Source organism: Schistocerca nitens, chromosome 11 (genome assembly GCF_023898315.1).
Source record: "Schistocerca nitens isolate TAMUIC-IGC-003100 chromosome 11, iqSchNite1.1, whole genome shotgun sequence".
NCBI classification, from domain to species: Eukaryota; Metazoa; Arthropoda; class Insecta; order Orthoptera; family Acrididae; genus Schistocerca; species Schistocerca nitens.
In genome coordinates this window covers 188117493-188694208 of record NC_064624.1, presented here as the reverse complement: position 1 = coordinate 188694208, position 576716 = coordinate 188117493, and the positions used below count along the sequence as shown (strand labels likewise).

General features: G+C 40.0%; 3 protein-coding genes and 2 non-coding genes across 9 annotated transcripts; 3 read left to right on the top strand and 2 right to left on the bottom strand.

Moving 5' to 3' along the window:
- Positions 1–40549: 40549 nt before the first annotated feature.
- Positions 40550–40624, bottom strand: Trnas-uga (transfer RNA serine (anticodon UGA)). The gene has a single exon. It is a non-coding gene; the product is annotated as a tRNA-Ser (tRNA).
- Positions 40625–119680: 79056 nt separating this feature from the next.
- On the bottom strand, positions 119681–119755 carry Trnas-uga (transfer RNA serine (anticodon UGA)). Its single transcript has one exon. It is a non-coding gene; the product is annotated as a tRNA-Ser (tRNA).
- A 13114-nt stretch (positions 119756–132869) lies between these two features.
- On the top strand, positions 132870–200614 carry LOC126212832 (E3 ubiquitin-protein ligase SIAH1-like). The gene is made up of 3 exons (XM_049940247.1): positions 132870–134491; positions 149020–149340; positions 198391–200614. The coding sequence occupies exons 1-3, from the start codon at positions 134228–134230 to the stop codon at positions 198649–198651; spliced, it is 846 nt and encodes a 281-aa protein (XP_049796204.1). The 5' UTR covers positions 132870–134227; the 3' UTR covers positions 198652–200614.
- Positions 200615–200792: 178 nt separating this feature from the next.
- LOC126212830 (treacle protein-like) lies at positions 200793–426338 on the top strand. Of its 5 annotated transcripts, none has more exons than XM_049940246.1 (10): positions 200793–200945; positions 276252–276664; positions 291452–291611; positions 322745–323104; positions 358840–359006; positions 366297–366776; positions 379389–379705; positions 380039–381691; positions 387461–387727; positions 423752–426338. In XM_049940246.1, exons 2-10 carry the CDS (start codon positions 276271–276273, stop codon positions 423806–423808), a joined length of 3855 nt encoding a protein of 1284 aa, XP_049796203.1. In that variant the 5' UTR covers positions 200793–200945; positions 276252–276270; the 3' UTR covers positions 423809–426338. The 5 variants fall into 5 exon arrangements, with proteins under 5 accessions (XP_049796203.1, XP_049796201.1, XP_049796202.1 ...); XM_049940244.1 differs by having other exon boundaries at positions 379928–381691; XM_049940245.1 differs by having other exon boundaries at positions 379389–379816.
- A 71205-nt stretch (positions 426339–497543) lies between these two features.
- On the top strand, positions 497544–575953 carry LOC126212987 (zinc finger protein 492-like). The gene is made up of 6 exons (XM_049940528.1): positions 497544–497607; positions 500358–500444; positions 517811–517897; positions 559334–559426; positions 561973–562010; positions 572290–575953. The coding sequence occupies exons 2-6, from the start codon at positions 500376–500378 to the stop codon at positions 573857–573859; spliced, it is 1857 nt and encodes a 618-aa protein (XP_049796485.1). The 5' UTR covers positions 497544–497607; positions 500358–500375; the 3' UTR covers positions 573860–575953.
- The last annotated feature ends 763 nt before the right edge of the window (positions 575954–576716 follow it).

Below are 576716 nucleotides of genomic sequence, written 5' to 3'. Positions count from 1 at the left end.
TGTTTCATTGGCAGAGTGCAGGGAATATGTTTTCAGTCTACAAATGAGAATGCTTACAAGACACATATTCATACCATCTCAGAGCATTCCAGAACTGTGTGGGCCCATACCACATAGTTCAGGGAACGTTGAATGTATATTTCTAAATTCAGCTTCTGGCTGAAATCATAAATTTATACCCTATATGGAGTTTCAGAAGCATTTGGAACAGTCACCTCAGTTGCTTGGATAACAAAGAGACCTTGAAAGTGTGATCCATGGGAAATGAGTAATTAATTTTTACAATCTCTTACTATTATACAAGCATGCAGCTTTTTGACCCAGCAATTGTAGCTATTATTTTTTGTTTTTCATTTGAGTACTTAACTGACAGATTAGTTTGAGGAACATTTTTGGCCACTAGTTTTATTATATGGAAATGTTTTCGTGGCCTTATATGTTCAGATTCAGATTCTTTATTAGTCATTCAGCATTGTTACATGCAATAGACTTCGTCAGTTCACTTAACCTATTAATTTTACAAAATAAATTTTTACATATTTAAGTTGATATTGGGCATTTCTAAAAATTCTTCTAATGAATAGAATGGATTAGTTAACAAGAAGTTATGAACATTGTCTTTAAATAATTTGTCAGGCTTGATTGACCCATTTTTAGACAATTTGTTATATATTTTAATTGCCATATACTTATGACTATTGTTAATTTTAGCTAATCTATTTTGTGGCAACAGCAGAGAAGTACACGTTCTTGTATAGTAGCCATGTCTTTCATTTGTTACACTTAAATTAGGTAGTTCAGCAAGTATGTAGTTAACACTGTCAAGAATATATAAATTAATTACTGTTAAAATTCTATATTTAGTGAACAATGGTTTACAGTGTGTTCTATTATCTACGTTAGCCATTACTCTGATTGCTTTCTTCTGGATCACCATAATTTCATTTATTTTTCTGCAATTTAGATCATTAATTGGGTGAGAGTTGTTAAGTCTATACAGTCTGAAATTTGCTTATCACAGAGCTCATGGAATAGAAAGCAGCAGCAGGGTGAAGGTCCATGCCATGTCTTGTATGCTAAGTACACTTCAACAATGCTGACTAGCACAAGTAAAAGAAATTACTAGCCATATCTTAGATCCAGATCTGCAGGAATCAGGATATTAAAAGCCTGAATTTCTTACAAGGTTAAATATGAGTTAAGAGGACTCTGGGTGAAGCCAACACTGTTATTTTTCTAGCAACAGGCGAGTGGAGATGCAAAATGTCTTTTGGACAAAGATGATATTTTGCTTATCCTTATGACTCCAGTTCAGTGTGATACACTTAGAAAAATATGAGTCAAGTAGCTACATTTCTGTAGGTTCTACCCACAAAAAACTAATTTTGGTTTTGAGGTATCAAGTGTATTATAGTCTGATTCACAAACAAGGGCAGTACGCACTGTTTGAGACAGGGACATGGATTGCAAAGACGGCAGTTCCAGACGACTGTATTGTATGGTCCATAAACAGTGAGAGCACTATTGATAGAATCAATCTGGAAAAGAGAAAATCACCCTTGGGGTTTTTACAAGCCACATACTATATTTTCTCATTGTGGTGTCATGGCTACAAGTGGACAGTGGGGTGAAGGGGTGCCAAACTCACTAGGCTCCTGATCCTGGTCTTTCTTGTTTATTTGGTATGATAAAGTTCTGACGTATCAGCAGAATCACTAGAAAGCAGTAAGACCACTTGAGAAGGAGAGAGTAAAGTTTCTAACAAGCAAGGACCAGTACTGGGTGTCATTCCCTGCAGACTGACTAACAGCTTAAGGACTGTGCCAGTTAAATCATTCAATGAATCACTCACTTGCATGAAAGGTTTTCTAACAAGTGGCGGATGACAACTGACTGGCATGTTACTTTACTGGGTCATTACCGAACACTGACCTTAGATTAGATTAGATTAGATTTACTTTCATTCCAATTGATCCATAGTGAGGAGGTCCTCCAGGATGTAGAACATGTCAGAAAAACAACAATTCATGACAAATATTTACAACTGAAACAAATAAGCTAATGTATCATTCCACAGGTACCAAGTGGAATGATCATCATTTTTTAATGAACACTATATGAAAGAATCATTTTACAAATACTAATGCACTGAATTTAAAATATTTTTTTTAAATTTATTTATAAGGTAATGAACGTGTAATACAACTACTATAATACTTATTTACAATGAACACATTACTGCAGTGAAATTGTGCAGAAGTTACATTGTACTTATATACAGGGTGTTACAAAAAGGTACGGCCAAACTTTCAGGAAACATTCCTCACACACAAATAAAGAAAAGATGTTACGTGGACATGTGTCCAGAAACGCTTAATTTCCATGTTAGAGCTCATTTTAGTTTCGTCAGTATGTACTGCACTTCCTCGACTCACCGCCAGTTGGCCCAATTGAAGGAAGGTAATGTTGACTTCGGTGCTTGTGTTGACATGCGACTCATTGCCCTACAGTGCTAGCATCAAGCACATCAGTACATAGCATCGACAGGTTAGTGTTCATCACGAACGTGGTTTTGCAGTCAGTGCAATGTTTACAAATGCGGAGTTGGCAGATGCCCATTTGATGTACGGATTAGCACGGGGCAATAGCTGTAGCGCGGTACGTTTGTATCGAGACAGATTTCCAGAATGAAGGTGTCCCGACAGGAAGACGTTCGAAGCAATTGATCGGCGTCTTAGGGAGCACGGAACATTCCAGCCTATGACTCGGGACTGGGGAAGACCTAGAAAGATGAGGACACCTGCAACGGATGAGGCAATTCTTCGTGCAGTTGACGATTACCCTAATGTCAGCATCAGAGAAGTTGCTGCTGTACAAGGTAATGTTGTCCACGTCACTGTATGGAGAGTCCTACGGGAGAACCAGTTGTTTCCGCACCACGTACAGCATGTGCAGCCACTATCAGCAGCTGATTGGCCTCCACGGGTACACTTTTGCGAATGGTTCATCCGACAATGTGTCAATCCTCATTTCAGTGCAAATGTTCTCTTTACGGGTGAGACTTCATTCCGACGTGATCAAATTGTAAATTTTCACAATCGACATGTGTGGGCTGACAAGAATCCGCACGGAATTGTGCAATCACGTCATCAACACAGATTTTCTGTGAATGTTTGGTCAGGTATTGTTGGTGATGTCTCGATTGGGCCCCATGTTCTTCCACCTATGCTCGATGGAGCACGTTATCATGATTTCATACGGGATACTCTACCTGTGCTGCTAGAACATGTGCCTTTATCTCCCTTCGTAAAACAGTGACTTAACTTCAGCATATTTTAACCATTCAGGAAATATTCCACTGATAAACAACTGGTTACATAGATAGCTTAACTCAGAATCACATTCTTTAATTAGCTTTTATGATGGACATTATTTCTGCTGGGGTAGTGAGGGTCAAGTTCATATTATGGAAGTTACTTGAAATGTCTGGTCTGAGGTATTCCATAGCAGCATCTACAGAGCCTGACAACTCCATCTTTTCAGTAACAATTATGAAATGTTTGTTAAAAAGATCTGCAACACTATACACATCTGTCACCAATGTACCATTTATTCTTAATGCTATTTGTCCCTCTTCATGTCTGGTTCTACCAGTCTCCTCCTTCACTGTATCCCATATTGTCTTTATTTTGTTATCTGATATGACTATCTTTTCCTTGTAATTTATTTGCTTTGATGTTCATATTACAGTCTTTAATATTTTGCAGTATTTCATGTAATGTGCTATAGCATCAACATCGGAACTGTTTTGGATTGATAGATACAGTTTTCTTTTTGTTTTACAAGATACCCCTATTCCTTGAGTAATCCATGGCTTCTTTGTAAACTTAGCTCTAACCTTGGTAAGTTTTTGGGGAAAACAGTGTTCGAATAAGGTAAGCACTTTATTAGCAAAAGTGTTATATTTTTCATTCATGCCCTGAGCACTGTAAACATCAGCCCAGTGAATGTCTTTGAGGAGCATCATAAAACAATCAATTTTTGGCTTATTGATTACCCTCTTGAACTCAGATTTAACAGATTTTATATCCTGTTCAGTGTTACCATTTAACAGAAGGAACTGCATGTTGTTGGACTTAGAATATTTCACGCGCTGTGTGCCTCCGGCACCGCTTATATATATTTACTTAGCCTGTGTTGCACTATAATCAAACTTGCTGATAAGGATTGCGCAACTTCCTGCTGATAAGGCTGCTTCAGGGGTCTCGCTGCAACTTCCTGTTTCGGCTCAGTCGCTCTGTAGCAGCCAAGCAGTTCACTTCCTGTTTGCTGCTGTGTATTAAAGCATTTTACTTTGTCTTACACGAGAACTGTTATGACATCTCGTGAGATTTTTTTTTTTTTTTATTTTGCTTTATTTTGAAGCATTTTAATTTTCTTATCTTTTGTTTTTAAATTCCTTATCTCTTAAAGATTTAATAAAGATTCGTTTTCTTATTAGAGAATAGTGTGGGTTGCAGGGGTTATGACCCCTGGGGAGGTGGGTGGGTGTTCTTTTATTACTTTCGTTCTTATTTTGGGCATTAAAAAAGGACTGAGCAACACAACACGGGCTCTAGATTTACTAGGCCCGTGTTGCACTATAATCATAAGTAGGGTTTTTACGTTAGGCTATATTGTCTGATTAGATAGTTTTGATATTAAATAAGTGTGTGGGTTGCAGGGGTTATGACCCCTGGGGAGGTGGGTGGGTGTTCAATACTACACATTGATATTGCCAAAAGCCGAGAAGCGATTCTTCTTGGTGTTGTAGTACCCTGTGGCACTCTGGGATGCTCTCTGGGGCACTCTGGGAGGCCATTGACTATTGATTTTGTAATATAATTTCGTTCATTGGACTTTTCTATAAAGATATTATCAATGGCTGTTTGTGAGCAATTGGCTACCCTAGTGGGGAACTTTACAGTGGGAATTAAGTTGAATGATAGAGTTGCTAACTCAAATAAGTTCTTATTTGGAGAGTCTTTAAGGAAATCTACATTGAAATCACCAGCAACCATTATTTATTTGTTTTTGGTTGTTAAATGGGCCAGTACAGCTTCAAGGTGGTTTACAAACAGATTTATTTATTTATTTATTATTTGTCCCGTAGATCAAATCAGTACAAGATTAAAGTTACCTGCAGGTGCTCAGTATACACTTAATATTATGATGGATTTTTTGTGAAATTCTGCTTCTGTTGCACATGCTTCCATATGCTGTTCTAGGCAAAATTTGTTGAATGTCTATGTTCTTAAATTTATGACAGTTCCTGATGAATATGGCAACTCCTCCTTTCTCCATTTCTGATCTAAAAAAGTGAGAAGCTAACCTAAACCCTGTAACACTTAAAAGTTCTATACCAGTGGTCACATGAAGCTCAGAGAGGCAGATTATGTCATCTGGCTTTGAAGACTCTAATTGATTCATTAATTTTACTTCTCAGTCCTCGAATATTTTGATGCAATAAAGATAGCTGACATTTCACATTGACTGAGTTAAAATTGGGTAGAGTTAAAATATCTGCTGGCTGTTGAAAATTCTTAACAAATGGCTGTTTATGCTGATGTAATAAGCTAGAATTACGTTTTTTTTTTTTTTTTTTTATTTCTTTCTCAAACTGAAGATTTGTTTCAGTCTTAACCTCTCTTAAAATTTGGTTTCTTTCTATCCTAACTACCCTAAAAAAAGGTCTTTTCTGAACCCTATAACCACTGGTATTTTATCAGTCATGACAGTGCCTCCCCCCTTTAACTTTCCTGCTATTTTCCCAGCCAGTTTACCCTTCCCCTTCCTTAGAACTTTACATAATGATTGGTGAAATCAGAATGACTATATGTATATTTGTAACTATTCAAGTTATAAAATTTAATTTTCTAGAAAATCTTAGTGGGCTGTAGAAGATCCAGTGTGTTAAAACTTCCTCTCATAAAATGGAATCTACTATTTATATCAGTTTAAGAGGATACAGATTTTGGTTAAACAAATTTACTTCATTACCTATAATATCTTTGCTTCTTTTAGTTCTCTATTTTTTATATCTAAAATGCAATAGCTTTATATTTTAATATTTTGTTATTTCTGTACTATGTGCATCTTTATATTGGTGCATACAGCAAAGCCACAGTCAATCTGTAGTTAGCAATCTTTATGCAAAATTCTGCACCAGTGTACGGCAACGGCCCGATAAAGTAACATGTCAGTCAGTTGTCACCTGTCATTCACTATGAATACTTCCACACCAGTCAGTGGGTATCATTCAACTAGCACTGTCACTATGTTGTTAATCAGTCTGCATTCAGCAATCGTGTTAGTCGGCTGTCACTGTCTGGAAGTAAATATTTCAGATTATTTTTTAAAAAAACACGTTTCATCAAATGAAACTATACGGTTCCAGAGACCTTTCCGTGTCTCAAATATCTACAATGTATACAGGGTGTTACAAAAAGGTATGGCCAAACTTTCAGGAAACATTTGGTACCGGGGTTGCGTAGACAAGAGCTTTCAAATGCCCCCATAAATGAAAGTCAAGAGGGTTGAGTTGAGGAGAGTGTGGAGGCCATGGAATTGGTCTGCCTCTACCAATCTATCGGTCACCGAATCTGTTGTTGAGAAGCGTACGAAGACTTCGACTGAAATGTGCAGGAGCTCCATCGTGCATGAACCACATGTTGTGTCGTACTTGTAAAGGCACATGTTCAACATTACCTTCCTTCAATTGGGCCAACTGGCGGTAAATCGAGGAAGTAGAGTACATACTGACGAAACTAAAATGAGCTCTAACATGGAAATTAAGCGTTTCCGGGCACATGTCCACATAACATCTTTTCTTTATTTGTGTGTGAGGATTGTTTCCTGAAAGTTTGGCCGTACCTTTTTGTAACACCCTGTATATGCAGACTGAGGTACTGGGATTCAAATCTGGATCTCCTGCCAAGACAGGCAGATGTCCTAACCACCACACCACCCTCACATAGTGGCTTTGCGCAACTGCGTGGACCCGTAGCACACCTCTCCCCTCAATACACACTGCCATTCCCACATCAGCCCACTTGGTATTCATCCTTAACTTGAACAGCAACTTTAAAGGGAATAACAAAGTCCCTATGCACGGTAGTTGTGCTAACTGGACTACTGGTAGCAGTTTGAAATTGACAAATGATTCTGTTTGCTGAATTCATACAATTTTTTACAACCATCCTGCAGAATGCGTGGCAGTTCCTGTCTGCCTCACCTCAGCCTAGCCTTAGTTGTTCCCTTGCATACCCATTTCACAGTCACATCACCAATAGCTGACATGGGTCTCATTAGAAGTGTTGAAATGGCCCTGATAGACTTGTTACTCTGGTGACATCCAATGATTAGTCCACGTTCAAAGACACTAAGCTCTCCTGACAGACCTGTGTGTTACTACTTCTCTACTAACAGTACAATCCCTGACACCTCATTTTATGCTGATGGATATGCATCTTGTGACTTCTAGTGGTCAGTTCTGCATTACATAAGGGTGTCTGGCTATTTTTGATCAGATAGTGCGCATGTATATGTGTGTATATTGTAAAATAAGTGCTCAAATTATAATTTAACCTGTAACTGCAAATTATAAGTATACATTGATGTATACAATATTCTACTAAACAACGATCAAAATATGAATACATGATGAATAAATAAATATTAATTCTTGAACACATAAATATTGACATAAAACTAAAGGCAGCGTAACAATTTAATTTTCTTAATATGCCTTAATACCTTTTCTGAAGGTGGCAGGGGTAAAATACAGGGAGCGAAAGGCTATTTACAATTTGTACAGAAACCAGATGGCAGTTATAAGAGTCGAGGGGCATGAAAGGGAAGCAGTGGTTGGGAAAGGAGTGAGACAGGGTTGTAGCCTCTCCCCGATGTTATTCAATCTGTATATTGAGCAAGCAGTAAAGGAAACAAAAGAAAAGTTCGGAGTAGGTATTAAAATCCATGGAGAAGAAATAAAATCTTTGAGGTTCGCCGATAACATTGTAATTCTGTCAGAGACGGCAAAGGACTTGGAAGAACAGCTGAACGGAATGGACGGTGTCTTGAAAGGAGGATATAAGATGAACATCAACAAAAGCAAAACGAGGATAATGGAATGTAGTCGAATGAAGTCGGGTGTTGCTGAGGCAATTAGATTAGGAAATGAGACACTTAAAGTAGTAAAGGAGTTTTACTATTTGGGGAGCAAAATAACTGATGATGGTCGAAGTAGAGAGGATATAAAATGTAGACTGGCAATGGCAAGGAAAGCGTTTCTGAAGAAGAGAAATTTGTTAACATCGAGTATTGATTTAAGTGTCAGGAAGTCATTTCTGAAAGTATTTGTATGGAGTGTAGCCATGTATGGAAGTGAAACATGTGCGATAGATAGTTTGAACAATAAGACAATAGAAGCTTTCGAAATGTGGTGCTACAGAAGAATGCTGAAGATTAGATGGGTAGATAACATAACTAATGAGGAGGTATTGAATAGAGTTGGGGAGAAGGGTAATTTGTGGCACAACTTGACTAGGAGAAGGGATTGGTTGGTAGGGCATGTTCTGAGGCATCGAGGGATCACCAATTTAGTACTGGAGGGCAGGGTGGAGGGTAAAAATCGTAGAGGGAGACTAAGAGATGAATACAATAAGCAGATTCAGAAGGGTGTAGGCTGCAGTAGGTACTGGGAGATGAAGAAGCTTACACAGGATAGAGTAGCATGGAGAGCTGCATCAAACCAGTCTCAGGACTGAAGACCACGACAACAACAACAATATGCTAATATCACAAGGGCTGTATTCCATTAATAATAATTCAGCAGCCAAACATATTTCCTGTCTTAATTGTATAATCACCTATGCTCAGAAAAATCAGTGTGAACTTCAGTTGTTCGAGCTGTATTTTTTATGAGATCGTAAAGGCATTGAGGATGTTATAGTGGACAAACTTCCACTACCTCCCTCTAGATTTTGGTAACAGAAGGTACATCAGTACATGAAGTTACATCAGTATGCCAAGCATAACCATCATACACAGCACCATCAGCAACACCAGATGCAGCAGTGGAAAACGGAGAAACAGTAGAAAGAGCAGAGCCAACAGCAGCAGCAGATCTTCTGACATTTGCTGGGGCAACACTTGGGCCCACGGGGAGAAGCACCGGAAACAGGAAGCCCGTAGAAAAGGACTAAATTTTTTGGATAATTAGTTACTTTCATATTCCGTGGATTATTTGTACAATTAATTGTAATGATATGGAATGAGTCATTTTACGTTTACATCACAAATTGACTTGTAAATCTGTACTACTGTACAGAGTGTTCAGAAATTCCCCTTACAAACTTCTAGGATTTGTAGAGGGGAGTGAGTACATAATATCTGGAGTAGAAACTGATGACTAGAAATGTACCATTTCCATTCTATGAAGATTTCTTTCACTTCAGGTGTTCAACCCACCCACTTCTTCTTGAGGAATTTAATTAGACATCATGCAGTACAATTATTAGGCAACAATTTGAAAGGAAACACAATGAAACTTTGATTTATCACTTAAGCACATTTGTTTGTATTAACACTTAAACATTACATGTTTATATTATTATAAAACAAAAAAGAACCTGCTTACAGTACATACAGAACAGTACTGATGCTTTACAACAGCAGCTCAGTGTGGCAACCGTCAGTGTTGTTTCAGACATTGAACCTACGAAGCACGTTCAGGTACACACTCTCCATCCCACCTGGTGTCACTTCATTTTGTAGTGTCAGAGTCAGTATTTGTGTCACCAGATCTTCCCCTGTCGCTACAGGAGTCTCGTGAATTAGACTTTGCATACATAGCGCATAGAAGTTAAATCTGGCGATTGCAGTGGCCACGCGGTTCGACCACATCAGCCTATTTGTCTATCACCGTATTGTTGAAATGTCTCTGAGCTGCACATGAGAATTGAGAAGAGGCACTGTCATGTTGAAACCACATTTCCTGATGGACATTCAGTGGCATACTGTACTGTACTGAATATCAGGACAAGCAACTCTGAGACATTTCTCTTTCCCTCAGCAGACATGGATGCATTACACATCGGAATTGCAGATTGTGGTGCATGTTGGAAAAATGGTGCCTGTCGTCTGGGCTCCGAGGTCATTCTTGGGTCATTCCAGCAACTGTCAGAGAAAGTTGAGAAGACCAACCTTGCAATGGAGTTTCAATGAAGCTTACAATTTGCAGCATTGTCCCCAGAACCCGATCGTGGCCCTTTGGTTCCGAGTCGAGTGGAAGGTCTGAACCACAGACTTTGAAAGTTCTGCAACAAGCTAGGCTGTGACTTCTTGACCTGTACAAAAGGGTTGAGAACTGTAGGGTCCCCCTAAATGCGTCAGGGGTGCACTTCACATCAGAGGCTGCTACTAAGCTAGCTGAATGTTTGTGGCATGCACACAAGGGGTTTTTAGATTAGGTGACTCCCCATCCAATCCAGATAATGATGGCTGCAGGAAACCCAGATGTATCAGCGTAAAATCTAGCAAAATGCCTCCCACAGGTGAAAGTATTAAAGACCTAATGGTAAACTGCCAAACCATTCACAACTAAGTGACAGAGTTTGAAGCACTGATGAAAAGCAGTTAAGCTCCCATAATACTAGGTACAGAAAGCTGGTTCAAACTTGAAATTGGTAGCAGTGAGATTTTTGAGGAAAATTTTAGTGTATATCGAAAGGATAGGCAAATGGTAAATGGAGGTGTCGTATTTGGCACAATAGATAAGAAACGCAAATCCACCAAGGTAGAAATTGATGCTGCATGTGAGATTGTTTGCACAAGACTCAATATCAGAGGTGGGTATGAAATGATAAATGGATCCTTCTGTTGCCCAACAGACTCATCTCCTGATGTAATCAAAAACTTGAGAGAAAACCTCAGCTCAATTGTATGTAAGTTCCCCATCTCCTGATGTAACCAAAAACTTTAGAGAACCCCTCAGGTCAATTGTATGTAAGTTCCCCAATCATACTATAATCATCAGAGGAGACATTAATCACACAACATTTAACTGGGAAAATTACAGTTTTGTTTGTAGTGGGCATTGTAAGACATCTTGTGAAACTTTTCTAAATGCCTCCTTGAAAACTACCTAGAATGGATAGGAATCGCACTAAAGATGGAAATATATTGGATCTAATGGCAACAAATGGACCTCCATGGTATACAGTTGCAGTAAAGAAACTTCTACAGAAACAGTGATTGCTGCATAATTGATATAGAATAAAGCGTAGGGCTGTAGGTAGAGAGATAGTGTATGAAATGCATTTGGCTGTCAAGAGAGCAATGTGTGATGCCTTCAGTCTCTACTGTAGCAGAATATTGCCAAGTGATCTTTCACAGAAACCAAAGAAATTATGGTCATATGTAAAGGCAGTTAGTGGCACCAAATTTAGTGTCCAGTCCCTAGTGAATGAGACAAAAACTGAAATTGAAGGTAGCAAAACAAAAGCTGAAAGCTTAACTCCATTTTCAAATATTCCTTTAAAAAGTAAAACTCAGGAGAATTGTCCCAATTTGATTTGATTTATTGTTGTAGAGACCTCAGAGATCATCTGAGGCATTACGAAAGTCAATATTACACAGTATGAATGTTACACAAATAGTTATAGTACCTTCACACAAATACAAAATAGAGAAACTTCTGGTACAAATTGATATTGCATAGTAAATGTAACCAATTACAGATTTACTCAGATGTAGAAGCATATACAAACTGATCACATAAAGTGTAGTCATACCATATTCTTTGTCTCTCTTAAAAATTTATCAGTTTCATAAATGCTGGACTAAAGAAGAAATTCTTTTACTTTTTTTTGAATTGTTGAATTGGAAGATCCCTGATATGTTGGGGTACGGGGTTAAAAATTTTATGGACTTGTATACGAAGCACTTCTGTGTATTTTTATAGTTACATTGGAAAGAAACTATGACCTGCTTATTTCTTGTGTTATAATTATGTCACATGTCATAGTGTTGATAACTGGAATAGTTTTACTTAATATGCATTACACACTGTAGTATAAATATTGATGGTAGTGTCATAATCTGTAATATTTTAAAGCTTGACTTACAGTGAGCTCTTGGTGCCAAGCTACATATCAGTCTTATTGCCTTCTTTTGTAGTTTGAAGACATTAACTGCCTCGTTTTGATGTCCCCACAGTATTGTGCCACAGGAAATGTGACTGGGTATTAATGAAAAATAAACCACTTTAAGTACTGGCACATTTAGACAAAGATGAAGCTTCCTTAGAGCAAATATTCCTTTGCTAATGTGGCTTCCCACTTTTTCTGTATGGCTGCACCAGGATAATTTTGAATCAATTGAGATTCCAAGGAAATTAACAGCATTTGAGCTCTGCTCAAATTCAGTGTTATTATTCCACAATACATACAGGTCTTGTATTGTTTTTCAGTTGACACAAAGGGAATTAGCTTTACACCAATTTTCAACTTTGACAGTGCACTGGTCTGCTTCATATTTCACCTTCTGTGCTGTTTCTGCAGCAATACAGACTGCAAGATCATCTGCAAATAAGTAAGTCCTAGGTGACAGCCCAACTATGTTACATGGTAAGTCATTTATATCAATAACAAATAGAATTGGGCGAAGTACAGAACTTTGTTGGACACCCAGGCAAGTAATCTGATTCTGTACCATTAAAAACCACCTTCTGCACTCCATCACTTAGATAAGATTTTATCAGCTCCAGAGCACTTTTCTGTAAAGGCATAAATTGCAGTTTGTTCAATAAGATTTTATGAGACACAGTGTAGAAAGTTTTTGATAAATCAAAGAGTTTATTCTGAACAACTATCTTGGTTTCTACTTGCTTCATACACTGTGTTAAAAGCGATAAGGCAGATTTAACAGCTCCTAACCAAGATCTGAAGCCAAATTGACTATCAGTGGAGATTTTGTTTTCTTCAAAGTATTTTACTATTTGATTATTTAGTATAGCTTCTATCACTTTAGACAAGATTGGCACAACTGAAACAAGCCTAAAATTATCACAACTTGTGAGGCTGCCTTTTTTTGTATATTGGAGTGACTTTAACAAACTTTAGTGCCTTTGGGGACTGAGCCTCCAATATACATGTATTTACTACGTGTGTTATCAATTCTGGCAGTTGAACTTAATCACTCTTTAACATGGCTGAACTTAAACCATAAACATCATTACTGAAACTGTTCTTCATTTTCTCCAGTATATTAATAACAACCTGCATCTTGACCAGTTTAAAGCTAAATGTACTTTCAGGCTTTGTGGTGTTTGCCAGGTAATAATTATGATCAGTGGCTATATTGAAAGTACCAATCACCTTTATTATTTCTTGCATTTTCTCAGTGAAGAATGTATTTAATTGTGCAGCACTGAGACTACTGCTTTCAGCCTGTGTAGTCATTTTCCTATTGCACTGACTATTAATGATCTTCCACATTGCATGTGTCTTATTTTCAGATGTTAGTATTATATCTTCATTTTTTACACCTAGCTTTCTTTAAGGCCTGTCTTAATCTTTTCTTTTTCGCTGTGAGTAAGTTTTTAATTACTTGAGAACCTGTACTTCTATACCAGTCATAATATTGATCACACTCCCTCTTGATCTTCAACACCTTTTCATACTTCGCCTTATTTACTCTAAGTGCCTCTTTATTATTTAGTAACTTAATCGGAGAGGTCATCTTAGCATATACAGAAAGAGTAAATATGAGATCTTCCATCTTTTTATCTATTGCATGTTCTCAATAAACCTGCAACCAATCACTTTTATCAATATGATGCTTAAGAAAACAAAAAGTTGTCTTGAACAGGTCGGGCGGAGTATGTGATGCTTCCTCAGATTCTGAGTGGAATTCCATTACATGTGGAGTGCCTCAGGGCTCAATTCTTGGGCCACTATTATTCCTGATTTTTATAAATAATCTACCATCATGTACAAGCCTGCCGTGTAAATTTACATTATTTGCTGATGATAACACAATTTTTATGAGCAGTAGAACAGACAACAATCTTGAGGAACTCATTAATCACATACTCTCAGATTTGGTTAATTGGTTCAAGGTGAATGGTCTCTCATTAAATTCCAGTAAGACCAGCTTTATTCAATTCTCTACAAAAACAGAAAAAGAGAGAGAGATAAGTGTGACATATGGTAATCAACCAATAGAAAGAATAGAAAATGTTGTGGGTTGGCAAGAGAGCCAACACTGTGTTACTAGAGGAAGCCGAAAGGCACGCGTTTTAGCTGATGCAGGCTGGCGTGAGGTGTCGAACAGGACAAGGAAATTAGAATTTAGAAAAACGGACGTAGATGGTGGAATACTTAACTTTAATCCATTAATGATGAGCGTCGGTCTTGACGGTACATGATTCATAATATCAATAGTAACTGGTAATGGCGCCTTGCTAGGTCGTAGCAAATGACGTAGCTGAAGGCTATGCTAACTATCGTCTCGGCAAATGAGAGCGTATTTTGTCAGTGAACCATCGCTAGCAAAGTCGGTTGTACAACTGGGCCGAGTGCTAGGAAGTCTTTCTAGACCTGCCGTGTGGCGGTGCTCGGTCTGCAATCACTGATATTGGCGACACGCGGGTCTGACATATACTAACGGACTGCGGCCAATTTAAAGGCTACCACCTAGCAAGTGTGGTGCTTGGCGGTGACACCACAGAAACAACAAAATTTCTTGGAGTGCACATTGACAAGAAAATGAACTGGTCTTCACATATTATTGATCTCTGTAAGAGGCTTAGCTCTGCTACCTATGCTTTGTGGGTGGTCCCTACATGTGTTGAACCTAACACTGCCAAAGTGGCATACTATGGCTATTTTCATTCTCTCATTGAGTACGGAATTATTTTTTGGGGCAACCAGCCATTAGCAAGGAAAGTGTTCATTGCACAGAAGTGAGCTTTAAGAATTATATGTGGATTGCACCCAAGAGACTCGTGTAGAAATAGTTTTCGTAAACTTAAAATATACACAACTACATGCCAATATATTTTTTCTCTCATGTGTTTTGTTTGTAAAAATATAGATATATTTCAACCAGACAGTAATTATCAGGAGCATAACACACGGAGGAAAAATGACATACACAGCGTGCTCAGGAATTTGAGCTTGGCGCAAAAGGATGTCCACTACACTGGAGCAAAACTCTTCAATGCTCTTCCTCCTGAAATAAACAAAGAGATTCATAACAAGAGTAAGTTTAAGAAAGCACTAAAAATATTTCTGCTAGAAAAAGCTTTTTACAGTCTAGATGAATTTTTAACTATATAAATTATAACATTTTAATATTATATAAAACAAGTTGACATAATGCCACTAAGAATGTTATTTAACCTGAGCTCTGTATCTGTGTGTGCTCTATATCTGTTTTGTGTAGTGTTCTAATGATTCTTAGAAAATATGTATTTTCTTTTTCTGTATTGCTGCCCAAAGAATTTACTGTATAGATTTTTATATAATTATGTACTCAAATTTCTGTATATGCTATAAGATTATCAGGTTGTATTTGTAAAACACTGACTCGTTCCACGTCCTTGTGTATCCAACACAGTTGGACCTATGGAACACGAAATAAATCAAATCAATCAAATCAAATCAAATCAAACATATTTGGATTTTGGTAGTTAACCACACATACTTTCTTTCCTGCCGTGTGCACTGAGTAAGTGTTACAATTTCCTGTTATATCTGTTCTAAGAAATAGTGACCAGTGGTCAGATACCCGGGTCTTAATTACCTCTGACTTGAGATGCATTAACTCATTTGATACAACTATATTGTCAATACAGGTACCTGTACCTTTATAATGTGACCTTGTTATTTCAGTGGTTGTAATATAAAGACCAAAAGAATTTAATAAATTACTTAGATATGAGGTATAGATAGTGGATAACTGAAAATTCAAATTGAAATCTCCACAGATTATTAACCTACACTTATACTTACAGACTGTCTCACATAAAGATACTAACTTGTTAACAAAATCATCTGTTGAAGTGCCTTCAGTCTTAGTTGAGGCCGGCCGAAGTGGCCGTGCGGTTAAAGGCGCTGCAGTCTGGAACCGCAAGACCGCTACGGTCGCAGGTTCGAATCCTGCCTCGGGCATGGATGTTTGTGATGTCCTTAGGTTAGTTAGGTTTAACTAGTTCTAAGTTCTAGGGGACTAATGACCTCAGCAGTTGAGTCCCATAGTGCTCAGAGCCAGTCTTAGTTGAGTACAAATCTACAACTATTACATTTGAATTTGTTAATCTAACAGCTGCAATTTCACAGAATATTTCTAAAGTTAATTCTTCAACTTTTGCTATTCGTTCATATTTAATCCCTTTTTTTTTTAGAAATATCACACACACACCACGATTTTTAATAGTTCTACAATATTTGTCGGCTAGGGTGTAGCCCTCAGGGCACTATAGATCTATTTCATCACGCTTTAACCAGTGTTCTACGAGACAGACTAATCTATGTGGTAAGTCTCTATGACATCTTCCACTACTTCCAACTTATTAGATAAACATTGCACATTCTAGTGAAGGACATTAAAAATCTGTGCTTGAGTCTGTTTACCTAGAGATCTTCCTCCCCCTTTGGCCTACCACTAAAAAATCATTTAGATGGGAGGGAAGCACTGTTTTCCATTTACTCAACCTGTTAGTATTTGGTCTTGTTACTGGGATTAATGATGATGCTGATTCATCTGCTGCTGCTACTGCTACTGCTAGTGGTAGTGGTTCTGCCGTGGCTGATGGTGGGTTGTCAGCTACTGTTGTGACTGTGCCTACTGTTGCTGTTGGTGCTCCTGGTGATTTCACAGTTTCCATTGTGATTAATTCTTAATGAGATGAAGCTGTGGCTTGACTGTCAGCTGATGTTTCTGCTGCTGCTGCTGATGGTGGTTCTGCTGTGGCATCTGATGTTTGTATTGCTGCTGTTTTACAGTTACTTCTTTTTGAACTGAACCCACCACTCCTGCTGTGGCTTGACTGACTTCTGCTCCTGATGGTGATTCTGTTTTGGCATCTGATCAGAGGCGCCAACTTGAAAATATTTTTTGGGGGGTAAGAAACATTTTATTAGGCACTACATTTGACAGATAACTTTGGGTTTCCATCTACATGTTGGACACTGCAAAGCAGTCCTATTTGCAGATGACACCAGTGTATTGATTGAAGGTGGAAATAGAAAGGCTCTTAGGCTGTATGCTGAAGTCACAAATGAAAAGATTTCAGAGTGGCTTGTGAGGAATAAGCTACTCATTAACCCTTTTAAAAAAAAAAAAAAAAAAAAAAAAAAAAAAAAAAAAAAAAAAAAAAAAGAAAAAAAAAAAGAAAGAGGAAAAAACCACCCCTATACAATTCCACACACAGCAAAATTTAAAATCCATTAAAACCAAATATATCTTTGTAAAACCAAAAAATTAAGTGTCACTGAAACAAAATTGCTTTGTTTGCTTACTAGACAACCCGAAATGGAATTCCCACAACAAATTCTTAAATTCTAAGCTATCTAAAATGACCTATGCAATGAGAATTATATAGAACAACACAAGTGCTGAAGGAGATAGGTGTATTACGAACGCGTACTTTCCCTTTTGAGTTATGACATCATATTCTTGGGAAATTCCCCTCACAGCATAACAACTTTCAAGAAACAAAAAAAGATTGTGAGGATAATGAAAAATGCAAACAGCTGAAAATCACGCAAACTACGATTGGCTGGCGACTAGCCCCTACCCCTCGACTCGCTGAAATGTAAATCACTATGTAATTTCAGTCAGAGTATAGGTCAGTAGTTGTACAAAACAAATAAATAAATAAAGTTGAAGAAACATACCTCCTCAGATCGTTCCTGTATATGAACTCGTCACATATGGCATCGAGATCAAGTTTCATCGACTCCTCTCTACGGGCGTTGAAAAGGGTGATGGCATTGAGACGATCCTGCCTCATTATAGAACGAAGATACTTTTTCACCCTCCGCATACAAGAAAACGGTCGCTCAGCAGTGCAGGACGTTACCAGACTCGTCAGCACTACACGTATGAATTTCATTAGTTCAGGCAGTAGGTCTAACAGGTGGTTTTCCTGTTTTAGGTATTTCACTATGTCATCCAACGAACTAATATTCGCAGAATCACTACTTTCAATAATCTTATGAAACATGCTTCAGTGGAGAACCAAGCATTCTGTGTCTATATCTGATTCGTAGAAATATAAAATATCAAATTAATGTTTGTTATCACAAGAAGAAATTGTTCAATTTGATTTACAAACATGAATGATTGAGTTTTGAATGATGATTCCAAGAAGCTGATGGATGTATCCATTGTTTCATAATACTATCTTCTATATTTGTCACATACTTCCGTGAATGTTTCTACAGATGAATTGATGGAGTCATCGTATTTTTTAGGGACTTTTCTTCTACGGGGTAATATTGGGGAATCAACATCCATATCTTGACACTTTTAAGTTACTTCACCCCAGAATGATTCAAAATTGTTTCTCATAAATTTAATAGACGTTACAAGAGTGGAAATCATCTTATTGGCCTCCTCTAAGTGTAGGGATTTCCTCTGTAGTGCTATGTTTGCGGTATCAAAGTGACCAAACAGTTTTACCAAAAGTGATAACATGAAAAAGAAATCATATGTCTGCATATTAATCAAAAACCTGTTTGCTTTGGCCCCAGTGTCTGAATTGTCATTTCTTGAAACATTTAGAAAAAAATCCTGAAGTTCTGTATTGTTGGACAAAGCTGAAGACATTGCCAAGTATCTTGTAGGACAGAGTGGTTTCAAATTTGTAGAGACGTCTGCCTTCAGGTGAGCAAAAAGATCTAATCTTTTAGACGAATCTCTCACCAAATGTATTAAGTCCTTCATAACATTCAATGCATTTCAATATTCTGGAACTGCTTTCACAGTGTCTTGTAGTGTTAGATTTAAACAGTATGCAAGACAGTGCACAAACATAGCTCTCTTCTCCATTTCCATAAACTTTGCCTGGACACCATTATATAATCCGGCTATGTTAGCTGAACTGTCAAAGCATTGGCCCCTACAATTAGATGTAGGCAAATCAAATTGTCTTAAAATGTCAATAATAATATCAAACAGAGCCTTAGCTGTGGTATTTTGTATTGAGTATAGCCCTAAAAAATATTCATCTATCTCTAGTGAAGCATCAACAAATCTTATACAGATAATAATTCCTATTTGGTGGCTATGTCTGTTGTTTTGTCTGCTATTATTGCAAAATACTTTGCACGCTTGATATCCTCCAATAATTTTCTAAGAAGTGTATGACTTAAAACAGCCAATATTTCGTTTTGCACATCATGGGATGTCCATTTGTAAGTTTTGCGCTGTAGCCATATTAAAAGTGGCCAGTTATCTTCACATTGAAGGCGTAATAAATTGTCAAAGTTACTTGTTTCATCAATATGCCCACGTACTGCAAGCCCCTGCACTGCTAAATAATGGAGGGAAGATATGGTTTTTAGTAAACAAGCTCGGTTTTCTTTCATTTGTGTCAGTTTTTCTTTGTAAATCCGGCTAAATACATTGACATTAGATTTTAAGGATTTGAATTTCAGTACAGCTTCTCTGTGGCAGCCCGATGCTTCATGCGCTTTCAACTTTTCTACCCCTTTCTTCCAGTTTTGTGAGAAAACTGAAAACGATTTTCTTCAAACATTTGTCTGCAAATTTTGCAAAAAATAACATCTTTTATCTTATTGTAATTGGTCCATGCAAACTGCTGTTTCCAAGAGGGCTGATAACAAAGTTGTTTTTTTTTTCTTTCGGGAACAGTGTTTTTGTCACCGCCACAGTTTTGTCACTATCTGTGTCTTTGTGGTCACACACAGCACCACTAACACAGGGTCTAGCTTCACCATCACTAACACTTGCCACATTGTCACATTTCTTCCTAATTATAAACTTGTCCATTTTAAACTGGACAGTAAGGGACGAAAGATTAACACCTGAACCTAGTCACAGTAAGACTAACTGACCACTGGCGATGCCCAGTTCCGGAATATTTACATTCGCTGCCAACATTAGCTGTGGCCTGCGTAAACAGTATTGTGCGCCTAACAAGAAGTAGCCATGTAACAATAGTGTTGATTATTGTCAGGGCCGGCTCTAGGGAGGGGAGGGGCGAACCGTGCCATCGCCCAGGGCGGCAGATTTTTGGGGGTGGCAAATCCATCTTGCGTAAATGAAGGAATGTGAGAATAAATTGGAAATACAAATTATTCATACAATCGAGGGTCTTATTGAAAATTATCTATGATACAGAAACAGTGTGCTCCAATTTATGAAAGAAACGTTTCCTCCAACAAAAATAGCTTAAAATGTATTGCACTGTAAACATACCACTGACTGCTGCTTTGATCCTAAAGATGTATTCACAAGAAAGAGACGAATGAGTGTGATTGTGAAAATAAGGCGTCATGTATGAAATATATCATGGGAAAAGTTGACTATGTCCAAAAATGGGTGGGGGGGCGCTTGACATAGTCGCATGGGGCGGCAAAATCCCTGGAGCCGGTTCTGATTCATGTGGTGTTGTACCTAATGATTGTCAATAGAATTTACAAAAATCAGTGAAGAGTCTTTAGCATTACCTAGTCCTTCTAGTGATCGCCATCAAATCTGGTGTCACTATTGCTCATTAGTTTCTTAGTTTCTTTTACTAGCTGCCAGCAGGCTGCTGTAGGAGGAAGTGGAGCTCGTCCTAGCAGCCAAAGCGCTGCGAGCTCATTGTGAGCTTTCGTTCCCCACATACCTCCGTACAGTAAAAGTTTGCGAATAGTACAGATGCAGGGGACAAACCTGGTCACAACAGTTCATCATATGCAGAGGTTGGAGGATCAGCAGAAAGGAATACACAATAGCTCATAAAATTGGTATTTTTTTCTACATAATCATTACATACTATTATGCAAAAATGTATGTGCAAGTCTTAACAAATTTCCCAGTAAAGGATGAGGAAGGGGGAGAGAGTGGTAAGAAACGCATGTTTGAATATTTTGGGCGGGGGGGGGGGGGGAGGACCCTACTTTTAACTATTGGGAGGGGGGGCACAAAGTACCTCCCCCCCCCCCCCCCCCCCCTAAGTCGGCGCCACTGCATCTGATGGTTGTACTACAGCTGTTGTTGATACTGTAGCTGTTGTTCCTAGTGTATTTACCATTTCCATTGTGGTTTCTTGTTTTTCATTTAATACTACTATTACTGGTTCTGCTAGGCCTAATTCTCTAATATCTTCACTACTTTTTGTAAGTGAAATTGATTTTGAGGTATGTTTTACCTTCCAACAGGACCTTAGTAATTTGGCAATGCTTGCACATAGTTTGCTCTTCCATCTTCTATTTAAGTAAGTACCATGATGTATGAAGTGCCCTCTGTGCAATATAGCATTCACATCCAAGGCACTGACATTGGAGTACACACCTTCCAAGTCCATTATTGCACTATTTAGTGTATAGACTGTTAGGTTGTTTTCTGGTTTATCATAACAATAGGGAATTGTACACATCACAATTCTGGTATTGGTAATTACTGAACATAATCTTTTTGTGGTAATCATAACATTGTTACTATTTTTATCACAGTCGTTTGAGCCTGAAAGAATTACCTTGTGCTACTGAACAGATAAGTGAAATAAGTATTAGTTGAGTGGCATTGAGAAACAGCTGTTAAAACGGAACAAAGCTCCAGGCCCCAATGGAATCCTTCTCAGATTCTATGCTGAATTTGTGCCTGAATTAGCCCCTCTTCTAATAATAATCTATTGTAGATCACTTGAACAAAAAATTGTACCCAGTTCTTGTAAAAAAGCACAGGTCACAGCCATCTACAAGATGGGTAATAATAATAATAATAGTAATTTTATTTTCAGTCGGCCATTACAGCAATAGACAGCATCAGGCATATATTACAATATAACTGTTGATTCAAAGAAAACAAGAGGTATGTCATTAATACTACAAAATTACGTTAAATTTGAAATAATCATTTATGTCATAGAATGGGTGAGCAACTAGCCATTCATACAGTTTTTGTTTGAATGCTTGTTCAGGTAGTTCTTGTACATATTGTAGAAGCTTATTAAATAATTTGTGCTCCACCAGTTCATAGCTGTTAAGTGACTTTGACAATCTGTGGTAAGGAGTATAAATGCATCTGCTCCTTCTCGTGTTGTAAGAATGTATATTTTCTCTATGTTTTGCTTCTGGTAACTTATTTTTTATGTGGACTAAAACATAGTAAATACATAGGTTTATTACAGTCATGATTTTTTGTTCACAGAACAATGGTTTGAAATGTGCTTGATGTGGAGAACCAGTAGTTATCCTAATGGTTTTCTTTTGTATTATTAGGATGTCATGCACTGAACTCGAGTTCCCCCATAAAATAACACCATATTTTAGGATGCTTTGAAAAAATGCAAAATACAATGTTCTAGCATAATTTTGATGTACACAGTCTATAAGTCGCCATAGCAAATACATCACTTTAGACAATTTACCACTAATACACTACTGGCCATTAAAACTGCTACACCAAGAAGAAATCCAGATGATAAACGGATATTCATTGGACAAATATATTATACTAGAACTGACATGTGATTACATTTTCATGCAATTTGAGTGCATAGATCCTGAGAAATCAGTACCCAGAACAACCACCTCTGGCCGTAATAACTGCCTTGATACACCTGGGCATTGAGTCAAACAGAGCTTGGATGGCATGTACAGGTACAGCTGCGAGTCAGTTGCACGGCCACCATTGACCAGACGTTTTCAACTGGTGGGAGATCTGGAGAATGTGCTGGCCAGGGCAGCAGTCGAACATTTTCTGTATCCAGAAAGGCCCATACAGGACCTGCAACATGCAGTCGTGCATAATCCTGCTGAAATGTAGGGTTTCGCAGGGACCAAATGAAGGGTAGAGCCACAGGTCGTATCACATCTGGAATATAACGTCCACTGTTCAAAGTGCCGTCAATGCGAACAAGAGGTGACTGAAACGTGTAACCAATGACACCCCAGGCCGGCCGGAGTGGCCGAGCGGTTAAAGGCGCTACAGTCTGGAACCGCACGACTGCTACGGTCGCAGGTTCGAATCCTGCCTCGGGCATGGATGTGTGTGATGTCCTTAGGTTGGTTAGGTTTAAGTAGTTCTAAGTTCTAGGGGACTGATGACCACAGCAGTTAAGTCCCATAGTGCTCAAGAGCCATTTGAACCAATGGCACCCCATACCATCACGCCGGGTGATACGCCAGTACGGCGATGACGAATACACGCTTCCAATGTGCGTTCACCGTGATGTCACCAAACACGGATGCGACCATCATGATGCTGTAAACAGAACCTGGATTCATCCGAAAAAATGACGTTTTGCCATTCGTACACCCAGGTTCGTCGTTGAGTACACCATCGCAGGCACTCCTGTCTGTTACGCAGCGTCAAGGGTAACCGCAGCCATGGTCTCCGAGCTGATAGTCCACGCTGCTGCAAACGTCGTCGAACTGTTCGTGCAGTTGTTGCCTTGCAGACGTCACCATCTGTTGACTCAGGGATCAATACGTGACTGCACGGTCCGTTACAGCCACACGGATAAGATGCCTGTCATCTCGACTGCTAGTGATACGAGGCCCTTGTGATCCAGCACGGCATTCTGTATTACCCTCCTGAACCCACCGATTCAATATTCTGCTAAGGGTCATTGGATCTCGACCAACGCAAGCAGCAATGTCGCGATACAATAAACCACAATCACGATAGGCTACAATCTGACCTTTATCATAGTCAGAAACGTGATGGTACACATTTCTCCTCCTTACACGAGGCATCACAACAACGTTTCACCAGGCAATGCCGGTCAACTGCTGTTTGTGTATGAGAAATCCGTTGGAAACTTTCCTCATGTCAGCACGTTGTAGGTGTTGCCACCAGCACCAACTTTGTGTGAATGCTCTGAAAAGGTAATCATTTGCATATCACAGCATCTTCTTCCTGTCAGCTAAATTTTGCGTCTGTAGCACATCATCTTTGTGGTGTAGATGACGGCCAGTAGTGTATATTGCACATGTTGGCCCCAGGATAGTTTTTCATCTATATATACCAGCAAAAACTTAACACAACGAGAATAATCTGATGGAGGGTTGTCTTTTAGACTAAAAACCTTCTGCTGCATTTTGTTATCATTCAGTAGGAAGTCATTTGCTTTAAACCAATAGGATGCTTGAGCCATTGTCTCTGCAACACAAGCTTTGAGACTACTGAAATCATTACTACAATGAAGGAAAGTTGTATCATCTGCATGTAGTACTGCCATGTAATCGATGAATGATGGCAGATCATTAATCATTATTAGGAACATAAAAGGCTGCAGTATAGATCGCTGTGGTACACCTATTTTAACTAATTCAATATTGGACTTTTCTTTACCTACACAAACAGCTTGCTTGCAATCCTCTAGATATGACTTTAATAGTTTAAGGCTGTTACCTCCAGTGCTATAGTACTCCATTTTTTTTAGGAGTATCTTATGCTCTAGACAGTCAAAAGCCTTACTTAGATCACAAAAGGTGACTTGAACAAATCCTTTATCTTCAAACACTTGATGTATGTGTTTGACTACTGAGTCTATAGCGGGAAGTTTTTCCTAAAACTATACTGTTATTTGCTAATTGTTCCTGCATTTTCAAAGTACATGGATAACTGTTTGTATATTACACATTCAAACACTTTATAGAGAACTGGGACTATGGAAATTGGTCTGTAACTGGAAGGTGAGTCAATATCTCCTTTTTTAGATATTGGGACTATTCCAGACACTTTTAGCTCATCAGGAAAATATCCCTCAGATATACACTTATTTATGCAGGATGTTAAACCATACACAATAAAACCTATTACTTTGTTAGAATGTTACAAGAAATGTCATATATGTGTACATTCTCAGATGATTTCAGATGTTTTACTATTTTTAGGACGAGACTAGGTTGGACGTCAGAGAAGGTAAACATACTTATATTTACTAGTGGTTTACAGACATTTTTTGAAAGAATCTCAGATGAGCTAATGACAGGTTTGGTGATAGCATTTCCTACTTCTCTTACTGATTTAATGAAGAAGTCATTGAATTTCTGAGGGCATATACTGATTTTTTTATTTCTTTCATCTTTAGTAGCCAGCCATTGTGGCCGAGCGGTTCTGGTCGCAGGTTCGAATTCTGCCTCGGGCATGGATGTGTGTGATGTCCTTAGGTTAGTTAGGTTTAAGTAGTTCTAAGTTCTAGGGCACTGATGACCTGAGAAGTTACGTCCCATAGTGCTCAGAGCCATTTGAACCATCTTTAGTAACACCATTGATTAGTTTCCATGCAGCTTTGCATTTATCTGTGGAACTCTCAATACTGCTCAAGTTGTGTCCTCTTTTGGCCTCCACAATGGCTTTTTTTTTTTTACTTATTCCTACATCGAACATAGGCTGATCTGGCGTGGTCAGTCTTCATACTTTTATGTACGCTGTGCTATAACATAACTTGGTTTTTCAGATTTGTTAGTCGTGCAGTATACCATGGGTTCTGTTTGTTTATACCCTCGCCTAGTAGTAGAAGTGATGCACAAAACTAACATAGACAATGATTGTAGCAGAATCTTAGAACATATTGTGAGCTCAAATATAATGAGGTATCTTGAACAGAATGATCTCCTCAATGCCTTCCAACACGGATTTCAAAAACATCAATCTTGTGAAACCCAACTCGCACTTTCTTCACATGACATACTGAAAGGTTTGGGTCAAAGCAGGCAGGTAGATGCAGTATTTCTCAGTTTCCGAAAAGCATTTGACTCTGTACCACACGTATGCTTATTCTCAAAAGTACAATCATATGGGGGATTGAGTGAAATTTGTGACTGAATTGAGGACTTTTTGGTAGGGAGGACGCAGCATGTTATTTTGGATGGAGAGCCATCATCAGAAGTAGAAGTAACGTTGGGTGTGCCTCAGGCATTTGTGCTGGAACCCTTGCTGTTCATGTTGTGTATTAATGACCTTGCAGACAATATTAATAGTAAAATCAGGCCTTTTGCAGATGATGCAGTTATGTATAACAAAGTACTGTCTGAGAGAAGTTGCATAAACAGTCAGTCAGATCTTGATAAGATTTCAAAGTGGTGCAGAAATTGGCAACTTGCTTGAAATGTTCAGTATTCTAGAACTGTGTACTTGACAAAACAAAAAAACGTAGTGTTCTTTTACTATAATATCAATGAGTCACTGTTGGAATCAGCCAATACAAACAAATACACTTTATGGGTATGTGAAATGGAATGATTATATAGATTCAGTAGTGAGTAAAGCAGGTGGTAGACTTTGGTTTATTGGTAGAATACTGGGGAAGTGCAAACAGTCTACAAAGGAGATTGCTTATAAACCACCTGTAAGACCAGTTATTGAATATTGCTCAAGTGTGTGGGACGCATAACAGATATGACTAAGTGGGGATATTTGTACACAATACTTTAATAAACATTCAGATGAATCTCAAAAAGTTTGTGCAAATTTTTTACGCAATACTCTAATAAACTTTTGGACAGATGTAAAATACACATTTTTAAAATATGTATCACATTAGTATATATAAATTATATAAACAGGATAGGTTGTCAATAAAAATCTTGAAAAGTTTCTTCATGAAATTACTTCAAATTTTTTACATAATGCCGTAATAAACATACCAACGGACATATGCTACTTTTAAAAAAAATATGTATGGTACATGCTATATAAAAGAGAAACATTGTCAGGAAAATTATCCAAAAATTTCTGTTCAGTTTACTTCAAACTTTTAGATGCTACTCCAATAAACATTTGGACAGACATAAGCTTTCATAACATATATGGTATACACATCTACTACTATATAAAGTCATCGTTTAAAGTGTTACCAAAAATCTGGAATAGTTCTTGTCCAATTTACTTCAAATTCCAAACGATCACATTCAGATGGACATAGGCTGTGCACGTTTCTAAATATACATAGTGCATAAATACACGTTTACTGTATAAAGGGTAATGGGTTTTAGCAAAAATTTTGGTTTGCACAGACACCGGCTTTATATTTTTTAAATTGATGTAATACATAAATATATATTTAATGTTTAAAGGAGAAAAAATGTTAGCAAACATCTTGAAAAATTCATAACCATTTTAATTTGAATTGTTACATGATACTCTACTAACATTCAGATAGCTTTTGGCTATATACATACATCAAAAAAAGTTTTGCATCGTCCTGGCTCTCAGAACTCCTGAAGATAGACGTTGACTGTGGATATTGTATCACAGACACAGTCTCTTTGACTGTTCAGAGATGTCACTAAACCTGTCCAAAGATGTAAACAACCATGCATGAGCATGACGGGGTCCGACAGCCGATCAGTTCCAGTCATTCCACCAGGTAGGAGGTACACGGCTCATGTTGTCTCTAGTTCAACCATGCCTTGATGGTCAATACCATGGTTCAATCATGTCCACATTGTTACTTTGTGCCAAAAAGTGCTCTCAACAAGGGAAATGTCCAGGCATCTCGGTGTGAACCAAAGCCATGTTGTTCGGACATGGAGGAGATACAGAGAGACATGCCTCACTCAGACCGCCGAAGGGCTACTACTGCAGTGGATGACCGCAAAATGGATTATGGCTCAGAGTAACCTTGACAGCAATGCCACCATGTTGAATAATGCTTTTTGTGCAGCCACAGAACGCCATGTTACGACTCAAACTGTGGGCAATAGGCTGCATGATGGTCAACCTCACTCCCGACATCCATAGCAAGGTCCATCTTTGCAACCACAACATCATGCAGTGTGGTGCAGATGGGCCCAACAATATGCCGATTGGACCACTCACAATTGGCACCACGTTCCCTTCACTGATGAGTGTCACATATGACTTCAACCAAACAATCATCGGAGATGTGTTTGGAGGCAACCCGGTCAGGCTGAATGCCTTAGACACACTATCCAGTGAGTGTGTAAAGGTGGAGGGTCCCCAGTGTTCTGGGGTGGCATTATGTGGGGCCAACGTATGCCGCTGGTGGTCATGGACAGTGCCATAACAACTGTACGATACGTGAAAGCCATCCTCCGACAGATAATGCAATCGCAATGGTAGCATATTGGCGAGGCATTCATCTTCATGGCTGACAATTCGTGCTCCCATCAAGCACATCTTGTGAATGACTTCCTTCAGGATAATGACATCACTCGACTAGAGTGGCCAGCATGTTCTCCAGACATGAACCCTATCAAACATGCCTGGGATAGATTGAAAAGGGCTGTTTATGGATGATGTGGCCCACCAACCACTCTGAGGGATCCGTGCTAAATCGCTGTTGAAGAGTGGGATAATCTGGACCAACAATGCCTTGATGAACTTGTGGACAGTATGCCACAATGAAGACAGGCATGCATCAATGCAAGAGGACGTGCTACTGGGTATTAGAGATACCTGTGTGTACAGCAGTCTGGACCACCACCTCTGAATGTCTCACTGTATGGTGGTACAACATGCAGTGTGTGGTTTTCATGAGCAATAAAAAGGGTGGAAATGATGTTTATGTTGATCTGTATTCCAATTTTCTGTTCAGGTTCTGGAACTCTTGGAACTGAGGTGAAGCAAAACTATTTTTGACGTGTGTATATTTATATGACATGTATAGATTTTGTTGTAAAACCAAATGCAAGAAAAAGAACTCTGTTCTGTGAAAATGTGCAGGTTTTTTCCTTCTCACAGTCAGGGTATTTAAACCATTAGAGAAACTGTTTCTCCAACATAATTTGTTTTTCATTATATAATTCTAAACAAAAATTCTATACATAAGAGTGTACTTTTTTGTTTTGTTCATCAGAGTCATTTTTTATAGAAAAGAGCAATGAAGTATTTGTGACTTATCAACTAATGATTAGAATACTACTACAGAATTTGAGTCATCTGAAATTTTCTATTCTGACCCATTCACAGGTTAAAACTATGAGAAATACTGTCATTGAAGCTACTGTCTGCACAGGTCCGGCAGATCAAGTGGGCTCTCCTGCACCCCTCATGTTAATGATCCCAACTGATTTACCCATTCATTTTAAGTGTCTTAATTTCCCAATCGAGGTTTTGTTTGCAGTAACCATAAACAAGTCTCAAGGTCAGAGAGTAAGGGGAGGGGAGTTGGATAGAGAGAGGGGAGGAGAAGGATATGGATGGAGAGAGGGAGAAGAGGAGGAGATGGACAGAGAGAAGGGGAGGAGGAGATTTGACATATCTACAATTCTCACACATATTTAACAATCGCAAGCACTCCCAGGTTCACTAATAGAGCCATATGCTGGCCATTTACAAGTTTTTTAAAATACAAATTGAGTTGATAATCCCTATCTACCAACGTTTATAGATTATAAAGACAGAAAGTCTTCTACAGAATAGGAGTTGTCAAGGAGACACTGTTTCAGTATTATTATTATTATTATTATTATTTTACATTTATATTTTTCCAAATTTAACTTTGCTGTCTGTCAGATATTTTATATCACTGAGCACATGATTTAAAATTTTGGTTGTAGCATTGTGCACCTCTTTTTGTTTGAAGACAACATTAATGTCATTTTTTCCCTCTGGAATTGTAATTATTTACATCATTGTTCCTTTTGAATTACAGCATATTATTCACAACAAACTTCATGAGAGAATATATATACTGTGAAGTAGTAATGTAAATGCATTACTCCTTTAATAAATGTCTAGAAAATTCAGAGATAAGAAAAAAGTGTGATAACTAATACAGCAATTGATTAAGAAAAGAGAACATTTTAAAAATACTCCACCAAAATATTCAATGTGCAGCTAAAAAAATTAGAAGAAGTAGATGTGTCATTAGCTGCTGAAGTACCCAATATCTACAGCTACATCTGTACTCTACAAAACACTCTGAAGGTAAAAGTGGGGCCTTAGCAATTTATACAAACACAAAGGTAGGGGACTACACTCCACAATAGATCTCAAATCACACAGAATTTTGCTTTGAAGTAGCAGCTTCACAATTAAAATACATAGGGGGGAAATTGATTCTAATAGGGGTGTACTGATCACTAGACTCAAGCTCTGAAAGCTTTTTACTGGCATCTGATGCATTACTACACATGAACCATGGACCTTGCTAGCAGTGGAGAGGCTTGCATGCCTCAGTGATACAGGTAGGCATATCATAAATGCAACCACAACAGAGGGCTACCCGTTGAGAGGCCAGACAAATGTGTGGTTAAGGAAGAGAAGCAGCAGCCTTTTCATTTAGTTCCAGGGCCAACAGTCTGGATGATTGACTGGTCTGTCTTGTAATATCAACCAAAATGGCCTTGCTGTGCTGGTAGTATGAATAACTGAAAGGAAGGGGAAACTACAGCCATAATTCTTCCTGAGGGCATGCACCTCTGCTGTATGGTTAAATGATGATTGCATCCTCTTGGGTAAAATATTCTAGAGGTAAAATATTCTCCCATTTGGATCTCCATATGGGAACTACTCAGGAGGAAGTCATCATCAGGCGAAACAAAACTGGCATTCCACAGGTCGGAGCGAGGAATGTTAGATCCCTTAATTGTGCAGGTAGGCTACAAAATTTAAAAAGGGAAATGGGTAGGCTGAAGTTAGATCCTTTGGGAATTAGTGAAGTATCAGCAGGAACAGGATTTCTGGTCAGATGAATACAGGACTAAAAATACAAAGTGAAATAGGGGTAATGGAGGAATGGCTTTAATAAATAAGAAAATAGGAATGTGGATAAGCTACTATGAACAGCATAGTGAATTCATTATCATAGCCAAGATAGATGTGAAGCCCTTGTCTACCACAGTGGTATAAGTTTATATGCCAACTAGCTTCACAGAGGATGAAGAGAGGAATGGAATGTATGATGAGATAAAAGAAATTATTAATATAGTTAAAGGAGATGAAAATTTAAGTGTGATGAGGAACTGGAATTCAATAGTAGGAGAAGGAAGAGAAGGAAAAATAGTAGGTGGATATGGACTGGGGAAAAGGAATGAAAGAGGAAGTTGCCTAGTAGAATTTGGCACAGAGCATAATTTAGTCATCACTAACACTTGATTTAAGAATCATAAAAGAAGATTGTATATGCAGAAGAGACCTGGAGACAATAGATGGTTTCAGATTGATTATATAATGGTTATACAGAGATTTAGGAACCACATTTCAAACTGTAAGACATTTAAAAGGGCATATATCGACTCTGACCACTCATGTTTGGTTATGAACTGTAAATTAAAACTGAAGAAATTGTAAAAAAAAAAGAAAAAAAAGAAAAAAAGTAGGAAATTAAGGAGATGGGACCTGGATAAGTTGGAAGAACCAGTGGTTGTTGAGAGATTCAGAAGGAGCATTAAGAAAGAATGGAATAAAACAGGGGAAAAGGAATACAGTGGAAGACGAATGGGTAGCTTTACGAGATGAATTAGTGATGGAAGTAGAGAATCAAAAAAATGGGCAAAAAGAAGAGGCCTAGTAGAAATCCTTGGACAAACAAGAGATGAATGAAGGAAATTTAAATGTGCAGCAAATGAAATAGGGAAAAGGGAATATAAATGTTCAAAAAATGTGATTGACAGGAACTGCAAAATGGCTACACAGGGATGGTTAGAGAACAAATATAAGGATTTAGAATCATACTTCACTAAAGTGCGCGTCATTTATGATGGCGGCCAAGCTTAGGTTTGTTCTGCACATCTGACGTCACAAAACACAGTCAGCCAATGAACAGAGAATGACGTTGCCAGAGCTCGACTGCAGTGCAGAGCACGGATGAGTGTCTTCAGTTTTAGAAACGTTCAGTCATAAATAAAGTAATTGAACAAAAGCAATGTCTTGATGGTAGACTTTCTTTTATAGAAAGTTTGGAAAAAGCATTCTTTATACCAATTGCTTCATATTCTATTAATTAATTAAACCAAACAAGCAATAAGCCTCCTAATTCAGACGATAGCAAGGAAAGGTGTTTGTATCATTCTCACTAACCGCTTTTTCACAATAATGAAGGTATCAATCAAGAAGATGTGCAAAAATCAAATTACTGGGCCAAATAGTTTTTGTGAAATTGAATGACAAAGTGCGTCAAAGCAGTCGAAACACCATGTGTGTGCACAGGCGAACAGTGCAGTAATGACAAAATCGGGGCACATCTCTGTAGCAGCGAAAGGGTTAATGTGGTGGTGGCGGCTTTACTTCATAAACTGCGTGCTCCCCCCTAAATGTAAGTTTGCGAACTATACTATGGCGCTGCTTCTCTTGGCACGTGCAACTGGCAACACAGCAATCTCCCGCGTCTGGGCGGGCATGCATGAACCGCCAAGATAAAAGAATTAACTATAGGGGAAATAGATACCCCTACAGGAAAATTAAGGCCTTCAGGGAAAAGAGAAGCAGCTGTATGAATATCAAGATCTCAGACAGAAAACCAGTCCTAAGCAAAGAAGAAGCTGAAAGGAGTATAGGAGTACAGGGGAGATGAACCTGAAGGCATTATTATAGAAAAGGAGATGGACGTTGATGAAGATGAGCTGTGAGATGTGGTACTGCAAGAGGAATTTGACCAAGCTCTGAATGATCCAAGTCAAAACAAGGCCTCAGGGGAACATGACATTCTGTCAGAACTGCTCATAGCTTGGGAGAACCAATCATGACAAAACTCTTCCATCTAGTGTGCAAGATGCTTGAGGCAGGCAAAATATTCTCAGACTTCAAGAAGAATGTAGTAATTCCAATTACAAAGAAGGCAGTTGCTGACAGGTGTGAAAATTATCAAACTATAAGTTTAATGGAATGGTCAGAAAATAGTTTGCAGAAGAATGGGAAAAATGGTTGAAGCTGACCTTGGGTAAGATGAGTTTGGGTTCTGGAGAAATGTAGGAACATGTGAGGTAATACTGGCCCTATGACTTACCTTAGAAGATAGGTTAAGGAAAGACAAACCTTCATTTTTAGAATTCGTAGTCCTAGAGAAAGATTTTGACAATGTTGATTGAAATACTCTCTTGGAAATTCTGAAGGTAGCAGGGGTAAAATACAGGGAGCAAAAGGCTATTTACAACTTGTACAGAAACCAAACAGCATTATAAGGGTCAAGGGGTATGAACAGGAAGCAGCAGTTGAGAAGGGAGTGAGACAGGATAGTAGCCTATCCCTGATGTTGTTCAATATGCACATTTAACAAGCTGTAAAGTAAATCAAAGAAAAATTTGGAGTAGGAATTAAAGTTCAGGGAGAAGAAATAAAAACTTTAAGAGCTACCAATGACATCGTAATTCTGTCAGAGATGGCAAAGAACTTGGAAGAGCAATTGAATGTAACAGATACTACTTGAAAGAAAAATATAAGATGAACATTAACAAAAGCAAAACAAGGATAATGGAATGTAGTTGAATTAAATCTGGTGATTCAAAGAGAATTAGATTAGGAAATGAGAGACTTAAAGTAGTAGATGAGTTTTGCTGTTTGGGCAGCAAATTAACTGATGGTTGGAGTCGACAGGATATAAAATGTAGACTGGTAATGGCAAGAAAAGCATTTCTGAAGGAGAAAAATTTATTAACATGAAATATAGATTTAAGTGATAGCAAGTCTTTTGTGATGGTATTTGTATAGAGTGATGCCATGCATGGGAGTGAAATGTGCATGAAAGAGAATATAAGTTTTTGAACTGTGGTGCTACAAAAGAATGTTGAAGGTTAGATGGTGAGATCACCTAACTAATGAGGAGCTACTGGCCAGGACAGGAGAAACAAGAAATCTGTGGCACAACTTGACCAAGATGAGGGATTGAGTGATAGAACACATTCTGAGACATCAAGGGATCACCAATTTAGTATTAGAGGGAAGCGTGAGGGGGAAAAATCATAGAAGGAGACCAAGAGATGAATACACTAAGCAGATCCAGAATGATGTAGGTCGTGGTAGTTATTCAGAGGTGAAGAGGCTCACACAGGACAGGGTAGCATGGAGAGCTGCATCAAACCAGTCTCAGGACTGAAGACCACAACAAGAACTGCATAAAGTCATGACAAAATACACAAAATTTTTGTGGCATCATACGAATATACAGTCATAAGTTCTACATCTACATCTACATGATTACTCTGCAATTCACATTTAAGCGCTTGGCAGAGGGTTCATCGAACCACAATCATACTATGTCCCTACCATTCCACTCCCGAACAGCGCGCGGGAAAGACAAACACCTAAAACTTTCTGTTTGAGCTCTAATTTCTCTTATTTTATGTTGATGATCATTCCTACCTATGTAGGTTAGGCTCAACAAAATATTTTCACATTCGGAAGAGAAAGTTGGTGACTGAAATTTTGTAAATAGATCTCGCCGCGACGAAAAACGTCTTTGCTTTAATGACTTCCATCCCAACTCGTGTATCATATCTGCCACACTATCTCCCCTATTACATGATAATACAAAATGAGCTGCCCTTTCTTGCACCCTTTCGATGTCCTCCGTCAATCCCACCTGGTAAGGATCCCACACCACGCAGCAATATTCTAACAGAGGACGAACGAGTGTAGTGTAAGCTGTCTCTTAAGTGGACTTGTTGCATCATCTAAGTGTCCTGCCAATGAAACACAACCTTTGGCTCGCCTTCCCCACAATATTATCTATGTGGTCTTTCCAACTGAAGTTGTTCGTAATTTTTACACCCAAGTACTTAGTTGAATTAAATAGGAACAGATAAGATCTTTGAATGTGCAGCCATAAAGCTTACAGATCTAAATCTAATTGTAGCTACAATCTACCGTCCCCCCTCCAGTAGTATTAATGATTTTCTGTTAAAAATGGACTTGTTTTTATCCAAAATAAGTCAGTGGAAACAGGAGGTGATTATATGTGGTGACTTTAATATAGACTTTCTCACCCACAACAGAAATAGGGAAACATTGATTAACATTGCAAAAACTTATAATCTGCATGGCCTTGTAAACGAGCCCACTAGAATAACACCTACATCCAAGACAGCTCTAGATCAAATTTTTGCAAATAGAAATAAACTTAACCCAACTCTAGAAGTATACAATGCAGGATTCAGTGACCACCAAGCTGTCATTCTAAAGGTCGATGTTAGCAAAGATACCCCAAACCCAGCCCCACCTAAAACTTTACGAAGGTTTTTCACCCAAGAGAACTTGAACAAGCTAAATGCCCTCCTTAGTAAAGAAAAGTGGACAGAGATGTACACAGTCAAAGATGTCAACACGAAATTCAACATATTTCTTGACAAAATGATCCACCACTTTGAAGAGGCCTTTCCGCAAAAACCAGTAAGAATAAATAATAATAGAAACAAGAGTTGGATTACACCAGCTATAAAAATCTCTTGCAAACATAAAAGAATACTCCACATGTTATGTAAACAAAGTAGTGACTCCCCCCAACTAACAGAATACTATAAAAACTACACATGTATCCTAAGAAGAGTGATAAGACAAGCAAAAAGGATGCAGAATGATGAGTACATTGACAAATCGAGCAATAAAGTAATAGCAATGTGGAATATCATAAAAAGGGAAAGAGGGGAAATGAAAGCTTCACATACGAACATAGAAATCAAACTCCACAATGAATCTATACCTAATCCCGAAGTAGTGGTGAACTCATTCAACAATTTCTTTACAAGCATAGCTGAAAAACTGGTCCAAAATAATCCTAACACAAATTACCAACCAGCAAACAAAAAATATCACACATGTGCAGAGTCAATTTTCATTACCAAAGTCACTGAAAATGATGTTGCAAAAGCCCTCAGAGAGTTAAAAAATTCATATTCAGCTGGAATTGATGGTATCCCAGCAGTTGTAATCAAAAATTGTGAACACACAATTGCTGAACCATTAACTCACCTCTGTGACTGTTCTTTCCAGGCAGGTATCTTCCCTGAAGCTCTGAAACTTTCTAAAGTAATTCCTGTCTTCAAAAAAGGTGATAATAAAGATATGAATAACTACAGGCCTATCTCAATCTCATCCTGCTTTTCTAAAGTTTTTGAAAAAATAATGTCCAAAAAAATGATGGACTTAATTGAAAAAAAAAGGTTTACTAAGTTTAGCTCAACATGAGTTCAGAAGCAACAAATCTACAGAAACTGCAGTATATGATTGCATAAATACGCTTTTAGAACTGTTAGATAGAAAACAACCCACAACAGGCATATTTCTGGATCTGTCAAAGGCTTTTGACACTGTTGACCACAAAATATTACTGGAAAAATTAGAACACTACGGTATCAGAGGAATTGCAAACAACTGGATTGCTACATTCCTAACCAATCGGACGCAGAGAGTCAGCATGAAATATACTAATAGACAAAGCAACTCAATAACCGAAATACTATCAAGTAATAAAACTGTAAAGCAAGGTGTTCCACAGGGCTCAGTATTGGGACCCCTACTTTTCCTCCTGTATATTAATGACTTGAGCCTGAATGTTGATGCACACAAAACAATAATTTTTGCTGATGACACAACTGTACTCCTCAAAGGGGAGAATACAGAGGCGGTGCAAAAAGCTGTGAACGTGGCTACTGATCAACTCAGCAACTGGGCAAAAATCAACAGATTAACCATCAACACCAAAAAGACAGCTTCCATGAATTTCCATACAACACAAAATGCAAATTCCTCTCAGCCATCTGTCACTATAAATAACCAGTCAATAGATACCAACACTGTTTTCAAATTCCTAGGTCTGTGGGTTCAAGATAACCTGAAATGGAATACACATACAGGAAAGGTAAATGCCAGGATTTGTACTGGCTGTTATGCATTGAGTGTGCTGAAAACATGTACTAGCCTGAAAACATTAACCAGTGCATATTACGCTTATATACAAGCCCACCTAAAATATGGTGTAATATTCTGGGGAAATGCTCCAACTGCTCTGAGCACATTCAGAATCCAGAAGAGAGCATTAAGGATTATTAATGGGAGCAAACCCAGAGACTCCTGCAAACCCATCTTCAGAAAGTTAGAAATCCTTACACTGCCTTGCCTCTACATTCTTGAGACTCTAAAATTCTTCAGAAAACATATAGTGCCAACTGACCCCAGAGTCGTAAAAAATAATGAAATACATGAACACAACACCAGGAAAAACGCAAACCTGCATGTTATACGTACAAATACTCAACTGTGTAAAAAGGGAGTTTTCCACATGGGCCTCCAACTGTTCGACAATCTTCCCACTAGTATTAAGTCCATTGAAGACGACATAAAATTTAGCAAAGCCGTGAAGTCATATTTGTTGTGTCACTGTTTTTACTCTGTAAATGAATACTTAGACAAGTAATCTTGCTGTTTGTGCTAAATTGAAAACATTGAGCAACATAATACATTAGAATACTATAGGCTTACATTAATACATGTTAACAATGTTAAATGACATTTTCCGACATCTGCAACACACTGTGTACCAACAGATCACATGGAATAAATAAAATAAAGCTGAATTGACAGCCTCGAGAATTGTACTATTTATCAAGTAATTGAATTCCAATGGATTTCTTTTGGAACTCGTGTGGATCACCTCACACTTTTCGTTATTTAGCGTCAACTGCCACCTGCCACACCATACAGCAATCTTTTCTAAATCGCTTTGCAACTGATACTGGTCTTCGGATGACCTTACTAGACGGTAAATTACAGCACCATCTGCGAACAACCTAAGAGAACTGCTCAGATTGTCACCCAGGTCATTTATATAGATCAGGAACAGCAGAGGTCCCAGGACGCTTCCCTGGGGAACACCTGGTATCACTTCAGTTTTACTCGACGATTTGCCGTCTATTACTACGAACTGCGAACTTCCTGACAGGAAATCACGAATCCAGTCGCACAACTGAGACGATACCCCATAGGCCCGCAGCTTGATTAGAAGTCGCTTGTGAGGAACAGTGTCAAAAGCTTTCCGGAAATCTAGAAATCAACTTGAGATCCCCTGTCGATAGCGGCCATTACTTCATGCGAATAAAGAGCTAGCTGCGTTGCACAACAACGATGTTTTCTGAAACTATGCTGATTACGTATCAATAGATCATTCCCTTTGAGGTGATTCATAATGTTTGAATACAGTATATGCCCCAACACCCTACTGCAAACCGACGTCAATGATATAGGTCTGTAGTTCGATGGATTACTCCTACTACCCTTCTTAAACACTGGTGCGACCTGCGCAATTTTCCCATCTGTAGGTACAGATCTATCGGTGAGCGAGTGGTTGTATATGATTGCTAAGTAGGGAGCTATTGTATCAGCGTAATCTGAAAGGAACCTAATCGGTATACAATCTGGACCTGAAGACTTGCCTGTATCAAGCGATTTGAGTTGCTTCGCAACCGCTAAGGTATCTACTTCTAAGAAACTCATGCTAGCAGCTGTTCATTTTTTCAAATTCTGGTATATTCCATTCGTCTTCCCTGGTGGAGGAATTTTGGAAATTTTGTGTAAAAATTCCAACAAAATGTAACATCAATCATATTAATAGTCTGTGTTCTGCCAAATATACCTACAGACAAACAAAAAGTTTAGGCTGTGAAAACTGTTGCTGCAGACTAATTTGGACAAACAACTGAGTTGCAAGATGAAACAAAAAATGAGGACAATATAGTAGCTGAACTGAAAAAAAAAAAAACTAAACTTTGTGTCTGAGTAGACTGATAATTTTATTGAAAGCATAAAAATGGGGTACTGTATATACAGAGGACACTGTAATAAAGAGCTGGGCTTTCTGTGATGCACTAAGACACCATATAAAAGTAGCTTGTCCTAAAGTAGGCAGAACTATTGGTGGTAAACCAAGCAAGAACTGGATCACTGTGCAAATTTTAAATAAAAGCAAAAAACTAGTGCTTTACAAAAAGTAATCGAAAGATAAAAGTCAGGCTGGTCACGAGGCTTAAAGGTCACGGAGAAAGCACACATTATGATGATAAGAGAAGCAAATGCTAGCCACCAAAAACTAGAAACATGAACTTCTTTTGATATATCTAAAACAGTCTGGAATTATATACATGAGAACAGAAAAGAATTACATGTCTTAAAAGAAACAAATATACAAGGGGCATTCAGTAAGAAATGCAGTACATTTTTTTTTCTGATAGAAGGTTGCTATTATTCAGTATTCCAATAGATCATATTATTCCCCACTCTTTTGGCTACAATATCCTATTTTTGAACATAATCTCTGTTCAATGAAATGACCTTACACCACCTTATTGGACGGCCGGAGTGGCCGAGCAGTTCTAGGCGCTTCAGTCCGGAACCGGGCGACCATTACGGTCACAGATATGTGTGATGTCCTTAGGTTAGTTAGGTTTATGTAGTTCCAAATTCTAGAGGACTGATGACCTCAGAAGTTAAGTCCCATAGCGCTCAGAGCCATTTGGACCATTTGAACCACCTTATTGGATGGGCCTGTGTGGTACCGCTCTACGGTTAAAGTTGGCGCCAACCTCTTGTTGCATTAGTAACTTCACCATCCATGTACTGCTTCCTGCAGAGTGTATCCATCACTGGGCCAAACAGATAGAAGTGCAACATCCAGGCTGTAGGGTGGATGAGGAAGAAGAGTCCAATGAAGTTTCACGAGCTCCTCTCAACTGTGCAGACTTATGTGAGACCTTCCACAGTCATGGAGAAGGAGAAGTTCATTTGCAAGTTTTGTGATGAACATGCTGAAATCATTTCTTCAATTTCTTGAGGGTAGCACAATGAACTTCAGAGTTTATCGTTGCACCTCGAGAGAGAACATCGAACAGAATAACCCCTTCAGAATCACAAAAGGTGGTCAACATGACTTTACCAGCTGACTGTGCAGCATTGAACTTTTTCTTTGGGGGAGAGATGGTGTGACACCACTCCAGAGATTCCCATTTTGTTTCCAGTTCAAAGTAGTGAACCCGTGTTCCATCATCTGTGATGATTCCAGAATGAGATTTTCACTCTGCAGCGGAGTGTGCGCCGATATGAAACTTCCTGGCAGATTAAAACTGTGTGCCCGACCGAGACTCGAACTCGGGACCTTTGCCTTTCGCGGGCAAGTGCTCTACCAACTGAGCTACCGAAGCACGACTCACGCCCGGTACCCACAGCTTTACTTCTGCCAGTATCTCGTCTCCTACCTTCCAAACTTTACAGAAGTTCTCCTGCGAACCTTGCAGAACTAGCACTCCTGAAAGAAAGGATATAGCGGAGACATGGCTTAGCCACAGCCTGGGGGATGTTTCCAGAATGAGATTTTCACTCTGCAGTGGAGTGTGCACTGATACGAAACTTCCCGGCAGATTAAAACTGTGTGCCCGACCGAGACTCGAACTCGGGACCTTTGCCTTTCACGGGCAAGTGCTCTACCAACTGAGCTACCGAAGCACGACTCACGCCCGGTACCCACAGCTTTACTTCTGCCAGTATCTCGTCTCCTACCTTCCAAACTCAGTTGGTAGAGCACTTGCCCGCGAAAGGCAAAGGTCCCGAGTTCGAGTCTCGGTCGGACACACAGTTTTAATCTGCCAGGAAGTTTCATCTGCGATGATGTTCGACAACAAATTGTCACGATCAGCCTCATAATGCTTAAACAATTCTGCACAGAAGGCCCTCATTGCTCTTTACAGTCTTCTGTTGGGCAGTGAAGAACCCAGTGGGTGCACACCTGCGAATACCCCAACTGGTGGGTGAGTGTGTCAGTACTACCAATAGAGGTGAGCAGTTGCGCAGTGAGGTGTTTGATTGTGATCTGTTGATCACCTCAAATGAGAGTGTCCACACACTCAAACATTGCAGGAGTCACAGCTGAGTGTGGCTGGCTGGCACATGGGAGATCAAACAGCTTTGCATGATCTTGGGACGATAACAGACTCTTCAATCAATGACTCACTGTGCTTTTGTTCACTGTCAGATCTCTGTCAATATTCTGCAAGTGCCTATGCGTATCTACAATGCTCTGGTTTTCCACAAAAAGAAACTCAATTACAGATGTCTGCCTGGAATGCAGGCTCATTACAGATGCCATTTTGAAGTCTACATGTAGTTCCACCTCCTACCAGAATTTAATGTAGCTATAGGGACTGAAACAGGAATATTCCACGATCTCCCAAAACAAATATTGCATTTTTTTGACTGAAATTGGCAAAGAAAAGAAATGTGTTGCATTACTTACTGAATGCTCCTTCATAGTACTGACAAGAGAGGAGAAAGACGTGGCAGATCCACAATAAGTGTGGAGTAGTTTCAGTCAGTTGCAAGTAACTGAGAAACTTCTAAAAGACAACATAACAGTACTGAAATGCTTGGTAAGCCCTAAAAGGGTGGCTGAGAATTCATACCCATTTCTTGATAAATGAATTCTGAAGTTTCAAAAATAACTGGAGCCCTAAAAAATAAAAATACAAATGGTTAGAATGACATATCAGCAAAAATGATTAAATTCTGTGCAAGATATGCTGCAAAGCATCTGACATTTTTATAAAAATAGTAATGATGGAAAGATTATTCTCAAACTTTTTGATAGGAAGCAAGATTGCGCCAAATGAAATTGACCTTGCAGGTTTGGAATCAGTCCAAACAACAGTATCTGAAGTACATGTACACTTAAAAGGATGTAAAACATATCCCCAGATATTAAATGTTCAATACATCATCATCTTCATCTATACTCTGCAAATCACCATGAGTTGCATGGCAGAGGATATGTCCCATTGCACCAGTTATACATTTAGGTGCATATGATAATTCTTAGGCTATTGTAGCCACGCACAAGCAAATAAAAAAATAAAAATAAAAAAGGCATTGTACAGCACTTCTACAATAATAGAAACCGTGAACAAAAACAGAATGATAAACTTCATCTTTGTAGAGAAGTAAAATATCTTAAATAGAACTCAACACAGTTTCAGAAAGGGGAGATAAAAAAAAAAAACTGCAGTGGCATACTTCATAAGTCACATAACTGAAACCCTGGATGACTGGAGGCAAGTATGTGGTGTATTCTTAGACCTTTCCAAAGCTTTTGATTGTGTGTCATAGAATTCTTCTAGAGAAACTGTAGATATTATAAAAACATTTGTTGTATACAGTCTGCAGTGTATGGAGATAAAACATAAATTCAGAAGTGTTGAGAAAAACATCTACTCTGCTTTTCTGGAGGTAAAATATGGGACAGCTCAGAGTACAGTGCTAGGACCTCTGGTCTTTATCTTGTACATAAATTGTATCTATAGTAAGCCAAAACACTGCTATATTCAAAGACTTTTTACTAAGGTTTTATTTTCTGGTGCCAAAGCTTTTTTAATTTAGCAGAATTTTGGCTTAATTTATGTCTAATGTCCTTACAAGACATATGTAAAGCTGCAGGCCCAGAAGAATTCAAAACTGCACATAAATGACATGTCCACTTCAATAAATGAAAAAGTGATTACGTATGCCAACAGGAGAACTTTACTAGCATATAGAAACTCAGTATTGGATCTGGAAAAGAGAGGAAGTGAGAACATGCAAATGGTAGAAATATATTTTAGAGAAACTAATCTGTTGATGACCAGGAAGAAAACATGTACAGACTATAAATGTGTGCACTGTATATGATAGGTGATGCTTCCAAGGTTCTCAGGTGTACTGCTAGATATAGTCATTGAAGGCCCATAATATTTTGGTGAATAATCATTCTGTCATTTTCAGGTGGTGCTGATGGAATGATGTGTCTGCTGCATGCTGGCTCTATTTATGCTGTCGGTGCAGAGTTTGGGCCTCACTGGCTCTGTGCTATGCTTGGTGGTGATGATGGGGGTAGGTGGATGGTCTCAGTTGCCTTCTGCCTGCTGTTGCTGTCACAACCCATTCCAGTTATTGCATTCTGCTCTGATGGAGCTTAGTATTGGCTCCCATACATTGTTCAGTTGGAAGCCCATGTCCCTGTTGATTAAATTACTAGCCACACTGATTTCGATCACGTTTTTGAAGGTGAAGTCCCAAAATTCATCCATGGCAGCCAGGACTTGTGTGTGTTGGTAATTCATATTATGTCCTTTTCTATGGAGTGTCCTGCTATTGCAGACTTGTTCAGCTGTAGTAAGTGGATGTAGTGCTTCAGCTCTGTACATTGATCTTTGATTGTGCAAATTTTTGTGGATCATTTTGCATCTGGGAAGCTATTTCTTAATGTATTACACAGTTTCAATGTGCTTCCTCTTATAAATGGTCCCACTAGAGTAAGACATCGAACAGAATGTTTTACAGACACCATATTTTCAAATATTTGAGGATTTATGGTACCACCTTCAGCTGCATATTTTTAAAATCCCTTATTCAGTCTGATCAATTTTGGTGCTTCTCTGTACCACCACCGGGCCCTCAGCAGGCAATAATTGGACCCACATCAACTATTCATTCTACCATCACAAGAGCTAAAATTAATGTTGTGTCTGCAGATCTGTTTGTGTATGAAGGACTCGTTATGTACATCAACAAACAACTGGCACCTTCAGTTGCTTCCCGATATACCCAGCAAATCCTTCACACATGACTAGATCTGCAGACACCAGTTTAATCATAGATGTTAAGTCCCATAGTGCTCAGAGCCATTTGAACCATTTTTTTGAACCAGTTTAATTTTATTCCTTGTTATGGCAGGATGGATATTTACTGTAGGTCCACTTATTACCTACTGAGGGCCTAATGACAATGCAGTGTAGAGCTCAAACTGGTAGCACTGAATAAAGCATTTTAAAAACACATGGATGGAGGTGGTACCATCATCCTCAAATCGCCGGCTGGTGTGGCCGAGCAGTTCTAGGTGCTTCAGTCTGGAACCGCGCGACCACTACAGTCGCAGGTTTGAATCCTGCCTCGGCCATGTTTGTGTGTGATGTCCTTAGGTTAGTTAGGTTTAAGTAGTTCTAAGTTCTAGGGGACTGATGACCTCAGATGTTAAGTCCCATAGTGCTCAGAGGCATTTGAACCATTTTTTTTCATCCTCAGATACTGACCAACTGCCATTTCTTTTCTGATATAAGATGGATATACGAAACTGTTTTCAAATATGGTCACCACAGAGAGAGTAATTTTTAAAACAGACTTAAGGCTATCTGATTATAATGCTTTCATCCTTAAAATTCCAGCTATACCTACGAGAGAAATGCATGTACTTCTTTCTTATATAGGAAATTTTTCTGTGGAAAACTGTACTAGTTTTGTTGATTGACTAAGTAAAGAATCCTGATTAGAAAAACCTTAACAATCAGGTAATAACAGTGCTTACAATGCTCTCCCTTTTGTATTCACAACAATTTTGAAATGTGTTTTATGAAGAAACTGACCAAAGTGCATTCATGTTGGGTCACAAAATAAAGTTACTGGATTACAGCAGGCATTAAGACTTCCTCTAGAGCCTTAAAAAGCCTGAGTTATCACATGAAAATATCCATAAATCCCCAGTTCATAGAAAAAGTAGACTTATAAGAAAATATATTGTCAGGTAGTTTCAAAGGCAAAACAGAAAAAGTAGCATAATAAGATCACGAAGCAAGAAACTCAAAAACTATATGGGATATTGTAAAAAGCGAAAAAGGGAAAATACACAAAGAGTAATAAATTACACTTAAAAATGCTCATAACATCAGTACTGACAGAAAGACCTGTCAAACTGAATAAATATTATTACTTTATAAAAGCTTGCCAAACATTAAGCTCAAATTTCACAAATCACAATAATCTCAATTATCATACACTTACCTACAGCATGATGATACCTTATGTTATATATGTTGGACTGTGGTTAGGAAACTATGATTGTTTATGACAATAGAAGATAAATGAAAACAATTATCTGTGTCATTAACTGATGCAGACAACTGTTTTAATTTATCTTTCATTTGTATGAGATTAGTTACATCTAGTGAACATGAAATACAAAAGGTGATTAAATGCCTCAAACCAAAAATGTCATTAGGTATAGATGAAGTGCCAGTGTTATTTATAATCCATGCTGCTTTGTAAATTGCAAAGCTCTTGTCTCACATTGCTAATTTAACATCCACTGAGGGAGTGCTCCTCCACAGATTAAAAATCTTGGTAGTGATATCTTTATTCGGATAAAATAAAGCAGAAAATTATCAATCCACATCAGTCCTTTTACATCCTCTAAAATAACTGAGAGGTTAATGAAGCAGCAAATCACCTAGGAATTATATGACCAAAGTCTAATGAATACTAGTCAGCATGGCTTCCAAATCGGTAGAAGTACAGAAAAAGCAATAATGGGTTATGCAGATGAGATGATTAGAAATCTGGATAACAATAACACTGTTGTAGGAGTTAATTTAGATCTTTCCAAAGTTTTAGATAATATGAAAGCAATGGAAATAAAAGTGAGAGTAAACGAGTAGTTTCAATGATACATCCAATATACACCACAGGTTGTGGAACTCACATTGTGAGGGTACTGGTGTGTAGTATCTGTAAATGGTTGTTCTTTGGAGGGCGACAATGCCCAGTGGCGCAGAGAGTCATAAGCAGAGGCATTTGTCGAGAGGCTGTGGAAGGTGTAGGCTGCGTGAGCCAAAGGCGGTTGCATAACAAAGGATTTATCTCTATGATTAATAGTAGTGGCACACAGTTTGAATAATAGTGTGTTTATGTTTGTGCAGTGTGATAAAGGAAATAAATTAAATTTTACCAGTTCTTAATGCATCTCCATCATTTAGTACCACACCACTGCATTTAACAATGAATGAAGTCTCAATATACACGGTCAACGACAACAATAGGATTGTAACATAATAATCATTAATTGACCCGTATAACCTCCGAGGAGTAGGGAGCTTATAACATCAGTTCATTCTAATCACAAAATCAAATTAGTACCTGAAAGCCCAGAGAGTTGAAATGGGTACAGGGTAGTACATTAGCCTCACATCTCTTTCTTATTTATGCTGCCCCCCCCCCCAAACAAAAGTATCACAGCACCAAGGAGTAGTGTGATCTAAACAAAAATTGGTAGATGTGTTTCTACATCTGAAAGATGATGGCTATACAAATTTTATGCCAGTCACATAAGAGTGGCATTAGTAGCACCACTGTAAGGATGCAAATGAGATTTGGTTTAAATACGTGCCGTAATGGTCATGAGCGTTTGTTATTTTTGAGACTGGATGTGATGAGTTGATGATAGTCAAGAGTTTCCTTAAGGTGACAAAGATGCCTTTATCAACACCTCAGCAAGTTTCAACAAGGTCCTGATAGGGCCACGAGAGCTAGATGTTCCTTCTGCGATATTGCAGAAAAACTTAGCAGGAATGTAGCTGTGGTAGCTAACTGTTGGCAGCATAGGTCATGAGAATCTACAGTCACAAGAAGACTGGTCTCTGGATAGCCACAGGGCACTACTGAGAGGGAAGACAATTGTGTTCAGTGTACGGCTCTGTTACGTTGTACTGGATCTGCAGCAACAACTGGAGCAGCATTTGGCACCACAATGACACAATGAATTGTTAAAAATCAATTTCTTTGAGGACAGCTCTGAGCCAGACAGCTTGTAGCATGCATTCCACTGATCCCAAACCACTACCATTTGGGTGTTCCGTGGTGTCAATCGAGAGCTCATTGGAGGGCAGGTTGGAAGTCTCTCGGTTCTGCCTTGGAGTTAGTGATGGCCATATGTTGGTCAGAAGGAGTGCCAAACAGATTGGATCTGTATGTGGAGTTATGATCTGGGATACAATTTCATATGACTGCAGGAGCCCTCCTATGATTATCCCACACACCCTGACTGCAAATGTTTGCATCAGTCTGTCGATTCGACCTGTTGTTCTGCCATTCGTGAACAGCATTCTAGGGAGTGTTTTCCGACAGGACAATGCTCATTCACATACGAGGTGCATTCAAGTTCTAAGGCCTCCGATTTTTTTTCTCCGGACTGGAAAGAGATAGAAACATGCGCTTTGTTTTAAAATGAGGCCGCGTTCATTGTCAATACATCCCAGAGATGGAAGCACCGTATGGCAGATGGAATTTAACCGCCAGCGGCGAGAATGAGAACTGTTTTAAATACTTAAAAAATGGCGACGTTTTCCTTACTTGAACAGCGTGCAATCATTCGTTTTCTGAATTTGCATGGTGTGAAACCAATTGAAATTCAGCGACAGTGGAAGGAGACGTGTGGTGATGGAGTTACGGCTGGGTCGAAAGTGTGTTCGTGGGTGCGACAGTTTAATGAAGGCAGAACATCGTGTGACAACAAACTGAAACAACCTCGGGCTCGCACAAACTAGTCTGACGACACGATCGAGGAAGTGGAGAGAATTGTTTTGGGGGATCGCCGAATGACTGTTGAACAGATCGCCTCCAGAGTTGGCATTTCTGTGGGTTCTGTGCACACAATCCTGCATGACGACCTGAAAATGCAAAAAGTGTCATCCAGGTGGGTGCCACGAATGCTGACGGACGACCACACGGCTGCCCGTGTGGGATGTTGCCGAGCAATGTTGACGCGCAACGACAGCACGAATGGGACTTTCTTTTCGTCGGTTGTGACAATGGATGAGACGTGGATGCCATTTTTCAATCCAGAAACAAAGCGCCAGTCAGCTCAATGGAAGCACACAGATTCACCGCCACCAAAAAAATTTCGGGTAACCGCCAATGCTGAAAAAATGATGGTGTCCATGTTCTGGGACAGCGAGGGCGTAATCCTGACACATTGCGTTCCAAAGGGCACTACGGTAACAGGTGCATCCTACGAAAATGTTTTGAAGAACAAATTCCTTCCTGCACTGCAACAAAAACGTCCGGGAAGGGCTGCGAGTGTGCTGTTTCACCGAGACAACGCACCCGCGCATCGAGCTAACGTCACGCAACAGTTTCTTCGTGATAACAACTTTGAAGTGATTCCTCGTGCTCCCTACTCACCTGACCTGGCTCCTAGTGACTTTTGGCTTTTTCCAACAATGAAAGACACTCTCCGTGGCCGCACATTCACCAGCTGTGCTGCTATTGCCTCAGCGGTTTTCCAGTTGTCAAAACAGACTCCTAAAGAAGCCTTCGCCGCTGCCATGGAATCGTGGCGTCAGTGTTGTGAAAAATGTGTACATCTGCAGGGCGATTACGTCGAGAAGTAACACCAGTTTCATCGATTTCGGGTGACTAGTTAATTAGAAAAAAAATCGGAGGCCTTAGAACTTGAATGCACCTCGTACTGCTGTTGTAACCCAACGTGCTCTACAGAGTGTAAACGTGTTGTCTCGGCCTGCTCAATCACCGGATCTGTCTCTAGTCGAGCATATATGTGACGTCATCGGATGAGAACTCCGGCACCATCCGTAAACGGCATTAATCGACCGTATATTGACCAACCGAGTGCAAGAGGCACTGAACTGCATCCCGTAAACTGATTTCCAGCATCTGTACATTACAATGCGTGCACTTTTGCATGCTTGCATTCGACATCCTCAGAATTATGCATATGATTATATGACCACTTCTGTCAAAACCATATCAAGTTGTACAGTATAAGCCCCCAGCCTAGAAATATGGTGATTTGGGAAAAACCCCTCAAGTCTGGACTGTTGCTAGTAACAACACCACGCGTCAGTGGGGGTTTGCACAGCTTCTGCAACAGCGCTCTGCTCAACTCCTGACAAACCACTGATAACCTACACTTTGCTCACAGTAATCCTCATTCTTTTAGGTTATTTCTCTAAGTTTTTGTGTTAATATGGACACAAATTGTCCAGAGTAGCCATGAAGGAGAACAAGAAAAATGAAAAAGGCAGATAATATTAATTATGCCAACATGCACGATGCAGTGCAGTTTTGAGATGCATTTCAAAAAATTAGTTATAGAATTTTAAGAAATAGTTTTAGTGAAGAACTTGGAAAATCTGTTTGAAACCCCTAGGAATGAAAGTAAAGCAGATGGCTGAAAATTAACAGATCCGTATTTGTTGTATTCCTTCAAATAGACTGCAACAAAATTCAATGAAATGGGACGCAGAAGTGATTTGTCAGCAGTCTTCTTTGTAGACTGAATATTTTCCAGAATCTTGCTGATAAACCAAAGTCTGCTATCTGCCTTACCTATGACTGGGCCTATGTGAACATGCTATTTCATATTTAATTATTTACTAGCTGACAAACCTGGCCGTACCCAGATTTTAATTTTGCCAATTTTCTGTTAGAAACAAAAACAAAAAAGAACTGTGTTTGTAGGGTAAGACTAAAAAATTTCATTTCCACGTCTTTAAGAAAAGCCCTTTGAAATTATGAAACAGTCATACAAAGAAATATGCACAATGTACAGACATATAAGTACAGTATCCAAATTAAGAAATGTAGTAAGTAAAATACAAATTCTCTGTAATGTAACAATTATGAGAAGGAAAGTTGCAACTCACCATTAGCTGAGATGCTGAGTCACATCTTTAACATCTGTGCTACCTAGATCAAAGGTGATGACACTCTAATCCACATTCCTCCAGAACCTCGGCAACTTCTCTCCTATTTGCTTCGCCTGGTCCTATTCAACTCAACAAGCCACCTTCCTAGACATTGGTTGACCTCCACCTCAAAGACGGTTACATCAGTACCTCTGTACGTATCAAACCTAAAAACCACCAGCAGTACCTCCACTTCGACAGCTGCCACCCGTTCTATACCGAGAAGTCCCTTCCGTACAGCGTAGCCACTCGTGGTCGGTGTATCTGCAGTGATGAGCAGTCCCTCTCAAAACATGCTGAGGGTCTCACTGAAGCCTTCACTGACCATAATTATCCTCCCATCCCTGTACAAGAACAAATTGCCCGTGCCTTATCTTTCCAGTCTCCCACCTCCTCCCAAAGTCCCAGACTTTGGCCACAGAGGATCATTCCCCTCATAGCTCAGTACCACCCAGGACTAGAGCAACTGAATTACAATCTCTGCCACGGTTTTGATTATCTCCCGTCATGCCCTGAAATGAGCCATGTGCTGCCCACTATCCTTCCCGCCCCTCCCACAGTGTATTCCACCGTCCACCAGACCTACACAATATACTTGTCCACCCCTGCACAACCCCCACTCCCAATCCCTTACCTCAGGGCTCATACCCCTAGACTCATAGACCTAGATGCGAGACCTGTCCCATACATCCTCCCACCACCACCTACTCCAGTCCGGTCACTAACATCGCCTATCCCATCAAAGGCAGGGCTACCTTTGAAACCAGTCATGTAGTTTACAAGCTAAGCTGCAACCACTGTGGTGCATTCTATGTGGACAGGACAACCAACAAGCTGTCTGTCTGCATGAATGGCCACTGACAAACTGTGGCCAAGAAACAAGTGGAACACCCTGTTGCTGAACATACTGCCAGACATGACATCCTTCAGTTCATAAAATTTCAATGGGAACTTTCCCTGCAATACATCTTAGATCCTGTAACCCTCTTGGCCTCAACTTTTGTTGTAGTTCAATTCTTTTATCTTGGCGGTTTGCGCATGCCCGCCCAGACGCGGGAGATTGCTGCGTTGCCAGTTGCACGCGCCAAGAGAAGCAGTGCCATAGTATAGTTCGCAAACTTTCGTTTAGGGAGGAGTGCGCAGTTTATGAAGTAAAGCCACCATTGCCGCATTAACCCTTTCGCTGCTACAGAGACGTGCTCCCCGCATTCCGCTCTGTGCGCGATTTTGTCATCACTGCACTGCTCGCCTGTGCAGACACGTGGTGTTTCGACTGCTTTGACACACTTTGTCATTTGATTTCACAAAAACTATTTGGCCCAATAATTTGATTTTTACACATCTTCTTGACTGACACCTTCCCCCCACAAATGACTTAATTTTGTTTCGATGTTCAACACAGTTATTGTGCAGCATTAGATGTAGTAAACAATTGCACAAAATTTTGAAGAGTTTGCAGAGGTAAAAGTCCATAGCGTATACTTTCCATATGGTCGATTTTAGTTGCCACTAGAAATTTCAAAAAATTACATTCAAACAAATAAAATTCATGAAGTAAGACACTTCGAAATTGTTTTCAAATAAAGAAAATATTAAGCACCGAACAAGATTTGAACTCAGAACCTTTTGCTTAGCAGTCAAACAGTTTAACCATTACAGTAACGCAGCTTTTATTATTTATTTAAATTCTCATTTTGTTCATTTTCATTCATTGTATGTGCTCGGGGCAGACATCGCAAGACACCTGTTTCAGTTCGTCGTTGATCCCTTAACTCAGCTTTTTTATTACAGAGGATAGTTAACCCTCTGACCGAACACGCTGAGTTACTGTGCCGGCAATTCGTCATTTAATGTACCTTCCAAAGGACTTCAAATTAGTTGGTATGACTATGAATTACTCACATTTCGTTGATGTACAGTAGGAAAGAAACAATTACCGCTGTTCTTTATTGCGAAAAAGCGGTTAGTGAGAATGATACAAACACCTTTCCTTGCTATCACCTGAAATAGGAGGCTTATTGCTTGTTTGGTTTAATTAATTAATAGAATATGAAGCAATTGGTATAAAGAATGCTTTTTCCAAACTTTCTGTAAAAGAAATTCTGCTATCAAGACATTCCTTTTGTTCAATTACATTATTTATGACTGAACGTTTCTAAAACTGAAGATACTCGTCCGTGCTCTGCACTGTAGTCGAGCTCTGGGAACGTCGTTCTCTGTTCATTGGCTGACGGTGTTTTGTGACGTCAGATGCGCAAAACGAACCTAAACTCGGCCACCATCATAAATGACGCACACTTTAGCCACTACTGTCCTCACCCATCCGGCCCCTTCCATGGACTGATGACTTCAGATGTTGAGTCCCATAGTGCTCAGAGCCATTTGAGCCCCTTCCAGCACTACACAGTCATCAATCCTCCACCACATTGCAACACTTCACCGTCCACCACACCCAACACATTATCCCTCCCCCTCCCCACCCCAGCCACCCAGTCGCCACTCCCATCACGCACTGGTGCTGCTGCTCACAGCGTGGTTTCAGTTACCTGAGACTGCAGTCGTGTGTGTGTGAGTTGCGTTTGCACGAGAGTGTCTTCGTGCATACGTGTGTCTAGTGTTGACGAAGGCCTTAATGGCTGAAAGCTTTAATTGTGAGAGTCTTTTTGTTGTGCCTATCTGCGACTCAGCATCTCCACTGTATTGTGAGTAGCAACTTTCCTTCTCATAATTGTTACACTCCGTCCTGGATTTTCCATTGTTTAATACTCTGTAACGGTTATTTAACACAAACTTTGGTTACAAACAATATTTGTAGTTACACGTCTAGGAGCTATGATGAATAAATTCTTGGGTGTGCCCACCCTTGAGCAAATGATGAGATGTTATCCACAATAAAAACATGATGACGTCAGATCAACTCCACAGTATTTAATAAAGTGCCCCTGTGACTTATTAACTGTAATGGCAAATGCAGGTCTCACAGGAAACTGCAGCCTCTTGAAGTGGAAGAGGAGATCGGTCAGAGTAAGGGGTCTCTCTTGAACTATTCTTCATACAATGATATACAGGGTGAGTCACCTAACATTACCAATGGATGTATTTCGTAAACCACATCAACTACTGACGAATCGATCCCACAGACCGAACGTGAGGAGAGGGGCTAGTGTAACTGGTTAATACAAACCATAAAAAAATTCACAGTAGTATGTTTTTTAACACAAACCTACGTTTTTTAAAATGGAAACCCCATTAGTTTTGTTAGCACATCTGAACATATAAACAAATACGTAATCAGTGCCATTTGTTGCATTGTAAAATGTTAATTACATCCAGAGATATTGTAACCTAAAGTTGACGCTTGAGTACCACTCCTCCGCTGTTCCATCATGTGTATTGGAGAGCACCGAATTACGTAGGGATCCAATGGGAACGGTGATGGACCTTAGGCACAGAAGAGACTGGAACAGCACATTACGTCCACATGCTAACACCTTTTCATTGGTTTTTTTCACTGACGCACATGTACATTACCAAGAGGGGTGAGGTACACGTTCGACGGACGTTTCATAGGACGTGGAGGATGCATAAATTGGCCAGCCCGTTCTCCTGATCTTACACCTCTGGACTTCTTTCTGTGGGGTACGTTAAAGGAGAATGTGTACCGTGATGTGCCTACAACCCCAGAGGATATGAAACAACGTATTGTGACAGCCTGCAGCAACATTACACCAGACGTACTGCGGCGTGTACGACATTCATTATGCCAGAGATTGCAATTGTGTGCAGCAAATGATGGCCACCACATTGAACATCTATTGGCCTGACATGTCGGGACACACTCTATTCCACTCTGTAATTGAAAACGGAAACCACGCATGTATGTGTACCTCACCCCTCATGGTAATGTACATGTGCGTCAGTGAAAAAGACCAATAAAAAGGTATTAGCATGTGGACGTAATGTGCTGTTCCAGTCTCTTCTGTACCTAAGGTCCATAACCGTTCCCTTTGGATCCCTACGTAATTCGGTGCTCTCCGATACACACGATCGAACAGCGGAGGAGTGGTACTCAAGTGTCAGCTTTAGGATACAATATCTCTGGATGTAATTAACATTTTACAATGCAACAAACGGCACTGATTATGTGTTTGTTTATATGTTCAGATGTGCTAACAAAACTAACAGGGATCCATTTACAAAAATGTAGGTTTGTGTTAAAAAACATACTTCTGTGCAATTTTTTATGGTTTGTATTAACCAATTACACTAGCCCCTCTCCTCACGTTCGGTCTGTGGAATCGATTCGTCAGTATTTGATGTGGTTTACGAAATATATCCAGTGGTAACGTTAGGTGACTCACCCTGTATTTGTGTGGGTACATTCAGCAGCATATTTGGATACTATCTGTGAGATTTATTGCAAATTAGCTAGCAGCATGGAAGAAGAACATTTAATGTCATGCACAGTGTGGCAGTTTTTCACACGTCTTAATATTTATGACATCATATCTCTTGAACTATGGTATGCACTTGGTTCTTACCCTAACAGTGATTGTTGCCTGACAGTAAGGGATATGTGTAAAAAGTTTAGTTGAAATCATTTGACTGGTTTAGGAGGACGTATGGAACATACGTACATCCATTCTTATAATATGTATGGATTCGTGCAGGGATTGTCTCACAATGATACAGAATTGATCATCATAATATAACAAAATAAGATAGTTCTAATATAGTTAACCACAGAACTTACAAGGATGTTTTATAAGGATTGGACAGATTCTCAACCGAAACCTTGTTGAAGGAACCTTGCTGACATTTGCCTGCAATGATTTGGGAATACCACAGATAACTAAATGAAGATGGCTGGATAGGGTGAACTCCACCCTGATGGATATGAGGTCAGCAGCTTAACAACTGCACTGGCTCATTCAGTTGGCCCTTGTTGTATAACATCATTTTGATTATAAGAAATTTGCACCAAATATCTTATGACATAATACACAGTTTTGCACTGCATCACCGCACAGACTAGGGTTGCCTGCTGGTGACTCCAGGACGGACCACAAACAAGCATGTCTCCGTATCCTCCATTCAGTCTGCCTGCAAAACTCAGTCAGCATGCCCCCCAATGAGTGATATGTTGAGATCAGAAGAATGAGAAAGAAATTGTTATTGTGTGCTATGGTTCTAGGCACATTTGCTTCCAAAATCCTTACATAGTGATCACGTCTTGTGATGTGAGGGTATGCTGTAACTGTCCCCTATCAGTATTGACCCCTAGCTTGAGTTCTCTAAGTAATCTTTAGTTGCGTAGTATACATTACTTACCAAGTATATTTTAGCTGCCTTTTTAATAGCTGTATGTCAATAATCTTTTTCATCTCTTTGGGCAATTTATTACACTATTTCATTCCCTGGTGCAAAATGCTATTTCGTGTTTTTTTTCTGTTTTTCCTTGTTAACTGCAAGTTCAAACAGGCTCTTGTTTCATGACTATGGTTAGAATTATTAGTGAACTAGTCAATAATGATTTCCCCAATGTGCACAACTGCTGATTTGTAGGTGTACTCATTGGGCCTTTAAGAGTACCAAGTTTTTTAAATAGTTCTTCGCCGATTACTATACCTTTAAAAATAATTACACCCAAGTTTTGGCATGAGTTGACTAATTACAGCTGTGATCCATTGATGTAGTCATCCTGTATTTTGTGATTTTACATTTGTGAATATTTATTAAAACAAGTTGCCAATTTTTGCACGACTCCCCCCCCCCGTGAACCATGGACCTTAAACGTGTGGTTCCTGAAGAGGGGCAACAGCCTTCTCAGTAGCTGCTGCAGGGGCAACAGTCTGGATGATTGACTGATCTGGCCATGTAACACTAACCAAAACAGCCTTGCTTTTGTGGTACTGCGAATGGCTGAAAGCAAGGGGAAACTACAGCCGTAATTTTTCCCGAGGGCATGCATCTTTACTGTACGATTAAATGATGATGGCATCCTCTTGGGTAAAATATTCCAGAGGTAAAATAGTCCCCCATTCGGATCTCCGGGCGGTGACTGTTCAAGAGGACGTCATTATCAGGAGAAAGAAAACTGGCGTTCTACGGATCGGAGTATGGAATGTCAGATCCATTAATTGGGCAGGTAGTTTAGAAAATTTAAAAAGGGAAATGGATAGGTTAAAGTTAGATGTAATGGGAATTAGTGAAGTTCGGTGGCAGGAGGAACAAGACTTTTGGTCAGGTGAATACAGGGTTATAAATACAAAATCAAATAGGGGTAACACAGGAGTAGGTTTAATAATGAATAAAAAAATAGGAGTGTGGGTAAGCTACTACAAACATCATAGTGAACGCATTATTGTGGCCAAGATAGACACGATGCCCATGCCAACTACATTAGTACAAGTTTATATGCCAACTAGCTCTGCAGATGATGAAGAAAATGATGAAATGTATGATGAGATAAAAGAAATTATTCAGATAGTGAAGGGAGACGAAAATTTAATAGTGATGGGTGACTGGAATTCAACAGTAGGAAAAGGAAGAGAAGGAAACATATTAGGTGAATACGGAATGGGGCTAAGAAATGAAAGAGGAAGCCGCCTGGTAGAATTTTGCACAGAGCATAACTTAATTTTTATTTTTATTTTATTTTATTTATATACTTGTTCCATAGATCTGTACATGTGAGCAAGTCACTCAGATGTGGAACGTGTTAATGTACATAATAAAATACATAGAATAAAGACATTGTTATAGTATTAATAACAGTGCACAAAAGTCATACTTATTAGCTTAAAAACTAGTCAACATAAATGTGAAGATAGCAGTTTCATATTTAGGGCATTATTGCATCTATTTTAACCTTGAACAGTATTCAAAACTTCCCACTTTGGGTTTAAAAGTGACCCAAAAATGGAAATGAGAAAAACAGGAATTTTTAGATTAGGGCATTATTACATTAGTTTAACAGTAAACAGTGTCAAAAAATTTAAAAACATCTTTCCAATCTGGGTTTTACTTATTTCTCTGAAAGAATTCCTCTAGTGAATAAAGTGAGGTCTCAAGTAAATAATTTTTCAAGCTACGTTTAAATACTGATGTACTACTCATACTTTTGATGCTGTTGGGTAGGGAATTGAAAATTTTCGTTCCAGCGTACTTTACCCCTTTCTGAATAAGTGTCAAGTTCTTTAACTCACAGTGGAAATCCTCTTTTCTTCTGGTGTTATGTTCATGATGTAGGCAATTCGTTTCATACAGAGTGGGGTTATTTATTATGAAGCACATCAGTTAATATATGTACTGAGATGTTGCTGTCAGTATTTCAGGTCGTTTAAAAAGATTTCGACATGAGGTTCATGTGGGTACACCACAAATGATTCTTATTACTCTTTTTTGTGCTGTGAGGATTTTCTTTGCGGCAGGTGTATTGCCCCAGAAGATGATGCCATAACACATGACTGAATGAAAATAGCCAAAGTAAGCTGACTTTGAGATGGTAATGTCATTGAAGCGTGACAAAATTCGTAAAGCAAATGTTGCCGACGTCAGCCGTTTTAGTGTTTGTAGAATGTGATGTTCCCAGTTCAGCCTACTGTCCACGTATACGCCTAGGAATTTTGATAAGTACACTTGCTTTATCATCTGATCATTCTGTGTGATAACTATTTCTTTTGGGTTTTTGTGGGTTGTCTGGAACTGGATAAAATTGGTTTTTTTCAGGTTTATTGAAAGGGAGTTAATACTAAACCAACCCAGAACTTCTTTAAGGATATCATTGACCTCGGATTCTAAGTCAGTAGTTGACACATTATCCACCACAATGCTCGTATCATCAGCGAACATTGTAAATTTACACTGCTTATTGATGGATAAAGGCAGGTCATTAACATATATGAGGAACAGCAAGGGCCCAAGCACTGATCCCTGTGGCACTCCCTGCTGCACAATTCCCCACTCAGAGTCCACTATATGTTGTGATACACTATCTGAAACATCTAGAGTAATCTTCTGCTTCCTATTTTCGAGGTACGATTTTAACCAGTTCCCTACAGGTCTAGTAATTCCATAATGACAGGCCTTCTTGAGGAGTATCTGGTGATCTACACAGTCAAATGCCTTTGATAGGTCGCATAAGACACCAGTTGGCAGCCTCTTTCTGTTTATAGACTCTAGAACATCATTTGTGAATGAGAAAATTGCGTTATCTATTGAAACTCCCTTTTGAAAACCAAACTGCAGACTTTTAATGATGTTCAGGTCACCAAGGTGTGCCACAATCCTGTTGTACAGAGCTTTTTCTAGGACTTTTGAAAATGTTGTTAAGAGAGAGATAGGGCGATAGTTTGACACATTTGTAGCATCCCCTGCTTTGTACAGGGGCCTGACAACAGCGTATTTCATTCTGTCTGGAAACACTCCTTGTTGCATGGATGTGTTGCAAATGTGAGCCAAAACTTCGGTCACTTCACTACAGCAAGCCTTCAACAGCTTGCTTGAAATATCGTCAATACCAGCAGAATGTTTATTTTTCAAAGACTGTATGATTTTTTTGATTTTATTGGCAGTAATGGGAGGCACACTTATTTGACTGAAAGGTTCTGGAAAATTATTTTTCATTATACAGGCAGCTTTATCTACAGAACCATGGCAACCTATCTGTGTTGGGACAGTTAAAAAATGTTGGTTAAAGATTTCAGCAATTTCCTCACTATTAGTTATCTCTGAGTTGTCAACAGTTAAAACAATATTTTTGTCTTTGGTGTAGTTTGCAGTCCCTGTTTCTCTCTTTATCACATTCCAGATTGTTTTAAATTTATTTTCAGAATTAGTAATTTAAGATGCTATACACATACTTTTACAGTTTTTAGTTACTTTGGCAAGAATTTTACAGTAGAGTTTATAATGTTTTAGCTGAGCAGGGTTGTTACAAGTCTTTGATGCTATGTAGAGTTGTCTTTTCCTCTGACAGGAAGCTATGATGCCCTTAGTGAGCCATGGTTTTTTTGCAGACCTAGCAGGTTGGACTCTGTATGACTTTTTTGGAAATACACTTTCAAAGGAACCTGCTATCTCATTTGTGAATAAATTGTATTTTGAATTAGCAGTTTCTGCTAGATAAACAGATGTCCAGTCAGTATGCTGAAGACATGATCTGAACGTTTGAATAGCTTCCTCACTTATTTTCCTTACTGTTTTCCATCTAGGTGAGGTGTCACTCAGAGGAATTCCCAAACTGTTGAAAGTAACTCGTTGTCCGTCATGGTCAGACAGACCATTTGTAACCATTTCAATATTAATATGGTTGACTTTACTCTGATCAACAAGAACGTTATCAATGAGAGTACTGGAAGAGGTTGTGGTTCTGGTGGGCGAGCTAACCACGGGAACAAGGTTGTACGTGCACATAAGATTTTCAAACTCCACCTTGCAGGAAGAATGAACCAAGAAATCTATGTTAAAATCCCCAACAACTACCATGCCCCTATTTTTTCTACTTAAGTACAACAAAAGAGTATCTAATTGTTTAACAAACACTTTAAAATTACCAGATGGTGCCCTGGTAACTGCCACAACTGTTAATCTGGAGACAGTGTCTGGCACCTCTATAGCACATACTTCAAAATGTTGCTCAAAGCAGAATCTTTGTACATCTATTGCCATGAACAAGACATTGTTTTTTACATATACAGCTACTCCTCCTTTGTCCATATAGTTCCTGCAATAAGACGTTGCCAAAACATAGTTGGGAATAGGGACCACTTCAATACCAGCAGTGATGTGGTGTTCTGTTAGACACAGAATGTGGGCACTGTTTATACCTTTTGTGTCTTCTATATTTGCTGTGAACTGATCCAGCTTGCAGTATAGGCCTCTTATGTTCTGATGAAACACTGTTAACTTTTGTTTGTCTTTAATTGTATTGAGTGAACTTTCGTTTGTGTATTAATTACTTGTTGCAGATTTTTGTTACTGGACCAAATCCTGCTAGAGTTGGCCCAGTTCACTAGTTTCCCTCATTAGTTAGGGCTATGACTCGTCTGCTTTCATGATCGTTATTGTTTAGGCCTATTATTTCATGAAAAGTTTTTCCAATGTCTGCTGCTAGTTTATTTTTGCCAAACTGATTTAGATGTAGTCCATGCTTTGTGAAGCAGTGTCAATCATAGCTACCACTTGGTTCAAGAATCATGCAAGATGGTTGTATACATGGAAGAATCATGGAGATACTAGAAGGTTTCAGATAGATTATATAATGGTAAGACAGAGATTTAGGAACCAGGTTTTAAATTGTAAGACATTTCCAGGGGCAGATGTGGACTCTGACCACAATCTATTGGTTATGAACTGTAGATTAAAACTGAAGAAACTGCAAAAAGATGGGAATTTAAGGATATGGGACCTGGATAAACTGACTAAACCAGAGGTTGTAGAGAGCTTCAAAGAGAGCATAAGGGAACAATTGACAGGAATGGGGGAAAGAAATACAGTAGAAGAAGAATGGGTAGCTTTGAGGAATTAAATAGTGAAGGCAGCAGAGGATCAAGTAGGAAAAAAGACGAGGGCTAGTAGAAATCCTTGGGTAACAGAAGACATACTGAATTTAATTTATGAAAGGAGAAAATACAAAAATGCAGTAAATGAAACAGGCAAAAGGAATACAAACGTCTCAAAAAAGAGATCGACAGGAAGTGCAAAATGGCTAAGCAGGGATGGCTAGAGGACAAATGTAAGGATGTAGAGGCTTATCCCACTAGGGGTAAGATAGATACTGCCTACAGGAAAATTAAAGAGACCTTTGGAGAAAAGAGAACCACTTGCATGAATATCAAGAGCTCAGATGGAAACCCAGTTCTAAGCAAAGAAGGGAAAGCAGAAAGGTGGGAGTATATACAGGGTCTATACAAGGGCGATGTACTTGAGGACAATATTATGGAAATGGAAGAGGATGTAGATGAAGATGAAATGGGAGATATGATACTGCGTGAAGAGTTTGACATGGCACTGAGAGATCTAAGTTGAGCCGGCCGGAGTGGCCGAGCGGTTAAAGGCGCTACAGTCTGGAACTGCACGACCGCTACGGTCGCAGGTTCGAATCCTGCCTCGGGCATGGATGTGTGTGACGTCCTTAGATTAGTTAGGTTTAAGTAGTTCTAAGTTCTAGGGGACTTATGACCACTGCAGTTGAGTCCCATAGTGCTCAGAGCCATTTGAACCATTTTTTTAGATCTAAGTTGAAACAAGGCGCCAGGAGTAGACAACATTCCATTAGAACTACTGATGGCCTTGGGAGAGCCAGTCCTGACAAAACTCTACCATCTGGTGAGTAAGATGTATGAGACAGGCGAAATACCCTCAGACTTCAAGAAGAATATAATAATTCCAATCCCAAAGAAAGCAGGTGTTGACAGATGTGAAAATTACCGAACTATCAGTTTAATAAGTCACAGATGCCAAATACTAATCCGAATTCTTTACAGACAAATGGAAAAACTGGTAGAAGCTGACATCGGCGAAGATCAGTTTGGATTCCGTAGAAATGTTGGATCACATGAGGCAATACTGACACTACGACTTATCTTAGTAGAAAGATTAAGGAAAGGCAAACCTACATTTCTAGTATCTGTAGACTTAGAGAAAGCTTTTGACAATGTTGACTGGAATACTCTCTTTCAAATTCTGAAGGTGGCAGGGGTAAAATACAGGGAGCGAAAGGCTATTTACAATTTGTACAGGACCCAGATGGCAGTTATAAGAGTCGAGGGGCATGAAAGGGAAGCAGTGGTTGGGAAGGGAGAGACAGGGTTGTGGCCTCTCCCCGATACTATTAAATCTGTATATTGAGCAAGCAGTAAAAGAAACAAAAGAAAAGTTCGGAGTAGTTATTAAAATCCAGGGAGAAGAAATAAAAACTTTGAGGTTCGCCGATGACATTGTAATTCTGTCAGAGACAGCAAAGGACTTGCAAGAGCAGTTAAACAGAATGGACAGTGTCTTGAAAGGAGGATATAAGATGAACATCAACAAAAGCAAAATGAGGATAATGGAATTTAGTCGACTGAAGTCGGGTGATGCTGAGGGAATTAGGTTAGGAAATGAGACACTTAAAGTAGTAAATGAGTTTTGCTATTTGGGGAGCAAAATAACTGATGATGGTCAAAGTAGAGAGGATATAAAATGTAGACTGGCAATGGCAAGGAAAACGTTTCTGAAGAAGAGAAATTTGTTAACATCAAGTGTAGATTTAAGTGTCAGGAAGTCGTTTCTGAAAGTAATTGTATGGAGTGTAGCCACGTATGGAAGTGAAACATGGACGATAAATAGTTTGGACAAGAAGAGAATAGAAGCTTTCGAAATGTGGTGCTACAGAAGAATGCTGAAGATCAGATGGGTAGATCACGTAACTAATGAGGAGGTATTGAATAGGATTGGGGAGAAGAGAAGTGTGTGGCACAACTTGAGTAGAAGAAGGGATCAGTTGGTAGGGCATATTCTGAGGCATCAAGGGATCACCAATTTAGTACTGGAGGGCAGCGTGGAGGGTAAAAATCGTAGAGGGAGACCAAGGGATGAATACACCAAGCAGATTCAGAAGGATGTAGGTTAAGTACTGGGAGATGAAGAAGCTTGTACAGGGTAGAGTAACATGGAGAGCTGCATCAAACCAGTCTCAGGACTGAAGACTACAACAACAACAACTTGAAATTTACTAAATCTGACTATATATCTCTCAGGCATAGATATCTCTCAGTATAGAACCAAGATTAAGGAGGAGCAGGGGGTATTCTGGAAGGAAGAGGAAAAACATCTAGTAGAATCAGCAAGACAGAGACCATACAAGGCATTTCAGCCAGAGCAACCAAAATTCACAGAGAACATTCCAATGGAAGTGTGCGAAAGACATTTAAGCTCAATACTTCAGGCTAATGACACACGTCTGCTGGCAAGATGCCCCACAGTGACTCCAGCCCCTATGCAGGACACCGAATTTTTCACAGAAGAAGAAATAAACACCACAATTATGAGCACAAAGAACAATAAAGCATGTGGCCCAGACAACATTATAACAAGCACCTGAAAACTATGCTCCCTGTACTACAGAGCCAGCACCACAACAAGAGCCATAAATGATATTGAGTTGATAGGCAAACTCTCCCTGGAATCAGCCGTTTGAACTCAAAGATGAACTTGTTGCAATTTATGGATTGGAAAACATATGGATTCATCTGAAAAAGACAGATCTCGAAAAAATAGAGAAGCTGAAGGCTACTTCCTTACAAAGGATGCTATGTATCTCCAAATACACACTCTCGTGGCTTGTGTATGAACTGGCCAGAGAGCCATTCTTCATAGTAGAGCTGTGACTGAAGCACCTACTACAAGTTATGACAGCCTACCAGGACTTATTGACCGGAACTACATGAGAAGTAATGCAAGATATGGAAGGATTTCTATGTTACAGACGTCATGGCTAACCACGAATGGATGCAGGGAGGATACAAACTCTACCATGTAGTGACAAGACTCTCTGTGCATGGATTTCACCACAAACTGTGCAACACTCAGAGTTTTCACGAGCCCAGCACAAGCTGTATATGTGCGAGGTGCAGTGACCAGTGCGAGAGATATCATGTGTTAATATGTAGGATGAAAACAGAATTGCTGGTGAAATTCTGTAGTGACTAGGAATAATAATAGTGCATAGAGAATAATTCCTGTACTTCATGCACTAAATGACCAGTTTGGCTGCAATAAATCTATTATTAAATCTCTCAGCCATTTTCAGACTGTATTTCACTGTAGATAATTGTATCATATGAAAAATGTTTGAGGTTACTACACTCCTGGAAATGGAAAAAAGAACTCATTGACTCCGGTGTGTCAGACCCACCATACTTGCTCCGGACACTGCGAGAGGGCTGTACAAGCAATGATCACACGCACGGCACAGCGGACACACCAGGAACCGCGGTGTTGGCCGTCGAATGGCGCTAGCTGCGCAGCATTTGTGCACCGCCGCCGTCAGTGTCAGCCAGTTTGCCGTGCCATACGGAGCTCCATCGCAGTCTTTAACACTGGTAGCATCCGCGACAGCGTGGACGTGAACCGTATGTGCAGTTGACGGACTTTGAGCGAGGGCGTATAGTGGGCATGCGGGAGGCCGGGTGGACGTACCGCTGAATTGCTCAACACGTGGGGCATGAGGTCTCCACAGTACATCGATGTTGTCGCCAGTGGTCGGCGGAAGGTGCACGTGCCCGTCGACCTGGGACCGGACCGCAGCGACGCACGGATGCACGCCAAGACCGTAGGATCCTACGCAGTGCCGTAGGGGACCACACCGCCACTTCCCTGCAAATTAGGGACACTGTTGCTCCTGGGGTATCGGCGAAGACCATTCGCAACCGTCTCCGTGATGCTGGGCTACGGTCCCGCACACCGTTAGGCCGTCTTCCGCTCACGCCCCAACATCGTGCAGCCCGCCTCCAGTGGTGTCGCGACAGGCGTGAATGGAGGGACGAATGGAGACGTGTCGTCTTCAGCGATGAGAGTCGCTTCTGCCTCGGTGCCAATGATGGTCGTATGCGTGTTTGGCGCCGTGCAGGTGTGCGCCACAATCAGGACTGCATACGACCGAGGCACACAGGGCCAACACCCGGCATCATGGTGTGGGGAGCGATCTCCTACACTGGCCGTACACCACTGGTGATCGTCGAGGGGACACTGAATAGTGCACGGTACATCCAAACCGTCATCGAACCCATCGTTCTACCATTCCTAGACCGGCAAGGGAACTTGCTGTTCCAACAGGACAATGCACGTCCGCATGTATCCCGTGCCACCCAACGTGCTCTAGAAGGTGTAAGTCAACTACCCTGGCCAGCAAGATCTCCGGATCTGTCCCCCATTGAGCATGTTTGGGACTGGATGAAGCGTCGTCTCACGCGGTCTGCACGTCCAGCACGAACGCTGGTCCAACTGAGGCGCCAGGTGGAAATGGCATGGCAAGCCGTTCCACAGGACTACATCCAGCATCTCTACGATCGTCTCCATGGGAGAATAGCAGCCTGCATTGCTGCGAAAGGTGGATATACACTGTACTAGTGCTGACATTGTGCATGCTCTGTTGCCTGTGTCTATGTGCCTGTGGTTCTGTCAGTGTGATCATGTGATGTATCTGACCCCAGGAATGTGTCAATAAAGTTTCCCCTTCCTGGGACAATGAATTCACGGTGTTCTTATTTCAATTTCCAGGAGTGTATTAATATTGTCTGTCAAGCCTTTAATATAAAAGCCGTGATTCTTCAGTTTTTCCTGGCATATTGCTTGCTCAAACAGTCCACAGGTGTACTGCCGGTCCATAGTGTCCAATGGGCAGAATATTTACAAATCAGACACGTCACCATCATAAGGTGCACTGATGAACCGGACTCCTGAGGGCGGGCAGCCATCTTAAATCCCTGCGCAGGGCATGGGAACCAGCACTGACTCCAATTAAAAAGACACTCAGCAAAGGAAAAGAACAGGCAACTAGGGCAGACGAAGCAATTACAACGACTCCACCACAGACGCTGACGCCAGCGTCTCAGTGACCACTGACGCGTGGGCGCGGACCGCAGAGAGAGCGCATCGTGGGGGGAGGGGATTTAAGATGGCCGACCACCCTCAGAGGTCCAGTTCATCAGAGCACCTGACGATGGAGGCATGTCTGATTGCCGAAATATTGTGCCCATTGGACACTGTGGACCGGCAGTACACCCACGGACTGTTCGAGCGAGAATATAAAAACTAATCAGCAAGATTCTCTATTCTACTGAGAAATCATCAGTCAGGTCATAAATTTGGTCTGTTATTCTATAAAACCATACTTTGTTATAAATTGTTGGCACGATATGAGTTATAAGTCAAGAAATACTACATCCACCTGAATGCCTTGATCCATATTATTCAAGGTGTCATGTAAAAAAAATCAGAAGTTGGGTTTGGCTTGATCACTGTTTTTGGAATCTATATTGGTGAAATGGAGGAAAGCATTCTGTTTGGGATACCTCATTATAATGGAAACTTCAGGTAGGATTATCAACAACATAGGAAAAGACAGATTGCCATTTATCATAAAGAAGACACATTAAGATGTAGATAGGTACAATTAAAAGACACTTACTCAAAGCTTTCAGCCACAGCATTCACCAGCAAAAGAGAAATACACACCATTCATACACACAAGCAAGCCCATCTCCGGCCCAAGCTGCTGGAGTTGGTAGTTGTGTGGGTGAGGTGGGCTCGCTTGTCTATATGAGTGGTGTGTGTTTCTCTTTCTCTGATGAAGGCAGTGGCTGCAAGATTTGTGTAAGTGTCTTTTAACTGTGCCTGTCTGCAACTTAATTTGTCTTCTTTACAGTAAGTAACAATCTGTGTTTTCCTACATTGTTTATTATGTTTGAAATCCGAATGTATTCTAGGGTTCTCCAACTGATGGATGTTAATGATGTTGGACGGTAGTTTTGTGGATCATTTCTGCTATTCTTCACATAGATGTGTGTGACCTGTGTGTTATTCCACTTACCTGGCACAAATTTTTCTTCTAAGGACCTATGGTATATTATGGTTAAATGAGAGCTAACTCATACACTCTACAGGGATCCCATCGGGCCCTGGAGCCTTGTTTAATTTTATCAATTTCAACAATTCCTCTACACCACTGGCACTAATATCTTATATCACACAGCTTTACAGTGGTACAAGAATTAAAGTATGGCAGCACTTCTGCATCTTTAGTGTTGTTGTTGTTGTGGTCTTCAGTCCTGAGACTGGTTTGATGCAGCTCTCCATGCTACTCTATCCTGTGCAAGCTTCTTCATCTCCCAGTACCTACTGCAACCTACATCCTTCTGAATCTGCTTAGTGTATTCATCTCTTGGTCTCCCCCTACGATTTTTACCCTCTACGATGCCCTCCAATACTAAATTGGTGATCCCTTGATGCCTCAGAACATGTCCTACCAACCGATCCCTTCTTCTGGTCAAGTTGTGCCACAAACTTCTCTTCTCCCCAATCCTGTTCAATACTTCCTCATTAGTTATGTGATCTACCCATCTAATCTTCAGCATTCTTCTGTAGCACCACATTTCGAAAGCTTCTATTCTCTTCTTGTCCAAACTATTTACCGTCCATGTTTCACTTCCATACATGGCTACACTCCATACAAATACTTTCAGAAATGACTTCCTGACACTTAAATCTATACTCGATGTCAACAAATTTCTCTTCTTCAGAAACGCTTTCCTTGCCATTGCCAGTCTACATTTTATATCCTCTCTACTTCGACCATCATCAGTTATTTTGTTCCCCAAATAGCAAAACTCCTTTACTACTTTAAGTGTCTCATTTCCTAATCTAATACCCTCAACATCACCCGACTTAATTCAACTACATTCTATTATCCTCGTTTTGCTAATGTTGATGTTCATCTTATATCCTCCCTTCAAGACACCATCCATTCCGTTCAACTGCTCTTCCAAGTCCTTTGCTGTCTCTGACAGAATTACAATGTCATCGGCGAACCTCAAAGTTTTTATTTCTTCTCCATGGATTTTAATTCCTACTCCGAACTTTTCTTTTGTTTCCTTTACTGCTTGCTCAATATACAGATTGACTAACATCGGGGAGAGGCTACAATCCTGTCTTACTCCCTTCCCAACCGCTGCTTCCCTTTCATGTCCCTCGACTCTTATAACTGCCATTTGGTTTCTGTACAAATTGTAAATAGCCTTTCGCTCCCTGTATTTTACCCCTGCCACCTTTAGAATTTGAAAACGAGTATTCCAGTCAACATTGCCAAAAGCTTTCTCTAAGTCTACAAATGCTAGAAATGTAGGTTTGCCTTTCCTTAATCTAGCTTCTAAGATAAGTTGTAGGGTCAGTATTGCCTCACGTGTTCCTATATTTCTACGGAATCCAAACTGATCTTCCCCGAGGTCGGCTTCTACTAGTTTTTCCATTCGTCTGTAAAGAATTCGTGTTAGTATTTTGCAGCTGTGACTTATTAAACTGATTGTCCGGTAATTTTCACATCTGTCAACACCTGCTTTCTTTGGGATTGGAATTATTATATTCTTCTTGAAGTCTGAGGGTATTTCACCTGTTTCATACATCTTGCTCACCAGATGGTAGAGTTTTGTCAGGACTGGCTCTCCCAAGGCCGTCAGTAGTTCCAATGGAATGTTGTCTACTCCGGGGGCCTTGTTTCGACTCAGGTCTTTCAGTGCTCTGTCAAACTCTTCACGCAGTATCGTATCTCCCATTTCATCTTTAGTAACAAATGAATATTTGCAAATGGAATACAGCATTCCTGTTTTTGCTTTGCTACTATCAGTTTCAGCTCCTGTATTATCCATGAGTGTCTGGACACTAATGTTGATTCCACTGACAGTCTTTACAATGACCAAAATTCCTTTGTGTTTTGTGAAAGGTTTTTGAAAATACTGTTCTGCTGTAGTCACCTCAATACATTACACTCTTCACAGCCAAACACATATCACTGAGCATCTCTTTATCTACGACACCATAGTTTGAGTTAGCATCCATCTGTTGCAGAATTTTAGAATGTATTCTGAACTTAGACTTAATGAGTATCTTGAACAGAATGACCTCCTTCATCCCACCAGCATTTGACCTCCTTCATCCCACCAGCATTGATAAAAAAAAAAAAAAAAAAAAAAAAAAAAAAAAAATCGAGAGAGAGAGAGAGAGAGAGAGAGAGAGGGGGACCATATAAAACCCAACTCACACTTTCCTCACATGACATCCTGAAAGCCATGGTTGGTGTAACCAGGCAGATGCAGTATTCTCAATTTCTGAAAAAGCATTTGACTCAGTACCACATCTATGCTTATAACAAAAAGTACAGTCATATGGGGTATCAGGCGAAATGTGTGACTATTGTGGATTTCTTGATAGGGAGGACACAGCATGTTATCCCAGATGTAAAGTATTGAAAGATAAAGAAGTAACTTCAGGTGTACCCCAGGGTAGTGCATTGGGTCCTTCACTGTTCATATTGTATGTTAATGAACTTACAGACCATATTAATAGTAACCTCAGACTTCTCACAGATGGTGCAGTTATATACAATGAAATATAGTCTGAACAAAATTGTACAAATATTCAGTCAGATCTTGATAAGATTTCAAAGTGGTGCAATGATTGGTAACTTGTTTTAAATGTCCAGAAAAGTAAAATTGTCCACTTCAAACAAGAAAAAAAAATGTATCCTACGAATATAATGTCTGTGAGTCACAGTGGAATCTGTAACTCATACAAATACTTATGTGTAACACTTAGTAGGAACATGAAGCAGAGCAATCACATAGAATAGAAGTTTATTGTCTTGTAACATACAATTTCAAGTCATTGACTTAATGTACAAGAGACTCATCAAAACAAAAAAATTAGTTTACAATTTTTCTTATAATATGATTAATATAATTTACTGTACTGGATTTGTAATTAATATGAAACTAATAATTTTTGTTAAAAAGTAACAAACTTTCAAAAATTAACAGCCCTAAGTACTCACACTCTGTACTGCTCAGATTTTCAGGTTATCCTTCATGAATTCTTCTACTGAAAAGTAACAATGTCTGCACTAGTTTCTGATATAAGATTTTTTTCAGTTTTTTCAGTTACTCTCACTTTATTATAAATTTTCGAAGCTATATACCGTGGAGTTGGCACATAAAGTTTTAAATGGTGGGTGGGCAGCATAAGCTTGTGAGCTCTGCAACTTCCATGCACTAATTTTTATTTACATGACAAACCCTACTTTCAGGGCCATATTTTATTTTGGACTAATGGATCTATGCAGATATTTGTAAAAACGACCATGACATATCATTCCATATTAATGTAATACTGCCGCCTTCTGAAGAAGATAGATTTAAATCTGTCGAAACCTAGGTAAAGATTACTTTATCCATTGCAACTGGTCGGCTGTTTTTAGTCTTATTACGTGGAACCGTTGCTGTTGCGCAGCTATGTTTAAAATACATTAATACAAGTAGTTGCTTTCTTAGTAGGCAGAGAATTTTGAGACCATTATTGTTAGTTCTATAAATAGTTCTACTGGTGTAACTGAACTTTGGTAATGTAGATGTATAGTTTTTCTCAGTAACTGTAAAATTTTACCATTAGTGAGAAGTGTGGGCTCTAATTTAGGTTATGGTGTGGGATTTGTTCAAAGTAATTTCATTGGGGGGAATGCAGTGGGGAAGTCAGTGGTCATTTTAGTGAGATTCTCTCCTGGGAATGCAGAATCTGTAGTAGAAATAAGTTGAGAGAGGAGCAAGAGTGTATGATCTGTGCCCTTCAGGTGCAGTTACAATGTGAAAAGGAGGAACTAGATAGGTTGAGGAGGGTGAAGGCTGGTGAGGAATGGGAATTGACAGTTGGCAAGAAGGCAGCTAGGAAGAGGAGTATTCAGACAGTTTTACTTTGCATATATGCAATAGATTTGACCAACTGTCAGAGTTGAGTGGAGAGGAGCCTCGTGTAGCTGTAGATGTTTATTTATTTATTTTTTATTTATTTATTTCTTACACCATGGATCCAACTGTGACAATTTCACATGGATGTAGTGTGTGTCAATTTTTACATTGTCAATGACAAGTACTTGTACACTATGTTTACAGGTAAAGAATATAAAGTTACTTAACCACTACAATGATCCATAACACAATATAATGGAATGAGAATCCTTAGACCTACAGATTACAGGTATAAAACAAAGTAAATTAAACCTGAAAAGGTCATATAACCCAGACTGTTAAATATAAGCAGTTAACACTAAAAGAGTTACATATGTGACAAGAATGTTCAGCTTAATGTTCAATTTATATGATAATACATCTTATTTTAAGGCCGTTTCTCACTGTGTTTCATAAACTCTTCCAAACTGTAAAATGACATGGCTAAAAGAAATTGCCTCAGAAGCTCTTTAAATGTAGATTTGTTGGCAATTTCACATTTGATTTCTGGAGGAAGAGCATTAAATATCTTTATACCAGAGGACTGTACACCCTTCTGCACAATCTTCAAATTTTTACCTTCAGTGTGGAAATCATGTTTCCTCCTTGTGTTATACTGATGGTATTCACTGTTACATTTGTATAAATCAGTGTTTTTACTTATGAAACACATAAGTGAGTATATATATTGAGAAGTAGTTGTAAGAATTCCCAGATTCCGGAATAGGCTTCTGCAGCTGCATCTAGGATCTACACCAGACATCACTCTTACAACACGCTTCTGAGCAATGAATATTTTCTTTGCAAGAGGTTGATTTCCCCAGAAAATAATTCCATATGCCATCAAAGAATGGAAGTAACCATAGTATGCAGCTTTTTTAATGCTTAAGTTTGCACTGACAGAGATGATTCGCATTGCAAAAACTGAAGAGCTGAGTCTCTTGTAAAGATCTAAAATGTGATGGGACCAGTTTACTCTACAGTCAATCTTCACGCCTAGAAACTTTGTTACTTCCACTCTTTCTATGACCTGCGTGGCATATTTAACAGTCATTTCTTCCTCAGTTTTGGCAGTTGGGGTGAACTGAATATAATTAGTCTTACTCAGGTTAAGTGAAAGACCATTTGCAGTAAACCATTTCATTAAATCTATAAGAATAGTATTAACAGACTCTTGAACATTTTCACATTTAAGACCATTAACCATTATGTTAGTATCATCTGCAAAGATGGTAAAATTGCACTGAATCATTGAAGAATAAGGTAAATCATTTATAAATAACAGGAACAGTAAAGGACCAAGAATAGAGCCCTGTGGAACTCCACAATTTATGTCTCTCCATTCCGATGAAATCATTCCACCACACAAATTGTCTGACTTATCTAAGACTACTTTCTGTTTCCTCTCTGTCAGGTATGACTGAAGCCAGTTATTTGCTACACCACTTATTCCTAGATGGTCTGCCTTCAGTAACAGTATTTGGTGGTTCACAGTGTCAAAGGCTTTACATAAATCACAAAATAACCCTGTTGTCACCATTTTCTCATTTAGAGATTCCAAAACCTTATCTATAAAAGCATATATTGCTTGTTCAGTTGACAGACCTTTCCGGAAACCAAACTGATGTTTGCTGAGAATATTGAATTTATGTAGGTGTTCTAAAATTCTAGAATACATGAGCTTTTCTAGTACCTTTGAAAACACAGACAGGAGAGATATTGGTCTGAAGTTTTTAACATCAGTTTTCTCCCCTTTCTTAAAGAGAGGCTTCACGATAGCATACTTTAGTCTATCAGGAACAATTCCTTGCTGCAAAGAGGCATTGAAAATATGACACAGTATATTGCTTACAGAAGTACAACACTGCTTTAACAATTTGCTAGAAATATTGTCTACTCCACAGGAGTTCTTGGTTTTCATGGAGGCAATTGTTCTTTCAATTTCTGATACTGTAACAGGTCTAATATGCATTTGGATGATTTTGTTAGGGAAAGCATTTCGCAAAAAGGTCAGGGCATCATTCACAGAACCCTTGCAGCCTATTTGCTCAGACACTGACAGGAAGTGTTTATTAAAGATTTCAGCTATGATCTCAGGATTTTGCACAAGATTCCCTTCATGTTTGATTATGAAGTTTTCTACAGCTCTTTTTTTATTGTTCCCTGTCTCCTTGTTAACTATTTGCCAGACAGTCTTCATTTTATTATTGGAGTTATCAATTTCTTTTACATAATACAGTGCTTTTGATGTCTGAATAACTTTCTTTAGGATTTTACAATACATGTTATAATGGCTGATTAATTCTCTGTCCCTTGACCCTCTGGTTGCAACATAAAGTTCTCTCTTATATTTACATGACACTCGAATACCCTTTGTGATCCATGGCTTCTTTAAGGACGAGGAAATATTGTTCCTAACAAACTTTTTAGGAAAAGCTTCTTCAAAGTGGGATAGGAATTCATTTATGAATATGTTGAACTTTGTATCAACATCATCTACTCTGCGAACTGAATTCCAATCTTCATGCTGCAGCTTATGGTTAAAAAATTCCAGGGTCTCTTTGTTCATAAGTCTGATTGCCTTCCAGGATGGGACAGCTTTCTTGACAGGTCTGTAGTCATGTAAAGTGAGGAGCTGTCCATCATGGTCTGATATGCCATTTACTATTGCAGTGACAGTGAAGTTCTGGTATAAATTTACATCTAAAAATATATTGTCTATCAGAGATTGACAGTCCGGTGTGATCCTAGTAGGAAAGTCAACCACTGATGTAAGATTGTAGGAACTCAGCAAATTCTGGAGCTCTACTTTGTTGTTGCATTCCATTGCGAAGTTGACATTAAAGTCCCCAAGTAAGATAGTGTCATTATTTTTAGAAAATAAGGTTGATAGTAACAATTCTAACTGAACCATAAAGACTGTGAAATTGGTTCCTGGTGGCCTGTACACTGTAACTACTATTAATTTGGAACTGTTTAATGTCACTTCTATTGCACACACTTCAAACTGTTGGTCACTGCAATATTTCCTTACATCTACAGATCTAAAAGTTAATATATATCTAAAAAGAAAGATGATGAGACTTACCAAACAAAAGCGCTGGCAGGTCGAAAGACACACAAACAAACACAAATATACACACAAAATTCAAGCTTTCGCAACAAACTGTTGCCTCATCAGGAAAGAGGGAAGGAGAGGGAAAGACGAAAGGATGTGGGTTTTAAGGGAGAGGGTAAGGAGTCATTCCAATCCCGGGAGCGGAAAGACTTACCTTAGGGGGAAAAAAGGACAGGTATACACTCGCACACACACACATATCCATCCACACATACAGACACAAGCAGACATATTATATATATTTATTGGTCTTTAAATATGTCTGCTTGTGTCTGTATGTGTGGATGGATATGTGTGTGTGTGCGAGTGTATACCTGTCCTTTTTTCCCCCTAAGGTAAGTCTTTCCGCTCCCGGGATTGGAATGACTCCTTACCCTCTCCCTTAAAACCCACATCCTTTCGTCTTTCCCTCTCCTTCCCTCTTTCCTGATGAGGCAACAGTTTGTTGCGAAAGCTTGAATTTTGTGTGTATATTTGTGTTTGTTTGTGTGTCTATCGACCTGCCAGCGCTTTTGTTTGGTAAGTCTCATCATCTTTCTTTTTAGATATATATTTTTTCCACGTGGAATGTTTCCCTCTGTTATATTCAGATCTAAAAGTTAAATTATTCTTAATGAAAATTACTACTCCACCTTTTCTCATGCTATCTCTACAGTAGTAGGTGGCAAGGCTATAACTGTCTATATGTAACATTTCAATTCCTTCTGTAATATGGTGTTCTGAGAAACATAAGATCTGAGCATTGTTCATAAAGTTTTTGTTATTTATGTTAACTTCTAATTGATCTAGTTTGCTTCTTATTCCCCTTATGTTTTGATGAAAAATGGAGAAGTTGTTTGGATTATTACCTATTTTGGTGGTTTCTTCTTTCTCGTGCCTGTGGTTAAAAAATCCTTCAGATGAGGAGGACACACAACTTTACGTTTACCTCCTGTTCTCTGTGATGATGTCGATTTTTCTTCAGTAGATGCTTCCTTCTTTACTGAAGATGATGAAACTGATGACTTGCTTGTTGATTTACCTTGAGCTGATGCTGTCAATTCCCTTGGAGATGATGAAGCTATTGACTTGCTTGCAGGTGGGGATAAGATTGCTGTTGCTGTAGGCTCCAGGGGTTGTACAGCTGTTGCAGCTGGTGTTTCTGCTGGCAGTGATATTTTTGACGAACTGCATGTAGGCAGGTGCACAGGTGGTGTTGCTGTAGGTTCACAGAGTGGAAATGCTGCCTTTTCTTCTTCTGCAGTACATGTAACCATTGAGTTATCTCTGTTTGGTGAAGAAACAGAATCATCTGAGCATCTAGGTACTGAAACTTCTGATCCATTCATTTTCTTCGTTTTTGTTATTAAGCATACTGGCAGAGGGATTACAGCACGACCTTCCACTGTGTTGCAGTTAATAGAATTTAACAATTGTTTGCACATAGCTTCCTTTCCCTGTGTGTTCCTGTGCATACCATGCTTTGTAAAGTGAGCTCTCTCCATGCTGTTTGCGTCAATAAAGGTAGCCTGTGGGAAACTGCAGCAGAGTTTTCTTATTTTCCTGTTGACTTTGTTAATTTCTAGGTTAACACACGAGCTACTTATTAAGTCATGCCTATGTGGAACACTAAGCACGAAAACTTTTATATGTGAGAGTTTTTCCAAAGTTTCTTTGAGTGCTCTTGTTGCATGATGGCTTTCATTACGATAAACATCGTTTGCACCACCTATTATGACACAGAGGAATTTTTTGTTAGCTTTTCACAGTTTTTCACAATCTCGCCAAGAGGTGCACCTGATTTCACAACACTAGTAATTTTGTAGCGAGATTGCATAGCTATCATTATACTGGCTGCTCCTTTGGCATGGCTATCTCCTAATATACATATTTCACTTTTATTTGGCACTGGATTGACATTAAGTTTCTTCCCTGTAGATTTACAAGTTAAACTCACTTTTTTGAGGTTGCTGTTTTCATCATTGGCAGACTTAAACATCACACTCGCAGCATTTAATTGTTCAGTAGGCCTGTATAATAACAGCTTGCTGCACTTGTTAGTATTTGCCGAGAATAATGTTAACATAGGTTCATGATGTTTTGAATGGATCGTTTCTATAGGATTAGGGAAACGATTACAAATAACACTTTCTTCCGAGTTTCTTCTTTTTTCAAAAGAACTTACCACTTTTTCAATGTCGAGGACGTATTTTCTTGCATTCTGTAAATCCTGTTTCAAACAATCTTCAACGGATTCATTTTGACCATTTAAAAATTTCGTGAGAGCAGTTACTTGTGGATCACACTGCGCCTGGCCACAACAACATGAGTGATCTGTCGTATTTATTTTACACAAACACGATGAGTGAATCCACTTATTAATCACTGGACACAATCTGATACCTTCTATAACCTCTTCATTGCACAATACGCAATTTATATCAATAATACTACTAAATTTCGCAGAGCAGTTTACTATAACGTCTATACTCGCCACCGCCATCTTAGACTATGTTATGTTATGTTATGTGGTTTATTCATCTCATTACATACAATTTTCAAATCATTTGATTTGATGTACAGGAGACATGTCTAGGTTTACAAAAGAAACTTTTTTCACTTTTTTTAAGAGAAATACAAAAGTTTACATCATATTTTACATTTCTAAGTTACAGCTACACATGTACATAATATAATAAATGTATTACAATCCCTGTGTTCAGATTGTGAAGCTGTCCTCAATGAATTCATCGACAGAATAATAACACTTTTCCACCAGGAGAGTAAAGAGCAATCTTTTCAGTGAACCAATCTCCATTTTAAATATATTATTGCCTTTTATTTTATTGAAAATTTTTAACCCCATATACTCTGGCGTTTGGGCATAAAGTTTTAAACGATGTGTTGGAAGTTTGAAGTTATCTCTGTGGCGAGTGCTGTAGTTGTGGTCAAAACGGAAATTGTCTAGTGTATGTTGATTTCTATACAGAAACACCACCATCTCATATATGTAAAGTGAGGGGATAGATAGTACTTTTAAATTTTTTAACAGTGGTCGACAGGATTCCCGTTTTTTTGCAACACACATGTTTCTAATTACTTTCTTTTGTAATACTAGGAGCCTAGTGACATTTGCTGAATTTCCCCAGAAGATTATGCCATAACGAATAACTGACTCAAAGTAGCAGTGATAAACTATCTTTCTGGTATCCATGTTTGTGGCACCTGACAAAATACACATTGCAAATGCTAAGTTGTTCAGTTTATTTGCTAAGTAATCTATGTGTACCTTCCAATTTAAATTTTTGTCAAGATTTAGGCCTAAGAACTTCACGTGGTTTGCTTCTGTGATATCCTGATCATTGCAAGTTATCTTTATTTCACTCCTTTCTACTGATTTAGCTTCAAATTGCATCATTTTGGTTTTAGTTACATTTAGTTTTAGTCCATTTTGATAGAACCAAGATTCAAGTTTTTCTAAAGTATTTTTGGCTTTTTCTGGAATATTTTCAGATACCTCATTTTCAATTAGAACTGATGTATCATCAGCAAATAAGACAGAATGAACATCAATAGCAAGTGGTAGGTCATTTACGTAAAAAAGAAACAGATAGGGACCCAATATCGAACCTTGTGGGACTCCTTGGGGAACTGTTTTCCAGTCTGATGAATAATTGGTTCCATTTGAAGTTAAAGTTACTCTTTGTTTCCTACCTGACAGGTAAGAGCTAAACCATTTTAAAGCAGTGTCTCTGATTCCATACATCTGTAATTTGTGTAGGAGTAATGAATGGTTCACTGAATCAAAAGCTTTAGTCAGATCACAGAATATACCTGTGACCTTTCTACCTTTATCTAACGTGGAGCATATTTTTTGGATAAACTCATTTATAGCATTCGCAGTGCTTTTAGCCTGTTGGAATCCGAACTGGTTTTTAAAAATTATATCATTTACAGTCAGAAAGTTATTAATTTGTTTTGCTGCAATCTTTTCAAACACTTTAGAGAAGACCGGCAAGAGAGAGATAGGGCGGTAATTCCCCATATCTTCTGTCGATCCTTTCTTGAATAGAGGTTTGATCTCACCATATTTCAATACCTCTGGAAAGCATCCCTGTTCATAAGATTGATTTATAATAGTTGACAGTGGTTGGGAAATAATATCGTACACATACTTGATTACAGATGTTGTTATTTCATCCCACCCATGTGAGGTTTTGTTTTTTAGAGACAATATTTCCTTTTCCACATCCCTTTGGGTTATTTTTTCAAATTGTTTAAAAGATGTGTTCTGGCTGTTTTCCAAGTTTGTGATGCCCTGATAGAATGTCATATCCACATCCGATCTTACTACGTTTAGGAAGAATTCATTGAAACAACTTGACATCTGAACAGGGTTTACTATAATTTCATTTTCATGTCTAATTTTCAAAATCTCATGAATTTTTACTTTGGCTCCTAGTTCAGACTGAACAACTGACCACACTGCCTTTGTCTTATTTCTGTGTTCTCGTATGAATTTATTATTTGCCATTTTTTTAGCTGCCGCTACTACTTTCCTAAATACAGCTTTATACTGTTTGACATAAATAACAAAATCTGGATTTCTGTTTGATTTTAACTCATTGTGGAGCTCTCTTTTTCTGGCACTAGAGATCTTTATTCCTGTTGTAATCCATCTGAGTTTACCATTAACCTTCTTTTGCTTATATCTACGAGGAAATGATTCATTAAATACCTCTAAGAAGCAATTTAAGAATTTGTCATAGTTTATCGAGCTTGAACTATTGTAGTCTACAGGCCAGCTTATTATACTTAATTTACTGCGGAATAAATCCATTTTACCTTTACTGAGATCCCTTTTTATACACACTTCTGGAGGCTTTATGTTATTTGCTTTTGGGAGCTCAATAAACAGAGCTGAGTGATCTGAAATACCCAAGTCTAAGCAGTATTTGTGCTTATTTCCACTGTCAAATATGTAGTTAGTAATAATATTATCAATGCAGGTCACTGATCTGCTGTTTTCCCTAGTGCCTTCAGAAAAATTTAGCTTGAAACCAGATTTCTGAATTAAGTCACGAAATTTTGTGGAATCATTGCTTTCAACTAAGACATTTAAGTTGAAGTCTGCTGCTATAACAACTTTTTTCTTACTTTCTTTCTGGAGTTTTTCCAGGAGGCATTCGAATTTGGTTAAAAACACTTTTGTTACCGCACATCCCGGAATTCTGTAGATTGCTATAACCAATGTATTCAGATCACTCAGCTCTACAGAGCAACTTTCAAACACGCTCTCTTCATTTAAATAATTAAAACTATCTCTTACTGTATAACTTATGGAAGAATTGACAAGAATGCAGGAACCTCCACGAGATTTGCTTATTCTACAAAAGCTAGCAGCTACCTTAAAATTATTAATACTATTTAGTACTTTTATACTATCTTCTGTTAACCAGTGTTCATTTAGGCAGATTATTTTAATATTTACGGATTCTGAAAGCAGAATTTTTAATTCGTCGATTTTTGAGAATTTACGATTTAGTAGTTCTGCCCCTAAGCCATTTATATTCAAGTGCATCAAGAGATCATTTTTGCTTTTAGTTATTTCACGTGCATCCTTTGTTTGGTACCTAAACTTTTTATTTTCAGTTTGAATTTTTTCTTTGTCACCCCTATCACAATGCATTAGTTTCCCTTGCTTCTTAGGACTTTACACACGTCTATGAACATTTTACTGAGGTTCACAGAGCCTAATCTATTCAAGTGCAGGCCGTCTTTTCCCAGACACTTGCAGTTTAAGAATTTGTTTGGGTCAATGAATACTGCACCGAGTATGTTGCACTGTTCCCTAATGCCGGTATTTATCCTGTTGATGTAAGAATCACTTACCGATCTTCGATGAATGATTCCACTAATTACCAGCCTGGATGTTGGGTATACAGTTTTCGCCGATCTAATCAGATTCCGCGTTTCATTCACGATTTCTTCCTCACTGTTACTGCGGATGGAGTTTGTGCCCACGTGGATTAAGACACCTCTGTAATCGTCGGTACTTAAAGTTTTGTTACCAGTTTCGCCCGTGTTTCTTTTCGTGGACAATACATTCTTAAAATGTTTGTTGAGTTGATGTGATCGGATTCCAGGTCGAACATCGACCTTGCAGTCCGGCACAATAACATTTTTTAATATAGAATCACCTATTAACAGAAAATCGTTTTTGTCATCTTCTTTGTTCGTTGCACTTTTACGTTTGTCCTTCTTATTATAGGAAACTGTTTTCCATTTATACTTATCACTTGTTTCACTGACAGAGTTCTCTGTGGTATTATTAGCCGTATAATACAAATGCGGATGTTTGCCACTTTGTTCAGTAATGGGTTGATTTCTACACACGCAGGATTTTCTTTCAATAACCAGTTCAGAATTTTCTTGTTTCAATGCTAAAATTTCCGCCTTCAGCGCTTCAATGTCACTTTGAAGCAATTTAATAATTTCTTCTTTTGAGTTCACGGTACTTACGAGTTCGGCCGTCTCAATACGCAAACAATGTGGACACGACCATGGAAACTCGTCTTTTATGAGTTTTAAATTCACTTTCGCACATTTTTCATGAAACCAGTAGTTACACTTCACACAAAAGATGCCTTTCATGACGCGTTTCGAACATTCCCTACACGATGAACTATTTAATTTAACCTTTTTTGAGGACTGAGATGTGTCACAACACTCTTCTATCGGCGCCAGCAATTAGGAGGCCTAGGTTAGTTGCAAAGTCTAGAAGAAAGAAGAAGGTTCTGCTGCTAGATAGTTCTCACAGTAGAGGTGTGGGCCAGCTCTTGCAGGAAGTGTTGGGGAGTGAGTACCAGGACACCAGCATTTTGAAGCCTAGTGCAGGGTTGGCTCAAGTGACTGACAGCATAGGGGAGTTATGCAGGAATTTTATGAAGGAAGATCAAGTAGTGATAGTGGGTGGAGCAGGGAACAGTCTCGATAGGGACAGGTAATATGATGTAGGCGGTGACCTGGTAAAGATAGCTACCCAAACTGGTGGCACTAATGTGCATTTTGTGCAACTGTTTCAGCATCATGATCAGCCTCACCTTAATGTGGCTATTAGGCACATTAACATGGGGCTGGGGAGGGTGCTGATGGCAGAGGGCATGGGTCACATCTCAGTGGTGCCTGTTGGCTCTATCATTTAGTTAGTTAGTTAGTTACGTGTTCCATTGATCAAGAGCACGGAAAAACCATTATGATGTGGAATGTGACAAATGCACAAGAAATGCGCACAAGAGACAAGATTTTTTGTTTGTTTGTTTGCATTATAGCGCTATACCTAAATATTTCTATTATCTATCGCAATCCCTCTGAGCTGTGGCGGGACTGGCGCCAGGGATATCTTTGGCTTAGGCACTATCGATTTCCTCTGGCAGAAGTTTGTCTTTGGAGCCTGGGCCGGCTCAGGATATAGCGGGCAGTACCTAGTTGAAAAGGGGGAACAACGTTGGGCACAGCATGCAAACATTTAAAAAAACTGCCATCTGGGCCGAGCAAATCATTTAAAACAAACTTTACATCAAATAACCAGGAACTCAACCATCACCCCCACACAGACCGAAAATCACCCCTCCCGGGCGAGACACCACCAATCGACTCTGCAAGGTTACTGACAGCCCAATCAACAACAACCCAGTCACTTCCCCATCAAAACCGACACACGCCACCGAGGCTGAACCACACCACAATTCCAAAAAACGGCCTCAACCGAGACACACTCCTCCAGAAACCCCTCAAGATCCCAAGACAAATACTCAAAACATTCAACCCGGGCAACCCTGCAGAACCACCACAAGCCCTAGGAAACCACAGCCCGTACAACAACTGAGGCCCAAGACTGTGAGGCTGCGACCCGGCCGTGAACGGCGGAGGTGACCGAGCACCCGTCCTCGAACCAAGATGCGGACCCCACCTGCACCTCCACCCTCCAGTAAATAGGGTTTCACTAGGAATGGCTTGCACCTCAACATGCTTGGGAAGGGGAGGCTGGCTAAGCTTATAGGTGAAGTGTAGTGGGTGTGGGTGGTGGTGGTGGGGTCACTCATGGAAAAATTCTGGTAGTAATTGGTGTTAGAGCTGCACCTTTCTTAGAATGAAGTCAGCTGATTGGTATATCTTCTTAAAGGATGTCCCTCTAAATAAGGGCTCACCTGAGGATGTAATGTTTCCAAGTAGAGAAGGAATTAGCATATTTCATCAAAATATAAGAGATATCAGAGATGAAGTTAGTGAACTGCTTATAGATGTTGACTCTGAAATTATTGGCATATCAGAACACCACTTAAATAATTTGACAATTCAGAGGCTTCCTTTACCAGGATACAGATTAGCTGGCTGTTTCTCAAGGAGTTCCTTGCAGGGTGGGAGAGTGGCTATGTACATAAAAAACAGTATTCCATTTGAGTCCATAGACATATCGCGACACTGCACTGAACAGATATTTGAATGTTGTGCAGGGGCAGTTGAATTTAGTGAAACTAAACTCCTAATTGTTGTTGTTTATAGGTCCCCAAACTCCAACCTCAAAGCATTTCTGCTTAAGATAGAGAGGGTTCTTGATTCACTTTGTATGAAGTACCAGAAATTTGTTATATGTGGTGACTTCAATATTAATTTTGTATATGATGGTGCAAGAAAGAGGATGTTGGTAGATCTCCTAAATTCATATGATCTGATGCAGGCTGTGTTTTTTCCAACTAGGGTGCAGTGGAACAGTAGGACAGCCATAGACAATATTTTTATTTATTCTTCATTACTAGATGGGCATTCTGTTAGTAAAAGCGTGAATGGCCTTTCAGGCCGTGATGCACAAATTTAACACTAAAAGGCTTTTGTACTCAAACCAATTTCATATTCAATTACAAACTATGTAAGAAAGTTAATCCAACAGCAACAGAGAGTTTTTTTAAACCTTGTCAAGGAACGAGGGTGGCAGGATGTTTATAGTGTTGATAACATAGATGATAAATACAATGCTTTCCTTAGCACATTTTTCATGCTCTTTGAGAGTTGCTTTCCATTAGAACATTTTAAATGGGGTACTAGCAGTAATAGGCAGCCCAGATGGTTGACTAGTGGGATAAGGATATCTTGTAGAACAAAGCGGGAATTATATCAAAATGTTAGAAGTAGTCACAATCAAGCTACAGTAGTCCATTACAAACATTATTGTAAGGTGCTTAAAAATGTTATTAGGAAGGTAAAGAGTATGTGGTATGTAAACAGAATAGCTAATTCACAGGATGAAATTAAAACCATATGGTCAGTTGTGAAGGAAGTGTCCGGTCAGCAGCACAAGATTGACGATATAAAGTCAGTTTTCAGTAATAATATTTCTGTTACTGATGAATCAGATATATGTACATTATTTAACAACCATTTTCTGAGCATTGCTGGTGAATTAAATAAAAATTTAGTTTCTACAGGAAATCATATAAATTTCTTAGCAAATGCCTTTCCGAGATTGACGTCTGAAATACTCCTCTGTGATACAGACAAGAGGGAGATTGAGACAATAATTAAATCACTGAAGACAAAGGGCTCTCACGGTTATGATGGAGTGTCTAGCAGAATATTAAAGTACTGTGCTGCACATGTTAGCCCTGTATTTAGCCATATTTGTAATTTTTCCTTAAGGAATGGTCAGTTTCCTGAGTGATTAAACTACTCAGTAGTAAAGCCGCTTTATAAAAAGGGAGAAAGGGATAATGTAGATAATTTTAGACCTATTTCTACGCCATCAGTGTTTGCAAAAGTTATCGAAAAGGCTGTGTATGTAAGCTTAATTGATCATTTTATATCACACAATTTGCTATCAAATCTACAGTTCGGCTTTAGAAGTCATTTAACAACTGAAAATGCTATATTCTCTTTTCTCTGTGAGGTACTGGATGGGCTAAACAAAAGGTTTCGAATGCTTGACATATTTTTTGATTCAACTAAGGCATTTGATTGTGTTGATCACAAAATATTGCTCCAGAAGTTGGACCATTACAGAATACGGGGAGTAGCTCAAAATTGGTTCACTTCTTACTTTAGCAACAGGTAGCAAAAGGTCATTATTCAGAATGTTGATAATGGCTGTGATGTGGGGTCTGAGTGGGGTATGTCAAGTGGGGGGTGCCCCAGGGATCAGTGTTGGGGCCGCTCCTGTTCCTTATTTATATAAATGATATGCCCTCTAGTATTATGGGTAACTCTAAAATATTTCTGTTTGCTGGTGACACTAGCTTGGTAACAAAGGATGTTGTGTGCAACATTGGCTCAGTTTCAAATAGCGCAGTACTTGTAGAAAATAAACTAAAGCTAGGATAACCCAACCACTGCTTCCCTTTCATGCCCCTCAACTCTCATAACTGCCATCTGGGTCCTGTACAAATTGTAAATAGCCTTTCGCTCCCTGATTTTTACCCCTGTGACCTTCAGAATTTGAAAGAGAGTATTTCCGTCAACATTGTCAAAAGCTTACTCTAAGTCTACAAATGCTAGAAATGTAGGTTTGCCTTTCCTTAATCTTTCTTCTAAGATAAGTCCTAAGGTCAGTATTGCCTTACGTGTTCCAACATTTCTATGGAATAGAAACTGATCTTCCCCGAGGTCGACTTCTACCAGTTTTCCATTCGTCTGTAAAGAATTCGCATTAGTATTTTGCAGCTGTGACTTATTAAACTGATAGTTTGGTAATTTTCACATCTGTCAACACCTGCTTTCTTTGGCGTTGGAATTATTATATTCTTCTTGAAGCCTGAGGGTATTTCGCCTGTCTCATACATCTTGTTCACCAGATGGTAGAGTTTTGTCATGACTGGCTCTCCCAAGGCTGTCAGTAGTTCTAATGGAATGTTGTCTGCTCCTGGGGCCTTGTTTCGACTCAGGTCTTTCAGTGCTCTGTCAAACTCTTCACTCAGTATCATATCTCCCATTTCATCTTCCTCTACATCCACTTCTATTTCCATAATATTGTCCTCAAGTACATCGCCCTTGTAAAGACCCTCTATATATTCCATCCACCTTTCTGCTTTCCCTTCTTTGCTTAGAATTGGGTTTCCATCTGAGCTCTTGATATTCATACAAGTGGTTCTCTTTTCTCCAAAGGTCTCTTTCAGTTTTCTATAGGCAGTATCTATCTTACCCCTAATGAGATAAGCCGCTACATCCTTACATTTGTCCTCTAGCCATCCATGCTTAGCAGTGTTGCACTTCCTGTCAATCTCATTTTTGAGATGTTTGTATTCCTTTTTGCCTGCTTCATTTACTGAATTTTTATATTTTATCCTTTCATCAATTAAATTCAATATTTCTTCTGTTACCCAACGATTTCTACTAGCCCTTGTCTTTTTACCTACTTGATCATCTGCTGCCTTCACTTCTTCATCCCTCTGAGCTACCCATTCTTCTTCTACTGTATTTCTTTCCCCCATTCCTGTCAATTGTTCCCTTATGCTCTCCCTGAAACTCTGTACAACCTCTGGTTCTTTCAGTTTATCCAGGTCCCATCTCCTTAAATTCCCACCTTTTTGCAGTTTCTTCAGTTTCAATCTGCAGTGCGAAAATTATACCTATACAAAAAGCAGATAAAAATTCACTTGATGCCTTCCTGAGAGACAATCTCCACTCATTCCAGTTTAATAATACAAGTGTAGGGCAGATATGGCTTGAATTCAGAGAAATAGTATCTGCAGCAATTGAGAGATTTATACCAAATAAATTAACAAATGACAGAGCTGGTCCTCCTTGGCACACAAAAAGGGTTACAACACTGTTGCAGAAACAATGAAACAAACATGCAAAATTTAAACAACCCCCAAGATTGGAGATCTTGTACAGAAGCTCGAAATTTAGCAGGAACTTCAATGCGAGATGGTTATAACAGTTTCCACAACAAAACTTTGTCTCAAAACCTGGCAGAAAATCCAGAGAGATTCTGGTTGTATGTGAAGCATGTTAGCAGCAAGAAACAATCAATGCCTTCTCTGCACCCTAGCAATGGAGACACTATCGAAGACAGTGCTGCCAAAGCAGAGTTACTAAACACAGCCATGCCTTCACAAAAGAAGATGAAGTAAATATTCCAGAATTCGAATACAGAAGAGCTGCCACATGAGTAATGTAGAAGTAAATATCCTCAGTGTACCAGACTGTATATCAATTAGGTTCCTTTTGGAGTATGCTGATGCATTAGCTCCATACTTAATAATCATATACAACCATTCACTCAACAAAAACTCCATACCCAAAGACTGGAAAGTTGCACAGGTCACACCAATATTCAAGAAAGGTAGTAGGAGTAATCCTCTAAATTACAGGCCCATATCTTTAACCTCGATATGCAGCAGGATTTTGGAACATATATTGTGTTCGAACATTATGAATTACCTCAAAGAAAATGGTCTATTGACACACAGACAACATGGGTTTAGAAAACATCATTCTTGTGAAACACAACCAGCTCTTTATTCGCATGAAGTGTTGAGTGCTATTGACAAGGGATTTCAGATCGATTATGTATTTTTGGATTTCCAGAAGGCTTTTGACACTGTACCACACAAGCAGCTTATAGGGAAATCGTGTGCTTATGACTGGGTTTGTGATTTGCTGTCAGAGAGGTCACAATTCGTAGTAATTGAGGGAAAGTCATCAAGTAAAACAGAAGTGATTTCTGGCGTTCCCCAAGGTAGTGTTGCAGGCCCTTTGTTGTTCCTTATCTACATAAACAATTTGGGAGACAATGTGAGCAGCCGTCTTAGGATGTTTGCAGATGACGCTGTCGATTGTCGACTAATAAAGTCATCAGAAAATCAAAAGAAATTGCAAAATGATTTAGAAATGATATCTGAAATGTACAAAAATTGGCAGCTAACCCTGACTAACAAAAAGTGTGAGGTCATCCAAATGAGTGTTAAAAGGAATTCGTTTAACTTTGGTTACACAATAAATCTGTCTAATCTAAAAGCCATAAATTCAACTAAATACCTAGGTATTACAATTACAAACAACTTAAATTGGAAGGAACACATAGAAAATGATGTGGGGAAGGCTAACCAAAGACTGCACTTTATTGGCAGGACACTTAGAAAATGTAACAGACCTACTAAGGAGACTGCCTACACTACGCTTGTCCATCGTCTTTTAGAATACTGTTGTAAGGTGTGAGATCCTTACCAGATAGGAATGATGGAGTACATCGAAAAAGTTCAAAGAAGGGCAGCACGTTTTGTATTATCACCAAATATGGGAGATAGAGTCAGTGAAAGTATACAGGATTTGGGATGGACATCATTAACAGAAAGGCATTCTTCTTTGCAACGGAATCTCCTCACGAAATTCTGATCAGCAACTTCCTCCTCTGAATGTAAAATATTTATTGACACTGACCTACATAGGGAGAAACAGTCACCATGATAAAATAAGGGAAATTAGAGCTCGTACGGGAAGATATAGGTGTTTGTTCTTTCCACGTGCTATATGAGATTGGAATAATAAAGAATTGTGAAGGTGGTTCAATGAACCCTCTGCCAGGCACTTAAAAGTGATTTGCAGAGTATCCATGTAGATGTATATGTCATTACCATACAATGAGCACAAATAGAAAATATGTGCAGATGTCAAAGTAATTGCTATGGTACTGGGAATGCAACAAGGCTAGACAAAGTATGCCTGTTTTCTTTCTGAGTGGGATTGTCAAGACAAAAATTCTCCCTATGTGAAAATGAAATGGCCTAGGTGGAGATGTAAAGTGGGTGAAAAGAATGAACAATGTGAAAGTCTGGTAGGTCCTGAAGATATACTATTTCCACCACTTCACATCAATCTTGGCCTAATGAAAGAATTCATAACGGCCATGTAACCAACAGAGAGTGGTTTTGCATACCTTCCAGCTGCAAAAATAATGTGTATTTGTGGGCCCCCAAATCAAGGAGCTGCAGAAAGTTGCAATTTTTGAAGCACGTTTAACTGACAAAAAAAAGACAGTGTGGGACTGCTTCAAGATGGTGTCAGAAAACTTCCTTGTAAGAAGAAAAGCTTCTAACTAATAAGCAATGGTGAATGACAAGATTGAAGCATATCAAGATCTGAGATGCAATATGTCTTTTAAGGTACGTATGATGGACTCTCATCTGGATTACTTCACAGAGAGTAGTAGTGATGTATTGGATGAACATGGCAAAAGATTCCATAAAGACATTTCTACCATAGAAAGACATTATGAAGGGAAGTGGATACCTCCTATGTTAGCAGATTATTGCTGGAATATCATTCGAGAGAAGAAAGATTCACAACACAAGAGAAAAAAGTGATGTGCATTACAATACAGTGGCTCAATTTTGTCAGTTTTCTGTAATTTCTCATCTCATATAAATGCTACAAAGCTTATACACAAAGATTACTATGGTATATGTTAGATCCCACTCTCCATTAATGTGATGAACTTATAACATCATAAAAACGTGAATTTGTGTATCCAATTTCACCTCATGTTTGCTGCACTATATTAGAAACAGGAAAGAGAAATAAAATTATGATTACTCACCCCGACAGAAAAAAACAAAACAGTTTTGAATTGAGCACTCGAAGTACTACTAGGATCACAAAGTATTTTTTTTCAGAAATAGTAAAAAAAGCGTTTTTTTTTTTTTTTTTTTTTTTTTTTTTTTTTTTTTTTTTTTTTAAAAGAACAGTGTTGTCAGGTGTTGTCAGTAGCAGATTAGGCACTGCGAGCAGGGAACAACCAATTTTGTTTCTCTGATACTATAGAATTTCTATGGTCCAGTCCAGGTTGATAGGACATGTTCTGAGGCATCAAGCGATCACAAATTTAGCATTGGAGGGCAGCGTGGAGGGTAAAAATCGTAGAGGGAGACCGAGAGATGAATACACTAAGCAGATTCAGAAGGATGTAGGTTGCAGTAGGTACTGGGAGATGAAGAAGCTTGCACAGGATAGAGTAGCATGGAGAGCTGCATCAAACCAGTCTCAGGACTGAAGACCACAACAACAACATGGTCCAGTCACTATGCTGGGATCCACAGGGAGACCGTAAAAATTCAAACGCAAATGAACAACTTTAACAGGATAGAAGATGCTGTGTTTGCACAAGTTATGCATATTAGTGTTAAATACAGAAAACTGCATAACTCTTACATGGAACAAGCTACATAACTTATGTCTGTGTGACTGTGCTTTCTTAGGTAGCCGTCCAATAACATTACAAACACTGCTGTGCAGATACTCATCAACGGATACTCATCAACAGTTTGGCTTGGTGAGCTTGTTTAAATTTTAAACTGGCATTATAGACTTAATAGCCACTGACAATATCTACAGCATTAGGAGACAAAAATGTTATGCAGAGAATTATGCTGTGGATCACAGCCTAATGCTCGTAAAGATTTTGTTCTCGGACAAAAAGTGTTTTAAAGAAATCCAGCATTTATCGCAATGTTTTCCATGCAATTTATTCGAGTCTTTAAACTTTTATTTATTCAAAGTTATTCTTTCCCTTAATTGAAGCTGGTGATATTACTGCAGCCAAGTGTTTGTGACATTCGGGTATACTTTTAGTTTCACTGCACTGGCTGTTGTTCTCATCCACCCTCATGACACAGTTTCCAGATTTCATTCCTTTTACCATGTTTTTCTCACTGTGTAAGTACATGATGCAAGGCCCACAGGATGTTGTAAAATTAAGATTTATTAAAAAAAAAAAATTGAAACACCAAGTAACCAGATGGTTGGCAAAGACGTTGATTATAAATGCGTGGTAAGGTGCAGACAAATGAAAGAAGAAACAGTCAACTATTGTACAGTTTGTTTTTTGTTTTCTTCTCTCTTACAGACTCTCTGTATGTAGAAGAACAATGAAGATGTGCGACTTTAGATATGAAGTATTGCAAGCTTTATGTATCACATGTTTTCGTGAATAATATTATATGGAAAAACAGTATCAAGTATTTTTTATTTATTGAATTTAGTGAATAGGAAATTTACAGGAAGACAGGAAGATGATATTCATGATTACAACAAGCACCGGTGTTCCCAGAGTCCTCCACTGCCTGCAGCTTCAAATAAAAAGTAAGCGGAGTCCAATGCCCAAAACAGTACCAATAAGCACAGAACATTTTAACAATGCAATCATATTCTATTATAATTAATTTAATTTTTTTTATATTACATCATATGGCTGAGCTTGAATGCCAGTCACCCATTTGTTTCAGTAATCTGAAAATTGTTTTCTTCCAGTTTGTTACAAATCAGTTCATTCCCAACTAAATCACTCTTGTGTGACAATAATGACAAATTATTAAATAAAGTTGCAGCCTGTCTGAAAAAAACTCCTTCAGGTGGACGAACCATGGGAAATAACAGTCTTTTACCTGAACTTTAAAGATGCCAGTGGCCATCTTATTATTGCTTTGGGCACTGCAGCAGTTGGTAACGGATTTCACAGAAAGGTAGATTGCTAGGTTTATGTTTGTTAACCTGCGGTACAATATCTATGCAATTTTTGTTAGTACCTTTCTTAAAATACTTCTCAAGCCATACATAGGCAAGAGTTTTGTCCTCTCCCTGGGACAGTTTAGAAGTTCTTCCACAAATACTAAAACTGTAAATGCACACTGTCCAGTCACATTAATGTGACCGCCTGACAAAATCCTGAATAACCACCCTATGCAGCATGAGATGTCCAGGAAGAGCACCGGGTGAGAATCCAGGGTCCAAACAGCTTGATTATGGTGGTCTTACAGATTTTCAACTGTGTTTTAATCCAGGGAGTTTGGTGACCAAGGGAGAATGGTAAATTCATCTCGGTGCTCTCTGAACCGTGCACGTACACTGTGAACTGTGTGACACATCGCATTGTCCTGCTGGTAGATACCACTGTGCTGAGGAAAAACAAACTGTGTGAAGGGGTAGACAAGGTGCCTAAGGACAGATGCACACTTGTGTTCATCCAGTGTGCCTTCCAAAATGCCTAGATCAGCCAGCGAACTCTCCAGGCCGTAACGCACCCTCTTCCAGACTGAACCCTTTGCTTTCAGACGTTTCACACCGTATACGTCAACTGCAATCCATACAGTAGAGCATGAAACACGATTGCTCTGAAAAGGCCACCTGTTGTTACCCTATGGACACCCAGTTGCACTACTGGCTGCAAATTCCCGCCTTTGTCACCAGTGAACGAGAGTCTGCAAGGGTGCATGAACGATGTGCCTGTTACGGAGGCCCATATGCAGCAACATTTGAGGAACAGTCATTGAGGGGATACTGTTCATTTTGTCAGTCATTTTCTCAACGGTACCACATCTGCGAAGGGATCATTCACCCCTGTCACACATGGCCCGTGGTCCACCACAGTTGCCTTGGCGTCAGTTTTGGATAGTGACATTTTGTCACGTACGGTATACTTTAACCCTGGTGGCACATGAGTAGTTCACAAACTTAGCAATTTCAGAAATGCTTCCATCCTTGGTCCGAAAGCCAATGATCGTGCCCTTTTGGACATCAGATAAAGCACTCCATTTCTGCATATGACAATGACTGCACTGTTTTCCGTGTCTTCCAACACACTTTATATACCCTCCACTGCTGGTTGTCTATGAGTGGTTGGTTGTTGCACAGTGACATCAATCACATGTTGTGAATAAATGCACTTTTTAAATTGAGATTGTATAGTAAGAAGAATTTACACATTTATTTATTCTTATTGTGTGTGTGTGTGTTAAACGAGGGACCTAGAAATGATGGAGAGGCTTCGTCCCACTGTATAACTCAGTGGTTTGCAACCCCACAACGGGCCACAGCAGTCCACCTGTCCCACTGCCACCCCACACTGAACCCAGGGTTATTGTGCGGTTCAGCCCCCATTGGCCCAACCCCCCCCCCCCTCTCTCCCCAGAAACATTTCATACCAGATGAGAGCAACCCCAAATGTTTGTGTTGGAGAGTAATTATGGTGTACGCATACATGGAGACAGTGTTTGTGCAGCAATCGCCAACATAGTGTAACTGAGGCAGAATAAGGGGAACCAGCCTGCATTCACCAAGGCAGATGGAAAACCACCATAAAAACCATCCACAGGCTGGCCGGCCCACTGGACCTCGACAGTTATCTGCCGGGCGGATTCGTGCCGGGGACCGGCACACTTACCCACTCAGGCAGCAACTTGTTAGACCGCGCAGCTAGCCGAGCGGGCTATTCTTATTGTACTACATCACTTATTATTTATATCTGTGGAAAAAATCACCACAACAAAATATGTTCCCTGCCCAAAATCTCGCAAAATTCATTTTTTACCAATTAAAACTAGTTTATCCTAATGTTTTGTGGTAAGATGGAGTTAATCTTCCTACCACTTTTTCCAGAAAAGGCAGCACCATATCTTTTTCCCTTGTGAAGTAACAGTTTTCTATGGTCTCTGAAAATTTTACTTATTTGGACTTGACAAGTTCTGAGACTGGAAAGTTCAAGTACACTCTTCAAAATTTTCAAGTGTTCATATAGGCAGTAAGCTGAATTGGGTAACATCATATTCTCCAGAAAAATACCTTCAGAACCTTTTGCACAAACAATTACATCCCTTCTGGGTGATTCCAATGTCTGTAACTCATTATGTTTTGGCTATTTCCATTTTTTGGTGTGTTACAGTATAGTTTTCTGCAGCAGCATACAATTTTCAAAGAAAATCTTCATGAGACAGAAAAAAGCGGCATGAATCCCATGAATTACAGCCGAGAAGATGATGACATAACTGTATTAGATAGTTCAAAATTATGACCAAAATTTCACAATACATTCCCTTATGTATTGTCATTGTTGTTGTTATTGTTGTTGTAAAAAAAAACTCCTCTAATTATGAAATAAATAGTGTAAATTGTAGCTATAAAACAAAAAAGGATGACGTCCACTGTGAGCCAGTGTATCAGTTGTTGGTAAAAAAATAGGTGAAGTATGTGAGTACTGAAATCTTAAATTTTCTATCTAGCAATATTAAATGCATTCATTTATTTACAGAACTACCACCTGGATGTATCTGTCTATTCTTTAGATGAATTCTTTACTAAACATAAATAAAAAACTGTACAAAATTTTTGATGTCTGTGCAATGCTAATAAAGAAGATGACTCTGTGTTTATTAAGTTAATGACACAGTGATTAATCACCAATCAAGGTGGTGCAGTGGTTAGTTCACTGGATTCACATTCAGGAGGACGATGGTTCATACCCCCGTCTAGCCATCCGCCACCCTGATTTAGGTTCTCCATGATTTCCCTAATTTGTTTCAGGCAAATGCCGGAATGGTTCCTGTTACAAGGCATGGCCATCTCCATTCCCCATCCTTTCCTAATCTGACGGGACCGATGACGTCGCTGTTTGGTCCCCTCTCCCAAATGAACCAATGAAGCAACTGATTAATCAGTAACTGTTATAATGTGAATAAGATTAAAATGTTTCTCAGTAACTGTAATTATAGTCTGTTAAAATTTTCAATACATTGCTACTTACATTCTTTATTATTGTGATTGGTCCCATGAATTACTTTCTGTACAGCTATGTACTTGTAATACAGGATACCTCATTATGCTCACAATCTAGACAATACATATACGATGAGTTACACAGTAAATACACATGATATCTTGCACGGTATATACATAATGCATAATGATTTACAATACATACACTGGAGTTTTTTAAATAAAAAATTAAATAAAAATCTCAGTTTTGTGTCATGATGTTATCTTTTATTGTACAAGACTAGTTTTAAGTCTAGTTTACTTCCAAACACTGATTCTAATTCCAGGTTCTCTTAATGTGGTACATAAATTTTATCATTTACAGGTGGACTTTTGCCCACTGTCTGCTCAGATATTCAGCTACACGATAGAATTATTCTTCCATTATAAACTTTTTTTAGGCTTTCAGGGAACATCATCTCAGTTTAAAGATTTTGCAAGTCTCTCGGCAATGCTTGTATTAACTTGATACTGAACTATTTAGGTCCGTTTTTGAAAATCTGAAGTCTATCTGAAATATACCACAATTGTTTTCTGTTCTTTGTGTTCTGAAGATGAATAGTCTCATTGGTCTCCAGTTTTCTGGGATCTTGTAATGCAGTAATAGTGATCTTGAATATACAGGTGAGTCACCTAACATTACCGCTGGATGTATTTCGTAAACCACATCAAATACTGATGAATCAATTCCACAGATCAAACGTGAGGAGAGGGGCTAGTGTAATTGGTTGATGCAAACCATAAAAAAAATGCACGGAAGTATGTTTTTTAACACAAACCTACGTATTTTTAAATGGAACCCCATTAGTTTTGTTAGCACATCTGAACATATAAACAAATATGTAATCAGTGCCATTTGTTGCATTGTAAAATGTTAATTACATCCGGAGATATTGTAACCTAAAGTTGACGCTTGAGTACCACTCCTCCGCTGTTCGATCATGTGTATCGGAGAGCACCGAATTACGTAGGTATCCAAAGGGAACGGTGATGGACCATAGGTACAGAAGAGACTGGAACAGCACATTACGTCCACATGCTAACACCTTTTTATTGGTCTTTTTCACTGACGCACATGTACATTACCATGAGGGGCGAGGTACACGTACACACGTGGTTTCCGTTTTCAATTACGGAGTGGAATAGAGTGTGTCCCAACATGTCAGGCCAATAGATGTTCAATGTAGTGGCCATCATTTGCTGCACACAGTTACAATCTCTGGTGTAATTAATGTCGTACACGCTGCAGTATATCTGGTGTAATGTCGCCGCAGGCTGCCACAATACGTTGTTTCATATCCTCTGGGGTTCTAGGCACATCACGGTACACATTCTTCTTTAACGTACCCCACAGAAAGAAGTCCAGAGGTGTAAGATCAGGAGAACGGGCTGGCCAATTTATGCATCCTCCATGTCCTATGAAACGCCCGTCGAACATCCTGTCAAGGGTCAGCCTAGTGTTAATTGCGGAATGTGCAGGTGCACCATCATGCTGATACCACATACGTCGACGCGTTTCCAGTGGGACATTTTCGAACAACGTTGGCAGATCATTCTGTAGAAACGCGATGTATGTTGCAGCTGTTTGGGGCCCTGCAATGAAGTGAGGACCAACGAGATGGTCGCCAATGATTCCGCACCATACATTTACAGTCCACGGTCGCTGTCGCTCTACCTGTCTGAGCCAGCGAGGATTGTCCACGGACCAGTAATGCATGTTCCGTAGATTCACTGCCCCATGGTTTGTGAAACCCGCTTCATCGGTAAACAGGTAGAGCTGCAACGCATTCTCTGTTAATGTCCATTGACAGAATTGCACTCGATGATTAAAGTCATCACCATGTAATTGCTGATGTAGCGACACATGAAACGGGTGAAAGCGGTGACGATGCAGTATGCGCATGACACTACTTTGACTCAGTCCACCGGCTCTCGCAATGTCCCATGTACTCACGTGTGGGTTCATGGCAACAGCAGCTAACACACCAGCTACACCCGCTTCTCCTGTGACGGGCCTGTTACGGACCCGTTTGCGTGCTACGACCATACCTGTTGCATACAGTTGGTGGTAGATGTTTTGCAATGTGCGGCACGTTGGATGCTCTCTGTCCGGGTACCATTCTGCATACACCCTGCAGGCTTCAGCTGCATTTCGTCGACACTCACCATAGATGAGTATCATCTCCGCCTTTTCAGAGTTTGAATACACCACGGTCACAGTAGGCAGTTCCTACAACACTACACTATCACAGACGTCTGGTAACACCGTGTACTACAGTTGGTCTGCGTGCAGAGACGAATGCAGAATAACAATAGCAGCAAGCGCTACATGCGGACACTGCGACAGCTAGACCAAACCACAACAGTGCACTACAGCCACACTCATAAACACGGTCGTCATCATAAACATGTCCCTGCAGATGCTGCTCACCGACCGTGGCCCATGTTTGTTAACAACACGCAACTGAACGTCGGAGGTTTGAAGCGTCAAGTTTAGGTTACAATATCTCCGGATGTAATTAACATTTTACAATGCAACAAACAGCACTGATTACATATTTGTTTATATGTTCAGATGTGCTAACAAAACTAACGTGGTTCCATTTAAAAAAAACATAGGTTTGTGTTAAAAAACATACTTCCATGCATTTTTGTATGGTTTGTATTAAACAATTACACTAGTCCCTCTCCTCACGTTCGGTGTGTGGAATCGGTTCGTCAGTATTTGATGTGGTTTACGAAATATATCCAGCGGTAACGTTAGGTGACTCACCCTGTATACAGTGATGGAAATGTCAAAATGTTAAGAGCTATGAAACAGGTTTTACAAGATTCTTCTTGCTTGTTTCTCAATATAATTTGAATGCCTTTCTTCTGCAGTAGGAATATTGTATTCATTCCCGAGATGGCCGAGTTCCCCCATACTGTGATTCTACACTGCACGTATGGTTCAAAAATTCCATGACAGATGGTGCATATGAGGTCTTGATGTGCATACTGAGCCAGCTGATTCATTACAAATATGACTAAGTTTAGCTGATTGGAAACAGTGTTTATCTGCTGCTTACAATTTAGCTCACTGTCCATTGTTACACCGAAAAATTTCACTGCAATTACTTCTTCCAGTTCTTTTACATCTAAAAAACATCTATGCATTCTTCCAAAAATGGGAAATCCAGGAAACTTTATTATATGAGCTTCCAAACGGTAACTTCATTTTTCCATTGCGGCCAAGTCACAGCTGGCAGTGTTAGCTGCCTGTAAATTCTTTCGTTCCACGGTCTAGTAACAGGAAGTCAGCACCGAGGAAGGGCACCTTGATCACGCACCTCTCTCATGTGCTTAAGAGGTAATGCCGCCCCAGGCATCGCTTAGCAGGCTACGCTCTGGAAAGTTCCATCCCACCCGCACGGTTTGCTCGGTCCTGACAAATCAGGGCGGAGGAACTCACGTGAAGCGTCGAATATACCCGGCCGCCCATCGCTGGGCCCACTCTCCTGCTCTCTTGAATTCTAGCTCACCCGCGAGTCGGATGCACGCCCTGTAGCATTGAACATCTCCCGCTTCTCCTGGTGCTGCGGCACTGTGGACTTAGTTTTGGCAGACAACAACTTTTGGAAGCTTTGCGAACAATGTTTCGCCAAACTCTAAGATCTGGCTCACCCTCACCTCCCGAGGCCTATGTAACCCCTTTCAACATGCTTTCGCCAATAAATGGCCTTTCTCTAAAAATAATCCTAATCATTCAATAACGCCCACTGCCTGCCCATACGCTCATCCTGTACAGTACATAGTTTAATTATTAACTTGTTTCCCATGAGCCACTGGCGGCTGTGTTATTGATTCATATGAAGGTTTTTTTTTCAAGCCAACTACAAGCTCGTGTGCCACTCGACAATGATGCAGGCATATGATGTGCTAAGGGAAGTATATAAGTGAAGCACAGGTGAACGGGGAAACATTCAGTCAATGATATGAGCTAGAAATGGAGAAATCCACAGATATAAGTGAATTTGACAGAGGGTAGATAGTCATGGCCTGGCACCTGGAAATGAGCATAAAATTACAAAGAAATCCAGACCTTTACCTGCTTACAGGCATTGATAAATATCAATGGGGACAGCTAAAAATGTGTGCCCTGACCGGGACTCAAACCCAGGATCTTCTGCTTACCTGGCAGACACTCTATCCAACTGAGCTATGGAGGACACAGAGGATAGTGCAACTGAGGGGTCTTATCTCTGGCACACTCCCCGTGAGACCCAGATTTCCAACTTATTGTCCCCACATTATATTTGTAATGCCCCTGCTCACTATACTCATTATTCACGGGAGTCAATCTACCGATTCCTGTAAGAGTTCGGGCAATGTGAGTGCATCTGCACTGAAGAAGATCATTGGCCAGTAAGCCTTATCTATATGAAGGTGGTATCTGTTCTTTCGGACATGTCCAAAAGAACAGACAGATACCATCTTCACATATGGGGATGAGCACATCGGAATCGGTGAAGCCAATCGGCTGTTTGTGTGCTGCTGACATTAGTGTCAGTGGAAAGTGGTGAAACGATGGTAAAAACCACAACTGTAGTCAAGCCTGACAGTTGCTTAAGCTGCCTTATTGTTTTCACCTGCAGCCTCCAGCACAGATGGAAGCTCGAACAGCTCTGGCTACTGTGAGTGATCTCATTACGCTGTCTCGACTGTAGGTGATGAGATGTCGGACGTCCGAGCCTCACTACAGAAAGTGGAGCTCGGGGGCTGCCTGTTCTGTAAAGCAGAACAGATGTCTATCTGTCACTGATTTAACTACAGAGCACCACACTGGTACAGCAATAACTGTTTTGGACCACCATGTTTGGCTCCCCATGAACCACGGACCTTGCCATTGGTGGGGAGGCTTGTGTGCCTGAGCGATACAGATAGCCGTACCATAGGTGCAACCACAATGGAGGGGTATCTGTTGAGAGGCCAGACAAATGTGTGGTTCCTGAAGAGGGGCAGCAGCCTTTTCAGTAGTTGCAGGGGCAACAGTCTGGATGATTGACTGATCTGGCCTTATAACACTAACCAAAACGGCCTTCCTGTGTCGTACTGCAAACGGCTGAAAGCAAGGGGAAACTACAGCCGTAATATTTCCCGAGGGCATGCAGCTTTACTATATGGTTAAATGATGATGGCGTCCTCTTGGGTAAAATATTCCAGAGGTAAAATAATCCCCTATTCGGATCTCCAGGTCGGGACTTCTCAAGAGGACCTCATTAGCAGGAGAAAGAAAACTGGTGTTCTATGGATTGGAGCATGGAATGTCAGATCTCTTGATCGGGCAGGTAGGTTGGAAAATTTAAAAAGTGAAATGGATAGGTTAAACTTAGATAAAGTGGGAATTAGTGAAGTTCAGTGCCAGGAGGAACAAGACTTCTGGTCAGTTGAATACAGGGTTACAAATACAAAATCAAGTAGGGGTAATGCAGGAGTAGGTTTAATAATGAATAAAAAAATAGGAGTGCGGGTTAGCTACTACAAACAGCATAGTGAATGCATTATTGTGGCCAAGATAGACACAAAGCCCACACCTACTACAGTAGTACAAGTTTATATGCCAACTAGCTCTGGAGATTAGGAAGAAATTGATGAAATGTATGATGAGATAAAACAAATTATTCAGATAGTGAAGGGAGACGAAAATTTAATAGTCATGGGTGACTGGCATTCGAGAGTAGGGAAAGGAAGAGAAGGAAGCGTAGTAGGTGAATATGGACTGGGGCTAAGAAATGAAAGAGGAAGCCGCCTGGTAGAATTTTGCACAGAGCATTACTTAATCATAGCTCACACTTGGTTCAAGAATCGTGAAAGAAGGTTGTATACATGGAAGAAACCTGGAGATACTAGAAGGTATCAGATAGATTATATAATGTTAAGATATAATTTGGGTGAAGGTCATGGTTAAAGCAGGCTCAAACATGGTAATTGAATGTCTCTATAGGCCCCCTGGCTCAAAGGCTGTAGTGGCAGAGCAACTGAAGGTAAATTTGGAAAATATTTTGAATACATTTCCCGACCATGTTATAGTTCTGGGTGGAGATTTTAATTTGCCAGATATAGACTGGGAGACTCAAACGTTCATAATGGATGGCCGGGACAAAGAATCCAGTGAAATTTTTTTAAGTGCTTTATCTGAAAACTACCTTGAGCAGTTAAACAGAGAACCGACTCGTGGCGATAACATATTAGACCTTCTGGTGACAAACAGACCTGAACTATTTGAAACAGTTAACGCAGAACAGGGAATCAGTGATCATAAAGTGGTTACTGCATCGATGATTTCAGCGGTAAACAGAAATATTAAAAAAAGGTAGGAAGATTTTTCTGTTTACCAAAAGTGTCAAAAAGCAGATTTCAGAGTACTTGACGGCTCAACAGAAATGTTTTGTCTCTATTACAGATAGTGTTGAGGATCAGTGGACAAAGTTCAAAACCATCACACAATATGCATTAGATGAGTATGTGCCAAGCAAGATCGTAAGAGATGCAAAGGGCCACAGTGGTATAACAACTGAGTTAGAAAACTGTTGCAGAAGCAAAGGGAACTTCACAGCAAACATAAACATAGCTAAAGCCTTGCAGACAAACAAAAATTACACGAAGCGAAATGTAGTGTGAGGAGGGATATGTGACAGGCTCTCAATGAATTCGAAAGTAAAGTTCTGTGTACTGACTAGGCAGAAAATCCTAAGAAATTTTGGTCTTATGCCAAAGTGGTAGGTGGATCAAAACAAAATGTCCAGACACTCTGTGACCAAAATTTTACTGAAACAGAGAATGACAGACTAAAGGCCAAAGTACTAAATGTCTTTTTCCAAAGCTGTTTCACAGAGGAAGATTTTACTGTAGTTCCTTCTCTAGATTGTCGCACAGATGAGAAAATGGTAGATATCGAAATACACGACAGAGGGATAGAGAAACAATTAAAATCGCTCAAAAGAGGAAAGGCCACTGGACCAGATGGGATACCAGTTCAATTTTACACAGAGTACGCGAAGGAACTTGCTCCCCTTCTTGCAGTGGTGTACCGTAGGTCTCTAGAAGAGCGTAGCGTTCCAAAGGATTGGAAAAGGGCACAGGTCATTCCCGCTTTCAAGAAGGGACGTGGAACAGATTTGCAGAACTATAGACCTATATCTCTAACGTCGATCAGTTGTAGAATTTTGGAGCATGTATAATGTTCGAGTATAATGACTTTTCTGGAGACTAGAAATCTACTCTGTAGGAATCAGCATTGGTTTCGAAAAAGACGATCATGAGAAACCCAGCTCACGCTATTCATTCACAAGACCCAGAGGGCCATAGACACGGGTTCCCAGGTTGATGCCATGTTTCTTGACTTCCGCAAGGCGTTCGATACAGTTCCCCACAGTCGTTTAATGGACAAAGTAAGAGAATATGGACTATCAGACCAGTTGTGTGATTGGATTGAAGAACGCAGCACGCCATTCTCAATGGAGAGAAGTCTTCCGAAGTGAGAGTGATTTCAAGTGTGCCGCAGGGGAGTGTCGTAGGACCGTTGCTATTAACAATGTACATAAATGACCTTGTGAATAATACCGGAAGTTCACTGAGGCTTTTTGCGGATGATGCTGTAGTACATCGAGAGGTTGCAACAATGGAAAATTGTACTGAAATGCAGGAGGATCTGCAACGAATTGATGCATTGTGCAGAGAATGGTAATTGAATCTTAATGTAGACAAGTGTAATGTGCTGTGAATACATAGAAAGAAAGATCCTTTATCATTTAGCTACAATATAGCAGGTCAGCAACTGGAAGAAGTTAATTTCATAAATTATCTGGGAGCAGGCATTAGGAGTGATTTGAAATGTATTGACCATAGAAAATTAATCCGCAGTAAAGCAGATGCCAGACTGAGATTCATTGGAAGAGTCCTAAGGAAATGCAATCCGAAAACAAAGGAAGTAGGTTACAGTACACCTGTTCGCCCATTGCTTGAATACTGCTCACCGGTGTGGGATCCGTATCAGATAGGGTTGATAGAAGAGATAGAGAAGATCCAACGGAGAGCAGCATGCTTCGTTACAGGATCATTTAATAATCGCAAAAGTGTTATGGAGATTATAGATGAACTCCAGTGGAAGACTCTTCAAGAGAGATGCCCAGTAGCTCGGTATGGCCCGTTGTTGAAGTTTCAAGAACATACCTTCACCAAGGAGTCAAGCAGTATATTGCTCCCTCCTACGTATATCTCATGAAGAGACCATGAGGATAAAATAAGAGAGATTAGAGCCCACACAGAGGCATACCAACAATCTTCCTTTCCACGAACAATAAGAGACTGGAATAGAAGGGAGAACCAATAGAGGTACTCAAAGTACCCTCCACCATACACCGTCAGGTGGCTTGTGGAGTATGGATGTAGATGTAGATGTAGATGTAGAAGACAGAGATTTAGGGACCACATTTTAAATTGTAAGACATTTCCAGGGGGAGATTTGGACTGTGACCACAATCTATTGGTTGCGAACTGTAGATTAAAACTGAAGAAGCTGCAAAAAGGTGGGAATTTAAGGAGATGGGACCTGGATAAACTGACTAAACCAGAGATTGTACAGAGTTTCAGGGAGAGCATAAGGGAACAATTGACAGGAATGGGGGAAAGAAATACAGTAGAATAAGAATGGGTAGCTTTGAGGGATGAAGTAGTGAAGGCAGCAGAGGATCAAGTAGGTAAAAAGATGAGGGCTAGTAGAAATACTTGAGTAACACAAGAAATATTGAATTTAATTGATGAAAGGAGAAAATATAAAAATGCAGTAAATGAAACAGACAAAAAGAAATACAAACTTCTCAAAAATGAGATCGACAGGAAGTGCAAAATGGCTAAGCAGGGATGGCTAGAGGACAAATTTAAGGATGTAGAGGTTATCTCACTAGGGGTAAGATAGATACTGCCTACAGGAAAATTAAAGAGACCTTTGGAGAAAAGAGAACCACTTGCATGAATATCAAGAGCTCAGATGGAAACGCTGTTGCTACTTGAGGACAATGTTATGGAAATGGAAGAGGAGGTACATGAAGATGAAATGGGAATATGATACTGCGTGAAGAGTTTGACAGAACACTAAAAGATCTAAGTAAAAAAAAGGCCCCAGGAGTAGACAATATTCCATTAGAACTACTGACAGCCTTGGGAGAGAGCCAGTCCTGACAAAACTCTACCATCTGGTGAGCAAGATGTATGAGACAGATGAAATACCCTCAGACTTCAAGAAGAAGAAAATAATAATTCCAATCCCAAAGAAAGCAGGTTTTGACAGATGTGGAAATTACCGAACTGTCAGTTTAATAAGTCATGGCTGCAAATACTAACGCGAATTCTTTACAGACGAATGGAAAAACTAATAGAAGCTGACCTCGGGGAAGATCAGTTTGGATTCTGTAGAAATGTTGGAACACGTGAGGCAATACTCACAATACAACTTATCTTAGAAGATAGATTAAGGAAAGGCAAACCTATGTTTCTAGCATTTGTAGACTTAGAGTAAGCTTTTGACAATGTTGACTGGAATACTCTCTTTCAAATTCTGAAGGTCGCAGGGGTAAAATACAGGGAGCGAAAGGCTATTTACAATTTGTACAGAAAGCAGATGGCAGTTATGAGTCGAGGGACATGAAAGGGAAACAGTGGTTGGGAAGGGAGTGAGACAGGGTTGTAGTCTCTCCCCGATGTTATTCAATCTGTACACTGAGCAAACAGTAAAGGAAAGAGAAGAAAAATTTGGAGTAGGTATTAAAATCCATGGAGAAGAAATAAAAACTTTGAGGTTCGCGAATGACGTAATTCTGTCAGAGATAGCAAAGGACTTGGAAGAGCAGTTGAAAGGAATGGACAGTGTCTTGAAAGGAGGATATAAGATGAACATCAACAAAAGCAAAACAAGTATAATGGAATGTAGTCAAATTAACTCAGGTGATGTTGAGGGAATTAGATTAGGGAATGAGACACTTAAAGTAGTAATGGAGTTTTGCTATTTGGAGAGCAAAATAACTGATGATGGTCGAAGTAGAGAGGATATAAAATGTAGACTGGCAATGGCAAGGAAAGCGTTTCTGAAGAAGAGAAATTTGTTAACATCGAGTATAGATTTAAGTGTCAGGAAGTCGTTTCTGAAAGTATTTGTATGGAGTGTAGCCATGTATGGAAGTGAAATGTGGACGATAAATAGTTTAGACAAGAAGAGAATAGAAGCTTTCAAAATGTGGTGCTACAGAAGAATGCTGAAGATTAGATGGGTAGATCACATAACTAATGAGGAGGTATTGAATAGGATTGGGGAGAAGAGATGTTTGTGGCACAACTTGACTATAAGAAGGGATCGGTTGGTAGGACATGTTTTGAGACATCAAGGGATCACAAATTTAGCATTGGAGGGAAGTGTAGAGGGTAAAAATCGTAGAGGGAGACCAAGAGATGAATACACTAGGCAGATTCAGAAGGATGTAGGTTGCAGTAGGTACTGGGAATGGAGAAGCTTGCACAGGATAGAGTAGCGTGGAGAGCTGCATCAAACCAGTCTCAGGACTGAAGACCACAACAACAACATATTTGGCACACATTGTCAACTGTGGAGCTCCCCTGGAGTGGGTGCAGGATCATTGCGACTGGACTGTGGATTAGTAGAGATGTGTAGCCCAGACAGAGGAATATTGTTTCTCATTACAACAGGTCAATGGTTGTGTCTCGATATGCTGTCATTAGGGCAAAAACTGCTCTAAATGTGGACCATGCCGGTGGCAGAGGCCTCATCAGATCGCCTTCACAAAAATTCTCTATTATTTCACTTTTGGACAGTGCAGGGAAAAAAACCAACACCTATATATTTCAGTGCAAGCTCTGATTTCTCGTATTTTATTATAATGATCGTTTCTCCATATGTAGGTTGGAGTCAACAAAACATTTTCACACACAGAGGAAAAAGTCGGTGATTGAAATTTCATGAGAAGATCCCGCTGCAGTGAGAAACATCTTTGTTTTAATGATGTCCACTTCAAATCCTGTCTGTGTGAGTCTCTCTGTCTCTCTCTCTCCATCCCCCTCCCCCCCCCCCCCCAATTCCTCAGTAATAAAAAAACATGCTGCCCTGCTTTCAAGTTTCCCAATGTACGCCATTAATCCTAGATGGTAAGGATCCCACACTGTGCAGCAGTACTCCAAAAGAGGATAGACAAGCATAGAGTAGGCAGTGTCTTTAGTCTGTTGCATCTTCCAAGTCTTCTGCCTATAAAATGCAGAATTTTGTTCACCTTCCCCACATTTTCTATATATTCTTTCCAATTTATGTTGTTTGCAATTGTAATTTATTGGTATTTAGTTGAATGTATGGTCTTTAGGTTTGACTGATTTATCGTGTAACTCAAGTGTGACAGTTTCCTTTTAGCACTCATGTAGATGACCTCTCACTTGTTTAGGGTCAATTGTCAATTTTTGCACCGTACAGATATCTTTTCTAATCTGCAGTAGTAACAGAAGACACCATGACAGCAGTGGCCTATGTGCACATTATAGTGGATCACATCCATCCCTTGATGGCTGGTATCTCCCCTGACAGTGGTGGCATCTTCCACCAGGGTAACAGTCCATGTACACTTAATCTCATAAATTAAGGATAATGCTGATACATGGTGAAACAATGCTCTGGTGGGTGGTTTGTGGGTTTAAATCACCTCGGGATATGACCGTGCGGTGGATCTGACCTGAGGTTGTCGCACGGTGGTGCTGGCAGCAGTCCACATACGCAGAGGTGTGTCGGTGCATGTCAGAGTACGGTGCAGCGAGTAAGTGTGCAGATGTTTTCAGACGTGCTAATGGTGACCATGTGTTGAAAACGGCTCAAAGAACACATATTGATGACGTTATGAGGGGTAGAATACTAGGGCCACTGGAGGCTGGTCAAACACAGCAGGTCGTAGCACAGGCCCTCCGTGTGCCACAAAATGTGATCTCGAGATTGTGGCAACTATTCCAGCAGACAGGAAATGTGTCCAGGTGCTACAGTACGGGACATCCACAGTGTACAACACCACAAGAAGACCGATATCTCACCATCAGTGACCGCAGACGGCCACGGAGTACTGCAGGTAGCCTCGCTCGGGACCTTACCGCAGCCACTGGAACAGTTGTCTCCAGACACACAGCCTACAGACGACTGAACAGGCACGGTTTATTCGCCTGGAGACCTGCAAGGTGCATTCCACTGACCCCTGGTCACAGGAGTGCCCGTAAAGCCTGGTGTCAAAAACACAGTACATGCTCATTGGAACAGTGGTCCCAGGTTATGTTCACGGACGAGTGCAGGTATAGTCTCAACAGTGATTCTCGCTGGAGAACAGGCAGGCCACTCCATTCGCCTGATATCTTCTGTTTCAAGGTACTCCTCCATGATGGCAGCTCGGTGGGGCTGTGCATTATAATCCATCAGGAGGAAGGTGGGACCCACTGGGCCACTGAAAAGGTGGACATACTGGTGCAAAATGACGTCCCGGTACACCTGATCTGTTACAGTTCCTCTGTCAAAGACGTGCAGGGGTGTGAACCAGGAACCAGATACCAACCCCTTAATGTTCTTGAAAGGGACCTGTATGGAGGTCATGGTTTGATGGTGTGGGGTGAGATTATGATTGGTGTGCGTACACCCCTGCATGACTTTAGACAGAGGAACTGTAACAGGTCAGGTGTATCGGGACGTCATTTTGCACCAGTATGTCCACCTTTTCAGTGGTGTAGTGGGTCCCACATTCCACCTGATAGATTATAATGCACGGCCCCTCCGAGCTGCCGTGATGGAGGAGTACCTTGAAACAGAAGACATCAGGCAAATGGAGTGGCCTGCCTGTTCTCCAGACTGAAACCCCATCAAGTGCATCTGGATGCTCTCGGTCAACACATCGCTGCACGTCTTCATACCCCTAGGACACTTCAGTGGCTCCGACAGGCACTGGTGCAAGAATGGGAGGCTAAATCCCAGCAGCTGCTCGACCACCTGATCCAGAGTATGCCAACCCGTTGTGCTGCCTGTGTGCGTGTGCACGGTGATCATATTCCGTAGTGATGTCAGGGTACATGCCATATTGATGTCGGGGTACATGCACAGGAAACAGTGACGTTTTGTAGCACATGTGTTTCGGGACGGTTTTCTGAACTTATCACTTACAGATCTGTGTCGTGTGTGTTCCCTATCTGACTGTGCTATTAGTGCCAGTTTTGTGTAGTGCCATGTTCTGTGGCACCACATTCTGCAATTATCCTTAGTTTATGAGCATGAGTGTATAAAGCACAGTATTGTGCTACAGTATTTTGAGGAGCATGATAGTGAACTTACTTTCATTTCTTAGCCACTAAATTCGCCTCATAGGAAGCCAACAGAACACACCTGGCACGCTATCGGGTGCCAGCCCTGTACCCACAAACCACTGACACATAATTCACTTTTTATTTATTTATTTTTTTTATTTATTTATCTCTTGTTTCGGTGATCCATGTTGTGACAGTATCACAGGATATGGAACGTGTCAATTTTACAAGCTTTTGGCCAGAATTTATGGTAATACATAAAACAAAACAAAAAAAGTAAACAGTAACTTAGGTCCCACTACAAAAAAAATACATTTTAGAAATAGATAGAGATTACGAAACAAAAAACAGTAAACAGTAACTTAGGTCCCACTACAAAAATACATTTTAGAGAGAGATAAAGATTACAAAATAATAAGTGTTACAGAGAAATAAATATTGCAAAATATATGTTTACAATAAAAATATTCGGTATTACAAATACAAATTTGGGCATACATTTGCAACTTACAATACAAGAGATGTTAAACACTGTAGTTCAGGAACTCTTCTAATGTATAAAATGATCCTTGCAATAGGAACTGCCTTAAGGTTTTTTTAAACAGGAGATCATCATCTACCAAACACTTAATTCTTGAAGGGAGGGCATTAAAAATCTTACAGCCACTGAAATGGACTCCTTTCTGCACCATACTTAGATTTGGCTGTTCATAGTGGATATCATGTTTCCTTCTAGTATTGTGACTGTGATATGCACTATTCAGCTTAAAGATGGATTTTTCTTTCCTTATGAAGCACATCAATGAAAATATATATTGCGCAGTGGATGTAAGTATTTCAAGCTTCTTAAAAAGATTCCTGCATGTGGCTCTAGGATGGACTCCACACATGATCCTTATGGCTCTTTTTTGTACACACAGTACTTTTTTACCCAGTGGCTGATTTCCCCAAAATATAATTCCAAATGCCATAATTGCATGAAAGTAACCATAATACGCTGACTTCACGGTTTCCATATTTCTATAAGAAGAAACCATGTGCAATGCATATGTTGGTGAACTTAGTCTTTTGCACAGATCCATGATGTGGTTGGACCAATTCAGTTTGCTATCAATATGCAAGCCTAGGTATTTTGAGGAATCTACCCTGGTTATTGTCTGCTCACCTACCTTTACAAATATTTCCTCATCTTGTGTGACCTGTGCCTAGATATCTGGTGACACATATTTCCAGAATTTTACTGAGGACTCACTGAATCCGTACTATGCAGGATCACCATCGTACTGTGTTCCAAAGGTTGACCAATAGGCTATTAAGCAGGTGGTCATAATGTTTTTCTTCATCAGTGTATATTCTATGCACATACATCCACACTCTGCCAACCACCATGAAATGCATGGCAGAGGGTACATCCAACTGTAGCAATTAGCAATTTTGCTCATTCCACTCACATAGCGAGTGTGCGAAAAATGACTGTTCAAATGTCTCTGTACATGCTATAATTAATCTAATATTATCTTCATGATCCACACAGAAGCAATATTTAGGGGGTTGCAGTATATTTGTATCATCATCATTTAAAATTGGTCCTTGAAACTTTGTTATCATAGTTTCTCAGGACATGTACCGTCTGTCTTAAAGAGTCTGCCAGTTAAGTTCTTTCAACATCTTAGTGACACTCTCCTGCAGGTCAAACAAACCTGTGACCATCTCTGTATACATTCTGTACAAGCAGTTAGGACTTGTGAGTGGCTGTCCAGGGCTGATGTTGAATGGTAGAACAGAAAATTAGTCGAAATAAAAAGAATACTTTTCAATGTAAGGGACACACAAGGCATGCATGGATTACGAAGTTAACAGGTGTAAGCCAGTATAGGAGGTCAAGCAAACTAAAGAAACCAGGCAGCAAACGAGTAGAAAATTCAGAGAATCTGCATCTGAAGCTGATTGTCAAGCAATTCTACTGTCACCATCATACATTGCGTGTAAGGATCGTGAAGATAAGCTTTGAGAAATTAGGGATCATACAGAGACACGTGAGGCAATACTGACCCTACGACTTATCTTAGAAGAAAGATTAAGGAAAGGCAAACCTACTTCTAGCATTTGTAGACTCAGAGAAAGCTTTTGACAATGTTGACTGGAATGCTCGCTTTCAAATTCTGAAGGTGGCAGGGATAAAATACAGGGAGCGAAAGGCTATTAGCAGTTTGTACAGAAAGCAGATGGCAGTTATAACAGTCGAGGGACATGAAAGGGAAGCACTGGTTGGGAAGGGAGTGAGACAGGGTTGTAGCCTCTCCCCGATGCTATTCAATCTGTATATTGAGCAAGCAGTAAAGGAAACAAAAGAAAAGTTCAGAGTAGGCATTGGAGAAGAAATAAAAACTTTGAGGTTCGCTGATGACATTGTAATTCTGTCAGAGACATCAAAGGACTTGCAAGAGCAGTTGAACGGAATGGACAGTGTCTTGAAAGGGGGATATAAGATGAACATCAACAGAAGCAAAACGAGGATAATGGAATGTAGTCGAATTAAGACGGGTGATGCTGAGGGGATTAGATTAGGAAATGAGACACTTAAAGTAGTAAAGGAGTTTTGCTGTTTGGGGAGAAAAATAACAGATGATGGTTGAAGTAGAGAGGATATAAAATGTAGACTGGCAATGGCAAGGAAAGCATTTCTGAAGAAGAGAAATTTGTTAACATCGAGTATTGATTTAAGTGTGAGGAAGTCATTTCTGAAAGTATTTGTATGGAGTGTAGCCATGTATGGAAGTGAAACATGGACGATAACTAGTTTGGACAAGAAGAGAGTAGAAGCTTTCGAAATGTGGTCCTACAGAATGCTGAAGTTTAGATGGGTAGATCACATAACTAATGAGGAGGTATTGAATAGAATTGGGGAGAAGAGGAGTTTGTGCCACAACTTGACTAGAAGAAGGGATCGGTTGGTAGCACATGTTCTGAGGCATCAAGGGATCACCAATTTAGTACTGGAGGGCAGCGTGGAGGGTAAAAATCGTAGAGGGAGACCAAGAGATGAATACACTAAGCAGATTCAGAAAGATGTAGGCTGCAGAAGGTACTGTTGAGATGAAGAAGCTTGCACAGGATAGAGTAGCATGGAGAGCTGCATCAAACCAGTATCAGGACTGAAGACCACAACAACAACACGGAGACATACAGACAACCATTTTATGCTCGCTCTATTTGTGAGTGGGACAGGAAAGGAAACGACTCTTAGTGGTACAGGATACCCTTTGCCACGCACCATATGGTAACTTCTGGAGTATAAGGGTAGACACAGATGTAAGAGAAGGTTTGTGTCAAGATCTGTTGGTGGCCATTTATGGGGAGCTGAGCCAGGGACTCTGCCTCGCGAGAAAGACATCTGTCCTACTCAAGGTCTGGATCATGAGAGAGAGAGAGAGAGAGAGAGAGAGAGAGAGAGAGAGAGAGAGAGAGAAAAGAGTCTGTGTTCTGTAATGCAGAACCTTCCAAGGTCCAAACAAGTGAATTTCCTCCCACGCACACTACTGGCCAAGCTTACAGAGTGAATTCACTAGCAACTTCAACAGACAGCGGAAGGCATCTCTTGTCAGCAGTTTTAACCAGACAGAACTGCCTCATTTCCGAAAAGCAGGCAGCTTGAGTCATGTACACATATCCAAAGTTGCTTTGTGAGTAAATTTGTAAAGACTTGACTGTGGCCTTTAAAATAATTTTTTTAACTAGTTCCCTAAATATTCCCTGACAGGCTTTCACCTTGTGCAGTTCACTATCTCTGCTAGTCCTACTTGGTACAGATCCCACACACTCGAGCAATATTCTAGGATCCGCCACATGAGTGATTTGTAAGCAGTCTCCTTTGTAGACTGATTGCACTTTCCCAGTATTCTACCAGTAAACTAAAGTCCACTACCTGCTTTACCCATGACAGCTTATGTGACGATTCCACTTCATATCCCTACTAACAGTTACATCACATATTTGTATGAGTTCACCAGAGCCAACTGTTAGTCACATATATTACAGTCATAGGATACTATGTCTTTTGTTCATTTTGTGAAGTGTTCAGTTTTACTTTTTTAAAGCAAGCTGCCAATCACTGTACTGTTTTGAAATCTTACCAAAATCAAACTGAATATTTTTACAGTTTCGTTCAGACTGTACCTCATTGTAGATAACCGTACCTCTGCAAAAAGTCTGTGGTTACTATTAATATTGCCCATAACATCATTGATCTATAAAATGAACAGTAAGGGACCCAATACCCTTCCCAGCAGTACTCCTTAAGTTATTTCCACATCTGTTGATGACTCTCCGTCCAAAAAGTCTACGGTGACTCGTTCCATGTCCAAGCAACACTTCTGCACTAATGATCTGCAGAATAAGTGTAAATAAATAAAGGATCTACACCCACATACATACTCTGCAAACCACTGTATAGTGTCGAGAATGAAATTTTCAATCTGCAGCAAAGTGTATGCAGATTTGAAACTTCCTGGAAGAATAAAACTGTGTGCCAGACCGAGACTTGAACTCCAGATCTTTGCCTTTCGCGGTCAAGTGCTCTTCCAACTGAGCTACACAAATACGACTCACGGTGTGTCCTCACAATTTTACTACCTTCCAAACTTCACAGAAGTTCTTCTGCAGACCTTGCAGGGCTAGCACTACTGGAAGCAAGGATGTGTATAGTGTATGGCAGTGGGTAGTTAGTATGTTATAAGATTTCAAAAAAGCTGTCAGCTTAAGTTCATTTCCAATTTATTTTATAGGCTACCAGTTTCAGTAACATGATACACCATCATCAGGCCCTAAACAACAAATTTACAGCAGCATTAACAAGAATTACATGGAACAATGATACTATCTGTTGATACATGAAATCATACTTACCATTATGTGACACTCCTAGTTTTGGCGTTGGTTCAGTCTCCTGTATACCTTGAACACTATTGCTACTTTAACCTAAATAGTGACCATTATTTTATTATCTTATGTGATTTGTATCAATTTTATCCATTATAAGCAGTTTGGTTCCCACAATATTTGACCACTTATTTCTGATTATATGACTGTTAGCTTGCACATTAGACTGAGATATCTACTTAATACATCTTCAATTACAAAATACAGGGCACTTCTACCTCGACAGAGATGAGTTTGGTTATTGGTATCTGAATAATTTGCAACTTAGACCAAGAATGAGGTCTACATTTGCACAGTTTAATCAGCCAGTTTTAGTTTTTCATTATTGGGGATATTGTCCTATGTAGCCACTTTGTTTACTTGTTTTGTAATGCATATATGCCTACTTAGATCTCTTCAGTTATATAAATCCTGAGGTTTTATTTTTATTATTTATTTATTTATTTCTTGTTCCGTAGATCCAGTTAGTGAGTCAATCACAAGGATATGGAACGTGTCAAATTGTACAGGTTTCAATTTAAACTTACAATAAATACAAGGGCAATTCAATGGCAAATTGTACATAGTTTAAGTAAGACATACTATAAATACAGTAACAGATACAATGTCAGCTATATAACATACCAACCATTTGACAGAAAAAGGAGTTTCAAATAAAGGTTAAAGATAAGAGCACAAAGTTAAATCAGATATTAGGCCTACAAGAGTAAATACATGTACAGCCAATCTGTTGTTACAAAATGTGTGCTAATGCCCAATGCACAATAAAATCAATTGAACTACTTCTAGACACAATAAGTTTAGTGATGGTATACATTTTCTTTCAGGTATTCATCCACAGTATAATAAGATTTCTCTGTCAGGTAATCTTTGAGAACTTGTTTAAATTTTGGCAGTTCTGTATGAACACATTTGATATGTAGTGGTAGAGCATTGAACAGCTTAATGCTGGAGTAGTAAACTCCTTTTTGTACCAGAGTGAGACGTTTCATTTCTAAATGTAGATTGTTTTTGTTTCTGGTGTTATAACCATGGAATTTACTGTTGTCTTGGTAGATGGAATAATTTTTGCACACAAAGGTCAGCAAGGAAAAAATATACTGTGAGGCAGTTGTTAGGATACCTATCTTCCGAAACAAGTGCCTGCAAGAGTGTCTTTGATGGACCCCACACATTATTCTGTGTATTGTCTTCCTTCAAATGTAGGCTGGTTGGCACTTTACTTATTTCTGGTTCTTTACTTCATGAGAGTACAGTATACACTACTCTACTGTAATCATCATTCTGATTAAAGGCTTCTGTTTATGTCAGTTTGCCTATGCAAATCGCCAAGTTTTGTAAATATGTCTATTTAGGGACAGTACAAGTATACTTTACTTCACTGTATTTAATAATGATGTTTGCGACATACCTTACATCTCTTGTGTTATACTGACTTGTCAGTGTATCACTAGGAAGACTGTCACCGCTAATACATATGGTTCAGACATGTAGGACATTTTATTCTTTCCGGTCTCTGACACTGATCCTACAGTATTTCCTGATAATGAATAGGTACCTTGAGCTGCAAACTTATAGTCAGATGGTGTTTTCATTTTTGAAATTATACCTATCTATTTTTGTATTTACTATTAGTTTGGTGCCTAAGTTCGTAGTATTTTTGTTTTGCATGTTGGTATTCCAATTGCTGTGGGTGTATTTACCGATTGTCATTTTTCTCGTTCTAAGGAGGATCGTTTTGACATTAGTGACTTCGATGTTCAGGAGGATCTTTGATGTTTGATGAGGATCATCTAAATGCATTAATCCACAATCATCCACATCAGTGTACTTCAGACGTGTGACAATTACATTCAGTGGGGAAGGTATGGGTGCTGCATGCTCTAAATGAAGATCATAAAAATCAGCAGGTGACCATATGTGCACCTCTGCTTTCTGGACATCAATTTCCTCACGAACAACACTGACCATTCCCATCCTGTACCATTAATGGTGATGAGAAATCGTGTCTTTATGGTAAAATAATGGGAAAAAAGGAATGGTTGAGCCCAAACAACGCAGCAACTCCTTGTACAAAGACCTACATGCATACACAAAAGATAATGTTATACGTCTGTTGGAACAGTGACAGTGTGGTGTACTACAAATTGAATTCCCAAGGTGTACCATCACCGCTGACATTTATTGTCAACAGCTTAGATGTTGTGCAGACACAATTTGAGAACAATAACCAGGAAGACTGAAGAAATGCTACTCCATGATAATGGGAGAGGAAAAAAATGGTTTGAATCATACCTAAAAAACAGAACACAGGTTGTAGGACTGACATTAACTTACTCCAACCGCAAAATAAATTCAGTATCAGAGGCAAAAAATGTAGAAGTAGGAGTACCACAAGGCAGCATCCTAGGGCCCATATTGTTTCTTGTCTATATAAATGATTTTCACACCTCAGATAATGCAGCCAAAGCAATAATATTTGCAGATGATACATCTACATCTACATTTATACTCCACAAGCCACCCAACGGTGTGTGGCGGAGGGCACTTTACGTGCCACTGTCATTAACTCCCTTTCCTGTTCCAGTCGCGTATGGTTCACGGGAAGAACGACTGTCTGAAAGCCTCCGTGCGCGCTCTAATCTCTCTAATTTTACATTCGTGATCTCCTCGGGAGGTATAAGTAGGGGGAAGCAATATAGTCGATACCTCATCCAGAAACACACCCTCTCGAAACCTGGCGAGCAAGCTACACCGCGATGCAGAGCGCCTCTCTTGCAGAGTCTGCCACTTGAGTTTATTAAACATCTCCGTAATGCTATCACGGTTACCAAATAACCCTGTGACGAAACGCGCCGCTCTTCTTTGGATCTTCTCTATCTCCTCCGTCAACCCGATCTGGTACGATCATTCCACTTCAAATCGTTCCGCACGCATACTCCCAGATATTTTACAGAAGTAACTGCTACCAGTGTTTGTTCCGCTATCATATAATCATACAATAAAGGATCCTTCTTTATATGTATTCGCAATACATTACATTTGTCTATGTTAAGGGACAGTTGCCACTCCCTGCACCAAGTGCCTATCCGCTGCAGATCTTCCTGCACTAGTGTGATAATAAGTGCACCAAAGCAGTTGCTACCAACAACTGCTGATAAAGTACTAAATTACATCCCCTCTTGGTTCATTGCAAACAGGTTGACATTCAATGTAAATAAAACAAATTATATGCAGTTTGGGAAAAGATGTCAAAATGTAAATCTCGATCTGGTGTGGGGTGACAAAGCCTTAGACAGAGCGACATCCACAAAATTGCTGGGGATTCATGTGGATGAAAACTTAAATTTTAATGACCATGCAATAAAACTTGCACAGAAACTTAATTCAGCCTGTTTTGCCCTCAGAATTATTGCAAATGTTTGTACCTCAGAGGGTGCCAGAATGGCATATTTCGGCTATATTCAATCTCTTGCAACATACGGAATAATATTTTGGGGTTCCACAACAGGGCGCTTAAAACAAATTTTTTTGTTGCAGAAGAGGGCCATCCGAATAATAACTCACAGTCATCCACAGACACACTGCAAACCCATATTCAAAAAGCTTCGAATACTTACTACACCATCATTATACATATACAAATGTGTATTGTATGTCAGGACCCACATTGCAGATTTTCAGACAAATGCCGACTTTCATAACTACAATACCCGTAATAGCGCAGCACTCCATACTCAGCGAACAAAAAGAACGAATACACAAAGGCATGTGAGCCATATCGGTGCAAAACTGTACAACGAACTGCCAGTCAAGATCAGGCAATTAGAAGATGATAACAAATTTAAAACAGAATTAAAAAAAATTCTAGTAGAACAATGTTTTTATTCTATAAATGACTATGTAGGTCAATAAACTTTTTTCTGATGATATTTATAAAGGCAAAATGGAAAATACTTTATCTGTACCTAATCATTCATTACATTTACATACTTAAAGGACAGCTGTTGTGTGATGTAAATATATACTTAAGCAGCGTTGTGTATATAAGGACTTGCCATTTAGGGAGGACAAAACTAAAGCCTTAAGTAAAACAGACTATGCATTTAAAATAACAAGCAGGGATGAATATAGGCTATATTAATTTCATTGTATTATCATTAACTTCATTGTATTATTTTGTTTTGTACTTTTTTACGTATATATTGTTTGTGTCCCATTTCTTTGAAATGGCTTACATGTACCCTTGACAACATCCATACAATATTTATTGTCAACAGATGGATAAAATAAATAAATAAATAAATAAATGGCCACCCGCATTCAGCTAGACTGACAAAAAACACTACATAGGAGCTGGCCTGGTAAGTCATTCCACACTCACCTTATTTACCTGACTTTGTTCCCTCAGATTTTCACTTTTCCACACACTATCAGATAACCTTCTGGAACTTCATTTCCAGATGAAAATGCACTCCAAACATGGCTTGAAGAGTACTTCGCCTCAGAACCGTGCGATTTCTGCAGCCGTGGAATCGAAAACTTACCCCAGTATTGACAGACTGTCATATATAGTGAAGGAGAATATATTATTGATGACTACAGTCTCTGTTAGGTGTATCTGTAATTTTTATTAAACTTACAGAAAAATGCTATGAACTTGTGCACCAACCCAATAGTAATGAGCCTAGTCTTCCATCTTGTCTTTCAACTACTTATTTTATTGTCACTTTAAGCTTTTGGTAGCATAATTGGAACGTATACTTTATTAGTAGTTTAACCACTTTTGAAGGCTTCACATTTTTTATACCTACATAATAGACACAGCTTGTGGAACCTGCACATATGGTGGCTTCATATACCAAACCTTATACCATCTCTTATTGATCGGTGACAAATATGATTTCATATATTTACAGATAGTAATCTTGTCCTGTGTAATTCTTCTTGTCAGTTCTGTTGTACATTTGTTGTTTACGGCCTGAAGATGGAATATTATATTCCCAAAACTAGACACCTATAAACTAAATTGGAGATGCATTTACAGTTGATGGCTTTTTTTGATATTTGTTACATCCATATCAGCTGCTGTCCTGCCATACAACATAGCAAGAATGGCTGCAGTAAGTCATTTGGGATTTGTTCTTAATCCAGACTGCATGAAGAATAGCTGCTTAAAAGCCCCCATACACACTGTAATTAGCCTAATCTTGTTTTCATGGTCCCTGTGGGAACATTATACTGGGGGATGAAGAATATCTATAGATTTATTTAGTTAGCCATCTGATGTATTTCAGTTGTATCATTGCATAAAGACACCCATTCAGGATAAGTGTGTTTCCCCATGGTAGTGGCATTTTTCAACAAGATAATGCGCCATTTCATAAGGCGAGGAGTATGCTGGAGAGATTCAAGGAACACAGTGGTCAGTTCCAATTGATGTGCTGGGCCCTCAACTTGCCATACATGAACCTGATCGAACACATCTGGGATACGCTTGAACATGGCGTCAGAGCAAATCTCCCCCCTCCCCTGAATTTACGGGAATTAGGTGACTCGTGTGTGTAGATGCGATGCCAACTTCCTCCAGCGACCTACCGAGGCTTCACTGATTCCATATGATGATGCATTAGCTGCTGTTATCCGTGCCAAAGCTAGGCATACCGGCTGTTAGGTAGATGGTCACGAATGTTCTGGCTGTTCAGTGTATACTTGCAGCTCGCCATCTTCATAGGATTTGTACACATTTTATTTTATCTACATTAATTTCATGTGCAGACTCATTCCATGAACATAGAGATCTGTTGCTCAATTTAGACCTATGGAACTAAACACGTAAAATAAAAAAATAGGGAAAACTAAACATATTCAAAGATGGGCCTCAGATGTTTTGCAAATTATGCTGTTATCTAGACCAATGTACTCACTGAAAAAAAGTTTCACGCATATGTAGCCGGACCTTGATATGATTACACAGTGGTGCAAAGATTGGAAACTTCTTTTTAATGTACAGAAACATAAAACTGTATATTTGACAAAACAGAGTAAAGCAGTATCCTAGTCTCCAGCATGATTGAGTCACAACTGGTATCAGTCAATTCATACAAATGACTCAGTGTATTAATTTGTAGGGATATGAAATGGAATGATAACATAACACCGAGCATCGATCGGCATCTTTGATTCACAGGTAAGATACTGGGCGAATGCAGTCAGTCTACAAAGGAGGCTGCTTACAAATCACTAGTGCACTCCACCTTAGAAATTTACAAAATCAAAATTTGATTTATTGATCCAGATTTAAGAATTTTCCATGCTATTGTTGTTGTCTTTTTATACACACTGTACAGTCGCATAATAAGTAACACATTTTGCACTTGTTAAAGTAATATTAACCGATCAGCCAGAACATTATAACCATTGACCTACTATCAATATAAACTTGTCCAGGCGATAGCAGTGTCACCTGATGACAAATGATTGCTCCTCAGACACGTGCACAGTGCATGTAGTATCAGTGTGCAAGCTGTCTGTGTGTAGAATGGGGAAGGCACACAGTGCGACTATATTTGACCACGCGCAGATAGTGACGGCCCAGAGGCTCGGCACGAGCATTTTGGAAACTGCACGACTTGTCGGGTGTTCGAGGAGTGCTGTGGTGAGTGTTTTCAACACTCAGCAAAACCAAAGTAAAACCACATCCAGATGTCATGGGGTCGCATCATTACAGTTGTCGGACTTCGTAGGCTGGGCAGACTGCTAAAACAGGACAGGTGGTGGAACTAACATCAGACTTTAATGCTGGGCAGAGTACATATGAGTCAAAACACACAGTAGACTGAACACTCATAATGACGGGCCTCCACAGCCGACATCCCGTGCGTATGCCTGTGATAACAACATGACATCGGCAACTGTGACTGAAATGGGTACGTGCTGGTCATTGGTGCAATGGCAGAGTACTGCAAGGTCTGATGAATTCTGATACCTTCTTCATCATGCTGATAGGAAAGTGTGAATCCATTCTCTCCCAGGAAAACATCACCTCGACACCTGTACTGCGGGACGGAGACAAGCTGGCAGCGGCACCACTTTCCTCTGGTGAACGTTTATGTGGGCATCCGTGGGTACAGTGTAGCTCATGCCCTCCGTGACGATCATGTTTCCCGACAGCATGGCATTTTTCAGCAATATAAAACGTCTTGCCACAGTACCAGGAATGTGATGGAGAGGTTTGAGGAACATAGTGGTGCATTCCAATTGATGTGCTGACCCCCCAACTCACCACACCTGAAGCTTACCCAACACATCTCGGGTACGATTGAACGTGGTGTGAGAGCTAATCGCCTCCCTCCCCAGAATTTACGGGAATTAGGTGACTTGTGTGTGCAGATGTGGTGCCAACTTCCTCCAGTGACCTACCGAGAACTCACTGCTTGCACACGATGACGCATTGCCGCTGTTATCCGTGACAAAGGTGGATATATCGGGTATTAGGTAGGGGGTCATCATGTTCTGGCTGATAAGTGAATACGGTTTAAACTAGGCATATGTAATAATCATTGAATATAAAAGCATCAGTCAGAATTAAAAATGGAGAAAAAATATGTCTAACACAATTCACATGATGAGAAAAATATTTTGACAAATACAAATGAGATATGCTTGACATGTGTCGATCACTGAGTATAAACGCATTATGAAAATCAAGCACAACAGTATGACACAATAACCAGTTTAATAAATGCTCAAATAATATAAAGGTCAAATCATACAACAATTTTATTATCTCAGATCATTTTTATTACATATTTTAAAGTCTCTACTATATAGAAAGCTTTTTGTTCAAGCCACTTTTCTGTAACGTTTCTGAACACATTCAGTGATGCACCGTGTGCTGTAGTTGGCAATATATTATGAGGGATATACTGAAAGTAATTTTCATCATTGTTTTTAAAAGAGAAGATGGTACAGTAGGTGATACAAACAAACATCATGTGAATCAATACTCATTACTAGTTCAATGGCAGAAGGGGTATCGGTGCAGAAGGAATGCCTGAGGTTCCCCAGCAAGGGATCAGCAACACGGCACACTACCACAAACCCTCATCAGACTCGAGTTCACCGTTCAATGAAAGAGACCGGGGCTCCGGCGTGACGGTGGTGTGCTCTCGGATGACAATGCAAAAGCACTCGCAGCAAGGTTCACCCTGGATCAGATTCGTCACTTCAGGTGGGAGAGATCTGATCACCTGGCCTACAACCCCACTGGTCTTTCAACTGTTCCGTGCATCGAAAGCCACTCTCGGGACATCACTTCCAAACCGACACTGAGGTGGAGGAGGCTGTGCGATGATTCCTTGCATCTCAGGGCGCATGTCGTACTTAAATATAGAGTCTCACTGTGTGTAGAGGCCTTGGTTTTCCTTGACAAGCACCAAGCAGCTGAGAATAAACAGAGATGCAATTGAAACTTCCTGGCAGATTAAAACTGTGTGCCCGACCGAGACTCGAACTCGGGACCTTTGCCTTTCACGGGCAAGTGCTCTACCAACTGAGCCACCGAAGCACGAGTCACGCCCGGTACTCACAGCTTTACTTCTGCCAGTACCTCGTCTCCTACCTTCCAAAGTGAAAATCTCATTCTGGAAACATCCCCCAGGCTGTGGCTAAGCCATGTCTCCGCAATATCCTTTCTTTCAGGAGTGCTAGTTCTGCAAGGTTCGCAGGAGAGCTTCTGTAAAGTTTGGAAGGTAGGAGACGAGGTACTGGCAGAAGTAAAGCTGCGAGGACGGGGCGTGACTTGTGCTTGGGTAGCTCAGTTGGTAGAGCACTTGCCTGCGAAAGGCAAAGGTCCCGAGTTCGAGTCTCGGTCCGGCACACAGTTTTAACCTGCCAGGAAGTTTCATATCAGCGCACACTCCGCTGCAGAGTGAAAATCTCATTCTGGAAACATCCCCCAGGCTGTGGCTAAGCCATGTCTCCGCAATATCCTTTCTTTCAGGAGTGCTAGTTCTGCAAGGTACGCAGGGGAGCTTCTGTAAAGTTTGGAAGGTAGGAGATGAGGCACTGGCAGAAGTAAAGCTGTGAGTACCGGGCGTGACTCGTGCTTCGGTAGCTCAGTTGGTAGAGCACTTGCCTGCGAAAGGCAAAGGTCCCGAGTTCGAGTCTCGGTCCGGCACACAGTTTTAACCTGCCAGGAAGTTTCATATCAGCGCACACTCCGCTGCAGAGTGAAAATCTCATTCTGGAAACATCCCCCAGGCTGTGGCTAAGCCATGTCTCCGCAATATCCTTTCTTTCAGGAGTGCTAGTTCTGCAAGGTACGCAGGGGAGCTTCTGTAAAGTTTGGAAGGTAGGAGATGAGGCACTGGCAGAAGTAAAGCTGTGAGTACCGGGCGTGACTCGTGCTTCGGTAGCTCAGTTGGTAGAGCACTTGCCCGCGAAAGGCAAAGGTCCCGAGTTCGAGTCTCGGTCGGGCACACAGTTTTAATCTGCCAGGAAGTTTCATATCAGCGCACACTCCGCTGTTGAGTGAAAATCTCATTCTGGAGAGATGCAATTGTTAGTATTTTGAGCTCTTTAAAGTGTTTCCCACATGATATGTGGTTTCTTACTCCAGCAATGCACCTATGGCCTTTTTATGCCAGAGAAAAATTATTTTCGCTGCAGGGGAATTGCCCCATAACAGTACTGCATACACAAGGTGGCTGTGAAAAAAAAACCATAATAAAGCATAATAAGAGTTCACCAGTAGCTTGTCAGTCACCCGAGTCCTAAGTTTACTTAGCAGGTAGGTGACTCGGGCTACATAGTTAAATTGAGTTTCCAAAGTTAATTCTGGATCAAGATGAATTCCAAGAATCTTAACGGAGGCACTATAGTTCTAAAAAGAATATTTACAGGTTTAGAGTTGTTAATTTGTAATTCATTTACTCTGAATCATATAATGGATATTAGTTGTCCTGCACTTTTCTGCTTGTGTGTGTCTGAGGCTATATCAACTGTAACAAAGGTGGTGTCATTTGCATATAATATAGACTTATATGGCATCATATTGGGCAAATAATTTACATAAAGTATGAAAAGCAAATGCCCAAGCAGAGAACTTTGTGGGACACCTCACATGACACCCAGGGTGTCTCGTTTCTTTTTGTTAAATTGTACAATTTATTTTCTTTCATTCAGATACAATGACAAAGATAGTAATTTATCTTTAAAACCATAAAAGTGAAGCTTTTGCTATAGAATGCTGAGGCTGTCAGAATCAAAAGCTTTACTCAGTCTAGGAGTGTGGCATTTACAGAAAGTTTGGATTTGAATGCAGACAAAGTGAAGGAAATATTTTCCACTGCTTTCACAGCTGATAATTCAGGTCTTAATCCATAATGAGAATCACTAAGAATGTTGTTAGCAGACAGACGCTTATGGATTTGGAGTCACATGCAGTACTCTACGCTTTTGATAGAACGGGTATTAGAGAAATTGGCCGATAGTTACTTGGACATGACTTATCTCCTTGCTGGGAAACAACCACTAATAAGTATTAAGTTTACAGGTAAACAGAATGGGTATGCTATTATGTCTCCTATTTTCTTAATTACAAAATCAGATAAACCACAAATGTCTTCTGCTGTTCAGCTCTTAATTTTGCAGCTGATTTCATGAACCACTTACTTGGCCTCTTTCCATTCATAAGTAGGACAAAAGTGTTCAAAATGTTGTAGGAAAAAGACAGCATCTTTTGGATCCTGATCATATTTATAATTTGATTCAGTTACTGTAGAGGAAGCTGCGTCACAGGCATTAACAAAATAGGCATTGAATTCATCTGATGTGATATTAACTTTAAAGTCATCATTTTTATAATCCTTGCTTCTCCCGACTTCAGACTTTACAACATTCAAACCAGTTTACACTTTTTGTGGGACTAACTGATGTAATCTTCATTCACCTTATATTTTACTAACCTGATTTATTTACTCTTTAATCTGATGTAACGAGCATTGTCTGCATCATAATTTTTATATTGGGTAAAGGCTCAGTTTCAGCCACTTCCCCACCTATGGCCACTTTAATGTAATTAGTGTATTTTTAAACTTCTTTTGAATATCAGCCAACCTTACAATAGCTTATTACAAACAATATGAAATGTGCTATTCAATTACCTATAGAAGTTCCTTGTTTGTTCTTGTTTGGAGACAAAATTTTGTGAAAATGTCTGTGTTGAACAAGTTGAGTTTCATAGAGTTTTTATTTAAGCAACACATAATTGGTTTTTCATATTCTACATATTTAAATAAAACACCAGAAGAAATTTAATTTGTTGTGAGGTATGATTAAGTACTACAGTTAAATATGGTAAACCAAAAAACATACCATCACACTTCTGGTTCCCCGTTATACCACGCTTGTCGTCATAAGTAGAGACAAGAATGTTTCCTGTTCTGGTCACTTTTAAAAATATATATAAAACATCTATAGTACAGATTTGGTCTGCTAAGTAGGCTAATTTTATTTAAGAAGCTTATTTAAGATGTCTTTAGAATGTTTATACCAAGATAGACCTAATCAATAATGTTGCCTGAGTAATTACAACTACAATTGGCATTACAAACACCTTATAGTACCATTGTTTGTATCATTGACATTGGTGTGAGGAAAATGAAATTGTATATTTTGCATTAATATCATGTGACTTGGCATGTTCCTATTGTAGAATTTCCATGAAAGGTGGGGGTTCATCAGTTTATGCAAAAAAGTTATTACATTTAAAATTGGAAGAGATCTTATAGCATGAAATGAAGACAAACATTATGAATTATCAGGTTAAAATAAGAGAAAACAGCATGTCAAAAAAAAATAATTGTATTCTATTTGTAGAGAGGTCGCAGTGGTAATATGACATTTTTTTTTCTTTTTTCTAAAACTCAGTCAGAGCTAACACAAGGCTCTTCCCAGAATCAAACCTATGTCAGTTCTCATCCCAGTTACAACTTGAAGGGTGGGAGGAAGAGTGTGCAGAAACAAACATAAACAAAATGTTTGATAAGTTCATAAGAGTATTTACGCTAAAATTTGACACTGCATTCCATTGGAGTTTCCAGAAAAAAATATAGGGGTGATGAGAGTATCAAAAAATCCTCTGACACTCTAAGGCATCTCACATTCATCAATAATAGCCAGACTGACCCAGCCTTTTCAGAATTTAACAAAAATTACAGGAGAACTTATAGAAAGGTATTGCTAGTGGAAAAAAAAAATGACAAACAGTAAAATGTTACTTAAGACAGAAAACAAAAGTAAAACAATCTGGAACATTATCAAACAGGAGACAGAAAATGTTGGACAAAAACATCTGGAAAAACAGGTTAAAGGCAACGATGTTCAAATCAGCAAGCTAAAGGAACTAGCAACCACAGTAAATGAATACTTCAAGGACATTGCTAAGAAACTGCAAGAGGAATTTCCAGACACATATGTTCTACACCAACAGGACCAGTCACCAAACTCAGTGGTGCTCTTTCCAACAACAGAGAAAGAGATATCACAGTCAATACACCAATTAAACAATAAAAATCTACAAGCTTAGATTAGATCTCAGTCAGTGCCAGTAAGAGATGTATAAACAACGTGAAACCCCATTGATAGTAATAATTAATGAGTGTCTCAGGTCTGGCTGCTTTCCTGAATACCTTAATAAAGCAAAACAACTAAAACAATCAATTATTGATAAAATTATTTAAATGGATAGAGAAAAAGTCTACTTACCAAGTGGCAGCAGAATAAACACATAAAAGACTGTTGTGATTTGAGTCTTTCCTTCTCATCCCGTACGGTAAGTCTGCCCTGACCCACAGTTCTGGGTGACTTTCCCGAAATCTACCCCCTTTCCTCGACCTCTCCAGTCCTTTTTCTTCATCCGTCTTCCTCCCTCTTCAACCCTTCTACCTGAAGAAGGAGCCTCCGGCTCCAAAATCTTGCAAATCACAATGGTCTTTTATGTGTGTTATGCCACAGCTTGGTGAGTACATTTTTTCTCTATCCATTTATATAGGCTAATTTAATCAAGCAAAAGTAATACTAATACTAAAAAATGGTGATGCAGGAAGAAAGCACAGAACCATAGATTAATTTCTTTGTTATTTTGCATTTCCAAAACAATAGAAACCATAAGGAAAAATAGACTAATGAATTATGTGAGTAAATACAACCTTCTCTACAATGAACAATATGGTTTCAGGTGCACGAGAAGTACACTGTCACTAGACGTGGGCAAGAATGCAACAAGCATTTTTTTAAAATTTTTTATTTTTTTATCTATCAAAGGCAAAGCAATTGACACAGCTGACCACAGAATTTTATTACACAAACTAGAACTATTAGGAATAAGGGGTATCGCAAAAAATTGGTTTAAGTCACATTTGGAAAACTGGGTGCAAAGAGTTAAAATCTCATATATTTCTAAAAGATCGGTAGTGAAACACTTACCAGATTCGAAATAGTAATGTTTTGGTGAATAAGTGCTGGGGAACATACAGACTTTTTTCAAGATAGTCAAAAGAGCTATTGGAATAGTAGTCACAGGGCACACTAGAAATTTCGTTTCCATCTGAATATGTCTATCACAACATAAGGTATATCACAAAAAATCTTAATCTATACATCACAAATAGCACAATACATACCATGGAACCAAATCCAGACATTATTTACAAAAACTCAAATTAGTGTATTATACCATGAAATAAAACTGTACAACAAACTGTCAAAAGAAATAAAGGATGTAAATGATCCCTACACTTTTAGCCAAAGGCAAAAACAAAATTTACCAAATATCAGCTATTACACTGAAAATGAATATTAAAATAACTATAGATAATAACATAATGTTCATGAACATTGTAATATATAACAATTTTATGACATAATTAGAAAAGTAGGACTAAGCATAGGAGCTATAATTACTCTAAGAAGCATGTTTATTTTAATAAGAAAAAGTGTTCAAACATTTGTTGGCATACTTACAATATGTATTGTTTTATGGATGAATAAATCACTCAATTAATCAATCTTAATCCTCGTAAAAGAGAAAAATATACATCCAATTATGAAAATATAACATTTTTTTGCTCAGGGTCAGCCAAGGAAATTTCAGTATTCTTCATGAAAAGTTAAAAATGCACTAGTGACTATTGTTGAAGGAATGAAAGTTGCTACTGCAAGCAAGTGAATAATACTCCAACAACATTAAGAGATAAAATTTCTAAGCTATCTCCACAAGCTGTGGCTCACAGTTCATCTTAGGAGAAAAAAAATTTAAAAAATGGACTTGGATCTAGGTTGTTCCAACATGGGATTTAGAGTTACTAAGGGCCCCCCCATGAACCATGGACCTTGCCGTTGGCGGGGAGGCTTGCGTGCCTCAGCGATACAGATGGCCGTACCGTAGGTGCAACCACAACGGAGGGGTATCTGTTGAGAGGCCAGACAAACATGTGGTTCCTGAAGAGGGGCAGCAGCCTTTTCAGTAGTTGCAGGGGCAACAGTCTGGATGATTGACTGATCTGGCCTTGTAACATTAACCAAAACGGCCTTGCTGTGCTGGTACTGCGAACGGCTGAAAGCAAGGGGAAACTACAGCCGTAATTTTTCCCGAGGACATGCAGCTCTACTGTATGATTAAATGATGATGGCGTCCTCTTGGGTAAAATATTCCGGAGGTAAAATAGTCCCACATTTGGATCTCCGGGCGGGGACTACTCAAGAGGACGTCGTTATCAGGAGAAAGAAAACTGGCGTTCTACGGATCGGAGCGTGGAATGTCAGATCCCTTAATCGGGCAGGTAGGTTAGAAAATTTGAAAAGGGAAATGGATAGGTTAAAGTTAGATATAGTGGGAATTAGTGAAGTTCGGTGGCAGGAGGAACAAGACTTTTGGTCAGGTGATTACAGGGTTATAAATACAAAATCAAATAGGGGTAATGCAGGAGTAGGTTTAATAATGAATAAAAAAATAGGAGTGCGGGTTAGCTACTACAAACAGCATAGTGAACGCATTATTGTGGCCAAGATAGACACAAAGCCCATGCCTACTACAGTAGTACAAGTTTATATGCCAACTAGCTCTGCAGATGATGAAGAAATAGATGAAATGTATGACGAGATAAAAGAAATTATTCAGGTAGTGAAGGGAGACAAAAATTTAATAGTCATGGGTGACTGGAATTCGTCAGTAGGAAAAGGGAGAGAAGGAAACATAGTAGGTGAATATGGATTGGGGGGAAGGAATGAAAGAGGAAGCCGCCTTGTAGAATTTTGCACAGAGCATAACTTAATCATAGCTAACACTTGGTTCAAGAATCATGAAAGGAGGCTGTATACATGGAAGAAGCCTGGAGATACTGACAGGTTTCAGATAGATTATATAATCATAAGACAGAGATTTAGGAACCAGGTTTTAAATTGTAAGACATTTCCAGGGGCAGATGTGGATTCTGACCACAATCTATTGGTTATGAACTGCAGATTGAAACTGAAGAAACTGCAAAAAGGTGGGAATTTAAGGAGATGGGACCTGGATAAACTAAAAGAACCAGAGGTTGTAGAGAGTTTCAGGGAGAGCATAAGGGAACAATTGACAGGAATGGGGGAAAGAAATACAGTAGAAGAAGAATGGGTAGCTCTGAGGGATGAAGTGGTGAAGGCAGCAGACGATCAAGTAGGTAAAAAGATGAGGGCTAATAGAAATCCTTGGGTAACAGAAGAAATATTGAATTTAATTGATGAAAGGAGAAAATATAAAAATGCAGTAAATGAAGCAGGCAAAAAGGAATACAAACGTCTCAAAAATGAAATCGACAGGAAGTGCAAAATGGCTAAGCAGGGATGGCTAGAGGACAAATGTAAGGATGTAGAGGCTTGTCTCACTAGGGGTAAGATAGATACTGCCTACAGGAAAATTAAAGAGACCTTTGGAGAGAAGAGAACCACTTGTATGAATATCAAGAGCTCAGATGGAAACCCAGTTCTAAGCAAAGAAGGGAAGGCAGAAAGGTGGAAGGAGTATATAGAGGGTTTATACAAGGGAGATGTACTTGAGGACAATATTATGGAAATGGAAGAGGATGTAGATGAAGACGAAATGGGAGATAAGATACTGCGTGAAGAGTTTGACAGAGCACTGAAAGACCTGAGTCGAAACAAGGCCCCGGGAGTAGACAACATTCCACTAGAACTACTGATGGCCTCGGGAGAGCCAGTCATGACAAAACTCTACCATCTGGTGAGCACGATGTATGAGACAGGCGAAATACCCTCAGACTTCAAGAAGAATATAATAATTCCAATCCCAAAGAAAGCAGGTGTTGACAGATGTGAAAATTACCGAACTATCAGTTTAATAAGTCACAGCTGCAAAATACTAATGCGAATTCTTTACAGACGAATGGAAAACTGGTAGAAGTCGACCTCGGGGAAGATCAGTTTGGATTCCGTAGAAATGTTGGAACACGTGAGGCAATACTGACCTTACGACGTATCTTAGAAGAAAGATTAAGAAAAGGCAAACCTACGTTTCTAGCATTTGTAGACTTAGAGAAAGCTTTTGACAACGTTAACTGGAATACTCTCTTTCAAATTCTGAAGGTGGCAGGGGTAAAATACAGGGAGCGAAAGGCTATTTACAATTTGTACAGAAACCAGATGGCAGTTATAAGAGTCGAGGGGCATGAAAGGGAAGCAGTGGTTGGGAAAGGAGTGAGACAGGGTTGTAGCCTCTCCCCGATGTTATTCAATCTGTATATTGAGCAAGCAGTAAAGGAAACAAAAGAAAAATTCGGAGAAGGTATTAAAATTCATGGCGAAGAAGTAAAAACTTTGAGGTTCGCCGATGACATTGTAATTCTGTGAGAGACAGCAAAGGACTTGGAAGAGCAGTTGAACGGAATGGACAGTGTCTTGAAAGGAGGATATAAGATGAACATCAACAAAAGCAAAACGAGGATAATGGAATGTAGTCAAATTAAGTCGGGTGATGCTGAGGGAATTAGATTAGGAAATGAGACACTTAAAGTAGTAAAGGAGTTTTGCTATTTAGGGAGTAAAATAACCGATGATGGTCGAAGTAGAGAGGATATAAAATGTAGACTGGCAATGGCAAGGAAAGTGTTTCTCAAGAAGAGAAATTTGTTAACATCGAGTATAGATTTAGGTGTCAGGAAGTCGTTTCTGAAAGTATTTGTATGGAGTGTAGCCATGTATGGAAGTGAGACATGGACGATAACTAGTTTGGACAAGAAGAGAATAGAAGCTTTCGAAATGTGGTGCTACAGAAGAATGCTGAAGATAAGGTGGGTAGATCAAGTAACTAATGAGGAGGTATTGAATAGGATTGGGGAGAAGAGAAGTTTGTGGCACAACTTGACTAGAAGAAGGGATCGGTTGGTAGGACATGTTTTGAGGCATCAAGGGATCACAAATTTAGCATTGGAGGGCAGCGTGGAGGGTAAAAATCGTAGAGGGAGACCAAGAGATCAATACACTAAGCAGATTCAGAAGGATGTAGGTTGCAGTAGGTACTGGGAGATGAAGAAGCTTGCACAGGATAGAGTAGCGTGGAGGGCTGCATCAAACCAGTCTCAGGACTGAAGACCACAACAACAACAAGACAATTCTCTATGTAAATGTGCAAAACACTATTGAAAAAGACAGATTTCTGAAGTTCTAAGGCTGCATTGCAAACAAACAGCCTGGAAAAGTGTGATATCATGGCTTTCTTAAGAGACACAAAGTTTTGTCACAAAAAGATGCTGAATGTTAATGGAGCCAGAGCTTCTGTTACAAGGGGAAAAAATGAACCGGCGAGGAAATACCTAAAACTCTACTGACAACGACATGTTAAATTACCGTACAGAGATTTTAATGTGGATGAAACTTTCTTCTGGATTCTAAAGGGAAATTAATCATAGATTGTTTCTGTGCCAAACATTACAACACTTTTTGTTGATTGTTTTTCTGTTCCATTCAATTAATGTCACATTTATTTACTTTATGCATGTTTGTTTTCTATGTGCTTGTATAAAGAACGAAGTATGAAAAATGAAATGAAGTCCCATGCTTCTTTACAGAGCGTAGGGGAATGATGCGGGAAACCTGCACCGCCTTACTAGGCAAGATCCTAATGAAGGTGGTTTGCCGTTGCCTTTCTCCGACCGTAATGGGGATGAATGATGATGATGAAGACAACACAACAACACCCAGTCATCTCGAGGCAGGAAAAATCCCTGACCCCACCGGGAATCGAACCCGGGACCCTGTGTTCGGGAAGCGAGAACGCTACCGCGAGACCATGAAGGGCGGACAAAGAACAAAGTACTTCCTAGCAAATTGGTTCTACAATTATTTAAAGCCCTAGTTTTATTATAATATGAAGTGACCAAAAGCAAGGAAATGATATATATGATTTTTTTTTAAAGAAATGTGTAAACTTTTTTCCTGTAGTAAACATATAGCCTACATTGAATTGTCCTTAAGATGACCGTAAGTGGTGCCTTGACCCATTATCATAGTAAATCATAACTAACGTTCTAAGCCTCTGCAGAGTGGGTGTGAACCAGTTAGGGATGAATGTAGAGTCAAGTATGGGACTCATATCACATGCGACTAAGAAGTAATATTGAAAGTGTACAAAGAAAGGGAGCTTCAATGGTCACATGTCTGTCTGACCCACAGGAAGAGAGTCCTGGAAATGCTGGAAGCTCTGAATTGGCAGATTATTGAAGAGTACCTACTTAAAAAGTTCTAAGGACCGCTCTCGAGGAAACATGAAGATGACATTAGCATAAATGCAGCATATACAGATGCATTTATACAGTCATTCTAGCCATGCCCCATAAATGAAGATTGAATGCATATCTCCATAGTAGGCTACTTTAGGCATGAAATACTGCACTCTGCTGCAGGGATTCACAGTGCATAACATGAATAAAATGGAAAGAAACATAAAATATGGTATAATGGGAAATACCCTCTGCCATGCACTTCACAGCAGTTTCCGGAATATGGATTTAAATGCACATGTAAACTCATTACAGGGTTGAGATTAAGAGCACAAAAGACAAGAGAATGAAATGGAATGAGAGACTGGGGGCATTTGGAAGAAAACATGCCAAAAAAGTCATCCAGGAACCTAAAGAGTCAAGATGGTAGGAGTTAAACATTTATCTGTTTAATATAACTGACAAAGAGACAGATTTTTTCAGAGGAGCAGCACTCTCATTAAAAATACTGAGGGTAACAAACAGCTTACTGGTACAGCAGAAGGGACTAACAGGAGATATTGAGTGTATACAGAGAAGGTTGGCACGAATGGTCACAGGTTTGTTTAATCTGTGGGAGAACATCACAGAGATACTGAAGGAACTGAACTGGAAGACTCCTGAAGACAGACACAATCTATCCTGAGAAAGTCTGTCAACAAAGTTTCAAGGAAGGAATGAACAGTGAGAGAGAGCAAGAGAGAAGCAGTGACAGTGAAAGGGTATGGTAGCAGTAGGACTGAATGGAGGAAATTGTGGCTGTGACACAGAAGACAATGACAGAGAGATAATGACAATGAGTTGGGCTGAATGAATGAGTGAGTGAGAAAGAGCAACTGCGAGTGGACGGGTGCTGGTATGAGTGACTTGAGCGATGGACTAGCAGGTGTGAGCAAGTTACAGTTAGGGGAGCTTGTACGAGTTAGAGGGGAGTTGTGTGTTAAAACAAGTGTGAATATGTTTGCTTAAAAAAAAATTGTGAAAATTTTTAAAGATGCTGAGGAAGGTAGAATAAGGCAACTGAGACCCCAATTTTCAATCAGTCTTCTAAATAAACAGGAACATATTCACATTTTTTGAGCTACAATAGAAGCATTTCTTTACTGGTATGGATATGATGCTATATTATTGCTCACGAAACAGAAGAGACATGGGACAGTGGACACGTAATTAACCAGGCTGCTTTGTTGTTGTTTGTTTATTTCTTGTTCCGTAGATCCAGTTAGTGAGTCAAATACCTCAACATTAAGCAGTTCATTGTTCATTGCCCACTATCTCTCAATTATTGTGCAGTGATATATCTTCCTACATATATTATATTCACCCTGTATTTTCCACTGACAGACATTATTAGAATATTCCGTTAACAGGTTATGAAAATGGTGAAATTCTACTGAACGTCTTTCCAGTATTGAAATGTTAACTTTCACTGGGAGCTCTGCACGTGCCTACTGCAAACCAGGTTGGCTTAGAGGCAAATGGGCATCAAACCAATTCAAAAATACTGCAGTCAATTCCCACACAGTAGGAATTTTCCCAATGTTTGTTGAACTGGCAACGGCTATATAAAGTCAAGGATGTAGGCTATCACTTCCAACAGTGATGCCTAGTAGAAGCAATGTGGTGTTAAAACTAAAATTTGGGCTCATGACACCTTTACATTACTGTATAGCACATTCCACTTTGTCTTTTAATGTACGAGTCTATTTTATCCCTTCAAAAATTTCTCTCTGAACTTACAAAGAAATAAAAACATAAGACAAAAGACGAATTTTATGAACAGACAATAATTTCTGGTGTTCGGTTTCTTTCTGAATAAATTTAAATCATATTTTTACTAGGCTTTACCAGTTTTGGCAAATTGTCACCTTCAGAAGCTTAGTATTGGTTTAGCAGATGTCAGTATCTTCATAATGCTATAAGTCCAGAAATGTACAGATGTTATGTGATTACTGACTGGCAATTTACAGTAAGCAAATTATATCTATGTTAATGTCAAGCTGTTGTTTTAATCACAAATTATTAAACCTGTCGAAGGCCATCAGTGAACTTACTACTGATTTTAGCTGTGCCTGCTGTACTTAATTTACCACTAACGAAGTGTCAGTGGTTGAAATTAATGTGTAATCCATTTCTTATTTACTCTGAAGGGCGCTGCATTGACATGATTTGCTGCTTACTTACCATTCTTCCCAAAAAATATTTTGTAACAATTTGGCTGTCACTTTATTAAGCACATATTGCTATTTATATAAAGGGGCCTGGGAGCTTAAAATTACATGCCAGATAAATAGTACCGTTCGTATTTATACAATATAGTAAATCATACAGCTAGTTTTCACCCGGTACGTCTACATGACGGAATTCCACCATGAGCACCAACTGAGTGTAATAAGTGGCATGTCGCAACTTTAGACGTAGTACTTGTTATTTCCAAGCTCTTAAATGTGTTTTTTCTGGATATAGGCTCGCTTTTGTACTATAAGTTTTGATTTCTCTTGACTTTCTCCTTTCGTCATTGTTTATTATGTTGCATAATAACCTGCTCGAAGACACTTCTGCTTTCTTATACCGGCTGGCGGCTGTGATGTAGGAGCAATGAGCTTACGAGCATGTGTTAAAGTCGCGCACTTCATATCCGTAGTAACAGCGATGTTGAATATAATATTCACATAAGTGTAGGTTCTGACCGAGTACATCTATACCATTTATTAAATCCATGTTTAACTGAAGACAATAATTTATTGAATGATCTCTACTGGTTCTGTCTTCCAGACCTAACTTCATTCACTTATATTTTCAACAAGAAACATTTTTTTTAGTCTGTGGTATGCAATATCTCTTATCGAACGTCTCTGGACTGCATTCGCACGTAATGGACGCCTGTATTCGGTGCAGGAAGTAAAAGATTGACGTAATTAAACTCTAGATCGTTGTGGTTCGTTGGGCAGCCGCCCCCTCACATTATAGTATTTGTTGTGCTTTTTAATACACATTTTGGATTAGGAATTCTGAGACAACATCCACGGAGTGTCCACACGCAACACGCTGTTGCGAAATACTATTAGGTAAAATAGTCGTAGAGCCTGTGTAAAAATGACATACATATATTTTATTAACCAAGGCGTTCTCACATGAGTTTTTCGCACGCTTCACTGTTGCCTCGGAGGATTATACCCATATTGTTCATTTAATCACCATAACAAATAGTGTATCAGGCGCAGTGATATTGAATATAAAGGCGTGTTTATTACCGTCATTGGCATAGGTTTTCTTTATGCGGATGATGCTGTCGCAGGACAAAGTAACATATTACAGCCCACGTTGTGGCTGAAGTATACGCAATGAAATACGCTGCCGTTGTTTTAGGCACAGTTCTTGGACTAACCCTGTGATCAATACAAGCTCGTGCCCAAACTAGTTAGCCGAACAAGAGGCGTGACGTACTTTGGTTTGTAATTTTAGCCACAGTGTATGACACTTCCAAAAAAATTAAAGAAAGCCGTTTGAAAAATAATAAAAAAATATAGAGGCAAACATAGCTTCGTAGAAAATTGCGAATTTCCTTTTTACGTTAAGTGTTGGGATAGCCATTCCGCCTAATAAAAACAAACATCGAAATATCCATGTGCAGTAAAAAAAAATCGTAATCTGTCAATTAGTATGATCCCGGGAAAGTCTACGGTTCTGTTTATCGCTTTGGTAGCTTGATTTATGTATTTCGAGTAAATGCCTTCTTCCTTTGAAACATAACGGGGAAAATTATCAGGTGCGTTATTTGTTACCTTGGTTAGGCCTAAGCTTAATAGTGCAGAGAAAGTTGTTAATTAGCAGTAATTTGAATCCGCAATTACAATAGTGGGGGAATAATATTGTGGAGGATAAAGTTACCTGTTGATTGAAAGTTTCATAGCTTGTATGTGTGTGTGAATTAGGGCAGTATTATTCTGTGAGCAAGAAATCATCTGCAGAGAGAATCATCTTGCAGTCTGTAGCAAGGAAGCTTCAGATCAGAAGAATAGGACTGAAGGACATTCAGCAATAGGAGATCATAAATTTGTTGCACTGGAGGAAGATCACATAATCACTGCACTGGACGAAGACGAAACGGATTCAGCACTGGAGGAAGATCAAAGCAGCCACCACATAGGAGGAGGAAGACCAAAGCAGCTGACTACGCTGCCGAAAACACAGCACAGTCGTTTCAAGAGACCTGCCAACAGAATGTCCCTAGCACTTAAGTCTGGAGGAGGTAGTAGAGGTGGGCCCTCATCCTCTGGGGGGGCTGGGGCGAGTTCATCAGCAGCTACACTATCTGCAGACTTAGCTTCCCTGTTTGAGTGCCCAGTCTGCTTTGACTATGTACTGCCTCCCATCCTGCAGTGCCAGTCGGGTCACCTGGTTTGTTCCCAGTGTCGCCCGAAACTCACTTGCTGCCCCACATGCCGTGGCCCACTTGGCAACATCCGCAATCTTGCAATGGAAAAGGTAAATATGATTTAAACATTGTTTATACTATACTCTTTCCAATTTGACTTATTTTTTGTCCTCTTCAGCCAGAACACTTATTATGAATGTATGTACCATATTTTTTACTGGTCCCCTTGTGGGCAAAAGCAACTTGCACGAAACCATTAGGTGTGTGGATGTCCGCATGCATGCATTTGTGCAATCTGCTATCCTTACTTATTAAGTTTATTTTAAAAAGCATGAGTATCCCCACAATGTAGATGCAGGATATGAAGGTGAAATACTAGATTTCTTAAACAGTGGTTTGTGTTTCTAAGTTTATATCCAAACAAGATTCTAATGACTGTCCCCCCCCCCCCCCCAACCCCCAATTTGAATGCGCTGTTAGCTGTTTTTTAGTTCCCCCAAAATGTGACCTCATAATCTTTTCTGTTTTTTTCACATCAGGAACTGAGTGGGCAAAGATAACTGTTCACAGAAGATTCCAGTGGACATGTCCCAAGAGCTTGTTTGTAGTGCTGTCTGATTTGAATGTATTTGTGATACTGCAGTCTTCTAATGACTAGCATGGGAAATACGGAAGCGTCGGATCCCACCCGTCTGCTTTGACCCATGACGTCACAAATATGGCGGAAACAAAAACACACACACACACACACACTTTCCACAAGAAGCCTAATGACACTAACGGGACAAGTGCGGGAAATTGGGTGTTTTGGGTGGGGGGCAAACTAAATATAAACAAATTTAGATGCCTTGCGTAGCTACAACGTGTAAGTGAAGACAGCCATGCATTAATACTCACCCACCTCCACAGGTGTCGTAACCCCTGCAACCCATAGAAGATAAAGATGCTTCAGTAGCTGATAAGTGTTTTTTGTCTTTAAAAAAAAAAAAATCTCACGGGATAGAACGAACAGATCAGAAAGATAAATATAATAAACTAAAACAGAAATTGGAGGAAACAGATAATTAAAATAAGTAATAAGTGTTTTTAAATTAAAAAAAAAAATCTCACGAGATAGAACGAACATATCAGAAAAGTAAATAAAATAAGATAAAACAGAACTGGAGACAGCCACACTCAAACCAAACTCCGCGCCGTCATGACGTCACACACGACAATTCCCTTACGTCACGGGTCAAAGCCGACGCGTGGGATCGGATGCTTCTGTCGACCCCTAGCATGGATAAAGTACAGCTGTTTGCAGTGATCACTTATCCTGACTATCAGACTTCTTATGTTCACTGAACAATTTATATTTCAGTTGTCACATTTAGTATATTTGACAGAATGTACTTCTAGGATTTTTGTTTCTTTGGTTTGGTCTAGAGTACACAAAATTTTATTTCTTGTAGATAATAAGTTACTGAGGTTTGTAACTAATTGCATGTAAAACTTGCATTAGTTTTTGAATAGTCCTGGTGTGTAAAACATAACTGGGATTAATACTTGGAAATGAAGTATGTATGTTCAGGATCTGCCAAGTACACTTAACTTAATGGTGGCTTTCTAGCATATGCGTTTTCAAGGGTAGCAATAAGAAGTTGTAGTTGTTATTTTACTATTATCTCCATTGTTGTAATCCACACAGTTTGAAATTAGTGTCCTCAAGAAGACTTAATGAAATTTGTTTAGTTTGCTGATGATACAAAGATAGCAATAAACAGCAAATCAAGTGTAGTCTTAGAAGGATCGGCTAAAAAATATTTGTGGACATTAATCACTGGTTCCTAGCCAATTCTTTGTCACTAAACTGTGTAAAAACATGCTACATGCACTTCAGAACTTGAAAGGGGTGTCCCATGAGTATATGCCTAACACACGCTGACAAGCAGTGTTAAATTCTTGGGATTACAGCTTGATAATAAATTCAACTGGGAGCAGCTCACCACAGACCTGCTGAAGTGTCTTAACTAATCTGTGTTTGCAATGTGAATTGTCAGACATAGGGGGGGGGGGGTTGACAGAAGCGTCTGATCCCACCCGTCGGCTTTGACCCATGACATAAGGGTGTTGTCGTGTGTGACGTCATGACGGCGCGGAATTTGGTTTGTGAGTGTGGCGTGTTTGTAGATGTCGTGTTGTGGTTTGTTGTGCTCTCTGTTGGTATGTTCAGGGTTTTCGTTTGTGTGGTGTAATGGAATCAGTTTGCTTTTGCTCATTATCCAGAATTGTTAGTGTTGGCTGTGTTTGTAGTGGAATTCGTTTCAGTGAGTTAACGATTTTGTGTGAAGGTTAATTTAGTGTTGTTCGCTGTACGTCATGTGGTAATATAATAAAATTAATCGGTTGTTGTTTTTGTTCAGAAATGGATATGACGGATAAAATTAACAGTGCGCAGGTCAAGGGAAGTGTTCGATCCCAATGTTCGGCTGTGTGTTGGTATTGGTATCGGGAGATTTTTCTGAGCTATATAGGCCAAGGGAAGTATTTGATCCTAATTTATGGGATCGGGAGCTGTTGTTGTGCTATGTAGGTCAAGGGAAGTGTCCGATTCCAGATGATATTGTGTGTAGTGGTATTTGGGAAGTTTTGTGATGACTTTTTTTTCCGTCTTTTTGTGTGGTTTTGTATGGGGGTGGGTGTCTAAATTTGTTTATATTTGTGTGTTTGGTTTTCGATGATTTTCGTCCTCATAATGTGTACGTAATGACTTTATATGCGCCATATTGGAATCGTGGTTTGTGGTCGTTTCCGCCATATTTGTGACGTCATGGGTCAAAGCAGATGGGCGGGATCGGACGCTACTGTATTTCCTTGGGTCAACAGAAACATCCGATCTCACGCGTCGGCTTTGACCCGTGACGTAAGGGTGTTGTGGTGTGTGACGTCATTACGGCGCGGAGTTTGGTTTGTGAGTGTGGCGTGTTTGTAGATGTTGCCTCGTTGACGTTACCTTAGTAGGAGTTTTAGGGCCTGTAATATATAGTTTACCTTTTTACTGTACTTTTTGTTTTAACGTCGTCTATGAGGCTTTTATCAGTTTGCCATTAGATTGTTCAATCTTTATGGTCTATATGTTTTGTCGCTACTCGTTATTTCTAATGAATCAATATTGTTTTTTTCTTTTTTTTATTTGTTTCTTTTTTTTATCTTTTGATTTACCTACACATTGATCTGTAGCGTAGCCCTGAATACGAGGTTATGTTGGGAGTTTTTCTTTGGCGGGGGGGGGGGGGGGTCAGGGGGGGGGGGCGCAGCCCCCCCCTGCCTGGCCTTGAGTACCACTTGTTTATTATCATCTTTGTTTGCTATCAATGTTAGCAGATTGTTCTTGTGAAACCTTTGTGTGTGTTGTTTTTCTATGTGTTTTCGTCTTTGTGATACGTATGCAACGTTTCTATATCCGCCATATTGGAATTGTCGTTTCCGCTATATTTGTGACGTCATGGGTCAAAGCCGACGGGTTAGATCGGACGCTTCCGTATTTCCATATTTGTTCCTTAATGAAATTTGTCATTATAAATATATCACTTTTTCAAACCAACAGTTCAGTTAATGGAATCAATACTAGAAATAAGAATAATCTTCACAAAGATTTAATGTCACTTACTCTTGTACAAAAAGGTATGCATTATTCAGGAACACACATTTTCAATAACTTGCCAGCAGCCATAAAAAGCTTAAAAAGCAATGAAATTCAGTTTAAGAGAAGACTAAAGGATTTATTGGTGGCCAACTCCTCCTACTCCCTTGATGAATTTCTCAATATAACCAACTGAATGTGTTCATTGTAAATAAGTATTGTAGTAGCTCTATTATATGTTTATTACTTTATAAATAAAACATTTTTTTAATTTTAAGTTCAGTGTATTAATGCGATTTTAGTAAATGAGTGTTCGTAAAATGATTCTTCCATGTAGTGTTCATTAAAAAAGTGACGATCATTCCACTTGGGCCCTGTCGGAAGTACATTAGCTTATTTGTTGCAGTTATAAATATTTGTCATGTATTATTGTTTTCATGGCATGTTCTACATTCTGGAGGACCTCCTCACTACAGATCTATTGGAATGAAAGTAAATCTAATCTAAAGTGCACCCACTAACTCCCAGAATAAATATTGTACACTGCAGATGTGGCATCACGAGAACAGCTTGGTGAAAATAAGGAAAAAAATACATTCTTAATATTTGCAACCATTCTCAATCAATTGTGCTTTCAATACTGATTGTTTTAGATCTGAGTAACCACTATTTACTTTTGCAAATGAATGTTTGTTATTGTTTGTAAAGAAATATCTGCTTCATTTTTTATGATTTGTTTATGTCCAATGACTCTGGCCCCAACTCAACCAATAACGTAACACGATTTTGTAAACATCTCTGTGGCAATGCCTCAGTGTCATCACAGCTCTGATGGGTATTTTTTGACTCGCAGCTGTCAGTGCTTCACAGTTTGAAGTTTGCAACAGCACTATGAGCTGTCGGGGATCTTCCTGTGCCATCTCGACTATAGTAATTCACATCATTTTTTTCATCACAACTGAGATTCGTATTTCGGATGAAGTCATCAGGTTTGATTCCCGGCTGGGTTGGAGATTTTCTCGGCTCAGGGACTACGTGTTTTATTGTCCTGATTATCATCATCATCATCATCATCTCATCCCCATCAACACACAAGTCGCCGTAGTGACGTCAACTGAAAAGTCTTGCACCAGATGACCAGCCTGCCTAACGGGAGGCCCTAGCCACACGACATTTCATTTCATTATTATTGTTTCAACATAAAAAGTGCACAAGAAAACACACACACACACACACACACACACACACACACACACACACACACGTATGGTGACATTGTACCTTGTGCCGGCAGATTGAGCGCGCAGAGAGAGAGAGAGAGAGAGAGAGAGAGAGAGAGAGAGAGAGAGAGTTGTGGGAGGGGGAGGGGGGGGGGTTGCTATATAGCTCAAAAAAGCATTCAGAAGCTAGTAGTCTCAGACTAATTTGTGTGTCTCTCAACAACTTGACACAATTTTTTTTTTAACTTCTTAAATTGTTTTCATGAAAGTACCATGTACAAGTTTTTGTGGTGCTGCTATCTTTGTTATAAGAATAATCTCCACTGTCCTTAACGTTGGATACAAAGGCTTATTCACTTCACTTGCGTTCACTCTACTATATCCTATGGTACCATATTTTGAGTCAGTTCTGCGCACTCCCTAGTAATATTCTTTGCCCAGAAAAGAGCAGTCACGCATATCTGTGATGTCAGTATGTGTAATTTATGTAGGTTATTCTTCAGATGTGTAGGAATTCCAGCTCAGCAAACTCTACTTGCATACGCCATCATGGGATTTGTTGTATAGAGTATTGACTCATTCAGTAGAAGCTGCTAGATTGATTCGATGAACACAAAGGAAAAATGATTTGCACTAAGGTAAGATACCCTTGAGCATTTTACTGAAACTTAAGCACTATTTACCAGATTTCAGTTTTAATAAACTTCTTGCAGACCTAAAAGAACTGGAGCTGTGGATTCAGGAAAACCCTTGATAGTCAAGATCGCTGTCTTATTTGATTACTAGTTTCAGCTTACACACAAGCCACTTTCAGATAAAAACAAAATAAATTGCTTACTGTAGAACTGCCAAATGGCGGGATGTGTCTTCATAATTTGTGTGAGCAGTATTGTTTGTTGTACAGCCATGATGTAGGTTATCCCAGAACATCATTACTCACGACAAAAGTCTCTGTAAACCAATATGTGCCCATGTTGATGCAGCCAGAAAATTGAATCTTCCGCCTGCTTTAATATGGACACTTCCTTCTTTATCAAAACTTTCAACGAGCGACACATATTTATGTACTCTGTCATTTAGATACTTCTTTATCTTCAGTCATTTTTGCAATGTCCTCTTCTGTGGCCTCTTCATCACAATAAACTCAGTACAAGCTTCTGGGCAAAGATGGGAATCCATAGCATACTGCTTGCATGTTGAGGCCAAGTGTGGACACAAGAACGTACATGTGCTCTTTCCACAAATTTTTGTGCATGCCCATTTATTCCTGTGCATCTGTGATTACGCACATGGAAAGAGGCTTGGTGTGGCCGTACATTTAGGTGCACGTCAAGCAAAAGATTTCTTAATGTATCATCTTGATGGAGAGAACAACTTTCCGAAATACATGGTTCTGCAAAAAGTCGTGTTTAACAGTGAGTGAAGAGAGAGAATTTATTTTGGTTCTGTGTGTGCTAGTGCTGGTGAAGAATTGAGGACAGGTTGTCTGTAAGGATGTAAAGCATTTAAGCATAGGCGAAGTGGACTACATTTAGAAATTGGTTGCAAATGCAGAATGTTTGGCACAATTAACGTTGTTGGTCAGATTGAGTCACCAAATAAAATGTGGGTTCACAAACATAATGAGTTATGAAGAGTAGACACACATTAAACACCTCATGAGAGTACTTAATGTTTTGTAGATTTCCATCTGTAAATGTCTCACACATTGCACAAAATGAACTTCTTGACTGAATGTGTTAAGTTTACATATTAAAGCTGATTAAAGGCATTACTACTGCTACTTTTGTTTCTGTGCCAGCAGAGAAAACAGCATATTTTGTGTGTTAAAAAGTCAGTTTCTCATTATACTGTAGTACACTGAAGTGACAAATTGCAAAATACCCCCTAATTTAGTGTCGGACCCCCTTTTGCCCGATGTAGTGTAGCAACTTGATGCAGCATGTGCTCAACAAGTTTGCACATTCATAATGCCTATATTCTTGATGTTGCATTCACTCCTGCCACTCTGAAATAATGTAGTGCACCACACACACACTTGAGAGAAAGAGAGAGATAACTTCTTTCATTATAGAAGTTTTGGACAGAGTTGGGTGAAGCTGAGTTTTTGAAGGCTGCTGTTAATCGTTGCAACTGGGTTACCAGAGTCACCAATATAATAACTTTCTGCAGAGTGATTGTATGGCGCAGCAATTAGCATGTAAACCTGACATATAGAAGGTCTTAGCTTTGAATCCCATCAAATGCATTTAAATTTTTTATTTTTCTAAATCTAATGAAAAGACATCTTTTAGTATTAGTTTTAGTCATTAATTGGCTTAAAGTTATTTTTTTATTTCTGGTGCTTTTCTGCATCATTTTAATCATAATATTAACTTTTTACTCGCTCTTAATTTTTCTTCCTATCATTGTTTTTGTTTCAAATCTGCTTCTGTCACCTATAATCTGCAACAAAGTACCAACCACGCCTGCTAATTGCTTGGTAACGTGGCAACCTATGTAGCCAGTGTGAGGATAGTTTTAGATAACCAAGGACAGTGAGAAATTAGTTTTCGTTTACTGCTGAAGCAGATTTTTTTTCTGTTTTGAGTTTGCTCATAGAAGTTAGCCTTTAACAAAGTGATCGTGAATTTCGTTCTGCCACAAATTGTTGAAAACAGTTTTCTCAGATACATTGCACATCACGAGGTTGTGGTTAAGTTCGGACTCAAATTTAATGAGATTTGGGACTATGAAACACGTCGTCTGCTGCAGTTCAGTCATTGGTCATTTAAATGAGCTGCCTACAGAACATCTGCCTTTTCCATCATACCTCACAGCCGGTGCTTCCAACATTTCTCCACGTTACACATTAACAGCATTTTTGAAGTGAAGTGGCCCACTTTGTTTGTGTGGCACCTGTTAGCGTGGTGCACGGTAGCTGGCAGCGATTGTGGCTACGCTGTAGCAGCAAGTGATAGATATCAGCTGTCAAATAATTTTGATCGCACTACAGCCACAATTTATTATTTCCACTGAACTTTTTGAACCATAAACCATGGACTTTGCTGTTGTCGGGGAGGCTTGCGTGCCTCAGCGATAAAGATGGCCGTACCGTAGGTGCAACCACAACGGAGGGTTATCTGTTGAGAGGCCAGACAAACGTGTGGTTCCTGAAGAGGGGCAGCACCCTTTTCAGTAGTTGCAGGGGCAATGGTCTGGATGATTGACTGATCTGGCCTTGTAACACTAACCAAAACGGCCTTGCTGTGCTGGTACTGCGAATGCCTGAAAGCAAGTGGTAACTACAGCCGTAATTTTTCCGGAGGGCATGCAGCTTTACTGTATGGTTAAATGATGGTGGCATCCTCTTGGGTAAAATATTCCGGAGGTAAAGTAGCCTCCCATTTGGATCTCTGGGCGGGGACTACCAAAGAGGACGTTGTTATCAGGAGAAAGAAAACTGGCATTCTACGGATCGGAGTGTGGAATGTCAGATTCCTTAATCGGGCAGGTAGGTTAGAAAATTTAAAAAGGGAAATGGATAGGTTAAAGTTAGATAAAGTGGGAATTAGTGAAGTTCGGTGGCAGGAGGAACAAGACTTTTGGTCAGGTGAACACAGGGTTATAAATACAAACTCAAATAGGGGTAATGCAGGAGTAGGTTTAATAATGAATAAAAAATAGGAGTGCTGGTAAGCTACTACAAACAGCATAGGTGAACGCAATATTGTGGCCAAGATTGACGCGAAGCCCACACCTACTACAGTAGTGCAAGTTTATATGCCAGCTAGCTCTGCAGATGATGAAGAAATTGATGAAATGTATGATGAGATAAAAGAAATTATTCAGGTAGTGAAGGAAGCAAAAATTTAATAGTCATGGGTGGCTGGAATTCGAGAGTAGGAAAAGGGAGGGAAGGAAACATGGTAGGTGAACATGGATTGGGGCTAAGAAATGAAAGAGGAAGCCGTCTGACAGAATTTTGCACAGAGCATAACTTAATCATAGGTAACACATGGTTCAAGAATCATAAAAGAAGGTTGAATACCTGGAAGAATCCTGGAGATACTAAAAGGTATCAGATAGATTATATAATGGTAAGACAGAGATTTAGGAACCAGGTTTTAAATTGTAACACATTTCCAGGGACAGATGTGGACTGTGACCACAATCTATTGGTTATGAACTGTAGATTAAAATTGAAGAAACTGCAAAAAGGTGGGAATTTAAGGAGATGGGACCTGGATAAACTGACTGAACCAGAGGTTGTACAGAGCTTCAAAGAGAGCATAAGGGAACAATTGACAGGAATGGGGGAAAGAAATACAAAAGAGTGAAGGCAGCAGAGGATCAAGTAGGTAAAAAGACGAGGGCTAGTAGAAATCCTTGGGTAACATTATCGTATCTCCCATTTCATCATCATCTACATCCTCTTCCACTTCCATAATGTTGTCCTCAAGTACGGTACATCGCCCTTGTATAGACTCTCTATATACTCCTTCCACCTTTGTGCTTTCCCTTCTTTGCTTAGAACTGGATTTCCATCTGAGCTCTTGATATTCATACAAGTAATTCTCTTTTCTCCAAAGGTCTCCTTAATTTTCCTGTAGGCAGTATCTATCTTACCCCTAGTGAGATCATTACATTTGTCCTCTTAGCCATCCCTGCTTAGCCATTTTGCACTTTCTGTCCATCTAATTTTTGAGATGTTTATATTCCTTTTTGCCTGCTTCATTTACTGCATTTTTATATTTTCTCCTTTCATCAATTAATTCAATATTTCTTCTGTTACACAATGATTTCTACTGGCCTTGTCTTTTTGCCTACTTGATCCTCTGCTGCCTTCACTACTTCATCCCTCAGAGCTACCCATTCTTCTTCTTCTTCTGTACTTCTTTCCCCAATTCCTGTCAATTGTTCCCTTATGCTCTCCCTGAATCTCTGTACAACCTCTGGTTTAGTCTGTTTATCCAGGTCCCATCTCCTTAAATTCCCACCCTTTTGCAGTTTCTTCAGTTTTAATCTACAGTTCATAACCAATAGATTGTGGTCAGGGTCCACATCTGCCCCTGGAAATGTGTTAAAATTTAAAATCTGGTTCCTAAATCTCTGTCTTGCCATTATATAAATCTATCTGATACCCTCTACTATCTAGAAGAATATAATAATTCCAATCCCAAAGAAAGCAGGTGTTGACAGATGTGAAAATTACCGAACTATCAGTTTAATAAGCCACAGCTGCAAAATACTAACACGAATTCTTTACAGATGAATGGAAAAACAGGTAGAAGCCAACCTCGGGGAAGATAAAGTTTGGATTCCGTAGAAATATTGGAATATGTGAGGCAATACTGACCTTACGACTTATCTTAGAAGTAAGATTAAGGAAACGCAAACCTACGTTTCTAGCATTTGTAGGCTTAGAGAAAGCTTTTTACAATGTTGACTGGAATACTCTCTTTCAAATTCTAAAGGTGGCAGGGGTAAAATATAGGGAGCGAAAGGCTATTAACAATTTGTACAGAAACCAGATGGCAGTTAGAAGAGTCGAGGGGCATGAAAGGGAAGCAGTGGCTGGGACGGGAGTGAGACAGGGTTGTAGCCTCTCCCCGATGTTATTCAATCTGTATATTGAGCAACCAGTAAAGGAAACAAAAGAAAAATTCGGAGTAGGTATTAAAATCCATGGAGAAGAAATAAAAATGTAGAGGTTCGCCGATGACATTGTAATTCTGTCAGAGAGAGCAAAGGACTTGGAAGAGCAGTTGAACGGAATGGACAGTGTCTTGAAAGGAGGATATAAGATGAACATCAACAAAAGCAAAACTAGGATAATGGAATGTAGTCGAATTAAGTCGGGTGATGCTGAGGGAATTAGATTAGGAAATGAGACACTTAAAGTAGTAAAGGAGTTTTGCTATTTGGGGAGCAAAATAACTGATGATGGTCGAAGTAGAGAGGATATAAAATGTAGATTGGCAATGGCAAGGGCAAGGAAAGTGTTTCTGAAGAAGAGAAATTGGTTAACATTGAGTATAGATTTAAGTGTCAGGAAGTCGTTTCTGAAAGTATTTGTATGGAGTGTGGCCACGTATGGAAGTTAAACATGGACGATAAATAGTTTGGACAAGAAGAGAATAGAAGCTTTCGAAATGTGGTGCTACAGAAGAATGCTGAAGATTAGATGGGTAGATCACAAAACTAATGAGGAGTATTGAATAGAATTGGGGAGAAGAGGAGTTTGTGGCACAAATTGACAAAAAGAAGGAACGGGTTGGTTGGACATGTTCTGAGGCATCAAGGGATCACAAATTTAACATTGGAGGGCAGCGTGGAGTGTAAAAATCGTAGAGAGAGACCAAGAGATGAATACACTAAGCAGATTTAGAAGGATGCAGGTTGCAGTAAGTACTGGGAGATGAAGCAGCTTGTACAGGATAGGGTAGCATGGAGAGCTGCATCAAACCAGTCTCAGGACTGAAGGGCACAACAATAACTACAAACTTTTTGAAGGGTTAAACCTCCGTCATATAGATTTGAGTCAGTAAGGCAGATATGTCTTGTGTGTATGATTTGAGTAGCACGTGACTCTGTCTGGGTAGGAGAAGACAGACATAAAACACTGCTTTAGCACACGGCTCACAGTTACGTGGAGGTTCTTGATTGCGCAAGTGAACCATAATGTAAATATGTTACAGTAGACACAGAAGCCTGACTTTCCTTTGTCATCTGGCTTGAAGGTGGCATTCTGTCAGCTTGTAAATCACTTACTTATTTACCTGCTTATTCAGTGCTCACTGTCCCTATAGAACATGTGCTGTGTCAATAGTCTGTGTCCACTGCGCTCTGTCCGTTACTGTTTCCTCCCGATTGACTGTATTCAAAGCCTCTGTGCCTTTCTTTGTCATCTTTCCATTCTATTTCTTGGCCTCCCCAGTATTATTTTTGTTGTAGGGTCAAGAATGAAAGCGTGTTTAGTAAATTGGGCCTCTGGCATACAGGTGACGTGATTTGCCCTTTAGACTTGTCTGATCTCTCGGTATTATAAAACATTGGATTGGTTCGTGATCGTAAAAATTTTACTTTTCTTCCTTGTTGTCAAAGTACACCTTGACAAAAAGAGACTCATCATTAAGGAATGATCCAAATGGAACGGAAGTCAGTAGAGGTGATGTAAATGTACAAACAAATGATTACAGTGTCAGAAAAATTGGATGATACATTCAAGAGAAAGACCTTTACAAAATGAGCAAGTCAATAATGGAATGTTACGCGTCTGGTCCTTATGCAAGCAGTTATTTGACTTGGTATTGACTCACAGTTGTTAGATGTTTTCCTGAAGGACATCTTACCAAATTTTGGCCAGTTGGTGCATTAGTCAAAATCCCGAGGTGGTTGGAGGACTACATAATGCTCCAGACATTCTCAATTGGGGAGAGATCTGGCAACCTTGCTGGCAAAGGTAGGATTTGGCAAGCATGAAGAAACACATTAGAAACTCCCAATGTATGCAGATGGGCATTATCTTGCAGAAATATAAGCTGAGTATCGCTTTCACTGCAGGGCAACAAAATAGGTCATAGAATATCTTTGATGCACCACATTGTTGTGATGGGGTCACGGATGAAAACTAAAGGGGTGCTGCAGTGGAAAGAAATGGTACCCCAGACCATCACATCCTGTTGTCAGGCCGTATGGCTTACTACAGTCTGGTTGGTATTCCTCCACTGTCCGGGGAATCTCAAGACACGTCTTAAAAAGGCCTGTAATACCATTGACTGGAGCAGAATAGTCTTCAGTGATGAGTCCCCCTTTAAATTGAGCCCTGATGACCAGTTAAAACCTGTCTTGATATACCAGCCTGTCTGTCACCCACTTTACTATCCAACAACCAAGACTGATAGTCCGGGGTGCCATTTCATTTCATAGAAAGGCCCATTTGGTTGTCATCTGCAGCACTCTTACAGCATAGCAATACATCAAGAGTATTCTACGCCCTGTTTTATTCCCCTTCACGCCAAGCTATTCTGGGCTTACATTTAAGCAAGATAATGCCTGATAACACACGGCGAAAGATTCTGCTTCTAGTCTTTGTACTTGCCAAACCCTACCTTGCCTAGCAGGGTTGCCAGATCTTTCTCCAATTGAGAACATTTGAACCATTACGACAGGGCCCTCCAACTAGGTCGGGATTTTGATGATCTAATGCACAAGTTGGACAGAATTTGGGCTTGATTTGTGAAGCTCTTTCTCTTGAATAAATCACTCAGTTTTCCTGAACTTGTAATCATTTGTTTGTCTGTACGTTTACATCACTTGTACCGAATTCCATCCAATTTTGGTAATTTCTGTGTGGTGCATCATTTTTTAGTCTTGGAGTGTATTTCAGTTACTGGGCACTAGGTTCTCTTTGTCACATTTCTTTCAAATGTTAAAAGCTTCTGCATCACCCTGTTATTTAGTGTCCAACTTTATGCACCATAGAGGACAGTGGGGTGTGTAGTGGCATTGCAGATTTCATATTTGCCAAATGTGTTGTGGCTGTAGACTTTATCTCTGAAGGAATATAGACATAAGGAGCCATAGGAATTCTTTCAGTTACACCATAGGGTATTTGAATATAACAACTGTACCATCTTCCCAGATACTTGAACAGCTGATCAGCAGCCTGAACATGTCATCATAAACTGTGAAGTGCTGTTGCACGTATTTAGTTCTGTCTACTTGCGTTTGTTCTGTTTATTGACAGGAAGTCCTGCATTACTTGCTACTGTAGTGACCCTTTTGTGCACCTCACAAAGATCTCCCTCACTTTCTAAGTCTGTATCGTCTGTGTGAAACAAATATCTGAATCCTGCCAGTTTTCTTTTGTAGCCCATTACACTCTCCAAATTTCCTCTGTTTGGACTTCCTCTGTAGTGAGAGTAAACAGTACACCTGATGATGCACCTCCCTGTCTTAATCTAGTTCTTATGGAGAAAGATTGGAAGTATGCTACTTCAGTCCGTAATATTGCTCGATTCACTATTGCATACTCTAAATATTACAGAGAGTTTATTTGGGATTTGCAAATCCTTAAAGGTTTTATAGAAGGTATCTTGATAAATACTGTCATAAGTTCTTCGAAAAGTTGTGAACATTAACTGGACTGTCACTTTCTCGATATTTCTCAAGAATTTGCATAAGAGCAAAAGCATTGTTAGTAGCTGAATGGTGTGGACAGAGTCCAATCGGATATTCTTCAGTGATATTTTCTGCAAATGCTTTTAGCTGTTCTAAACTAATTATAGAAAGAGTCTGGTTTACCGCGTTAAGAAAGCTGATGCCTCGGTAGCTACAGTGGTCTATCTTTCTTCGTTTCTCATATGTTGGACAAATGACTGGTGTCTGGTAATGCATCAGTTTTCCAAATGAGCTGAATAAGTGTGCACGGCACATATTAGACAATTTTATGCAAGTTTTGTGCTGTGCTGCCACAAATGTTACTATTTTGAGGTATATGTAAAACACCATATCTTTCGTTGTTAAGCTATAATTTTTACTGTTTGTTGTGTTCGTGGAATGTCTTCAGGTGACAGGTGTCTAGAATGTTGCCGAGTGCTTTCGTACACAGGAAAATAGTTTCAGTAGCACATTTTCTCATCTACCAAACACTCGGCAAAGTCTCAATTGCCTGCCACCCGAAGATGTTCGACGAACATTATCTGTAGTGGAAAGCATTCCGTAGTGGCCGGGGTGACGTTTTACTTGTACTTTGACTTCAAGTGCCGTCGTGTGTCGGCAGTTGAGAGAAACGGAGTGCCCGTGCCCGCAGGTGGCATCGACGGTGACATTTCCGTGCCGCTATCAGACGACAGGATGCCAGGCGGCGCTGCTGCACTCTGAGAAGGGCGACCACGAGGAGGGGTGCGAGTTCCGGCCGTACGGCTGTCCCTGCCCGGGTGCCTCGTGCAAGTGGCAGGGTGCACTGGACGCGGTGATGCCACACCTGGTGACGTCACACAAGTCGATCACGACGCTGCAGGGTGAGGACATCGTCTTCCTCGCCACAGATATCGGCCTTCCCGGGGCCGTCGACTGGGTCATGATGCAGTCTTGCTTCGGACACCACTTCATGCTGGTGCTCGAGAAGCAGGTAATGCTCACACAACCCCAGCTACCTTATGCTTGGATTGTCTGAGTCAGATCGAATATTTGTGTTATTTGTTGTAAAACAGTGTATTTTTGTTGTATTTAAATAGGTAAAAAATCTGTTCGCCAAGCGGCAGCGGAACATATTCATAAAATAATCTTATAATTAGGCAAGCTTTCGGAGAAGTCTAGGAAAAGGGTTAGATTTCAGAAAATTCGCCCAGAACAGTGGGTCAGGAGATAGTTACTGGATGGAAAGAGTGTTAATATATTTTTATTGTCAATCTTGATTGCTTTAATGTTTTTAAATTGCTGGTATCAGTTCAGTGGGCACTGTGCTCAGATCAGTAGCTAAAGGAAAAATAACTTACGAACAAATACTTTACAAAATGCAGCATTGTTTAACACTATACCACCAAACACGAAATGTACCAGAAGGTACCTGATTGAATCAGCTACAAGAGTAATTCATCCAACGTACTAGCAAAATTGACGTGCTATATCACAGGATGAAATAGTGGTTTGGCAGAATCCACATTATTTGCATACAGCTCATTGCAACTGCCAACAGGTGGCATCTGGTACATTTGTCACACATGAATGAAATACATGTACCCGTTCCGAATTAACTCTCCAGCCACGGGCAACACTGATGTGGGCGTTAAGCTCTTTCCAGATAATTTTGTGGGGTCCGCGATTATCGCATCAGAAGTAATTTCTACTCTATTCACAAGTCGGAAGATGTAACTTTCCTTTCAAATATTTTTGTGTTGCTCTGGAACACAGGCTGCTATTTTATCAAATCTTTTTCTGTTGCACTGGAACATTGAAGGTTACCATTTTCCTGCTTGAAACAGCACATGTTGTTTCTCACTTCTTCCAGTCTCTCATGTACTTAAATGTGGCAGAAACTTTGTGACCACATTCCCCAGCTTGTGTGTGGAACCTTGCTTTAAGATACACAATACTCAGAAAATTTATCAATAAGTTTATTCTGCTTTTATAACATTGAATGACACGTTTCCTTCATTTCCTTCATGTCAATTAAAAATCAACTCTAAAATGAGTTTTTGGTTTTCTTGTTACATTGCTATAATTCTATCCTTACCACTATTCTAATTACCAAATAAAAATGCACCCCAGTTTTGTATGGAAAAATTGGAAAATTGCCCACAGTTGGAGGGTTATAATTAATATTGTTTGTTTGTTGAGAATATTGTTCTAAAAATACTTGATTAAATTTGTGGTTTGCCAGACTTACAAGCTGTATAAAAAGTCACAAAAACTTGTAATTTGAATGGCAGTATCCGTATCCGTGGTGTTGTCGCAGACCTATGTTAATTTTCCATGTTCTCTCTTGTGGTTGCTGCAAGTGGTCAGGGATTTTCTCCAAGAACATTGTTAGTTTTTGCATTTGTTGCAGGTTTCACATAATTACTGCAACCTATAATATGTCTAAGAAGTCCCTGTTCCTCTTAAGAAAATGCTGATCAACGGGTGTTCCTATTTCCAAAGTGCTGTTCTTGTTGGTCATCCTTGTCCACATGGAAATCAGGCCTGGCTACACAAGTTCAAATAGGTGCAGATGAAAAAACAAATGCAGTGCAGTGTTGACTGTTAGTGTGAGTCCCTTTCAGCAAACTTACTGTATGGTAGTTGTATTATTCACCCAGAGTAAGAAAATGGACAATTAACTGACGGTCTAGTTAAGTGTAGAGACTCTCCACCTAGTATTTCAAAGTTCGAACCACAGTAGACAATTACAGTTCATGGAATGCCAAAAAGAAGTAAACTCGGGAGAGACTAAAAATTGTGAAATATATAGCAAACAGAGACACATAAAACTAACATGCATTTTCTTTGTTATAGAAAGCTTGAAGAAAACGAACAGTTGTTTTCCCACACACTTGTAGCACTGTAAAACATAGTTATTTTCACTCAGAAATACTAATTTTGTATTACTTTCACTCGCTTGCAGCAAACCTTTTAAATAGTGTCTTTTTCTTTTTTTCATGATAGGTCTAACTTAAAAATTTGTTGCATTTTGCACAGAAAAAATATTGCCATGCTGATTGTACCTATTATGAGTATGATCACCAAATAATATCCCATGCAATTTTTTGAATATTCAGAAAAGATTTATAAATCATAAAGAATCCAAAAATTTCTCTCATTTTTATGAAAAAATTTGATGGGTGCTCAAATAAGTAATGGAACACATTTTTTCTCAGCCAGTTTTGCTTGAAAAAATATGGAACTTATTGTGGGACATAGTGGTATATTCCAATTACAGGCCCTATAGTTTCATGAAATTCGGTAGGTGGTGGCACTATATGTAGCCTTTATGTCTGTAATGGAGGTGTGTTCCAAGCAGTGAGATGTCATTGAGTTTCTTTTCGCAGAAAACCAGAGAATTGTAGATATTCGTTGGTGGTTGCAGAATGTTGAGAGACCTGGCTGAGAACAAAAGCTTAATGAGTCATTGGACAAGGTACCTGTCATCATTGCAAGTTTACCATATTTACTCGAATCTAAGCCGCACTTTTTTTTCCGGTTTTTGTAATCCAAAACACCACCTGCGGCTTAGAATCGTGTGCAAAGTAAGTGGAAGTTCTGAGAAATGTTGGTAAGTGCCGCCACAATTAACTTTGCCGTCGAGTATATGTAGCGCTACACAGGCATGCTTTGTAGGCACAAAGATAAATACTGATGCCAAAACCTCTGCATCAGTAAATAAATTTAAAGAAAAGAAAGTGGAAGATGAGCTTTCTTCTCTGCCCCAAGTTTCGACCACTGCATTTTCATACATTGTCCAATGAAGTAAATACAAATTCCGTATTGTTCATCTTTGAGTGTAGCAGAATTTCACTGTACTACGAAAATCGGACTGGCAAGACTGTTTGGGATGTTTGTTAATATGACCAACTGTATGTTCTGAATTCGTTCCTACCTGTGAGAAGAGATGGTTCCTAATAGGAACTTTTATGAATTGTGAATCACATGCATTATTCTCTTCACCATAGGAATAATATGAATATAAACATTTTGCCATGTGTTCTTTCATGTTTGCTGCTATCTCATTTAAATCCTGTCTGCCTAATAAACTACGAAACTAGAGTGAGACAACAGCAAACGCAGAAGAATATACATATAATGTCATATTTATGTCCGTATTACTCTTATGCCTAACTATGAAACTAGAGTGAGACAACAGCAAACGCGGAAGAATATACATATCATGTCATGTTTATATTTGTATTACTCTTATGCCTAATAGTGATACAGTCAGAAATGAAGCACGGCAGTTGACTAGATTTTTAAATCTAAGATGATTCTAATTTCTGTGCAGAATGTAATGTATTAAAGAGGCATCTGCAAAAATTTTCAGAGAAAATTTTTCGCTAAACTCTCGTTCAGAACATCTTCTATCATACGCAGTCTATTATTTGGTTCTTGTTGATTATTATCAAAGAAAGCAGAAGTGTAAGTAACAACAAATAGCAGTCTCTTGCCATTTTTTCGCTAATGAGATGATTCCTCTTTTTTTTATTTTATTTTATTTATTTATTTATTTTTTTTTTAAGTGGCGGTAGCGTGCACAAAAGCAAGCCATGCCGCGAGCGGCGACGGCCGTAATCTCACTATCAGAATGCGACAAACAATGCGGGACACAGTACAGTAATGCATTTCCAGCTTAGAGTGACGTAAACACCTATATCAAAGAGAACGGCACTTATCAGATCAAAGAAAAATAAGGAATCAATTCAAACCAGATGAAGCATGTGAAAAAGGCAGGGTATCCGTATAAATACGGATGGAGCGCTTGACGCATAGCAATGGCTACCTGGTAAAGCTTAACTGCTAAGCTTACAACTCGAACCAAAGTACTATAGCTGTATCGTCATTCGTTCAACCTAAATTCTCTCTCATTTTACAATGGACCAACTTTGCTTCGATTTGGAGATGCGGCCTAAAACTTTTCTCTCCCCTTGAATTTAGAGTCTCAAATTTCAGGTGCGGCTTAGATTCGGGAAATTTTTTTTTTTTTCCTTGATTTCGAGTCTCATTTTTCAGGTGCGGCATAGATTCGAGTGCGGCTTAGATTCGAGTAATTATGGTACACAAATCCAGCATTGACCAGTGGTGTGGTACCGTGCGAGCATACAGGCCCTCCCAGTAGGGGATGTAAGACCGTTGCATTGAACATAGATTACGTTAAAAAAACAAGATTTTGTAGCCGAGGGAGTTAGGAATAATATGGTGTATCGGAGTCTCAAACATAGCCATCATGCTCTCAGAAAAAAAGTATTGCATTACTTATTGAATGACCCTCGTGTAAGTTAAGGCATTAGTGTTGTTTCTGACAGTTAGGTGAGTTTCCACAGTGTAATTTCTCAAGACAATTAACATCCTATGACTGTTCATATTTGCAAAAAGTTTGGTATTTTTTTCCAAAATAGAGATGAAAAGACAGCTCAGGTGTGTGTGTGTGTGTGTGTGTGTGTGTGTGTGTGTGTGTGTGTGTGAGAGAGAGAGAGAGAGAGAGAGAGAGAGAGAGAGAGAGAGAGAGAGATCATGTCTGATAATATTGTGAATGAGGCTTTAATTTAAAAAATAATTAGATCTCTAACTTTTAGTTTTTTAATTACAGTTTCTTTATTTTCCCTTTCAATAAGAAATTTTCACAGATACCATCAATTAGGTAAGTCTGTAACATTTTAACCAGTTGACAGAAAATTGAAATATTTTATTTTTTGATAGCTGTCGTATGGAACCTCAACGTATATTTTTTTCACATATTTTGAAATTTTGATGTGACACATTCTCTCTCGACCTGTACAATTTGAGGTGAAATTAGCTATTTGCAAGTAGGCAATCCCTACGGCTGGTGCAGTGTGTGTGCTCCTGTTGTGAACTGTGGGAACTGTCTGAAGGTTCAAATATTTTACAAGCACCGCATAAAGAAAAAAGTATGTGGAACTAGCCTGTGACGGGGCTATTGGCCTGTGGAGTGCAGCCTTTCTATGCTGGGGCACTAGGAGGGGACGGTGGCAAGCCCACTGCCCTGGTCAGCTTATACCCCTGAGAAAGGTCACTGGTATTCGTTTGGTGGCAGTTAGAGTGGACCTGAGGCCGTCCTGGAGGGACTGCAATTAGTAGTAGTCTGCTCCCCTTTGAGAGATTGAACCTAAGACCTCCAGGGCCAGAGTCTACAAGTTTGCTCGCAAGACCACCATGGAGACTTATCACCATAAACAATGTAATAAAATGAAACTCTTTGTTTGTGGGAACCCCACACTCGGACTGCTTGAAGTATGACATAATAGTTGTTTTTGGTTACATCTACATTTATACTCCGCAGATCACGTTCAACTGCGCAGCGGAAGGCACACGTCACCTGCAGCAAATGTTAGGACTTCTTCCCATTTGCAGATGAAGTGTGTTTGCACATAAATGCGTCTGCACATGTTGTAATTAGTTTGATTACATCTTCGCAATCGGTACGGGTGATGCACGAGGGTGATTTGGTAAGTCTGGTAAAAAAGCAAGGAAAAATGTTTGTTTCGTAAATAACTCACTTTACTTCTCGCCGTAGTCCCCTTTGACAGGTATACACTGGGTCCAGCGATCCTCCAGTGTATCTATTAGGTATATTACATATGTAGAATTGTGGACAGTTGGGAATGTGGGTCTCACAGAAAGTGTGCAAGGGATAAGTCCCTGCAGTCGCGCTATTCATCTGTGTCCTCGGTGGCCCAGATGGATAGAGCGTCTGCCATGTAAGCAGGAGATCCCGGGTTCGAGTCCCGGTCGGGGCACACATTTTCAGCTGTCCCCATCGAGGTATGTCAACAACACCTGTCGGCAGCTGAGGGTTTCAATTAATTATCATTTGCATCCCTTTGGAAAAACAAAATTAGATCCTGTCAAACCCTGCAAAACACTCGTTGATTGCAGCTATCATTTCCTTCTTCCCAGCAAACCTGTTTTAAGTTGGGGAACAGAAAGAACTCACCTGTGGCTAAGTGAGGTGAATAGGGTGGATGAGGAACTAATTCAAAGCCCAGTTCATGCACTTTTGCAATTGCTATTGCTGATGTGTAGGTTGATGTCCTATCCTGCCGACTGAGCACTTTTTGTGTACTGACCTCGGTCTTTCTTCAGTGAATGCAGTGTTACAAATGATCCAGCTGTGAAGTATAATAAGGTCCACTTATGGTTCTGCCTTTTTCCGTGTAATCTACGAGGATTATTGCTTGGTAATGCCAAAAAACAGTAGCCATCACCTTAGCAGCTGACAAAATAGTCTTGGCCTTTTTTAATGCATTTTCACCGATCTTTGCCCACTGTTTTGACTTCCATTTTGACTCTGGTGTTTAATGATGGATCCAGGCTTCATCAGTGGTCACAAATTGGACCAAAATGTCTTGCGGATCAAGATTAAACATTGCCAGACATTGTGTCAAAATGTTGTGCCGGATGTGCTTTTGCTAGACTGAGGGCAATTGTAGCACCAACCTTGCACACATCACCTTCGTAGCCAATTCCCCATGTAGGATGTTATGCAGTCACTCATTTGAGATGCCTACAGTCTTGCCAGTCTCAAGAACGTTTATTCAGTTGTCATGCATTACCATGTCATCGAGTTCGCAAATGGTTTCCTTTGTGGTGACCTCAGTAGGAAGGCTGGAGTGCACTTCATCTTCAGTGCTTGTCTGCTCATGTTTAAATTCATTTATTCAGGAGTAAAAAATGGACTCCATTGATGGTGCAGAGTCTGCCTGAACTTCATCCAGTTCTGTTTTGATTTGTGCAGCAGTCAAACACTACAAATGAAAATATTTAATTACAGTGCAAAACTCTATTATCTCCATTTTCTATCACAGTTAACACACTGACCAATTCAGATGGCTGTCAACAATGAACTCTGTGATGTACATTGCTGAAATTATCTATATGATCCTTGAAATAATCAAGCTTCCTAACTGTAAAGGCATAACCAAAATGTTTCATCCTTTCGTGGAAATTTACCAGTCTTGTCAAACCACCCTTGTGCATAGTAGGCTGTTGGATGTTTGAAGAATCTTCACTTGATAATAGTTCTTGAAACACTGTAAGTGGGCTGTCTCAGGATAGGTTGGGCTTACCTTTGAAAGTTGCAAGTTTAATTTTTGTGTGTCTGTGGGGGTCACATAAACCTGTGACTATTTGTGCTGCCCTTCTTCATATACATCAAATATCTCGTGTATATCCTATTTGGTATGAGTCTAAAATCTAGGATCTGTTGCACTAGTATTTTGTAGCAATTCTCTTTTAGAGACTGACTGCATTTTCCCAGTATGCTACCAGTGAACCAAAGTCTGACACCTGTGTTACCTATGACTGTAACAGTTCCATTTTATACCTCCACAAATTGTTGCTACCAAGTATTCGTTTGAATTAACGTATTTTGATTGTGATTTATGGTATTGTTGTTACAGAATACCATACTGTTTTTGTTTTGTGGCGCTCACAATTTTACATTGCTATTATTTGAAGCAAGTTACCAGTGTTTGCACTAGTTTGATACCTTATAAAGATCTGACAGTATAGGATTTTTTTAAAGAAGTGTTACATACTTATTCAGGAGATAATATTGGTCAAAACTAGAAGAAAAATTCCTGTGATACATGTGGAAACACCCCCCACCCCCCATGAACCATGGACCTTTGCCATTGGTGGGGAGGCTTGCGTGCCTCAACGATACAGATAGCCGTACTGTAGGTGCAACCACAACGGAGGGTATCTGTTGAGAGGCCAAACGTGTGGTTCCTGAAGAGGGGCAGCAGCCTTTTCAGTAGTTGCAGGGGCAACAGTCTGGATGATTGACTGATCTGGCCCTGTAACACTACCCAAAACGGCCTTGCTGTTGTGGTACTGCGAACGACTAAAAGCAAGGGGAAACTACAGCCGTAATTTTTCCCGAGGGCATGCATCTTTACTGTACGATTAAATGATGATGGCATCCTCTTGGGTAAAATATTCCAGAGGTAAAATAGTCCCCCATTCGGATCTCCGGGCGGTGACTGTTCAAGAGGACGTCATTATCAGGAGAAAGAAAACTGGCGTTCTACGGATCGGAGTATGGAATGTCAGATCCATTAATTGGGCAGGTAGTTTAGAAAATTTAAAAAGGGAAATGGATAGGTTAAAGTTAGATGTAATGGGAATTAGTGAAGTTCGGTGGCAGGAGGAACAAGACTTTTGGTCAGGTGAATACAGGGTTATAAATACAAAATCAAATAGGGGTAACACAGGAGTAGGTTTAATAATGAATAAAAAAATAGGAGTGTGGGTAAGCTACTACAAACATCATAGTGAACGCATTATTGTGGCCAAGATAGACACGATGCCCATGCCAACTACATTAGTACAAGTTTATATGCCAACTAGCTCTGCAGATGATGAAGAAAATGATGAAATGTATGATGAGATAAAAGAAATTATTCAGATAGTGAAGGGAGACGAAAATTTAATAGTCATGGGTGACTGGAATTCGACAGTAGGAAAAGGAGGAGAAGGAAATGTAGTAGGTGAATATGGATTGGGGCTAAGAAATGAGAGAAAGCCGTCTGATTGAATTTTGCACAGAGCATAACTTAATCATAGCTAACACTTGGTTCAAGAATCATGAAAGAAGGTTGTATTCGTGGAAGAACCCTGGAGATACTAGAAGGTTTCAGATAGATTATATAATGGTAAGACAGAGATTTAGGAACCAGGTTTTTAATTGTAAGACATTTCCAGGGGCAGATGTGGACTTTGACCACAATCTATTGGTTATGAATTGTAGATTAAAACTGAAGAAATTGCAAAAAGGAGATGGGACCTGGATAAACTTAAAGAACCAGAGGTTGTACAGAGTTTCAGGGAGAGCATAAGGAAACAATTGACAGGAATGGGGGAAAGAAATACAGTAGAAGAAGAATGGGTAGCCTTGAGGAATGAAGTAGTGAAGGCAGCAGAGGATCAAGTAGGTAAAAAGACGAGGGCTAATAGAAATCCTTGGGTAACAGAAGAAATATTGAATTTAATTGATGAAAGGAGAAAATATAAAAATGCAGTAAATGAAGCAGGCAAAAAGGAATACAAACGTCTCAAAAATGAGATCGACAGGAAGTGCAAAATGGCTAAGCAGGGATGGCTAGAGGACAAATGTAAGGATGTAGAGGCTTGTCTCACTAGGGGTAAGATAGATATTGCCTACAGGAAAATTAAAGAGACCTTTGGAGAGAAGAGCACCACTTGTATGAATATCAAGAGCTCAGGTGGCAACCCAGTTCTAAGCAAAGAAGGGAAGGCAGAAAGGTGGAAGGAGTATATAGAGGGTGTATACAAGGGCGATGTACTTGAAGACAATATTATGGAAATGGAAGAGGATGTAGATGAAGATGAAATGGGAGATAAGATACTGCGTGAAAAGTTTGACAGAGCACTGAATGATCTGAGTCGAAACAAGGCCCCGGGAGTAGACAACATTCCATTAGAACTACTGATGGCCTTGGGAGAGCCAGTCATGACAAAACTCTACCATCTGGTGAGCAAGATGTATGAGACAGGCGAAATACCCACAGACTTTAAGAAGAATATAATAATTCCAATCCCAAAGAAAGCAGGTGTTGGCAGATGTGAAAATTAATGAACTATCAGTTTAATAAGCCACAGCTGCAAAATACTAACGCGAATTCTTTACAGACGAATGGAAAAACTGGTAGAAGCGGACCTCGGGGAAGATCAGTTTGGATTCCGTAGAAATGTTGGAACACGTGAGGCAATACTAACCTTACAACTTATCTTAGAAGAAAGATTAAGAAAAGGCAAACCTACGTTTCTAGCATTTGTAGACTTAGAGAAAGCTTTTGACAACGTTAACTGGAATACTCTCTTTCAAATTCTGAAGTTGACAGGGGTAAAATACAGGGAGCGAAAGGCTATTAACAATTTGTACAGAAACCAGATGGCAGTTATAAGAGTCGAGGGGCATGAAAGGGAAGCAGTGGTTGGTAAATGAGTGAGACAGGGTTGTAGTCTCTCCCCAATGTTATTCAATCTGTATATTGAGCAAGCAGTAAAGGAAACAAAAGAAAAATTCGGAGTAGGTATTAAAATTAATGGAGAAGAAGTAAAAACTTTGAGGTTCGCCGATGACATTGTAATTCTGTGAGAGACAGCAAAGGACTTGGAAGAGCAGTTGAATGGAATGGACAGTGTCTTGAAAGGAGGATATAATATGAACATCAACAAAAGCAAAACGAGGATAATGAAATGTAGTCAAATTAAATCAGGTGATGCTGAGGGGATTAGATTAGGAAATGAGACACTTAAAGTAGTAAAGGAGTTTTGCTATTTCGGGAGTAAAATAACTGATGATGGTCGAAGTAGGGAGGATATAAAATGTAGACTGGCAATGGCAAGGAAATCGTTTCTGAAAAAGAGAAATTTGTTAACATCGAGTATAGATTTAAGTGTCAGGAAGGCGTTTCTGAAAGTATTTGTATGGAGTGTAGCCATGTATGGAAGTGAAACATGGACGATAACCAGTTTGGACAAGAAGAGAATAGAAGCTTTCGAAATGTGGTGCTACAGAAGAATACTGAAGATAAGGTGGGTAGATCACGTAACTAATGAGGAGGTATTGAATAGGATTGGGGAGAAGAGAAGTTTGTGGCACAACTTGACTAGAAGAAGGGATCGGGTGGTAGGACATGTTTTTAGGCATCAAGGGATCACAAATTTAGCATTGGAGGGCAGTGTGGTGGGTAAAAATCGTAGAGGGAGACCAAGAGATGAATACACTAAGCAGATTCAGAAGGATGTAAGTTGCAGTAGGTACTGGGAGATGAAGAAGATTGCACAGGATAGAGCAGCATGGAGAGCTGCATCAAACCAGTCTCAGGACTGAAGACCACAACAACAACAACCAGTCCTTGCACCACTTTTAAGTTTTGTCAAGGTCTGAATGAATATTTGTGGAGGTTTATTGAGATGGTGCTTCGCTATACGTAACTGCATAATCTGTGAAAAGTCAGAGGTTACTATTAACCTTTTTGCTGCTGTGGACATGGATATACTTCCTTCTACACTGTTTCCCAGGTGCTGTGGATGCATGTGTGTCCTGTTTGGATTTTCCTACAGTGCTGTGGACGTCTGTATGCGTCCTGAACTGCCAACCTCTCACTGTTGCAGACAAGTTACTTCCATATCTTGGTTAATAAAAAACAATTAGAGTATATGTTGTATGATATGTGCCCCTCATTGTGTGCTATCATTTTCAAAAAATTTAATAAGTCATCTGAATCGTTTGAGATATGATTGTTCTGACCACATGGTTCATGATGTGCAAGAATGTGAATGGGCAGGTTACAAGTGACCATCCATTGGATAAAACCCAATAATTAAGAGACTGAAGTGAGATCATTCTGCTCTAAATTTTAAATGAAAATTTGATATCTTACCTACATTTCATCCACTGCAAATCAACCGTAAACAAAGTTTACGCAATGCGTTTCTGCGTAAGCAAACTCTTTGAAATTGTGTGCAATGTTTTTCTTAATTTGATGCAGTGCATAGGTATGATGGATAACAAAAAGAAACTCAGTTCCTCAAAGTGAAGATATCAGACTGTAAGATTACAAAAATCAAATTTTTTCACCTAAGAGTATCTAAAAATTTGGATAAGTATTTCATATTTACTGGAATGCCATCTCTCGACACAGGCACCAGCATTTAGTGAGCAGTACAGCCAAAACAAAAGCCACCCTCAGCACAAACTACAGAGAGTGTCTGTGTAACGGCAAGAAGGTTAATATTGTTTACAGTGTCATTAATATACAACACGAACATTGAGGGCCCAATACGCTTCCCCAGAGCTCACTGTTATTTCTACGTCTGTCGATGAGTTCCCATGCGACATAACGCGCTGCAACCTGTTTATCAAGAAATTCTCAATCCAGTCACAAGTTTCATTCTGTACGCCATACGATCTAGCTATTATGATAACGTTGGAAGCTGAAGAAGTGAATTAAAATTTGACCTGCGGGCCGGGACTCGAACCTGGGTCTTCTTGCTTACTAGGCAGATACGCTGACCATTACACCACAACAGCATTATGGTCAACATAGCTGGGGTGCTATTCCAATGTCGGAGAGCCCTGGTAATAGTGACAATATAAGGGGAGATGTGAATTGGAGTTTGTGTTGGGGAGGGTATTTGACGTGGGTAGTTTGTGCAGCTATGTTGACCATAATGCTCTGATGGTGTAATGGTAAACGTGTCTGCCTAATAAGCAAGAAGACCCGGGTTAGAGTCCCACCCGCAGCACAAATTTTAATTCACTTCTTCAGCTTCCAACATTATCATAGATAAATTGGAGACTTAAATGTCTCGGAGAAAATTTAATTTAAGATCTAGCTTTTGATAATAAATCTAAGATTGGTATCTAGTTAAACGGTTTTAGGAAATAAAGAAATAGTGTGTTTACCTGACTGTCTTGGTACTTGGCTTTCAGGATGTTATGTGAAAAAAAGTGCGCATTGGGTTTCACATGGACACTTAATGGAATAGGGAAGGAGTGGGGTGTTACAGTATGCCACATAACATATGCTGCAAATCAAAGTTATTGCATTTTTTGCTAATTAAAATTCCCAACAAACCTCGGAAAGTTTGTGTATTTTTCACAAAAGGAAACTAATTTGTAGATTATGTGGAAGAGAGGCTTCCAGATCCTTTTTATCATTACCAACTTTTCTTTCGTTGAGGCTAATTCTCAAGTTTAGCCATTGTTTAGGGCCAGATTCTCGTACCACATTCCTCAGCTCAATCTGAAGTGTGTGCATGCCACTCGAATCTCATCCCGAAATGTATCCTGTGTGTGGTTTTCAAAACTTCACTCCCTGTTTCACTGCATCTCGTAATAATAAACAGGGATATGTAAGGTCTGGAGAAGGTGTGAGAAACTGAATTGCCCCTTGTGTCCTACCAGCTGCATTGAGATACAGGTACTGTCATACATATCTATGATAGTGTGGCAGGCTGCTGTCATTTTGGTAACAAAACCTATCGTTACTTTGTATTGTATGTAGGGAAAATGCAATTGGCAGAAATACAGCTGAACAAGCTGGGAGCAACTCTGCTGATGTATTCAGTTTTATGAGGGTATTTTTTTCTTTTAAGTAAGAACCAATTGTGTGTAGTGTCCCCACAATGTGTCAGGTAAGGCCAGTTCAAGGTCAGTCACTGTCAGCCAGCCACTACTCTGCCAGTAAGTTTCAGCTCTTTGCCATGGAACTTTTTGGCGGACGATGACAGGAAAATGGTGACAGCTTGTAAGTAACTGTAACTGTTTAAATGAGCTGGCAGCAGTTCTATGATAATGGTATCAAAAGTTGGTACCACAAGGAACAAGTGTTTAGACAGCAGTGGTGGCTATGTAGAAAAATGTGTACTATTTCCTATAAAAAAAATTAAATAAAAAATTAAAAAAAATTGCTGTTCTAGTTTGTCCCGCACATGTTGACTTCCTAACAAGAACAATGTGTTGATTCCTGCTGCGACTTTTCTGAACTGAAAAATGTGAACAGTTATTTTCTGGGAAAGCCATCACAGGTGACGAGACTTGGTGTTATCAGCCTGACATGACAGTGGAGAAATTCCTGTGCAGGGGTCAACATTTTGATGACATAATGAGCCAGAGTGATATGAGTGTTAAAAAACATCTGAAAGAGAAGCATTTCAAGGCATAAAAATGGGTGATGTCTTGAGACTGTATTGTAATTAGTAAGTTGTGTATGTGAAAATTTAAGATAAGCTAATTACTTTCTCAACATCGGGAAAAGTCAGTTCCCAGAACTGACTAGGTTCTTGTTCTTATGCTTTAGTTTTGACACATGTATTTTTGCATAGTAATGAATTTACATCTTCAAATCATATCTCCTATACTAAGTAACTTTAACTAAAAACAGTTTCCCCACAATGTTCAGGCTTGAAGAAATTATGTCTGTAATAATAAGAATATAAAGCGATTTACCAAGTGGAAAACTTGACAAATATGTATGTACTTGTGATATTATCAGGAATCTATAGCTATGATATTGAGATACTGAGAGGTGGCTGTAGTGTGTTAAATGGATTGGATTACTCATACTACATTTCATCTAGTTACTATGTTTACTATGCAATGTGCTCATGGTGTTAGTGACTTTCTAACAAATTTAAACTGGTTATAATACAATTTGTGGGACCTGAGCTGAATAAAATACAATAGAATGGTTTTCTTTTGTGCTACATTACTTTGGGTTCGGCCATTTATTGCTTAGCCGGTTTGTGGTAACTTTGCAGAAAACAAACATTCCGTTCTTCAGGTATCACTGTAGTTTAATCAGTGTCTATCTTGTGACCAGCTCTGTGCCATTCATGCATCACAAGTTCCCCCCCCCCCCCCCCCCCCCACACACACAGACACACACAGACACACACACACACTCACACACACACACACACACACACACACACACACACACACACACACAGAGAGAGAGAGAGAGAGTTCTCAGAACTTTGTCAACAAAGCAGAGTTTTCCGTTTACATTTCTTACTACAGATTTTATGCATTTGTTTTGTTTCACATCACTGCTTACTATTACTCTTAAGTATTCGACATGTGTGGTGGTAAATAAAGGTTGGATATGTGCTGAGGCTTGCTGCAACAGACATCTCTGGAAGAAAGAATTCTTAGTGACTGGGCAGAGTACAATAATCAATTCTTAGTGACTGGGCAGAGTACAATAATCCCCTTACTTAAGGAAAAGAGTGGCATTCAAGATGGTAGTAATTATAGAAGGATAAAACTAATGCCACATACTATGAAAATATGGGAGAATGTAATAGAAAGATGTCTCTTACAAGAGTTCAATGTTTTGGACTCATGTTTAGGAAAGGAACAGTGGATGCAATCTTTGCACTTTCCATGGTGAAAACTTCCTCAACTGTTAGATCTGCTCCCGTCTCTTTCCTTCCTTTAGCAAAGATTTTCAATCTAGGTCTCTGCCTAGGAGAAGCGTTTCAGTTTTACTAGTACAATATCTGATCATAAGTATCCAAACATAATATAAATGAACATTAATATGTGGTTTGTCCACTGTTCGGCGTTATGACAGTTTGAACTCTTCTGGGGACACTTTCAGTGAGGTGTGTGAATGTCTGTGGAGCAATTGCAGCCCATTTTTCTTCAAGAGCAGGAAACAGAGAAGGTATAGATGTCGGTCACTGCATCCTGGAGTGCAGTCAATGTTCTGATTCACTTTGGATGTGTTACATTAGGTTCGGATTGGGGCTTTAGGCAGGCCATTTCATTTCAGGAATATTCTTGTACCTTTGCCTCACAGGTACTGTTTTGATATGCTGCTTCATCACGCGAATACAGTTGTCGACTCCAAGTTGTTCCTATTATGTGTAAAATGCACAGTGCTGTAAAAAGTGTTCATATCCTCCTGGATTTAGTGCTTCGTTAGCACAATAAGGAGACTTCACCCTAGCCTCTGGTACGTCACTGTTGATACTACTTGTGATGGCAGGTAACATTCTCCAGGCATTCGCCAAATAGCATGATCCAGATAACTCATTTCCAGTCATCTACAATCCAGTGGTGTGTGTCTGTACACCACCTTGAGTGTCACTTAACGTAGACTACAGAAATGTGTGAATTGCGTGAAGCTACTTGACCATTGTGCCTTTTCTCTCTCTCTCTCTCTCTCTCTCTCTCTCTCTCTCTCTCCCACGCACAGTCATTGCACTAGCTTGACTGTTGGTGGCACTTTTTATTGATCTCGTGCATTTTTTAGAAGCACCCTCAGCAATATGCGAGGTCTCGGTTTAGCTACAGTTGCTCATTTGTGTGTCCACTTCACAATCATATCACCTACAGTCGACTCAGGTAGCTTTAGAAGGGTTGAAATGTCTCTGATGGATTTGTTACTCAGATGGCTTCCAATTATTAATGCACGTTTGAAGTCACTGAGCTCTCTCGACTGACTCATTCCCCTGTAACGGCTTCTGTGCTGACAACACACAATTTTCTGACCCCTGTTATAGTGACAGATCCACTCCTGGGGGCATCCAGTGGTCGATTTCGCATTGCATATAATAATTTCCCCGAAACAGAAAAGCCTCTGTCCATAGATCGGCACGGATTTAGAAAACATCGCTCGTGTGACACTTGGCTTAATCTTTTTTCACAAGATATCTTACAAACCATTAATAGAAAACAACAAGCAGATTTCTGGAAGGCATTTGACACGGTGCCACACTGCAGATTATTGTAGAGGCAAGCATACAGATTACATTCCCACATATGTAAGTGACTCAAAGAGTTTTTAAATAATAGAACCCAATGTGCTGGCCTCGATGGGGAGTGTCGATCGGAGACACGGGAGTCAGAAGTACCACAAGGAAGTCTGATAGTAACACTTTTATCTCCAACAAAGGCCTTATTGATTGAAAGCTCATTTTCTGATGGTCGCTCTTTGTGTGTGCGTGTGCGTGTGCGTGTGTGTGTGCGTGTGCGTGTGCGTGTGCGTTTCTCGGTTTATTCTTATTTAACTGTTTCGTAGTCTTTATGGCAAGGTACTATTATGTGTAAGGACATCCAGTTTACACCATCATATTGTGGTGTCTCAGTATTATATTGTAGCGGGCAGAACTAAACTACAGTGCAGTGCAAGTTGCATGGTTTTTGTGCATAATTTTGTAATGCTACTAAAGTGCTTCTGTGCCAGCCCACCAGAGGTGCTGCATTCTATGCTGCTTGTGCACTTACTCTGAGTAGTTTTTCATTCTATTGTTAATTAGTTATGGAGTTAAGTTGTCTATCAGATGTTCTAGTTGTTGGGTTTATGCTTCTTTCATGTAAAATGCCTCATTCTAGTATTAATTGTTAACCCAGTTCAAGTGCAGTTGAATAAAGCGAATAAGCTGATGTAAAAAGTCTCTTTTGCTGCATCAGCAGCTGATAGTCCACACACAGTAATTTGTTCGAACAGCTGCGGACACGAGGCAACTCAGACAGTATTAATAAACCAGGATTTTTTAATTGAATGTGTTCTGAAGGGAGTTTACATGTTCTTTATGAAATGGAATTTCATTGCCGTGTCTACTTTCCTGGATCTATTTGTATGAGCTGCTGTGTTCAGATCATTTTGCTGGATCATTTCTCCCAATTATTTAATTCTGAAACTTTATTTATTTTTCGATATTTTGATTCCATAGATTTTGGCGCACCTTTTGACATAGGTTCCATTTATTGTTTGTCATATAAATTTTGTAATTCAGTTTTCTCTGCTACAGCTTAAAAATGTTTTATGTTTTGTTGCAGTGTATGGGTTTTCAGTTAAGACTAAATAATCAGCCAAAGTTAAGCAGGCAATTTCAGATTTCTCTCTTTCTTCTAAATTTCAACTTATTAAGCCGCTATTCTTTTGTTCTTTTTCTCCATTCTATACTGTTTTCGCCAACACACAATTGGATAATATGTAAACAGTCCATTGTCCTGTCTCCTGCTCTCTCTCTCTCTCTCTCTCTCTCTCTCTCTCTCTCTCTCTCTCTCTTACAGATGTAGGAGCTGTAAAGGAATTCTTGTCTGAATCAAATGACAGTAGGTTGCAAGTGAACTAGACATAGAGAAGTTTTAATAATAATAATAATAATAATAAAATACTTCACACAGCAGCAGACCATGAAACCTTTATGGGGATGGCTTTGATAATTTAGTTAAGTAATATTGGCTCTGAGGTGTGCACACACAGCTATTGTGCTCTTTATTGATTAGTCTGTTCAAATTCATTAAATAAGTAACTTCAAATTAGATAAGTCATAACATAGTAGATGGAGTGGGAAGTTTGTCATTTTTTACAGTTCCGGAATTGCAAGCTGCACTCTGTGTCAGTTCTTTATCATTGGATTGATTCAATTTGGATGCTTGCTAAATTAAATACTCAGGCACCCTATTCCTAATTCTCAAAATGAGAGAATTAGATTATTATGTCTGTAACACTGATGTGTAGAAAACTGATATCCTGATTAATTTTTTTCAATACATATCTCACTAGCTGTACATACTTAGTTTAATGCTGCATGGAAAACTGTTAAAAGGTTAATGTATTATTTACCCAGATATTTTGAGATGTGTTGATGATTCTTATAATTTTAGCTGGCAGTGATCTCTGCTTTTAAATTGAACGTAGTATTAAGATTTTTGCAAGAATAGCATTTAATCCAAGTTTGTGTTCTTAATTATAGTGCTTTCCCACACTGTGTATTACGCCATGTGTGTTCCTTTGTTCTCTTACCTTTAGCAACTACGTAAGTTGACTTGACCAATATAGTTGAATTAGATCCAAATCTTCAAATTGTATATCAAATTTTTCTTCAAAATTATGTTTCTTGGCACTCAAGATTTCTGCATCTATTCCTAAGGTCTTCTGTTTCGGTGATGTTTTGCTGTTCCAGTGGATAAATTTCATTTCTATGATTGTAAGTCAATAGCCTGTTCCTATATTTGCCCCTTAACTTACACGTTCATCACTTCCTTCTAAAGTTGAAACAACATGGCCAGATGTTCAATTTGAAAGCCTCTTAAATGTAGGTTTGGCAGTGTCCATGTTTTCTGTTGACTTGGGAGTTTTTTAAAAGTTGTGAACATTAACATGTGGTTAAATTCTTTTTTTCACAGTTCTGTATTAGATATCATAAGGTTTACCAGTGGCGGGATTGGTATAGGTGGTTGCGAGTTTACAGCAGGGACAACTGTGTGCTGAGGAACCTGTGGTAAGGTTACTGTTAGGGAACATGTGATTGGCTAGGATGTCACAGAGGTTAGGAGAGTAGAGTGACCCATGACAAAGGGGGAAGTGGGAAGGATATCTGGGAGAGAGGATTTCATTTCAGGGCTATACTTGCAAAAGTCTTGGTCTCGATAGAATAATGATTTGTTGAAAATGAGTTAGTATTTTGCCAGGAGTTTGAACTGAACAAATATTTTTGTGCAGTACATCTGATGGAAGAAATGGCAGTTTAACACACTAGCAAAATATATTGCAACTCTAATTTACAACACCCATTACATTCTGCTTGTTAAACACCATCTTATTAAATTACACAGACCGCTAGACTTGGATTTCAAAGAACGATGGTTTGAATCCCTGTCCAGATTTAGATGTTTAAAGGTTTCTCTAAATCACTCAAGATAAATGCTAGGACAGTTCCTTCCTAAAAGATATAACTGTTCACTGTATATCCCCCATATCTTATGATACTGTAGTCAAAGGCACATTAAGGGGTCCCACAACCTATCAAGAGGATAGGTTGTACATCAGTAATAACTTTTATTGAATGCTACACCAAAATTCAAAGCTACACAGATAATGACACTAATTTTCAGCAAAGTCACCAAACGTCTGTGTAATCATTGGTCAGAACATGCTACCAATAGTTCAATTTCGTGATGATGATAATCTGCTCCAAGGCGACAGACCCATTTGAGAATCGCTGTGTGAGCATCCTCGTTGTGGAAAATCAGTGATTGCAACAAAACAGTTCCTCGGTTGTATGGACATTGTCTGTGGTTGAGGTCAATAGTTTTTCCTCCCAATCAGCGTCAGCCATGCCTATGTGGCCTTGGTCAAATTGTAGGCCCCATTTCACTGTGGCTGGACCCACATTGCATTTGATCCGTATACTCCAGAATTTCACAGTGAACCTTTGGGTTAATTGAACATTTCACCCCCACAAGATTTGTACTATCTCACATTCTTCTTCTTTGGAGTAAGTTTTCAGTTACCATGCCATTTCACTTCAACCATATGGTACACTGTTATCCATACTGCTGCAGAACTGTGTCTAGGAAACATGCGCTGCTCTTGTTGCGCACTGGTCTTAGCACGGTATGACATGTCACTTTTGACATCTTATTGTATTTAGTAGTTTACACATTGATAATTATTCTTCAGATAATAATTTGTATATAGCGTGAAAAATAAGAATATCATTTCCACAGACTTTGGTCAGTCCTGGTTTTTATTTTTCGACAGATTGTGTAAAGTGTAATGTTGTACAAAGAATAAAAATTACAGACCTATATCTGTAATAGTTCACGTGACATTTTTCCTTACTTGCATGAAAGATCATTTGTGGAAAATGACTTTTGAAATTTTGACAACAGCTGGAAGTCGCAGACTGTTTATTGAGAGTTTGTGACACACTAGAAAATTCACCATCTATGCTTAATGTAGCAGCTTTTGTGCTATGTGTAGCTTGCCTCTTCAAACTCCTCTGTTACCTTTCAGCATTCCTCTTTGAAATATTGTATCCCGGCTAAGACACAAGTTGAAAATAGGGTCACTATTTTTTATTTACTTAAATTTTCCATATTTAGTGACAGTACCTTTTCCGTTAGACGTTTGTAAGGCGATATTAGTCTTGGCTTCAGTTGTCTAAGTATGATTCCACAATGCATCTTTGTCGGCTGCAGAAAAGACGTGGTTCAACGTGTTTTCCTTCATTTTGGTGTTTCAAATACCATTTCTTCAAATGTAGTTACTTTTTTTTATGGTTAATACAAAAAAAATAGTAACATAATTCAAAATTATATATGACGGCGACCTTCATTGTTCTTCCGTCAACACACACCAAGAGTTAGCTGCCGACTGACTATAGTCAAAGACGACTCCAACGTCAAAGACACTTCACACAATACACAAGCTTCCACTTGTAATCAGTCTCTTTGCTATTCTTCGATACATTTACTAATAGTAATCAATATGCTTTCACTCTCAAAAACAGAAGTAAATTAACATATAATAAGGCAAATTATCTGACAAAAAATATAAGAAAACATTTACAATTCGGTATCGACAAATACGGTAAAAAAAATAACATCTCCCAGATCCATTACATCTTCCTGTCATTGTTTATGAATGACTTAGCACTGATAGGCATTTTACAGAGCTTGTGGTGCTTTGTAATATTTCCTTTGTTGTATGTAACTGTCGCATCATACACTGCAAATTGTGGAGTATAGTAGTTTGTCTACAGATCTTCAACCTTTACGAGGATTTTGTTCAAAGTGACCAGATGCTGTGTGCAAATATAGGATAATTAATTTATCAGGAAACATATCACCCAACTGCCTGTCGTACTCTAGGTGTGTCATTACCAATTAAAGCTAGGCATCTTTTGCTGATGTGTTACAAATAAATGTTGATGTGTAAGGTTCGACTGATACTTGAATATTGCTCGTCATTGTGGGATGCATGCTAGATAAGACTAGTGTAGGCAATAGAGAAGATCCAAAGAGGAGGACCATGTTTCGTTACATGTTCATTTATAGTTGAATTCTTTTATCTTGGCGGCTCGCGCATGACCGCCCAGACTCAGGAGATTGCTGCGTTGCCAGTTGCAAACGACGCACGCTCCAAGAGAAGCAGGGCCATAGTCTAGTATAGTACAGTTCGCAAACTTACGTTTAGGGGAAGCGCGCAGTTTAAGAAGTAAAGCCACCACGGCCGCATTAACCCTTTTGCTGCTACAGAGACGTGCTCCCCGCATTTTGTCATCACTGCACTGCTCGCCTGTGCAGACACACGGTGTTCTGACTGCTTTGACACACTTATCATTCGATTTCACAAAAACTATTTGGCCCAAAAATTTGATTTTTACACATCTTCTTGACTGATACCTTCCCCCCATAAATGACTTAATTTGGTTTCGAAGTTCAACACAGTCATTGTGCAGCATTAAATGTAGTAAACCATTGCACGAAATTTTGAAGAGTTTGCAGAGGTAAAAGTCCATAGCGTATACTTTCCGTATGATTGATTTTAGTTGCCACAATGTTGAGAATGAAATGTGGACAAGATTTCTTATAAAATTTACTGTATAACAATATCTCATTTAATTTAAGTCCCAGATAGGTGTCATATGTAATATTGAGAAATATTCCGTCTTGCGCGACTGTAATAAAAGTTTTATTTACACCGGGCACGTTTGGCTTTATTTTAAAGCACTTCAGTCAATCAAAAGGAAGTAGACAAAATACATTAAACAAAACTGTGGACTTACAAAAGCATGTCCCCAGTTAAAATGAACACCCTTTATAACGTAAACAGTGTTTATAAATTAGGAAACTTTTATTTATACCAGAGTCATGTCGCTTTTTTACAAAACATTCTGATTAAAACAAAGTTGGCGTTCTACACATAACTGAATTGTGGACGTAATAAAACATAGAAACTAAAATATATTATCAGTGAGGCGCAGTGCGCAAACAATTTGTGTTTGTCATAACGGACAGCAAATACTTCCCAAAACATAGATCAGTTGACGAAAACATTGAATATGATATTGCCAAAGCAGCGAAGCAAAGAATTGCTTCAGAAAATCAAGTAGTTCGGCAATGTACGAGTCGAAATTCTGCTCTAAATAATACGTTAAATACTGGATAGAATTGGAAGGAAAAATCGGCATTGGCTGTATTTTGTTGTTTTATTGTCAGCAAAATCAATTTTCGGTCACTTAGTGACCATCCTCAGTGCTGTAATATACAATTAAAATGGGTAGGCACTGATATCAAGCTATAACAGTTTGTGTGATCGCTCTAAGCTTGTGGTTATAGCTTGATACCAGTGCCTACCAATTTTAATTGTATATTACAACACTGAGGATGGTCACTAAGTGACCGAAAATCGATTTTGCTGACAATAAAACAACAAAATATGGCCAGTGCTGATTTTCCTTCCACTATTTGGTCATGGTGCACACAACACGCCATGGAGTAGCCAATCAATAAAACTTTTAATACTGTCGCAAAAGAATATATCTCAATATGAATAGTAAAACAGCGACTGCAGAAGAGAAGATATACAAACAAAACAGGTAACATGAATATTGTATGTGTGCCTTTTCATTGTTTTTAATTGCTGTGAAAAGAAATATTGGAGGACAAAATTAGAAAAACCGAGAACTACTTATGATTGTAATGAAGAGACAAAGCGCTAGAAATTTCAAAAAATTACATTCAAACAAATAAAATTCTTGAAGTAAGACACTTAGATATTGTGTTGAAATAAAGAAAATATTAAGCTCTGAACAAGGTTTGAACTCGGAAACTTTTGCTTATCAGCCAAACACCTTAACCATTGCGCTAACGCATCTCGTTGTTGGAGAGAACTCCTGGACATCTTTAAAATATCATGCAAGATATCGACAAACACTGTTGGTATGACTATGAATTATTCACGTTTCATCGAAGTACAATAGGAAATCAACAATTACCGCTGTTCTTTATTGCGAAAAAGCGGTTCGTAAGAATGATACAAACACCTTTCCTTGCTGTCGCCTGAATTAGGAGGCTTATTGCTTGTTTGGTTTAATTAATTAATAGAATATGAAGCAATTGGTATAAAGAATGGTTTTTTCAAACTTTCTATAAAAGAAAGTCTCCTATCAAGACATTGCTTTTGTTCAATTACTTTATTTATGACTGAACGTTTCTGAAACTGAAGACACTCGTCCGTGCTCTGCACTGCAGTCGAGCTCTGGCAACGTCGTTCTCTGTTCATTGGCTGACTGTGTTTTGTGACGTCAGATGCGCAAAATGAACCTAAACTCGGCCGCCGTCATAAATGACACGCACTATAGTAAGCACTAAAGGATTGCGGGGCTCTTCATCAAACTCCAGTGGTGTTTACTGTGTGGTTTACTGTCAAAGTTCGGAGGGTGTAAATTCATAGAAGAGTGAATAAATATATTAGTACTTCCTGTGTATATATCACGTAAATGCCACAATAAATGTAGATATATCCAAGCCCACACGGAGGATAAACAGCAATTCTTCTTCTTAGAATCCATATGCCACTGGAACAGTAAAAGAGGGAAATAACACTGGTGTATGAAGTATGACCTGCTTCCTCTGGCACACACTGTAAGGTGGCTTGCAGAGTATAGACATAGGTGAAGATGAAGATTGCTCCCAAGGTGGACATTTCTTCTATACTTAATTGTGTCTGAGCCAGTTTAGTGACTACTCTTACTCAAGTCTGGCCAACTTGGAACCACATAAAACAGCTAATTTATGACACCATATTCTTTTTCTTTATAGATAATTAATTAATTATTTTTTGGCCTCCCTGCACTTCTGTTCTCTTCTTTCCTTTGTCCATGTCTGTCCTCTCTCTTATTGTGTTTTACTCCGGGAACCCTTGGCTTTTAGTGCCTTCACCGTGATTCACATTTGTTTTCTGTGACTGTGTGGGTTATTCACAACACTTATAGGTCCTTCTTATCTTTCATTATCATAAAAAAATTTTGGGTTTTTGGAATTTCATCAAAGAAGGTGTAGAAATTCATACGCAGTCTGATTAGGAGGAGGAGATATACCTTACAGTGAACTGACTTCAGAGGCAGGGAGAACAACAATGCTGCCACCACACATCCCTGGGCACAAACGGAGGCTGGAGCAACGTGTCGATGGAAGACAGTGGCAGGAATATATACGGCGTGGACCTCGGAGAGATAAAAGTACCGTGCCATCCCTGAACCATCAATTTGTCAGACACTTGGTGATGAAAATGTAGTTGCTTGCCAAAATATTGTGCCCATTTGTGACTGACATCCAGCCATTCACGAACTGTTCCATCGTGAATTAAGTGTAAAGAAACTGAATAATCACAATTTGAATACTTTTTGTCACAATTTCCTAATCCCATTTTCATGCTTTGGATTCATAATTTTTTAGTTCATTATCTTCTTTTCCAAATTACTTAACTGCTGGGCTGTGTTTATGGGAAGGCATTTTGAGGCATAAGACACCCAGTTTTAATCACATTTCGATGCCTTCATATTGTGTAGTACATATGGCTTTTTTTTATTGTATATGCTTTAAGGGAATGTATGTGCTGTTTATTAAGTGAAATCCATTTCCATTTTTCTGGCTCTATTTGTATCAGCTGCTGTGTCCACAGCATGTGGCTGGATGGTTTCTCCTGAATATTTAAATTGTGATACTTGATTATTCCATATTTTGATTCCCTATAACATTAGTTTTATTTATGATTTTTTTCCAACAAAATTTGGAATCCAATTTTTTTACTACCACCTAGAGAATGTTTATTGGTTTGGTCGCATCTTGTAGATTTTCTACTAGCACTGCGAAGTAATCAGCAAAAACTAAGAAGTCAGGTTCAGATTAGCCTGTTTCCCAAGTTTCAACTTGCATAGCTGCCATTCTTCTGCTGGTTTCATTCATTCTCACACTACTTTCTTCAGCACACATGGTGGTACATTGTAAGTGAACTAGATTCAGAGCAGTTTTAATTAAATAACAATTAAAAAAAGCTTGTCATATAGAAGCAGACCATGAAATGTTAATTAAGGTAGATTTGATAGCAATTTAATTTAGTTAATTTAATTGAAATTGGTGTGTTCTCACCACTGTCGTTCTGTTGATTATTCTGTTCAAGTTTTTTAATAAAATATCATTAAGTTAGATGAGCCATTAAGTAGTAGATGTACTGGAAAGTGTATTGCTGTTTTTACAGTTCCAGAATTGCAAGCTGCACTCTGTGTCAGGTCTTTATCATTGGACTGGTTCAATTTGAATGCTTGCTAAATTAAATAGCCAGGCACCCTATTCCTAATTCTCAAAATGAGGGAATTAGATTATTATGTCTGGAACAATAGTATATGTGTGATGAAATCTATTTTACTATACGTAACTATTTTCCAATATGTATCTAGCTAAGTGTACATATTTATGGTTTAATGCTGTACATCTATAAGGAACAATTCATTACCCAAACACTGCATTTGATGCCATCAAATAAAGTGGGGAAACTGTCAATAGGTAGAAGTATTACTTAACTGTATATTATTGTCTGTTGTTTAATTCTGAGTGGGATTTTCTAATTTTATGTTGTGTACTTGAGTTGTCATATTGTTACTAATACTCTTTTGTTTAGTACTGAGGAAAACACACTGTCACATTAATAGCTGACATGCTCATGATTCTTCACTGTTGCTACTATATTGTATCATTATGTTAGCTGTAAGTGATTTGTGCTTGCCAAATATTAAACTTAATTGTGGCTTTAATATCTTCAGTGATATATTCACTGTGATGAGGTATTGTGTGGGAACAAAAACCTCATTACAATGAGCATTTGTCAGGGAACTAATAAAAATTTTCAGTCCTCTACTCTAAAAAATATGATACATTGTTGATAGAGTAAATACTCATTAATGTAAAATAGTTTTTTAAACTTGATATTGCTCCCAATTTTATACCTACTTTTACCACCAGCTGGTTGCACTCCACCCTCCTCACCTTAGTTGTTTTCATAGTGAATAAAATAATTAAGTGCTATTTTCCAAACTTCTGGTGTTTGTTCAGTACTCCAAATGTTTTGTATTCCATTTTATAGATGTCTGACTTCAGTCATTCACATTTCTGCAACAGCATTGTCCTCCCCTGGAACTTTGTTGTTTTCTAGCTCACTAATAATCTGTTGGATGTCCTGAAAGTTCTGTGGTTGTGGATCTTCAAATTTATTATGTGGAACTTGAATTGGGAAATTCTCTTTCAGTTTTTCACAGTTTAGAAGCTTCTGAAAGTATCCTGCCCATATTATACAGCCTTCCTGATTATTTAGCAGCAGCTTTTATTGTTCATATTTAAAAAGCAGATTTGGTGCTAAGTATTTTTGTTCTAGAGGTCCTCATTAAGTTGCAACTTTTGACTCTGTTTACCAAATGGTTCACTTTTAGCTGCCAGTGATCTCTGTCTTTTAAATTCAACGTAATCTTCAGGTTTTCTACAAGAGTACCATTTCATCCAAGTTTTTTTTCATAATTCAAGTCTTGCCCTTATTGTTTGCTATACCTTCTGTTTTTGTCAGCACAACTGGTGATGCAACATAGTTGTATGCTGAAATATTGTGCCTGTTTGACACTTACATCCAGCCATTCACCAATGGTTCCATCGTGAATTCAGCTGAGAAAAACTGAAGAATCACATTTTCAGTATTTTTTGTCAGTCTCTCTGTATCCATTCTTTCTTAGTTGGCCAGCAAATGTAATCTTCTGTGCTTTCGTATTCCCAGTTCTTGCACACACTTCCTTGCTTCTCAGTTTCCAAATACCATTTTCATGCTCTCAACGTGTAATTTTTGAATTCTTCTTGTTGTAATTATTCAACTGCTGGGCTGTGTTTATGGTAAGGCATTTTGAGGCATAAAGACATAAAGTGTCAATCACCACATTTTAATGCCTTAGTATTGTATTATTAGATGTGGCTTTTTTATAGTATGTGTTCCTTAAGTGAATGTCATTTCCATTATTCTTGCTCTGTTTGTATTGGCTGCTGTGTCCACAACAGGTGGCTGGAATGTTTTTCCTGGATATTTAAATTCTGAAACTTGATACTTCTATTATTATTATTATTATTATTATTATTATTATTTATTTTATGGCCTTCATTGGACCACTCTAGTCAAAAATACAAAGTTCTAAACAAGTTGTTACATAGGGATACAATTTGGTTCAACAATAACTTAATATGATATTTAGGTAATATAATTATTAGAGTCTATTCTTATGTGAAAGGTGTTTTACTCTTCTGTCTGCCCAATATTTCTTCATTCTTTCAGATATTTTCTTTCTTTCTTCATCTGAGACCACTCTTCCTGTACTCCGTTTATTGATTTTCATTTGTAGTCTGGTTTGCGGGTCTTGCAGTATTCTGATTTCCTCTGTCTTGTTTTTTAGGTCATCTACTGTAATTTGAAGTTCTTTTATATCTTCCTTAATATCTGTGATCCATTTAATGTCGCTTTTGCTATTCCACAATTTTTGTATTATTTTTTTACTAATTCTGTTTTCTGGAGTTCTCATCGGATGTCCAAAGAATGAGATGCGTTTCTTCCTGATTGTGCTCATGACTGGTTCTTTTTTTTATATACTGTTTCATTTGATGCTATTCTCCAATGTCCATTTATTTTATACTGTTTATTTATACATGTCCTAATTATTCTTCTTTCTATTTTTAGTATTCTGTCAATTTCTGCTGTATTAGTTGTTTTGAAGATAGTTTCAGCTGCATACGTTATTTCTGGTTGTGTAACTGTTTTATAGTGTTTCAGTTTTGCATCTATAGATAGGCTTTTTTTGTTGTATGTAGTTTTGGTAATGTAATTTGCATAGTTCAGTTTTTTATTCTATTCTGCCATGATGGCTTCTCATTTAGATTGTATGTTATTATTTCGCCTAAATATTTAAATTTATCAACAATTTTGATTTCCTGTTCTCCTATTGTAATTTTGTTTGCAAGTGGTGGATCAGTTAGCATAATCTCGGTTTTTTCAAATGATATTCTAAGGCCTACTTTCTCTGCTATTTCTTGTAGTGATTTCACTTGTTGCCTGGCTTCTTGAACGGTGTTGGCTAGGAGAGCAAGATCATCAGCGAATCCCAAGCAGTTTAAGCTAATATCATCTTTTGCACTTCCAATTGTTATCCTCTTTGGATTGTCATTGTACCATTCTCGCATTATGTATTCCAGTGCACAATTTAACAGTAATGGTGATAGGCAGTCACCTTGTCTTAACCCTTTTAGTGCCAGACGTTTTCTCAAAAGATCATGTTAAAAGTGCCATGCGATTTTACAGTAAAATGCAGACCTTTGCCGTACTTGCAATAAAATCCAAACTAATGCATAAAGGAATGTAATTTTTTTTTAATTTTTAGGGAATGCTGCTGGCTACAGTAATATGTGCAATACACATTGTCAAAGAACATATTTTCAGAGAAAAAAATTATGTTCATGATGGGGTTTATCGAAAAAAATTAAAACTTTGATTTTAGTTTACTCTGAGACCCATCAAATGATGATATACTCAAAAATTTCAGGTATATATGGAATCTCTCTAGTTTCCTTAACAAAAACACCATAAAGGAATATAAATTTTTTTTTTATTTCACTAAGGAAAAAATCAAAAAGAACATAACATTACAAAAAAAAATTGTTTTGCTCTGAACGTGTTCTCAGTTCTTCAGTCATAAATCACTGACAGATGTGAGGTTGCAGTTATGACAACTACTTGCACACATGCTGACCAACACATGAAGGATGCAGTCCTTTCTTGCAACAAACACACACTGTTTGTGAACGCCGCTTCTTATCCTTCGTAGAACAAACACTACAGTAGCGTTCCTTTCTCCCTGGAAGAGTCTCTACACCATATACTGTTGGAGCAGGTACATTTATATCTATTGCACTTTTGGTTGCAGTCCTTGCCTGAAACCACTGTTTAGAAAGTTTGCAAATGACTATGCTGTTAAACTTCAGCCGTGTCAGTGGTTTGTCGCTGGGGTTTAGGCTTTCCTTATACAAAACATATGCATTCAGCAACATCCTGGCAATTATGCTGAACACTACCTTCTTCCACATCTTGACAGTTCTCCTCTCATCTAAATAGCATCATATCAGATGAGTCAATGCCACCCATATACTTATTATAATCAAAAATAACATCCGGTTTCTTGACCGACTGTCTATTGCGAATTGTCTTTTCTGATGATGTAGCAGAGGATGATGTACTCACAAGGAGGACTGGATTTCTCTGTGATTTCTTCTGTCTGAAGCCACAGAGAAGTATAAAAGATTTCTTGAAAAACTTTAGCTGACCTACAGCATAATTTGACAGAAGACCACGTGGCAGGAATTTTCTGTTTCTTCTAATTGTTCCCGTTAGATAAGTGCCAACTGAATACAGCTTTTCTGCTAGAGGAATAGATGTAAAAAAGTTATCGCAAAACACATGGTAACCTTTTTGCATGTAGCTCCCAAGAACTAGTAGTTTCATGACAACTACATATCCCAGGCCATTCTCTTTTATTTCGTTTTTGTCATCATCACTTTTTGCACCACGGTATGCATAAAACCCCAGGCAGTAATTTACGACTGAATCACACAGCGTCCAAAATTTGACTCCCCATCTGTGATGATGTTTATTGGGAAGGTACTGGATTAGCTGTGAGTGCGCCTTTGTCCCAACAAGACTCATCGACACTCAGTTGCTGGTGTGGAGTGTAGTAGCGACGGAAAGCATTGTTGGCAATATCCACCAACACTTGAAACTTGGCTGTTGGATCATATAATGGGTGACCAGGAGTGTGAAGTTTCGAATTGTCTACAAAATGGAAAAACCGCAGCAACAACTGAAACCTGTTGCGTGAAAACATTTGTGAAAACCACGGTGTCAACAGGTTTGCATCAGTTGACCAATAACTAAAAATCGTCGTTTTTTTTATCAGTCCCATATTCAAAATTACTGCTATAAAAGCCCTCATTTCTGCTACAGTTGTTGGTTGCCACTGTTTGATTCTCGAATTTGGCGATAAATGCGTTGACTGAATCACCTGGCGAGCGTATCTGTTAGTCTCTGTCACCATAATCGTAAAAAGCTGCAGTGAGAAGAACAAATTGAAAAAATCAATTGGTGTGGCGTTTGCTGGTATATGTTTAGGGCCTGGTACTTCTGCATACACAAAGCTTGGAGGAGGTGGATTATCTGATGCCTTATCCATTACTTCAACAAAAGTATTTGCACTGCAATTTAGTTGTTTGATCGCCGTCGTCGTCGTCATTTGCTGACGCACAATCGTCACTTGAAGAAGAAAATGACGAGTCCTATTCTCCACCTGACATCTCATAATCCGATTCACTTTCTGCAAATCCTGCAAATTCATCTTCACTTCCACTACTTATCATATTATCGTCTAAATCACTTGTATCGAACCACAACTTCTTACTTGACGACGCCATGCTGCCGCGAAATAGTCGGTAAATAAACACCACCAGAGAAGTTTATTTTACTCGAAATATCGCACTGACAATCGAAAAGAAGATCGATATGCTGTGCCTTCGACCTTCCTTCTGCATCTTGGCTAGGAAATACTAACAACTTTGCCTTCAAGCGCGGAAAAAATGAATGAGAAGGGCATCACGATCAGATCGTTACTGGCATTTTTCGCCGAAAATCTGGATCACGATCAGATCGTATTTGGCACTAAAAGGGTTAAGCCTGTTTTTATGAGGAATGGTTCAGAAATTTCTCCTCTAAACTTCACTTTTGATTTGGTGTTGGTTAGAGTGAGTTGTATTATTTTAATTAGTTTTGGATGGAGTCCTAGATTTCTTAAAATTTTTAATACTGAAGGTCTGTGGAGATAGTCATATGCCTTCTTAAAATCTACAAATGTTATTGCCAGAGGTTTGTTCCATTTCTTGTAGTATGCCATGATCAATTTTAAACTAATTATCTGCTCTGCACAGCGTCTCCATGGTCTGAAACCTCCCTGATATTCCCCTAACTCCTGTTCTAATTGCTCCTTGATTCTTTCATATTGGATCTTGGATAGAAATTTGTATGTGCAATCTAGGAGAGAGATTCCTCTGTAGTTGTCTGGGTTGCTCTTATCTCCCTTTTTGTTTAGTGGGTGGATGATAGCTGTGGTCCAATGTTCGAGAAATCGTTCTGTTACCCAAATTTTTGTTAGAGCCATGTGTAAGGAGGTCTTGACTGTGTCACTTGCATATTCCGCATTTCAACGAAAACCTGGTCTTCTCCACATGCCTTATAATTTTTTTGTTCTTTAAGAATTTTTACTACTTCTTTGAAAGTTGGAGGGTCTAGTTTGTTAGGTTGGTTCCCTTTAACATTGGTTTTGTTAGTGATTTTTTCCAACAAAACTTGGAATCCAGTTTTTCTACTACCGCCAAGAGAATGTTTATCTGTTTGGTTGCTTTTTGTAGGTTTTCCATTAAGACTGCTAAATAATCAGCATAAACTAAGAAGTTAGATTCAAGGTAGCCTGTTTCCCAAGTTTCAACTTACATAACAACCATTATTCTGTTGGTTTCTCTTCATTTTCATACTGTTTTCTTCAATACACTATTGAATAATAATAGGTTGCATGTGAACTAGATTTAGAGCAGTTTTAATAAAATAAAAATACTAATAAAAAATTGTCATAAAACCGTGAAATGTGTATGAAGGTAGATTTGCTAGCAATATAATTTAGTTAATTTAATTGAAATAGGCCCTGAGGCGTGTGCTCATCACTGTCTCTCTGTTGATTATTCTGTTCAAGTTTTTTAATAAAATATCATTAAGTAGTAAATGCACTGGAAAGTGTATAGCATTTTTTAGAGTTTCAGAATAGCAAGCTGCACTCTGTGTCAGTTCCTTATCAGTGGACTGGTTCAATTTGAATGCTTGCTAAATTAAATAGCCAGGCACCCTATTCCTAATTCTTGAAATAAGAGAATTAGATTATTATGTCTGGCACACTAACATGTGGAAAACTGAAATCTTGATAGCATCCTCTTTTAAATCGTCACAAGAATGACAAAAACCCAAATCAGAATAAGCGAAAAAGGAATACAAAGGCAACTGAAATAGCTAGACAGTGAAAAGTTTACCAGACTTGATGGGATACTAGTTTGATGATACACATAGTATACAAAAGACATTGCCCCTATTCCAACAGCAGTGTGCTGTAGATCTGTAGAGGAGGAAGCTACCCTGATGATAAAAAAAAAGGCACAGGTCACTCCCGTTTCACACTTGGTCTTATTAAGAAGAGGAAAGAGGTACCCCACGGTGAACCGACTTCAGGCGCAGGCAGTAAAAGATACTGCCAGCACACATTCCTGGGCACAAACTGAAGACAGACTGTTGTGTCAATAGAAGATAAAACCCGGAGATATCGAGTCGGGGGGGATGAAAGTACTGAGGCACCCCTAAACAGTCAGCACACCTGGTGATGCAACGTAGTTGCTGGCTGAAATACTGTTCCTGTTTAACACTGACATCCAGCCATTCATGAACTGTTTCATTTTGAATTAAGCAGGGAGAAACTGAAGCTTCACAAGTTGAATATTTTTTTTCAGCCTCTCTTTATCCATTCTTTCTTAGTGCCCATAAAACGTAATTCTCCACTTTATCATATGATATGTACAGGGTGACATTGAAAAACGGGAACATTTCCACAATCCAATAAAACTAGAAGTGATTAAGGAAAGAAATTGCATTCATAATAATTGAAACCTTACTGCTTTGCCATTTACGAAACATTGATGGCATTTATCATTTTTTAAAAATTAAGTCCTTTAGATGGTGTCCTCCTGTATAAATACGTTTGTGAATCCTGCTGCTGAGATTCCTCAATGACCGTTGCAACATCTCAATTGGGATACTTTGAATTGCATCCCAAATTCTCTGTTTTAACTCATCCAGGAGTCTTGGTAGAGTCGTGTAGACTTTGCTCTTGAGGTAGCCGCACCAGGAAAAAATCGTGGATTAATAAATCTGATGATCTTAGGGGGCCAGGGAATGTTACCAAATCGTGAGATCACACGGTTGCCAAACAATTCTTGCATATGTGCCATTGATTGCCGACAATTTTTTTGAAACCAGGCTTCTTGAACATTTGGAAAGTCGTTCAATGCAGGTGTAACGAAAGTTTGTAACATCTCCACGGCGTTGACAGTTATTGCATTTCCCTGTTCATTTGCGAAAAAATATGTTCCAATAATCCCACGTGATGAAACACTACGCCATACTGTCACTTTACTAGTGTGTAAAGGTCACTCGTGAACGTCATTAGGATTTGTGTTTGCCCAGTAACAGTAGTTATGTTTATTCACATAACGTGTGACAGGAAAATGGGCCTCATCTGTCATCCACAACTTGTTAGGAAATTCATTGTCATTGTTTATTTTTGTTATTGTTTTTGACAGAATCCTAATCATAACCGATAATCGTTGTCTTTAAATTGTTGCACCATCTGTAGTTTGTAAGGATGAAATTTTAAATCAACATGAAGAATCCTGTGAACACTCTCCCATGACATTGCAACCACTGCTGCTTGCTTATGAATTGAATGCTGTGGGCTCCGTAAGACAGACACGCTTATATCAGTGTTCGCTGGACAACGCACACTTCTTGGTCAACCTGCAACCTGTTGGTTTCTTCTGGAGGGCAGATCCAGTCTCTTCAAAGTTATTAATTCAACACTTTATCGTGTTTCCATGGAATGGCATAAAGACATCATAAATTATAAAAAGGTCAAAATTCCCTCTGCGCTGCTACCAAACTATCATTGTTTTAAGAAACATTTTTATGGCTAACGCATGCTGTTGTCAGATGCACTGATCTCTGATTACTGAAATGGCGGACTGTTCACTCGCCAAATGTCACGAACCTGCAGTGCTGTCACTACTCATTTGAAACATTCGTGTTATTCTGTGTCACCCTGTATATATTCTCATTTTCATACTTCAGATCTATAAGATTTTCTGTCTTTCTTTTCCAAATTATTTAACTACCTGGCTGCATTTACAGGATGACAGTTTGAGGCATAGAGACACTAGCTTTAATCATAATATTGTATTAATAGATAGACTCTTTTTATTGTATGTGTTCTTAAAGGGACTGTATGTTTTGTTTATTAAGTTGAATGCCATTTCCATTTTTCTAGCTCTATTTGTATTAGCTGCTGTGTCCACAGCTTGTGGCTGGATTGTTTCTCCTTAGTATTCAAATTCTGAATCTTGATTTTTCCATGTTTTGATTCCCTTTAACGTGTTTTTTATATATAATAATAATAATAATAATAATAAAATTTGATAGCAATTTAAATTAGTTAATTTAACTGACATTCGTTCTGATGTGTGTACTCATCACTGTCACTACCTATTGATTACTCTGTTTTAAGTTTTTTTAACGAAACAGCTTTAAGTTTGATAAGTCATCGAAATTGTAGATGTACTGGAAAGTGTAAAGCATTTTTTACAGTTCCAGAATAGCAAGCTGCACTCTGTGTCAGTTCCTTATCATTGGACTGGTCCAATTTGAATGCTTGCTACATTAAATATCCAGGCACCCTATTCCTAATTCTCAAAATGAGAGAATTAGGGTATTATGTCTGGCACACTAGTGTTTGGAAAACAAATCTTGGTAAATTCCTCTTTTTAAATCGTCGCATGAACGTCAAGATAGAAAATCAGAATAAGTGACAAAGGAATAGAAAATCGACTGAAATAGCTAGACAGTGGAAAGGCCACTGGACTTAATGGGATACCAGTTTGATTCTACACAGAGTATGTGAAAGACCTTGTTCCCATTCCAACAGCAGGTCTCTAGAGGAGTGGAGCTACCCTAATGATTAAAAAAAAGCACAGGTCACTCCCATGTCACACTTGGTCTTATTAAGAAGAGTAAAGGAGGTACCCCACAGTGAACTGACTTCAGGGGCAGGCAGTGAAAGATAATGCAGGCACACATCCTGGGGCACAAGCTGAAGACAGAACCGTGTGTTGATGGAAGACAGAAGTGGAGAGATGCTTGGCATGGATCTGGGAGAGAGCAAGTCAGAGTGGTGGGAGGGCATAAAATGTAATTGCCCACTTTCTCATTTTATATATTATGTTCCTAGTTCTTGCATCCTTGCTTCTCAGTTTCCAGATCCCATTTTCATACCCTGGAGCTATAATTTTCTGAATTTCTCTCTTTCCCCTCCAAATTATTTCACTTGCTTGGCTGCATTTGCGGTAATACATTTTGAAGCATAAAGACACCCAGTTTTAATCACCTCATCATTTTTCCATCATATTGTAATAACAGATGAGGACTCTTTTTTTATTGCATGTGTTCTTTAGGTGACTGCATATGTTGCTTGTTAAGTGGAAAGCCATTTCCATTTTTCTGACTCTGTTTGTATTAGCTGCTGTGTCTAGGCATTTGGCTGAATCATTTGTCCTGAATATTTAAATTCTAAAAATTGATTTCCCGTGTTTTGAATCCCTTTAATGTTTGTTTGGTTTATGGTTTTTTCCAAAAAGTTTGAAATCCAATTTTTCTGCTTCCACTTTGAATATATTTATCTGTGTTATTTATCTTTTTTATTTATCTTCGTTATTTATCTTTGTTGTTGCACCCTGTAGGTTTCCTACAAATTTTGCAAAATAATCAGCAAAAACTAAGAAGTCAAGTTCAAGTTAGTCTGTGTTTCCCGAGTTTCTACTCACACAGTCACTATTGTTCTGTTCATTTTTCTCTCTTTTCATACTACTTTCTTCAACATGGAATTGAATAATAATCCTCACGCATCTCGTGTGTGGATTAATTTCTTTTCAACAGGTACAGGAACTTCTTGAACATCGTGTAGAGCTTACCTGAATCAAATTGTGGTATATTGCAAGTGTGTGGATTAATTTCTTTTCAACAGGTACAGGAACTTCTTGAACATCGTGTAGAGCTTACCTGAATCAAATTGTGGTATATTGCAAGTGAACTGGATTCAGAGCAATTTTAATAAAATAATAATAAACTTGACGCATAGAAGCAGACCATGAAATGTTTATGAAGGTAGAATTGATAGCAATTTAATTTAGTTAATTTAACTGATATTGACTCTGGGGTGTGTTCTCATAACTGTCACTCACTCTCTGCTTGTTATTCTGTTCAAGTTTTTTTTTTTTTTTTTTTTTAATTGCATTAAGTTAGGTGACCCATTAAGTAGTAGATGTACTGGAAAGTGTATTGCTGTTTTTACAGTTCCAGAATTGCAAGCTGCACTCTGTGTCAGGTCTTTATCATTGGACTGGTTCAATTTGAATGCTTGCTAAATTAAATAGCCAGGCACCCTATTCCTAATTCTCAAAATGAGGGAATTAGATTATTATGTCTGGAACAATAGTATATGTGTGATGAAATCTATTTTACTATACGTAACTATTTTCCAATATGTATCTAGCTAAGTGTACATATTTATGGTTTAATGCTGTACATCTATAAGGAACAATTCATTACCCAAACACTGCATTTGATGCCATCAAATAAAGTGGGGAAACTGTCAATAGGTAGAAGTATTACTTAACTGTATATTATTGTCTGTTGTTTAATTCTGAGTGGGATTTTCTAATTTTATGTTGTGTACTTGAGTTGTCATATTGTTACTAATACTCTTTTGTTTAGTACTGAGGAAAACACACTGTCACATTAATAGCTGACATGCTCATGATTCTTCACTGTTGCTACTATATTGTATCATTATGTTAGCTGTAAGTGATTTGTGCTTGCCAAATATTAAACTTAATTGTGGCTTTAATATCTTCAGTGATATATTCACTGTGATGAGGTATTGTGTGGGAACAAAAACCTCATTACAATGAGCATTTGTCAGGGATCTAATAAAAATTTTCAGTCCTCTGCTCTAGAAAACACACACATCGAAAAAAGCTTTGCATCACCTCAGTTCTGAGAGTTCCGGAACCTGTACAGAAAATTGGAATACAGATCAACGTAAACATCATTGCCACTCTTTTTATTGGTCATGAAAACCACACAATGCACATTGTACCACCATACAGAAAGACCTTCATAGGGGATGGTCCAGATTGCTGTACACACTGGTACTTCTAATACCCCGTAGCACATCCTCTTGCATTGATGCATGCCTGTATTATTCATTGCATGCTATCCCCAAGTTCATCTAGCCATGGGTGGTCCACATTGCCCCACTCCTCAATGGCGATTTGGCATAGATACCTCAGAGTGGTTTGTAGGTCACACCATCCATAAACAGTCCTTTTCAATCTGTCCCAGGCTTGGTCGATAGGCTTCATGTCTGGAGAACATGCTGGCCACTCTAGTCTAGTGATGTTATTACCCTGAAGGAAGTCCTTCACAAGATGTGCATGATGGTGGCGCGAAGTGTTGTCCATGAAGACAAATGCCTCGCCAATATGCTGCCGATATAGTTGCACTATCGGTGTGAGGATGGCATTCACGTATTGTACAGCCATTATGTCGCCGTCCATGACCACCAGCAGCATACGTCGGCTCCACATAATGTCAGCCCAAAACAGCAGGGAACCTCCACCTTGCTGCACTCATCTGAGGTGTTCAGCCTCCAAACAGGTTTCCAACGATAGTCTGGTTGAAGGCATATGAGATACTCATCAGTGAAGAATGTGATACCAATCCTGAGCAATCCGTTTGGCATGTTGTTGGGCCCATCTGCATGGTGTCATAGTTGCAAAGACGGACGTCGGGAGTGAAGTTGCGCATCATGTAGCCTATTGTGAACAGTTTGAGTCATAACACGACGTCCTGTGGCTGCACGAAAAGCATTATTCAACATGGTGGCGTTTCTGTCAGGGTTCCTCAGAGCCACAATCGGTAGGTAGCAGTCACCCACTGCAGTAGTAACCCTTGGATGGCCTGAGTGAGGCATGTCATCGACAGTTCCTGCCTCCCTCTATCTCTTCCATCTCTGAACAACATTGCTTTGGTGCACTCTGAGATGCCTGGACACTTGTTGACAGCCCTTCCTAGCACAAAGTAACTATGTGGACATGATCGAACTGCGGTATTGACCATCTAGGCATAATTGAACTACAGGCAACAAAATACGTGTACCTTCTTCCTGGTGGAATGACTGGAACTGATGTGCTGTCTCACCCCCTCTGTCTAATAGGTGCTGCTCATGCGTGATTGTTTACATTTTTGGGTGGATTTTGTGACATCTCTGAACAGTCAAAGTGTCTCTGTCTGTGATACAATATCCACAGTCAACGTGTATCTTCAGGAATTCTGGGAACCGGAGTGATGCAAAACTTTCTCAGATGTGTGTAGGATAGATTGTTGATAAAGTAAATAATAATAATCTTTTAAATTTGATACTGCTCCCAATTTCATACTTCCTTTCTCCACCAAATGGTTGCCCCCAACCCTGACCTTCATTTTTGCGCGTAGTGAATGAGTAAGTGCTATTTTCCAAACTTCTGGTATTTGTTCAGTCCTCCAGATCATTTGGATTCCTTTTTATAGTTGTCAGACAGTTCAGTCATTCACATTTCTGCAACAAAATTGTCCTCCCCTGGAACTTTGTTGTTTTCTAGCTCACTAATGATCTGTTGGATGTCCTGAAAATTTTATAGTTGTGGATCTTCAAATTTATTATGTGGAACTTGCATTGGGAACTTCTCTTTCAGTTTTTCATAGTTTAGAAGCTTCTGAAAGTTTGTTGTTGTTGTGGTCTTCAGTCTCGAGACTGGTTTCATGCAACTCTCCATGCTACTCTATCCTGTGCAAGCTTCTTCATCTCCCAGTACCTACTGCAGCCTACATCCTTCTGAATCTGCCTAGTGTATTCATCTCTTGGTCTCCCTCTTTGATTTTTACCTTCCACACTCCGCTTTTATTCCATCTTAGCCACGTATCGGGCTCTGGCGTTGTCTACACTGACGGTTCGATGGTTGCTGGTCGTGTCGGGTATGCGCTAACTCTAGGGGACCATTGTGAACAACGTTCATTGCCGGCTGGCTGCAGCGTTTACACTGCTGAGCTGGTCGCCATCTTTCGAGCCCTAGAGTATATCCGCTCCTGCTCTGGTGAGTCCTTCGTTATCTGCAGCGATTCCCTAAGCGGTTTACGAGCTCTCGACCAGTGTTTCCCTCGTTCTCGTCTGGTGATGGCTATCCAGGAGTCCCTGCATAGTCTTGCGTGTTGCAGCCGCTCTGTGGTCTTGGTGTGGAACCCCGGTCATGTCGGTATCCCGGGCAATGAACGTGTTGACCGCCTGGCTAAACAGGCCACCAGTGAACCCACTCTAGACATTGGCCTTCCGGAGACTGATTTGAGGGCCGTCTTACGCTGCAAAGTTATCTCGCTTTGGGACGCTGAATGGCGCAGTGTGACCGCCCCTAATAAACTCCGTGCCGTCAAGGAGACGACGACTGTGTGGCACTCCTCCTTGCGAGTCTCTCGCAAGGAGTCTGTCGTCCTCTGCCGACTGCGTATTGGGCACACACGGATGACCCACGGCCACTTATTGCGTCGTGAGGACCCCCCTCTCTGTCGCTGCGGCTCGGTATTGACAGTGGTCCACATTTTGTTGGACTGTCCACTTTTATCTGTGCTCAGGCAGACATTTGCACTGCCTGATATGCTCCCTGCCCTTTTATCTGATGACCCTGTTATGGCTGGCTTAGTTTTACGTTTTATTCGGGCAGGGGGTTTTTACCGTTTAATCTGAGTGTTTATGCTTTTTAGTGTTGATTCTGGCTTTTAGCCTCTGATTTTAATCTGAGTTTTTAATGCGTTTCTCGGTGGTTGGCTTTTCCTTTTTTGTTTCTGTGGTCGGTCAACCACCGTCACACTCTGTGTGATTTTAGTTCATCTTGTCTGGTCTTTGTCTCAGTTTCTCTTGTTCTGTGTCGTCTGTGCTCTATTCTGTTAATGGCTTTTATTCTCTGTGGGTGTTTTTAGTGTTTGGAAAAAGGGACCGATGACCGTAGCAGTCTGGTCCCTTTAATCCCAACCAACCAACCCTCCACACTACCCTCCAATACTAAATTGGTGATCCCTCGATGTCTCAGAACATGTCCTACCAACCGATCCCTTCTTCTAGTCAAGTTGCGCCACAAACTCCTCTTCTCCCCAATTCTATTCAATACCTCCTCATTAGTAATGTGATCTACCCATCTTCAGCATTCTTCTGTAGCACCGCATTTCGTAAGCTTCTATTCTCTTCTTGTCCAAACTATTTATCGTCCACGTTTCGTACATGGCTACACTCCATACAGATACTTTCAGAAACGACTTCCTGACATTTAAATCTATACTCTATGTTAACAAATTTCTTTTCTTCAGAAACGCTTTCCTTGCCATTGCCAGTCTACATTTTATATCCTCTCTACTTCGGCTATCATCAGTTATTTTGCTCCCCAAATAGCAAAACTCCTTTACTGCTATAAGTGTCTCATTTCCTAATCTAATTCCCTCAGCACCACCAGACTTCATTCGACTACATTCCATTATTCTCATTTTGCTTTTGTTAATGTTCATGTTCTGAAAGTATCCTGCCCATATTATAAAGCCTTCCTGATTATTTAGCAGCAGCTTTTCTTTTTCATATTTGAAACATAGATTTGGTGCTCAGTATTTTTGTAAGGTAAATTTAAAAGTTTTATAGAAAGATCTCGTATTATTTTTTAGAGGTCCTTATTAAGTTGCTAAATTTGGCACTGTTTAATGAAAGGAACAATTTTAGCCTGCAGTGATCTGTCTTTTAAATTCAATCTTCAGATTTTCTGCAAGAGAACCATTTCATACAGTTCCCCCCCCCCCCCCCCCCCCCCCGCTCCTCCCCCCCCCCCGCTCCTCTCTCCCCCCCCCCCCCCCCCCCCACACACACACACACACCCAAGTCTTGCCTGTATTGTTTGATTGTTTGCTATACCACCTGTTTTTGTCAGCACAATTGGTGATGCAATGTAGTTGTATGCTGAAATATTGTGCCTGTTTGACACTTACATCCAGCCATTCACAAACTTTTTCATCGTGAATTCAGCCTAGAGAAACTGAAGAATCACATTTTCAGTATTTTTTGTCAGTCTCTTTTTATCCATTCTTTCTTAGTTGGCCGGCAAATGTAATCCTCTGTGTTTTCATATTCTCTGTTCTTGCATACACGTCCTTGCTTCTCAATTTCTAAATCCCATTTTCATGCTTTGGATTTGTAATTTTTTAATTCCTCTCCTTCTTTTCCAAATTAGTCAACTACTGGGCTGTGTTTATGGTAAGGCATTTTGAGGCATAACGACATAAAGTTTTAATCGTCACTTTTAGTGCCTTAGTATTGTATTATTAGATGTGGCTTTTTTATTGTATGTGTTCCTTAAGTGAATGTATGTGCTGTGTATTAAGTGAAATGTCATTTCCATTATTCTTGCTCTATTTGTATCAGCTCCTGTGTCAACAGCATGTGGCTGGATGGTTTCTCCTGAATATTTAAATTCTGAAACTTGATTTTTCCATATTTTGATTCCGTTTAACATTGGTTTCGTTTATGATTTTTTCCAACAAAACTTTTAATCCAATTTTGCTGCTGCCGCCTAGAAAATGTTTATCTGTTTGATTGCATCCTGTAAGTTTTCTACTAACATTGCGAAGTAATCAGCATAAATTAAGGAGTCAGGTTCAAGTTGACATGTTTCCCAAGTTTCAACTTGCATAACTACCATTCTTCTGTTGGTTTCTCTTCATTTTCATACTATTTTCTTCAATACACAATTGAATAATAATAGGTTGCATGTGAACTAGATTCAGAGCAGTTTTAATAAAATAAAAAATTTGTCATAAAACCGTGAAATGTGTATGAAGGTAGATTTGCTAGCAATATAATTTAGTTAATTTAATTGATACTGGCCCTGAGGCGTGTACTCGTCACTGTCTCTCTGTTGATTATTCTGTTTAAGATTTTTTAGTAAAATATCATTATGTTAGGTAAGTTATTAAGCAGAAAATACACTTGAAAGTGTATAGCATTTTTTACAGTTCCAGAATAGCAAGCTGCACTCTGTGTCAGTTCCTTATCAATGGACTGGTACAATTTGAATGCTTGCTAAATTAAATAGCCAGGCACCCTATTCCTAATTCTCAAAATGAGAGAATTAGATTATTATGTCTGGCACACTAGTATGTAGAAATCCAATCTTGATAACTTCCTCTTTTAAATTGCGCATGAATGACAAGAGCCCAAATCAGAATAAGTGACAAAGGAATAAAAAGGCAACTGAAATAGCTTGACAGTGAAAAGGGCACTATACTGGGCAGGTTACCAGTTTGATTCTACACAGAGTATATGAAAGACATTGCCCCTCTTCCAATAGCAGGTCTCCAGAGGAGTGAAGCAATCCTATTGATAAAAAAAAGGCACAGTCACTGCCGTTTCACACTTGGTCTTATGAAGAAGAGGAAAGAGGTATCCCACAGTGAACAGACTTTAGGCGCAGGCAGTAAAAGATACTACCAGCACACATTCCTGGGCACAAACTGAAGACAGAGCAATGTGTCGATAGAAGACTGACCTGAGATATATCGAGTCGGAGGGGGGGAGTGAGTTCTGTGAGCCATCCCTAAGCAGTCAGTCAGTACGCCTGGTGGTGCAAGGTAGTTACTTGCTCAAATATTGTTGCTGTTTAACACTGACATCCAGCCATTCATGAACGGTTTCATCGTGAATTAAGCAGTGAGAAACTGAAGCTTCACAAATTGAATGTTTTTTGTCAGCCTCTCTTTATCCATTCTTTCTTAGTGCCCATAAAACGTAATTGTCCACTTTATCATATGATATGTACAGGGTGACATAGAAAAATGGGAACATTTACACGATCCAATAAAACTAGGAGTGATTAAGGAAAGAAATTGCATTCATAATGATTGAAACCTTACTGCTTTGCCATTTACCAAACATTGATGGCATTTACCATTTTTTAAAAATTAAGTCCTTTAGATGGTGTCCTCATGTATAAATACATTTGTGAATCCTGCTGCTGAGATTCCTCATTGACCACTGTATCATCTCAGTTGGGATACTGTGAATTGCGTCCTGAATTCTGTGTTTAATCCCATCCACGGTTCTTGGTCGAGTCATGTAGACTTTGCTCTCGAGGTAGCCCCGCAAGAAAAAAATCACAAACTGATAAATTTGGCAATCTAGGGGGCCAGGGAATGTTACCGAATCATGAGATCACACGGTTGCCAAACATTTCTCGCACACATACCATTGATTGTCATCCTGTTGAAACCAGGCTTCTTGAACTTTGGAAAGTGTAACCAAAGTTCATAACATCTCCACGTCACGATTGGCATTGACAGTTATTGCATTTCCCAATTCATTTGTAAGAAAATACAGTCCAATAATCCCATGTGATGAAACACCACACCATACTATCGCTTTACTAGCGTGTGAAGGGCACTCGTGAACGTAATTAGGATTTGTGTTTGCCCAATATCGGTAGTTCTGTTTATTCACATAACATGAGACATGAAAATGTGCCTCATCTGACATCCACAACTTGTATAGAAATTCGTTGTTGTTTATTTTTGATACCATTTGTTGGCAGAATCCTAATCCTAACCGGTAATTGTTTTCTTTCAATTGTTGCACCATCTGTAACTGGTACGGTTGAAATTTTAAATCAGGGTGAAAAATTCTGCGAACACTCCCCTGGAACATTCCAACCAATGCTTCTTGCATACGAATTGAATGCCGTGGGCTCCGTGAGACAGACTCACATACAACATCAGTTTCGCTGGAGAATGCACACTTCTTGGTCGTCCTGTTGGTTTCTTCTTAAGGGCAGATCCAGTCTCTTTAAAGTTATTAATTCAATATTTTATCATGTGTTTCGATGGAACCGCATCATGACGTCCTAAATTTTAAAAATGTCGAAACTCTCTCTACGCTGCTACCAAACCATAATTGTTTTTAAAACATTTTTGTTACTAATGCATGCAGTTTTCCATTCCACTGATCCATGATTACTGAAATGACGACCTGTTTACTTACTAAACGGTCACGAACCCACAGTTCTGCCACCTGCCCATGGCTGCCACTACTCATTTGAAACATTCGTGTTATTCTGTGTCACCCTGTATATATTCTCATTTTCATACTTCAGATCTATAAAGTTTTCTGTCTTTCTTCTCCAAATTATTTAACTGCCTGGCTGTATTTACCGTATGACAGTTTGAGACCTAGAGACACTAGCTTTAATCACCATATTGTAATGCCATAATATTGTATTAATAGATAAAGGCTCTTTTATTGTATGTGTTCTTTAAGGGACTGTATGTTTTGTTTATTAAGTGGAATGCCATTTCCATTTTTCTGGCTCTATTTGTATTAGCTGCTGTGTCCACAGCATGTGGCTGGATTGTTTGTCCTTAGTAGTTAAATTCTGAAACTTGACTTTTCCATATTTTGATTCCCTTTAACGTTTGTCTTGTTTATGTTTTTTCCAGTAAAATTTGATAGCAATTTTTTAATCTCGTTAGTTTAACTGACATTCGTTCTGAGGTGTGTACTCATCACTGTCACTCTCTATTGATGATTCTGTTAAAGTTTTTTTTAATGAAACAGCATTAATTTCAGAAGTCATCAAAATAGTTGATGTACTGAAAAGAGTACTGCATTTTTTAGAGTTTCAGAATTGCAAGCTGCACTCTGTGTCAGTTCCTTATCACTGGACTGGTTCAATTTGAATGCTTGCCACATTAAATAGCCAGGCATCCTATTCCTAATTCTCAAAATGAGAGTATTAGTTTATTATGTCTGGCACACTAGCATGTGGAAAATTGAAATCTTGATAACTTCCATTTTTTTCAGATACGTATCTTGCTAAGCGTAGTGTTAACAGGTAAAAGGTTTATTTACCTAGGCTTTTTTGTGTTGATAATTTTGCATGAAATCATCTAATTTTATGTTACCTGATTGTGTTGTTATATTGTTAGTGACACACTTTTGTTTAGTATTGAGTAATATGCACTGTCATGTTTGGCCACTGTTGCTGTTCGTATAATTTGAGTAACTGTAAATGATTTGTACTTATCTGTAAATGACTTGTGCATACAAAGTAAGACACATCAGTCGTTACCATAAAGATGACACATGAAGTTGAAGGCAGACACAATTAAGACACTTACGCACAAGCTTTCAGCCACAGCCCGTGTCAGAAAAAGAAACACACAGCATTCATTCACACAAGCAAGCACACCTCACGCACACGTGATCGCCCACTGTGGCAGCTCCGACCAGAATGGCTTTGCTGGTGCCTGGGCTGAGAGATGGCGTTCCAGCTGATATGAAATACTTATCGTCTGATTTTTCGGAAACTATTTGGTGAAAAAATTTGATTTTTGTACATCTTACAGTCTGATGTCTTTGCCCGATAAAGGACTGAATTTCTTTTTGGTATCCATCATACTTACTGCGCTGCATCAAATTAAGCAAAACAGTGCACGAAATTTTACAGAGTTTACAGAGGTAAAAATGCAATGCCTAAACATTATGTACAATTGATTTCATCTCATAAATTGCAGTGAACAAAGTGTGGGTGCTGCAACCTTATCTCAGAACTCTGAAGAAGTTTGCACAATGTGTGGTTGATAAATAATGAAATGTGTAGTGGGTGAAGTGTACTGATCTGTCTGAATCTACACACAGAAGTCTTCATTATTTTCTGATGTCCAGTTTTATGATTTGAGTGCTAGCTGTCTTGAGTAAATAATAAAGAACTTCACACATCATCAGCAAAGTTGATTTTTATTTTATATTAACTTACACCTGACACAAGAAATTTCCAAATTTTGCTTTAATGGGGCATTGAAATAAGTCAATGGTGAAAAATGAAAATTTGTGCCAAACCACAATTTGAACCTGTAATGCATTGACTGCATTAGTATAACAATCAGTTTAAAATATAATTTTCTTTCTAGGTGATTAACATTTAAAATTGCCATATTACAGTAATTTTTGTTGTTTATTAGCCTGTTCATTGCCTAGATTGTCATTTTTCATTGAAAAATGATAAATGTTGTTTAAGGTTTGATACCGTGGTTTATTTTCTGGAATGTCATTTATTAGTCTGTTATTGTTGGTCGCAAACATTCGCCAACATCAATTGAATAATTTATTGTTGAGCTGAATTTGTAATAAATTTTAGTTTTTATAAGAGAATTTGAAGGTTTGCATTTCATAAACAGTATGATACCTCAAACTTAGTGTTTTTACCCAACATCATTAACTTTCCCAAGTATGTAATCTAATTACTAAGGAGAGTGAAAATCTCATAATGTACTCAACAAATTTTAACTACTTAGTGCAAACTGTAGGTCAGCAGTAAAATCCTGAGAAGATAAACTATTAATAAAAAATATGCCTGTGTTTGTTGGTACATTAAAACGGGGTAATCCTCTCTGCATTAACACACTGCTGAGGCAGCTACTTTTTAACAAACAATGAGATTTGTCAAATATCTTACAGCTGTAAATGACGACTTACAAACAGTTTTGTAAATTGTGAACAACAGTGGAACCTGGCTATAACAACATTCAAAGATCCTCGAATATTATGATGATGATGTAAATGATTGTCATTGTGATTGAGATTCATATTTTAGTTTATTTTGGTGGCAAATGGCAAAGAACAAATTTATTTAACCTTTTTTAGTTTTACATACAGTATTCATTCTTAAGTACTGTACATGCAGCTGTATATACTGTATTCACAATATACACAGCAGTATGTCAAGTTCTCACCAGACTTCTTTACTTAGGAGTGAAGTAATCAGTCATTTTACTCTGCTGTCTATTTGCCCAATACCCACATTTCTAAATTACATTCTGTGTTCATTATTTCATTTGCAATTTCATTGCCCCCATCCTCTAGTTTCAAAGAACAGGTTCACAATTCTGATGGCTTCTGAAGTGTCACTCACAATAGGGATATAGGCACTTCTTGCAGTTGATTTCTGGCAGCAGTGCAGGCAGCAACAGATAATCAGTGTCAACAAACGTGTCTTCAGTTTCAGCAGCATTTATTCCTTCAGTAGTGGTTCCTGCATGACACAGCTCTTGGTAGTTTGGGCTGTGCCCTGGCTCCAAGCTTTGGCAATGCATCTGATCACATCCATCGGTGTAATAGAATAATCCTGCCTTTTTTCAAGGCATTGGATCACTTTTGGTGATATGAGCGAAAATAGTGGCTTTCCAGACTCATAATTACTCCTTGGTTCATGGGCTGCAATAAGTTTGTCATATTTGAAGGAAGAAAAATGAGCTTAATATTTTCCAGGCCAGTGTGTGCAGAATGTGCTGGACAGTTATCAACAAGAACAAGTAGCCTAAGCTTCCCATCCCAATGCCTTATTTCAGCTTCAAAGTGTTGGAAGGTCATCCTGGACTTTTTATTAGCATTGTAGTGAATAAGCAGATTTTTTACATGCTTAAAACATCTTAAGATTTTCTGATTTATCTATCGTGTGCAATTTTTTCTTCTCATTTCCATCTGTGTCGGCGCAAACCATAACTATTATTTATTCTGTAGATAACATGCCGCCAACACATTTTTTGCCCTTGAATTTCATAATCTTGTCTGGTGTCAATTAACAGAAAATGGCAGTCTCATCTACATTAAGATGTCACAGTCTGCATATCCTTCACAGATGGCAGACCACGTGGTAGAGAGCCATTGTTGGATTATTTAAGTTTTTACTCTATAGGATTCATCGCTCATTGCCGAAAATAATGCCGTGATGTTGCTTGAGTCTGTCAATCCAGCCACTCCTGCACGGAAATTCCTCATCTTCTAAATTTTTTGGCAAATTCTTCGCTTTCACCGCAAGGAGAACGTGAATTCTTCTCTGATGCTTAAACCACTTAAGCAGTGCTTTGTCCACATCGCTTTATTCAGCCTCTTGTAACTGCTTAATTTTAGGTCAATTTTGTTCAAACACAGTAACAATTTCGTACTTGTTTTCCAAATTGTTTAGACTGCGGAATTTGCGATGCCAAATTTGACAACACACGTCATCCTTTTGAGTTCCACTCTCGATTTCATGAATCACTTTCATTTTTTCGTCCATTAGTTAAATATTTCTTTTACTGGCCATGCTGCTCAAAAATGCATTTGCTTCATAGCAGATTGTTATGGGAACTGACATCACATGTACTGTTGATGTGTGTTCTGTCATCGTCACCACTACTGTAGTGTGAATCTATATTACACTTATTGTTGACGAGAGGGCAGAGGAGAAGACTATGCCAGGTCGCTTATTAACAAAAACAGATTGCCTTCCAAAGTTCATTGATTCTTGTAAAATTTTATTGCTAAGTGAGGCTGAAAATGTCATGTACGAGGTAAATTTGTCATATTAAATGTGGATGAGAAGTATGTTCCTTATGAGGAATATGGCTGTACTACAGAAATTACAACATTATAGCCGAGTTGTCGTTGTAACCGATATTGTTGTTTTAAAGTTCAGCTGTATTGGTCGACATTTTAAGTGTTTCATTTTTAAATACAACAACTGACGCTGAAACATTTCTGCACGCAGGAGAAGTTTGACGGCCACCAGCAGTTCTTCGCCATCGTGCAGCTGATCGGGTCGCGCAAGCAGGCGGAGGGGTTTGCCTACCGGCTAGAGCTGAACGGGCAGCGCCGCCGGCTCACTTGGGAGGCGACGCCCCGCTCGATCCACGAGGGGGTCGCCTCTGCCATCCTCAACTCGGACTGCCTGGTGTTCGACACCTGCATCGCGCAGCTGTTTGCCGACAATGGCAACCTGGGCATAAACGTGACGATATCGATGGTGTAGCGAGGTGGGGGCGGCGGCAGGAAGGGCGGTGCTCGGGCCGGGGCAGAGGAGGGCGCAGATGGTGGGGGGCGGGATGCCTGCGGCCCTGTGGATGGTGCTGGAGATGACTGTCCGGTGTCAGACGCACAAGAGTTGCTCCGCCTGCTGTCCGGTGACTGACTGATGGGAGTGACTCCTGCCATCCCCACTCGGGAGGCTCAACAGACTGTGACCGGGGCCCGTGACTGGCCGATCCTGCAGACACTGCCGTTCCCATCTCTCACTCGTGTGTTAGTGTATGTGTAAGATTCCTCTGGGACTGAAGCTGTATTCCTACTGCAGCACCTCTCTGTGTGACAAATTACTATGTGACAACTCCTACAATTGCACCTGTTCCCAGTATAATTTCTTCACTTTGAAGAAAGTATAATACAACGGTGTGTCTCCGTAATGAAGCCTAGCAGTGTGTCATCGACCTGGCAAGTTCTCAACAGATTCCCATCGAGTCATTTTGAGTCTTATATTAGCCCTGTTGTGCTTACAGTACACTTGTAAACACCGTGTGAAAACTCTTTTAAAAGTCTTTCCGGGAGCAGTGTCGAGATAGCGTACGATTTTGTTACTTTGAGGCTAGATCTCTTGCATTCCAGAATGTGATTTGCTCGTTTTCCCCGCTCGGCAAGAGTTAAATCTTTTGGGCCAGCGAGTTAATCTGGAATGGTGTAATTTACAAATGACTGTTTGTGGGCCAGACATTGATTAATGTTTTTAGTATCTGACTATTTGTGACTGCTGAAATTCTTACAGTTCCAAAGAGAAACTGATGTCTGTGTTGTAAACGGCAGTCTGATTAATACACATATGTGATAACCATTGCAGTTCCTGTAATATTGTAGATGATGTTTAAAATTTGTGAGGCTGTGGGTCAGCCTATTCCTGTAACACTATAATATTTAAGTGTGTTAACTGAATCAAAATTTTTTGATAGGCACAAAATTATAGTTAAATAATTGTACTCAATGCTATGGAGGCAGATATTATAATCATCGTCATATAGTAACACTTACTTAGTTTAAAGTGCAGTGTGATTCTGTTTACTGGGATATATGTGGAGTCCTAAAATCATGCAATGAACGACACTCCTACATAATAATAACAACTATAATTGTCTTTATTTTTATTTTTGTAATGATCAGACATTCTTGTGTAGCGACTTGCTTCTTTAATCTTCCTGTGAAATTTAAAGCTCTTGTTTCATGGTAATAACCATCATTTTAGTCTCATGAAGTTAATTTCTAGAAACATTTAATCACAGTAATTGCTTTGTAGTTCCATGGTGCAAAAAGTGGTCTTTTAGGTACTTTGAGCATCATGTAAGTGCCCACAAAGAATGCTCACCGGCTAGATATTAAATATAAATTTTCTCATACGACTGCACAAATCAAGATTTTTTTTTTATTAATTTAAAAATAATATACATAGTAGAAAGACACTGCGGTTGTTCCTTTTATCGATGATTTGCAATCGTGTAGCTGTGTTCTTTCGTTCCTGCTTAATACGACATTTCAGTGTCAACTATTCTCAAATCAACATTTTTAATTATTTAAAATATTATACAGATTAGAAAGACTTTGTTTTCCTCTTTTACTGATAATTTGCGATCAAGAAGCTGTGTTCTTCCTTTATTGTTTAATCTGACATCTCATTCCAGTGCTCTCGACACTTGATTTGAGGTTTGTTTGTTTGTTTGTGTTGACGTGCCCCTGACATTTGCACCATGTGAACATCTGCTGGTTCAAATAATAAATGAAGTAATCTTGCTAACTGTACATTAGTTACTTAGAATAAGTTACTTTAAACATTTGGCAGCTTGTCACATAAATGTTGGACGTAAACTGGGCATTGGCACAATTTGTAGATACTGGTCTGTTAAATTAGATCAAATTGTGTGAAATATATTATGTGGAAGTAATCTGACACAAGTGAATGTATTTTTATAAATTGTGAGACGCGTCTTACCTCCAGAAGTATGTTAGGAACATGAATTTTTGCATCTAGGGTTAACTTCCAGAAAGCAGTGCAGTTGCAGAATGTAGGCGTGTGATCCAGCCTTAGCTAACTCTCAAGAACTCCCGACCCGTCTCCAATAGATTGTTCTACCGAAGATGTGGCGGACTGAGACTCGTGCGGCACGTAAGGCGATACTGGAAGTAGCTCCGAACACATCCCGCCTCTGCAGTCTTACTGGCATGATGAACGTGTAAATTCTGCAAGTGGGAGGATACCGTCCATCCCGGTGACCCCTTTTCTGGACGGTAAGTTGAGGATTCTCTTTGTAATTGTTCAGCACAGTAGGGAATGTCTGAAACGGAGATGTTTGTGCCCACCTTTTTGTGTGCTTGGGTCATGTGGGTTTGTTCTGTCTTTCAGAAAGCACCAGAGCATGCAGTTTTCATTCATATTTTTAGCAAAGTATATCTCTGAAGACCAGGGCCAGATTTCCAGGGATTACACCCTAGGCCGGAGACTTTTCAGGGCACCCCGTCCCTCTGTCACTCATTGATTTTAGACTTTCGACATTTTTATTTTTTGTTGCTCTAAAGAATTAAGATTCTCTACTACAAAAATGTAATCAGTAGTGGAATTACTTAAAGCAAATGTATTGTGGATGTAGAAACTAAAAGTTATGTTGTCAGCTATTTACTTTTCTGCTCAGAAAATGAAACTATGTTGGAGTAATTGAAAGGAGTAGGCTCAACTTTGGCAGTTTGCAGTTTGGTTAAGGAAAAGTGTGTATGCAGAGGGGAATGCAGAAGCTGTTCTCAACCTAGACTGACAACCAACGTATCCACTGGTTCACTATATCTGCAGAAAGAAAATAAGTAAATGTATTTTAATATGAAACCATAAATATATTAACCTAGAAAGTTAGTGTTAGACTTAGGAATCCTTCATTGAGACTTGTTTCCAGTCTGACTGTCAAACCAATGTCATCTATTACATAAAGCAATGCAAAATTTTCAAATCGGGCACTTTATGACTAGTTGGCATTAACAGTTGACCTACAACTGAACTCTACTCATGTGTGGGATGATGAATATTCAGATCTACGTCCAGCCAACTTGCTTTAGATTTTCCATTATTTCTCTAAACCAGTACAGCCAAATGCCAAGATAGTCCCTTTTGAAAGGACATGACCAATTTCCTTCCCCCATGCTGGAAACAATGAGAACTCATGCTCCGTCTTAATGACCTTGATGTTGATGGGATGTTAAACCTGAACCTTCCTTTCTTTGTTTTACTACTGAACAATCAACCAAATGCTATGCTAATGACAGTGCTGCTGACATGCTGTACAAGTTTTCAGGTGGGGGGGGGGGAGGGGGGGGGGGGGGGGGAGAGAGCAAATTTGTGGAAAATACAAATGCTGATTGAGATCTCTTGGCAACACTGTTCCTCTATGTACCCTGGTCTTGGGCATGGGCATAGCTGATATATGTGTAAATCCTGCTCTGCCAAAGGTAACTTGAGAAAAATAGAAATTCACAGATTCTTTAGATTCAGAAAAAAATGTGTGACTGTGTTGTGTGAAATACACTTACTGAAATTCTGAAGTTATTAGAGATAAAAAGCAGTGGACTGTTATCCACTGCTTCTACAGAAATAAGACTAAGTTACAGGAGTTGGACACAAAATGGAGGGAGTGGTTGACAACAGAGTGAGTCAGGGTAGCAACCTATTCCCCATGGTCTTCAGTCTTTACATGGAGCAATCTGTGAAGAAAAACAAGGAGAAATTTGGAAATGGAATTGAAGTTAATGTATTAGAAATAAAAACTGTTTGAAGGTTTGTTGGTGTTGCAATTCTGAAACAGTAGGGGACTTGTGTTCATCTTACATCTCTTTTCCACGTATTCATTCTGACCAACTTAAAACAGAAATTTTAAAAATGGTATAAATATAGTGTAGTCGAATTAAATCAGGTGACGCTGATGGAATTAGATTAGGAAATGAGATGCTGAAAGTAGGTGACTGCTGTTTTGGCTGCAGAAAAACTCATGATGGCTGAGTAGAGATTATGTAAAATACAGATTTGCTATAGCAAGAAGATAATTTCTGGAAAAGAGAAATGTGTTAAAATTGAATCTAAGTGCTGAAGTATTTTCTGAAAGTATATTTGTCTTTAGTATAGCTATATGCAGCTGCAGCATGTGGTTTCTATACCTGGGAAACTGCAAAATTTGCCAATCTGAACTAACCTAGACCTCGGGGCTATGCTGCAGATCAGCCTGTGACCACAACCAAGATTTTTGAGGAGAGAGGGGACAAAAGCTAGCCAAAAGTTTGCTTACTGTATCTCCTCTGTGTTCCATACACAATTACTGAATCACACCAAAAAGAAACTCCACGATGTAATCTTCAGGTATCGTATTTATTTGTCGATGTCACATTTCCAACATTTTTATCGCAACAAATTTAACTAAAAGATGCATTTTGGAGATAGCTCTTTAATGCAGTGTATGTTTTCTTCACTGCATGCTTAATTTTTTTCATGTTTTCAAATCTAAGCCTGGAACTTTTATTGTTGTGTGTATGTTCAGTTCGCATCTTTTATGAGTATGCGAGACAAAAGCTTGAAGTTTTTGTGACATCACAGGTGTTGCGCTGTGACTGGTGGCAGAGGCAAACCGAACAGCTGCCATGTTGATTTGTTTGCGAGCTAGCGTATTATATGTGTCAGGGTTTTCATATTTATAGTTCTGTTTTAAGAAAAATATGCAGTATAAGTGACAAACGACTTCAAAACACACAATTTTTTGAATGGTTTGTTTGCTAAAGTATTGGAAAATGTGACACCTGTGTAGAAACATGTTACCACCCATTTTCACTTCATTTAGTAAGCTACATGGGTAGTTACAACAAATGAATTACTTCTTATCACCTGTTAATATACGTTTGCTTACCATAATTCGTTTCTTTATTGATGAAATCAGCTCGTCTCCCATTGCTCGCTACACAATAGTCTGTGACTATTTCATTAAAATTTCGACGATTCAGTAGTTCTTTTTCAAGCTCATCTTCAAAATTTTTACCTTATAAATTGCAGACTGAATTAATATTTTCCTTTTTTCAGACTCACAGTATGCTGCAGTTATTGGCAAGAAAATAACTAGAGCACAGTTCACTCACAAAAATAAATTTATTATACTGAAACAGGGGCTTTTTCAAGGGCATATTTCCTGTATACATTCATGAAATCCCCATTAGATGATAACTGTAACTGTATTCTACTGCTGTCTAGCGACACACATACAAACTTATTCTCGTGGTGTATAGGATTGCCAACAACAGGGAAAAAACTATCTAAAACACTGTCAGATCATTAATACTAAACGTCGATTAACCATATGTCAAAGTACAGGGTAGCGCTGATAAAAGTAGCTCATTTAAGTATAAAGGAAATGCAGTGAAATTGTGGAAACAAAGAGCTGAAATGGACTTACCATTTATTTCCAATGAAAATGCAACAAAAAGTTCGTTTATAGATGGTGCTGAAAGCAAACCCTTGCAATATCAGTACACAGCTGAGCATATCTAAGCACATTCAGATACACCCGTCGTGAAGGTCGGATATCGATTGCGGCTGTCACAGCTGGTGATGTTTTTCAGTTGATGTATCGTGTGTGCATTTGTTTCATAGACCTTGCTCTCCAAATGATGGCCATAAGTGTTTGCCGACAGTTCGTTCCTCAGTGAAGGCATCAGGGACTCGTTCGAGGGATACATTAGGCGCATGGCTGTTGCACCATCTTGCTGGAAGAGGCAGTGTTGTCCTTCATTTTCAATCAGTCAAGCACAAAATATATGAAACATTTCCACATATGCAACATCGTTAAGGGTAGTGTTGAAAAATATCAGTCCGGTGGTGCAAATTCGAGTTACACTGCACCAAACGCTGATTTTTCATCGTGGAGTGGTTGCTGACACAATTTTAAATGTTCTCCATTGCTTAGCACCTCGTGTTCTGCGAAGTCGTGCGACCAGAGATATGAAACGGTGCTCCGTCACTCATGATATAGTCGAAGGGGGACTGACAAACATTATTCAAAAGCCACATGCAATAATTTTTAAATCTCTGACTGCCATCCTTTGTCTCACATGACGTTACTTCAGATTAAGACTTTTCAATATCTGCTGGCAACTCCTCCTTGTTACATGTGCCTGTTGGGCAAACTTACATATAAACTTCTTTGGGCCCTCAACAATTCTTTGATGAAAACCTGCAATGAGTTTTGGTGTGGAAACTGAAGGAATTCTTTGTTTTCTTACATTTTGTACAGATCCGCAGCATGCCAGTTTTATATAGGCTCTGTATTGTTCTCTCTGCTGGTAATCCTCTGTCTTGATGCTTCATCCTGAAAGTTTCACAGGTTTCCTTAATTGAACCTGTTTTCACATGTGCTTCTACAATTTCAATTCTTTCTTCTGTTGAGTAAGTCATTTTGCAAACTGCAAAGAGAAGTTTCTAACCTCAGTGATGAAATAATGTGAAATGCTGACAGAAGAATGCTAACAGTTGATTATTGCATAAAACCGTCCATTGTTGTAGCTGGTTACTTTCTTTCAGAAGGTGAAATATTACATTCTCATTCAAAAGGGAGCTGGGCTACTTTTAACTGTGCTATGCTGTATAACAGAGATTCACAGAGACAGGAGTTCAGTAGCTAAGTTTCAGCCACTCTGCTCATTCCCTTTCAATGTAATGTCGGAACATGAAAATTGTGTGGAATTTGGTAGGACACCGTCAGGTGAAATTATCAGAGCATGTGGGAGGCCTGTAAGAGCTGTACTCTGTATAAACTGTACCCCGAAGCCTCTGTATGTGACGCTAACATGCATTTCAGGGCTTAGCATTAAAGAGTTGCTACTAACTGCTCAAAACCATGAGTCGTATTGACAATTCCAAAAAATTTAGACTGTCATTTGTGGGGGAAATATTAAAAAAAAATAGAGAAAAACATATTTTTTAGTAGTTCTGTCTTGGAGCTATGGGGAGCATCGTGGGGAAGTAGTTGGTGGGCAGTAAATGGTAAAAGTAATGTAGTTGATGCGTGATATATTTTTGTAATATGCACGAATGTTTTTATCGGAAATTTGTCCATTAATATATGTATACTGAATTTACTCAGCAGTTTTAGATTCTGTATCAAATCGTGTGTTAAATGTAGTGCGAACATAGACATCAATCGTTTACCAAAGCCGGGGAGGTCGGAATAGGTTTGATTATCATGCTCTAGCCTGTTAAACATAATGGTGGTGGTGGTGGTGGTGGTGGTGGTGGTGATAGCTTTCAAAGTATGAAGTTACAGAAGAATACTGAAGGCTGGGTGGTTAGCAAGTAACTAATGAAGAGGCGCTGAATACTGTTGGTGACGAAAAACTTCAACAGAATTTGATTTAAAAAAAAAGATAGAGAAGTGTGGGAGGCTGCAAAAGCGGAGAATGGGATATCTGGCAGTATCATTTTTGAGCAGCAGAAAATAGTGACAAAAGCAGTACAGCTGCAGAAGAATACAGGACGTAATGGGTTGTCTTGAAAGAGGTTTTAAGACGCATAGAAACAAAACGAGGATAATGCAGTGAAGTTGATGTGGAGGGAAACAGACTAGGAAACGAGGCACGGAAACTACATCCTTACTTTATTTTACATGTCCATTGTTCGTGAAATCTTCCTTCTCCACCGATCAGCAGTTTTTACAGCATTGTACTTTGTCCTAAGTTTTGTAAATTGACTGCTCCATCCAAGAGTGTGTAGAGGAGCAGGTGGTGTTGTGTTCGATCTTTCCCACATTTGCACAAGTTGTCATCTACATGTTGTCATTTCCTTAGGATGTTTTTGCATTTGGAGACTCCCGATCGTAGAAGACTTGAGTGTTCTCGAGGATGAGGCGATGTCACAGTGAGGCCCCAAGGAAATTCCTCTTTCAATTTGTAAGAAAGATTGACTTGTGCCTCCTGCTGTAGATTTAAGTGTCTGGTCTCTCGGTGCAATAGTTAAGGGAGTAATTCTCTTGAGGAAATACTTTCTCGACTTCAGGTGTCTAGCGACAATAGTGAGGTTATATACAATATGTTGTTGGTCTTCTGTTTGCATCTCTCTCTATTTCTGCAGCGACTGCTCTTCTAATTTGGGGTGTAGCTATACCTGTGAGGGATTAAACAGCGGTCAAAGGTGTAGTCTAGCATCCGGTTAACAAATAGTGCTGCCTCATTGAGGGCAACATCTACTTGCTGACACTTCCCACACAGCAATGCACACTCTCCTGCAGCAAAACATAGCTGCAGTAGTAGACAGGTTTTGCTATGTATGCAGCAAAATAACTGGTGGTAGAAATACAGAGAATATAAAATGCAAACTGTGTATCTTGAAGATCAATATGTTGGCATTAAATCTAAATTCAAGTGTTGGGGCGTACTTTCCGAAAGTACTTGGAGTACCAAAATAGTATAATGAGGAAATGGGTTTGAGAACAGAAGCTTGACGAAAAGAAGCTCCATGCAAGGCAAGTAATTGAGTACACTCAGCTGACCACAGATTTACTTTCCAGTGTTCGCCTGCACTCCATTTTCATGTCATTGTCCTGTCACTCGCATACAACACACACTGAAGAACTAGTCACACTATGTCGGATATCCGTGGACACTATTTTGTGGGATACTCTTAGTTCTGTAAAGCAACAATGCTTACGTTGTCGCATTCAACCACAATGTGAAATATGTTCCAACTTACACACTGTTTCGATAGTCAGAGCAACTATCCTCAGTTAGACAACCATTATAACACAGTCATCTCCCACTCAGGAAACACACAGTTGTGCAAAATGTAAGACATTTTACAGTGGGTTCAAATACTACAATAGTATTATTGTTTGATAAACAACAATCACAACCTCTTTTACTAAAAATGGTTAAAATAAAATAGTCGTGGAAAGTACCATTGATATCGTCAAACAAATGTCCTCAGTCTCCATCGCAATGAACGTGTATGCACAGCATGCTTCTGTACCGGTTGGTTATAATTCGTAGAGGTCGACTGTGGACAGTAATTATCACATGGCAGATATTCTAATGCATTAATGGGGAACTGATTTACGCTGGAAGAAATTTTGTTCCAGTTTCGGCCACCTCAACAGCCTTGCCACAGTGGATACACCGGTTCCCGTGAGATCACCGAAGTTAAGCGCTGTTGGGTGTGGCCGGCACTCGGATGGATGACCGTCCAGCAACCGTGCTCTGTTGTCATTTTTCTGGGTGCGCTCTGCCTCGTGATGCCAACTGAGGAGCTACTTGACCGAATAGTAGCGGCTTTGGTCAAGAATACCATCATAACGACCGGGAGAGCGGTGTGCTGACCCCACGCCCCTCCTATCCGCATCCTCCTCTGAGGATGACATGGCGGTCGGATGGTCCCGGTCGGCCACTCGTGGCCTGAAGACGGAGTGCTTTTTTTTGGCCACCTAGTGCAAGTATGGTGCTGTGAATGCAAAAAAGACATATAGAAATGTTGACATGTGAAATGGGTTAGGAACACAATGTAGGCAGAAAAGTTCAAATGAGGGAGAAAAACATATTGTTGATTTTGTTGTTAACCACCGCCTACACAGCTTATTCAGTATGTGCGCCAGAGATTTTGACGATGCTGCGTCCATAAAACAAAATTATCAACAGTTGCTCGCAGCAGTTCCAGTGGAATTTGAGCAACATTTTCCTGTATACTGGCCTCAGATCACCTAGAGACTGAATGTGTCACTGGCAAACGTGTTCTTTATACCCAGTACTAAAAGTAACACGGATTCATGTCAGGTCACCTTGCACGCCACAGATCTGGAAAACCTCTGGAGATAACAGGTTCGTCAAGTTCACGGAAGGTTGCACTAAGCAGATCATTCAAAGGGGGGGGGGGGGGGGGGGTATATGAGGTGTTGCTCCATATCACACGAAAACAGTGGTTTCCACACAGTTGTGCACTTCCAAAGGGGGGAATCACATGTCGTACAAGGGGGTCTCGATAAGGTGCAGATGGCACGGTACAGGCCTTTTCGGTGTATTATCTTTAAAGAAGGGACTGATAATAAAGGAGCTTGCGAATTGACACTACAGTCACATGCAAGAGTGTGCATTAGCTCATTTTGGCACAACATGTGGTTTAACAGAACCAAAAATTTGCCAATTAAGTTTTTCACTGCACCCTGTAATATGAAATGTGCTGGGGCCTAAATGTGAACAGCTCTAGCAGTTTTGCCAGGATTTGCATAGGAACATCCCCATTGTCGGCCAGCTTAGGTTCTTATTTAATCTTCAAACGGTAGTTAATGTGTGCACAAACACGAGCTGCTCAGCCACCAGTGTACGGTGAGTGGACATGTAGCTTGTGACAGGTAATGGTATTTACAGTTGGTTTGAAAGTTTGTAAAAGTATTAGCTCAAACAAAAAAGACTGTCACGGCACTGGTAGTCTAGCAGCTGCTACAGCTTGTAGTCGATAATCCAGGATGTGGCAGTGGTTCTGAAATAAAGAGGATAACCGACAAGAACTGCAGCACACCAGCCTTAATGTTGACGACGGATACAACCGTTGTTTGGCTGTGCGCATGAAACTGTTTTCCGTGTTACTGAGTGGCTAAGAATCTTTCATGGTCCCAGTTGCAGATTGCCTATTTAACAGTTTCCAAAGCCAACAGAAATTTCATTTTCAGTATTTCATATAGTTATTGACCACATTTAGAAATTAAAAATGCTGTCTCGTACTCATTAAGAGGTGCCAAGTCAGAAATTATATGTCTTGATGCGGCATAACTCAAGGTGCAAAAATTACCCAGACAATATGCATCCAGTGTCTTAGAATGGGAGCACTTGGTGACTTCTAACAAACTGTACACATGTGAAAATCTTTGATTCCCACCCCCCTCACTAATACCACCATAAAGACATTAAAAGAAACATAGTTTATCACTTCCTGCTTTTCCACTGTTCAACATTAGGCATGACTTTTTAATATATTAATTCCTTATTACTAAATCTTTCCGCAACACATTTTGCAGATAGTATCCACAAACACCACTAAGTGATAGTACAATATGTAGTTCTGAAGATATGGTGTAGTATTATACACGGGACATCAATTATTTAAAGAATTGCGGATTTGGGGGAGGGGTATTTGTATCATTTTATCACAGAGCATCTGCCCCATATCCTGTGTGTGTTTCAAATTAGTTTGGCCATCTTGTTTAGACTGTCTCTCGATTTCTTAATGTTACTGAGTTTAGTAATATAATGTTTGCAGCTGTGTGAAAAGGAAACTGGTGCAGTACTGCTGGATCTTCCATAGTACAGAAATATTTGAAAATATAGTTCTTGCTTTTGCTTTCTGCATTCATTATTAAAAAAATTTTGTTCGTGAACATTATTTGAGGAGGAGTAATGGGAACTCACTTAAACAACTGTGAAGTTTTAGCAACACTGACGTGGTCCTAAAGACCCAACAAAAGAGAAAAAAAAAATGCAGTGAAATAAGGATTGACATTGGAATTGTGTCTGAGATTTAGTGGAGTTTACTGTGGTGCAAGGAACTTCAGTGTTAAGGACACAAAGCAGCATTTCTTTCATTAAAAAGTAAATAAATAAATTAGAAAGGTGTTATGTGTTAGAAGTTCACGAGAAATACTTCAAGATTTTATTGAGACTTTTCTATGAGAGAATAATATAAGAATGGGTGCAGTTGAATACAACTAGTTCCCAAAGATTTGAAGTAACTCTCTGGTATGGAGCTCAAAGAGTGGGACTGTGGAGATGTAAACGTTTGCTGCTGTCTACGGACAGAACAAAAACATGAAGTGTGTGTAAGATTGATTTGCACTTTAACTTTCATTGACATTACAGTGCGCTATTTTTCCTTATTGCCTCTCCCCCATTATACCCTTACACACACACACACACACACACACACACACACACACACACACACACACACACACACACACAGAACCATGAAACTTGTCAATAAACTGTTTTAACAGCTGTCGTTTGCTGAAAGCATGGTAGTAATACAGAGAAAATATATCTCATTGTGCACATAATAGCCACTCTAACATGACACTGTTGGATTTAATGCCGTCTTAAGTACTATAAATAGCGCTAATTACTATTGAGAGCTGAGAAGTTCATAGTATGACTTGTTTTCACCTTCTTAATGTTCAAATGGCACTGGAGGAGAAGACAGCCTCCATTAGACGTAACGAAGAGCCCATAAATGTGCATAGAATCAAAGTGACAAAATTGGAATGATGGGGAAGATATTACATGTTTGAACTGTTTCTGTTGTGAAAAGATTTGTGAAAAAAGAAAATTCTGATCCTTGTTTTGTAGTTTCACTTCGGAAGAGAACATTCAGAATGTGAAACTCTTGTCAGAAAATATGGTACACAATGAAACCCACACATGGTGCCACACTTTTTGTAGAAAGTTGTATAAAGTGGAGAGCTGACAGATAGAACTAAACAAACTGTACTTTCCATTGTCCTTGGTATGCCTTTGGAAATCTTTAAAGGGGCCAAAACTGGTTGGTTCAGTACTGGGGGAAGGTTTATTTTGCCCGAAATTCCTTGGAAGAATGCTAAACTTTTACTTTTTTTACTGTATGTATCTTTGTCTCTCAGCTGTCATATTTATTCCGATCTTCAAATTATATTCTGCTAGATTTTCACTATCGGGCAGATGCAGAGGATGCACATAGTAATTGAGAATACACATCTCTGTCGAGAAACTAACAATGGTGAAGGCATCCACGGCCTCTGGGATAAAAACTGGGGTGTACAAAGATTTATTGTAGTTGTAGAGCCTGTGGTCAGTTAATTCCAAATGACGTCTTAAGGATCTTCTTAAAATTATATTAGCAACTGAACCTGGCTCCGCACAGGTCACACTGTGGATCTACGGCCAGACCACTTATTTGGTGTTGTGATAATTTTGTTTATGGGCCACTGTGTGATTGTAATTAAAAATCGGAGGAAAATGTTAGGCAACTGAGTATCATAACTTTCACACGATTTAAGCTAAACCCTGGGGGAAAGTTCTCGGCAGTGCAAATGTCATCCGTTCCGTATCTTAGCGGTGCTTAGAGTTACACGTTGTGGTAACGATGGGCGCTGGGAGCTACTGCACGTCCTGGGCTGCCAGACTGCAGTGCCGGCTCGTAGTGAGCTACATTTTGTGTGTGACAACTTCCTGGATTTCCCTTCACATCCCTTAAACACTGTACACCAAAGTATTTATTATTATCAACTTAATATGTAATATGTACAGCCTGCTCTGCAGGTCATTTAGAATGTCATTGGTAGCTCACACTGGCCTCCCAGTTGTGGTAGCTCGTGCCAGGCTGCTGCTGCTGCTGCACTAGGCTGGCCTTCTACCTACCTGCTGTGTCCTCAAACCTTCCTTGCTGTCAGTCAGTCAGTCATTGAAAATCATATCAGGAAATCTGTGGTAGCTTCTGGTATTACTGATATTAGCCTTAACATACAGACAGAAACAGTGATGGAGGGCTTTAACCCCATATATCATATCTCTCTCTCTCTCTCTCTCTCTCTCTCTCTCTCTCTCTCTCTCTCTCTCTCTCTGAACCATTGTGAAGTGCAAGGGAGAGGGTACTCTGTGCGTGCTGTAATTAATCTTACCCTCACAATTCCTATGTGAGCGATAGGTACAGGGCTGTTGTATATCCTTAGTCATTGTTTAAAGCCAGTTTTTGACACTGTATTAGTATAGTTTCTCCAAATAGTTTCCATTTATCTTCAAGAGTCTGCCAGTTGGAGTCTTTCAACATCTCAGTGACACACTCTCACAGGTCAGACAAACGTGTGACCATTCGTGCTGTCCTTCTCTGTACACGTTCAATGTCCCTGTTAGTCCTATTTGGTGTGGGTTGTACACACTTGAGCTATTCTAGAACAGGTTGCACAAGTGATTTCTAAGCAATCTCGTACATAGACTAACTGCATTTTCCTAGTATTCTATGACTAAACCAAAGTATGCTACCTTCTTTATCCGTGACTGAGCCTATACGACTGTTCTGCTTTGTGTCCCCACTACAACCAAGTATTTGTATGTGTTCACAGATTCCAACTCTGAGTCTTTCACACTGTAGTCATAAGATACTCTGTTTTTTAGTTTTGTGAAGTGAACGATCTTATATTTTTGAACATTAAAGCAGGCAGCCAGTCATTGCACCACTTTGAAATCTTATCAGTCCGACCGAATATTTGTACACCTTTGTTCAGAATGTATTTCATTGTAGGTAACTGCATCATCTACGAAAAGTCTGCATTCGCTATTAATATTGTCTGCGAGGTCATTCATGTACGCGTGAACAGCAAGTGACCTAACACAACTCCCTGAGGTACACCCAAAGTTACTTCTTCGTATGTCGGTGACTCTCCGTCCTCGATAGCATCCTGCATCCTCCGTACCGAGAAATCCTCGATCCGATATTATTGGCAAGAATACACGAGCAGAGAAATTTAGAACTTCATCCACGCTGATCGCATCGGTATCTAGCAGCCCTTGCCCTCAGCCGGAATAGCAGAACTGAGTGGCAGAGTGTGGTCCGATGCCCTGCAGCAGAGGGGATTCAGTGACGCAATTGATGTGCCAGACGCAGTGCCACTGACCCGTCTGATAGCCCGTATGATCAAACATCTGATAATAAGCACAGGAGTGGTACTGAGGCAAACGCTTTCCAGAACTAGGGAAATACTGCGTATATGTCAAGGATATTGGATAGTAGTTTTGTGGAGCACTCGTACTACCCTTCTTGAAGACACCATTGATGCTAATCTCTCTTTCACTCAACTTTTCAGTGGTACGGAGATTAAATTGGGCCAATACTCCTGCGTTTTCCTTTGTAAAGGAACATTTGAAAACTAGAATTGACACTAATTATTATTTCTGGTGTCACACTCTGTACATATTTCACCGGTAGATTCGATTATACAGTCTCTCTCGTTATTTTTCGTCACTCTTCTACGTTCCTCCATAGTCAGGAATATCCTTTTCCCTCATTAAGTCACATTGTGTGAATCTAAGCATTAATTGTACACTCCTTTAGTCTTCTTCCATTCGGTGTGGACCCCATTATACTCTTCAGAAGCTTTTGTTCTCGCATTCTTTTGATGTGCCCAGATGTGTCACCACCTGAATTTTGAACTTTTATCCTGTCTCCGACTGCTTTTTCTTGTCTTTTCCATCCTTAGATCATTGCTGGGTGTCTCCAGAAATACATATTTGCAATGAGGAATTTTGGATTTGGATGCCATTCCTTTGTCCTAACTTCTGAAACGTGCTTAAAAATACATTTTTCTAGTGTTTAGTATCATTTATTATGTAGTTAATCCTGAAAATTCCATTTAATAGAGAGATAGTCATCTTTCTTTAATTTATCTTGACCTAATTTCTTTGATATTTCCCGTTATTTGCAGTTTACAGTCCTTAGTATTCATACTTGCTAATAGCTGTTGTTCCCAGTGCTTTTTCCAATAATAAATCTTCATTTATAGCACCAGTGACCATTTATTTCATTTTCCTTATGTTTACATTTAGGTATCTGAAGTTGCCTGGTAATCTGCAAATTGTAATGTGTTCGCTGTATTATTTAGTTAGATCCCAATATTTTTACATTTTTTTCTGTCAAATTTTGTGGTCTAGATGTAAAGTGCAAGCCTAGAGACAATAATCCTGGTCAGACAGACATTCTTCATTTGCCTTTACTCGAGCTTTCACCTCTCAAAGATGTGAAGGTACGTCAGGAGCAACAGTGATTTGGATTCTACGTTAGAATGTATGTTTCATCTTCTTAGGAGGATTACCAGGTGAGGTTAAGCGTGTGATTGTCACCAAAGTGGCATCCAATTGAAAGAACTTGGAAACAAAGAGGACCTCCCAGTAAATCATGGCATATGAATTTACTTCTACATTTTTTCGTTCCACTGCTCTATAGTTTAGCCCGTGTATATTTTATAATGGCTCTAAACTTTGATAACTCATTTTGATTTATTCATTTAACTTATAGACATTCATTTGGTGCCATTTTATAGCAAAACAGTTTTTTTTTTTTTTTTTTTTTTTTTTTTTTTTCCCCTCCCCCAAACCTTGTATCGAAACAGGTTCAATGTGACTTCCATTGGATATTCGTCACATGTCTAGATCCCCAAGCCAAGCGTACGATCTCCACTTGTCTCTTTTTTCATTTCCACTGTCTCCTCTCTCTTTGGCTCCCTCTGTCATCCAATTCTGTTTCTCTTTCACTGTCACTTTCTCTCTCCCACCATTAGTGTCTCCTTCCTCTTCTGTCACTGGTCTCTGCTATTCTCTTTCAGCACAAAAAAATGTGAATATGTTCAGAGACCAAAATTTTTGGCGAGGAAAAAAGAATGAAGATTAAGGCAGCTGGTTCCCCACTTTTCTATCTTTTAAAGAGGAACATATTTGCCTTTTTTGTGCTCTGGCAGGAGCATTTTTCAGCTGGTTCCATACTTTTCCGTGTTACAGCAGGACGTGCTGCTTATATAAAACAAATTATATAGGTCAGTAAAGTTTTTATGGTTTGTTTATATACTTTGACATGTTTACATTCTCTGAGATATATAAACAACAAATGAGTACACACAATAGTCACCCATCCAATGCAAGTTCACTTTACTCTACTTAACATAAAAATCTTTAAGATTTTTTACCCTGCACTACAGTATACCAAAAAATATGGTGTTTGATTTGCAACTATGGAGAATTTTGGCAAAATAATGTTTTCTAAAGTGCTTGCACTACCAGGTGACACAATCAGGTAATGTCTACTGCAAGATAACACGTATAGATATGAAACGCTCATTACACAGAGACAGCACATCGTAGTTTACTGGTATTGGTGGAAAAAAAGCATAGTTTGGCGACCTCAACCCCTTTCACTATGTCAGTTGAAACTATATTTACACCTCATGCTCGATATTTCATGCATAAGTAGGGTATCTTTGAATCTGTCAGTCTCTGAAACAAAAAATGATATTGAAAAAAGCTTTGAAGTTCCGTGAGAATATCATCGTAAGAAAATACAGTGAAAATTTTGATGATCTATCATAAATAGAAATTAAAGACTCTGCCATTCCCACAGTTGGTACATGTGGTACCCAAAAATCGTGGTTTTTAGGGTTTTCTCAGGAGCTGCCCATGGACAAATGGTGTTTTTTATAAGCCATCTAAGACCCACCTTAGACCACATGTAATGCAAAAGAACCATCCTATTTGCTCAGTCTTCCTGGGTTGGAGGGAATGTGTAATGTGTAGATTGTGACACTGCCCTATAGGATAGCTACAGCATGCTTCTTCTTCCAATAGATATGTGAATGGTCACTAGGCCAAGGACTATCCAAAACACTTAGCCCTTTATCGCATTGATCAATAGAACCCAAGAAATGACCCCTTGAAAAATCACATTCCCACACGCAGCTTTTTGGAACATGTTGGTACTGTGCACAGAGTGATATTAAGAGTTCTAAAGACAGTTAGATCTTCAGCCTCCATTGTTTTGTATTCTTGTTGTAACAAAGGTTTAGTAATTGTTCCGTAAAGCCTACTTCTGGTACTGGTAACATAATTTTAGTAAAAGTCTTCATTTCTTGAGTGGTACTGAAAGACTCTTATTTTCTAGCCATTTGATGTCTAAATAGTTCATAAGAATGTATCCAGGATCTGAGTTGCATTAGGGGGCTGGGCTAGGTGGTTTGGAGCCAAAGTGCAAAATTTGTATGCTGTGTAAGGTCCAACATTGGAGAAGAAAAACTTACAAACAGAAAACATCCCAGAAAAAGAGCTGTAATTGCTTCAGTAAATCAGTAGATAACATGTTACAGAAAAGTGACTTCGTAGACTGTCACAAGTTTTAAACGTTATTTCAGTTTGGTTAAATAGTCCTGAAAAACATTTGAAGTCATCCGCTTATGAGGATTGCATTGCTTCTTGGTGTACTGCTCGCACAGAACTAACCCACATTTCTCTTTCCCCTAAAGAAAGTGTAGACTGTAGTGTCTTGAAGATTTGTGTGTTATAAATCCAATTCCTCGAAGTTTTTGTGTTGGTGCTGAACAGTTACTGTTTGTTTTTTTTTCTTGTCCTGACTGTGACTATGTGTTTTCCCACTCCTCATGTACATACCTGCCTCTCTGCTTTACTTTCATCAGCTGTGTTAATGATATGAGTGTTTATTGAAATTGAATTTTTCTTTGTTTTTGTACTTGTGATTTTTGAAACCGCAAGTGAATTTTTTTTGTTTAGTAGCTATTAGGAGACACGCAAGTTGCTATAGTGTGTAGTAATTTAATATTTTGGTGAGAGTCATTCACATATTGCCCATTAGAGCCCACTTTGGAGATATTCTTCAGGAATGACAAATGGAGGGAAGATAAACAGCTGGTACAAACCACTGTTCTAGGCTAACAGTTTACTACTACTAATGATTGTCTCCTGAACATGTGGTAATCAATGTCATTCCTTTCTTTCGTTAGGTACTAACAGAATATATCGCAGATGGCCTTTTAATGCATACACAGAACAAACATTACTTTAAAAAGGCTACAGTTTTTCCAGTTGTAGTGTAAAGTTGGTGCTAATCCATGGCACATTCCATATTTAGGTTGTTGCCAAGAAGCATTCTGAAATTTATTTTACAATAGCAATCTCCATAATTTTTTGACACCTGTGTCACAACTGTGGGTATCTTTACTTCATTAGCTAGAAATGTTGATCGTAAGGTGTCGTTATACCTCAATGTGCCGATGTGCCCCACTCTTCTTTGTCACGATAAAGTTTGACTGCACCTTTGAAACCTGTTGAGGGTTACCGTTAAGCTTTTACTAAACAGTCACAGTTCTTAATTGTACTACATAACACTTTTTCATGAATTCAGAGTTGGAGGAAAAGGGCATTGTTAGAAGTTATTTTTCGATGAGTTGCTGTTCCTTTGTCACAGTATTTTAATCACAGTATTTATTTTAATCACTGTATTAACTTTCTCAGTTGCTCTCAATTTTTCTTCCTATATTTTTTTCACTTGGAATTTTTTGCATGTGATTTTAATTATTTCAGTGTATTAACATTGATTTAATTTCTTCCATTTCGTCAGCCTGCATTTGCGTCCTTGTTATTGCATCCATATTTTGTTTTTTAACTGAAAACCAGCACTTTCAAATGTTTAAAGAACACGATAGATAAATAAAAATAATTAAATGCACAGGCACAGATATACCAACTTCAAAAAGAATAATCAGAAGAAAAAATGAGAGAAATTAAAAAAGTTAATACAGTGATAAAAATGATGACCAAGGAATAGATATTAAAAAAATACATTTAAACTCACTAACAGAATACAAATAAAGATCAAAGTCATTTTGATAAAGATTTAAAAATAAAAAAAGTTCAAAGCACTTGAAATTTGAACCTACAACCTCCTGCATATGACTCTTGTACCATAACCATTATGCTTAGCAACCAGTCTCTAGTTACGAAGCATCACACACAATTTTGGAATTTTTTCTTTGTTGATTACTCACAAATGAGGGCCCACCAGAGAGTGAATGGTTGCAGTGTGTCATACCTGGGACTTTACCCTACAATACCTTATAGATGGTTCCAAAAAGTGACCTCTCCTTGTTAGCCAGTTATATGGGGACCTACAATTTTTACACACAGTCAGAACTACAATTGCATCTAGGAATTGTTTACATTGGTGAAGGCGAATGAAATGACGAAGGTGAAAGAAATGATGATTAAGACTGATTAGGGATTGAACCCGTGACCTTTGTATCTGTAGTCTGGCACTGAACCACTAAACCAACGAACCACCATATGAGTGGAAGGAAGCCAGATGTACTGAAAAACTCACCTGTAGTGTAACGAGAGGCCTCTGTTAGTTTGGAATGTGACAAATTGCTTGTGAGCAGGCGAAGCCATCTAGTCTCAACATGAAAACACAACTGTCATAATCTACGCCTACATACATATTCGACAAGCCGTACTGTGGTGTGTGGTGGTGGGTACCGTGTACCACTATGTCATTTTGTTTCCTGTTCCACTCACAGTTAGTCCACATGCCTACATATGAGCCCTAACATCTGGTATATTACCTTAGTGGTCCGTATGCTAAATATATGTTGGCGGCAGTAGAACCATTTGGCAGTCAGCTTCTCAATGCCAGTTCTCTAAAGTTTCTCAATAGTAGCCTATTGCTCAAAAACATCATCATCTTCCCTCCAGGGATTCCCATTGGAGTACCTGAAGCATCTTCATAACACTTGCATGCTGTTCAGATCTACCAGTCACAAATCTTACAATAATAGGTAGGTGTGCAGTAGAGCCCAGAATAAATGTTTGTCATTCGTTTGTATGTCTTATATTTCAATTTTACCAAAAAATTCACACAGTCTGTTCAAATTCTGACCTAATACAACAAAAGTACCAGGTAACTTAATGTACAAACCATAGGAAATTATGAATGAGCTTGTAATTGGTTACTGTCAACTGACTCAAAATTGGTCATACTCAGTTCCTGTCATTCATCGCTCACGTCATTACCAATATCCTTGTGCAGTGCAACTGCAGCAGGCACTGCAGATGGGCTCTGACTATTTCTTGGAGGATATACAGGGTGTTTCAAATATGACCGGTATATTTGAAACGGCAATAAAAACTAAACGAGCAGCGATAGAAATACACCGTTTGTTGCAATATGCTTGGGACAACAGTACATTTTCAGACGGACAAACTTTCGAAATTACAGTAGTTACAATTTTCAACAACAGATGGCGCTGCAAGTGATGTGAAAGATATAGAAGACAACGCAGTCTGTGGGTGCGCCATTCTGTACGTAGTCTTTCTGCTGTAAGCGTGTGCTGTTCACAACGTGCAAGTGTGCTGTAGACAACATGGTTTATTCCTTAGAACAGAGGATTTTTCTGGTGTTGGAATTCCACCGCCTAGAACACAGTGTTGTTGCAACAAGACGAAGTTTTCAACGGAGGTTTAATGTAACCAAAGGACCGAAAAGCGATACAATAAAGGATCTGTTTGAAAAATTTCAACGGACTGGGAACGTGACGGACGAACGTGCTGGAAAGGTAGGGCGACCGCGTACGGCAACCACAGAGGGCAACGCGCAGCTAGTGCAGCAGGTGATCCAACAGCGGCCTCGGGTTTCCGTTCGCCGTGTTGCAGCTGCGGTCCAAATGACGCCAACGTCCACGTATCGTCTCGTGCGCCAGAGTTTACACCTCTGTCCGTACAAAATTCAAACGCGGCAACCCCTCAGCGCCGCTACCATTGCTGCACGAGAGACATTCGCTAACGATATAGTGCACAGGATTGATGACGGCGATATGCATGTGGGCAGCATTTGGTTTACTGACGAAGCTTTTTTTTACCTGGACGGCTTCGTCAATAAACAGAACTGGCGCATATGGGGAACCGAAAAGCCCCATGTTGCAGTCCCATCGTCCCTGCATCCTCAAAAGGTACTGGTCTGGGCCGCCATTTCTTCCAAAGGAATCATTGGCCCATTTTTCAGATCCGAAACGATTACTGCATCACGCTATCTGGACATTCTTCGTGAATTTGTGGCGGTACAAACTGCCTTAGACGACACTGCGAACACCTCGTGGTTTATGCAAGATGGTGCCCGATCACATCGCACGGCCGACGTCTTTAATGTCCTGAATGAATATTTCGATGATCGTGTGATTGCTTTGGGCTATCCGAAACATACAGGAGGCGGCGTGGATTGGCCTCCCTATTCGCCAGACATGAACCCCTGTGACTTCTTTCTGTGGGGACACTTGAAAGACCAGGTGTACCGCCAGAATCCAGAAACAATTGAACAGCTGAAGCAGTACATCTCATCTGCATGTGAAGCCATTCCGCCAGACACGTTGTCAAAGGTTTCGGGTAATTTCATTCAGAGACTACGCCATATTATTGCTACGCATGGAGGATATGTGGAAAATATCGTACTATAGAGTTTCCCAGACCGCAGCGCCATCTGTTGTTGAAAATTGTAACTACTGTAATTTCGAAAGTTTGTCTGCCTGAAAATGTACTGTTGTCCCAAGCATATTGCAACAAACGGTGTATTTCTATCGCTGCTCGTTTAGTTTTTATTGCCGTTTCAAATATACCGGTCATTTTTGAAACACCCTGTATTAACTTGTAATTAGGTGATAGTATGTATTACTTTCAAGAGAGAACAACACACAAACATGAAAATAAATTCCACATCGTTAAGCAGACCAGCTATCCTGTACCAAACATCATCTATTTAATCTGATTTCTAACTTGTAGCTTCCTCCCATGTCATGAAAATCCTCTAGAATGTTACACATAACGGATTGTTGTAAACTCTTGTTTACAGTGGAGCGAATGGAAGTGAATACAAGTGAATGAGCATGTGCAGACAATTTGCCAGTGTCAACTATCATTAACTCGTGTCTGTGAACAAGTGTAAACACAGAGGGGGTTGGAAGAAAATACAGTGGAATAAGTGTAGCACGAGAACATTGCAATTTTTTTTGCACAAGTATTTGGCACAGAGGACACAATGCCATATACACTGAGGTTATGAAAGTGGATTTATGTTGGACAATCTGGGTGGCCAATAATTCACTCGAATTACCTAGAATGTCCTTCAAACCATCTGTGGTCTGGTGACATGGCGCATTATCATCCCTAAAAATTCCATTGTTGTTTGGGAACGTGAAGTCCATGAATGGCAGAAAATGATCTCCAAGTAGCCAAACATAACCATTCCCAGTCAGTGATCGGTTCATTTGGACCAGAGGACTCAGTCCACTCCATGTAAATACAGGACACAACATTATGCAGCCACCACCAGCTTGCACAGTCCTGTTGACAATATAGGTTCACGACGGTGGGGTCAGCACCACACTCAAATGCCACCACCAGCTCTTACCAACTGAAATCTGAACTCCTCTCACCAGACCATGGTTTTAGTCTTCTAGGGTACAACCAATATTGTTACTAGCCCAGATCAGATTTCCATTACTGGTCTGCTGCCTCAGTCCATTAACACACAATTTCGCCGTACTGTCCTAACGTGTATGTTCGTCGTACGTCCCGCGTTGATTTTTGCAGTTATTTCGTACAGTGTTGCTCGTCTGTTATTACTGAGAACTCCGTGCAAATGTCACTGCTCTTAGTTGTTAACTGATGGCTGTCAACCACTGTGTTATCTGGTAAGAGGTAATGCCCAAAATTTGGTATTCTTGGCATATTCTTGACACTGCACATCTTGAATTATTGAATTCCCTAACAATTTCTGAAGAGGAATGTCCCACGCATCTAGCTCAATGTACCGTTCTGCATTCAAAGTGTTACGGCTTCTGCACCTCTTGTTAGCAGCAGACACAGTAGCTGCGCCAAAGACTGAGACGGCGTGGAGTTTTACAATTATTTATGGAACTTTATTTACAATTTCTCCCTCGTTGTTGCTGCCCAGCCCTGCGGATCCCTCCGCCTGGCTGCTGCTGTGTAGACTCTCCGACAAAGTGCGCAACGCGCGCCACTGATCGTACTCGGGAGCCTCCGGCCACCAGTGCTCCACTGAAGCCGGGATGCCCTGTGGTTCAGATGAACTCGTCGCCGCGAGGTCAGTTGCCGACGCCTGCTGCACCGGTGGCTGGGAACCCGTCAGTCCCGATGTCCGTGAGGTCCCGTCACGGACGGACCGTGCGCTGTGGCACTGGGTTGCCGTGATGTCCAGACGTCAGTCCCCGGCAGCGCCTGTGACCCAGACCGCCCTGCGGCCGGTCCTGCTGGAAGTTCTCGCTGTAGTTTGTCAGCCGTGGTGCCGACCAAACTCGGGCCGACCTCCAGAGCTGAAGTTGACATCTGGCGGCGAACGCATGACTCCTGCTAGCGGGAACAGACTTCCAGAATCGTTACCTACGAAGATTGCACATTCGGAAACGGACCACGTCTGTCCTCAGATCCAAACTGCTTCCTAATGGCTTCTGTATGTTGCTGCCTGCGCTCCACTATTTATATCCGGTAGGAGGACGTTTTTTACCCTCGGTGGTAGCTTTTTGTTATTACTCCCGCAGAATATTGCAGCGTAACTTAGCGTGCTGGCCTCACTTCCCACAGCTCTCGGTCTGTCTGCGTCCTTGCGTCAGCCGGTTGGTAGACTGCTGCTGTCGGCAAGCTATATGTGCTTGCCTACTTCGCAACACCTCGGTCACCGGCGTGCCTCTGTTTTGCCATTCTCCACTGCGTGAAGCAACGCTTACTACATGTGGCCGCAACACTGCCTTCTCCTAAAGATTAAATTCGTCCCCAATTTTACCCTATACGTTAACTCTAGTTCTATCCTATATTCTACTTCCTCCCTATATACATCCAGGTTGCCCTGACTCGTGCCCTACTGGTAATCCATTCTACAGGAATGTCACGGAGCAGTCTTGCATTAACATGCTGAATCCTCCGTTTTAGTAAGACATATACCACACCGATAAATACAATCGACACGGTAATAGTACTAGTTGAAATACCAATGGTCACTATGCTACGTTTCCGCCTGATATCGTATTCCTCCACATGCCTTAATAATTTCTGCATTGAAACTTGACCTTTCTCCGAATCTACTAGTTTATCTATTGTTTGCAATAGTGTAGCATCCGAGGTGTCGTTAATATACGTCAAATTTTCTCCCGGAGTGATGCTGAATGACGCATCTTGCCAGTACAATGTCAGATGAGTATCTGTAACCTTGGTGACTCCCGTGACTGTCGCTGGTAAGCTGAAACGATCCCCTACAATTTGTCCCGTTGATTAGCAAACTGCTGTCCCATAGTCCATCTCCGTGGTTGCTGTCCAATTCCCATTGTCATAACACTTGGCTGATATCCCTCCGTAGCGAATACTGAATACAATCAATGCCTCCCAACTTGCTGAAAATGTGGCATAGGCTTCACCATTGTTCTCCAACACTCTGAAGCTTCTGCTTCTGCCCTAAACAATTGGATCTCACACGACCCCCTGCCCGTGAAAACAACGCGTGATGGACAAATGGAAACTGACTCCGTTAGACATCTACTCAACTCTAAACTCGACATAGTAGCATGGGTACCCCCTCCTTAGAAATTAATAAAACCTCCTGTGTCCTGAACTGTACGCCCTTCCCCATGCACTCACATCTGATCGGATAAGGATTCACTGTGTAACTGTGATACTGTCTCCCCACACTATTTACTGGAAATCTAATCTCTATATACATCTTATCTAGATCCGTTGTTACCTTAATCCTAGACATATGATAAAAAAGTTACATACTCGCTTCAATTATCAGCACTACATGCTCTACCCCCTCTGGAAACTCTTCCTCTGCCTGCTTCAGACTCCGTCTGAATTTTTCTGGTGACATCACATCACACTCACCTGCCTGTGCAATGCTTGATGAACTGCCTCTTGCAGTTCATCCATCCTCACTCGTGCATCATCAATGCTGTTAACCAGTTCCAGCAGCAATTTAGCCATTTCCAGCTACCTTTCCACTATATCCAATTGCGTTAATCCCTGTATCTCTGTTGTGTGTGTGTATCCAATAACTTCCCTATGCTTTCCTTCCTGTTGCGAATAACTGTTAAAGACTTGTTCAAACCCTCACTATCGTCTCTATCCGCTGTTCCAAAAATTGTTTTCAGCAACTTCCCACCTGCATTCAACCAACCCCTCTTTACTCTCTTTCTCCTCCCTGGAATCGTGCTCACGACTTGGCGCAGTTGTTCCCTTATTTCCTTACATGACCTATCCAAAGCCTCGTACACGTCTTGCACGTCCCGTAATATTCCGTTCTTAGATGCAACCGTTTCCACACTCGATACCACTTCCTGTAGCTGCCGCATCTCATTCCTTACCTGCAGGATGTTAATGCCAGCCGAAGCGTCCACTCGTGACTCGTTCCTGTCGTTCCAATGCTTTTGTGTTAGCTCATCTAACTCTCTGCCCTGCTTCCTTAATGGTTTTCGCAAATTGCCTTACATGCTCACCCTCCGCTCCCAGCCTTGGACGAAGCATGTCAAAAGGTGATGGCATCTTCCGCCCGTACACCACTTCGTACAGTGACAATCCTGTTGACCTATGTACCTTACTATTATATGCACTGGTTACGAATTGCAAGTACACATCCCAGTCGGTGTGTTGACTATTTACATAGTGACTCAACATCTTAGCAATCGTGCGATGCACTCTCTCCATTCGTCCGTTTGCTTGTGGATGGAATCCGTTTGCTTGTGGATGGAATGGACTAGTCCGTAATTTCTTTACCTCCAGTAACTTACACAGTTGCTTCATCAGATCAGACGTGAAATTAGTACCTTGATCCGAGATTAAGGACTGAGGTATGCCATACCTGAGTAACCAATTATTAACTAAAGCTTGTGCCACCGTACTTGCTTTCTGATCTGGTAATGCGACCATGACTAAATACCTAGAAAAGTGGTCAATCACTGTTACACATACTTATTCCCTGCTGCACTCCTATTACGTGGGCCTAATACGTCAATTCCGATTTGTTGGAAAGGTCTGTCTGCCTCTGGTAATCTTTGAAGCTGAAACTTTTGATGGCTCAAGTCCGCACTCTGTGCGCATGGCACACAATTCCTGATGTACTCGTCTACTTCTCGCTATCCGCCTATCCGTAGCTCTTCTCCCGCCATGTTCTGAAAGAAAATGGTCATGCGCCTATTGCAAAACTTCAGATCATACCGCTGCTGGTACGACGACGTGTGGGCCGCATTTCATCGACCTGCAAAGTAACCCGTCCTGTACTAGTAACTGCGGTTGCTTTCTGAACAATTGGCAGTCACTATCCACGGCTTGTGCCCTTTTCCACTCATCTTCAATCACCCCTGTTACTTGTAATACTGCCACTTTCCTGCTCAATGCGTCAGTATTGGCATGTTTCACACCTGGCTTGTATGTTACCTCATAATTGAACTCACTGAGTTTCAGCGCCCATCTCACTAGCCTACTCACTGGGTCTTTCAAACCTAATAACCGTTTCATAGCTGAATGATCAGTCACAACCTTAAAACTTCTACCGTACAGATAACATCGAAACTACGAAATCCCGTATATTACCGCTAACAATTCCATCTCCGTTGTGGAGTAATTTTGTACCGCCATGTTAAGTTGATGAGACGCGAACGCAATCGGATGTTCTTTGCCATAAATTTCTTGCCCAAGTACAACCCCAAGAGCGTGATTAGACATGTCACATTGTATTATAAACTCCTTCGAAAAGTCTGGAAGCTTCAAAACTGGATCTGATGTCAGTATCCGTTTCAACTCTTGAAATGCTTTCTCGCACTCTGACGTCCACTGGAAGGTAACACCTTTTCTTAGCAACTTAGTAAGTAGCCTCGCTTTTTCTGTGAACCCCTGATCGAATTTTTGATAATAGCTCTCAAGACCAATATACGATTGCAGTTGTTTAACCATTTGCAGAACCGGAAAATCTCATACTGCAGAAGTGAGACGAGGATCTGTCCGTACCCCGTCCTGACTGATAACATGCTCGAGACAATTTACCTGTGCTTGCGCAAAATGACATTTGTCCAAACTTAATGTTACCCGTGCTGCCTCTAATCTTTTAACCACCTCCTCTAACCATTCCACATGCTGCTCTATATCTCTTGAAAAATCTATAATGTCATCCAGATACACCGTGCATTTTTCGGTTTCAACCTGCGAAGGACTCCATCCGACAACCTCTGAAATGTTGCTGGAGCGTTTTTTAGTCCAAACGGCATTATTTTATACTCGAAGTGACCACAATGTGTCGTAAATGCTGTTTTTGGTCTATCCTCCGGACGTACTTCAATATGGTGATAACCGCTTCGCAAATCAGTAGCGGAGAAAAATTTACACTGTCCTAGGTTGTCTAACGTTTTTGTGATATTTGGAATCGGATATATGTCCGCCACTGTCCGTTCATTCAATTGTCTATAATCGCAACAAAAGCGAAATTTTTTCGACCCGTCTGGTGTCCTCTTCGGAACTAGGACCACGCTACTAGACCGAGGGCTATTACTGTGCTGGATTATCCCATCTTCCAGTTGTTGCCCTATTAATTGCTCTACTACTGGTTGTAATTGTTTCGGTAGTCTGTATGGCTTACGATACAGTGGAGCATGATTCCCTGTCGGAATACGATGCTGTGTTATCAGTGTAGCATGTAACGTACCCTGTGCTTCAAACAATGCTTTATACTTTAGTAATAATGCTTCCATAACCAAATGATCATTTCCTTTCAAATTATTTACCTTGTCATGAAGTGCAGACGTGCTGACAGTTTGCTTTACATTATAGTCTAGCCTCAAACTATCGATGTCCTCTTGATCCATTAACTCTACTGTGGCTATTACTAATCCCTTCGGCAGATTGACATCATCGTGCCCGAAGTTATCTAAACTCACCGGAACCATAAACTGCCCATTTATTTCTGTTACCCCTGATACACTCCTACAAATAAAGCAATGCTTTTTGTCTAAAACCTCATTACTCGGTAGTGGCTCTACCAAGAATAACCCCTGCTGTGGCACATCGACATCCACCGGTACCCAGATTAACTTCCCTGTACCTGTTCGTACTTTGTCACACGAAATCACCTTTAATGCACTTGTACGCAGTTTAGTTGGTATCACCTTAGCTATCGGTGCACCTTGCGACTCTGAAACATTTGCAACAGCTGTACCCATTGAGAACAAGTTCTCATAGAGTTCTAGTGTACGTTGTGAAAGGTCACTTTTGGCGTGATGTTTAATCAGAAAGTCCAACCCAAGTATAGTTGAAAATCCCTGTCCCACAGTTGACAACACCTCCATTTGCTCCCGGAACCACACGTTCCCTATCTTAAACTTGAGCTGTGCTGTCCCTAGTGCATCTAATATTTTATCACCTACTGCGTGCAATCTGTATCTCAGAGCTTGCAATCCTTTCTTGCCCACGAGGTCCATACTGACAACTGATACATGCGCTCCAATATCCACTAAAACTCCCACTTATCTTTTATCCAAACCATCAAACTACTATCCGCCTCTTCGTGCACTCTCTGAGTACCTCTTTTTATTGGGAATGCCTCCCGACGGCATTAACCCTTTCCTTGGCTTTACACTGCCGTGCCTTGTGCCCTATTTTCTGACAATTGAAACACTGTGGTTCCCGACATTGTCCCTCCTTGCTTCCCACAATGGTAACACTCTTTGGAAGACGAAAAAATTTTCTTGTCATTGTGACTTCTAGTGGCGCTATCCACTTCCTGCAAATGTGTAGCTACGCGCAATGCTGCTGCTAAGTCACTTGGATTTTCCATCCGTACCTGGCGTGAAAAATCCGGCAAGCGGCAAGACCCCTGCAAAAATGCATCTAACGCTCTATTCTCTGTTTTTTTTTCAATAGAAGTTCATTGGCACTCGCATCTTGCGTTAACTCTTACGTGTGCGCATTCGTTCTCCTAATTCTGTCTGAAAATTCTTCTACTGTTTCACCCGTTTTTTGCATCATCCTCCCCAATTTTTCTCTAAAATATCTGGCACTGTTTTGTTTCCTAAACCTTTGCAATAATCCCTCAGCCAACTCTGTGAACATAGTAACATCCTGTAATCTTTCGTGGTATGCCACGACCTCGCCATTTGCAAACACATTTCATCTGACAAGCCACACAGTCTAGCCGTACTACATATGTCACCAATGAAAACATTCACATCCTCTGATGTTTTACCCAAGAAGGAAGGTATCAAGTTAGCCGCTGAACAATCTGCCACACCGGAAAAGACAGTACCCTTGCATTCTACACTATCGCTTCCCGAGCCTGATTGAGTATTTTGCAGCAATTGTTGCTCCATCCTCTGCGTGTGCTGCTTTTGCAACTTATTTTCTTCAATCAGTTTCTTAACTTGCTCTGTCATTGCGATTACGGCGTCACTTTTCCCAGTTGCACGTGTGTCTGGTATTTTCCGTGTGGTATACCTCACCTCACAAAAATAAAATTCTATTACCCAGAAACAAGTTAATTGCTAGCACGTCTAATGGCAAGCTATCTAGACTTACCACATTGCCCCGTTACATGACCATAGAAGCCACACACATCACAAGTGCTTGGTACAAATTTATTGCAAGGAGTGACGTGACCTGTTAATCCACACTCTACACATTTAGATGGTACTAAGGTAACGTGACTATCATTCCCACGAAACTGCGATAAGTCTACAGGGCTGCTAGGCCTTTCAAATGGTACTCTCACATCCCTTAACGTTACCCTCGACATGTCTAGCTACACAGAAAACATAGAGAGAAGGCAGTTGCCGGACTCACCCTATTCGGTGTTTCTCGGTTGCTCCACACGGTGCTAGTCAAAGTCGTGGCGTAGGTGCGCCTGACACCACTTGTTAGCAGCAGACACAGTGGCTGCGCCAAAGACTGAGACGGCGCGGAGTTTTACAATTATTTATTGAGCTTTCTTTACAATTTCTCCCGCGTCGTCGCTGCCCAGCCCTGCGGATCCTTCTGTTTGGCTGCTGCTGTGTAGATTCCCCGACAATGCGTGCAACGTGCGCCACTGATCGTACTCGGGAGCCTCAGGCCACCAGTGCTCCACTGAATCCAGGATGCCCTGTGGTCGAGATGAACTCGTCGCCGCGAGGTCAGCTGCCGACACCTGCTGCACCGGGTGCTGGGAAGCCGTCAGTCCCCCGATTTCCACGAGGTCCCTTCACGGACGGACCACGTGCCGTGGGGCCGGGTTGCCGTGAAGTCCGGACGTCAGTCCCCTGCGGTGCCTGTGACCGAGACCGTGCTGCGGCCGGTCCTGCTGGAAGTTCTCACTGTAGTTTGTCAGCCACGTGCCGACCGAACTCGGGCCGACCTCCGGAGCTGAAGTTGACACCTGGCGGCGAACGGATGACTCCTGCGAGCTGGAACAGACTTCCGGAATCGTCACATACGAAGATCGAACATTCGGACACGGACCGTGTCCGTCCTCAGATCCGAACTTATTCCTAATGGCTTCTGTCTGTTGCTGCCCACGCTCCACTGTTTATATCCGGCAGGAGGATGTTTTTTTACCCTCAGTGGTAGCTTTTTGTTATTACTCCCACAGTATATTGCAGCGTAACTTAGCGTGCTGGCCTCACTTTCCTTTACTTGGCACTCTCCAGGCTTCGGTCTGTGCACGTCCTTGCATCTGCCGGTTGGTCGACTGCTGCTGTCAGCAAGCTATCTGTGCTCGCCTACTTCACAACGCATCGGTCGCCGGCGTGCCTCTGTTTTGCCATTCTCCACTGCGTGAAGCAACGCTTACTACATGTGGGCAGAACAAAAGTATGTTAGTTCCCATCGTGCAGCCATAATCACATTGGAAACCTATTCACATCAATTGCCTGAGTACAAATGACAGCTCCGCCCAACAACTGTTCTTTTGTACCTTGTGTACACAATATCTCTGCGATATGTATACGTGCATATTGCTATCGCGTGACTTTTGTCACCTAGAGCCAGGATGCAAAACTGATCTACAGAGAGCATTATATTGCATGGTGAGTCCACTGTTTTTGACGGAGAGAGCAAATAAATGCAGGGAAAGAACAACTTAGGCATCTGAATTTGTGAGTGAATGTGAAATCAATGAATGCATGCAGGTAGTTCACTTTAGCACTGAATTGCAGCTCCAGCTTTCCTTAGTATTAGGTAGTTTGTTAAAGGGCAGATAGCATGATCCCGGGTGAACCATTCATCATTAAAACTCTATAACATGACAGGGATGTAACATGACAGCGAAGTCCAGAGGGGAACGATGGAAAATTATTGAGGAGGCCGCCCGTCCTGGTATGTAGTGCTAGTGGAAGGAGAACACGCCAGTGATAACATCAGCCATGTAATTTACAGTTACCACAAAAGTAAGCAATGAAAACAACTGAGTCATTTGTATATTTTTAATTTTAATTACTGTAACAGGTACATTATGTTTCATATTTCTTTTACTTCGGCATTTGTGCTGGGTGTCTCTTGGATCCCAGAAGCTCATATGACGTTAGTGTACTTCGGTTAGCAACACTACATTCTCTTCACACCACTCCATCGCTCACTAACTAATGTCAATAGCAGTAGTATTCAAAATAAGCTTTCTGTAATGTTAGTGCCAAAGCAGAGAGGATGCGAACTTTGTTTGATGCTTCACTAAAAGATTGAGAGCCACGAGCGAACACTAGTGCTTACTAACTGAATATGACTGAAAGCAGTTTGCCTCCATTCACCTATTGTTTATACCAGAGAGAATTATCATTTGTTGATACTTGTTTGCTCGTATTCGTTCCATTACAAATTGGCTTAAAAGTGTGCCACATTTGAACTGATTATTGTTCGTAGGCTGACAAAGGGCAGTGTGACATGAGACCTGACTTCCATTTTAAGAGACAGTTGGATGAGTTTAGCAAAGACATTAAAATTGTATGAGGAACAGCAGTTTGCCCTTAATTGGGGGGGGGGGGGGGGGGGGCGGCACACTTTAATGTTTGAGTGCTGGTTCCTTCCAGTTTTTTTTTCTCCTTTCTATTAGTAGTCAGGCAGTCACATGTATCTGAGGAAAAGTTTAGTATATTTAACTATTTAATCTTATGATTATAATAGAGGGAAACATTCCACGTAGGAAAAATATATCTAAAAACAAAGATGATGTGACTTACCAAATGAAAGTGCTGGCAGGTCGACAGACACACAAACATACACACAAAATTCTAGCTTTCGCAACAAACTGTTGCCTCATCAGGAAAGAGGGAAGGAGAGGGAAAGATGAAAGGATGTGGGTTTTAAGGGAGAGGGTAAGGAGTCATTCCAATCCCGGGAGCGGAAAGACTTACCTTGGGGGAAAAAAGGACAGGTACACACACACACACACACACACACACACACACACACACACACACACACACACACCCATCCGCACATACACACATGAGCAGACATGTCTGCTCGTGTCTGTGTATGTGCGGATGGATATGTGTGTGTGTGTGTGTGCGCGCGAGTGTATACCTGTCCTTTTTTTCCCCCAAGGTAAGTCTTTCCGCTCCCGGGATTGGAATGACTCCTTACCCTCTCCCTTAAAACCCACATCCTTTCATCTTTCCCTCTCCTTCCCTGTTTCCTGATGAAGCAACCGTTGGTTGCGAAAGCTAGAATTTTGTGTGTGTGTTTGTTTGTGTGTCTGTCGACCTGCCAGCACTTTCATTTGGTAAGTCACATCATCTTTGTTTTTAGATATAACTATTTAATCTTCATTTTGTGAATCAGTATACTTTCCCAATTCTATTTAACTGTGACAAGATTTGCATGAGCATGGGTGGTGACATGCATGTTTTATTCCTTGTTGTAATATACATATGAATTATTTTAAAATATAAGCAAGCTTTATTGTTTTAAAAGTATCCTCTGACGTATATCAGATTAATTCATCAAATATTATTTTCAGCAGTAACATAACTTGTAGCACAGTCTAGAAAGCTGATAACAACCAAATTCAATATAAATATTGTAAGTGTTCTGTTATTAAGTGTCGTACTTGGTCAGTTAAATTTTGCGAGTGGTTACCCATATAAATCTGTTTAAAATTCTTTGACGGAATAGTAGTTTTTACAATATACGGATGTATTTCTACTTGATATGTTAGGTATAAAAGTCCAGCGTGCTCTGGACTGATCCACTGCCAAATTACTGAAAATGCTGGACTATTGGCAGTACCCCTCACTACTGGTATAGGCTAAGCCAAACAGCGAACACAACTGTAATGTGGTGTTTTGCAGTAAAATGTTGATTAGCAGAATCATTAGGTTAATAACTTAAGCTCAAAATTAATTCAGTACCAAATATTTATTCAACACATTTAGTTTATATACATGTTTTCTACAGTATTTTACTTTGATTTAAAATAATCTCAAATATTTCCCCACTCGAGACCGTTGTCGCTAATGTAAAAAGTTACTTCTAATGATATATAAATAAATAAGTTCAGAGGCATTGTAACTAGCATTACACAAAGCACAAGTGTTGAATTTATGTAGGTACTCTGCAGCTTCTGGCCAGCCAGTTTTCCCAGTTTTCTCCTTTCTTTGATTTCAACGTCTGAGTGTATTGAGGTTTACTACACTTCGAATAATGTCCCCATTGGTTAGCTCGAGTTCAATAGATTCATTGCATCCAATTGAATCTACTCCACGAGTTTCCCTTCGGGCATCTTCTCCGAAGGGTTGCTGTCGGTTACACTTCTTACGGCATCGAAAACTTCAGGTACTGATTCAGTATTTTGTCCCCCCCGTGATGAATCAAATGTAAGATCTGCAGTTGTCCAAAGATCTCCTCCACACCGTTGTAAAATACCTTTTTGTACTTGAGCCCAAGACAGTATGACAGCATAGATGGATAGCATCTTGTTCATAAGACTTTTTGTTTGAAAGTCAGTTAAATCGCACTCGTAATGTAACAGACTGTGAACAAAAGATCTCCTATAAAAGCATTTAAAGTTCTGGATTATCCCTTGAACCAGTGGTTGAATCAGTGATGTAAAATTAGGTGGCAGAAGTGGAGCAAATATGTTTCCATAGACGAACTCTGCTACTGGCGGATGTGCTTTATAGTTGTCCGAAAGAATAATGGCTTAGCTGTCACCTGGTAGGATAAGGATTGATTATCACATTGAACAGGCAATCTCATAGCATTCTTAAATGCCTGATGTTTTACAGATTTACCACTTACAAGAAGTGTTACTTGGAAGCTTCCAGAAACATTTGCGCAAAGTGTAACTGGCAGTCTTTGTTCAGCTGCCTTTTCAACTCCTACAGCTGGAGTAGATGTTGATAAGCAGCACCACTGTAGACCCGTTTTGTCGGCGTTGTAAATCTGATCTGCTACTTTATTATCTGTGATTATTTCTTCAAACTTTTCATTATATTTAACAATGGAAAATCCAGGATGGAATGTAGTTACTACTTACCATATGTCAAAGATGCTGAATTGCAGTAGGCACAATAAAAAGACTGTTGGAAAGTGAGCTTTTGGCCAACAAGACCTTTGTCGAAAACACACACCACACACGCAGACAGACAGACACAGACAGACAGACACAGAGAGAGAGAGAGAGAGAGAGAGAGAGAGAGAGAGAGAGAGAGAGAGAGAGAGAGAGACGACTAGAGTGTCTGATAGCTGAAGCCAGACTGCGAGCAGCAGTGCAGAGAAATATTTGTACAGTTCGCTTTCTGACTGTTCAGTTCTGTTTTCTGTAATGTTCGTCAGTTTACATTCCAGACAGTTGGATGCCCCATTAACGAAAATCTACTGTACTTCAAATTCCAAAGAAGGCAGTTGCAGACACTTGTGAACATTACAGGACCATCAGTTTAATAAGTAATGGGTCCAAAGTACTGACCCAAATTATTTACAGAAGAATGCAAAAACTTGTAGAAATTGACCTCGGGGGACATCGGTTTGAGTTCTGGAGAAACGTAGGAAGACGAGGGACGATACTGACTCCGTGACTCATCTTATAAGATACAGGCATTGGGCAGAAATACGGAAACACTGTGAGAAATGTACGCTCGAAGCGAAGCGTGCCAGTTGCGCAATTGTATTTGACTATCGACAGCACGTGTGCAGGTGTCATGGTGAGAACAGAGTTCTGTGTAGTTGTGAGTGCATTAGGCTGGAGCTAAGTGAATTCAAACATGGATCAGTTGTCGGTGCTCGTATGATGGGTGCTTCCAGAACCGAGGGGCCGAAGTATTTAGTGTTTCGAGAGGCACAGTTTTGAAGATTTATACTGCATAGCGGGAAAGGAGAAAAACATCATCCGCTACATCACAACACGTGCTTAAGTGATCGTGACAGTCACTAAAGAGGAATGTGACAAAAAATAAGATGACAGCTGCAGAAGTCTCGTTCTCCAATTGTGGAGGTGTGTTCCGAGACGTCACGGCCCCTTTTGATACAGCTCACATTGTCCAGTATTGGGTCTGTGAGTGCAAAGATGAATTATCGCATCTCCCGTGCCCACCTCGGTCGTACGATCTCATTATTGAGTCTTTGTGGTGTACCTCAGAGAGAAGGTTGCGTGATCGCTGTCCAGCTCCGTCGTCGTTACCTGAACATTCCACAATTTGGCAAGAAGAATGGTATAATATTACCTTGAAAAGTACACAGGGCCTGTGTTCATCCATTCAGAGATGACTGAAAGTTGTTTTGAATGTCTACAGGTTTTCTACACCGTGTGGTGGTGTGTTGCGTTTTTAGTGTTTCCATGTTTTGTGCACGAATAGGCTGAACGAAGGCAAATATGCATTTATACCATTTGCAGATTGAGAGGAAGCTTTTGATGGTGTGGACTGGATTACACACTTCAAATTTGTAAATATAGCGTCGATACAATCCACATTGTGAAAGTTTACTGACAACCTGTAGAGAAACCCGTCTGCAGTTATGAGTGGAAGGATGTGGAAGGGAAGCAATAGTAGGGGCTGAGACAGGGTTGTATTCTTTCCCCAATGTTGTTCAGTCCACGTACTGAGCAAGCCATTCGGGAAACTTATGAGAAATCTGGTAAGAGAATTAAACTTCAGGGTGTAGAAATATGAGCAGCATTCATTAAGTAATGCAACACACTTTTTCCTTGGCCAATTTCAGTTGAAAAAAAACGTGGAATTTTTTTGGGCACATTGTGGGTATTCCTGCTTCAGAACCTGCAGTTTCATGAAGTTCAGATAGGTGGCAGTTCTATACACAGCCTTCAAAGTGGCACCTGTAACGGAGGTGCTTTCCGAGCAGAGCTATCATAACATTCTTTCGTCAGAAAACCAGAGCGTCACAGGTGTTCGTAGACACTTGCCAAACGTCTACAGAGATCTGGCTGCAAAAAAAAGCACAGTGAGTCATTGGACAAGGTGTGTCATCACTGCAACACAGCCGTACATACCTGTCTGATCTCCTGCATTCCGGTGGCCACACACATTTGTGACTCCTGCAGTGTTGGAATATGCGGACACTCTCATTTGAGGAGGTTATTGACGGATCACAATTGAACATCTCGCTGCACGACTGGATGTTTCTGTTCGTAGTGTTGACACAGCTGTCCACCAGTTGGGTTACTCAGGTGTATGCATCTGCTGGGTTCCTCACCACCTAACAGAAGGCCATAGAGACCAATGAAGGGCTGTCTGGGTGCAGTTGCTTGTGCGTTGTGAGGCTGTGTGTGTGTCAGTGTTTTCTCGAAGATCATCACAGGTGATGAAGCAGGGGCTCATCACTTCGAACCAGGAACAAAACAGAGTGGTGCCACACCACGTCTCCTGTGAAAAATAAGTTTGAAGCCACATGCTCACCTAGTAAAGTCATGATGATGGTCTTCTGGGACTCTTGGGGGGGGGGAGGGTTGTTGTCCCTCGTTGTTCAACAATCGGTTTTGAAGTGTATTGTGCTACCCTACAGAAATTGAAGAAAAGACTTCAGTGTGTTCCTCACAACAAAAATGCAGCCAAACTTCTTCAAACAGTGGAAAATCCATGATGGAATGTATCAGTATTACGAAAAGGAAAGGTGCTACCCACCATATAGCAGAGATGCTGTGTCACAGACAGGCACAACAAAAGTACTGTCACAAATAAAGCTTTCCTCCAGTAAGGCCTTCATCAAAAATACACACGCAAACGCAACTCGTACTCAGAGGACTGTAGTCTCAGGCATTTGAAGCCACATTCCTTCAGTTACCTGAGAGTGCAGTCGTGTTTGTGTTTGTGTGTGGGCACTCATGTGTGCGTTGTCTATTTTTACCGAAGGACAAAAGCCTTGCCTAACTGCTGCTCAGCATCTCCACTATATTGTGAATAGTAACTTTCCTTCTCATAATATTGTTACAAACTAACTTCTCCTTGTCCATGACAACACAAGGCCCTACACAAGTCTGCACACCCGAAAGGATCTCGCAGAACTTCTTTGGACTCTTCTTCGTCATCCCTCCTACAGCACGGATTTCGCACTTCGTGACTTCCATCTGTGTGACTTAATGAAGAATGCACTCCACCGGAAGCAGTCTGTGGATTATGAGGAAATTGGTGCTGCAGAAAGACATTGGATCTGACATCGACTAGTAGAGTGGTGCTATGCAGGCATATCGGGCCCTCACAGTAAGATGATGTAAGCCCATTGCACTGAACGAAGATCATAACGAAGTAATAAGGAACCAGTTGGATATAAGAAATTTAATTTATTTATTGGTTTCGGGCATTTAGTGCCCTTCCTCAGAAAGTCATACCTATCACATTATTTGTGAGTGCCAACAATAAGATGCATACAGCAAAATGCCATGGTCATACGGTCTGTACAAAATTAGTATAAAGAAGTGAAACATCGAGTGCAGACATCGTGACAGAACAGGAGCTGTTCTGCTATTAGCTCCTGTTCTCTCATAATGCCTGCACTTGATGTTTCACTTCTTTATACTAATTTTATACAGACACCTTGTACCACATGACCATGGCATTTTGCTGTATGCATATTATTGTTGACACTTGCAAATAGTGCAATAGGTACACTATGTGATCAGAAGTATCTGGATTGTGGTGCCACCTACTGCCAGGTACTCCATATCAGTGACCTCAGTAGTCATTAGACATCGTGAGAGAGCAGAATGAGGTGCTCTGTGGAACTCAAAGACTTTGAACGTGGTCAGGTGATTGGATGTCGCTTGTCATACGTTTGTACGCGAGATTTCCACACTCCTAACCATTCCTACTTCCACTGTTTCCAATGTGACAGTGAAGTGGAACTGTGAAGGGACTCGTACAGCACAAAAGCGTACAGGCTGACCTCATCTGTTGACTGACAACGCCGACATTTGAAGAGGGTCGTAATGTATAATAGGCAGATGTCTATCCAGACCATCACACAGGAATTCCAAACTGCATCAGGACCCACTGCAAGTACTATGACAGTTAGGCGGGAGGTGAGAAAACGTGGATTTCGTGATCGAACAGCCACTTGTAAGCCACACATCATGCCCGTAAATGCCAAACGATGCCTCGCACGGTGTAAAGAGCGTAAACATTGGACGATTGAACAGTGGAAAAACATTGTGTGGAGTGACGAATCACGGACACAACTGGTGAACTGATAACAGGGTGTGGGTATTGCAAATGCTCTGGGAACGTCATCTGCCAGCGTGTGTAGGCCCAACAGTAAAATTCGGACGCGGTTGTGTTATGGTGTGATCGTGTTTTTCGTGGCACTATCACAGCATAGGCATACTACACTGACGTTTCAAGCACCTTCTTGCTTCCTGCTATTGAAGAGCAATTCGGGGATGGCGATTGTATCTTTTAACATGATCGAGCACCTGTTCATAATGCACGGCTTGTGGCGGGGTGGTTAAACGGCAATAACATCCCTGTAATGGACTGGCCTGCACAGAGCCCTGACCTGAATCCTATAGAACACCTTTAGGATGTTTTGGAATGCCGACTTGGTGCCAGGCCTCGCCTACCGACATCGATACCTCTCCTCAGTGCAGGACTCCATGGAGAATGGGCTGCCATTCCGGAAGAAACCTTCCAACACCTGATTGAACGTATGCCTGCGAGATTGGAAGCTGTCATCAAGGCTAAGGGTGGGCCAACACCATACTGAATTCCAGCATTACCAATGGAGGGCGCCACGAGCTTATACGTCATTTTCAGCCAGGTGTCCGGATACTTTTGATCACATAGTGTATTACCTTCATCTACATCTACATCTACATTTATACTCCGCAAACCACCCAATGGTGTGTGGCGGAGGGCACTTTACGTGCTACTGTCATTACCTCCCTTTTCTGTTCCAGTCGCGTATGGTTCGCGGGACGAACGACTGTCTGAAAGCCTCAGTGTGCGCTCAAATCTCTCTAATCTTACATTCTTGATCTCCTCGGGAGGTATAATTAGGGGGAAGCAATATATTCGATACCTCATCCAGAAACGCACCCTCTCGAAACCTGGCGAGCAAGCTACACCGCGATGCAGAGCGCCTCTCTTGCAGAGTCTGCCACTTGAGTTTGCTAAACATCTCCGTAACGCTATCACGGTTACCAAATAACCCTGTGACGAAACGCGCCGCTCTTCTTTCTGAAGAAGAGCATTAACTTCCCGAAACTGGTAAAGAAATTAAATTTCTTTTATGCAACTGGTTGCCTATTACTTATTTATATATGACTACAGTTGCTGAGGATGGGCAAAATACTGAACGAAGGTTATTAAAAATAGGATTTTGTAGCCATAAGAGTGGGGAATAACGTGTTGTATTGCAATCCTGAATAAAACGAATCTTTCAGAAAAAATGTGTTGCATTACTTATTAATGTCTCTCATAAAAACTTTGCAGTTTGCTGATGACATTGTAAGTCTGTCAGACGGCAAATGACACGGAAGAGCAGTTGGTACAAAAAGTGCCGTAAAACGAGGTTTTAAGATGAACATAAACAAATATTAAACATGGTAATGAAGTTAGTCCAATTAAGTTGGGCAATGTTTTGTTATTTACATGGCAAAAAATTGAGGATGGCTAAAGTGTAGAGGAGCATTGTTGAGAACATTTAGAGAACCAGCATTTGAAGCTGCCTCCAGAACAATTCTGCTGCTGCCAATGTACATTTTGCATAAGGACTACAAAAATAATTGGAAAGGAAATGGAAATAATTGAGTGGGCACAAGAAGATCCCTGACGACTGGCAGCACTATTGCCAGCATTTAATTGTAGGCCGCAAACTCCTGCAGACGAAAGCAGTAGCTGTCTATAGACATGTGACAACACTGAGGTGTTGCTGTAGGGATGTTTACAAACTTGGGTCACACGACTGGGTGAGTTAGGTGTGCACAGCTGCCAGGGACCTTCTTACTCCAACTTGACTGTAGTAGTCAGTCAAAGTACCTGCACTGCACACCATGCAGTCTCTTGCGGACTATGTATGTAGATGCAGATGTGAATATAAAATGCAAAGTGGCAATAGCAAGAATCACATTGCTGAGGGAGAGAAATCTGTTAAAGTTAAAGGAAATCCACAATTGAAACATTCAGAAGCTTCGAAAGACCAGTTGATAGTGATGACTGGAATGCACTTCTTGTATTCTGAAGGTATGGGGATAAAGGACTTTCTAAAACTAGTAGTATAACTATACCCCAGTGATAAGAGGTGAAGGACACAAAAATATGAGTTGAGAGTGAGTGTGTGTTGCAGCCTATTCCCAATGTTATTCAGTCTGTACCTTCCCCAGACTGTGAAGGAATCAAAGGAGGTATTTGGAATATAGTTTTAAGGGTAAGGGAGGTGAAGTAAAAACTTATGTTTACAGATGGCAAAGTGAAGAGTAGAAAGCTAGATTAACTAACGAAGCACTGAATCAAATATGGAAAAAAAGAAAATTATGGTAAAAGCTGACTAAAAGAAGGAATCAGTTGATTAGAAATATCCCAAGCAATTAGAAATTGTCTGTTTGGTAAAGGAGTGAAGTGTGCTGACCAACTCAATTATTGCGTGTGGTAAATTTAGTGTAAATACATAGGGATTATACTTTATTAAATCCAAAGATACATTCATTTTCGTAGCAAATATATAAGGTGTGATCAACAAGTAACTGGAATTTTTTTAATTTCAGAGGCTTTATACATCCAGTTTTCAAATTTTTTTCATTGTTTTGGTACAAACATTCCAATACATAATGAGATTTTCACTCTGCAGCGGAGTGTGCGCTGATATGAAACTTCCTGGCAGATTAAAACTGTGTGCCCGACCGAGACTCGAACTCGGGACCTTTGCCTTTCGCGGGCAAGTGCTCTACCATCTGAGCTACCGAAGCACGACTCACGCCCGGTACTCACAGCTTTACTTCTGCCAGTATCTCGTCTCCTACCTTCCAAACTTTACAGAAGCTCTCCTGCAAACCTTGCAGAACTAGCACTCCTGAAAAAAGGGATATAGCGGAGACATGGCTTAGCCACAGCCTGGGGGATGTTTCCAGAATGAAAATGAAATGTGACGGCAGTATGCTTTAAAACACAATGGATTTACAAGCCTTACATTGGTATTGCATGCCTGATTGTTGCATAATGTACTCCAGGAATATGTGTGCAGCTTCGGCATTAGCAGTGTGTAATATCTTCGTTTTGTCTCTTCCTGTGTGCTCTTCTTCATACTTTCATCATAATTTTCCTGTATGCTTCCGATTATCTCTTCATCTGTTAAAGTTTAGTCATAAATAATTGCTCATCCAACTCAGCAGCAATGACTTTCTGCAAAGAACCCTAGTTCAACTTACCTCTAATTTTATGTTTCTGCTTGAAGTTTAGCACGACCTGTTTCCTTTTAGAAGCTGTGATACTGGACTGTAATGGGTATAGCATTGTTTAGCATTGCAATTAACTAACAACATTGTTGCACACGATAATTAGTTATTGGATACTTCATTTATGCTTGAGTGGCTGCAGACAGGATGTGGCCAGATTACTGAGAGACTGGACTGCAGAGAGCCAGAGTAGTGAGAAGTTAGTGTAATAACTTCTGTGTAGTCATGCTTAATTCTAACTTTGCTGTTTCCTTACTATTATCTTCCCAGCAATGAAAGAGATCCTTATGAAATGCAATCAACCACCTCACTACTGAGTGCAGATTTTGTGAATGGAAAGTTATACTAGTGGTCAAATCATTGTTGTGGAACAAAGTACAACTAAAATACTTGTTTTCATGATTCTGCTATTTTTGTGGAATTTCAAAAACAAATCTCTTTTGTGAAACAGAGGTACATTTTGCCTTGACCACACAAATGTAAAACCCTTACATCCAGACAACCTACATCTGCAATGACTTTCCTGGGTTTTATTCACAATCTCAGGTAAATGCATCACATTCCTCCTCCTCCTCTTCCTCTTCTACTCGCTTCTTCCTCTTGCATTCTGTCTTATGAATGTGAAAGTATAGGTCATTACTGAATAGCGTATGTTTTGCCAGGCTGTTTGACTGGGGAAAAATATTCAAAGGGAGAGCCACTTGTGAAATGGCACATCATATACTAGCTGCTATATGAACACAGGGTACAGACACTGGAACTAATTCTACAATACATCCAAATTTCTCGGCACCCACCTGACCTTAATTTACGTTAATTTCTTCTGTGTGAGCATTTATTCACTATAACAATTCCTTTCTTCATTCCCTTTTAATTTTCTACATCTTTCATGTCTTGACCTGTCTCACTCCTTCGCCCCCTCCCTTCCCTGCCTCCGCCACATGCTATGCACATAGCTTTCCGCTCTTATTAGCTCATACATGATGTTTTGGCAGTAATCCTGCCTAGAGTATTGCCCTACTTTCCACCTGTCATCTCTAGGGTTTTCAAATCTCGTCTGGTACAGTCCCCAGTAATCAGTCTTTCTTTCTCATCCCGTCCGGTATGTCTCCTCTGCCCCAGGGTTTTCAGTGACTTTTCTGAAATCTCCCTATTTCAAACCCTCAGCAGTCTTCATCCCTCTTCCTTCCCATTGTATCCTTCTGCCAGGAGGTGGAACCACTTGCTCCAAAAGCTTGCAAATGTAAATAACTTTGTGTGTGTCGTCCTGCCACCACTATATGAGTAGATTTTTTATCTGCCCAGTTACATTATATTTTCAAAAATTTATTTTTTCACTAATGTAAATACTGACTCCTATTTATAGTACATTAGTACTAGTCATGCAGCTTTTTACGGTTTTGAAAAAGGTTTACAGTTATCTACCTTACACAATATTTTTGCTGCTTGCTTCTACTGAAAAAACACACTATTTATGTTTGGTGCACTGCTGCAGAAGATAATTCCGTAAGGCAACAGGGAGTGAAAATATGCAAAATAACCCAGAACTCTTGTCTTTATGTTTAATGGTAGAAGCTTCTAAGGGCTTAATATTGAACTGAGCTTCTTGAGCAGATGATCCATGCGTTGAGTCCATTTAAACTTGTTATCTAACTGGATTCTCAAGAAGTTTCACGCAGTATGTTTCATGTAATTTGTGACCATTAACATCTATTTTTGGTGCCAATATGTCACTACTGTTTTTCTGACATTACATAGTATGAGTCTTTGTTAGAGTAAGGGTTAAACTGTTAGCTGTGAGGCCTTTAGGTGTCTTCAGCTATCATCTGAGCTGTATCTGGTAAGGTCGAGTCTAAGCCCTTGATTAGTATGCTTGTGTAATCAGCATACATCACAGTTTTTGAACCACTCTGTCGTCACGGGAAGATTATTTGTGTAGTTAAGAAAAAGAGATGGTGCAGTACCGATCCTTGTGCCAACCCACATGCTGCTTCTTGCTGTTATTGTAGGGCTGATGATCAGACAGCCATCTTCTAACGATTTTTACAATTAGAGATTAGTAGTGTGTGTTGCTATGTTTATGCTAAGCACATGCTGCATAACCACCACATCTGAGGGGTGTCAGTGCGTGCCAATTTATTGCATTTATATCATCTGTCAGATTGTGGGCTCGTACAGTTAATACATGATAGTCAAACTGATAAAATGATTTTTTGCTGAATAGGCATGAGACACATTATTTTGCCTTTGTTAACAGTACACTCAGTCGAAAACGACCATTGTGATCCCCTGTTGTAGAATTCTGACGAAGATTGCTACCTAGCTGTAGTAAGCAAAATATAGAGACGAGAAGTCATTCATCTGAAATATTGAAATATCAATGAAGCTTCCCCCCCCCCCCCCCCCCCTTCTTTCTATAGGTTTGGCATTGAAAAATATTGGTTTTGGCAGTGTTAGTGGCATTTGGTAGCCTGATGCCATTCCTGACAATACCAGGAAGGAATCTGAGCACCCCATCTGTCTGCTTCTGGTTTATCTCTTTTTCAAGTGGGATAATGTTTTCTAAATGTTTGCACAGTGTGTGTCTGGGATGGGCAGTGGGTACCAGCCTCGCAGTGTCTCAGTTGACTGTGGGTGTACACCATGCAAGTCTCATCTGTGTGTGGTACAATGTCAGCAGTAAGTGACACGTGGCGACTCTATATCTCCACCCGTATTCCAGTAATCTGTTCCTGACAGTTGGTCGTGACATTCTGCCTGTAACGTCTGTTGTCATTCATGTATTCATCAGAGCCAGTGGAGCAAGCCTGTGATCTTCCTGGTGTAGTTCTTCTGGAAGGACATGTACCTATACTTCTTATCATACTGTTGTCCATCTCATCACCAGTCATTCTGCCATCATTGCACTATGCCAGTAGTCTCTGCAGTCTCTCGGTATGATGCTCCTGTGCCTCTCGGTCAAACAATTCGCGAAGTTCAAAACGTAGCAGTAAGCTGCTTCTTGTGCACATCTTCTCTCGGAATGCTGTGTTCCGACATCCGGTACCCAATTTACTCACACTGACCTTCATCTAGAGGAATGCATCTTCTTCTATGGTGAAAATAGCCATTCATAAGGAGGAAACTGTAATCAATGTATCCTACAGGCATGTAAATATTTGAGTATCAGCTTGGTAGCGCTCAGTCAAGAAGTTCGTGAGAGAACATTATCCATTACCTTTGGTGTGTACTGCCATACCAAATAACAGAGGAAAAGCATGCAAAGTAAACAACTTTTGTGTTTTAGTGTCAGAGGCAGTAGAGATTATTATTATGGTTTTGCACAACATTCTGTATGTAGTACTTCCATGAGAGCTTTTAATCTGTCTTTGGTTTAATTTTTTTATTTTAATTTATTTTTGTATTTTAATTTATTTTTTTATTTTGTTTCCATCTTCTGACTGGTTTGATGCAGCCCACCACAATGTCCTATCGTGTGCCACTTTCTTCATCATAAGAGTAGCTCTTACACCCAGTATCATTTGAGTATATTCCACGCTTCGTCTTCCCTTACACTTTTTACTGCCTGTAGCTGCTTCTAGTACCATAGAAGATATTCTTCTGATGTCTCAGGATATGTTCCTCATTTAACTTTCATCGCTGATTCTGCAGTGAACCACCTCATCTGTACTACTAAATGACTAAATTGTTTCACGGCTCATTGCTCATGGTCCACACTCCAAGATGTGAGTAGGCCATCCAACAGATTCCACGGTCAACAAAAATTGTTATTTCTTATTATTATTGATCAAATTTGAAAATTTTAAATGTTGCCATAATCTAATCATTAGGAGGGTTAACCTCATGTTAAAGGTGTAACACAATAAGACAAGTGTTAAAGGTAGAGGCAGCGTGACTCATGGTGCACAAACAACCCAAGCTATATTCATCCAGTATTTCAGAATGAGAGCACTTAGCAACTTCCAACAAAGTTTATTACACATAATTTCAAAGCTTTATGAAGCCTTTTCCTTGCTGATCCCATCCACTTCACTTCCCCCTCCCCCCCTCCCCCCCTCCACACACACACACACACACACACACACACACACACACACACACACACTGGTGAAAGGAACTAAGTTCATTGTTTCCAACATTTTCACTGTTTGTGCAGTAAAACTACTGCATCAGGCATGACATTATAATATATGAGGGTCATTCAATAATTAAAGAAGCAAATTGGTCTCGAAGAAAAAACTGTTAGTAGGGCAAGTTTGGTACTTGTATGACTTTAAGTTGACATCACTGGAATGAGCCCTGATCAACTGATGTATCAACGTTGTTTTGTTTATAACCTCAAAAGATGGCAAGTCCGCTTCAGATGTCCACATTAGTTGAACAACGTTCTGTTATTTGTTTTTTACTTTCTGAGGGTGAGAAACCTGTGAATATATACTGTAGAATGTCTAAAGTTTATGGTGAAGGTTGTATGAATTGTGAAAATTTTTACAAGTGGGTTGAGCAGTTCAATAATGGTCGTGACTCAGTGACTGAAGAACACCGTTCTGGCCGAACAGTTGCAGTTTCAACTCCCTCACTTGAAAGTCAAATTGATGACATTATTCATGCTGGCCACTGTGTGACTGTGGAAATGATTGTTGATAAGGTTCAAGTTAGTACTGGTACAGTTCATAACATTATCTGTAACAAACTGAAGTACTGTAAAGCATGTGCAAGATGGATCCCAAAGGAGTTGACACATTTGCTCAAGAAAACAAGGACGTGTGTGTGCACAGAGCTATAGGAACATTGTGAAAGAGAATGTGAACACTTCCTCAACAAAATTTTAACTTGTGATGAAACTTAGGTTCACTATTATGAGCCAGAAAATCAAAAAGACACAGCATTGAGTGGAAGCACACCAACTGATGGTTCAAATGGCTCTGAGCACTATGGGACTTAACATCTGTGGTCATCAGTCCCCTAGAACTTAGAACTAGTTAAACCTAACTAACCTAAGGACATCACACACATCCGTGCCCGAGGCAGGATTCGAACCTGGGACCGTAGCAGTCATGCGGTTCCGGACTGAGCGCCTAGAACCGCTAGACCACCGCGGTCGGCGCACACCAACTGACCTGTCAAGAAAAGTCATGTTGACAGTATTATGGGATGCTGAAAGTCCAGTTTTTTGTGATTATCTCAAAGAGCAATGTACAATGAACAGTTAAAACTACTTGGATTTGCTTTTAAACAAGGTGGAGCCAGCTATGAATGATAGATATCATTTATGTCAGAAGAGAGGTGTGATTCTCCAGCAGACAACACACATCCTCATATTGCTGAACTAACCCATGAAGCCATCAACAAAATGGGTTGGGCAGTACAGCCCCATCCCCCTTACAGTCCTGATTTAGCACATAGTGATTTCCATTTGTTTGGTGCACCGAAGGAGGCATTACTTGAGAAGAGGTTCCAGGATGATGATGTGGAAAAGTTTGTGGGAAATTGGTTCAAACATTAAGATACAGAGTTCTTTGCAGTTGGAGTAAAAAAGGCTTGTAACCCATTGGAACAAGTGAATAAATGTTCAAGGGGATTATGTTGAAAAATAGAAAAAGTATTGTTTTGTAAAAATAAATGCTTTTTACTCCAGACCAATTTGTCTCTTTAATTATTGAATGAATGACCCTCGTATTACTTCTTACTGCTAACTCTGTTTGCAACACATTTTGCCGACAGCATCCACATGCCTGCAAAATTGTAGTATGATACATAGTTTAGAAAAAAATTGCCATGTGTGATAAACTAGTTGCTGTAAACGGAGCACAAATTACCCAGACTATACTTGCCCAGTGTTTGATTATGAGAGCACTTAGTAACTTCCAACAATCTTGGGAAACATATTTTCAAACCTTTTCTTAACTGTTTCTCACATACATTCCTAACATTAAGTATTTGAAATGTTAACTCATCTGTAATTAGAAGTTTGAAACTGTTTGTTTTAAACGTGAGAGTTCAATGCTTTGGAGAATCAGTGGTTTACTGGTCTTGTATTATCGGTCCACCAATTTTCAGCATTCTTCTAGAACACCACTTCTTAAACTCTTTCTTTTTTTTTCTGGTTTGCCTCCACAGTCCACAATTCACTTCCACACAATGTTGTGTTGTATATTCATAGAAATTTCTTCTTCAAATTAAGGTCAGTATTTTATTGTATTAGACTTCTTTTTAATGAAGAATGCCCTCTCTACCTGTGTTCATCCGTTTCTTATATCATCATTGCTTCTACTAACATGCGTTATTTTGCATGTGAGGTAGCAGGACTTATTCACTTGCTCTGCTTTGTGGTCCCCCAATTTTGATGTTAAGTTTATTGCTAAAATTGTTTCCACTGCTCCTTCATTAGTCCTAATTTCTTCCATTTTCTCTCAATCGGTATTATGTCCTCACTAGACAGTACATCCCAAACATAGACTCATCAGCATATTCTGGTATATTCCATGGTGAAATTCTATCACTTGGCTGTGACTGTCCTTCATATTACAATAGAGCCACAGTTTCCTCCTTCGTGATGCTCTGAAGTAATTAATTGTGTTAACTGTTGCAGTGGCAGACTTTAGAAAAAATAAAATAAAAATAATTAGACTTAACAAGCAGGTTGTCTCAATGAAACTAAGGAGTAAGCTGTTGAAATGAGATCGAATGCAGAACCAGAACAAGTAACGAAAACTGTGGGACAGACTGTGAACAGTGTTTCAGAGTAGATCTGAAAATTATTCCTCCTCCTCAAAATATTGCAAGCCTCTCCCCAGTTTGCTGCGATACTCACTGAAGGTGGTCATCCGTGGTAATGCAGAATAGTGATTCTTCCTGAATACAGCAGAATGCTACAAATTTTTGGGTGTAAATATTGAAGAAAACCTGAATCAGAAGCATATTACTGAGCTGCTCAAACATTGAAGTTCCACTACTGTTGCTCATCGTGTAATCGCTGATCTTGGAAACAAAAATATCGGCCTCTTCACATATTTTGCATATTTTCACTCAGTGTCTTACGGAATGATTTACTGTGATAACTCCAGGCCCCGATGGAATTCTTGTCACATTCTATAATGAATTTGCAGCTGAGTTAGCCCCTCATCTAAGCATAACCTATCGTAGATCACTCGAATAAAATACTGTGCCCAGTTCTTGGAAAAAGGCACAGGTCACACCCACCTACAAGAAAGGTAATACATATGATCCACAAAACTACCAACCAATATCCTTGACATCAACTTGTTGTAGAATCTTAGAACATATTCTGAGCTCAAACATAATGAGGTATCTTAAACAGAATGACCACCTCAATGCCAACCAGCATGGATTTCGAAAACATCGATCGTGGGAAACCCAACTCTCGCTTTCCTCACATCACGTATTGAAAGCTTTGGAGCAAGGCAACCATGGAGATGCAATGTTTCTGGATTTTCCAAAAGAATTTGACTTACAAGGGAACCTCCCCATCGCACCCTCCTCAGATTTAGTTATAAGTTGGCAGAGTGGATATGCCTTGAAAAACTGAACACAGATCATTCTAGAAAACAGGAAGAAGTTGTGTGGAACTATGAAAAAAATAAGCAAAATATGCAAACTGAGTAGTCCATGTCGAAGATACGCAACTTCAAGTGTGATGAGCAGGCAGGAGCACCGTGGTCCTGTGGTTAGCGTGTGCAGCTGCGGAACGAGAGGTCTTTGGTTCAAGTCTTCCCTCGAGTGAAAATTTTAATTTTTTGTTTTGAGAAAATTATTATCTGTCCGTCCGATGTGATCACTTTTTTGGGAGTGATAATCACATTCACAAGAAAACCTAAATCGGGCAAGGTAGAAGAATCTTTTTACCCATTCACCAAGTGTACAAGTTGGGTAGGTCGACAACATATTACTGTCATGGGACGCACATGCCGTCACCAGTATCGTATAGAAAATATCAGACGTGTTTTCCTGTGGAGGAATCGGTTGACCTATAACCTTGCGATCAAATGTTTTCGGTTCCCATTGGAGAGGCACGTCCTTTCGTCTACTAATCGCACGGTCGCAAAACACAGACACTCAGACACTAAACTTATTACAGTGAACAGAGACGTCAATGAACGAATGGACAGATCATAACTTTGCGAAAATAAAGAAAGTAAATTTTTCACTTGAGGGAGGACTTGAACCAAGGACCTCTCATTCTGCAGCTGCTCATGCAAACCACGGCACTCCTGAACTCCTATTGTCCTTGTTGTTGCCTATGTTGCACAAGGGCTACCCAGTTTGTATATTTTGCTTATTTTTTTCATAGTTCCACACAACTTCTTCCTGTTTTCTCGATTGGTCTGTGTTCAGTTTTTCAAGGCCTATCCACTGTTCCAACTTATAACTAAATCTGAGGGGGGTGCGATGGGGAGGTTTTTGTTAGTACCGCACCTGCCCTTACTGTCAAAAGTACGATCACATGGGGTATCAAGTGAAATCTGTGACCGGGTTGAGGACATTTTGGTAGGAAGGACACTGCATATTATCTTGGAAGGAGAGTCTCAGATGTAGCAGTTTGTTAGGGTGTGCCCGAAGGAAGTGCGTCATGTTGTATGTTAATGATCTTGCAGACAATATTTATAGTAAAATCAGGCTTTTTGCAGATCATGCAGTTTTCTATAATGAAATACTATCTAAGAGAAGCTGTATAAATATTCGATCAGCTCTTCATCGGATTTCGATGTGGTGCTGAGATAGGCAACTTGCTCTAAATGTTCAGAAATGTAAAATTGTGTATTCACAAAACAAAAAAATGAAGCAATCTATAACTTTAATATCAATGAGTCACTGTTGGAATCGAATGGGAATCTGCCATCTCATACAAATACCTGGGTGTAACACTTTGTAGGGATATGAAATGGAATGATCACAAAGGCTCAGTCGTGGGTAAATCAGGTGGTAGACTTCGGTTTACTGGTAGAGTACAGGGGAAGTGCAGTCAGTCTGCAAAGGAGATTGCTTACAAATTACGTGTGCAAGCAGTTCTAGAGTATTGCTCAAGTATATGGGACCCATACAAGATAGGACTAACGGGGGATACTGAATGTTTACAGAAAAGGGCACTATGAATAGTCACAGGTTTGTGTAATCTGTGGGAGAGTGTCACAGAGATATGAAGGAACTCAACTGGCAGACTCTTGAAGACAGATGTAAACTATCCCGAGAAAGTCTGTTAACAAAGTTTCAAGAACCAGCTTTAAATGATTACTCTGGGGATACACTGCAACCCCCTACATGTTGCTCACATAGGGATTGTGCGGATAAGATTAGAATAATTACTGCACCCACAGAGGCATTCAAACATTCTCTCTGCGCTGCGTACATGAGCGGAACAGGAAGAAACCCTAATAACTGATACAATGGGACATACCTTCTGCCATGCACATCACTGAATTTTGGACAGTATAGATGAAGACTGAAAAAAAAATTGGGCAGTAAGAATATTACGTGATATTCGGCCATGAATGTCGTGTAGGTACCTCTTTTAAGGAACTAGGCATTTTAACTTTGCTGTCACAATACATATATTTGCTAACGGAATTCATGATAAATAATCCATTATAGATTGAGAAGAACAGTGATGTCCATAACTAAAATACTAGAGGGGAAAAATGAACTTCATTGTCCATTAGCTGTCAGTGGCTAAGAAAGGAGCTCAATATGTGAAAAGAAAAATTTTGATTATTTGCTCAGTAACGTAAAGTGTCAGACAGGTAGCAAAGCAAGTTTTAAATCTGAATTAGAATCATTTCTCCTGGACAACTCGCTCCACTCCATTGATGAATTTCTACTTAAAAACTGGTAGCCAGTAAAAGAACTTGGTAAAAGAATCCTCCAGATGATCCATGGAACATGTAATTAACTAACACAATGTGACTCCATTCATCAACAGTCTGTTTCCCAGTCATGACACCACTCCAAATGCAGCCGTTTGTCTTGGAGGGTTAACAGCAGCCTATGTATGGGTCAATAATTCTGTAGTCTGACCGCTGCTAGCCTCTGATCGACGGTGCGGGGTAACACAGAATGTTGCGGGGAGTCTATTACTTGTTCTCAGATGCTAGGTGTAGGCGTGAAGGAGTTACGCTGTGCTCGGTGCACGATACGGCGATCCTCTTTTGTGACGGTCAGATGTGACTGAGCAGATATTGATGATGTAAGCCTGCTCTCGTGTTTCCGTGCAGTCCGACATCGTGCCACTGTCACATTGAATGCCCCACAAATCAGATGCACAATTCGTCCAGCTGGGCAAATGGTGACCCACAGTGAGGCCCGTTTCACCCTCTGACAGGTGCTGATAATGCTGTCTCGTGTGAGCACATAGCATCTCTCTGTCCTCCACAGTGATCACTCACTGATGCTGTTCATGCCCATTATATACCCTGCCAGACTTGGCAACAACACTAAACTTGAACAAACACTGGTGCAGTACAGTGCTCGTTCCACCTTTCACAGAGAATTGCAATTCTACTCAGGTACACGTGCCCTATCACAATGAGAAGATAAAGAGATAAAGTATATGAGGATACTGAATGTGTAATTCTGTACGTAAAGAGAGATGAAAATCTTAGTCGTGGGGATTGCAATGCAGTTCTAGGGGAAGGAGTAGAAGAAAGGGTTGTGGGAGAATATAGTCTTGGTAGTAAGAATGCAAGAGCAGAAAGACTAATTGAGTTCTGCAATAAATTTCAGGTGATAATAGTGAATACTCTCTTCAAGAATCACAAGTGGAGGAGGTATACTTGAAAAAGGCCAAGAGACATGGAAGATTTCAGTTAGAGTAATCACTGTCAAGCAGAGATCCAATCAAATATTAGAGTGTAAGGCATACTCAGGAGCAAATATAGAATCAGATCACAATTTAGTAATGATTAGAGATGGGCAAAACTGTTCTTTTCAGAGATCGGATCAGAACTGTTCACTCCCTGAAATCAACTAGCTCTTTTTCATGACTCACCACTTATTCACAATAGAAAATAAATGGAAGGCACATTGCCCTTTAAACTTGGTTTATTCCAGTACTATACCTGTATTTTGATCTTATTTGATCCTATTTTGAAGTAACACAGATAATGAGTAAGAATTTTGTATTGTTTATTGAAATGTCCGCGATATGACAAAGTTTTTGATTATCGATTTATTTTGCACTATCGTGGTTTTATGGGTGATCGGAAAATGTTGTAACTTGGGATTTACATTAACAATATATTTGGCTATAATATATTAAAATTTCATTAACCTCGTACAAATACATCGCAAGCCATATATTTTTTAAGTGAACGTTTCGTTCCGAAGACGCCTAAAATCGCAAAATCCGTACCAGAATAAGAAAAAAAAAAGAAATATATAAATTTGACTGTAAGACTAAAGTGCTGCATATAGCCTTACGCAGAATAAAACAAGGAAAATATTGGTGTATCACAATTTGCGATACGTTTATCGGTTCGCTCGTAATTAAAGCGTAAATTCCAGTGTCCATAATAAAAATCCTATAGTAAGAGGAGTCGTCAGGAACCTAATCTGATCAGTTTAAACAAATAAAAATAAAATAAAAACAAATGATGTATACATAACATAAAAATGTAATATACATAGCGGTATTACTACGAAGAACAATATCCAGTAGAGACGAACTCCTATGCAGAGGCGCTGAGTCGAGCAGGTCGAGCCGCGAGCTGTATTACTGCATGAGCTAAGACCGCTGAGACCAGAGTGACACCTGAGTTGCTTTGCTCAACGCTCTGGTTAGAGTCGAGAACGGTGGGATGAGCGTTGAGCGGGCGTTTTCCGAGGGTGGGGGGAGCGGTGAACGGCCACCAGTCACCCGCTCCAAGACAAATCGTCCGTTCTCTTGCGAGCAGGTTGTTGCAAGTAGTTCTTACGTTCTCCGCTAGGAGGCTCTCTGTCCTGTTGCTCGCATCAACTGCCCAGAGGGCAGGATGTGCGACTGAAATGATCGCCGACAGAGTGCGATGCTAAGTTAAGGTGCACCAGACACTGCATGCGGCAGAGGAAGCACAGAGACGGCACGGCATATGTGAAACACAAAATCCAATGGGGCACTGCACAATGCAGGCAGCCGAGGCAGAAGCAGGACAGAGGCCGGTGCTGGCTGTGTTGTGTGGCGTGCAGTGTGCTCTGACCAGCAGAGGCCCCACTGATATGCTCCGTCTCTCTCTCTCTCTCTCTCTCTCTCTCTCTCTGCTGTGGGAAACGTTTGGAGATACCGTTCTTTTTTTCTGAATCACTGATTGTTCACTCCTTTGAAAGATTCAACTCTATGAATCAGTTCAGGAGCGGATCCCCCATCTCTAGTAATGATGAAGAGTAAGCTGAAGTTTATGAGACAGTCAGTAAGAAGCAATTTGCAAAGAAGCGGGATACAGAATTACTGATGAAGGTCTCTGAGGCTATAGATGCTGTGATAATGGATGGCTCAGTAGTCAGTTCAGTTGAAGAGAAATGGACATCTCTAAAAAAGACAGTCTCAAAAATTGGAATGAAAAATATAGGTTCAAGGAAAGTAACTTCAGGAAACCTTGGGTACCAGAAGAAATATTTCAGTTGATTGAAAAAAGAAGGAAATACAAAAGTGTTCAGGGCAAATTCATGAATATTGAGATACAAGTCACTTAGGGATGAAATAAATAGGAATTGCTGGGAAACTAAGGCAGAATAGTTGCATGAAAACTTTAAGAAATTGAAAAAGTATTTATTGTCGGAAGGACTCAATCGGCATATAGGAAAGTCAAAACAGCCTTCAGTGAAATTAAAAGCAATGATGGTAACATTGAGAATGCAATGGGAATTCCACGATTAAAGGGAGAAGAGAGGATGGATAGGTGGAAAGGCCTCTATGAGGGGGAGAACTTGTCTGATGACATGATAAAAGAAGAAACAGGAATTGATAGGGAGGAGATAGGGCATCCAGTCTTAGTCAGAATCTAAAAGAGCTTTGGAGTACTTAAGATCAAATAAGGCAGAAGGGATAGGTAACATTCCATCAAAATGTCTAAAATCATTGGTGGATGTGTGGCAACAAAATGACTATTGACATTGGTGTGGAGAATGTAAGAGTCTGGTGATATACCATATGACTGTCAGAAAAACATCATCCACACCGAGCGAGGTGGCGCAGTGGTTAGCACACTGGACTCACATTCGGGAGGACGACAGTTCAATCCCATCTCCAGCCATCCTGATTTAGGTTTTCCGTGATTTCCCTAAATCGTTTCAGGCAAATGCCGGGATGGTTCCTTTGAAAGGCTGCGGCCGATTTCCTTCCCAATCCTTCCCAAACCCGAGCTTGCACTCCGTCTCTAATGACCTCGTTGTCGACGGGACGTTAAACACTAACCACCACCACCACCACCATCATCCATACAGTCCCGAAGGTAGCAAGCGCCAACAAGTGTGAGAATTATCACATGATCAGCTTAACAGCTCATGTATCCTAGTTTCTGGCAAGAATAATATACAAAAGAATGGAAAATAAAATTGAAGATCTGTGAAATGACAGTTACTTTGGCTTTAGGAAAGTTAAAGACACCAGAGAGACAGTTCTGATGTAATGGATGCAAAACTAAAGAAAAATGACACATTCGTATGATTTGTTGACCGGCAAAAAGTGCTCGACAACATAAAATGGTGCAAGATGTTTGTAATCCTGAGAAATGTGGGCGTAAGCTATAGAGAAAGACGGTAATATATTATATGTACGCGAACCAAGAGGAAGCAATAAAAGTGAGGAGACCAAGAATGATGAGCTTAAATTAGAAAGGGTGTATGAGAGGGATGCAGTCTTCAGCCCATACTGTCCAGTCTGTTCATTGAAGAAGCAGTGACAGAAATAAAAGAAATATTCTACTGCTAGATTAAAATTCAGAGTGAAATGTTATCATTGATAAGATTTGCTGATGACATTGTTATCCTGAGTGAAAGTATAGAATAATTACAGGATCTGTTGAATAGAATAAACAGTTTGATAGGTACTGAATATGGACAGAGTAAAATGAAGAAAGACAAAAGTAAATAAAAGTAGCAGAAATGCGAACAGCGAGAAACATAACATCACAATTGCGGATCTTGAAGTGGGTGAAATCAAGGAATTCTGCTATCTAGACAGCAAAATAGCTCATGACAGACAGAGCTAGGAGGACATAAAAAGCAGACTAGCACTGGTAAAAAGGGCATTCCTGCCCAAGGGAATTGTACTAGTATCAAACGTAGGCTGTAATTTGAGGAAGAAATTTTTGTGACTGTACATTTGGAGCACAGTAGTGTATGCTAGAAAAACATGGACTGCGGGAAAATCGGAATGTAAGAGAATCAAATCATTTGGGATGTAGTCCTACAGAAGAATGTTGAAAATCAGGTGAAATCAAACAATGGAAACTTCAGGTAGGGATATCAACAATGTGGGAAAAGATAGATTGCTACTTACCATTAGGAAGACACGTTAAGGTGCGGTCAGGCACAATTAAAATTAGGTGGACTGATAGATAAGGAATGAGGAGGTTCTCTGCAAAATCGGCAAGGAAAGAAATAAACGGAAAACACTGACAAGTAGAATGGATGGGATGGTAGGACATCTGTTAAGACATTAGGGAGGGTAAAAACTGTAGAAAAAGACAGAGATTGAAAACACCCAGCAAATAATTGAGGATGTAGGTTGCAAATGCTACTCTGAGATGAAAAGGTCGACTCTGAAGGGGCATTCGTGGGCAGGCTGTGGCAAACCAATGAGAAAACAATGACAAAAAAGTTTACATACCCATGAATGGTGTATTTGTATGAAGTTATGTTGACATCCAACAATGTCTTTTCAACACCTCTTATTTTTTTCTCGGGCAATGTGCGTATCTGCTCTTCACCCACATTCCATTAACTCCTGCCACCCATCTGCTGCCCCCCTCCCCCCTTCTCTCTTCATTTGCCAGTTCATCATACTCACCAGTTATTTTGCCCATATAACGTAATAATCTGTATCAGTAGTCATGTATGTACTGTTTTGGTCTCTCTATTATACTTTTGTCTTGAGGTTTATTTGCTCACGTCATTATGCTTGGATCTGTTGTGTGTATATATATATAGTCATAAAAGGTCACATACCTAAAAAAATTGTTTTTATAGCAACAAAATCTTGCTGTTGTTGTGTGGATTGTCTGTTCGATCTTGCACGGTTTGAGAATGGCCTAGAAAGCCAAAAAGCGGTTTGCAATGAACTCTAAAATATATATTATTGTGGAACATCAGTATTGTGAATTTCAGTTTTTGTACTCACCTGTAGATGAATAGTGGATAGTGCAGTCTTATGGAAATTAGTCTCATCAGGGTCACCACATTGATTTTATTGTTATTATTTCCAGTTTGTCGCGCTGAAAATTTCCTGCAGTTCAACATTAAATGTGCCCAACTGTATATAATTTGTTTTACAGTTTACTGCTACAGGTTACGCTCTGAATATGATCTGTGACTTGGGCTTAAAGAGAGAAGCAAGTTATGAAAAATAAAAGGAAAAATAATTGTAGTGTGATATTTGGCAGAGTTAATTTTAATTAGATTTAATTGAATGTGTGCAAATTGTTTACCCACTCTTCCTCTACATAGATACTCCACAAGCCACCGTAGGGTGCATGGTGGAGGATAACCTGTGCCACTACTAGTCATTTCCTTTGCTGTTCCACTCACAGATAGAGCGAGGGAAAAACAACTGTCTATACACCTCCTTATGGGCCCCAATTTCTTGAATGTTATCTTCATGGTCCTTACATGCAGTGTATGTTTGAGGCAGTAGAATCATTTGGTAGTCAGCTTCAAATGCCGGTTCTCTAAATTTTCTCAATAATGTTTCTCGGAAAGAATGTTGCCTTCTCCCTAGGCATTCCTATTTGAGTTCCCAAAGGATCTGCGTAACACACGTGTTGTTCAAACATACCGATAACAAATTTACCAGCCCGCCTCTGAATTGGTTCAATGTCTTCCTTCAATCCGACCAGGTACGAATCCCAAACACTCAAGCAGTGCTCAGGAATAGGTCATACCAGCGTTCTATATGCGGTCTCCTTTGGAGGTGAACCACTCTTTTCTAAAATTTTCCCACTAAACCAAACTCGACCATTCTCCTCCCCTACCACAGTTCTCACATATTTGTTCCAGTTCATATCGCTTTGCAATGTTGCAACTAGATATTTAAACGACTTGTTTATGTCAAGCAGGACACTAGTAACACTGTATCCGACCATTACAGTTGTGCACTCCCTACTCATCCATATTAATTTGAATTTTTCTACCTTTAGAGCTTCTATTCTCTTCTTGTCCAAACTAGTTATCGTCCATGTTTCACTTCCATACATGGCTACACTCCATACAAATACTTTCAGAAACGACTTCCTGACACTTAAATCTATACTCGATGTTAACAAATCTCTCTTCTTCAGAAACGATTTCCTTGCCATTGCCAGTCTACATTTTATATCCTCTCTATTTCGACCATCATCAGTTATTTTACTCCCTAAATAGCAAAACTCCTTTACTACTTTAAGTGTCTCATTTCCTAATCTAATTCCCTCAGCATCACAAGACTTAATTCAACTACATTCCATTATTCTTGTTTTGCTTTTGTTGATGTTCATCTTATATCATCCTTTCAAGACACTGTCCATTCCGTTCAACTGCTCTTCCAAGTCCTTTGCTGTCTATGACAGAATTACAATGTCATTGACGAACCTCAAAGTTTTTACTTCTTCTCCATGAATTTTAATACCTACTCCGAATTTTTCTTTTGTTTCCTTTACTGCTTGCTCAATATACAGATTGAATAACATCGGGGAGAGGCTACAACCCTGTCTCACTCCTTTCCCAACCACTGCTTCCCTTTCATGTCCCTCGACTCTTATAACTGCCATCTGGTTTGTGTACAAATTGTAAATAGCCTTTTGCTCCCTGTATTTTACCCCTGCCACCTTCAGAATTTGAAAGAGAGTATTCCAGTTAACATTGTCAAAAGCTTTCTCTAAGTCTACAAATGCTAGAAAGGTAGGTTTGCCTTTTCTTAATCTTTCTTCTAAGATAAGTCGTAAGGTTAGTATTGCCTCACGTGTTCCAACATTTCTACGGAATCCAAACTGATCTTCCCCGAGGTCGGCTTCTACCAGTCTTTCCATTCGTCTGTAAAGAATTCACGTTAGTATTTTGCAGCTGTGACTTATTAAACTGATAGTTCGGTAATTTTCACATCTGTCAACACCTACTTTCTTTGGGATTGGAATTATAATGAAGAGGTATTGAATAGGATTGGGGAAAAGAGAAGTTTGTGGCACAACTTGACTAGAAGAAGGGATCGGTTGGTAGGACATGTTTTGAGGCATCAAGGAATCACAGATTTAGCATTGGAGGGCAGCGTGGAGGGTAAAAATCGTAGAGGGAGAGCAAGAGATGAATACACTAAGCAGATTCAGAAGGATGTAGGTTGCAGTAAGTACTGGAAGATGAAGAAGCTTGCACAGGATAGAGTAGCATGGAGAGCTGCATCAAACCAGTCTCAGGACTGAAGACCTTAACTACAACAACCTTTAGAGGTAGCCATTATTCATCACACCAACTAGAAATTTTGTCGAAGTCATCTTGTATCTTCCTACAGTCTTTAAACTTCGACACATTACCGTACGCCACAGCTTCATCAGAAACAACTGCAGACTGCTGCCCAACCTGGCCACCAGTTCATTTTGTACGTAGACAACAGCAGCAGCCCTGTCACACTTCCCGGGGCACTCATGATTCTCTGATGAACACTTACTGTAGAGGACAGTGTACTGGGTTCTATTACTCAAGAAGTCTTTGAGCACACTTATTGAGGTGATATTGAGACTTCCTGTCTGTTCTGTGTAAAAGTTTGATGGGGTTTCTGCGTTCTCAATATATGCATTGATAATTGTAGCCGTGAGGGTCTTCGTTGCATTTATATTGACTTTTCAAGTTGTACTTTTGAATATAATCTTGGAGTTAGTGAAACAAACATGAAAAATTTTAATAAGTTTCATCGAGTAGGGCAGACAGTCAAGCAGTTTGTCAAATTATTTGGCAGTGTGTAGTTTCGTGTGGTGCGTTTGTCAAACATATACCGTGTCGTAAGAAATTTTGATTGACGTCAGATTTGACAAGATGCAAGATAGTGCATGTGTTATTTTGCCACGCTTCCATAACGAGAAAGAGATTTTATTACAACTTATGCCCCCGTATGGTTAGCTTCCACAGTTGTAGAAACTACAATTAAAGAATAAAAGAGCACTGGCAATTATCGACATGTTAGGTTGAAAATTTCTTTTATTTCGCTAATGATCACCAAATTTTTTTAGTCTTTACACTACCGGTTTTGGTCAGCAATGACCATCTTCGTATCTGCAGCAAAATATTGGAAATGAAGTACAACTGAAGAGATTACGTCGTAGAACAATAAAATATGCCATATCGGCCAGTTACTTTCAATATAGGGCGTAAGGGGCATTTATAGGCAAGTAGCAAAAATACCTTTGGGTTGTACTTAGCGGAAACTGATCATTCTGTAGGGAGTATTGAAGAAGAAGAAGAAGAAGAAGAAAAAATTTCTACAAGACCTTAAAAAGGCCTTGCACACGATTTATTGGAAGAGCTTGAAATTTTTAGAACCGAAAGGCAGGAGCTGGCAGAAGTGATTTTGGGCTAAGCGATTTCGTATTCATGCCCACTGAGCTTAATTTGACAATGTTGATTGAACGCCTGTCTTGTGTGCATCTTGCCCTGTCGTTATACAGTATAGAGTGCGTCACTTTTTGCACCATTTTCTTATATTTTTCGTTTCGCACTCGTGTTTGATTCCCCCTTCTTTATGTGGTAAATATCGTTAAGATAATCTTCGTGACTTAAAATGTTTTATTTTGGTATTTTTCGAACAGCATGTTGCAGGCTGCTTGAAGCCCTCTCGCGGTAAAGTTTTTCCGATTTCTCGCCTGTGCTGCATTCTGGCGGCTACGCTAACAGATGACGCTAATGTTTTTCTGTAGTCTTCTGTTTTCATCTTTTTCCGTTTCTTCCCCTAGTTATTCTGTCAACTTTTGTTATTTTATTAGCTCCAGGAGCTTATTCTCGTGTGCGTTATTATTTTTATCCAAAATGACCTCAAGAGCCTCTCAGAATAATTCAGTCACTTGACCATTCGCGTTTAACAATTCTAAATTTAACTTTATTCGTGTTTTTTTTTAAATATTACACTTTATCACTGTAGTAACTTATTCGTTGGCAAGTCACTATGAAATTTACGCACTGTACTCTTCATTTATGGGTACTATACAATTTTATAATTGATGAATAAGTGTAGATGTACAGTAGCGACATCTATCGAGCGTACGGCACAAACGCTTTATGGATACTATACTGCAGTTTATGAACAGTAGCGGCAGATATCACAATTCCACTAGCAGTGTGACCTACCTTACACCATATTTGAAAGATGTGCGACGATGATAATTTGATTTTTGTAACGATGCCATTATGGCTTTATTATATTAGAACATGTTATTAAACAGGTATGCCTCGTCATATTTTAAGCGGATGTTTTTACATTCTTGAAAGTAATCATTTTTCGCTATGACACTTTTTTTGTTGTGAGACTTAATCTGGCCACTAGTTGTATCTCATCTCCCATATTTTGCTGCAGACGTGAAGATAGTGATTGCTGACCGAAACGGGTCAGATTTGTTGTTATTGGCGGAAATAAAAGAAATTCTACACATCATGGATCACTGTTGTAATCCGCGACTATGTTGCCACTTATCAAAATTTAGGTGTTTCCTCTTTCCCAGCAAACATATTGAGCAAAAAGACGTAAGAAGAAATACACAATTCTCAAATCAGTGCAAGAAATGTTTTACATTGGTAGCTATCTCCACCAGTTTGAAAATACTTCACGGCCCAGACACACTGTGACAACTGTTTTAAAGTAAGGTTAAATTTGACAGACGTGGTTAATATGTCGGAGCGCGCTTGTTTAACAAACCTGTGCGTAGAAAACAGCTAATTCGACAAAGTTTGACTTTTACCAAGACATTAGCTGTCCGTGTAACATGATTCCCGTCTTTTTCATCTGCCGGTCGACAGTAGGGTTGCCAACATGTAAAGCACAGCATTACGAGACAGCAATGATGAAACCAAATTTTTACGTCGAGCAGCTGTTATTTTATTAAGGGAAAGACATGCACAGTGTAATACTGGTAACCACAAAACTTACGTTAATCATTTTAATGAAAAATGCTGTTAATTACTTCGAATTAAATACTACAATGTTTATTTGAACACACATTGTTAAAAATTAAGATTTATCATGATACTAAACTCTATTGTTAAAAATTAACCTTAACTAATGTCTGACAGAATCGTATTTTAGGCCACAGCTACTTTTCTCATCTTTCCAGATACGCATGTATCAGTTTTAACCCACTCGGGAGTTGAATTACATGTTATTACTTCGCCGTTTAACTTGTTGGCACAATAGACGACTGACGTATGTCGTTTACTCGTAGTTCCCGTTGGTTCTGACCAGCAGGATTGACTCGTTTGAACAAATCATGCTTCATTGTTGGCATTAGTTTCCAAATATAAAAGTATTCTTTAGTTATACACAGACTATTATTTTAAGTTACTTATTGCCCATGAGACACTGGAGTAGGTTTACGGTCAGTTGTACAAAAGACAATTTTTTATTCTTCGTGGAGGCACTATATCTGCACATGTATTCAGCATACATTTTTAACGATCAGTTTTTTATTTATTCATTCAGTTATCAACTTCTCAATAAATTGAGACCGAGCTATAGTCTTAACAACTGGCTCAGGGAAGAATATGTAGTTTCCACACGGTAGGTCGGGGAGGAAGGGAGAAAACCCTCACCACTCTTACGCAAGGCTGGCAGCGTACCTCTTTGTTCTACGCTGCTGCGAAAGCAGAACCACCAATCCCTTTTTGTATTGTGTGGGATGTACTGAAACTCCGACATGGACCAGAATTACTCTCTTCATTCATTGCAAAATAAAACGAGCAACGTACAGCACAAAGCAATGTGGAGTACAGAAATCGTTCGCTAACAACTACAGCGCAATAGTTTTTTGAAGTTTGCAGGTGTCGTAAATGTGGTGGTAGTTCAGGCTGACCTGTACCGGTATCATCTTAAGCAACCACACAAAACTACCTTTTCCCCCCCACCAACTGCCGCCATAATGTGTCGCATAAATGGTAGTTGTCCCGGACTTCCAGAATCAGAAGTCGTTAACAGGCCATAGTGAAGGAAATCGCCTTTTCTATATGTGCATCGGCAGACTCTAGTGTAGAATGTTATTTATTGTGAGGACAATTAAAACTGAGCATACATGTTACGCATCCTTAAAGGCGTAAGTTGTCAGTGTGAAAGTAAGAGTTTGAGCCTAGTGGCATACTGTAATATGCAATCGTATTTAAGCACAGATGTGACAGTCTGTGCAAACTTAAAAACACTCTTGCCCGCTGTATAATTATTACGGCACACTGTAAAATAACACCAATTGTGCGGAGGGTAACAAAGGGAGATAATGCAGAGGATAATACAGTGAAGAGACTAATCTATTTTTTTTTTTTTTTTTTTTAAAGAAAAGAAGCTAGTTTTCAGTCTGTTCTTTCAGTCCTTCTACTTACGCAATTTTTGTGTGTTTTCTATTTTTGTCTATGCCTGCTGTTTTTGGTTAACTGACAGTTTTGCTGTATTTAAAGATATTTACTAAGAATTCTACAGAAACTTAAAAACACAAAATATGTAAGTTGCTTTATCAATATGGTGCGGATGTAAACATTAGTGTTCGGTACCAGTCAGTTGGCACAACTTTTATTTGGGTTTCACATCAGTTGGCTTCGCCAAGTCTCAATCATATTGTCACCTTCCAACCTAAGCTAGAACTTGGCCTGCATAATGCATCTGTCAGTCACTACAAACAAGATATCACCAAGAGACACATACTTTCTTCTGGCAATACGCCACATTTGTTGCACAGTGGTTCTAGTGTGGTGCGACACGTGTAAATTACTTTCTGAAGCCCCCACTGAAGACCTTTGCCGTATATTACACTCACCCTGTTCTGAAGTTAGGCACTGCCGTCTTATTCCTGTTCCGTTTATGGATGGCTTGCAGGAGAAAATGTTCCTGGTACCAATCTGTATATGCCTAAACATGTGTGTTTCTATTCTTGCCGCTATTAAGTGAGATGGGCAGCGGAGGAAGATGTATGTATATCTTGAGTTGTATTTGAACATGTTGTTGTTGTTATTGTTATCATTAGTCCAATGCCTCATTTAATGCAGCTCTTCATGCTGCTCTATCCTGTGCAATCCTCTTCATCTCTGCATAACTACTAAAGCCTACATCCACTAGAAACTGCATACTGTATTCATTTATTGGTCTCCCCGTCTACAATATCTACACCCCCCCCTCCCATATCTCTCTCTCTCTCTCTCTCTCTCTCTCTCTCTCTCTCTCTCTCTCTCTGTCTCGATGCCTCTGTGTTGGTCTGTGGGGAAGCACAGTGCCGACTGGTGGGGGAACCGTGACACCTCTGGCTGCGAACTGGGCAGATGCTGTGGGGGGGGGGGGGGGGGGTGAAAGATTGTATAGGATTGGTACACATCTGAGATCAATCAGACTCCTGGAATGCCTGAAGATGGCAACAAGTCATTTTGCCAAAATATTGCGCCTTTGAACAACAGCACCTGGCTGAATACCCGAGAAATATTCAATATTTCCTCCTATTGCTGGTCTGAATTTTATATCCTCTCTACTTTGGCCATCTTCATTTATTTCACTTTCCAAATAACAAAACTCTTTGACTACTACTGTCTTTTTTGCTAATCTAATTCCCTCAGTATCACACGGTTTGATTCAATTAAATTCCATTATTCTGGTTTTACTTTTGTTGTTGTTCATCGTATAAGGGGCATTCAAAAAGAAATCAGCCAGAGGCATAATTACATAAACTAGTACTTGTATGTTGGAAGTATTGACCCTGGCTGTTGAGACACTTGTCCCACTGTGACAAGACAGTGAATGGCTGTCTCATAAAATTCCCAGGGCTGCGATGTTAACCAGTTCCGCAAGTACAGCTGGACGTCGTCGTCCGAGGTGAATCGTTTGCCCCTCAGAGCTGACGTTCTTCTATGACCGAGATGTCCCTCTTCTGATTCACTTCCAGCAGCATGGGACAACAGTGAATGGCCAGCGTTACTCGCAAATCTTGACCACCGTTTGCCAAATGATAAAATCAAAACAAACCAGGCAATCTCACCCGTGGGGTCGTTCTGCTCTACGACAATGTAAAAAAGTCTCATATGGCCTACAGTCAAGGCACTCCTGCAGGTATTCAAATGGGATGTTCTCTGCCACTCTCCATACAGCCCGGACCTCTCTGTGATTTTTCCATTTTTGGTCTCCTTAAAAAGGCTCTGAGGGGGCAAACGATTCACCTTGGAATGACGTCCAGCTGTACGTGCGGAACTGGTTAACATCGCAGCCCCGGAAATTTTATGAGACAGCCATTCACCGCCTTGTGTCACAGTGGGACAAGTGTCTCAACAGCCGGGGCCAATACTTCTAACATACAGGTAATGGTTTCTGTAACTATGCCTCCAACTAGTTTCTTTTTGAATGCCCCTTATATAATCTTTTTTCAAGACACTGTCTGTTCCACTGAACTAGTCTTCTGAGTCCAGCACATTCTCTGACAGAATTACCATGTCACCAACAAATCTTATGTTGAAACTTCCTGGCAGATTAAAACTGTGTGCCGGACCGACACTCGAACTCGGGACCTTTGCCCACAAAAGGCAAAGGTCCCGAGTTCGAGTCTCGGTCCGGCACACAGTTTTAATATGCCAGGAAGTTTCATATCAGCGCACACTCCGCTGCAGAGTGAAAATCTCATTCTGAAATCTTATGTTTTTTGGAATTAAGTAATAAGTAAATTAGCCTGCGAGGATGGTTTCTTAATGTCTTTATAGCATAATCAATATCAGGACTACCAGCCTAATCTTCAGATGCAACTATTCCTATAGCAAGACTTTCTAAAAATTACATCATGGCAGTGCAATGCAACATAACATTACCCATGTATTACATGTAACAAGTTGTCGAATATCTACTGGCCATGAGATCAGATATAAATTCTTGTACTTAAGTCAGATTATACACAAAATTACAATTAATCATACTCGTAAACCAAATATTGTGATTCAGTAATCGTACCAACTCTTCATCTCAGAGAGCCAATTAAACTCAACATTTTCATTTATTTGTAGGACTTATTCCAGTCTCTGTGTTCTCCTGCAGTGTTTACTCTGTACAGCTCCCTCTAGTACCATCTAAGTTATTCCCTGAGACGTTAACACATGTCCTGTCATCCTGTCACTACTTCTTGTCAAAGCTTTCCTCACATTCTACTCAACATGTAGTCCATCAGATTTTCAACATCCTTATATAGCTCCACATTTCTAATGCTTCAGTTCTCTTCTTTTCCATTTTCCCAAATTGTCCGTGGTTCGCTGCTGTACCATTAACCCCTTACTGCATGATTTTTTTTATTTTTCTGAAAAAAATGTTACATGCTATGTTCGATGTTCTGATTTCATAAAAAATGCTTTAAAAATTCTAAATCTTATGTCGGGGCGGTTATTTTAGAATTAAGGGTTTGTGCCATATATGGGACAGCATGCAGTAACGACTAATACCATGTGATACCAGTTTTGGGATTGATGATGCACAATGTGGAAAATACACAGTAAGATACGTACATGAACTAGCAGAACTGTATTTATGTAAAACAATTACACTTTCTATTCATTACAATACACACATTTTGAGAAAATAACACACATTCTGTTTCCATTTTTCTCTATTCATTATGAAACTTGATGAAGCAATTTCTCTCCTTATTCAAGCACAATGTTGTACTGCACTTCATACACGCTGTATAGGATTTTCCCTTGCATTCTCTATACTTGCAACGACCACGGTTTTCCAGCCAGATAGGCATGTGATGTATCCCATCCAGTCGCACCTGACGCTGTGGAAGATCTGCTGTAGGGCCTCTCTTCTTCTTGCAGTCAAGCTGTTTTTGTATTTCATTGCTTGGCCTACCACGTTTCTTGGATAAGGATTTCCCAATTTTACAGAGGGCCTCTGCAACTGCGACCTTGAAAGCAACAAGGGGCATGTAGTCCGTATTTCTTCTTCTCCATAACAGCCAGCTGTTCACACATGCCAAGTCAACTAGGTGAAAGAATATCTTCAAGTACCATTTCTTTGATCTGATTTGAATTCTATAATATCCTAGCATAGAATCTAATAGATCGACACCTCCCATGTAGTCATTGTAGATCATCACAGAGTGTGGACAAGGTACCATTTTATATTCTTTTTCCTCCCTGAAAAGCCTCTTGATCTCGCCTTTTGGTTTGCATCCAACGTAAGTTGACAAAGTGTTGACTACTTATTATCAAACCAGGAGGCTACTGACAGTTGCACACCGTCTACTGTTGCTATCTTTTCCTCCATGCTGCCTTGACCATTCATCTTCATTGCTGCCTCCTTAGGTAAAATGCAACCACATACTCGATTGGCCCGGACTGCATGTTGTGCCATATCCGTCACAGACCTATTTTTCAGTATTATATGTATTCTAATGAACAAATATATAAACTTACCTCTTTATAACTGTCCACAGATGTCCTTATTCCTCTGCAAATAATATAAACACTGAAATCAATCGTTTACTGTACCTGATTGCAACTGTTTGTGTGACCAAACTTGGATGTAAACAGCTAGCAACACAAAGCAAAGATTCATAACACGTAATTCCTTACTCTCCCAACAGATGGCATACACTACTTGCACAGCTGCTCTTGACTGTGTGCCATATCTGTCCCAACATGCAGTTTGGAAATATATTCTCAGATATGAGATTGACAAAGAGAAAAGTGGTATGTGCCATATCTGGCACATTATGCGGTAAGGGGTTAAACGTACTCCAGACCTGTGATATCCTTTTGCTTTGAATTTTAATCCACTCATAAACCTTTCTTTTATTTCCGTCATTGCTTCCTTGATGTATAGATCAAGGAGTAGGGTTGAAAGACTGCATTCCTGTCTTACACCCTCTTTTGTCCGAATACTTCGTTCTAGGTCTTCCGCGCATACTGTTCCGTCTTGGTTCTTGCACAAATTGTGTATTACCCATCTTTCTCTATTGCTTATACCTATTTTTCTGAAGAATTTCAAACATCTTGTAGCATATTATATTATCAATCACTTTTTCTAGGCTGAAAAAATCCTACGATTGTGTCTTTGATTTTTCTTAAGCCTTGCTTCCATTATCGACCATGTCAGAAATGCATCTATGGTACTTTTTACCTTTCCTAAAGTCATACTGATCGTCATCTAACAGAACCTCAGTTTACTTTTCCATTCATTTGTGTGTAATTCTTGTCAGCATTTTCGATGCATGAGCTTGTGCACTTGCATCCCCCCCCCCCCTTTTACCCTGAAATCTGGAGTACAGAAGTTTTATTTATATATTGAATGGACCACCATGAATTCTCTGGGATACAATGAGTTTTCAGTGTCACCTATAAAATTTAATTCTTATGGCGTGACATGTCTCAAAACTGAACATCTCATTTATATAAAGAAAATGACAGTGTTAAAGAGTCTAGTTCCCCCCGGAAAAAATTCTGTGGACACCCATGGTGCAAATGATATTTTTCTGAAAGTCTGATGGTATGTATTCTAGTCTTGCAGATTTTGCATCCCAACTTCAACAGTCATTTGGTTGCCACTTCCCTTGTACCCCCCCCCCCCCCCCCCTCCTCAGTGATTTTTGAAATTCTGAATTTGATACATAAGTTTTTGTTTATGGTCAGTTGGCAGTCTTTTCACCAGACAACAATTGTCTGCAAATTTCAAAGCGTTTTGTGACAAGTTTCCAGTGATGACGACTACCTTAAAGTATAGCACACTGAATCTACACCCACACTCTGCAAACTGCTGTGAAATGTTCCATAAAGTTTCAGGCATGCAGCCACATAAATTCAGCTTATGCAGTGATTCGGTCCTCTGGTTTAAAAGGACGGAGCAAGTTCTGGAGCATCAGTCACATTGGCTCACTATGAAGATGGCTGGACAGTATCCAGCTGAAATATTAGAAGAATAATCTGAATTTATGCTGCTGCATGCCCGAAATTTTATGGAACAGTCTTTGCACCGTGAAAACATGAAGATGTACGTGCTGTGAAATGCATTACGGAGGGAATTTCTCATTGCACCAGTTGTTAGAATTTCTTCCCATTTCTTTCATGTATGGAACAGGGAAAGAATGATTGCTTAAACTCTTCTGTGCGTGCTGTAATTAATGTAATCTTAGCCCCACGATCCCTATTACTGCAATTTGTAGGGGTGTGTACTATATTCCTAGAATCGTAATTTAAAGCTGGCTCATAAAACTTTGTAAGTTAGCTTTCTTGGGATAGTTTATGTCCGACTTGAAGTATCTGCCAGTTCAGTTTTTTCAGCATCTGTGTAGTTCTCTCCCAGTGCTCCAATGAGCCTGTGACCAATCAAGCTGCCCTTCTGTGTGTATGTTCAATATTCTTTGTTATGGGTCTATCACATTTCAATAATATTATAGGGCAGGTCACACGAGTGTTTTCTAAGCAGACTTCGTTGTAGACTGGTTTCATTTCCCTAGTGTTCTACCAGTGAACTGATGTGCTACCTGCTTTATCCATGGCTAAGCCAATGTGATCATTCCGTTTTGTATCACTACAAACTGTTACACCCAGATGTTTGTAGAAGTTGGCCGATTCCTATTTTAGTGTTTTATGGACTGCACAGTTTTGCCATTCTGAACGTTTAAAGCAAGTTGCCCATCTTTGCACTACTTTGAAATCATGTCAGATACTACCTTCACTTGTGATTTTTGCGTCTTCTAAGACAAACATACACAGTTCTATTTGCTATGAAGACTTCCTGTTCTGATTTTCAGTAAGCACATAAATTGTTTAATGTATGTTGATTTGGAATCAAATGTGAGGCACTTCAGAAGGGGAAAAAAGGCCTCCAATATCTTTGGACCTCTCATATCTGCTGCCTTCTGGATCTTGTGAAAAGAGAGCACTAACTGGGCATTACATTGTTGGCACTTGCGGACACCTATGTAGATGTTGTTCAGTCTCCAAAAACAAAAGTGTTCTGTAGTTCTTCAATAAATTATGATTTAGAACTGTAGTTCTGTCCATTGTTCCATCTAGCTACTGTTATTTCTCAGGATCCAACAATTTTTGTGTACAAAAACTGAAAAATAACTCGCATTTCAGTCAGCAAGGTGGTAATTCTTTAGAACTTTATGAATAGTATGAACTGTGTTGGGCAAACTTGTTCACCCTAATGAACACACAAAATTAGTGACCAGCCAGCATAAACAATCTCTTTAGTATCTATGCACAAATGTTTTTAACTTTCTGTATAACACTCAATGGTGACTGATAATACTAAATCCTGTTCTCTTTGGTGTTCTTGTTGCTTATTCGTTGTCAATGCTTGACCGCATTTCTTTTTCAGCTGTGGTCCCTGCATTTATTTTCCCATCCCCATTGTGTTCAAAGTCAGAGTCAGGACAGACAAAGAGAATCCTCCTTATTGGCCAGAAGAGCTGACTGTTGTATTTGCTTTTATATTTTTGTGACTTATTTCACCTATACGCACTGCATTTACTATTTCTTTACAGCCCTATTATGATACAGTGGCAGTGATGGTTCAACACGATGTCCAATATTTTCGCTGTAGTAAGTTATGTACATGAGAATTATGTGCAAAATTCAGTTACTTCTTTATTTACTTATACATCCTTTGATAGCTGTGTATCATCATTTGTTCTGGAGTGGGTAGAACCGTCAGTGAATGGCTTCTGTACACAAGTTTATTCAATAGAGCAGGGTGTCCCCATGTAACCTTCATGATTTACAAATGAAAAAATGTGTGACATAGATACCTGCAGTTTGTTTTGTTTTGTGTATAGTAAGTCAAAAAAATTTTTGTACAGAAAAATGATACACTTCTACATGGGCTCTTTTTGTAACCCATAACATGTCTAGACAATGCTGTGTGTCAACCTGTATATACACAAATATTCTGGGGTGACAGACTATTGTATCCACAGCTCTTCTGTGGATATGTCCAATGTAGTGTACAGATGAGACACACACAATGTCATTCACATATCCAAACAGGAGGAAATCCGGAGGGATTACGTTCTGAGATAGCGGTGGCCATCATGTCCTACCCATCACTGTGGAGATATTCGGTCCAGAATGTCACAGACTTGAAAACTCCATTTCAGTGGTTCAACATTCTGCTGGAAGATAGCTTTTGGCTGAAGGGGAAGAAGTAGAGGGACAGACAAGAAATTGCCCAGATATTTTCAAATAATTGCGTTCTGTTACTGATCAGCATACATCATACACTGACTTTTTCACTGCCCCTGAAATGTTCCCAAAAATGTGGGGGTTTGTGAACCTCAGACGCAAATGTCGGGCCGGTTAACCTTCCCACATCAGTTGAAGGTTGCTTCACTCAGTGGTTCACAACCCCAATACCAGACATAGAAATAATATCCATATAAACCAGCATCTCCCTCTAGGGTTCGGAATGGAGTTTTATATTCTGGTACTAAAGTCTATAACAGGTTGCCAGTCAACATATGACAGGAAACTGAAATATCCCCTTATATTTAAACACAAAAACAGAATAATCATTAGCCACTCCTACAGTATACCTGAATGAAAGTTCTGCCTAACTCAATATTTGTATTGGGCAAATTTTGCCATTACACAGACAGCTAATAGTGGCCTATGTAAAATTAAAATGCTTTGTCTGAAGTATTGGTTAAGAACACAGATAAGCGGTATAGGAGCAGTGATCTTTGAATGAGCTGTCTCCTATCATACATACATGTGAAGTACAGTGTGTCCATAAAATAATGTCTGTTATAACAGTCAAATTTAAAACACTTTGAAGTATTAGTTAAGAACACAGATAAGCGGTATAGGAGCAGTGATCTTTGAATGTAGCTGTCTCCTATCATACATACATGTGAAGTACAGTGTGTCCATAAAATAATGTCTGTTATAACAGTCAAATTTAGACTATTTGCAACAAATTGTACATGAGATTGAGCTCTTCTAGTTGTACAGCACACATTCAACCTGAAATGCAATTCTTCCCTAGCATTGGTTAACAAGTCCGGAGTAATGACAGCAATAGCTTCTTCAGTTCTATATCTCAACTCTGGCAAATCATTAAGTAGTGGTGGACCATAGACATTCTTTTGTGAAGCCTCGAAGAGGAAAAGAATCACACGGCGTGTAGTCAGGTGAACGCAGAGCCCAGTAGAAAGGGGCTCTGTGTCGTACTTACCATTACAACCGGTGCAGTGGTCACAGACTTCGATATTCGACCACTGTCATAGAGAGAGATGTCGATGGGGAGGAGCTCCATCTTGGTGCCAAATAAAGTTCTCATGTTCACCTTCTAATAGGGGAGAGAGCCATTGTTGCAACATAGCCTGATAAGCCAGATGATAATCTGTTCTCCAGATATGAACATTGTGGGTGTTCCCCGTCATCTTCCCGCCGCAGCTTGTCACTTAATATACAACATAGTCATCTGGCTTCAAAGTGTATACCAGTGGTAACCAGTATGGATGCATGTGAAAACATTTTCTTAAAACTGTCCACACTGTCATCTCTGGCAACTGAATTTCAAGACTAGCTTTCAGTAAGATGCTCTGACACGATCAACATCCTCTTCAGACACTTTCAGTTGTCCTGTGCTTTTCCGGTTACATGCATTCGGTCATTTGGAATTGACTATACGACTGACAAACGTTTTTACCTGGTGGGGGTCACAATTTAAACTTTAAACAAAATGCACATTGAACTGAAATTACAGTTTGCTCTTAGCAAACTGCAGAACACAAAATGTGTTATGCTTGGCAATCTCCATTTTGTTAGTGTGGTGCTGCAAGTGGGAAAATGAAAATCAGTATTCATAGAAGCACTTATTTATAACTGTTTGAGTTACTCCTTAACTGTGACCTTGAATCAACAGTTTACAATGCTTACAGGTGATACTATTGTCATTTGTAACTGGGATATTCTTTTGTGGACATCCTATATTCTGAAGTATTTCCCATAATTACTAGCCCCTGTCCTTCATTTGCATATCCCTTTCAGTGCTCTGGCTACAGTATACACACATCCTGCTGATGCACCTGTAAGACCCTCCCTCTTCTCTACTTCCTCCCTCCCCCACCCCCACACAGCCACCCAACACTGCACCCAGCAGCTCTATACTGTCCCCAGCTCACCTCTGCACTTTCCCACAGATGGCACTAGCATCTTCCCCCAGCCCTACCCTACTATCTCTCACCATTCCCACCCCATACTGCCTCCTCAACCCCACACACACCCTAGCAGTTTGTTATTCATGTCAGATGCAGTCAAAGTTATATCCTAGTGAAATTTTCCCTGGAAGCTTAAATATTTCGATTATTTTTCTCATTGTGCTTCTCTGTGACTCAATGCCGGTAACAGCTTTCTCTGCCTATTGATGTATAACCTGACTCATTCCACATTCTTGAAAGATTTTTCTTAGTGATGACATTTACGGAGCAAGACGTGAAAGAATGAAAAATACGAATGAATTTTTTTTGGATAGGTTCCACCTTAAGCAAACACAATTCTTTTTTCTTTCTTACACACATTTTGTTGAAGTTACAGCAACAGTTGGTTTTTTATTTGCTTCTGTCAGGTTAATGTCTTTGAAATTAACAAGAAAAAGGTTAGGTTGCAGTGAGTAGCAATCTGGCCTTTTCATAATACTGTTTTTAACAAGAAAAAATTGCTTTTCGCTGTCTGTACACACAGAATGTCAGTTTTCAAGTGAAGTATTTACAAATTGAAACAGAATTTTCTTGTACCTTGTCAACCCATCCTGTAGTGTGTGTAATTTTCTGTACTTCGCAGTATGTCACCTGCAACAGTAGAGAATATGCACACGCGTGCATGTGTGGTCTATGTAAAATTAAAATGCTTTGTCTGAAGTATTGGTTAAGAACACAGATAAGCGGTATAGGAGCAGTGATCTTTGAATGTAGCTGTCTCCTATCATACATACGTGTGAAGTACAGTGTGTCCATAAAATAATGTCTGTTATAACAGTCAAATTTAAAATGCTTTGTCTGAAGTATTAGTTAAGAACACAGACAAGCGGTGTGCATGTGCGTGTTTTTTGGTCACTTGATCGTTCTTGGAGAGCAGAGAACAGAGTTCAGTTGCAGAGTTCTGTACATTTGTTTATTATTTCTTTTCCTTCTACTGTGGTTATTCATATTTAGTAGTTTTCTTCAATTATTAGGTTCTGTGCAAACACACTATCTTTAACACAGAATAAAATAATGTAAACCATAACAGTTTAACATTTCAGGCTAAGTTTTGTATATAAAGTTCTCTGCTGTGGCGGATTGCAAACTGTAATAGGATGACAGTTACACTGCAGAGTGCAGAAACCAACTGTGTGCCAACAAAATATAAAAAGTTTTCTGTTTCAGTTTGTGAATACCTTACTTAAAAACTTAAATTCTGTATGTACAGACAGTAAAAAGCAGTTCTTTCCTGTTAATCTCGTAAGAAGAAGAATAAAAAAAAAAAAAAAAAAAACAAAACAACTGCTGCTGTAACTTAAGTGAAACATGTCTGGGTATAGAAGAAGAAGAAAATTGTTTGCTCTTGATGAAACCTATCCAAAAACAAATTTCTTTGTTAGTAAACACAGACACGAGGGTGAGCTTCAACCTCATGTTGAAAACTACCAAGCTGCCCTGCTATTTCGAGTTCCCCTGTTAACACACTGGGTCAATCAATTCAAAATTCAGAGGTAGGCAAGGGGCATACCATTTCAATTGAGTAAAGCCCTGCTGTGTTGAAAACAACCTTAATTTTTAGGACAGCTTTGCATTACCTTAAGAGTCTTATGATGAACTCTTGTAAAGTGTAGTAGTAAAACATTTATTAAAAGTTTCATTGCAGACACTCCTAAAATGTAGTCATGTAACATTGCATTATGGGACAGCTACTGCACTCTTTCTTGTCTTTTCTTAATGGCCCTCCTCAAAAACTCTCAAATAATGCCTATTGGAAAAATGAAGAAGAAGAAGAAGAAGAAGAAGAAGAAGAGGAAGAACTAAGGGCTGCTTCAATATGTCCAATATTCTTCAGAGAAAAATTAATAATAAGAACTGTACATGATCTTATAAGCATTTTTACTATGCCAATGTAGATTTTGAAGTCAGAGCTTCATCATGAGACCTTCCTGTTGTTATGCAAGGACCTTCATTTTGTCGCCAATATGCCAAGACGTATATCGATGAATTTTCCTGATTTCTTTTGTTCGAAACATTGCGTTGAAGTAACTCCCTCGAGTTCAACGTACACAGTTTGAAAACTGTGTATGTTGAGTGTGTGGGAGTTGCTTCATTTTGAGGTATGAAACAGGAGAAATAACAAAATTCCCATACTGATTTTTAATTGCCTATTAGATTACAATGTGTACAACTTTGCTTCTGCCATTTTTTCCCCAACATTTGAGGCTTTAATGAAACAAATTGGTTACACATGTATCATTCAAAGTATTTTCCGTCACTAGCCACTACTTTCACCCATCTTTCGGGCAGTGTACGAATACCGTGTCGAAAAAATTGTTCATCTTTTGAAGCGATTCACAAATCGATCCAATTTGTGACTTCTTCATGAGATCGGAAGTGTTGGTCAGCCAGGCCGTGTGCCACTGATCTAAACAGGTGATAGTCAGAGGGAGCCATGTCTGGAGAATACGGCGGGCGGGGTAAGACTCGCCATTTTAAAATTTCCAAGTACGTTTTGAACTCTTTTTGCAACACGGGGTCGAGTGTTGTGTTGCAAAATCACTTCATCGTGCCTCTTGCTGTATTGTGACCATTTATCTTTTAATGCTCTGCTCAAACGCATTAATTGTGTTTGATAACAAGCATCTGTGATTTTTTCACTTGGTTTCAACACCTCACAGTACATGTCGCCGAGCTGGTCCCACCAAATGCAGAGCATAATCCTAGAGCCGTGAATATTCGGTTTGACCGGCGATGTGGAAGCATGGCCAGGATATCCCCATGATTTTTTGCATTTAGGTTTATCGTAATGAACCCACATTTCATCTCTGGTCACAATGAGATGCAGAAATCCCTTCCGTTTTTGCCTCTGAAGCAACTGTTCACAAAAACACAAGTGCCGTTCAACGTCTCTTGGTTTCAGCTCACACGGAACCCAAGTTCCTTCTTTCTGAATCGTACCCATAGCGTTGAGACTTTCTGAAATGGCTTGCTATGTCACTCCCACTAATCGTGCCAATCCTCCTCGGGTTTGACACGAGTCTTCTCTCGGCAATGTCTCCCGTTCTGCATCTTCGAAAACTTTCTCTCTTCCACCACTATGCCGTTCTACGACATTAAAGTCACCGTTCTTGAAGCACTGAAACCACTCACGACACGTTCTTTCACTAATAGCATCCTTACCATACGTACTTGAGAGCATTCGATGAGACTCGGCCGCTGCTTTCTTCATATTGAAACAAAACAGTAACACCTCCCGCAAATAACGAGAATTAGGCTCGTAAACTGACATTTTCAATCGAGAACAACTTTATGACTTGGGTACAAACCAACTAATGTTCGAATGAGGTTATGGTGACTGAGGTCTGAGCTCCTGACGTCTGCTATCTGTTTCTTTCAACCGCTGCTTACCATTGGTTACCTATTGGCAAATGGCGGTAGCAAAGTTGTACATCTTGTATTACTTTAAGAGTTTATAGAGTGTAATTGCAAATGTGAATAGTGTGCAGTGGTTTGAAACAGAACTAAGTTGGATCGTTCGTCTTGCAGACAGTAGGACTGCCCCGCCATGTCTTGCCGCCACGTCAACTCCGGCGGCTACCGGTGCTCGCGGGCTTCCCTCCCGGCACACCGCGGCTACTGCCGCCAGCACGCGTCCCTGCTCCACCTCCCGCCGCCGGTACCCGCCCCGTCGCAACCGTCCCGCCGGGGCGGCAGGGGGGGCGGAGCCGGCAGACCGGTGGCGACACCTGCGGCCGTGACTGTGACTGTGCCTGTGCCGCACAGTGCACCTGAGGCGAGGCGACGGAGCTCTTCCGTCGGGCGCACGCCGACCGTCGAACAACTTCTCGCCCGCATAGACCGGCTCCGTGCTTCCTCTCCGAGTGCAGAGTCGGCGTGGTCGGAAGACAGCGACCACGAGACGCCGACACTCGGATCGTCACGGCAGTATGCTGGTAGTGGTAAGTCCGTTGTGGTGGCCTCAGTGTGATGGAACATTTCAGTTGTGTAGTTGTCTTTCACAGACTTGTCATGAATGGGAGTGACCTTTCTGATATAAAATGAGATAATCGCAGGAACATTTCACAATGGCTTCATCGGTTTTGAACAGCCAGTGTTCATCCGCCACCTGTCAGTAGTTAAAAATAGGAAAGAAAGACTCATTCCATAATTTATGATATCTGCCAAGCAGATATCTACATAATGATAGAAAAGAATAAAATGATACCTAAAGGCACATGTTACAAGCGTTTTCTGTTGCACTGTCGGTACTGCTGAAAGCTATCGTAGCTAGAGGTCCAGGTTTCTTAGGTAGAGTGAAATCCTCCGGCTGCCTGTTGATATACATCAATACCTGTGGAAGGAATTTCTGGCAGGCAGATTTTGTAGGTACTCATTAAGGTAATGAGATAATGTATTTAAATCATTGTGTGCCTATTGTAGAGGATGTGGGTGTGCTGTGGTAGAAGATGGTGGGTCAGGATGAGGCAGAAACCATTCAAAGGCAGCGCAATCCATTTTTTACTCCGAGCTCGGGCCGACATTTGGCAGTGTCGTAACTTTAGGCTCGACTCACAGACCCGGAGACAGTGTCATAGTAATCGTCAACAGCTGCTGTGCTTAGTGTGGCCCAGACGTGGTCTAACCTTGCATAATAGATATCCCCTACTGGTAGTGAGCTACATCAGGGCTGATGTGGCAAGCTGGCACGGCCCGCCAAGTACGAGACGGTCGGTTCGTGGAGACTGGTGCTGCTGGTGCCGTAGGGCCTCGGCCCTCCGGGCAGCGACCGGACACCTGACACTTGGTCGCGCCAAGATGACAGTCGAGTAGAGAGGCCCGAGGGCAGAAGCCGGCCCTGTGGCAGGTGTCGACGTGACGGCTCACCGATTGGGTGACTTGCCCAGCCGTACAGTCAGTTTTTATAAGCACAGAATTGGGTTTGTTGTGGTGTTGCCACTGCAAATGTCACTTATGGTTTGTGCCAAAGTGTCCCTGGTTTCAGCTAACTAGCTGGGTGCTGAGTGGCAGGTGGGTGACCGCAGCCAGCAGATGCCATGGCACAATGCAGTTTGAGCATATTGATGCAAGTGGCCCTTTTTATGGTGTCGAGCTCTCTTGCCATTCCACCCACACCATTGTGCCCCATCTGCCTCATTAGAAATGCTGAATCTGAAGTGTTTTAATTTTATTTATTTATTCATTGTAAAAAATGTTTAGCAAACCGCGCGTGCGTGTGTGCGTGCGTGTGCGTGTGCGTGTGCATGTGTGTGTGTGTGTGTGTGTGTGTGTGTGTGTGTTGTTTCCACATCTTTTTGTAAACCACCAAACAGATTTCAACCAGACTTAGTACATATATATCTTACTGTCAGACAAGAATTACTGTGGAGGTAAGAACCACTGTCCTATCTTAGTTCTGGAGATATAGTATCATAAACACTGAGATGCCTGAAAAATGCTGCATCATGTGTGAAGTTTTAATATATTTATTCTTTACTACTGAGACATTCCTGCAGTCTAGTCAACTTGGGGAAATCCGCGACACCTTGACAGTGCTTTTGGTAGCATTTCAACTGTGAAATGCAAATGGCCATAGGTAAAACTAAAGCGGTCTATAGCGATGTTTACAAAATAATGACGTAGAGAGACGAAGCAGCTACACCCAGCGTACAGAAACTGTCCACGGTACTGTTATTTATACTACTTCTTCTGTATTTATACATTTGTATATTATGCATATTTCTTTGTAGGAATGTTCCGTAATTTCAATTGTGTTTTCACAAAAACAGGGAAATGAAACTTTTTTTGGTATTACACTACAAAACACAGTTCGTTTTTTTGTTTTCATTTATAATGAAAATTGGCAAAATGAATACCTGGGCAGTGCCGCATTTTTCAGCCAGTGTAACTAAAAAATCTGCTGAAGTAGCTCTACCAGTTCCTGAGCAAACATTGTGAGGGGAACTGCAATCAGTGGACATTTGAAGTTATGCACCTTGGAAAAGGCCATTGCTCACAGTAGTGCACAAAGATTCATATCTCCAGTTATAACCCATCATGTTGCGAACCCTCCCAAGACTGACTTATGAAGTGACGAGTGTGTGGGTGGGTGCAGGGGCCGGAAACAAGGAACGAGTTGAGAAGTCATCGACGAGTATGAAATCGGGTGACAGATTCAGGACGTACCGGTGAGGAACAAACAGCTGCTCTATCGATAATTTGTATATCTGTTTTATTTTGATGTATCTGAAGATTCAACTGTGAGTTGAAGCACCTAAATAGTTTTACAGAAATGAAAGAAATCGTGAAATAGTAATTCCATAAAGATTTCGGCTGCTGTCATTTTGAGAGGATTAATAAATTGTTCAATATGGTGGTGGCTGTTACAAAGATTTGAGTTTAAACAGATGTCTTCTTGGTCTCGTGGTGCACGCGAACACAGAAAAGCCTCTGCCCCAAAAGCCGAGGTTGAGTCAGGTTAGGAAACCTCTGGTGTAAATAGGAAGTGAGTTCTGTGGCCCAACAGATGATAGCTAACGACTTCACCGTGCAACAAGTTGGCACCAGAACTAATTTTTTCAGCTGTAGGCAGACTAGCGTGAGGTACTGACAATTGACAAAACCAAAGAGCTTCGCAACTCCAGGCCATATGGGAATGTCTTCTGAAAGGTCCACCAGCTGCTGTCTCTTTCGTGACATCCAATCGCCCATAGGTACATTCAGACATGCAGTGGTAAAGCTTAATGGCTCATTACTTTGGGCACAGTCTAGTAACGATACTCAGTTTTGATCGCCGTTTCGGTCATTTGGCGATTGCAAGTGTTTCGTGATGTGAGAGCAGCAGTGCCGACCAGACATGCAGTAAGGTCCACAGAAGTCTGACCCCCCCCCCTTTCCCTCCCACCCTTTTGTTGCCAAAACCTAGTTCTCATGATTCAGGATTTTCTCCATGAAGTGTTTTCTCAGTTAAACTTGTGTAGTTATAGGAGAACGCTGGTTCCATATGTTCTTCTCTGAATCTGTCTGTCTGTCAGTGGAGGTTGCCCTAAGCTAAGAGTACATTTTTCTGTGCCTATTTTAGAACATATCTCTTTGTGCTGGCTCATAAATCATTTATTTGTGTTAAGATTTCTTACACTTTCCCCCCATATCCATTCACATCAGTGGCTCTGTGCAAGTAGGGTCATAGTCCATTCCTCCGTATGATCTGATACTGGGTATAATAATATGAGATACCAGTGGCCTGTCAGTATTTATCCCACCTGCTAACTGGGACAAGCACTGTGCATTGCGGCTGCCTGGTACACAAAAACTGTGGTAGTTAGTTTAGTTGAGGTATTGCAAGCTATCCAATCAACAGAGAAACTGGAGAGTAGTTGAAAGGGGCATGTAGTGCAGCCCAGCAAATTACAATTTCTGCCGCTTGGAGTGCACCAAAAGTCAGTCAAACATTTAACCCCCAGTGTTTAGTGTGTAGCTCTTGCTGGCAGCGGTTCTGTGATTTTCTGGCATTGTTTTTTTTTTTTTTTGTTCCAGGACTTGTGCACACTCATTCAGGTTACCATCAACATGAACGACGATGTTTATTTTAACATTCTCGGCGCTCTAGTGTTACTTTTTCTTCTATGACTCCTTAATGAGTTTGCTGTCAGCATTCTTGTGTTCCAAGATGACAACTGTGTTCACAGGGCTGCAAACATACATTCCTAATTTGATGAAGTTGCTGGCACCATATCGTACCGGCCGGTCCGCTAAGTAGTCGTATATTAGTAAAATGTCAGGGACTGTTTGGAACTGCATGTGAGACACAGCAATCGACATCCCTGTAATTTGGTAGCTCTATCGGATCTGCTTATCGGTGAGTGGTTTCAGCTGGATACCGCATGCCTGAAAACATTTACGGATGCTTCTCGTCTCCAAATTGATACCGTTGCTGACACAAACGGCCGTGTGGCGCAGTAATTAGTGTTACGTCTTCTGGGGGTGACTAATTTCTTGCCTGGTGCTCTTAGATCCTAGTCCTGGATCAGGTAAAAGACCACACTTCGAGCAGTGACTATGCAAAGTAATGTGGATAGATAAAAATGCCACTCTCCAAGCAGTGGCAGGGAAAACAAATAAAAGATGCGGAAACACAACAGTTTTCAGTGCCAGTGGCCCCTTCTAGCAGAAGGGTTGAAGTGAAAGGAAGAGGGATGAAAGACAAGGACTCGTGTGGAAGAGCTGGTGAAAGATTACGCGGAACTCCAGGTCAGGGGAGTTCACATCCCGTAAAATGAGGCTCCCCTGACCCGGGGTCCTGCGTGACTTTTCTGCAACTCTTCCTGTTTCCTAAACTTCGCCAGTCTTTTCCTTCGTCCTTCTTCCTTTCCCTTCAGCCCTTCTGCCAGTAGGAGCCACTGGCTCTGAAAGCATGCACGTTTCCACATCCGTTATGTGTACTCGGTGAGTACTAATAATAAAACTGTAAAACCATCCTTACTGCCTATCTGAACACACTACTCTCAAAAACTGCTGGACAAATTTTCATGGGGTTTTCGCAGGTAATTTGAGCATATTTCAGGGCAACATGTAGGCTTTACCAAAATCACACCACGCAAAAAAATCTTAATTTAAATTTGTAGGACTCTGTGCTCAGCATAGTAGTTCGTGTGTTTACCTTAGTGGCAGCATAGTACACCAATGAACCAATAGATGATAGTGTTAGTTTCATAATAGGCCATGTCGAAGAACCAGTAGGTGGCGGCAGTAGTAGTAGTAGTAGTAGTAGTAGTAGTAGTAGTAGTATGAGTATGTGTATTTTCTGAAGTTTACATCAATGACAGAATTAAGCACGTCAGTCTTACCCTCACAAATACAAGCTAACATTGACTTGACTTGGCTAGGATATACAGATTTACTAATTTTGGTTTTGTGTATTAAAACTTAACAAAACCATTTGCTTCTTTCAGTTGGTTTCATTTATATGTGACTTCTTGGCCAGAAAAAACTGTTTTTTGCAAGTAGATTCCATATGGGTTCCATTTTTACCAATTGAAATATGGAACCCAGAGACACAATGCAAATGCTTCCATTGCAAATTGTGAAGAATGTGGGACCCCACATCTTGTGAAAAGCACACTCCAATCATTTTAGCTGAAAGAACATACTCAAAGCATTCTGCTAGCTACTTATGACAAATATAATCAAGTGAACAACTTGCAAATAAAAGGTGAACAGTAAATATTCTGCAAGATGGCAAATATTCATTTGAAGCAAAGCAGAAAGTTCATAGAGGTGTTGCACTATTTTGAATGAATATTGAGCCCTGTATGTGTTTATTGCTATTGTCAAAGAAGTTTTGTTATTTATTTCTTTGTTTTTTCTTTTCTTTTTCCTGGTGGAAATGTCCTTCAAATTATTTCTGTCAAATTAATGCATTTCACAGAGTTCACAATATATACAACACAGTTTGTGGTACATTTTATGCAGTTTTTGATACATTTTGTGCAGTTAGTAGTACATTCTGTTCAATTTACCATAGAAACTAAATTTTGCAAAGTCCAAGAGACATTTCATGCAGTCTACAATACGTTTTCCACAGTTGCATATAAATTTTAAACAGTTTATTTTATTCCTTAAAAAAGTTCACAGTCAACTTATTGACACTTTCGTACTCTCGAGGGAGTGTGTAATTTTGCTTTTCTTTAGTTGATTGTGAAGATGAGGCAACAAGTAAATAGCAAGCAATGGAGATACACTACCCCCACATGACACAGTCTTGGCAATCTGAAGGGTGCACTTTTTATTCTTTCATGGACTGAATTTTATCCCAGTTGTAATCAGTAGTCAACTGGCCAGTAGGTGAAAGAATAAATAAATATGTGGATCCAAAGACATTACACGTAAAGATACAGGAGTTTCCTAATGCGTTGTGTAGCCAGAGTTTTAGGTTAGGTTGGAAAGTGACTGTTCGGTTTTGAGTGAGTGAAGTCCAAAAGTAAGAGTACAAAGCCAAATGTGAATACAAAATTCTGGGTGTGATGGTAGATGGATATGTAATTTAGCCCTATGTCTACATTAGATTTCAAAGTTATAATAATTACTTGCTGTGAGCAAAGTGGGCAATGTGAATCAACTGAAAATATATGGTGCTAGAATCGTGCCAACTAAAAATTAATTTGGGTGTCCATGCTCTGTGTTAAGTAATTTTCTATGTATTCCATCATGTTTTGGGATTGCATTTGGACAGCAATACTTCGTTGACCAAAATTTTGGCTTTTAATCGTACGACCATCTTCAGTGAGGGCTGCTAATCATACAACTAGCTTCAATATGAGTCAGTTACTAAGGTCTGAGCGTATTACATGAGCATACTCATATGCAGAAATGCTAAAATCACATTGTTCGTAGATGTGCTATGGACTTGAAGGAGCATGCATCACAAAAAAGGCAATTGGCACAATAGCACCAGAAATGAAACTTTGTGTCTTAAGATGAAAATTTAGTGAGCTCTGAGTCAGCAAATCTGCAGTGTATACAAATTAGGTGGATAATTTTTAAAACAGTTGTCAGTTGTTGAAATGCCAGGCAGCAAAGACTGAAAGCAATAAAACATGAAAAAAGTGCTTTCCGTAAATTTCCGAGATGGAAGTCATTTTTTCTGTGGAACAAGTTGTCTGACAGCTACATTTCCACAGCTTCACTTGACCATTGGATCCCAACAAGATGACACCATGACCAGTATCTTGACTTTGTTGTAATCCACAGAACAGTCAGGAGAAATATAGTATTCAGCTATTGCAGTTTTCTTTGGCTGTTGAAGACGAATGTGTTGTTGGTGTTCAGTGGAATCTTCTTTTACAGTGCATATGGTTCATCGTATACAATTTGTTGACAAATAGCATCATACATTCGTATAGGAGGTAGCATTGTTCAAAACTAGAAGAAAGTTCCAGTAATGATATGTCTGGAAACACACACCTGTTGGGTATGTGGGCCAGTCCGTCCTCTCATTGCCATCCATATGTTACATAGTAGCAGACACTATAGGGAGTGCTGCATGTAATATCTATGAATCCTTACATATCCTGGAGTCCTCTGAATCGTGCAGTCTTCCATACACACCTGGCTTCATTCTTATTGCGTCTCTTGTACATTGGCCACACACTCTTGCATCATGTGCACTTTATTGATAGGCTAGGCATACACTGATGCCTTGAAATGTCCCCACAGCCAGAAATCTAACGGATTCAGATCTGGTGAACAGGGAGGCCGTGCTACCAGACCACCATGAGTGATGCATCACCTATAAAACGTTATAATGTGGTCACAAGATTTGTAGAAAATGGGGTGGACCGATTGTCCTTCTGCAAGGGTAACACTCACCATTCGTGTAGTAATTCACCATGCAGAAATTGATGATAAACAGCACCTGTTAATTTATATAATAAAGTGTATGGCCCTAAAAGTCTGTTGCTCACAATTCCTATTCATACATCAATACTGAAACGAACGTGATGTCTCACGTCCACTGTTGCTCGAGGATTTGCATCTGCCCACTTGTGCTTATTGTGGTAATTTACTAGGCCATCTCTTGTGAATTCTGCCTCATTTGTAAGTAAAATGCAGGCTGTCAAATGTGGATTTTCAGCCCATATCTCAGCAGGTACTGATTTCCGGACATATAATTATTAGGACCTTAGAATAAGTGACCGTTTTTGAACCACCACTATAAATTTAACACACTGACAAAGTATTTTGTAGATATGTGCCTTTTGTAAAAGAGGATCATCTTTCACAGAATCTGCAAGAGCCATCTTGACTGGTGGCTGGAAAATCGTATGCACTGTATGCTACTTCATGAAGCTGGCAGTTTTTGAAGCAACATTTCCCACATGTGGAAGAAACGGCATAGATTTTGCATCCATTTCCTGTTCCTTTGGTTTGCCTGGCATTTTCATTTGCATAGCTCTTGCAGTCTCAAGTTTTGTGCATGCATTTTTCCTAAAATGTGTCCTCCAGGTGTACTAGTACTGTCAGTGTCAGTGTCAAACACCACATAGACTGTATATTAATGTTTTAAGTGTGCTTGTGGTGGCAGCTGGAGGATAAAATAGTATGAATGGACTTAAAGTACACACAATTCCTTAAAAACTCATCCAAAAATTATTGAACTTCTACATCCAAAAACAGTAGATAGCTATTCATCTCCCACTCAGTTGTAAACCCAATATTTCATGAATCAAATTCAAATTCTAAAATAAGTCTACCAGCTAAGGCTCATTGTTGGCCAAACTACAGGGCTATTACAAATGATTGAAGCGATTTCATAAATTCACTTTAGCTCCATTCATTGACATACGGTCACGTCACACTACAGATACGTAGAAAAACTCATAAAGTTTTGTTCGGCTGAAGCCGCACTTCAGGTTTCTGCCGCCAGAGCGCTCGAGAGCGCAGTGAGACAATATGGCGACAGGAGCCGAGAAAGCGTATGTCGTGCTTGAAATGCACTCGCATCAGTCAGTCATAACAGTGCAACGACACTTCAGGACGAAGTTCAACGAAGATCCACCAACTGCCAACTCCATTTGGCGATGGTATGCGCAGTTTAAAGCTTCTGGATGCCTCTGTAAGGGGAAATCAACAGCTCGGCCTGCAGTGAGCGAAGAAACGGTTGAACGCGTGCGGGCAAGTTTCACGCGTAGCCCGCGGAAGTCGACGAATAAAGCAAGCAGGGAGCTAAACGTACCACAGCCGACGGTTTGGAAAATCTTACGGAAAAGGCTAAAGCAGAAGCCTTACCGTTTACAATTGCTACAAGCCCTGACACCCGATGACAAAGTCAAACGCTTTGAATTTTCGGCGCGGTTGCAACAGCTCATGGAAGAGGATGCATTCAGTGCGAAACTTGTATTCAGTGATGAAGCAACATTTTTTCGTAATGGTGAAGTGAACAGACACAATGTGCGAATCTGGGCAGTAGAGAATCCTCACGCATTCTTGCAGCAAATTCGCAATTCATCAAAAGTTAACGTGTTTTGTGCAATCTCACGGTTTAAAGTTTACGGCCCCTTTTTCTTCTGCGAAAAAAACGTTATCTGGACATGCTGGAAAATTGGCTCATGTCACAACTGGAGACCGACAGCGCCGACTTCATCTTTCAACAGGATGGCGCTCCACCGCACTTCCATCATGATGTTCGGCATTTCTTAAACAGGAGATTGGAAAACCGATGGATTGGTCGTGGTGGAGATCATGATCAGCAATTCATGTCACGGCCTCCACGCTCTCCCGACTTAACCCCATGCCATTTCTTTCTGTGGGGTTATGTGAAAGATTCAGTGTTTAAACCTCCTCTACCAAGAAACGTGCCAGAACTGCGAGCTCGCATCAACGATGCTTTCGAACTCATTGATGGGGACATGCTGTGCCGAGTGTGGGAGGAACTTGGATTATCGGCTTGATGTCTGCCGAATCACTAAAGGGGCACATATCAAACATTTGTGAATGCCTAAAAAAACTTTTTGAGTTTTTGTATCTGTGTGCAAAGCATTGTGAAAATATCTCAAATAATAAAGTTATTGTAGAGCTGTGAAATCGCTTCAATCATTTGTCATAACCCTGTACAAATGTGTCATCAATCCTGCCGGTCTTAAAACTGCAGAGTTCAGCACTTTTTCTTCAAAATCCTTCATAAATAAATGGCTGTCCATAGTGACACTGTCAGTCAGTTCAAAATATTGCTTGTTGTTGTTGTTGTTGTTGTTGTTGTTGTTGTGGTCTTCAGTCCTGAGACTGGTTTCATGCAGCTCTTCATGGTACTCTATCCTGTACAAGCTTCTTCATCTCCCAGTACCTACTGCAACCTACATCCTTCTGAATCTGTTTAGTGTATTCATCTCTTGGTCTCCCTCTACGATTTTTACCCTCCACGCTGCCCTCCAATGCTAAAGTGGTGATCCCTTGATGCCTCAGAACGTGTCCTACCAACCAATCCCTTCTTCTAGTCAAGTTGTGCCACAAACTTCTCTTCTCCCCAATCCTATTCAATACCTCCTCATTAGTTTTATGATCTACCCTGTATAACTTTAACCTAGCAATTTCGCTTTTAAATTTTCTATCGTACATGCCCGATTATGGGATCTGACATTCCACACTCCGATCCAAAGAACGCCAGTTTTCTTTCTCCTGATAACAACACCCTCCTGAGTAGTCCCCGCCCGGAGATCCAAATGGGGGACTATTTTACCTCTGGAATATTTTACCCAAGAGGATGTCATCATCATTTAACCATACAGTAAAGCTGCACGCCCTCAGGAAAAATTACAGCTGTAGTTTTCTGTTGCTTTCAGCTGCTCGCAGTACCAGCACAGCAAAGCTGATTCGGTTATTGTTACAAGGCCAGATCAGTCAGTTGTCCAGACTCCAGACTGTTGCCCCTGCAACTACTGAAAAGGCTGCTGCCCTTCTTCAGGAACCTCCGTTGTGGTTGCACTTATTGCTGAGGCATGCAAGCCTCCCCACCAACGGCTATGTCCTCGGTATGTTATTGTAACAAATTCCAGGATGTACAGTGGATTCCACTCAGTGCAGAGCTTACTGGGATAAGACCTGAACAAGGTGTCACCAGATAGACCATGTTGTGGCTACTGACATGGCACTATTTGAGTGGCCACCGTGGTCACCGAACTTGACACCTTGCAGATTTTCCTTGTGGGTTACATTGAGTATAGGATTTTAAGTTCTACATCTATCACAGGACCTTGAAGAATTGCGACACTGTGTCTGTTCTTACCTTACTCTGGATATGCTGGCTCAGGTGTGGGCAGAATTGACTGCTGATTAGGTGTGTGGTATGTGACAAAGCCTGGATGGACAGAATATTTTAAACATTGGCAAAAACCTCCGAGACTTTGTCTCTCACGTACTAAGTCACTTTTTATGTTGTTCTTGGCCATTTATCTCTTCCAATTTTTGCAATGTCCTTTTGCTATACGGGATATACTGACCAGTCCAGTTGCAAAGACTACTTAGTTGTCACTACACTTGGCAAAAGTGAAAGAAAGAACTCAACACTTTGTGTTTAAGGACATTGAAAGATCAATACCAAATATTACCCATTAAGAGGATGAGTAGATGGTGTTATTCACTATGTGTCCTTTGTGCTGTGGCTGTCTTGACATTGAGTGTTTCAGTGTATCTATTGTAGAGCAATTATAGCCAACCACTTGTAATAACTGTTTCTGGTGCTGTTTTCATTCACTGATGAATTTTAACTTCAGAGCATGGTGATTGGACTGCTTCATTAACTGTATAATGAAATGCTATCATTTTGTGGGGTGTGGGTGTGTGAAGAGAACAGTTGTCGATTTGTGTGTGATGTGGTAACTTCCAATAAATGGTAATTAAAACATCCGTGAAACAATTTTAAAAAACCGGTCTAGTTAAATAGCTAAATGGCTAAACATAACAACAACAACAAGCACTCCAGTACGTCGAAACAAACTCTCAAAGTTACTCAAACGTGGTGTCAGCAAGTTAACTGCCAACAGTTGTGCCACTGAATGTAGTTGCTAAAAATTGGTTGAATCAGGTAGAGAAAGCATTTTGTGTGCTAAAATTTGCCTGTTAGAAATCAGTATGAGTGTACAAAGAGCTTTCCAGAGCAAGTTTCACAAGACACCACCAGTTTACAACGACGTTATGAAATGATGCAAGAAATTTGCGTGAATTCAAAATGTTTGAGAACACTGTTTGTGTTTCACAAAGTCTGCGTATCGAACTAGTGCAGAATTTAATATCGCTCAACCAATAGTGTGATTTGTAAGTGATTAAGAGTGAAGCTACTCGAATTGCAGTTCCTTCAATCCATAATTTGTGATGACAAATTATACTGTCTGTAGTTCTGTGTTGAGATGCAGAATCGTATAAAAAATGGCAACTTCTCAAGAAAATTACTTTTCACTTACCAAGCCACTTTTCATCTTTCTGAAAAGGTTAAGCAACACTGCATTTGGGGAACAGAGAATCCGTGTGCAGCGAACACGTCTGGGATCCTAACAAAGTTAGTGTGTTTCGCACCGTGTGCCGTGTCCTCTTTGCAAAGAGATCTGTCATCAGCAGTATCACCTATGTCAACATGGTGCAATTGTGGCTTGTGCCACAGCTTGACACTGATAGCATGTTTCAACCAGCTCTAGATGAAACCCCCTCCCCGTCATTTCCACAACTGTGTACGAGATTACTCGAACGAGATGTCACTGCAATTTTTTTCCTGTGGGTTACATTAGGGATAGGATTTATGTTCTGCTCCTATCACGGAACCTCAGACTTGCGACACTGTCTCTGTCCTTACCTCACTCCGTATATGCTGGGTCAGGTGCGGGCGGGATTGACTGCTGAATAGCTGTGTGGCATGTGACAAAGTCTGGATGCGTAGAACATTTGTAGACATTGTAAAAAAGCTCTGACCAGGAAAGTACTTGGGCTCGAACAAACACAAATACACCAAAATCGTGTGAGAAATAATGTAAAGGTCTCTTATTGCACTAGTGATACTCCCGCATCTGCAAAACTGTGCAGTCGTCCGTTAGAGGCCTCTGCGTATACCGTGCCGCATGGCACACTGACCTGCCGGTACACCAGTCGGGACCAGTAGGGACGGTGCAGTGTGCCTCTGAAGTTGCATTTTGTGACATTATTTGTGTATTGAAGTGTCAGATGGCTCGGCAATTGGTAATCGATCCTGCTAATGTATTGTGATTGGTTGAGATGAAGTTACGAAGGACCGTTCTTCGTGAAGATGGTATTGATGTAGAAGACGAAGCATTCGCATGTTTTCAGGTATCTGTTATAGTGCAGAAATATGAGCATAAGTTAGAAACAGATACTGCTGTAACACTAACACGTAATGATGATGATAGGGATGATAATGACGAACAACTCAATGCAAACGGTAGTGTTACGGCAAGTGCGGGAAGAGGCGATGGAAGCAGTGACAGTGAATACCAACCGTCTCCCAAGAAGAAGGTTAAAGTTGCAAGTATCATCACTGCATTTGATGACAACACGCTGGAGAACATGTACGATGATTATTACGTAAGAGGTTTCGGCACATACGACAAACTTCTGAAAAGATACCCTAAGCAGTCTAAAAGCAATATTAAAAACATACTGGATTATGTGGCAAAGAAAAGAGAAGGAAATACAGTTTTCAAAGGAAATCGTACACTGCTGTTCAAGACCATCAAGGAGCGTGTAATGGCGAAATTTGATGAAGCGCGAGAATGCGGTTCTGCTGTTCATTATTGGCATTTACAACATTGGGCATTGGACGTAGCCAGAAATCTCGGGTGTACAAACTTTACAGCTTTACTAGGATTTATTACTAATTTGAAAAAGGAGTTTAGGATAACATCACGCCGTATCACTATGCTCCAAGCATGAAAAGATAAGGATGACAAAGAAGAGCTGATTGAAAGAGCTCAAACGTTTGTTGCTTACATCAATGAATATATCATGAGAGAAAACATCGATATTAGTTCTGTATGGAACTGTGATCAGTCAGTTCAACTATGAACTTTCTTGTGACAGACCACTATCCATGAAAGGGGGAGAGAAACACTGTTGCGATGTTGCAATCAGTTAACTGTGCAACACATAGTTACACGATCGATGTTGCTATATCACTGGACGGACGATTGGCAGAGAAATATTTGCTTCCAAGAATCCAGTGGAAAGTTTGGACCCTGTGTGTCAAGGGAAATAGAAACGCGGTGCCCTCCAAATGTCGTCGTCGATGCAAGTGTGAGTGGGAAGATGATGAAACAACATCTGAAGATGTTTTTTCTATCAGTTTTGAATCCACATTTGCCGAGAAAGTCATTAGTACTTTGTGACTTCTGGTCTTGACATAAGGATGAATGAGTACTACTGGAAGCATCTGGCGGAAAACATGTAGATTTAAAAATCATTCCGCCTAAAACTACAAAAATGCACAACCTCTGTATGCGTATTTCTTCAGGCAATATAAAATATATGCCAAGAGAATAACAGACTTCATTAAACTACGTTCTAGTAAAATGCAGCCGAAATTGCACGACAGATTCTTTATCACGAATATGCATTCTGTCATTTACAATCAGTTATCTGCGGGAGTATACAGACCAATGCTTCATTACGCGTATGTTGGCTACGATATTGGTGAACCAGTGAACAACTTCAAAAGTGTCATTGACATGGCGTTCAACACTGATATTATAGAATATGCAAATACGCCGTGCGATCAACTTGCATTTCTTCACTGTGCGTTTTGCAGTCATTCATATTGCTCGGAGCGTTTTATTGACATTCCGCTTTTACATTTATAGTTAAGATTGCTGCATTGCGTATGGCATCTACAATTACATCTACAGTGATATCTAGAGCATGACTGCAAGAGTTTTGCAGAAAACGACACCCACCAGCACATTCAGAGGTACATAATGCTCCTGTAACCAACGTTCATACAGATCTGTTTGTTCGAGCCCAAGTACTTTCCTGGAGAGACTTAGTCTCACACATACTGAGTCACTTTTTATGTCGATCTCTGCCATTTACCTCTTCCGATTTTAGCAATGTTTCATAGATTTTATAATTTTCCTGTATGATAAATGTGCCTGGTTACAGCAATTTGCATATTCAGTTGGTATTTATAGAGGTCAGGGTCAAGCTTAACCTAAAATGTTTAGCCGATTGCGGCCAGTTAAACTCATTTTGCATTTCAGGGTGCACCGGAGACTCGTCGGGGGCGGAATCGGGCCCGGAAGGCCTGGAGCCCGTGGACCTCCTGCACCACGCCGGCGTCTACACGGCGGAGGAGGCGGCCCTGCTCGCACGCGACAAGCTGGTGCGGCAGCAGGCTCTCTACATACAGCAGTTTTCCAGGTGTGACACGGCTGGCAATGCGTGGTGCACTCGTGTACCTGGCTACTGTAATGTGTTCAGAATTACTGTAGCATTGACAATGGGGGGAAGTGAAGCTGGCACGAGAAGTACGGCCCACATTCGGCTAATCGCACGACACCTGTAGCCGCTGCGACTGCGTGCAGTTGCCAGACTTTCACCCCAGCCATTACCAAACTTGACAATTGGATTATGCTTTAAGTTCAGACAATTGCCTGTCCTCTGGGATCATTCATTGTGGGCTGTGATTTTGCTTTCATTTCTCAAGGTAATGGTAGTTATTATTTGTCGTGCAATGATAATGTCGGAGGCAAGTTTGTCAAATGTTGCGAGTAGATTTGTTTGATTTTGTTCTTAGCCTGGGGATTTGAGAGAAGGTGTTCAGTTTGTGTGTTTATTGCTTCATGTGTATCTATACATACATACATACATACTATACATACTATGTGAAGCACACGGCAGAGGATACTGGGCTTCTTCCCCTTCCATTCACATATAGAACAAGAAGAGAACGATTGATTAACCCTTTGACTGTGGTGGTGCACCATCTGCTCGGTACACGAGGCCTGCAGCGTAATCCGGCTACCTGCGTCGAGTACCTGTCACTCGGAGCCACTGCCGGGACAAGATCGGCTTGCACCGACCTAGCTAGAGGCTGACTACTTCTGGACTGATTACTACTCACGTAGAGCCGGCGTGAATTTTTGGCAGCTTTGAGCTGTAATATCTCGGGCAATAGTTTTTCTAAATAAATCAAATTTAGCCATCTTGTACAACTTTATGCATTCTCTTAACAATAATAATGAAAAGAATTTTATGAGCTATATTGAGCCAGAAAATTTTAAATAAAATTGGCCAAAACAAGAGGAGCCCGAAAAAATTTTGAAGTTTGGCTTCTTGCGTCTCCTGGACTAATGCTATGACAAATGTAAAACTTGGCATGTAGTAACCTAACAACACAAGGTTCTCGAATATAAAGTTTCTTTTGCGTAGCACTTTCCAGTACTGAATGAATTAAGTGCAAAATTGAAGATTTTGTAAACCGTCAAAAATGCAGTATTTTCGTTTTGATTTTGCTGAAAAAACTATGTTCTATAAAACATTTATAGTGCAATAGATTGACAGCACAAAGATATGGAATAAAAATTTTTATTCACGTACTATTTTCCAATAATTTACAAATTAGCCGAAAAGATGTTAATTTTTATGAAAAGTTGAAAGCAGGCTATATTTGATACTTCTTTTTACAAATCCCCAGAACAGCGAGTTTAATTTCCAATATTGCCTAACAACACAGGCAAAGAAGCAATAAAAATCGCACTGAGAACACAGTTTTAACTATGGCATGTTATTTGTCGTTGATCAAAGGCATTTGAAATCAGTTACGATAAGCAGGTTTTGTATTAATAGACCAAATGTGATCTGTATTTGTACTACTAGGGATAAAAGAATGTAACTGTCCTTGTTACGTGTTAATAATTTAAATGTATCATATGTAGATTAATGTATGGCTTTTGTTATACTGGCACAACGTACTCAGCATAATTACATTTACCACAGTAAAGATTTTGTGCCACCTTTGGATCGGCACTGGCGAAGTTAAAAATAGATTTGTAATTTTTTTACAGGTTTTGCCCCCCCCCCCTTTTTTTTTTTTTTTTTTTTTTTTTAAGTAATTCATTCAGAAGTGTCAATAAATGTTCTCAGATTTAGTTCCCAGTGATTAGTAATACTTCTTTTTTATGATAAGTCTCAAAGCAGGGTACAACACATAATGGAACATTGCAAGTTTTGCATCGGTATCTAGTTTCCCGGCGCACTTTCTGTTTTGTGCAGACAACGCATCTGCGCATTAGCGTACTTTTTTGCAAATGTTCACTCGACAATAGCAGCTGGAGAATCTCTCCCCATGAATCGCAGAGGATTCTCGTTGTCACAGTGCCCCCTCCCCGCACTAGCTTTTTTCTATTCTGTAGCATATTTTTCTACAGTCTCCCTTATGAGAGAAAGGTGACTCCGCGAGCGCCATTTTTCGCCCTATTACTGACTGGTGGAGAGCATGAGCATTTTGAAGAATGTGAAAAACAAACATTTCTTCTACCATTTCACAGTCTTACGCACTGATCCCACTGAGCTCAGTAACATGTCACAACAGTCAGCTGCACCCGTACTTGACTTGTAATCTACAATACATTGTGGTTTCTGTCAGTCTTCTCTGTGTCAACCATTTGTGTTGTGTGATTTGTGTTAAACGTGCACAGCTCTCATATCGTACCACTTGATAAGCAAGGGTCTCGTCAGTGGACTTAAACTCAGTTTCTCCTCGTTTTAATTTCTTCTGCAGTTTTGGTATGTTGTGCCTATTCTTATGAACAGTGCCATATGCGACTGTTCCGTGGTTGTGAAACCAGATGAACAGGTCCGGGCTGGAGTACCAATTATCGACATAAAGAATACGACACCGTTACAAATACGGTCACTTGAGTTGCCACTACATTGCCACTTCTCTCTAAATTGTGAAAACCAATTTCTGTTGTTGTGCCTGTATATACAATAAAATTCAAAATATACCCACTCTGATGGTCACACAGTACAAATGTCTTTATTCCGAATCTACTTCGCTTAGTTGGAATAATCTGCTTAAAAGATAAAAAAATGTCCTTTGAACAGCAAGAGCCTTTCATGTATACAAAGCTTGTGATGTGGACGAAAAGAATTACGAAATGTCTTAAGAACTTCATCAGCAGTTTCCCTAATTTTGGGTAGACTGTCGTGTCCAGTACTCGCAGAGTTACCACTGAAGTGTAGCATTTTCAGAAGTAGACAAAAATGGTCTTGGGACATAATTTCACTGAAAACTGCTGTGTTCAAAAGTGTATCTCTGGGCCAATAATCACTTAATTTTAACTTCTTAACTTGTACCATTAGAAGGCAAATAACAACTAAACAATATATTTCCTGAAATCCAGTGTCTTTCCACTTTGGTAGTTGAGAATTCACAGATTGTATTGTATTTTCTGTGGTGTAAACATAAGAACGATTTTTCTGCAATAAATTCCAATAGTTCCAGAATGAGATTTTCACTCTGCAGCGGAGTGTGTGCTGATATGAAACTTCCTGGCAGATTAAAACTGTGTGGCGGACCGAGACTCGAACTCGGGACCTTTGCCTTTCGTGGGCAAGTGCTCTACCAACTGAGCTACTCAAGCACGACTCACGGCCTGTCCTCACAGCTTTACTTCTGCCACTACCTCGTGCCAGTACCTCGTCTACTACCTTCCAAACTTTACAGAAGCTCTCCTGCGAATCTTGCAGAACTAGCACTCCTGAAAGAAAGGAGCACTTGCCCGCGAAAGGCAAAGGTCCCGAGTTTGTGTCTCAGTCGGCACACAGTTTTAATCTGCCAGGAAATTTCATATCAGCACTCACTCCGCTGCAGAGCAAAAATCTCATTCTGGAAACATTCCCCAGGCTGTGGCAAAGCCATGTCTCCGCAATATCCTTTCTTTCAGGAGTGCTAGTTTTGCAAGGTTTGCAGGAGAGCTTCTGTAAAGTTTGGAAGGTAGGAGACGAGCTACTGGCAGAAGTAAAGCTGTGAGGACGGGGCGTGAGTCGTACTTGGGTAGCTCAGTTGGTAGAGCACTTGCCCGCTAAAAGCAAAGGTCCTGAGTTCGAGTCTTGGTCCGGCACACAGTTTTAATCTGCCAGGAAGTTTCAATTCCAATAGTTCTTCAGACATAAATATCACAAAAACTGAAAGAATGCTTGGGTCAGTATCTGGTTGACATTCATGTCCTGAACTCGAGTCATCAAAGTAGTGGTTTGACGGCTGGAAATCAGTTTCTTTCCAGTCAAATGTGCACTCTTTTCCGAACCGTTTCAGTGTCACTTTCTGATTCCTCGGATTCGGAGGAACTGTTGACTGCTGTAGAAAATGAGTGAAAAAGTGCACCAGAGTCAGAGAATGACTTTAAAGACAGTAAGAAGAGAAATGACAGTAATAGTTAACAAAAATAAGAAAAGAATTATTGTAATAGAAAAAAATACAGCCTGTTATTCGTTGTTGTCAAAAGGAGTGTAGTGCAGCAGTGACTTCTGATGCCCGGAAACATAAATGAGATTAAAGAGATAACCAAAGCCTGCAAATTTAACAACAGAAAAAATGTGTGAGTTTACTCATCGCCTGGCAGGGTTTGTGAACTGTCTGTCTGCAGTACCTTCTTCCAATTGTGGTCAAAATGTCAGAAAGGCATTTGAGAACTGTCCAGAAGAAGGTTATTCAGAGAGATAGCTTTGCGAAAAGAAGGAGAAAACATGAAAAAAGGACCTACAAAATAAAATATGATATATGTGTGTGTGTGTGTGTGTGTGTGTGTGTGTGTGTGTGTGTGTGTGTGTTGGTTATTCTTCACTCACATTCACATTGCTCTGCGTCTAAATCAAGCAAGTTGTACTTTGATAATCCCAATTTGCTTACACTGTTTTAAAAGTTTTACCAGTTATAGTATGGCTGAAACGTCATGGTGAAATACTGTGCATATTTTAACAATACTTTAGGAAATGATGGATTGCTACTTACTGTAAAGATGACATACTAAGCTGCAGACAGGCAAAATTAAAAGACAATTACACATAATCTTTTGGGTGCTCCAACTATAACACCACATTCAAACCACTTAAATCTTGGCATCTTGGGTTGTCGGGTGTTCTGCTGGATATCAGCGTCATTCTTGCATGGTATTTCGGTAACGTAGCTTGTAACCTTCATCAGGTGCGACTTGGGACTGCTCCTCGAGTGAACCTGGTCCAGTATTTATGTCTGTGGTCTTCCCCCACCACTGGTAGTTGCAAGTGTTCCGTTTGTGGTCCGCGCTCGCTGAGTGCAACTTGCTGGCGCGCTGCCATTCCGTTTTGGGTCCGCTGCTGTTCTGAGTGTTCCCTCTGCGGCCCGTGCCCACCAGACCTGCTCCTTGGTGTTTCATCTTTGGCCTAGTGCATTTGGAGTTCTGTCTGGGTTGCCAGGCATTCTCCCTGTGGTCCTCTCCCACTGACTGCCGTTCGGTTTTCGGTCCGCTGCGGTTCTGGGTGTTCCCTCTGTGGTCCGCACCTGTCTGACCCGCTCCCAGTCGTTCCGTCTTCGGTTCGGAGAGCCCAGTACTCTCTCTGGGTATAGTTTTCTATTTTGATGCCTTCAGTTCTTCTATCCCTGGAGTGCTGTAGCTGTCCCCATTGCTCCTTTAACAATTTCAGTGCAGGATCCCAAGCTCTGCTTAGGTGGTACCCCATGTCGAGGTTCGTGAGATTTTTAGTTACTTTTATCTCTATCGATTCCCTTATAACACTGTCCCAAAATCTGGGTGTCTGTGTTAGAATCTGGCACGATATAGTTCTAGACAGTGTTCAGCAATGGCTTATTTCGTCACCTGTCTTAATCAGGTGTGCCTTTGATGTTCCTTGTTCCTGATATCCACTATTCTTGTCATCTGGCCAATGTAGGACATGCCACATTGACAAGGTATATTGTAAATGCCCGGATTCCGTAACCCCAGGTTGTCTTTAACGTTTCCCACCAGTCCCTCAATCTTGTTGGATGGACAGAAAATACTCTCGATGTTGTGTTTACGGAGGATCCTACTGATTTTGGCAGAAATAAAACCAGTGTAGGGTAGATAAGCAACCTTCTTTGCTTCATCTTGCTCTGCTTCTGGAACCTGTGGCGTACTGACTGGTTGGAGTGTCATCTCAATTTGTTTGGTAGTATATCCATTTTTGCAGAACACTGTTTTAAGATGCTCTATTTCCATCGGTAGACACTCTCGGTCTAACAAGATAATTGCTCTATGGACCAATGTCTTAAGAACCCCGTTCTTCTACGCAGAGTGGTGACAGCTGCTGGCCGGCAGATATAAATCACCGTGTGTGGGTTTTCGAGACACACTGTGGCCAATTGATCCGTCTGCTTTCCTTTTAACTAGCAAATCCAGAAACGGCAGCTGGGCATTCTTCTCCAGTTCTATGGTGAACTTGATATTTGGGTGGCAGGAGTTAAGATGTTCGAGGAGCTCATTGAGCCTGTCCTTCCCACGAGGGCAGATCACGAAGGTGTCGTCCACGTACCTGAAAAAGCATGTGGGTTTATTATATCTGGCTGTCTCTAATGCCCTCTCCCCAAATCTGTCCATAAACATGTCGGCAACCGCAGGCGACAAGGGGCTACCCGTAGCTACACCTTCAGTTTAGTCGATATATCGGTTCCCGCACAGGAAATACGTGGCTGTCAGTGTATGCCTGAACAGGGCCAACAGAGCCCCGTCAAATTTTTCCACAATCAGTTCTAGTGAGTCTTTCAGTGGGACACTAGTGAACAGTGATACCACATCAAAACTAACCACGATGTCAGAATCTGTGATGCGTAGTTGCTCCAGGCATTGCAGGAAGTCTTCTGAGTTTTGGATGTGGTGAACACATTTCCCCACACACGGAGATAGCAGATCTTTCAAGTACTTGGCTGTTGCATACATAGGTGCCCCAATATTACTGACAATTGGACTTAGGGGCATGCCCTCCTTGGGAGGGTTATCTGTTGAGAGGCCAGACAAACGTGTGGTTCCTGAAGAGGGGCAGCAGCCTTTTCAGTACTTGCAGGGGCAACAGTCTGGATGATTGACTGATGTGGCCTTGTAACACTAACCAAAACGGCCTTGCTGTGCTGGTACTGCGAACGGCTGAAAGCTAGGGGAAACTACAGCCATAATTTTTCCCGAGGGCATGCAGCTTTACTGTATGGTTAAATGATGATGGCGTCCTCTTGGGCAAAATATTCCGGAGGTAAAATAGTCCCCCATTCGGATCTCCGGGCGGGGACTACTCAAGAGGACGTCGTTATCAGAAGAAAGAAAACTGGCATTCTACGGATCGGAGCGTGGAATGTCAGATCCCTTAATCGGGCAAGTAGGTTAGAAAATTTAAAAAGGGAAATGGATAGGTTAAAGTTAGATATAGTGGGAATTAGTGAAGTTCGGTGGCAGGAGGAACAAGACTTCTGGTCAGGTGACTACAGAGTTATAAACACAAAATCAAATAGGGGTAATGCAGGAGTAGGTTTAATAATGAATAGGAAAATAGGAATGCGGGTAAGCTACTACAAACAGCATAGTGAACGCATTATTGTGGCCAAGATAGATACGAACCCCACGCCTATTACAGTAGTACAAGTTTATATGCCAACTAGCTCTGCAGATGACGAAGAAATCGAAGAAATGTATGATGAAATAAGAGAAATTATTCAGATAGTGAAGGGTGATGAAAATTTAATAGTCATGGGTGACTGGAATTCGGTAGTAGGAAAAGGGAGAGAAGGAAACGTAGTAGGTGAATATGGATTGGGGCTAAGAAATGAAAGAGGAAGTCGCCTGGTAGAATTTTGCACAGAGCACAACTTAATCATAGCTAACACTTGGTTCAAGAATCATAAAAGAAGACTGTATACATGGAAGAAGCCTGGAGATACTGACAGGTTTCAGATAGATTATCTAATGGTAAGACAGAGATTTAGGAACCAGGTTTTAAATAGTAAGACATTTCCAGGGGCAGATGTGGACTCTATTGGTTATGACTTGTAGATTAAAACTGAAGAAACTGCAAAAAGGTGGGAATTTAAGGAGATGGGACCTGGATAAACTGAAAGTACCAGAGGTTGTACAGAGTTTCAGGGAGAGCATAAGGGAACAATTGACAGGAATGGGGGAAAGAAATACAGTAGAAGAAGAATGGGTAGCCTTGAGGGATGAAGTAGTGAAGGCAGCAGAGGATCAAGTAGGTAAAAAGACGAGGGCTAGTAGAAATCCTTGGGTAACAGAAGATATATTGAATTTAATTGATGAAAGGAGAAAATATAAAAATGCAGTAAATGAAGCAGGCAAAAAGGAATACAAACATCTCAAAAATGAGATCGACAGGAAGTGCAAAATGGCTAAGCAGGCATGGCTAGAGGACAAATGTAAGGATGTAGAGGCTTATCTCACTAGGGGTAAGATAGATACTGCCTACAGGAAAATTTGAGACCTTTGGAGATAAGAGAACCACTTGCATGAACATCAAGAGCTCAGATGGAAACCCAGTTCTAAGCAAAGAAGGGAAAGCAGAAAGGTGGAAGGAGTATATAGAAGGACTATACAAGGGCGATGTACTTGAGGACAATATTACGGAAATGGAAGAGGATGTAGATGAAGATGAAATGGGAGATACGATACTGCGTGAAGAGTTTGACAGAGCACTGAAAGACCTGAGTCGAAACAAGGCACCTGGAGTAGACAACATTCCATTGGAACTACTGACTGCCTTGGGAGAGCCAGTCCTGACAAAACTCTACCATCTGGTGAGCAAGATGTATGAAACAGGCGAAATACCCTCAGACTTCAAGAAGAATATAATAATTCCAATCCCAAAGAAAGCAGGTGTTGACACATGTGAGAATTACCGAACAATCAGTTTAATAAGTCACAGCTGCAAAACACTAACGCGAATTCTTTACAGAAGAATGGAAAAACTAGTAGAAGCCGACCTCGGGGAAGATCAGTTTGGATTCCGTAGAAATGTTGGAACACATGAGGCAATACTGACCCTATGACTCATCTTAGAAGCTAGATTAAGGAAGGGCAAACCTACGTTTCTAGCATTTGTAGACTTAGAGAAAGCTTTTGACAATGTTGACTGGAATACTCTCTTTCAAATTCTGAAGGTGGCAGGGGTAAAATACAGGGAGCGAAAGGCTATTTACAATTTGTACAGAAACCAGATGGCAGTTAGAAGAATGGAGGGACATGAAAGGGAAGCAGTGGTTGGGAAGGGAGTAAGACAGGGCTGTAGCCTATCCGCGATGTTATTCAATCTGTATATTGAGCAAGCAGTAAAGGAAACAAAAGAAAAATTCGGAGTAGGTATTAAAATCCATGGAGAAGAAATAAAAACTTTGAGGTTCGCCGATGACATTGTAATTGTATCAGAGACAGCAAATGACTTGGAAGAGCAGTTGAACGGAATGGATAGTGTCTTGAAAGGAGGATATAAGATGAACATCAACAAAAGCAAAGCGAGGATAATGGAATGTAGTCGAATTAAGTCGGGTGATGCTGAGGGAATTAGATTACGTAATGAGACACTTAAAGTAGTAAAGGAGTTTTGCTATTTGGGGAGAAAAATAACAGATGATGGTCGAAGTAGAGAGGATATAAAATGTAGACTTGCAATGGCAAGGAAAGCGTTTCTGAAGAAGAGAAATTTGTTAACATCGAGTATAGATTTAAGTGTGAGGAAGTCATTTCTGAAAGTATTTGTATGGAGTGTAGCCATGGATGGAAGTGAAACATGGACAATAAATAGTTTGGACAAGAAGAGAATAGAAGCTTTTGAAATGTGGTGCTACAGAAGAATGCTGAAGATTAGATCACATAACTAATGAGGAGGTATTGAATAGGATTGGGGAGAAGCGAAGTTTGTGGCACAACTTGACTAGAAGAAGGGATCGGTTGGTAGGATATGTTCTGAGGCATCAAGGGATCACCAATTTAGTATTGCAGCGTGGAGGGTAAAAATCGTAGAGGGAGACCAAGAGATGAATACACTTAGCAGATTCAGAAGGATGTAGGTTGCGGTAGGTACTGGGAGATGAAGAGGCTTGTACAGGATAGAGTAGCATGGAGAGCTGCATCAAACCAGTCTCAGGACTGAAGACCACAACAACAACAACAACAACAACAACATGTGGCATCAAAACTGGTCCACATTGCACAAGTGCTCCCTCTGCCTTCTGCCTACAGCGATTAGGCGCAACCTTCAGGCAGCCCTTGGCTAGTATCTCATGGCTGTGGGGTCACACTCCGAGGTTCTATATGCAGGGTTCCTCAGAAGTTGGCGTATTTTTTCTCACCGTAATCCACCCACTGCAGAATGACTGTAGAATTCCCTCTGTCTGCCGGCAGTACTACAGTACTGTCGTCTTCAAGAGCTCCGTGAGTGCGTGCCTCTCTTCAGTTGTGATGTTCGATTTTGGAGGCCTGGCGTCGGTTAGAGCCCTGCAAGTCTCTTGGCGGACTTCCTCTGCCACGTCCAGAAGACCACAGTGAGCGGGAAAGCACCGCAGGGAGAAACGCCTGGCAACCCAGACGGAACTCCAAACACACCGTGCCAAAGAGGGAACGCTCAGAATGGCAGCGGACGGAAGACGGAACGGCAGCAGGTTGCAGGGAGCAGGCGCGGACCGCAGAAGGGACGCCTGCAACTGCTGGTGGAGGGGGAAGGCCACAGACAGGGCCAGGTCCACTCGAGGAGCAGTCTCAGGTCGCACCTGATGAAGGTGCACAGGTCATCTCCATTTTCAAGAAGGGACGTCGAACAGATGTGCAGAACTATAGACCTATATCTCTAACGTCGATCAGTTGTAGAATTTTGGAACACGTATTATGTTCGAATATAATGACTTTTCTGGAAACTAGAAATCTAATCTGTACGAATCAGCACGGGTTTCAAAAAAGACGATCGTGTGAAACCCAGCTTGTGCTATTCGTCCACGAGACTCAGAGGGCCATAGACAAGGGTTCACAGGTAGATGCCGTGTTTCTTGACTTCCACGAGGCGTTTGATACAGTTCCCCACAGTCGTTTAATGAACAAAGTCAGAGCATATGGACTATCAGACCAATTGTGTGATTGGATTGAAGAGTTCCTAGATAATGGAATGCAGCACGTCATTCTCAATGGAGAGAAGTCTTCCAAAGTAAGAGTGATTTCAGGTGTGCCGCAGGGGAGTGTCGTAGGACCGTTGCTATTCACAATATACATAAATGACCTTGTGGATGACATCGGAAGTTCACTGAGGCTTTTTGTGGATGATGCTGTGGTGTATCAAGAGGTTGTAACAATGGAAAATTGTACTGAATTGCAGGAGGATCTGCAGCGAATTGACGGTGGTGCAGGGAATGGCAATTGAATCTCAATGTAGACAAGTGTAATGTGCTGCGAATACACAGAAAGAAAGATCCCTTATCATTTAGCTACAATATAGCAGGTCAGCAACTGGAAGCAGTTAATTCCATAAATTATCTGGGAGTATGCATTAGGAGTGATTTAAAATGGAATGATCATATAAAGTTGATCGTCGGTAAAGCAGATGCCAGACTGAGATTCATTGGAAGAATCCTAAGGAAATGCAATCCGAAAACAAAGGAAGTAGGTTACAGTACGCTTGTTCGCCCACTGCTCGAATACTGCTCAGCAGTGTGGGATCCGTACCAGATAGGGTTGATAGAAGAGATGGAGAAGATCCAACGGAGAGCAGCTCGCTTCGTTACAGGATCATTTAGTAATCGCGAAAGCATTACTGAGATGATAGATAAACTCCAGTGGAAGACTCTCTACAAGAGAGACGCTCAGTAGCTTGGTACGGGCTTTTGTTGAAGTTTCAAGAACATACCTTCACCGAGGAGTCAAGCAGAATATTGCTCCCTCCTACGTATATCTCGCGAAGAGACCGTGAGGATAAAATCAGAGAGATTAGAGCCCACACAAAAGCATACCAACAATCCTTCTTTCCACGAACAATACAAGACTGGAATAGAAGGGAGAACCGATAGAGGTACTCAGGGTACCCTCCGCCACACACCATCAGGTGGCTTGCGGAGTATGGATTTAGATGTAGAAGGTTACGAGCTGCGTTACCAAAATATCATGCAAGAACAACGTTAATATCCGCCAGGAAAGCCTGAAGAGCTACACTTAAATCTTGGAGAAATAATTCAAAAGCCAAGCTCGCTTAAATACTCTTTACTAGATAACCGGTTTCAAGACACTAAAGGTGCTATCATCGGATCTGTGAAGATATAACATGACAGGTTTGAGGGAGAACTTACATGAGTTACACTATATTCATTACTATTAGTACAGTACTACATACCTGAATGTAGCTTAACATTTATAAACCGTTTGGATATAACGATACATGAGGCAAACCAGCTGATACAAAATCATTGTCACAAAAATAAAAAACAACTGCTCTCATGGTCATTCTTTTCCATCAGATATGTAAAACCGAAGCCACAAGATAAAACTATTTGGTACGTGACCGCTGCTCGACTACAACGGTCGGCATCACACTTCCCTATTCCGCACCGGTTTGCCTGCTGCAATTCTAGTGGTTCACAACCGGCCACTAGATAGCACTGTCCCAGCAGTGCACATACAGTCCCACGGTATAACCACTCATTACTACTACAATACAACTTTACTATTAATGGTAATCAAATACCCATGCAAAGAACACTTTCGTGTACTTTTACTTTACATGCTATGCATACTATACATACTATGAAGTATGTCAATTACAGAGTAAAAACATTATCCATATTAGCGCCATACAGAACTACATATTATAATTTACCCTTATTCATATATGGAAGTCAAGAATTCACAAATAGTAAGCTGTTCATAACACGACTTAGATACAATGTGACGAGTGATTAAAACCTATATGCTGGGCTTTACCTGTCTGGGCACTACAGTCTTGGTAAAAAAAAAAAATTACCGTATTTACTCGAATCTAAGCCGCACTCGAATCTAAGCCGCACCTGAAATTTGAGACTCGAAATTCGAGGGGAGAGAGAAGTTTTAGGCCACACCTCCATATCGAAACAAAGTTGGTCCATTGTAATAAGAGACACAATTTATGTCGAATGAATGACGATACAGCTACAGTAGTTTGGTTCGAGTAGTAAGCATAGCAGTTAAACTTTACCAGGTAGCCACTGATATGTGTCAGGCGCTCCGTCCGTATTTATACGGGTACCCTTCCTTTTTCACGTGCTTCGTCTGGTTTGAATTGATTGCTTATTTTTCTTTGATCTGATAAGCGCCGTTTTCTTTGTTATAGGTTTTTACGTCACTCTAAGCTGAAAATGCATTGCTGTATTGTGTCATGCATTGTTTGTCGCATTCTGATAGTGCGTGTTTACGGCCTGTTGCCGCTCGCGGCATGGCTTGCTTTTGTGCGCTCTACCGCCGCTTACAATTTAAAAAAAAAAAAAAAAGAGAGAGGAATCATCTCATTAGCGATACAGTGGCAAGAGACTGCTATTTGTTGTTACTTACACTGATGCTTTCTTTGATAATGATCAATAGGAACCAAATAATAGACTGCGTATGATAGATGATGTTCTGAACGAGAGTTTAGGGAAAAATTTTCTCCGTTTGAAAATCTTTGCAGGCGCCTCTTTAGTACATTACATTCTGCACAGAAATTAGTCATCTTAGATTTAAAAATCTAGTCAATTGCCGTGCTTCATTTCTGACTGTATCACTATTAGGCATAAGAATAATATGGATATAAACATAACATGATATATATATTCTTCCACGTTTGCTGTTGTCTCACTCTAGTTTCGAAGTTTATTAGGCAGACAGGATTTAAATGAGATAGCAGCAAACACGAAACAGTACATGGCAAAATGTTTATATTCGTATTATTCTTATGGTGAAGAGAATACTGCCTTTGATTCACAATTCATAAAAGTTCCTATTAGCAACCATCTCTTCTCACAGGTAGGAAAAAATTCAGAACGTAGAGTTGGCCATATTGACAAACATCCCAAACAGTCTTGCCCGTCGGATTTTCGTAGTATATTGAAATGCTGCTACATTCGAAGACGAACAATACGGAATTTGTATTTACTTCGTTGGATAATGTACCAAAATGCAGTGGTCGAAACTCAGGGCGGAGGAAAAAAGCTCGTCTTCCACCTTTTTTTTTTAAATTTATTTACTGACGCAGAGGTTTTGGTGCCAGTATTTATCTTTGTGCCTACAAAGCATGCCTGATAAGCGCTACATATATTCAACGGCAGAAGTTAGTTGTGGCGGCACCCACCAACATTTTTCAGAACTTCCGCTTGCTTTGCACTCGATTCTAAGCCGCAGGCGGCTTTTTTGGATTACAAAAACCAGAAAAAAGTGCAGCTTAGATTCGAGTAAATACAGTAGTAACGTGCTATAAAAGTCTCTCCCCAACTATACACTCATTTTGAATGAGTACGGATCGACTATGAAAACCTGCATAGGCACATGAAATTACAGAAGGCCAGATCAGAAAAGTTTTTTAGCAGTACTTTTTATGTGGTTTTCCAAGCATAACAGATACACAAAACTCATCATCATAGTTTGTGAATACGCCGCACAGGGTCTCTAGAGCACCGCATAAAATATGTCTAAGAAATTATAGTCCGCCGATTCTAATTGGTCGTTCAACAATTTGCTCGGAAACCTTTTTCTGTTTTTGTAAATTTTGATGTTTTCCAAAATGTTGAGATTGCTTCCTTTAGATGCTTTATGCAAGATTTTCATACCTTGTTGCATATCAGTAATTTTATGGTTCGAGTCCCGCAGATGGTCACCCGAAGCGGACTTATTGTGGGCACTCGTGTGTTCACGAAAGCACGTAAAAATCGGTCTCCCCGTTTGCCCCACATAAAAGCCTTCACACCCGCCACATTGTAATCTGTATACCCCTGTGTTTCTAAATTTATCGGTGCTGTCTTCAGTCATATGCCTATGTTTCAAGTGAAAACTATTTATTGTGCTGAATGACAAGACCACACCGGACTTACGAAACTGTCGGTCTATTTTGTCAGACAACGGGCCTTGATATGTCATTGGAACATACTTTTTACCCCTACTATTGTTAGATGGCCTTTCCTTCTTATCTCTGCTTTTTTTAAATTTTTGTATACAACGGCATCTTTAAGAGCCTATGTATCATTGAGCAAAAAATAGGACTTTTTATACTTAGAGGGATGGTTGAATTGCACATGACTAACAAGGTATGTAGCTACTGGTTTCTGTGACGGTACGTCACATAAATATTGACATTTTTAGCGGTTGTAAATCGTAGTTTACGTATTTTATGAACATAATTAGTGTAAAAGATATAGTTAATGTTCTTGAAACAACTGATACGCAGCGATAGCATCTTTATTTAATGTCTTTGATAATAAAAAAGGATAGAAAGAGACACGATTGTACGGCCGAGGAGGAAGGGCGTATTTCGTGATAGACACATTGTTTTGTTTCGCTATACAGAAGGCAGCCATTGAGCAGCTACACATATTTTATGTAAGTTATTAGTATTTCTGCTTAAATAAACTTATTGTTATTATTACAAAATGAATTTCTTTGTAATAGTTGTCACTTCAAATGCTTGCAGTGGCTAATTATTTTTAATAAGCATTTCAGTAATTTGCACTGCAAGAAGCTCATCTTCCGATGCAGCCTCTGGTCGGCCATTACGCGCCGAAGTATTAATCTATTTTTCAAACTGTTAACAGTAACTGTAAATGCGAGAGATTTCGTTATAAGAACCTTTTTAAATCGCAACAGATAATTAATTTACGTAAAGTTCATGTTTTTAAACTATACAGATTCCGTGAGTTCAGTTAAGTTTTACCTTGGCTGCTCCACGGCAACAATCGAAATTCTCTCAAGCCTTGCTTTGCAATCAATAAATAGAAATTAACAAAATTACATTCAATTCAGTTAATGGCAACTATATTTTAGTAATCACGTTCAAAATCTAAAGTTGGTAAATGAATAACTGAGGCCCTTCAAGAACCCGTTTCATATTTACTTATGCACGTAAGTAAAAGTGATAAGAAAAGACAATATCCCTGAGAGAAAGAATGATGCTGATAAATTAAAAATAAAATATATATGTAATTTTTTCGTATGTGACTTAACGAATGCCACCGACATTACATTTCCTGTAAATGCTAAACCTATGACAGCCGGCTGCTTTTTCTCTCTTAGTGCTATATTATCCCTGCAAGCTGAGCTGAGCCGAACTTGGGGAATTTGTCGATCGACTCTAGAAACTTCACTATCCTTTAAGAGGGAATTCTCACAGTCAGAAGGCTCGGTACGGTGGAAATGTGCGAAGCAAATGGGCGACCGTGCCACGGAGATGCGCTTGTGCTTCTTACAGCCGACTTAGTGAGTTCGACTGTGGTCAAATTGTGGCCATCCGATTGGCCGGTCGGTCCTTTCGGCGAGTTGCCACACGAGTCGTACGTGCTGCATCGGTTGTGCAATGATGCCGATGTCATTGCCTCGTGAATGTTTCCACACCTGTAGATCGGGTTGTGGACGTGCACGGAGCACAGACACTCGCCAGGGTCTCCGTATCATAAGGGAAGCGTACAGCTATCACAGCACACGTAAGAGGTCTTGTCAGCCGTGACGTGTCGACGCGGCCTGTCGCAAACCGATTATTCACAGCAGGACAGTGGGCGTGCACACGTCTCCAGCCCGCGTTCCACCAGTGCTGCAGCATCGACATGCGCAGGTCGACTGGTGCCGTCAGAGGATCGTTCGGAAGATGGAATAGTGTCCTGTGGTTTTGAGCAGTGAAAGCAGATTCTTCCTGCATGCGAGGGACGGTCGTTTGTGCGTACGACACAGACCCGGTCGGCGCTGTCTCGTAGGCTGTATTTGTCCCGCACACACTGGCCGCGTCCCAGTCCTTATGGTCTGGGGTGCCGTAAGGTACAATTCTTACTCGCCTTTGGTGTTTCTGGTGGAGATGCTAATCAGCATCGAGTATGTGCAGAATGTCGATAGACCCATTTTTCGCATTTCTCGCAACGAGGTGGTGATGTGTTGTTCCGAGACCATTATGCTCACCCACACATTGCTCGTGAAACTCGACGTGCTCCGCGAGACGTGCAGAAACTTCCCTGGCCGGCATGACCTCTGGACTTATCTGTTACCGAACACGTACGGGACGAGGAGCGACTCCTCGGCCGACTGCTCTTACGGGACTGTGTGAACAGGTTGAGTGGGTGTGGCGTAATGTATCCCGGGACAGTATTCACTACCTGTACTATCAACTGGGTGCCAGAGTCAGCACCTGCACTGCCACCTGTCGAGGCAACGCCGTGTACTAGTGTGGGTGTTACGGCGTGGGTCGATATCTGGTACCTAGGAACTGCCTGTGCTATTGATTTGTAAATGTAATCACTCCATTGTGCTGTTGTAACAATAAATCTTAAGTGAATTGGGTCTTTACTGATTGTGTAGGCCATTCTAATAGCAAAGAGCTCGCAGAAGAAGAAATATGTTTCACTGTAATGAAGACCAATAAAAGCACATAGTTCTTGAGGTATGCATTTTAAAGCCCACGATTAGTGGCCTTAAGTTCTTGTTTTGATCTGTATTACCACCTCCCAAAGTGTGGTATAACATCCTGTATATGTAGATGTAAGCAGGTTTTGAGTTAAAAGTGAATAGGATTTTCTTAAAAGCCCAAATTGAAGCAGTACTGAAATCCTTAATAAATACCAATTTTTTTATTTATTTGATTAGAATGAAAGATTTTGGAACACTTTCCCTGCTTACAGACCGTATGTTAAACACATGACTGATCACAATTAAGCATAATAAGCAAATAGAAGAAAAGAAAAATAAATTTAAAGTACGTACATCAGTCTGACCCTATTCCGTGATGTTTGAAATCTTAACAATTTGAGTTCTTCCATCAGCTGACTTTGGTAAATGATCAAAAAAGGGGGAAGTCCAGGACTGACTGACGACAACTGTATGGAAATGATAGGTGGCTGCTCACCATATAAAGGAGATGTTGAGTCACAGACTAGCATAACGAAAAGACTGCTATACGTTTTCGGCCAAAAGGTGTTCTTCTGAAGTAAAAGGCACATACACATTCACACGAGCTCAACTCACAGACCGACAGTGGTCGTGTGTGAATGTGTGTTGTTTTCTACTTCAGAAGAAAGTCTTTCGGCCAAAAGCTTTTGTAAAAGATCTGTTTTTTAACTCCTGTCTAATCGATTCGAACCCAGCACTTGACATCTGTTCTTTTATATTTTTAGAGTCTGATCATCTTAACATAACTTGTGGCAGTCGCCATCAAATATTTAATAATTCTGACCCAAACGATGAACTGTTTGCAAAAGTAGTCAATTTTTGTTCACCATATCTGTCAGAAAATAACACTGCCTAGAAAAAGGTTCAGAATGCTAGTGAAATTACCAAGTGAATGATATAAAAATTGTGCTATCTAGGTACGATTCTCAACCCTCTTTAAGAGTGCCTGCTGAACTTTATAGAAGTTCCCCTGCATGCCTTACAGGACTAGCTTTCCTGGAGGAAAGAATATTGGGGAGAAATGTCTTGGCCACAGAATGAATTTTCACTCTGTAGCATTTTGTGTATTGTTTTTAAAACAGAAGTTTGAAAGTGACTCTTCAAGCTTTCCCCACAGATGTGTTGTAAATAGTTTTCTAATGTTGTAAATAGTCACTGTTTACAGAAGTTTGGATACTAGAAGAGGGGAACTTATGGACTGGACCTCTTCAACTTTGTTCACACTTACAGGATTTGGAGCTTTGTGCCAAAAGCAGTGTGACTTGATTGTCAAAAACTGAAAGGGGGGAAAAAAAGAGAGAGAGAGAGAGAGAGAGAGAGAGATTTCAGATTGCTGTTAAGCACAAACAGTTGTACACTATTAACATAATTGTTGCAATTTGTTACTGTTATTTAAATTAAAAACTTATTTATTAACAAATGGAATTGTTAGCTAACATCTTTTCTTCCTAGTGACTGGTCATATGAAAATGAATGAAAATTTGATGCAGACATGCAAAATACCTTATTGTTAAATAAGAAAACTATATACATCATTAATACTGTACAGTCTCCAGAAATGTAAAAAGTATTTATTTTCTATTTGATGCTTCCCATTGTTTCCAGCAAATTTTAATTTATTGTGAACTAGCCACCCCCTTCACTTACACACAGATAGCCTTAAGTATCTTTGGCCAGACAACTAGTTTCATATAACTAAACAATTTAAGCAGCACTTATCAGGGAAATTCTGAGGCACAACTTTTGCGACAAACACCATCATAGTTCAGCCAATTTGTGTGAAAAATTTGTGCTTTGTATACACAAACCATCCTTTTGAATCGGTCTTATCTATTACTGAAAATCGTATCAAAATACCTGCAGTAATTCCTAGATTGTCCTTCACATACAGCGAACTATGAGAGGTGAGAGGAGGGGGGCGGGGGTTTGGGTTGTGTTCATACCAGTCACCACATGCGACCACCAAATAGTCAGCTTGGCTCCATATTGCTGTTCGTACCTTCCAGAACCTCATTGACACTCTTCCTGCACACCTCATAGCAGTCCGTGCTACAAAAGGGTGGTTATTGAGGCTTTGTAATTGGGAGTAGAGAGATGTTATTTTTATTTAAAAAATTATGATATTTGTTAATTAACATTCCTGTGTGGTAATAAATTTGGAATTTTAATAAAAGTAAAAAAAGTATTCTTTCTAGCTACATCAGAACCAATGACTATTAGACTTTTATGCTGCACACTTAGCTGCCGAAAACCATGTAATGCGATTACAAATTTATTAAGAGCAGGTGTTGCCTGTAGGGGGAATGACTATTAAAACTAAGTTTCTGAAAAACAGCCACAAGTCGCACTTTGTATTTTTCTTCATTGACCAGTTTCGCTCTTCAGATAACGAGCAACATCAGAATATATACTGTAAAAGATACAAATTGAGATAATACAGAAGACTTAAACTGACATTACGTAAAGTACATATTCTACTTCCAGCATAGTGACTTATGTTTAAAGTTGGCAGACAGCATTAAAGATTGCATTTAAAGTTGGGTGACATCCCTAAAGATTAAAATGGCTGTACTATAGAGAAGCAGATATGTATCAACATGACATGTCTATACACACACATAAAAGAGGCAATTAAAAAAGTAAATTTTGTTTTCTGTAGTTGTAAATTATCTTTGGGTACACTATAATGTGGATTTTACAAATACTGTTGTACAGTCAATGTCACCTTTGGCACTGTCCATGTCATCGTTTACTACAGTATTTTAAATGCACTTTAAACGTGTAAGTACTATAGTACAGCCAGTCTTCAGCAAGCCAACTTTAAACACGATGTTTATCTCAATTTGTATCTTTTAGAGTGTATTTACTGATAATGCTTGCTCTCTCTCTCTCTCTCTCTCTCTCTCTCTCTCTCTCTCTCTCCCTCTCTCCTCTCTCCTCTCTCCTCTCTCCTCTCTCTCTCTCTCCCTCTCTCCTCTCTCCTCTCTCTCTCTCTCTCTCTCTCTCTCTCTCTCTCTCTCTCAACTTGATCCTGATGCAAAGAATTGCCAGCCATATATGAATGATCAGAAATAAATAGGGGCACACTGTAAGATTCTTTTACAAGAATAGGATCTGTGGATGTCTGTAGCCAGATCGTTCAGTCAGTAAGAACATTGCCTGTGAAAGGTCACAATATGGGTTTGAATTCCAGCATACAGTTTGAATCTGTTCAACAATGCACACTGGAGAGTGAAAGACCTCTTCTAAATGATATAGTAAATAATCGGTGTTGCCATAATATTGTAAGTTTTATCAGTGATATTTTCTGAGAATTTAGGTGTAAGGGACCTGTGGTCTCTGGTAGCTTCTTACAGAGTAATGGCATTCCATCTGTGTTTGCACCCCTGTTTATCTTTGTATTATTGGTATTGCACTCTGTACTGCAGTACAAAAGTTGGAGGTGTGTGCTGTTTACCTCGTTAGGGAACTCAAGATAATCAGGATGTATACACGAAGGAACAATTGGGAAAGTCCCAGGAGTTTTTCACCCAGAAAATATCAAGGACAAACCTGGGAATTTTTCAATGTTTCAGTTAATTTTTTTGTAATTTTGACTACCGCATTTACTCGAATCTAAGCCGCACTCGAATCTAAGCCGCACCTGAAAAATGAGACTCGAAATAAAGGAAAAAAAAATTCCCGAATCTAAGCCGCACCTGAAATTTGAGACTCGAAATTCAAGGGGAGAGAAAAGTTTTAGGCCGCACCTCCGAATCGAAACAAAGTTGGTCCATTGTAATATGAGACACAATTTAGGTCGAATGAAAGACGATACAGCTACAGTAGTTTGGTTCGAGTCGTAAGCTTAGCAGTTAAGCTTTACCAGGTAGCCATTGCTATGCGTCAGGCGCTCCGTCCGTATTTATACGGGTACCCTTCCTTTTTCACATGCTTCGTCTGGTTTGAATCGATTGCTTATTTTGCTTTGATCTGATAAGTGCCGTTTTCTTTGTTATAGGTGTTTACGTCACTCTAAACTGAAAATGCATTACTGTACTGTGTCATGCATTGTTTGTCGCATTCTCATAGTGCATGTTTTCAGCCTGTCGCCGCTCGCGACATGACTTGCTTTTGTGCGCGCTACCGCCGCTTAAAAAAAAAAGAGGAATCGTCTCATTAGCGAAACAATGGCAAGAGACTGCTATTTGTTGTTACTTACACTGCTGCTTTCTTTGATAATGATCAACAAGAACCAAATGCGTATGATAGAACATGCGTATGGTAGAACATGTTCTGAACGAGAGTTTTGCGAAAATTTTCCTCCGTTTGAAAATCTTTGCAGGCCGCTTCTTTAGTACATCAAATTCTGCACAGAAATTAGTCATCTTACATTTAAAATCTAGTCAGTTGCCGTGCTTCATTTCTGACTGTATCACTATTAGGCATAAGAATAATACGAATATAAACATGACACGATACGTATATTCTTCGGCGTTTGCTGTTGTCTCACTCTAGTTTCGTAGTTTATTAGGCAGACAGGATTTAAATGAGATAGCAGCAAACACGAAAGAATACATGGCAAAATGTTTATATTCGTATTATTCTTATGGTGAAGAGAATACTGCATGTGATTCACATTTCATCAGGTTCCTATTAGCAACCATCTCTTCTCACAGGTAGGAAAAAACTCGGAACGTAGAGTTGGCCATATTGACAAACATCCCTAACAGTCTTGCCAGTCGGATTTTCGTAGTACATTGAAATTCTGCTACATTCGAAGATGAACAATACGGAATTTGTATTTACTTCGTTGGATAATGTATGAAAATGCAGTGGTCGAAACTCGGGGCGGAGAAAAAAAAAAGCTCGTCTTCTACCTTTTCTTTAAATTTATTTACTGATGCAGAGGTTTTGGCGCCAGTATTTATCTTTGTGCCCACAAAGCATGCTTGTGTAGCGCTACATATATTCGACGGCAGAAGTTAGTCGTGGCGGCACCTATCAACATTTTTCATAACTTCCACTTGCTTTGCACTCGATTGTAAGCCGCAGGCGGTTTTTTGGATTACAAAAACCGGAAAAAAAGTGCGGCTTAGATTCGAGTAAATACGGTTAGATTCGAGTAAATACGGTAGTAAGCACTGGTACTGTAATTAAGAATTTTACTTTAGCCCACTGCTGCAGAATAATACTGAAGCATTAAACATAAATGGGAGAATAACACCAAAATAAAACTTAAGTTGCAAAGAAAATGTTCCATTTACAACAACAAAGCACGGTACTCGTACAAGTGTCTGCTGACAGCAAAATGTGTCAAAGGTTTTGGGAAGAAAACTGTGCAATATTTTGTAATAAGAAACCACTTTTGATAAGTGTCATATCGCACTGTTTACATTTGTAACAGGCCGTGGAAAAATATTGTGAATGGCGGTACGAGAAGCGTTACTTTCACAGTAAATATTATTTTACGCAAGGTGTATTGCGTTTAAGAATGTGCAATGAATTTCTTAATTCATTGAGCATTTGTCCCTCATTCAAAACTTAGCAGTTTGAGGACCAGCCATTTAAGCCATTATTTAAAATTTTGCTGGCACATTTGTGTGTGATGTTATCCTAAAAAACACATGCTAAAAAGACCAAGCTTATAGACATTACAAATTATGCAATAACAATGGCAAAAAAGAATAATTATCCTTACAAAAGGGACAAAGTGAATTGGTGATTAATTTCACACATAATTGGCTTTTCTGTGGGAAAGTGGACAGAACATGTATTCAGCCAGGTAACCCATGGAATGTTCAGTGCACAGCAGTCAAATTTATAATTGTGCTTGTCGGAAATATTTAGGTGCTGAAATTTAACATGTGCCCTCAGGCTCCTGCCTAACAAACTACCAGGGGGAAAAAAGGGAAAAAAATTTTGACAACCAATATTACATGTGAAAGCTTGGCTTTTCTTGTAGCTGTACTGTAAGTATGTTAATTTAAACCATTAACTTTTCCTGTTTGTGTGTTTGTGCTACTTAAGTGATGTTGCTTGGCTGACTCCATCACATAGCCTATGATCTGAATATCTGCTGTCATTGTCTGTCAAGATCACGTGGAATGAGGTACAATTGGTTGCCAAAAGAGCATCGCAGTCTCGATGTCAGTGCTTCGGAAGCTACTGTGCTGCATTTGGTGGAATTCGTATTTATACTTTCATACTAGTATAGCAAGCATTGTACATGTTGCCACACATCGAAGATCTTTCCAAAACATGTTGTTTTTTACTGGGATTTGTTTCTGTTAAATTCAGCACCAGTGAATAAATCCTTTACCAAGAAATTGGTAAGTTTTCCAGCTCTGAAGGAAAGTTTATTGTCACTTAACACAGAAAAAATGTTACTTTCACCCAGGCTGAAGTGCATTTTCATCCTAGAAAAAAGTGTGGTTTTAACGGGGAAACTGGGGATTTTTTTATTTTTATTTTTATTTATTTTTTCCTCTTGTCTGCGTATATCCCCTGCTACTGTTGATAACAGCAAGGGAGTAGACAACATTCCATTAGAACTACTGATGGCCTTGGGAGAGCCAGTCATGACAAAACTGTACCATCTGGTGAGCAAGATGTATGAGACAGGCGAAATACCCACAGACTTCAAGAAGAATATAATAATTCCAATACCAAAGAAGGCAGGTGTTGACAGATGTGAAAATTACCGAACTATCAGTTTAATAAGTCACAGCTGCAAAATACTAATGCGAATTCTTTACAGACGAATGGAAAAACTGGTAGAAGCGGACCTCGGGGAAGATCAGTTTGGATTCCGTAGAAATGTTGGAACACGTGAGGCAATACTAACCTTACGACTTATCTTAGAAGAAAGATTAAGAAAAGGCAAACCTACTTTTCTAGCATTTGTAGACTTAGATAAAGCTTTTGACAACGTTAACTGGAGTACTCTCTTTCAAATTCTGAAGGTGGGAGGGGTAAAATACAGGGAGCGAAAGGCTATTTACAATTTGTACAGAAACCAGATGGCAGTTATAAGAGTCGAGGGGCATGAAAGGGAAGCAGTGGTTGGGAAAGGAGTGAGACAGGGTTGTAGCCTCTCCCCGATGTTATTCAGTAAAGGAAACAAAAGAAAAATTCGGAGTAGGTATTAAAATTCATGGAGAAGAAGTAAAAACTTTGAGGTTCGCCGATGACATTGTAATTCTGTCAGAGACAGCAAATGACTTGGAAGAGCAGTTGAACGGAATGACAGTGTCTTGAAAGGAGGATATAAGATGAACATCAACAAAAGCAAAATGAGGATAATGGAATGTAGTCAAATTAAATCGGGTGATGCTGAGGGGATTAGATTAGGAAATGAGACACTTAAAGTAGTAAAGGAGTTTTGCTATTTAGGGAGTAAAATAACTGATGATGGTCGAAGTAGAGAGGATATAAAATGTAGACTGGCAATGGCAAGGAAATCGTTTCTGAAGAAGAGAAATTTGTTAACATCGAGTATAGATTTAAGTGTCAGGAAGTCGTTTCTGAAAGTATTTGTATGGAGTGTAGCCATGTATGGAAGTGAAACATGGACGATAACCAGTTTGGACAAGAAGAGAATAGAAGCTTTCGAAATGTGGTGCTACAGAAGAATGCTGAAGATAAGGTGGGTAGATCACATAACTAATGAGGAGGTATTGAATAGGATTGGGGAGAAGAGAAGTTTGTGGCACAACTTGACTAGATGAAGGGATCGGTTGGTAGGACATGTTTTGAGGCATCAAGGGATCACAAATTTAGCATTGGAGGGCAGCGTGGAGGGTAAAAATCGTAGAGGGCGACCAAGAGATGAATACACTAAGCAGATTCAGAAGGATGTAGGTTGCAGTAGGTACTGGGAGATGAAGAAGCTTGCACAGGATAGAGTAGCATGGAGAGCTGCATCAAACCAGTCTCAGGACTGAAGACCACAACAACTGCTCAGTTCTGTCTCAAGTTTATTTTCCCAGCAGTTCATTAACAATGGTACTCAGTTATATGGATATGTCAGTTCAGTGCCCAGTTTGTGACACTATGCACCAGTATGCCATACCAGTACCTCTGACGAAAAAAAGATAAGAACCGCAGATTTTGATATGTGATATGACAGAGCTTCTGCTACGTTCGATCGATGTAAAACAGGCATAGTCACACCTCTAAAACGCTCAGAAAAGGGTTAAAATAACGTTTCGAGAAGTCTACATTTAAAAAACACCCTGTCGAAGGTCACAGTATCGGAACCTCATTTTTTACAAGTTGAGCACTGGGTTTAGTGGTGCAGAGTTGACTGATATTCACCAATGCAGTAGAGGAGGAGCATGATGACACTATGCTGAGCTGCTCCTACAGTGATGGCAAGGAAATCGCACTACTTTGTAGGGTTCTGTGGCTCAGTTGGTAAAAACTCGATCCATATAGGATCACTTTGTTGTCAATCTGCCTGTCCGACTGTTAAAAACCCTTTTTCTCACAAGGGAACCTCCCCATCGCACCCCCCTCAGATTTAGTTATAAGTTGGCACAGTGGATAGGCCTTGATAAATTGAACACAGATCAATTGAGAAAACAGGAAGAAGTTGTGTGGAACTGTGAAAAAATAAGCAAAATATGGCAAGAGTAGTCCACGGGTCGCATGGGCAACATCATGGACAGACTTTGCTCAGGAGCGTCGTGGTCTGGTGGTAGCGTGAGCAGCTGCTGAACTAGAGGTCCTTGGTTCAAGTCTTCCCTTGAGTGAAAATTTTATTTTCTTTATTTTTGCATAGTTATTATCTGTCCGTTCGTTCATTGACGTATTTGTTCACTGTAATAAGTTTAGTGTCTGTGTTTTGCGACCGCATCACAAAACCGTGCGATTAGTAGACAAAAGGACGTGCCTCTCCAATGGGAACCGAAAACATTTGATCGCAAGGCCATACGTCAACTGATTCCCCCACAGGAAAACACATCTGATATATTCTATACGACACTGGTGACGGCATGTGCGTCACATGACAGGAATATGTTGTCGACCCACCTAACTTGGCGAAGGGGTAAAAAGATTCTTCTACCTTGCCCGATTTAGGTTTTCTTGTGGATGTGATAATCACTCCCAAAAAAGTGATGAAAACATAAGAGTTTGTCACATAAACTGAAAATAAAAAATTAAACTCATTACTTGATGGAAGATTTGAACCATGGACCTTTCGTTCCGCAGCTACTCACGTTACCACGAGACCACGGCGCTCCTGCGTTTTCTCTCTCCTTGACGTTGCCTATCTTCCCATGAACTACTCAGTTTGTATATTTTGCTTATTTTTTCACAGTTCCACACAACTTCTTCCTGTTTTCTCAATTCATCTGTTTTCAGTTTTTCGAGGCCTATCCACTGTGCCAACTTATAACTAAATCTGAGGGGGGTGCGATGGGGAGGTTCCCTTGTCAGAGAACAGGTAGACATATCAAGTTAAAATTTATGTCAAATACTAAGGCCTATTGTCCATTGATGGTATAATAAACATTAGCTTATAAGTTGGTGGTGTCAAAAGATATGGCCGTTTGTCACATTTTTTGATACTAGCAGACTCACTCATCAAAATAACAGGTTACCCATTGGCCTAGAACCTTGAAATTTTTCAAAAAGGGTTTCACAGTACATCCAAAGGAAAAAATCTGAAACAGTAAGTTTGTAATTATATTACAGTAGATTCGGATTAACGAACTAGTTGGGATCCCACCTTGTTCGGATTACCGATTTGTTCGGATTAGAATTACAGTGACGAGTTTCTAGAATGAAGTATACCGAGCAGATTAGTAGGTACACCGTGGTAACAAATGGGAACAATAGCTCACTCTCACTACCTTTGTAGTGTCTGAGGTCAGTGCACTCCCAGTTGGCTCGCAAAGCGCTTGGTTATGTTGGTTATCGATTGCACGTGTAACAGTTGTATTGTATTCGTTCAGGTGTAGTGGCATACATATTTTCCTCATAAGTAAATGTAGACATTCAATGTTAACTCTCTAAGAAAAACTGAATGCTTTGAAATGGATAGACAATGGTGAGAATGTATCTAAACTGGCAACAGAACTGGGTGTTGGTAAAGCTACCATTTGTGATTGGAAGAAGAACTGAGTAAGCTTGAACAGTCCCTTGCAATGTCTTCGGGAAAAACACTCAAAATTTGGCAGACTTTGAAACAGTCCCAGTACGATAAAGTGGATAAAGCTCTTTTCCTTTATTCAGGAAAAGGAAAGGGGAACTCCTTTGAGTGGAGCACTGGTTCAGGAGAAGGCAATTTACCTGAATAAGTTAATGAATAGTGATGAGTCTTTTAGTGCAAGTACAGGTTGGTTGGACTGATTTAAAAACTGTCATTAAATCTGTCAGCTAACAATTACTGGAGAGAAGCTTTCTTCTGAGTGTGATGCAGCAAAGGAATACTTGGGTGAGTTTGAAAAAATTATGAGAGAGAGAAAGTATTCTGTCCGACAAATTAATAACACTGACGAGACTGGCCTTAATTTTAGGGCATTGCGAACAAAAAGCAGAAGACCATGCTCATGGTTTTAAAATGTGCAAAGATCGTGTGGCTTTATTAGCATGCAGCAACTCTGCTGGTAATCACAAGCTGCTAGACCCAGACCTTTCAAAAACTGCAACATCAAGTCTGTGCCCGTATTTTATCGCAAAAAAAAAAAAAAAAAAAAAAAAAAGCACGGATGAATGATAAGCTGTTCAAAGAATAGTCTGTTCGACGGTTTTCTAAGGAAAATCATTTGTCTCCCCGCGCAATTCTTTTGATTGATAATGCGCCATCTCACCCCAACACTGAGGAATTATGTGATGGAGAAATTGTGGCGAAGTTTTTGCCACCGAATGTTACACCACTTCTACAGCCGATGGATCAAACATTGAAACTGGTTTACAGAATACAATTTTTAAGAATGCTGATCCAAGATGATGGCATTCCTTTAGTGGACAAAATAAAAAATACCAATGTGGAGGATATTATTTATTGGGCCGCTGAGGAATGGCAGAATATTTCAGGAAATACTCCTAGAAAATCATGGAGAAAACTGTGGACATCTCTTGAATTTCAGGAGAACCTAGTTGAAAATGAAGAGGAAAATCTACTACAAATGATGCAGGCAATCGCTGGGTGTGAAAAAGCTAGTGAAGGAGACGTAGATGAGTGGATGTCAGTGGATGGGGCATGTGTGGTGAACCTTACTGATGCTGATTTAGTCGCTGCTGTGACTCGAGACCAGGAAGAAGTGGACTACTGTGACGGAAGTTACACGAGAGCGACAAAGGAGAGCTGGTGCCACACAGTGACACAGCGAAAGCCCTTCACCTCGCGCTACTTTATTTGGAGCAACTACCTACTGCTACACCTGCTGATCTGATGTTTATGAGATGATGGCGCAACTGTGTGTCATATAACAGACTGTCTTCATTATGCCAAAAAACAATGACTGAGTTTTCGTCATCTGAATAGTAGGGATAAAATGTCTGCTGTATTTTAGTAAGTTTGACAGCTTTTCTTACATTGTTATGCATTGTTTAAACCTAATGTTTTCTTGCCAATTTTTCTAATACCATGTTTACTGTACTGTGTAAATTAAAATAGTGTGCTTGTACAGCAGTTTACCATACAGTGTTCCATACTTAGACTAACATTTTTCATGTTCGGATTACCGGGATTCGGATTAGCGGGACTCAGCTGTACATGAAATTTTTTTTTTTTTTTTGTCATTCCTTATGTGACTCTTATCTTTCATCCGTGTGTTAAGACCCCCTTTTTCTCAAGAAGAGGTTGACATATCATGTTCAAAATTAATGTCACATACTAGGGTCTGTGTTACCTTGGTGACATAATAAACATTAACTTCTAAATCAATGCAATTGAAAGGTTTGACCATTTATGTCGCATATTTTGATACTTGCAAACTCACTCATCAAAACCTACAGTGTATTTCCCAGTGGCTTAGAAAAGTGATATTTCGCAAGGATCAAGGTTTCACAGTTCAAGTAAAGGGGAAAAAATTTGAAAACTGTTAATTTGTAATTATATCCCACAAAAAAATTCTTTTGTCATTTGTTATCAGACTTCAGACTTGAAATTAAAACAGTCTCGAAAGTTGTGGTACCCCCACACACGTATGTCTTATCAGTATCAATGTCGGAAACATGCAAAAATTGTTGAGATTCTCTATTCCTGAAGTAGACGAACTGTCTGTATACGAGGGCAGTTCAATAAGTAATGCAACACATTTTTTTTCTGAAACAGGGGTTGTTTTATTCAGCATTGAAATACACCAGGTTATTCCCCAATCTTTTAGCTACACAACACTATTTTTCAACGTAATCTCCATTCAATGCTACGGCCTTACGCCACCTTGAAATGAGGGCCTGTATGCCTGCACGGTACCATTCCACTGGTCGATGTCGGAGCCAACGTCGTACTGCATCAATAAATTCTTCATCATCCGCGTAGTGCCTCCCACGGATTGCGTCCTTCATTGGGCCAAACATGTGGAAATCCGACGGTGCGAGATCGGGGCTGTAGGGTGCATGAGGAAGAACAGTCCACTGAAGTTTTGTGAGCTCCTCTCGGGTGCGAAGACTTGTGTGAGGTCTTGTGTTGTCATGAAGAAGGAGAAGTTCGTTCTGATTTTTGTGCCTACGAACACGCTGAAGTCATTTCTTCAATTTCTGAAGAGTAGCACAATACACTTCAGAGTTGATCGTTTGACCGTGGGGAAGGACATCGAACAGAATAACCCCTTCAGCGTCCCAGAAGACTGTAACCGTGACTTTACCGGCTGAGGGTATGGCTTTAAACTTTTTCTTGGTAGGGGAGTGGGTGTGGCGCCACTCCATTGATTGCCGTTTTGTTTCAGGTTCGAAGTGATGAACCCATGTTTCATCGTCTGTAACAATCTTTGACAAGAAATTGTCACCCTCAGCCACATGACGAGCAAGCAATTCCGCACAGATGGTTCTCCTTTGCTCTTTATGGTGTTCGGTTAGACAACGAGGGACCCAACGGGAACAAACCTTTGAATATCGCAACTGGTGAACAATTGTGACAGCACTACCAACAGAGATGTCAAGTTGAGCACTGAGTTGTTTGATGGTGATCCGTCGATCATCTCGAACGAGTGTGTTCGCACGCTCCGCCATTGCAGGAGTCACAGCTGTGCACGGCCGGCCCGCATGCGGGAGATCAGACAGTCTCGCTTGACCTCGCGGCGATGATGACACACGCTTTGCTCAACGACTCACCGTGCTTTTGTCCACTGCCAGATCACCGTAGACATTCTGCAAGCGCCTATGAGTATCTGAGATGCCCTGGTTTTCCGCCAAAAGAAACTCGATCACTGCCCGTTGTTTGCAACGCACATCCGTTACAGACGCCATTTTAACAGCTCCGTACAGCGCTGCCACCTGTCGGAAGTCAATGAAACTATACGAGACGAAGCGGGAATGTTTGAAAATATTCCACAAGAAATTTTCAGTTTTTTCAACCAAAATTGGCCGAGAAAAAAATGTGTTGCATTACTTATTGAACTGCCCTCGTACATAATGAAGTTTTTACGGAACACTCAGTGCACGAGTCCTACTCAGACCTGGCCAATTTTTCATCTGTACATGGCCACCCCTGAGAAACTGAGTATTTCCTATTTATGGTAATTACATGTTACAAGCTTTTTCACTTTTGTGAGGGTATTTCTGCAAAAACGAAATCATAATTATCATATTATTTTGAATAAGCCACGAGAGACCCTGGATCTCTTATACCAAAACACTCGGAAAATATCGAGAGTTTCTGATTTTTTTTCAGAGGAGTTAGGATTCACCCAGTATGCCTTATCAGCAAACGCTGGTGTGGACTGCCAATTTTCTGACTGTTTGTGAATTTTGTTTTTACAGGTTACAACACCTACTGCGCGAGGGTCGACGCAGATACTTACACGAGCTGAAACTGGAACGCCAGGCCGAAGCCGACGCGGCAAAGGAACGTCAGCTCGCGGCAGAGGCCGGGGACGAGAACTCGGAGCGGACGGGCCTGTCGGAACGGGGTTCCACGTCGGATGCGGTCCCCGGCAGGAGCAGTGGACGGGGCACACCGCAGCGGAGCCAGTACGACGCGGAGGAGAAGCTGCGCGCCACGTGGCGCTACCACCGGCACCGCGGGGTGTGCGCGGTCCTGCGCCGCAAGTCGTGGGAACGGCGGGCCGACACCCCTGCCCCTCCGGGACCGCGCTGCACCCACACAGAAGGCGGCGTCAGGTGAGTGTGTTCCGTTCTGTCTCGTCTCCGAAGGAAAGGCTGCACGAGTGTAGACGCAAGGAAATGGGAGGGACATGCAATGGGTGAAAAGGCAACTTGGAAGGTGTTCAACATATCACCATACTTCCATGTTTAAAGAACTTGCAGCAGAGCTGGATGACTATCAGAATTTGTTAAGGAATGAGGAATCTTTCAGTGAATGGTGAACCTCGTTATAAGAAGAGATGCTGTTCGTATATTTGTAAGGTTTCAACTTCAACAAAGCTGGGAGTGATCTGTAAAGCTGAAAGATTAAAATACATTACTGTGGATGATAGGAAGGTAGTGCTGTTATCTACACACATCAAAAAAGTTTTGCATCAGCTCAGTTACGAGAGTTGCAGAACCTGTACAGAAAATGGGAATAGAGATCAACATAAACATAATTTCCGCCCTTTTTATTGCTCACGAAACCACACATTGCATGTTGTACCACCATACAATGAGACCTTCAGAGGTGGTGGTCCAGATTGATATATACACCAGTACCTGTAATGCCCAGCAGCACATCTTTTTGCATTGATGCATGCCTGTATTCGTCATGGCATACAATCCACAAGTTCATCAAGGCACTTGGGTCCAGATAGTCCCACTTGTCAATGGCGATTCAGCGTAGATCCCTCAGAGTGGTTGGTGGATCACGTCGTCCATAAAAAGGGCTTTTCAATCTATCCCAGGCTGTTCGATAGAGTTCGTGTCTGGAGAACGTGCTGGCCACTTGTCGACTGATGTCATTATCCTGAAGGAAGTCATTCACAAGATGTGCACGATGGAGGCACGAATTGTCGTCCATGAAGACGAGTGCATCTCCAATATGCTGCCCATGTGGTTGCACTATCGGTTAGAGGGTGGCAGTCATGTATCATACAGCCATTACGGTGCCTTCCATGATCACCAGCAGCGTACGTCGGCCCCACATAATGCCACCCCAAAACAGCAGGGAACCTCCATCTTGCTGCACTCACTGGACTATGTGTCTGGGGCATCCAGACCTTGCTGCACTCACTGGACAGTGTGTCTAAGGCATTCAGCCTGACCGGGTTGCCTCCAAACACGTCTCCGACGATTGTCTAGTTGAAGGTATATGTGGTATTCATCGGTGAAGAGAACGTGGTCCATTCAGCATGTTGGGCCCATTTGTATTGCGCTGCACGGTGTTGTGGTTGCAAAGATGGACCTCGCCGTGGACGTTGGGAGTGAAGTTGCACATCGTGCAGCCTATTGCATGCAGTTTGAGTTGAAACATGACGTCCTGTGGCTGCACGAAAAGCATTACTCAACGTGGTGGCATTGCTGTCAGGGTTCCTCTGAGCCTAAATCCGTAGGTAGCAGTCATCCTCTGCAGTAGTAGCCCTCGGGCAACCTGAGCGAGGTGTGTCGTCATTGACAGTTCCTGTCTCGCTGTATCTCCTTCATGTCCGAACAACATCGCTTTGGTTCACTTCGAGATACCTGGACACTTCCCTTGTCGAGAGACCTTCCTGGCACAAAGTAACAATGCGGTCGCCATTGAACCACGGTATTGACTGTCTAGGCACGGTTGAACTACGGACAACACGAGCTGTGTACCTCCTTCCTGCTGGAATGACTGGAACTGATCGGCTGTCGGACCCCCTCCATCTAATAGGCGCTGCTCGTGGATGGTTGTTTACATCTTTGGGCGGTTTTAGTGACACCTCTGTGCAGTCAAAGGGACTGTGTCTGTGATGCAATATCCACAGTCGACGTCTATTTTCAGGAGTTCTGAGAACTGGGGTGATGCAAAACTTTTATTGGTGTGTGTATTTCTGCAATAAAACATCCAAACTTCTGAAATGAACAAATAAGCAGTTGCAGTGTATTTTTCCTGCTTTTCTACATCTACATCTATACTCTGCGAGCCACCGTATGGTGTTGGCGGAGAGTACCCTGGACCACTGCTTGTCATTTCCATTCCTAATCCACTCAGAAATAGAGCAAGGGGAAATGACTGTCTATATGCTCCACATGAGCCATAATTTTTTGTGTCTTATCTTCTCGGTCCTTACGAGCAATGTATGTCGGTGGCAGTAGACTCGTACTGCCGTCAGCTTCAAATGCCGGTTCTCTAAATTTTCTCAGTTGTGTATCTCAAAAAGAATGTCACCTTCCCTCCAAGTATTCCCATTTAAGTTCCCGAAGCATCTCTGTAACACTTACGTGTTGTTCGGACCTGCCGGTAACCAATCTGGCAGCCCGCCTCTGAATTACTTTGATGTCTTTCTTCAATCCAACCTGGTATGGATCCGGAGAACTAGAGCAGTACTCGAGAATAAGTTGCACCGACGTCCTATAAGCAGTCTTCCTTACAGGTGAACCACTCTTTCATAAAATACTCCCAATAAACTGAAGTCAACCATTTGCCTTCCCTACCACAGTTCTCAACTTAAACACTTTCGTTGAATTTTTCTTTGGTCGAATAAGCATGAAATAGGTAATAAAATGTCCCACTTGAATGCATTTCGACAGATGATTCATTGTCTCTGCCTTTCCTGACATTCGTATAATGTCGCTGTGGTGTTTACACATCTGCAAATTGTGAAGTCTTGGCAGGAGCTGCCATACGCTGAGCACTATCACTCTTACGCAGTAAAATATATTGCACAACATACTGAACACGTGTCAGCACTTCTAAAGCTCTGCAATCTTCTACGATATATTCCGCAAACTGCCAGTATCACTTGCAGACAGTCAGTATTATTGTGCAATAAATACTGAACTTGTGACTGCGTCTTTACACTCACCTACAACACAACTCTCACATACGTGCTGTAAAGGGGCCAATGTGTACAGAGGAAGAACACACTTCCCGACAGTTAGGTGAAACCGTGTACTGAGATATTCCAGCCAACAATGCCATACAACATTTACAGTTTTAATAATTGTGATTGAACTTTGTCTTTTGAACAAAAATAAAATCCTTTCATATATATTTGTTTTGGATGCTTGGTAACTTGGAATAAACACTAATAAATGATGTGACGAAAAAAGAAATATGTAAGGCTATGGAAATCAGTAAAGTGTGATCTCACTACAACAAAATTTGTTTGGAATGTCCCCACTTCAAAATCTTTTAATTAAACTGTTCCCACTCCGTAATACTTTATTTGCTCATTAATCTTCTCCAAGGCACTTTTATTGTAAAAGTAACAACTGCGCCTTTTATTTACTACTTGACGATGAACTGGTGTAATGCCCAAAAACTTCACTGCAACCCTTGAAAATGGAGTTGTTGGTCTGAAACATGTTGGACTATAACAGAAAAATAAGGTATTGTGTCTGGGGATGGCGTATTGCTGGTAAAAATATCCCAGCCGTAGAATCCACAGTCATAGGACGCTAAAGGCAGAAGTCTGTTTAGTATGCACATTACAAGGTGGCTGTACGACACATTTCACAAAGAGGAAATGGAGAACACTTTGTGGCATCACCAGGGTGTGCTCTCTCTCTCTCTCTCTCTCTCTCTCTCTCTCTCTTTCTCTGTGTTAACACAAAAGTAATCTTTCCAAGAGTGCTTATGTGCCACACTTAATTTCGTACAGCACGTGGAAAATAATACAAGTGCAGAAAAAAATGACTCGTTTCCAAATAGGAGCTTTCTTCTGCTTGTCAGAAACGGGAAACTATGTACACATTAAATAAATCCTATTCCTGATATGTAGGAGATGAACTGTCAAGGAAAAAAAAAAAAAAAAAAAAAAAAAAAAAAAAAAAAAACATGAAGAACATCATACATTTACAGCTGTAACTTTTCGTAGTAGTTTATCATGTTAAGAAAATTTATAGTTACTGTTGATCAGCAGTAGATCACTGACACAATATGGATTTAATTGGCTGTGCTGAGGTGTTTATAACATGCCAGCTTTACTAAAGCGCTGTTCATTAGGTGTGTTTATTGCTGTTATACATAACATATGGCTTGTAACGACAGCCATCCCAGGTAGATGCTTATCATGTCTGCACCACCATTTTAAGATATCATGAACTCCCACATGCATTAAAATATAGAGATCTACTTCATCTGCAGTGGAAAATTTGTTGTTCTTCCAGTTCTAGAACCAATCTCTGTGTGGGTGGCAAGGGCACTGTACTTGGATGCTGTATGTTTATAAACAGTAGAGAGAGAAGAGATATAGAACTACATGATAATGTATGTGGGGGGAATTCCATTTGTCTACAAGACACTAAGCAATAACTACACAAAAACATTTATGTTAACGATTACATGTAGTAGGCCTACCTACAAAACTAGCATGCTTTGTAGCATATCGCTAAGAATTTCCTGCTTATGTCAAACAGATTGTCGCGATGGAAAGATAACCGAAAGAAAGTAGCAGTTTCATGGTTTGAAGTAATTACAATCATCTCATGTACAAAAGACAGAGCCCAATTTTTAATCCTTTTTACCTCTTACTAGAAAATACTTATCTGTTAGTATACATCATACAGAACAGTGCTTCGGGCTGCAGTAATTTAACTCATATCTCAGTCATTTTAATGGACACTGAAGATTTGTTCTGTAACCAAAGAAAGACTAACTTGATTGTAGCTCCCCCCACACCCCCCTTTCTGATTCACCTGTCCCCTCTTTAGTTGGTTCCACGAGATCAACAATTTTTTCTGAAAGCCCATCATCACATTCCTTTATTCTGTAAGTGGACTTCTCTCAATAACTAACACAGAAACTTTGATATACTGAGTAAGGCTCCAGCATCATGTACAAGCTGTTCCAGCATGTACTGATCTCATTTCAAATATGATATCAGAGGTAAGAGAAACCATTTTTCTTCATGTACTTTGCAGTATTTGTTGTTCCTGCATTGTTCGTGGCTCCATTCAAGAAGAAGCTGCATTCTTCGAAAATGTGGTTAAGTGCTGCATACAATAAGCATCACAAAGAAATATTTTGTGACTCTTTAGGTTTTTATTATATTGGTGCCCTGGTCAGATACAAAAACCGAGTTATGCGGCACGTCTGCCAGAAAGTGGCAGACAGCCATCCTCTCTCATATTTTCTTCATGATATTTACTTCCATCTTCTTAATGTTTGGCAATTTACTTGTAAGTAAAACATTCACCAGAGACTAATCTGTGTTTATGTAATGTGCTGTGTGAAATAATGCCTCTGATTCTGTGGAAGTCCTCATATCAACTATTGCGGCAGATGTTTTATTAATAATTCCGCGATAATGGACGGCATTTTGTTGCGTGGTTGATCCCAACCTTTCCCTTTTCTTCGTAACGTGAACGTAACTTCTTGTTCTGATATTAACTGGTGTGGGTAGCCTATCCAGTTAGGCTGTGCTCCTACCACCTTTCTCTTCATGCTCACATACTCAGTCACACAGGACTCTATTGGCTACCCAAGTAACTGGCAGTGCTGGATAAGTGGAACATCTTCTGCTTCTGATTCTACCTAGTAGAATTTATACACTCGGAAAAAAAATCTCTGTTGCTTCTTAATGTTAAAATTTGTCATCTTTGCTTTATACCGTCCATAACGAACATTATAGTTGGTAAATTAATCTCACCATACCTAAAATGACATGAAAAATCAATGCTACATATTCTGCATGCACCCCTAACCACATGCTGCAGGCAGATATGGCAGAATGATGCTATTGGCGGGATTGCCACATGGAACACTGCCCCTTGCCAGTGTGCAATGCCCAACCTTCTCATGTGCACACCACTATAACAATGTGCAGGTTATTGTTGTAAAAAGATGATGGAAGAAATACAAAGGTTTTTCAAGTATTCACAAAAATATCACAGCAAGATTTTGACATTATTCTTGAGGGACTGAGGGGGCATTTGTGTAGTAACTGCAAAGACTTTTGGTGGGACCATGAATTATTGAACACATCTGTAGGCAAGATACTGTTAGTGTATCACAATTGCTGCTCAGATCAGTGTGGCAGTATCACTTCATAACCTGGCAACTGTTGATTCATATGCAAGTTTGAGCTAATATCTTTTTTTACTCTCTCTCTCTCTCTCTCTCTCTCTCTCTCTCTCTCTCTCTCTCTCTCTCTCTCTCCCTCTCTCCCTCTCTAGAACCAAAGATACTGGTACACCTGCCTAATATCGTGTAGAGACCCCACAAGCATGCAGAAGTGCCACAACACAACGTGGCATGGCTCGACTAATAACTGAAGTAGTGCTGGAGGGAACTGACACCACGAATCCTGCAGGGCTAACCATAAATCCGTAAGACATCGAGGAGGTGGAGATCTCTTCTGAATTGAATAGCATGTTGCGAGGCATCCCAGATATACTCAATAATGTTCATATCTGGGGAGTTTGGTAGCCAGGAGAAGTGTTTAAACTTAGAAGAGAGTAAGTACGTTGGAACCTCTCTGTAGCAATTTGGATCTGTGAGGTGTTGCATTGTCCTGGTGGAATTGCTCAAGTCCGTCGGAATGTACAATGGACATGAATGGATGCAGGTGATCAGACAGGATGCTTACAGACATGTCACCTGTCAGTCATATCTAGATGTACCGGGCATCCCATTTCACTACAACCTCACTCACACCACACCATTGCAGAACCTCCATCCACTTGAACGGTCCCTTGCTGACATGCTGGGTCCGTGGATTCATGAGGTTGTCTCCATAACCGTAAGCGTCCATCCACTCGATACAATTTGAAACGAGACTCGTCCAACCAGGCAACATGTTTCCGGTCATCAACAGTCCAATGTCGGTGTCGATGGGCCCAGGTGAGGCGTAAAGCTTTGTGCCGTGCAGTCATCGAGGGCACACGAGTGAGTTTTCGGCTCCGAAAGCCGATGATGTTTCGTTGAAAGGTTCACACGCTGACATTTGTCGGTGGCCCGGCATTGAAATCTGCAGCAATTTGCAGAAGGGTTGAATTTATGTCACGTTGAACGATTCTCTTCAGTCGTCGTTGATCCTGTTCTTGCAGGATATTTTCCCAGCCGCAGCAGTGCCGGAGATTTGATGTTTTACAGGCTTTCTGATGTTCGTGGTACACTTGTGAAATGGTCGTATGGGAAAATACCCACTTCATCGCTACCCCTCGGAGATTCTTTGTCCCATCGCTCGTGCACTGACTATAACACAGTGTTCAAACTCGCATAAATCTTGATAACCTGTGATTATAGCAGGAGTAACCGATCTAACAATTGCGCCAAATACTTGTTGTCTCATATAAATGTTGCCGATATCATCTCCATATTCTGCCTGTTAACACACATCTGTAGTTGAATACACATGCCTAAACCAGTTTCTTTGGCATGTGTGTGGTTTTTTCCTCCCCTGAAAGTTTCTCGTTTTCATTCAGGATTCCAATACAGCATATTATTCCTCACATTTTTGGATACAATTCCACTAGGATGGTACTTTGTTGCTCTGTGTGGCCTTCTGCCAGGTGGTGACGAACCCAGCTGGCACTTTTCTCTGAGTACCCCGACTGCTGGATGAGTGTTTCAGCACTACAACAGAGACGTCCAGTTGAGCAGTGAGATATTTTATTATGATCTGTCAGTCACCTCAAATCAGAATGCCCGCTTGTTCTCACATTGCAGTAATCACAGCTATATAGAATGACGCGCCACACTTTTGTTCACAGCTATGTCTCTGTAGACAGTCTGCAAGCGCTTATGAATACCTGCAATGCTCAATGACAGCCCTCTGTTTGGAATGCACCTCCATTACAGAAGTTTTTTCACGGCTGTACATAGCACCTCAACCTATTGAATTTCATGAAACTGTATGGACTGGAGTGGAAATATCCCCCCATGTCCTACAAAAAAATTCACATTTTTTTCAACTTAAATTGGCTGAGAGAAATAATGTTGCATTACTTACTGAACACCCCGCATAGTAAGCCAAAATGTGGGGAGCTTTCAATTGTTTGTGTTGCTGCCCAACAAATGTTTTGTTGAAAGTAGTATGAGAATGAAGAAAATGAACAGAAGAAAAGGGAATAAATAAAGTGAAACATGGAAGAAAGAGAGATAACCATGAAATTGACTGCTTAGCTTTTGCTGATTTAGCAATCTTACCAGAGGACCTACAAGATGCAGTGAAACAGATATACATTTCCCATGAAAGAGCAGAAAAAAATGGACTACAAATTCCATTTGGAAGGAAAAAAAAAAAAAAACATATACATGACCAATATTAAAGTGCTCCTTTGTATATGAAATCAAAATATGGGAAGATCAAGAAAGTTACAGAATTTGAATACTTGGGAAACATAATCCAATCAAATGCTCTGGAGAAAGCAGTTAATATAAACAGGACCAGAAAAATGAAAGTGGCACTCCACATAACAAAGAACACATACTACAAAAAAATCTTTATCCGTTAAAATAAAAAACTGAGACCTTACAATGTAGTGATTAAAATCACATGTATTTATGCCCCAGGCTGCCTCACCATAATACTGCAAAACACTTAAATAATTTGGAGAAGAAAGAAAGAAAGAAAGAAAGAAAGAACAACAATTCGAAAAAAAATTGGCTCAACAATAATATGATGTGTGTGTGTGTGTGTGTGTGTGTGTGTGTAAAATAATACAAAAAAAAAAAAAAAACGAATAAAGTAGATACAATGAAAACAGAGGATTACATTTAATGGCCATTTTAAAAGAATGGATAAAACAAGAGGCTGACAAAAAAATATTCAACTTCATTGACAATAATCCAACAACCTAAGTTTCATGATTTACAGAAGTTAAGCAAGAAGTACAGGAGTTGGGAGAAAGAAAAACATGGAAAACAGATATGAGTTCAGGAAAACTGTATAAAAGGTCAAGGGTTTCTAGAAGAAAACAATAGGAAAGAGGAGGGACTTGGACAGAAAAAATAAGAGAACAACAGAGAATGAAGACATGCTGGGAAGCCAAAAAAATGAAAAAAGTATCAAGTCATAAACCAGCTATTTACATAGTCCTGTGTTGGCCGATCTACTTCTAATTCTGGAAAATAGGTGTGAAATAAAATATCACCTGTGGTCTTAAATGACAACCAAAATCTATGCTGCGTCTGACTTGGAGCAAGTGGCAGTATGGTCAGCACTATTCACCTGGAGGTGTGGCTGTAAAGAGGATCCAGGGACTCAAAATCCCTGGTTCTACTCAACTAGCAAAAGCTAGGAAATTGATGACAAGACACAAAAGAGCAAGCCAAAGCCCTCTCGTAAACTTCCGCAAAAATCGTACACTTATGTTGTCACTTTCAACATTCAGACCCTCATTCAAGCAGGAAATATACACAATCTCACAACAGAACTCACAAAGCAGAAAGTCCAAATTCTTGTCCTGCAAGGAGTGCTTCACAGATTCAGAAACAATAGACTACAATCAAAATATCCACGGGTGTACTGCCGGTCTACAGTGTCCAACGGGCACAATATTTCGGCGATCATACGTGTCGCCATCATCAGGTGAACTGACGGACTGAGCTCCTGTGAACGTGCCAGCACGGAGATCCGTACACTATGGCTGCTCAGGGGGAACTGGGTTCGGTCGCGGCGGCGGCCGATTTAAATACCCTCCGCCCGCGGCGTGCTCACTGCGCCGTCCGCGCCCCGCGCCACGGTCGCGCGGTGGAACAGATTGCGACGGCGTCTGAGATGACGTCGGTGTGATGGCTCTGTCCGCCGTGGTCGTCACAACTATACGTTTTCTCGATTTACTCTCGATTAACCCGATTGCTGGTTCCCAAGCCTTGCTAAGATTATAGCCACAGTCACGGTTTATGTGGTCGTCATTGGTGCGAATTTCGCTGGCCTCTCTAACAACGCTGTCCCAGTATCTCAACGTCTGTATCAGAATCCTCGTGCGGTCATACTCCATGGCGTGATTTTCCGACAAACAATGTTCAGCGACCGCCGACTTGCTCGGATACATCAGTCGAGTGTGCCTCTGGTGTTCACGGCATCGATCCTCGACGGTACGCATCGTCTGACCAATATACGACTTGCCACATTGACATGGAATCTGGTACACGCCGGCCTTCCTCAAACCGAGGTCATCTTTGGCGCTCCCCACCAGTGCACGAGTTTTATTTGGAGGACAAAACACAGTTCCGACCCGGTGTTTCTTCAAAATGCGGGCGATTTTCCCCGAGAGTGCACCTGTGTATGGAATAAATGCAGTGCCTACCTCCTCCCTCGTGACTTCATTCATCTCAACAGGTTGTGCTGCAGTGGTTGGGCGGAGAGCACGTTGAATCTGCCACTCTGAGTGCCCATTTTTTCGAAATACAGTTCTCAGATGTTCCAATTCCTGGGGTAGACTCTCTGCGTCAGAGATAGTGCGCGCCCTATGTACTAGAGTTTTAAGTACCCCATTCCTCTGTGAAGGGTGCTGGCAGCTGTCTGCGTGCAAATACAGATCAGTGTGCGTTGTCTTCCGATACACCCCATGACCTACGGTGCCGTCAGCCCCTCTCTTGTCCAAGACATCAAGGAAAGGTAATTTACCCTCCATTTCAGTCTCCATAGTGAATTTGATGTTGGGGTGTATGGAGTTTAGATGTGTAAGGAAGTCGAGGAGTTTATCCATACCATGTGGCCAGATGACGAACGTGTCGTCCACGTAACGGAAAAAGCAAGTAGGTTTCCATACGGATGACGACAGGGCTTCCTCCTCGAAGTTCTCCATGTACAAATTCGCTACCACCGGTGAGAGTGGGCTACCCATGGCGACTCCCTCCGTTTGTTCGTAGTATTCTCCATTAAAAAGAAAATACGTGGAGGTCAAGACATGCCTAAAAAGTTCAATGGTCTTCTCGTCAAACTTCTGACTAATCAGTTCTAGTGACTCTCGAAGGGGTACCCTCGTAAACAAGGAAACGACGTCAAAACTCACCATGATATCTGACTCATCCAACCTGAAGCTATCAAGGCGTTTAACAAAATCCACAGAATTACGGATGTAATGAGGGCATTTACCCACATAAGGACTTAATATTCCCGTCAGGTATTTGGCCAACAACACCAGGTCAGAACTGTGTTTTGTTCTCCAAATAAAACTCATGCACTGGTGGGGAGCGCCAAAGATGACCTCGGTTTGAGGAAGGCCAGCGTGTCAACGTGGCAAGTCGTATATTGGTCAGACGATGCGTACCGTCGAGGATCGATGCCGTGAACACCAGAGGCACACTCGACTGATGTATCCAAGCAAGTCAGCGGTCGCTGAACATTGTTTGTCGGAAAATCACGCTATGGAGTATGAACACACGAGGATTCTGGTACAGACGTCGAGATACTGGGACAGCGTTGTTAGAGAGGCCATCGAAATTCGCACCAATGACGACCTCATAAACCGTGACTGTGGCTATAATCTTAGCAAGGCTTGGGAACCAGTGATTGGGTTAATCAAGAGTAAATCGAGCAAATGTATAGTTGTGACGACCACGGCGGACAGAGCCATCACACCGACGTCATCTCAGACGCCGTCGCAAACAGAAAATTGGCAAAGGAGCAGTGCTATTTGGCAAGGCCTTCATTGCAGACAAAAAAGTTCTGGCTTTATTAAAAGATGTGAAACCCATCAACAACCGACTTATGACCTCAAAATCAAACACACACACACACACACACACACACACACACACACTAAGCCTTCATTAATGTGCATGCATCAGCAGATGGTGACAATTAAAAAGAGCCTGAAAAAACTGATAAGATTTTGGGAAGAACTTGAAATAGAATAGCCAGAATTCCAAAAGACAATGTGAAGAATCTGTTTGGTGATTTTAGTGTAATTGATGGGGAACACAAATACAAGAGTATCATGCACACCAGTTCATCACTAAGAACTCCACATGACTCGTGTTATGACAACAAAACAACCTAAAATTATGTCACCCTCACTACAGAAAAAGTCCAAAAAACAAAACAATTTATCACCTATCCATCATTTAGGAAAATTTCAGATTGACTATGTGACAATATTGTACGACTACCAAACAGAAATTCTTGATGTGCAAGTACACAGAGGTGCAAATCTCGATTTAGATCATTATTTAACGAGTATCAAAATTAAACCCACACCCAAAAGAAAATTCAACAGGAAAACACCACTGATCCAAAAATTTGATCTACACAAAATCAAAGACTCTAAAATAAGAGAAAAATGGGAGAACAACCTGCGGGAAGTTTGGAAGAAATTTCAAATTATAATCACCCAGAACAGTGAGAAATCTGATCCTTCTTCACAGAAAACCAAAACACCCTTGGTGGAATCAAGAAGTTGAAAATGCACAAGAAGAAAGAAAAAAGGCATTTCAAAATTACAATTTCAACAAATCAGAAGAAATGCATAAGAAATTAATTGAAGTTTGCAAGCAAACATCCAAGGTTTGAAGACAAAATAAATGCAGATATGTCAGTCGCCAACTAGACTCAGTTGAAGACAACTTCGAAAATTACGGCACACATGATTTCTATGAGATCTTTGCGAAACAAATCAGAGGGTACTCGCAATTCGCAAGTAAACTAACGTGTTAAAGCATGAATGTCTGTGTTTGAAAATGGTTATGTTGCTTATAACATGCAGCACTTGTCAGGTGGCTATTTTGCTGATCGATGTCAGTGTCTGGAGGAAGGAGTTGCTATTCAGCCTGGAGGTGATGGACCAGTCTTTCACTAATCCTCCTAAGTGGGCAGCTTAAAGGTTTGTCATTTCCTATGATAGCCAATGTTTTGTAACAACTGTTGCAAAGTAACTTCCCAAAACTCTGCCAGGAAGCAGCAACGTACAGAAGCAATATCAGGAGGAATCCGAAACAGCCAATGAAAATGCCTAAATTCTGTTCCTAATTCTAATTGTCTGGGATGCCTAAATGTTAAATAACTTTGTGGCGAATTTTGGGAACTTACAAAATAAAGGAAACAGCCAGTAGCCCTTGGGTAGTGTACAACCATATGCTCTCATTATGGGTGATCCTCCGTGATCGACTGATTTGTATCTACATCTACTTCTATACTTCAAAACTACCTTATGTAGTGTGATGGAGGGTACGTCATGTCCACTGTCACTTTCCCCCATTCACAGATGATTTGTGGAAAGAAAGATTGATGGTAAGCCTCCGTGGAAAGATGAATTCTGTATGTCCAATTAAACGTTCGTGCTCTTTTCGCGAGGTATACAGTGGAGAGAGCAATACATTGATTGATTTCGTTTAGGAACACACGCTTTCAGAACTTTAACGGTAAATCACATTAGGATGCAGAACACCACTCTTGCAGCATCTGCCAGTGAGTTTGCAGGGTATATCTGTGATGCATTCGAGGTTACTAAATGAAGCAGTAATGAATTACTCTCCTCTTCTTTGGATGTTCTCTATTTCTTGTATCAATCCTATCAGATATGGCTCCCTTACTAGTCAGCAGTATTCAAGTATTGCTCGAATGAGGGTTTCGTAAGATAATTCCTTTGTGAGTGGTCTACACTCCCTGACAATTCTTCCAGTGACTCTCATGCATACTTCCAGGTATTTAGCAGATGTCAACACATCCGTTGATTGTTTTGCAATTGAGTAGTCATACAGTAGTGGGTCTTTTTGTCTTGTTTATGAGCAATTTGTTGAATTTGTTTATGCTCACGGTCAATTGGTAATCCCTCCACCCAGCATCAATTCCTCTGCAGGTCATTTTATTGGTATTTTTTGGTGTTGTGACTTCCCTGTATATAACAGCACTGTCACAAAAATCCTCAAATAACTTCCGACATTATCCACTAGGTCATCTTTATAATATAAAAGGTGATACACCGACTGCCTGACTCACTCACTGACTCATCACCACCCAGCCCAAACCACAAGGAATAGAAACTTGAAATTTGCAGTTTGTTGATCTTATATCGTACACTTTGTTGAAGAAATTTTTCGAAATTCCATCCGCAAGGGTGTGAAATAGGGCATGAAATGTTTTTGGAAAATGTCACTATAAAGGCAATATTGAAAGTAGACCTACGAAAATTGGTATTTGATTTTTCAATCAGAAATAAAGAAATACATGTTTCAGGATTTTTGAAAATTTAACCTCTATGGGGGTGAAACATGGGGTGAAAGTTTTTTTAATAAGTCATTATTACAGAACTACTTAAGTATTTTTAAAGCTACGCATCTCTGAAAATTGGTATTTGGCTTTTCAGTTACAGATAAAAAACAAAAAAAAGTGTGTTTCAGTGTTGGAATCTCAACCTGTAAAGGGGTGGAATTGGAGGTGACATGTTTTATAAAAATATTTTATAATGAAAGCATTTTTAAATTTGAATTCTCTGTTACAAATAACAAAATATATGTTTCATTGTTTCTGGAAATTCAACCGCTTTAAAGGTGAAATAGAGGATGAAAGTTTTTATCAAAATATTTCATTATGTGAGCATTTTCAAAGCTAGATCTGTGAAAATTTGTATTTGGCTTCTCTGTTAGAGATAAATAATTGTGCATTTCACTGTGTATGGAAATTCAAACCCTAAGGAGGTGAAACGGGGTGAAATGTTTTATGAAAATTTTGTTGTGAAAGCATTTTTAAAGCCAAGTCTTCGAAAAATGGTATTTTGCTTCTCGGATGGAAAAGAAGAAATGTGTGTGCCACTGTTTTTGGGAATGAGTGAGATAGGAGCAGACTTGATTCACTGATTTGTCATTGCCCATCCCAAATTACCAAGGACAAAACTTGAATTTGGAGAGGCTGTGGACCTTATACTGTCTGTTTGGAATTCCACTTCTAAGGGGGTGAAATAGGGAATGAAAGGCTTTTTTTAAGTATGTCGCTCTGAAGATAGTTTCGAAGCTCAAACAACAAAAATTGGTATTTATTTTCTCAATCAGAAACAAAAAGTATGTGTTTCAGTAGTTTTGGAAATTCAACCATTAAATAGGTAAAAAAATGGGTTAAACTTTTTTCGAAAATAAAATTATTAAAGACCTAGTAAAGCATTTTTTAACTACATCTATGAAAATTAGTATTTTACTTCTCGGTTAGAAATAAAAAAAAAAAATACGTGTTTCAGAGAGTGAAACAAAGAATGAAAAGTTTTACAAAATAATTTAATTTTGAAAACATTTTCAAATCTAAATCCGTGAAAATTTGTATTTGGCTTCTCTGTTAAAAAAAAAAAAAAATTGGGAATTCAGTCCCTAATGGGGTGAAATAGGGAACAAAAATTTTTAAGAAACTATTTCACCATATTAAAAAATTTAAAACTAAATCTATGAAAATTGGTGTTTTACTTCTCGATTAGATGTAAAGAAATGTGTATTAGGTGATGAAAGTTGCAATGGAAATGTCACCCCAAGAATACAAAAGGTATCCAGCTGCAAGAATCACTTTTTAGTCAGAAGTGCACTAAGAAGAGATCGTGCTTCTACAGACATAATTAGCATGAAAAGTATAGAAGGTGTTGCAATTTGTGAACAACATAAAAATTTGATTGAAGAAAAAAAAAAGAATCTGTGCAGGCCATTCAGTGTACAAGAGCGAAGCAGCGGGCACCAGGTTAGTTTATAGTTACTGTGAAAAGTTGGTGTCTGTGGTACACCCACAGTATCTTGCAGTATAGAAGGCTGAAAAGCGTGTTCCAGTAGGTGGATGTATTTTCCAGTGTTGCCTTTTGAGTGTGCACGTGCTTGGTAGACGAAGTACTCGCACGAGATACCGGAGCCTGTAGCTGAGCAGAAGTTAGTGTTTTAGTGTATGAGTTGGGCACTGTGACATTTAGTAGGAACCAATAAATGATAATGTTGTCCATGGAAAGTTGATAGTGACGTTTATGTCTTTCCCTATTGACTTTGAACAGTGTTCCTGTTTTGTTGTTGTGGTGATTATAGGTGAGATTTGCCAAGAGCCAGTTGGACACGGTGCATTGAACTGTTAGCGGTGAACATATCCCAGTCCAGTGGTCACATGTTAGTAGCTTTTCTGAAAATAGTTCTATAGCTACAGGCCTTTCAATTATTTACTTTAGTTGTGAGTAGTTTAATCCTGTCATGCGGGTTGGAGGAGGCTGGCAACTCATATTTGGACTGATGGTGGAGTAGCAGAGTGGAGGATTAATTTTGCGAACTTTTCCAACTTAATCTGCAATGCAGTATATCATTTAATTTGTCTCAAGTACTGTGCAGCACCAACAAAGCACGAATTCTGCCTGTGGTCACTAGTGGACTTTTCTACAGTGCAGCGAAAACTCCGAAGAATGGACGAAAGGAACATTTTGTGCTTTATCAGTAAAGTAAACCAAAACCAAGTTGTTGCTGGTGGCTGCTGTACTCTATAATCCTAATCTATGACCACAGTTCTGTGTTAATGTCATTATTTGCCAAAACATTTGAAATGCTTTCTTTGTTCGTGGAATAGGCATCTCTCCACTTGGTCAGGATAAACTTCGTAATAGATGTCTTTGAAATACATATAATTGGATATGAAGAAATCCCCGAAATAGAAGGCAATATAATTTAATATGAGGGTCGAGGCAAAAGTCGTGGCAAACGTGAAATGTACAGATGAAAGGATGAGGTGAGAACTACACGTGTGGACACTGAAGAAAGTGTGAACATTGTGCCTCTCTCACATTTATTATGGTAGTGTATAGGATGATACAATTTCGTGTTGCAAAATGATTACAGCACAGCAAATGTGCAGGTTACAGGACAAAACTGAGCCTAAAGGCCCTCAGAGTGGGCCTCGCATTGCCAACGATGTGAGAGACGCTGAATAGCGTCTGCATCACCATTTTCCCCACCGTATCTGAATTAGGTCATCTGTTGTCGCACAGCATTGGAAAATGTCTTCCCGTGTTGCAAACCACCTACCACATAGTGGTTTCCTTACTTTTCGTACAAAGTCACAGGGACAGAGGGCAGGAGAGTGCAGCAGGTTCTCCAACTCTTCCCACCCCAGCATCAAAGTTGCCATTGCACGCACTGTGCTTTATTTGATTTTGCATTGTCGTGCAGCACTACTGCACTGTCCACGAGATCTGGACATTTGTCCCAATTGTCAAGTGCTACCTGTCACACCAGGAAGTCCCTGGTAGTACTTTGTGCCCATGTGGAACACGGTGGCACGCAATTCACTCCTGATGTCATACGTGATAATCACCATCAGTTTCACGGGAGAAATATTCTGAGGGAACTTCCACTGCCTCAGTGATCCGATATGTCGTCATCCCACGGACTGACATTAGAGTTCCAGTTTGTACAATCTCGCTCAAACTTTGTCTGGTGATTATTTGTGACAGAGATTGGCTGCTGTCCTATTGCCAGCGTGCTAATAGGTCAGAGGGTTGTGTATATGGCATCCACCGTTGAAGTTCCATCGAGTCATCTGTTACTCATTGTGATGCGATTTTACGTAGTTGCAGCTGTGTCCAAAATATCCTGTGATACCACAGTGAGCTTCTCAATGCCACTCCCACACACTAACTCCAGTAGCATCAACTATCTTCCCGTGGCATCTGCTCAATTTTGGTACATGCCACGTCGTTCCGCACACTGACAGGTTGTCCTGAGCGTGCCGATCACCAGTTGCGTCACATCCTCACGGAAACTTTCCTGCCCACTGTGCTACTGTACGGTATGAGAGGCCATTATTCCCGAAGGCTTACACTATTTCACTATGACATTTTCTCCCGTATGTCCCTGGCGAATATTGCTGTTTTCATGCACGCACGATGCTCGACACTGCTCACCACACGACTTATTTGGCAGTGTGCTCTGTGCTACTACCAGCATTCACAGATCATCTGTTGTTGTGAATACATACTATACCTGCATAGCTTCCACACTACAAATAGCAGTATGTGATCTACTCACATACCTAAAAAAAAAGCTTGCAAAGACTTTCTCCCCAACCCCATCCCCCAAGTGTTACCTCTCACTAGCTAGCTTCATGCACTATGTGATTAAAAGTATCTGGACACCTGGCTGAAAATGATTTACAAGTTGCTGGCGCCTTCAATCGGTAATGCTGCAATTCAATATGGTGTTGGTCCACCCTTAGCCTTGATGACAGCTTCCACTCTCGCAGGCATACGTTCAATCAGGTGCTGGAAGGTTTCTTGCGGAATGGCAGCCCATTCTTTACGGAGTGCTGTACTGAGGAGAGGTATGGATGTCGGTCGGTGAGGCCTGGCATGAAGTCGGCGTTCCAAAAACCCCAAAGGTGTTCTACAGGATTCAAGTCAAGACTCTGTGCAGGCCAGTCCATTACAGGGTTGTTATTGTTGTGTAACCACTCCGCCACAGGCCGTGCATTATGAACGGGTGCTCGATCGTGTTAAAAGATGCAATCGCCATCACCACACCATAACTCCACCGCCTCCGAATTTTACTGTTGGCACTACACACGCTGGCAGATGACGTTCACCGGGCATTTGCCATACCCACACCCTGCCATCGGATCCCCACATTGTATACCGTGATTCGTCACTCCACACAATGTTTCTTCAATGTTCAATCGTCCAATGTTTACCCTCCTTGCACGAAGCAAGGTGTCGTTTGGCATTTACCGGTGTGATGTGTGGCTTATGAGCAGTCACTCAACCATGAAATCCAGGTTTTCTCACCTGCTGCCTAACTGTCATAATACTTGCAGTGGATCGTGATGCAGTTTGGAACGGTGTGGATACATGTCTGCCTATTACACATTACGACCCTCTTCAATTGTCGGCGGTCTCTGTCAGTCACCAAATGAGGTCGGCCTGTACGCTTTTGTGCTGTACATGTCCTTCACATTTCCACTTCCCTACCGCATCGGAAACAGTGGACGTAGGGATGCTTAGAAGTGCAGAAATCTAGCATACAGACGTATGACACGAGTGACTCCCGACCACCTGACCACGTTCGAAGTCCACGAGTTCCACGGAGCGCCCCATTCTGCTCTCTCACAATGTGTAATCACTATTGAGGTTGCTGATATGGAGTATGTGGCAGTAGGTGGCGGCACAATACACCTAATATGAAACACGTATGTTTTTGTGGGTGTCGCCGGCCGCGGTGGTCTAGCGGTTCTAGGCGCTCAGTCCGGAACCGCGCGACTGCTACGCTCGCAGGTTCGAATCCTGCCTCGGGCGTGGATGTGTGTGATGTCCTTAGGTTAGTTAGGTTTGAGTAGTTCAAGTTCTAGGGGACTGATGACCACAGATGTTAAGTCCCATAGTGCTCAGAGCCATTTGTGGGTGTCTGGATACTTTTGATCACATAGTGTATCTAGTAGTCAGTCACAAAATTATTGCACCTGGGAATGAGGGTGCTTCTGTCTGCTTATTGTGAGCCAGATTGTTAATGTGTGGATTACTGACCTGAAAGCGTTGACAGGGTGATGCATTTTCTTCAGTCACCACTGCACTTATTTACAGTAACGTCACTGTGTTTTTCCAATAACAGCCGAGTGCAATAATATCGTGGTTAATTAGTACAGTCACATAAATTTAACATTTACTGCTGCCCTAGTTGTGCCACTGTTGTTGTAGGGGAGTTCAATGCCATGGAGAACAGAGGTTTGTATCGGAGACTGAATGTACTAAATTTTATTGCAAATTAAAGGCTCCCTTTTGGCTGTTCTTTCTTGGACTTAAATCTTCAAAAGTTAGAAGTGTGAAAGTCACATGTTCACCATGAGAAACGAGAAGATCGTGTCAAATGTGGAGGGTAATGTGGATGTACACCAAACTTTAACTAGTACCTAAAAAATTAGAAAAAAAAATTATTATTTTAAAAAATAGCTGTTGACTCCTCAGTTTTTTTTATACAGGGTGATTCAGTTAACCTTTTTATACAGGGTGATTCAGTTAACCCAGTGGTTCCCAGACCTTTTGGCACTGTATACCACTCTACAGCTTTACATTTTTTAAATTTCGGTGTACCAGTACCAGTGTTCACAAACACTGGTGGAAGGGAGGGGGGTGAGGGGGTGCCTGCCTGAGGGGTGAGGAATGTTACGGGAAAAATAATTTTTTCCATCTGGCTCGGTGCCAGTTTTTGTGTAGTGCTGGTCAACAGCTGTGTATGGTAGAAATGTGACAAGTAATAAGGATTCTTGCAAGGACTTTTTTACGAGGCCGTTCATGTCCACATGTGGTACTTATTTCTAGCAAATAATATGAAAGTAAATTAAGCTGGCACTGATACAAATACTCATTGAGTAAGGGGGGAATGAAATTTAAAATATTTTATTAAACTTTTACTGTAGCTTTCAGCCTACTTATGGTTATGTGTCGGTTTAGGTTTTTTAACTGCATCCTTGGAGGTAGGAACCTCCTCCACCGCCGTATATTTGTCACAAAATCAAGTTTAACTTCACATCACAATTACAGTAGTCAAGAATTGGCTCATTGTAACACACAAACTCCACTTCCAGACACAAGCTTTCTTTGTACCGCCATGGTATTTCGTGCAACATACAACAAAGCAACAATAACAACAATAAACAGAACAGTTCACTGCATAATGGCTACTGCAGCACTACACTTTGGTACACCGCTTAAGGCAGCAGTAGTTCCAAAGCAGCTCGAAAACTTTGGAATAATCACCAATAAGAACCGTTCAAAATATCGCCAACATTAAAACGAGATGAATCATTCACAGAGAAGATGGGGACAACTAATGAATGAAGAGGTGGGGAGGGTACAATCCTGCCTTCCTCTGTCGTGTGCGCAAACCAAAACAAACTTACTGTTCCAAATACATTTTCCTTAATATTATACACACACTGTGTTCGGCAATCTGTTTCCTCACTATCGTTATACTTTACAAATAAAATAATTTTTCTTACATCAGTATGTATCTTGTTTACTTGTACACATACTATCTGAGATTCTAGAACTGTTTAAAAAATCTTACTTTTATTTTCACTCAGATGAATTGTGAAGAAGTGAATGAGGTTTAGCCTTTTTTCTTGGTTCCATCAAAATGAACTAAAACTAATTGTAACTAAAATCAAAATCATAAAGTTTTAAGCTAAAGCATTAGAATGGAGTGAAATAAAGGTAACTTGCAATGGTCAGGATTTCAGAGAAGCAAAGCACATGAAGTTCTTAGACTTAAATCTCAATAAAAATGTAAATTGGAAGGTAGACATTGACTACATAGCAAAAAAACTTAACAGCTGAGCATTTGCAATGTGTATTTTGGCAACTGCCACATAGTAGACCATATCAGTACATCAGATCAAATTATTTGAAAATTTTATGTTACAAAATGAACAAATTGCATTTGAGGTAATTACCAAGAATGATTGCCTATTGAAGTAGTGGGATCCAAATGACACATATATCAAACGTGTGATTGTAAATAGATCGTGCAAGTCTCGTGGCGGGCGTTATGACAATTATTTGTGATCATCATTTTTATCTGTTTTCCGTCGTTTGTTTACTTGCTCTTTCCTTCGCGAATTATTTGTGACTTGGGAACCCCAGATGATTTCTGTACATACTGAGTGTGATATCTGGTGTTCCTAATGTTTCTTTGGCGGATTCTCTCACATGGAAAAACCTAATTCCATGCTTATCTAATGTACAAAACTGTTTGACTTTTTGCCGCAAATATGGAGTTCTGCCAGACGACGAAAGGAAGGACTGTGTTGACTGTGGTGCTGCGAACTGTGTAAAACTTCGTAAGATGAGTTTCAATGCTGAAATACCATTTCAGTTTCATCGCGGGCAGTTCGGAAAACGACCCAGTATCAGGAAGAATATGTGGTTCGACTCTTCCAAGTTATTCATACAGACCAGCGTAATTCTTCTATTGTGCTGCATTTGAGAGTACATGTTACAAGCAACAGCATCAGAAACTGAGATATATGCAAATACCATGCGTGACTATTTCGGGTATTGCCAAGAAGTCTGTTATGTGGTAGTGACAAATGACAGTGTACCAATTGGTGGAGTGACTAAAGTTGTGGAAGTAGACGAATCTCATATAGCTAGACGGAAGAACCAGAGAGGATGACCTTCAAAAAGTGAAATGGATCACATTTGGGTATTCAGTGGAATAGAGATTCCCGGAAGTGTTTTGTTGTGAGTATTGACAAGAGACAAGGTCACTTTAGTGGGTCTGATAAAGCACTGGAACTAAAGTTGTTACAGACGGGTTTAGTCGTACACAACTCTGAAAGCTGAAGGATTCGACCACGAGTTCGTGAACCACTCTACGGAGTTCGTGTCTTCGGATGACCCTCATGTCCACATGCAGAATATTGAGCGGCTATAGAAATCTGTGAAGTCTTCCATTAAAAGAGAAGGGTGTCCAGGACAAAGAGACAAACAGTACTTGTTTCAGAACCTCTATTTCCATAACTTGCGTTTGCAGGGAAAAGTTAACGCATGTGACACTCTGCCGATATTCTTGCGTGATATTGGCAGAGTTTACCCAGGCTATGGCAAAAAGGGAATTGTCCCAGCAGCATACACATCACATGGACTTTCACATGACAATAACACCGATGACGAATAAGGTAAGTCATTTCCTTTGTAATTACAAGTTTTTTTAACTCTCTTCTTTAGTCATTGCTGTAGTGACCACCATAAACATAACGCCCGCCACAAGACTCACACAATCGATTCACAATCACACGTTCTATATACGTGTCGTTTGGACCCCGCGACTTCAATAGGCAATCATTCTTGGAAATTACACAGTAGTGTAAGTTGAAAACTAGCCCTCGTCCCCAGACACTCTGCAGAATATCTGCTTTACTCCAAATATATCAATAATAAGTAATCTAGATTATCTTTAGTCATGATTGGTTGCTAGTATATTAAATACAAAAGCAGCCAGCAGTGGTTAGAGTGGAGGTGATGACCCCATTTGTTGGACCGAAACTTGTGATAACTTTTACTAAGACAGTGGTAAAATCTAAACCACAGTGTTGTATTAGGATGCAGCTTGTAGAATATAGATTTAAAACCCAGAAACAAAACAATGTGGCAAGCTAATGATGCCAAAACCATGTTTGAAGAGAATTTCTATAATCCTCAGCTTGAACAGGAGGCAGATAAAACCAAAGTGTCATCACTGCCCTTGGTAACTTCAGGAAACACCTGGACACAGTGGGAATAGGGATAGAATGCCACAAGTGCAGACTATGTGGTACAGTGGGTGAAACAGTGCAACATTTAATCATCCACTGAGAAAAACTGCGAGGCCAGAGACAAAAAATATTTGGGCCATTAATTCCTGAAGACATTGTGGCTAAATGCTGCACAGTAAACTTAATTTTGGTGTGGGGAACAGGGGCTAGGTCCACTGTTGCTGTCTCCCAGTGTAAAATCAAAGCAAAAGCCAGTGGTGGTTATTTCTGCGGGTTAATGTTGAACTTGAAGTGTTTCACATCCTGAAAGGTTCTCCTTCATGGTGCAATTTATGGGGCACGATGTATGAATTAACGAACGAACAATGCATAGAAGTCGACACACTTTTTAACAGTCTGTGATAACTTCAAGGGAATCGTGAAAAAATGACAGCAACAGGTTCATAACATATGAAAAGAAAAATTTCATCCAGAAATTTATTAAAATCACAAAGACTGTATGTCCAGTACTTACCTTCAGGCGGCACATCATCCAGTACAGCTGACAGGCACAAATAAAAATAAATAATGACTGCACTCGTATGAGGTTCATTCTTCAGGGTAGGAAAGGAGAAAGAATTGGTGAAGGTTTGAAGAGGAGGATACGAGGTTTGGCGGTGGGTGGGAAAGGAGTGGGTGTCTCAGGAGCTACAGTAAGAAGAAATAAGTTTGGTGAGTAAAGGAGACAAATATCATGGTTATTTTTTATCTATTGTGGGAAGTTGGACAGTTAGTATGGGAATTGTTAAGGTGAAGCCTTAGACATAATGCCAAAAGTCACTCAACATTGGAGGAACAGTGTGTGGGGATGTAGCTTGGCTATGGTGAAGGCATATTATGCTTCGTGGAAGGAGTGTTGGTATTAGAGCATGGAATTAGCAACATTTATGGATTTTTGGGGAGAAGGTTAGTGAGATGAATTATAACACTACAAGGGAAGAGGTCTGGACAAACAAGCAAACGGATCTGTGGGCGAAGGTGGAATCAAATATATGACACTAAACAATTTTGCAGGAAATAATTATTGTTAAAGATCGATGAGCATATGAAATAAGACTGCTAATCAACGGAGGAATGTAGCTTGATGGGAAACGAGCCTACTGAATTAAAAAAAGATTACCAAACAGAGGAAGACATTCGTCAAACTTAAGAAAAAAAATAGTTACACTAATCAAGAAGATCGCCAAATTGAAGAAAAGGAGCGGCAAACAGAGATCGAAGTTCGTAAGCGACGGAAGACCATCATACCAGAGAAAAAAAAAGAACGTCGTCAAAGAAAAAAGCTGACAGTCAAAGAAAAAATATAACCGATGGTAACTACTGTCTCTACGTTAAAAAAAAAATTACGCGTTTGGAAAGAGATGGTAACATAAACACAGAATAGCTGCACAAAAAGCCAACATGTGGACATTCAACACTCATTTTCAACAGGCAGACGCAATTTTAACAGTCTGATACCGTTTACGTAAAAGCATCCTGACAAATGTGCTATTTTAAATTTGAAAAAATGACAAGTACGTATTACCAGTAATCCCCGATCCGTACTAAAATGCGTGTGATGCTGTATGGCGATGGCCAAAAGCCAGAAAAGAAAGGAAAAAATGTTTGTTAAATACATGCAACGATAACTATACATTCCATGTTTGTGATATAACCACACATTCGTATCATCCGCCAGGGATTACACTTAAAAATCATGTGCGTATCTTGTACCATAGTCGTCTAATGGCTAAAGGTGATTTAGTGTAAGCTTGGTTGGCATTTGACAGGCAATTTTGCGCAAGCAGTTGAAATGTGGAAGCCGCTAGGTCGATTTTGCCAACACCCAACCTTGCTTGATTGTGTGAACCAATTTTGTTAAGACCTGTATAAGCAAACGTCAATTGAGAGCCTTCGTGTCGGCATAATTTCAAGCGATTTGAAGCAAATTATTGCTGATTAGGCTGCGAGTTGCTCGAACATATAAAAACCAATCTAGTCACTACAGTAGTAAGACGGGAAGGCCTATTACCGTATGGGTTTTTAATGAAAGGATTTAATGAGTGATGGCAGATCTGTTCATCATGAATTTGTGGGAGTAAATTGCCAATTTCAGCTCTTTATTGTCGGTTTAACGCGATTTTTTGTACTCGTTGACACGAAATATTATGCCGCCTGTCCGCTGCTCTTTTTCTCATTGGGTAGTTACAATGCGCCGATGACACGCCCCGTTGCGGTCCCATCACACCTCATAGCGAGCGCCGCCAATGTCTCCGCCAAACACTTCCGTTACGGCAGTGCTCCTGGTCAGAAGTCTACTTTTTACGACGACACGAACTTAACGCCTCTCGTTGCTTCAATCGACTTGCATGCAAATGGTTTCGTGTGTTTGTGTGTGTGTGTTTGTGTGTGTGTGTGTGTGTGAGTGTGTGTGTGTAGACACGGTGTTACAATTTCGTTGTTTTGTGAGTGCCTTTGTCGTTCGTAAATGAAAGCTTTGGCAGCTGTAAGAGCTGTGGCGGAGTTAATTCTTGCTTACATGAAATCGCTGCGTAATACAAGAGATTTTTTTTTAAAAAAAGCAAGAAACGTTTCGTGACTGTATAAAGAAAAAACAGCTTGTTTGCTCAGCGACCTTGCTGAAAGAAGTTGTACTGAAAGACCCTAGAGGTTATTTTAATCATCTGTACAACAATTTGTGAATGGAGAGCACCACTATGAAGTTTTGAATAAATTAATATTGAATGAATAGTTCAGCTTTCCAGATTTCTGTAGCCTCTTCTCCTGACATTTTGCTTAAAAAAGAAACTATCAACTGCAGATGATGTAGTTATCTACAACGAAGTACTGTCTGAAAGATGGTGCATAAATATTCGGTGAGATCGTGATAACATTTAAAAGTGGTGCTAAAATTGACAACTTTCTTTAAATGTTAAGAAATGTAAAATTATGCACTTCCGAGAACGAAAAAATTTAGTATCCTATGACCATAACGTCAGTGAGTCACTTTTGGAATTGGACAGGTCATAGAAATACCTAGGTCTGACACTTTGTAGGGGTATGAAGTGGAATGATAACATACCGTCAGTCGTGGGCATAGCAGGTGGTAGACTTCGGTGTATTGGTGGGAAGTGCAGTTAGTCTACAAAGGAGACTCTTTAAAAATCACTCGTGCGACCGGTTGTAGAATATTGCTCAACTGAGTGGGACCCTTACCAAATAGCAAATAGGACTAACGGGGGATATTGAACGTATGCAGAGAAGGGCAGCACAAATGGTCACAGGCTTGTTTGATCCGTGGGAAGGTCAAAGGTACAGAAGGAATTGAACTGGAAGACTCTTGAAGACAGACATAAACAATCCCGAAAAAGCCTGCTAACAAAATGCGATACATAAACAATCCCGAGAACGCCTACTAACAAAGTTTCAAGAAACGTAATTTAATGATCACTCGAGGAACATACACTATGCGATCAAAACTATCCGGACACCTGTCTGAAAACCACATAAAAGTTCGTGGCGTCCTCCATCAGTAATGCTGGGATTCAGTATGGTGTTGGCCCACCCTTAGCCTTGATGACAGCTTACATTCTCGCAGACATACCAGCCCATTCTTCACGGAGTGCTGAACTGAGGAGAGGTATCGATGTCGGTCGGTGAGGCCTGGCACGAAGTCGGCGTACCAAAACATCCCAAAGGTGTTATATCAGGATTCTGTGCAGGCCAGTCCAGTCCATAGGCCGTGATGAACATGTGCTCGATCGTGTTGAAAGATGCATTCGCCATCCCCGAATTGGTCTTCAACAGTGGGAAGCAATAAGGTGCTTAAAACATCAATGTAGGCTTGTGCTGTGATAGTACCACGCAAAACAACAAGGGGTGCAAGTCCCCTCCATGAAAAACACGACCACACCATAACACCACCGCCTCCGAATTTTATTCTTAGCATTATACACACTGGCAGATGACGTTCACCGGGCATTCGCCTTACCCACACCTTGCCATCGAATCGCCACATTGTGTAACGTGATTCGTCACTCCACACAACGTTTTCCCACTCTTCAGTCGCCCAATGTTTACGATCCTTACACCAAACGAGGCGTTGTTTGGCATTTACCGGCGTGATGTGTGGCTTATGAGCAGCCGCTCGACCAAGTAATGCAAGTTTTCTCACCTGCCACTTAACTGTCATAGTGATTGTAGTGGATCCTGATGCAGTTTGAAATTCCTGTGTGATGGTCCGGATAGCTGTCTATTACACATTACGGCCCTCTTCAACTGTCGGCGGTCTCTGCCAGCCAGTAGACGAGGTCGGCATGTACGCTTTTGTGCTGTACGTGTCCCTTCACGTTCCTACTTCATTATCACATCGGAAACAGTGGACCTAGGGATGTTTAGGAGTGTGGAAATCTCGCGTACAGGCGTATGACACAAGTGATACCCAATCAGCTGATCACGTTTGATGTCCGCGAGTTCCACGGAATGCCCCATTCTACTCTCTCAGGATGTCTAATGACTGCTGAGGTCGCTGACAGGGAGTACCTGGCAGTAGGTGGCAGCACAATGCACCTAATATGAAAAACGTATGTTCCAGATACTGTTGATCACATTGTTTAATACTACCACCTACGAGTCACTCAAATAGGTATCGTAAGGATAAGATTACTGCACGCATAGAGGCACTCATTCTTCCCGCCCTCTATACGTGAATGGAACGGAAGAAACCCTAATAACTGGAACAATGGGATGTACCCTCTGCCATGCACTTCACGGTGGTTTGCAGAGCATAAATGTGGAAGACCATCATTCTTCCCGCTCCCAATACGTGAATGGAACGGAAGAAACACTAATAATTTGTACAATGGGACGTACCGTCTGCCACGCACTTCACAGTAGTTTGCAGAGTATAAATGAAGAACTGTATCCACCGGGTTCTGTTCTTGCAGACGTGGGCAGTTCGGCGCCCAGATGTTTTGCTTGCCTGTATTTTTCTTGATTCATTTGTATATGTACACTAATTGAATGAATTTTACTCTGCAACCCACATATTGTCTACCAATCCGTGTTCAGATCGCGTATGATAGCGTCAAGCGCAGCAAAACGTCGCTGCTTGTTTGTGTAGTCAACGTCATTAAAATGCCACAAGCGCCTATGCATAGCATTGATAAAACAAAAAAAGAGGCGAACAGTTTCACCGTTCTCCACCTCATATTTCAGTTTCTTTATGCTCTGCCGACACGTCTAATCTCAGTATCCATGCAACTATACTCCGTTCATCATAAAAATCGGATGTAAACCAACATATACCCGATGATTGGTCGGCAGCCGTTACTCTCGTACACTGATGTTATTCTGCCCTTGGAAGTATGCCCAACTTACGTGTTAGATATCGTATTACTGTGTGACTGTAAATGAAACTTTGACATTCTGATGTATTAACAGCCATCGACGTTTTTCTTAATCACACTTTAGCTACGTAATTTTTATTTCAAAACTCGTGTACAGTCCCAGTCTCTGTAAGCGCTACTTACGTTCCGATTGTCCCGCTGTTCAAATGTACCGCGAAAATGGATGACGCTGCTTCCTGCTTACGCGGAACACCGTTAATGTCTGAAACAAGTTGTTGTTAATGTTTTTCACAATATTAAAAAGACAAATCAGTTTCTACGTTTTTGTAGAAACATGATGTGCGTATTGTCGAGACATGTAGCGTAACGGGTAGCGTGGTAGGTGGATAACTGAGTGGGCAGAGGATCGGCGGTTGTGATCTGCAATTTCCTTTTGTTCAGTTTGAATACCTAAAATTATTTAAATGTGATTTTTTTTAAAAAAATATATCGTAAATAACTTGTACTTAACCATCATTTTTTCGAGAAAAATGCACGTACAGTGTGATCCGTTGGGGTTGCGGGGGGTGGGGTGGGGGGTGGGGTGGGGGGAGATAAGGCACGCCTACCAGTTGCAGTGCTGGCGCTACAAATTACGCGTCTTCACTGTAACATTCGTCTTCACTGTAGCATGGGTAGCGCAATTGGCTAGGTAGAAACTTGTAATGCAGTTGACCTGCGTTCCATTCTCACTGCTCGCAATTTTTTTTTCATTTTATTTCATTCCCCGCAATGTTAAACTATTAATTATAAAATTTAAATATACTTAAACAGGTCATATAGTATGACGTAACTGTCAATCTCTATGTATAAAAATGAATGTATGTATGTCTGCCCTCTGTGCGTTCCCAAACCATTCATCCGATTGCGATGAAATTTTGGTGATCTGTTTTCCGTACGCACACGAAGGTTCCTAGCTGAAAAAAAAATAATAAGACACATTCTTGAGGAGATATGACGTCATAAACAATGAGATGCCAGCGCGGGAAAATACCCAGATTTATGCATCCACTATTTGAGAATGAGGGCACTTAGCGACCAGCAACAAACGTTATATACAATTTCAAACCTTTACGAAAATTTTTCTCGCTGACACACCCCACAAAATAATGAAAGGAAAAAAAGGTTGTCGCTTACTACATATTCTCAGTACATACCGTAAATCTGCCGCAGTAGGCATGACGTTTTAATGTATAATTTCGTTACTCTTAACTCTAATCGCAACATATTTCGCATACAGTATCCCATATATCAGTAAATGCGCCGGCAAATTTATGTCTCTTACGACATATGATTCAGGAGATATCACGTGGTAAACATCGAGATGCGTGAAAAAGTGCCGCGTCAGGCATGACGTTTTGTTCTATTATTTCTTCACTACTAACACTATTCGCAACACGTTTCGGAAACAACACAGTCAGCTACGTAATGTTGGCAGCAGACGAAACTACGTGCCTACCGAAGCCTCCCGACGTTTACCGACTTATACCGATTCAGGACTAGGGAGAGGTCTGCCATCTAAAAGTTTACACACTGTATTCTAGTTTCTAAATACATACGGTATCACACAAAGAATTCTGGTTTTCATTGCAAATACACATCTTAATCATCGATATATTATAAAAGATTGTGAATATTTTGAATTTTTTAAATCATTATACAATTAAAGTTTTTGGAGAAAATGAAAAATCAGGTCCTCTTTGCCTGAATATGCCCTTTGTTTTATAGGACAGACGTGGTCTCTCACGAGCCAGAGCGACAAGCGTCGTAGAAACATGGGAAACGATAATTTTCGCTGAGTCGAACACACTGTACAAATGCTGCATTTTTACAGTTGTCACCTTAACACTACAGTCACCCAACAGAATTGATCAGGAGCCAAGTTCAGGGATATGTCACGAGATAATGCACGAAGCTTTGTGACACGTCACTGCCGAGCGATGGCGAATTGCAGAACAGCACGTCATAAAAGAGGAGGAGGAAATGTGGACTTTTCGGTAGCTTGAGATTCTATTGCTGATCGCCTTGTTATCAAAAAGCAGCACTGAAATCTACCGCACTCCTCGGAGTCCGATACGGAAGAAGTTCGGAGTTTACCAGACGACAGACTGTGGCTTCAATATCTAACTAAATGGTGAAATCCCAGCTGTGCACTTTTACGCCGCACATAGTATATGCAGAAAAATTACCCTTGTTAAAATCAGGAATTTTCATCACTCTCGCTTTTAATTACAGTACTATGTTAGCTATGATCGAGAACATGTTATGTTTTACAGTGTATCACCTAAGAAGCGTATCATTATTTCCTTCTGTTCAAAAATTAAATGATATACAAGGCTACGTTGTTCTCTGCTCGCATCTGCGTCTTTTTTACAACTGTTCAGTGTCCACATCACTGCAGGTTAGTTGGGACTTGACGGCTGCACAAGTTAAATACGCCGGTAAAGCTGTTGTCCCGTATTATCGCCTAGTCGATGCACGCGTAACACACGGCATAAAACATTATCGGACTTGACTGCACTCGGGACATCTTGGCTTGTGCTCCACGTGAAACGAAACCCAATGAAGTTCCAGCAAACGCGGAAGAATACATAGTGTAATGTTAACATGAGGTTTATTCTTATGCAGTAATTTACAGAAATTTAGTAAAGCTGTAGGGAACTCGACAGTGCTCATTAAGAGAGTATTCTGACACGAAAATTGCACGGCTGTTGCTGCAGCATGTGTATTGCGTGGGTAGCAGCGGATCGATATCGCTCCATTTCGTTCTCAGTTGTAACACAGTCTAATATAACAGTCGCGACACTCACTGCTGTAAAAGTTGTTGCCGTTTGACAGTTGGAGCGACACTAGCGCTCCAAGCGGCAGGTAAGGTGAACGTCAGATGCGGCGTAAGCATGATGTTTGTTTGCATCCATTTCCTACGTTATTTCCGAATTATTCGAGTTAGTTTCTTGCCTCCAAGAGTTTGTGTAGTATCAGAAGGCATATATGTTTCTAAAAATGATTCTAAAATAATCGCAAGTATGGACAAAAACCATGAATATAGTGGCAAGCTACAACACATTCGTGAAGAAACACTTGTGACATTGGACAGAATTGCAGCTTACCACGTCGATATCAAAAGAATATAAACACACAGAATCACATGTAAGAAGCACAGACATGTACTTCTACATGCAAAAGCGATGGACAGCTCGTTTATCGTTCTGTAGGCCTACTGTGTTTGTCATTGCCTGTTGTCACAAGTACGACCTTCATCTGTATATTATTCTAAGTGGGACAAGCAACTAACAAATAGTGGGAGAAATATGCTGAAAACATTATAATGAGCTGATTATATTACATTTCACGCAAAACCAAATATTTGAATAATTTTCAAACAATCCGTCTGTAGGCACTTTCCTTGTCCCATAATAGTTTCGCTCGAAGTCTAGCGATCTGCACATTCTGACACTACACACGCTTTTGTAAGACACGAACAGCTTCACTTAATCTAACCACTTCATCGTCAAAGCAGGTCTATGTTCATGATTCTCACGAATCTGGCACTAATAAATGGAGAGTTGAACTAGCTGCTTCTGTGTCAGAGGACTGTTTTACAGCTTTAGATTGACTGTCGAACCTTTGTGGCAGTTTCCTCTTCATCCTCAGTTGAGGTGGCTTATTTGTAATGTCAAACAGTGTGAGTACTGCATTCCACACGAGTTTGTTATTGTCTGCGTTCATGAACTGGTTTTGTTCGAAATGTAGCGAACAAAACCTAATATTATTATACAGGTAAACCGGGTCTTTCTTCATAAGGTCTTCTCGTCTGCTATTAACTAGCCATTTTTTGCTCCTAAAACGAAACATTCATCATTTATACACATGCAGTTTGCAAGTGAATCCTGACGATACACTTTAGTAACATGATGGTATATACCTCTCAGGATCCTTAGGAAACCTGAAAAAGACAGCTGTGGTGTCTTCTTCCTATTGCTGCTGCAATTTATTGCGCTACAAACGCTCTCGATGGTAAAAACCACTGTGTAAATCAAAATAAACAGTCACTATCCGATTTCACGATCGCGCCGAACTCACAGTTCAACCTACCGGCCGCTTGGGGCGCTGCTGGCGCTGAAGGCAACAAAATCTAGGCGAAGTGTCGCGACTGTTATGTTAGACTGTGGTTGTAATCTACTGTAAATCACGTCGTTATCTTGATCCAAGTATAAGCAGTATCGTTTGTAAAGAGTTTTGCTGGGACGGGGTGGTAGTTGTTAGCAAGAGCATCAGTATTTGCCAACCACAGTCACTACTGGTACCACATTCTACTTCATGCTTTGAATTGACACGTTTTTACGAAAGCTTAACGATTTTGTGCACGCCAGGAATCGAAACTTGTGACCTATATGAAACTATCACACATAGTTACGTTATATCTGCTACATTTCTACAAGAGCGCCAAGTTACATTATGAGATTGGCAATAGCCATAGTCAAAACATATCGGTCTGAAATATTCCGACTTTCGTAGACGTTTGGTACGGATGAACGATGTAATAAGAAGCCCAAGAATAGAGGAATATTCGACAAACGGTTGGTATGTTCCTCGACTTTTTTCCGCCATTAATTCAACGGTAGGGCAGGCATTTACGGCAATTAGTACTTTCAGATTTGTTACGCCGTAATCCGTCAAAGAGATAAAAAATTATATTTGGTATGTGAAACGTGTATACCTGACTGTGGTATCACGCGACTCTATATATAAATTTCACTTATAATGATCGGAATCTCCTAAATAGAAGTTGACACTTTTTTCTTTACGCCACATTACCTGCAACTGCGTAGAAAACATTCCGTTGTAAAAGTTGTTCACGATCGCTAGCTAACCCTTAATGAGCATTAGATAAGATTTAACAGGCGTTCAACAAGAAGACGCTAATCAGCTACGAAACGGAACAACTGAGCGGAAAAGACGGCGAGAGAGCAGAATCTTATTGCCAGACACGAGTAACATACGAAAATTACGCAACATATAGGAGGAATATTGAGATTGCAAATTAATGATTATATCTGTTACTTACGTTGGGTAATTTCAAAGATTTCGAAACACACTTATTGTCGTTTTAGGTTGCTCAGTTGTATGTTATTTTTTCAAATTTAATAAAATCAACTAATGGTTTCGTTTTATCCTGCCCACTTGCTAAATATTTGGTGCATAGGAAACCTGCTTTTTCTCGTATCACTAGACAACAGTTCAAGCAAATCGTATTAATGAATTTTATTACAAAAGGAAATGGTTACAACACTGAACATTGTGCTAAACAGATGCGTCGCAAGCAAAGGGCGACAGCAAAAATAAGAAATCTCTTCCGAATATACAGTGTCACATATTAGAAGCGAAATTTGGGGAAAAACAAAAATGGCTCCATCCTCAAAGGGTGCAGGTCGAACACATGAAGAATGTTGATACAGGAACCATCGCTATAATAGTTTTTAATTGTCGTAGCTGTGTTGGGAAAGTACCAGAGCTGCTAGAGTTACTAAAACGCACTGATGCTCAAATCGTTATAGACACTAAAAGCAGATAAGTGCAGCCAACAGTTTTGCGAGGAACCTAATGGTGCTCAGAAAGGATAGGCTAAACACAGTTGGCAGTGGTTTATTGCTGATGGAAGTAGTTTATCATGTAGCGAAATTGAACCAGATAGTTCCTGTGAGTCAGTGTGGGCAGAGGTCATTCATCTTGGCAACTGGAATATAATAATAATTGGATCTTTTTACCAACCTCCCAACTCAGATTTTACAATTGCTGAAAGATTCAAAGAAAACTTGAGTTTAATTTCAGACACGTACCGGACTCATACAATTATAGTTGGTGTTGACTTTTAATTTCCCCTTGATATGTTAACGAAAATACATGTTTAAATCTGGGCGTAAACATAAAACATGCAAAATTGTGCTTAATGTGTTCTCTGGAAATTATTTTGAGCAGTTAGTTCATGAGCCCATGTGAATAGTAAACAGTTGTGAAAACAAACAAATAATCCTGAGCAAATAATGAGCATCAAAACTGATACAGGGATTAGTGAACACAGAGTTGTCGTAGCGAGATTGCATATTGTAACCCCCAAATCTCCCAGAAATAAATGAAAAATATAGCTATTCAAAAAGCAGATAAAAATTCACTTGATGTCTTCAAGAAAGACATTCTCCTTTCCACCTAAATTACCAAGATAATTTTGGACCAGACGTGGCTTGAATTGAAAGAAATAGTATCAACAGCAATTGGGAGATTTATATGTAATAGATTAACAAACAAAGCTGATCGGTCTTGGTACACAAAACAGATCAGAACACTGTCTCAGAAACAACAAAAAAAGCATGCCAAATTTATCCGAACACAAACTCTCCAAGATTGGCGATCTTTTACAGACACTCAAAATTTAGCACGGACTTCGATATATGATGCTTACAGTAGTTTCACAACAAAACTTTGTCTCGAAACTTGGCAGAAAATCTAGAGAGATTCAGGTTGTATGTAAAACATGCTAGCGACAAAACACAGTCAGTGCCTTCTTTGCGCAATAGCAATAGAAATACTATTAATGACAGTGCTGCCATGGTAGAGTTACTGAACATAGCCTTTCAAAATTCCATCAAAGAAGACGAAGTAAATATTCCAGAATTCGAATCGAGAACAGTTGTCAACATGAGTTGCAACTTAACATTTAATAAAAGCAGGTCTTCTGGTCCAGACTGGATACCAGTTTGGTTCCTTTCAGAGTATGCTGGTACAATAGCTCCATACAAAACAGTCATATACAACTGCTTGCCCAACGAAAGATCTGTACCCAAAGCCTGGAAAGTTGCACAGGTCACACCACATTTGCACCTCTCAGTTTTACTCGGTGATGCCTTCAAAAGGTATTCATTCGTTCAGTGTGTTCCGTAGCTCCCGTTGAGGAGGAGGAGGAGAATGTTGGGGATGTGGAGCAAGTCAATTTACTAACAAAATAAACAAGTAATAGAAACTTAATCTGTATTGACAATGAACTATCTCAGTACTATTTGTGCCTACACTAGCTAAATGGAACCCAGTATTTTAATTGGACATCTGGTGGTAAGCTAATACTGATTATTACCTACATGTGCAAGAACAGAAGCTTCTGTACATTACATTACAATTTCTGAGTTTTGGGCGACACCTCTACCTTCTTACTTTTTATGTCTCATCAAATTGAGAATTAATTGTCGAATGTTACTGTCAACAGGTGCAGCGAGCGATGCCTTCCGGCGAGCAAGTACTGCCTAAAGCACATCTTAAACGACCCAAACCAGATGCTCTACGTCCCCTGTGTCGGCCGCCGTAACTTGACCTTGGAGCAGCGTGATGAGGAATTTTCCAAAAGCAGGAGGAAGGCACGCCGTACTTCGACTGGTTAGTACTGATTGTCTCTTGTCCTGCCTTCATGAGGTTGTCAGAGAACTATTACAGATCTTTCATAGCAGCTCAGATCATGGCCCAACTTTTATAAAATGTGTCATAGAAGTAACCCAGTACAGTTAGTTGTTCTGTGCATCTTAATTCTGACTCCTTGCTGTGATTTGTAGCAAATCCATTTTAAAATTAAGTACACTCACTTAGTGAACAATATGGCAACACGCTGACCATTTACATAATTTCTTAAATATTTTTTCCTTTAGTTCCAAGCATAAAGTGACTTCTACTTTATTACCTCTCTTTACCCTCCCCCCCTCCCCTCCCCTCCCCTCCCTACACACACACACACACACACACACACACACACACACACACACACACACACAGAGAGAGAGAGAGTCACTCTCTCTCTCTCTCTCTCTCTCTCTCTCTCTCTCTCTCTCTCTCTCTGGGTGTTGAAAAGTTTTTGTGGCTGAATGCACTGCTCCTTTCTGTGACAAATGAAGGCAGGGTGATGGATATTGTAAATCATTTCTCATTCTAGTATTATATTTTCTGAATGTTACTATTGTTTTCAAACTGTGACTGTTTACAAGAAACTTCAAGGTGAACCTTTTCTCAGTACTCCCAACCGCTGGAACAACTTACTCAAGAGGTTATGGTGTGGACTCCACACATCATCGTCATTATTACATTTTTCTGTGCAAGAAACACATTTTTCTTCACTGGGGCCATTCCGTGCCAAATGATCTTATTTCGGAAAAAGTTCTCACAAGACCATAACAAACTCTGGTGAAATTGTTTATGAACATGAACACATGTTCCCAATAAACATTGGTACAGATTTACTTCCAATAATTACAGATCATTTGTTTGACCCCAAAGTGCAGCTTTTAGTAGTGCACCCTGGAATTTTGGGCAACTTTAAGACATATTCTCTCTGGCAGTATTGTCTTGAAAGAAAAAACATCTAGGCTATCCTATGTAACACTTTGTGTTCCCTTAATTTTGAAAAAAAAAGGTTATTGTCAATTTTCATATAGAAAATCTGAAGCAAAGTCAGTTGAAAAAATAGACACTTGAAAGAAAAAAAGAAAAAGAAAAGAAAAATGAAGTTTGGCTTTTTATATCTCCGTAAGTAATCTCCAATATATGAAAGGAAATATCCAGACTGACTGAGTCATTATCTCCCAGTCCAAACTGCTAAGAAAAGAAATTTGGAAATTTAACCCCTATGGAGGTGAAATAGTGGGTGAAAGTGCTTTTTTGTTTTTCTTTTTAAAGTAAATCATTTCTGAAGGACTATTACAGCTTTTGTAAAGCTACATGTATAAAAATTGGTATTTGACTTCTTGGTTTTTGGAAATTCAACCCCTGTGAAAATTTGTATTTGGCTTCTTGAGGGTCGGGGGGGGGGGGGGGGGGGGGACATTGGCGAGATGCGACTAGGATTTCATATTGACTTCTCCAGAGAGAACTAAACAGTTGTGGAATGTAATGAAAGGTGTCACATTTGAGTATCTGTGGAATACGGGCACATTTTCACTACACCTCCACTTTCTTGCTGCCTTTTAGGGCATTATATGCTCGAACAGCAAAACCAAACCTACGTTTTAGGTGGTTTGGAACGTGGTACTTCTAGCAAAAATGGTTTAAAAGAGTTTGCAACAAACAGCCTTCTGTAAATGTGGACTAAAAATACCTATTTTTGTCGTTTTTACAAAAATTGTCAATTTGGGTTTCAGTTTACAAACTAGTGGAAAGCAGTCAGAGGAAAAATTTATATTCTAAGACTTTTTATTGGCAAATTATCACTTGCAATGTTTCAGGTTTATCACACAGTTCCTTCTTGAAATATGAAAAGGTGAACCTTTTTTTCCAAGTATCTATTTTTTCGGCTGACTTTGCTTCAAACTGTCTACATGAAAATTGCTCGATAAATCTGTTTTTTCGTATTCCACTTAAGAGAGTGCACACAATGGTCTAATTTTGTTTCTTTCAACAAAATATTGCCAGAGATATCATATCTCAAAAGTTGCCAAAAACTATTGTGGTGCACGATTGAAAGCTGCACCACGTGTCAAACAAACGACTATATCTGTGCAAGTATTAAACTGGTGAAAGTAAAACTATACCAATGTCCACAGGGAACAGGTGCGAATGTTCACTCAAAATTTCATCAAAGTCAGTGAATGTCATGCATGAACCTCTAGACAACTTGGCACAGTCTGACCATACCAAATTCTAGCTTTGCTCTGTTCCGGTAATTTTTTTTACTTTTCACCACACATTGCTTCATTACCAAATTAGTTATTCCTTAGTACCTCAGGCCTCAGTACCTCAGGCAATACTGACCCTACAACTTATCTTAGAAGAGAGATCAAGAAAAGGCAAACCTACGTTTCTAGCATTCGTAGACTTAGAGAAAGCTTTTGACAATATTGATTGGAATACTCTCTTTCAAATTCTGAAGGTGGCAGGGGTAAAATACAGGGAGCGAAAGGCTATTTACAATTTGTACAGAAACCAGATGGCAGTTATATGAGTCGAGGGGCATGAAAGGGAAGCAGTGGTTGGGAAGGGAGTGAGACAGGGTTGTAGCCTATCCCGGATGTTATTCAATCTGTATATTGTGCAAGCAGTAAAGGAAACGAAAGAAAAATTCAGAGTAGGTATTAAAATCCATGGACAAGAAATAATAACTTTGAGGTTCGCCGATGAGATTATAATTCTGTCATAGACAGCAAAGGACTTGGAAGAGCAGTTGAACGGAATGGACAGTGTCTTGAAAGGAGGATATAAGATGAACATCAACAAAAGCAAAATGAGGATAATGGAATGTAGTCGAATTAAGTCGGGTGATGCTGAGGGAATTAGATTAGGAAATGAGACACTTGAAGTAGTAAAGGAGTTTTGCTATTTGGGGAGCAAAATAACTGATGATGGTCGAAGTAGAGAGGATATAAAATGTAGACTGGCAATGGCAAGGAAAGCGTTTCTGAAGAAGAGAAATTTGTTAACATCGAGTATAGATTTAAGTGTGAGGAAGTCATTTCTGAAAGTATTTGTATGGAGTGTAGCCATGTATGGAAGTGAAACATGGACGATAAATAGTTTGGACAAGAAGAGAATGGAAGCTTTCAAAATGTGGTGCTAGAGAAGAATGCTGAAGATTAGATGGGTAGATCACATATCTAATGAGAAGGTATTGAATAGAATTGGGGAGAAGAGGAGTTTGTGGCACAACTTGACTAGAAGAAGGGATCGGTTGGTAGGACACGTTCTGAGACATCGAGGGATCACAAATTTAGTATTGGAAGGCAGCGTGGAGGGTAAAAATCGTAGAGGGAGACCAAGAGATGAATACAATAAGCAGATTCAGAAGGATGTAGGTTGCAGTAAGTACTGGGAGATGAAGAAGCTTGCACAGGATAGAGCAGCATGGAGAGCTGCATCAAACCAGTCTCAGGACTGAAGACAACAACAACAACAACAACAACAACAACAACAACAACACCTCAGGTTGTGTCGTATTGATCTGCCCCTTTTTTCTACCTGATTCGATTTGGTAACTGTTCATTAGTTACTGGATCTGTTCGTTTAATCTTCAGCAGTCTTCACTAGCATCATATTTTAGGAGCTCCTAGTCTGTTCTTTTCTCACCTTCGATGTACTTACCTGTACTTCTCCTGTCTTTTGGGATCCAGCAGAAATCTCCCTCACTACAGCTACCACCCAGTCTGTTGACTGTATATACTGGCCACATCCATTGCACAGTCTCTCAGTGCTGCAGGTAGCAGCACTATCGTGTCTCCTGCATGCTCCCACTGCCATCACAGCATCTCCTCCCACCCCTACCCTGCTGTCTCTCCTCTTTACCACCTAATGCCTCCTCTTTACCCCGCAGATTGCTGCTCATGTCCTTTTTTTTTTTTTTTTTTTTTTAAAAAGACGGACTTTATCTGAAAGCTTAATATCTTCCTGGTTTCAACGCCTCCTCTATGTGACAGGTGTAATCTATCCTTTCCGTGTTATTGAGTCTACTCACCAGGCAGCAGGAGAAGACACACACAAAGTTTAAGTAAATGTGCAAGCAGTCAGAACCAGTGGCTCCTTCTTCTGCCAGAGGGATTGAAGAAGAAGTAAGAGAATCGAAGGAAAATGACTGGAAAGATTTAGGAAATGAGAAGAGTATGGAAAAGTCCCCCCAGAATCACAGATCGGGGGAGAGTTAGTGGGCAACATGAGAAGAAAATATTGACTGTTGGGTACTGCATCAGATAAGATTTAAAAACCTGAGAGCTTAAAGGTGGAATATAGGGTAACACACAAAACAGACGTTACTGACAAAACATTGTACAAGAGGTAATAACACTGGAACACTAAATGCATTGTATGTGTGGTAGAGGTGGGGGCGGGGGGAAAAATGGATGGGCCAGAAAATAAAAAACTAAAAGGGGGTGAAGAAAGGAATACTGAGAGTAAAGAAATTAATGTAAATTAAGGCCAGGTGGGTGGTGAGAACTGAGATGTCTATTTCATCACACTTGTCACCAGAGTCTTTCCCTAGACACCAGTTTCTCAGTACTCTATAGGTGGGAACGAACGGGCATTACAATATGACCTGGGCTTAAATTGCATTAATTTCTTCAGTCTCAGCATTTCTTCTAAGTTACTATTCCTGTATCCATTCCCTTTTAGTTTCCTGTATCTTTCATTTTCTGACTTGCTTATTTTTCCCTGTCCCCCCCTCTCTACCACATGCAATGCACTTAGATTTCCACTCTTATTAATTCTTGCACAATGGTTTTATGGTTATCTCTGTCTTGCTTACACCTTTAAGCTATTAGGTTTTGAAATGTCATCTGGTGGAATGCCGAACAGTCGAGCTTTCCTTTCCGTCCCGTCCGGTAAGTCTCCCCTGACCCGGCTTCTGGGGATTTTTCTGAACTCTCCCCATTTTATAAATCGAAACTCTTTCAGCACCTGCTCATTTGTTAAAAATTTAATTCCACTCTTGTGCTTTGAGGGAGGTGAAAAGATGATAATCTGAAGGCACCAAGTCAGGTGAATACGGCAGAGGTACAAAACATCCCGTCAAATGAGTCCGGGAACACCTCGGTGGCTTAGGCTGTGCGAGGACGGGCATTTCGTGAAACGGGCATGCTCCTCTTGCAAGCAGTCTCCTACTTTTGTTTTGAATGCTCCTTTTTAATTTTTTTAGGGTCACATGACATCATTATGCATTGGTCTCACCCTGAGGCAGAAATTCAATCAACAAGACGCCTTTTCGGTCCCAAAACCCAGAAGCCATGATTTTTTTTGGCCAAAGTTGTGATTTTGAATTTTTCAACAGATAAAAAAAAATCACAACAGAGCTCAGAAAATCATCACCTTCCATTTAAAGTCACTCAAGAAACTCGCGGCCACTACTGACTCAATTGTTGTGCTGGTCTGTCAGCTGTTTTGGGACCCATCTTGCACACAGTTTTCCGGTTTACCATCATTTCTGTGATTGGTCGTCTTCACAAACTTTTTCATCAGTTTTTTTCTGCACCAACTCGTCAATCAAAATGGAAAGTCTTACAGTCCTCTGTTCATCATGAACATTTGTTCAGCCTCCACTAAACTCACTAGACCACTTGAACATTCTTGTTCTGTTCACAACTCCTTTGCTGTGAACCATTTTGATTCGCAAAAATGTTTTGGTAGGTGTCATTCCTTCATTGAGTAGGAAACGGATCACAGCATGTGGCTCGCGCTTGGCAAAATTTTTTACTGACATCTTTTACACAACTGGAAATCCCAATGTGAGTTTACATATTACCATGTTCCTGCAATGCTCGCTCTAGTCAGAGGAACTCTCTCTCTCTCTCTCTCTCTCTCTCTCTCTCTCTCTCTCTCTCTCTCTCTCTCTCCCACTTGAAAATTAAAAAAATGATGGGGGACACAGTGGCCAGTTTTAGCACAGACAGATGTTCCCCCCTGAAAATATTAACTTTTCATGTGGGACTCTGTTTTAATACCAAGCATATTTTTTGAGATAGCAGGGTACCTGGGCGAAACATTTACAGTTTTGTAGTTTTAAATAATGGCAGTATTTTGAATGAGTGAAGTCTTTGGGATATAGGTAGTTGTGGGAATGAAGAGAAACCATCTTTAAATAATAATCATGAATTTACAATACAACCTCATATATACATTCCCATACATTATTGCTTGTAATTTTTAACTTTCGACCATAAAATTTACAGGTATCCATTGTTGAAGAGAAGTTTGTGAGAAATAGGAGGTTTTAATTGCAGTTTGTACTTTAGGTGAAAATTATATATGCAGACTGAAGCAAGGAATGAAATTTTTGCCAAGGCCAGGATTCGAACCCAGGTCTCCTGCTCACTAGGCACTGCACAAGCTACACTAGCACACATCCCTCCTCAATCCAGATTCCCATTCACACTTCAGCCCACCGGTATTCCCCGCAAAAATCAAACAGCATTGCAGGGGCTCTCCAACTGTACCGGAATATCACTTCAGCATCGAACGTAACGGGCTGTTCGAGTTTATGGGAATACCAGTGGGCTGAGGCTCGAACGGGAATTTGGATTGAGGAGGGATGCGTGCTGGGATGTTCCCAGAAGTTGTGTGAAGCCACCGTGTCAGTGTGACTTAGTGGTTACCGCACCTGCCTACTGAGCGGGAGACCCGGGTTCGAATCCTAGCCTCGGTACAAATCTCCTCACGTGCACTACAGATGTTCGAGACTTTGAAGGTCTCCGGAACGATGTAGTTTCATTTGAATGACAAATATGTTTGTCATTTTGGAAAGTATATTTGTTTAAAAAAATCAGCTTGTATGACAGGCGGAGATAATGGAGTACCCCAGTGGTCACTGTTATTATCTATGACAATGCTGTATACAAATTATCCAGTTAATAACTGTCTTAAAAACAAATGAATTGGTATTTGTAATAGGATAATACAAATACAGACTCGTTTAAAAGTCTGTTATTATGTTAAAATTTTTCTAAAATTATAAGTTTCAGTGCAAAATTGGTGTGCAAAGTCGGAAGCCGGATAAAAAATCTTCCTCACGATACATCATTCGTTCCTATAAGGTTAGTACGAGTTGAGAAAAAGGAGTGTCGACTCGAGAAATAGTATGCACGATGTAGTAGTTCCGAGTTAAAATGGACACCTCGTATATTCTTGTAACTTCCCTTAACAAAACCGAAGAATAGTTATTGTGTAGGGGAGAAAACTGAAGTTCATCCCTCTGTTTATATACAGGTAGCAGAGCCAGTGGTGCCAACACGAGCAGACAACCCGTAGTGAAGAGTTGCCGGACCAGCGCACGAGCGTGTGCGAGGGGCATCAATCCCGCAGTCGCGGCAGTGCTGGCGGCGAGAGGCAGGGCCGTTTCCGCCGGTAGGATGGCTGCGTCGAGGTCGAGGGCGGCTGCCGCCGGCCGTAAGGAGGCGGCGGCCAGAGCCGCGACCCCCAGGCCCAGGAAGAGGGGCGCGGCCGCCCGAGCGGCTCCCGCCAGATCTACTCCCGCGAGACCTGCTCCCGCCAGGCCTGCTCCCGCCAGATCTGCTTCCACCAGGGGAGCTCCCGCCAGAGCGGCTCGTGCCAGAGCTGCTCCCGCGAGAGCCGCACCCGCCAGAGCCGCACCCGCCAGAACTTCCCCCGCCAGAGCTGCTCCCTCCAGAGCGAGATCTGTTCCCGCCGAGGTGGAGAAAGCCCGCTCGTCCGAGGGCTCGGCTGCAGGTGAGGCGAGCACTTCCTTTTATCGAGTTAATAATGTACACCTCTGTCTGTTAAAACTGTGACACGTGGAAGAGGAGCAAATAATGAAGGAAGGAGAATGCACGGTTCCAGGTACAGATGGTCCGTGGGGTACAGGCTGTTGCATTTAGCACAAAGAGCCGATGCCTGGAGCAGCAATTATGATGTAAACCGGCTGGGCATCCAGTCGAACCGGCACCGGGGACTGCGCGTACTTGTCGTTGTCGACTTCGTCCTAACTAATGGTGCGTAAAGAATTAAAAGTAAGAGAAGTGGGAACTCCCGATAGCCGAGCATTTAGGAAGTATAGCATTTTTATTGTACGTCGGGTGAGGCATGAGCTACTTATGTTAGGGTAGTTGTGAGGCAACAGTTGGTGAAATGGAAAGGGCAAAAACTTAGATCTTTTTAATTTTTATGTTATTTTCAATCCAAATAAACTGAAATAATCCTCGTATTGAGTTTCGTAATATATTTGTAATTGAAAAGGAAAGGCAAAGCTGAATTTTGGCAATGAAAATAAATTTCCAAGAAAGAATTGTACTTACAGCATTCTAGAAGGGATTGTAATTAGTTTCATTGCGACCTTCGAGCTGTCCTTGGGAGCTGCGTGTGAACAATAGTTTCACGGTCCATTAAAATCGGCCCATCGAGAGAGAAAAAGATATTGTACCCAGAGAAGTCTACATCGAAATGCATTGCATTGCGCATCGCCAGCTATTCTCACCAGTATTTGACGAAATGAAGTGTTACGTGTGATCCGCTGCTGAATGGCGCAATGAAGAGAACCTTTCACGAATAGAAACTGAGTTTGCTTTTCTATGGGAAGTTTCAAACAACCGTGTAATTGTTAAAATGTGCCATTTATAACGTGTGAAACATGCCGAGGAAATTACTGCTTTTCATGTTTTTATGGGGAGTATCGTACCAGCGTATAAAAACCGTCAATTGTAAAAGAACGAGTGTGTCTAATGTTCTGATGAAAGTTCTTGTGTTCGTCTTACAGTCCCTTCGTTGGAAATTTATTTGCAACCCAAGATTTTCCTTTGCATTTTGTTCTCATGACAGTTATGAAAATATTAATAAACACAACGTACAGGGCGTTATTTTGAGCCAGCCACGGTGGCCGTGCGGTTCTAGACACTTCAGTCCGGAACTGCGTGACTGCTACGGTCGCAGGTTCGAATCCTGCCTCTGGCACGGATGTGTGTGATGTCCTTAGGTTAGTTAGGTTTAAGTAGTTCTAAGTTCTAGGGGACTGGTGACCTCAGATGTTGAGTCCCACAGTGCTCAGAGCCATTGTGAACCATTATTTTGGTTTATTTGCATTGTAAGTAACATAAAAATTGAAAATCAAAAAATGTTTATGCGTGGGGTCTATATCCCGCGACCCTCGGATTACTGTTCTGTACTCCTTCCACTGTGCCAACCACTGGTGGTAACTTATTCACTACTACTTACTAGATTGGCCACATAAACTGCAGTCAGTTTTTGGCCTCGCCAATCGGCCTCCTCTGGCTTCCTCGAACCTGGTAGTCTTCTCCAGCTAGTCCCATCTTACACGTATCCTCTCTGATTCTGACAGTCAGTCCCAGCTGTGGTGCCGCTCTTGTGTCTTCTTCCGCCACCTGCCCGGTGATCTGGCCATCTCTGCGTGTTAATGTGCCCGTACCACATCAGTCTCCACTCTAACCACAGCCACAGTGTCCAGCAGCTTGCACAACTCCTGCAGTTCACAGTTTTTCCCTTTTACGACAGTCTTTCACTGACTCAAAAATCTGTCTCAGAAAAGCGTTGTCAAATATCAGGAGTTTACTTTCTGTCTTTGGTGTCACAATCCAGGTCTCTACTTCGTATAGGAGGATAGATTCTATTACTGTCCTGTAATTCCTAATCTTTGTGGATCTTGATCGAAGCCGGGACTTCAGCAGCTTTCGGAGTGCAAACCTCGACATGTTTCCTCCCTAGATTCGTGCCATTATTTCCTAGTCTGTTTCATTCCTTTTCATTGATATTTGAACTCTTTTTACCCTTTCAAAGATTTTACAATCTACATCTAAAGGTCTGACATCATTATCTTTGCTTACTATGAGCCATATTCATCCAGGGTGTATACCACCCGGGAGATCCGGGAAAAACCCAGGAATTGTTTAGAATTTTTCATTGTTTTAGTTTTCAGTGAAATGTTTGTGATTTTGACTGGTAAGAACAAATACTCTAACAAAGGATATTATTGTACTCCGCTACTGCAGAAAAATACTGCAGCAACAAACATGAACGGGAGAAAAAAAACTGGGAAAAAAACAAACAAAAAAAAAAAAACAAGTTCCAAAGGAAATGCGCCATATACAACAACAAAACAATGCTCATACAAGCGTCTGCCAACAGTAAAGTGTGTCAAAGTCTTTAGAAACACTATGCAATGCCTTATAACAACAAATTGCCTCCAATGAGTGTGACGTGACAATTGTTTAAATTAGATTCGTTAGAGCAGTTGTGGGCGGGCTCTTGTGCATGCACATTGGAGTTGCGTATGAGTAGTACCTTCTCCCGCTTCTGGTTACGGAAGTGTGGCTAGGCGCAACTACTTAATGTTGCCCCTGTTCGGAAATATCGTAGATCCGGGGCTGATGCACAGAGCAGTCAGAGCTGTTGTTGGGAGGTGGGTCGTCTCCATGTGACCTGTATTTACGTTCAGTGATTTTGTTCTTTCCTCTTTGTTTATTGCTCTCACATTGTTGTTGTTGTTGTTGTTGTTGTTGTTGTGGTCTTCAGTCCTGAGACTGGTTTGATGCAGCTCTCCATGCTACTCTATCCTGTGCAAGCTTCTTCATCTCCCAGTACTTACTGCAACCTACATCCTTCTGAATCTGCTTAAGGTATTCATCTCTTGGTCTCCCTCTACGATTTTTATCCTCTACACTGCCCTCCAATACTAAATTGGTGATCCCTTGATGCCTCAGAACATGTCCTACCAACCGAGCCCTTCTTCTAGTCAAGTTGTGCCACAAACTTCTCTTCTCCCCAATTCTATTCAATACCTCCTCATTAGTTATGTGATCTACCCATCTAATCTTCAGCATTCTTCTGTAGCACCACATTTCGAAAGTTTCTATTCTCTTCTTGTCTAAACTATTTATCGTCCATGTTTCACTTCCATACATGGCTACACTCCACACAAATACTTTCAGAAACGACTTCCTGACTCTTAAATCTATACTCGGTGTTAACAAATTTCTCTTCTTCAGAAACGCTTTCCTTCCTATAGCCAGTCTACATTTTATATCCTCTCTACTTCGACCATCATCAGTTATTTTGCTCCCCAAATAGCAAAACTCCTTTACTACTTCAAGTGTCTCATTTCCTAATCTAATTTCGTCAGCATCACCCGACTTAATTTGACTACATTCCATTATCCTCGTTTTGCTTTTGTCGATGTTCATCTTATATCCTCCTTTCAAGACACTGTCCATTCTGTTTAACTGCTCTTGCAAGTCCTTTGCTGTCTCTGACAGAATTACAATGTCATCGGCGAACCTCAAAGTTTTTATTTTGTTCTCCACGGATTTTAATCCGTACTCCGAATTTTTCTTTTGTTTCCTTTACTGCTTGCTCAGTATACAGATTGAATAACATCAGGGAGAGGCTACAACCCTGTCTCACTACCTTCCCAACCACTGTTTCACTTTCATGTCCCTCCATTCTTATAACTGCCATCTGGTTTCTGTACAAATTGTAAATAGCCTTTCGCTCCCTGTATTTTACCCCTGCCACCTTCAGAATTTGAAAGAGAGTATTCCAGTTAACATTGTCAAAAGCTTTCTCTAAGTCTACAAATGCTAGAAACGTAGGTTTGCCTTTCCTTAATCTTTCTTCTAAGATATGACGTAAGGTTAGTATTGCCTCACATGTTCCAACATTTCTACGGAATCCAAACTGATCTTCCCCGAGGCCGGCTTCTACTAGTTTTTCCATTCTTCTGTAAAGAATTCGCGTTAGTGTTTTGCAGCTGTGACTTATTAAACTGGTAGTTTGGTAATTTTCACATGTGTCAACACCTGCTTTCTTTGGGATTGGAATTATTATATTCTTCTTGAAGCCTGAGGGTATTTCGCCTGTCTCATACATCTTGCTCACCAGATGGTAGAGTTTTGTCAGGACTGGCTCTCCCAAGGCCGTCAATAGTTCTAATGGAATGTTGTCTACTCCCGGGGCCTTGTTTTGACTCAGGTCTTTGAGTGCTCTGTCAAACTCTTCACGCAGTATCTTGTCTCCCATTTCGTCTTCGTCTACATCCTCTTCCATTTCCATAATATTGTCCTCAAGTACATCGCCCTTGTATAAACCTTCTATATACTCCTTCCACCTTTCTGCCTTCCCTTCTTTGCTTAGAACTGGGTTGCCATCTGAGCTCTTGATATTCATACAAATGGTTCTCTTCTCTCCAAAGGTCTCTTTAATTTTCCTGTAGGCAGTATCTATCTTACCCCTAGTGAGACAAGCCTCTACATCCTTACATTTGTCCTCTAGCCATCCCTGCTTAGCCATTTTGCACTTCCTGTTGATCTCATTTTTGAGATGTTATATTCCTTTTTGCGTGCTTCATTCACTGCATTTTTATTTTTTCTCCTTTCATCAATTACATTCAATATTTCTTCTGTTACCCAAGGATTTCTATTAGCCCTCGTCTTTTTACCTACTTGATCGTCTGCTGCCTTCACTACTTCATCCCTCAGAGCTACCCATTCTTCTTCTACTGTATTTCTTTCCCCCATTCCTGTCAATTGTTCCCTTATGCTCTCCCTGAAACTCTCTACAACCTCTGGTTCTTTCAGTTTATCCAGGTCCCATCTCCTTAAATTCCCACCTTTTTGCAGTTTCTTCAGTTTCAACCTGCAGTTCATAACCAATGGATTGTGGTTAGAATCCACATCTGCCCCTGGAAATGTCTTACAATTTAAAACCTGGTTCCTAAATCTCTGTCTTACCATTATATAATCTATCTGATACCTTTTAGTATCTCCAGGATTCTTCCAGGTATACAACCTTCTTTTATGATTCTTGAACCATGTGTTACCGATGATTAAGTTATGCTCTGTGCAAAATTCTACAAGGCGACTTCCTCTTTCATTTCTTCCACCCAATCCATATTCACATACTGTGTTTCCTTCTCTCCCTTTTCCTATTGACGAATTCCAGTCACCCGTGACTATTAAATTTTCGTCTCCCTTCACTACCTGAATAATTTTTTTTTTATCTCGTCATACATTTCATCAATTTCTTCATCATCTGCAGAGCTAGTTGGCATATAAACTTGTACTACTGTAGTAGGCATGGGCTTTGTGTCTATATTGCCCACAATAATGCGTTCACTATGCTGTTTGTAGTAGCTAACCCGCACTCCTATTTTTTTATTCGTTATTAAACCTACTCCTGCATTACCCCTATTTGATTTTGTATTTATAACCCTGTAATCACCTGACCAAACTCTTCAACTCTAGAGAGTGTAGGGGTGATCAAGTTTTTCATAGGAACCCACATCCATAAACATCATCAGATGACACTGCAGAAGGGCAAAGCTATACGCACCAGCACCTGTAAATATTTGTATACACAGGACGATTTCATAGTGATATTACAAACTTTCGAGGATGATGGAAAACGATAAATGTATCGATGTGATGTGAGAGTTCTTGTACTGGAAACAAATGAGTCAAAAGTTTCAAGCGAAAATCGTTCTGATACCACTGACAGTGGAATGAATGTACCAGTACTATTGTTGCTAAGAGTGTAGGGTAGGAAAGAAAAAATGTCTAGTAAACATGGGCTATGAAATGCATAGCTTCCTCAGGCGTGACTGGAATGGAGGCTTCCTTACAAATAGAACTCGACACATTGCTCGTTGTGGAAGAGAATTGACAGATTGTAAAGGTAATTTCTGGGCGTACCCCAAGGTACTGTGGTAGGACAGTTACTGTTTTTAGTTTATGTAACTGATCCTGCAGAAAGTGCCAGAAGCTCTTTAAGACTGTTGGCAGATGATACACTTCTGTATAAGAAAGTAGCAATGCCAGAAGACAGTACCGATTTGCTGACTGACCTATGAATGATGCAGGCTCTGGCAGTTCGCCCTGTATGTACATAAATGTAACATATTGCACATACATAGGAAGAGGAATCCACTACTGTACAAGTACACTATTGATGACAAATTGCTGGAAACAGTATCCTCTGTAAAATATCTATTACTACCTATCCAAAACAACCTCAAGTAGAATGACCACATGAAACAAATAGTAGGAAAAGGATACGAGACAGATTTATAGGAAGAACCTCAAGGAAATGTAAAAGGCCCACGAAGGAAGTGGCCTATAAGGTGCTCGTTCGACCGATTTTTTAGTATTGTTCATCAGTATGGGACCCTTACCAGGTAAGACTGATAGGAGAGAGAGGGAAGATCCAATGAAGAGTGACACGTTTCATCACAGGATCGTTTTGTCGGCACGAGAGCATTACAGAGGTGTTCGACAAACTCCACTGACACACATTACAAAAGAGGCATTGCGCACCACGGAGAGTTACACTGTTAAAATTTCGATTGTGCACTTTCCGGGAAGAGGCGGATAACATATTACTGCCACCCACATACTTTTTGTGAAATGACCATGACAAGAAAATTCAAGAAAATAAGAGCTAATACAAAGGTTTATCAGCAGTCACTTTTTCCCCATGCGAGTGAAATAGGGAAGGGAGTGGAACCACAAGTACTCTCCACCACACACTATTATGTGGCTTCTGGAGTGCAATGTAGCTACAGATGTCATTAGTGGAAGCACTGACAACTATTGAATAAGGTATTTAAACACAAGGCTCACCACATCAATAAAAACAATTCTTAAAAAGCACGAGTGCAAGATGATAATTAAAGTGGGGGAGGGGTCAAATAAAATTAGCAAAATAATTAAAAGAAGAATTATTAATTGGCATACACCATTGCTCGTTAAGAGACATTACAGGTCAAGAACATCAGTTGCTCAAAGCAATAATTATGCTTAGTAACTGCACAAATGGCTAAGGCCCAATGATAAATGCATGCCACGGTAAAACCAAAACAGTTTACTTAAATTTTATGCACAAATTTCACAAAGGAACAGAATGCCTTGGCCATTAAGACCAGCTTTCAGCAACACTGACCAATCTCAAGTGAACAGAATTTCACTGCAAAAAACTTCACTAACATGTAAGACATATACAGCATACTTGAATCAATGGCCGCAGCTTGTGCGAACGAGCTTTACAGTAGACAAAGGTGCTTTAGGATTCACATGCAGTTTGGTTAAAATACAGAAGTCCATTAGTAATTATTTTGAGATATCTTAAGCTTGTGGCTGAACCCGCCTCCATGGGCAGGCAAACTACCAGGCTTATAAACACAGTGCCATTTAGGAGCAATGGCCAATCAAAACAACAGGTCCGAGGCACGAAGTTTGTGAGAACTTCACGGCAAATCGCCTAGAATGTAAAAGGTGCCTCGAGTGCCCGAACCAAACTTTTACTAAAAGGCTGTCTCTAGACAGAGTCTGTTGGATTTTATTAGGTGGGACTTAGAAGGAATCTCTTACATTGAATCATAAGGGAAATTAATTATAAATATAAAGGCCCCTTATCAGTCCACATACAGTTGAAATGAGAGACACCAAAGTAAGGCAGGGGGTTAATCTCAGGGGGTTACCAGCAAGCAAATGATGGTAGTAGCAGAATCAGCTACACCTGGCGGGCAGAAACAGTGAACAGACAAATCACAAAATAAAACAGGCAGCTAGTCTGGAAAAAAGCTAATTTAACAAGTAGTGTGTATTTACTGAATCAGCTGGCCAGCTGTCTTACCAAAACAGATACCTTTCAGCAGGTGTATGAGGAATTTACAGTACCAAAAACGAACTGATAAATGGCACAAGACAAACTAACGCATATGGTGAGGCACCTTCCTGGGTTCGCCCCTGAATTCAATAAATAAAGTATTAAATAATGGATAATCTGTCCTTTAAAAGCAGAATTACACACAATTCTAATAAAATAGAAAACACCAGTCAATAAAATAGGGCTGGCAAGCATTGAAAACATAATATTCCAGGCAGTTAGCATATGGAAAAATCTGGCAGAAAGTGAGCTTACGAACACAAATTACTAAAACATGCTACCCGGTAACTTGGCGAGCAGGAAACAAAAATCAAATTGTAATCCACATTCGCCAGAAATCGTGAATACGTGTCCAGAAAATCAGCTGAAGACAGCGTGATAGAAAAATATAAACGAGTTCCTTCCCCCGCAACAGAAAATCGGCAGAACGACCACAGATACCGTCTAGGCCCAAAAGAAACCAGGATGAAGTGAATCACTCATCAGTTAAGAACAGAATTACTGTCCGTTCATCAGGCCTCACCGTACAGTCCACAATATAGGCACTCATTGTTTCCCAAAGCACGTTCGCTTCCATGAGTGACAGAAGAGGTGACAGTTTGATTCCATCTAGTGCGATGGCATCAATAACACTGCAGCGGACAGGCACTCGGTGCAGGGAGTGGCTATTGACACTTAACATAGACAAATGTAATGTATTGCGAATACATAGAAAGAAGGATCCTTTATTGTACGATTATATGATAGCGGAACAAACACTGGTAGCAGTTACTTCTGTAAAATATCTGAGAGAATGCGTACGGAACGATTTGAAGTGGAATGATCATATAAAATTAATTGTTGCTAACATGGGTGCCAGGTTTGAGATTCATTGGGAGAGTCCTTGGAAAATGTAGTCCATCAACAAAGGAGGTGGCTTACAAAACACTCGTTCGACCTATACTCGAGTATTGCTCTTCAGTGTGGGATCCGTACCAGGTCGGGTTGACAGAGGAGATAGAGAAGATCCAAAGAAGAGCGGTGCGTTTCGTCACAGGGTTATTTGGTAAGTGTGAAAGCGTTGCGGAGATGTTTATCAAACTCGAGTGGCAGACTCTGCAAAAGAGGCGCTCTGCATCGCGGTGTAGCCAGGTTTCGAGAGGGTGCGTTTCTGGATGAGGTATCGAGTATATTGCTTCCCCCTACTTATACCTCCCGAGGAGATCACGAATGTAAAATTAGAGTGATTCGAGCGCGCACGGAAGCTTTCAGACAGTCGTTCTTCCCGCGAACCGTACGCGACTGGAACAGGAAAGGGAGATAATGACAGTGGCTAGTAAAGTGCCCTCCGCCACGCACCGTTGGTGGCTTGCGGTGTATAAATGTAGATTAAGATGTTGACAGGCCAGGTCACTGCCTTCCAGCTGTGTTCAGCCCAACCAAGTGCTCGCACTTCCTAAGTAAAACCAGATCTCCAATTCCCCCCACTGCTGCGAGCAAGCCATTTCCCTTTTTGTTTGCCATGCACGCGCCTCCAATGGGCATACACATTTTCAGGGCAGATACAGTCAATAACTGGGCACCGAGGATGTCGTGCACCTATGCCCGTACACTCCTCGTAGTCTCCCTGTGCACTCTTTACACCCCACATTTCCATCCAATACTAAACTGATGATTCCTCGATGTCTCAAAATGTGTCCATTCAACCGATCCCTTCCTTGACTCGAGTTTGTTACAAATTTCTTTTCTCTCCATTTCTGTTCAGTACTTCCTCATTAGTTTCGTGATCTATTTATCTAATCTTCAGTACTTTTCTGTAGCATCACATTTCGAAAGGTTCTATTCTCTTCTTGTCTGAACTGCAGATTGTCATCGTTTCACTTCTGAACAAAGCTGCCCATCAGGCAGTTGATTTAAAAAAATGCTTGCTAACATTGAAATTTGCATTCAAAATTGACAAAATTTCTCTTCTTCAGGGATGGTATCCTCACAATTGCCATTCTACACTTGTATCCTCGTATCCTCTCAACTTCAACCATCATCAGTTGTTTTACTGTCGAAGTATGTAAATTCATTTACTACCTCCAGTGCCTTATTTCCTCCTGTAATTCCTTTGGTATCGCGTGATTTAATTTGCCCGTATTCCATTATCCTTGTTTTGCTTTTCTTGATGTTGATCTTGTATCCACCTTTCAAGACTCTGTCAGTTCTGTTCAGGTGCTCTTCCAAGTCCTTTGCTGTGTCTGACAGAATCACAGAGTCATGAGCAAATCTCAAAGCTTTTGTTTTTTTTGCTCCCTGAACTTTAATTTCTTCTCCAAATATCACTATACCTTCCATTACTGCTTGCTCAGTGTGTATAATAATACCGGGGATAGGGTACAATCACTGCTTCCCTTTCATGCTCTTTAACTCTTATAAATGTCACTTGGTTTCTGTACAAGTTGTATGTTGGCTTTTACTCTGTGTTATTTAGCCATGCTACTTTCAGAATTTCAAAGAGTGTATTCCAATCAGTATTGTCAAATGCTTTCTCTAAGTCTACAGAAGCTATGAGCAAAGGCTTGCCATTCTTTAAGTGATAGAGTCAGTATTGCCTCATGTGTTCTAGCATTTCTGTGGAACTGAAACTGATTTTCCAAGAGGTCGGCTTCTATCAGTTTTTATGTTTTTCTGTAAATAACTCTTGTCAGTATTTTACAACCTCGACTTACTAAACTGATTCTTGAAACTGGGTTGATTAAAAATACCTAGTCACAAGGCAGTGCTAGGAGAACACACTTATAAAGGTATTCAAGTTTTCAAGCTTTCAGAGCCAGTGGCTCCTTTCTATGGCAGAAGAGTTGAAGGGGAAGGCAGAGGAATGAAGGAAAAGGACTGGTGAGATTTAGGAAAAGGGTAGAGTTAAGAAAAGTCAGTCACCCCAGTTCAGGGAAGGCTTACCGGATGGTGTGAGAAAGAAAAACCGATTGTCTGCAGTCGCCCACAATCAGTCTCCACCGGGTGACTTTTCCAAACTCTACCCCTTTTCCTAAACCTCACCGGTCATTTTCCTTCAGCCCCCTTCCTTCCGCTTTAACCCTTTTGCCAGGAGAAGGAGTCACTGGCTCTGAAAGTTTTCGGACTGCAATATGTTTATAAGTGTGTTCTCATGCCATCACGTACAGTGGTACATATTTTGATCTATACACTGTATTTTCAAAAAATTATTATTTTTGTTGATATAAACTGACAGTTACATAATATTCACATCTGTCAAGAATCTTTTTCTTTTTCAGAATTACTACATTCTTCTTGAAGTCTAAGTGTATTTCACCTGTCTCATACGTGTTGCACACCAGGTGAAATTGTTTTGTCATCGCTGGCTCTACTAAGAATGTTAACAGTTACGGGGGATTGTCGTTTACTGATCTCCTTCTGTAATATTGCCTTCAAGCTAATTTCTGTCGTAAAACCATTCCTTATATTCCTTCTACCTTTTGCCTTGTTACAGTGATAAAATTAAATACGTCAAATAATGGAAACGTGATTAATAGTTTTTAAAATTATGAAAAAGGAAGTGGATGAGTGTCAATATATGATGCCAAACAATTATGCTGGTAACTTAAGATACAGTAAAATATACTCATGTATCAAGTTTAAGGAGAAATAACAATCGTAGTCGAGCTGCAGTGGTGAGATGATGACAGTGTAGCATAGCTGACAGTGATGTCCTCGATGTAGATGCCTTCCGCCTGGTCTGTGGGCTGTTGTAATAGCATATTTATAGTTTCGCAACTGGCTATCTTACGTGGCTGGCAATTAGGCGGCATAATTACTGTCTATTGTACACATTATTTTAGAGGTTTGGGCAACTGCACACAGTGAATAAAATCTTCCACACTGGCTGTTAAAATACTTTTATTAAAAAGCTGTGATCAGTTTCACAAAAGTGGAGATGCATTGTCAGGTGATATGTACAAAAAATTGAAACATTAGAGAATTATAATGTTTTTAAAAATGGATGTGCCCTACCATAAAGTGCCATATATCAATGAGAGATGAGTACTCACAAGTTTCTTTACTTTTTTAAATAGTCAGGTGTAGAAAAATAAATCGTACAAGCAGAGTCCCATCGTTCGTCAGGATTAAACCAATAGTGCACTAAAAGTGGTCGTCTACGATCAAACTGACTGGGATTGCACCGCACTGTGATGTTCACGGCACGGTGCGGTGTGATCCCACTTTTAGTGTGCTATTGCTTAAATCTTGATGACTAATGATGGAACTCAATTCGTAGCAATTACTTTGTGTCGCTGTGACAGTTCAGACAAAATAGAAACAAACTTGTGAATACGCAGTTCTCATTGATATACGGTACTTTATAGTACGACACATCTATTTTTTAAGACTGTTGTAATTCTTTAATGTTTCAATTTCATGTACAGATCACCTGAAGATGCATCTCCACTGATGTGAAACCAGTCGTGACTGTATAATAAAAGTATTTTAACAGCGAGTGCGGAAAGTTTTATTCACCACTGTCCGTTTTGGTGGAGAGATAAACCTACAATGCACACGGTTTCGACCATCGATAAATTTGTGCCCATTGATGACAAATATGAGAATTCCTTCAGATTCTTTGAAGATTTTGATGTCCAATTTGTCCTTCATATACGAAGGAAAAAGACACTAAAACGTGTCTGTCTGTTTCAGTCGTGGCGGCCGGTACTTCAGGAAGGGCACGCCCCTTCGGGTCGGCGGACTCGGTCACCCGACAGAGAGTACCGAAGACGGAAAAGGCGGCACAGGTCGCCGCCACTGTGAAGAACGAGGATGCCGCCACAGGAAGTGCACGTACTTTTAAGACAGTAGACGTGCACACCCCGAAGAAAGTACCGAAGACGGAAAAGGCGGCACAGGTCGTCGCCACTGTGAAGAACGAGGATGCCGCCACAGGAAGTGCACGTACTTTTAAGACAGTAGACGTGCACACCCCGAAGAAAGTACCGAAGACGGAAAAGGCGGCACAGGTCGTCGCCACTGTGAAGAACGAGGATGCCGCCACAGGAAGTGCACGTACTTTTAAGACAGTAGACGTGCACACCCCGAAGAAAGTACCGAAGACGGAAAAGGCGGCACAGGTCGTCGCCACTGTGAAGAACGAGGATGCCGCCACAGGAAGTGCACGTACTTTTAAGACAGTAGAGGTGCACACCCCGAAGAAAGTACCGAAGACGGAAAAGGCGGCACAGGTCGTCGCCACTGTGAAGAACGAGGATGCCGCCACAGGAAATGCACGTACTTTTAAGACAGTAGACGTGCACACCCCGAAGAAAGTACCGAAGACGGAAAAGGTGGTGCAGGTCGCCGCCACCGTGAAGAACGAGGATGTCGCCGCGGGAAGAGTACGCACCTTCGAGTCGGTAGATGTGGACGTCCCGAAGAGAGTACTCGAGCCGGAAAAGGTGAAGAAGGTCGCCGCCACTGTGAAACGCGAGGATGTCGCCGCGATGAGACCGCGCACCTTCGAGTCGATAGACCTGCGCACCCTGCAGAGTGTAGTAGAGTCGGAAAAGGCGGCGCGGGCTGCCGCCGCTGTGAAGAATAAGGACGCCGCCGCTTTCGCAGCCGCTTTGGGTGTGGAGAAGACGCCGTCTCTGGAGAAACTGGTGCGGCGGAGGAAACTCGCCCGGATGGCGGACGCAATCGAGAAGCGCGACGCGGCCGCCCTCCTGGCCGCCAGGACGTCCGGCAGAAAGTCAGAGAGTTCTTCGGGGAAGGTGGCAGTGTCGGAGGAAATCCGAGAGGAGTCGACCCGAGAAGTGACCGTCGACTCTAAAAAGGTCGCAGCTCCGGCAGCCGTGCCGCAGTCAGAAGGAGCGGCGCGGCCGGTGTCCGCCTCGAAATCCGAAGGTGCGGCGGCAGTGCTCGCCGCACTGAAGTCGAAGGACGCCAGGGCGGTGGCGGCCGCACTCGGAGCGAAGGGTGCCGCGGCACTGGCCGCTGCCCTCGAGCCCGAGCGCACTCCGGCCGAGTCCGGGAGTCGGTCGGTCGTACCCGACGGGGCCACGGTAAGACTCCCGTCAGCTCGGTCTCAGAGTCTCGAAAGTCTAGAGGTGGCGAAAGCACTGGCCGCTCTGAAGTTCAAGGACTCTGCTGCACTGCTGGATTCTCTCAAACCTGCAGACCACGCGACTCTGATGGCCGCCGTCAGGACCAGGGACAAGAGCGTCATCATGGCAGTCCTCAGGTCGGAAGGTGTCGCACCGGTAGTAGCCGACTTGAGGGCGAAGGGCCTGCTCGTGCCGTCGAAATCTGAGGCCGCGAACCCGGTGACGACCGAGGGCGGACTCGCGACGACGACCGTCGTCCCGAAGGACTCGGCCGCGTGCGGGGGTGTCTCCGTGACCCGCAGACCCGGAGGCGCGGCGACGAGGTCCGTTACTGCAGAGTCCCGAGATGCACGTGCGGTGGTTTCGGGCGACCGGGCGGCCACGGTGGCCGCACTGAAGTCTAGGAAAGCGGGCGCTGTGGCGGCCGCTCTCAGGTCGAGGAACTCTGCAGCCGCGTCTGCCGCGCTCGAGTCCGGGCCGACGGCGATCTCCCTCGGGTCGAAAGCTGTCGGGGCCCGCGGGCTCGCACTGAAGGCGAAAGTGCCGGCCGGTGCGAGGAGGAAGAGTGCCGCAGCCAAGGCGGCCGCGGCCAAGCTCAAGGCGGCCGCACTGGCGGCGAGGAAGGCGGAGAAGAGGGAGCGCTGCCAGGAACCCGTGCTGCGCGTGTTCGAGATGGACATGCGCTGCCCCTGGCACACGGTGTACGTCCCTGGCGACCGACACGCTACCGAGGGTAAGGTGGGAATTGCCGGAGTGCTGAAGGAGGAAGTAAAGGTGCCGAAAGGAGAGCCGGGCGAGGACTGCGAGGCCACGTGTTTTGGCCCCGCGAACAAGAAAATGAAGATGGAGTTAGACGAACTGACGCCTAACATTGGTGGCATTATAGAGGAAGTGGAAATGAAGGTAACTTTCCGTTTGAATATAAGTATTACTTAAAAATATGTTATGTTGTTATAAAATATACAGCGTGAACCACCTAGCACCCACATCATGTTTTATTTTTTAATTTGTAAAAGGTAGGTAAATGAGGTTTTCAGCAAATGATAGTGTGCTGTGAAGGTCACTTAATTTTGTTGTACGGTTAATGCTCTTCACTGTTAGAATATATTGAAGCAAGTATATTTTTTAATTGAATAGAAATTCCACGATGGAATGTAACAATATTAGAGAAGGAAGGTTGGTGCTCACCATATAGCGGAGATGCTGAGTTGCGATAGGCACAACAAAAAGATTCACACAATTATAGCTTTTGGCCATGAAGGCCTTTGTCAGCAAAACACACACACACACACACACACACACACACACACAACTTGCGCACACGTCTGCAGTCTCCGATAACTGTAACTGGTTTCAGTTATCTGAGACTGCAGATGTGTGTGCAAGTTGTGTGTGTGTGTGTGTGTGTGTGTGTGTGTGTGTGTGTGTGTGTGTGTGTGAATCTTTTTGTTGTGCCAATCGCTTCTCAGCATCTCCGCTATATGGTGAGTACCAACTTTCCTTCTCTAATATTGTTTTAATGGAATAGTATAGTTTTTAAGGACATTTGAAAGATGCGTACAATAATGTAACACTCATTAACATTGGTGTTGAAACTTTTTGCACTAATTGGCAAGGAGGCCGGAATTCATTATTGCAGTGTAAACACCATCATCTGGGACTCTAATGCCAAGCTCTATCTTCATGTATAACAAAAGGAAGGTCCTACAACATTATGATAAAATATATTCCCTCATCAATTTACGGTAAGCTACAATTGTTGCAAATGGGACTGACAGCTTTAATCATGGGTAATAAAGATAATTTTTTCCTCTATTGGCTCTCACTGTTTTTTTCGGTTGTGATGGTTTATTTATTACAAATTTTATTGGCAAATATGTATTGTGATGGCACAGTTACAATGCTCAGCTCCTTGAAGAGGTATCTTAGTTATGTCTGTGGGTGAACACTACAAATTACTCTTATTGCTCACTTTTCTTTCAGAGTGGTGAGTTACACCAGAAATTGTTCTATAAGACATTACTGAGGGAAAGTATGCAAAATATATCAGGATGTTAATTTGTTTCTAAGATTAACAATTATACAAAGAGCAAAAGGAACTGAACATAATTGTTTGAGAAACTCAGTAATATGCTTCTTCCAATTCAAGATTTCATCAATATACACTCCAAAAAATTTGTAGCATTTTTCCACATTTATCGTCTCCTGCTCACGTGCTGCATCAATTCTTAGTACGACAATTGTCGTACGGAACTGAATAGAGCGTTTTTTCAAACGTGGGGAGAGTCCGTTGTCTGAGGAACACTTAATAATTCATCTATTCTGTTGGTTTCTCTCTAAGGAGATTCATTATAACACTAGTATCATGTGCGAAAAGTACCAGTTTTGCTTGTTAAAAGGAAAATCATTCACATATATAGAGATGCTGAGTCCATTAGACTGTACCTAACTGAACTTATTTCCATGTATCCTTTCAACATTGCAAGCCTATTTCCATGCACCACGAAGAGTATAGATGATGTCTCAGTTAGAGTTGTTGCACACTACGATCGCAGTGGCTTCTGTGATGACAGTTCCCAGTAGGTAGATGCATCCAATAAATATGACAATTGCCTCCTATACAAACAAATCTGACACGGCAAGAAAAATGAGAAACAATTATCTGACAATACCACTGCAAAAAAGTAAGTTTTGATGTTAATTTCACCCTCGTTTGTACAAGGGTTGGAACTTAAATAGTGGCAACTATTTAATCACAACCGAGTTACATGTTTGCACCTGTTACTGTCCTTCAGAGTAGTCACCAGTGTCGTGTAGAACCCATTGCACAGCAGAGCCCGTTCTGTCGACGGTGCGAATGGAGCAGTCTGAACTTGTGGTGATTCTCGTGTACAACTGTGATGGTGTTATCCTAACGCATTACATTCCTCCATGGCAGACTGTCAGTGCACGGTATTACTGTTCGTTTTTGGAGCATCACCTGCGACCAGCTTTGCGAAAGAAGCGGCGACACTTTCGGCGCGACCCACCCGTCATTTTGCACGACAGTGCGCGGGCGCACACAGCGCGAGCTGTGGCTGCTGTGTTCGGTCGACGGGACGGGAAAGTACTACCGTCCACCGTACTCCCCGCGGACTTAACTCCTTGTGACTTAGATTTTATTCCGAAGATGAAGGAACCACTTCGTGGCATTCACTTCAGAACTGTTCCAGAGATTCGACAGACAGTAGACCACTCCATTCGCACTGTCAATACGACAGGCTCTGCTAACGGTATACTACGCCTTCCACATTGCTGGCGACGGGTCCTATACAACGCTGGTGACTACACTGAAGGACAATAACAGGTGCAAACGTATAACTCTTTTGTATCGGTTGTGAATAAATAGTTGCCACTATTTAAGTTCCGACCCTCGTATGCTAATAGACTTCACAGATGTACAAAAATGGTGTTAGCTTTACTCCTCTCATTGTTTGCATTCTTCCTAACACTTTCCAGGTTGCATTGATGTATGTATATAATTATACAGGTAATATTACTAGGGAAGCATTGCAGTGGTTGGAAGTCATCCTTATAGATGTAGAAAATCAGGCGGTTTCTCTTAATATAGATGCTGTAGGTGGTGAAAATGGGGGATTAGCTTCACTTACAGGGTTTTCTCACTTATTCAGTTTGGAGTGTCTCTCACCTCAGTGTAGAAAAAGTTAAGATTAGTTTTTCGTTCCATAGGTCCATGTTGAGGAGATCCTCGTGGATGTGGAACATGTCACTTTTTTTTAAAAAAAAGGCTGAAATAACAGTACTAATAGTATGAATATATACAACACATCATTTGTTTTTATTAAAAAGTTCGTCAGTGGAGTAGCAGGAGTTGGCCACTACTAAGTCTTTCAGGCTCCTTGTAAACTGATCTTTATTTGTAACTAAATTTTTTATGTTTGCTGGCAAATTATTGAAGATGAGTGTTCCTGAGTAGTGGACCACTTTTTGAACTAAAGTAAGTGCTTTTAAGTCCTTGTGCAGATCATTTGTTGAGCTGTTTGTTGGAGAAAGAGATATATTATTTAGGACAAATTTCATTAAGGAGTAAATATACTGAGAGGCAGTAGTTAGTATACCCAGTTCTTTGAAGAGGTTTCTACTGGACGTTCATGAATTTACTCCACAAATAATACGTATTACACGCTTTTGGACTCTGAAAATTTTTATTTGACTTGAAGAGTTACCCCAAAATATTATACCATATGACATTATGGAATGAAAGTAGGCAAAGTATGCAAGCTTTTTCACTTTTATGTCGCCTATGTCTGCTAGCACTCAAATTGCAAACACAGATTTGTTAAGGCGTTTCTGCAGTTCTGTGGTATGCTCCTCCCAACTGAATTTATTATCAAGTTGTAATCCCAGGAATTTAAGACTGTCAACCTCTTCTATCTGCTCTTCTTCGTACTTTATGCATATGCTGGGTGGAAACCTTACAGGTTCTGAATTGCATATAGTGAGTCTTATCGAAGTTTAATGTCAGTGAGTTGGCTTTAAACCATTTATTAATATCCATGAAAATATCATTAGCAGATCTTTCTAGAACTACACTCGACATACTATTTATTGCAATACTTGTGTCATCTGCAAACAAAACGAACTCTGAGTCTGGCAGTGTAACTGATGAGAGATCATTAATGTACACAAGAAAAAGCAATGGCCCTCAGATGGATCCTTGTGGGACACCACATGTAATTTCTTCCCATTCTGATGATGACTGATGACTTAATTCACTAGTCCCTTGCACTGACACCCTTTGTTTCCTGTTAGCGAGGTACGACTTGAACCACTTTGCAGCACCATAGAATTCTAATTTATTTAAAAGGATGTTGTGGTTTACACAATCGAATGCCTTTGACAAACCACAGAAAATACCTGCTGCTTGTAACTTGTTATTTAATGAATTAAGTACATTTTCACTGTAGGTGTAAATAGCCTTTTCGATATCAGAACCCTTCAGAAATCCAAACTGTGTTCTTGATAATATGTTATTTGTGGTCAGATGGTTGAGAAGCTGCCTGTACATTACTTTTTCTAAAATTTTTGAAAATGCTGGCGCAAAAGTGAAATCGGTCTGTAGTTTGATGGTATCTCTTTATCCCCTTTCTTGAATATAGGCTTAACTTCTACATATTTTAGCCAATCAGGAAATGTCCCAGTTATAATAGACTGGTTTCACAACTAACTTCGAATTGTACTAAACTCACAAGAACATACGTTAATTAACTTTGTTGCTATTTATCCTGACCACCAGAATGCATTGTTTTTGAAGATTTTATTATGGAAGTTATTTCTTTTGGTGAAGTGAGTGACATATTCATGTACCTGAAGCTATTTGTAAAGGCTAGTTTCAGATATTCAAGGGCATTATTTACTGATCCTGACAATCCCATTCTATCGGTAACGGATATAAAGTACTTGTTAAATAGATTTGCCACACTATGCCCATCAGTTACTAATGTGTCATCTACCCTTAGTGCTATTTGCTCCTGTTCCTTTCTGGTTCTACCAGTCACGTCTTTCACTATATCCCATATTGTTTTTATTTTGTTCCCTGACATTGCTATCTTCTTCTCGTAGTGCATTTGTTTAGATGTCTGAATTACTTTTTTTAATATTTTACAGTATTCCTTGTATTTAGCTAAATCATTAGCATCGGAGCTATTCTTGGTCGACAGATACATTTTCCTTTTTGTCTTACAGGAAATCTTTATTCCTTGTGTGATCCATGGTTTTGTTATAGACTTCTGTTTAATTTGAGTAACTTTTAGAGGAAAACAGTTTTCAAACATGGTACTGACATTGTTCATTCATGTCATGAGCACTATAAACATCTTTCCAGTTCATATCTTTGAGCAGTTTTCTAAAACACTTAATTTTTGGTTGATAGTATACTCTCCTGTACTCAGATTTAGCAGTCTTGATAATCTGCTTAGAATTTACATCTAAAACAAGGAGCTGCATGTCATGATCTGATAGTCCATTTATTACAGGTTTTATGATATGATTTTGTTCCTTTGATTTGTCTATAAAATGTTATCAATGGCTGTCCTTGAGGATTTAGTGATCCTAGTTGGAAAGTTTACAGTGTGAATTAGATTGAAAGACAACATTACTAACTGCAGTAAATTTTTACTGGATGATTGCATTAGAAAATCTATATTAAAGTCACCAGCAATCAAAATTTCTTTATTTCTTCCTGTTAAATAAACCAAAAGAGCTTCTAGATGATTTACGAATAGATTATAATTTCCTCCGTGTGCTCGGTAAATAGTTACTATTATATAGGATCTGTTGTGGAACTCTACTTCTGTTGCACATGCTTCTAGATGCTGCTCTACACAGAATTTATTAATGTCAGTGTTCTTGAATTTATGGCAGTTTTTAATAAATGTGGCAACTCCTCCTCCATCCGTATCTACTCTGCAGAAGTAGGAAGCTAGCTTAAATCCTGAAATGTCTAACACATCTATACCAATGGTCACTTGATGTTCAGAGAGGCAGAGTATGTCAATTTGGTTAGACGAATTCATTTCATCGATACAAACGAGTAGTCAGTGAGTGGAGGGTTCTGTTTAAATACACGACCTGTAGCAACATATTATGTGGGACTTCTGTCGGCGTTTACAGATGGAGACGAACGACGAGGTGGCAGACGATATGGCCAGTGTGAGCGGCAGCGGCAACCACGCGGACCTGTCGACCGAGTCGACGCTGTCGGCGACGTCTCCTCGAGCTGACGAAGACATAGACGACGACTGCCGGGATGTGGACATGGACATGGATGTGGGGGAGGTGATGCTGCAGCCGCCTCCGGGGGCAGACGAAGCTGACCTCGTGGCGGTGGCACAGGGCGTCGCCATGGTCGGGGCGGAGGAGGAAGTTGCCGGTCTACAGGTGATAGGCACTGCTCAGTTTAGTTACTCACAGCTGAGGGAATAACACAGCCAATATAATAGTGGGGAAAAACACATTACTTATTTTGTACGAGTTTATGGCCCGAGCGTATTCTCTGAGAGTGCTGTGTTCGGTACACAAATTGAACCGTCTAAGCGTAAAACTTTTATTGTGAGAACATTATTCGTTCACTCAGTGAAATTGCCATCTGACTAGATTTTTGACTGGATTCTAGCTTTTCTAGCTGATAGGACTCAACATGTTCTTAACAGGATTAAACTGGCAGATGTGTTAGGGGGTACTGGAAAGTAATGTTGAATTCATTTGCCATCTATCAGCTTACTGTGTACTTCAAAGTCGTGCTGAAGACATTTTAAAGTTAGAGTAATTTGTTTACTTGTAAAACATTAAACCTTACTTTTTTCCCCCAGTCTATGGTGAAATGGCCAGCCAAATACCAGAAGAGGTGCATATCTGATGTCATATGCTTTTTGAGTTTCACAAGAGTAGTAACACAACAGTTGCTACCAAAACCATTTGCAATGTTTAACCAAGTGCATTAGATGTTCGTAAGTGCCAGAAGTGATTTTCTAAGTTGATATCCGGTAATTTTTAGGTCTTTCTGACTTGTGTATTGATGACTAAGACCAATTGCTTTAAACAGTGACATGTTAAGGGCAAAATTGGAAGCAAATCCGTGTCAGACAATTACGTCAGACAACACTCGTAATCAGCCCCGGTTGACCATCCGAGAACATTTGCTGCCCTTGATGAAGACAAAGCTAATTGATCCATCACATGCAGCTTATTGCTTCAGCGGCACAATACAGATGCAATTTTTGATAGCTTCTTCAATGGGGATGAGAAATGGGTCCTTTATGATAATACAAAATGCAGTGGCTCTCTCTGCATGAATTGTCACTAAATACACACCATAAAGACAGTTTTGTGTATTTGGTGGAGTGTGGGTGGTCTCGTTCATTTTTAAGTTCTGAAATCTGGATAAACTGTGAATGCAGCCCTTTGCTGTGAATAATTAGATCGAGTAAATCAGTATTTAAGTGAAAAGTGCCCAGTGATTGTAATCAGAAAAGGCTTATTCTACGACATAATGATGCAAGACTACACCTTAGGCCGGTATTACACTATCAAATTTATTTGTCAAAGATATTTGATGGTGTAATAGGGAACTACGTCAAATGTCGTCCAATATTTGATCAAATCTAGGACCTCGCTGTAGATTTGATCAAAGAAGTTGCCTGTCTTCTGCTCACTGCAATGTGACATGTTACCACATGGAGCGCTAGCATTGCTGCATTCTGTCGTCTGTAGTGTTTTTATAAACGTTGCAGGTAAATACAATTGGTGTGTGCCGATAACTGCAAAATTAATAGAGATGTCTGAAGCTGATGAGGCGCTTTACAATGTGAGGCACGCTGAATACAAAACTAGATTACGAAGAATTTGAGACCTGACCTCACCTAACCTAACCTAACCTAACCCTCTCCTGTAGCAAGGAATCGGAGTGTTACAGTGAGCCTGTCTTCTGTAGATGTAGCAGTTCTTAAGTGAATATTGTGCTTTGTGGTATGATGATACACTTCATTGAGCACATACAGAAATGTATGCTCATCCATTCTTAAGTAATTGATGTACAACTTGACGTCCTTCACTATAAGCTCACGTAACAAGTTTTGTTGAATGCTTTTATCATGTTGTCGTAAAACCCACGGCTTCACCCAGGTATGTTTCCTCCCCCTCCCCCCCCCCCCCCTTTCTCTTCTGCATATGCACACAGTGCAGTTATGGTACATGCAACTGCTGCAGTTAATAACAAGTTGATGTTGTCAGCCATCTTGAACTTTGATGAAAAATATGATGACAGTGTAATACCCCTTCTAGCGCTACGTCAAAGATCTTTGTCAAATATATTTGACGGAATATTTGATCACATCTTTGACAAAGAAATTTGATAGTGTAATACCAGCCTTACAAGGTGAGCCCTGGAAAAGTTAATGAATTGGGGTGGGAAGTATTGCCTCACCCACCATACTCAACCCATGTTGTGCCTTTGGATTTCTATTTATTCCAATTGTTACAACATTTTTTAAGTGGAAAAAAATTTGAAAATGTGGGTTATGTCCAAATGCTATCACCAGATATTTTGCTCGAAAAGCAACTGATTTTTATCGACCTGGCATCAAAAACGTGTGCACTAGATGACAAAGGCTGTTGATAACAAGGGTGATCATTTTTTATTTTATCTGGAGCCACAGCTATTGTAAATTTTTTGAATGTAATAATTTTTATTTTATTCTTATAGGATCCATATTTTGGCCTTGTAGCCAATTTCAAGTGCAAAAACTGGAATAATCCACTGAAATATAAATCACAAAAATGAGGAACAAGATGACCATGAAAAATGGTATATAAATAACATGAATCTTTACTTTATTTATGTGTCTGAAAACATCAGGCTGGTATGAAGTACAAATCCTTGTTGAAAAAGCACATCTGGTCATATAAGCCAGATCTGTCGTTAGTAAAAGTGATCACATTTATAAAACACCTAAATATATTGCAGACTTTCATTTCTGGACCCTATAGTACAGCTGTTACATGAAACTGCTAACTAATAAACAGATATGCACCACACTATTTTGTCTGAACAACATCTGACATGCACAGAGATGAAACGATCTTCCAGAGATCGCCTCAGAGACATCACAGTCTGCACAATGCAACATGTGGAGTTGCCACCCACTCCACTGCCACCCCTATCCATTTGAATAATGCTGGATGTTCTGTTGGCTCTTGAACTGCATCCATTTTCCCTCCTCTGCCCAACCATGTCTCCACCATTGCATTATTGTTTCCTCGGTTGATTGTGCTGGTGTGGGGGCTTTTTGGAGCATTTGTGTACTGCCATTGCCATTTGTAATGATGTACATTACTATTCACCTCTATAGGTGCACCATGTTTTACATGATTAACTGTATTACAAGGTAGACATTTCATTTTTGTTTCAAATGTATTAAGATAAGACACTTCATAATGTTCTCATGTGAACTTCAATAATGGAACTCCATTTCACATACTGTAACCACTGTTGTATACAATTGTATGCAGAGATAATGTAATTAAACAGTTCAGCTACCTTGCTCTGTAACACACCACAGATTGCATTGTGCAGACTGTGATGTCTCTCAGATGGTCTTTGGAAGATAATTTCATCCATGTCAGTTCTTGTACAGACACTATAGTGTGATGCATACCTATTAGTTGGTTAGCAGTCATATAGCACCTGTGCTATAGGGTCAAGAAATGAAAGTCTGCAATATATTTAAGTGTTTTAGAGATGTTCTCATTATAACTAATGACAGATCTGGCCTAAAATGACCAGATATGTTCTATCGACAAAGGCTTGTATTTCATAAAGGTCTGATGTTTTCTGACATGTAAATAAGCTAAAAGAATTGTTGTACTTATAACACCCCCCCCCCCCCCCCCACTCCCATGAACCATCGACCTTGCCGTTGCCCCATGAATCATGGACCTTGCTGTTGGTGGGGAGGCTTGTGTGCCTCAGTGAAACAGGTGGCCGTACTGTAGGTGCAACCACAACGGAGGGGTATCTGTTGAGAGGCCAGACAAATGTGTGGTTCCTGAAGAGGGGCAGCAGCCTTTTCAGTAGTTGCAGGGGCAACAGTCTGGATGATTGACTGATCTGGCCTTGTAACACTAACCAAAATGGGCATGCTGTGCTGCTATTGCGAACGGCTGAAAGCGAGGGGAAACTACAGTCGTAATTTTTCCCGAGGGCATGCAGCTTTACTGTATGGATAAATGATGATGGCGTCCTCTTGGTTAAAACATTCCGGAGCTAAAATAGTCCCCCATTCGGATCTCCGGGCGGGGACTACTCTGGAGGACGTTATCAGGAGAAAGAAAACTGGCGTTCTATGGATCGGAGCGTGAATGTCAGATCCCTTAATCGGGCAGATAGGTTAGAAAATTTAAAAAGGGAAATGGATAGGTTAAAGTTAGATGTTGTTGTTGTTGTGGTCTTCAGTCCTGAGACTGGTTTGATGCAGCTCTCCACACTACTCTATCCTGTGCAAGCTTCTTCATCTCCCAGTACCTACTGCAACCTACATCCTTCTGAATCTGCTTAGTGTATTCATCTCTTGGTCTCCCTCTACGATTTTTATCCTCCATGCTGCCCTCCAATACTAAACTGGTGATCCTTCGATGTCTCAGAACATGTCCTACCAACCGATCCCTTCTTCTAGTCAAGTTGTGCCACAAACTTCTCTTCTCCCCAATCCTATTCAATACCTCCTCATTAGTTATCTGATCTACCCATCTAATCTTCAGCATTCTTCTGTAGCACCACATTTCGAAAGATTCTATTCTCTTCTTGTCCAAACTATTTATCGTCCACGTTTCACTTCGATACATGGCTACACTCCATACAAATACTTTCAGAAACGACTTCATGACACTTAAATCTATACTCGATGTTAACAAATTTCTATTCTTCAGAAACGCTTTCCTTGCCATTGCCAGTCTACATTTTATATCCTCTCTACTTTGACCATCATCAGTTATTTTGCTCCCCAAATAGCAAAACTCCTTTACTACTTTAAGTGTCTCATTTACTAATCTAATTCCCTCAGCATCACCTGACTTAAATCGACTACATTCCATTATCCTCGTTTTGCTTTTGTTGATGTTCATCTGATATCCTCCTTTCAACACACTGTCCATTCCGTTCAACTGCTCTTCCCAGTCCTTTGCTGTCTCTGACAGAATTACAATGTCATCGGCGAACCTCAAAGTTTTTATTTCTTCTCCATGGATTTTAATACCTACTCCGAATTTATCTTTTGTTACCTTTAGTGCTTGCTCAATATACAGATTGAATAACATCGGGGAGAGGCTACAACCCTGTCTCACTCCCTTCCCAACCACTGCTTCCCTTTAATGCCTCTCGAGTCTTATAACTGCCATCTGGTTTCTGTACAAATTGTAAATAGCTTTTCGCTCCCTGTGTTTTACCCCTGCCACCTTCAGAATTTGAAAGAGAGTATTAAAGTCAACATTGTCAAAAGCCTTCTCTAAGTCTACAAATGCTAGAAATGTAGGGTTGCCTTTCCTTAATCTAGCTTCTAAGATAAGTCGTAGGGTCAGTATTGCCTCACGTGTTCCGATATTTCTACGGAATCCAAACTGATCTTCCCGGAGGTCCACTTCTACTAGTTTTTCCATTGATCTGTAAAGAACTCGTCTTAGCATTTAGCAGGTGTGACTTATTAAACTGATAGGTCGGTAATTTTCACATCTGTCAACACCTGCTTTCTTTGGGATTGGAATTATTATATTCTTCTTGAAGTCTGAGGGTATTTCGCCTGTCTCATACATCTTGCTCACCAGATGGTAGAGTTTTGTCAGGACTGGCTCTCCCAAGGTTGTCAGTAGTTCTAATGGAATGTTGTCTACTCCCGGGGCCTTGTTTCGACTCAGGTCTTTCAGTGCTCTGTCAAACTCTTCACCCAGTATCATATCTTCCATTTCATCTTCACCTACATCCTCTTCCTTTTCCAAAATATTGTCCTGAAGTACATCACCCTTGTATAGACCCTCTATATACTCCTTCCACATTTCTGCTTTCCCTTCTTTGGTTAGAACTGGGTTTCAATCTGAGCTCTTGATATTCATACAAGTGGTTCTCTTCTCTCCAAAGGTCTCTTTAATTTTCCTGTAGGCAGTATCTATCTTACCCCTAGTGGGATAAGCCTCTACATCCTTACATTTGTCCTCTAGCCATCCCTGCTTAGCCATTTTGGTTTTCCTGTCTTGAGACATTTGTATTCCTTTTTGCCTGCTTCATTTACTGCATTTTTATATTTTCTCCTTTCATCAGTTAAATTCAATATTTCTTCTGTTACCCAACGATTTCTACTAGCCCTCGTCTTTTTACATACTTGATCCTCTGCTGCCTTCACTACTTCATCCCTCAGAGCTACCCATTCTTCTTCTACTGTATTTCTTTCCCCCATTCGTGTCAATTGTTCTCTTATGCTCTCCCTGAAACACTGTACAACCTCTGGTTTAGTGTTTATCCAGGTCTCATCTCCTTAAATTTCCACCTTTTGCAGTTTCTTCAGTTTTAATCTACAGTTCATAACCAATAGATTGTGCTCAGAGTCCACATCTGTCCCAGGAAATGTCTTACAATTCGAAACCTAGTTCCTAAATCTCTGTCTTACCATTATATAATCTATCTGATACTTTCTAGTATCTGCAGGCTTCTTCCATGTATAGTCTTCTTTTATGATTCTTGAACCAAGTGTTAGCTATGATTAAGTTGTGCTCTGTGCAAAATTCTACCAGGCGGCTTCCTCTTTCGTTTCCTACCCCCAATTCATATTCACCTACTACGTTTCCTTCTCTCCCTTTTCCTACTGACGAATTCCAGTCATCCATTACTATTAACTTTTCATCTCCCTTCACTATCTGAATAATTTCTTTTATTTCATCATGCATTTCTTCAATTTCTTCGTCATCTGCAGAGCTAGTTGGCATATAAACTTGTACTACTGTGGTAGGCGTGGGCTTCGTATCTATCTTGGCCACAATAATGCGTTCACTATGCTGTTTGTAGTAGCTTACCCGCACTCCTATTTTTTTTAAATTCATTATTAAAGCTACTCCTGCATTACCCCTATTTGATTTTGTATTTATAACCCTGTAGTCACCTGACCAGAAGACTTGTTCCTCCTGCCACCGAAATTCACTAATTCCCACTATATCTAACTTTAACCTATCCATTTCCCTTTTTAAATTTTCTAACGTACCTGCCCGATTAAGGGATCTGACATTCCACGCTCCGATCCGTAGAATGCCAGTTTTCTTCCTCCTGATAACAACATCCTCTAGAGTAGCCTCCACCCGGAGATCCGAATGGGGGACTATTTTACATCCGGAATATTTTACCCAAGAGGACGCCATCATCATTTAATCATACACTAAACCTGCATGCCTTCGGGAAAAATTACGGCCGTAGTTTCCCCTTGCTTTCAGCCGTTCGCAGTACCAGCACAGCAAGGCCGTTTTGGTTAGTGTTACAAGGCCGGATCAGTCAATCATCCAGACTGTTGCCTCTGCAACTACTGAAAAGGCTGCTGCCCCTCTTCAGGAACCACACGTTTGTCTGGTATAGTGGGAATTAGTGAAGTTCCGTGGCAGGAGGAACAAGACTTTTGGTCAGGTGAATAGAGGGTTATAAATTCAAAATCAAATAGGGGTAATGCAGGAGTTGGATTAATAATGAACAAAAAAATAGGAACTCGCGTAAGCTACTACAAATAGCATAGTGAACGCATTATTGTGGCCAAGACAGACACGAAGCCCACGCCTAACACAGTAGTACAGGTTTATATGCCAACTAGCTCAGCAGATGATGAAGAGATAGATGAAATTTATGATGAGATAAAAGAAATTATTCTGGTAGTGAAGGCAGACGAAAATTTAATAGTCATGGGTGACTGGAACTCGATGGTAGGAAAAGGAAGAGAAGGAAATGTAGTAGGTGAATATGGATTGGGGGTAAGAAATGAGAGAGGAAGCCACCTGGTAGAATTTTGCACAGAGCATAAATTAATCATAGCTAACACTTGGTTCAAGAATCATAAAAGAAGGTTGTATAGATGGAAGAATCCTGGAGATACTAGAAAGTATCAGATAGATTATATAATGGTAAGACAGAGATTTAGGAACTAGGTTTCGAATTGTAAGACATTTCCTGGGACAGATGTGGACTCTGACCACAATCTATTGGTTATGAACTGTAGATTAAAACTGAAGAAACTGCAAAAAGGTGGGAGTTTAAGGAGATGAGACCTGGATAAACTGACTAAACCAGAGGTTGTACAGAGTTTCAGGGAGAGCATATGGGAACAATTGACACGAGTGGGGGAGAGAAATACAGTAGAAGACGAATGGGTAGCTCTGAGGGATGAAGTAGTGAAGGCAGCAGAGGATCAAGTAGGTAAAAAGACGAGGGCTAGTAGAAATCCTTGGGTAAAAGAAGAAATATTGAATTTAATTGATGAAAGGAGAAAATATAAAAATGCAGTAAATGAAGCAGGCAAAAAGGAATACAAACGTCTCAAGACAAGAAAACCAAAATGGCTAAGCAGGGATGGCTAGAGGACATATGTAAGGATGTAGAGGCTTATCTCACTAGGGGTAAGATAGATACTGCCTACAGGAAAATTAAAGAGACCTTTGGAGAAAAGAGAACCACTTGTATGAATATCAAGAGCTCAGATGGAAACCCAGTTCTAAGCAAAGCAAAGAAGGGAAAGCAGAAAGGTGGAAGGAGTATATAGAGGGTCTATACAAGGGCCATGTACTTGAGGACAATATTATGGAAATGGAAGAGGATGTAGATGAAGATGAAATGGGAGATATGATACTGTGTGAAGAGTTTGACAGAGCACTGAAAGACCTAAGCCGAAACAAGGCCCCGGGAGTAGACAACATTCCATTAGAACTACTGACAGCCTTGGGAGAGCCAGTCCGGACAAAACTCTACCATCTGGTGAGCAATATGTATGAGACAGGCGAAATACCCTCAGACTTCAAGAAGAATATAATAATTCCAATCCGAAAAAAAGCAGGTGTTGACAGATGTGATGAAAATTACTGAACTATCAGTTTAATAAGTCACAGCTGCAAAATACTAACACGAATTCTTTACAGATGAATGGAAAAACTGGTAGAAGCCGAACTCGGGGAAGATCTGTTTGGATTCCGTAGAAATATCGGATCACGTGAGGCAATACTGACCTTTCGACTTATCTTAGAAGAAAGATTAAGGATAGGAAAGTGGAATACTCTCTTTCAAATTCTAAGGGTGGCTGGGGTAAAATACAGGTAGCGAAAAGCTATTTACAGTTTGTACAGAAACCAGATGGCAGTTATAAGTGTTGTGGACTGGCAAGACAGCCAATCCACTATGACAGGAAGCCGAACGGCACACGTTCAAGCTCACGCAGGCTGGCGCGAGGCCTGGAACAGGACAAGGGATTGAGACTAGCAAAAAAGGTACGTAGCTTCTGGAATACCCAACTTCAATCCATAATTGGTAAACATCGCTCTTGACGGTACATGTTTCACAGCATCAATAGTAACTGGTAATGGCGCCTTGCCAGGTCGCAGCAAATGACGCAGCTGAAGGCCATGCTAACCATCGTCTCGGCAAATGAAAGCGTAACTTGTCAGTGAACCATCGCTAGCAAAGTTGGCTGTCTAACTGGGGCGAGTGCTAGGAAGTCTCTCTAGACCTGCCGTGTGGCGGCGCTCGGTCTGCTATCACTGACAGTGGTGACACGCAGGTCCGACGTATACTGACGGACCGCGGCCGATTTAAAGGCTACCACCTTGCAAATGTGGTGTCTGGCGGTGACACCGCAATACGAGTCGAGGGGCATGAAAGGGAAGCAGTGGTTGGGAAGGGAGTGATACAGGGCTGTAGCCTATCCCTGATGTTATTCAATCTGTATATTGAGCAAGCAGTAAAGGAAATGAAAGAAAAATTCGGAGTAGATATTAAAATCCATGGAGAAGAAATAAAAACTTTGGGGTTCGCCGATGACATTGTAATTCTGTCAGAGACAGCAAAGGACCTGGAAGAGCAGCTGAACGGAATGTATAGTGTCTTGAAAGGAAGATATAAGATGAACATCATTGGGAGCAAAACGAGGAAAGTGTTTCTGAAGAAGAGAAATTTGTTAACATCAAGTATAGATTTAAGTGTCAGTAAGTCGTTTCTGAAAGTATTTGTATGGAGTGTAGCCATGAATGGAAGTGAAACATGAACGATAAATAGTTTGGACGAGAAGAGAATAGAAGCTTTCAAAATGTGGTGCTACAGAAGAATGCTGAAGATTAGATGGGTAGATCAGATAACTAATGAGGAGGTATTGAATAGGATTGGGGAGAAGCGAAGTTTGTGGCACAACTTGACTAGAAGAAGGGATCGGTTGGTAGGACATGTTTTGAGGCATCAAGGGATCACCAATTTAGTATTGGAGTGCAGCGTGGAGGGTAAAAATCGTAGAGGGAGACCAAGAGATGAATACACTAAGCAGATTCAGAAGGATGTAGGGTGCAGTAGGTACTGGCAGATGAAGAAGCTTGCACAGGATAGAGTAGCATGGAGAGCTGCATCAAACCAGTCTCAGGACTGAAGACCACAACAACAACATACACTATTTTTCATGGCTGTGCTGTTCCTCGTTTTTGTGATTTATATTTCTGTTGTTTATTCCAATTTTTGTACTTGAAAATGGCCTAAGATCGAAGTATTGATCATAAAAGAATAAAATAAAAATTAGTTCATACTAATGACAGCAACATGATTACAAAAAGGGAAGGGTGATTACATCATTGATTAAAAATTATAATTTGTTAACAATTAATTTGTTTGTTTTTTATGTAAAAAAAGAGGGGAACTGGAAAGTAATTTCAGAAGTATGCTAAGATAGTATTATAGGTCATCACGCTTTACTGTACATATAAACATTCTAGCACAGCAATTGCCAACCTGGGGTAATTATCGCCAGAAGAGTAATATGAAATTTACTGAGGGGTAAAAAGAAAAAGGTTTGTCTTTGTCATCCACAAAACTGAATTTCTTTCAAGATATAATTACAGTGATCTCTGTTGTATGACTGAGGTACTGATTACATAAGTTATCAATAATTACTTTTTCAAATACCAAGTATACCTTTATGGCCGAGTGGTCAGTGCGGCTGACCCCCTTTCAGAGGACCTGGGTTCGATTCCTGGGAGTGCTGAGGATATACCCTTGCTGGAAGAACTGGAACAGGGAGCACTCGGCCTCATGCTGCTTGGCTGAGAAGTAGCAGCACCAGGTCACAAAAACTGACAGCAGCTGGGAGAGTGACGTGCTGATCCCATACTCTTCCGTACTGCATACATTGATGCCACTAGCAGAGAATGACAGGACGATCGGTCGGTACTGGTGGGTCCGCCAGCGCCTGTGAACCGGAGTGGCGGGAGTGTTTCAGTACCAGCATTAACGCGTGACACAATATGGAGCAGATTACAGCTTCTGAAATGAATGTATGAACAATTTCATCATCACGTAGTCCACCCACTACACACATGCTTCGTACTTTGTACCGTGCTTCTTTTATAGTAAAATTGAGACCCATACGACACATATATTTAAATATCTCAAAAAATGTCTTTTAAATAGTTTTCATGATAGATCAGAAACTGCTTTATAATTCGTTTTGCAACAAATAAATGAATTAATTGAAAACAAAAGACAATAACTACCATGTAATGGCTACTATATTGCTGTTGGGCATTTACAATACTATTGTTATTATTATTATTATTATATAAGTAGTGTCTGCACTGTCAGACATGTCCAGCAGACACCACTCATATGTGTGATTTTATGAGCACAATGGCTGTTTGATGAAAAAAAAACCTACAGAAATCAGAAATCCGCGAGTTCGGGGTTAACAGTCAGGGGTCATTGCAGGGTGGTGAGTGGGAAGTTGGGTCTGATGGAAAGCGTGTCTGGATGGCCGAGGTGGTTGAGGCAACTGTTACAGAAAAGAGGATCGTTTGGATTCAAGTCAAAGTCCGGCACAAATTTTGAACTCTTATTTGTTGCATTGCCACAGTGCCCTGTGTGGTGGGAAGCCATTATTTCCTTCGCATCTATTTCCCATCCTGTTTCATTACCATTCCTTTCATCCCAGTTATTCACATTATTATTATCATTATTTTCGATTATTCCCATTTAAAGAGAGCGTTTGAACTTGAATTCCTTTATGATGATTGTTTATGTTTTTTCTGAGCCAAAATTTTCTTCACATGTTCACTGTGTTGTTTCTTTCGCTCCACTGTCCATTTGCATCCTGGTCTCTTCTGTGTTGTGTCAAATTTATGTTTTTTGATGATGTTCCTGAATTCAGTTCTATTTTCTGCATCATTTACTGTTATGTGTGCTTGTCTGAGGTCCTCTTCAATTTCTTTTATCCATTTTGTTTTTCCTCTGCCTGAGTTGATGACTTTAAGAATTCGCTTTGAAATTCTGTTTTCATTCATCCTGTGGATATGTCTGTAGAACGGCATTCTTCTTTTTCTTATTGTATCCGTAATCTTGTCTGTGTATATATGTATAATTCTGATGTTGGTCTCTTCTTCCGGATTCCTTGCTCTTGTATCGGGCCAAAAATTTTCCTGAGAATTTTTCTTTCTTGTTTCTCTATTTCTTTGATTTTAGTTTGCCCACCTATTTGTGTTGTTTCAGATGCTCACAGTACCTCCGGAAGTACAACAGTGTTGTAGTGCCTCAGTTTTGCATTAATGGATATGGACTTTTTGTTATAATAGTTCCACGTGAGTTTATATACTTTCTGTAGTTTTTTTTTATTCTTTCCTCATTGGCCTTTAGGTTGATCCCTGATGGCTGGATGATTTCTCCAAGGTACTTAAAATGTGGTGATTGTATGATTTTCCCATGGGTTGTCACAATAGGCAATTTGTCTTGTGGCACTCTTTCTATGTACTGGGTTTTCTCATACGAAATTTGCAGCCCAGTTCTTTGTGCAATTTCGTGTAACTTCTCTATGGTGTTAGTGGCTTCTTATGTATTATTTGTGAAGATTGCAAGGTCATCTGCAAAAGCTAAACACTTCACATTGAATCTATTATCTTTTCTAATACCAATTTGGATTCCTTTGACTTCTTTTTCCCATGTCCTGATAATTTTTTCAAGAATGATATTACAGAGTAATGGTGGAAGTCCGTCACCCTGTCGCACTCCAGTTTGGATTACAAATGGTTCCGAGATATCCCCCATAAATTTAACCTTGGAGACTGTGTCAGTTAATGTTTCCCGAATGATTGCTCTTGTCTTTCTGTCAATGCTGAATTCTTCCGGCGTCTTGCAGAGCGCTACTCTGTCTATTGAGTCGTAGGCCTTTTTAAAATCTACAAAAGTAACCACTGTGTTTCGGGTGTTTCTCATCTGGAGAATCATTTTCAGATTCCAGATCTGTTCTATGCATGATCATCCCTTGCGAAAACCAGCCTGGTATTCTCCTATTTGTGGGTCAGCTTGTTCTTCTAATCTATTCGTGAGAACTTTTGTTAGGATTTTATATGTGACCGGTACAAGTGAGATACCCCTGTAATTATTTGGTTCAGTTTTGTCCCCTTTTTTGTGGAGTGGGTGGATGAGTGCGCATTGCCATTCAAAAGGGATCTGTTCTGTTTCCCAAATTTTTAATATCATTTTGTGGATTTTTCCTGTTAATCTTTCATCATTTAGTTTCCATAGTTCTGCAATAGTTCCATCTTCTCCTGGGGCTCCATTGTTTTTCAGTGTCTTGATAATTTCTACTATTTCATTGATGGTTGGCGGTTTAGCGTCGGGATTTGGTGTAGACGCCTGTTAGTGAATATCATCTGTAGGTCTTTCGCAGTTGAGAAGTTTGTTGAAATAGTCTGCGAGGATTTGGCAGTTGTTCTTTGTGTTAGTTTCTAGTGAACCATCCAGTTTCTTGAAGCAAAGATTAGGTGGCTGGAATCCTGCAATATGTTCTTTAAACGTCTTATAAAAATTCCTGGTGTTGTTCTTCTTAAAGTCTTGTTCTATCTCATCTAGTCACCATTTGTCATAATTTCTTTTTTCCCTCCGAATAGTTTTCGATGTTTGTTTTTGGATTACTAGAAATTGTTGCCATTTTTCTGATGTTTTGTGACTATTGAAGTTTCTCCAGACATTGGTCCTTTCTTCTATTGCTCGGTCACATATTATATTCCACCACCTGTGTTTTCTCCTTCTTGGGGGTTGACTCAATTTCATCGTGGATTTGAGGATGTCCACAAGTTCTGTACAGTTTGTGGTGTTTGTCTGACTAATTTCATGTAAGATGCTTTCCTTGTTGAGTTTTATGTATTCGGGGTCTGGCCTCAGCACTTTGTTTAGTTTTGACTTTTTTCTATTGGGTTGTAATCTGGTCTTTATCTGTAGAAGATGGTGGTCTGAGTCAAAAAATCCTCTTCTCGTTTTCACATTGAGAATTTCTGCTGTGTTACTCTTGGAGATGGCCACATGGTTTTTATCTGGAATTCACCCAACATTGTGTTGGGCGACTTCCAAGTATACAAGTATACAGTTTCTTGTTGGGTTTTTTGAATTGTGTTGACATATCTTTTTTTTTTTTTTGTCATCAGTCTACTGACTGGTTTGATGCGGCCCGCCACGAATTCCTTTCCTGTGCTAACCTCTTCACGTCAGAGTAGCATTTGCAACCTTCATCCTCAATTATTTGCTTGACGTATTCCAATCTCTGTCTTCCTCTACAGTTTTTGCCCTCTACAGCTCCCTCTAGTACCGTGGAAGTCATTCCCTCATGTCTTAGCAGATGTCCTATCATCCTGTCCCTTCTCCTTATCAGTGTTTCCCACATATTCCTTTCCTCTCCGATTCTGCGTAGAACCTCCTCATTCCTTACCTTATCAGTCCACCCAATTTTCAACATTCGTCTACAGCACCACATCTCAAATGCTTCGATTCTCTTCTGTTCCGGTTTTCCCACAGTCCATGTTTCACTACCATACAATGCTATACTCCAGACGTACATCCTCAGAAATTTCTTCCTCAAATTAAGGCCGGTATTTGATATTAGTAGACTTCTCTTGGCCAGAAATGCCTTTTTTGCCATAGCGAGTCTGCTTTTGATGTCCTCCTTGCTCCGTCCGTCATTGGTTATTTTACTGCCTAGGTAGCAGAATTCCTTAACTTCATTGACTTTGTGACCATCAATCCTGATGTTAAGTTTCTCGCTGTTCTCATTTCTACTACTTCTCATTACCTTCGTCTTTCTCCGATTTACTCTCAAACCATACTGTGTACTCATTAGACTGTTCATTCCGTTCAGCAGATCATTTAATTCTTCTTCACTTTCACTCAGGATAGCAATGTCATCAGCGAATCGTATCATTGATATCCTTTCACCTTGTATTTTAATTCCACTCCTGAACCTTTCTTTTATTTCCATCATTGCTTCCTCGATGTACAGATTGAAGAGTAGGGGCGAAAGGCTACAGCCTTGTCTTACACCCTTCTTAATACGAGCACTTCGTTCTTGATTGTCCGCTCTTATTATTCCCTCTTGGTTTTTGTACATATTGTATATGACCCGTCTCTCCCTATAGCGTACCCCTACTTTTTTCAGAATCTCGAACAGCTTGCACCATTTTATATTGTCGAACGCTTTTTCCAGGTCGACAAATCCTATGAAAGTGTCTTGATTTTTCTTTAGCCTTGCTTCCATTGTTAGCCGTAATGTCAGAATTGCGTCTCTCGTCCCTTTACTTTTCCTAAAGCCAAACTGATCGTCACCTAGCGCATTCTCAGTTTTCTTTTCCATTCTTCTGTATATTATTCTTGTAAGCAGTTTCGATGCATGAGCTGTTAAGCTGATTGTGTGATAATTCTCGCACTTGTCAGCTCTTGCCGTCTTCAGAATTGTGTGGATGATGCTTTTCCGAAAGTCAGATGGTATATCACCAGACTCATATATTCTACACACCAACGTGAATAGTCGTTTTGTTGCCACTTCCCCCAATGATTTTAGAAATTCTGATGGAATGTTATCTATCCCTTCTGCCTTATTTGACTGTAAGTCCTCCAAAGCTCTTTTAAATTCCGATTCTAATACTGGATCCCCTATCTCTTCTAAATCGACTCCTGTTTCTTCTTCTATCACATCAGACAAATCTTCACCCTCATAGAGGCTTTCAATGTATTCTTTCCACCTATCTGCTCTCTCCTCTGCATTTAACAGTGGAATTCCCGTTGCACTCTTAATGTTACCACCGTTGCTTTTAATGTCACCAAAGGTTGTTTTGACTTTCCTGTATGCTGAGTCTGTCCTTCCGACAATCATACCTTTTTCGATGTCTTCACATTTTTCCTGCAGCCATTTCATCTTAGCTTCCCTGCACTTCCTATTTATTTCATTCATCAGCGACTTGTATTTCTGTATTCCTGATTTTCCCGGAACATGTTTGTACTTCCTCGTTTCATCAATCAACTGAAGTATTTCTTCTGTTACCCATGGTTTCTTCGCAGCTACCTTCTTTGTACCTATGTTTTCCTTCACAACTTCTGTGATGGCCGTTTTTAGAGATGTCCATTCCTCTTCTGCTGTACTGTCTACTGCGCTATTCCTTATTGCTGTATATATAGCGTTAGAGAACTTCAAACGTATCTCGTCATTCCTTAGTACTTCCGTATCCCACTTCTTTGCGTATTGATTCTTCCAGACTAATGTCTTGAACTTCAGCCTACTCTTCATCACTACTATATTGTGATCTGAGTCTATATCTGCTCCTGGGTACGCCTTACAATCCAGTATCTGATTTCGGAATCTCTGTCTGACCATGATGTAATCTAATTGAAATCTCCCCTTATCTCCCGGCCTTTTCCAAGTATACCTCCTCCCCTTGTGATTCTTGAACAGGGTATTTGCTATTACTAGCTGAAACTTGTTACAGAACTCAATTAGTCTTTCTCCTCTTTCATTCCTTGTCCCAAGCCGATATTCTCCTGTAACCTTTTCTTCTACTCCTTCCCCTACAACTGCATTCCAGTCGCCCATGACTATTAGATTTTCGTCCCCCTTTACATACTGCATTACCCTTTCAATATCCTCATACACTTTTTCTATCTGATCATCTTCAGCTTGCGACGTCGGCATGTATACCTGAACTATCATTGTCGGTGTTGGTCTGCTGTCGATTCTGATTAGAACAACCCGGTCACTGAACTGTTCACAGTAACACACCCTCTGCCCTACCTTCCTATTCATAACGAATCCTACACCTGTTATACCATTTTCTGCTGCTGTTGATATTACCCGATACTCATCTGACCAGAAATCCTTGTCTTCCTTCCACTTCACTTCACTGACCCCTACTATATCTAGATTGAGCCTTTGCATTTCCCTTTTCAGATTTTCTGGTTTCCCTATCACATTCAAGCTTCTGACATTCCACGCCCCGACTCTTAAAACGTTATCCTTTCGTTGATTATTCAATCTTTTTCTCGTGGTAACCTCCCCCTTGGCAGTCCCCTCCCGGAGATCCGAATGGGGGACTATTCCGGAATCTTTTGCCAATGGAGAGATCATCATGACACTTCTTTAATTACAGGCCACATGTCCTGTGGATACACGTTACGTATCTTTAATGCAGTGGTTTCCATTGCCTTCTGCATCCTCATGTCGTTGATCATTGCTGATTCTTCCGCCTTTAGGGGCAATTTCCCACCCCTAGGACAAGAGAGTGCCCTGAACCTCTGTCCGCTCCTCCGCTCTCTTTGACAAGGCCGTTGGCAGAATGAGGCTGACTTCTTATGCCGGAAGTCTTCGGCCGCCAATGCTGATTATTTATCAGAATTTAGGCAGTGGCGGGGATCGAACCCGGGACCGAAGATGTTCTGATTATGAATCAAAGACGCTACCCCTAGACCACGGGTATATATGACATAATTACGAGGCCAAAATTTTCGCAAAAGCTTATCAATCTTTCCCCATTCTTGTTACTTCTCTTGTGAGCTGTATGGATTCCGGTGATTTTCCGGTATTTCTTCTCTTTGCCTAATTGTGCGTTAAATTATTATTATTATTTTTCTTTTCTCAGGCGTTATGTCTGGTCAAAAATGGAAAGTGACGTGGACCATGATCAAGCCTGACTTCCTTTTAACTGTACGGTATATGTTACATTGCATTTAGGAACTTTCGCGTAATTGAACATGTATCAATAATTACAGATTTCTGTAGTTGTATATATAAGTTTGGGTGTAGCTGTATTGCATTGATGTACTGGTGGATATTGTGTGGTATGACTCCTGTAGTTGATAGTATAATTGGTATAATGTCATCTTAGTCCTGATGCCACATGTCCTTGACTTCCTCAGTCAGTTGGATGTATTTTTCAATTTTTTCTCCTGTTTTCTTCTGTATATTTGTTGTATTGGGTATGGATATTTCGATTAGTTGTGTTAATTTCTTCTTTTTATTGGTGAGTATGATGTCAGGTTTGTTATGTGGTGTTGTTTTATCTGTTATAATGGTTCTGTTCCAGTATAATTTGTATTCATCATTCTCCAGTACATTTTGTGGTGCATACTTGTATGTGGGAACGTATTGTTTTATTAGTTTATGTTGTATGGCAAGTTGTTGATGTATTATTTTTGCTACATTGTCATGTCTTCTGGGATATTCTGCATTTGCTAGTATTGTACATTCGCTTGTGACGTGATCTACTGTTTCTATTTGTTGTTTGCAAAGTCTGCATTTATCTGTTGTAATATTGGGATCTTTAATAATATGCTTGCTGTAATATCTGGTGTTTATTGTTTGATGCTGTATGGCAATCATGAATCCTTCCGTCTCGCTGTATATATTGCCTTTTCTTAGCCATGTGTTGGATGCATCTTGATCGATGTGTGGCTGTGTTAGATGATACGGGTGCTTGCCATGTAGTGTTTTCTTTTTCCAATTTACTTTCTTCGTATCTGTTGATGTTATGTGATCAAAAGGTTGTAGAAGTGGTTATGAAATTGCAGTGGTGTAGCCGATGTATTTATATGAGTGATTGCTTTGTGTATTTTGCTAGTTTCTGCTCGTTCTAGAAAGAATTTTCTTAAATTGTCTACCTGTCCATAATGTAGGTTTTTTATGTCGATAAATCCCCTTCCTCCTTCCTTTCTGCTTAATGTGAATCTTTCTGTTGCTGAATGTATGTGATGTATTCTATATTTGTGGCATTGTGATCGTGTAAGTGTATTGAGTGCTTCTAGGTCTGTGTTACTCCATTTCACTACTCTAAATGAGTAGGTCAATATTGGTATAGCATAAGTATTTATAGCTTTTGTCTTGTTTCTTGCTGTCAGTTCTGTTTTCAGTATTTTTGTTAGACTTTGTCTATATTTTTCTTTTAGTTTTTCTTTAATATTTGTATTATTATTATTATTAGTGGCAGTTACGATACACAAAGCAATGGTGACACACCTAAAAAAACTAAATATAATTTGCCTTTCGTCTTTTAAAAATAAACATGTTCGGAGACAAGTATTGTTAATACTAAAGGTTGGTAAAGCAGTAAAGTTGATGAACGAGGAGGGGGTGGTATAATCGAGAAGGTGTAAGCAGATACCTATCAGATGTAGAGGGCTGGGCGTGACAGCTTTGTGCGGCTACTACAGCCAATCACACAATGCAATTTTGTAAACATCTCTATCGCAACAGCTCACTGTTGTCACAGCTCTTGTCTCGGCTCCAGCTATTTGTGGTTTGCCTTTGGAAGCTGGCAACACAGCTGCTAGCTGTAAGCGATCCCCATATGCCACCTCGATTATATTTAATATGTGATTGACCTCGTGGATAATGGTCTTATAAAGGCTTTCTTCAGAGCATACTGTTGTCTGTAGAAAGATTACAACACGAGAGGACCGTAAGAAAATGGAGGAGCACCTGTGGAGGATCGATGATGGGTACAGGGACCGCCAGCAGTTAACCTGGAACAAATAAATGTAACACATGGCACTTAAATAGGTGAAAAATCACTGGCAACAGAAACAGTAGTGAAATATCTGGGAGTAACTGTTTGGGTTGAAATAAAGTGCAATGACCACATAGAAATAACTGTAGGATGCACGGTGAGATTCACTGGGAGAATACTTAGGAAATATAATTTATTGACAAAAGAAGTGTCTTACAAAACACTCGTAAGATTGAATCTCGAGTACTGCTCATCAGTCCCAAGTGGGAACCACTTTGAAGTAATGTAAGAGAGATAGAGAAGATCTGATAAGGAGCAGCACATTTCGTGATCGGATTGTTAAGTCGGCACTAGAGGGTTACGGAGTTACTCAAAAAAACCCTGTAACAGTCACTCTGAGAGTGTTTCACTACTGAAATTTTGAGAGCATAGTATTTCCTCCCATATACATCTGTCACAAAATGACAGTGGCAAGAAAATGAGATAAATTACATTTAACCCTCACTAATTGCCACACTGATGGGATCGCCACATCTCTGGCGAACAGCACGCTGCATTTCTACTGTTGTTACGTGACGTGTACCAATTGCGCACTTTATCCTTGACTAGAAGAAGGGATCGGTTGGTCTGTTAGCAGCCAAAAGGAAATGGGGCTTTCAAATGGGAACTGCAAATACTTGATGGCAAGGTGCCAAGTCAACAGAATCCTCAACCAGAAAATATGTCTGAGGTGTCATACACAGAATTAGTGACGGTACATCTGTCATATTGTAGGAATCTCTTACTGACGCACCTAATTTGTATGAGTGGTAAGTGAGTGAGATATGCCTCCTTGCCTGGCATAGGTGTTTGTGTGAATGTGATCACTCCAAGGAAATAATGAAAACATAATAGTTTGACAAGAAGCTGCCACAGTTTCTCTGTGCTTTGTCAAAACGTATGTTTTTAATGTTTTTGAAGTTGTGTTCTGTTTCGGAAGTCTTCACTCTCGAATTCTTTTGTCGTTTTCATTTCTGTGAGACGTCTATACGGTATCTCGCCTGCTCTCACTATTTGTCGTAGTTAATTGCGACGGTAACATATTCTTACCACACGAGTCACATTCTATAACCAATGTATAATATGACAACTTCGACAAGACAACAGAAAGAGAACAAACCATTCAGTGACTGGACAAACAGTTCATAATTTCGTGTGTGTGCGTGAGGAAAGGGGGATGGGGTTAAATGGCAGGAGGGAGTTTTGAACACAGCTCTGCCGTTTAGCTGTCTAACAGCATATTCACTTACCCACAGCGGCGTTGCTGTTTGAGGCTGTTCCTTATTGCACTACTTCTTCTTGGACAATTCACTGTTTCTATTTTGCTTCTTTTTCCACAGTTCAGCACACCTTCTTCCTGTTTTATGCTTGATCTGTGTTCAGTTTATGACGGGCTACCCACAGGGCCATCTTACCACTAAATCTGAGGGGGTGCACTGGGGAGTTTCCCTTGTTAGAAATAAATTTTTGCAATCAGTGAAAGGCTGTGTGCTTACTCTGTATCATTAAATAAGTGTTTGTCCACTATTTATGTATTGGAACTTGACTTATACAAAATGTAGTACCCCTGATCACGAAGTTCAGAAATCTGGCAGTGCGTGCGTACGTATGAGGGGTGATTAAAAAGTATCTTTCTGACGGCCATACGGTCCAGAATCGGTACGGCAATAGAGGAAAATTGCCACGAGTACTGAAGAGATCCTCCCACTGACATTGTTTAGTAAAACACAGTGTCCTGCAGCACGAAGAAGTCTGAAACTGCCTGCCGCACATCCTCATCCTCGTCTGACGGGAATCGTCATTCCTCTGAGGCCTTATTTGAGGGATCTGAGGTGTGACAATCCCTCGGGGGAGAGATCAGGAGTATAAGGTGGGTGCTCGAGTGTCTTGCATACGAGTTGGCGTAACTTCTGCGTCGCAATAGGTGGGAATGCGTTACCGTAAACCAGCGGCGCCTCTTAGGGCACCGTTTCACAGTGGTGGTTTTGGACAGACGTGCTGCCCCGTACACGTTCTTCGTGCTGTGACGGATGTCTACTGGAGTTTGCCCTTCGGCAACCGAGAAAATAATAACGGCACTTTGGTCTTGTTTGGACGCATTTAGTAACAACATTGTCTGCACTTACAACATTCGCATCAGATAGGCACAAATGCAACTATAAACACCTTGTCTACATGTCGCTGCTTATATACCTGCATCGGAGTCGGGCTGCAACGGTGCCCTCGAATGGTAACTTTTTGATTGCCCCCTTGTATTTCGATATGAAAATAGGCAGCAGCCTGAAGGCCTGACAGAACGTATGCACCAAATATTGCGTAAAAAATGTCCCCTCAAGTAACTCGAGCAAATGGTAAATTTTTTCCTGTAGTAAATGTCCTCGTTTCACACGTGTCCAGTCCAGTTCAAGAAGCTGGTGTGTCGGAGACTGTGACGTCCCGTCTCCGCTGTGTGCCGGTGTTGTCGGCGCCGTGGAGCTGTTGCTGCTACAGCTTGGTCGGTGGAGTCGAGACGCATTGCGCGATGGTGGATGTCTCTGTCTGTTAACGAGAGAAGAGATCTGAAAAAGCTCTTAAGAAATCGTTCCTCGCGTAATGATTTTAGTTTGATTGCGAGTCTGCGCAGTTCCCTTATTAATGTGAACTACGCATTCTGATTGTCTCTTATGGTTTGAAGTTGAATTATTATGTGCCAGGTTAACACTTTAGTGCAGTAATTGATGAATCTTCCCTCATGCACATCGCCCACATCACCAAAAGCGAGGAAAAAGTTCAATTGCAGATCGTATTGGTTGTTGTTTGTTCATTGCTAAGTAAAATTGTTCGCTCTGTATGACGTGAGATCCACAGATACTCTTTAACAATGTCTTCATTATCTTGCGTCGTAATATTATGTATGTCCAAACCTTCCTTGTCACAACTAACAGTCCACGAATTTACTTCCCAGTTAAATAGTCATTGTTCATTAATTTTTGATGAGCAATTACCAAACATTCATAGAATGATGGAGGCGACACGTTGAATTCTACTTTTGATGAACAATTTTATTGTTCCTTTTTGCTAAATGATTTACAAACATCACGCCACACGGTTAATTAGCACTGGCAGTTCTGTTAGTTTCAAGTATTGTGACAATTACGACAGCTTTAACCCTCAGCGTAACTGTTTCTTCTTCATGTATTCGTGTCAATGTCTCCTACTCGAGACTAAACGTGTATTATGGTCTTTTGAAACTTTGTCCATTCCTTTCTATAAGTTCACTTATATGAATGTAGTCTCCAATATTGCCTACTTCCATGAATAAAGTCCAACAACTCGGTTCACGCAGTCAGCATACTATCTCGGATCAAGCCTCTAGTCTGAATATCAGCTCACAAAATCCGTGTGCCTACGTCACGCAACAATGACTCTTGAAAGTAAAACAATCTCGTCACACTCCGTTCGCTCAACTATGACAAGAGCTGCTCTCGTATGACTTGATAGTGCGATAATTAGCAAGTGACTTGCTTTTTCCGTGAATGAGTATTGTAGACGCTTTGTATTTCTTTGTTGTGTTTACAACTCTCTTCCACATAAAAGTTATCTCTGACCGGCATTTCTTTGGACTTAACTTTCATGGTATTAATTTACAATTATTACTTAGATGTTTGGCAAATAACTAAAGATGTCCTTTCTTTCTTCTTGCTTTCTACCAAAACACACTCTGTAATGCTTAATGTTGGTGTTTATCAAGACTTTCTGGTGTTATATCATCGGCAAAGTTGTACGTGTCAGGATAACTTTTCCCTACTTTACATCATGATGGTCTTTCCTAACTGGGTTTTGGGGTTCGTTGGGGTGTTACAAGACATAATAGGTTACAGCTTTCTTGTAAAATTTCTTGCGTCCTTAATTTTACATACACGGCTGTTTAAGTTTTCACTTTGTAATATTAGAAGTCACCAAAAATTTCTGAACTGCATTCATTTAAATCTCAGAATTTATTGTTGAAAATTGTAAACTCAATTGGGAAACTTTATTCTGTGTCACATTGTATTGTGATGTTACATTCATTATGTCATTTTAAAAAAATTGGAGATAGTACTCTTTGAGCCACAGTTGACCATTATTTCATCCTCTGTGGAGGACTATAATTGCAATGCAATAATGGTGTGGTGCACCTGATGCCTCGAGAATATTTTATGTCCACACAGCTTCAGAAATGGAACATCCTAACTGTAAGTTTATATGGCTTACATTCACTGAAAATATACCAATAAGAAGGAGACTTCTGTGCCTTCAGACATTGGTTCATGACACATTTTGCTTCAAATAATTTCAGAGATTGACATATCAATCAGTAATATGTTGCATTACTGGCATTCAACCACGTGATACTGTAATTTTTTTTAACTACACTTTTTATGAGAACAAACTCGAGTTCAGTGCAAGAGAAGTACACTGCCTGCAGAATAAAGGTGAAGCACCCTCAACGAGGATCTGATTACAAAAACAAAATCTCTGACCAACATTTCTTTTTCGGCTATTTAGACATTGGAAGTCATTGTCTTCCCATCAGGTATTTTTCTCCAGAATGTAATTTTCACTCTGTAGCAGTATGTGCACTGATATAAAACTTCCTGGCAGATTAAAACTGTGTGCTGGACCGAGACTCGAACTCGGGACCTTTGCCTTTCGCGGGGCAAGTGCTCTACCACCACTGAACTACCCAAGCACAACTCACGACCCATCCTTACAGCTTTACTTCCACCACTACCTCGTCTCCTACCTTCCAAACTTCACAGAAGCTCTCCTGCAAAACTTGCAGAACTAGCACTCCAGGAAGAAAGGATATTGCGGAGACACAGTTTTAATTGTCCAGGAAGTTTCAGATATTTTTCTTTTGCGCAGCAGCATTGGAAATTACTTTTTTTTCTGTTGCTATGGAACATCAGGAGTCACATTTTCTATTTTCTTGAGTCTCACCCTCATACTTACACATACACTATGTGATCAAAAGTATCTGGACACCTAGCGAAAAATGATTTACAAGTTTGTGGCGCCCTCCATCAGTAAAGCTGGAATTCAATATGGTGCTGGCCCACCCTCAGCCTTGATGACAGCTTCCATTCTCGCAGCAATATGTTCAATCTGGTGCTGGCAGGCTTCTTGGGGAATGGCAGCCCATTCTTCACGGAGTGCTGCACTGAGAAGAGGTATCGATGTCGGTTGGTGAGGCCTGGCATGAAGTTGGCGTTCCAAAACATCACAAATGTGTTCTATAAGATTCAGATCAGGACTGTGTACAGGTTACTCCATTACAGAGATGTTATTGTCATGTAACCACTCCACCACAGGCCGTGCATTATGAACAGGAGCTCAAACGTGTTGAAAGATATAGTCGCAATCCCTGAATTGCTCTGCAACAGTGGGAAGCAAGAAGGTGCTTGAAACATCAATGTAGGCCTGTGCTGTGATAGTGCCATATAAAATAACAAGGTGTGTAAACCCCCTCCATGAAAAACACGACCACAACGTTATACCACTGCCTCCGAATTTTACTGTTGGCACTACACATGCTGGCAGATGACGTTCACTGGGCATTCATCATACCCACACCCTACCGTTGGATCGCCACATTGTGTACCATGATTTGTCACTCCACACAACATTTTTCCACTGTTCAGTTGTCCAATGTTTACGCTCCTTACACCAAGTGACGTGTCATCTGGCATTTACTGGTGTGATCTGTGGCTTATGACTAGGTGCTTGATCAAGAAATTCAAGTTCTCTCACCTCCCACCTAACTGTCGTAGTACTTCCAGTGGATCATTATACAGTTTGGAATTCATGCGTGGTGGTCTGGATAGATGTCGAACTATTACACATTAGGACCCTCTTCAACTGTCGGCAATCTCTGTCAGTCAACAGATGAGGTCGGCCTGTACGCTTTTGTGCTGTACGTGTCCCTTCACATTTCCACTTCACTATCACATTGGAAACAGTGGACCCAGGGATGTTTAGGAGTGTGGAAATCTTACATACAGACATATTACACAAGTGACACCCAATCAACTGACCACATTCAAAGTCCGTGAGTGCCACGGAGTGCCCCAGTCTGCTCTCTCACAATGTCTAATGACTACTGAGGTCGCTGATATTGGAGTACCTGGCAGTTGATTGCAGCACGATGCACCTAATACGAAAGACTTATGTTCTGGGACTGTCCGGATACTTACGATCACATAGTGCATACCTTCTAACGTAAGCAAAATATATCCATTTTTGCAAGCTTGTGTTTGTAACCCTACTTAGAGAGAACAGTGACAAATTCAGTCAGGTAACAATCATTCTCAGAGAATCCAGACCCAGACACGTCCATTGTGACACTATACACAAAACCGAGACTTGCCAAAATAATAATAATAATAATAATAATAATAATAATGTGGTGACAACCTTTGTTCAGTGTTATTGTTAGGTCCAACACTAGTAGTTTACATCTCTCTGCTGCTGAATCACAAAAAGCCACAACAATAGTTACTGTTCTAACAGCCCATGCAGCTCCCAACACCCAGAAAAATTATCAATAAATTTTTACTGTGTTTGTAACATTGAAAACAGTTCTTGCGTTTCCCATATTGTGTATGTCAAACATCAATTAAAAATCCTTTCTAAATATAGTTTTTGGTTTTCTTGTTACATTCCTTCAATGCAATCCTCGTTGTTGTTGCTGTGGTCTTCATCTCCCAGTACCTACTGCAACCTACATCCTTCTGAATCTGCTTAGTGTATTCATCTCTTGGTCTCCCCCTACGATTTTTACCCTCCACGCTGCCCTCCAATACTAAATTGGTGATCCCTTGATGCCTCAGAACATGTCCTACCAACCGATCCCTTCTTCTGGTCAAGTTGTGCCACAAACGCCTCCCCTCCCCAATCCTATTCAGTACCTCCTCATTAGTTATGTGATCTACCCATCTAATCTTCAGCATTCTCCTGTAGCACCACATTTCGAAAGCTTCTATTCTCTTCTTGTCCAAACAATTTATCGTCCACGTTTCACTTCCATACATGGCTATACTCCATACAAATACTTTCAGAAACGACTTCCTGACACTTTAATGTATACTCGATGTTAACAAATTTCTCTTCTTCAGAAACGCTTTCCTCGTTTTGCTTCTGTTGATTGTCATCTTATATCTTCCTTTCAAGACACTATACATTCCGTTCAGCTGCTCTTCCAGGTCCTTTGCTGTCTCTGACAGAATTAAAATGTCATCAGCGAACTTCAAAGTTTTTATTTCTTCTCCATGGATTTTAATACCTACTCCGAATGTTTCTTTCGTTTACTTTACTGCTTGCTCAATAAACATATTGAATAACATTGGGGATAGGCTACAACCCTGTCTCACTCCCTTCCCAACCACTGCTTCCCTTTCGTACCGCTCGACTCTTATAACTGCCATCTGGTTTCTGTACAAATTGTAAATAGCCTTTCCCTCCCTGTATTTTACTCGTGCCACCTTCAGAATTTGAGAGACAGTATTTCAGTCAACATTGTCAAAAGCTTTCTCTAAGTCTACAAATGCTAGAAACGTAGGTTTGCCTTTCCTTATTCTATCTTCTAAGGTAAGTCGTAAGGGCCAGTATTGCCTCACGTATTCCAACATTTCCATGAAATCCAAATTGATCTTCCCCCGGGTCGGCTTCTACCAGTTTTTCCATTCGTCTGTAAAGAATTCGTGTTATTAGTTTTCAGCCGTGGCTTATTAAACTGATAGTTCGGTAATTTTCACATCTGTCAACACCTGCTTTCTTTTGGATTGGAATTATTATATTCTTCTTGAAGTCTGAGGGTATTTCTCCTGTCTCATACATCTTGCTCACAGATGGTAGAGTTTTGCCAGGACTGGCTCTCCAAAGGCCGTCAGTAATTTTAATGGAATGTTGTCTACTCCCGGGGCCTTGTTTCGGCTTAGGTCTCTCAGTGCTCTGTCAAACTCTTCATGCAGTATCATATCTCCCATTTCATCTTCATCTACATCCTCTTCCATTTCCATAATATTGTCCTCAAGTACATGGCCCTTGTATAGACCCTCTATATACTCCTTCCACCTTTCTGCTTTCCCTTCTTTGCTTTGCTTAGAACTGGGTTTCCATCTGAGCTCTTGATGTTCATACAAGTGGTTCTCTTATCTCCAAAGGTCTCTTTAATTTTCCTGTAGGCAGTATCTAACTTACCCCTAGTGATATGCGCCTCTATATCCTTACATTTGTCCTCTAGCCATCCCTGCTTAGTCATTTTTCACTTCCTGTCAATCTCATTTTTGAGACGTTTGTATTCTTTTTTGCATGCTTCATTTACTGCGTTTTTGTATTTTCTCCTTTCATCAATTAAATTCAAGGATTTCTATTAGCCTTCGTCTTTTTACCTGCTTGATCCTCTGCTACCTTCACTATTTCGTCTCTCAAAGCTAACCATTTTTCTTCTACTGTATTTCTTTCCCCCATTCTTGTCAATTGTTTCCTAATGCTCTCCCTGAAGCTCTCTTTAACTTCTGATTCTTTCAGTTTATCCAGGTCCCATCTCCTTAAATTCCCACCTTTTTGCAGTTTCTTCAGTTTTAATCTACAGTTCATAACCAATAGGTAGTGGTCAGAGTCCACATCTGCCCCTGGAAATGACTTCCAATTTAAAACCTGGTTCCTGAATTTCTGTCTTACCATTATATAATCTATCTAATACCTTCCAGTATCTCCAGGCTTCTTCCATGTATACAACCTTCTTTCATGATTATTGAACCATGTGCTAGCTATGATTAAGTTATGTTGTGTGCAAAATTCTACCAGGCGGCTTCCTCTTTCATTCCTTCTCCCCAATCCATATTCACCTTCTATGTTTCCTTGTCTCCCTTTTCCAACTGACGAGTTCCACTCACCCATGACTATTAAATTTTCGTCTCCCTTCACTACCTGAATAATTTCTTTTATCTCATCATACATTTCATCAATCTCTTCGTCATCTGCAGAGCTAGTTGGCATATGAACTTGTACTAGTGTGACAGGCGTGGACTTCGTATCTATCTTGGCCACAATAATGCGTTCACTATGCTGTTTGTAGTAGCTTACCCGAACTCCTATTTTTTTAATTTATTATTAAACCTACTTCTGCATTACCCCTATTTGATTTTGTATTTATAACCCTGTATTCACCTGACCAAAAGTCTTGTTCCTCCTGCCACCGAACTTCACTAATTCCCACTATATCTTACTTTAACCTACCTATTTCCCTTTTTAAATTTTGTAACCTACCTGCCCGATTAAAGGATCTGACATTCTATGCTCTGATCCGTAGAACACCAGTTTTCTTTCTCCTGATAACAATGTCCTCCTGAGTAGTCCCCGCCCGGAGATCCAAATGGGGGCTATTTTAGTTCCGGAATATTTTACCCAAGAGGATGCCATCATCATTTATCCATACAGTAAAGCTGCAAGCCGTTGGGAAAAATTACGGCCGTAGTTTCCCCTCGCTTTCGGCAGTTTGCAATACCAGCCGTTTTGGTTAGTGTTACAAGGCCATATCAGTCAATCATCCAGACTGTTGCCCCTGCAACTACTGAAAAGGCTGCTGCCCCTCTTCAGGAACCACACGTTTGTGTGGCCTCTCAACAGATACCCCTCCGTTGTGGTTGCACCTATGGTACAGCTATTTGTATCGCTGAGACACGCAAGCCTCCCCCCAACTGGGAGGTCCATGGTTCTTGGGGAGGGGGGGGGGGGATGCAATCCTTATAACTATTATAATTAGTGAAAAAAATTGGTCCAGAATTTTGTTCAGAAAAGTCAGAGGTTGGAGGGTTAACTGAATCTGAAAAATGAAGCTTATCCTCCCGTAACATGTAGTTCGACAAGAATAGCAAAATTACCTAGCTGAATGGAGTAATTCTGGGTATTAGTAATGTGCAGCAACCACTGTTTCATATTTGTAAAAATGGAGAATGCTAAACCCAGCTAACTAACGATAAGCTCAAAGTACAATTATTCACTCTTTTTTTTTTTTTTTTTTTGTGACGTTCCAACCTTTGTGTGCCGATATCTTTGTTCCTTACTGATACTCATGGTTAATAATAAGAGTGAATTTAGGGTGGGTTACTACTGTAGTAGAAATAATTTGCATATAGACTACACATCTGTGCCTAGGGGTCTAGGGTTCAGCTTGAAATTTCGCGTTCTGGAACGAATGGACTCTGTGATTTGGTCTGGTTAACAGTACATCTACATCTACACTCCACGAACCAGTTTATGGTGTGTGATGGTGAGATCTTTGTTTTACCATTATCATATCCCCCTTTCCTGTTGCAGTCACGAATGGTTTGTTGAATAATAATGGTTGACAAGCTCCTGTGGGGGCTCGATGTCTCTAGTTTTACCTCCACGCTCTTTTTGTGATAAAATACATAGGAGAAAGCAGTATATTGGTTGATTCTTCTAGGAACTTTTACTCTCAGAACTTTAACACTGAAGCACATCTTGGCGCAGAATGCCTCTCTTGCAATACCTGCAACTCGAGTCGGCCGAGCACCTCTGTGACAGTTTTACTTTTACTAAATGAACCCGTAACAAAATATGCTGCTCTTCTTTGGATATTATCTATTTCCTCTATCAATCCTGTCTGGTACAGATCCCAGACAGATGAGCGATATTCGAGCACTGGTCAAACGAGAACTTTGTAAGCTGCCCCCTTTGCGGGTGGGCCACACTTCCTGAGGAATCTTCCAGTGAATCTCAGCCTGGCATCTGCCACACCAGTGATACGTTTTACGTGGTCTTCCCACTTTCAATTGCCACGCTTATTCCAACATATTTTATGGACTGTTTCCAATGATTGTTCTGTGATCATGTAATCGTACTCGGCAGTCCCTATACCGAGTGTCAACTCTCCGCAAGGTCTTGCAGTATTTCAAATCAGTATTCTAGAGTTGCAACTTCCTTTTTGTAAAACAGTATCTTTTATATATATTGTGAAAATTTGTGGTGCTATAACACTCCCTTGGGGTGCACCTGAACTCACTTTTGTGTCTGAAGATTTCTCTCCATTGTGAATGATGGGCTGTATTCTATCTGCTAAAAACTCTTCAATCCAGTCACACAGTTGGTCTCATATTCTGTATGCTTGTATTCTGTTCATTAGACGGCAGAATGGCACTGTTCATATTAAATGTATTTTAGCATTTGTAGTACAGCAGAGTCCTGCTAATCCGAACCCCCAGTAATCCGAATGTTCGGTTAATCCGAACATGAAAAATATTAGACTAAGTATGGAAACCTGTGCAGTAAACTGCTGTACATACACACTATTTTAATTTACACAGTGTAGTAAACATGGTATTAGAAAAATTGGCAAGAAAATATTAGGTTTAAACAACGCATAACAATGAAAGAAAAGTTGTCAAACTTACTAAAATAGAGCGAACATTTGATCCCCACTTTTTGGATGACAAAAACTCAGTCACTGTTTTTTGGCGTAATGAAGACAGTCTGTTATATGACGCACAGTTGCGCCATCGGCTTATAAACATCAAATCAGCAGGTGTTGCAGTGGGCTGTTGCTCCAAATAACGTAGCGTGAGGCTGAGGGCTTCTGCTGTGTCCCTGTGTGGCAGCAGCTCTCCTTTGTCGCACTGGTGTCACTTCTGTCATAGCAGTCCACTTCTTCCTGGTCTCGAGTCACAGGAGCAACTAAATCAGCATCAGTAACGTTCTCCACATATGCCCCATCCGCTGCCATCCACTCATTTACGTCTCCTTCACTAACTTCTTCACATCCAGGGATTGTCTGTATCATTTGTAGTACATTTTCCTCTTCATTTTGAATTAGGTTGTCCTGAAATTCAAGAGATGTCCACAGTTTTCTCCACGATTTTCTCAGAGTATTTCCTGAAATATTCTGCCACGCCTCAGCGGCCCAATAGACAGCATCCTTCACATTGGTCTTTTTTATTTTGCCCACTAAAGGAATGCTATCATCTTGGATCAGCATTCTTAAAAATTGTTTTCTGTAAATAAGTTTCAATGTTTGGTCCATCAGCTGTAGAAGTGGTGTAACATTTGGCGGCTAAAACTTCGCCACAATTTCTCCGTCACATAATTCCTCAGTGCTGGAGTGAGATGGTGCATTATCAATCAAAAGGAGTACGTGGGGAGACAAATGATTTTCCTTAGAAAACCGTCGAACAGAGGGAACAAACTGGCCGTGAAACCATTCTTTGGACAGCTTACCACCCCTCCGTGCTTCTTTTCTGGTTGCGATAAAATACGGTCAGAGACTTCGTGTTGCAGTTTTTAAAAGCTCTGGGTCTAGCAGATTTGCCGATCAGCAGTGAAGGCAACTTGTGATTACCAGCAGCGTTGCTGCACGCTAATAAAGTCACACGGTCTTTGCACATTTTAAAACCGGGAGCACGGTCTTCTGCTTTTGATGCCAGGATTTTTGTTGGCAACACCCTAAAATTAAGGCCAGTCGCATCAGTGTTATAAATTTGTTGGGGAGAATACATTTCCTCTCCTATCATTTTTTCAAACTCACCTAAGTATTCCTTCACTGCATCACGCCCAGAAGAAAGCTTCTCACCAGTAAATGTTAGCTGACGGATTACATGTCCTTTTTTGAATCTGTCCAAACACCCCGTACTCGCACTAAAAGACTCATCGCCATTCATAAACTTGTTCAGGTAAATAGCCTTCTCCTGAACCAGTGCTCCACCCAAAGGAGTTCCCCTTTCTCTTTCCTGCGTAAACCAAAGGAAAAGAGCTTCATCCACTTTATCGTACTGGGACTGTTTCAAAGTCTGCCGAATTTAGAGTGTTCTTCTGGAAGACGTTGCACAGACTGTTCAAGCTTCACTCGGTTCTTCTTCTTCCAATCACAAATGGTTGCTTTATCAACACCCAGTTCCATTACCAGTTTAGATACATTCTCACCATTTTCTATCCACTTCAAGCATTCAGTTTTTCTTAGAGAGTTAACATTGTATGTTTCCGTTTACTCGTGACGAAAATACGTACACCACTACACCTGAATGAATACAATACAACTGTTATGCGTGCCAGCAATTGGTAACTAACATAATCGAGTGCTTTTCGAGACAACTGGCAGTGCACTGACCTCAGACACTACAAAGGTCTAATCAGTGTACAACAACAAGGGCAGGGAGTGAGGGTGAGCCATTGTTCCCACACTTGTTACCATGGTGTAACTACTTATCTGCTCGGTATACTTCATTCTAGAAACTCGTCACCGTAATTCCGGCTAATCCGAACAATCGGTTATCTGAACAAGGTCCGGTCCCAATTTGTTCAGATTAATGGGACTCTACTGTATTATACAGTTAAAATTTTGTAATTGCTTAGTATTAAATCACCTAGGGCAATGAAAACAGCTGAGCAGTGTAAGAGCAGGAGGAGTGGCATTTTCAAAATACCTGCTTCACAGCTTATACACAAAGTGTTCAGAAAGTTGCTGTCCAGTTACAACTTATGTTGGAAATGATGTCCAGAGTTGGCTATACAAGTCAGAACACTTTGTGCAGATCCAACTGTGATGTGCTTCTCATGCACGCAGTTATGTCAGTTTTTAAGTCACACAGCATGCGTAGGTGATTCTGATACATTATAGATCCTGCTGCTCCCCAAAAGAAAAAAATCTGGTGGGGTAAGGTCTGGCAAAGTCTTTTGAGAGGAAATGTTCCCCAGAAAATTGTTCCAGAAGGTGCACAGTTTTCTTAGCTGTGTGCGCCGTATTTTTGAAACTGTGAGTAGTTGATTTCATCTTCCTTTAGTTGGCAAATGAAATGGTGGATCATTAAACAGCAACATTCACTGTTCACCATTTCTGAAAAAAAAAAATAAATAAAAAATAAAGATCCAATAACGTGCTGTGATGATATTCCTACCCACACTCCGATTTTCTGATCTCGCAGCGGCATTTTCAGCACAGGACAGTGATTCTCCATGAACTGTAATCGTGTGTTTTATACGAGGTGCATTCAAGTTCTAAGGCCTCAGATTTTTTTTCTCTGGACTGAAAAGAGATAGAAAGATGCGCATTGTTTTAAAATGAGGCCGCGTTCATTGTCAGTACGTCCCAGAGATGGAAGCACCGTACGGCACATGGAATTTTACCGCCAGCGGCGAGAATGAGAACTGTTTTAAATACTTAAAATGGCGACGTTTTCCTTACTTGAACAGCGTGCAATCATTCGTTTTCTGAATTTGCGTGGTGTGCAACGAATCGAAATTCATCGACAGTTGAAGGAGACATGTGTTGATGGAGTTATGGATGTGTCGAAAGTGCATTCGTGGATGCGACAATTTAATGAATGTGTCAACAAACCGAAACAACCTCGGGCTCGCACGAGCCGGTCTGACGACATGATCGAGAAAGTGGAGAGAATTGTTTTGTGGGATCGCCGAATGACTGTTGAACAGATCGCCTCCAGAGTTGGCATTTCTGTGGGTTCTGTGCACACAATCCTGCATGACAACCTGAAAATGCGAAAAGTGTCAACCAGGTGGGTGCCACGAATGCTGACGGACGACGACACCGCTGCCCGTGTGGCACGTTGCCGAGCAATGTTGACGCGCAACGACAGCACGAATGGGACTTTCTTTTCGTCGCTTGTGACAATGGATGAGAGGTGGATGCCATTTTTCAATCCAGAAACAAAGCGCCAGTCAGCTCAATGGAAGCACACAGATTCACCGCCACCAAAAAAATTTCGGGTAACCGCCAGTGCTGAAAAAATGATGGTGTCCATGTTCTGGGACAGCGAGGGCGTAATCCTTAACCACTGCGTTCCAAAGGGCACTACGGTAACAGGTGCATCCTACGAAAATGTTTTGAAGAACAAATTCCCTCCTGCACTGCAACAAAAACGTCCGGGAAGGGCTGCGTGGTTGCTGTTTCACCGAGACAATGCACCCGCACATCGAGCTAACGTTACGCAACAGTTTCTTCGTGATAACAACTTTGAAGCGATTCCTCATGCTCCCTACTCACCTGACCTGGCTCCTAGTGACTTTTGGCTTTTTCCAACAATGAAAGACACTCTCCGTGGCCGCACATTCACCAGCCGTGCTGCTATTGCCTCAGCGATTTTCCAGTGGTCAAAACAGACTCCTAAAGAAGCCTTCGCTGCTGCCATGGAATCATGGCGTCAGCATTGTGAAAAATGTGTACGTCTGCAGGGCGATTACGTCGGGAAGCAACGCCAGTTTGATCGATTTCGGGTGAGTAGTTAATCAGAAAAAAAATCAGAGGCCTTAGAACTTGAATGCACCTCGTATGTTAACATGACCAGAGACGTGAAACCGAGCCTCGTCTGTGTAGAAGGTGACATTGAGAATATAAATCATATTCCTCTCAACATAAGATGCAAACCATTTTCAGCAATGGAATTGCTTTTCATCCTCCATACGTTTCAATTTGTGCACTGCTGTCACTTTATATGGGAACAACTTCAATGTTTGCCTAATTACTTCATGCACAGTTGCAGTCCTGAAGTCCTTTTCAAATTCTTGTTGGGTCTTCAGCTGGGTCAATCTGTCATCTGCACCTAATATTTCCACAGTACAATAGGCTGCATCATCAGGTGAGAGTAGCTAAGCTGCTCTCGCCGATAACTGATTCGAACCAGGAATGGCAGTAAAATACAAAAGCACGCGCTCTGAGATAATGCGCAAGCACTCAAACGTTGCTGCTGCCCCCTGGGGCAAGAAGAGCTGCCGTGCCTCCAGCTGGCGAAAAACGACATACCATTAAAAATTAATACTCGTAGCCGGCTGATTCACATGCCATTGTTTCTTCGCGTCGGATAAAACAGGATTCCAAGTTATACTTAGCTGGTATGCATTACCACAGTTAATGGTATTATCTGTTGTTCTGATTTCAGCAGGTTCTTTTAAAACACAGTTTCTGTAAGGCGAGGCATTTGCAGCCACTTGAGTCTCTTTGTGTAGTACCTTGTTCCTCTGTAAGACAGGGCCAAGCCGCCGCCGCAGATTTTTCAGGTTGTGGTAATCACATATGGTGGTGATCAACACATCTGTCATTGATGGTACTGGCAAACAGAGCAGAGTACATGTGTCGCCCCCCCCCCCCCCCCACACACACACACACACACACACGAGAGACTGTCTGTAAGAACCCAATGAATGAATGGAGGATGGAACTTTTTGATTGTGGAACAAATATGGTTGGTATGGAAGAAAACAACCTGTATTAAATATAAAAGATATCATTCTTCTTCCTAGAGGAGCCACACTTGTAGAATGGTGTTAAAATGAAAACTATGTTACATTTTCTGTGTGTTGCAGGATGAAGATTCACTTACAAATCCACCAGTTGCTGTTGACGAAGTAGAGATTTCCTAAGAACACTGGATTGTGTGCAGTACATTCTCCACGCCACAGAAGATACAGTGTTGGACTGTTGCAGAATGATTTATTTATTTTGAATGTCATGAATTCTGTGTAGGTACTCAAGAAATTGGCAATGACTATTGAAAGGATTTGTGTGCAGCAGCTGAGCTGTGATCTGACACTCTTGTATGCCAATTTGCCATCTTGTAGTGCCGTCAAGAAGCTTGCATATTGGATGTAATGGAAGAGTCTATTTGTGGCGGGTACACATTCGCATACCTGTGCATGCGCTTCTGTCTCCACTGTATCCTTATTTCTCAAACGTGTCAGGTGCAACCAAAAGTGAGTTATCCTGTAATCATTCCATACCTCTCCCATCCCCTTCCTCATATACCTGTGATCTCATTGCTTACTTCTACAACTGGAAGTTAACCCATAGTTCTTGTTCGCATGGTCCTTTTTTTTTTTTAACAGAAGATAATGGCATAATGTAGCTTGTTGTAACTAGGATTAGAAGACATATATACTAATATAGTAAGCTGATAGTATGTTTTCACATAGCTGTTGTCACAAGTTACGGAGAAATTAGTCGAGTTTTGGCAGGACGGAGAACAATCTTTTATTTTCTAGTATTGCTGTTATTGCTAATACTGTGGAACCGGGGAAATGAACTGTGATTACTGTTTTCACCTCCCCGAGAACCCACCGAGAGAGAGTTACTCTTTTTCTGTGTTTGTATATTTTGTGAAAGAAGGTTTGGGCATTGTAATTGTAAGTGTGAAATACTCTTTTCTCATTAATTGTTGCAAATGGTGCGTGTTTTCCTGTAAGTGTAGGAACAGTTTTTTTTTGTTAAATTTACTCAGAATGATTTAATCTGTGACTGACGTTTGGAAGTCTGTGCATTGTCTGCTCTCATCCTGCCTTGTTGACTGAAAGTGAAAAGTACTCAATTTGTGTTACTGATCAGAAGAAGAATGCAGAACTGATTGTTTCTTTTCATTATTATTGTGTAGTATTTATATAGTGAGATGCTTGCTTTCAGATGTTTCTGTGTGAGTGTACTTTTTCCATTTCTCTATCTTCGTGGTAAAATGAACATTTTTCTCCAGTATTTGATTAGCTTTGATGTTGTATTACCCTATCAATATTTAGAGAATGAATATAATTATACCCTTGTCATAAATAAACAGATCCTTGTCTCCTCTAAATCAGACACGCCTTCCCCCATTTTGCCATTACACCTTACGCTACATTGATGTTTGTAAGAGAAAATATAGTATTAAGGTACTGTTGTTTCTGAAAGTATGTGACATAATTTGAGCAAGTTCTTGAGTTGTAGGCAGCTTCTGACGTAGCTAGCATTAGAACTGCATTGTACTTTTTTCAAAGTCATACATTATATATTGGTTTTGTTTCACCCAATTGATCACAATGCTGTTCTTTGTGGCAGTAGTAATGTAAATTATAAACTAGCACAATTTCATTACTATTGCAATTTTCTGCGTAAGTTTTGTCTTGTAGTTACCAGATGCACGGCTGTAAATATTTTGACTAAATTTATGACACTGTGGAGAAATTCTGTTATCTGTGGCCTTAACTAAGGGGGCCCAAATACTTCAGTCTTTTGTCTGAGATTAATTTTCCATAACTGTAGATGTTTGCTGCCATGTAGCTTCCTGGGAGTGGCTTTGTATATTTGTACTCTTCCTGCTTCTGTTCTCACCACCAGTTTTGAGTGTAAGGTGATAAATATTAAAGGGGAACGGCGTGGTGAGAGACATTCTTGATCTCATTTTGGAGGGATTTATGCCATAATTGAATGCGAATCAGAATTCTCACAATTATGTTTTTCATTCTGTTTCCTTCTTTTATTTAGAAGCAATAAAGACCACTCAATAGTTGTATGTATTCTCCTTCCAATAGTAGTCAATGTTCTATGTGAATTGTAATGTATTTTTCTGATGTACGTATTTATGTTAATATACACATTTCATTACTGCTTAATGCACATTCTCAGTAAAGCATCTGATGCAAGCGGCTGAATCGATAGAAATTGAATGCTGTAGATCAATATTGACTGCTTTCTGGTTGTTGCCAACTTTACTCGTCAAATAACACTGTGATTAGTATGTCCGTGTCTAAAAACTCTTGTAAGTGATACACTGAATTAGCAGTCACTAGCACATAGTTCGAAATCCTCTTATTTATTGACATATTGAGTGCATTAAAGTTGGTTTTAACCAGAAGACAGTCAGTACCACTCGACGTACTTACATTTATGTCGATTCGGCTGCTGTCGTCAAGTGTCTCATCAGGAGTTGACTTAGAGTGTGCATGTAGTACCTATTATTGTCAGCACTGTTTGTTGTAATTATATCTTGAATGTTGCCAGTAACTAATAGCTGTAGATACCACCCTGTACACACTGATTTATTACAAAAAATGTTGTGTTCTTTATTTTTATTATCTAAAGTTTCCATTATGTATTTACCTGTAGTAATTATACAAGGTGTTAATAAAGTTTTCTTGGCTTGCAGAACCATCATTTACCTCTTAAATTAAGAATGGGTTAATTGGTTGATTGTAGGCGATCCCAGATGACAGTGTTACCCCTACAAGAAACTTCAGAAGTGTGTAAATGTATGACCTAGAACTGCACCTTGGAAGGCCTATAGCCACTCTTCTTGGATTGTCTTCGTGCAATTAGTGGACTCGATGAACATTTGTTAAAGTACACAACACTGCAGCAAATGATTTTTGAATTCGTCATTTTTATTGACACGAAGTGTTCCCTTTTTGATGATACCTTAGAACATCATGGTCTGACACATACCAGTAACTTACACTTATTTAAAAAATTCACAAAGCTCACTTGTGGAAGACTAAAATATTACTTTACACGACTACAACATAGTATTTGAATGATGAAACATGTTGAAGTTCACAGCTAGGCCCTTACTGGCTCCCGCATGAAGTGTACATTTCATACACTCTACTTACTTTATACTTACTTACTTGAACCTCCTACTTACACATTCTACTTAATTTATACCTCTTACTTATGGTAGCAAAGCACAAACTGACTGCAGATCATGTGTCTGGAAAAACAAAAATCAAGGCTGTGAAACTATGGTGCTGTGCTACTGAAGTTTGGAAGTATTTACATTTTAATACTTGATAATTGTAGAATACAGGTCTGCATCTGACATTTAAGCATGCTCAAATTGCTGAGAGCACGTAATTCCACCTAACTCGTCAGATGTGAATACAGCCACTTCGCACTCAACTTTCCTGACGCTTGTTCGAGCGTCGCACACTCAAATTGATTAGCAGTCCGAGTGCAGCTAACTGCATGCTGAAGGACCCTAGAGCACTAACACGAGATGGAGGAGAGTGCGAAAGCGAAACGTCATTCAAAATAATATATGCCGAGTGCAATAAACGGTAGCTGTAACAATGTTAGGGAGAGATTTTCATCAGCGACTGACGAGGGTGTCAGCTACCTGCCACCTGCGGCACGTGCACTGCTCTCCCGTCTCACATCTCTGACACCATAAATCTGAAGGCACCTGCCTGCAGATTACGACAAAGTGTAATTTCTGAAGCATTGGCAGTTTCAGTGAAAGCTGCAATAATTAAAAAGGTGCATAGAAATGTGTGCCAGCGACCTTTGTCCGTATACATTAACATTAGGTGTAAGATCTTGAGTTGTATATCAGGAGCTTGTAAATCTCGGTTCAGAGTTGAGAGATGTAGACATTTCCAACATTTTGCCTCCTCCTATGATAGTAGTACAAAATACTGAAAGACGACCCGATGAAATACGAGTGCGTATAATGTCCAGCATTATTCAGGCCATAGGCATGAATGCGTGTGGATGTACAGTGGGTGTATAGTCCGACAGATATCCGAAAATGTGTTACCAATCTAGTACTGTGGGCTTTGCTTATTGAGATTAGGCACTGTGAAATATGGCAAAATTACTTTTCTGAGAAGCAAAAAAAGTATGTAGAATTTATTAAGAACTACATTGAGGAAACGTTATTCAAATTGTTAGGAGTAAATCCCCACCATTTTAATAAGATTTCATTTGCCACTGTTGAAGGTGTTAATGTATGCAAGGCACTGCAATCCTTTCAGCATTATGCATGCATTACACATGTTTTGAATGTAGTCCTGAAACATATGTTACATGATGATTCCTTAATAATTGGGCTTGGAGTAGTTTATTTCATGACTTATGCTGCTAAAGATAGTAATTGTTTCATGAAGAAAACAGGTGACCTCAATTCAGTATAGACAAGCTAGATCAAAGAAACGCAGAGTAAGTGTAACAGCTTGTTTAGAATGCTACAGCATATACTAAGGCACTATGACAAAGCCATGGAACTGCTTCTGGAGAGAGGTGTGCCTGAAAAACTTACTGTTTGGGACAACAACGCTACAAAAGAACTCGTAACATTTTTAGAGCCATTCGGAGGTGCAACAGAAACGGAAGGTGAAAAGTTTCCAACAGTTCAGTTTGTTTTGTTATGGGTGCTCAAATTGAAAAGTCATTGTATTATAAGGCCGAAAGATACAAAGGTGCATACATTTAAATTACTGTAGACATGCTGCGTGTCCAGCAAATGGAAACTGCACAAAACGCCGCTTCCAGTGTCACTGGTATTTTTGACAGTAAGCTGCAATTGTCATATTCTCTATTAACTATAAGTATTGGATCATTGTTGTCTCTGTCTCACAGATGAGAAAGTAGGAACTCTAGAATTGCACAGAATAGTAACAATTCTGCGGTCACCCTTTCAATTATTGGAAATGATATTGGTTTGTGACAGAGATGAGACATTAAATAGTGTGCGTCAAATGTGTGATGAAATATCAGGTGCTGATAAGCTAGACAAAAAAAAAAAAAAAAAAATTCAGTGCAGTTTGGAATGTTATCTCTGACTGACGAAGCAAATTTGATCCAAAACAATGCCATTCATTGTAATTACGCCAGCAGGGAATAACTGGGAGACAATTTTGTTCCACCGAGCGAGGTGGCGCAGTGGTTAGATACTGGACTCGCATTCGGGAGGACGACGGTTCAATCCCGCGTCCGGACATCCTGATTTAGGTTTTCTGTGATTTCCCTAAATCGCTCCAGGCAAATGCCGCGATGGTTCCTTTGAAAGGGCACGGCCGAATTCCTTCCCCATCCTTCCCTAATCTGATGAGAGCGATGACCTTGCTGTCTGGTCTCCTTCCCCAAACCACCCAACCCAATCTTGTTCCTGTTAGATTTCTAATTTGTTAGGTGGTCAAATCATATGTGTACATTTGAATCAATAAAGCAGATGCTGTTATAAATAGCAACAACGTGATTTTTCATTGCGAGACTGGCGAAAGTTGGTAGGTACATAGTTTTCACGTGAAATTCCAGATTGTTTCCAAAATTTCATTACTGCATAAAGCAATCTGTTTCCTCTTATGGCTCACAATGATGTCACAATTAGAAATTGCCACCCTGGAGTATAGGTCTACAGTGTAAACAAACTGACCTGAGTGTGGTTCCAGCAGACACAGAGTGCTGCTATTAAAACGGTGGCAACAGCAGCGCGGTGAGTGGGCCATCCTGACAGGCGTCTGCCCTCCCTGCTCCACGGTGCCTCGCTCGACCGTAGTCCACTTCGAGCGTTCGTACTCGGGGAAGCCACGACCGAGCGTGGCGCACTCGAGCAATTGTGAGCGAGCAAAACCCCCAATTTGCAGACCGCTATTGTAGAACATGAAAATTTTCAGTATGAATAACCTTCCACATTTGAAGTTTTTGTTGGAAACGTAAAATGTTTGTCAAAAAGAGGAGAATCGAGGCTTTCAAATGCACTATGTTAGTATAAAAACAAACATTTTACAAGCTCTTTGAAAAAATCATTTTCCCGTGGGTTTCATATGTAGTCAGTCACTAATATTTCATTGAAGAAAATGTTCCCATAATAACCAATTGTATTATTATCATCATCAGTAATCTAAAAACTGCCCTGTCAATTATAAATTTTGATGAAACACAGTGTGAATAACAAATTAACTATTTTGTGTTATTATTGAATAACCTTCAGCATCAAAGTATTGACAGTAATATAGATATTTCAAGATCAGGAAGTAATAATCAAAAATTGACCAGGTCCAAGCAGGACTCGCAGCAGTTTGTACCAGCAGCGAGAAAAGAGCTAAAGGAGAAAAAGGTTCCACTAAAAGCTATCCTTATAATTGATAATGCTCCCAGTCATCTTCAGAGGTTTCTCTTAAGTCCGATGGTATACATGTACAAGCACTCTTTCTCCCATCCAATATGACAGTCCTAATTCAGCCCACTGACCAGGGAATTTTGGAATCAATTAAACGTCATATCAACATTCGCTTCTCGTCTCCCTACTGAACGAAAGTGAAAAAGACTCTATCCAAACTATGCTGAAGGTGTGGAAAGCAATTAACATATGTGATGTTGTTTCCCAAACAGCTGAGGTATAGGATAAAGTGGAGAGCGCTACCATAATGAAGAGCTGGAGAAAATTGTGGACATCTATTGATGCCGAGTTGGATCCAGTAGTGAGTGACAGTGATGAGCCAGTCACTGTGCACTGACGTATTCCACAACCTTCCAGGAGGAAAAGAGATCAAGATATTACTAAGTGGCTGAACGAGGAAAACTGTGATACGGACCAAACTTTAACAGACGAATAAATGAGCAAAAGAGTGCAAGAAAGTAATGATGAAAGTGATGAAGAAAGAGGGGAGAGGAGTTTCATGAAGATTTCTCACAATGCTAGTGCTGAAGCTGCCGAGGTCTTCCTGGAGTACATTATGCAACAACCAGATGCGTGCAGTAACGATGTAATGCTCGTAAACTCGTTGGGTGATAAAGCGTGCCACTCTTGCGTGTCATCATTGTGACAGTTAAAAATTAGGGACATGTTTCATAGTGAGTGATACAACTGTATAATTGTGTACAGTATACACTCAAGGGCTAAGTTTTCTTTGAAAATTAATGTGTTTGTGGATTTAATAAAGCATATCCTCTATGTTTTAAAATTGTATCCTTCAGTTTAATAAAGTGTAGTACACTATACCCCCTCTGTTTTCAAAATAAATAAAAAACAAAGTAAATGAGTAATATAAATTTCAGACACTCAATAATCCAGCACTTCCGCTAATCCAGCACCCATATGTGCCAGGAATGGCCGGATTAGCGAGCGTCTAGTCTATATGGTAGAAACAGTTTGTGTAATGGTTTAAATGCACTGATATCATAGTTAAAACTAGCTGTGAGAAAGAAAACAAACCTGCACATTTTCACAGCACAACACCGCATTATTTTTTCTAGCAGTCAGTTTAATCGAAAATCCGTATATTGTTGTTTAAAAGCCTGTATAGCACATATTTGTATTATTTCAGTTGAATCAAAATGTCGTCCTTCCAAAGCGATTTTCATCTTCAGGAACATGGAGAAGTCTGGCAATTAGGGAGGGCGGGGGACTATTGCCATCCTGTTTTTGTCCAGGAATTCCTTCACAACGGATGAGAAGTGCGTGAGTGTGTTGTCATGGTGTACCAACCAGTGTCCCCCCCCCCCCCCTCCCGCAGCTCTGGCCATTTGCGCCAAATATTTTTCCTCAGCGGCCTCAAAACCTCACAGTGAAAGTGCCCACTGGTACTCTGACCAGGTGGAACAAACTCTGTGGAGTATTTCCTGAATGCCAGAAAGAAAAAAGATCAGTGCTGACTTCATGTTGCTGTGGGCTTATTGAGCTTTTTTTGCCCTTGGAGAAGAGACTTTTTCCTTTGTTATGATTGCTGCTTCATTTCAGGGTTATAACTGTAGACCCAAAATTCATCACCTGTGGTAATTCTAGATAAGAATTATGGACGCTTTGAAACTCTTTGTTGCAGCTCAGTGCAGGTCTAAATGCTGAGGTTTTGTTGGTCAGTACTGAGAAAGCGAGACACAAACGTCGCTGCAATTTGTCTCGTGCTCAGTTCATCAGCTAGAATTCATTGATATGTACTGTATGACACCCCAGGTCTGTTACAAACATTGTGAATTGTCTGGCTTGTCTTCATGAATCACATGATGCACTTTAACAATCATCTCAGGTGTTGTGCATATTGACGGCCGACCAGAATGTTTGTCATCTTTCACAGATTCTCAGCCCAGCACTTGAACCACTCACGTGTTCTTGCTTGACTCTGTGGTCACCGAATACCTCTGTCAGCAAGCATTGGGCTTCAGCTGCAGTTTCCTTCAACTTGAAACACAATTTGATGCAAATCCATTGTTCTTTCACATTATCCATTCCACAATTTGCAGAAGCACTGAAATATGTCCTGCCGTGCACCCCGAAAAGTCATAACTGGGTGTGCTAAATATGACAGAACTTTGTGCTGCAGTACTGTTATTAATTTGACCAGTACAATTAAATTCTTGGATATTTTGGGCAGCACCTTGTACATAGATGGACTATAAAAGGCAAGGAATTTATTGTACAGTGCTGCCACCTCTGACAGCAACAATGGCTCTAACAAGGCCGAGCATCTTATTGAAGTGAGCTGGGATGACATACGATAACTACTTCACGTGCTGCTTCAGCCCTATGCTAGATTTCACAAATTGTAGTGGCTGCCAAGTGACACCGTGCACGTTCCTTGGCAACATCAGACCAGATGTTAAAGGCCTTAACACATTGGAAATTTAATGCCTTCTGCAAATTACCAACTATGTGAACCAGAAGTGATCATGCTGTGTACACTGTAGTACCCCATAGCAATGTTCATTCTCCACTTAGCCTCCATGTACGGATACACCCAGCGAGATTTTCTGTGGAGCACTGACTCATCTGAAAAGATGATATGGTGCACCTCTCTCCACTACTGTGCTAAGGGAAGTCACTGAATTTATCACCTACTTTCCTGCAATTGTTATCATTTGTTTGCCTCTATGCATACAGCACATCTACCGACTTCCTTCACACTGGGGTAATTTCTTTGTGGTGCCGTCTAGAGTGTAAATATATAGGATGTATCAAAAAGAATCACCCAATTATATATATATATATATAAACAAAGATGAGGTGACTTACCGAACGAAAGCGCTGGCAGGTCGATAGACACACAAACAAACACAAACATACACACAAAATTCTAGCTTTCGCAACCAACGGTTGCCTCATCAGGAAAGAGGGAAGGAGAGGGAAAGATGAAAGGATGTGGGTTTTAAGGGAGAGGGTAAGGAGTCATTCCAATCCCGGGAGCGGAAAGACTTACCTTAAGGGGAAAAAAGGACAGGTATACACTCGCACACACACACATATCCATCCACACATACAGACACAAGCAGACATATTTAAAGACAAAGAGTTTGGGCAGAGATGTCAGTCGAGGTGGAAGTGTAGAGGCAAAGAAGTTGTTGAAAGACAGGTGAGGTATGAGTGGCGGCAACTTGAAATTAGAAATTAGCGGAGATTGAGGCCTGGCGGATAACGAGAGGAGAGGATATACTGAAGGGCAAGTTCCCATCTCCGGAGTTCGGATAGGTTGGTGTTGGTGGGAAGTATCCAGATAACCCGGACGGTGTAACACTGTGCCAAGATGTGCTGGCTGTGCACCAAGGCATGTTTAGCCACAGGGTGATCCTCATTACCAACAAACACTGTCTGCCTGTGTCCATTCATGCGAATGGACAGTTTGTTGCTGGTCATTCCCACATAGAATGCATCACAGTGTAGGCAGGTCAGTTGGTAAATCACGTGGGTGCTTTCACACGTGGCTCTGCCTTTGATCGTGTACACCTTCCGGGTTACAGGACTGGAGTAGGTGGTGGTGGGAGGGTGCATGGGACAGGTTTTGCACCGGGGGCGGTTACAAGGATAGGAGCCAGAGGGTAGGGAAGGTGGTTTGGGGATTTCATAGGGATGAACTAACAGGTTACGAAGGTTAGGTGGACGGCGGAAAGACACTCTTGGCGGAGTGGGGAGGATTTCATGAAGGATGGATCTCATTTCAGGGCAGGATTTGAGGAAGTCGTATCCCTGCTGGAGAGCCACATTCAGAGTCTGGTCCAGTCCCGGAAAGTATCCTGTCACAACTGGGGCACTTTTGTGGTTCTTCTGTGGGGGATTCTGGGTTTGAGGGGATGAGGAAGTGGCTCTGGTTATTTGCTGTACCAGGCCGGGAGGGTAGTTGCGGGATGCGAAAGCTGTTGTCAGGTTGTTGGTGTAATGTTTCAGGGATTCCGGACTGGAGCAGATTCGTTTGCCACGAAGACCTAGGCTGTAGGGAAGGGACCGTTTGATGTGGAATGGGTGGCAGCTGTCATAATGGAGGTACTGTTGCTTGTTGGTGGGTTTGATGTGGACGGACGTGTGAAGTTGGCCATTGGACAGGTGGAGGTCAACGTCAAGGAAAGTGGCATGGGATTTGGAGTAGGACCAGGTGAATCTGATGGAACCAAAGGAGTTGAGGTTGGAGAGGAAATTCTGGAGTTCTTCTTCACTGTGAGTCCAGATCATGAAGATGTCATAGAGAAGAAGAACTCCAGAATTTCCAACCTCAACTCCTTTGGTTCCATCAGATTCACCTGGTCCTACTCCAAATCCCATGCCACTTTCCTTGACGTTGACCTCCACCTGTCCAATGGCCAACTTCACACGTCCGTCCACATCAAACCCACCAACAAGCAACAGTACCTCCATTATGACAGCTGCCACCCATTCCACATCAAACGGTCCCTTCCCTACAGCCTAGGTCTTCGTGGCAAACGAATCTGCTCCAGTCCGGAATCCCTGAAACATTACACCAACAACCTGACAACAGCTTTCGCATCCCGCAACTACCCTCCCGGCCTGGTACAGCAAATAACCAGAGCCACTTCCTCATCCCCTCAAACCCAGAATCCCCCACAGAAGAACCACAAAAGTGCCCCACTTGTGACAGGATACTTTCCGGGACTGGACCAGACTCTGAATGTGGCTCTCCAGCAGGGATACGACTTCCTCAAATCCTGCCCTGAAATGAGATCCATCCTTCATGAAATCCTCCCCACTCCGCCAAGAGTGTCTTTCCGCCGTCCACCTAACCTTCGTAACCCGTTAGTTCATCCCTATGAAATCCCCAAACCACCTTCCCTACCCTCTGGCTCCTATCCTTGTAACCGCCCCCGGTGCAAAACCTGTCCCATGCACCCTCCCACCACCACCTACTCCAGTCCTGTAACCCGGAAGGTGTACACGATCAAAGGCAGAGCCACGTGTGAAAGCACCCACGTGATTTACCAACTGACCTGCCTACACTGTGATGCATTCTATGTGGGAATGACCAGCAACAAACTGTCCATTCGCATGAATGGACACAGGCAGACAGTGTTTGTTGGTAATGAGGATCACCCTGTGGCTAAACATGCCTTGGTGCACAGCCAGCACATCTTGGCACAGTGTTACACCGTCCGGGTTATCTGGATACTTCCCACCAACACCAACCTATCCGAACTCCGGAGATGGGAACTTGCCCTTCAGTATATCCTCTCCTCTCGTTATCCGCCAGGCCTCAATCTCCGCTAATTTCTAATTTCAAGTTGCCGCCACTCATACCTCACCTGTCTTTCAACAACTTCTTTGCCTCTACACTTCCACCTCGACTGACATCTCTGCCCAAACTCTTTGTCTTTAAATATGTCTGCTTGTGTCTGTATGTGTGGATGGATATGTGTGTGTGTGCGAGTGTATACCTGTCCTTTTTTCCCCTTAAGGTAAGTCTTTCCGCTCCCGGGATTGGAATGACTCCTTACCCTCTCCCTTAAAACCCACATCCTTTCATCTTTCCCTCTCCTTCCCTCTTTCCTGATGAGGCAACCGTTGGTTGCGAAAGCTAGAGTTTTGTGTGTATGTTTGTGTGTTTATCGACCTGCCAGCGCTTTCGTTCGGTAAGTCACCTCATCTTTGTTTTTATATATAATTTTTCCCACGTGGAATGTTTCCCTCTATTATATATATATATATATATATATATATATATATATATATATATATATATATATATATATATGACATTGTGCGTGAACAACGTACTGTTGGGAAGAGCAAACACTCGGGATTTACATGGTTACCGCTAGGTAGCATCAGTATCTGCCCACTTCAGTTCTAGTAAAAACGGTATCAGGGAACCGGAAAGCGATTTCTGTTCTACGTTTTGCGTAGTGCGGGTCAGTAATATCTGTTCAGTGTGACTTCCGTACTAGCTATTCTGTGGATCCTCCTAGAGCATGAGACGGTGACATGAGCAATTCCGAGAAACAGGTTGTCTGTGTAAAGCTTCGACCATAGATACTAGTAGATTGGACTTCCTGTGCAGAAGCTATACGGCTGGTGTGGACAGGCGTCTAAAGCTAGCGAAATGAGGGATGCTCAACTACCGGACCTACCGATAGATGGCCCTAGCGCGTGCCGGCCAAACATCATATCATTGAGTGTCCGCCAGAGATCACTGGTGTCCGCCATATCTGAATTTGGCAAAAAACGAAGTGTGAAAACATGGATGAAAATGTTTTTCGTTCTGCGCCCTCATAAGTCTTTTATATTCGATGTTCTAGACATCTACACATCAACATAATGAAGTGTTTCTAATCTAGCGAGAAAAAACAGTGACTGTTCTGCTATGAAATTCCTAAATTTGAGTGTGTTTTGGAAGTTTGAGAAGCTGACCTATAAATTGTTTACTATTAATTTTATGAGTGCTTTACTTATTTGCCCGTTTTGAAACACTATTTAAGGTTCAATGGAGGTCAACAAATTACCTTGCTTGCCAAAGCTTTTAACTACAGGTATAATTCGGAAAATCAAGTGTGGAAAAGAGTAAGACGTCCCTTAAAGAAAAGTTGACATCGTTTGCTTAGGGGTATCTTTACTGACAACAGAAATTACAACTGAACTATTAAAGTATTACTTACGTATAAACGGAAAAAAATGTTATTTTTCTTTATCTGAAGTGATGCATTACCGATCTGCATATATGCTGACACTGTAATTGCAACATGCACTTACGAATTTGGCTCACTCTTTCATCAGAAATTTAAATACCATGGTATTATTAACGCCTGTATATGACACGGTGTATTTTAACTGAGTGATAAGGCAGAAGTACTAGTTTTTGACAGTGCTTCAGTCTTGGATACGAGACAAGAAATACATTTAAATGAGACAAACACAAAAGCCAACGTTAAGGCTCCTCTTAAATGCATGACTTGTATCATTTGGAAGTTAAGTCTATTAATAATATTATATTGGACTGATCCATGATGATGTAGGAAGTGAAGGAACTTGTTGAAAATAACATCGATCACAGCTGTTAATTTTAAGGTTGGGGTGTCTTAAAACTGTAATTTTCCAGTCTGACACCCAAACAATGACTGGTACCATGGTTTTATTTTAAAATTGAATTGAAAACATGTCAGTGAGCAAAATTATTACACTATGAATTACAACCATGGAATCTTATTTCTGTGAATCTTGGTTCCAGTCTTTGACATGGTGTCAATCACTGAAATGACTGGTTGTCAGTATAGGGCCCAGGCAAAAAACAAACCTGAAAGCAGAAGCTGGCATCCCAATGGCTGCTACAATCTGTGAAAGACAAGGGTGACATATTGCAAATTTAGTGTAAAAAGTTCCATATTGTCTGAATTTGTCCTTTAATGACAGGACATTCTAGTCCAGCCGATTTTCTTACCTGCAAAAGTACACTATCAATACCAGTGGCACAAAGGCAGTGCCAAATTACAAACTATCCAGTAACAACAGAAGTATTACTGGACAATGTACAGTAAATAATATGTAATAACCTGAGAAATTCAGAATTGGTTTGAAGAAATAGAACAGTATTTGGAAAGAGAGTAACATTTTGAAAATAACAAATGACGCAAGTAGAGTTTTCAGTTATTATGAGAGCTCGCTTAATTTTTTTTTTCCTCTCTCTTCTCCATTCTCAAGGGAAAAATGTGATAACATAAAAGTGCAAGAAAGTTGTGTACAATGTTGGAAATGACGAAAAAGAAAATCTCGCCGTGCTTTTAACAGCATATGCTGCTGTAAAGCTTGCTCCTCCTAAGAACATGATGTTCTCCAATCTCTCTCTCTCTCTCCTCCATGTGAAGAGTATTCCTGTAATAACAGCTAATAGCATACCAAGAACACAAGGGTGTCACAGTGGAGATTTGTTTTCTGGTACGGACGTCTGATACAACTATTCCACAGCAAAACTTACTTTCAATAGGTGTGGTAGCAGTGCACTCCCATAGGATAACAGAATATTATGTCCTCCAGGAATCACATTGGATACACCACTTACAGCATAAACTGTACAGCAACTACAATGTTTTGTGAGCAAGTAATACCAGTCAGTATCTTTAATTTTAACATAACTCTTGACTCCCATAATTACCTGCTTATAAGTGTGCTTGTACTACAGGTTATTGGTAAAGCAAATACTTATTGAATAGGTCTTCACACTTTTAATACTTAGCAGAAATTCTTTTATTACTGTATCACCTCTATGGTGAATTAAGAGGTACTGACTGGTTTCTTTGAACATTTAATAGAAGCCTTCTTTTTACCTGCTATTGATACACAGCCATTCCAAGTTCTGTACAGAACAATCTCTCACATTTTTCATGAGGTTTGTTATTCTGTACACTAAGATTTCTTCTTCTAAATTGTAAATATTGCATTCAGACATTGTTGGTATTAAAGGTAATTCATGAAATAAATTATATTTAAACCAGAAAATTAAAGGTTCCACATGGCACATGAAAAGTACCTTGCTTCACACATGTATGTACAGATTCCAAAATGTCTGTGAATTTGAGTTACGAACTTTTTTAAATTGAAATATGAAGATCACAATACTTTGGGTCTGCAATAACTCAAACGTAAAATACTTTTGTTCCCTATGGGAAACTTTGTTCTTCACGTGACTCGTGCAACTGCTTTCACTCTTAATGGAAAACTAAATGGTTTATGTTAAAACTAACTAGCAAAAAGTGTAACCATTGTTACATAATTTCTGTGAAGTAAGATTCCTTATTCCTTCCTTTGTCGTCATAACTTGATAATTTTAGTTCCATATGGGACATATGAACTAAAAAAATGAAATGCTTTTATTACCAATCAGCAAAAAGTGTAACCGTGTAATGAAGGTAAATGTTGATTATTTGCATTCTCTTCCCCCCCCCCCTCCCCCTCCCTCCAACACAGGAAAATATAACAGAAAGACCTCCTAGCAAAATAAAGACAAAATTCAGAAAATTAGGGTTTGCCTGAATCAGGCCCCCTTATTCTAGAATGGTTCTAAAGTAATAAGAATGCTTACGATCAATTGGAACATTGTGTTCATTCTAGGAAGTATTAAAACAAGAATTAAGATAGTAACAATTTTATTGCTCTTATGTTGCAGAGTATCCACAAACATTGCTGTTTGAAACATAGGGCCACTGCATACTCCATTTGATCACACCCATTCTGTGATTAAACTGTTTTCTTAAAGTAAAAAATTCAAGTTAACATAGTTATTGAGGGAAATATTTTCTCACACTGAAAGCCATCTGTCAAATAAGTCTCAGAACTTTTTTTTTCATTAATTTCACACAAATCACCCGTTTTTAATGCAAGTGCATATTTTGTAACACCAAACATCTTAAAATAAGCTTATATAATAAACAATTATAATTTTGTTACAATATCTACACAGGCTGTAAAGAGTTAATTTTACTTCAATGTGATTCATCCTTTGAAGTTCATCGTTACACAACAGCAAATCTATGGACAAAATAGTTTTAAAAAATCTGTCAAAATGTCACACCCATCTGCATGGAATGTCCCATTACATAATCTTTTCCAATTTGAGCACTATACATGATTAAACAATATGAGTTTATTTAACTTCTGCCTTATACTTGATTTGTTGTTTAAAATTTTCTCAGCAGGCTTTTTTTCCATATGTTTTAAGTGTGTGCAGGAGTACAGGGATGCAATCTTACAAACAAGTTGAGTCTGATGTAAGTCCTCAATCCCAATTTCATAATGGTAATCATGACCAACGCAGGAGCAGGAAATGGGTAATCTACAAATTTATTTTTAACACAATGCAAAATCTTGGCCTGTTTATATTTCTGTCGCATATCCCCAGCAATTACAAACATCTGAAACAGTTTCTGAGTATTCTACAACAAAGTACACACAGTCACTTTTTTTAACCAGTTTTCCCCAGTTAACAAAATTTACAAATGCATTTTTATTGGCCATATTGGGAAAAACATAGCGATATACACATTCTAATGCAGATTTAACTACTGGTGGCTTCAGTATGTGAAGACAGTCTTTGCATGTGATCTGCCTTGAAAGGCGCAATGACACATACCCTGCAATATAATAAGAGTATGTTTTGCTTGTAAAATGAGAACTTAATCTTATCATCAAGAAGTGCACACCACTTCTCTACTTAATTTTTGCAGCAGTTTCATCACTTCCTACTACATGCTTTCTTGCATGAAAATCAAACAGGTGGCAAACAACACACATTAAAATTTGAGCATTTCCCATTCATTGCAGTGACACTGTTACCCAAGAGCAACTTTCTCATGGCACATTTGAACTGGTATGCATTTGGATTGTTGTTCCAACCACCTTTGGACTGAATGCAGGAGAAAAAAAGCCCTATGTGGTCTTGTGACAGTTTATATGTTAGCAAATACTTCAGAGGAGATTCAATACGAAGCATACTTGCCAGAGCTATGTGCCTGACTGATTGCATATTGAAAATTATCCCAAAAGCAGAAGTATTTCTTGCATGGAGCAGCAATGGAACACCAATGACTTTTAAGCTTTTGATATAATTTTCAGTGTCTCTGAAAATACCAAACCAATAAGATTTGTTGTCAAGTCTCAGGGGGCTCTTATACCTTTTACCTAATGGATTTCTGGAGTTCAGAATATCAAAAATCCTATCAACAGAATACAAAAATTCTACTTTTGCTTCACTTCCTTTAAAATTTGGATCACCAACCCTCCTCAAAAACTCTATGCTATCTGCCACGCTAGAACTCAAGGTCTGTGCAGCTAATGAAACATTGATTTTTCTATTTAAATAACTTATATGTTGTCCTGATAGTTTGTTGGCAAATGTCATACCTTCTTCTTCTTGTACCTTGTTCAATTGCTCAATAAAATGCCATCTAATAATGCCAGTTGGAGACTCAATAGCAGATACTTCTGCTAGAGCATTTCTGACAAACTTAATCATATGACACATGTCCAAGATACAATAAATATTGTATTTTTCCACAGGATGAGAAAGTAGCTTTTAAAATCACCCTCGGAAAAATTTAAAGTACAGCCAAGTGAACGTGAAGTGCTTAGATTTACCTTGCAGCCATCACATGTAACACACCAAACCCTAATGCCAGAACTATGCATTCTCTCTAAAGCAGATTTTATCAGTGTGGCCCGATTATTTGCCTGTACACTGTCAATAAAGAAATATGCAATCGGGCATTTAAATTTGCCTTTAATAGAGACAAGCATGAAAACCAGAGCCTCAGATGCCTCTATTACTTCTTTTGACTGAGGCACTTCCCCACCAAAGTCTAAAAAACCTGTGTATTGCTTAGTTCCTTGGTCCCAAACTACTTGCTTCCTAATTGCCATACTGTCTACAATTAGACATGAATCGCTGAACTGGTCCCTTACAATTGGGTTCAAATCAATGTACTTAAAAACATCTTTTAAGAAACCAGGTTCACAGTCTACACTTGCCACCCATTTGGAAACCAATGATTTATGGGGCAGAGGCATTAATTTTTGCAGGTATTCATATGCTGTTGGTGAATAAAAGTACACAATCATCACAAACATTTTCACATTTGTTGTGTATCTACCACCCTTTGACGAGAGAGAGTTGTTCACTAAATTGCACACTAATTCCACTTGTGTCCCTTTCTGATGATTGAGGAAGTTATGTAACTTCTCAGGAAGATGCCCCTTCTCCTTCAATGAACTTATGATGTCATCCATGGAAAACACTTTCTTCTCTCTTCTTCGAAGTTTTTCACGGATGCACTTCAGTTTACGTTTTAATTCATGCACAATGTCTGAGAAAAAAATTGCAAGTTTCGGTTGACTTGTCTTCCATTTCTACTTTCGACTGTATACCACAATCAATTACTGAAGAACCAGCTGCACTCTGAAATTAAGAAATAATTTCGTTATATATGATTGAAATAACTCAAGGCTTGATGAAAAAATATTATAAGAAAACTTTGGGGGAGCGAAAACATCCTTATACTAACGGTTTCGACACAATTCGCAGCTTCTGCATAGGATAAATGGGACATGCTTTCCATTCTCATTGACAACATTCTCCACGCAATCAGTAGCGTCTGCAGTGGGCAAATCGAGCACGGATTCCATGACAGAACGCTAAAAACAAAAATATGGACCTGTATTACATCATCATTGCTTAGACCTATGTAACCCATTTTTGTCCGTACGAAATAAATTCACAAAAGTAAAAAGCACACACATAGCAAGGAAATTAATTAGCTACCTCAAATGGAGAATCATCATTGTCACTCAAAATCCAAACAACATGTCGTCGAGGCTGTTTATTTGGTGGCATCAAATGTGTCGGAAAGTCAAAAACTGATGGCACTGCTTCGGGTTTGAGACGTTTCTTCCACGTTCCAGGTCTCACTACGTAATCATTAGGATAAAAATCTTTCCGCTTCACGGAAGTAATCCACTTCTTTAGTAGCTCTGGGTGCTTTAGAGGAAACCTGTTCAAAAACATCGAATTAGTAAACGCACTAAGTCTGTGTAAGTCACTTTCCTAACTCCATCGCTTCGTACAATTGAAAGTGGAACAAGAAATCACCATTTCGATAATCCTTAATCCCTTGTACACCGCACAGACCGAGAGAAACTTCTAGCTAAATTCGAATATGGCGGGCAATACAGACGACAGTAATCAGCTGGTAGAGCCATCTATCGGTAGGTCCGGTAGTTGAGCATCCCTCATTTCGCTAGCTTTAGACGCCTGTACTTATAACATTCAAAGGCATTCCAAATCATAACCACAGACGTCAAAGATAATGCAAGAATTAAATGTGGAAAAAATTTATGGTTCAAATGCGCCCAATAAATGAAAGTAAACCAACACAATGGTTATACGAACAGTTACCACAGCATCATTACAAGGTATTGGCAAACTATTTCATTCGTGGTAGTTAGCTGTAAAAATAATTAAAATTATGTATTGACTTAGTTCCAGACTCAATATGTGTCGTTCCGTAATTTAATGTCTCTACCATCTAATCATTTCATTATTACATTGAAAATGCAACGAAATTCCGTACAAACTTATGATACGAGCTTCTAAATTCTACAGTAGTGGTGGGCAGGAAATCGCCTATCTGTTAGAAATCACAGTGATTGAGAAGTCACTGATATCACAATAACAACTTTACAAAATGTAACTGCGATTTCAGTCACGTTTAGCAGTCGCAAGTAGCATTTCACATTCAACGCCGTGAGCGATCTGTTGACCGAATTCCGCACTGCTTTCTACGATATCAGTGACAAGTCGCGGCTAGAAGTCGCAAGTAGCGACTAAAAAACGCAGTTAACAGTGCCATCTGTTGGCCAAAGTTCGTACTACGCTCATCTCTGCGACACGCTATCGAGTCCAACTGCGATTTCTGTGACAAGTCGCAACTAAGAGTCGCAAGTACCAACTAAAAAGCGCAGTTAGCAGTGCCATCTGTTGAGCAAAGTTCATACTACGCTATTCGCTACCGAGTCAAACTGCGATTTCTGTGACAAATCGCAACTAAAAAGCGCAGTTACATTCTTTTCCTAGTGCCATCTGTTGACCGACGTACGTACTTCATTATGAGAGCCTTGTGCCTCACGAGGTCGATGTGCTGTGTGTACATATGAAGGGCTTATTTCAATAGTGGTACAAGTCCATATTTGTTCATTTTGAGATACAGAGTCGTAAAGTTAAATGAGCGCTGAAAAACCTGCAGTTGAGACACCAGAAATATTCAAGCATATGGCTTCTTGCTAGAGATGAACATTTATTTATGTTTGTTTGGATCATTAATTTCAGAAGCATTATAGACAGAAAAGTGGAGGTAATGGACTTGTACCACTATTGACATAAGCCCTTCATATTATATGACGACATGCACATTCAGCATCAGTTATGGTTGGTCAAACACAGCTGTGACTCTGAATTATATTAATAAGAAGCCACATTGCCTTTTTCTCCTGAAAATATCACATAATGTAACAAATGTGTTTGATTCTGCTTCCAATATGACAGCTTTGGTTAATACTCCACATGCCTACAGGACTTTGCAATGTCAACACAGCAGAACTCAGACATCTGTATAAGTGTAGTGAAATGAAAACAGTATCATTGAGTTATATGAATGCCTCACTTTTGTTCCGACACAGTTCAAGACTTGGGAGAAAAGTTTTACACCTGATGTTCTACATGGCAACTTCACACACAAGACCTTTTTGCCGACACTACTACCACCTACATAAGTACGCTTTTCCTGTGTTACTTTCAAGTAATGCACTTAAGCTATTCCTGATTTAACTGGAACATTTGTACTTCCCACTTTCATATCAACAGCCTCAAAATGCATATTGTAGACTTCGTAATTTCGTAATATGTTACAGGTCAGTGTCACACCAAGACTGAGGAGAAAGGGGGGGGGGGAGGGGCGGCATGTCACTCTCCAGTAGTGATGGGCTAAACTGCGATTTTCCGATATCAGTGATTTATGTGAATGCTACTTTTCAGTATCTGTTATTCTTTGTGATTTGTCGCAGATAAGAGTCGCAGTTAAGGAACCTAGGTCGTGTATCCCTCCGCCACTGCGATTTCTGCTACTTCCGCGATTTCTGTGACTTCTGCTACTTCCGCGATTTCTGTGACTTCTACGATTTCTGTGACTCCTGCGATTTCCGCGACTTACCACCGTATGAAAAAGTTACATCTGTCCACACAGAAAATTGCATCTCAACAAACCTGTCATTGGTAAGTATGTTTTACGTTTGTTCTTCCGTTGGCTTTAATTTTGTGTTAAAGAAACAACTGTGAAAATATTAATAGTGTAATTAATATGTAAGTAGCCATACAGTACCCTAATAGTTCGTGTTTAGAAAATGAATTCTAACAAATTGTTATGTTCACAGGTACGTGAACTACAGTTCAGTCACTCAGTAAAGTGATAACTCAAAATATCATTGTCAACAGATCTGGAGAATTGCCATTGCGTCTTTAGACAGTTTTCGTCAGACGAGAGGTTAGTTTCTATGTGTTTCGATGGACTTAATTAGTTCAGTGAGATCGTTCTTTCGAATGTGAAATATACCCCATTGAGTGGCTTTCATTAGAGCAAATTTTAGCAATCTACTCTGTCAATCATATTGCTTGTAATTAGTGACAGCAAAAATTGTTTAATAATCCTTGTGATTTTGCAGACACAGTTCTGATTTTGGTTACTGGTTGCTGTACGTATCTATCTACATGAAGGCTGTTGCGAGAGACTCGTGAAGATTCAAGACAGCTCTTAGAAGAGTTTGCAGTTTAAAAGTGAAATAATTGTGAAATAAGTGTGTGAATGATTAAACTGTGTTTTATTGAAGTTGTTGTGCGATTTTAAAGGAATAATAAATGTCAAATACAGTGAGTGAATAATGAAAATCTCATTTTCCACATGTTTAAGCAGTCCTATACCCGTAATTTTCCGCCACTTATTTACTGGTAAACACTAGTTGGAGAGTCACATGCCGCCCCCCCCCCCCCCCTCCTTCTCCACAATCTTGGTGTGACACTGACCTGTAACATATCCCAAAGTCTCCAATATGCATTTTGAGGCTGTTGATATGAAAGTGTGAAGTACAGATCTTCCAGTTAAATCAGGAATAGCTGAAGTGCATTACTTGAAAGTAACACAGGAAAAGCTTACTTATGTAGGTGGTAGTAGTGTCGGCAAAAAGTTTTTGTGTGTGAAGTTGCCATGTAGAACACCAGGTGTAAAACTTTTCTCCCGAGTCTTGAACTGTGTCGGAACAAAAGTGAGGCATTCATATGACTGTTTTCATTTCTCTACACTTATACAGGTGTCTGAGTTCTGCTGTGTTAACATTGCAAAGTCCTGTAGGCATGTGGAGTATTAATCAAAACTGTCATATTGGAAGCAGAATCAAACATTTGTTACGTTACTTGATATTTTCAGGAGAAAAAGGCGTCACTTCTTATTAATATAATACAACCAGAGTCACGGCAGTATTTGACCAACCATAACTGATGCTGAAGGTGCATGTCGTCATATTATATGAAGGGCTTATTTCAATAGTGGTACAAGTCCATTACCTCCACTTCTCTGTCTATAATGCTTCTGAAATTAGTGATCCAAACAAACATAAATAAAGGTTCATCTCTAGCAAGAAGCCATATGCTTCAATATTTCTGGTATCTCAACTGCAGATTTTTCAGCGCTCATTTAACTTTACGACTCTGTATCTCAAAATGAACAAAAATGGACTTGTACCACTATTGAAATAAGCCCTTCATATGCACACACAGCACATCGATCTCGTGAGGCACAAGGCTCTCATAACGAAGTACGTACATCGGTCAACAGATGACACTAGGAAAAAGTATGTTAACTGCGCTTTTTAGTTGCTACTTGCGACTCTTAGTTGCGACTTGTCACTGAAATCGCAGAAAGCAGTGCTAAATTCGACCAATAGATGGCTCATGTCTTTGAATGTGAAATACTACTTGCGACTGCTAACTGTGACTGAAATTGCAGTTAGATTCTGTAAAGTTGCTACTGTGATATCTGTGACTTCTCAGTCACTGTGATTTCTAACAGATATGCGATTTCCTGCCCACCACTACTCTCCAGCAAGTGTTTACCAATAAATAAGTGGCGGAAAATTACGAGTATAGGACGGCTTAACATGTGGAAAATGAGATTTTCATTATTCACTCACTGAATTTAACATTTATTATTCCTTTAAAATCGCACAACAACTTCAATAAAACACAGTTTAATCACTCATCTGCACACTTATTTCACAATTATGTCACTTTTAAACTGCAAATCCTCTAAGAGCTGTCTTGAATCTTCACCAGTCTCTCTCAACAGCCTTGATGTGGATAGATATGTACAGCAACCAACAATCAGTCAGAACTGTGTCTGCAAAATCACAAGGATTATTAAACAATTTTTGCAGTCACTAGTTACAAGCAATATGATTGACAGTGTAGATTGCTAATATTTGCTGTAATGAAAGCCACTCAATGGGGTATATTTCACATTTGGAAGAACGATCTCACTGAAGTAATTAAGTCCATCGAAACACTTAGAAACTAACCTCTCGTCTGACGAAAACTGTCTAACGACGCAGTGGCAATTTCTCCAGATCTGTTGACAATGATATTTTGAGTTATCACTTTACTGAGTGACTCAAATGTAGTTCGGGTACCTGTGAACATAACAATATGTTAGAATTCATTTTCTAAACACGAACTATTATGGTACTGTATGGCTACTTAAATATTAATTACACTATTAATATTTTCACAGTTGCTTCTTTAATACAAAATTAAAGCCACGGAAGAACAAACGTAAAACATACTTACCAATGACAAGTTTGTTGAGATGCAACTTTCTGAGTGGACAGATGTAACTTTTTCATACGGTGGTAAGTCGCAGAAATCACGGAAGTAGCAGAAATCGCAGAAATAGCAGTGGCGGAGGGATACACGACCTAGGTTCCTTAACTGCGACAAATCACAGTTAAGAATAACAGATACTGAAAAGTAGCATTCAAGAAATCACCGATATCGGAAAATCGCAGTTTAGCCCATCACTATTCTACAGCCAACTGCCAATGTGGTGGTCTAAGTCAATAAATGCGGAAAAAAGAACCTTCCACAGAGATCATTCTAACCTTCTTGGAATCAGAGCTGCACTTCTGCTACAAAGAAAAATTTAAGTTGTTGGTTGGTTGATTTGCAGGAGGGGACAAAACAGCGAGGTCATCAGTCCGGTTGGATTAGGGAAGGGTGGGAAAGGAAATTGGCTGTGCCCTTTAAAGGATCCGTCCGGGCATTTGCCTGAAGCGATTTAGGGAAGTCACTGAAAACATAATCAGGGGGGCCGGACGCGGGTTTGAACCGTAGTCCTCTGGAATGCGAGTTCTTTTTGCTATAACTGCGCCACCACGCTCGGTCATGAAAGTCGTTAGGGAAACTATATGTTTCTTTATTAATTTTTTTAATAGTTGCAAATATCGTTTTCAAATCTATAAATAATTGTACAGTATTTATGGATACTACAGTCACACAAATTAAAAAGGAGCATTATTTACCCAATCAGCAATATAACAAAGCTTCAACTAAAATAATATTGCGAAAAATATATGTTGTACTTACTAAATTTTAAAAATAATATTACTAACGAAAACAGAGGCTCTCATCTCCTTGAAGTGTAATGTGGAACGTATGATATGTCAGCTTAATACTGTATTAGAAACCAACTACCAGATTTTAAACAAATTCAAGTAAAGCAATGCTTTATACGATTTTAGCATTCAAAGAATCCCTCATCCATAACTTCGGAACATATCAACGTGAACAAATGCGCATGTGAGAGTTTTCTGAAGTTAATAGTACTGTACATAAAATTGTTCATAGTAAATCATCGTTCATGATTTAAGCCCCATTCACACGTGCAACTAATATGACGCCCAAGATGATAGCATACTGCAGTGACACCGCAGATGCATGTGTAAACACACAGTTTTCAGTTACATGACACAAGTTATGCAACATTTATCTTGTGACAAAATGTTCAACTCCATTTTATTTTGTGACTCCACTTACCATTCCCACCACTGAATAGCATCGTTTGGCTGTGTCCTTTTGACTGTATTTCAAAGCACCATCGCTGTAATTTGGTTTCCATTTAGTAAATTTGTCTTGTGTGTGATGTGTGTTCTGGAGTACCAACAACGTTTAAAAACCTGTCGTTAGCAACATTATTACACAGTCTTGAACTGTATGGAACGATCTTTTCCTGGACGTACAAAAACCATCACTAAAAATGCAGAAGTTTAGACATCAAGGTTGCTTAAAATTATGGATGGTTGAGCCTGAAATTAATGGCATTGAGATCTCTGGGGAAAATTTAAGTGTATATGGATAGACTAATGAGAAATGAAGGTGGCATATTCCTTGCAATAGACAAAAAACTCAAATCCATCATGATAGCAATTGAAGCTGCATGTGAGAATGTTTCGCTTGAACGAAAGTTTCCAAATCATACTGTAATCATTGGTGGAACTTAAGTAATCCATTAATCGGGAGAAAATTACAGTTTTGTTAGTGACGGGGGAGGTAAGACACCCTGTGAAACATTACTATATGCCTTCTCTGAAAACTAACTAGAACAGGTAGTTAGTAACCTTGCTCATGATGAAAAGATATTGGATGTAATGGCAACAAATAGACCTGACCTCCTTGAGGATGTCCGCATCAGTGACCATGATCCGGCTGTGGCAACAATGATTAACAGAGTACAAAGAATAACTGAAACAATCATAAAGATATATATGTTTAGTAAATTAGATAAAAAATCAGAAGTGTCGTATCTCAATGAGGAACTGAAAGTTTAAGCACAGGGCAGCAGCATGTAGACGAACTCTGGCTCAAGTTTAAAAGTGTAGCTGACCACGCACTGGATAGATGTGTACCCAGCAGAACCGTTCATAATAGAAGGACCACTAACTTAAAGAAACTACTAAAGAAACAGAGACTACCGCATTACAGATGTAAAACAAAGCATAGCACTGTAGATAGAGAACTGCTGAACAAAACGCGTTTGTCTGTCTAGAGATCAATGTGTGAGGCTTCCAATAAATGCCATAGCAGAGCATTGTCAGATGGTCTGTCAGCTGCCCATGTCGACAATCGATGCTGTGACGGTGAATTGGAGATGTGGAGGAATACACCAAGCTAACCGAGGCCAGGCACACCTCATGTACTGGTGGGCAGGAATTGTCGAGAATTGTTGTCAAATGATATTTGACAAAACCCAAAGCAATTCTGGTTGTACGTAAAGGCTGTTAGCGGCACAAAAGTTAGTGTCCAGTCCCTAGCGAATGAAACAGGAACTGACATTGAGGATGGCAAAGCAAAAGCTGAAATGCTTAACTTTGTTTTCAGTTTTTCCATTACAAAGAAAAATCCAGGAGAACTGCCGCAATTTAATCCTCATAACACTGAAAAGGAGAGTATAAGATGAACATCAACAAAATATAAACGAGGATAATGGAATGTAGGCGAATTAAGTCGGGAATTAGATTAGGAAATGAGACACTTAAAGTAGTAAAGGAGTTTTGTTATTTGGGGAGCAAAATAACTGATGATGGTCGAAGTAGAGAGGATATAAAATGTGGAATGACAATGGCAAGGAAAGCGTTTCTGAAGAGGAGAAATTTGTTAACATCGAGTATTGATTTAAGTGTCAGGAAGTCGTTTCTGAAAGTATTTGTATGGAGTGTAGCCATGTATGGAAGTGAAACATGGACGATAAATAGTTTGGACAAGAAGAGAATAGAAGCTTTCGAAATGTGGTGCTACAGAAGAATAATGAAGATTAGACGGGTAGAGCACATAACTAATGAGGAGGTATTGAATAGAATTGGGGAGAAGAGGAGTTTGTGGCACAACTTGACTAGAAGAAGGGATCGGTTGGTAGGACATGTTCTGAGGCATCAAGGGATCACCAATTTAGTACTGGAGGGCAGTGTGGAGGGTAAAAATCGTAGAAGGAGACCAAGAGGTGAATACACTAAGCAGATTCAGAAGGATGTAGGCTGCAGTAGGTACTGGGAGATGAAAAAGCTTCCACAGAATGGAGTAGCATGGAGAGCTGCATCATACCAGTCTCAGGACTGAAGACCACAACTACAACAACAACAACAACAACACTGAAAAGATGAGGGAAATAAGTATCAGTGTCAGTGGTGTTGAGAAACAGCTGAAATCGTTGAAATTGAACAAAGCTTCAGAGCCCAATGGAATCCCTTTCAGATTTTATACCGAATTTACAGATGATTTAGCCCCTCTTCTAACTGTAATCTGTCACAGATGTCTCAAAAAAATTGTGCCTAGTAGTTGGAAGAAAGCACAGGTCACGCCCTTCTATAAGAGGGTAGCAGAGTAAAATATCCTTGATATCGATTTGTTGTAGTATCTTACAACATTTTCTGAGCTCAAACATGATGAGGTATCTCGAACAGAATTACCTCCTCCATGCCAACCAGTATGAATTCCGGAAATAGCAATCATGTGAAACCCAGCTCATTCTTTTCTCACATGACATACGAAAATACACTAAAATACTAGGATCAAAGCAGTCTGGTAGATGCAGTATTTATTGATTTTCGAGAAACATTTGACTCATTACCACACCTGTGCTTGTTGTCAAAAGTGCGGCCATATGGGTTGTTAACTGAATTTTGCGACTGGATTGAGGAATTTTTCGTAGGGAGGATGCAGCACGCTATTTTGGATGGAGAGTCATTGTTAGATGCAGTAATAACTTCAGGTGTGCCCCAGGGAAGTGCGCTAGGATCCTTGCTGTTTATGTTGCATATTAATGAGCTTGCAACCAATATTAATAGTAACTTCAGACTTTTTGTAAATGATGCAGTCATCCATAATGAAGCTGTGTAAACATTCAGTCAGATCATGATAAGACTTCAAACGGATGCAAGGACTGGCAACTTGCTTTAAATGTTTAGAAATGTAAAACTCTGCACTTCAAAACGAAAAAAACGTAGAATCCTAATACAAATGAGCCACAGTTAGAATCAGCCAGCTAGTACAAATACCTAGGTGTAACACTTCGTTGGGATATGTGGTGGAATGATAACTCAGGTTCAGTTGTGGGTAAAGCATAGGGGTAGACTCCAGTTTATTGGTAAAATACTGGGGAAGTGCAATCAGTCTACAATGGAAGTTGCTAACAAATTAGTCATGTGATTGGTTCTAACATATTGCTCAAGTGTGTGGGATCCATACCAGGAGATAATGAAAGTATACAGTGAAGGGCAGCATGAATGGTCACAGGTTTGTTTGTCCTTTGTGAGAGTTTCACAGAGATGCTGAAGAAGCTGAACTGCAGACTTTGAAGATAGACAAACTATCCTGAGAAAGGCCACTAACAAAATTTGCAGAAGCGACTTCGAATGATGACTCTACAAATATATTACAACCCTTATGTATCGCTCACATAGGTATAATGAGTGTAAGATTAATACAATTACAGCACATGCAGAGGCATTCAATACTGGAATTTAAAACTTTGTATTTGGAGACATGGTATAAATATTGGAGAGGTGACAGGTAAATGCCAGATGTCAAATATCGAAGTGTCATTTGTAGTTTCACTCGAGCTAATACTGCATCTTTAATATGAGTATCGGAATTTTTAAAAGTGTCCAATATGCAGCTCTACAACTACTCAACATTTTTTCTTGTTATTCGAAAGCGATTCACGAATAGAAAATTTATAATGAATGCTACATCTGTAAACAGCATCCAGCATCTCGTATAAGAACCCTAAAACTGTACTTTTGAGGACGCTGTAGATACATTGTAGCGCTGACATGCCGTATCTACCACCTGTAGTTTCAGGCAAACTGGGATTGCATCCAAAATTTGTGTTCCTGATCTTTGAATGGAGCTCGATACATGATTCGAGAAATATTCTAAATTTGTTTTGTAATTCGGAAATGATTTATAAAACTATTTTCATGTTTGAATGGTAATTCTTTTAAAGGTGTATTTGCAATTTTATTTGATTCCAGTCTGAAATCCATTTTGATATCCTTTGCATTTTCTTTTATTTGTAATTAATTCTTGACTCAATTAGAATGCCACAGTCTGTACTAATACATAATATCTGCTTGAATCATGCAGAAAACTGTATAACTATGCAGAAACTGCAACACCCAGATTACTGGGGCGTCACACAGGTGACACCACTTTTAGCCATGTCATAGAAGATAAAGTAGTTTTAACTATATGGCTCCACTTTCCTTCACTCACACTGATTAGTGTCGAAAGCAAACAGAGCAATTGCCATCATAGTTTTAATGCTAATATGCAGTATTGGTAGCTCTGATACTTATACCTGTGTATTCGGATAATATGCAGTTTCAGTGCTTCACCATATCAAAGATCTCTACAAAAAGTGTCGGTTTTAGTACTGTTTGTTGTGCTACAGTCGCAGGACGTTGCGTGTCTGAGAGTTCAACTGGCACCCATAAAGATTGATTTCTAAAAATTATGTAGCAACTGTATAGTTGTAAATAAGTTTTATTACAGCCTACTTAAAAGAAATATTCGTTAATTTTATGTGCATTTATAAAAAGATCCTACATATTCTTTGAAATGCTGAGATATGGTTGTGAAAGTTTGATCACAATAATAATGTTACCATACTTAAGCCAATAAAGAGAAAAAACGATGTGGAGCATGATTTCATTATTGGTGAGTACCAAACAACTTTGAAAACATCATGTGTGTTTTTAATCCAAAGAGCATGTGTCCTATGACTATATGGTGTGTATTTTAACAGTAATATAATATTAACTTTCTATATTTAGGGTTGCTAGTAATAAAATGTTTTGCCACTGCAGTTTTGAGCACATCATTCTTAATTTACATTGTACTGATGATCCCATTATATGATCCACAGTTAAGATTTCTGTCTGAGTAAGCAAGTATTATTGGATAGTTAGTGGAAGGTGATTTGTAGTTTCACATCAGCTTACTCAATTCTACAAATGGTGAAACTGAATATAATACTGGCAGTTTATTTGGATTCTAGGGTGGACAGATTCAATGTTCTCAATTCTTCCCCCTCCAATGGCCAGTGGCGCTCGATATTCCAAATATTGTTTTTCGTACCTCTTACATGCCCCATTCTGGAACTAGCCCTCAATGTTGCATATTATTGCCATTCATGGAAGTGTGTGTTATCTCAGTGACGAACTATGGCCATAATGTTGAGAGAAAAGTTGTAATTACTACATTCAAGTAAGTAAGTGCGAAACGGCTAGTTCTTCATATACAATCCGTTCTCAGGCAGAAAATGGAGATTTTTTACAGATATCTCTAAGTGAAAACTAGAACAGCAATGATTTCCATGACAATGGTCTTTATAATGACATTGACTCATTTGTAAACAGTTTGATTATAATGATAATGGGGTCAGTCCACCCTGAAGAGTTTCAAAATATATCACACAGTGAAAAGTTTTGTATTGTAATGCCTATGTAAATATGCTTGCATGAAGGTGCACTTCTTGTTTTAATGTATACCCTAATTGTTGGTCAGTGCCGAAGAGGCTTACGCAATTCTCTGTGGCGCACTCGCCAGCAGGTGGTGGCGATTTAAATATGAGTCTACACAGATGCCCTGTGTCTCCATTACAGAAATAGTTATTAAGAATGCAAGTGAATTGTGTTAGACTGTCTTTAAGTACACTAGCACGTAGCATAATTCCAAATTTGTTATAGAGTAACTTTAATATCTGGTCTTATTTAACTGATATGGGGTGCAGGAGTGACTTGCAACCAAAGTGACACCACAGCAATTGTCATAACAGAAACTGTATGCAGTTTCGTCTGTTGGTAAATAATATTATTGTTGGACTGATTCAATTTTGCTTCAGAAAGCGATTAATAGCATTTGAAATGCAATTATTTCATGTAAACCTTTGTTAATAATTGTTACAAGTGATGTACACATTTATATTGAAAAGTCACATGGAACTGCGAGCCTCAGGACAAAAATAAGAAGACAAATGAAACTTAAATGTAGTCTTTAAAAAAGTGCTAACAATGACAGAACATGTTAGAATGTTGAAAGAAAGTAATTGTGTTAAAGAAATGGCCAAAGTGCATTATTTTAATATTTAACTGTTCCATTTCACATTTTTACTACAAATTAGTTTAGAAATAGAGTCCAAAAAGGAATCCAAAAAGTCACACTCAGTTTGTGCTTTGTTCCTCTCTGAGTCTGTGTGTTTTGTTAACTTGAGTGTCTACTGTAAGCTTTATACTGGTAAAAGAAAGTCTATGATAAAAGTTCATCAATCACTTTTTGTTCTAATTTGCTATTGTCAATTAAACAGACTCCACTTTCAAAAATTTCCTTATACTGGAAAGGTAATACAGCCAGTTATCGATTTCTACGTAAATACACATCAAGCAGGTGTACAAAATTTTTATTTTGTTTTGCTTGTTCACCAAATTTGTTTTCTGATGGCACCTTTGCGATATTTCACCCCATATTTCCAGCAACCTGTTCATTATAGGTCTGTTCCCTAAACTTAAACTGGCAAATAACTTCAATGAAGTTTCTTATAATGACAAATGAGAATCAGCGATCTCTATGTACTTTAAAGAAACAGTCTATGGGCTAGATTTCAATCTAAACTGTTTTTATTGACCGGTTTCGACAGCTTAGATTTTCAGCTCCAGATCTCTAAAAATTTGTTCGGTTCTACATCATGTTCCATTGTGCATTCATCACTCATGTGATATTAACATCTGAGGGGAGATAGGTTTGCACATTCCACACATGTTTATCAAAAAGGTCATTACAAATAGATTTGTCACAAGTAAAAACATACACAGCTAAAATGCACCATGTGGAACTTGTCATGCCTACACAGAACTCTTTTCATGCTTGTCAGTTGTCAAAGTTCATAACGTATAGTAAAAGTGCACATTTATGCCACTTCGAACCCTTTGACTCGAAATTCATAGTTCTGTGTAGCATCTATGGCTTGTGGTAAACATGTCACAACTAGTTCATTTGGTCGCTGCCACATGACACCCAGGGCAATACGTCTTTCTCCACAAACTCACTATAGAAAAATGAAAGAATAAAAATGTGTTGGCCTCTTCATATTACCTCGAGCTGCTCAAAATAATTAAAAGTACCCAAAGGATGTCTAGTTCTCGAGTATACCAGTTACTGGTGTCATGTTACTCATGACTAATACTCGTGTGAAATGTTTCAGTGTCAGGTATACACATCACTGCTATTTATTTACTACCATATAGGAATACAGAGAAATTTTTATTACTGTGCAGCATACAACCCAATGCATTTCTATTAATTGGTTTCTCACGTTTTTTATGTCAATCTGAGGAAGAGGTCAGTGCATTTCTCATCTTTCTGAAGAGCTGGAAACTGAATTTCCTATTTTAGGCCATAATGTTATATTGTCTAGTGCTTCTAGATCTGTTCAAGACAGTTTCTCTGTATATTACCAATTACATTGTCAGCGACCATATTAGTCCCTGCTTTCAACTCTTCCAAATTAAGTGGCAATTGAAGCAGGAACTCGGTGATCTTTGACTTAACTCCATAAGAAGACATCATATGAAGTTCAAACAGGTGACCGTGGGGGCCCTGGAGAAGAGGGTCACGATGGGATGCATGTGCAGTTCGACGCCGAGGCAGTTTGGCATCGAGATAATCGTAAATGTCTGAAAAAAAACTAAGGTGGAGCATTGCCTTGTTGCAAAATGAAGTCTTCACTTGTTTGCTGTTCTTGTTGCATAAGTCACTGCTGCAGTGTGTGTATGTACACGAAACCAGTCTCAGTTTTCTCCAGGAAGAAAACTAGTCTTTAAACTTTTGAAGACGACAAGGCACAAAAGACATTAATGTTGAGTGAACCCCGAATTTGTTCTATAATCTCGTGTGGATGGTCTGTGCCCCAAACGCGCAATATGATGATTCACCTGGTTAACGTCACATGATTACATGATGCAGGCAGAATATTCCTGGTGTAAATCCATGCATTCACACTAGATGGCAATTCTGTGCAAATCTTGAAGTTGGCTGCCTGACTTCTTGTAAAGATGTTCATGAAAATTAAAAATATCTGAGAACTCAAAGTTTCTATTTATTAATTAATTGTTATTATTATTTATTAAGTAATTGTTGTTCTCTTAAGCAGCTATCATGGAACTATATTATTTCTGTTCTGAATTATGGGCTCAACTGTTTGTTTTAAATTATGACATATGGTATCACAAGAATATGTTTATATGAACTGCGCTGTTACAGCATTATGGACATGGAGGATGCAGTTGTTTTTGGAGCAACTGGACAGGCAGTGTTTGTCACTCTTAGGATTAGGGCACTATAATGATGAGCACAAGCCAGATATTGTTGGGTTCAAACTAGGCTGTGAAAAAGGGAGGAAGGTGATGGCATGTATTCCCTATTGATGAAGAAACTGATGCAGATCTGCAGGAATTCTGTAACTTTTTAGACAGGTAGGAATTCACCCAAGTGGTACAGTAATGTTAGAGACACTTTCATCAAGTCAGAAGTAAGACTTAAACCATTTGTTTACTCATTTTGTAATTGAGCGCTCTCACCTAGTATTGTCAGTTTCTCCTTCCTGGCATGTTGAAATATACCAAAGATAAAATCAAATCAAATGTGACCTTTCGTCAATTGTGGCACTACATATAGAAATGGAAAGTACAGATATAATGTTATATGCATTATTACTCAGAACTAAACGTTTGCTGACGTACTTTATTATCATACAGTTGGTTGTGATGACCATACAGACAGCCTTCCTCACAAAATGCATGAATTAGGCCGCTTAATGCTTGTCTATTCCTTTCCATTTGTAGGATACGAAACAATAAGTACAAAGAATGTTTTCTGGTAACAGTTTGTGTAGAGAAAGTTTGTTGGCAAAAAGATCGCTTTTGTTTCATTATTACATTTATGAAAATTTAATCGCTGTAAAATATGGAAAATTTACAATATGGAAACCTGAAGTTTAAGTGCGTTTAAAATAAGTTGCGACTCTTGATAGTTCAGTATGGAGCGAGTGGAGGGAAGTGCAGTTCGCCAGTGTGTGCTGGGCGGGTGAGCAGGTGACCGCAGTGTAACGCCAGTAAAGGCCCACTCGGTGCAGAACCAGTCAGGTTTGCTTAACTGCATGAACAGTAAGCCGTGCAAGCCGGCCAGTCTGCGATATTTCTGAAATGATTTCAAAGAAACTATTCAGTAATAAAAATTCATTCTTGAGCATCTTATAGTTTAATTCGCCAGCTTCATGATGAACCGTATATCATTTCGTTAATGGTCATATTTATTGTGATGTTTCGATAGTAGGTAAACTATGCAAGAAATAGTTTGTAGTGAAAAATAGGTATCGTTATGAATCTGTGTTTGGTTCCTGTTAGATTAGATGTTGATGCGTATTAAATGTAGATAATATATTGAATCATTCTTTAAACTTTGAACGATATCGCTGTCTGTTCCCAGTCTTGAGAAAGTAGAATGTATGTAAAGCGCTCCATCACGAACTTGAGCGTTAGTGAAAAAACTGGACCGAAATATTCAAAATTTCGTCATATCACATAAAATGTTTGAGATATTGAAACAAGATTTTTGGCAAATAACACGAGAGTGTTTTGGCATATGATTAACATGTGAAACTTCCATTTCTACCTCGATATTCAAGCGAATCCAGTTTTTTTCAATGAAATAATATAATTACTGAGAACCATCGATAACTTGTGAAACTAAAACAGCTGTAGGTTTCGTAATAGTACAAGTAAACAAGTTACAAGTTTATTTCTGTATTGAGAGCCGACTATTTCACAAACTATTGACCTGACTTGGAATTATTTGTTAGTTTAATAATCCACTATCTCAGTATTCTGCTGCAGTTTCAACTGTATTAGTGCACAGGGGTGCTTTTGCCTGTAAAAGCCGAGGTAGAAGATTTACTTTTTCATCTTTTGCATATAGTTGAGAGTATGTAGACTCCAAGGTTTCTTCCTCCAAAACCCTCAGGACAACTTTTTGTGGCCAAATAACCATAAAATGTTGGTACTTTTTTAGGGTTTCCATCTATTACTCGGGCAGACACTCGTTCATTTTCAGCAGCTCGTCTAAAAAGGAGTCTTCAACGCCTGTAACTCAAAAAATGCCTACTGCAAATGGAAAACGTCAATTTATCAAGGTTTTAGAGTATGAAATTTCATGTTACAAAAGCATCTGGTTTTTCAGTTTTAGGTACTATAAAGCCTTCATACTACTGAAAGCCAAAGCTTTTTTTATTTTTACAAGTCAAAAGTATTCACAGAAATGAATTTCCAGTGTGAAGACGGCTCTGTAATGAGCACATATGTGCTTCTACGTACATATTTTCATTTTTCTTCGTTCATGTGTATTTTTATTCATTTTTATCCATCACTTTATTGGTAACAGTGGGCTGATAAAATGAAAACCAAGCACGTAGTAATGGCCAGTATGTGTTTATGTACGAGTAATACAAAAGTATGTACAAATGAACAAATAAAAGTCCATCAGAGTATAAAAAGAAGCAGAATTAAATAACAGAGATTCACCTTGTGTCATATTGCAATTCCATCGAGGTCGTTTGGAAGACTGCACCAGGTCCCAGTCCAGCGTCCGATCTTCAGGATCCATTACGGCACTTCCTTGTCCCGTAATATAACTTCGATCTCTTTCCTCTTCCTCGTCGAACACAATTCTTGGTGCATTCACGCAAGATAAGCCACAACAGTATTTACATGTTGAGGAGCAGTTCAGTGAAGATTTGCGACATTCACGTACTGCTGTGCATCCTGTTTCACAAGTGCAGGAAACCATATTCAGTAGTGTGAGTGCTGCCGCATCTTTCGCCATCGCCACGGGAAACAAGCCCGATAAGTTTTTCTTCCAGCCCAACTGCCAGGGATCAGTTTTATTCCCCAGCCAAGATTGCACCTGATCGTGGGATCGCAATGAGTGCTGCCTTGCTGCGTCCGATGCTACCAGTAGCCTTTCAAGTTTGAAAGATTTTCTCTGGGCAGACTTCACAAAAAGCTCATAGAAAGTGACGCAGTTGGAATTCCCTAACAGTGCTGATGTCAGCTGTTCTTCTGCATGTGCTATAACGTCTTGAGACACTAGGGTTTAACGAATTCAGCACCTTGCACTTTGATGTGTGGCTGTTGTTCGATAAGGCTTAGTAATTTCCTTTTTCCTTGGCCAAAAAGAAAAAAAAGAGGATGTGGTATTGCACCTCGTAAGTCATAGTTGAAAAGACAAATGCAGAATACAAAGTGAAAGAATTATTGGAGTTCCGCACTCCTGCTGATTTCCCTCGTCCCCGTTTATGGAAGTAAAAGTTGTTGTTGTTGTTGTTTGTTGACCCATTAGGAGAGCAAGCGCGTCACTGTCCTCGCTCACGACTGCCACACTGCCAGACTCAACAACTTGGGAAACAGCCGTTTTCACAATTAATGAATCCGCATATTCTTCTGCCTGTAGCACCTGAATATCTATGTCCTCAAATTTCTGTATGAGCATCAAAATCAAGCGGTTCTTGTTGCTCTCATTAGCGAGAAACTTCTCCTTTGCGGATGCACCGTTTCTCTCTTCACCAAAAATGTCATATGATGAAGAACCTGGTGTTTTTTAACGTCGAGATCTTTGCTAAGCATCAATTGGGTAGCCATAGAATATAATTGTGGTTTTGGATCAATGGTCTTTTCTCAAATAGATTTCATACAGTTGACCCCAAAATATTCTTTGATATGCCAAGCAACCTTATGGAAGTGGTGACCACCATCCACAACAAAGCTTTCTATTTTGGGTACTTCATTTTGTTGGAGAGATACGAATGCATTATACGGATATGATTTTGTACCCTTATTGAGACCATCTTCTGGGAACAACGACATGGGGTATGGGGAGAGTTCAAATGAGGAACAGAACTTCACATTTTTCTGAGATTGCTTGATAACACACTGTCTGTGAAACAATGTTAATGGGTTTATGGTAGAAATCTTCTTCCGTATCTTGAATGCTATAGTGCAGGTTGCAAGTGCTGTAACCTTGGTGTTGCGTTGAAATGAGACTTTTTAAAGTTCTCTCTTTTAATTCAGGTGATCCGTTTAACTTCTTCTACTAATGACTCATGAAAGTTTACCGATTCATCACCAATTACTCCATTGTTTATTGACATAATCACATTACATTTTGGAAAAGATGGAGGTTTTAACAGCCAATTATTCATTGTCACTATCCGCTACATTTCGATCTGTGCATTAAGTTGTTAAATCTACATGTCGCTCGCTTGTTCCTTATGATATACCACAGAATTTTTCATTTTTTTACAAATATCCTGTAAGAATTCCATCCCTGAAGTCCACTTTGTGAGCAAAGAATCTGAAAAATCACATCTGTGAGTTGAGCCACCTTTCGATTTTATTACCCTCATCATATCGGACCAGACACGACACCAAAATTTTTTACATTTCGCCTAATGGTGAAGTAGCCTTGAGATGTAAATTTGTTTAATTCAGCAGCATCCATTCGGTCTTCCAAAGTGAATATCCCTTGGGGGTAAAGTTGCAGGACCTTTTGTTTTTTTATATTGTCAAAGACGATCTAGTCATGTTTGCATTCTTGTGCTTCTCCTGACAAGCGCTGCGAACTTCAATTTCAGTCAGCTTCGAATCTTCGATCCTAGAAGAAGGTATCTGATTTTAATAAACAATGCTTTTGTTGTGGTGAGGAAACTGACGCTCATTGGGAGAACCTTAGCAGACTTCCCTATGCAAAGCGAAATATTGTTCATAAAGAGATGAAACTTGAATTAAAAGATACTGGACTCGAATGACTACACGCTGCTAGCAAACTAATGCCCCAGGTGCGCTTAACCCTTACAAAATGGCTGCTATTGCTCCGTTTGAACTCCGAGATGAATAATAGTGTATAAAACTGAAAAACTGGATGCTTCTGTAACATGAAATTTCATGCTCTACAACTTAAATAATTAGATATTTTTAATTTGGAGTGGCTGTTTTTGAGCTGCATTCGTTGGAGCCGGCTTTTGAACCAACGTGGTAAAAATATGACCGAAATTTGACAACTGATTGGGGCCAAATGGCCACACCGATTTTGACATTTAAGCAGCCATTCGACGAAAAATTTTATGCTCTTTCATTATCGTAATAACATTTTCAGTAGGATGCATAATTTTGCCTTAATTGGTAAAAATCTGAAAAGAAGTACCAAATTTCTTTTTTTCCAGAGAAGGTTGTCCAGAGAGTTTTGAAGATCGAAAACTTGGATGATTCTGCATATTCTCAACTATATACCCAAGATAAACTAATCTTCTGCCTCAATGTTTGCAAGCCCAGGGCCTTTTTTTTTTTTTTTTTTTGACGCCATTACTGAACTATATTTGAGCGTTAGTGAGATGAATATGTCTAAACTCCGCTGTGTTTTGACAAAAGAAGCATTTTTTAATATGACAACAAGAGAAGTTACATATTTCTCAAAACTCATGCCAGTTTTCATGAATCAATGTCTCCTCAACTATCTTCTTGATATGGCTGACATCTCAAGACCAATCCTGTTGTGAACCATTTGAAGTGAGTTCTTTGTCGATATTTCAGCCTCAGTGAACATAAATTTCTTGTTGATTTTTGCCGCATTACTTATCACTTAAGCCCGTATTCTCTGTCGGATTTAAATGTGCGTGTTGCGAAAAATGCACATGATGAGAAAGAAATATTTATCATTAGCCAGTTCGTCGACCTGATAGTGTGAGGTTTTGGCTTGTACAGCACTACAAGTTACACTGACTTCTCCTACACATGCTAGGTTCAGCTTTACCTCAAGGAACAGTTCTTCATACCCAGAGCAAAATATCCACTTGTCTCCACTGAACAGTTGGAGATTTTGGCGACACAACAGAGTCGTATGGCGTTTCATCCATTACTATTGACGAATTCCGAGGAATGTTTTGCAGCAGAACGTTATTTTCCCATCCAGTGAACGTGTTCTTGGGTGATGTGTTTACTTCAAATCACATGTTCAGAAATACTCCATTGTTGTTATCAATGCGGTGCCAACATTAAAGACTTGTTCACAGTACCACACGACTACAGAACACTTCCACACCAGGATATAAGACTTTAGAAGGAGAGCTGAGAAACGTTGATATACCTAATGCGTGACATCGTGTATTCATGGTGTGGCAACAGTGACGCTTTACCAGCCAAACCGCTGGCGGCATGGTAGGGAAAGCTGGATCGCCATTGGTGTCACTTGGGCACTGGGCAAGGACGTCACGTTCCCCCTACAGTCAGCCAAACATCTGAAGTCGCAACTAATTTTAAACGCACTATAGCTGCTGGTCACGTATATCGACAACAGCAGACCATAAACAATAACAAGCAGAAAGCATAGGCCTACTAATACTCCGAGTACTCCCTTCTGAGTGTGTGCAAGTTTTTGCCATCTAGTGTACATGTCCAAATTTGTGCAAGCACAATTCACAGGAGTTTAGAACTGGCTCCTCCCTCTGAGCGCAGATAATGTGTCTGCTAGTTCTCTCATTTCTCTCCGTTCTACCGCCAGATGGCTGTGACGCTAGACTCGTGCTGTCTGTGGCGGATCATCTTCTAATACCCCTTTACATGCAGACTTTTGCGTAAAATGCACCAAACAGCTGACTGCGGTATTTACAGTTCTCTGCTCAGTCGACTTCTTCAGACAAATTGTTCTCTCACTCACATACTCTCTTTCCTCTGTCTATGGTCCCTTCCAACCGTTTTTCTTCATGACACATATGCAGTTGTAATGAGCATGTGGCAACTATTATATTCGTGTCCTTTTTCATCTTTTATTATGAGTGGCTAGTCATGCCTGCTAAACTATCTGACCTTACTACTATAGCAGGTAGGGGTTTTGTGACACGAGGTATTGAGCTACTGTGACAGAGGGAAGCAAAGGTCATTACTTTGTCAGGGATGGCGGGAGGGAAAGCGACACTTTGTGGGCGGTGGATGGGCCCTTTCCTTGACTCACTGGTTGAGGTGAGAGTGAAACATTGGTGGTTCCACTGTCAGTCATTTATTGAGACCTAAGACCCTTTAAACAAGAATAATACATTGTGTTCTGACTCACTCCATTCCTCGCGGCAGCAGAGCGGCGCAGGGTCGGAGCATGCAGATTCCAGTGACCGCTGACACAGTGACGGCTCGTGTTGCATCGGAGTACCAAGTGGTGTATTCCTACCTCAGTATCACATCCGTGACACTCTGTGGCGGCGGCTCGGTCTTCTCCTTGAGAATTCGCTTGTTGCGTTCTTAACAAGCTACTACCACGTGGCGTGGCATGCTCCATCCCGAAATCGAACCAGCGACCCTCGGGGTCAGCGTCTTCTGGCAGAGATCATCAGCCTCTAGATTCACACGTGACCCATTTGGTGAGGCCACAGTCCCTTCGCCCTCACCTGGGTAAGTACAATGCGAACTTCTTTTTGGTAATATCTCGGATGGCATCTTCTACGTTGACCTATTGGTGCAGTACCAACATGTTCCTCTGTCGAGCAGTGTAGCCACTAAGCAATTGCAGTGAAGTATGGCGTCCGCTGACTAATCATCAGTTCATCTGTCCAGGTGATGTTTCTTCCTCTCTTCTCTCTCCCATCAAACAATCCCCTCATGCCCATTTGTCGGAGGTATTTGTTCGGTGTTTTTGCCAGTGTCGCAAAATTTCAGGGTTGGTGACTGACTGTTTGGTCGTTGATCTATGCTGCTCTCGTTGGGCAGTAGCGTGACCAATGTCGACACACATGCTGGATTTCCTTGTTTTACCTCTATGCTGATGTGGTCGGGCCTTGCCCTGTCGTCCTCCTCCGCATCGCCAGATATGTCATGCACATGACTTCACTATGTTGAAAGTTCCTGGAACATTGACCGCTGTTGTGAGAACTGCGCTGGTTGTTATTCTTCTTGGAAGCATTATCCATCTGCTCGGTTGTTGATCTGTCAAAGTGCTGACTGCTGCTGCGCAAACTCTGCTGGTCATCGGCCTCCTTATTCGACTGTGACTGCTTCTTAGTATTGTGGCCTAATGTGTCAAAGTCTCTAAAACCTTCACACAAACTATAATAATTCTTAACGTATTTTTCTGCCGGATCTCTGTTTTGAACAACCATAAATAATAAAAAAATAGATAATTATTACACACAACATTAAATCACACATGATTATTATACTCCTTACATTCCTCCGCAGGCCAAAAAAATTTCCTCCAATTTTCTCCTATGTTCATCTACAAAAGACTAACAAACAAGAAACAAAAACAAAGCGGAAACCTTAGTCCATCACAAAAATTATATTATACATTCATTCCATAATAGCTTGAAATCAACAGTATTAAGAAACCTTTGAAAAGTAATGTTAGAAATATGGTATAATGACGATCAGTAACAATACAATGAAGTAGCAAGCAACAAATATCTCTACATGCACTTTAGCAGTACAGTGTATGCCCTGGATTTTTGTAGCATTCAACTGGAATTTGATGTAGTGATAAGTTATTGTTTTTCAGAAACAACAAGACACAAATACATATCAAGACTAAAGAAACAAAATACTCTTTACTTATCATGCAGTCTTAGTGTATCCGACATGCTACATGTAACCTGATCATTCTATATTACTGGCTTCTTTGCCCTCATGGACACTTTATTCCGCACCCCCTGCAGTGATGGAATCTGCAGCAAATCGTCTATCGCTCCACTCAGGGGTTTGACTTGGGTGGTATGAATAATAGATGCCTTAGTTGGAAGCTGCATCTTCACATTTATCAGTTTATCAGCTCTATCACTTGATATAGGCTATGATAGTTAAAAACTTTTTTGTTCTGCACTTTGGTGTGTAAGGGTTTGTCACTAAAACCCATTGCCCCATTCAATATAGCAGCAATTTGCCAGTAAGTTTCCCCATTCATTCTTGATGTTCGAGTGCCTTTCTTTTCATTCATTTGCTCTTCTGCCAAACCTCTCTTAACTGTATCACGACCTTGTTCACCGATTCCTCATGAGAACCTACTTTAGGTTTCATATCCTCAAAAGGAGATGGCATCTTCCTATCACATACTACCTCGACCGGTAAAAGACCTGTACTGTGTGTACTTCAGAATTTTACGCAGAGAAGACGTATTGAAGACACATTATTTACATAATGACACAAAATTTTAAAAACTACGTGGTGAACTCTCTCAGTATGTCAATTTGTTGTGGATGAAAAGAGCTCATGCTCAGTTTTCTGATGTTAATCTGGCAAAACAGCTGCTTAAACTGATCTGACACAGAATTTGTACACTGATCTGCAATTGTGGCATTGGGAATGCCAAATGTTTATATCCAATTGGTAACTATCCGTTTCCTAATGTGCTTGCTCACTAGTCCAGAATTACTACCATTGCTACAAACTGGGAAACGTGGCTAGTATTGTCAGAATATACTTATTTCCTACTGCTGCCACTACTTCTCGGTGTATATACTCATTGATATTCGTCATTTCCAACAAGTCTCTTTTCACACAAAATGGTGCAAAACATGATTATAGTACCAGAACCAAAAACATTCTGTATGTCTATAAATGCTTATCATTAGTACAAAAAGAAGTCAAATACATGGGTACTCATAAATTCTGAGAGCATATCAAAGGTCTTGTAGGTGATAAGTATCGGTTTCAGAGTGAATTAAAGAACTTTCTGTTGGCCAACTCCTTCTACTCCACCGATGAATATCTTCACGAGAATTATATCTCATAACTCTGTGTGCATTAGAATTGTACGCTATCCATGTATTTGAATAAAAAAGTATCTAAAAAAACTTTGACTCTTTCCACATCCCAGAGACTCCTCTCCTAGGGATCCATGGAAAACGATAAATGTAATGTATTGTAAAAAAACAAAGAGCTGCTCTTTGTGCACGTAGCCCACTGTCTTTCACATAGTGTTCAACATCTTGTTTTCTGGTGGTCCACCGAAACTTGTCAGTTTCACGCCTGTCTGGTTTCGTATGTCCACCACAATGGCCATGTTAATGTGGCTGCCATAATACTTTATTTCTAAATGATGCAGGAACCACCATGTGTGATCTGCATTTCGTACTTCTTATGTATAACAAGCCTTCAGGCGTCTCAAACTATGGTTGCGACCTAAATGTCTGACAGTCTACATAAGCTGCGTTTGCCTTCTACCGCTGTAACAGACATTCAACAAGTGCTTGCTGAGCTCCAATCATCATACTCGATGTGTCTGCATTTGTGTGCTTTTTCCCATGTATATGCATCACTTTAGGAGTGAATCGACTTGGCTTCATCACCCATTGTGTCTGCACACTGGAAGAGTTCTTCACTCTCAACAATCACTTAAGACAAGTATGAACCATAACTATCTTAAACGTTCCTCAATATAAATAACACTGAAAGTAGATGCTACGATAAATAACAGCTAGCATTTCTTTCTCTCTGGTGGAATAGTTACATTCTCATTGTTCTACTCCCTTGACACATAAGCCACTGGAAGTTCCCTGTTATCCACAATTTGACTCACAACACAACCAACTGCTGTATTGATCACATCACGTGATAGGAAAAAAAATGGTTCAAATGGCTCTGAGCACTATTCGACTTAACTTCTGAGGTCATAAGTCGCCTAGAACTTAGAACTAATGAAACCTAACTAACCTAAGGGGATCACACACATCCATGCCCGAGGCAGGATTCGAACCTGCGACCGTAGCGGTCGCTCGGTTCCAGACTGTAGCGCCTAGAACTGCACGGCCACTCCGGCCGGCTCACGTGATAGGACAAACTCTTGCTCAAAGTCAAGAAATACCTGCACAGGACTTATATCAATGCACATTTTAATTTCTCAAATGCAGCTTGACACTCTGCTGACCTTTCGAATTTGACTTTCTGAATAAACGGTTCAAAGGCTTGGAAGTTTCTGCAAAATTTGTCAAAAATGTCTATAATAATTGCAGAGACCTAAGAATGACTGTACTTGTTTCATAGTTTGCAGTACCAGAAAGTCTCGAATTGCTTATATTAGCTGTGGATCAGGTTTTGCTCCTTCCTGATTAATTAAACAGCTGAGATAGTTTACATTAATTCTAGTGAAATGGCACTTATGAGCACTCGGTGTCAGGGGTGCTACCTTCAGTCTTTTAAAAGCTTTTTCTAGGTGACTCGTGTTCTTCCATATCCTTCGAAAATACAATTACATCTTCAAGGGAGACCACACTTCTTTTTAGGTTTCAGTTCCTGAAACACTCCATCCAAGAGTCTATGGAATATAGCCAGCGCATTCTTCAGGTCAAATGGCACCGTTTTTTTCGTCATTCTTCTGACTGGTTTGATGCAGCCAGCCATGGCATTCTATGATACTGGCAATTATTCCATGAAAAGGCAGTTTTTGGCCAATATTTTCGAACTAGTGTAGGTTGGCGGCAGCCACTCTTCAAAGCCATAGTTGAGAAGTGTCTACATTGATCAAAATTGTCGAATGTTTATTTATTTTGTGGATGTCATACGCATCAGGGACAGTCCTTCCAGTTAGGAAGTCACACTCACAACAGAATCTATAGTTCTTGGTAGCATCCGATGATATTTGAGTGTGATGACAATGCTAACACCTCAGGGATATCATTGTGTTTAATGATTACATCAACTAATTGCTGGTGGATGAATTCCTCCAACAATGGATGTAAATGGTATGAGATGCTGTATGACTTCCTATACTCTGGAATATTCAATCGTGTTGGTATCCTATGTTGCGTTATAGGCATCGCTAGTAATGGACACATCACACTGAACAAATGCGTGAACGTTAGTTAGGCTTCCATGTCTTTCCTATCTTTCCAGTGCAAGTGTTTAACTCTCTCGTGTAGTGCAGAACTGTTAACCTTATGCTTGTGGCTTTGGGTGTCTCTTGCCCTCTCAGAGTTATTTTATTTTAAGATACACAAACTGACCTCAGCTATGCCAAAAATCATCCATTCTTACAGTGGCCGATTTTTATGTTAACCTAGTCTAGCATAACTTAGCACCATTTTAGATATTTTGTTTTTTATATCCCTAATATTTTTATGTATTTTATAGATACTTTTTATATTTTTATTGGTTTAATATATTTTGCTATCGAGGACTAAGACTTCAGTTGGGTTCTGTTATCTTGTTGTGCCTGTAACCAGGTAGTTAATTTCCTTATCTGTAAGCAGTTTTAAGTGTATCTTACTTCTCATAAATGTAATGGTTAACATTTTCTGTCACTCGTAGAGGATTGTTATTTAACAGTGAGATACCTTTTGTTATTGTGATTTCCGAAGTCCAGTCTATGTATCCTTTTAATTTTGGTTTCTACCGCTAGATGTCACGATCTTCAAGGTGCAATGGGATGGCGTGTGCTTGCCTTCACAGTATTTAGTGCAGGGCTAATGCTGTAACGTTTAGTTTCATTTGACACTTGCCAACATATTTTATATGTTGACGAGTTCCAAGGATTGTCTCTCATTTAATTCTTTGTTTCTTCCACGGATTTTGATGTTGGCAGGTTTCTCCTCTCTTAAACTCTACCGACACTGTGAGCTGTGTTTTAATTCACATTATGTTCATTCTGCAATGTTTTGTGCTCAGAGGTTTCATCCTATCACATGAAGATTGTCATGTGCTGTCCAGGTTCCTCTTTGGCTGTGTCTGGAGTGTATCACTGAACTTGCATGATTTGGATCATATGCCCATCTGCTGTTTCATCAAAGCTTTTACTCAGGAGTGACATGTTTTTATGCTCCCTGCCGTCATATGCCACGAATTCCAAGATGGATGTGCACTTTGTTGGGTCAGTTATGTTAGCTACTAGCGCTTTCACTTGTGTAGTTTCATTCTATATGCATATATATAAATTGAATGATGATGTCTTCCTACTTCTACTGAAAAGTACTCGTGAGCTGCCACACAGTATATATGAAGACTTCTTCAACAGAAATGTAACACAATATGCTAATTTATGTGAGAGCCTAAAAGTGGTATGCCATTATTTGAATTTTGTCGAATACGTTTCCTTGCGCAACTGCTTTATTCCATAAATATCTACTTGAGGTTTATGAATACATGCATTTCAAATGACGTGGGAAACTGGGAGATTGACTTTTCCATACCGTAGAAAGACATTTCCGAGGCGGAACTCTTAAAATCAGAGATAGTGACATAGTCTATATTAAACTGAGTGAAAGTCCTTCAGGTCGTATCTGCATATAGAATGAAACTACACAAGCAAAAGCGCTAATAGTCAGCATTACCTACTGAACAAAGTACACAGTAAAGCGCTGTACTCACAAAACTAATAGTTCATGTGCCACAAATTCCAGGGTACAAGTGTGCACAAGAACATATCACTTTCCGGTAAAAAAATTGGCTGGGTAACCATGCAAGATCAGTAATACACTCGAAAACACAGTCAAAAGACGAACCTGGACAGCACAAGACAATCTTCATATGATAGGATGAAACGTATGAGCACAAAACATTGCAGAATGAACGTAATATAAATTAAAACACAGCTCACAGTGTCCGTATGCTATGAAAGAGAAGAAATCTATCATCGTCGAAATCCATGGGGGAAACGAATTAAATGACACACAATCCTTGGTAGTCGTCTACTGTACATACGATTAATGTCCAACGTAGCTAACCTCGTTGCTGCTGGAACCTTCAAACCTAAAAGTACAGAAACCACATGGGTACTATTACATAACGATAAATCAGAATGGTGAACATAATATTTTTTTAAATACTGCACAGTCAACTTCTCTGAGTGGTAGCCTACACCATTCCTAGTGTTCAATATGGGACGTTCCAGGAAGTTATCCTTATGGACCTTTACAATAGCCCTGATCCACGGTGCCTCCAGCTTCATAGGCATCAACAACTTTCATTGACAGGGACTTGGAAAAATAGATGTGGACTTCAGATATTTCTTTAGATGTGCGACATATTTCGCTGTCGGATCGTATCTACAGCACTTAATGCTGTGGTCATGGGAGAAATCATGGACTACTGCCCCTTATTGGCTTCCCTTGATAACAACAGCCTTCCCCTTATGAGAGCTGAGAATAACAGAATCAAAGTAATCAAGTTTCTTACTGGTATTCTGAAGCCCTACATTATCACCAGTCAGTAGTGATTTAGTACCCAGTCTTGAATTCTGGTTACCTTGGCCCTTGGTGACTTTACTGATATCGATGATCGTCTCGTTACGCTAGCCATGATAAGTAAAACACTATTTAACGCAAATTAGAATGAGCAACAGAGAAATCCAAATGGTGTTGAGACGGTGGCTGACAAGTATTATAAGTTAGACTTTCAACTAGAAGGTACGTCTCCTCACTGTTGAAACCAAGCCAAATGAACTCTCCTCTGAGCAACCTGAAAAGCAGGGCTAGGAGGTGACGGAAGCCTATGTCTGACAGGGTCTGATGATAGGTAACCTACTCTCTTAGCATGGTTATAATGCAGACATTCCCTCAACTTATTGATAAAATCATTTTTATGTTCGTTTACTGAATCAAAAACCATTGGACATATATAACCAGTTAAATCGAAATGAACCATGTATAAGGCTTTGTTAACCATGGCCTTCTTCTCAAACTAACTACAGACTTTCTCCCATAAGCATAAGCAGAACATCACAATGCATCTGCTTGCTTTTGGGGACAAAAGATCTCTTAAATTAGGAATACTTCTTATGTACTCGGGAAAGACATTTAGTGAGGTGTCTTACTGAACTGAATATTCATGAAAATTCTGAGCATAGCTTTTCCAAGACTTAAAAATATATAAAATGCTCTTTTAGCCATGTTAGGTAGTGTACTACAAATAATCTTATAGGTCGCGCAACAACAGGCAAAAAACATATTTTGAAGGACAATAAAATAATTTAAAATCAGAAATGGACAAATAGTCTACATTAAACTGAGTGAAACTCAAATCAGCAATAGCTGTTTATTTTGTTTTCATTGTATGAAGACCAGTTTCATACCTTAGGGGTATATATGCATATAGAATGAAACTACACAAGTGAAAGCGCTAGTAGCTAACATAACTGACCCAACAAAGTGCACATCCATCTTGGAATTCGTGGCATATGACGGCAGGGAGCATAAAAACATGTCACTCCTGAGTAAAAGCTTTGATGAAACAGCAGATGGGCATATGATCCAAATCATGCAAGTTCAGTGATACACTCCAGACACAGCCAAAGAGGAACCTGGACAGCACATGACAATCTTCATGTGATAGGATGAAACCTCTGAGCACAAAACATTGCAGAATGAACATAATGTGAATTAAAACACAGCTCACAGTGTCGGTAGAGTTTAAGAGAGGAGAAACCTGCCAACATCAAAATCCGTGGAAGAAACAAAGAATTAAATGAGAGACAATCCTTGGAACTCGTCAACATATAAAATATGTTGGCAAGTGTCAAATGAAACTAAACGTTACAGCATTAGCCCTGCACTAAATACTGTGAAGGCAAGCACACGCCATCCCATTGCACCTTGAAGATCGTGACATCTAGCGGTAGAAACCAAAATTAAAAGGATACATAGACTGGACTTCGGAAATCACAATAACAAAAGGTATCTCACTGTTAAATAACAATCCTCTACGAGTGACAGAAAATGTTAACCATTACATTTATGAGAAGTAAGATACACTTAAAACTGCTTACAGATAAGGAAATTAACTACCTGGTTACAGGCACAACAAGATAACAGAACCCAACTGAAGTCTTAGTCCTCGATAGCAAAATATATTAAACCAATAAAAATATAAAAAGTATCTATAAAATACATAAAAATATTAGAGATATAAAAAACAAAATATCTAAAATGGTGCTAAGTTATGCTAGACTAGGTTAACATAAAAATCGGCCACTGTAAGAATGGATGATTTTTGGCATAGCTGAGGTCAGTTTGTGTATCTTAAAATAAAATAACTCTGAGAGGGCAAGAGACACCCAAAGCCACAAGCATAAGGTTAACAGTTCTGCACTACACGAGAGAGTTAAACACTTGCACTGGAAAGATAGGAAAGACATGGAAGCCTAACTAACGTTCACGCATTTGTTCAGTGTGATGTGTCCATTACTAGCGATGCCTATAACGCAACATAGGATACCAACACGATTGAATATTCCAGAGTATAGGAAGTCATACAGCATCTCATACCATTTACATCCATTGTTGGAGGAATTCATCCACCAGCAATTAGTTGATGTAATCATTAAACACAATGATATCCCTGAGGTGTTAGCATTGTCATCACGCTCAAATATCATCGGATGCTACCAAGAACTATAGATTCTGTTGTGAGTGTGACTTCCTAACTGGAAGGACTGTCCCTGATGCATATGACATCCACAAAATAAATAAACATTCGACAATTTTGATCAATGTAGACACTTCTCAACTATGGCTTTGAAGAGTGGCTGCCGCCAACCTACACTAGTTCGAAAATATTGGCCAAAAACTGCCTTTTCATGGAATAATTGCCAGTATCATAGAATGCCATGGCTGGCTGCATCAAACCAGTCAGAAGAATGACGAAAAAAACGGTGCCATTTGACCTGAAGAATGCGCTGGCTAAATTCCATAGACTCTTGGATGGAGTGTTTCAGGAACTGAAACCTAAAAAGAAGTGTGGTCTCCCTTGAAGATGTAATTGTATTTTCGAAGGATATGGAAGAACACGAGTCACCTAGAAAAAGCTTTTAAAAGACTGAAGGTAGCACCCCTGACACCGAGTGCTCATAAGTGCCATTTCACTAGAATTAATGTAAACTATCTCAGCTGTTTAATTAATCAGGAAGGAGCAAAACCTGATCCACAGCTAATATAAGCAATTCGAGACTTTCTGGTACTGCAAACTATGAAACAAGTACAGTCATTCTTAGGTCTCTGCAATTATTATAGACATTTTTGACAAATTTTGCAGAAACTTCCAAGCCTTTGAACCGTTTATTCAGAAAGTCAAATTCGAAAGGTCAGCAGAGTGTCAAGCTGCATTTGAGAAATTAAAATGTGCATTGATATAAGTCCTGTGCAGGTATTTCTTGACTTTGAGCAAGAGTTTGTCCTATCACGTGAGCCGGCCGGAGTGGCCGTGCAGTTCTAGGCGCTACAGTCTGGAACCGAGCGACCGCTACGGTCGCAGGTTCGAATCCTGCCTCGGGCATGGATGTGTGTGATCCCCTTAGGTTAGTTAGGTTTCATTAGTTCTAAGTTCTAGGCGACTTATGACCTCAGAAGTTAAGTCGAATAGTGCTCAGAGCCATTTGAACCATTTTTTTTCCTATCACGTGATGTGATCAATACAGCAGTTGGTTGTGTTGTGAGTCAAATTGTGGATAACAGGGAACTTCCAGTGGCTTATGTGTCAAGGGAGTAGAACAATGAGAATGTAACTATTCCACCAGAGAGAAAGAAATGCTAGCTGTTATTTATCGTAGCATCTACTTTCAGTGTTATTTATATTGAGGAACGTTTAAGATAGTTATGGTTCATACTTGTCTTAAGTGATTGTTGAGAGTGAAGAACTCTTCCAGTGTGCAGACACAATGGGTGATGAAGCCAAGTCGATTCACTCCTAAAGTGATGCATATACATGGGAAAAAGCACACAAATGCAGACACATCGAGTATGATGATTGGAGCTCAGCAAGCACTTGTTGAATGTCTGTTACAGCGGTAGAAGGCAAACGCAGCTTATGTAGACTGTCAGACATTTAGGTCGCAACCATAGTTTGAGACGCCTGAAGGCTTGTTATACATAAGAAGTACGAAATGCAGATCACACATGGTGGTTCCTGCATCATTTAGAAATAAAGTATTATGGCAGCCACATTAACATGGCCATTGTGGTGGACATACGAAACCAGACAGGCGTGAAACTGACAAGTTTCGGTGGACCACCAGAAAACAAGATGTTGAACACTATGTGAAAGACAGTGGGCTACGTGCACAAAGAGCAGCTCTTTGTTTTTTTACAATACATTACATTTATCGTTTTCCATGGATCCCTAGGAGAGGAGTCTCTGGGATGTGGAAAGAGTCAAAGTTTTTTTAGATACTTTTTTATTCAAATACATGGATAGCGTACAATTCTAATGCACACAGAGTTATGAGATATAATTCTCGTGAAGATATTCATCGGTGGAGTAGAAGGAGTTGGCCAACAGAAAGTTCTTTAATTCACTCTGAAACCGATACTTATCACCTACAAGACCTTTGATATGCTCTCAGAATTTATGAGTACCCATGTATTTGACTTCTTTTTGTACTAATGATAAGCATTTATAGACATACAGAATGTTTTTGGTTCTGGTACTATAATCATGTTTTGCACCATTTTGTGTGAAAAGAGACTTGTTGGAAATGACGAATATCAATGAGTATATACACCGAGAAGTAGTGGCAGCAGTAGGAAATAAGTATATTCTGACAATACTAGCCACGTTTCCCAGTTTGTAGCAATGGTAGTAATTCTGGACTAGTGAGCAAGCACATTAGGAAACGGATAGTTACCAATTGGATATAAACATTTGGCATTCCCAATGCCACAATTGCAGATCAGTGTACAAATTCTGTGTCAGATCAGTTTAAGCAGCTGTTTTGCCAGATTAACATCAGAAAACTGAGCATGAGCTCTTTTCATCCACAACAAATTGACATACTGAGAGAGTTCACCACGTAGTTTTTAAAATTTTGTGTCATTATGTAAATAATGTGTCTTCAATACGTCTTCTCTGCGTAAAATTCTGAAGTACACACAGTACAGGTCTTTTACCGGTCGAGGTAGTATGTGATAGGAAGATGCCATCTCCTTTTGAGGATATGAAACCTAAAGTAGGTTCTCATGAGGAATCGGTGAACAAGGTCGTGATACAGTTAAGAGAGGTTTGGCAGAAGAGCAAATGAATGAAAAGAAAGGCACTCGAACATCAAGAATGAATGGGGAAACTTACTGGCAAATTGCTGCTATATTGAATGGGGCAATGGGTTTTAGTGACAAACCCTTACACACCAAAGTGCAGAACAAAAAAGTTTTTAACTATCATAGCCTATATCAAGTGATAGAGCTGATAAACTGATAAATGTGAAGATGCAGCTTCCAACTAAGGCATCTATTATTCATACCACCCAAGTCAAACCCCTGAGTGGAGCGATAGACGATTTGCTGCAGATTCCATCACTGCAGGGGGTGCGGAATAAAGTGTCCATGAGGGCAAAGAAGCCAGTAATATAGAATGATCAGGTTACATGTAGCATGTCGGATACACTAAGACTGCATGATAAGTAAAGAGTATTTTGTTTCTTTAGTCTTGATATGTATTTGTGTCTTGTTGTTTCTGAAAAACAATAACTTATCACTACATCAAATTCCAGTTGAATGCTACAAAAATCCAGGGCATACACTGTACTGCTAAAGTGCATGTAGAGATATTTGTTGCTTGCTACTTCATTGTATTGTTACTGATCGTCATTATACCATATTTCTAACATTACTTTTCAAAGGTTTCTTAATACTGTTGATTTCAAGCTATTATGGAATGAATGTATAATATAATTTTTGTGATGGACTAAGGTTTCCGCTTTGTTTTTGTTTCTTGTTTGTTAGTCTTTTGTAGATGAACATAGGAGAAAATTGGAGGAAATTTTTTTGGCCTGCGGAGGAATGTAAGGAGTATAATAATCATGTGTGATTTAATGTTGTGTGTAATAATTATCTATTTTTTTATTATTTATGGTTGTTCAAAACAGAGATCCGGCAGAAAAATACGTTAAGAATTATTATAGTTTGTGTGAAGGTTTTAGAGACTTTGACACATTAGGCCACAATACTAAGAAGCAGTCACAGTCGAATAAGGAGGCCGATGACCAGCAGAGTTTGCGCAGCAGCAGTCAGCACTTTGACAGATCAACAACCGAGCAGATGGATAATGCTTCCAAGAAGAATAACAACCAGCGCAGTTCTCACAACAGCGGTCAATGTTCCAGGAACTTTCAACATAGTGAAGTCATGTGCATGACATATCTGGCGATGCGGAGGAGGACGACAGGGCAAGGCCCGACCACATCAGCATAGAGGTAAAACAAGGAAATCCAGCATGTGTGTCGACATTGGTCACGCTACTGCCCAACGAGAGCAGCATAGATCAACGACCAAACAGTCAGTCACCAACCCTGAAATTTTGCGACACTGGCAAAAACACCGAACAAATACCTCCGACAAATGGGCATGAGGGGATTGTTTGATGGGAGAGAGAAGAGAGGAAGAAACATCACCTGGACAGATGAACTGATGATTAGTCAGCGGACGCCATACTTCACTGCAATTGCTTAGTGGCTACACTGCTCGACAGAGGAACATGTTGGTACTGCACCAATAGGTCAACGTAGAAGATGCCATCCGAGATATTACCAAAAAGAAGTTCGCATTGTACTTACCCAGGTGAGGGCGAAGGGACTGTGGCCTCACCAAATGGGTCACGTGTGAATCTAGAGGCTGATGATCTCTGCCAGAAGACGCTGACCCCGAGGGTCGCTGGTTCGATTTCGGGATGGAGCATGCCACGCCACGTGGTAGTAGCTTGTTAAGAACGCAACAAGCGAATTCTCAAGGAGAAGACCGAGCCGCCGCCACAGAGTGTCACGGATGTGATACTGAGGTAGGAATACACCACTTGGTACTCCGATGCAACACGAGCCGTCACTGTGTCAGCGGTCACTGGAATCTGCATGCTCCGACCCTGCGCCGCTCTGCTGCCGCGAGGAATGGAGTGAGTCAGAACACAATGTATTATTCTTGTTTAAAGGGTCTTAGGTCTCAATAAATGACTGACAGTGGAACCACCAATGTTTCACTCTCACCTCAACCAGTGAGTCAAGGAAAGGGCCCATCCACCGCCCACAAAGTGTCGCTTTCCCTCCCGCCATCCCTGACAAAGTAATGACCTTTGCTTCCCTCTGTCACAGTAGCTCAATACCTCGTGTCACAAAACCCCTACCTGCTATAGTAGTAAGGTCAGATAGTTTAGCAGGCATGACTAGCCACTCATAATAAAAGATGAAAAAGGACACGAATATAATAGTTGCCACATGCTCATTACAACTGCATATGTGTCATGAAGAAAAACGGTTGGAAGGGACCATAGACAGAGGAAAGAGAGTATGTGAGTGAGAGAACAATTTGTCTGAAGAAGTCGACTGAGCAGAGAACTGTAAATACCGCAGTCAGCTGTTTGGTGCATTCTACACAAAAGTCTGCATGTAAAGGGGTATTAGAAGATGATCCGCCACAGACAGCACGAGTCTAGCGTCACAGCCATCTGGCGGTAGAACGGAGAGAAATGAGAGAACTAGCAGACACATTATCTGCGCTCAGAGGGAGAGGGCAGTTCTAAACTCCTGTGAATTGTGCTTGCACAAATATGGACATGTACACTAGATGGAAAAGACTTGCACACACTCAGAAGGGAGTACTCTATTACTAGGCCTATGCTTTTTGCTTGTTATTGTTTATGGTCTGCTGTTGTCGATATACGTGACCAGCAGCTATAGTGCATTTCAAATTAGTTGCGACTTCAGATGTTTGGCTGAGTGGAGGGGGAACGTGACGTCCTTGCCCAGTGCCCAGGTGACACCAATGGCGATCCAGCTTTCCCTACCATGCCGCCAGCGGTTCGGCTGGTAAAGCGTCACTGTTGCCACACCATGAATACACGATGTCACGCATTAGATATATCAACGTTTATCAGCTCTCCTTCTAAAGTCTTATATCCTGGTGTGGAAGTGTTCTGTAGTCGTGTGGTACTGTGAACAAGTCTTTAATGTTGGCACCGCATTGATAACAACAATGGAGTATTTCTGAACATGTGATTTGAAGTAAGCATATCACCCAAGAACACGTTCACTGGATGGGAAAATAACGTTCTGCTGCGGAGTTTAGACATATTCATCTCACTAACGTTCAAATATGCTCAGTAATGGCGTAAAAAAAAAAAAAAAAAAAAAAAAAAAAAAAAAAAAAGCCCTGGGCTTGCAAACATTGAGGCAGAAGATTAGTTTATCTTGGGTATATAGTTGAGAATATGCAGAATCATCCAAGTTTTCGATCTTCAAAACTCTCTGGACAACCTTCTCTGGAAAAAAGAAATTTGGTACTTCTTTTCAGATTTTTACCAATTAAGGCAAAATTATGCATCCTACTGAAAATGTTATTACGATAATGAAAGAGCATAAAATTTTTCGTCGAATGGCTGCTTAAATGTCAAAATCGGTGAAGCCATTTGGCCCCAATCAGTTGTCAAATTTCGGTCATATTTTTACCACGTTGGTTCAAAAGCCGGCTCCAACGAATGCAGCTCAAAAACAGCCACTCCAAATTAAAAATATCTAATTATTTAAGTTGTAGAGCATGAAATTTCATGTTACAGAAGCATCCAGTTTTTCAGTTTTATACACTATTATTCATCTCGGGGTTCAAACGGAGCAATAGCAGCCATTTTGTAAGGGTTAAGCGCACCTGGGGCATTAGTTTGCTAGCAGCGTGTAGTCATTCGAGTCCAGTATCTTTTAATTCAAGTTTCATCTCTTTATGAACAATATTTCGCTTTGCATAGGGAAGTCTGCTAAGGTTCTCCCAATGAGCGTCAGTTTCCTCACCACAACAAAAGCATTGTTTATTAAAATCAGATACCTTCTTCTAGGATCGAAGATTCGAAGCTGACTGAAATTGAAGTTCGCAGCGCTTGTCAGGAGAAGCACAAGAATGCAAACATGACTAGATCGTCTTTGACAATATAAAAAAACAAAAGGTCCTGCAACTTTACCCCCAAGGGATATTCACTTTGGAAGACCGAATGGATGCTGCTGAATTAAACAAATTTACATCTCAAGGCTACTTCACCATTAGGCGAAATGTAAAAAATTTTGGTGTCGTGTCTGGTCCGATATGATGAGGGTAATAAAATCGAAAGGTGGCTCAACTCACAGATGTGATTTTTCAGATTCTTTACTCACAAATTGGACTTCAGGGATGGAATTCTTACAGGATATTTGTAAAAAAATGAAAAATTCTGTGGTATATCATAAGGAACAAGCGAGCGACATGTAGATTTAACAACTTAATGCACAGATCGAAATGTAGCGGATAGTGACAATGAATAATTGGCTGTTAAAACCTCCATCTTTTCCAAAATGTAATGTGATTATGTCAATAAACAATGGAGTAATTGGTGATGAATCGGTAAACTTTCATGAGTCATTAGTAGAATGTTAAACGGATCACCTGAATTAAAAGAGAGAACTTTAAAAAGTCTCATTTCAACGCAACACCAAGGTTACAGCACTTGCAACCTGCACTATAGCATTCAAGATACGGAAGAAGATTTCTACCATAAACCCATTAACATTGTTTCACAGACAGTGTGTTATCAAGCAATCTCAGAAAAATGTGAAGTTCTGTTCCTCATTTGAACTCTCCCCATACCCCATGTCGTTGTTCCCAGAAGATGGTCTCAATAAGGGTACAAAATCATATCCGTATAATGCATTCGTATCTCTCCAACAGAATGAAGTACCCAAAATAGAAAGCTTTGTTGTGGATGGTGGTCACCACTTCCATAAGGTTGCTTGGCATATCAAAGAATATTTTGGGGTCAACTGTATGAAATCTATTTGAGAAAGTACCATTGATCCAAAACCACAATTATATTCTATGGCTACCCAATTGATGCTTAGCAAAGATCTCGACGTTAAAAAACACCAGGTTCTTCATCATATGACATTTTTGGTGAAGAGAGAAATGGTGCACCCGCAAAGGAGAAGTTTCTCGCTAATGAGAGCAACAAGAACCGCTTGATTTTGATGCTCGTGCAGGAATTTGAGGATGTAGATATTCAAGTGCTACAGGCAGAAGAAGATGCGGATTTATTAATTGTGAAAACGGCTGTTTCCCAAGTTGTTGAGTCTGGCAGTGTGGCAGTCGTGAGCGAGGACAGTGACGCGCTTGCTCTCCTAATGGGTCAACAAACAACAACAACAACAACTTTTACTTCCATAAACGGGGACGAGGGAAATCATCAGGAGTGCAGTACTCCAGTAATTCTTTCACTTTGTATTCTGCATTTGTCTTTTCAACCATGACTTACGAGGTGCAATACCACATCCTCTTTTTTTTCTTTTTGGCCAAGGAAAAAGGAAATTACTAAGCCTTATCGAACAACAGCCACACATCAAAGTGCAAGGTGCTGAATTCGTTAAACCCTAGTGTCTCCAGACGTTATAGCACATGCAGAAGAACAGCTGACATCAGCACTGTTAGGGAATTCCAACTGCGTCACTTTCTATGAGCTTTTTGTGAAGTCTGCGCAGAGAAAATCTTTCGAACTTGAAAGGCTACTGGTAGCATCGGATGCAGCAAGGCAGCACTCATTGCGATCCCACGATCAGGTGCAATCTTGGCCGGGGAATAAGACTGATCCATGGCAGTTGGGCTGGAAGAAAAACTTATCAGGCTTGTTTACCGTGGCGATGGCGAAAGAGGCGGCAGCACTCACACTACTGAATATGGTTTCCTGCACTTGCGAAACAGGATGCACAGCATTACGTGAATGTCGCAAATCTTCACTGAGCTGCTCCTCAACATGCAAATACTGTTGTGGCTTATCTTGCGTGAATGCACCAAGAATTGTGTTCGACGAGGAAGAGGAAAGAGATCGAAGCTATCTTACGGGACAAGGAAGTGCCGTAATGGATCCTGAAGATCGGACGCTGGACTGGGACCTGCCGCAGTCTCCCAAACGACCTCGATGGAATTGCAATATGATACAAGGTGAATCTCTGTTATTTAATTCTGCTTCTTTTTACACTCTGATGGCCTTTTATTTGTTCATTTGTACATACTTTTGTATTACTCGTACATAAACACATACTGGCCATTACTACATGCTTGGTTTTCATTTTATCAGCCCACTGTTACCAATAAAGTAATGGATAAAAATGAATAAAAATACACATGAACGAAGAAAAATGAAAATATGTACGTAGAAGCACATATGTGCTCATTACAGAGCCGTCTTCACACTTGAAATTCATTTCTGTGAATCCTTTTGACTTGTAAAAATAAAAAAAGCTTTGGCTTTCAGTAGTATGAAGGCTTTATAGTGCCTAAAACTGAAAAACCAGATACTTTTGTAACATGAAATTTCATGCTCTAAAACTTTGATAAATTGACGTTTTCCATTTGCAGTAGGCATTTTTTGAGTTACAGGCGTTGAAGACTCCTTTTTAGACGAGCTGCTGAGAATGAACGAAATTTGACAACTTACTGCGGCCAGACGGCTGCACCGATTTTGGCATTTACATAATTATTTGATGCAAAATTTAATGCTCTTTCATTTTGGTAATAGTAACATTTTGAGTAGGATACATGGTGTCTGCCCGAGTAATAGATGGAAACCCTAAAAAAGTACCAACATTTTATGGTTATTTGGCCACAAAAAGTTGTCCTGAGGGCTTTGGAGGTCGAAACCTTGGAGTCTACATACTCTCAACTATATGCGAAAGATGCACAATTAAATCTTCTACCGCGGCTTTTGCAGGCAAAAGCACCCCTGTGCACTAATACAGTTGAAACTGCAGCAGAATACTGAGATAGTGGATTATTAAACTAACAAGTAATTGCAAGTCAGGTCAATAGTTTGTGAAATAGTCGAGTCTTAATACAGAAATAAACTTGTAACTTGTTTACTTGTACTGTTACGAAACCTACAGCTGTTTTAGTTTCACAAGTTATCGATGGTTCTCAGTAATTATATTATTTCATTGAAAAAAACTGGAGTCGTTTGAATATCGAGGTAGAAATGGAAATTTCACATGTTAATCATATGCCAAAACACTCTCGTGTTATCATTTGCCAAAACCTTGTTTCAATATCTCAAACATTTTATGTGATACGACGAAATTTTGAATATTTCGGTCTAGTTTTTTCACTAACGCTCGAGTTCGTGATGGAGTGCTTTACATACATTCTACTTTCTCAAGACTGGGAACAGACAGCGATATCGTTCAAAGTTTAAAGAATGATTCAATATCTTATCTACATTTAATATGCATCAACATCTAATCTAACAGGAACCAAACACAGATTCATAGCGGTACCTATTTTTCACTACAAACTATTTCTTGCATAGTTTACCTACTATCGAAACATCACAATAAATATGACCATTAACGAAATGATATACGGTTCATCATGAAGCTGGCGAATTAAACTATAAGACGCTCAAGAATGAATTTTTATTACTGAATAGTTTCTTTGAAATCATTTCAGAAATATCGCAGACTGGCCGGCTTGCACGGCTTACTGTTCATGCAGTTAAGCAAACCTGACTGGTTCTGCACCGAGTGGGCCTTTACTGGAGTTACACTGCGGTCACCTGCTCACCCGCCCAGCACACACTGGCGAACTGCACTTCCCTCCACTCGCTCCATACTGAACTATCAAGAGTCGCAACTTATTTTAAACGCACTTAAACTTCAGGTTTCCGTATTGTAAATTTTCCATATTTTACAGCGATTAAATTTTCATAAATGTAATAATGAAACAAAAGCGTTCTTTTTGCCAACAAACCTTCTCTACACAAACTGTTACCAGAAAACATTCTTTGTACTTATTGTTTCGTATCCTACAAATGGAAAGGAATAGACAAGCATTAAGCGGCCTAATTCATGCATTTTGTGAGGAAGGCTGTCTGTATGGTCATCACAACCAACTGTATGATAATAAAGTACGTCAGCAAACGTTTAGTTCTGAGTAATAATGCATGTAACATTATATCTGTACTTTCCATTTCTATATGTAGTGCCACAATTGACGAAAGGTCACATTTGATTTGATTTTATCTTTGGTATATTTCAACATGCCAGGAAGGAGAAACTGACAATACTAGGTGAGAGCGCTCAATTACAAAATGAGTAAACAAATGGTTTAAGTCTTACTTCTGACTTGATGAAAGTGTCTCTAACATTACTGTACCACTTGGGTGAATTCCTACCTGTCTAAAAAGTTACGGAATTCCTGCAGATCTGCATCAGTTTCTTCATCAATAGGGAATACATGCCATCACCTTCCTCCCTTTTTCACAGCCTAGTTTGAACCCAACAAAATCTGGCTTGTGCTCATCATTATAGTGCCCTAATCCTAAGAGTGACAAACACTGCCTGTCCAGTTGCTCCAAAAACAACTGCATCCTCCATGTCCATAATGCTGCAACAGCGCAGTTCATATAAACATATTCTTGTGATACCATATGTCATAACTTAAAACAAACAGTTGAGCCCATAATTCAGAACAGAAATAATATAGTTCCATGATAGCTGCATAAGAGAACAACAATTACTTAATAAATAATAATAACAATTAATTAATAAATAGAAACTTTGAGTTCTCAGATATTTTTAATTTTCATGAACATCTTTACAAGAAGTCAGGCAGCCAACTTCAAGATTTGCACAGAATTACCATCTAGTGTGAATGCATGGATTTACACCAGGAATATTCTGCCTGCATCATGTAATCATGTGACGTTAACCAGGTGAATCATCATATTGCGCATTTGGGGCACAGACCATCCACACGAGATTATAGAACAAATTCGGGGTTCACTCAACATTAATGTCTTTTGTGCCTTGTCGTCTTCAAAAGTTTAAAGACTAGTTTTCTTCCTGGAGAAAACTGAGACTGGTTTCGTGTACATACACACACTGCAGCAGTGACTTATGCAACAAGAACAGCAAACAAGTGAAGACTTCATTTTGCAACAAGGCAATGCTCCACCTTAGTTTTTTTTCAGACATTTACGATTATCTCGATGCCAAACTGCCTCGGCGTCGAACTGCACATGCATCCCATCGTGACCCTCTTCTCCAGGGCCCCCACGGTCACCTGTTTGAACTTCATATGATGTCTTCTTATGGAGTTAAGTCAAAGATCACCGAGTTCCTGCTTCAATTGCCACTTAATTTGGAAGATTTGAAAGCAGGGACTAATATGGTCGCTGACAATGTAATTGGTAATATACAGAGAAACTGTCTTGAACAGATCTAGAAGCACTAGACAATATAACATTATGGCCTAAAATAGGAAATTCAGTTTCCAGCTCTTCAGAAAGATGAGAAATGCACTGACCTCTTCCTCAGATTGACATAAAAAACGTGAGAAACCAATTAATAGAAATGCATTGGGTTGTATGCTGCACAGTGATAAAAATTTCTCTGTATTCCTATATGGTAGTAAATAAATAGCAGTGATGTGTATACCTGACACTGAAACATTTCACACGAGTATTAGTCATGAGTAACATGACACCAGTAACTGGTATACTCGAGAACTAGACATCCTTTGGGTACTTTTAATTATTTTGAGCAGCTCGAGGTAATATGAAGAGGCCAACACATTTTTATTCTTTCATTTTTCTATAGTGAGTTTGTGGAGAAAGACGTATTGCCCTGGGTGTCATGTGGCAGCGACCAAATGAACTAGTTGTGACATGTTTACCACAAGCCATAGATGCTACACAGAACTATGAATTTCGAGTCAAAAGGTTCGAAGTGGCACAAATGTGCACTTTTACTATACGTTATGAATTTTGACAACTGACAAGCATGAAAAGAGTGCTGTGTAGACATGACAAGTTCCACATGGTGCATTTTAGCTGTGTATGTTTTTACTTGTGACAAATCTATTTGTAATGACCTTTTTGATAAACATGTGTGGAATGTGCAAACCTATCTCCCCTCAGATGTTAATATCACATGAGTGATGAATGCACAATGGAACATGATGTAGAACCGAACAAATTTTTAGAGATCTGGAGCTGAAAATCTAAGCTGTCGAAACCGGTCAATAAAAACAGTTTAGATTGAAATCTAGCCCATAGACTGTTTCTTTAAAGTACATAGAGATCGCTGATTCTCATTTGTCATTATAAGAAACTTCATTGAAGTTATTTGCCAGTTTAAGTTTAGGGAACAGACCTATAATGAACAGGTTGCTGGAAATATGGGGTGAAATATCGCAAAGGTGCCATCAGAAAACAAATTTGGTGAACAAGCAAAACAAAATAAAAATTTTGTACACCTGCTTGATGTGTATTTACGTAGAAATCGATAACTGGCTGTATTACCTTTCCAGTATAAGGAAATTTTTGAAAGTGGAGTCTGTTTAATTGACAATAGCAAATTAGAACAAAAAGTGATTGATGAACTTTTATCATAGACTTTCTTTTACCAGTATAAAGCTTACAGTAGACACTCAAGTTAACAAAACACACAGACTCAGAGAGGAACAAAGCACAAACTGAGTGTGACTTTTTGGATTCCTTTTTGAATTCCTTTTTGGACTCTATTTCTAAACTAATTTGTAGTAAAAATGTGAAATGGAACAGTTAAATATTAATCTAATGCACTTTGGCCATTTCTTTAACACAATTATTTTCTATCAACATTCTAACGTGTTCTGTCATTGTTAGCACTTTTTTAAAGACTACATTTAAGTTTCATTTGTCTTCTTATATTTGTCCTGAGGCTCGGAGTTCCATGTGACTTTTCAATATAAATGTGTACATCACTTGTAACAATTATTAACAAGGTTTACATGAAATAATTGCATTTCAAATGCTATTAATCGCTTTCTGAAGCAAAATTGAATCAGTCCAACAATAATATTATTTACCAACAGACGAAACTGCATACAGTTTCTGTTATGACAATTGCTGTGGTGTCACTTTGGTTGCAAGTCACTCCTGCACCCCATATCAGTTGAATAAGACCAGATATTAAAGTTACCCTATAACAAATTTGGAATTATGCTACGTGCTAGTGTACTTAAAGACAGTCTAACACAATTCACTTGCATTCTTAATAACTATTTCTGTAATGGAGACACAGGGCATCTGTGTAGACTCATATTTAAATCGCCACCACCTGCTGGCGAGTGCGCCACAGAGAATTGCGCAAGCCTCTTCGTCACTGACCAACAATTAGGGTATACATTAAAACAAGAAGTGCACCTTCATGCAAGCATATTTACATAGGCATTACAATACAAAACTTTTCATTGTGTGATATATTTTGAAACTCTTCAGGGTGGACTGACCCCATTATCATTTTAATCGAACAGTTTACAAACTCTTCAGTGTGGACTGTTCCCATTATCATTTTAATCAAACAGTTTACAAATGAGTCAATGTCATTATAAAGACCATTGTCATGGAAATCATTGCTGTTCTAGTTTTCACTTAGAGATTTCTGTAGAAAATCTCCATTTTCTGCCTGAGAACGGATTGTATATGAAGAACTAGCCGTTTCGCACTTACTTACTTCAAGGTAGTAATTACAAGTTTTCTCTCAACATTATGGCCATAGTTCGTCACTGAGTTAACACAACTTCCATGAATGGCAATAATATGCAGCATTGAGGGCTAGTTCCAGAATGGGGCATGTAAGAGGTACGAAAAACAATATTTGGAATATCGAGCGCCACTGGCCATTGGAGAGGGAAGGATTGAGAACATTGAATCTGTCCACCCTAGAATCCAAATAAACTGCCAGTATTATATTCAGTTTCACCATTTGTAGAATTGAGTAAGCTGATGTGAAACTACAAATCACCTTCCACTAACTATCCAATAATACTTGCTTACTCAGACAGAAATCTTAACTGTGGATCATATAATGGGATCATCAATACAATGTAAATTAAGAATGATGTGCTCAAAACTGCAGTGGCAAAACATTTTATTACTAGCAACCCTAAATATAGAAAGTTAATATTATATTACTGTTAAAATACACACCATATAGTCATAGTCAGGACACATGCTGTTTGGATTAAAAACACACATGATGTTTTCAAAGTTGTTTGGTACTCACCAATAATGAAATCATGCTCCACATCGTTTTTTCTCTTTATTGGCTTAAGTATGGTAACATTATTATTGTGACCAAACTTTCACAACCATCTCTCAGCATTTCAAAGAATATGTAGGATCTTTTTATAAATGCAAATAAAATTAACGAATATTTCTTTTAACTAGGCTGTAATAAAACTTATTTACAACTATACAGTTGCTACATAATTTTTAGAAATCAATCTTTATGGGTGCCAGTTGAACTCTCAGACACACAACGTCCTGCGACTGTAGCACAATAAACAGTACTAAAACCGACACTTTTTGTAGTGATCTTTGATATGGTGGAGCACTGAAACTGCATATTATCCGAATACACAGGTATAAGTATCAGAGCTACCAATACTGCATATTAGCATTAAAACTATGATGGCAATTGCTCTGTTTGCTTTCGACACTAATCAGCGTGATTGAAGGAAAGTGGAGCCATATAGTTAAAAATACTTTATCTTTTATGACATGGTTAAAAGTGGTATCACCTGTGTGACGCCACAGTAATTAGGTGTTGCAGTTTCTGCATAGTTATACAGTTTTCTGCATGATTCAAGCAGATATTATGTATTAGTACAGAGTGTGGCATTCTAATTGAGTCAAGAATTAATTACACATAAAAGAAAATGCAAAGGATATCAAAATGGATTTCAGACTGGAATCAAATGGAAATTACAAATACACCTTTAAAAGAATTACCATTCAAACATGAAAATAGTTTTATAAATCATTTCCGAATTACAAAACAAATTTAGAATATTTCTCGAATCATGTATCGGGCTCCATTCAAAGATCAGGAAAACAAATTTTGGATGCAATACCAGTTTGCCTGAAACTACAGGTGGTAGATACGGCATGTCAGCGCTACAATGTATCTACAGCGTCCTCAAAAGTACAGTTTTAGGGTTCTTATACGAGATGCTGGATGCTGTTTACAGATGTAGCATTCATTATAAATTTTCTATTCGTGAATCGCTTTCGAATAACAAGAAAAAATGTTGAGTAGTTGTAGAGCTGCATATTGGACACTTTAAAAATTCCGATACTCATATTAAAGATGCAGTATTAGCTCGAGTGAAACTACAAATGACACTTCGATATTTGACATCTGGCATTTACCTGTCACCTCTCCAATATTTATACCATGTCTCCAAATACAAAGTTTTAAATTCCAGTATTGAATGCCTCTGCATGTGCTGTAATTGTATTAATCTTACACTCATTATACCTATGTGAGCGATACATAAGGGTTGTAATATATTCGTAGAGTCATCATTCAAAGTCGCTTCTGGAAATTTTGTTAGTGGCCTTTCTCAGGATAGTTTGTCTATCTTCAAAGTCTGCAGTTCAGCTTCTTCAGCATCTCTGTGAAACTCTCACAAAGGACAAACAAACCTGTGACCATTCATGCTGCCCTTCACTGTATACTTTCAATATCTCCTGGTATGGATCCCACACACTTGAGCAATATGTTAGAACCAATCACATGACTAATTTGTTAGCAACTTCCATTGTAGACTGATTGCACTTCCCCAGTATTTTACCAATAAACTGGAGTCTACCCCTATGCTTTACCCACAACTGAACCTGAGTGATCATTCCACCGCATATCCCAACGAAGTGTTACACCTAGGTATTTATATTAGCTGGCTGATTCTAACTGTGGCTCATTTGTATTAGGATTCTACGTTTTTTTCGTTTTGAAGTGCAGAGTTTTACATTTCTAAACATTTAAAGCAAGTTGCCAGTCCTTGCATCCGTTTGAAATCTTATCATGATCTGACTGAATGTTTACACAGCTTCATTATGGATGACTGCATCATTTACAAAAAGTCTGAAGTTACTATTAATATTAATCTTCATATCAGCGCACACTCCGCTGCAGAGTGAAAATCTCATTCTGGAAACATCCCCCAGGCTGTGGCTAAGCCATGTCTCCGCTATATCCTTTCTTTCAGGAGTGCTAGTTCTGCAAGGTTCGCAGGAGAGCTTCTGTAAAGTTTGGAAGGTAGGAGACGAGATACTGGCAGAAGTAAAGCTGTGAGTACCGGGCGTGAGTCGTGCTTCGGTAGCTCAGATGGTAGAGCACTTGCCCGAGAAAGGAGAATGTCCCGAGTTCGAGTCTCGGTCGGGCACACAGTTTTAATCTGCCAGGAAGTTTCATATCAGCGCACACTCCGCTGCAGAGTGAAAATCTCATTCTGGACTATTAATATTGGTTGCAAGCTCATTGATATGCAACATAAACAGCAAGGATCCTAGCGCACTTCCCTGGTGCACACCTGAAGTTATTACTGCATCTAACAATGACTCTCCATCCAAAATAGCGTGCTGCATCCTCCCTACGAAAAATTCCTCAATCCAGTCGCAAAATTCAGTTAACACCCCATATGACCGCACTTTTGACAACAAGCACAGGTGTGGTAATGAGTGAAATGTTTCTCGAAAATCAATAAATACTGCATCTACCAGACTGCTTTGATCCTAGTATTTTAGTGTATTTTAGTATGTCATGTGAGAAAAGAATGAGCTGGGTTTCACATGATTGCTATTTCCGGAATTCGTACTGGTTGGCATGGAGGAGGTAATTCTGTTCGAGATACCCCATCATGTTTGAGCTCAGAATATGTTGTAAGATACTACAACAAATCGATATCAAGGATATTTTACTCTGCTACCCTCTTAAAGAAGGGCGTGACCTGTGCTTTCTTCCAACTACTAGGCACAATTTTTTTGAGACATCTGTGACAGATTACAGTTAGAAGAGGGGCTAAATCAGCTGTAAATTCGGTATAAAATCTGAAAGGGATTCCATTGGGCTCTGAAGCTTTGTTCAATTTCAACGATTTCAGCTGTTTCTCAACACCACTGACACTGATACTTATTTCCCTCATCTTTTCAGTGTTGTTGTTGTTGTTGTGGTCTTCAGTCCTGAGACTGGTATGATGCAGCTCTCCATGCTACTCCATTCTGTGGAAACTTTTTCGTCTCCCAGTACCTACTGCAGCCTACATCCTTCTGAATCTGCTTAGTGTATTCATCTCTTGGTCTCCCTCTACGATTTTTACCCTCCATACTGCCCTCCAGTACTGAATTGGTGATCCCTTGATGCCTCAGAACATGTCCTACCAACCGATCCCTTCTTCTAGTCAAGTTGTGCCACAAACTCCTCTTCTCCCCAATTCTATTCAATACCTCCTCATTAGTTATGTGCTCTACCCATCAAATCTTCATTATTCTTCTGTAGCACCACATTTCGAAAGCTTCTATTCTCTTCTTGTCCAAACTATTTATCGTCCATGTTTCACTTCCATACATGGCTACACTCCATACAAATACTTTCAGAAACGACTTCCTGACACTTAAATCAATACTCGATGTTAACAAATTTCACCTCTTCAGAAACGCTTTCCTTGCCATTACCAGTCTACATTTTATATCCTCTCTACTTCGACCATCATCATTTATTTTGCTCCCCAAATAGCAAAACTCCTTTAGTACTTTGTGTCTCATTTCCTAATCTAATTCCCGACTTAATTCGCCTACATTCCATTATCCTCGTTTATCTTTTGTTGATGTTCATCTTATACTCTCCTTTTCAGTGTTATGAGGATTAAATTGCGGCAGTTCTCCTGGATTTTTCTTTGTAATGGAAAAACTGAAAACAAAGTTAAGCATTTCAGCTTTTGCTTTGCCATCCTCAATGTCAGTTCCTGTTTAATTCGCTAGGGACTGGACACTGACTTTTGTGCCGCTAACAGCCTTTATGTACAACCAGAATTGCTTTGGGTTTTGTCAAATATCATTTGACAACAATTCTCGACAATTCCTGCCCACCAGGACATGAGGTGTGTCTGGCCTCGGTTAGCTTGGTTTATTCCTCCACGTCTCCAATTCACCGTCACAGCATCGATTGTCAACATGGGCAGCTGACAGACCATCTGACAATGCTCTGCTATGGAAGCCTCACACATTGATCTCTAGACAGACAAACGCGTTTTGTTCAGCAGTTCTCTATCTACAGTGCTATGCTTTGTTTTACATCTGTAATGCGGTAGTCTCTGTTTCTTTAGTAGTTTCTTTAAGTGAGGAGTCCTATTATGAACGGTTCTACTGGGTACACATCTATCCAGTGCGTGGTCAGCTACACTTTTAAACTTGAGACAGAGTTCGTCTACATGCTGCTGCCCTGTGCTTAAACTTTCAGTTCCTCATTGAGATACGACACTTCTGATTTTTTATCTAATTTACTAAACATATATATCTTTATGATTGTTTCAGTTATTCTTTGTACTCTGTTAATCATTGTTGCCACAGCCGTATCATGGTCACTGATGTGGACATCCTCAAGGAGGTCAGGTCTATTTGTTGCCATTACATCCAATATCTTTTCATCATGAGCAAGCTTACTAACTACCTGTTCTAGTTAGTTTTCAGAGAAGGCATATAGCAATGTTTCACAGGGTGTCTTACCTCCCCCGTCACTAACAAAACTGTAATTTTCTCCCGATTAATGGATTACTTAAGTTCCACCAATGATTACATTATGATTTGGAAACTTTCGTTCAAGCAAAACATTCTCACATTCAGCTTCAATTGCTATCATGATGGATTTGAGTTTTTTGTCTATTGCAAGGAATATGCCACCTTCATTTCTCATTAGTCTATCCATATACACTTAAATTTTCCCCAGAGATCTCAATGCCATTAATTTCAGGCTCAACCATCCATAATTTTAAGCAACCTTGATGTCTAAACTTCTGCATTTTTAGTGATGGTTTTTGTACTTCCAGGAAAAGATTGTTCCATACAGTTCAAGACTGTGTAATAATGTTGCTAACGACAGGTTTTTAAACGTTGTTGGTACTCCAGAACACACATCACACACAAGACAAATTTACTAAATGGAAACCAAATTACAGCGATGGTGCTTTGAAATACAGTCAAAAGGACACAGCCAAAGGATGCTATTCAGTGGTGGGAATGGTAAGTGGAGTCACAAAATAAAATGGAGTTGAACATTTTGTCACAAGATAAATGTTGCATAACTTGTGTCATGTAACTGACAACTGTGTGTTTACACATGCATCTGTGGTGTCACTGCAGTATGCTATCATCTTGGGCGTCATATTAGTTGCACGTGTGAATGGGGCTTAAATCATGAACGATGATTTACTACGAACAATTGTATGTACAGTACTATTAACTTCAGAAAACTCTCAGACATGCGCATTTGTTCACGTTGATATGTTCCGAAGTTATGAATGAGGGATTCTTTGAATGCTAAAATCGTATAAAGCATTGCTTTACTTGAATTTGTTTAAAATCTGGTAGTTGGTTTCTAATACAGTATTAAGCTGACATATCATACGTTCCACATTACACTTCAAGGAGATGAGAGCCTCTGTTTTCGTTAGTAATATTATTTTTAAAATTTAGTAAGAACAACATATATTTTTCGCAATATTATTTTAGTTGAAGCTTTGTTATATTGCTGATTGGGTAAATAATGCTCCTTTTTAATTTGTGTGACCATAGTATCCATAAATACTGTACAGCTATTTATAGATTTGAAAACGATATTTGCAACTATTAACAAAATTAATAAAGAAACATATAGTTTCCCTAACGACTTTCATGACCGAGCGTGGTGGCGCAGTTATAGCAAAAAGAACTCGCATTCCAGAGGACTACGGTTCAAACCCGCGTCCCGCCCCCCTGATTAGGTTTTCAGTGACTTCCCTAAATCGCTTCAGGCAAATGCCCGGACGGATCCTTTAAAGGGCACAGCCGATTTCCTTTCCCACCCTTCCCTAATCCAACCGGACTGATGACCTCGCTGTTTTGTCCCCTCCCGCAAATCAACCAACCAACAACTTAAATTTTTCTTTTTAGCAGAAGTGCAGCTCTGATTCCAAGAAGGTTAGAATGATCTCCGTGGAAGGTTCTTTTTTCCGCATTTATTGACTTAGACCACCACATTGGCAGTTGGCTGTAGAATAGTGATGGGCTAAACTGCGATTTTCCGATATCAGTGATTTCTGTGAATGCTACTTTTCAGTATCTGTTATTCTTAACTGTGATTTGTCGCAGTTAAGGAACCTAGGTCGTGTATCCCTCCGCCACTGCTATTTCTGCGATTTCTGCTACTTCCGTGATTTCTGCGACTTACCACCGTATGAAAAAGTTACATCTGTCCACTCAGAAAGTTGCATCTCAACAAACTTGTCATTGGTAAGTATGTTTTACGTTTGTTCTTCCGTGGCTTTAATTTTGTATTAAAGAAGCAACTGTGAAAATATTAATAGTGTAATTAATTTGTAAGTAGCCATACAGTACCGTAATTGTTCGTGTTTAGAAAATGAATTCTAACATATTGTTATGTTCACAGGTACCCGAACTACATTTGAGTCACTCAGTAAAGTGATAACTCAAAATATCATTGTCAACAGATCTGGAGAAATTGCCACTGCGTCGTTAGACAGTTTTCGTCAGACGAGAGGTTAGTTTCTAAGTGTTTCGATGGACTTAATTACTTCAGTGAGATCGTTCTTGCAAATGTGAAATATACCCCATTGAGTGGCTTTCATTACAGCAAATATTAGCAATCTACACTGTCAATCATATTGCTTGTAATTAGTGACAGCAAAAATTGTTTAATAATCCTTGTGATTTTGCAGACACAGTTCTGACTGATTATTGGTTGCTGTACGTATCTATCCACATCAAGGCTGTTGAGAGAGACTGGTGAAGATTCAAGACAGCTCTTAGAGGATTTGCAGTTTAAAAGTGACATAATTGTGAAATAAGTGTGCAGATGAGTGATTAAACTGTGTTTTATTGAAGTTGTTGTGCGATTTTAAAGGAATAATAAATGTTAAATTCAGTGAGTGAATAATGAAAATCTCATTTTCCACATGTTAAGCCGTCCTATACCCGTAATTTTCCGCCACTTATTTATTGGTAAACACTTGCTGGAGAGTGACATGCCGCCCCCCCCCCTCCACCTTTCTCCTCAGTCTTGGTGTGACACTGACTTGTAACATGTTCCGAAGTCTACAATATGCATTTTGAGGCTGTTGATATGAAAGTGGGAAGTACAAATGTTCCAGTTAAATCAGGAATAGCTTAAGTGCATTAATTGAAAGTAACACAGGAAAAGCTTACTTATGTAGGTGGTAGTAGTGTCGGCAAAAAGGTCTTGTGTGTGAAGTTGCCATGTAGAACATCAGGTGTAAAACTTTTCTCCTGAGTCTTGAACTGTGTCGGAACAAAAGTGAGGCATTCATATAACTCAATGATACTGTTTTCATTTCACTACACTTATACAGATGTCTGAGTTCTGCTGTGTTAACATTGCAAAGTCCTGTAGGCATGTGGAGTATTAACCAAAGCTGTCATATTGGAAGCAGAATCAAACACATTTGTAACGTCATGTGATATTTTCAGGAGGAAAAGGCAATGTGGCTTCTTATTAATATAATTCAGAGTCACAGCTGTGTTTGACCAACCATAACTGATGCTGAATGTGCATGTCGTCATATAATATGAAGGGCTTATGTCAATAGCGGTACAAGTCCATTACCTCCACTTTTCTGTCTATAATGCTTCTGAAATTAATGATCCAAACAAACATAAATAAATGTTCATCTCTAGCAAGAAGCCATATGCTTGAATATTTCTGGTATCTCAACTGCAGATTTCTCAGCGCTCATTTAACTTTACGACTCTGTATCTCAAAATAAACAAAAATGGACTTGTACCACTATTGAAATAAGCCTTTCATATACACACACAGCACATCGACCTCGTGAGGCACAAGGCTCTCATAATGAAGTACATACGTCGGTCAACAGATGGCACTAGGAAAAGAATGTAACTGCGCTTATTAGTTGCGATTTGTCACAGAAATCGCAGTTTGACTCGGTAGCGAATAGCGTAGTATGAACTTTGCTCAACAGATGGCACTGCTAACTGCGCTCTTTAGTTGCTACTTGCGACTCTTAGTTGCGACTTGTCACAGAAATCGCAGTTGGACTCGATAGCGTGTCGCAGAGATGAGCGTAGTACGAACTTTGGCCAACAGATGGCACTGTTAACTGCGTTTTTTAGTTCCTACTTGCGACTTCTAGCCGCGACTTGTCACTGAAATCGTAGAAAGCAGTACGGAATTCGGTCAACAGATCGCTCACGGCATTGAATGTGAAGTGCTACTTGCGACTGCTAAACGTGACTGAAATCGCAGTTACATTTTGTAAAGTTGTTATTGTGATATCTGTGACTTCTCAATCACTGTGATTTCTAACAGATAGGCGATTTCCTGCCCACCACTACTGTAGAATTTAGAAGCTCGTATCATAAGTTTGTACGGAATTTCGTTGCCTTTTCAATGTAATAATGAAATGATTAGATGGTAGAGACATTAAATTACGGAACGACACATATTGAGTCTGGAACTAAGTCAATACATAATTTTAATTATTTTTACAGCTAACTACCACGAATGAAATAGTTTGCCAATACCTTGTAATGATGCTGTGGTAACTGTTCGTACAACCATTGTGCTGGTTTACTTTCATTTATTGGGCGCATTTGAACCATAAATTTTTTCCACATTTAATTCTTGCATTATCTTTGACGTCTCTGGCTATGATTTGGAATGCCTTTGAATTTCATAAGTAATTCTTTCAGGGTCTAGTGCAGCAGGGGATACAACCCGTCGGCTTTGAACAATGACGTCACAAGTCGCCAGAGAGCACTTATTACAAAGATGAAAGAGCTGAGGAGAATGTTGAGAAACAAAGGAATGCGAGAGAGATAAACTTTATTTCACATATGTAAGGGCCAGTAGTATTTTCACGTTAACGATATCGCGTGTTTGTATCTTAGTATTTCTCCGCAAAATACAATGGAAAGAAATGAATGAAATTACTAGCAAAGAATACATCACGTTACATGTATGTCAGTCCTGGGGAGGTGGGTGGGTGTGCGTCGGAACTCCCGCACCCATTAGAAGATACAGATGCTTCAGTAGCTGATAAGTGTTTTTTGGCTTTAAAAAAAATCTCACGAGATAGAATAAACTGATCCTAAGATACAGATGCTTCAGTAGCTGAGAAGTGTTTTTTGGCTTAAAAAAAAATCTCACGATATAGAATAAACTGATCCTACTTACGAATAGGTGGAAATACACGTACGTTACATTTGCAACCTGTTTCATTTTATATGTTTTGATTGTTTATTTAACCTTTGTGTTTCATTTGTCTTTTGCTGTTATGTTTTAGTTTAGTTTTTTTTATTGATAGCTTAATAAAGTAGGATCAGTTTATTCTATCTCGTGAGATTTTTTTTAAAAAAAGCCAAAAAACTCTTATCAGTTACTGAAGCATCTGTATCTAATATCAAGCGATCGCTTTTAGATTCACATTCAATTATTTTAATGATAGCGCTTATTAGAACACAGAACTGCTTTATTATCTATGCCTCGAAGTTAACACATTACTATCTATGACTACGGAATGACGTCATTGTTCAAAGCCGACGGGTGGTATCCCCTGCTGCACTAGACACGAAATAAGGGTTATGTTATCAGAACCAAGCACTTGTTATTTTCAGTGAGCCTGTGTTTCCGCATTTCTAACAGGAGGTGATTAGTGTTTAAACATACATAAGTGCATATTACGTACCTATTCTGCCCGTCAGTTACGAGAAATACCACATCGATGTGTATGTACGTCATGTGCTTGCTGTTTACGTCCTGTCCGATAAAATTGCTAAATGTCTCGCGTGATTTATCAAAAGAACCGGCTGAAATTTTGACATGTTGTCTGAAATTACCGGAAACGTTTCTGTAAACGGTATGGTAGTTAGAGAAAAGTGAAGGTCAGTGTGAAATACTTCGTGATTGACAGAAAAATGGCGCTTAATGAAATTCGCGCACCCGCTACATTAATATTGTTATATTGACTTGCGTTGTGCATGCGATGTTCGGTAAGAATATTAGTGAAGGGATGACTAGGAACGGTAATAGTTCATTGTAATCCAGTGCGTAGCTCGTCCAGGTTGTAGCGCGAACAGTTGTATTGTCGATACATCCGATTCATTTGCCCACGTTAAGACAGAATTTCAGGGATTGATTATGATGGAATGAAAGAGAATGCTGTACAGGGAATTGATTGTGTTGCGTTTTCCGTGGCGTTTCAATGTGCCTATTTGCTCCATAGTTTAGCAAATAGTGTTATTTTCTTATTGTAGTAATGTACATGTTGGAAACTAGCTTTGTGAAAGAGTAGTGCATGACCTTTCTGGAAGGATATGGGAAATGTAATTGATTGTGTAAGGCCTAATGGGTATGTGTAATTGCCACTGCCAAAATCCGGCACACCACAACTCCACAGAAGATTGTCATGGATACTCTTACATCAGAAAGTAATTTCACTAAATCTTGTTAGAGGAATTTATTAGGTGCAGTGTCTGTTTTTATAGTGCCTGGGTAAAGAGTCAAGTGTTGCTTTGAACTGGGTTGATAACAGATGACTGTATAAGGAAACAGTTGTTAAAAATACATATTAAACTGACAAAAAAAACTCTGTAGGGGTCGATCTTCGTGTTGTGCTTTTCTAAATACCATGAGCAAATATGGGTCTATAGATTAAGGATTGAAAGAGCACCAGTATGATTAAGAAATAATTCTCTTCTGCCCTTGCATACATTGCTGAGAATATAATTCTGAACATATTACATTATTCCATATATTAATGAATTTGCAGAATAGATTCTGATATACCTCAAGAGTTTAAGCTCCAGACTCAGTTTAATCTTTTGTTCTTCATTCTTAAAATAATTGTTGTCTATAGTAAATAGACATATTTGGTAAATTCACATTGTCTTAGTTGCTTCGCTTGACAGTTAGAAATTTATGTGAAGAAAGCAAGATATGTCAGTTACCGTGCTCAGAATGGAATTGTATACCACAAGCAAATGCTACTAAGTAACAGCAGCAACTGATAGTCTTGTATCTTTGTGAGTGTTTTTTTTCTGTGAAATTGAGTTTTGTTTTCCATTAATGACAGTGAGACTTCAGAGTCTTCATAACCAGCAAGTTGTAAATCAGTTCTTTTCATCAGCCATTCGCTGCAGTCGACAGAAGCGTCCGATCCCACCCCTCGTCTTTGACCCGTGATGTAAGGGTGATGTCGTGTGTGACGTCATGACGGCGCGGAGTTTCGTTTGTGAGTGTGGCGTGTTTGTAGATGTCGTCGTGTTGTGCCCTCTGGTGGTATGTTAAGAGTTTTCGTTTGTGTGGTGTAACGGGCTCAATTTGCTTTTGTTCATTATCAAGAATTGTTCGAGTGTTGTCTATGTTTGTAGTGCAATTCGTTTAAGTGAGTTAACAATTTTGTATGAAGGTTAATTTAGTGTTGTTCGCTGTACATCGTGTGGTAATATTAGTAAAATTAATCGGTTGTTGTTTTTGTTCAGGAATGGATATGATGGATAAAATTAAGTGCGCAGGTCAAGGGAAGTGTTCGATCCCAATGTGTGGCTGTGTATTGGTATTGGGAGATGTTTTTGAGCTATATAGGCCAAGGGAAACGTTTGATCCTAATTTATGGGATCGGGAGCTGCTGTTGAGTTACATAGGTTAAGGGAAGTGTCCGATTCCAGATGATATTTTTAGTGGTATTTGGGGAGTTTTGTGATGTCGGGGTTTTTCGTCATTTTGTGTGGTTTTGTATGGGGGTGGGTGTCTAAATTTGTTTATATTTAGTTTGCCCCTACCAAAAAACAACACACACACTGAAGATTAGATGGGTAGACCACATAAACAGTGATAAAGTATTGAATAGAATTGGGGAGAAGAGGAGTATGTGGCACAACTTGACAAAAAGAAGGAACCGGTTAGTAGGGCATGTTCTGAGGCATGAAGGGATCACAAATTTAGCATTGGTGGGCAGCGTGGAGGGTAAAAATCGTAGAGGGAGACCAAGAGTTGAATACACTAAGCAGATTCAGGAGGATGTAGGTTGCAGTAGGTACTGGGAGATGAAGCAGCTTGCACAGGATAGGGTAGCATGGAGAGCTGCATCAAACCAGTCTCACGACTGAAGACCACAACAGCATCAACAACAACAATAACAACAACCACCCAAAAACACCCCATTTTCCGCTCTTGTCTCGTTAGTGTCATTAGGATTTTTATGGAAAGTGCGTGTGTTTGTTTTTTGATGTATTTTCGTCCTCATAATGTATACGTACAGACTTTATATGCGTCATGTTGGAATCCTGGTTTATCGTCGTTTCCGCCGTATTTGTGACGTAATGGGTCAAAGTATACGGGCGGGATCGGACGCTTCGGTATTACCATTTTTCTTATACAATGACTCATTTGCTGCAGCCAGAAAATACTGCCTGTGCACCGTAATGAATAATAATAATGCAATGTATGTGACCGCTTCTTATTTCTTGTTCTTCAGTGGCTTACGAGGGCAATCATGGACTGCAAGGGATCTAATTGGCTGAAAAAAGAGAAGAATGAAGTATATGCTGAATCAGGCTCCTTGGTAAATAGCTTCATGTATTTGTTACCATTGTTTCATTAATTTTTATGTCCTATGTGGTGTGTAAACATGCAGATTACATGTCCTGTTGTTTGTCAAATGAAGCATTTGGTATTGGCTGTTGGTTTTGATACATGAGCTGACAAAGTTGTTCAACATATTTGAAATGGATTGATGTCCTGTAGTATATGATGCTGCTCTCTAGTATTTAATTTATTTCAAAATTTCTGTAGCATATTGTTTGAGTGTGATGTTGGCATGTCAGCAGTTAATGATTACAGGTCTTGTTGTCTACTAGAAAATTCACGTGTTCTTAAATTATTGTGGTGTTAGCAATCAGTTGTTACAAATTAATTTTCTAATTCAAGATTGTTTGGTGTGTTGTTGAAGTCTAGATAGAAAGTGGTCTTATTAATGGATATGATGAAGTAATATGTGGGTAGGACTTGACTTGCTAGAGTGCAGGTTATATGGCTAATACTGTAGATCAGTTGTATGGTCTGTTGGATGAACTGATCAGATGCTATATTTGTGGTCAATTTTTAAGTTGACCACAGTTGCTTACTCAGACAAGAGGGAGATATATGTGGATTTATTGCAAATACAATATTTGGCAGTCTACTCATCATGGTGCCTGGTGGAGTTATGACCCCTACAGTCTTGTTCTCTTGGTGTATTATTTTTGCTATTGCTCATGTAATTGGTTTTATACCCTCAAAGTTCTTGTCAGCAGTCTTAATATTCTTGATCGGTTTTTGTTTTGTCGGTAGGTATTCAGAATCTATTAAATGTAGGGAAGTGGTAGGTGGACCAAGAGCTGTTGTTGAAAGCATTTGAGTACCTTAAATACTATTAAATGAAAGTGTAGCTGGTAGTAGAATTTACAAGCTTAAGAAGGAAATGGTGGTAATGCTGATACTAAAAGACTAAAGGAATGTTACAGTTGTAACTACAGAATGTTTGCAATACTGTTTAACCAGTAGATCTTCCCATTACCACTCTAAATATTAGGTATCATATAAATTACTTAAATGTTAATATAATCACAGAATTAAACTGCGTGGGCTACAATATGACACACCTGTAACACAAAAAATACGCCTACGGATTTGATGCTCATAAAATAAGTAATTGTAGCAGAATGTCACTGTTACCTTCTGGCAAATTAAAACATGCTAAAGTGAATGTTAGATCTCAATTCTTTATTCAGTTTCTCTGAAATTAGAAGGATTTTGAAGTTTCCTCTGTGTGGCTATCAATGTTTTGTGGAAAATTCCCTCAGCATTGAGCTTGTTTTGAAAATATATCCTTTGTTTCTTTCTACATCAAAGTGCTGTAATTAAGTTGTTTTTTAGCTAAATCAAAACACTCTTGTATAACAAAGTAAAGATGAATGTCTCACATACCATTCTTTATGTGAACTTGGTGTCTGTATTGTTCTGCTCATTTTCAGGAAGTTCATCTTTCTAGTGGTATTGTAGGTCTTGCATTGGTCTCAAAACTTAAGTTGGTAAAGGCAAGTAGTTTTTCATTTAACACACGTGCCTTTGGCGGGACAATCTTCTCTTATCATTTTTTTGGAACAACCACAGAAGTGAGGATTACATTGCACCTTTGTCTCATGTTACATCTTTATTGTTAATGTATCTGTCTTTCATTAGCTCAAAGCTGTGTAACTGAGCAATTGCTGTTCCAGCTTTTCATGTGAGATTGTATCTGAAATGGTCCTATGATGACAGGCAAAACTCAGTTGCCTCAGTTATGTTTTCCAAAGAACAAAGAAAGTAAAATCAAACAAGGGAAATGTCAGGATAGAATTGAGGAGACCTTAGGTTGCAGGTGGGTAGAATGAATTGACTGCTAAATATTTAAGTTTTTTGACAGTCTTTCTTATGAAGTACAAAACAGACAGGCATGGCACTAGGGCATGACCGCATCTAATGTGAGTAGAAATCTGTTGAAGTGAGTGGTGGGGTAAAGAGGTGGCATGGGGTGGGGAGGTGAGGGATAGCAGGGTAGGGGTGGGGCTGATGCTGTGCTGCCTGTGGGATTGTGCAAGGACATGGGAGGGGGACAGGTTAGGGCTGCTAGGTGCAGTGTTGGGAGTCTGGAGGGGGGGGGGGGGGGAGAGAGTTGAGCGAAGGTTAAGGCTAGGGGGCTTATGGGGATGAATGATATGTGGCAGGAAGAGTTCCCATTTGCTCAATTTAGAAAATCTGGTTGCGGGTGTGCATTTTTTTTTTATTTTATTTTATTTTTTTTTTTTTTTTTTTGTGCTCTCAAAGATGGAATCTCCGTTCTTATGGGACAACATCTTCAGCCTGTTGCAACCTACCCTACCACAAAAGACACCAATCATATCCTAGACTGAATCTCCACAGTTCCTGTTCCTTTACCACTCGGTACCCTGCTATGATTATATCCCCAACTCTCTTGTTACTGAACACCACTTTGCCCAATGTCTGACTGCCACCAAACCTACAGCCCCTTTTTTGGTCACCATGACCAACTACATCCTCACCTATAATTACTTCTCCTTTGAAGGCATGGCCTACAAACAAATCTGCAGTACATAAAAGGGCATTTGTATGGCATCATATTATGCCAATTTATTTATAGACCACGTAGAAGATACATTTCTAGCCATCCAGAATCGCAAACCCTTCACCAGATAAAGATTCATTTGACATCTTTCTGATCCTATTGGTTTGTTTAGTAAACCTGATCTGATTAGGTCCATCAGGCCCTCTATTAAATTGGACCACAGTTTCACATATACAGTACCCTTTTTATATCATATTTTCCTGAAGATAAGTTTTAATGACAAATAGTATTAAAATGATTTGAGTGTCTGAAGTAGCAGTGTGAGTAAATACTATGATCTAAAAGTTAATATTGGCAGTAGTTGTACTACTGCAGTTGCTGCCACTAGCGGTGCTGGTAGTGGTGGTGGTGATGAAAGAATTAGTAGGTGTGCAAGGTGTATTTTTTTTCTGGTACAGTGAGTTATGGTGAAAGGAAATTTAAGGAGACTCCACCAGCTAAGAATACTGGGAAACAATGTGGTTTGAAGGAATATGCTAAGGGTCTGACTGAGGCATGCACAGCCTAAAATTTCCTTTCGAACATTTTACAGAAAGGGATCTCCCATGCCTTGTCTTGTCAGTCACCTACCATCTCCCACATAACCACTGTTGGGCCATGAAGGAACACTCCCCTTGCAAATCAGTACCACCCAGGACGAGCAACTGAATCACATTCTCTGCCAGGATTTACACTACCTCTTGTGCCCCAAAATGAGAAATAATCTCTCCACCTTTCCCACAGTTGTATTTTGTCACCAATTGAACTGATGAAATATCTGGGTCAAGGGAAGTGTTCGATTCCAGTTGATAATGTTTTTAATTGATTTTGGGAGGGTTGTGATCATTTAATTTTATCGTTTGGTTAAGTGGCTTGTGTTCATTTTTAGTTTGTCCCCACTAAAAAACCCCCAGTTTCCCCCACTTGTCCCATTAGTTTCATAATATTTTTTGAGAAATGTGTTTTTGATGATTTTTAGATCTATTTTGGTGTTGGTTGTCATGTTTATGTAATGACGTCATAGCCGCGATATGGGAGTTGATGTGAATGGTCGTTTCCGCCATATGGGTGACGTCATTGGTCAAAACAGATGGGTGGACTCCGATGTTTCTGTTAACCCCTACATGCAGGACATGCTTGATCCCTCCAGCCCTGTCGGACGTCTCCAACACAAAGGCAGGGCTACAGGACTACCTGTGAAAGGAACCATGTGATTGGCAACTACCAGCCTGCAACCACTGTGCTGTTTTCTACATAGCCATGACAACTAACACGCTCTATCTGCATGAGTGACCACTGTGGCCAAGAGAGAGCTGGTCCACCCACTTGCTGAAAGTGCCCCCAGCATGTTGTGCTTCAGTTCAAAGACTGCTCCATAGCTGGCAATATCTGGATTCTACCTTCTAACACAACCTATTATTTCATGCAACCCCCCTGGACTAACCTTGGCTAGTTCATGTCCTCTACCCATATCCCCTTCCCTGCTATAACTGCAGTATACCCCCCCCCCCCCCACACACACACACATAATACACACTATCCCACCAGTGTACTTACTACTCTTTTCCCTTTCTTGATTTCTCTCCTCCCCTTCCCCAGTACAGCTTCCCAACACTGTCTCTGCCACATCCTTGCATGCTCTCGCAGGGTTCACAGTATCTTCGCCCACCTCTCCTCCCACCCTTACATTGCTATCCCTATCTCTCCCTGCCTCATGCCTCCTTCTACCTCAACACCCACCCTAACAGACGGTTGCTCATGCCAGAAGCAGATGCTGTCATGTCACAGTGCCTGGTGACAGTGCCTGTGTGTGTGTGTGTGTGTGTGTGTGTGTGTGTGTGTGTGTGTGTGTGTGTGTGTGTGTGTGTGTGTGTGTGTGTCCACATCCCAAGGCATAGGCTAGCAAGAAAAGGAAACTTTCACAAAGTAAATAGTCTCAAAAGTTTTATTTATTATTCTATCCCTGCTTCATCCATGTTAAATTAAAATTTCAAAATAAAACTGTGCGAGTGGCTGACAGAGAATCCATGTTTCAATTAGAGTTGTATGATGTAGGCATTATTGATTTTAATATTAAAGATTGTAGTTGTACCCTGTGATTTCAATACACTACTGTTCTTTTCATATGATGCACATTTCGTAAACAAACATTATAGGACTAGAAAATATGATTGAAAATAGCAGTGTAGGAAAATGCTGAAGTGCAAGGTGCTAATAAATTTTCGAATGTGTTGTCACTGATCATTCATATAACATTTAGATCACTACCATTGAAATGCACCTCACTGCCTGTCACTGAGGTGGTCACTTTCTGAAAAGAACGAGTCATTTATTCTTTAAAAGTGACATAGACTTCAAAATGTGGTACTTTCTTGTAATATATCTAGAACTGTCTTCTTAATCTCCGACCGACTATCACCTCCTATATCCATTTGAAATTGCTTCTTGTCCTCATGCCAGTCTCCCTCTACACTTTTTACCCTCACATATCCCTCCGTACCAATTTGACTATTTCTAGAAGGATGTGTGCTATTAACAGGTCCCTTGCTTTAGTGAAATTGGTCCATATGTTTTTCTCTCATTTGTTGTTTTGACTACCCATCTAATCTTCAGCATCCTTCTGTAGTACGTTTCGAATGCTTCCATTCTCATCTTGTCTGAATTGCCTATCATTTATGTTTGACTTCCATACAAGACTGCACTGCAGATACCTTCAGAAAAGACTTCCTAACACACAAATTTATATTAGATGTGAACAGGCACACGTTCTTTGATATTGCTATTCTGCACTTTTTCTTTCTTACTTCAGCCATTGTCAGTTATTTTGTTGCCCAAATAGCAAAATTTGTCTACTACTTTTAGTGTCTCATTTTATAGCCTAAACTCCACATTACCTGATTTATTTCAGCTAGATTCCATTGCTTTGGTTGATGTTTGTCATACAATCTCTTTTCAATATACTAACCAGTTTTGCTGTTCCAATGCCTACCTCCCACACATCCCTTCACTGACAATTTCAAGTTGCCTGTTGTGTTTGATAGAATTAAGTTGTCATTGGTAAACACAGAGTTTGTTTTCCTTTCCAAATTTGTCTAGATTTCATTCATGTCTTCCTCGTACAGAGTACATATCAGATGTAGGCTACAAGCCTGTCTCATTTCCTACTCAATGCTTCTCCGTCATGTCTTTCAACTCTTACAACTTGAGTCTGGTTTCTGTGAAAGTTGTAAACAAACGTTTGCTTCCTGTCTATTTATTCTGCTGCTGCCGAAATTCCAAAGAGTGCAGTCCAGTCCACATTCTCAAAAGTATTTCAGTAAATCTGCGAAAGCTGTAAACACAATTTTGTCTTTCTTTAACTCATCTTGTAAGGTAAGCCATAGGATCAGTATTGCCTCATGTGTTAAATGTTTCTGGTACCAAAAGTGATCTTCTGTAAGGTTAACCCTCTACAAGTTTTTCCATTCTTGCAAGCATGACATATTAATCGGGTGGTCTGATAATATTCACATCTGTCAGCACCTGCCTTTCTTCGAATTTGAATTATTACATTCTTGTTGAAGTATGACTGTACCTCAGCTTTCTCATATCTTGCACAAAAGTGGAATAATTTCGACATGGATGGCTTTCTCAAGTATCTAAATAATTCTGAGGGAATGTCATCAACTGCAATGGCCTTGTTACTACTTCACTCTTCCAGTGTTGTATCAAATTTTGCTCATATTACCATATCTCCAATCTTATCTATACCTGCTTCCTTTCCCCTTTCTACAACAAGTTCGTTCCCCTTTGTCTTACAACCATTCTTGTTTAGCCATATTCCATGTCCTGTCAACATCATTTCATAAATGTCTGTATTCCCTTTTGCCGGCTTAAATAACTGCATTTTTGTATTTTCTCTTCTCATCAATTAAATTCAGTATGTCAGGAGGTGCCAAGGTATTCATACTAGGTCTTACTTTTTACCTATGTTTCCTGGTGCCTTCACTGTTTCATCTCAAAGCTGCCTATTCATCATCTACTGTATTCCTTTCCTCTATTTATCACTTGTTGCCTAATGCTCATTTTTAAACCATCAGTGATTTTTGGTTCCTTTAATTTATCCAGACTCCATCTGCTTAAATTCTACTTCTACCATTTCTCTGTGTTATTTTGCAGTTAATAAAAACAACTCTAGCCAGTCCACATCTATTACTGGAAATATTTTGTAGTTTAAAATCTGGTTTTGAAATCCCTGTTTTTGCCTTTACATAATCTGTTTGAAATCTTTTGGTGTCTCCAGGTTATTCCACATACACAAACTACTTTCATGATATTAGAAACAAGTGTTTGCAGTGACTAATTCATGCAATGTGCAAAATTGTACCACGTGGCTTCCCCCTTTCATTCCTTTCTGCCATTGGTTATTTTCCTGTTATTTTGCTTATTCTTCCTGTTCCTACTATTGAATTTCATTCCCTTCTAGAATTGGTTTTCATGTTCCTTAGCTACTGAATAATTTTTTCTCATCAAACTTTTCCCTTCTGCTGGTCTAGTTGCCATACAAATTTCTACCCTTGTATTTTCTTCATTCCGGTTTCAACTATGGCAGTTAATTGACATTGCTGTTGATAATAGCTTACTCATGTTTCTATTTTCTTACTCATTACTAGGCCTGTCCCTAGATGACCCCTATTTGATTTTTTGTTGGAAACCCTGTACTGACCTGACTAGAAATCCTGTCCTTTCTGCCACTGCGCTTGAGATCTTATTGCAACTGAGTACAACCTATCCATTTTTCCTTTTTAAACTATCTAACCTTCCTACACTGTCGTCGTCGTCGTCATCTGCTTCTTATTCAGTCCAGAGGCTGGTTTGGTGCAGCTCTCCATGCTACCCTATGCTTTGCAACCTTCGCCATCTCAAAGTACGTACTGCAACCTGCATCCTCCTGAATCTGCACAGTTTATTTATCTCTAGGCCTCTCTCTACGACTTTTACCCTCCAAGCTGTCGTCCTATACTAAATTGCGGTCCCTTGATGCCTCAGAACGTGTCCTACCAACCGATCCCTTCTTCTAGTCAAGTTGGTCCACAAATTTCTCTTCTCCCCGTTTATGTTACTAATCTCCTCATTAGTTACATGATCTACCCATATAATCTTCAGCATTCTTCTATAACAGCACATTTCGAAAGCCCCTATTCTCCTCCTGTCTAAACTATTTATCCTCCATGTTTCACTTCAATATGTGGCTACACTCTGTACAAACACTTTCAGAAATGACTTCCTGAAACCTAAATCTATGCTCGACGTTAACGAATTTGTCTTCTCCAGAAAGGCTTTCCTTGTTATTGCCAGTCTACATTTTGTACCCTCTCTACTTCGACCATCATCAGTTATTTTGCTCCCCAAATAGGACAACTCATCTACTACTTTAAGTGTCCCATTTCCTAATCTAATTCCCTTGGCATCACTGATTTAATTCATCGCTGTTCCTCTTACATCCTCCTTTCAAGACACAGTTCATTCGGTTCAACTGTTCTTGCAGGTTCTTTGCTGTGTCTGACAGAATTACAATGTCATTGGCAACCCATAAAGTTTTTATTTCTCCTCCATGGATTTTAATTCCTAATCCAATTTTTTCTTGTTTCCTTTACTGCTTGCTCAATATACAGGTTCAATAACATCAAGGGATAGGCTACAACCCCGTCTCACTTCCTTCCCAACCACTGCTTCCCTTTCATGCCCCTTGGCCCTTATAACTGCCATCTGGTTTCTGTACAAATTGTAAATAGCCTTTCATTCCATGTGTTTGACCCCTGCCACCTTCAGAATTTGAAAGACAGTATTCCAGTCAACATTGTCAAAAGCCTTCTCTCAGTTTAAAAATGCCAGAAACGTAGGTTTTCCTTTCCTTAATCTATCTTCAAAGGTAAGTTGTAGTGTCAGTATTGCCTTATGCGTTCAAACATTTCTATGGAATCCATACTGATCTTCCCCAAGGTCGGCTTCTACCAGTTTCTCCATTTGTCTATAATGAATTCGTGTTAGTATTTTGTACCATGACGTATTAAACTGATAGTTTCGTTGAAACTTCCTGGCAGTTAAAAACTGTGTGCTGGACCGAGACTCGAACTCGGGACCTTTGTCTTTCGCGGGCAAGTGCTCTATCAACTGAGCTACCCAAGCACGACTCTCGCCCCGTCCTCACAGCTTCACTTCTGCCAGTACCTCGTCTCCTACCTTCCAAACTTTACAGAAGCTCTCCTGAGAACCTGCAGAACTAGCACTCCTGAAAGAGTGCTTCTTAAAGTTTGGAAGGTAGGAGACGAGGTACTGGCAGAAGTGAAGCTGTGAGGACGAGGCGTGAGTCGTGCTTGGGTAGCTCAGTTGGTAGAGCACTTACCCGCGAAAGGCGAAGGTCCCGAGTTCGAGTCTCGGTCCGGCACACAGTTTTAATCTGCCATGAAGATTCATATCAGTGCACACTCTGCTGTAGAGTGAAAATTTCATTCTGATAATTTGGTTATTTTCACATCTGTCAACACCTGCTTTCTTTGGGATTTGAATTTATATTCTTCAAGTCTGAGGATATTTCACCTGTTCCATACATCTTGCTCACCAGATGGTAGAGTTTTATCAGGGCTGGCTCTCCCAAGACTGTTGGTAGTTCTAATGGAATGTTGTCTACTCCCTGTGCCTTGTTTAGACTCAGACCTTTTAGTGCTTTGTCAAACTCATAATGCAGTATTCTGCTTTCTCTTCTTGGCTTAGAACTTGTTTTCCATCTGAGCTCTTGATTATCATACAAGTGGTTCTTTTCTCCAAAGGTCTTTTTAATTTTTCCGTAGGCAGTATTTATCTTAACCCTAGTGATAATGCCTACCATACTAAGATATCTAATACTCCACACACTGACACATAGGCTGCCTGTCTTGCTTTTCCTGATAACATTCTCCTGGGTAGTCTCTGTCTGTAGATCTGAATGGGGCATTTTTTAACTCGAGAATGATCCTAGGATAATTTTGTACAGTAGAGATGCATGATCTTGAGAACATAAACACACAGCTACAGTTTACCTTTACTTTCAACCATGTCCAGTATTGGCAAATGAAGTTTGTTAATGCTACAAGGCCAGGTCAGTTGATCTTCCAGACCATTGCTCCAGCAACTACTGGAAAGGCTTCCCCCCCCCCCCCCCCTCCCCCTTGAGGAAGCATGGGTTAGCTTGATTTCTCCACAGATAATACTTAATTATGGTTGCACATAACATACTGTTTTCAGTATCGTTGACATGCTAGCAACCCTACCTCGGTAATGTCCATGGTATGTTTGAGGTGGTGGCTGTATGCTATATTGTTTAAACTACTGTCTTTGAGCAGGAGAAATAGTTGTAGCATACATATTTGTAGAATTACTTTCCTATCTGTATAAACATAAATAACAATTCTGAGAGACTTAATTGATACACATACAAAGAAAGATATGAAAACTGTTGCTATGTCTCAGATTTAAGGCCGTAACTCCTGGTTTAAGGATCAGTTACTTTAACAATTACCCTAACCAAGCATGCCTCCAGGCCTGCCAAAGGGACGTCACTTGTTTCCTCATAGATTTTCATCTTAGGTGAAGCAGTATGACACAGTTCTCCATGAAAGTAGAAACAAGGAATGCATTTGTGATTGGGTGATTTCTGGCAAGTATAAGAAATTTATTATGTAGTTGTCTGTAGCAGAGTGCATAGGTAATTCTATAATAATCATAAAGTTGGTGGTTCAGATCACACTAATAGCAACCAGTTCTTTTAGTTTTATTTAAATTCCATATGAAAAACGAATGGCAATTTTTATTCATGCTGAATCAAAATTTATGAAAAAGTTAATTTAATTAAAAATTACATAAAAATGCAAGTATTGTTGAAAAATTAAATTTTGGTACAGAAATTGAAATAATCGGATAGGAAATAAAGTAATTTCCCACAAATGTATCAAAATCTTTGTTTTAAAATGTCATGTAGACCTAATGTAAAAAGATCTAATTTTTACTAAACCATTACAATTCAGTGTTTGTTAAATTTGCAATTTGTTAGTAGACATTGAATTTTTTTAAAAGTAGAAGAAGTTCGTATTAGGAGATTTGAACGAGCAACTTTTACACTACTGCACTTTTATGCTATACTCTCAATTACCAGCAACTGTGTTAATAAGTAGGAAATATTTTGTAGTTGACAGCACTCGGAAATCTTCTGATTTTAAAAGTCAATTTTTTTAGTTGTTTGATAATGGCATAGTGCTGGTTTAGGAAAGTGATGGTCCAGCACTAAACTCCATATACTATGAATCTGAAGGAAATTGAGGAGGATGATCTGTAAGATCCCCTTTTCAGTCAAGTTCTTATTGTCACAGTGATGTGTCCATAATGGTTAAAGTGACAGCCCATAAAACGCAAGAAATCCAAGTTTATCTCATCAATGTGGCCCAAATAAATTTTTACATGTGTTACATAGAAGATTTTCTAATGTTAACCATAAATTAGATCACTTCGTGAGCATTCCTGATTAGCTGAAATCATCTGGTATTCAAAATTGTATTGGCTGACTGCATTGCAGCAGCACTGTGAGTGAACAGAGCAATCAATGTTACTTAATCAATGACTGTAGGATCCATTTTTATTCTTGCAGAGGAACTGTTTCCTTTCCAAAATCATCATATCGGAGAAAAAATTATCTGATGTTTAGGTCTCTAGCTCCAAACATGTTTCCTGCGCCTCTTTTTACAAATGGAAATGACATGTGCATTTCTCTATTTCCTTGAGAAGCCATTGTTCCATAAAGTAACACTTCCATTGCCAGAGGTTGTTGTGCAACATCCAGGTGTTTTATTTAATCTGATGGCTGCCCCTTCAGGTCTAGCGGTCTACTCTGTGTAGATTAAGTTTGGTTTTACCTTCTCCCTCCTGTCGCCACCTTACTCAATTATATATCTGTCATTTTGGCATCCATGCTGTAGTCGAAAATGTGAAATGCATTGTAATTATGTCTTTTTGTTCCTGTCTTCTCTTTCGCTTCTGTGTACAACATTGTCAACAAGCATTTGTAGAGATGCCTTGGGTCCATTTTCCAACATTTTTGTTCAAAAGTTCTGGGATTTCGTTTTTTCATTTCATTTTTTCCAAGATATGGACTTGCTTATAGATTAATGGAACACTTCTTACATAAGCTGTGTCTTGATGGTTCTTATATGTTCAGTTTTGGTTTGCAATGGGAAACTAGTAGATTTGGCTTCATTTGAATCTATTATACAGATGCCTGCTGCCATGTAACTGTGTTATGTTGTTAAACAGATGCAGGTCCTCACTGTATTCCACAACATTCCCCATAGTTGGGTGGTTTGGCTATTATATAGTTTCTAATAACTTTAACAGGTTTGTTAGGCAGAAGTATATTCTTTTCTTTCAAAACTTGTTTTTAACAGTAGTGATCTGTGATGCTTTAGTAGTCTAGTGCTCAGGATCCAATATCTGTATTTAGAGAATTGATTATTTTGGGCATGTCTATTGCTAACACAAAAAACATTTCCCTGTTGTGTGGGTTTTCTAAGCAATTACACAGGCTAATTTTGGGATAACATGTTTTGTAGATTTTCACAGGAATTTTTGTTCTCACAGCTGTGGCACTGTCACAGGACATGATTTTGAGATGAATGAGTTCAGATTGTCCTCTGGAAATTTAGATCTTCATTTTCTGTGAATTACCTAAATCTCTTCAAGGAAATGGAGGGACAGTTCCTGATGAAAGGGTGTGGCTCATGTTGTCTGTTTGCACAACCTCATATCATGTTGTTCTTCATTGACATAATTGTCCTCCACATCTTTTTCCCACACTCAATGCATGCATTTCCAATTATGTAGTTCCCAGGTATATATAAAATCCTGTCACTGTGGTGTGATAGAGGAATTTGTATACATTATTTGCCAGACTATTTCTTAAGCATTAATCTGCTATGATGGGTGGAGGTTGGAACTCAAATGGTTATTCTTCCACCTCACACTTAAAAATTACTTTTTCCTCACATTTGATACTTAACTGCATGCAGATTATTTCAAATTTCAGTAACATGCAATGAGATAAATATAGATTTATCTCATTGCACATTACTGATTTTTCATGATGATAAATGTGTTACTGCCAGTGTTCTGTGGTGCATCTTTGTGGTGGGTCCTCTGTATGGAATATGAGATTTTATAGCTAATTATTTCTAGTTTTCCTTCCAGTGTTGTGTGTACAGTGCTACTGTTAATGAAACTCTAGACCTTGTCTTGAATGCTTACACATTTTTCTAAGAGTAAGACGATTGCTTATTGAATGTATAAGTGTGAGGCTACAAATTCAAGTGTTTCGGGTTAGGTCCCAAGTATAACCTGTCACTTTTTCATGTCTGGAAATTTTCTATGTGGAAAATGACAATTTCCATTCCAGTGTGATGCTGTAGGTCCTCGTGTAACTTACTGTGCTAGTGAGTTCAGAAGTTGGAGGAAGCCAGTGGCATACCACATCCAGTAAGACAGTGCATGCTAGAGCACTAATGTGTTACTAACTACCTCCAGTTTGATGAAAGCTTTACGTCTACTTTGGGTTTGCATTTAGTTTTTGTGACATTTGACGTGTATTTTATTCAGTACCAAAATTAGGTGATCCACACTTGATCTGCATTTACCCGCGTATTGTCTTTACAGGTGGTTTTCTAACCTAAAAAATGCATTTTGCATGTAACCTACTATTTGGTTAGCTTCTTCTTGACCATAGTGCCCTCATGGTCTTTAGAGGCATACCCTATCATCTTCCGCCGAATAACACAGGTCAGAAAATAGGGAACTAAGATTATCATAAAATAAAATAAAAATGTTCTTATTGGAGCCTTCAACTTGGCACAGGCATAATAGATAGTGATTGGGACAGGAAGATAAACATTGTTTTCTATAAAGTAAAGAAGTGTAGTTTGTGAGTGGAGTTCTACAAAACGAACATGAAATTTTGTTGTGCAACAACATTGTTTCATTGGTAGATTTGCTGATTGGCCAACCAAACTCACAGGAACATAATTTAGTTGCAGATGATAATCTATCAGTACATAGAAAAATATTGAGGATCATACATAACCCAGCCGTGTAGAAAAATTAGGTAATGATAGAACACCACATCTCAGATGGAACCTTGGCGAACACAAGATGCTGATATGTCTCTTGTGCCATGTACATTTATACTCAATATATTTTGTTTCTCTAATCTTGTTACATAAATAACTTCTCGTTGCAAGTATCATTTGATGATGTAGAGATATGCATCACTTCTCTGTAGTGGTATGTATTGCCACATTTCTTCACAGTGGTGCGTATCACCACACAAGGCTGCTGTTTGCTTGACAGTCTTGGATTTCCCAGTGATGAGCAACCCCTCACTGCTTGATTGGATGCTGCTAGGAGGTATTCTTCAGGCCCAACAGGTGAAGTGAGTTGTGTTGGTTTGGGTGTCCAATCAATAACACTCATCACATCTTGTCTCTTAATGAGGGAAACATGAATAATCTTGCAGCCAGTGTCCTCCCTTTCCTTTTAGCTGAAAAAAGTCAGCAATGTCAAGCACATTGGAAAGCTTATGGGCCTGTGGTATTTTGACTGGAACCCCAGGGGCTTCTGTTGTTTCTTAGTCATTGCCATGGAGACCTGGTAAGTGCAGGTACTTCCGATGTACGTATGTTACTTTGAAATGGCTTTAATGTGCCCATATTAATAACATAGTTCCTAAAGCAAACAACTCCTGTGGAGAGGTTTTTAGCTAAACTTTACAAATGATGGTCCACGTACTGCACTTGGTTATGGTAAAAAGTAGATATTTGTAAAATGTCTCTGAAGTGGTTTGGTGGCATGCAACGGGAGGATATTACATCATAGAGAATGCACAACTGTTAACCAGCTCAGTCATGCTTTTAACATACAACATAATCAATTTTGTGTATGGCCTTTCCTTCACAGCAGGCTTTTGACACATGCTGATGATTCTGTTAATGTTATATAATCATATATGTGTTTATACGGAACACATGTGCAACTTTTGATTTTGAAATTTTATTAATAATTATGTCTGGTATACAAATCTTGGATTTGGTAAGTAGTATTGTGTGGATAGTCCTGTCTTCATGTTCTTTTGGTGCTCACAAGAGGTTCTTGTATTGGGGTGTAGAGCAGTATTTCACTGCCTGTCTTCAAATATTAAGAGCTTTCTCTCATAGGTGGAATCTATGTTGTGACAGACTGATATATAGCCTACTCTGAGTTTTAGGTTAGCCTGGAAACTGACAGTTATCTTTTCCACTATTTCCTGTTTTTGTACAGAGTCCTGCAGGATACAAATAAATATCAGAAACGAAAGAGCAAAAATAGTTGCTGAAAACCCAGTGTTACATTATGTGTTACATGTTTTTTTTTGTTTGCCCCCTGCAAGCAGGTTTTTTTTTCTTTTTTTCTTTTTTTTTTTTTTTTTTTTTTGAAAATTCAGTTTGATCTCAATCTAGCACTTGATATGTCAAGGTCGTAGTTAGGTTGAATCCTGTGTTTGACTTGCCATTGAATCAAAAATATTATGTCATTGGCTACACAAATTGGCTTTGCAGCCATCATAGTTTCCCATTACAGCCTGCAACATGTGTTACTAATATACACTTTGTGGTTAGAGGGGCAGGGGGATGGCCCATCAAAAATTTGTACCAACTTTCGTTGGATTGTAATTTTGTTAGTGTTGCAGGTGCATAACTTCATTTCTTGTCTCAGGTGATTTTTAACTTTATGAATAAGAACTTTGCAAAGAACTTATTTGGCTTCCATGTGCAGAACATAAAGAAGTTTGATGCACTGAACTACCTTACTGCATCAGTGTTTCCGCATTCACACTTGGCAAAAACAAAGTGCCATCTTCAAACTTACATCTGTCAAAGCATCTGCTTCCTGCACTCATGTACATTGCACTGTGACTCAACCCACACTGCTGTTAATACTAGTTTTTTTTATTGTGGTGGTGTGTGACATCATAACATGGTGTCAAATGACCCCTATGTCATAATTATAATCTGTTGTATGAATAAAATTAAATTTCATGTAATTTAAAGTTCTGGTGTTAGGCAATTGTAATGGATACATTCAAATGTCTAAATGACATTTGGAGCCCTCATAAACAGCCAGTTCTGTTTTCATGTAAATTTTATTTATAATATATTGATTGAACTAGCCTGAAAGGGGGGCTGGAAGGACTGAAACCATACAAAAAAGAAGTTAACTTAAATTCTGAGATAAAAATCAAGAAATGCTGTTGTGATGTATGTCAAGAGATTTGATGTGAATTCCATTTGAACTAGTTGTAGTTCTGACTTCCAATAAATATTAGTAGTATCAGGTATAATATCTAAAAAGGAAACAAAAAGTGAATATTTGCGGTACATAGTGAGATCTGACATAGTAAAAATAATTTAAATAACAGGGTAGAGGAATAAATTTAAAGCAAATCAAACACTGTAACAAAAAGGTTGGGTTACATAGAACTTACTTTTGTTTTGTAAGATTTTACGTTTTACTTTATGAAGGAGTTTCCATCTGAACCAGTCAGTCACATGTAACGAGAGAGAGCTTGCAGTTGATCTTGGACTTGCGAAGAGAGTGGAGAGTTCAATGGAATTGCCTCACAAGATTGAAGCCATTGACCATACCACACACTTCACCAAGCATTTTACAGACAATTGACCAGTTTCGCCTGCTCCTGTGCACTAGGAACATGAAAGGTTCTGGATTTGTCTTCATACATAAGGCATACAGTTCAGTTTAGTAATGTTACTGGAGTTTCTCAGTCATGCAATTGCAAATATATTAATAATAATTGATGTTGCCATCTACATAAACACTGCGAGTAATCAGCATCTTCCATTCATCAGCAAATGTAGTGAATTTCTATGCACATAAATTTATCCAATTCCTCACAATAATGAATCAACTTTGCAGTGAAACAGTAGAAATTTTAAAAATTTGTCACATAATATGATGTATTCAATGATACAGAAATTTCTACCTGCTTACACAAATCCTGATGTGCGCAGTGGCCTGTGTCAATGCTGGTGACTGTAACCATCCCCAGCAGAAATGCCTCAAATAAAATTACAATGGTGGCACACTATTTAAATGTTCAAATAAAGCATGAAAATGGATGATAGTGGTACTGGTGAAAAGGAGAAAATTGTCATGATATTTTAGATAGTGTGTGGTGTGTAAGTTTGTCTTGAAATGAAATGGTATTATATTAGTGCATTTATCTGCATGAACTGTCTACCCACAATAACATGTCTCCCTTACAAAGTGAGGAAAATTTTAGTTGAGAAAACTAACTGTGTGTGTGTGTGTGTGTGTGTGTGTGTGTGTGTGTGTAGCAGCTGCTTGGTAAGGATAAAATGATTTCTGTTATTTGGTTGATATCTCTCTGATGTGTCTACCTCTAAATTAAACAGAGCTTTAGTTTCAAATGTTTGTCGTGTATGATTGTTGTGTATTATTGTTTTTCTGACATGTTCTGCATCCTGTAGGACCTCAGCAATATGGCTCAATTAGAATGAAAATAAATCTAATCTAATGTGACAGACATTTTCTTGTTACCTAAGGCCAGCAGGGGAATACATCTGACCACTAGCTTTTTAGCCCCGCATGTTTTGTAACCACCACTCAAGTGCAAGGGACAGATGCTTTGAATATGCCATCATTCTTTCTTTTTTCAGTTTCTTGAAGATCCACTAAAGATGCCTAGTCTTCATATAAAGCATGACCCAGAACTGAAACAGGATTTGGATTGCACTGAACATTATGTAAGTTTTCACAACAGTGATGCATTGTGCATGAAGTACAGTATTAATATCATGAAATGCAAATGGGTGCAGTAAATCTCGGTGATCATAACTGATGAAACATTGAAACCTAGGATAGTAGCACTTCTCCAGAATTTTTATAGAATTTCAATTGACTGTAGGTATGTTGTTCTCTTGTGTTTAATGGTATTTGAATAAAACTTGTAGGAAACTAAGTTTATTAACTGTAAACCATGGTAATTTTATTGTAAATGTAAATAATGAATGCCTCAAATTTGAACTTGGAACAAATGTACCAAAGAAGACTCTCCTTTGCAGCAGCTGTCAATTAATTTGTCTCTGTCACAGTTCTATAATAGAAAAAGTGTAAGAGGTAAAGCAATCAACCATAAGCAGTAAGTTATCAGCTAAGTGTTGTATTTGGCATACATTTCTATTTGCTGAAGTATTTGAAGAAAAACAGCCTGCATTACTGGAATAGTGTGTTTGCTCTGTGTAAGGGCTATGGGTTTATCCAGTACACATGGCATAAATTTACAGTGTAATGGAACATTGCTTTTCCCAAACATTTTTCAAAGTGAAAACATGATGATAGCAAGAATGTTTGTAAATAGCATTAATTTTAGTACATTATGGTGATAGTCAGTGAAATTCCATATTTATTTGATTAACGATCACCATAGTGTACTAAATTTATGCTATTTACAAAAATTTGTAACACCTCTTGGATATCTTTTTTTGGTGACAGTAACCAGCTCTGTGGAGTGAGATCAGTTGTGGTGAGTGTTGGTATTTTTACTAGGTAGACGTGATTGGAAAATGAAAAGAACGGAAACATTTGAGATGGCGCATTAGAAAATGCTGCTGAAAATTAGGTGAACTTAAGAGGAATATGGAGTCCTCAGCTGAACTGTCAATGAAATAAATGTATGGGAAAACTGATTAAAGGAAGGGACAGGATGATAGGATATGTGCTAAGACATCAGGGAATAAAGTAGTCAGGTGTGTTTCCATGTCACTTGAGGGGGAAATGTTGCTATTACACATGTCAAATAAGAACTTTAAATGGAGTTTAGTTAATTTCTATGTTTGTTACGCAGTCAGTAGTGGAACCTTGTCAAGCACTGCAACAGTACATGGCATGATTTGGGCAATATACTATTTATTCCAATATATATCTTGCAAAATGATAGTAGCGACAAAATAGGAGGCATTAGTGCTAATATAGATGCTTTCTGGCGATTGTTGTTCCCAATCACCACCTTCAAATGGAATAGGAAAGCATGAAGTAATGCACGTAGTGGTACCAGAAGTACCCTCTGGCATGCACCATTAGGTGACGTGAGTGTGTGTGTGTGTGTGTGTGTGTGTGTGTGTGTGTGTGTGTGTGTGTGTGTGTGTGGCCAGGGATACGTACTATTATCACACATTTGTTATGGGTGTGTGTGTGTGTGTGTGTGTGTGTGTGTGTGTGTGTGTGTGTAGCCAGGGATACGTACTATTATCACACATTTGTTATGGGACACATTTGGGAGAGGTTATGAGAGAATAAGGAACCCATTTCTTAAAGGTCACAGTACTTGTACGCAATGATTGCACAGCACAGAGTCTGTTGCAAAACAAGAAAGTTAGGTATAGTAAGCAGATGGGCAGGGACAATAGCACAGATGATAATGAGAGTGAGAGATTTACAGTAGATTTAGTGCACACACAAGTTTGGAGAAAGGAGGTGGTGGTGGTGGTGGTGGTGGTGGTGGTGGTGGTGGTGGTGGTGGTTGTCGTCATCGTTGTCGTCGAAGCGCTTTCAACATAATACCTTGGAAATTAACAGTGATGTATTGAATGGGGCTTGGCACAGCCACGGCAGATTCCAAAGCTAGAATGGTTGTTTGTAGCATCCATGAAAGTTGGTCTGTAGAGCATTACCCGAGGAAACAGGTACGGTGGTTCTTTCTTCTGGGGTGGTGCAGTGTGTGCCACTACACACTGAATTTCATGTTTGCCACCCTGGAGAGCTGTTGACACATGGGTACAACGTACAGCTGAATATAAAGCACTAGAACCTTAGTACATCACTAACTTTGATAGTATGAAAATGATTGTGTGTAAAATCACAATCAGTACAAGTAAGGAAATTTGTTTGAAAGTAAGAAGAGCAGAACAAGAATACATCGTCCAGAAATATGTGTCAAATGCCTGAACTCAGTTGAGCTAAAGCTGTGAGTGTGGAACAAGTTAACTTGATAAATGCGGGCAACAGTAGGCAGGCAAAGGCTGTAGACAAATGAAAGAGATGTGTGGATAGGAAAAGCACAACACTGCAACTCGAGGGAAACTGTTAGGTCACAAATGATGGTTAGGGTCAGTAGGTGCTGTGCTGTGAAGTATACAGTGTAGGAGAGAGCTGTTAGTGTCTCTGCAAAGAGCACAGTAAAGTGTACCACAAGGTGTAATCATGGGAATGTGGGTTAGAAAGGCTGATCACCAAATTATGTCCTTTTTATACAGATTTGCACTAGCTGTATTAATTTGAATATGCTTTAATATACTTGAAGATCCATTGGGAGTATCTTGTAAGTGATTCTGTCAGTGAGGATTTCAGACTAAATTTGGGGTAGGATGATCTTCAGAATATTGCAAGCATTCACATCACAAATATTGCATGTAGAATGAGAAAAGTCATTGGCTAATTGAAATAAACATAGATTGTGAATTTACTAGAGATCAGCAGTATATTAGTAACCAGCTGAGTACATAACATTGCCAGGGTAGCTATTTATTCCAATCTGGTAGGCCATCTTCGCCCACATTCATTACATCTCTCCTCTGTCACTCTTTCTTGCCCACTATTTTTCTGTCTCCTTCTCGCCTGCTCTCTCTGGCTACATTGTCCTGGCCCTTTCTCTCTGCCCCTCAACTCCTCCTTAAAGTGTGCAGTCCACCTATGAGCTACCTTGCAAACAGAATGACATTCCTGTCTTAATTACGATGTTGTGCAGACATAGTATTGCAACTACCACGTTGAAAAATAAGGTAATGCATTAGTCAGCAATGTGAACCACATATCTGGCAGTAGTAGGAATCAACTATTTCTAATGAATAGACACAGCCATGTTAAAGTTGTGCTCAATGCTATGGGAGGGTGGAAACTTGTTAAAAAAATTATTTTGTTGTTGTTGTTGTTGAGAAAGCAAAGGCATCACAGTGGCAAAGGGTGACAGAATACACAAAGCAGATTTTAAATGTGCATTTTTATGTATGCAAGTTATGGCAAAAAGTATGCAATACTGAGATGAGCGGAATTGGAATACCTACGCCAAAGGTAAAAGAGCATCATGTACACAATATGAATGCCTGGGCAATGTGAAAAATGTGTTTTATGGCAGAAATTCTGTGGGGTTATGAAAATACAAAAAAATACCAACTTTGCTAGAGGTTGACAGCTTATTTTCAAGAGAAATGGACTTCAGAGCTAGTAAACAGTCTTGACACAGGGATAGGAGAACAGACTGATGCTGCTGTCATTTAAAGTGCTGGGTATCTCACCCCAAAAACCATTTGTCATGGCGGCGTTTATTCCATGTATATCAACAAATTAAAACCTGTTGAAAAGATTTCACCTTGTGAAGTAGCACAGAAGAGGTTTGTGGTTTTGATCCTACTCCACAATGAATTTTTCTTCTCTTTTCCTCTATACTTTCTGTACTGTCAAACTGGACGACAATTGATAGCGATCTTCAGTGTATGTCATGATAGGAAAATCAGTATCTTACTTTTCGTTGCACCATGAACGTTGCATGAAGGACAGCTTGCCACAGATGTGTTTAATTTTCAATAAATTTAAGAAACAACTTACATCAGGGACATTCTGCATAATTTATTTTCTACATCAATTTTACAGCCATTAACCAGTATCAGATTCAAATTCAGCTTTCTTAACCCTTATTTTCAGTCATGTATGCCAACACATAATGTAAAAGTAAGTATGAAAGTAGCATCAAATGTACAAGCTATGGAGCCCCATTGTGATACTACAGCACTCTTAGCAGTGTTAGTGAATTTACTGGGCCGTGCAGGATAAGCCGAGTGGTCCAAGGCCATGGATTGTGTGGCTGATCCCGGTGGAGGTTCGAATCCTCCCTCCCTCGCGTGTGTGTGTGTGTGTGTGTGTGTGTGTGTGTGTGTGTGTGTGTGTGTGTGTGTGTGTGTGTGTGTCCTTAGGATAATGTAGGTTAAGTAGTATGTTAGCTCAAGGACTAATGACCTTAGCAAAGAAGTCCCATAATATTTCACACACATTTGAACATTTTTGCATTTACTCTTGTAATAGGTGGTAGATAATTTCATCTCATGTGGTTACCATGCATGAAGTTGCTGCATGACACTCAGCAGTGTGAACAGGTTTACTGTAAGATAGCTGGCAGCTTAAGACACATTACCAACCATTATTCTCCAACCCCAATATGATCCACGGCCTCCAATTCTGAGGAAAATTGTTCCATGAATGAAATTTGTTTTTACAGTGTATCTGTGTGAACAAATTATCATGCATAAACAAGGCAACACAGTTTCCAAACATATAAATTACAATAGATTTTTATGAAAATATTAGGCATATTACCGAAATGGCAAGTGGCTTACTTTGACAAAGTCTGGATTCATGTATATTGTTCTATGATTAACTACTGCTAGAGTGATATCATCCAAAGAACGTTGTCAAACAGTGCCTGTCTACATTTATTTTGTTGTGCAGTGATTGACATGCAGATGTGTAGGGTGTTGCATGCTTTGCTTTTCACAGATTCCACACTTTCACCATTATGTCCACACACTTCAGTTCTTAAAGCATAAACGTGGCAGTACTATGGAACAGACTGTGACAGAACTAGATCACTCTTTTCTTAAGGTACAAGAGCTGTAGACACAATACCTGAGCAGCCGGTTGCAGACCAGTGAGTGACCGACATTGAACTTGGGATGACAGTATTATCAAAATGCAGTGCGACTGCAGTCTGCTGCAAACAAATAAGAATTGAATAGGGCAGCACACAGTAAGTGGACCAAACATTCAATATAAGATGACAGTTACTGGAAGATGTGTCATTGTCTGTTACGGATTAAACAAGATTTGCTCCCCAAATAGGAAAACTTATCTACTACTTTGTCTCATTTCCTACTCTAATTCCCTCGACATTGCTGATTTAATTCGACTACATTCTATTCTCTTCACTTTGCTTTTGTTGCTGCTCATCTTATATCCTCCTTTCAAGACACAGTTCATTCTGTTCAACTGTTCTTCCAGGTCCTTTGCTGTGTCTAACTGAATTATGATGTCATTGGCAAACCTCAAAGTTTTTATTTCTTCTCCATGGATTTTAATTCCCAATTCCAAATTTCTTGTGTTTCCTTTACTGCTTGCTCAATATACAGGTTCAATAACATCGGGAATAGGCTACAACCCTGTCTCACTTCCTTCCCAACCACTGCTTTCCTTTCATCCCCCTCGGCCCTTATAACTGCCATCTGGTTTCTGTACAAATTGTAAATAGCCTTTCATTCCCTGTATTTGTCCCCTGCCTCCTTCAGAATTTGAAAGAGAGTATTCCAGTCAACATTGTCAAAAGCTTTCTCTGAATCTACAAATGCCAAAAACGTAGGTTTGCCTTTCCTTAATCTATCTTCGAAGGTAAGTTGTAGGGTTAGTATTGCCTCACGTGTCCCAACATTTCTACAGAATCCGAACTGATCTTCCTCCAGGTTGGCTTATGCCAGTTTTTCCATTCGTCTGTGAAGAATTCGTGTTAGTATTTTGCAGCTGTGACTTATTAAACTGATAGTTTGGTGATTTTCACATCTGTCAACACCTGCTTTCTTAGGGATTGGAATTATTATAGTCTTCTTGAAGTCCGAGGGTATTTTGCCTCCCTCATACATCTTGCTCACTAGATGGTAGTTTTGGCAGGGCTGGCTCTCCCAAGGCTATCAGTAATTCTAATGGAACGTTGTCTACTCCCGGGGCCCTGCTTAGCTATTTTTCTCTTCCTTTTGATCTCATTTTTGAGACGTTTGTATTCCTTTTTGCCTTCTTCATTTACTGCATCTTTATATTTTCTTCTTTCATCAATTAAATTCAATATTTCTTCTGTTACCCAAGGATTTCTACTAGCCCTCGTCTTTGTACCTACTTGGTCCTCTGCTGTCTTGACTATTTCATCTTTCAAAGCTACCCAGTCTTCTTCAGTGTCAGGAATGAGGCTAACAATTCAAACACCCTGCCAACTGCACCACAGTTCCTCATGATTTCATGTACTAGAGATGGCCAGTCCTTCACAATGGTAAATCCGTTTCTAATTCAGGAAGGTGTTGATGCAGTTGCCAGCCCTGTGAAATCCTGCTCTCATTTATGGAATGAGACTTCGCTTTTGGATAGTACTCCTGATTCTCAAGAATGACAACTGCTTGCTGCTTTGCTTCTCTATCACATCCTGTTTGTGTTGAGGCCTATAGAACTCTGAATTCTTTCTGTGGTTGTGTTTACAGTAGACTGCTCAATGGTCCGACAGAGGTCGAAATCCAAACATACCTCTCTGACCAGGGTGCCATTGCCATCCAATGGGTGATGAAAAAGGTAGGTGCCTCCTTAGTATTCACACACACTCTTTTTGTCAGCTTTGATAGAATGGTGCTTCCGTCCAAGATCAAAGCAGGCTATGAAGTTACCACAGTCCAACCATACACTCAGATCCTGATGCACTGCTACCAGTGTCATCATTTCAACCACACTGGAATGTCTTGTAGACATCCAGCCAAATGTGTAACCTGTGGTGGTGATGCGCACAAGGGCAATTGTCTGCCTTCTTGTCCCTGCCATATCAACAGCATTGATCACAGTGCCGCCACCTCTTGAAACTGTCCCATGTATCTTAATGAGAAGGCTGTCCAGGAGATCCAGTTAAAGGAAAAAGTTCCTCACTTGGTCGCTCAAAAGTTATTGGCCAGTCACAAACTCTGTCTTCTACTGTATGGTACTTGCAGTACCGTTCTTGCTATATCTTGCTCTACGAAGGACACAGCCACGCAGACATGATACCTGAAATTCATCTTTGAGATTGTGAAATCGCCCAGTGTCATGGGAGCATCATCATTCCCTCGTCCAGCTGTGCACCAAGCCACCAAACTCTTGCCTCACGGGGTGAAGTCACCAGCTACACAACTGGCGGGCTGGAAAGGACAGAAGGAATACTCCGTTGAAGACGCCATACGTTGCTCCAGCCAACCGCCATCTGAGTCTTCCTCTGCTAAGCAGAAAGATCTGAAGAAGACCAACAAAGGCAAAAGGTCTTTTCCTTCGCCAACTCAAAGATCCTCTTCAGTGGTGTCACTGCATGATACCTTGGCTGGCCAGCCTGTGTGTTGCCGGTGTGCACCACCAGCTATTTCTCTATGTTTTGACTCTGCAGGCTGGCAGCGTAACAATGCCGACACTTCCGTAGACTAAATGGAACAGGATCCTCATGGTTCGGTGCCCTGTAGCAGTGAGTAATTACAGGATGGCACTCGGCAGCCTCTGAGGTGACATCCATTCATTGTTTCCTTATCATGACACCTCCAATGGATGTTCGTGGCCTTCAATCCTACAAAGAGGATTTACGGCTGCTTTTAGAATTGCATTATCCACTTGTACTCTGCCCTCAGGAAACAAAATTATGTCCTCACGACCGCATTGAGGTTTTGCATTTCTTCGTGGGTTGTTTTGACCTTCGCCCCAAGGTCAGTGTTCTATCTCATGGGGGAGTTATGCTGCTCATAAGGGAAGACGTTCATAGTAAACCCATCTCCCTTACAACCCGTCTTCAAGCAGTTTCAGCTCGCCGTTTCCTTCCTCACTTGACCTTCTCTCTTTGTACCACTTCTATCTCTCCATCATTTGATGTCACCAGGGCAGACTTCCTCGGCTTACTCAGCTTATCGGGCAGCTACCTCACCCATTCCTGCTACTCAGCAGCTTCCATGCACACCATCCCTTTTGGGGTTCTCCCAGAACCTGTCAAAGAGGAGCCCACTTCGCTGACGTTAATCAACTTAATCTCTTCGGTCTTAACACAGGAGCACCTACATTTTTTCCGACTTCTCACACACCTATTTCTATTTGGACCTATACGTCTGCACTGCCCAGCTTGCCCATCATCTCGACTGGTTTGTCCTTTCTGACACTGACTTAAGTGACCATTTCCTGTGTGCTATCCATATGCTGACTCCTACCTCACCTGCATGCACACCCAAATGGCAGCTTACTAAGGCAGACAAACTTCACTCCTCCATCGTGACCTTTGATGAACAAGGTTTCCCCAGTTGTGATGACCAGGTGGAATACCTCACAGCCGTTATCCTTACTGCTGCAGAACGTTCCATTCCTCGCACTTTCTCTTTACCACACTGTATTCTGGTCCCTTGGTAGACAGAGGCATGTCAAAATGATGCAATTCGCATGTGGAGACGTGCTCTCTGTGTTTTCACCTATCATCCTAAGATGGCAAACTGCATTCATTGTACAGAGATGTGTGCACAGTGTCGTGTTCTTCGGGATAGCAAAAAAGCTTGTTGGATTTCATTCACAAGATATTTTAAAAGTGGGTCAACCTCTCTGGGACCAAGATCCATTCTCCAATTTCCGGCCTGACAGTAGCAGATCAAGCTATCATGGACTGTATTGTGATTTTGTAACACCTTGGTCCGCCATCTTGCGGAAATTTCGAGCTTTTCCCACTATTCTTCTTCTTTCCCCCATCGGAAACGAGCAGAGGTGGCTAGGGCAATACCCTTCTCTTCTCAAAATGGGGTGTGCTAGAATGCCGCCTGTAACATGAGGGAGCTAGTTCATGCTCTCACTTCATCCCGATCCTTTGCCTCGGGGCCATATGCTGTTCACATTTAGATATAGCAGCACCTTTGTCTTGCAGGCAAGCACTTGCTGCTTAATATGTACAATCGCATCTGTGCAAAGGGCACATTTCGCCGACACTGGAGTGAAGTCACTGTTGTACCCATACCTAAGCCTGGTAAGGACAAACACCTTCCTTCTAACTATGTCATAAATGGTTTTCTGCGGAAATCCCAAACTTTAGCCGTCTTTTTCAATTTGGAGAAAGCCTACCACACCTGCTGGAGGATTTTTATCCTCTGCATTCTCTACACGTGGGGCTTCCATGGCCGCCTGCCCTATTTCCATGAGGAATTTTCAAAAGACAGAGTTTTCAAAGTACATGTGGGTTCTGTCTTGTAGAACACGTTTTTCCAGGAAAACGGTGTGCCTCAGGGTTCCGTCCTGAGTGTCGTCCTCTTTGCTATTGGCATTAACCCTACAAGGCCTGTCTCCTACTAGGCACCTCCAGCTCCATTTTTGTTGAAGATTTTTCCATCCATTGCTGTTACCCATTGGCCAGTCTCACCGAGTTGGATGTTCGGTGATGTCTCGGTCGTTTTTTCTCATGGAGTGTTGATAATCGCTTTTGTTTTCCACTGACAACAGTTTGTATGAATTTTTAGCATGCAGTTGGTGTCTTCCATGGTATTTACATCTTGGCCCTGCTGCTCTTCTGTTAGTTGAAACTATGCAATTCCTGTGGCACTTGCTCGACAGGAAACTTTCTTGGTACTCCTATGTGTCTTTCCTGCAGCCCGCTGTATGCAGCCCGCTGTATGCAGTCCCTCAATGTCCTACATGCCCTCAATGGTACTTCCTGGGGTGCAGACCATGCCACCCTCCTCGATTTCTACTGGTCCCTTGTCTGTTCGAAATTAGACTACAGGTGCTTTGTTTATACATCTGCACGCCCATCACTCTTACACCATTTCAATACTATCCACCAGCATGGCATCCATTCTGCCACTGGCACATTTTACACTAGCCCAATAGAGTGTCTATATGCAGAAACTGCCGAACTGCTGTTGTCCTACTGCTGTGGCTTTCTCCTGAGCAGGTATGCATGCCATTTGTGTGCCATGTGTGGCCACCCATCCAGTATTCCTTCTTTGATGACTCATTTGATTACCAGTATGGGTCGCGTTCCTCTGCTCTGTTACCTCCTGGAGTTCGTTTTTTACTGTTGCTCTGGCAGCTTAACTTCACACTACCTGCAACTTTCCCAGTGTGTGTGAATCCTTCACCATCTTGGCTTTGTGTGGTGGCCCATGTTCACCTTGACCTTCATTCACTTCCTAGGGACACTACTCAAGCCTTGCTTTGTTGCCTTCAGTTTCATGACCCTCGTATGGTACGCCATGATAGTACCTTTGTGTGCACTGATGGTTCTCGGGCCGACCATGGTGTCAGTGCGCCTTCATCATTGGCAATGTTTTTCAGTATCGGTTTTCAGCACACTGCTGTGTAGCTACAGCAGAGCTCCTCGCCCTGTATCAAGTGCTGGAGTATGTTCAGTGACAGAGCCTTTTCGATTGTAATCTGCACACTCTGTCAGCGTCCTTCAAAGCCTCTGTGCAATGTACATTGTCCATCCCTTAATGCAATGGGTCCAGGAAAACTGTCACTTGCTCACACTTGATGGAGCCATGGTGATGTCTATGTGGGTTCCTGGTCATGTCGGTCTGACAGGAAACATGGCTGCTGCTGCCAAGGCTGCAGTCTTCGTACCTCAGCCCCCTAGTTTTTATGTTCTCTCTGATGATCTCTGTGTTGCTGTCTGTCATTAGGTTGTGTCACTTCAGCAGTGTCATAGGACCTCCCTTCGTGGGGATAAGCGCCAGGTTATTAAGCATCGGCTTGGACAACCTCCTCTCAATCATCCTGCCTTGAGAAGGTCATTTTAACCACGTTGTGTATTGGGCACTGCCGTTTTAGCCATCAGCATTTGTTAAGTGGCGCTCCCCCACCACTTTGTGCACATTGCGCCCAACTTTCAACTGTCTGCCATTTCCCAAGGGAATGCCCTTCTTTAACCATTTACGTGCCCACTTGGTTGTGCAGTCTGAGTTATTGGCTGTTTTTTACTTAGCAGATGACGTGTACACTGTCGACTACATTTTACTTTCTATCCAGCATAGCAATATGGCAAAGGCCATTTAATTTAGACCTCTGTTTCTCTGTGGTGTATTTTGTAGTCCTTTCTCCATGACTTCTCTTCTGTCCATTGGGATTGATGTATGGTCACTTTTATCTACTCTCTCTTTCTCCGTGTTTCACAGTTTTGATGAGGACACACATGACCCCAGTAGTTTTTGCACCCCAGAACAAAACAAAACACCAGCAAACATGTCTGTAAACAACCAAAACTTTATTTTACAACTTTATATTGATTGCATATTAGACTACCCTACACATACACTATGATCAAAAGTATCCACCCAAAAACTTACGGTTTTCATATTAGGTGCATTGTGCTGCCACCTACTGCTGGGTTCTCCATATCATCAACCTCAGTAGCTATTAGACGTAGTGAGAGAGCAGAATGGGGTTCTCCGCAGAACTCACGGACTTTGGACATTGTCAGGTGATTGAGTGTCACTTGTCATAAATCTGTATGCGAGATTTCCACACTCGAAAACATCCCTAGGTCCACTGTTTCTGGTAAGGTAGTGAAGTGGAAACGTGAAGGGACACATACAGCACAATAGCATACAGGCCAACCTCACCTGTTGACTGATAGCGATCGCTGATAGTTGAAGAAGATCGTAGTGTATAATAGTCTATCCAGATCATCACACAGGAATTGCAAACTGCTTCAGGATCCTCTGCAAGTACTATGACAGGCATAAGGTGAGAACTTGGATTTCATGGTCAAGCGGCTGCTCATAAGCTGCAAATCATGCCGGTAAATGGTAAACGACGCCTTGCTTGGTGTAAGGAATGTAAACATTGGATGATAGAACAGTGGAAAAAGTTGTGTGGAGTGATGAATCACGGTGCACAATTTGGCAGTTTGATGGCAGGGTGTGGGTATGGCGAATGCCCGGTGAACATCTTCTGCCATTGTGTGTAGTGCCAACAGTAAAATTCAGAGGTGGTGTTGTTGTGGTGTGGTCGTGTTTCTATGGAGGGGGCTTGCACCCATTGTTGTTTGGCATGGCACTGTCACAGCACAGGCCTACATTGATGTCTTACGCATCTTCTTGCTTTCCACTGTTGAAGAGCAATTCGGGGTTGGTGATTACATCTTTCAACATGTTAGGGCACTGTTCATAATGCACGGTGTGTGGCGGAGTCATTAGACAACAATAACATCCCTGTAATGGACTGACATGCACAGAGTCCTGACCAGAATCCTATAGAGCACCTCTGGGATGTTTGGAACACTGACTTCATGCCAGGCCTCGCCGACAGACATCGATACCTCTCCTCAGTGCAGCACTCCATGAAGAATGGGCTGCCATTCTCTAAGAAACCTTCCAGTACCTGACTGAACATATGCCTGCGAGAGTGGATGCTGTCATCAAGGCTATAGGTGGGCCAACACCAAATTGAATATGAGCATTACCAATGGAGGACACAATGAACTTGTCATTTTCAGCCAGGTGTCCAGATACTTCTGATCACATGGTGTATCTTTTGTTTTGGTCTCATGTATCTGGGAGTCACTGTAAAGGTCTTCACCTCTTAGGTAGTTCCACACAAGCATGAAGTCATGTTCATATCACAGCCCACATTTTCTCACTACATGCAAAATATGGGACCCAGCTACTGGAACAAGTGGTGGGTTCCTCCATTATGAAATACTTTCTAGAAAATGATCTATTGACACATAATGAGCAGAGACTCAGAATAGATTGTCTTTGTGAAACATGACTTGTTTCATATTCATATGTAGTGATGAATCCTAGTGTAGCGTATCTCAAGTTGATGCCATAATTTTAGATTTTTAGAAGGCTGTTAACATCATTTGTCATAAATAGCTTCCAGTCAGATTATGTGCCCACAGATTGTTGTCATAGTCATGGCACTAGATTTGTCATTTTCTGTTAGTAAGGTCACAGTTCGTAGGAACTGACGGGAAGTCTTCTAATGGAACTGAAGTAATCAGTTGGTTCCTCAAGGAAGTGTTATAGGGCATCTTTTGTTCCTAATTTATATAAATGAGATAAGAGACAATCTGAGCTACTGTCTTTGTTTCCAGATGATGTTTAGTTTCTAGTGAATTCATCAGATGAAGACAAATTTCAAAATGATGTAGACAAGATATGTATGTGGTGAAAAGAGTGGAAACTTACCCTAAGCAATAAAAAAGTTTGGTCCCCTACATGAGTTCTAAAAAACTCAAATTATGACTAAACAAAAGTTCGCCCAAATTTAAAGACATTCAGATTGACAAAATTGTTGGAACTAAAGTTATAAGCAAATTCAATTACAAACATAATATGCAAAATGTTGGGAAGAAGGTAAATCGAAGATTACATTTCGTTGGCAGATATTTAGGATGAGCAACGTACGCGGAGGACAGCCTACACTGCCCTCACAATGGGAAAGCTCAAGGAAGGGCAGCAAGCTTTGTATTATCACAAAGCATGGGAGATGGAAATGATATGTGAGCTGGGACAGCAATCAAAACAAAGAAGTTTTTATATGTAGCATGATCTTTTGATGTCATTTCAATCACCAACTTTCTCTTCCAAATTCCAAAGCATTTTTTGACTCCCACCTACAAAGAGAAAAGTGACCATCATGATAGTATAAGAGAATACAAAGCTTGCACAGGAAGATACTGTTCATAATCCCCCACATTGTTTTTGAGAGTAGAAGAGTAGAGAAATATTCTGAAAGTGATTCTATGAACTTTCACCAAACACTTGTGTGAATAGCAGAGGTATCATGTAGATGCAGATTTAGATGGACAAGCACTTTAACTACTTGCTTGCTGCACTGTTGGTCAAGGTCTAGTTTTTAGCATGTCCTTAATTCTGTCTCATGGTTCAAATAAACCAGTGTTCATTTGTGCTGCTCTTCATAGTATATGTTCAGTATCTCCTGTTAGTCCTGTTTGATACAAGAGCTCCATGCTTTGGCGTTATACTAGAATGGGTTGTAAGAGTTCGTAGGCAATCTCCTTTGAGGCTCGTAATGTTTTCTCTGTAGTCTGCCACTGAACTGATGTCTACTATTGGCTTTACCTGTAGCTAAGCCTTTGTGATTGTTGAATTTCAAATTCCTAAAAATTGCTACATCCAGATATTTGTATGAGTGAACCATTTCCAGCTGTGTCTCATTGACACTCTAGTAGTGGGATCCTACATTTTTTGTGAAGTGTAAAATTTTACATTCTGAGCATTTACAGCAAGTTGACAATCTTAGCACTATGAAATCTGATCAAGATGTGACTACTTGTGGAGCACTTTCCTTGTATAGAGTGAGAAAATTTAAACTATGTCCTATTTGTAGTAGATAAGAATGTGCAAGCAACAAAAAAATTAGAAATTCCCCGCTTTTTATTGAATGATTGAACTGTGCCACACTGATTTACCACTGGTGTGGTTTTCTCTGCCTTACCACAGCATAACATAAACATGAGAAGTAAATGGGAACAGTCTTGGGTTGCTCTGGGATAAGAAAATATTTGTTTTATACCGACAGCAAGTGCAGATTTAATGTTCTGCACAAAATGAATTCGTATGTAGTTCCATTTTTCCTTGCATGTGGACAAAATTATGAGCTTGCTCCTAAAGTAACAGACAGGAAAAATGAGTGAATTACGTCATATACAGCTTGTAGGCCTACGTTCAGTTAGAGATTTAAAGCAATCAACCACACCATGATGAAGGCACACTAGTCTGGATCAATAATTACAGAGGAAGATTTCATGAATGATAGCTCTTTTGTTAATCTGTAACAAATGTAACCTTTAATATGCTGATAAATTAGGCCATTCATTAAAAAAACGAGGGGCAAACATTTAAGAAAAAAAGAATTTTTATCCACATGTTAACCAGAGGACGAACAGTAAATGGATGTGCATTGAAAATGTAATCATAAATATTCAGTATTGAAAATTTGTTCACTTGCCTTTACAAAAATGCCACATGATCTGCTGCAAGTCAGGAACTACAGCAACTGGCATGGCAAGTTACGTGGAAATGGTTACAGGTGGACTGGTTACTCTTCATAATTGCCACTGTGTCTCAGGAAAGAATTACCTCCATTGGTATAATGAATGGCAACACGAGATGGATCACTATTTTTAAAAATTACCGATGACATGTTTTGATCTGACCAGCAGATAATTTTCAGACCTAAATTGGGGAAAGGAAAAATGAGGCCTAACAACCCAAGAATGTGATGCTACAAGTAATAGAATCAGCAGTACTCCAAATAACATTAATACTTCATATACTCATTCACATCCAGTGCTGTATGGTGTAGTTCGTTAGTGACAAGAATGAACATAAAACTATGAAAACAGTACAGAGGATGCGAGGGGAAAAGTTGCATAGTCAGTCACGTGAGGTCTGTACACATCAATACCCAGAACATTAATACAGTGTCAAGAAGATTCTTATAAAGAGGAAGTGTGTTGATCTACTACATTTGTGTACAATTGACTACATGATTCTTCTTTTTGTTCTTCTCCCATGATGTGTTAGGTGATTTCACCTGTGCTGGTCAACATGTTCTAGCAATCTCTTCTGTTGTCTTCACCTCTTTCTTGTCCCTTGTGGTTTGTAATCAAGATTTAATTTTGGAAGTTGCTTTCAGGCATTCTATCTATATATTCCCACCATCTGTTCCCATATCTTGTGCACTGAATCAACTTGCAATTCATTCCTATTGTCATCATTTCTGAAACTATCTTCCCGGCTTATATCCATATGATCCAATAGTAATTTAAGAAAATGAAGAGAATCTTCCAAGAGCTGTCCATCATCTTGATTTGTTGGCTTCTAAATGTAACATTAAAATCTCCACTAATAAAACAAGTGTTACGGTAGTCAATGGAAAATCATCTACCAGATCAAAAATAGTTATAAATAATGTAATACTGGAACAGGTAACTCACTTTCATGACATGGTTGTGGTATAAGATGAGATTTTTGCAATGGCATTGATAGCAAGATACTGAAATTTGAAACATTGTGTCTCGCAAGATAAAAGTGAAACCATACATTTGACAACCAAATTGTATGTTTTTGTGTACATATAGGTATTTTGTGAGATAGAAATTGTACTGTTAACACAAACATCAGATTTGTATTGTTCTGGTGCTTCATTTCTTAAAACAAAACTGAAAATACTTACCATTTGTAGAATGAAGGAGTCTTACTTGAAACTCTGATTTAAGTGGGAAACAGAATCTGGTTATAAAAGCAGCTATGTTGTAGGAAGCAGTTAAACTACGTATTGATTGAGTTGGAAGGTAATAGTGATGGGAAACAGAATGGCCACAGAGATGTACCACATACCACAGCAGGTTCTGTGACAAATGAGAAACCAGTGCGTTTAAGCAGGCCACAGTCTGTGCCAATCACCATCTTGCCATGGCCGGCTGACATGAAAAAACATTCACGTTGAAAGGAGGAGTGAGCCACTGGGGGTTGTACGTTTACTGGAGAATATTTTCAGAAATATAAATAAGTGGTGTGCAAAAAGTCATTTTGTTTATTAATATTCTTTCATTTTCGAAGTACAACTTTGCTGCTCTTCAAGCAATCAAGATATTGCATCTTGTCAACTACATAAAATCACCATGTTGTTGTTGTCAATACTCGTCAATGTATGATTGTTGACAAATGTGTACGAAGTGCAGTTTTACTTTGTGTAGCATTATGTTTTATGTTACATTTTTATCACCCGTGACAAACTGCAGCTGGCTGCAACATGTACAAATAATTTCATGTTTTAATATCATTTGCAGTACCATTGTCAGTGTCAGCGTTATAGTGGTACACTCATATAATGTTTGGTGTTGTTTCACCTCATTCTTCCATACACCAACCTAGACCTGAAGATGACCTGCTTTTCAAACTGAAACTGGCCATTACTAAGAAAAAAATAGTGATCCAGATAATGTTTTTCATTGATTAAAACAGCAATAACATTTTTTTATTATTATCAGTTTAGACTGTTAAAACCGTGCTCAAATTTTTTAGGCTCGCTATGGCTGGTGTTGTGCACGATCATAGTATCATGAAGAACTGAGCAGCTGCCAGCACCAGCCATAGGGGGCCTTAAGAGAGTTTGAACATGGCTTTAACAAAAGCCGAAACAGGTAATCATAAACAAATGTTAATGTGATCTCGACTGTTTTTTTGATCAAAGTTAGCACCAGATTGCTGTGCTCTATAGGCAATGCTGTCTAAATTTATAGTGGTTTTTAATCATTAGGTGAGTCATTAACAAACTCTACTGGTGGCGCCATGTCTGGTGACTCCTGACGGGGGGGATGCCAAATTGTGTCAGAAGTTATTTCCGTTTGAGTAGTCCCAGCTGCAGACCTCTTGAGAGTTTTGAGAGGGTTACAAGCCTACCTAGCTTCAATCCTGCTAGCTGAGGTTAAAAGCTCACAAATGTGATGCTTTTAGTAACTTTTTGGTAGTCCCCAAGTCTTGACATGTATCTACCACTAGATATATACTCCTTGAGCCAAGATACGGTGCGTGATGGAGGATACCTTATTTCACCACTGATAATTAACATTGTGTCCCACTCGCAGCTGGAGTGATGGAGAGTTGACTGGCTATATGCTTCCATAGGAGCCCTGATTTTTTTATCCTGTCTTCTTAAGCCTTCTGAGATGTATGTTGGTGGCAATGTATTATTCTACAGCTGGTTATCTGAACTTTCTAACTAACAGATTGCAAGAAAATGTTCCCTCCATGTTGTTGTTGTTGTTGTTGTTGTTGTGGTCTTCAGTCCAGACTGGTTTGATGCAGCTCTCCATGCTACCCTATCCTGTGCAAGCTTCTTCATCTCCCAGTACTTACTGCAACCTACATCCTTCTGAATCTGCTTAGTGTATTCATCTCTTGGTCTCCCTCTACGATTTTTACCCTCCACGCTGCCCTCCAATGCTAAATTTGTGATACCTTGATGCCTCAGAACATGTCCTACTAACTGGTCCCTTCTTTTTGTCAAGTTGTGCCACAAACTCCTTTTCTCCCCAATTCTATTGAATACTTCACCATTAGTTATGTGATCTACCCATCTAATCTTCAGCATTCTTCTGTAGCACCGCATTTCGAAAGCTTCTATTCTCTTCTTGTCCAAACTATTTATCGTCCATGTTTCACTTCCATACATAGCTACACTCCATACAAATACTTTCAGAAACGACTTCCTGACACCTAAATGTATACTCGATGTTAACAAATTCCTCTTCTTCAGAAACCCTTTCCTTGCCGTTGCCAGTCTACATTTTATATCCTCTCTACTTCGACCATCATCAGTTATTTTGCTCCCCAAATAGCAAAACTCCTTTACTACTTCAAGTGTCTCATTTCCTAATCTAATTCCCTCAGCATCATCCGACTTAATTCGACTACATCCCATTATCCTCGTTTTGCTTTTGTTGATGTTCATCTTATATCCTCCTTTCAAGACATTGTCCATTCCGTTTAACTGGTCTTCCAAGTCCTTTGCTGTCTGTGACAGAATTACAATGTCATTGACGAACCTCAAAGTTTTTATTTCTTGTCCATGGATTTTAATACCTACTCCGAATTTTTCTTTTGTGTCCTTTACTGCTTGCTCAATATACAGATTGAATAACATCAGGGAGAGGCTACAGCCCTGTCTCACTCCCTTCCCAACCACTGCTTCCCTTTCATGTCCCTCGACTCTTATAACTGCCATCTGGTTTCTGTATAAATTGCAAATAGCCTTTCGCTCCCTGTATTTTACCCCTGCTCGCTTTAGAATTTGAAAAAGAGTATTCCAGTCAACATTGTCAAAAGCTTTCTCTAAGTCTACAAATGCTACAAATGTAGGTTTGCCTTTCCTTAATCTTTCTTCTAAAATAAGTCGTAAGGCCAGTATTGCCTTACGTATTCCCTCCATGGGAACCTCAAAATACTGCCTAGTTCCATTCACACAGGTCCCACTACCTGTGTAGCCACTTCCTGTTTATAGTGGACCCCTGACCTATTTAGCAGAACCCAGAAACTCAACACCCTAAGGTGGAAGTCCAGGAATCTTCAGCCTACATGGTTGCAGAACCATCTGGACCCCTGATTTATGCCATCCACTGGCCTCTGTAACAGTCAGTTTTGTAAACGATGCTACAGATGGTCAGCTCTGCCTTCATCTCACAACCAAGACTTGGGCTTTACTTCTTCAGCTAGCCACTCAAAACCATAGAGAATCTCATCCAATCAAATGCAACACACATTTTCATTCCAACATGAGCCACCACCTGAACTTGGCAGCACCCTTTATTCTTTATGGTATCTGGAAGCACCGATTTCCCATCTAGAACAATTCCTTGCAAAATACCTAGTGATACACACACGGTGCACACTGGATTCCTTGCCCTCCTTGGCAGCCATATCCCCTAATGTTGGAACTTCCAACTACCAGTAAACCCACCCTCAGTGAATGCCCAGACCTTGTGGGATGAGAGGCTTGCTCTGGAAAAGAGGAGTACCTTCACCTGGGTCAGGGATTTCATAAGTCACAAATTGCACCCAGAAACTGTTTGTCATGCAGTCTGTGGTGGCACTCCGATCGGCCCCTCAGAAATTATTTTGTTGGGGCTACCAACCACTCGACCACAGGCGAGGGGTAAGCTTCAGTGCAGGCAGTACTGAGGAGGGCCACAGTAGTGGACCAGTTGGGGGATGTGTGGGACATGGTAGAAATATATTATCCCATAGTGATGCCCATTGGCAACAGCCTCAGGCTGTATGACCGAAGCCAACACCACCTGGAGCTGTTTGCTAAGAGTCATCAACTTGGCTCACATCTGAATAGAGTAATCAGTCCTTATTCATACCAAAGATTGAAAACTGTACACTGCACAGTTATTAGGATGCTAGACTATGCCTGGTAAGTATTCAGACATGCAGTAAATTAGGAAGTAAACTGGATCCACACAGATAATTGAAAATATGTCGCTGCTGTTTGAGGCTTGTAAATAAAATTTGCAAACAAACAGTGTACTCAACTTTTCTGCTGCAGCAGATGAGATGGGCACTCTGGTGTTCCAGCCAAACTGACCCAATCAAAGCAAAGCAAAACCAAAAAATGATATTGTGGTACAGGGATCAATAAAAGTGTCAGTACAAGTACTCCACAGCTCACTGTGGAATGAACAGTTCTCATGAAACAACACAAGTGCTAGGCCTACCTGGGGCATGTGCCACATGGTCAGTTACAGCAACCATCAACTCCATCCAGATAGGACACCTCCCACTTCCAGGTGCTACACCAAGCTCACTCCCGTTTTAGAATTTCTTTATCATCTCCTTTAAACCATTTAATGACATTGGTCCTCACCTTGGGTCTTACTCTGTCAACGCAGCACTGTAATTCCTGCTCTTCACAGAAAGCAATTTCACTAACAGACCATGGTCTCACTTGACAGCCATACTGTACCCTCATATTATGGCGTGTCAATTGACAGCATGGATGTCATAGTGTCAGACAATCAGTGTGCATTGTACAGTGTCAGATTTTGCACCTGGTGTCCAAAGGTGGAAGTGATTTTTTTTCCAGTGAAAACCTGTTCCCCAGAAACACAGCTATAAAGTTCTGCTTTGATATGATGATTAATGTCCACACTGAACCTGTGAGAGTAGCTGCTCTTTAGTTACAACCACCTGGTACTAAAGCCCCATATGTATAGCTCCCATTCGTGTCTTGTCAAAAGTAGATTTATTACAGCTTTCATGAAGGGATTTAAATAGTCATTCTTCCTGTGCTCCATATGTGAATAGTCTGGGGAAAAAGCCAGTGGGGTGTTACCTCTGCCATGCACTGCACAGTGGTTTGCAGAGTTAAGATGTGAATGTAGACAGACCTCTTAAATCTATATATACTGTAAGTACCAATTCATTATTTTTACAATGAAGTGCCCACTGATACCTGTTGATTCAAACCGATATAATAAACATTCTTCATAGTTAGTATTACATGCCATAACTGATTACTCTAACAATCCTTGTGGACCACAAAATGATTTGTTTATATTTTTTGTTACTTCCTCAATGTTTAAACCAACATTATTGATTGGCATTATCACAAATTACATTCAATTGCTACGCTTTTTTTCAAAAAAAGATGCTTAACTTTGGTTGATTTCTGTTAGCCCAATATGTACGGTTGTGTAGGTGTCTCAGCACAGTCTTCAGTCCCGTATCAAAATATTGCTTTATTTTCTCCCTTTTATGTAGATTGCCATTTAGTGATGGTCTGGTACATGGCATTTTGCTTTAACAATACGTAATTTAGTTACCTTAAATTCAATGACAGTTACAAACTCCTTCATATGAAATGTAACCATGCATATATGGATTATATTAGATCCTGGTCAGTTTTTAATACATACAGTAACTGGCCATACCACAGCACTATGTTTTGAAATAAATAGGTAAGGAAACCATTTCAATCAATCAATTTCTTCAAATAAAATAAGTACTTCAGATTGGTAGCCTCCCAATCCAACCTACGAAGAGAACAGTGCATAGCGGTTTTGTTACTTTATGATCCAACATACAAGTGCAACAGCTCAGCAAATCTTTCATTCGTTGCTTTATATTGATTCTCCAAAGACCTACAATCCATTAAAATTCCTATATTGCAAAACATCTCAGTTTTAGATAATACTGTAAATACACACCATTTATTGATTTCACCATAATGTTTCCACTGAAAACGTGTTGCTTCCAAACTATGTAATGAAAATTCTTCATACTTTTATGAAATACAGTCATTGATTTCTCTAATTATGATTAATAATAAAATGCTTTGCTTTTACCCTATGTTATTTCCTCAATGTATAAATTAATGTCGGTGATGTATACCGTCAGCTTTTGGAATAAAGAGACCTGGCAAGGAGTTAGTAATCACTTGACTTACATTCAGTTGGCAATAAACAGCTCTGTGCTGATCGTTGCCATGAAGTCTGCGGAAAGTGGCAGTTGACCCTGAACAATAGAAAACTGTGAGGTCCTCCACATCAGAATGGCAAAACTCCACTAAATTTGGGTTTACGTAATAAAACATACAGATTTAATGGTTGTAGATCCAACAAAATACTCAGAGGCTCAGGGACTACAATTATAAAAACCTTAACTTCACATAAAAAATGTTGTGGGGAAGGTGAACTAAACAGTGAGTTTTATTGGCAGTCCAATTAGAAGGAGCAACAAATCTAGTAGACTATCTATGCTATGCTTGTCTGCTGTCTTCTGGAGTATTGCTGTACAGTATGGCATTCTTATCAGGTAGGATTAATGGAGGGGACCGAGAAAGTTCAAAGGAGGACAGCATGTTCTGTATTATTGCAAAATAAAGAATAAAGTGTAATGTATGGTATGAGTTGGGGTGGCAAACAGAACAAAGGCATTTTTCTTTGTATTGAGTTCATGTCTTAAAATTTCAATCGCAGAGTTTTTTTCCTCCAAATGACAAAATACTTTTTGACGTCCACCTACATCAGGAAAAATGATGATAAAATAAGGAGTCAGGGCATACACAAAGCGAATTGTTGACTAATGTGCCTAGATAATCTCAGCACTGCTAGATTAGTATCAGGCTGGCCATCCATATACATGCAAGTAGTCTCAAGGGGCAGAATTAGTCTATGCCATTATTCTAAAGGGACAGGAACTGTAGTTTGTGTTTGTGTGTGTGTGTGTGTGTGTGTGTGTGTGTGTGTGTGTGTGTGTATAGATTATAAGTTATTAAGTAATGTAATGCCACATTGTTCACTCATGTCTCACTATCAGTCACTGCACACACTATACACACATTGTTTCATAACACACGCACATCCGCGTGTGCTCACACACATACACTGGTGATCTCTGGGCCATTTTCTGTACTGCAACTTCCCATTTGCTATCCTGAAGAATTTAGTCAGCATCCCTCCAGAATGATTGAGATGTTGAGCTCAGAAAGAGGAAAAGGTGTTAGTACTGTGCCAAACCGTAAAGTGAAGGTGTTATGTGGAATGTTGGGTATTTTATAACCATTGTTATTATTATTTATTTGTACTACATTTTTTTTATCAAACTCCTACTCTGTTTTAGCTAAGTAATCCTTCAATGTATAAAATGTATAACATAACATGAAGAGGGGCAGCAGCCTTTTCAGTAGTGGCAGGGGCAACAGTCCGGATGATTGACTGATCTGGCCTTGTAACAGTAACCAAAACGCCCTTCTGTGCTGGTACTGCGAACTGCTGAAAGCAAGGGGAAACTACAGCCACAATTTTCCCGAGGGCATGCAGCTTTACTGTATGATTAAATGATGATGGCGTCCTCTTGGGTAAAATATTCCGAAGGTAAAATAGTCTCCCATTCGGATCTCCGGGCGGGGACTACTCAGGAGGATGTCGTTAGGAGAAAGAAAACTGGCATTATACAGGTTGGAGTGTGGAATGCCCAATCCCTTAATCAGGCAGGTAGGTTAGAAAATTTAAAAAGGGAAATGGATAAGTTAAAGTTAGATATAGTGGGAATTAGTGAAGTTCGGTGGCAGGAGGAACAAGACTTTTGGTCAGGTGAATACAGGGTTATACATACAAAATGAAATAGGGGTAATGCAGGAGTAGGTTTAATAATGAATAAAAAAAATAGCAGTATGGGTAAGCTACTACAACCAGCATAGTGAACCCATCACTGTGGCCAAGATAGACACGAAGCCCACGTCTACTACAGTAGTAGAAGTTCATATACCAACTAGCTCTGCAGATGATGAAGAAATTGATGAAATACATGATGACATAAAAGAAATTATTGAGGTAGTGAAGGGAGTCGAAAATTTAATAGTCATAGGTGACTGGAATTCGAGAGTAGGAAAAGGGAGAGAAGGAAACATAGTAGGTGAATATGGATTGGGGCTAAGAAATGAAAGAGGAAGCCGCCTGGTAGAATTTTGTGCAGAGCATAACTTACTCATAGCTGACAGTTGGCTCAAGAATCATGAAAGAATGTTGAATACATGGAAGAATCCTGGAGATACTGACAAGATTCAGATAGATTATACACTCCTGGAAATTGAAATACGAACACCGTGAATTCATTGTCCCAGGAAGGGGAAACTTTATTGACACATTCCTGGGGTCAGATACATCACATGATCACACTGACAGAACCACAGGCACATAGACACAGGCAACAGAGCATGCACAATGTCGGCACTAGTACAGTGTATATCCACCTTTCGCAGCAATGCAGGCTGCTATTCTCCCATGGAGACGATCGTAGAGATGCTGGATGTAGTCCTGTGGAACGGCTTGCCATGCCATTTCCACCTGGCGCCTCAGTTGGACCAGCGTTCGTGCTGGACGTGCAGACCGCGTGAGACGACGCTTCATCCAGTCCCAAACATGCTCAATGGGGGACAGATCCGGAGATCTTGCTGGCCAGGGTAGTTGGCTTACACCTTCTAGAGCACGTTGGGTGGCACGGGATACATGCAGATGTGCATTGTCCTGTTGGAACAGCAAGTTCCCTTGCCGGTCTAGGAATGGTAGAACGATGGGTTCGATGACGGTTTGGATGTACCGTGCACTATTCAGTGTCCCCTCGACGATCACCAGTGGTGTACGGCCAGTGTAGGAGATCGCTCCCCACACCACGATGCCGGGTGTTGGCCCTGTGTGCCTCGGTCGTATGCAGTCCTGATTGTGGCGCTCACCTGCACGGCGCCAAACACGCATACGACCATCATTGGCACCAAGGCAGAAGCGACTCTCATCGCTGAAGACGACACGTCTCCATTCGTCCCTCCATTCACGCCTGTCGCGACACCACTGGAGGCGGGCTGCACGATGTTGGGGCGTGAGCAGAAGACGGCCTAACGGTGTGCGGGACCGTAGCCCAGCTTCATGGAGACGGTTGCGAATGGTCCTCGCCGATACCCCAGGAGCAACAGTGTCCCTAATTTGCTGGGAAGTGGCGGTGCGGTCCCCTACGGCACTGCGTAGGATCCTACGGTCTTGGCGTGCATCCGTGCGTCGCTGCGGTCCGGTCCCAGGTCGACGGGCACGTGCACCTTCCGCCGACCACTGGCGACAACATCAATGTACTGTGGAGACCTCACGCCCCACGTGTTGAGCAATTCGGTGGTACGTCCACCTGGCCTCCCGCATGCCCACTATACGCCCTCGCTCAAAGTCCGTCAACTGCACATACGGTTCACGTCCACGCTGTCGCGGCATGCTACCAGTGTTAAAGACTGCGATGGAGCTCCGTATGCCACGGCAAACTGGCTGACACTGACGGCGGCGGTGCACAAATGCTGCGCAGCTAGCGCCATTCGACGGCCAACACCGCGGTTCCTGGTGTGTCCGCTGTGCCGTGCGTGTGATCATTGCTTGTACAGCCCTCTCGCAGTGTCCGGAGCAAGTATGGTGGGTCTGACACACCGGTGTCAATGTGTTCTTTTTTCCATTTCCAGGAGTGTATAATGGTAAGACAGAGATTTAGGAACCAGGTTTTAAATTGTAAGACATTTCCAGGGGCAGATGCGGACTGTGACCTTAATCTATTGGTTATGAACTGTAGAGTAAAACTGAAGAAACAGCAAAAAGCTGGGCATTTAAGGAGATGGGACCTGGATATACTGAAAGAACCAGAGGTTGTACATGGTTTCAGGGAGAGCATGAGGGAACAATTGACAGGAATGGGGGAAAGAAGTATAGTAGAAGAAGAATGGATAGCTTTGAGGGATGAAGTAGTGAAGGCAGCAGAGGCTAAAGTAGGTAAAAAGACGAGGGCTAGTAGAAATCCTTGGGTAACAGAAGAAATATTGAATTTAATTGATGAAAGGAGAAAATATAAAAATGCAGTAAATGAAGCAGGCAAAAAGGAATACAAACGCCTCAAAAATGAGATCGACAGGAAGTGCAAAATGGCTAAGCAGGGATGGCTAGAGGACAAATGTAAGGATGTAGAGGCTTATCTCACTAGGGGTAAGATAGATACTGCCTACAGGAATATTAAAGAGACCTTTGGAGAAAGGAGAACCACTTGCATGAATATCAAGAGCTTTGATGGAAACCCAGTTCTAAGCAAAGAAGGGAAAGCAGAAAGGTGGAAGGAGTATATAGAGGGTCTATACAAGGGCGATGTACTTGAAGACAATATTATGGAAATGGAAGAGGATGTAGATGAAGATGAAATGGGAGATATGATACTGCGTGAAGAGTTTGACAGAGCACTGAAAGACCTGAGTCGAAACAAGGTCCCCGGAGCAGACAACATTCCATTAGAACTACTGACAGCCCAGGGAGAGCCAGTCCTGACAAAACTCTACAAACTGGGGAGCAAGATGTATGAGACAGGCGAAATACCATCAGACTTCAAGAAAAATACAATAATTCCAATCCCAAAGAAAGCAGGTGTTGACAGATGTGAAAATTACAGAACTGTGAGTTTAATAAGTCACAGCTGCAAAATACTAACGCGAATTCTTTACAGACGAATGGAAAAACTGATAGAAGCCAACCTCGGGGAAGATCAGTTTGGATTCCATAGGAAGTTTGGAACACGGGAGACAATACTGACCCTACGACTTATCTTAGAAGAAAGATTAAGGAAAGGCAAACCTACGTGTCTAGCATTTGTGGACTTTAAGAAAGCTTTTGACAATGTTGACTGGAATACTCTCTTTCAGCCGGCCGCGGTGGCCGTGCGGTTCTAGGTGCTCCAGTCTGGAGCCGCTGCTGCTGCTATGGTTGCAGGTTCGAATCCTGCCTCGGGCATGGATGTGTGTGATGTCCTTAGGTTTGTTACGTTTAAGTAGTTCTAAGTTCTAGGGGACTGATGACCACAGCAGTTGAGTCCCATAGTGCTCAGAGCCATTTGAACTGTACTCTCTTTCAAATTCTCAAGGTGGCAGGGGTAAAATACAGGGAGCGAAAGGCTATTTACAATTTGTACAGAAAGCAGATGGCAGTTATAAGTGTCGAGGTGCATGAAAGGGAAGCAGTGGTTGGGAAGGGAGTGAGACAGGGTTGTAGCCTCTCCCCGATGTTATTCAATTAGTATATTGAGCAAGCAATAAAGGAAACAAAAGAAAAGTTCAAAGAAGGTATTAAAGTCCATGGACAAGAAATAAAAACTTTGAGGTTCGTCGATGACATTGTAAGTCTGTCAGAGACAGCAAAGGACTTGGAAGAGCAGTTGAACGGAATGGACAGTGTCTTGAAAGGAGGGTATACGATGAACATCAACAAAAGCAAAACGAGGATAATGGAATGTAGTCGAATTAAGTCGGGTGACGCTGAGAGAATTAGATTAGGAAATTAGGTACTTAAAGTAGTAAAGGAGTTTTGCTATTTGGGGAGCAAAATAACTGACGATGGTTGAAGTAGAGAGGATATAAAATGTAGACTGCCAATGGCAAGAAAAGCATTTCTGAAGAAGAAAAATTTGTTAACGTCGAGTATAGATTTAAATGTCAGGAAGTCGTTTCTGAATATATTTGTACAGAGTGTAGCCATGTATGGAAGTGAAACATGGACGATAAATAGTTTAGACAAGAAGAGAATAGAAGCTTTCGAAATGTGGTGCTACAGAAGAATGCTGAAGATTAAATGGGTAGATCACTTAACTAATGAGGAGGTATTGAGTTAGATTGGGGGGAAGAGAAGTTTGTGGCACAACTTGACTAGAAGAATGGGTCGGTTGGTAGGACATGTTCTGAGACATCGAGGGATCACCAATTTAGTATTGGAGGGCAGCGTGGAGGGAAAAAATCTTACAGGGAGACCACCAGATGAATACACTAAGCAGATTCAGAAGGATGTAGGCTGCAGTAGGTGCTGGGAGATGAAGCAGCTTGCACAGGATGGAGTAGCATGGAGAGCTGCATGAAACCATTCTCAGGACTGAAGACCAGAACAACATGACCTTTTTGGCTGCCTTTTTAAATAAGTGTATTTTTGCAATTTCTTTGATCTCTTTTGGTAATTAATTGTACAGTGTTATTCCTTGGTGGAAATGCTGCTTTTAGTTTTATGTTTATTTTTTCTTGCTAAATGTAAGTTGAGTCTCTCTTGTTGCATGGTCATGGACAGAGCTGTTTGTGCAGTAATTACCAATGTTATTTTTCACGTGTATATCTGACTGGTAAATGTATTAACATGGAGCAGTTAAATCCCCAGGTTCAGAATAGCTCTTTATAATGATCTTGACCAGTATTTTTGGTTATTATTCTTATGCCTCTTTTCTGGAGTTAGAAAACGGAGTTCATATTTTGTGCATTTGTTCCCCCAAAACAATGCCATAGCTAAGAATTCAGTGTACATATGTATAATATGTAACTAAAAGACACTGCATGTTAACACTGATAATAGGATTCTAAGGGCATAACATGCTGATGACATTTGGTTGCAAGTACTTTCGTGTGTTCGCACCACTTCAACTGAGAATCAATATTCATTCCTTTCTTGTATTCGTTACAGTCTTAGAAGTGCCATCTACATTTAACTTAACGTTGCCATTTTTCCTCTTCAAACTGAAATTCATTGCATTAGTTTTCTTTATGTTCATTGTCACTTTATTACTTATTGACCAATCATAAACTTCCTTGAGATTTTCATTTGCTTTGTCAGCAAGGAGTTCTCTTGTTTTCTCAGTGACTACAATATTGCTGTCATCAGCAGAGAGGATTTTTTCACCATGAGTAATGCTACTGGGAAAATCATTGATGTATATCAGGAACAATATTGGTCCTAATATGCTACCTTGCGGAACCCCTATAATAATGTATTTTGGTACTGATAAGTGTTTTACTAAATGTTGAGATTTATTTGAAGTATGTGTTATCTCTGCTCTTTGTACCCTATCTGTGAGGTATGACCGAAACCAGTCATTAGCTACCTTCTTAATACTAATGCTTCTAATTTATTTAATGGAATCTTGTGGTCAACTGTATCAAATGCCTTAGAAAGACCCAAAAATATGCCTGTGACACACTCATCTTTATCAAGAGCATCAAGTACTACTTTTGTGAATTCTACTATGGCTGACTCGTATTTTTGCCACTTCGGAAACCAAACTGTGATTCACTTAAAAGATTATGTTGATTCAGGCAATTCATAAATCTGTCTTTCATAATTGCTTCTATTATTTTTGAGAATGCTTACAGCAGGGAAATGGGCCAGTGATTTTGTGTCTTCTGCATCACCTTTCTTAAGCAAAGGTACAACTCTCGCCTGTCTTAACAGCTCTGGAAGAATCCCTGATGTGAAAGATTCATTTAATATATTTGTTAACGAGCCTTGTATAATCCCTATGCATTGTATCAGTACACGCACTGGTACTTCATCTGAGCCTAGTTTTTTTAACTGTTTTTCTCACTTCATTCTCTGTGCTTGGGAGTAACATCATTGTATTTAGCGCAACATTATTTACAGGTGTTGTATTTGTTTGAGGGAATTTTTGCTGTAATTTCTCTGCAATACTCGCAAAATGCTCATTTACACAGTTCGCTAAATGCTGTGGATGATTTATTACTTTATCCCCCTCCCTTAGCAGTACGTTATTCTGTGTTCGTTTGCCTCTCCCCATTTCCTTTTTTATAACATTCCATACTGCTTTGCTTTTATTCTCTGAATTGTCTATTATTTTGTCATTAAATGACTTTTTGCAGCAATCAGCACCTTCCTATAGATCTTTTTGTATCTATGATAGAAATTCAAGAATTATGGATCATTGTGAATCCTTTTCATGGCACTGAGGTGTTTAAGTGTTAGGGAGGACTTCTTAATATCTGCTGTTATCCATTTATTTTTGTAAGATGTTGATACAGACATGCATACTTTTGGAAGTGCCTTTTCCAAGTCCAGTTTAAACAATGTGGAGAATTTAGAGAATTTCATATTCACATTGGTTTCCTTATACAATTCATCCATTGCTTTTCTAGTTCTTTTGAAAAATTTTATTTTGATTTCTGATGGATGTCATTTGTAGGCTTGTAGTTCAGGGAATGATTAGACGCGTGACTTTACTGTTGTTATTTGACAAGGATGGTCTGATAGTCAGAGATCTTTTGCAGCTACATCACATTTTTACCTGTCCATATTTGTGGCCACATGGTCAATTACTGATGAGGTCATCGTTGTAACCCTTGTTGCACTATTGACCAATAGGGACATGCCAAATCTTTGAATAATGTTCATGGAGGTGCTGCTGGATTCATTTATGATGATAGTGCTGATGTTAATGTCGCCACACATAATTATGTTGACCTCTGTACTGGAGACTTTATCTAGAACTTCTGATAACGTATTGAAAAAAGTGTCCACACTATAACTGGGAGATCTATACACACACAAAATGATTAACTCTTGGTGATATCAAGCCCTGTCAATTCAATAGCTGGTATTTCGAAGTGTTTGTCTTCACTTACAGTACTGAGGTCATATCTTGCTTTGAACTGTGTTCCTTTTCTGATATAAATGCATGATCCTCCACCCCTTGAAGTAGTTCTGCAGTAAGTGTTTGCCTTTTCATACAATGATAACACTACATGTTGGATTTCTGTGTCTCTACACCAGTGCTCAGTAATACAAACTACTGTGCAGTTCAAAGACTGGAACTCAACTTCTAATAGTTGTATTTTATTTTTTACTGATTACATGATTTGATGGAGGATTGTTAAGTCTGTGAAATGCCCCATGTTACTCTTTCCTGCAGTTTGTTTTTCTTAGTGACATCTGGTATATGTAACATTTGAGGTGTTAAAATCTGTTTTGTGAGTGATTGTTTCAGCATTTTTAGAGTGCTGGAGATACATACTCTTCAGGCAGGGGAACCTGTTGTCCAGATTTATCCTAAAGACCTACTTTTCATACCTATGACAACACGTATTTGACCATGTGTGGCCTGAGATCCACCCCCTATACTTTCATGAATGAGTTGCACCAATTTTCCCTTACCAGTCCTATTTAGGTGTAGGCCATGCCTAGTGAAGCCCCATCTGTTGATAGTCCTGACGGGCACCTGGGAAACACGAGCAAAGTTGGATGTCCTCAGACCCATCGCTAACCGCACATTGATTTGCCTCACAGCTCCATCAAGGTGTGGTTCATCATGACGCTGGAACAGCTCAACAAAGTGTACGTTGGTGCCATGAGTCAGGGAAGCTATCTTGTCCAGGTCACCACCTATATCATATGCCCCATCCCTGTCCAAACTGTTTCATGCCCCACCCATTATCACTACATTGCCCTCATTTGTAAAGTCCTTACATAAAGACCCTAGGTCCTCTATCACAAGACTTAGCCCTGCATTTGACTTGAATATACTGGTGGCCTGGTACGCTGCCCCTAAATTTTCCTGTAACTGAGGGCCTACACCTCGCCCATGGCTACTACCTAGCAGCAGCACTTTCTTCTTCCTAACACTTTGTACATTCCTAGGGTTCTTGGCCTCGGTTGAAGTGCGCTGCACGTTTCCTGCTCCTCGTTCTACCTGAGGCTCTTCTCCACTTAACTCTGGCAGTGGTAGATACTGTTTGTGGTTTTGTTGATAAAAGTGTCGGATTACGTTCTCTTTCCTCCTATTCTCCTACCAGCTGCCAGTTTCCAACCACCCTCTTCCTCCTTATCTCCCCTGATCTTTATGAGTTCATTCCTTGCTTCCTCCAACTGTGCCTGAAGGGGACAGATTTTCCTTTCCTGTTCCCTAATCAAAATGTTCCTACTGCATACTCTGCAGTTCCAGGAGAGAGCCTCTTCTGATCTCCCAAATTTCTCCGAACTGCATTGCATCCCCCCCCCCCTCTCACCCCCCCCCCCCCCTCCCTGTGAAAATATTTCCTACATGATTGGTAACAAATCCCTCCACACACTACACTAGAACAGCTCCCACATTTCTCACTCATTGTCAGTTTCAAAAGAATAATAATTAAGTTTAAAGAATACACGAGATTGACAAAAAACGACACAGAGGTCTTATGTGCAGTGGTTGTTTTTCTTTTTGTACTGATTTGGAGATACAATGACAAGAATTAATTTGTAATTAATTTGCTTTGAGAGAGTTTACGTCATTAGGCGTGTTTGGATAGGCCTTTAAACGTTTATGAGTCTGAAAATTGAGGCCTAGATCGCATCTATCTAATTAGTAAACAATACAAAATGTGTTAGTTGAATACAATTTAGAAACGTTTAACAACACTTTTATGGTGACAATAGACACTGGTGAAACTAGTAGCAGTCTTTTTAGGCGAATTTTACACTATCAATAAAACTTGAATATAATTTCTTTGTGTTTGTCACGCAAAATTTCGGGTTACGTCGCGATTATCGGGGCTTCAGCTAAAGAAAGTTTTTTCAAGAACAAGCGCTGATGGGACGCTAATATTCAGTTGTGTGACAAGAACGGACACTACAGCAAGTATACAAAACAAAGAAAATTTAAATTTGACACTATTTCCTCTTAAATAAATTCTTTTAGCGGACGAAGAAAATACATGTGATCTCACTCGGCGGCCATCTTGGTTCTGACATCCTACTGTATCAGTAATTAGGGTTTCTTCGATTCGATTCAGATATTGAGTGTATAAAAATGACTGTGCATGCTGTAATTATTCAAGTCTTGTGTTTATGCTCCCTGGGGAAGTGATATGTAGCGGGGTGTAATATATTTCTAGATTCATCACTTATAACTAGTTCTTAATTCTGTGAAATAGGTTTTCCTAGGATAGATGCAAACGATCTTCAAGCATCTGTGTGTCTAGTTTATTAGCATCTCTGTGAAACTGTCTCTTGGGTGAAACAAACAAGTGAATATTTGTGCTGCTCATCTTTGTATACGCTGAGTATTCTGTGTTAATCATATGTGGTGCGGGTGCCTCACACCTGAGCAGGCTTGTAGGATGGATTGTACAAATATCTTATAAGCAATCTCCTTTGGGACTGGTTGCAATTTCCCAGTATTTTACCAGTGAACCAAAGTCTGTTATACAAGTGCAGGTATACATTTCTGAACAGACCGATGACCTCAGCAGTTTGGTCTCTTAGAAATACACACACACACACACACACACACACACACACACACACACACACACACACACACACACACACACACACTTACACACACACACGCACACATATTTCTGAACATTTACAGTAAGTTGACTATCTCTGCACAACTTAGAATCCTTATCAAGATATGACTGGCCATTCATGCAATATAAACAGCATTATGAATGACCTGCAACAAATTCGAATTCTTCGCTTGTATGCAATAAGTAAACTGTACCATCACGATCCAGTACAGGTGAGTTTCTTCTGCCTTAACACTGCATAATATAAACATGAGAGAACTACAGAGGATTGTATTTGATACCATGAGAGACAGGAAAATGCTGATTTGTTTAATACACACAGGAAGCTTGTGTAGCTTTCATGTTCTGAACAAGAAATTTCTTAACTACTGACTGATGACCTCAGCAGTTAAGTCTAATAGTGCTCAGAGCCAGCCTTAACTATTGCAGTGTTTCCTCGCATTTGGACGAAAACATGAGCTCAGTCCTAGAAACTACAAAAGAAAACGTCAGTGAATTATACCATCAACAAAAAGTTACTTTATAAAAAGTGGAGCAATTAATGTGAGAGAGGGAGAAACACTCAGTTATTTGATAATAATTTTTAACCACAGGTTAATGAGGGGAAGAAGATTGGGATGTGTTTGGAATGCCATAAGAAATATCTAATATCGGAAAATTTTTTCACTTCTAACAAAAATCTCGCGTGATTTGTAAGTTAGAAACTTCAATCACTGGGAACTGGTTGCAGATCAACCAGATACTTTCTTCATAATCGTTTGCACCTCATGAAAGCATTATCACCATTGGTATATTGAATGGAAACCACCATCTGAATCACTATTTTCTGTAATAAAGAAGGACAGTTTTCACAGTACTAGCAGATCAGCTCCGTATAACAGTTAGAAAAGAGAAAATGAGAGAATAAATAAATAGTATGTGGATGTAATACTTTAAAAATAGTCATAATGTTACAACAAAAAGTATTAAATCAGACTCACTCATATCCAGTGCTGTTGGCTGCAAATTGTTAATAATGGTAATATTTTACAGAAAACTATTTAAAAAGTAAACAGGATGCAATATATGGACTGAAAAGGTGCAGTGACAGAGAAAGAAATTATGATGATCTGTACAGTGGAGTTATTTTCAGTTTATTAAGGGAGTACTTCTTTAAGTTCTTTGGTGAGCTATTATGTAAAAAAAGCTCAACAGTTGGAGCTCTGTTGTCTGCACACAGACAGCTTGTCCAAACTGTAACAATATGCCAATGTATATCTGACAATATCAATTTCTTTGTCTCTATTATCCCTTTCTGGAATATTTTTCATGGCATGAGGAATATCAAAATGCACCTCTCCAGCTTTTGCTTACCCAACATTTGAAGAGATCCAGAGTTTTGAATGGCATTTCTCTACAACTCGGGTTGGTAACCTAGGTGTTACAGTACTTCAGCATAAGACAAGCAATGCATTACAGCACATTACTGTTCCAGTTGGAACATGATCAGTCCCATTCCATCAGACATAGTCACACCCATCTTGGAAGATATACTATGGATGTATGGTAAGTGGGTCCATTCAGTGCAGCCCATTTGACAACTTCCAGTTAGTTCCAGTAATTCCAAGTGTAATAGATGTATGCAACCTATCATTAACACAGTTTATAGTGAGAGATAAGCAGTAACTCTGATGATTCATTAATTCACCAAACGACAATAACAATTTTACAGCTTTACAACATGCTTTCAACGATAGACAGCAACAGCGTGACACATTTACCAATCCAGTCCCTTTCCCATCAACACTATCACATTTACAAATTAAGTACTTCTCAGCCCCGGTTACAGGTTTGTATTTTATACAATGGCTCACATAATACATGCAGTAAGTATTGATTTTAATATTTTGAAAATGACACCACTGCATAGGGTGATTATTTTTTTTTTTTTCTCCACCATTTAGAAACTTCAGGGATTGACTGATGAGAGGATACAAAGCAGAAAAGGTGTAATGAAGTTACGTCTGGAAATGCATCATTTCCATGCTAGATACCATTGATTCAATCGTACATTGTTACAGAGGCTGTGGTCTAATATGTACTGTACCATCCAGCCACAGTTACTGTATGCATGGTTTCCTTCTAGAGGGTGATACTGCTTCTCTTATATTATGTGCTAGCACCTTCGCCTGCCATAGTAATTGATAATGTTGTCCGATTCACTTCTCTTGTTGACTCACCTTTTAGTAGATGTGATAAAGCATTGTACACAATGTTCAGTATTCGAATTGACAGCTTGCCATCGTGGTGTTTACTTACAGAAAGCCAGATGAGAAATGGAGAGGGGTAACAGGGTTGTATCAGGAGACCTCTCCCACCAATAACAACCACAGCATTCAATGTTTGCAGTAGTGTTTCGCTGTTTGCCTAAGACAGGGTCGTTTCAGAAAGCAGGAAATCGTGGACGTACCCAAAGTATGAGGACACCAGACGAGCAAAATGTGACAATTGTTACTGGACGTTACTGGACTCACTATGGCAGTGAGTTGCATGGTCTGCTGAACCCCGATACCTTCATCATGCCAGTGGGAGGGCGCAAATCTGTCTTCTTCTATGAGAACTGTTCCTTGCCTTGAAATCTGTGCTATGGGACAGACGAACTGGTGGTGGCTCCTTTATGCTCTTTGGATCATTCATGTGGCCATCCATGGGTCCAATGAAACTCAGGCAAGGCACAGTGATGGCCAAGGGGTATTATACACTTGTTGCAGACCACATACACCTCTTCATAAGTCATGTTTCGTGACAGCACTGACATTTTTCAACCAGATAATCCACCATGTCACAAGGCCAGGAGTGTGATGGAGTGGTTCAAACAGCACAGTGGCGAGTTTCAGTTGATGTGCTGGCTCCCTTCCCCCCAACATGCGAGGTCTGAACCCAATCGAATACATCTGGGATGTGACTGAACATAGCTGCAGAGCTCATTCGCCCCCTTTCCCATAATGTTTGGGAATTAAGTGACTTGAGAATGCATATTTGGTCATACTCCCTTCAACGACCTACCAAGGCCTCATCACATCCAGACCACGATGCATTGCTGCTGTTTTCTGTGGCGAAAGTGGACATACTAGCTATTACATAGGTGGTCATAATGTTCTGTATGATAACTGTGTATCTTTGTGTTTTTAGTAATAGTATCTAGCTTTGTAAAACAAGAACACCTAGGATCATTACTGCATAGATGCAGGTTGAAAACAGAAAATAAGTTAACTGAACCATCTCATATGTTTTATTACAAAAGACAGATCAAAATTGAACTGATATGGTTGAGAATAAGGAGGTTCTACATAGAATTACCTAAAAAACGCACTTATGGAAAACACCGACGAGATGGGACATTATAATAGGATGTGTGTATATGAAGATGAAAGAGAATAATTTGCATGGTACCAGAGGGAGCTGTAGAGGGCAAAAACTGTAGGGAATACACATTGGAATGTACCCAACAAGTAATTGAAGATGTTGGATACCATTGCTACTTTGAGATGAAGAGTTTGGCACAGGATCTCGAGTCATGAAAGGCCACGTCAAACCAGTCAAAAGTATCGTCCCCTCCTATGGCAACAGAATACCAATTTTAATGTTATGTATGTCAATTAGGCACTGTAAATGGAGTGTAATTAGTGTGTGTGTGGTGCATAGTGGATCCGCATGAAGCAGTACAGAGGAGGAGGCACCAAAGTGGTAGATAATGTGTTTCTTTTGAGAACCATATGCCATACATTCATCCGTACAGGACTTTGTAAGAAGAGTGTGATATAATATTTATTGCAGTATCACACAACATGAAAGGTGTCTAAATGACACTTGCTTCCTGACACTTGTTCATACCAAGCACCACATTCACAAATACCTGAATTACAAAACTGTTTTTGTAATCGTCAGATGTTTCTACAATATTGTCTCTGTGTTGTGGGTTACTGGAAAAAAATAGTTGTAGTGGTATCACAAATACTCTGAAACACGCTATAAAGTGGCTTGCACAATTTAACAGTAGAAGCAGTTGGTGGTTAGTAAGCAACGATATGAACTGTAAATCACTTTTATGAGGGCATGTTGAAAAGTAATGCCACCAAATTTATGTAAAAACTCAGATTTCTGAATAAAACCTTATAAACATTCTACACCTTTTTTTTCTTCATCTCCACATATTTATGTTGCAGCAAAGCGACACTGGAAATGAAAGCATTTCTACCAGCGAATGACCAGTTCTTCTAGTGTCACTGTGGACTGTTCAGCTTTGTTGATGGAGCCACAGCCTGACCTCTACTTGCACCACTTCATCACTGTAGGAATGAATTCCTCAAAGCTGTCTTTACGATTTGGCGAATGCAGCTGTCCACTTTGAGCTGAGGTTAGCAGCTCTGTTTGATTTATTATGAACAGGAACAACTGAATGTTGGACAACACTGGTATTGATAAAGTCAACACCATGCACTGCTTTCATTCTTCTATGGATTCTATCGAAGGCACATTTCCTGCAGTCACAAACTTGACTGCAGCCCAGTTTCTCATGCTCTAACATAGTTCCATTACACACTGCAATGTTACTTGATACAATTCAAAGTTGTATAGTAGTAGTTTCTTGCAACTTGTCAGTGAAATGGGAATTCGACCATGTAATGTGCATGATAAGTAATACCTCAATTGATATTGAGAACGGAATAAAAGATTTCGGCAGCATTACTTTTCAGCAAGCCTCCATATTATGACTCTAGGAGAAGTTCAACAAATTTAAGGGGCACATTTCTTTGGTGTTCATACATTTTTCAATCATAGGACAATAGTCACAGACAGAGGTTCACAACAGTGGTAGGGAGTGTTCGAATCCAAGAAAATTAGTGGGTGTAGTGGAAGATGGACAGGGACAAGAGGATAGGTACAAATATATGAGATAGAGAGATGAGCTGTATGTTTAAAATGTGTACAGATTTGGGACGAGATTATACATGTCACCATAAATGTTCAACGTAATATTTGACAGGTTAATGGAAATAGGGATGCCAACTTGATAGGGCACATGACATAACAATGAGGTTTTTAGTCTAAAATGCAAAGAAGACAGATGTGTTTATTATTCCTTGAGGATTGGTGCAGAGTGACCCAATGCAAACTGGTAATTTTAGATTTATCACCCTAGAGAAGGATTGTTGTGTGGGCACAAACATATTACTGTATGTTGAATGAGGCAACATTAGTACATTAAGAACTGTGAAACTATGAAAATGATTGTGAATGAACATAGTATCTCCAGCAATACTGAAGTTTAGACTTATAACACAGTTACAGCCCCAGTGTTGGTTTATAAACAGAGTTCTTGAGTATTGTAAACACAACTGAGAAAAAATCTCATCTGTTTTTTTGGTCCATTCCAAAACTCTGAAGACATCAGGACAGAGAGAAAAAACAAGAAGTGTTGGAAATGAAGCAAAAACGTGACATTGTTGGAAACAAGTCTCATATGGCAGAAAATATTCTAACCAGACCTGTGAGCATGAGAATATGTTCAGCTGATAAATTCAGTCAGCAATAAATAGGCAGGTGATATAATTAAAAGTTAAGGACAAGTTGTTGTATGAGTGGAGGGAGAAAACAACACTGATACTGTTGGCAAACCATAGCGAGTAGAAGAGGAAATGTGCTGACTCCCCTAGTTCAGTGGTTCTGTCGTGAGATGTCAGTTGGTCTGGACCCACTGAAGTATGTGTTACAACAACAAAAAGCAGCAGACTGACTTTACTGTGGATTAGCTTGAGCCTTTATAATATTATGTGAATACAAATGGCTTTTTAAAGTGTGTTTTCTGCTCCAAAACTCTGAATTGGTTATTTTTTTGCAAATATCCATCTAAAATCCGCATTTGTCTTACGTATGACATCAACGAAAATTCACATTTGTGCTCAGTTTTTGCAAGAGATAGTGAAAGTCTTATAGGAATGTACTGGCAAACAGATAGTAACTTGTTCAAGCAGAAGTAGTCTGTTACTGACAGGTGACCATTGAAACTTGGAGAGCATATGCTACAGGAGTGACGCTGCTGGTGGGAGAGAAATGAAACATCTTTTCCATAAGTATCTAGGTATTTCTAAGGTACTGTTAGTAGTTACTCTTAGTGGCTCTAGAGTTTGTTCAGGAGCAAAGCTTTTACTTTACTAGTGGGAATGTTTCTCTATTTCATAAACCTTTTGTGAGCCTCTGTGTTTTGTACAAACCATAATCAAGCAAATAAGTGTGTCCACTAAGTTGTTCACCTATCTGATGAATGATCTCGTTTATTCTGCAGAACTATCATGTCGATAAAAACTGTAGTTGATGATTCCATCATTAACAAGTACACCAGTTTTCTCTCACCAACCATTTCTTACGCAATTTATAACATGAATAGCACATATGAAAATGCTTATATTTTTCTTGTCTTGTCGACTGCATTTGATATTGAGCAAGCAACTTTACTTTTTATGCTAATAATTCGTAGACACTGCTGGACCTTTTTATTCTGTTGTGTACTGTACCATACGAAGTAAATACAACAAGTCTCATTCCAACTTGCTTTAGCTGGATAATTACTTGAATCAATAGATGCTAGACTCCACTAAGAGTGGCGTTGCGACTCGGGTACACCAGAATAGGGTGAATATGTTAATGCATGTGAGCAAGAAATATGAACACCAGAGCAATGACAGGCAAAGTTATTACGCCAATCGCCTGAAGTATATTCACATAAATTGACGAAACCATCTTTCAGCAAAGTGTTATTTCTTGGGCTTTACTTCATCAAAAATCAGTATACCTTTGTTTTCATTTTGTCCTTCCCGAAAATAATTATTAATTGCTCTACAGCCTCTTTGTTAATTGCGCATGAGCATTTGAGATCATTTACAAAATTTGGGAGATGTTTTCAGAAGGTTGTTGCAACAAGGCGTGCTTTAAACAAATTGTATCCATTGAGCTACTAATTTTCAAGAGCACGCCATCCAGAATAAATTCCTTGTCACACCACATAATGCATTCTCTTGTTTTTAAATTGGCATTTCTTTAATGTAGTGGCAACTATGATTTTCTGTTTTTACTATCAAATGATGACTGAGCCATCTCATGGTTTTCATCTGAGACTTGATTTCGGAGGAAATTGATTTCGTGATTTGCAGTCCTTTATTTTTCACATAATCGCACAATTTCCTGTTCCTGGCACTTCAACATTGTTTCAATGTAATTACTCCTTCGTTCTGTACTGATCCGCTCCCTACATTTTCCTCAAGAAGCAGCACTGGCAGGCATCGAAACTGCAGCTTGTTTACTGTCTTCTTCTTAGAGATTTCCTTTAGCGAGTGCTTTACTGACTGTTCTCTTTCGTTTAATATTTTCGACAGATATTTCAGTGAACCTGGAAATATACAAGGAACTGCTGAGCTGCTCCAGGCTCAAAAGAGGCCACCCTTGTCTTGGAATTACAACTTGTTTACCGATGATAAAGATTTGTTGTTCCTCACTGAAATGTGTATCACACACAAAACAGCTCTGAGTTAGATTGTCTTCGAGGAATTGCTCTCAACCATTTTGAAATTGTACTTTAGTTTTTGGAGACCTACAAAATATTTACCTTTTGTTTCTCTTTACCCAAGTCAGTACACTGGATCGAAAAACGTGGGAATTTTTTGTTCATTTCTTTCTATAAATACCTGTAACTATAACTCTCAACGCCTCTTTATAATCGCAACCTTCAACTCTTAAATACTCACTCACAACTCTATAAACAAAGTCTCAAAATCCGTTGAGGCACAAGCAACAAATGCCATCCGATCACATGTCAACTTGAGTCTCAAGTGACAGTGCTAATCGTAGTTCTTGGGCTCGCCACCTTTCCTATTCTACTGTGTTAATGCATGGGAAGTAATTACTTTATCTTCTTCTTGCTGTGGGCAAACTGTGAGGTTACCAAATGAATGACAAGGGTCAGTAAGCACCTTGAATACAGCATGTAATGACTGATTACATGTAAAATTAGTACAGTATGGCTGTTTGAAATTGTAGTGACCTGTGTTGGCAGAATAGCTGCTCAACAATTTTTTTTTTTTTTATCTTTCGTGTACAAATGATACAAATCTCTGAAAAGTTGTGTGATATTTATAAAAAAAGAAATGTTGGGACCAATGTCATAAGTACAGAAGGGTACGAACAGTTTTAACTGAGAGATTTTCTCTTTCTTTCAGTTTCTTGAAGATGACTTGGGAATCTCTCGGTCAAATGATTTTATCAAGAAGGATCCTGAACTAAATTTGAAGGTGGATGAAATTGAGAATACTGTAAGCACTCACATCCCTGATTTATTGCATGTAGTGTGATAAAAACGTATTTGTTTTATTGCTTAATGTAAATAATGCAGTACTGTGGGACAGGCACAGACTGAGAGTTTTCTGAAACTAAGTGCAATTCCTCATTTTCCAGTGCTCTCGTACTATTCCACTTGATGTGGATTATCAACTGTTATTTGCATACTGTTCTGAATAGAATCAAAACAGAATTAGTAACAATGTTTAATCATATTTTCAGTGACCCTTATGGATGTTAAATATTTTGTATAAGTTTAAACTTGGGGAATGTAGATCATTTGAAAAAAAAAAGGCTCCTTTCAATAATTTATGATTAATGGAATGCAGAAGAATACATTGGACATTAACGTCTTTTCTGTGAATCATTGATATTTGTGAGTTTGTACCAATAATTTTCAAAGGTGCCTAAGGTATGAAATGTGATAATATTTGCATGTGATAGATCACCCTTGATACATTAATCTTAAAATTTTTATAATATGGCTACCTCAGTGGTATATGTTGAATTACGTATAGGTTTGTCAGTCACAGAAAAAAATTTGGGACCTGCGCAGATAAATTCGTGTATTACCTCGCCATTGAAGTCGTAGGTGAACGAAACAAATTATCTTCTTGGCACACCCTACACATTTTTTAAGGTGTGCTTGTGTGAAGCTTAAAATTTAACCCAGTAAACTAAAATGTTGTGGTATAATTTTGTCTGTCTTGCGTAAGAGAAAGCGTATGGTTAGATTCTTAAACTGCTCACAGGAATAAAACCTAACTAATGTTGGGGAATATAAGATAGAGGACTGAAAAACCCAAATCTAAAGACATATTACACAAGACACAGTATGGTGCATTGCGGTGAGTATGGTTCCACCACTATTAGTCATTTCCTTCCCTTTTCCACTTGCAAATAGAGTGAAGAAAAAGCAACTGCCTGTTGCCTCCACACAAGCCATAATTTCTCTTGTCTTCATCGTGTCCACCAGGCACGCAACAAATATTGAGGCAATAGACTTGTCCCATACTTACTGAAGCACATTTGGAGTTACTGTGATCAAAGTTGTTTCTTTAGCTATCCCCAAGTTGTAGGATGGCACGGCAAATAGATGGAGCCTTTGACAAACCCCAACAGAAAAATTACATACTGCAAGATCAGAGAAAATTCAAGGTCAGCAACTGAATGTGAGATCGTGTATGCCCTTTATGGCTGATAGTTCAGAAGTGCTCTTTCATGCAGGTGAAAGTGTGGTGATGCTCTATCCTGTTGAAAAATGATTTTTTTCTGGATAGTTTCCTTTGCATCTATTTCCAAACCTTTTATTATTTCTATTTATATCAACATTTCATTTGTTGCAAAGCTCCTTACTGTACTGATCGTATTCCTCATTAATATCACTAAAGTTCTGCTTCATTAAATTACATAATTTGAATAAGAAATCATGACGACTACCAAGAAATTGTTTTTCCTGTTGTGCAATGCATTACACTTATCTTAGTTATTATTAATTTTCAGTGCAGTTGTTGTTTTTAAACAAAAATTAGCTGTTTTACTTAATTGAAGTTGCTGTCAGAGATGACTCAGTCTGTACTTTTAATGCACACTAGTTTGTTTAATCGGACAAGTTTCACAAAATGCGATCATCTCTGGGATTGATGACTGAATTTCTGGATTCTCCTTGATGTTAAAGGTCTTCTCCTAGGCTCCAGTAACAGACTCGTTTTACTGCTATTATAGTCGTCCACATTCTGAGTGCTTCTTCATGTATATTCATTGTATACTGGCTCCTTATAATCCTCCACCTGAATTTATCAGCAGTTGTATTAATCCCTCCCCTCCTGCGAAATGTGTGAATGCATATTCATTCATTGGAAGAGGTCACTGTCCTTATGTTGACCATGTTGTTCATTTCCTATTCATAATAATACATGAATCTTTTTCATCTATATTCCTATAAAACAACACTTCATGTAATAATTCCTATTGCTTTTATGTCATGCTGTACTCCTAAATTTCCTCTGTGAATGAAACTGATGTGACATTTAATGATTTTGATGTTCCATGCAGTGAGCTATCTCAAGAGAATGGAATAATATTCATTACTGTAGTTGTGAAAAAATACATTTAATAGCATTTCAGATATTTTTCAGTTTTTTCTTTACGTGTTTCATCATTAAATCGGACCATTTTTTACGTTTTCTCTGGTATTTCGCATTATAGGTGAAAGATGTTTCAGGACACAATTATGTTTCAAGTATCAAGTAGGAAATTTGTATTCAAAAGAATCAATGTTTTTATAGTTATTTACACAGCTCAAATCAAAAAGTTGTAATGAAGTGTTGATTCTTGCTTTTGCTTTTACTTTATTTTTTACTTTTTCTTCAATTACTGCTACCGTTATGTAGTGTCCCTTTGTTAATACTATTTCCAAGTATTGTTTGGAACAATCACATGTTAGTGAGTGTTAATACAATTTTATTTATTTACTGTTTCATCAATTTTAAATCACCAGTAATTCTTTGTAATATTTCAGGTGGCAGCCTCAATAAGAACCGCATCTGATAGTACAAGGTACGTTTTTATTATTCACTGCACAATTTTTGGAGAAGTATAAATTTTTAGTTAGTCCATGTGAAATCAAAATAAACAATGACCCCAGGGACCAAAATACCAGAAGTTTTTTATGAAAAGTTCCAATTTTGGAGTTCCATTTTCTGCATGTTAACCATTTATAGTATACATTATATATGTACTACAGCGATATTATGCATGTTATTAGTGAAAACACTACTGTGTCCACTATTCTGTTATTGCAGAACATTAAAAAGAAGCTTTACAATATTGTGAGGCACATCAGTCCCATTAATGACATTGTGTGCAATATCAACACAAACAGCAAATGAGAACCAAAACCCTTACATTAAATACTGTACTGTAATTTGAAGAATTATACACTCAAATACTTTTGTAATGGCGAAAATCTAGTATATTGTGCTGTCAGAGATACAAGCAAAAATGCTGCTAACTGCATGGCCAGCTGTAGAAACTTCTGTAAAACTAATTATCATTTTTTGTTTTTTTCTAGCGTAATTTTCTAATGTGTCCAAGCCATTTAACACTTCAAGGTGGGTAGGCAGAATGGTCTTGTCCTTACATTCTTATCATGCATTTTGCACCTGAGACAGAAATGTTTGTACATCTGTATCAGGACTAACTGCAGGTTTTGAAATGTCTTGCAAAATATACCATTCTTAGGTGAAGTGATTGTGACCATTTAACTTGCAACATATCTCCAGGCATTCCTAAATCAGTTCAGCATTTGTTGTGATGGAACTGATTCCCCATTTGTATTGCATCCAGTGCAATCCAAATTGGCATTTCAATCTCGTTTTCAGCTATACAGATTGCACAAGTAGCTTGCAATACAATGTCTTCATAGCAGCAGTAGTGCCTTGATTCAAAGGCTGAAGGCAACTGAATGTATTTGGAGGTAAAAAGTTAACCTTTACCTCAGTTCTGATTAAAACAAAAAAAGCCATTTAAGATCAGCTGTCAATTGAAGCTTTCCAATAGTGGCAGCAGATGCAAGGAAAAACATCAATTTCATGTTCTTAAAACAATTTGGTGTCTCAGATTTACTGATCGTGCAAGAATGTTGTTTATCCATGTCATATGAACTACAGACAAGTACAACATTAAACATTGTTTACTGTTGGCCCCACCATGGCACATGTCATCTTTTTTTGTGGTTTGACTTGGCGGAAGTTGTAGAGAAATCCTAGTTTTGTCTGATTTGCAGATATAAGATATAGCAAACTTTTCTTTCACTTGGTCAAATTCGTGCAACCAGTCCGTGCCCCGCCTTCGTCAATTTTAATCATTTCACTGCCAATAACTGAGCATGAAATTATGCCACTGTTTTGGAACTTATACAGCCAACAAGCAAAAACGCTGAAGTCTATTTTGAATGTCTAAAGTTTTTGCCATCTCATTTGTTGCTGACTGAATTATAGTTCCACTATAGGTACATTGGAAGTGTACATATAGCTGAACCATTGTAAAAGTAAAAGTTCAGCAACTTCGTACATAACACTGTGAAGTCACTTAGATTTGCACCTGGAATCCAGTGCTGCAGAGTTAAGAACTTTTCATTTAAGTAGTGTGATTAACATAGATTTGCTGAGTCTAAACTTTCTGCCAGTTGTGCTGTTGCTCAATACACCACGGTGTGCTTCCTGCAGAATTTTTAGTTTTACTTGCTGATCTAGGCTTTCTGCTTCCCATTGATGTGACTATCCTTTTACTACTTGGAACTGAATGTTACGAATACTGGCTCCATTTAAAGACCATAAAAGCACATCTCAACATAGAATTTCACTTATTGAAGGAATCTAGATTTTCACACTGTTGGTGTCGTGATGGTTTACATTGTTGATGATTGTTGAGCAATGTTATGCACAAAAGTCAGCCAGAGAAACATTAAGGGAAAAAAGTTTGTAATTCATGTTGACTGAAATTTGTTTAACCAGTAAAACTCTGTATAATATCATGTACATCACTGCCTGGACTTTTCTTTTGCTGGTGTTAACCAAATGTTCCCCGTACGTGAGTTCACATTAAGCATGATGCTTGAAATATACAAGATTCTTCATTATTATCGATAAGTAAAAATAATACAAAGCAGTATGGTTAGTAACACATTCTATAAAACAGCTGGTTTGTGTTTCTGTTCCTTAATAAAAAGAGTGTACTTCTTTTATACAAAAAAGAAAAAGACAGTGCAGGTGAAGTGTCAGCAGCTGTATAGTGCCAACTATTGTAATTGAATATGACATGGAAGTCACAGAAATTCAACATGGTGGGTACAAGCTAATGTTGTACTATGTAGAACAAGTAAGAGGAAAGAGTGAGGGGTTATAAATGCAAATACTGCAGTCTTAGTTCTTTCAGATTAATGAATGTCGTGGTGAACAGCTCTTTGAACATTGTGTCATGAATGTGAATTTGGAAACCTAAGCTTGTTGTATTGATAGTTTACAGACCACCATCATGATCTTAAATTTCATAAATCAGCTGTAGGCAGCCTTAGTAAGGCCATGTAGACTTGACTTGTGAGTGGTTATTTTTTGTGACTTTAATGTTGATTTTCTGTGACAAGCTAGAAATCGAGGACACCTGGAATTCCCAATGTCTGAATTTGGGAAATCTAACACAGTACAATTCTCCTCAAGGACTTAATGGGCACACCACGAGCTTGGCTGATTTGGGAGCAAAACTGATAGTGATTCATCTGACCATGACAGTAAAATGAATGTTAATCAGTTGTGCTCAGGTCCACTGCAAGTATTTTCATAACAGAATCACAGTAATTAGAGTGAAACTTCTTGATGATTGTTATCAACAGGTGTATAAGGTACACCGTTTGGTTGGACAATTAAACTTTGCGTTAATTATCTTCCTAGTCTTCTTATTCTCTAAAAAAACGATGATACTGAATGGAAGTGAGAGCAAGTGACGAATAACTTCTTAGACTTCAATATCTTGTGCAAGGTAGAGAGAGCTCTACCTAATTGAGAAGGCAACAAATCGCAAATAGTGAAATATTCAGCTGTACTGCCTGTAGTGCACTATCAGATCTTCCTTTGTGTTTAGTAAAGCTCTTTTTTTCCTGGCACAAGATGTTCCCATCCCAAATAGTAGCCATGCTTTATTGGTGCTAGAACTGTAGTTGATGCTTGACCTGTTGTATAGGAATGCTGGACTCTAGAGATTTTCAAATAATGTTTATGAAATAATTGAATTCCACATTTACTGTGTATATCTATGATAAACGTTTTACATGGTTCACATAGTAAATGCTCACAGATGAGTGTGACTGCTATGCCTAGATACACATCCATTCTTTGCAAAGCAATGTGAAGTAAAAGCTTAATATCTCTCTTATTTGATGTGTGCCATACACACTTCAGAAATATTCTGAGGCAAGTCTTACAGTTGTTGTGAAAGCATCATGTTTATAGCATGACTGGATTTCTCTGGTATCAAAGCTGCTGAACCAATGTGGTATCTCCATATATTGCTACACTCAAAAATTAATGGGAGTTGTGATAGGATACTATATTTCTCCTTTCTTTGAACTACACTTTGTTTAGTCTGAATATTTAACGGTAGTTGCCAATTGTTGCACAATTTCAAAATTTTATCTAGGTACGAGTTGATAGATTCTTTTAATTACTTCATAATTGGCAGAGCTAGTAATTATGTGCTTGTACAGTTATGGATAGTTTTGCCTCCTTATCTGTTTTGGCTATGGTACTGAGTCCACAATACTGTTCATAATAGTTTACTTCGATTTCTCTATTCTTATTTAAAATTACTTCTACTCATGCATTACTCCTGTTTCATTTTGTGTTGATAACTCTGTACTCACCTGACCAGAAATGTTGTTCCTCCTCCCTCTGCACCACACTAATTACCACCATATCAAACTTAAACTTATCCATTTCTCATTTCATGTTCTCTTCCACACCTAATCAATCAACCGACTTAACATTCCACACTCTGACTTGTAGCCATATTGTTCTTATCCCTGATGATATCGGCCAGAGTAGCTTCCTCCCAGAGATCTGTCATTATCATTAAACTATTCAGTAGGGCTGCATGTCCTTACTGATTGTAACAGGTGTAGTTCCTTTGCTTTTAACTGTTCACAGTACCAACATTGCAAGGCCATGTTGGCTAATGGTACAAACTGTTCTGCATCTACATCTACATAGATACTCCGTAAGCCATCATACAGTATCGTGACAGCTGGTACCTGTACTACAAGAAAAATCTGTCATCCATATTCATTAACCACATGTTAGTGTCTTAATCTCCCTAGATATCCTTCCATTGCAGTTTTATGTACTGTATGTCTGTTTCCTTAAGTCGGGCAAATCACCTCACTTTTGCAGGATGTATACACTATGTGATCAAAAGTATCCGGACACCCCCAAAGACGTGAGTTTTTCATATTAGGTGCACTCTGCTGCCACTTACGGCCATGTACTCCATACCAGCGACCTCGGTAGTCATTAGACATCGTGAGAGAGCACAATGGGGTGCTCTGTGGAACTTACAGACTTCGAACATGGTCGGTGAATGGGTGTCACTCGTGTCATACGTCGCTACGCGAGATTTTCATACTCCTAAACATCTTTAGCTCCACTGTTTCCGATGTGATAGTGGAGTGGAAACATGAAGGAACATGCACAGTACAAAAACTTAAAGGTTGACCTCATCTGCTGACAAATGAAGACGATCCTATTGTGTAATAGGCAGACATCTATCCAGACCATCACACAGGAACTCCTAACTGCATTAGGATCCACTGCAAGTACTATAACAGTTAGGCAGGAGGTGAGAAAACATTGATTTCATGGTCACGTGGCCGCTCACAAGCCACACATCATCCTGGTAAATGCCAAACAACACCTCGCTTGTTGTAAGAGGCATAAACATTGGACGATTGAACAGTGGGAAAACATTATGTGGTGTGACGAGTTGTGGTACTCAATGTGGCAGTCCGATGGCAGGGTGTGGGTATGGCGAATGCTTGGTGAACATCTGTCAGGGTGTGTGGTACCAACAGTAACATTTGGACGTGGTGGTGTTGTGGTGTGGTCGTGTTTTTCATGGAGGGGTCTTGCAGCCTTTGTTGTTCTGCATGGCACTATCACAGCACAGGCTTACACTAATGTTTTAAGCACCTTCTTGCTTCCCATTGCTGAAGAGCAATTCAGGGATGGCCCTTTCAACACGATCGATCACCTGTTCAGAATGCACGGACTGTGGCGGAGTGGTTACATGACAGTAACATCCCTGTAATGGACTGGCCTGCACAGAGTCCTGACCTGAGTCCTGTAGAACACCTTTGGGATATTTTGGAACACCAACTTACATTGATACCTCTCCTCAGTGTGGCACTCTGTGAAGAATTGGCTGCCATTCCTCAAGAAACATTCCAGTACCTGATGGAATGTAAACCTGTGAGAGTGGAAGCTGTCATAAAGAGTAAGGGTGGGCCAACACCATACTGAATTCCAGCATTACTGATGGAGGGTGCCACAAACCTGTAAGTCATTTTCGGCCAGGATTCCAGATAGGTTTGCTCACGTAGTGTTCATGTGGGAAATGGGTGCTACAAAACTGAAACACATGAAATAACTTAGCTATTAACAAAAACGTCACAAAATTAGGAAGACATGACATTGTGCCATGGAAGATGATAATAGACTTTAATTGTACCATTGATGTCATGGATCCTCACAACCTACTTTAGTGAGTTATTGTTTCTCATAAGTAATTTTTTGGAAGCTACCCAACAATTAAGAATGGCTGGTAGAAATGAGGTAGCACTTATTTGAGGAAAATTATGAATAACTAAAATGGTAATCCACAGATAACAGACACTTAATATTAAATTCAAGTCCATAAGGGTTAACAGCATGTGTAACTGCTCATGTAATCAGTCATGAGATGATGCCAAAGTCCCTAATATCACGAGCTTTGTTGTGGGATTTCAAAGGAGAAGAACTCTATGAGAAATACTGGAAAGCTTCACATGAATCAGGAACATAGTGTTGCAACAACTGTACCATCTTGAGCCATGACTATCCAGCATGGAATGAGGATATTTGCTGTCTCATTCGCTTTGTTATGGGAGGGTTGTTCCAATGAGACATCTTAATTCACTAGCAAAGTCTTCAAGAACACATTTGGTGGTGACTCGTGGGCTGTGGCAGTAGATGGGGGTGTTACTTAATGCTCTACTCTATCCCAACAGACAAAGATAGAAAACACTTGAAACCTAAAGCCACCACCATAATCACTGGGGAAAAGACATACAGGAACTAACAACTGTCAAAATAGCAAGACTTGAAGCTTTCAGAGCATCAGCTACAACTACCTCATACCATGAATCACAGGTGGACTCAGCCAGCTAGATGTAAACATTGATGATGGTTTCAAGATGGAACCACAAATTTCCACAGCAAAAACCCTCAAATTGTCATCTCCCTACTCCCTTCTAATAATTGTACACGAGCTTATTGTTGGTTTAATTACTCCTATACTGCAATGGAACATTCATAGTTTGATAGCACATGTAGAGTAACTGAAACTTTATATTTGAAGAAGATCACTGTATTTCACTTCAGTGACTTTGTAAATCTTTCAGTAGTCCCATGCTGTCAGGGCACAGTATCTGACTCCTTCCCACTGGGGGAAGGACTGCTTGATGGACAACCTGTGTTACTCGTCTGTGAGGCATAAGTGAGGACTGAGATCAGACACTAGCTGTATGAATACGAACAGCAGTTTCTCAATGTTATTAGATTTTGTTTTCATTTGCCAGGAACCTCTTTGCAAGAAGCATTGCCAATATTGATATGAAATTTTGACAGCCATTTCGTTTGTAGGAGATAATAATGTCAGTAATATGCAGGGGTAATGCCAGCATCTCCTGGTGGGTCGTGAGACGGACTATGTCTCCTGAATACAGGTGGTAGAATTTGCTGCAACACAGTTATTTGATTTCTTACAACTGATCTCTAATCCTGCTTCATTGTAATTGTAACCTCCACACACAGGCATCTCAAAAGGAGGTCATTGAAGTTGGTACCACAGAGAGCAAACAGAGGATTGGTTTAGCGTCTGGTGATTTTCGAAACTGCTTACATCTTGCATTCTAAGATTATTGGCTCTGAGCACTATGGGACTTAACATCTATGGTCATCAGTCCCCTAGAACTTAGAACTACTTAAACCTAACGACATCACACAACACCCAGCCATCACGAGGCAGAGAAAATCCCTGACCCCGCCGGGAATCGAACCCGGGAACCCGGGCGTGGGAAGCGAGAACGCTACCGCACGACCACGAGATGCGGGCCCTAAGATTATTCTAAGGTAAATTCACCACACTGTTGGTGCACTTGTCATGTTGTGGAAGAAATTGTCAGCCCACTGTATTCACCTTCTGCAATTCCAATGTTGCTCATCTCCAGAGCACACTTGTACAGTGAATATTTAGCTGAGAACAGCTGTCTACAACATTTCTTTTGTAAGTTTGCTCAACAAAAATGCGAGTAGTACCAGGAGTATCCATTGTTATTTTAATAGCCCATAAAACTGCTATATCAGGCAGAGACAATCTATACACCAGATGGGAGACAGTGAGATAGCTCAGGCAGTGCAAATGTGGTGCCTCAAAGAACCTAGATATCACTTTTTATTTTCAAGTAGTACTACATAATAGCTGAACTGCTAGGAACCATTTATCTTTATGAAAGAAAGCAGTCTTGCCTCTTCTACTGAACCCAGGGGAAAAAGATACATTGCACAAAATCACTTTAATGTTACCCTCACCAATTGTAAGCCAAATTACTAGAAAAGTTCGATCGGCATGTGGCATACCTGGTCTGTAGAATTCAAGAAAGAATGTACTAACATCCAGCCTACATTTGTAGGATATTTCTGATCCCTGAGCTTGTGGATGGCTGGAATACACTGCCTTTCCCTAATCCAATAATATATCGAAACAGTGTGTTGTCATGGTATATGTGTTTGTATGACAGTTCAGGGAAAGTCGGCGCCTGCCATCTATGCCATATGTAAGCTGTGAAAGTGAGAGGTGTTTCCAGCCACTTTGATTTTGGGCATACCAGGCATATACCCTTATTACATTGCCTGTGTGGAAGGAGCTGTATAAGAAACACATCTACATAGGACGTACACAAAAGGTGTGTTCTTTTTAATGCAGAATACAATACTGTAGTCAGTGCGATATAATATTATACTTTAACTTAGAGGTGTTAGACAGGAGCCCATTTTACTGTGAGTTTCTCTTAAAGAACAATTTCTGGTGTATAACATTAGTGACACTGTATAACTGTTACCTGCAATGGAGTGATTAACTGTAAAGATTTCATTTAATCACATAGAAAACAAGTTTTAATGTAATCTGATTAAAACTACTTGACAGTTGACGTGTGTCACTTGGCACTGCAGCGTTGCTACATCCAATGCCAGCTATGGCTCGGTTATAGGCAACACATAAACACAGTGGGTCACTTCACAAATGCTGTTAATATGTAATGCACAGCATGACAGAAATTGGATTTGCTCTGTTGGAGCTGATTTTAAGTGATCTGTTACTAATTGTGGTAGATGACAGGTTTTGTAGCCGTTAATTTAAACTCGTGTCCTAACCTTACCACAACCGTGTGATGCGCAGTAAACCGAGAAAACAGCGATCAGATAATCTGCAGCACAATTAAGAGCTTGATCATTTTGTGCCGAAGTTTTAAGTCTAACCACTCTCAGAAAACTCAAGAGAGAATTTGTCTTATGTTTGTTAGCGTAGCCATATTCTGCAGCATAATTTCAGTTGTTGAGGAAAGCAAACTGTAATTTTCACCGTCATTGGTTAACTTAAACTATATACCCACCAAAAAGCAAAACAGTCAAAAGCAACAATCTGGCCGGTGTGGCCGAGCGGTTCTAGGTGGTTCAGTCTGGAACCGCGCGACTGCTACGTCGCAGGTTCGAATCCTGCCTCGGGCATGGATGTGTGTGATGTCCTTAGGTTAGTTAGGTATAAGTAGATCTAAGTTCTAGGGGACTGATGACTTCAGATGTGAAGTCCCATAGTGCTCAGAGGCATTTGAACCATTCAAAAGCAACAATCAGGATAAATTAAGAATACTATCACGGAAATGTGTGCATGCTCCTACACATCCACAGCCATATCCACACTCAAATGAATTCATTGGGAAGCTCAAAAATTTCCATTCTGATGGAATGGGGTACCTGCAGGTGGAATGATTGGACCCAGATATCACACAGATAGACCATGCACCTACTGCCATTACTTGCTCTCAGAAGACAATGATAGGCTGTACAGTGTGACTTGTGCTGACGTCACTACTGACACGTGTGTTTGATTCAGCCAAGGATGTTTTGGAATTCATGGTGACCAAATGTTGACCAAGTATTTTTGATTGGGTAGCTGTAACTGCATTGGCATTCTTTCTGCCAGAGGGCTACACATAAGCTGTGCTGCTAACAACACACACCTTATGTTAGAACAATGTCTGTGTCATTCACATTTGTTCATCAGTCTGGAAGTTTATGTATGTGTTCCTTCATGTATTGACCTGACGTTATTTCCTATATGTGCACAGATGTTTTCCACATGGTTGACGGCCTTATTATAAGCCAATAAAAAAGTTTGTTTGTGGTAGTTGTTGATTCATTTAGAATCAAGTAAAAAACCATGCTTTATTGTTTTGTGAAATGAATTAATCATTTGTGGTGTTAAGAATTTCTACCCATAGCTGAAAGTGCTCTCCAAAACAAAGAAAAAGCCACTTGGGAAAATTTACTTTTATTTTAAAATCATTGATTACTCTTATTTTTCGTTTCCTTTTATCTTTGAGTGGAAACTCCTATGTACAAAACTGGAGGATATTATATCTAATAAATGTAGTATTTTTATAAAGTTGTGACACTTTTAAATACTGGTGCCTACTAGAAAATTTGGAAACGTAGTCAGCACTGAATGAGATTGGTCGTTATTGAATTTCCTGTGATGGTTTGCTTTATGAAAATGTTTCAGTGTCGCAAAATTCTATCGTTCTAGTAGAATCTCATGACAGTTTTTAATCACTTACATTTACTGAATAAGTTATCTGTGACACACATACATTTTTATCTTTCGGTTGATAGTCCCTGATTTTGTGTGTGCTAAAATATTGTTTTTTGTGTCTTGTAAATCAACATTTCACATCTCTTTCTTCATTCCGCAGTTTCATTCGAAGTGCTGGTGAGAACTGTGACACTTCGTTTCAAGAAACATTACACCAAGGAGTAGTCAACGACAAGCTGGAGATAGATTCAGAGAAGTCAACAGGTTTCACTGTGTGCGGTAGCTATACCAAAATACCGATTTCACAAGAAGATAGCTTATTCAGCATGAGATGCAGTCGTAGCATTAGGGAAAAGGATTTTCACAAGTTTAACTGTAATTTCTGCCTAAAGAGCTTCCCTTCCAAATACACACTCATAATGCATGTCTTCAACCACATTGATGGTGTGCAGGCACCTGCATGTGTGTGTAAGTCATGTGGTGAGGTATTGCCCACTGATGACCGCTTGAAAAAACATTTGAGAATGAGTGAGGGTGACCAAGCATTATCTGCTGCCAACAGTGGGATATATGACTGCAGTGATGGCCATGAAAACAATATCTCCTTGGAGAGTGTACAAGAAGGAAGCATGGAACAGACCGTGAAGCAGTCTTCATCCAAGGAAAGTAGGAAAACTTCCAAGAAATCCTTTAATGATATACGTAATACACATACTCTGACACAAGCTGCCGAGAAACCCGAAAGATGTAATGATGGAAATTTATCTACAAGTGATAATGTCAATGTCCACAGCGTGCTAAGTGCAAAGAGGTGTCACAGATGTGATGTTTGTGCTAAATTGTTTACTTTGTTAAGTGCTCTTAGGAGACATCAATTGATACACACTGGTAAGCGACCCCACAATTGCGACGTTTGTGGCATATCTTTTACACGCTCGAATTATCGTATGAGGCATGAGTTAATACACACTGGAAAGAGACCCTATAAATGTAGTGTTTGTGAAAAATCGTTTACTGAATCGGGCAATCTGAAGAAACATGAATTAATACACACTGGAAAGAAACCATATAAATGTAATGTTTGTGAAAAATCGTTTAATCAATTGAGCAATCTGAAGACACATGAATTAATACACACTGGAGAGAGACCATATAAATGTAGTGTTTGTGAAAAATCGTTTACTAAATTGGGCAAACTGAAGAGACACAATTTAATACACACTGGAAAGAAACCCTATAAATGTAGTGTTTGTGAAAAATCGTTTACTGAATTGGGCAAACTGAAGAGACACGAATTAATACACACTGGAGAGAGACCATATAAATGTAGTGTTTGTGAAAAATCTTTTACTCAATTGGGCAATCTGAAGAGACACGAATTAATACACACAGGAAATGGACCCCATAAATGTAATACTTGCGGTAAATCCTTTAGTGTAGTGTACAATCTCACGACCCACATCTTCATACACAGTGGAGAGAGACCATACAAATGTAGTGTATGTGGAAAATCGTTTAAACAGTTGGGCAATCTGAAGACACATGTAACCATACACACAGGAAAGAGACCCTACAAATGTGATACTTGTGGCAAGTCTTTTAATGCGAAGTCTAATCTCAGGTCCCATGTATTGATCCACACTGGAGAGAGACCCTACAAATGTAGTGTTTGTGGAAAATCGTTTACTCAACCAAGCCATCTGAAGGGACATCAATTAGTACACATTTAACAGAGAATACACAAATGCAATGTGTGCGATAAATCTTTTTCACAACTGGGTCATCTAGAGACACAAAGATTAATACACGCAGGGAAGAGTTACGTGGGTAATCTCAAGAAACCCACAATAGTACATACTGGCGAACGACCGTATAAATGCAGTACTTGTGGAAAATAGTTTAACCAATCGAGTAATTTCTAGACACAAGAATTACTTCACAATAAAATAGGTTACACAGATATATTTGTGGGAAATCTTATACTTAGGTTGATCGTCTTGAGAAGCATGCTATAATACACACTTAGTAGAGGCTATTCAAAGCATTGTCGAGGTTTATAGCGTTACACGTGTGTTACGAAAATTGTTTGCATCTGCTAGAGAGAGGTCATAGAAATTGGCGAATCTGCTGCTTGATGTTTCAAGAAGATGCATACTAAATACTACATATGAATCACATGGTTGCGATTTTTTTGTGATAAATGCTCCATGCCTTAATGAACTGGCTACCAGAAATTTGTGCATTGAGAATACCTTTTACTCGTTTGGGTAGGAGTTGCAAGTGGTAATAAGAACCCCATCTTCACCATGTGAATGGAACAGTATGTTGCCAATATTTTGAAAGATACTGTGAATTCAAGATTCATGAAGCTGTATGCACTTGCCAGGTGACAGCGAAATGTTCTTATTATACATTCTTCACTCAGACTATTTATCTGAACAATGGAGAAAGATACAAAAATCTCCTGATTATGCACACATTTTACTGAGGTATGCTTCCTTAATAGTTGCTATTTGTGTAGTTAATAATGTGCACACATGCGACTCCTCCATTAGGAAATAACTGATGGTGGCGAGTATGCAGTGATAATCCAAAAATTTCAATCGTTTGCCTACTAGCCTTTTGATTCACCTTCAGAAAGCAATACAAAAGCTCTTCTGCATGTAGTGCATTGGTCTACATGTCTACACATAGCTCACACAGTAGCCATAAATTGTAGGCTGTTGATCTGTTGCTGTGTAGACAGTGTGCAATAGCATCCCATATTCATTCCATCATGATCTAATGGGTTGAACAAGGTGGGCAAGACAAGTGTGAGATATCATGCTGCTCAAACCATTGTAGTGTGATTATGGCCCTGTGACTTGGACAGTTATCCTGCTGCAAGATGATGCCACTGTCAGGGAAGTGATAAAGAGGTTGCAATAATGTTTGTATTGTCCACAGCTTTCATGATGCTTTGTCTTGTATCTCATATGAATATACCCCACAGCATGACATTGCTTTCATCTTCCTGCCTCTGTTGTGTGGTACATGTTTTGAATAACCATTCATCTGGATAATGGCATATCTGGGCACTACAATTGACCTGGTCGAACAAGAAATGTCACTTATCCCCACATGTGACACATCTTTATAGGTATGCAGTCCAATCTCAATTATCGCATTTCCACTGCTGCCGTAACTGACAATGTTGTTAGATCAACATGGGAATACAGAGGGGTTATGTAACTTGGGGCCTCATGCTCAACAATGTCTGCAGAATTGCTTGAGTCTTGAGCATGCTCAAGCATTATCTCCTTTCTTCAGACTGTCATCGACACCACTTTCCAGAGCAGCTAGGCTCTGATCTCCCATTCTCTAGGTAAATCACAAGGATCCTACACCTTTTTGTCAACTTGTGGTTTCACCATCTTTCAACGATGTTCCATAGAGGCTAACAATTGGAGCACATGAGCAGCCAACCAGATTCGCTGTTAGTGAGATTCAATTACCCAGGCACCAGGCAAAACCATCTGCTCTTTGGCAAAGTTATTTGTCTGTGGTTTGTCACATACTTTCACTAGAATGATTACCCATTCGCATCAGCTTATACAGTTTCATTACTGTGTAATGAATGCCACTGGGCAGCATACAGCTGTCTTATGGAAGTTGATATAATGATTTGGATCAACAGTGTATATTCACGCAAAAGGGTCATTTGGTAAATTGTGTAGTCATTCAAATTTTCATGCTTTGTTAAATTTTATATCAATACACTACTGGCAGTTTGAGCTGTATTTCTTGTGAAATATTTTTGTGTAGTACAAAGCACTGTACATAAATCTGAGTTCATTTATTTATTTATTTCGAGTCAAAAACATTACAACAATATTTACAATATATACAATATAACAAATCAGGTCAAATCATAAAAGAACAAACTAAACGGTATTAGCCCAAAATTGTGCAACGGCAGCAGCATTGTCTGAAACATCAACAAGCTCTTGTGTGGAACATGATACAGGACATCTAGGACAGTTAATTAAATGTTTGGTTGTCTGTTCTTCTCCCCAGTCACACAAGGTGGAAGATTCCTTCATGAAGCCCCATTTAAACAGGTTGTCCTTAGTTCGTCCGACGCCACTCCTGAGCCGATTTAGAGACTTCCACACTGTCCAGACTTGATTTCCACCAGGAGGAAGGGTCTCAGAAGGAGTCATCCAATCATTGCTGTCAGATTTTGCTGTCCACTGAGATAGTCTGGCTGCTCCAGTCCGACCGGTGAGGGGTGTAGTAGTTCTCATAAAGCTCCTCCTAGATTTGAGTCTACTAATTGGTGGCTGGTATCCATGTAGCAGGTGATCGGTGTTATGATCTGCTTTATGTCTCTCAAGTTTGGCTGCGACTTCACGCCTTATGTCTGGAGGAGCAATACCTGCTAGTTTATGGAGTTTATCAATAGGTGTAGCTTTGAGGCATCCCGTTACTGTCCTGCAGGTTTCGTTCAGTGCCACATCAACCTGCTTTGCATGAGATGACTTGTACCATACAGGACATGCGTATTCAGCTGCGGAATAGCACAAGGCCAAGGCTGATGTTCTTAGT

Bases quoted from the DNA above. Each gene is read 5' to 3' on its own strand.
- LOC126212832 (XM_049940247.1), top strand. From the start codon at position 134,228: ATGTCCCTAGCACTTAAGTCTGGAGGAGGTAGTAGAGGTGGGCCCTCA. The intron at 134,492-149,019 runs GTAAATATGATT...CCGTGCCCGCAG, and splicing joins GCAATCTTGCAATGGAAAAG to GTGGCATCGACGGTGACATT. The intron at 149,341-198,390 runs GTAATGCTCACA...TTCTGCACGCAG, and splicing joins TGCTGGTGCTCGAGAAGCAG to GAGAAGTTTGACGGCCACCA.
- LOC126212830 (XM_049940242.1), top strand. From the start codon at position 276,271: ATGTCTTGCCGCCACGTCAACTCCGGCGGCTACCGGTGCTCGCGGGCT. The intron at 359,007-366,296 runs GTTAGTACTGAT...GTTTATATACAG, and splicing joins GGCACGCCGTACTTCGACTG to GTAGCAGAGCCAGTGGTGCC. The intron at 366,777-379,388 runs GTGAGGCGAGCA...TGTCTGTTTCAG, and splicing joins GTCCGAGGGCTCGGCTGCAG to TCGTGGCGGCCGGTACTTCA.
- LOC126212987 (XM_049940528.1), top strand. From the start codon at position 500,376: ATGGACTGCAAGGGATCTAATTGGCTGAAAAAAGAGAAGAATGAAGTA. The intron at 500,445-517,810 runs GTAAATAGCTTC...TTCTTTTTTCAG, and splicing joins ATGCTGAATCAGGCTCCTTG to TTTCTTGAAGATCCACTAAA. The intron at 562,011-572,289 runs GTACGTTTTTAT...TTCATTCCGCAG, and splicing joins ACCGCATCTGATAGTACAAG to TTTCATTCGAAGTGCTGGTG.